Here is a 495,455-nt window from a genome sequence, read left to right as displayed (position 1 = left end):
GGACCTCTCCTGAGGCCAGGGCTCACTCAAAACAGATTCAGTGCCCAAGAATGGTTTAGCACTTTTATTAGGGAAGAGTGGTTGGAGGGCCCTCATGGAGGGCATCCTTCTGCCCACTTATGGGGGGTACCCTGCCCTAATCTTTGCACTAGAATCAAGGGATTTTAGGAAAAGGGAAGGAATGTGCCGTGGCTTGCCCTCGAGGCCATCCCTGACTCTCTGGGACATTCCAACCCTAAGCCTCTTAGGCCGTGGAGAAGTTCAAACTAGAAAACCCAGTTTTGGGAGTGCATCTGGGACCACCTACCTCTTTCTGTCTGCTCTACCTCCCCCCCCCCATAAAAGCTCTTGTTTCTTTGAATACAGGCAATTACAGGGCGAAGGGGGAAAGGGGTGCTTAGGTAGGGGCTGGGAAGCATCTCACTGGATTCTCTAGGCTTCCAAGGACCCCAGCGTGAGCTTTCCTGTTATCTGGGGTTCCCCAGCCTGTCCTGGTGCGGAGACCTGGGATGTACTCAGGCAGGATGGCTGAGTGGGGTGCCTATAGGAGCATAGAACTCGGAACTCTGGCAGCAGCTGGCAGGGCTGGCCTCATGGCTCACCCAAGTCCACTCACTGGTCATCCTCTGGTTCCTGAAAATGCTAAGCCGAGGGGCAGAGAAGGCTGGGCAAGTGGCAGGGGCTGGTCGCACAACTGGGGAGCAGAGGGTCAGCTTATGCCGTTACCACAGCCTCCTCTTCCCAGGAGCTGCTTTCCTGAGAGAAGGGCACTCTGAGCCTGCCTGGAAGAGGAACAAATGCTGCCTCTACACCCCAGCGTCCTGGCAGCCTGGTCGCATGCCCCCGTCCACCTCTTTTCCTTTTCCAAGCTGAGATGAAGAGTTCCAAGCAGTATGAGGAAAGGGGAGGGAGCCGGCGAGTCCCCCTCCCGTGCTGCCTCTGCTGCCCGTAGCTTTCGCCACTACCCTAGCCCTGTCTTTGGCCCAGTGGACAGCAACCTGGGATTGCCTTCCTCTGGCCCCAATGGCTGTCAGAGGCCGCTGGGATGCCAACAGAATACCCAAGCCTTAGTTTCTCAGAAAAGTGGGCTCAAATATTTTTAGATTCAGGGAATTCCTGAATCGGAAAACCTTGGAACCAGGATTCCAGCCTGGGGTTCCCATTTCTGCCATCCTGGCCTCGGGGCCCTCGCTTGACCACGGCGGAAAGGGCTCAGAGTTAGGAGGCTGGTCAATTTCAGAATTCCAAGACCCGGTTCTAGAGAAGCGGCTGTGTGCTCGGGAACCCTGAGTCAACAACCAAACCCCAAAGAAGCCTCGGGAATGTCTTCATTGGATTTTGCGAAGAGTATTTGGGGTTTCTGTCTGGGTAAGGAAAAGCTCGACCTTTGCGGGCGAGGGCAGGCCGCCGTGGGCTGGGGGCGCCTCCGAGCACGGCGGCGGGACGTCAGGGTCCTCGGCGAAGAGAGCCGGGGCTCCGGCTGATGTCTGTTGCTTTTCTGCGGCATAGCTGCCCAAAGGAGCCAACGAACCAACGAATGATGCGGTATCGTTTAGAAAAAATACCCTCTTGACGCGAAGCTGCGGCTGAAGTCCCCGGGCGTGCGGAGGGGCCAGCGCCTTCGCTCGTGTTGGGGCCCTCATTCCACGGCGCAGCGGGAAGCGGCCGGCGGCCTTCCTGCCTGCCCTTTCTCCTAGAGGTCCCCAAAGGCCTGCGCCTCCACGAGGGGCTGCGAAGGGCGTCCAGGGCTGTGCCTTTCTCAGGGCTGGGGCCCGCGTCCCCGGGACTGCTGCCCTCCTGGAGTGCCCGGAGCCGAAGCATGGGCTGGGACCACCGAGTAGGTGAGGCAGCACTCCGCGACGGCAGCTGGGACCGTGCGCTGGGCGCAGGAACGGTCCTCGCGCTGCCTCGATGGCGCCTGGCCTTCGGCGCGGTGCGCTCAGTCCCGCGCCACCGTCTGGACCCCACGAACGCCTGGAGCAAACAGTGCGGAATCCGCCACCACCTCCCTGCGCCCCAACACCGCGGCGACCCAGCTCCCCTAGCCCAACGACTCTTACCCCACGCGGGTTGCGCTGCGTGTGCGGCTCGTCGGCTCCGGGCTCGCTCGCCACGGACTGCGGCGGAGGTTTCGACTTCGGCTGGGGCCCCGGATCCAGCTACGTCTTCGGCTGTGCGCGCAGCTCCGGTCCCCGCTGGTTCGCTACATCGCACCGCGCGAGGTCCGGGCTGCCTCGGCTCGGCCCGCTCCTCCCGCCACCACCGCCGCCGCCGCCGCCCGTCGCCCGCGGGGAAGGCGGGGACACGGGCAGGGGAGGCGGGAAGGGGGGAGGGGAAGCGGAGGCGCTAGCCTGGACCAGCGGGGAGGGGCGGCGCGCAGTCTTGCCGGTTAGGGGTCCGGGCCTCCCTCGGGGCGCAGGCAGAGGTCGGTGCGGGTCGCCGCCGGGGTCCGAGGCCGGGGAACGCTCCCCGGGACTGCGCGGGCGGAAGGGGGGCCGGGCCGCATGCGGACGAAGCCGCCGCGGGTCCCCGCCTGGCCTCGGCGCGTTTTTTCTCACTGGGCTGTTTCCCACCTGGCACACGAGGGGCCCAGGCCGACCTCGGCCTGGACGGGGTCTGATCGGAGTTTCCCCCTGGTCCTGCCTGGCTCCGGTCAACCCGGGGTTTCGAGATTCGACCTTTCCCCCTTTCGGCTCAGCCTGCGGGAGGAAGCCGGTCTTGCATTTTGGCAGGGAGTGTCCGCAGCTCAGGGTTTGGCAGCCAAGGAAGTTTGAGGACCGACCCCAGAATTTCTCTGTGTGTTGGGGGGGGGTGTTACTGGGGAGGGGCAAACGCCCGATCCCTGCCCTGCTTGGAGGATAACCCCCCCGCCCCAATTCTCCTCCTCCCGGGCTGGGCTGATGAGCTGAGAGATCAATGCTATGGAGCATAGATGCTTCGGTAGCCACTTGCTCAGTCCCTCTCCTGCACACCCTCCAGCCCTAGTAGCCCTACTCGGCCCTCTCAAAAGGGAGGACTCTATCCATGTGGCCCCGTTGGCCTCTCCCTGGGAGGTGGGCAGGACTAAAGGGGCCTGGGTTCCACCCGATGATGCCCACGGCCCGATAACCCCTCATGAAGCCTTAGTGGCGGAAACCAGTTGGCCGACCCAGGCTCCTGCTTTCCCCAAGCCCCCAGTCTGAGCCTGCTGCTGGGGCCCTGCGATGGGACCGGGGTCGGGCGAGTCAGTACGGTCAGGGGACCACCCTGGGGGACAGGAGGGGCTGAGCTGCCCTCCGACGGCCAGGGGTCTCCGGGGCTGCCGCTTTGGCTCAAGGTGCCGGGAGATGGCAGTGCGGCGGCCAGGCATCAATGTTTCATGAGGTGCCGTCACCAGCGGCGCCTCCCTGCCTGGTTCTAGCCGACAGCTGCCACGGGAGAGGCCACGGCCCTGCGCCTGCTCTGACGCTCTGCTTGCCCGCGTCTCCAGGGCCACCTGGCCCGGGAGCGCAGAGACAGGAACCCCTTGCCAACTCGCAAAGCCTACCCGACCCAAGCTCACAGATTCCACACGTTCAGGACCCGAGAAGTGGCCCTGCCCCCTCTCTTGCTGTTTGGGGACTCCAAGCCTCCCCTCCACTGTCAACAGCAGGAATGCCTGTCTGGTGGGTGCCTGAGTCTCTGGTGCACACGGGATCCTAAGGGTTAAGAGCCAAGTCCCCTAGCCCGCAGGGTTTCCGACCTGGACCTGGAGGTGGCCTTGCAGCTATGCAGTCTTGCAGCTTGGACCCTGCCCTTCGGGAAGTCTAGCTTCTGCTCGCCCACTGCCATGATACTGGCTGTTTTATGTGTGAAACTGGTCTGCTGGCGGATCTGGCCCCGCGGGCTGCTAAACTAAGACACTTCCGACCTTGAGGCAGCCTTCCCGGAGACCCAAGGTGGCCCAGCGTCTTTGGGCATAAATGCAATTGCTGGGTCCTTACTCTGCATGGAGGGTGTGACATCCATCTAGCTGGAGTGGCTTTCATTTTAGCATCTGCTCTGGGAAATCAGACCTTCCTAGCCCTGCATACCACCAGCGTACCGGGTTTTGTTCCCAGCGACCACAGGGCATGTGTGTGTGTGATTGTCTGTGTGCCCTTGTTTACAGGGAGAGCCCGTGGGGTCAGAAAGCTGCCCCTGAGACCCGAGGGCCAGGGTAGGAATCTGGTCTGCGTCTTTTACTAGCCACGTGGACTTGGGCAAATCACATAACCTCTGGTAGCTTCAGTGTTGTTACCTGCGAAATGGGAATAAAAAGTTTTTGTTTCATTGAGAAATCTCTGAGATGATGGAGAGAGGTGTGGCCCTGTGGGGAAATGGGCAGCTGGGCCGCATGTGGATGGTGAAGCCTGCCAGGTTGCTTTGCTCTTTAAAATAGTTTGCTCTCACTTTTGTTTCCTTCTTTGTGCTCTTGTTGTTGGAGTCAGGCAGGAGCAGGTCCCTGCTCTGGTTTAATAGACCTGCCCCTCATGCCGTGCTCATCTTCTAGGAAGTTTCAGACCAGGGAAACTGGGCAGGTGGGTGGGTGTGGGATCAGGGCCCGAAGGCCTGGAAGTTCTTGGTCAACCAGGGTGGATCAAAACACATTTTTTAAATGATCTTATTTTCACTGCTTCCAAAAAGAAATTTTCCCAATTTCCCTTTAGGTTCTGGCATCTTGGGGCACATCTATTTCCTCTTGGAAGGCAGAGGGATCAGGCATCAGAGAGAGGAAGTTTGGCGCTGGATCGACCAGGGACAGAAGTAACACAGTCCTTGTGCCTGAGTATCACCTTTGCGGTGAGCTTCCAGGTACCTAATCAAAAAAGATCAGCAGAACTGGTGATGCGTTTGCTTTGTTTTTCCTTCCAGACCGACACATTTCCTCTAATCAGAAGTTTTCCTCCCTAGTACAAAACTCTGAGATGAACTTGTCACATGGGTTCATATTAAACATAAGGGACAAATGTCTTCTGCCACATTTATGCAGAAAGGCATATAAATCCTTCATGCAGTTTCTTATTTCCACATCCAGTAAAAGTAGGGGGAGTGTCCTTTTCTCTTCCTAGTGCCTAGTGCAGTCCTATGCCTATCAATATCCGTGTAATGATTGATTAAACCTGTTGCCCCTACTACTTGTAAGGTCCCTAAAAGCAGGGCTGAATCTCTCTTGTCAGCCACAGGTCCCTCCCTAGGGTGGGCAAAGGGATTTGTTGTGCTGATTGGCTGGGTGCAGCTCACGTGCCCAAAGCTGAACCAATCACTTTGTGAGGAAGAGTGGCTCAGGGTTGTGGTTGGCTAGGCTAGGGTCACAGGATCCACCCCAGAAGGGTGGGAGGGGGAGCCCCACCATCTCAAGGAATACTCACCACACTACCCCAAGAAGACTGGTTGCTGTCCTAGAACAAGTTCTCTGAGCTCCTTATGGCAGGGAATGGGTTGGTTTTCAAAGAAGTCCCTGCCCTGTGAAGGTTCTCAGAGGCTGCTGATGGTGTTGGTAGGGAGTCCACTGCAATGCGATGGGAAGGCGTTGGCTCTGTTGGGACAGTCTGAAGTCCATCAGGATTGTTCCTGCACTCAGCTGTAGAAAGAGTTGGAGGGCTACCAGAAAGTCTGAGGGGGTGAGGCTCGGTGCCTATTGACTCACATCTAGGGATGGATCTGCAAAGCGAGGGAGGGATCTCTTTGCACTCTTTTCCATCTGCGAGGAGGGAATTAGAGGCCCTAAAGGTAGAGAGGAACCCCTATGATCAGGGAAGATATTAATTTATTGAAGCATCATTATATTGCACTCTGAGCTTCCTGGACGCCAAAGCAAAAATAGGAACCATTTGGACATCTCAGGTATTTTCTTTCATGGCAAACCTATCAGCATCTGCATGGAGTAGTGGAAAGAGCCCTGATCTTGGGACCTTCCTGGACTGGCCTCTGTCAGGTCAATGAGTTGAGAGAGCCCATATCCTGTGCCTGTGATTGCAGAGATAGAAGGATGGGTGGTTCCTGATTATTTGGGTTGGAGGCAGACACACCAGCCCATAACCATATTTGGGGCACAGCGCTGGAGAGGAGATCTATAGCCTGCTGTTGAAGGACCTTGAGTGCCATACCTTGAGTTTGCCTGGAACAGTTACTTCACTCCCCATTCCTCACTGGGAACAGCACTGGGAGAAGTGGGAAGGCAGAGAATGGGGGAGGAGGAAGCTGGAAAATTAAGTAGGAACCAGATACCACAGAGCTTCATAATCCTTGTTAGGAGTGTGGGATGCTATCCTGAGGCAAAGAGGAGCAGAGAGGAGGTTTAAACAGCGGAACATCTGGTCACACTTCTCTTTTACAAAGATCACTGTGCCTGGAGAGTGGAGGATAGGTTTGAGATGGCATAAGAGCTGATTATTGTGACGTCATCACTCCGACTCTCTGTCCATCCTTTTATGTGTCCATCAGTCCGTCCATCCACCATGGGCACAGGAGGCCACAGTTTTGGCCCGAGAATTGTGAAGGTGAGAAGTTGTGACCCCTGCCTGCTGGGAGCTGTCCTTCTGCGGGCCTCGGCTGTTTGTCCCATCCTCCGGGGCTTTGTGGCCGGGGTCTCAGCAGCCCTCCAGACGGCAGCTTGCTGTGTGGGGAGACAGGGTGCCCAGGGCCTGAAGGGGCACAGCCACTGCTGCAGACAGACAACCTGGGGAGCCAGCTCAGAGAACAGGCCTGTCGGAAGCTTTTAAAATAATTACCCTTGCTTGCTTTTGCTGCCTGGCTGATGGCGGCCTATTAGCCCTGAGTTGGAAATTCTGAATTGTTTCATGACAATTGAAAATACGATTGGAGGCCAGGAGGGAGCTGCTCATGAAATATTGATGTTTCTCTGTGTTGCGGGGCTGCTCCCCCTTGGCCGGGGAGCCTTGGGTGCACAGGACTGGCTGCTGCCCCCACCCCCGCCTCCGCCCCGGGACTCCTCAGGCTGACTGCCCTGAGCTCCGGAGACGGGAGTGTGTTTTTGTGCCAAGTTGTGAGGGTGGCTTGGGGACCTGCACCTCTAATGCCTCACTCCAAGCTGTACCCCCCAGCACTCTAGTTTCACTATCAGGGCCAAGCAGGATAGAACTTGGGGACTTGAGGGGCGCCTGGGTGGCTCAGTTGTTAAGTGTCTGGCTTCGGCTCAGGGTGTGATCCCGGGGTCCTAGGATCGAGCCCCACATCAGGCTCCTCTGCTGGAAGCCTGCTTCTTCCTCTCCCACTCCCCCTGCCTGTGTTCCCTCTCTCGCTGGCTGTCTTTCTCTCTGTGTCAAATAAATAAATAAAATCTTATATATATATATATATATAAAAGAACTTGGGGACTTGAGATGTTCTGTGTGCTCATGTCTGGCCCAGATTCCTCCTTGGCACTCAAGGCTCATCTAGAGTCAGACTGGGTGGGAATCCCAGTTCTGTCCCTTAGCACTGTGCGTCTCACTTTCTCAGCCTTTCCATGGGGGATCCTCAGAGTTCCTGCCTTGCAGTGCTGTGAGGTATAGGGAGGCCCTGTGTGCGGGGCCTGGCCTCATCCCCAGGCTCCTGAGCTCATTGGGAGCAGCCCTCAGTACGTGCTGGGGTCAGGTCAGGGCTAGCTAGAGGAGTCCATACTGGATCCCCAGGCCTTTACAGCCCTTCTCCTCTGCACAGTGCTTTGAAGTACTTTGTGTTTTCCCTTCTCTGTAAGTTCTAAATAGATAGGGCTGGGAAGGTGTGTGCTGGCTTGGCAGGCACCCCTGCTGGACGAGGTGCCCTGAGATCTTGGTGAGGGACCCTACATGCCCAGCCCAGGCCTTTGCTCCTTGAGGTGAGGCTTTGTCGTGGCAGAGGAAGCTGGTGGGTAATGGCTGCCTGGCCGCCTGCCCTCAGAGCCTGCCTGGGACATCAGGAAAAGGGCCCCTGCCTTTTTGAGGGCAAGGTACATGGTTCACTTTTCTCATCCTGAGGGGTGGTGTTTGTCCATTTCATAGATGAGGACAATGGAGGCCATGGTTCTTTCCTTCCTTCTACAGTCAATACTTAAATACCTGTCTTATGTGCTGGCCCTGAGGGGCACAGGGGTAACGGACAGCCCCAGTGCAGCCTTCATGAGGGATGGGATCTAAGATGAATCTGTCTTTAGAAGTGGTGCCGGTTAGGAGTCTGGAAACGGGGGCAGCGAACTTAATGCAGGGGTCACAGAAGACTTCCTGGAGGAAGAGACCATCCCACTGAGCTGTGGGGGTAGCAGGAGTTTGCCCTGGGGCTAGGGTGAGGCAGGGTAATGACAAGCTAGTGAAGGACAGGCTCAGCCTGGATGTTCTTATCCATCTGAGGATGGGCAGAGCCCTCATATCCCAACTGTCCCTGCTGCCGCAGTGGTAGCCTGGAGAGGCACCGAGAAGGGCCCCGCAGCTCCAAGGTGCTCAGTTCCTTGCCTGTGGGCCTCTCTGGGCTTCATTTTCTGTCTTTCTTTCTTTTCTTCCTTCCTTCCTTCCTTCCTTCCTTCCTTCCTTCCTTCCTTCCTTCCTTCCTTCCTTCTGAGAGGGAGAGAGAGGTGGGGAGAGGGCAGAGGGAGAGGGAGAGAGAGACTCTGAAGCAGATTCCCTGCGCTAGCCCAACACTGGACTCGATCTCACAACCCTGAGATCATGACCTGAGCCAAAAATCAAGCATCAGATGCTTAACCGACTGAGCCACCCAGGTGCCCCTAGGACTTATTTTCTTTGAAAAATAGGAAGTTGGATTGGTTTTAGCAGCACAGCACATTTTCCAAATGCAGCTTCACCAGGACTCTTTGGTAGGTGAATATAGCTCTGGTTGATGTGGGTATACTTGTAGGCTCATGTGCCCTCCCCCCGTAGCCCCATCTGGCCCTGCTGGCACCCTGAGGAACCTCAGGGCTCCCTGGACCATAGTTTGCAAGCATCAGGGTAAGGAGCCTCCCCCTGGGCTGTCCAGTCCTCGTTTCCTGGACCCTGGGGGCAGCCAAGAAGGTCTCTCTTCAATCCTGGGGGCAGGAGCCCCATGGGCCTGCTGTTCCTTGCTCCTTTTTAGTTTCCTGATAGCCATTTGGGATTCAAGTCAGCAAGCATCTATTGAATACCTACTGGATGTGTGCACAGGGGCTAATGCTTCTGAGCACCAGCTGTATGCTAAATCCATACGGGGCTTTTCATATCGGGTCATTTTCTTATCACAGCCAGCTGTCAGCCTGGTTTCCAGCTCAGGGAGAGGAGAACTGGGAGAGGCTCAGTGACTTGCCCAAGATCACGAATCATAGTGCCATTAACACCAGCTCCCGGGGAGTAAGCCCCTGGTGCATGCCAGGCCTTTGCAGGTATGTTCCTGTGCGTTAGCAGCTTCATTCCTCAGAGCAAATCTGTAAAGCAGGTGCTGTTTCCGTCTGCAAGGATCAAACAAGTGCCAGCCCAGAGCGGGGCAGGAGATGGGCCTGCGCCTCTGGACCCCACCCCCCCAGCCTCTCACTCCCTCCTGCCCTGTGCTTCGGGATCGGAGGCAGTGTGCACACGTGCCTTCAGGTGGGTGAGCTCCCTCCCGTTTCCGCTGTGCATCTAGGGAAACTGAGGCTCAGAGACTCACTTCCCTCGGAACATCTCTGCCCTCGGGGGCCTCCATCTAGCACAGGCCTCCATGTGTCTGCTCCTTGGTAGGGACTATAAATTCCAAGTCTGGCTTCTCCGCAGAGTACCTGCCTTTCTGGGGGCTGTCTGCCCATCTGGCAGCATCGGGCAGGGCACACTGACCCTGCTTGGCTGGGCACCACCCTCCTGAGGAGTTCAGGACCCATAGAGGGAGAGCTGGGGGGTGAGCCAGTGGCGGCTGCTCTTGCCTCCCCATCCCTGTCGTTCTTTTGGGTTCTAGCTCACACTCAGCACCCCAACCACAGAGCTTGAGTTCCTGCAAGCTGCCCTTCCTCCCCTCTCCAGACACCTCAAACTCGCTGCCACTTAGAAGTGACTAGCCCATGGACGGGGCCTGCTTGTGATTTTTCGCCCTGGGGCAACTGCATGATACTGACGACTGGGTGGGATTCATGTAGGGGGGAGGGAGGCTGGACTTTTGGTGGATGGAGAGACACCCACCCTGCTGTACCTGCAGGTGGGGCCGCGGAGGATGGGGCTCCCTCTGAGCCTTAGGGGCAAAGCTTGTCTGTGCACAGAGCCCAGATCTCTGCCGAGTAGACAAACACACAGTGAGGGGACGAGTCTTAACAAATGTTTGCCAAGTCCCTGGCTGACTTGGGAGTCAGGAGTGAGCTTGTTTGGCAGAACAAAGGGGAGAGCAGCCTGCAGAGGGCCATAAATAGTGAGGAGGGAGGAGCAGCCGGGCCAGAAGGCTCGATGGGACCTTGTCCTAGGCTGGTGACTTCTCTTGAAGGATGTCTCCATCCTCTCCCAGAGCTCCGGACCGGCTGGCTGCGGCCCGGAACATGCCGATGGCAGCATTCCTGCCCCCTTGAGCTGCATCTCCCTGGGAACCCTTGGGAGCTGGGTCACCTGCTGGGAGGTCAGTGTGACCTGCACATCCCAAGGTCTCCTTCCTCTAGGAACCAGGAAGTTTGGCTATTGTCAGCAGTGCCAACACTTCCAAGGCAGGGCTGGTCTGGCACTAGCTTGTGACGCTTGGATGTACCCAGGCCGAAGGGGCCCAACGCCCTCACTATCCTGGAAGTGTACAAGGTGACCTTCCTCTCTCTGCCCACAGTCCAGACAGATATGGCCACCCATTTCTTCTAAGGAGCAGGGCAGAACAGAAGAGGTGAAGGGTGGAGGGCAAGATACCCTAGTTGGACGTCAGTATCCTCAGCTTGATATGAGATCCTTCTGCTTGGCTAGCCCCTAGTCCCTGGTTTACTGTGGGCATCAGGTGTGGGTCAGCAGGCCTGGGGATAGGAAGAGGCAAGATTTCCTCCGGAGCAGAGGGGGAGGCCGTGTAGGCGAGTGCACGGAATAGGTGAACACATGGAAAATGGGGAATGTGGGGAGTGTATGGGAGTCTGTGAGTTTGGTTTAGTTCAGTGTGACCAAGGGCAGAGGACGATGGGGGTGGGATGGGAGCTAGGCCAGGACAAAGGATTCCCTGCGGAAATGGGGAGCCACGGCAGGTAACTGAGCTGGGAAGTGGTCTGAGCAGGGCCTTGCTCTAGGATGGTGAGGAGAGGGTAAGAGACAGGTGAGGTGGGCCTGAATGAGAGGCCAGAGGTTGGCTGCGGAGGGCTCCTGCCTTTTCCCTCTGGGCTGGGGAAGGAAGTCCTGAAACAGGTGGAGGTGGATGGGGGGAAGCCCAGTCCCTGCCTTTGCTCCGATGATCTGGCCTATTTCACAGGGCCAGGCTCCTTTCTTTCTGAGTAGAGGTGGCCCAGAGCCCCAGGCCCTAGATCCCTGGGCCCCACACCAGGGAGCTGGTGGGAACTCGCAGTGCCTCACTCTCACTTCCGATGCTTGCCATTAATTCTGTTTCCCCTGTACCCAATATTCTCCAAGGTGCCTGCTCCAGGGGTCCCTAGGAAGGGGAGGGGTGGCCAGGAGGTCTGGGAGACAAAGTGTAGGTGCTGTCCCCTTCCGGGGCCCTGTCACATGTCCACCTGGAGCTCCTGTCCAAGCTTCCCTGGCCTGTGCACCTCAGTTTGGGGGTGAGGCTGGGGGCCTCAGGGCCTAAGAGGGGAAGGGACTCAGCCAAAGTCTCATTCCTTCATTCAGCACTTCGTGGGAACCCTACTTGGCTGGGGGTCCATCTGTGGCAATGGTGAGGTCATGGAGAAGCCCACTTCAGCCGTCAAGGAAGGGCAAGAAGGGACTTGGGCAGTAGCTGGTTTGCACCGTGTGGAGGAGTAAGGGGGCGTAGGCCACCTGGAAGGCTTGCGGCTCACCCTGTTGGGGGATAGAGAAATGCAGGGCTCTGGCTTTTGTGGGGCTGGGTCTTGGGTTCCGGCTGCCTGCTCACCCCTCTGTGGTGGGCCGGGGTGGGGCTGGGTGGTAAGGTGGGAAGAGGGAAGCAAGGTGCCCACCTCTTTGCTTAGGTGGGAACATTTGACCAGTGCTGGTAATGCTGAATTTCTTGAGTTCAGTCTCTAATCTTCATCCCGATTTGATTTTTGGGGGGTAGTTTCATTGCATGTACTTAAAAAAAAAGGCCATCCCAAAGATCAGATTGATGAATGGTTCAGTATCTTGATTTTGGCGGTGATCTCGTGAGTTTACACATGTGCTGAGATGACAGGATACTACACACCCTTGAGAGCAGTGTCGGCTTCCTGGGGCTGGCGTCATACTACAGGAATGGGAGAGGTAGCCACTGGGGGACTTGCGGGAAGGGTCCACAGGCCTGTTTGTACTATCTCGGCAACTTCCTGTGAATCTATATTATTTTAAAATCAAATGTTGAAAAGCCAATCTGGGGTTCTGCTTGTGGGGTCGAGGGCATGTCCCACAGAGCACAGGAGGAGCTGTTAGGGGACCCTTGGGAAGGAAGGAGGGGGAGGGCCAGGGAGACAGAAGGGGACATGGAGAGTCACTGGGGCAAGGAGCTAGGGGCATGGCCTCAATCGCGCTGAGCCCATCAAGGGCTGTGGCTGGGGGGACTCACAGAGCTCGAGGGGCCGTAAGCACCACCTGACAGGAAGCGTGGGGCTGAGCTGGGCTGAGCTGGGCTTGGGGAGGAGCTGGGGGAAGAAGGTGTGTAGTTGTACCTCCAAAGGTACCTCAGGAGCGGGGTGTCACCCAGCAGAGGAGAGGCACGCGGGGTGTCTGCCCCCTAGGTGTCCGGCTTGCCCCGCGGCAGGTGTCTGCATCCAGGCCCGAGGAGGCAGGTGTCGGAGCCCACTGTGGCCCCTGGAGCTGCCAGGCCCAGTTCCGGGTGCCTGGCTCTGGCCTCCTGGTTGCCCTCGAGAAGCAGGTCTGCTCGAGGAAGTGCGGGTAGTGGAGGCAATTATCTGGCCATGTGGGTTTACTGAAGGGCAGGCTCTCGGGTCTCCCACAGTTGACACTCCAGGCAGCTGGAAGGAGCCAGATTCCAGGCCATTCCCCGGCTGCAGCTGCTGCTTTGTCAGACCTCCCCGACCCTCCCCTACCTGTCGTCTTCCACTGTGATCCAAGGGAAGTTCCCAGAAGCACTCTAAACTGCTGTCGCCACCTTGCCCCCCACGCTTTACCTGTCCTGGACCCCATGTTCAGCATCAGACTGGGGCTGCCCAGCCTGCAAGAGAGGGTCTTGCTAACTGGATGCCGGGCCGCCATTTTCTCTCCGCCCCTGCGGCCTGAGTCCAGCTGTCTCTGCCTCCCCTCCATGGGGCTCAGCAGCTTCCCAGTGCCAGCCATTAACTGGCTGCAGCCCATGGCTTCCTTTTCCTCTTTCTTTTGGCAAACTCCTACTCACTCTTTCAGTCCCAGCGTGGAGACCCCTCTTTCGAGTCGCTTTTCTGACCCCCCCTCCCCTGGCCGTGCTTGTATCTACAATCCTGCTCCCTTTGCACAATCCCTGAGTTTTGCTCTTAGCATATCCTGTATTTGTAGGTTTATTTTTGGATTCAGACTCTGGGCTCCCTAGGGGTCAGGACTATGCTTTTCTCCATTTCTGAAACACTGTCCCTTACTCCCAAGCACAGTGGTCCATGTTAGGAGCTTCGTAAGGTACGCCACCCATGTGGGGTGGGGAACAGGGCCACCATCATTCAGGCGAGGCTGATATGCGGGTTTCAGACTTCCCGGGCATGGCCAGTCTGGGAAAATAAGCAGTGATTACTGGCATCTTGGCTACCTTTGCTTGTGGGAGATCTAGTCACCCAATATGTAGACTGCTCCAATCTGTTGAGCTCCTTCAGTGGGTCGTCCCCCCCCCCTCCCCCGTGCAAGGTTAGGAACTGCTTGCATGGGGCATTTTACAGAGGAGAAAATGAAGGCCCAGAGGGAGTTCCTGTCCCAGACAGAAAGGGGAGGAGCTGGGATTCAGACCCAGGTTGCTTGATGGGAGAGCTCCCCAAACCCCATTTTTTCATAATCCTGGCAAGTTCAGGAGGGTGAGGATGGCAGGGTCCCAGCCCGAGCCTTGGTGTGACCATTGGGAGGCTGTCACGCCCCAGGCCCAGCTGGAAGCACCAGGTGATGCCTGGGGAGAGGCCTGGAGACTCCCTGGCTTCGGCGGGTTTTGGGACAGGGATCTAGAGCACCCTCATGGGGGCTGCTTAATGGTCTCAGGAGAACCTCAGGTCCAGTCCCCCCCCAGCCCCACTTTCAAGTGCCTGCGGCCCAGTCTGGACTGCCAGGAGGGCCTGGCCCTGCAAATTTACTGCCGTGCTCAGGAATTCCTGTCCACCCCAGATCAGGGTGTCTGGGGCACAGCCGCCCGGGTTGCGAGGGAAGCAGGGGTTATCTTGATCTCCAGATGAGGTGGTGTCTGCCTGCGGAGTTGCTGGGGAAGGCTCTTTGCCCTGCATCTTGCTCACTCTCTCCTTCCGGCTCCTGATAAAGAGTCGCAAACACAGGGCTGTAAAGGTGGCCATAAAAACAAAGAAATGCTGGCGCATCTGGCTTATCAAAGCGCATCTCAGACACCAGCCAGCTCTCCTACTTCAAGTTTATTTCTCCTCCTCTGCTTTCTCTCAGAAGGTGTCTCGTAAACAGCTAAGAGGGTCATTTATAAATGTCTTCTGCCTTCTCCCCTCGGCACTGAGGCTGTGGCTTTGCTCTTTCTGTTCCTCCAGGTGCGGGGCTGGTGCAGGCACTCCCTTCTCCCAGGTGCCAGCAGAGATGAGAAGGGAAAGCCAGAGAGGTCCCGCCATCCCCAGACGAGGGTGAGGCTCCCAAAGGTGAGTGATGCTGACATCTTTGGCCCTGGCCCTGTCAACGTCCGCCCCCGACTGCCCTGATATTGATGAGGGGGGCAGGGAGCACCCTGCCCTGGGCTGGCCTTAGGGGTTGACCCATGTCACAGAGGGATTCCTGTGGCATCGGAACTGAAAAGACACTAGAGATGGCCTTGCACATGTCTCTCCTGATTCCATGGAGCCCAGGGATGGCAGGGGCCAAGGGAGAGGCAGAGCCAGGAACAGAATGTGGAGGAAACACAGCCTCAAGACCTGGACGGTGATGATCCCTCCTGCTTCCGGAGCGTGTCTCAAGATGAGAAGGGCTTTGATGTTCCCCATTTTGTGCCATCTTTGCAGTGACTTTTGGGGCAGGGAATATTATTCCCATTTTACAGATAGCAGAGAATGGCGCTCCTAGGAGCTAGGTGGCTGGCTTGGCTGGGGGCTCTCTTAACGATGGAATAACTATGTTCTCTCTTTACCGTTCTAGTCCCTCACAGAGCTTTACTTGTTGAATTTCTTCTCCACGAGAGAGGTTCATAGGAGGTCTCTAAACACAGCCCTCAATGCCACTGCAGCCCTGTGGTTCTAGCCTCCTGGCCTGCTAGGACCACAGGCGCAGAGCTGCCGGTGAGGCAGAGTGGGTAGTCTCCCGGGCCTTTCCTCCTTCTTCCCTGGGGGGGTTTGGGTTCCTGTCAGCCGGGAGGCTTGTGGATGTGGTTCGCCAGAGCCCCACAAATGGTGAGAGGCACTGAGCACTCTGGCTCATGGCTCAGAGGGTCCCAGATTTCAGAGGTGGGTGTGTGGAGGTAGTCCTGGCGGGTGTCGGAGGGGCCCCAGCCAAGGGAGCAGGAACCTTGTTGGAGTTCCTCTCTCCCTGGCGGCAGCCCGGGACTTGGCATACAGCAGGAAATGCTAATTGCACAAATTAGTCCCGCCTTGGCTGGCCAGAGTAATTGCACCTGCCTTGACCCCAGAGTGACTTCCTGTTCTATCCCTTTCTGTTAGAAGGTATGTGTGCATTATAGACTATTCTGTCTATATTCTATCTAGAACCCACCCACCGCAGTCAGGTGCGAGAGTGGCCACGTTGGTTGCTCCCCAGCCCAGCAGGACTCGGAGGGTCTTGCTGTCTGCTCGAGGGCAGCCAGCAGCAAGCGAGCCTTCTCCCCTTGCCGGGGCCAGGAGCTCACTCTGCATTTCTGCATTTCCTGGGTTATCACCTTGCCCAGCTGGTTCTTTCATGTGGCCTGACCTGATGTGTGAACGGTCCTCCAGAAACGGGTACTCCATGTTTCAGGAGAATGGGCATGGCCTTCCCTTGGAATGAAACAGAATCTTCCTGGAAGGGGGGCAGGGAGGTGACTTTGCTGGGGGCCACAGAGGGCTGGCAGCAGAGTCGGGGTCACAGTCCCGGCCTCAGTGTTGCTTCTTGCCCCTTGTTTCTTGTGCTTTCCTGGTAAAACTTGCTGAGTAGTTAGAGGAAGGTGCTGCCTGCAGGCTTGCGAGGCCAGGCGGGGGAGGCCCGGGAGCGTGGGGAGGAGGCCCTCGTGTCTGCCCGGTGTCTGTAATATATTTGAATTATCTCTGCAGATGAGCCCTGATTTAGCCGACAGTCTAGAGTAAACCTTAGCTTGAAGACAAATACAATTGACACTGGGCTTGAGTGGTTCAAAGGTTATTGGCACAAAACTGTCGGCTTTGTTTAGCCGAGGGGCTGTATTTATGACGGGTGGGGCGGCAGTGCCATCTATAACTTGTCGGCGGCCAGGCTGACGTCGGACCAGAGACAGCCTATTTACACTGAGCCTGGAGTGTAGTTTCTCTGCTGGGAAGTGAAACGGCACTTCTGTTCTTGGCCAAGTCGCCTGATGGGCTGCTGGCTTCATCAGGGTCCTCAGTAAAGCGTGTTGGGGATGGAGAGCACGGCAGGAGGGAATGGCTTCCTGGGTGTGTGCCGTGGGGGGAGCCGGGGCACGAGGCTCTTTGGAAGGACCTGGTCAGTGCGTTTCACTTTGACCCGTGAGTGAAGGGCCACATGCACAGGAGTAGGAACTCTGAGTCTCTGGGCCCCAGGGCCTTGATGTCTCCTGTGTGTCTCGGCTGCTGTGGTTAGTTTGGGAGAGAGGAATGGTGGGTAAGTGCGGCCCTGCAGAGAGGGCTTCGTCTGCAGTGCGAGGCAGCCATGTGTCACGGACAGAATTCCTCTGCTGAGAAAGTACCCCGCGGAACGAGCTGTGGCCAGAGCTGCCAGAGGTATGTGTGTGGTGACTTTCTGGAAAAGAGGATGCAGTCCGTGTCAAGGGCCTTGACGTGTGCTGCTCTCATGACCCGTTCATTCCCCTGCTGGGAATCTGGCCTGAGAAGATCATCATAGATGTGGACAAAGATTCATGTACCTAGATGTTCACTGCGGTGTTATTTATACTGGCACACGGAGGAAGCAACTGTACGTAGATTAAAATGGGTTCCAATGAAGCTTTTCTAATGATTTGTCAATATGATTCTAAGTAGAGGAGAGAATGCCTTACAGATTGTGAAGTGTGTTTACTGTTGTGTAAAATAAAGAAGGAGGGAAATACAACAGAATGTGAGTGGAAGTTAGCACAGAGGATGGCGATTGTGATTTTTTTTTTAAAAGATTTTATTTATTTATTTGACAGAGATAGAGACAGCCAGCGAGAGAGGGAACACAAGCAGGGGGAGTGGGAGAGGAAGAAGCAGGCTCATAGCAGAGGAGCCTGATGTAGGGCTCGATCCCATAACGCTGGGATCACGGCCTGAGCCGAAGGCAGACCCTTAACCGCTGTGCCACCCAGGCGCCCCAAGGGGATTGCGATTTTTAAATTCTCTTCTATCTTCATAGAATACATTTTAAATTTCTCCTAGGGGTGTGTATTACATTTTATTCTTAGGGACAATTACTCAGTGAAAAAACAAAAATTCAAGTTCCCACCCCTTTGGTGGTCTCTGCTGTTCTCTGGGCCTCAGTTTCCCTGGCATAAAATGGGACTCTGGGCCGCTCTTGTTCTGCCCTGGCTCAAGTCCTGAGCAGGGGCGGATGACCCTCTGGGCAGCTTTGGTCGCCTGCCCATGATCGCCGTGTCCTGGGGCTGGCGGGTCACCTAATTTTAGTGCCTGCTGGGGCAGCTGCGTAAGCGTGGCCCCAGCCGCCGGGCAGACGGTCAGGGTGGTGTCCACAGCGTTGCCAGCATCTCTGCCAGGCTGGTGAGGTCAGAGCACAGCTTGGGACCCAGGCTAGTTAGACGTCATAGAGCCTCAGGGAGATTCTCAAGTGTCCATGATATAGAACATCACAAACTGCCTTTGAGAAAAAATCCATTAGCCAGGGTCCAGGGATCCTGGACTCAGTGGAGGGGTAGAGGGCCCTTAGGAGGGGTGAAGAAGAAAGGGCTGCAGGCCCTAAGTACCCAAAAGTCAGTTCTCTGGAATTCCAGAAGCTAGTCTGCTGTTAGGGGTTTCCAATGTATGTCTAGAACTTGTTTCTTGGCTCAGCTCCGTCTGTCAGCTGGGGACTTGCATGGAGACATTAACTTTTCCCCGAAAGGTCTTGACTTCTGACAGCAGGCAGCTGTGAGCACCATGTCCTTGGGTAGAATAGCTGGGAATGTGGGGTCTTTAGGGGTGTGAACTTGAGAACATGTCCACGAGGAGTAAAGTTCAAGGGCAAATGGAGAGCTGGGCTCAGCTGGTGAGGGAAGACAAGCCGCCATGGTCTCCTCTTGGGTCTGCTGTCTTTAGTCCTATGTCGCCTGCTTTGCAAGTGGAGCCATCTTTCTGAACCCACCTCTTAATTGTCACTCCTCCTCTGACTTGGCCCTGCAGAGCCTGTGAATTAAGCCAGGAACGCTTAGAATGTTATTTAGACCTTTCCCCAACTTGGCCTCAACCCGTTAACTGTTTTTATGCCCACAAACTTGCTGCTCTAGCTAAGCTATGTTCTGTCCCTTCTCTGGCCTTGAACACACCAGAAGACCTCAGGTCCTTTGGCTGGAATGCCCTTCTTCTACTCTGCCTTGTTTAGTCACTACCTACTTATGGAACACCTGCTATGGGCTGTGTCAGAATCACCTGATAAACTCCTATTCAACCCGCAAAACCCAAAAGTCTTCTGGTCTGATATACATTCACCAGCATGACCTTCCAGGTCACTCGTTCTGTACTGTTGATGACGTCTTGTATCTCATGTTCTCAGAGTGTTGTGTCTTCTTTTCCCACTGCACCGTGGTAACTTTCCTCTGTGTTCCTGGCATGAGGCATCATTCTCTGTAAATAGCTGCTGGGTGTTGTCATACAGAGAAGAGCCATTAGTGAATGCCAACAAAGCAAGTGGAAGGATCTGTTCTCTGGAGTTGTAAGGGCATGGGGTAATGATAGCACACAGTATCAGCTTACACTTACCAAGCATGTACCGTGAGCCAGGCACTGTACTGAGTGCTTTCCATGTATTAGCTCATCGAATCCAACCACAACCCAAGAGATTGGTGTGGTTATCTTCTCGTTTTATCGATGAGGAAACCGAGACAGTTTCCTGCATAGGATTTGAACCTATACAGGTGGGCTCTTAAGCTCAAACACTATTGCTTCTTCCTTACCAGGTATCAAGGTGACAGTTGTCCCCTGGGAAGTGAAGGGCAGCCCCATCCTGGCTGGGTCCTAGCGCTGATGTCTGTTGGCAACTATGCGTGGATGCGTTGTTTGTGGGGGGCACCCTCGGAGGGTGGAGGACGTTCCTGAATCTGTCTTAGTGAGCTATCTGGACGTGTCTTGGTGTCTCTTTCCCCCATCCTCACTATCTGCAGTGCGGGGCGGGGGGGGGGGGGGGGGGGAGGGCAGCAGCACCTGTCCTTTGTCTCCCCTTCAGGAAATGCATTCATTTTATACGCATATGTGAAGCCTCTACTGCCTGTTAATCCCTTGTCAGGCCTTGGGGGTAGAGTTGTCCCTGTCCCAGTGCAGCATGATCAAGTCAACCCTCGTGGCTTTCAAGTGTGATCCAGTGTTGGCCGGGCACACATCCCAGGCGGTGCCCACCCCTGCCGGCATTTACCTTGAGCCCTGGGCTCGCCTGGGCGTTTCCGAGGAGTCCATGCCTTCCTCACCTTCCATCTGTTTAGGGCTCTATTTGCTTAGTGTCTGGACAGACGGAGCAGGAGACTGAACTTTTGGCTAGGTGACACACTCAACCTCAAATCTCTGGAGAACGGATTTTAATCCTATGGTGGAGGGCCTGGCTGGTGACGGCAATTCTCTAATGAGTTAACCTGTGTAGTTGGGAGCCCGTTGGTGAGCGGAGGGGCCTGTCTTATCTTGAGACCGATGGTGAGCTTCTCTGTGGTCAGTTCTCAGTACCTACTCCCCTGCTTGAGCCAGAGTGGAGGTACCTTAGACGAAGGACTTGGGGGTGGCCGTGGACTTGGTATTAGTGTCTTGAGGCCATCCTAAAAATGTAGTTCAGACAGAGTAGTTTAAAACAACAGAAATTCACTCTCACCTTTCAGGAGGCCAGAAGCCTGAAGTCACGGTCTCACCAGGAGTGGCTCATTTTCGAGGCTCTGAGGGAGAATCTTTCCCATGCCTTTCTCTTAGCTTCTGGCAGTCCTTGGCCTTCCTTGGCCTGTAGAGGCAGCGCGCCGTTCCGTGACACCACCTTCCCCTGGTGTTCTCCTTGTGCATCTGTATCTGAATATCTTTCTTCTAAGGCCACCAGTCCTGTTGGGTCAAGGACCCCCCCCCCCAACTCCAGTTTGACTTCCTCTTAACTAATTACGTCTACAGTGACCCTGATTTCCCAATGAGGTCATGTTCTGAGGTACTGGGGAGTTAGGGCTTCAGCATGTCTTTCTGGGGGACACAATTCAATTCACCCCAGAATCCCTGAGGGAAATACTTGGCCACTGCTTTGTAGAGCTGCTAGACTAGAAGCCCTGTTGCCCCTGTCTTCTCAGGGGCGCCCAGAAGAGCTGAGCTGCCCAAGAGGGCCGCTTGGGTCCTGAGGAGGCAGGTGTTGGTCAGGGGGAGCCCACCCGGGGTCTCAGCTGGAGGGGATTCCTGCAGGGCCTGGAAGGCCTTGGGAGAGGCAAGATGATCAAAGATGACAGAGGGGGTGGGGAGCCTTTCCTCTTAGAAATGCAAATGGCATCTGTGGAGGAAGGGGATGAAAGCAGTTTTTAAAAAGACATTAATCTCCTCACTCATTTCCTTCTGATGGCTGGAGTTGAGTGACAAAGCCTGGTAATTGAAGATGGTGGGGCTGATAATGCAGCGGTAGCCTGGGGAGGGATGTCTCAGGCGGTGAATCACTGTGCACTACACAGATCGGAGTGTCTCCCTGATGGTATCGCGGGCTCTCGGAGCCTCTTGCTGGCGCATGAAGGCACACGCGTGTGAAGGCTTGAGCTGAGCTGGCTCTCGGGCTGCCCCGATGCAGCTTCCTGGCCCAGGGAAGTTTTCTGGGGAGCAGCTGCTGCTGCAGGCGGGAGATGAGAGCCCACTCTGTGCAGGCACCCTGCAGGGCTGGGGAGACAGTGCCCGGTACACGTTGTCTGTTGATGGTGTCTGTGGATGGTAATGTGAAAGGCTCAGCCTAGGAGCCTCAGTGCTTAGATACAACCCCCGCGAGGCCCCCCAGGGCTTTCCTCAGCCCTCTCCCAGTGGTTTGGAAGGCACAGCCGACTCTGAGCCCATGGGGGCGCCTCTACGCAGGATGCTGTTGGGTCAGTGTGGGTCCTCAGGGGCGACTTGTAAATGCCCTCAGCCCTCTGCTTGTGCAAGTGGATCCCCTACCCTCGGCCAGACCCATGGGCTGCAAGAGGACACTTCAAGGACAGGGAGGCAGCAGCAGGCAGATAGGAAGCTGGGGGAGGCTTACAGGCAGGGGAGACCCCCACCCCTACACCCTTTCCTTGGCCTCTGATGGCCAACACCTGGTCCATATTGCTAGCACCTCGGACAGGTCCAACCCCCGAGCCCGGCCGGGTCTGAGCGGTGGCGATGAATGAGTGCCCTCTCACCCACCTCCTTCCCGGAACACTTCCAGTGTGGGCGCTGAGAGGCCCCCCGAAGGTGCAGCTCTTGGGCGTGTGCTATGGACAGCGTGCTGAGAGGCTGGGGAGGAGATTTGGGGCCACTGTGTGTGTGTGTAGGTAGGTAGGGAATATTCAGTAATGCATTCACTCATTCATCCAATTATTTGTAATTATTCATTCACAAGTGCCCATTCACTGTGATTCTGGGGGTCAAGGGTGGGAACAAAACTGACACGGTTTCCACTCACATGGAACTCACAGCCCGTAGAGGGGGACAGATGTGACTCCAGCAGTCACACCAGTAGACACAGATGTTCTGATGCCAGGTAGGAGGCGCTTTGGGGGGGATGGGAACTCTGCTGAGTTTCGTTGCTGATTTGTGACTTTTCACTTCATGCCGGAATATTCACACTTCTTATTTATCTGAAGGTCCCTTTGTGGAAGTGATTTCTGGCGTATCTGACAGCAGAGCCGCTGGGGACGTTCCGGATCTCTGTCCCCAGAGGCCTCAGCATCCCGGGGAACACTGCTCTGGGCGCTGGGGGGCTGGACAGTCTTGCAGCAGGGCAGTGAGATGTTGGAAGTGCTGTAGCAGGAAGATGCATGTGGCAGGGTGGTCTGAGCCCGACTGCGGCTGGGAGGATGGGCTGGGTCGTGCAAAGCCCTGCAGGTGTCCGAGCTGACTGATGAGAGAAGATTCTGCCAGAGAGTGCCGGCCTGCTAAGGGGCCCCTGGCTGCCCATGGGCTTGGACGGCTCTAAGCACAGACTCTGGCCCTTCCTCTTAGAGCAGGCTGCCTCAGGCACAGAGCTGAGCTCCTTAAGCAGCCCCCCAGGGGAGGCCCTTCTGTCTGGAGCAAGAGGAGGTGGAAGGCCAGGGCGGCTGATGGCTCTGGGGCGATATTAGTTTTCTCCTGCTGCTGTAAAAGATTACAACGGACTTAGGGGCTTAAAACGACACACATTTATCATTTTACAATTCTGTGGGTCAGAAGTTGATGGGGTCTCACTGGGTTAACATCAAGGTGTCGGCAGGGCGACGTGCCATCTGGAGGCTCGAGGGGAGAATCTGTTTTCCTGTCTTGTCCAGCTTCTAGGGGCCGCCTGCATTTCTTGGCTCGCAGCCCCTTCCTTGGTCTTCAGAGCCAGCAACATTGCATTTCTCTGGCTCTCCTTGCACTGATGCTTCTCTCTGACCGCAGCTGGGATATGATCCCTGCTTTTAAGGACTCACAGGATTGGATTGGGCCCACCCAGGCAATCCCGGATCATCTCCCCATTTCTGGACCCTTAAACAATCCTGTCCGCAGAAGCCCCCTTTTGTTATGTAAATCATGCAATGGCAGGTTCTGGGGATTAGGATGTGGGCATTTTGGAGGGGGCCTCAGATGCTTCCCTTCCCTTCACCTGCCACCCCCCCCCCGCCACTCCCCCGCCAGAGGCTCAGGTGTCTCCACAGCCGGAAACAAGGAAGCATGTGACTTGTCTTTGGCTTCTAGGATGGGATGTCCCCCTGCCCCCCGGACCAGACCCACAACCATGGAAACCCCCCAACCAGAAGTGGATGTGGAGGACCCCTCCTCAGATGGCTGCCTTACCATACCTCACCTGCCTCCTCTTCCATGCCTGCACCCCGTTACTTGGAGTTCCCCAAATGTGCCACGTTCTTTCTTGCTTCTGGTCTTTGCACATGTTTGCTCTGCCCAGAACCCCCTCGTCCTTCTACCTTACTCTCACCCCAAACTGGTGAAAACTGCTTGCCCCTGGCTAAACCCCCTGGAAGGCTGCCCTGCCTCCTTGCCTTCTTGCCTCTGCTGCTGGCTGGGTTGGGCAGCTCCCACGCCTCCTGCCTGAGTTGTCAAGGTCCACGCTTGTGTTCACGCCCTCCTGCAGGTTTCTGGAGGTGGAGCAGGACCCTTCCGTCTCTGAGGCTGGTCTGGGCCAGGCCCTGAGCCTGTGACCGACGGGCTTTGTGAAATAAATGAATAAAAGAATGAAACAGCTGAGGGAGTAGAGGGCCTGGAATGAGGCTGGGGTGTCAGGAATGATGATGGGGGTAGGTGGGTCCCCCCAGCTGTCCAGGATGGGGACCATGGCTGGTTCACGTGTGTGCATGTGTAGGTGGGGCTGCAGGAGAGATGGGGCTGGACGGTCTCTGGAGGGCCTGGGTCCCTGTGGCCTCGGTCACATGGTATGATGCTGAGGGGCCTTGGGCAACTTGGACATGGCCTCACCCTCAGGGGTCAGGCACAGACATCTTGACTGTGAGTACTGCCCGTCCTTGGCTTTTCTACACGCAAGGTGGGTTTTTCTTCGGGCTTTCCCTGCAGCATGTCTGAGCCTGGGCCTGGATGCATGGTGGGAAGGGAGCCGAAATGTTGCAGGCCCTTGAGCAGGAGGGAACAGTGGCTTCTGAGCTCCTGGGCTGGGAACCCATTTCTGCGACGGGGAAAAGGCACAGATGCTCCGTGTCCATCACAGGCTCCTGCTGACCTCTGGATACTTCCTTCTCCAGGAAGGCCCTTGGGGGCGGGCAGTGACCTTCTCTCTGTGTCCTCACACAGGGAGACCTTGCTGTGGGGTGATGGAGGCCCTTCAAATGCAGACGGTGGGCTGGGGGAGCACCCCTGTCTCAGGGCCTTCCTAGCAGCGCTGTGTGAGCCGTACCGGAGCCTGAGGCATCGGAAAAACCAGTAACACGGAGCCTGTCCTTACTTAAAATTTGGTATTTTACTCATCATGGACTTTTGCCTTCATTTTGATTTTAAAAGTACCACACAGAAATATTTCTAACCTTGACTACCAGGTTTTTGGTGCTTCCTTACGTTTGTGTCCCTTGTATTTTGTGCCTTGCTTGCCTCCCTCTGGTCCTGGCCCTGCTTCCAGGAGAGGGCCCTGGGATTCTTCCTACCCACAGGAACTCACTCTGGTGTCCGGTCCTCTCTCCTGAGGAAGGAGAAGGGCAGTGTTCATTGGGTGCCCAGGACAGGAGAGGCTGGTGACATGGCCACCTTGGTCTCTCTTAGGATCTTCCATGGCCCCCAGCAGGCGTGAGCGTGCGCTGAGCTGAGGAGGTCCCTGATGGCAGGGGTTACTCTTGGGTCAGCTGCAGCCCAGCACCGAACGAATCCTGCCATTCCTCCTGGGGTTGGAGGCCCAGCCCCTGGAACACCTGGCAGCCCAGACTGAAGACGTCTTCCTCCTGGGGCGTGCAGGAGGCCCCAGTCCCAGAGGCTGGGACCTGAGCAGCCAACCCCGGCAGCTGCGGGTGTATCTTGGTCGCTGGGGAGCCGTGTCGTGTTGGCTGTCTGACGACAAGCTGTGTTGGCAGGGCCTGGGCTCCCAGGCCTGATGCTCAGCACACTGTCAGCTCTCAGCAAATAATAAATAATAATAATATCTCCAGCATGTTAGGGGAGCCAGAGGAGGGAGAGAACTCAGAAAACATGTGTTCTGCCTCACGGCGGGGGCCAAGAAGCTGCAATCTGTTCAGTGCCTCTCTTTGGGCGGGGTCTGGGGGGAGCCATCCCCCTCCCCCATGGCTTGGCATGGGAGGAGGATGGGGCCCGCACTGGGAACTGGGGCTCAGGGAGAGTGGTCTGCGGGTTGCCCTGAACTATCATTTTTTTTTATTTTAAAAGCTCAAACTACCTTCCGATGTCTTCCGGCATTTGGGGATGATCAGACTTGGGTTTCCTTCCTGAATCTACGCCTTCAGACAAGCCACTTAGCCTCGGAGGCCTCCCCGGCTCTCTCACGGGTAAAATGGGCCACTTACAGTAACTGTGTGGCTGGGTTAAACAAGAGTGGCTGCAGAGCCCGGGCACAGGGGCAGGGAAATGCCAGGCCTGCTGGCGCTGGAGCTCCGTCGGCCAGGGCTCTGGTCCTCAGCGTGAGGCCTGAGTTTGGTCCTGTGTGGGGAAGCCGTGAGGCGCAGGACTGGCTGGGTGGCTGGCACCAGCCCTGGGTCTGGGGAGGGATTCTGCAGACCCCCCGTGAGTGGCAAGTTGCTCCCAGTGTGCTGGCACCCATTACTGTTTGTTGACTGACTCTGGGACCCGGGAGCTTTCAAAGGAGCAGAAGCAGGAGGTTGTGTACTTGGTGTGGAAGCCCACTGGGGACTTGGCGGCATGGGTGAAGCCCCCTTGGCAGCGCCTGCTTGTGGGGCTGATGCTGACATCTTGGGTTGCGGCTCTCTAGGAAGTGGGCGAGACAGCAGGGCCACCTGCCACCTGGCCACCGTCCCCCATGACCCCATCTCTCCCTGGCCCGCCTGCACATGAGTTGGGCCCAGGCTAGAGACTGCTGCAGGAGTGTGGGCAGGTGGCGTGCTGCTCTCTGTGTAGCGAGGCCCAGTCTCCCCACCGGCTCAGGCCTCTGGGGGAGGGCACCTCGCCACAGCCCTGAGTCTGCCCTTGTGGCTGCAGCTGGCCTCCTAGACTCCTTCTTTCCAGAGCCTTGGGGTTCCCCTTCTCCCACTCCTCCCTTCTCCCAGATAGGCCATTGTCCTACTTACTCTGAGCTTCCTGCCTTCTGCCCTGAGGAGAGGGCTCTCCCCGGGTGGGCCGCAGAGGCCTGTTTGCTGTCAGTCCCCTTGGCCTGGCTCAGCGTGGTGCCACAGGGGATGGGCCACTTGTCAAATGTTGTTGTTTAATTTTCCTCGCTCAGACGCTGCCTGTTCCAACACCCTGCAATGACACGGGTGTTAACCGAGCACCAGGGACTATAATTACCAGGGTTGAGAGACAAGAATCTCCTGGTGGCGTAGCAGCTGCGGGCAGGAGCCCCGCCTGATCTGTCCCCAGAGAAGAGCCGCTCCAGTCTGACTCGTGTCTGAAGAGCTGCAGCGTTCATGCCCCTCACCTTCACGTTTCTCTGACTGTGGCCCCACGGGGTTTCTCCCTGCGGAGGGGCCCGCATGCCTCTCTCAGTGCGTCCGATATGTGGCTGTCGCTCAGCTTGAGCATGGCTGGGCGTCGCTGTGGGGGTCTGGGCAGGACAGGCACCCTGTGTGGTCTTGCTGCCTGGACAGGGCGGCTGGGCGGGGAAGGGGCAGCTTGTGACCACACGAGTGCCAAGGAGGCCTGGGCGGGCCACAGCCAGGGCGTGGGGCTTTTCTCAGGACAAATGCAGTGTTCGTGAATCAGTTCCTGAATTCTGTCTGTGGACAGACAGACCGGACTCAGCAGCAGGGATTGTGGCGACAGAGTCGGAGTCAACTTGTCACACGCGATGACTGATAAACGGTCTATGAGGGCCACTTCCAAATGCACTGATAGACGTTTAGTGTCTTGGTTGGGTGAGGGGACAGCACATCTTCTTGGGGGTGGGTGCCTCAGAGGCGTGGGCAGCCTGGAACCTTGAGGATGCTTGGGGAGCTGGCCTGGGAAGGGATGCTTACCTTCGTGCAGGTGTGTGAAGGGCCTGTGTGAGAAGGAGGCAGCAGATGACAGGTTTTGTACGAATTTGTATGGGTTGTCGCAGCTGCTCATAATCAGACGACCCAGAATGGAGAGGTTTAGGTTGCCCGGGACTGAGTCCCCAGGGGTCAGGGCCCCCAGGGGGCAGAGGTGGGGTAGTTGCTGTTGACAGGTGGAGAGGATAATTCTCGCCTGGGGCGAAGGGCTTAGGCTAGGTCTGTGTGCTGGGCACGGGATCTCTAGCCCTGAGGTGAGTCTTGGCTCTGCCGCTAATTGGCACCCACCCTCTGGGTGGGTCTCTTCCCTTCTCTGTGCCTTTGGTCTTACTGCCTGGGACAGAGTGTGAGGCCTAGCTTCCTTCCGATTTTGTCCCGTGCGTGGTATAAAAGGGACATAGGGAGTGGGGTGCAGATAGGGGCTCTGGTAGCTGTCTGTGGGCACAGGGTGCCCTGGGGCCCATGGAGGTCAGTATTTGTGGATGGAACACTTTCTTATAGGACTTCAGGCTCCATAATGAGACTTTGGGACCGTCTGGCCTTGGGAATGTGATGTTCCAGTGTGAGTCTGTACCCCTGGGGCTGATGTTGGGATCTAGGACTGTGAAAGCACTCTGAGGCTGGGGGGCTGGGGGAGGGGCAGGCCCTCGTCAGGTCTTCTCCTGGCCTAGCGCCCATGAGCATTGGCATGGGCCATGCACACAGTAGGCTCTTTCTCGGTCGGCATATCCAGTGGGCTGAGCTAATGGCACAGCCCTGGCTGCTGATGGGTGAGCCTAATTTGTGGGAGTCAAAGAAGGGCTTCTCCAGGGTCCCTCTGGCCTTCTGGGCTTGCTCTGGGGCGAGGGGATAGGGTCTGGGGGGGTGGAGAAGAAACTGGAGCTCATAGGGAGCATCAAAGGGCTGGTGCGAGGTTTATTGGGGCCTTTACTGCCCTAGTTTTCATTATTTACACCCTGTTGATTCTAGGAGCTCCCGTTAAATGTGTAATAAATATAAAAATATTTTACAGGCCAGTGAAAATTCCACAGCAAAAATAACTCTATAAAGAGGGATTTCGCCCCGCTCTGCCCGCTGCCGAGTTCTGTGTGGCATTGCTCTGAACCTGTCGGCTGGCAGCAGGGCAATGAGGTAGCTGGGTTCCCGGGTCATGGGGGGCGTGGGCTGGGTGTTTAATTAGCCCCTTTACCAGCCTGTGAATGAAGTTGCTGCTCCCAGGCTAGGCCTGCCAGCTCTCGCAGGTGGTGGTGGGTGAGAGCCGCCCAAGTGTAGCCAGTAGAGGGCTGGGCTATGGAAGCAGGGGGACCCTGGGAGGGCGGGAAGGGAGGAAGAGAGCTGCCGAAAGCTGCCCTCCTGGCACTGACCTGCCCTCCCGGACAGCTTGAGCTGTGGCCCAGGGGGTGGGCAGAAAGGGGTGGGCACTGAGGAGACAGTGTAGAGCAGGGATTTGGAGCCTGGGCTCTGTGTCCCGCTGCCTGGTTCCAATCCCACCTCTACCACATAGTAGCTGTGTGACCTTGGACAGATGACCTCACCTCTCTGTGTCTTGGTTTCCTCCTTTGTAAAATCCTATCTCACATGATCGTCGTGAAGTGTGTGCCTGACCCATAGAAACGGCTCAGTAATTATTATCTTGTACTCTATAATTACAGTTATTTGTAATAAAAAGCAAGGCATTCACAGTTCCAGGCTTGTCAAACTAGGTGTACGGAGAAGGACTCCTGCCACTTCTGTGAGACCTGGACTTTCCAATTCAGGAGCCGCTGGCCACATAATGGCTGTTGAGCGCTGGAAATGTAGCTAGTCCAAACCGAGGTGTGCCGTGAGACATACCCGGGATTTCAAAAGCTTAGTATGAAAAAAGGGGCCCTAAAATATCTCGTTAGTAACTTTTTGATAGTGATTACATGTTGAAATGATAGTCTCTATTATTTAGGGTTAAATAAAATACACCGTTACATTTAATTTCATGTTTCTTTTTCCTTTTTTAACGTGGCTATTAGGAACTTTAAAGTTAAGTCCATGGCTTGCATTGATGTTATGGATCAGCTGGACAGTTCTGCCTCCTCTGGGAAGGACAGGCCGGAAGCCCTTGGACTGTCCTGTCCTGGGCCGTTACAGGAAGGGAGACCCAAGCACGAGAGGGCAGTGGCCTCCCTGAAATCTTTCAGTTGTTGGTGGTGAAGCCATCCCTCAGGGGCAGACCCTTGCGTCTTTGGGTCCCAGAGACATAGCGACAGTTGGCGTTCCTCCTTTCTCTTTTGATGGTAGGGAAGATCGGATCCAGGGAGTTAACGACACACGTGTGCTGGCAGGTGTGTTAAATGAAGTCCGTGGCATTTAGTGAACTTCATGATGAGTTAGGGACACGTAGCTTCCGGTGGGTACGGCAGGTGGCTCATCTGGCCCGATGGAGCAGACTGGTGCTGCCTCCAGGAGGTGCGGCGAGAAGGGACCCACGCCCCTCCGCGAGCCCTACTGCTGCTTGGGCACCAGGCTTGATGGTCGGAAAGAAGCTTCTCGAATGCTGGTACAGCCTTGCATTTACTGTGCGCTGACCAGTACCCGGTCCGCTAAGTGCTTTGGACTTCACGGCAGCCCCGCAAGAGCTTGGGACTAGAGCATCTGTGCTTCAGAGGTGAGGACGCGGAGCCTTTGGGTGGTTAGGAGGTGGCGGACCTGAGACTCGAACGCAGGTCTGCTTAGTTTCAAGGCCTGCGGTCGGAGTTCAGCTCATACTACACTGCCGCGTGCCTCGCACACTCATCTGCTGATGGCCTCTTGTCCTCCGTGGTCCTCGTGGCCACAGTCAGGCCAGCGCTGGATAGATGCTGTCCAGCTGTCTCCGTGCAGGCTCCCGACTCAGCGGGTTTACTGCTTCTTGCTGTGTGACTCGCAGTAAGTCACTTGACCTCTCTGAGCCTTGTTTTCCTTCCCTGTAAAACGAGGAAAATAATACTGCCTGCCTTCCAGGGCTAGGTAAATGCAATGCTGTGTTCCTGGCATGTGGTGGGCACTGAAAAAATAAATAATCACGGTGCAGTGATGACTGGCGAGGTGAGCGGTATGGTGAGGACCAACAGGCATGGACATACTCCACTTTTCAGAAGTAGTCTTCAGAATGAAGACAGATCAGAATTTTCCTTGAACTCATTTTGGAAGTGTGTCTCATGTTTGCTCTTTTTCCCCTGGGTGGAGGGCCCACATGGTCCAGAGTCATCCTCGGGTAGCCGGCCAGTGGGGCCCGAGGGTTGCTTCTGAGTATGGCTGCAGCCTAGCTATGCCTCCTGGTGCCTGCTGGGCGTTGGCTCTGAATACCTTGGGAGGTGCTCACTCTCCCCTCCTCTCCAGTTTCTCTGCTGGGGTCCCGTGCCCGTTACTGCTTGGAGAGGGAGGGTGGGCTTTGAAAATGCCCCTTGGGGCAGGACTGGGCAGTCCTCCCCGTCCCAGCACGGCTCAGGGGCCTGGCCTCCGTTGGCACCCAGGCCAACGATGGCTGCAGAGGAGCGGCCCTGAAGTCAGGGAGCTGGGTCGATGGGTCTCAAGCATTTGCCACTTGTTACCTCCTCTGGTGTGATGTAATGTCCTGGGGGAGGGGATCAAGAGGGTCTGAGTTGGGAAATTCTGGACCCTTCCTTTTAGGACAGCTGCTTCCTGGGGGGAGCAGAGTTGCAGGGACCTGCTTGGATGCTTCTCCAACTTGGGATGACCCCACCTTGGGACCCTGGACCCTCCTCCCCCAGGCCTTGGTCCATTCTCTTGGAGTCCTCCAGACCCCTGGACCTGCTCCCGTGTGCAGGGGGACAATTTTCAGACTCCCGCAGGGGATTGGGTTTCTTCCCTGCTTTCTTTGACTTCCTTGTCTCTGCCCATCCTAACTCTCAGAGGAGCCCTGAGTGGGGGCTGCTTAGCGCAGACTGGGAACGGGTGGCGAGGAGGAGAGGCAGCTTCTTCATCCACTCCTGACAGTGGGGCTAAACCCCCAGGTCCAGAGGAGCGGAGGAGACAGGAGAGCAGAATGCCAGCTTTCCTCTGGCCGCCGCCTGAGACCGGCCTCCTGGCACAGACCCTTCGGTGTTTGGTGGCAGAGATGACGGTGTTGGGGAGGACGTAAGCCGGGCTTGGTGCCGCCGGCTTTGCACACTATTTCTCTTTGTACATCTTCAATTCCAAGAGGCTATTGTGCTTCCTGTTGTAGAGATGGGAACACCGAGGCAGGGGCGTTTAGCAAGGAAGCAGCGGAGCTAGAGTTCGAAGCCCAGGCAGTGTGAGCCCAGACCAGGCTCCTCTGCCTGGGGCCACTCTGCGTGCTCCTGGGCACTGGGGGCTGCCTCGTGCCCAGCAGGGCAGCTTCAGGGCTGCCATCCCCGGTGCCCTGCCCTCCCCACGTGTGGCCAGGCCACCCACCGTCTCTACCCCCTCGATGCTCTGCCCTTTCCTTGCCTCCCAGGAAAACGAATTGGGAGGCCAGTGATGAAGGGGATGTTGCTGCAGGAACTTCCTTAAATCTGCTCCAAATCTAGAGAAATCGTTCCCAAATTTTGGTCCTTAATCTTAACCACAGACTGGAGACGCATATATGAGAATCAGAGCGCTACTAATGAAAAGGAGCCCCAGGGTGAGAGCCACGTGTGTGTTTGGGGCAGTGTGAGACACACTCCACTGTAGTGCCTCCTCCTTCCCCTTTGAAGTGGGGTTACAGCAGTGACCATTTCACAGATGGGGACCCTGAGGCCCCGAGGAGGTTACTTTACTGCTATTGTTACAGTGGATGGAATGAAACTCCACCATGCTCTCCAGCGAATGGAGCTAATTTGGTGGTTCTGGAGCTCTCTTAGCTCTCAGAGTGGCCTGGACCACAGACAAGGGGTCGCTAGCCCAGAGCTCCCCTCCCCGCTGTGTTGTCGGCCAGAAGGGCCAGCTCTGGGGACCTTGGTTTCTGGGGCAGTGAGAAGGGCTGGTTTCGTGGCCCTGGCAAGTCTCTGCCCTGGCCTGTACCCACCCCAGCCTGAGGGGGTCTGCCCGGGGGCGCCACCAGGCCCCAAGCACAGTGACAGACAGCACAGATGCAATGCTGGGACCTCGGCAGGGCGAGGAATGTGGAGAGCGTTTCGGGGCTGCTGAGCTGGCATGCACATCAAAGGCGGTGTGGACGAGGGCCTCAAGTAGGGCTTAGGGGCTAAGGGGTGCAGCCCCCTCAGCGTGGGGGTTCTCCCTGCTCCAGGGACCTTGCTGCTGGTCCAGGGGCCCCTTACTTAAATCTGTGCTTCAGACTCCGTTGCTGTCTATCCTTTAGGCTGGTGGGTGGCAGGCCTACCACATTTGTGGCTGAGGCGGGGCAGGGCATGTGTCTGACCCTGCATCTTCCTGTCCTCCTGGCCCCTGCTGCTTCATGGCGGGGCGGGGGCAAGGCCGGGAGACCCTTCCCTTCGGCAGACAGTTCCTTGACGGGTCTGGCCTGCTTTGCTTCCTCCCCTCTCCTTACACATATTGGAACCACCCATCTCGGTTTGAGAGATCGTACTTCTATTGCTGCTGTAAGTCTCAGCCATGAGTCCCTAACGCCTGAAGGGGGCCAGTCCTGGGCAGGCGGCATCCCTGTCTTTTCCTCTAGACACATGGGCTGGGATTGGGGGTCATTCTAGACCACTGGGGTGACATTGCTCTAACAGGATACTCTGTCCCCAGTAACGGAAGCCTTTGCTTTCTCCTCTACCCTGGGGCACACACCTCAGCGGGGGTGGGGGGGGCACAGGAGAGGAAGCACTTGTGCTGCCCTGGGTTTCCCTGAGGCTCACTGTCCACTGTCTTTAGGACTTGACCGTAGGGTTTTCCAGATGTAGTTTGGGAGGGCCAAACCCACCCAAGGCCTGGAGTTGGAGGGTGGGGTGATCAGCTCACAGAAGGAGCCACACCCATCAGGTTGTGTCCCCACAGAGGCCGAGGGAGCCCACTTAGGCTCTGCCTCCTCCATCACAGCTGGTGGCTTATTCTGCTCATGTGACTTGGCCTCGGCTGCAGAGAGGATAGCATTGTGATGTATATGGCCATCTTTTGGGGTCATGGCCGCCAAGCAAGAAGGCCCGAACTGGGGAAGAGGACTGTAAGTGCTGGGCCAGCCTGGTGTCTTCTGTGCTAGAAAGCCCTCATGGTCGTGAGGTATCGTGGAAGGAGACTTAGAATTTCACGCAGACCGTGGCTGTTGAATACCTGTCCATCTCCTCCTCCTCTTGGGGCCACACTCGTTGGCTCCGGCCTCTCTGCTTTTGGGATACAGACTTGGCCTCCGTGGCCTGGGGCAGGTAGTGTTTAATCTCTCCTTTGTGTCATCACAGGCTGGGGTGAGAGTTCATGGGAGAGTAGAGTACCCAGGCTATGTAATTAAGTCACACAGTTGGCACAGAAACCTGACTTTCGTGTATGTATCCCATTTGTTGGCTTTTCTAGAACATTGTCCCCAGCCTGGGCCGTGGACTCATTACAGGTGTGGGCTCTGGGGCGGTTCAGGGGCCTGGCTGGCTGTGCTGAGTTGTGCCTGCTCCTGGCCTCCGTGATGGCTCTGCTGTGACTGGGCACGCCAGAGGTCCAGGGACTGCCCTGTGAAGGGGCCCAGCAGCCCCGCGCCAGGGGCACCTTGCTGGAGGAGAGGTCTGACTTCTCCCATGTGCTCCCAGTTGGCCTGGCCTATGGGGTGGGCTGCAGCGGCTCATGCAGGAGAGGGGAAGACAGAACAGGGAGCGGAGTTCCTGCCAGGGCTCTCTGGGGGACATGAGGAAGTGCATTCTGGAGATGTGGGCTCTCTGGTGACCATGGTGTGGTTCCCAGAAGTGGCTGAGGAGCTCTTGGCATCTAATGCATCTGGCTGAACTTCTCCGTTTGGGGCTTTGTGTCCCAGTCGTTGAGCTGTGGAAGGGACTCCATTCCTCCCCAGAGGCAGATACTCATCAGCGTATCACAGAGGAGGAGCCCACCCAGTCCTTGTCACGGTGAATTACAGGAGTAGATGTGCCCCGCAGCTGTCCAGACGGACGTGGACGAACAGTCCACACTCGCATCCCCGGGCAGCCCGAGAACCAAGAGTGCACACGGTGCACCGAGAAGAGCTCCCCTCGCTCCCAGATTTGGTTTGGGATGATATGTTCATTGTGACTTGTATCACACTGTACATCCCCTACTGTTGGACCTGCCTTCAATTTTAGAATAGAATTGAGGAATGGCTTGCCTGGTGCTCGAGCCTGTGGAAAAAAAGTGCCCATAAAAATGTGAATGAATTTGTTTCCTCCTGGAGCTTCCTCTCCCTCCCCCCAGCCAGGGTGGTTTCAGTTAGCCCCCACACGCTCCTGGCATGGAGGATAGGAAATGCTACTTGGAGAGGCCAGTGACAGCTTCTCTGTTGGCATTGCTTCTCCAGGAAAGTACTGGAGTAATAATAGCTAACATTACTGAGAGCCAGACTGTGCTAGGATCTCCTGGACCCTCGAGGTTCATGATTTTACTCCTCAGACAATCTCTGGGGCTACAGGCTATTAGGAAACCTATTTATGGGTGAGGGGGCTGAGGCACAGAGAGGGTAAGTGACTCCATCAGATCACACAGTGAGGAGGTGATGGTTTGGGACTGGGCAGTGGGCTGTCAGCTGTCAGACACTCTCTGCGAGGAAGGGCTGACCGGCATCCTCCCCTGTCTTATCCTGGTTATCTGAGCTACACAAGGCGTGGCTTGGGGCCAGCCTCTGGCCATGTCTGCTCGGATGGCTTTGGTGGCCCCATTGCTGAAGGCCCAAGTGGACGCCTGCTTGGTCTCTGTCACCGACCCTGTGATCTGCCTGACGACCAGGTCCAGCTCTCCCTGTCTCCCTCTGGCTCCCTGTCTCCTGTAAAATCAGGCACAGTAGGACAGGTCACCTAGTCTGAGAAAGGCTTTACAGTAGAAACTAATGCTGTTTTAAAAATATGAACCCCAAATCCCAGTGGAACGAAGCGCAGCGGGCCCTGCACTGTGTGGCAGGTATGCCCGTGTAGGAGGCAGCAGGCCCCCCGGGCCAGGTGACATGTTAACAGTGTGCGTGTATGTCAGAGAGAAGCCATCACAGGCACGGGGCAGGACCCCCCAGGGAGCCCCGGCAGCTCTGGGCCCGCATCCATGAACGCCTCACTGGGACAGGCAGGCTCTGCCCGAGTTCTGTGGTCTGGGTTGGGACCCTGGGGTCCTGGAGCCCAGCCGAGGGTCTTATTCAGTCCATCTGCTCCACTGGACCCAGTCCAGAGCTGCCCTGGGCCTCCGTAAACACTTGTTTCTAGATGTTTATTTTGGGGTTTAGTGAAAAACAAACCAGATAGTTCCTGCACCTGTACAGTGTTCAAATTCTCAGTGCCCTGGGTGGGCAGGTCCCCTTAATCCTCACCGTGGTGCACTGAGAATATTCCCGCCCACGCCACTCCTCACTGGCCCGGACTGCTCCCCTGGTCGCTGAGTTGCCCATGCTGTTCCCTCTGCCTGGACTGCCCTCCCTTCCCCCTAGTGCTTGCGCCTGGCCTGGCTAACACCTGCTTGGTCTTCGGGGCTCACCTGAGATGTCTCTTCTTCTAGGGGCATTCTCTGATCCCCACCGCATTGGACAGGGGCCCTCCCCTGGGCTTCCCAGGAATCGAGGATCACTGTGCAAAGCAAGCAACGGGGCAGTTCCATCTCCCTTGGTGACAAGGGCTGTCTCTTCTTCCCTGCTGGATCCCCAGCATGTCAGAGGATCATACTAACGAGTGGCTGTGACAATAGTACTGATACCAAGCACTTAGGGAACGCAGTTCCGTGCCAGGCACTGTTGTCGGATTTGACAGGTGTTTACGGATCGACTTCTCACGTCAGCCCTGGGAGGAGGTCCTCTTCTCTCTACTCGGCGCATAAGCACAAGGGCACAGCTGTCTACGTGACCCACGGTGATAGAACCAGTGAGGACAGGAGCTGGGATCCCAACCCAGGCAGTCCGCTGTGGGGGCTACTCTTCTTCTTCTCTCTCTTTTTTTAAAAGATTTTATTTATTTATTTAAGAGAGAAAGAGAGAGAGAGAGAGAGAGAGATATCAGCAGGGGGGAGAGGAAGAAGCAGGCTCCCAACTGAGCAGGGAGCCCGATGTGGGGCTCGATCCCAGGACCCCGGGATTATGACCTGAGCCCCAGGGAGATGGTTAACCCACTGAGCCACCCCGGCGTCCCGTGTGGGGACTACTGTTAAGCACGCTACCGGGCTGCCTCCCGGGGGTAGCATCTGGACGTGTTCGATCCATATCTAGTCACTCCACAAAATCGTTTTGTCCTCGTCTCCAGATAAAGGCTGAGACTGCAGGGTGGCGGGGCATGGCTAAGGTTAGGTGCTGGCGGGGAGCAGCGGGGCGGCTCTAGTCCACACTACGCCACGAGTCCCTTGAGGGCAGGGACGTGGACCACTTTGTCCTTCGGTGTGTCACCAGCTTCCGGCTTGGAGCCTGGGGCTTAGAAGGTGTTCATCTCTGTCAGTGACATGCTGTGAGTCTTCTATCACCGATGAGTTACACCCCCAATCCCAGTCCTAGGATGTGGACCTCCCAAGCCAGAGCTGTGGCGAGTCAGTATTTGGGTTGATGGCTGTCAGTGGGTTGTGGCATGGCAGGCAGGGTGTGGGGGCAGCGGTGTGGGGGTACAAGGTCAAGGGAGGACCCATGCTCCTGCTTCTGGCCTTGTGGGGGGCTTTCCTTCTGCCCGGCCGAGTTCACTCTTGTCTGGGAGCAGTGCTCTCTGGGCGCGCCCACCCGCAGGAATCTGGGATGGAGACTCGCACAGAGTCCCCCCCGCGGGAAAGGAGGTGCCTGTCTCGGAAGGTGAGGTTTTGTTTCCCATGAGCTCCTCGTGGGCCTGGAGGCCCCTCCTGCCTTGGTGAGCAAACACGGGCACCGCAGGGAGAAGCAGTGGCGTTGCCTTTTGTTGGGCGCACCTGGCTCAAACATCTCCCGAGTTGGGAGTGACTCCGTCAGTCCCTCCTCCCTGCATAGCAGCACGGAGTCAGTTCAGACACTCTCACTGGGGCTCTGACAGCTGTGTCAGCTTCTGGCCTCACTCAGAGGCAAAAGGCACGTCGAAGATGAGGTTTAAACCTGTTGCCAGCCGCCTTCCTGCCTGTCCGAGTCTCGCTGCCCTGGTCCCAGCTCCAAGTCTGTTCTGCCTGCCTTAGCGCCAGGGTCCCAGGCCTAGTTCTCCAGATGTGTCTTGATAGCCCCTAGACACAGAATAACCTCCTGGGTCCTGCACCCTTTTCTCAGAGAAGTCCAGAGCCCTCTTTAAATAGGTGTGGAGAAATTAGTGTCACTGGATTAAGTTATGATACCAAATGCCCCGTGGGGGACACTGACCACAGCTAGCTTGCATTTCCTCATCGTTTGTGTTGAGGTCAGCAGCAAGCCAGAGAAAGGGCAGATCAAAGGTTGTTCTTGCCGGCCCTTGAGCCTAGAATTGAGAAATCCATAATTAGGCCGTTCAGTAAAATTATTTTCGATAATTCTCTTTTGTACTAATAAGTCACGTCACCTGAAAACTCAAGCTTTGCTCACCTTAGGCTGGTTACTACAATAATAATTAGAGGTATCTCGTCTTCTTTGTAAACTAGCAGCACAATGGCTGTTAAATAAAAAAGGGAGCTATAATTTATTTTAAGATTCAGGGATTTTGTATGTGCAAGTAGGCAGCAATTATGGAACAAATACTATAATTATAATCACTTTGGAGAAGCGCACGAGGTGGTAACTGGCTGAGATGTGTTTTCTGGTTAGAAAATACATTATCTCAGTTCTGAGCAAACGCTGCTAGCCCTCCTGTCCCTGGATTCTTGGGAGCTGAATCAGAGAATGAATAAAAGCTTGGAAAAGCCCCATCTCCACCTGATTTACCCCGGGAGAGAGGGGGCTGACCCTTTTGCAGATGAGCAGGGATGTTCCTTCACATGTCAGGCAGATGAGGGGCTCAGGCTGAAGGACATTCCTCCCGTGCCCCCCGGGAGAGGCGGGCCTGAAGCCTGTCCCTGTTCCCCGCTGAACTGGCTGAATTCTGTCCTTAGTGTCCAGAACCATCCTGAGTTGGAGCCCCCATTGGGATCTGCCTGATCAGATCTCCTGCTGGTGATACAGGCCCAGGAGAGCATGGCATTTCTTTCTTGTCTCCCCTTTTGGAACATACTCTGGAACCCACAATTAGATCCCACGAAATAACTTCTCTTTATCCGGTGATGTGTTTTTCTAAGAGACGGTTTTAACTCTTGGGTACAGCTTTCTTGAGGGCATCACTGAAACATCTCAGGACTTGCTAGGTGTTTTGAGACCTCTCTGGATTCTTGGTAGGTGGTCTGATGCTCAAAAGTTTCCCACAGCGGCATGGTAAGGAGTTAGAAATGTGGAACAGAGGCTGACATCTGACCTCTTTGGAGTAACTCAGAAACAGGAGATATGGACCCCATGCTGTAATTCATGGGTCTCTTTTCTCAGCCTAGAACCAACTTCAGGATCATGTGGCCCTTTTCATAGATACATTGATTGGAGACACAGTTTACCCATTTGAGAAAAATCAGACTTTTTTTTTAAAATGATTTTTTATCATATTATGTTAGTCACCATACAGTACACCCCCGGTTTCCGATGTAAAGTTCGATGATTCATTAGTTGCGTATAACACCCAGTGCACCATGCAATACGTGCCCTCCTTACCACCCATCACCGGTCTATCCCATTCCCCCTCCCCCCTCCCCTCTGAAGCCCTCAGTTTGTTTCTCAGAGTCCATAGTCTCTCATGTTTCATTCCCCCTTCTGATTACCCCCCCTTTCTTTATCCCTTTCTTCCCCTACCGATCATCCTAGTTCTCATGTTCCATAGATGAGAGAAATCATATGATAATTGTCTTTCTCTGCTTGACTTATTTCACTTAGCATTATCTCCTCCAGTGCCGTCCATGTTGCAGCAAATGCTGAGAACTCGTTCTTTCTGATAGCTGAGTAATATTCCATTGTATCTATGGACCACAACTTCTTAATCCAGTCATCTGTTGAAGGGCATCTCGGCTCCTTCCACGAAAAATCAGGCTCTTGACAAAAGGGTGAAGTTAAAAGGATTTTGCCACCTTGATGAGGAAACAGATCAGCAAAAGCCAAATCCCTTACTAAAAGACATCATTGGGGTGCCTGGGTGCCTCAGTCAGTGGAGTGTCTGACTCTTGGTTTCAGCTCAGGTCATGATCTCAGGTTGTGGGATAGGGCCTCGCCTTGGGCTCCAAGCTCAGTGAGAGTCTGCTTGAGACCCTCTGCTTCTGCCCCTCCCCCTGCTCACATGCATGCATGCTCTCTCTCTCTCTCAAATAAATGAATAAAATATAAAAAAAAAATGTGAGTTCCATCAGGTGAAGGATACGCCTGTTCTGTCTGCTTTGTTCCTTGCTGCTTCTCTAACCACTGATCAGTGTTTAGATCATATGGAAGCTTACTAAGAATGAATCTCTTCAAGAATAACTGGGCTTGCTTTAGTCTTTCCTGTCCAAAGGAGACATGCAACGTGGATGGACATTTGTGGTTGCGGTCCAAGGTCTCCTGAAAAATACTTCCTTTTTGGGGACAGAGAAAAGACCAATGGATCTGTGCTCCCAAGGAAAGCGACCCAGCCTTGTTGCTCAGGAACTCACGGAAGCAACAAATGTTGATTTTTAAGGGTGTTGATTTAGTGAGAACTGTGTTGCAAATTTTTGTTAACACTTTCCAGTCTGTTTGGGTAGCGTTACCATTAGCCAGATTTTGTACATTAGTCGTGTGTGCCTGAATATGTCTGTATTTATTTATGCACGTAAATAGCAAAGATCAATATACACTGAGAATTTAAGGCGTAAAGTTTGTAAGTATCCTGGCGGGATGTATTATACTGTTTGCTCATCTGAGCCAATGTCAAATATATAACTAAGTAAATGTACCTCATTTTCAGGGACACAGATGGGGCTTGCCTGGTGTTCATTGCTGTGTAAAATCAAGGCATTGAATCATCTTCCCGAAGCCAGGCTATGGTGGGTGTGTGCGGCAGAATCTGTCTTGTCCCCTGAGACTGGCGCTCAGAGACTGCAAATGGGTATGTGCGCATTTTGCTTTTTTAAGTGGACTTCTAGAAAAGAGTTCCTGTTTGAGGGTTAAGTAACTGGCTTGGAAGGCAGCTTGTAGCTAGTTGGTGGCTGCGGACCCTTGATAACTAGAGTCCCACTGTGTCTTGTGGGAACATGGGAACAGAGCAAAGGACCCCTTTGAGGTTTTGCTTTGGGCTGGCGGGGGCACAAGGGTGTCTCAAGCCCGTTGGCTCTCTTCTCTCCAGGTCAGAGTGCTGGCAGGGCAGTGGTTTCCAAAGCCCCAAGCTTTGGTTGGGCTAATCGGTCCAAATAAACGTATAACACATACTCTCAGGCCCCGGGGCCCCTCTCCTCTCCCTCTGAATGCTCCGGGTTGCATCATCATTAGTACGGCTATTGTGGGCCTGATACATGGGGAAGAGGTGGCCACAGGCCGGAAGGCCCTGTGGTGACAGACGCTGCCTGCAGCCGCCACAGCTCGGGTGCTGTATACACAGCATGGGTTCGGGCCCAGGTGAGTCATCGCCAGCCTGGGAAATGCACGGGCGATGATGGATGGCCATGGTGCTCGGATGCGCCCCTGACACTATTTGCACAAACAGGGAACTCAAAAGAATGGGGTTTTCATGAGCTTATATAAGTTAGTTGGCAGTGCACGGCACCCCAGCTGTGCGGCATGACGGGACAGAGCTTTGCGTTCCTGTTCAGAAACAGGTGACTTTAAGAACCAGTTTGCCTATGTCAGGACTTGAAATGGTTTACTCTGCCCTTCTGTTGTCGTTAACCCTCCCCCCCTTTTCTCTTTGCCTTTCTCTTTGTAAAAACTTTCTTTGCAAAGGGATTCTTACAACTGGGACAGTAGGGCTACTGTTGCTCCCAGCAGCCGCCCAAGGGGTTTGCTTTTCTTTGGGACTCTGACTTCCTTGAAAGATGCATCAGGGAGGGGACAGCAGGTGTGTGAGGCTGAGTGCTCTACGAGGTGGCGGGCAGGGGATGAGAGAAGGGGTGGGGTGGGGGTGGCCTGGAAACCCACCTCAGCCCATTCCTGGGGGCGTCTCCAGATTTTTGTCTTGGCTCTGTGAGAGTTAGGCATGGAGTCGATGAGGAATAACCTTACGCTCACACGTACTCCACCAGCGCCTGGCACACCGTAGGCCTCTCCTTTGCTCTTTCTGTCAGCTCTACTGCCAGGAGGACAGGAGTTACCGTCATCTGTAAAGATAATAGTGTCGGGGCACCTGGGTGGCCCAGCGGGTTGAGCCTCTGACTCTTGATTTTGGCTCAGGTCATGATCTCGGGGTCGTGAGATCCAGCCCTGAAGGGGGGAGTCTGCTTCTGTCCTTCTCCCTCTCCCTTTGCTCCTCCCCCCCACCTCCTGCTCACGTTGCTCTCTCTCTCAACCAAATAAATAAATCTTAAAAAAAAAAAAAAGATAGGGATGCCTGGGTGGCTCAGTCGGTTAAGCATCTGCCTTCAGTTCAGGTCATGATCCCAGAGTCCTGGGATCGAGCCCCGCATCGGGCTCCCTGCTCAGCGGGGAGTCTGCTTCTCCCTTCCCTCTCCCCCACCCCGTGCTCTCTCTCTCTCAAATAAAGAAATAAAATCTTAAAAAAAGAAGATAATAGCGTCAGAGAGGGGATGTGGCCTCTGCAAGATCCCTCCGCATGCCAGAACAGGGCTAGTCTGCAACCCTGATATGGCGCCATGCTCTGCTGCCATGTTCCCAGCCTGGGGTCAGCCCCCTGGCCTTCTGGCCTCCTGCAGTCTTGAGGGGGCAGGAGGATAGACTCTTGAGATTGGGAGTTTGCATTTTGAGACCACATCCAAATGTGGGCACCACCCATTGTCAAAACTGGGACACCATTCGTTCCCTCGGTGCTGGGGAACATGCTGATGATGTTAGGTCTCATTCATCCCATGATGGCGTCTTTCCATCACCACCAAGATTATGGACGCCATTAGCTTTATACAGAGGCAAGCGTCTCATGCAAGCCTTTGCTCTTGCTCGAGCATTTCTTTATGAAAGTTTTTTTCCTTATTAAAACGCAGTACATGATTATCATAGAAAGATAATACGAAGGAAAAGAGTTTAATAATATCACAGTCTTGATACAAAACCCAAAACAGGATCGTGCTGACCATACAACATTTTCATGACCGAGATTGTCCTCTTCCTGTATTGCGCATACGTGGGGTCTTGGCGGGCATTCCTGACCATCTTCCGGGGCTGCAGCTCCTGCTCGCATTGGGTGGAGCCGTGCTTTGTGGACAGATATATAGGCTGCTTCCCCCTTTCTCCTTCCTCCATGTGGGTGAACATCCTCATCCCTGGATCTCCGCTCACATTTATTATTCAACAAATAGTGGTGGAGAACAAGGCACATTTTTCTTGGGATAAATTCTTAGAAGTGGATCTTCTGGCTTGAATCATCTGGGTGCTTTTAAAGTTACCACATTCATGGTGAACGTTTTAAAGAGTGTGGGAGGGAATCTAGTAAAAACTTGAAGACCATCAACCTCTGCTCTTTAAAATAACCTCTGTTAATATTCTTAGGGATCCTTCCAGAAGTTATGTGTGCGTATGTGTGTGCAAGTCTTTAATTGATTTGTGACTTTCTTTTTTTAAGATTTTATTTATTTATTTGAGAGAGAGAGACACAGTGAGAGCGAGCATGCGTGGAGGAGAGGGACAGGGGGAGAGGGAGAAGCAGACTCCCCGCTGAGCAGAGAGCCCGATGCGGGGCTCTACCCCAGGACCCTGAGATCATGACCTGAGCTGAAGGCAGACGCTTAACCGACTGAGCCACCCAGGCCCCCCTGATTTGGAACTTTCGTAATAGCGTGAACAGTGATTATTCTATTAATACTGTATTCTATTGTAGTGGCAACTTCCCACGTTGGCACGACCACTTCGTGGGGGAGCTGTATCACGTCTTAAAAAATGGCAGAGCGCGCCACCGTGAACATCCTTATGTCTTGGTTTTGTTGTGCAGGTGTCGCTGTAGGAAATGCTGGGAGTGGAGTCACTGAATGGCAGAGTTCTGCCCATTGAAAGTGTTTCCAGCTATTGCTAAGTCAGTGTGGGTGTTTGGTCACACGTATTGCTGATTAGTTTACAGAAAGGCTCTGTTTACACTCTTAACAGCAGAGGTTGAGAATGTCTTCTTCCTGATCTCTTTTACTTGCTCTGTGGATTATCAATTTTAAAAATGTCTATTTATTTGGTAAAAAAAGAAGAGATTCAGTATTTGTCCATGAATTTGCATTCCCCTGTTATTAGCATGAGGTCCTCCCCCTAGCTGGGACAGTGCTTTGAAGCTCACAGCTACTGGTTTTTTGTTTTGTTTTGTTTTGTTTTGTTTTTAGAGGCTGAATTCATTTCCTAACCTGGGTAACCTTGGGCAAGTCAGATCGAACCCTAGTTTCCTTATCTGCAAAGTGAGGGTAATAATATCTATTTCTCAGGGTTGTGGAGCCTTTCTGACCAGCCTTGTCTCTCTTGGGGGATTGCCCTTCGCGCTTGAAGAAGAATTCCCACTTCCTCATGTGTGCCCGTGGAAGGCTGTTGCGGTAAGGGCCCTCTGCCTGTCTGGTCAGGGACCTTCTGGTGTTGTATTTTTACGCAACACTGCCATCCTTTCACGTTGTCACTTCCTCCACTCACTCCTCACCTCTCCTCTGCTCTGGTGCCTGAGGCCACAGGGTAGCTTCAGCTCTGGCTGGTTTTGAAGGAGGGTGGGCTTGTGAGCTGTCCTGCTAGAAGGCAAGTCTTAGGACCCCTCTCTGAACCCTGGATAGGGATGAGGGGAGCACCTCCCAGCAGCAGACACCGTGCTGGCTACTTCGCATGACGCATTCCAGTGAATTCGCCAGTGGGCATCATCATTCCGGCTTGCAGAGGTTTAGAGCGGTTGAGTGCCTTTCCCGAGTCAGGCAGTATCCACGGCAGAGCCCAGGGCTGGCTGACTCGCTCCCGGGCCTGTGCTCCTGTAGCTGTCGCCCTGTGCTGAAGACAGGCGGATCCCTCTCCCATACCTGTAAGGAATTTGGAACCGTACTACCGCAGAAGCTCTGTTAGTCAAGATTGGAAGGGTGCTTGGGGCTTCTTGACGCTGTGAGGGACAGCTTCCAGGCACCAGAGGACATCCACACTTCATGCAGCAGTGACTGGCACACTGGCCTCAATAGATTCGGGCCAGCTGGGTCCCTCTCCTGGTCCCAGCCAAGTGTCCCAAAGAGTCTCTAGTGTGTGGTCCCATGATGCCCAGGAGTTAGAGAGTCCTGCTCCCATGGGGCCGACTGCAGGGCTAGTGCTGTTCGTCGTTGAGTGTGGTGAAGGCTCCCAGCTCAGGAAGTGGGGGAAGGCTCCACCTGCAGGCTCCCAACTTTCTGGAGTAGTCCCTGTGTAGCCTGGGTTGATTGGCTCCCACATCCTTCTGTATCCTCTGGGTGACATTTTATTTCTAAAATGAAAACAAGTTTTAATCAACTATTTTGTATTTATTTTTTCTTAGTTCTTCCTTAAACCTTTTTGCCCAAAGATTTATTTTTATTTATTTTAGAGAGAGCCCCGAGGCGGGGTCAGTCTCGTGACTCTGAGATCATGACCCGAGCTGAAACCAAGAGTCAGACACTTAACCGACTGTGCCACCCAGGAGCCCCTTATTTTGTCTTATTTCTAACTCCTTGTTTATTTTCTGCTGATTCTTATGACAAAAAGTCCCAGTACTACAGTACATACCATATTTAGGTGCTCAATAAATATTTGAATAACGAATGGAATATAGAAAGTGTTAATTCCCTTGGTCTAGCTCCCAGAAATACCCATTGTTAATAGCTGGCTGAATAAAGCTTCACCGTTCTTTTCTATATATATATATATATACACACACACATGTGCACACACACAGACTTGCTACTTCCACAAATGGGCCCATATGATACATCTTGTACTGCGTTCATTTAATAACGTGTCTTGGGCATCTTTCCACATCATCAGGCACAAAGCTCTACCTCCTTTTAGACATCTGCTTTGTGTTCCATTGAATGGATAGTCTGCAATTTATTTAAGTCCTTTATTGATGAACATTTGGGATGTTTCCAGTTTTTCATTTTTTCAGATACTGTTTGCAAATAGTGTTATTTCGAAAGGCTTTTCTTCGAGATGAATAGAAAAATTCTGGAGCATGTAACTCTATACTGGAATTTATTGATCACCTGCTTTTCAGAAGCCTTTACCAACATAGCCACTCAGAATTCAGTCCTTTCCCCTGGGTCCCCCTGCTCATGACCTGCTTCTTCTTTTTTTTTTTAATTTTTATTTTTTAAGATTTTATTTATTTGACAGAGAGAGAGAGCACAAGTAGGGGGAGCAGCAGGCAGAGGCAGAGGGAAAAGCAGGCTCCCCACTGAGCAGGGAGCCCGATGTGGGACTCGATCCCAGGACCCTGAGGTCACGACCCAAGCTGAAGGCAGATGCCCAACTGACTGAGCCACCCAGGTGTCCCATAACTTGCTTCTTTGTCCTGCACTTGTTCCTCAGCCTGGCATGGATGGTTGTCTTGCCTGCTGGTTTTTGAGCTCTTGACAATGGCAAGCGCACTGCTTTCTCGGGCTTTTCTTTCCCCCTTTGGGGGAGGGGCAATTTTTCTTTTTAAATTTAGTTTCCACTTGTTACCAAAATTATACAGTAACACAAAGAATTAAATACCTACATAACACTTATTATGAAAAGGAAGCCCCCCTTCCGCCTCTATACTCATTTGTCCTCAGTTGCACATCCCAGAATCAGCCACTTTCAACCCTTTTAAGTGATCTTTTTCAGTATCTATTTCCATAATTCTACAAAATGTATTTGTATTGCTACTTTTTAATGTTTTCTCTCTAAGCACCACTATCTACTGACGTCTCACTGTGGAAAGTGAGCCTCCAGCTTCCTTTTGTACTTCTTGTCCACTGGTTACCCAGGCACACACACCCGTGCACACACTCTCATACCGCGGGCCCATGTGCCCTGGGGGGGGTTACTCCGCATGTTTGGGTAGATCAGTATTCAGTGTTTACATTATCTGATCTATGTCCTATGAAATTGTGAGTATTTTCCTTTGGCCACAGAACCTTATGTTTTCACCACAATTAGTCATTGTTGTTATTAATTTTCTGTGCATCTATCATGATTTTATCGTTTCCACATTATCCCCTGGTTGTGCATATCTCCTCTCAGTATGTTTGGTGTGTGCGTATTTTACCAGGTTTATCTTCCTGAGAAAGCCTCTCCTGCAACCTTCTGACTTGCCCTGGTCTGAACTGGTTGCCCTCTGTGCTGGGTGTGTATCTGTATTCTTGAGCTTTTCCTTCACCGTTATCCTGGGAATTGGCTTCCCTTCTCTTCTGAGTAGGATTTCCTCTTCCCCGTGTCCCACGCCTTTGTACTTCTTGGTTTAGCCCTCTTTTGCTCTCCTGTGCACGCTCTCCACAGCTTCCCGAGAAAGCGTGCCCTGGAGGTGAAGCTTTTAGACCTCGTAGGTGTTACAAACTCTTAATTTTCCTATCACACTTAACGCGATAGTTTGGCTGGGTATGGAATTCTAATTTGGAAGTATTTTCCTTAAGAGTTTTGAAGAGTTTGTCCATTGTCTTTTAGCTTTCAAAGTTGCCATTGAAAATTTGGATGCCATTTTGGTTCTCCAAGTTTTATATGAATCCTGTTGTTATTTTTTTCTCTAGAGGCTTCTAGGAATTTCTTTTTATTCCCAGTGATCTGAAATTGATATTCGGTGTGATTTTTGGTACGATTTTATTTCCTTTTGTTTGCTAAGCACTGGGTGGGCTATGAAGTCTAGAAAATCATGTCCTTTAGTTTTAGGAAGTATATTGAAGGAATTATTATTTTATGATATCTTCCTATCCTTTCTATTTTCTGTCTTTTAAAAAACCTCTTGGGGTGCCTGGGTGGCTCAGTCGGTTAAGCAGCAGCCCTCGGTTCAGGTCATGATCCCAGGGTCCTGGGATCAAGTCCCGCATTGGGCTCCTTGCTCAGCAGGGAACCTACTTCTCCTTCTCCCTCTGCCTACTGCTCCTCCTGCTTGTGCTCTCTCTCTCTGTCAAATAAATGAAATAAATAAAAAATCTGAAAAAACCCTCTTGCATGGTTGACTGCAAAAATAGCCTCTTCCTCATACCCAGATTCTTTGCCTTGTAACCCTGTGGTCCCTTCCTTCTCTGACTCTGGCCTGAGATATGCGGCTCACTCTGGGCCAATGGGATGTTGTCATCATGACACAGATAAAGGTGTGGAAGTCACTTATGTGATGGAGTTTGCTTGCTTTTGCTTGCTGTCAGCAGCTTGAGACGAACATGCCCAGGTTAGCCTACTGTTTCCAGGAGAAAGATGCGAGACACGTGAAGCAGAGCCAGCCCTCCCCAGCCCAGATCAGCAACCATCCCAGATGCATAAGCAGCACATGCTTATTGTTGTAGGCCACTGGGTTGTTGCGGTTGTTTATTATTTAGCATTGTGGTGCTAGTAACTGATATATTTGATTATTTAGATGTCGCACCTCATAGCATCGCTCTTTAGCTTTCTTTTTACTGTTCTTTCTGGGAGGTTCTCTCAACAATATGTTTCATCCCTTCTACTGAATTTTTCATTGCTACCGTCATATTTTTAATTTTCAAGAATGCTTAGATGCTTTGCATGTCGTTGCTCTGGAGCACCCAATTGGAGTTTCATGGAAGCATATTTTGACTATGTTAACTGTTATTCTTTAAAGTTTTACTCTCCTTGCTCTCTTTCCTTTCTTATTGTTTATTTTGGTCTCTATCTTTCTTATTAGGCAGTTTCTTCTAATATCTGATAATGCTTGCCTATTTATTCATATTCACCAAAAAGTGGGTTGGAAGCTGTGTGTGTGTGTGTGTGTGTGTGTGTGTGTGTGTGTGTGTGTGTTGTGCACTGAATAGCAGTCCTTTGGGGGAACTTCTGACTCTTTTCTCTAGGGCTGGCTAAGTGTCCCAGAGAAGTTTCTTCCATTCTGCAGCTTTGAGGACATTCATCGGGCTGCCAGCATTCTGAGAATCTGATGGGGGAAGCAAGCAAGGGGTTCTTAACGTTCAGAGTGTAAACTTCCACTTAATTCCCCTGTTTTCAGTATGGTATCCCTGCTCTCAACGGTGCTTGGTGTTCTCAAACCAGAGTCTTTCTGCTTAACCCTTCGGAGAAAATAATCCTCCAGTCTTCTGCCAGCAAGGTGAGGGGCAGCCACCTGGCTGCAGGGAGCTGGAGAGGGGTCTCTACACCTAAAAGCTGATCACAGCGGCTTTCAGCCGGCCCCCTGCTCCACACCCCACCTCTCCCAGGTCCCTGGTGCCTGTAATTCCTGAGGCTTTGTGTAATTCTTGGGTGAACATCAGGTGGCTTTTTGGCTTTCCTCTCTGCTGACTTAGGATTTAGTTTGCTTGGGTCTGTTAAGTCAGCTACTCTCATCTACCCGCTTCCTAGTCCCCCAATTTTGCTGCTTGTTTCCTCTCCTGTTCTGTTTTTTTTTTTTTTTAAGGTTTTGTTTTAATTTCAGTTAATCAACATACGGTGTTGTATTGGTTTCAGGTGTACAATATAATGATTCAACAATTCATACATCACCCAGTGCTCATCACAAGTGCCCTCCTTCATCCCCCTTCCCTATTTCCCCCATCCCCACACCCCCCTCTCCGTGGTAACCATCAGTTTGTTCTCTGTAGTTAAGAGTCTGTTTCTTGGTTTGCCTCCCTCTCTCTCTCTTTTTTTTCTTCCTTTGCTCATTTGTTTTGTTTCTTAAATTCCACATATGAGTGAAATCATATGGTATTTGTCTCTCCCCGACGGGCTTATTTTGCTTAGCGTTATACTCTCTAGCTCCATCCGTGTCATGGCAAATGGCAAGATTTCATTCTTTTTTTTATGGCTGGGTAATATCCCATTGTATATATATATCACAACTTCTTTATCCATTTATCAATCAGTGGACACTGGGGCTGCTTCCATATCTTGGCTATCGTGGATAATGTTGCTATAAACATTGGGGCGCGTGTATCCTTTTGAATTAGTGTTCTTGTATTCTTCGGGTAAATACCCAGTCATGAGATTGCTCTATCATAGGGTAGTTCTATTTTTAACTTTTTGAGGAACCTCCATACTGTTTTCCACAGTGGCTGCACCAGTTTGCATTCCCACCAACAGTGCATGAGGGTTCCTTTTTCTGCACATCCTCGCCAACACCTTTTGTTTCCTGTGTTGTTGATTTTAGCCACTCTGGTATGTGTGAAGCAATAGCTCGTTGTGGTTTTGATTTGCGTTTCCCTGATGGTAAGTGATGTGGAGCATCTTTTCATGTGCCTGTTGGCCATCTGGATGCCTTCTTTGGACAAACGTCTGCTCCTTTCCTGTTCTTCGTATCTGTGTGTATTTAGGCCTGTTTTTTCTTACCTAGTGCTTTATTTTAATGGGATATCTTTATTACTTCTTTGATAAAACATGATTCTCATAAAAAATTAGAACAGTCCAAGGTAACTGAACCTCCCTCAGAATCTACCTCTTCATCCAGAGCTGATCAACAATTTATCTTTCCAGATAGTTTTGCCTGTATGAATTGTAGGCCTCTGTAGGCGGAACTACTCATACTTGCAAACCCCAGCCCCTGCACTTTGTGACTATACAAGAGATCATACTATCCTAGTATATACTATGCCATACTATTCTCTAACCGGTCTGTTCCCTCAACCCTTGCACAAAGATCATGCACATCTTTTAATCATAAATTCGGAGTCACTGCTTTCTTTTTAACATGCCGCCCAGCGTTCTGTTATACTATCATTTATGCATCAAACATTTAGGATGCTTCCAATTTCTTGTTCCTATGGAGGGTGCTGCTCTGAATGTCAGTATACCCACATCTTTGCACTCCTGTCATTTTGTGTCCTCAGATGTTTCCTTGGAGTGGAATTGCCAGATGGGTGTGCACAGCTCCGACATTGGCAAATACTCCCGATGGCCCCCAGGCAGATGTCCAGTTTATACTCCGCTCCTTGGTTGGTGAGAGGGCTTTTTTGCTGGCCTCTCTGCTTACTCCTGTCTCATCATTCTTGGTAATCGTGGCTATAGGTTGGGTGGAAATGGCAGCCCATTGCTGCTTTAATTTGTGTGTCTTTGAGTAGTAAGGTGGAGCCCATCTGTGTGTCCTGGCCATTGTGTGAACTGCTTGCTCTCCGTATGGTTTTTCCTCTTCCGAAAAGAGTTCTCAGACCCCGGTTCGTCCTCAGCTTTGCTCCCTGGGTATTGTGGGCCCTGGGGTCCAGAGCGTGGCAGGCTGTGTGGATGGTAGGAAGAGGCATCGTGCTAGCGAGTGCCGTCTAGACAGCAGTGCGTGCTCTCTTGTTCCTCCCCTTTCCTCCCTTGAGGCTCTTAATTGGGGGTCGGCAGAACTTTCTCACCAGTAAGTATAGGCCTGGAGCTGACAGGCTCTGGGCACAGAGTGAGGCTTCTGGGGTGCTTGGCTCATGGGGCTGCTCTGTTGGTGGCTGAGTCCTGGGTGGTGACTCTGGCACTGGCCTGAGTTTTGGCATTCACCAGGGTTTACATTCCACAAAGACGGTTGCCTTTTTTTTTTTTAATCTTAAAAAAAACTGTGAAATACAGCACATACAGAAACGTTCAGTTTAACAAATTATTATAAAGCAAACACCCGTGTAACCTCCTCCCTGGGAGACAGTTGACTTAACAATACTGTGGCAACTGGGCCTGGCACCTTGCCTTGACTGTTGGGCTGTATCGTTCCCCGGCAGCCCACCCTAGGACTCTGGGCCAGGGAGGGGCGAGCCTTGGTCATGGGAGGACGACTTCAGGACGGGCAGCTGTGGGTTAGGGTGCCGTGGTCCGGTGTGGGGGCACAGGGGATTGAGTCTGTGACTTTTGCTTCGCCTCTCGGCCCCTTTCACCGACCTGTGTTCTGACAGACTCAGGGAACGTTCAGACCCCAGGAATTTGGGTGGAAACCCAGGGAGCAGGGCAAGTCCAGGAATCCAGAGTGTGAAGCGTTGGACAGGCCTGAAGGCCGGGTCTGACTGGCTTGGGGTTTGGGGATAGCCACAAACACTCACCCTCCATGGCAGAGCTTGGCCCTAGCCTGTCTGGGAGCGTGGCCATGTCACGTGGGTGCAGCCTCCCTCTCACCGAAGAGGGTTTGAGGAGGACCAGCCTTGGTGTGGGAGATTTTCCTCAGGGATTGGGCTGGGATGTGAGCAGCTGACAGAAGGTCAGGACTGTGGCTCGTCGCCCTGGGCTGGGACAGCTGAAGAACATTCCTCATCCTGGTGGCTCACTTCCTTTTGCTGCACCAGCCTTTGGTGCTTCTCCAGATGGGATGTCTTCCCCCAGTGACCAGCCCCCAAGTGGAATGCCCACACCCACTACAGTGCAGCCCTGACACACAGGAGATGGGCCTCAGCCCACTTGCCCGCCTCCACTTTCTTCCCTCTCAGCTGCCCCTTCCCTTGTTCAGCCCACATGGAGCTTGCCGGTGTCTGCCAGGCCCTGGGTGACAGTGAGGGACAGGCAGACTCAGTCCCTGCCCTCGTGGAACTTACGGTCTAGAGTGTCTGGTAGAATTTTCTGTGGTGATGGAATGTTCCACCTGGTACTGGACAAAGCAGGGAGGGACATGGATAGACAAGTAACTGGGAACTATCATGCTTGGCATGAAACAGTGGTGGCCAGGGAGGGTTTTTTGCATAAGCTCGTCCTGAAGGAGGGAGAGGGAGAGCCGGGCAGAGGGGCCTGGCAGAGGGGTGAAAGGGGGGGAGTGGCACATGTAAAGGCCTGCTGAGGGGAGGTGGGGGGAGGTGTGCACGTTCAGGAGGAAGGAAGGCAGCATGGCTGGGGATGAGAGGATAAGGGAGGGGTCTTGGGAACTGGGATGACAGGGGCCAGAATCATGGACCCTGGGAGCACATGTGGCTTTACCTGGAGGGTGTATTTGGGTCTGGGCCTGATGTGGACAGCTTTGCATTTTAAGACGTTCATCCTGGTGCTGTGTGAAAGGAGAAGGGTCTGGAAGGTGAGACAGCTGAAGCGGTGGCAGCAGGGGAATGGAGAGAGCTGGAGAGAGAATTGGAAGGATGGATGCTGAGGGAGGGAGAGCAGGGCTCACTAGGGACCTGGTGCTTCCTGCTTGGGAAGCGGAGTGGCGAGGTCGGGGCTGGGGACAGAGCTGTGGAAGTCCCCTGCGTGAGGTCCACCTGCGTGGGCCTGTTTATCGCTGGCTCTCCCACTGAGCTGTCACTCTTGAGTGGCGCAGGTCCAGCCGAGCCTGGGGAAAGGGTGTCCTGACTGGGCTGTGGCCAGGGCTCTGCCATTTCTACCTGTGGGGTGTGCACGTGCAGCCGTGTGCGGGCGTGTGTGTAGTGGCGCTTCTGCCTACCTCCAGCCTGCAGTTAGGATGAAGGGAGCTGGGGGTAGAGGAGGGAGGAGCAGGAAGGGGCAAAGTGGGACCTGTCCCAGAAAGACGAATTTCGCTGTGGGCTTAGGCTCCCCTCCTGAAGGCTAGCTGATGCTGGAGACTCCGGGCATTGGCTGGAGGGAGAAGAGCTATGCCAGGCGCTAAACTCTGCCTCCTGCCTGCGTATTGTGACAGACTCATTTCTCTTGAGATTTTGATCTGACCTCCAGCCGGTGGATTGCCTAATTATACCGGTGGCCCTTTGGGGGACTAGAACTTTGGAGTACAAGCCGAAATTCAGTACAGGCCAAATCGCGTTTGGGCTGTGTAAGTCTGGGTGGTGTTCTAGGGCTTCATGGGATGTGCGCCAGCTTCGCTGTCCCTGCTCTGCACCCCCACCAGCCCCCACTCCTTGCCAGTCTTTCACAGTCTGGACTTGGCTCCGGCATTTAGTAGGGAACACGTCCATTTGGCGGTCAGAAGTACAAACCTCACCATGCTAAGCCGCATGATGCCCGGATAGCAGGTTCTCTTGAGTCTCTTGGATGGGGCTCTGGGCTAAGATTTCAGGTTCACTTTGTCCTTACCTACTGCAGTGCTGGCTGGGAGAATCCACTATGCCAGGGAGGACCCAGCCAACCGGGGAGGATTGGAGAGGGATCAGTAATCTTGGTCTGTGGACTCCTCCAGGGCCACCAGTCGTGGCTCCTGACTTGGCCAAGTACGTAGTTGGGCCAGGTAGATGAGCGTGACTGGCTTCTTGGGAGGCCCAGCTCCGGAACCGGGTTTGCTAAGGATGCTTGTGGTTTCCTGTCTGTGCACCCATCAGCCAACTCTCGCACCCTGCCTTCGTACTCTCTCCTAAATGTGTCTACTTCTCTCCACCTGAGTCACTGCCCTGGCCCTAGGTTAAGCCTTCATCCTGTCACCTGTCTCTCACAAACCTTCCTGCCTCGCTGCTCCTTCTGCCCCTCCTGGGCAGTCAAACCTGATCCTGTGACTCTTGTCTTTGACCTCTTTGCAGATTCTGTTTCTTTTACCTAGAATTTTCCCATCCCGTTATACCCTCCTCCCCTCTGCATGACCAATTTCTAGGCATTCAGTATCCAGCATGTAGTAGGCATTGATGTATTTTTCAAATGAATATATGTAAATTGGTGTAGGATGAGTCTTTTTAATCTCAACCGATTGTTATTTCAACATTTTTAAAAAATATTTTATTTATTTGAGAGAGAGAGAGAGCATGAGGTGGGGGAGAAGCAGAGAGAGAGAGAGAGAGGGAGAGAAATAGACTCCCTGCCGAGCAGGAAGCCTGATGCGGGGCTCCATCCCAGGACCTTAGGGTTATGACCTGAGCTGAAGGCAGACGCTTCACAGACTGAGCCGCCAGGCGCCCCTGACTGTTACTTCATAGAGAAGTCATTCCTTGCTCCCCTTCTTTCTTTACGTTGCACCTACACTCTGTGCTAGAAAGTGTAAGCTTGTGTTCATCTGGCTCAGCAAATATTGTTGCATTGAATTGTGTAGCATTATCTTTCCATACTGAGAAGTCCCTGAAGCTCTATTCAAGCCTTTTTATCAGACACTTTTCCTGACACTCTGTGAGATTCATAGATGAGATCTTGTGTCTTGGTTTCCAGCCTCTGGCTTCATGGAGAAGGTAGCTTTTGTGTGAAACTTGGAGGATGGGAAGGCTTGGTCCTATGAAGACAAGGTAGAGAAGGTCTCTTCAGAAGGAGAAGGGCTCGAGCTGATGGGAGAAGGGTGAGATGTGTTTTTCTTCCACTCAACCCACAGGTCACCATCCCAGGAGCCAGATTAGTGGCTCTGCATTCTCAATAGTCTGACTACGAACTTCTTTCCTGGGGTAAGATCCCTCTGAATCTGACCTTCATTTTCCCCTTCTTCTCACATCTAAGACTTTGTTCAGGTTGTTGTCCTTGCCCAGGACACCATTTCTCAGAGGACGTGTCTCAGAAGCCCTTGCTTCTCTACCTTCCACCGCAACTGCGATTATTAGCACCTGCACATTTTGCATCTTTTTTAATGTTTCTCCTCAACTGCATGTAGTTTGCTGTTCAAGAGACTTCAAGTGTCATCTATCCATACAATGTCCTTTAGTCATTTCTTTGTGTGTCTACTGTGTGCTTGTCGCCGTCAGAGTCTATGGAGGAATCAGGCACATAAGATATGGCGTCTGCCCCGAGGAGGTTCCTGGTCTACTGAGGAGTGGAGACATGAGAGAAGTGGCTCCTCATGGTGTTATGATACAGGTCAGAAGAGGGAGCAATCAACTGTTGCTTCCAGCTCGGAGCATCAGGCAAGACATCATGGAAGAGGAAGGCTGTGGGTTGAGTCTTGGCATGCGAGGGAGGGATTTGATCCTGCAAAGTTGGGGCAGAGAAGACTTCCGGGTGGGAGAGTCTTGAGCAAATTTAAGAAGACAGGAGACTGGGGGCTTCTAAGGGGTTGGGGGATGTTCAGATGAGGCAGGGAGGTGAAACTGGAGATGGTATCTGGAAAAGTAGGGAGGGCCTGGGTCTTAGAGGGATGGAAGGACTGCCCTCTGGGGATGGAGAACTCTTGCCAGGATTGAGGAGTGACTTATGGCGACTTTTGATAAGGTAACATAAAAAAAAAAAAAAAAGAAAGAAATGTGGCCAGGTACCATGAGTAAGATATTTTGGGGTGGAGAGAGGTGGTTGTGAGGGGCCAGGCAGAGATTTCATGTTGAGGAGAGTGGGACTGAGGGCCAGCGAGCCCCTGGTGACCACTGTCTCAGTTTCAGTAATGGCAGGGGGAACGGAACTGTGCGAGTTGTACTCAGGGACTTCAGTGAGCCAGCACCGTGCTATGGTCTGTGGGGTCTCCTGAGGAGAAGGGACGATGCCACCCCTCTGCCCACGGTACCCACGTGGGGATTGGGCTTGCATGTTTTATACACTTCAGTTTTATTTGAAATTCTTACAAAAATACAGGTTGCTAATTAAAATGATAACTGTTTTGTTTTCATGCCAAACGAAAGAGAAGACAGGGTGTCTGAAGTAAGCTGGGTGCTGAAGGGCTCGGGGGACAGAGCTCCACTAAGGGGCTCTGAACCGTGGTGGGTCAGAGGCGTGCGGTTGCAGTGCGAGTGCTGGAGTCTTCAGAAACCCGTGGCACCTAATCAACACCTGGTTGGGAAGGGTAGGTCAGGTTATGATACAAGACAGACTGTCACCACGGATTAAAATCCTTCTGCCGTCCAAAGGTGCCAGTCATTTCTTGGAACATTTGCTAATCTGTTAAAATTTTAAGACAAATGCAAAACAAATCAACTGCTTGAGCCTGGCTTCTTAAGTGTTGGGTGTTCATTCATGTATTCAAGTGACTGATATTTAATTGGTTTGTTGAACTGATCCATTGATACTAACCTCATGGAACATGTACCAGAAGGCAAGGTGAAGAGGGTGGGCTCGCCAGAAGATGGGAGCGAGAACGCGTTCACTTTTAACCCCTGTGACCATTAAGAAGCTATAGTTCCTGGAAATAGGAAAGCAGACCCAAGTGCAGGTTTATTATACTGATTAGTGTCAGAGTAATGTGAAAAAATACAGCCTGGGAAGGAAAAGTCACAGGTTTGCAGCATTTTGTGGGCGTCCCACAGGCTGCATGTTTTGGGAGGGGGGATGGGAGGTGGAAACAAAGATAAGAAGTGGGAGGGTCAGGGGAGAAATGAGGCTTGTCCCAGGGCAGTGGGTCACACTGATGCCACTGTAGACTCCTGGGTGCGGGTAAGCATGCAGGTTTGAGGCCCACCTCCAGAGTTTCCTCTAGAAGTCTGGTCTGGAGCCCTGCAACCCAAAGGCTTAACCAGTTGCCCACCTTAGGTGGTTCTGAGGAATAGCAGTGACCTGGAGACATGAGCTCCAGTCTCGTATTTTCCAAAGATGATTACTGGGGGGCATCTGTTTCAAGGGCATATTGGATTTGTCCACTTGTTAGGATAGAACTTCCAGGCCCCACCATTCATTCATTCATTCATTCATTCATTCTTAAAGATTTAATTTATTTATTTGTCCGAGGGAGAGAGGGAGTGCACAAGCAGGGGGGCAGGAGAGGGAGAAGCAGGCTCCCGGCTGAGCAGGGAACCCGATGCGGGACTCCATCCCATGACCCTGGGATCATGACATGAGCGAAGGGCAGCTGCTTAACCGACTGAGCCACCCAGGTGCCCCCAGGCCCCACCATTTAATCTCATAGCTATCCCCTCTGCCCCTTGTGTCCTAGGTGTCAAATTCTAGAGGCCTGGGCGTCCAAGGTTGGCAGGCCGGTAGGGCTCAGACAGCAGGCTGTGGACATGGTGTGGGCTCTGCAAAGCAGAATGGCTCCTGGAGGAGGAGGTCTTAAAGGATTGGGAAAATCCTGGGAGCCCAGAGGCACTGAGCAGGGAGGAGGGAGACTGTTTTGAGTTTCTGACAGATGGCAGAGGCTCTGCTGCCCTGGCTGTGCTGGGGGACTCTGGACTCTGCTGGAGGTGGGGAGGTCTGTGTGTCCACACACCTGCCAGCCTTCATCCATGCCAGACCTCCACCAAGGGGCACATTGGAAGGTTCTGATACCTGTCAGAGAGCAAGTGCTGGCGCAAGTGTTGCTGGGGTTGAGAAATTGCTTTTCCAGCCATTTCACTTTGCAGGTGAGTAAACCAAGGCTCAGAGAGGAGAGATGACCCTTGAGGAAGATAGAAGAGGATGAACTGAGCAGTCAGACAGACATGGGCTCTTCTCTACCTCTGCCAGCCCAGCCAGAGGACCTTGAACAGATGATGTGGCCTCTCCGTGCCTCACTCTGCTCATCTGTGAAATGGGGTAATGATACCTACACTTAGGGTGGTTATGAGGCTCCACCAGGACTTTTTGCAGAGCCTGGCATCCAGGAGGCATCACCACTGTTGATGCCGAGGGTTGGGTCGGTGGTGGACCAGAGCCACCAGGCTGCCCCGGCTCCAGTCCAGCCTTCTGGTCCATGCCCTGCTGCCACCAGGACCCTCTGACGCTCTGCAGCCTGGCCAGGCCCTTGCTCCAGTAGGGACAGTTGGGATTGGGGTGTGGGACAGTGAGCGGGTTCTGTTTGCTAACTTTGTATATTGCTTAATAAGGAAAACACGGCTTGTCCTGGCACACAGTGGATCCGACCATATTTGGGGAAAAGGAGTAACTTGGATACAGTCAAGAACACAATTCTGAGCTCTTCTTATTTAAAACAAAATCAAAGACAATATGGAGTTGCCTCTTCCTTGTCCAGTTTGGTTATGGAGGAATTTCTGGTTATAAATAGGCAACATCTTGCAATGTGAGCTTTAGAAATAGCTGTGAACTGTTTGGGGAGCAAATCCTTTCTGCACTTGAAAGAACTTGGCATAGAGCTGGAGTCCCAGTGGATGGAGAGAGAAAGCAAATGTTTTGCAGCCATGCAAAGCAGATCGAGGCCTGCTGTGGCCCAGCCATTCCCAGATTGAGCACCACATCTGTGGGCTGGGAAGGGCCGGGTCATGTCCCAAATCTGGGGCCCTCCTGGCCTCTATGCAATGGGGCACCCCTGACCACACACACCCTCTTTCCTCCAGCTGTCTGCTTCATGGTGTCCACTCACCGTCCTTCCTTAGCCATCACTTACTCATTGATTCGTTGACTTAGCCATTTACTGAGCACCGTCCCAGCGAGGCAGTGATCCCGATGTTCTCCTGCTCCTCACGCCTCCTCACTGGTGGCCTCATCCCCTCTGGCTACTCTTTGCTCGTGACTAGTGCCCTGGGTTCTGTCCTCGGTCCTTTTCTTTTCTCTCTCTGCACATGATCCCATCCACTCTTGGCCTGATTTCCACAGTAGAGTGATTAAGTGGGGCTGCTCTGCCTGGGGCCAGTGCTGGTTCTACCACTTCCCAGCCGTGTGACCTTTGGCAAGTTTCTCCACCTTTCTGCAACATGGTTTCCTCACCTGTAAACTGGGGATGATGATACCTCTCAGGTGGTTATGCGGATGGACTGAGTTAATCTCTACAAAGCTCCGAGAGTGGGGGCAGCACTCAAACAGCAGGTCAGCACTCACAGAGCTTTGGCTGCTGCCCTTTTTAGCCCTTCTCTCACTAGTTGCTGTCTCTGCCCTGACCTCTAGGGAAGGACCTCCAGCTGCCCGCTGGGCATCCTCCGTTCAGTCAGTTCAGGGCAAGCTCCGTGCTGTGTCATCACATGCGTGGCGTTCAGTCAGGGGGTATGGTGTTGAGGAAGGTGCTGTCAGGGTTGTGAAGTGTGCCAGGTAGGTGACCAAGCACTGCGACGTGTGTCCTGCCAGTAGTGGGCGCTCCCCGGGCCACACTCAAGCTGGTGGTCTTTGTCTACACCCCCTTCCCACGTCTGCTGACTCTCCCATGGACAGCCGTCTCTTGGAGGCCAGTGAGGCCAAGGGCAGGAGAAAGTGGCAAGAAAGGTCCAGGTTTCCAGCCTGAGTGGCAGGCGGTGCCACCCAGTCTGGTGCTGAAGTGTTTCTTGATTCTTTGTCTCCTCTCCAGGGCCTTGGCCCCTGCCTGGGTCTGGCTCACCACCGCTCCTCCACCCAGACGGTCTTCCCGTAAAACCTCTTCCACTTCCTCTTCCTCATCCGCTGGCCTCACATGGCCAGAGTCAGGCCTGGCCCGTGTAGAGCTCCTCAGAGCCTTCCCATTACCTGCTGCTGGGTTTTCTGTGTGATGGGACCCTGCACCCCTGCAGCCTCGTCCTCCCCTGCTTGAGGCTGGCCCAGATGCTGCCCCCGTGAGTGTCGACTTCCTCTCCTGTTTGCTGAGTGCCCAGCCCTGTGGGGTCCTGAAATGCCTGGGTGCTGCCCACCTGGCCAAGGAAGTCTGGCGAGCGCACAGGCTGCCACAGGAGCATGGGGCCTGAGTGAGTCACTGTATTCCAGCCGGGGCTTTTTCCAGTCAAAGCAGAATCACTAAGCGATTAGCTCCTCAAGTCCTTGGCGGCTCCCTGGGTACCCCTGCTGCCTCTCACACACTCCCTCCCCTCACACCTGTTCTGACCACAGCAGACTCAGCCACCTCCTGGCAGGGACCTCTTCTTGGGCTTGTCCTGTGGGTGTTTCTTCTCTGGATTCTGAAGCTGACTTTGCCTCTTTCCCAGATGAGACCTTCAGATCTTCCCTGAACTGTCTGTGGTCCCTGCCCCAGGAACCACTCTGCCCTCCAGATGGCCAACATGGGCACTCACTCCTCTGACCTGCTTCTGTAGAATCCCTTTTCCCCACCTGACTGTGTGCTTCTGGAAAGCAGGACCCTGCCTCCTCCTCACCCTGTCTCACAGAGGAACAAGCACAGAGCTATCGCAGAGCAGGTCCTCAGCCCCCAAGCCTTCTTGCCCACATGACTGCCCCCTTGGGGTGGGCATGTGTGTTTTCTACCTGGGGTTCCATTTTAATCTTTGTTTGAGCTGAGGTTTCTGTGCTGAGACTTTCTTCATAGAAGGCCTGAGAAACCCTTGGGTAGTCAAGCTGATTTTCCAGACTCCCTTACTATATTCGTCTATGTCCTGTGTTCCTTTTGCCCCACCTTCTCCCTGCATCGTGGCCTCCGGTGTTGAGGCCTGGTGACCCAAGTCCACCTGCCCATCAGTGGTGGATCCTGAGCCCAAGCCTGCACCCAGGCGGCCTGTAGACCTCAAGCAAGGCTAATCTAGCAGGTGGATTGTGTGTGTGTCTGGGGCAGAGTATGGGTCGTGGCTTGAGGACAATGCCCAGGAGTCGGCCCAGCTCCTGAGTCACCGTATGTATGCCCAGTGCCCTCAGTGCCTGCCCATTAATCTGAGGTCTTCCTGCCTGAGATGTTGGAGCAAAGCCATAGGACAGCTACCCTCTGTCCTCCCCACCCTATGGAGGGCATGTGGCCAGGGTGTAATTCACAAACCTCCTGCCATCCATCACAGAGTGTGGAGGTTGTCCCCTGTGGATATGTGCGGCCTCTTCTCCAGATTGGCTTCCCAGGGCTCAGTGGATGCCTCCCCCTGTCACCCCATCCCTCACACAGTGGGCAAAGTTGAGCTGTTCCATTGTTTTCCAAGGGTCGTGCTCAAACATGCCCTCCCCTCCTAGATTGCATCGTGCTGCCACTCTTGTGACATTTACTGATGGAGCCTTGGGCTTCCCACCACTCTGGTTGGTTTAGGCAGTAACAGAGTGTTCTCTGAATGTCATAACTGACTTGGCAAGTCTTCCCTTCATGCATATTTAGGTTATTTCCAACTTTTCTTATAAACAAACTTCAGTGAACATCTTTGTAGAGAGATCTCTTTGTAGGGTCAAAATGTCTGCACATGTATCATTTCAATGCATAATGCCAAAGTGTCACCCTCCAAGGGCACTCGCATGGCATGAGGGTGCATTTCTCAACACCCCAGCCAACCTGGGTTTTGTTAATGTTTTATCCTTTGCCAGTGTGGTAGTGGAAAAATTACATATTGCGTCTGTTTGCAATGATTCGATTCTTAGGGGCCATTTTTTAATTTCTTTTTTTACCAATTACATGTTGATGTTCTTTGCTCATTTTTCTACTGGGGGCTCATTTTAAAGAACTGAATAGTGAGAGCTCTTTGAGTGTTAGGAATACAGCAACTGGTACTCACTCAGTAGGCCCTTCATAAATGTTTGTTGACAAGTAACTTTGTTTTATGTCTTGCGATGATTTTCATTTAACCATAAATTTATTTTAAATTAGAAGTTTTAGGTTTTTATGTTGTTAAATTTTCATTCTTTATGGCTTCTTTTTTTTTTTAAATGACATTGAAAAAGCATCCATTTCTCCTGCAAGATTTTAAAACTAGTCACCTGTGTTTTCCTCTAGAACTTTTAAGTGTTTATGGTTTACATTTGAATCTATGCTCCATCTAGAATTTCTTGTAGCTTAAGGACAAAGGTATAGGTCTAACTATTCCTTCTCCTGCCCTTGCCACCAACAAAAAGTAGCAATCAGTTGTCTTGACACCATTTACTAAAGAATCCATTTCAATGCCACTGACTAAAAATGCTACTTGTACCATATACTGAATTCCCATAGATATTTGCATCTGTTTGTTGATTTTTCCTCATTCATTGGTTTGCTTGTGTTCTGCTTATGAAAGTGCTTTGAATAATAATTACCGAACATCGAGTTCCTACTATGTTTTAGGTATTTTATATGGTTTGTCTTAAATGTTTCCCCATACCGTATAGGGTTGCACACAGTCACAATGTTCCCAGTGTCAACAAGGCTTGCAGGCTATGCGACCCAGACAAGTTCAGAAAGGTAGTGAGTGCAATCAGTCAGGAATCAAATCCAGGAACACATGGCTCTGAGTCTGGCCCTTCACACTGCTCCGACTGGCCCCGTGTGACCCCGCTCTGCACTCTCCACGGCATGTGGGCGATGGGGCTGAGAGAATGCCAGCTGGAAGGTAGGTAACTGGCCCTTATTTCCCATCATTGAAAACAGAGACAGTGAGAAGCAGAGGCTTGCCCCAAACCCGGTGTTGTTAGAGGACAGCCAGGTCTGGGACTGACTTTCAGCTCACTGACCTTGTATCCCCAAACCAGTGTCATAGGAGAGCTGGCCTGTTGGCATGGTGATGGGATTATCTGTGCCCTGTCTCAGAGCTGTTACACAAGATTCTGCTGCAGATGGGTCTGGCTGGCGGTCTCCCTCGGAGAAATAAGTGGGTCAGGCAGGTGCCCAGGTAAACTCTTGCCCCAATGCTGAGTGGATGGGAATTACAGGATTCCTTTAGGTCTTAGAGCTCTAGAATAGACAGATCTCTATTGGTTACAGAGTCTACTCCTGCCATGTTTAGATCAAGAAGCTGATGCCCAGAGAAAGGATGGAGCTTGCCCAAAGGCCCCCGTGCCGTGGTGATCTTGGGTACACTCTGAAATCCACACCCCATAAAGAGGCCTGTTGAGTAAGAACCACAGCTGTAACAGCCTTGGCTGCCAGCGACAGTGGTAGGAAGGTATTAGGTAAAACCCCAGCCTAATTTCCTGCAGCTCTGGGACAGCCCTGAGTGTAGGCCTTGCTAAACAGACGTAGGAAGTGTTGGGAGGACAGCGTGCCGAAGCTCCTTATCTAGGCCTTCCCTGTTTCAGTGGTCTTCATGGCTGACATCTTGGGAGCTTTATAAGAACATGATAAGCATCGCTGTTGAGATTGGCACCTCCTGGTAGCCCTTTCAAGTATTGCCCGCTGGCTGATTCTCACGGGAGAAAGTAGCCTGGCCTCAGATTTGAGTGATCACTGGCCAGTGATGCAGCGTGTGAGTCGTGTGCCCTCGTGCGTGCACACACATACACACATGCATGTGTGGAGCTGTTCGTCTTTGGGGCAGCCATGTCCTCACAGTGCATTCTGGGCCACATCACAGAGCCCCTTGGCCAAGGTCTGTGGGTGCAATTTTGCATCCTCGTCTCGGGAGTCCTGTTTCTCAGGCTTTTGCCTGGGCCCTTCTGCCCAGCTGTACTGACATCTTGAGACCCTTTCATCCGCATGTCACCATTCTGGCTCATCTCGAGGGCTCAGCTTGAATCTTCCTCTGGCTCTTCCGTAAAGTCTTTTCTCCCTGGCCCAATCCAAAGGTCTGCTGTTCTCCCTCTTTGGAATGTCAGTAGCTTCTTCTGTGTCAGTCATACGGTATTTCAGCACATACTCAAACTCTTCCTTATAGCTTGTACTGGCATAATTTTTCATGAGAAGAAATCTTGGTGATGGAATGAGGCAGTAATCCTGTATTTCACACCATTTTTTTAAAAAAAGAATTTATTTATGCACGTGAGAGAGAGAGTGAGAAAGAGCACGAGGGGGTGGGGAGAGGGAGAATCAGGCTCCCTGCACCGCGGGCTCTGCCCCAGGACCCTGGGATCACTACCTGAGCTAAAGGCAGATGGTTCACTGACTGAGCCACCCAGGCGCCCCGTGTTTCGCACCACTTTATATCCTCATCTGTGTGTGGTGCACAGTAGGCCCCCTGGAAATGTCGGTTGCCTGGTGGTTCAGGAGTTAGCCAGCATATAAACACCGACTGAACCACTCTCAGGCCTGGGAGGGCACTAGGTGCTGGTGGCCATTCCGAGGGGTAAGGTGGGCTCATTCGCCAGGCAGGGGGTTATGATCTGAGACAGCCATGGTGGGACGTGCCAGAGAGAAATACTGAGGATGTGGGACTGGCGAGCTCATAGGGCACTGGTGTTGCAAACCTGGCCACACTCTACGTGCTGTGCAGGTGGAGAGGACCGGTGGTTGGTGGTTGAGAGGAGGGGCTGCGTCAGAACTTAACTGCTCTCTCCACCTGGAAGGCTTCCTAGACAAGGAGGGGTGAGGGCTTTGGAATTAGGCAGCGGGATGTAGTTCCTTCGCGCTCTCTTTGGGCCCAGATCTTTGTCCTAGTCAGTCCTGGAGCTCTCAGAAAACTGTACTAGGAATGGGACATGTTTTCCCTTTAATTCTAAAGGGCTTCTAACTGCTAACTGGGGGCCATTTTTGAGGGAGAGGGGTGCATTGCGCTTGCCTCTTGTCTGTGTGCCTGCCTGGTCGTTCTGGACCCGGTGATGAGAGGCTGGCCTGCTCAGTGGTCTGTACTGGGCTCACCCGAGTGCAGCTGGGGACTGTCCCTGGCACAGGGGACGAGTTTCTGTTCTGCTCTCGGCCGTCGTGGATAACACGCAGGCTCCCAAGGCTGGCGGGCAGTGGCCTCCCTCCCCGGGCTCTGCAGGCCGCTCTGGCTCTGTGTTCTCTAGAACTTTCCCCCGCCTTACTGTACCTCTTCTTTTTCCCACATGCGCTGGCTGCCTCCTACCGCCAGGCTTTTGCTCATGCTGATCCCTCTGCTTGGACCATCCCGGCCTCCTCCACCATCACTATGACTGATTCCCAGGCATCCTGATTAGACTCCCTGGCAGAATCCTGTAGCAGAAAGAGCATGGGCTTTGAAGTCAGCTAGACGTGGGTTCAGATCCTGCCTTCACCATTTCACAGCTCCGTGTGTTACTTCTCTTGGTGTGTTTCAAACACACATCAGCGTTGACCTCACAGGGCTGATGGGGGGCTAAACTGGGGGAGGATGTGCCTGCCCTTTCTTCTTTCCCTGCATCGACTGCCATTCTTAGTGCGAGGCCTGTAGATGCCCATCCCCTGCTTGTCTCCGGGAAGCCCTTTCATTCAACAGGTGTTTACTGAACTCCTACTTTGTGCCAAGTGCTGGGCACTGGGGACGACTTTTGTTTGGATGTCTGGTACCAGGGGTTGTGAGAGTCCGTACTCAGTTCTGGGAGGGAATGACGCTCACGCTGAGCTCTGGTGGCTGAGTGGTGATGTGGAAAAGATAGGAAGGAAGAAAGTTTGAGGCAGAGGGAGGCAACAGGGCGAGTGGGACTCAATCAGGCATGAGCTGGGTTAACATAATCATCCTAAGAGTAGTAGGAAGGATTCTCTGTGGATGTGGGACACGGTCACATTTGCACCCCCAAAAGCAGACGATAAACTGAGAAGGACCAAGAGGGAGGTGGGAGACCAGTGAGGAGGGCAGGTGAGCAAGGGAGAGCTGTGGCTGCTTGGTGTGGGGGTTGCAGCCATGGAGACATTCTGGAGGTCAGGTGGGTCAGTACGCTGGTGGGTGAGACACGGGCAGTGAGAGAGAGGAGGAAGGAAAACAATGCCTCCTCCGGGTTTTTGGCTCTTGTGAGAAGATGATGTATGGATGCATGGAGATCGGGCTGGGGGCCAAGGGAAGACCATCCCTCAACTCATCTCCCCCTCAGGGGTGTAAGCTCCCTGACCTTAGACTCCAGAACTCCCCTATGGCCCCTTAGGGCCCAGGAGGATTCCAGAAGACTTGTTCCTGGTTGAAAAATTAGCCCCTAGTCGTTGGTCAGTTAGCAGACTCAACTCTGGACATGTCCCACTGGATTCCAAGGCTGTCTGTGCTGGCGAGGAGGCCCCGCTTCTCCTGAGAGCTCCATGCTAGGGCCGGTGCGCTCGGCCTCCTTGGTCTCAGGCAGAGCCAGCTAGGGTGGGGCTCCCACCGCCTCACTGAGGTAGGCCTGAGGTCCGCCTGTCTCCCGGCTGTGCTGTATCCAGAGGGAAACATTTAGAATATGTGAGTGTAAGTGGCTCCTGGAGACAAATCTACAATTTCTCTTAGTATTGGGAAAGGGCGAGGCTACCAGAGGCTACCAGATGTTCTGTGTCATATAATGTATGTTTTATGGCAAATGAAAATATATATAAAATCTGTACCCAGAGAGCTCCCTGCTCGCTTGAAGGAAGCTGGATCCTTCTTTTCACTCTTACCCTTTCATATTTTAGGCAAGAATTCCCTTCCGGGCAATGAACTTATCTGCCAAGTTGGGGCCCAGAGGGAACTCTTATGGGGGACTTGTAAACCCCGTCTTTTGAGGAAATCTCGGGGCTGAGGCCACATTCAGCCCCACATGTTTACACAATCGTCTCTCTCAGCTCTGAGGGGCCATTAGAGTTAATTGGGTGAATAATCTGTGTTTAAAAAGTCCCCAAATACGTATTTACATAATCCATGCTTTGCCCAAGCCTGTTCAAGCCTATTTGTGGGATCTGGAGTGGATCCGGGGCTTAGTGTCTTATTCCCATGCCTCCAGACCAGCTTCTCCTCTTGGTGACCGTCCTTCGGTGGGTACGGGGACAGGCAGGTTTGCCTTCCGCCTGGTGTCCTGGCAGGGCCTGGTAGCCATGTGATTGATCTTCCTGAGCCTTTGCCAAACACGTTTTATGGATTGCTGGTCGTGGCAGATACTATGTGGGAGAAAGCTTCCACCATCTAGAAAGTTTGGGAAGCCCTGCGTCTTCTCTTGGCTCGTGGAGATTCCTCAAGGACATGATTACATCAAGACTCCATAAAGTCATCCAGGAGGGAAACTGAGCCAGCTTTGTCTAGTGTCACTTTCCTCAGAGGCATCGGGGCCTCTCTCTCCCCCAGCCCTGATGAATATCCCATAGAAATAGCATTTTGTAGGAAACGACCTGGCAAACAGCAATCCCACTCCCATTTTTTGCAGGGGACCCCTTGGGTTTTGGCCATCCATCCCCAACACTGTGTTAGCGGACTTGGGCCAGTGTGTACAGTCATGTCAGCTATGAACACGTGACCCCCAAGAATGCTTGTCCCGTGAGCACACTGTTGCCTGGTTCTCGGAGTGGGGAGCAGTCTGAGTATTTGAACTCGGCACGCAGGGGTTGCTGGGAGGCACAGCGCTATGGGTCAGGGAGCTCTCACAGTCCTGTGCCCCACTGGTGGCTGGAACTTCTTCTACAGCTTGGTTTTTGTGAGTTACTCCAGCCCCAGGGATTTGCTCGAGCGTGGGGCACCAGGAAGGAGGCGTTCCAGTGTGTTCTGAGGCCACAGCCTGCTTGGGACACCAGCTGCCCGCTCACACTCTGGCTCTGCTGCTACTTCGAACTGGCCTCCTCGTCAGTTGTCCCATGGCTCTCCGTCTTGGGTGCACGTGAGACTCACCCGGAGAGATTCAAAACATAATCCTGACGCTCAGCCAGCCACCGGGATTTGTTAAATCAGAATCGAGGTGGATGAGAAGCCCGGCGCGGATGGGCCTTCCTGCCCCGCAGGTGACGCCGTGTGCGGCCACGGAGGGGGCGGGGAGCGGTCTCATGAGGAGAGGGGTGTCGTGGGGAGGAGGGGCAGGAGTTCACGGTTCTGCTCAGGGCAGCACCACCACTACATCAGTTTGCCCTTGAGAACCAAGGAAACCCACAGTGCTGCTCAGGCACCCTGGGCAATGCGGCAGGCTCCGTGACTGAGCAAGCGGAAGCAACTGCAGAGGGGACCTCACAGCTGCCTTTGTCAGGTGGCTGATGGGGAGGACGATCGTCCACGTTATCGAGCATTTACTGGGGGCCACGTCCTGTGCCACGCTTCGCCTCAGTGAACCCGCAGCTTCCCCGTGACCTAGGCTTGCCATTTTCAGGTGCAGAAGCCGAGGAGCCGCCTGGTTACGGAATGTTCCTAAGTCAGGTAGGTCTTCTCCAGTGATGTAGCTGTGATTTGAACTATCTGCGGGGAAGAGTTCTTGGTGTGGTACCCGTGCAAATGGGTCTTGTTCACTCGGGCAGATCCCTGTGTGCATGGGGACGGTGGCCGGGGTCGGGGGAAGAGGAAGGGAACGAGCAGGGTCCTGGAGCCAGCCCCCACACCGGCTGTGTGTACTCCTTCACAAGTGACTTCAGTGACACCCCCACTAGGGAGCTTGGAGTCAGCCCCAGTGTGAGTATTTACACCACAGAAATTGGCAAACACTACAAATCAGGTTTTTATTTATTTTCTCCGAGAGCTGGCTGTTAAATATTTTCCAGCACATCGCTGGACAGAACCCAACGTCCTAGGCCCAGCTCTTTTGGATGAAGGATGGAGGAGAAGCGAGCGCCTAAGGAGAGAGAATTCAATGGGAAGCAGTTTGTGCAGTGGAGTAAATAGTGGCATCAAGGGAAACAGAATGAGAGGGGTGGGCAATGAGCTTCTGTGACTTAGGTCAACACTTAGGGTGAGACATGGTTAATGCTGAGTAAATGTTTATTGCTCTTAAAACGGGGGTAGGTGGAAAAAAAAAAACGCAGTAGAGATCAGACTAGAGATGAGGGAAGGGCAGGGACCATTCTGCAAAGATCTGCGAACCCATACGGAAGTTGTGCCACACCACGGCAGGCAATGAGCTCACAGAATCAAGTTGCAGCCTGCACACGCTGGGCCAGAAAGCCGTTGGTGTGTCCGTGTCCTGAGTCTGTCTTTCGGAGGGGTGTAGACAGGGGCTCCAGGCACGAGATGGTTAAATCAGAATAACAAGGGGTGATTTAGCTCGCAGCCCTGACATTCCCTTGCTCACCGCTCTGGCTGGCCCTGCTAATGCTCCCGGGTTGCAAATCTACCTATTTGTCAAGCCTCTCTCCACCGCCTGGCTCTCTGTGGCTGCCTGCATGCTTTATTAAAGAGGCGTTTGCTACCTGTCATCTCAAACGGCCTCCTTTATCCAAAACAGAATAATAGAGATATCTCCCTCCAGGGACTCCGGATGCAAATGCCCGAGGACAGGTTGCCAATTTGCTGCGTGTATTAGGGGAAGGAAGCTGTCAAGGGAAACGGCCAGGATCCAGGCTCTTCTAACAAGCTCATTTCTGGGTTGAGAGGAGACCTGGGCCGCTCGAGTTTAGATTACGCGGGCACGAGCCTTCGCTTTCCTACGGACAGCTGTCAGCAGCAATCTCGTTTCTCCCTGGGAAACAAAATTGGCTTTTCTTCCTTCTTCCCCTCCCCCAGCCTGTCCTCGGGTAATAGAGGCCCTGCCAATAACTGTCAGGAAGCCCTTGCATGGAGCGGGGCTGTGGGCAGGGGGCTCTCTGCTGTGTGGCGGGTCGGGCCCTGGTTTGCAGCCCGAGGACATAGGTCCTGGCAGGTGCAGCCTTGTTTGCTGGGGGCTGAGGGGAGAGAGCACATGTCCTCCTCCCCCAAGGGAGTCTAACCAAAGCAAGAACACTGCCCTGGCGGCACCTGGGCACTGTTAGGCCACTGTTAGCCCACTGTTAGGGACCCCACATAAGGATCTTTGGTTTAACTTTTGCTCACCCTATAAAAGGGAACCGTCCAAGCTCTGGGACCATTCAGCAGGACACTCTGCAACCAGGGACTCTCTGTCCCCAGGAAAACTTTTGGCAGTGGAGGAACCCAAGTGCTGGAGAGGGATCCTGCTACACCCACCAGGGGAACCCTGTGCACACCTCCCCCCAATTCCACAGGTGAAGAAGCTATGGCTCAGGGCCTTACGGGTAGCTGGCAAGTGCCAGGCTTTGGATGTGAACCTGGGATAGGACTGTTCCATGTTCTGCGTGGTTCTGTTTAGGGTTACAGTGGCCATGCTTCACTGGGGGTTCACAGGGCAGGGAGAAGCTGGCGTCCACCTCCTCCGAGTTATTCCACAGTGTCACCTCTTTTCGGGCTCGAAGCTGCCCATCCACCCTGGGGGGCCTACAGTGACTCCTGACCGGGGAGTGGTAGTCTTGCTTGGTTGGGTGTGTGTGTGAGGCCTCCTGGGTCTCTAAGAGTTTTCTTAACCAACAGGATTCCTGCTTGCCCCTGTGTCCTCACCTCCACCACTCCCCCCACCCCGCCCCAGCCAATGCAGCCTCAGGACTGGGAGAGCCCAGGGCAGATCCTCGCATGCACAGAAGTGTTCTCTGAGTGTGGCAGGGGTTTGTGTTGGGGCTGGGCAGAGGGGACCCCGTATGTAGAGACATCTCCTGGGCCCATGCTATAGCCTGGAGGCACGAGCTGGCCAAGGAGGGCAGGGCCCTCCTTGACTGGAAGCCAGACTATACCATGCGGTCATGGAAATGAACCTCAGGGTAGAGTTCAAGGCCCTGCGGGGCAGGCTGGCCCTCTGTCTGGGGCAGGGAGGCCCCACGGAGCTGTAGGCACCACAGGGCGGGACGGTGCTCTGTGCACATTTGGTCGCGCCCCTGTCGTCTCACATGGTTTTGGTAGGTGCTCAATTAATGCTTGTCGCTACTCTGTCTCACACCCTTCTCTTCCTTGGTGGTGGCCTCAGCCCTTTGGGGCCTCTCTTTTAGCCCCCTGTCAGAGCCGATGGTGCACCACGCGTGTCCCCTGTGAGCCTCACGTACTTTGGCCCTATTTCCTTCACAAGGAAGCTGTCCTAGCTTTGCTGCACACCTGTTGCAGCCTGTCCTCTCCCAGCTTTTCTCCAAGGTGGGCTGCTTGGCTCACCCATCCCACTGCCCTGTTAGTATCCTCATTTTGTTTTTTTAAAGATTTATTTATTTAAGAGAGAGAGAATGTGAATGCAGGGTGGGGAGGGGCAGAAGGAGGGAGAGAGAATCTCAAGCACTCCCTGCAGAGCACAGAGCCCAACGTGGGGCTTGATCTCATGACCCTGAGATCATGACCTGAGCTGAAATCAAGAGTCGGCTGCTTAACCATCTGAGCCACCCAGGCTCCTGTCAGTGTCCCCACTTTATACACAAGGGAACAGAACTTCCGAGAGGTTAAGGTCAGAGCAGAATTTGTAGCCAGACTTCTGACCCCAAAGTTTGTGGTCCCCCTCCTGACTGGGATGCACGTTGCAGCTAGTGAGGACTGGGCTCAGGGGTCAGAACTCTGTACAATAGAACCCTCTCGAGAGGCTGTGTCACTCGATTGTTCTGGGCGCTGGCTCTTCTGTGCAGAGGGTCTAAAATGTGGCCCATCTGGCCCGCAGCTCCAGGCTGACTGGTAGAAGGAGGACGGACTGTGTGGGTAAGAGGAGCAGGAGAGTCTGCGGGGCAGGGGCACGAGGGCTCAGATCTTCTGGGGCTGGGCTTGCTGCTTGGTCCTCAGCCTGGAAGGATGCTGGGCTGGGGCTGAGTTTTCCTGCTGACCTGACCTCAAGCTAGGGCTTTGAGCCAGCCCACGAAGCCAGCAGCCCCTGGTCTAAGATGCCCTGTGGGGACTTGGCCAGTGTTGGCCAAATGGCCCCACAGCAGACCTGACACAGGTCCCTCTGCACTCCATGGCAGGATAGCCATCCCCACTGCAAGCCCAGTACGGCTGGTCATGGAGTCCCGCTGAGGCCAGAGAGCCCACAGGCATCAGTCTGGAGTTCCTTGTATGCAGTCCATGCTTCCTAGAATACAGTGTCAAAAAGGTAGCCTCTACAATGAAGGATGACAAATCCAGAAAGAAAAAAATGGAGTATTTGTGGGATTCGACCCACAAATGACAGTGGTAGGCTTAGAGGTGAAACTCCAACTCGAAGTGGGAACCTCAGGGTGCCTTACTCATTTTACCTGAGCCCCAGCTGTCTCATCCAGTGCCTGACACGTGGCGAGCAATCACATAGTCATTGAGGGAATCTGTCACACGGGAGTGATCCTAGTTCCTGTCTCAGAGGCTTGTGGGGGATGGAATGCGATGAAAGCACCTGGGAGGCAGTAGGCACTAAGTAAGAGCTCTTCTTTCTGGAGGTGGGGCAGGGGAGCTTGGAACATGGCGTTTCTGACTTGTTCTAGCTTCCTCTTCTCATCGGCTCTCCCTCTGCTCTGGGATTCTGAGGCCTCACGGCAGAACACAGATGCTGTAATTTCTCTAGGGGAGATTCCCCAGGAGCAAACATTATGGAACTCTTTGAGTAGATGTGTGAATGCCAGAGCTGGAAAGGCCCCCAGAGGCATCATGGAACAGCCTAGACGGACCTGCATCTCTTCCCAGCACTACCACCAACCCTCCAAGTGGCCTGGGGCCGTCCACCTCCTCTTTGTCCAAGGGACCTGGTCTGTCCGAGCCCGGGACTGTATGGAGGTACTCTCCTTCCAGACCCCCTAAAGGTAAATGTACCCCTGCCTCTCATCCTGCTGCCTTCCTCAGGGTCTGGAAAGCCCAGGCCGGCAGACATCCTCCGTCAGGGCCTGCGGAGCCAGGCTTGGCTTAGGGAGAAGGTGTTGTGGAAGTGTTTGTGCATTCGGGGAAAATCAGCCCCAAATAACTCCCAGATTCAGGTCCAAGCAGTGCAGGTGAAGGCAGGTAGGAAATTACAGCCACTTGAGGCTTTCTCTCCCAGGGACTTGATTAAAGCTGAGGAGTGTTGGAGCCAAAATTGGAGCTGGGAAAAGTGCCCTTTGATATGCTCATTTGGTTTTAATTTGGGGGGGCACAGGGCAGCCCCAGCTTGTTTTATTTCTGCTTCCTTTTAGCGGCTTTCCCTCGGCTCCTATCCCCCACTGCTACCCCTCCCCTGCTGGAGTTTGTGAATTTCAAGGTCAGCTGAAAGTCAAACTTTACCATGTTGGTGATGAAATGCAAGCAGATGTGGCTGGTTTGGCTGATGGCGGCCACACCCTGAGAGCCGTGCTCAGTCCTGTGGGTGATGCCTGGCAAAATTAACAAAGTCTGATCGCTTACAACCCTGGCTTTCCATCTCGGAGATTCAGATTTCAAAGTGAGTGCCAATCAAGCTTGTGTTTACCGAGGGGGGTAGAGAGAAGTGATGCCGCCCGGGGAAGGTGTGGCTGCCCCATCCCAGCGTGCTAGTGACTGAGAGTGGGCAGATGGGTGCCTGCGTTTGGGGTTCGCCTTTGTCACGTGGTGCGCGCTCTGCTGGGGGACATTGTGCCCTGAGCCTCCTTGCTGGCGGAGGGGATTGGTGGATCTTCCAGTGCTGGTGACATCACAGGCCCCTCCAGTTGCCCTCTCCCCCTTCGAAGTGGGTTAAGCCATTGGCAAATGCTTGCCACGTGACTAGCACTGGGTTGGCAGTGACCTCAGGGAGAAGGTCAATTTTCAGCTCGGCTTCCTGGCGTCACCCACACCCCTCTGTGACTCAGAAAGTGGCCCAGCCGGCTACCTCCTGCTCCAGCGCTCTGGCAGATACGGTCGAGTGGTGCAGAGAGGAGTGGCTTTCCGATGCCCCAGCTGCTTCTGGCACGACACTGCCCCTCGGGCTCCAGGAAAGGTCTCGTACTGCTCCCTAACTGGGGGTCTGTTAAGGGACTATGGCAGCTTTGTGCACGACACACCTGGGAATCCACCTCCCAGTCACATGCCGGGACCGGCTTAGCCAGCAAGCAGGGACACTCTGCACACTTGGGTTTCTTTCTCTGGGCTCACCAGTTCCGCCCAGCCCAGCCCATTTCCCTGCACCCACTGCTTCCCAGAGCCCCGCCACAGGGTGGAGCAGATGCCTGCACAGCCCGAAAGGCAGGTAGGGGGGCTGAGGCATGGGCGCGTAGGAGTCAGCACTGCGTTGGAAACCCAGCTCCATCAGTGGTCAGTGGTGGCACCTGGGCACCCTTCTCCGTTCCTTCAGGCCTCAGTTTCTTTGTTTGTAAGAGGGGGAATGGTGCCCTCCTCCGAGCTGCGGTGAGCACGAGATGAAATGGTGCGTGTAAAGTGCCTGGCCCAATGCCTGCTGCCTGGCGCTCAGTAATGCCCGCTATTAGAGCTATTGTCCAAATCCAGTGAGACCCATGGAGAAGGCAGCGTGGGGAGGGACCTGCCCGGGCTCCCCTGTGGCCTGCTGGGATTTCCTAGCTGTAGAGCCCAATTACGCAGCCTTTCCCTCCGTCCAGGAGTGCTGTCTCTTCCCCGGGGTCCTTGCCCCCAGCTCGGCGGCGAGTGGAGGCAGATGTAGTTGGGGAGGTGGCCCCCCATCTCCCTCTCCACCCTGCCTGAGTGGCAGCATCGTGCAGAGAAGTGACATATAGAAAGTGTCCTTCAAAGTGAGTTGTCCAAAATGGGCTGGCTTTCACAGCACATTTTTTTGGGTAAGAAATCCTGCAATAAGAAAATTCTGAATGCAGAACAAAGCAGAAGAGCCTGCCACAACAGCACATGTGAGTCAACCCGAGCGCCTCGCAAACAGCCTGCCTTGTTAAAATCAGTCCCTTGGTGCGGGGGGGAGGGGGGGGGATTAGCGCTCTGCAAACTTGCCATCCCAGGCCTGCCTGCATTTTTACTTTACCTCTTCTCCATCTCTTACTCCCCCTTCAGACCCAGGGGGATTCCCCCCCCCCCCCGCACAAAATGGGGGGCCACTCCCATTGCTAAAATGATGGAGAGCTTTTTCTTTGCTTTGGGCAGAAAAAGAGTCACTTGGTCTGGGGATACAGAGAGGCAGAGACATTGTTGGGAACAACCCCCCCAGCCCCCCACCCCTGCTTTGTCCCCTCCTCTGGTTGTTGTGGGAACCATCAGGGAGACCTGAGTGCAAGTGCCCCGACGGAGGGACCTCTCTAGGGAACCGTGCAGGACTTCTAAGGGTCCTTCCTTTCCTCCTCTTCCTCCAGGAAGTTTTGCCTGGATTATTTGCTCTTCGGAGTTGGGTTCACAGACACAGCTGTTCACACATGGCCCCCTCAGGGGTTGTGCTTGGGGCAGTATCCACAGAACCTGCTGACCGCTCCCTGTCCAGGTCACTACCTGCTAGTGTGGCTTGTGTGCTCTTAGAAGTACGTCCAAGATGGAGTAGCAGGCCACACCCAGGAGAAGGTTCCAGACCTCCCTGCCCCCACTGCTTCCCTGCCACTCTGGGCTGGCTGGAGCAAGACTGGCCGGCTAGCCTGGGTTCTGGAGCACCAGCCCTTTTCCTCGTCCTGTTTGCTGAGCCTCCCCAAGCTTGGGCAGCTCATTATTTCTCCACTGGCGGGTGAGTGGGAGAGGCTGCGCCAAAGGGAGGGCCAATTACCAGGGCCTACCGCCACGTACCGCCTTGGATGCGTTTTCTCAAATGGCGAAGCCCTCTTCGGGGAGAGGCAATTTGTGGGGAGCTCAGGGCAGCATAATTTATGGGCCCCTCTCTCCCAGTTAGGAATGAGGTGGCTGTGGCTTAATTTAATTAGCTGGGTTTAGCTGAGCACATGACCAGGATGGGCCCGGAATCCTGGTAAACGAGGCACATTTCTCTTCTGAGGAAAGCGCGGCTGAAGAAGAAAAGGTCTAAAGTTACTTGATTCATTTGGATCCTTTGGTTAGAGATGTCTTCCAGTTTGAAATATAAAGCCACTTATTTTTCCTAACAAGAATCCAGCCCACCAGCTACAGTGTTCTGCTCATGCATTTAATAGGAATAATTGCACGGAGCTCAAATTATCATAAGCTAACGCTGTTCACGCAGATCCAGCCTCATCACATTTTTCGCACAGGGAAGCGAGCGTGTTGTACAGGGCAGGGAGAAGCTGCCAGCCTCGTGTGCTGCCGCTCGTCGCCTGGCTCTGCTCTGCACTGACTTGGTGGAGTTTCTGGGGGTGCAGGTCACCGGGCTGGGGGCACTGAGGGGCTTCTAGAAGGGGTCAGGGTAGCAGGTGTTTCCTATAGGTGCTCCTTATAGCTCTCAGCTGGCCGTAACTAATTTCCAAGAACGGTCACGGTCAGAGAGAGAGCTAGGTTTGCAAGGGATCAGGAAGTACTAATATTTCTGGTGACAACAACGGTCATAATAATTAGGGCAATGCCCTTATTTAATAGTTGAGGGACCAGGGGTGCTGAGAGGCTTTCAGTGAGTTGCTCATGACAGACCCTGGACCCAGTTTTTTGAATTCCCAGAACACAGAGGGACTGGATGGAATTCATAGACACAGATCCCTGGAGCAGATATGACCCCCAGACTGGGAAGAGGGCCACGAGCTACTTGATCTCGGGTAAAGGTTCTCAGTCTCCGTTTCCATGTTTGTAAAATGGGGATCCCAACACCTGCCCCGAGTCGCTCACAGAATTTGGTTTAGGATGCCCATGAGAGAAAGAACCCAGGTGAGAGGGCTCAGCGAAGTGCTGCCGGGTTGCTCAAATCATCACCCCCAGAGTGCTGTCACCTGCACAGGGAGAAGCTTCCTGACTCAAGCCAGGCCTCACTTTGAGCTCAAAATGACCAGAAGGGTCAGAATTGCCAGAACCAGGGACGGGCTCCTGACTGTGGGTGGCCTGGATTTGAGCCCTGGGGCTTTCCCCAGATGTGGCCCTCGTGTGGATCTTGGGTGGCAAGCCAAGGGTGCTGTGCATTTGAGCTCAGTGGTTCTTGACCATGTCGGTCCACAGAGGTGGGCTCTCAGGTGAACCACCTGTGGGGGCCGCGGGGTCACGTAAACACAGGACGAGTGCTTTTCTAGCCAGCGTGGCTCACAGAGGAACTGAAGAGGAGCCATATGTAAGTCCTCCATGACCTACCTCCTTTTGTTTCTTTCTTTCTGGAGCCTCGGGTGAAGTCATCAGGCAACCGCGGCTGGGCTTGGCCACGGTGCTGGGGCTTCAGCCTTCCCTTGCGGGGGCCCGTGGTGGCAGGTGCCAGGCACACCACGAATGCTGCCGGTCCTCACAGGGCTAGGCTCAGGGACTGGGCATTTGCCCCGTGCCATCGGAGAAGCCGTGGCGGTCCTTTGTCAGCAGAGAAAGTGATCACCAAGGCCGTGCAAGTGTTGCAAGAGGCCCTTGTGATTGCTTCCCCCAAGAGCGTTGCTTGTTATCTTTGTTATTTCACACAGCAAATGGTGCCGTCGCCTTGCTCCCCAGACTGTGTTGTCCACTACTTCAAAAAAGCTGAGTGAATATTATTCCAATATTTATCTTAGTACAAAACTAACATTTCAGGGCCTGTGCCCATAACTCAAATGTTGATGGGGAACACATTGTGTGAATGTGGTGCAAATATATACAAGGGGGAAGTTGCTTATATTTAATAGGGAAACAAGAAGTAAACATTTTTGAATAAAAATGGCAAAGCCTTGGGTTCTACGAGTTGCAATTTCTCAGTTGAACATATTTAACTGGCACCTCTTAGGAGCGGTCGTGTGGTCTGAGACTCCAGCAGGGTTAAGGTCAAGTTCTTATTCCCAAGGGTGCCTCGCAGGACCTGGGCCCGCGATTTCATGTTCCGGGCACTGCTGGGCCCTCGCTGATCTAGACGCTGGCATGCGGCTCGGGGAGGTTCACAGCCGCTTCTCTGTGTCTGCACGTGTTTGCTTCACGCAGATGCTCACGAGTGGCCGGAACCCGCATAAAGGCACGTGGGAAGGGGAGAGCATCCCCCTGTTTAGGGCGGCTGCCTTCTGGCCGCTCCATAAAAGTGCCACTCACCCCAAAGCCTGAGCCTCGCGCTCTCATCCCCTGTGTGGAACAGAGAGGCGTGGGCCCCTGTGGTCTCGCTCTAGGAATTGGTGAGCAATGGAAACCGTGGCTGCCGCTGGCATCTTGTATCATGCAAAGAAGGGCTTGTGGGGTCTCATGCAGACACTCGGGTACCTGTCTGTACAAATGTGGGGCCTTGACACTGGCAGGCTCCGTTTCTGTGACTACCGCAGGGTGTGGGCATGTGCACACTTGCAGTTCCTTCTGGAAATCTCCAGCCTGTGTGTCGAGTTGGGAAAGCGCTTGTGGAAGTGGCACTTGCAGAGCCCCGGCCCCAGGCTCCTGTGATGATTTGGCAGGTGACAGGTCTCCGGAAGCGGGGGAGCTTTGTGTGGCCACACGCTGGTTTCTGGGGTATTCGTTTGAATTCTTACTGTGTTTTTCCTGCAAGGAGACAGCCACAGGACTTCTCCAAGTGAAGCAAGGACACTTCAGATTTGTCTCCATGGCTCTGTTCACGATCACTGCCTTCTTTCCCAAAGTTTCATTTCCTCCCTGGCTGTACTTTGTGTTTTTATGGGCTTCCGGAGATGGCAGAACCTTATAAACCCCGATGCCCTACTTTGCAAGGACACCCAGAAGTTCACGGGTGTGTGTGTGTCTGTGTGGTGGTGGTGGGGACCTGGAATCTCTCTGGGCCAGTTCTGCAAACACTGTCCAGCACAGCTGTGTGCTCAGGGCTGCGAGATGGGCTGGGAGGGGGCGGCTGGGCAGAGAGGCGCAGAAGGAAGTGCATTTAGGTCAGTTGAGGTTCCTAGGGTACCATGTGAGTAGGACAGGAGTTAGGATTTCACGTGGGAGATTCAGGGGCTCTGCTCTGGGCACTAGAAGTAATAATAAACTGAAAAGTAAAAAAATCATCAGGCTAACACAGTGTTTATGAATAGGCCAGAAACTGTTCTAGGTGACCTCATGGGAATTAATTCCTGTAAGCCTCACAAGTGTGAGGTCGAGGTTATCACCCACATTTTACAGATTGGGTAATAGCTGTTTGACTCCAACAAAATGCTCGCATGCTGGAGCTGCCTTCCGACCCTGGGCCGTCCCCTTGTGCCTCTAGCCACTACGATAGCTTCCCATCAGCACCTGCTTCTTGACACTGTTTCTGCTGCGGCCTTTTCCCCGGAGCGTTGGTGTTTTGCTGAAGACCCTGACCTGGACATTTTCCGTCTGCGCCCAGGGATGGACGGGATGGTGTCGGGTGCTGTGAGGAGAGGGCAGGTCAGGATGTGGCTGCTCACTGTCCAAACCCTGGGCTGAGCGCGCTTTTCTTTCTGGCGGGGGAAGGACTGAGAGCTGTGGTGTGGTGCGGGTCCAGCTTGCCGTCGGAGGAGCGCGTGGGGCCAGCTCTGCCCCGTCCAGGCTAAGAGCCTCATTCCAAGGTGGGAGGTAGAGCTGCAGTAAGAGTTACATGACTGAATTGAGGCCACACCGTACCTTTCCTCTGACGATTTCCAGGAAGTGCATACCATAGAATATTCTCCCCCAGCTTCCCGATGTCAAGGCTTTCACATGCGTCAGGCTGATTTCGCCCTCATCCTGTCCCCACCGTCATTATCTGTTCCTAGCTAAAAAAGCAGACAGCGGTATGGCTAGTTGCTGTCTGAGAAGACGCTGCCGGAGAGCCCTTTGGCCAGGTGGGGTGTACGTGTGGTGTGAGAGCCTGGTGAGGTGGAGGCAGAACGTATCTCCAGGCTCGGGCTGGGGCAGGGAGGACGGGAGCGGGCTGCAGAGGTGTGCCACAGGGAAGACGTGCTGGTGCTGTCGTGGGAACGAGATGCCAGTTGTGAGAGCAGTTTCTGACTTAAGGCACGGCCAAGGAAGTTTCTGGATCTTTAGGTGTGTGGTTTGGGGACACGTGGCCAAAACGGATGGATTCTTTCCCGAGGTGGGTTGTTGGGGAACATTCAGCTTGGGGTTGGGGGGCTGTGGGAATAGTTTTTTCTTGGGGGGGGGGGATCGAGTCCTTGTGAGGAGGGCTACGTGTAGAGCTCGGGCAACAGGATTTTGCCAAACATACTGAGAGAAAACAGGTGTTGAAGCTGAAGAATGAAACCATGCCCAGGACCGTGGGTGTGTCCACGGGGGGTGAAAACTGTAAAGCTTGATATGCTGGCCTCTGAAAGCCCCGTTTTCTTCCAGTGTAAGCATGTTCCTCCCTTTCGTGACAGGGTTAGGTGTTCTCCAGAGCCTAGCCATGTGCTCTGTGTCTGCTGCCCAAGGAATGACCTAAGGGGCCACCTAGGGCAGTTTCTGAGCCAGGAAACAGCGGAGGGGCAGACGAAGCGGGCGTGTTTGCCAGTGTCTAATTTCTTCTTTCCCTGAAGCGGACCCACGGATGTTGCCATGTGGGTGCTGGGGAAGGACGTAAGTGGTGCCTCTCGTGGTGTGAAGTAACATCCTATCTCAGCTGGGGGGCAGAGAGGTCTGCTTGGGGGATGTGACTGCTCTTCAAGCCTTGACAAATACCTGGATAGAGGACAGGCAGGGGTGTCTTATTTTAGGTGAGCTTTTAGAGAAAGAAAAACAGTTCTTTCTCTACCTAGAGGACCATCTCCTGTTGCCATGGCAATAGCTGGAGGGGAGGGGTGGTGGTGATGAGACTTGCTCTGGGGGAGGTGCTGGGACAGGAGCTGCATGATGGCCCCATAGCCTCTGTCGCTCTGTGCTCTTTCTGGACTCCACTAATCCCTGCAAGGCCCTCATGGGGCAGAACACACTGGGTATGGGGTTAAAGTGCCTTGAGGGTCTGCTCTCCATCTGAGCTGCTCGTCTTAGCCCCTGTTGCAGCCTCCTTCTTACTGCTTTCCATGGGTCCCCAGGCATCAGGCTGTTGTCCACCTAGGGCCAGAGCGATGGGGATCCCTTCATGGCTTGGGACCCTCTGGACCCTTCCTGTCCTACCCAGGCTTCTCTTGGAGTGTGGTCTCCGTATGAGCAATGGTACCTCCGGTGCCTCCAGAAGGCCCCTTGGGAAACTTGTGTTTGATGTTAATCAAGATGGGAGATTGCAGGTATTAGAACCAAGATGAGACCCTGAGTCCGGGGGTGGCAGCAGAGTATGGGGGTCAGAGCAGCCTGGGGACCGGACCGTCTGGTTCAAACTTGGCCTTGCCCCTGGCCAACGGGGACACCTCAGGCTTGTTGCTTACTCTTTTTGCCTAATCATGGGTTAGAAGAGATCTTCCCTCCAGGGTGTTTGTGAGAATTAAGCGAGACAACGCATGCGAAGCATTTAGGCAGTGCTCGGCTACACTATTTCTCTGTTGGGGCCAGTTACTCTTACCGTGGGTCACTGTTGAAGAGCAGCGTTGAGCAGATCACAGTGGAAGTGGTCTGTGAAGAGCCAGCCCCGAGCTCTTGTTCTTTGTGCAAAGACCATCCTGGATTCCTGCTTCAGCTCTGCCCTTGATCTCTCTGTGTCCCGGGGAGACAGCTTAGCTGCCAGCCTCCTCACCTGATGTATTTGTATCAGGGGGCGTCACGCTGATGGGGGAGCTTAAATGCACAAGACCCAGGTGGCGGCGTGACTGGCATGCGGGAGACGCTCCGTGGCGGCAGCTCTTACGTTCCCGGCATTGATGATGCTGCTACAACTTCCCCGTGAGCTCCTGAGGGAGGGGGCCGTATGGGGTCGTCGTGGGGCCTGGATATGCCCAGTGTGGAGAACGTGCTGGACAGACTCAACGGGGATGTGCCTGGGCTGAGGAACAGGTGGCTTCCAAGGAGGAGCCAGGCAGGCGGGGCTGCTCCCCGAGGAGCTCACCTTGCTGCAGGGGGACACCTGAGGAGGGGCTGAGGGAAGGGTAGTGGGATTTTAGGCTGCCTGGAGTCTGAAACCACCTGTTCTCGGGAAAATGTGAGAAGAAACAAGGCAAGGTGGGTGTTTGAGCCTGGGTCCCCTGCTCAGCCCTCGTGGGCCACGGAGGCTGTGACCTGCCCTCCCAGGGCCTGGCGACATGTGATCTGTGAATTGAAGTGGAAATCCACAGGGCTGCCCTCCCGTCGTGCTCTGGGCTCCACAGCTGAGCCCTCGTTCCCAGCGGGAACCCGGCTGACCTCTGCCTGCCTTCCTCTGGTCACTGGAGTCCCTCAGGTGGAGCCTTCAGGAGCCTGGCACCATGGCCAGCCAGGCCTGCTTTTGAGAAGGTTGGAAGGGGAGGTTTCTACAGGCCTTCTGTGGGAAAACCGAACAGGTGTCCTGATGCTTGGCCTGAGGGAATGTGGCTGTGGGGTTGGGAGCGCTGGCGGGCACAATTACAGTATGGTGTCCTAGGGCTGGCAGCCTGGAGACTCTAGTGACCTGGGTGTGTTGAGAGGCCCCTTATGAGTGGCTTGGAGCCCCTTTCCAGGGAGAGAAAATTAAGGTTCTGAGTTCTGGCCTTGACACTTCTGATGGGGGAGGTCTTCGTTTGGTTGTGTGGGAAAACACAGCAGGGGTTGAGCCGGCCAGCCGTGGGCTCTGGAGCTCTGCGGGGGCCATGGGCTGCTTTTGTGAGATTATCTTTTTTGCCGGCGTATTTTGCTTTGAGGGAAGGGTATTTTAGTCTATAGTTCTTTGTCCCTTGTTTTCCATGGAGGGGTCTCCAATTTTATTTTGTAGCTGTGTCTATCTTCAGGGGTCAGAGAGTGGCCATCTGTGTGTGGGAATAGTCATAATTACCAGATAGTATTACCATTTAGGTCACTCCTGCTGTTGAGTTGACATTTACTGTGCATCTCTCTGCTTTACAAGCTACCTACGAAGCCCCAGGACGTAGCTGTTAGCTCCATTTTATGGATAAGGAAACGGTGTTTTAGAGATCCTGACTATACCAGAAATAAAAAAAAACAAATTCTTACTGACTTTTGTTATTACTACTCATTAATATTGTTTAAAGGAACATAGATAATACACAGCTTAGTAAATGTACTCAAACTCCGGATTTTTTTTTTAGTTCAAGTGTAATTAGCATACAGCATTGTATTAGTTTCAGGTGTACAATATAGTGATCCAACAATTCTATGCATCACTCAGTGCTCATCATGATAAGTGCACTCTTAATCCCCTCCATCTATTTCCCCTACCCCCCCATGACCTCCCCGGCAACCACCAGTGCTCTGTGTTTAAGAGTCTGTTTTTGGGGTCTCTTTTTTCTTTGTTCATTTGTTTTTTCCTTAAATTCTACATATGAGTGGAATCATATGGCATTTGTCTTTTTTTTTAAGGTTTTATTTATTTATTTGACAGAGCTAGTGAGAGTGAGAGAGAGAGCACAAACAGGGGGAGCGAGAGCAGGAGAGGGAGAAGCGGGCTCCCTGCTGAGTAAGAAGCCCGATGCGGGACTCGATCCCAGGACTCTGGGATCATGACCTGAGCCAAAGGCAGAGGCTTAACCGACTAAGCCACCCAGGTGGCCCTATATGGTATTTGTCTTTGTGTCTGACTTATTTTACCCAGCATTATACTCTCTATATCCATCCATGTTGCTGCAAATGGCAAGATTTCATTCTTTTTTATGGCTGAGTAATATTCCACTGTGTATATACACAACATCTTTATCATCATCTATAACTCAGGACTTTTTGATTCTAAAGTTCATACTCAATCTCTTTTAATAGCTTTTATATGCTCTTGGTTTGGGTCAGATTGTGCTAAAACAAAGGCAAGGGAGGGTATAATTTCATCCTTATCCTGGACCTCATTGCTCTCAGAGCATGGATTGTGTGTTGGGATGATTGTGGAGCGTATTCCTTCCCCTCGGGTCAGTGGCCACAAACACTTTGCCATCCTCATGGACCATCAGCTGGCCTATCAGGGCTCCACTGAAGATTCTGTGTGAAGTACTCGTGACCCTAGAAAGCTTTCCCTCCACTGGAAGGACCCCAGTGATGATGAAGCCCTATGTGGAGCCTGGCGTGGGTCTGTGATACTTCCAGAAGGGCTGCTGTGGTGGCAGTGGGCACACAGGGCCCTCTTCTTGGCCAGGAGGTGCATGGCCTGCCTGTGACTCCTGTGGCACCTTCCTGAGGGACCCCACATATCCTCTGGGGACAGATGGCTGATCTTTGTCCCTCTGAGGCCAACTCTGAATCCTGTGCAGTCATCAAGTCAGAGAGGATGTGACGTAGATGATAAGTGGGATTTGTAAGACCTGGTTCTCCTCCCTCTTTAGCCCCAAACCTCCTGTGTGAGCCTGAATAGGCCATCATCCATCCCTTGGTCTCTGCCACTTCCTCTGTCAAGTGGGGATGGCCATCCCTGTCCAGCACTGGCACGGGGTTGTTTGAGGACTGCTGAGATGAGTTAGTGATGGGCTTGTCCATTCTAAACCTAAGTGGGTAAGTGGCTGCCTTTAGCCACCCTCTGGGAAGCCTGCCTTGATCTTCACTGGGTAAGGCTGTGTGTCCACAGCCCCCATATGTCCTCTGTTAGAGTTGGCATCACACTGTAGCAAAACTGCAAATAATAGGAGGTTGTGTCCCCACCCCATTCTGAGAGCTCTTGAAGGCAGGGGGAGGTCCTGCCACCACTGATGGCACAGTGTTGACACTCCGTGAATATTTGTTGAATCAATAGATGATTGAATGAATCCATTCCCAACCCTGGGAACTGGCTGGATGTGCTTGGGGGTGGGTCTCTTCGGATCTCTAAATCAGCAAAGGACTTTGTCAGAGAAAGGTTAGGAGTGTGAGGGTTCACACAGGATATTTCCTTAATATTCTGAGTAGTCTGTGGGTAGATCAGGTGTGGCTTGATCCAGGACCCAGACTGTCTCCAGGACAGGGTATATATCTCCCCATTCCTTGATCCTTTTAAGCAAAGTTCTATTCACAGGCCCACATGGCTTAAAGGATGTCTGCAGCAGCTGTCTCCCCACATCCTCTCTTATTTGGTCCCATGGGATGGATGGAGACTATTTTTCCCAGCATACCTAGTGGGGATCCTGGGCTTCACTCTGATTGGACAGCTTTGGTCATGTGCCCTCCTCTGAACCAGTTACTTGGCCAGGGGAAGGCCTGATGGGACTTGTGCTCCACCTCATGAGGAATGAGAGTATGGGAAGGATGGATCCTCTAAGACAATTAACTCCCTTGCTGGGAGAGGGGGAGATAAAGATATCAGGGAAATACAAGGCATTTTCATCATAGATGGCACTTTTTTTCCCCTAATCTGTGCATCAGTTCTGGGCCCCTTCAAGGTCAGAAGGTGTTTTCCTCTTCAGGTATCAGCACAAGGCCCTGCAGTCCTGTGTGTACACAGCCAGCCAGGGCCAAATTACGTGGCAGATGCTGGCCCCCTGGCTTAGCTGGGGACTGGCTGTGGGGACTGGGCTCTTCAGTGCTTTCTGGCTTAAACATCTCTCCATGTGCCCGTCTCCCTCAGGGGAAGTCAGCTGTGTGGAGCCCTGGTTGTCTTTTGTTCCCGATGCCCAGATAAGAGGAGCAAAGCACAGAGAGGCGAAGGCTTTTCCCTGATGGCACAGCTAGTCCATGTCAAAGCCAGGAGTGGAACCGGGCATCCCGACCCTGTCTGAGCTCTCTTCCTTAGACCCTGCTCTCACAATCCCCCCCCTACAGCTTCTACTTTGCAAAAAGGTTTTAGAGCTATGGACGTAGGCAGGAGAGACTCATTGCAGGAGGCTAGAGTGCTCCTTACCGGAGGTCAAGCACTGGAATGACGCCCCGTAGACTGGCCCAGGCTCCAGATGCAGCCCGGAGTCTCCCTGCCCTCGGGTGCCCAGCCCGGGTCTGCAGCATGCTTCCATCTCCAGAGACTGAGCAGTCAGGTGAGCCGGCCTTTGCACATCTCTGAGCTCAGTGATTAGGGTCTCTAAGAGTAACCATTATCTGTGTGTCTTGGGAATGCGTGTTTTTCACACATGCAGCCCTTCCAGAAAGATTTAGCCTGGGGATGAAGCAGACGGGCTCTACGTTGAGGGCAGATACCAATCATTTTTACAATTGTTTGCAACAGGAGAGGAAACATGAGCTTAACAGTTCTGTTGTGGATAGATTTGGGGGAGAAACAGGAATGAACTGTCAACAGGATGGCTTTCTGCTTTTATCCTGGGATCTGCTGCCGTTCCCTGCAATCTGGCTGCCCCGTGCAGAGCCCCGGGATTTACAGACATTCTTGCAGGTGCGGGCTTCATTGTGCAGCACTGTCCCAGGGGCTGGGCCGACATGTGCGGAAGAGAATCTGTCAGGTGTTTAGGGAAGGGAGCACACTCTGTAGAGGGGAATGTGGAGCAGCCCCCACACTTCTCTTACTTGTGGGGGAGGAACCCAAGCCAGGATCCCAGACCTGAGTGAGCACCCACTGGCCTCTTGAGTGAGACTAAGCCACTCTCAAGTTTTCACAAGCGCTAGACAGCAATAACCAAGAAGAATAGTCTTTTCAGCCTCTCACCAAGGCGGGGGTGGGGTGGGGGGAGCTCCCCCTCAGAAATCCATTTGCGGGGAGTTTGAAGTTTGAAGCCCTCCAGCTGCGGACTGGCGGCCTGGGTGGTCGAGTGGGTGGGACGGGTGTCCTCGAGTGGAAGGAGAGCGGAGCCCGGGGCAGCTGGGGAGCAAGGCCGGAGGGTAGCAGACATCTTTGACAGCAGCGGTGCGTTTGCCATCCCGCAGACCTGGGTTCAAGGGTTGCCTCTTGTTCTGAGCCAGCTGCAAGCTCTTGGGCAAGTTCCTTAGTGTCTCTCAGCCTCAGTTTACTTGCCTATAAAATGGGGATAATACCTAATTGGTTGTTAAGAGAATTAAATGAGATGATACATGCAAACCTTTCGGCACCGAGCTCAGTCCACTCAGTGGAGGTGGTGGTGGTTGCTACTAATAGCAGTGTTGGGGCCACGGGTTCTCCCCTCCCAGTCTCCATCAACACCTCCCAAGTACACTCAAACACATAAACCATGCAAAAGCAGCGTGGTTCTAGACAAGTTGCTAGCCTGCTTTCTAAGTAGGTGGCCAACTTTATGCCCCTGTTTTGTAAAAATTCTAGAACCATCACTGATAAATATTGATACAGGAAATATTTCAAAATGATATGCCACTTTCCAAATAATAGGCCCTTATGGGTGGGAAAGGACTCTGGATCCAACTGGCATGATTCTTGGTTCAGGGAAAATGCAGGCAGGAGCTGGTTACACACACATCTGGGCTGCTAAAATGTGGGACAGGTGGAAGGACCTGGAGAGAGAAGCAGAAATTGGGGCCTGGGGGTGGTTTTCTGCACTCCACCCTCATAATAATCCGAGAAGGAAGCCAGGGGAGAGGAATTCCTCACTGGTCAGCCTCAGGGGTCTGTGTGCCTGAATCCTGGCATATATCTCTTGGTGGCTTCTCACAGACAGTTGTACTCAGTCTTATAGAAAAGGGGTATAGTTTATCCTGGATCTCACAGCTAGGAAGGCGCAGAGCTGAGGCTCAAACCCGGGCCTGGACCTCACCCTCCCCAAATATGCTTTTCCAGAAACGTGGACTTTTCAGTTTCTAGGAGCGCAAGGTAAGACGTGGGGCACCACATCACGACGCTGAGGCATTGCGAGGCCCAGACACAGCTGGGGATGGTGGCTTGGTAGTCTCAGGGAGTCAGTGGGATAAGAAAAGTGCCTGGGGAGTTTGGGGTTCTAGATGCTCTGGGCATCAAAGGACCCCATGGGTCCTTCCATGCCCGTGGCCCTCCTGGAGCACAGCAGGGTCCTGGAGCATAGCTTCTGCAGAAAATCCTCTCCGCCAGCACCCCGGCCGGTGTGGCTGCTGCGTGCGGTGGAGGGCTGTGCTGGCGCCCGTGTTGGCCGAGCCCAGGGAGTATGGGGGTGGGAGAAGCCACCCTGGGTAGGCACAGTGGGAAGGTGGCAAGCTCCTCCTTGCACGGCATCTAGGTCCCTGGCTTCCCAGTTGGGGATACGCTCCACTCTCCTTTGTCTAGCCTTTGCGGGCATCTTCGTGGCCATTACCGTGTTTGCCATTTGGGGTTTAATGGTCTGATTACCTGGTGAACAGTATTCCTGGCATCAGAATGCAAGCGCCATCAGGCCAGGACCTGTGTGGACTTTGTTCAGTATCATTTCCCTCAAACCTAGCATCATATTGAGATTCAGTATTTCATTCATTCTTTTAATGACGATGTACATTTATTGAGCAACCTGGGTTCTTGTTGGATGCTAGGACTGGGGTGCAGCTGTGAACACTGTGGTCGAGTCCCCCCTCCTGGAGCTTCCAGTCTAGGGCTGTGTCCTGGGAGCTCCACACGCCGCGAAACAAGGGATTGAGTGAATGGTCGGGGAGCTGGTTCCCTGCCCTCTGAGCTCCTGCAGCCAGAGGGCGGCCGGCCTGCAGGTCTTCCCTCCTGAAAGTGGCCAAGACCAGAGTTCTGCTCTCCAGTGATGAAAGGCGCTGGCGGGAAGCCCAGGGCTCACCCACCCAACCTGTGAGGGTTTCAGATTTGTTCCATCTGAGCAGTCAATTAATTAGTAATTGGAGCGACCCATCATCCTGGGCGCTTGGGGGAGTTGCCAGGCGCCCCTCCTTCCTCCTTTCCATTCGCTCAAACTGAGCAGCCCAGTTCTGTGATATCATTTGAAACTGGGCCAAGAAGCAATTAATGTGCTGTTTGCTGACAAGGATTTGCTGCTGCTCCAGGAGCAGGGGCCAGGGCCGGGGCTGGGAAGGCCAGTGCAGGGGAGAGGAGATGCGAGGGCAAACAAAGGTGCAGAGAGGGGGCGCTGCTACCGGTCTGGCCGGGAGTGGCCTGCTCTCCTCGGACCTTCTCTCGCCCCTCCCTGCTCCGCCCCGTGTGCTGCAGGGAGCTGAATGGGATGGATTTCCTGGGAATTCTGATGGCAGCCGCCAGTTACTGAGCTCTCATCCATGCTGAGTGCCCCGGGTTTGAGTCCATTCACCCCTCATGGCAGTCCTGAGAGGAGCCCATCTGACAGGCGAGGAGACTGAGGCACCAGAAACAAAAGAGTAGGCCCCACATGACCCAGGCAGTAAGTGGTGGGGTAGCAACTGAGTGTCTGAAAGAGCTTGCCTGTTCAGGCGGGTGCCCAGCGGGAATAGGAAGGGTCAGCCCCGGGCCCATCGCCAGGTCACAGTGACTTGCTGGGGGACGCAGGGCTTGATAGATGATGGTGTTTCGTAATGCGCGTCCGCCTCTGGAGGTGGTTAGGTGGAGTCTGGTACAGTGGGCCGGCCCAGCCCATCCCAGGTGATGGAGCAGCGGCCCAAGACAGTGAAGGGCCAGTCTGGGGTGCTGCCGAGGAACTGGGCCCACGCCCCCATCCTCGGTACTGGTGCTTGTGCGGGGGCCTGCGGGATTGTCACTGCACGAGCCGCCACAGATGGGGTGGCCCGATGGGAGGCGGTCTCTCTCAGTGGCCGGGTCACCCTGTGCTCTGCCTTCCTACCCTTCTCAGCAGCTTCGGGGCCAGCCTCTGGGGAGTCCTGTCTGCCCTGCTGTTGACTCATCCTGGCTGGAATTCTGTACAGACTTAGTCAACAGAGGCCATTGCCAGGCCCACAGGCAGCTTTCTGCAGGCACCATGCCCACCCTGGTGGTCTTTCCGGGACACTGAGCGCTAGCCTTCCTGGGCTTGCTTCTGGGGGAGGGGCACTGCTCACTGCAGAACAGTACAGTTGGAGGCTGGTGGCCTTCCCCCAGAGACACTGGTGTGAGTGTGAGCCCTGGCCTCTGCCAGCTTGCTAGGGAAACCTGGAGACCCTGGACCTGGACGTGCTGGTGCCTTCCCGCCCAGCCACTTGCCAAGCACCCCAGGTGCCAGGCACAATGTTGGGTGCTGAGCACTCGGGCGAAATAGCACCCGTGTATGGTTGCCCGTGTGCTCCTGAGGTAGGGGCAGGATGAACCTCATGGATGGATGTGGGCATGGGAAGCGCTGTCCCGTGAGAGTGAGTGTTTTTTGTTGGTTTCCTTCAGGTATATGACTGCCACGTGGCGACATTCTGGTTGGGTAGATGCGACTCACGGTGACAGCTGCGTCCCTTTGCCTGCTTCTGGCCTCCAGGGGCAACCACCTTTTGCAGTGTCCCCTTTGTGCCTCCCGAAGATGTGCTCTGTCAAGCGGACAGTGGCCAGGGCTTGTCCATATATTTGCTACCTCCACCCTTTGCCTTTCACACGAAGAGCAGCATTCGCTACGTGCCCAGCTGCTCCATTGCCTTCTGCCTTTTGATGCTTGGCATATCTTAGCATCCATTCCCTATCAGCTCGTGCAGAGTTGCCTCCTCCTTTTTACTGGCTGCGTATTATTCCATTATGTAGCGGGGCTGCACGTTTTCTTGACTAGTGCCCCATCGATGGGCTTTGCCGTTGCTTTCTGTCCTGGCTGTCATGGGCCGTGCTGCTGCGAGTGTCCTAGTGAACACACACGCCTGTAGGAACAGTTCCTGTAGAGAGAAATGCTGATGGAAGCGCGTATCTGTTTTTAAGTTTTGTTGATTCCGCCATACTGCCCTGTGAAGAGGTGGGACCCATTTCCTCTCTGAGCAGCAGGGTGTGAGGGATGTACTTGGCCATAACTCCACCCATTCCGAGCATTATCAAACGTGCTGATCTTTGCCAGTCTGACTGGTGAGAAATGGTACCTTCCCAGATGGCTGTGTTTGGTGTTGACATGGTTGTGTGTGGTTGAGCTCTGGTCCATACGTTAAAAGCCAGGTGTGGCTCCCCGGGCAGGTTGAAGCAGAGTGCTCTGTGAGCGATGGCGTGGCCTTCCCTCCACAGGCAGGTGTGGTCTTTCTAGAAGCCTCTACCCAGTGCTCGTTCAGTTACAGACTCCAGTTGAGAAGGGGGCAAAGGAGAGCTAGGACGGGGTTGGTGGGGTACTCTACCAGGGGCTGCGTGAGGAGTGGGATGCCTGTCTGCTGGGCTGGGGAGGACCTGGCTGTGTCTCAGGGGAGAAAGGAAGCAGCCCTTTAGACCAGGGGAAGAATGGGGTTCAGCCTTCTCCCTGCCAGGCCTGGTGGGCAGTCCTACCTGGAGGCATGGAGATAGATGTCCTGTTGTCCATCAGAGTTTTTCACCGTTGGGACTTAGGGAGCTGGGTAGCCGCTGTGGGCACCCTGTTCCTCACTGCCAGGCTCCAAGCCAGCACAGCCTCACTGCCCAGAGCTTGCTCTGCTGCCCTGCCTCCGTGGTGGGGGAGCCCCACACAGTCCTTAGGATGCTCCCCAGCTCCCCTGCCCTTGAGAGCTGTCAGTTGTTAAGACCTGTTCACCATGCACCACCTTCTTCCCCTCCACTGCCCCGGCCCCAGTGCAAGGGCATCCTTCGGTCCGCCTCCGACTAACTTCCCTGACTCCAGTCTCTTCCCGCCTTCTTGACCACCATGGCTCCTTAGCTAAGTCCTTCACCTTATGCCAGTTCTGGGTGTGGCAACATATGCCTAGAAGCCTTGGGGACAGAGAGCGAAATCTACCTCTGCGATGGGCCCCTACCTCTTGCTCTTGACTCCAGACTCCGTCACTGTTCAAATCTGACAGCACTCTCTCCCCAGACTTACCCTGTGCCTTTTGGCCTCCATGTGAGCCACTCCGCTGGCCCGGCATCTTCCTCTTGCTTTGTTTCACACCTGTACCCCTTGAGACTGATGGCAAGGACACGGCCAAGGAGTTGTTCTCCGGCTGCACTGACCTCTCTTTTCCCAGGAGTCACTCTGGGGTTGGTTTCCAGGGACCAGTAGTGGTGGTGGTCATTGCAGAAATAATAGCCAACACGTGCAGTGAGGGGCAGATGTGAGTCTTGAGGTCCGACTGCACAGACAGTGTCCTTAGCTGCTGAACGTCTCACCTTACAACGGGGAGCAAGAATTGCTCACTGAACGAGGATGGAAGCCTCGGTGTCTTGACTCCAACACGTGGCAAGTGCTCACCGGCTGGTGAATGAATGGATGAGGGGAAGATGAGAACCACTGAAGGTTTTTTTAATTTTAATTTTTAATTTATTTTTTAAGTAATTCTTAAGATAGCGAGCACAAGCCTGGGGGTGGGAGGGGCTAAGGGGGAGAGAGTGAATCTGAAGCAGTTTCCATGCCCAGTGTGGAGCCTGAATGTGGAGCTCGATCTCAGGACCCTGAGATCATGGCCTGAGCCAATATCAAGAGTCAGCCCTTAACCAACTGAGCCACCCAGGCACCCTGAGAAGCACTGAAGGCTTTCGAGTGGGTGAGTGACACGATTGGAGAGAGTCACCTGGCCACATGTGTGTAGACAGGAAAAGAGGAGGCTATTCACAAGGCTGATAGAGCCTCCGAGGAGATGAGAGCCTGGGTCAGGGAGGACGGGGGTGGGGTAGGCAGGAGGGGCCACTGTGTCTGGTGCCTTCTGGGCCTCTCTCTCCAGGTGCCAGGCATGGACTTGCCCACCAGGCTGGGCGGGGCTGGGACGGCCGCTTCCCCTTCACCTGTCTCCTGCATGGCCTCTCGTATGGGGATGTCATACAGTAGGTGCTCAGTGGGGAGGTGCTGCCTGGGGTTGGACCTGGACCATGACTTTGGGTAAAATCTGGGTGGAAAGGCATTCCCAATGGGCTGTCACGCTTTGTTCTTTTCACGCAGAGATGAGAGCCAGACCGAGCGAGATGCAGACGGTGTGGTCTGGTTCTCCTGCTCCTCAGGTGCTGACCGGGGCAAGTCGTTGACCTGGTTAAGAGGGCTGATGAGAGTTAGCATGGCCATCCTATCAGGCACTGTCTATAGAGAGCCTAGCCTGGGGCCTGGGGCCCAGCAGGTGCTTTGCTGCTGGGACCCACTGTGCTGATGGTGAGAGAACCATGCAGAAGCCAGCTCGGGATCTGGAGCTCCACAGGGGTCAGGTCACAGTGAGGGTGACACTCCAGATTCGTTTCCAGAACACCCACTGCTCCCAGCAACTCCAGGGCCTGCTGTGTGGCCATGGTAGCAGAGGGCTGGCTGTGCTGCAGTGTGTGCGGCCCATCGTGGGATGGGGCTAGTGGGCCGTGGTCAGGATGACTGTGTTCGTGCCCTGCTGGCCTGTCTGACCAGATGGCCATGTCACCGGCTTACCTGCCCCCAAGACTGCCCTGATCCTTGGCTGCCCTTGCTGTTGGTAGACAGGTTGGCCTGAGGCTGGCTCGTGGTGGGGTGGGACGTCATTGACCATCTCAGGACCTGCACTCAGTCCCATGCCAGGCTGATGTCACCAGCCACAGGGGAGATGAGGAGGAAGGAATGCCTTGGGAGGCCAGGCAGCCACTGTTGGCTGGCTTACGTGGATTAGGCTTTTCGTGTGAAGGGAAGAAAGGAATCTAATTGTCGCAACTGGGGCATCAGGTTAGAAGCACAGTTGGTGTTTCTGGCAATCCTCGGCACTCTCCAGAGCTTATTTGTTGCTTTTCCGAGACACAGCCAGGTGCTCTCTGTTATGATAACAAGTGGTGACACAGGCTTAGCTCGAAACGGGATAAACAAACAGACTAAAAATAACTGGGTTTGGGGCGGCTTGGCACTGAACCTAGCGTGCAGGCTGTCCCCGCTCAGCCGAGGGGTGAGGGTGGGCACCATCAAAGGCATCTCTACCCCTGGAGCAGTGGAGGTGCTGGCGCTGGGTGTGGCCAAGTCCCGCTCCCCTGTTCCCGCTTCCACCACCATGTAACTGTGGGCTGCCCGAGGGTGGAGGTGCCAGATGGAGCCTGAGGTCCGGAGGAGGGGTGTGGTGGGCCCGGATGTGAGCGAGGCAGTTTATGTCTGTTTGGAGGAAGCCGGGCCAATGTTTGGACATCTTTATGGTTTTGGAAGTTTCTTGGCCTCACCCAGAGGAGCCATGGTTGCATCAGAAGTTGAGGTCGTCTCCTCGGTGGCCCATGGAGAGGGCGAGAAGAGCAACAGGAGCAAATCCGGAGTCTTTTGGGAAAAGTGGGAGAAACAAGACCCCTGTCTAACTCCAGGCTGCTCCTTCAACCCCCTGCTGCCCATGAAGGGATTTCCATGATGCATTTGGGGGCCAGTCTGGGCAAGGAGAGAGGCAGGAAGAACGGGTGTGATGGGTGCAGGGCCTCTTAGGTGGGGTACTCATGATTGGATCTATATCACAGTAGAAGACTTAGAGGAAAGGTTCACTGCAGTGCAGAAGGAGAAGAGATGCCTGGTTTTGGAACACTCACTTACTCTCCCATTGCCAAACTGAGTCTTTGCTTTCATCGGAGACATTGGCTGACATCTGTCATTCAGTAACATTGCTCCTGCTGGCCACAGGTCAGTTTCACCTCCGATCCCGGGACCCCATGCAGTAAACAAGCATTTGCCCTGGTAGTCGTAAGTCCTGCCTCCCAAATGTTTGGTTCTCCTCCCGGCCATGTCGTAGGACTGGACTTCCCTGTTCCCTTGATGTTGCATGTGGCCATATAAAAACCCACCATGCGATGAGTCTTACTTTCTCTTTCTCTCTGGCACAGAATCCCAGAGAGCGATTCATCTGTCTGCTTAGGCCCCAGAGTGAAGTCAAGGCCAGGTAGAGACGCCGGTTGGCCCGTGGTGGGTATGTAGTGTAAAGACGGAGGAGCCCTGTGTGGGTTCAAGCCATTGAGACTTTGGGGTTGTTTGTAACTGCAGCATAATCTAGTCCATCCCGATGGCACAAGGGGGGGGGGAAGAGGGGGACAAAACCCTGTGTCAAGCCTAGATTCAGAACCTAAGAGCTTATAAAAGCGGATGGCTTTTTTTTTTTTTTTTGCATTGCCTTCTTGCTCATTAAGCACCAACTACACTGGCTTTCTGTTATTTGGACAAGCCACTGTCTCTCCCACCTCAGGCCCTTTGCACTTCCTGTTTCATCTGCCTGAAGCATTATTGACTGATTTGCATGGAACACCTCCTTCTCATTCAGGTCTCAGCTTAAATGTTACCTCTCGGAGCACCTTTTCCCCGAGTTCCCCCACCCCCTCTATCACTTAATTGCCTTACCTTATTTATCTTTGTAGCACTTAACCTGTTTGTTTACTTACTTATTCTCTTTCTGCTCCCTCACAAGGTCAGCTTCATGAAGGCCAGGACCCTGACTGTCAGGTTCATATTTAGCCAGTGCGTTCAACAGTGCTGGCCCAATATGGGACACCCCTACCTATCGGATGAGCGCATAGACTGGATGGTGAAGGGCACAGGAGCCTTTTAAATATACTTGTTCAGTGCTGACAGTGGAGTGGGAGCTTAATAAGTATTTGTTGAGTGAGTGAGTTCCGGGAGGGAAGGGGCCGTGGTGGCACCATTGCAGAATCTGGGAGAAGACTGCAGTCTCCAAGGGTGGGAACCATGATGCCCCATCTCTCCGCCCCCAGCCCATACATGCAAGGAGCAGAGAAGGTGCCATGGCTTCTGCAGGGAGGGGGAAAGTTACTAGGGTGGTGACTTGGGCCACCCTTTGGCACACCATCTCAATTTACTTGGCTCCAGAGTGCAGCGAGCCAAGGGCAGAGGCATGGTTGGCTGGTGAAGCCTCCCAGACTGCAAGGTAGAGCCCTGTGACAGTTCTAGAAGATGAAAGAGAGAGAGAGGGAGTCTGTGTGTATGAGCAAGAAAATACTGAGTGAATGAATGGATGGGGGAATGCTGGGCACCCCCACCGGGCCAGCTTTGTAAGCTCTGTACCCCCAGAGGATCCCTTGCTGATCGGGAGACTGGGAGCAGCCAGGTGTCCTGGAGGCGGGGCGAGGACCTTGTACCAGGTGCCTTGGTGTGGGTGGGAATAGGGGAAGAGGCTCCCTGGCCTGTTTTGGTCTGGCCACGGTCTTTGTCCTTCTCAGAATCTACCAACCCTGGGCCTTCCTGGGTCCCTGGTCTTGTCTGGGCCTGAATGCTCTTCCCCAGGCACTGAGTGACTCCAGTGATTCCGGGTGCGTTCTGGGCATAGCCTCCTGTGGGGCACAGCCTCTGTGCGAAGCCTTCTCTGATGTCTTAGAGCTGGAGGCAGCCTCCTCTGTGCTCCCAGCATTCTCGACTCACCATCGAGGAGCTGACCTGAGTTACTTTCTGGCTTGCTCTCTCCCCCAGCAGATGGCCGGGCAGGGCTCTTCTCCCTGCCTCCTCACTTACTGCCCGGCACATGGCCTCTGCCCTGTCAGTGATTATTGAGATAAGGAATATGGCATCTTCAGGTGGCTGAAGGGCTGTCCACTAGGAGAGGAGGCCGTTTGATCGTGTGCCCTCAGGGGGCAGGAGCCAGGCTGTCCCATGGAAAATTGGGACAGACAGATGTCAGCTCACTATAAGGAGGAACTTTGTGTCTATCAGAGTGGCCTTTAGGGACCCAGCCACCTTGGGGCCACTTGGCATCTCTGGAGGTGTGTGAGCAGAGGTGGCATGGACCCCCACTCCTTACCGTTCCAGAAAGAGGTGGGAGTCTTAGGTTTTCCAGCTCCCCGTCAGAGATTTCCTGGGGGGACCCTTGCGGACTGGAGTCTGGAACAGATGTAACGTGAGGTAGCTGCCAAGGTGCTGAGTTGAACTGTTGGGGTCCCAAGCGATTCCCAGCTGGAATCCCAGTCTGGGGGTGCCAGCCGTCAGACGGGTGCCCATGCCTGACCTTCCTGAAAGGGGAGGCTGAGCTGCTTCGTCAAATGCCCTGAGCACTGGCGATGGGAGAGGAAGTGTACCTGACCCACGCTGGGTGGGCAAACTCTGGTTCCATGTGCTCTGTGACAAGCCAGCCCTGCCATGTGGTCCCCCCCCCATTTAGAGTCTCCACTTTCCTGTGTCCTGGTGGGCTTTTCTGAAGGAAGCAGCCACCCCATTGTCCTCAAAGGGCTCGGGGTCCCCCTGGCAGATGGATGACCTCCTGCAGTCATACAGCTGGCTCTGTGTTTCTGAGGGGCCCTAGGGCAGGAGGAGAAAGAGGCATCCTCCCATGGCAGGTTGTTGGTTTTACAAACATGGATGAAGGGCAGCCTGGCTGAAATGGAATCAGGAAGGCGGGCAGCGGGAACCCTCGCGCCCTGCCACTCGTTGTCAATGGCATGGATACTACCTTCTACCCCAGCAGGAGGAAGAAGGGCTTACCTCGGGGTGGGGGGGTCCCCAGGAATAGCCCAGCCAATGAGAGACAGTCACGGCTCAGCCAATGAGGAGCCACTATCCTTGCAGCTCCCAGGGTGCCCCAGTGGACTTGGTGTTCGTAACAGTGCTCCTGACGTCACCCTTTCCTCCTTAACGGAGCACACCTCTCCTCTGTCCTCCAGACTTGCCTACAGTTTAACCATACGTTCCTTGTCCTGGATTGCATTTCTTTCCTAGTTCCAAATAAACCCATTTTTGGGTGGTAACATACCTGGCCGTTTTATTTTTAAGGTTCACAGTATATAATGGGGAGCCTTACTGGGCCAGGGCTCCAGGATCTCCATCTCCTTCACCTTTCTCCTGGTGTACCCCCCCTGCCCCCGCAGCGTGGCCTCCCCTGTCCCTAACACCACCTGCTCTCCCACGTGCATAACTCTTGCTCTCTCACTGCCTGCTTGCAGTGAACCATTGCTGTGCACGACTTCTTGCAGATGGAGGACGTGTGCAGAAAGAAGGCATGGGTCGTCATCTGCCCTCTGATGGCAGGGCTGGCGCTGCTTTGTCCCCAGGGCCGGGCACACAGTAGAAGGCAGTCACACACCCTGGTCCAGGCAGACCCGTCTGGCCCTGCAGGAGGGGACATGTGGGTGGGTCAGGGCTGGCTTCTCCCTCAGCACAGGCCGCACACCAGTGGCCTCAGGGTGATCTCGCTCTACCACTGCTGCCTCAGCTGCCAAGATGGGGTTAGTGGCTCTGGCCCATCGCCCCCGTTGCTGAGGCGTGGTGGGCCGAAGGATGTGAAGCTGGTTCTTGAGGGTGACTGTCACAGTCCTGGCAGAGATGGAAATGGAGGGGCGCGGCCGGAGTCTCTTGTCTTAGTTGGGTGTCACTGTTCCTTCCCTGTGCCCCCACATGTGGGGTGGGCGTGTTTTGGGGGCTCAACAACGCTTGGAGCATCTCCTGAGTTCTGCTTAGCTCCTCAACCATTCAGAGCACCTGCTGCGTGCTGGTCACTGGGTAGGACAGACGAGGTCCTGGCCCTTCGTGGAGGGGTCATAGAGACTCACTCTGAGGAAGGGCGGGAGGACTTGGGAGGAGGGCTGTAATCTGTCTCTGGCCTGTGCCCTCAGAAATCATCCCTGGTAATGAAGTGGCAGCAGCAAAACCCCAGAGAGTCCAGCGGCTTCTGTGAGGCTGTCTGAGCTTTGGGTCTTGCTCACCATTCCTTGAGCCCAGCTGTGCTGTGATGTAGGATGATTCCCTATCATACACCACACCTAATAACAACAGATAATTCTTAAAATATTAATGTGTGATACTATAGTCGGTAGATTTTCTAGCTACATGGGGATCACATACATGAACTGGTCTGATTCTAATCCCCGGTCTGCATTAGCACCCCCACACTACCATGGCTCCCCGTCTCACTCTGCATTCATGGAAATGGAAGCTCATTCGTTGGTTCCTTGCCACTAGAATGGAAGCCATGAGGGCATACGGATTGTCATTCATGCGCCCAGAACAGGCCTGGTGTGGGGTAGGGCCTCGGTAGGTATTTGGTCAATGATTCAGTGAATGGATAAAACGCCAAGTGGGATTTTTACATCAGTCCGTCGGGTTAGGTGCTATTGCCATCCCATGCTCCAGAGGACTAGATAAGGCTCGGTGAGATGGAGTGATAGGCCTGTATTACTCAGCTGGTAGGTGCCGGGGGTGGGATTTGGACACTGATGCACGTGCAGGTCAGGTGGGTATGGGTACCACCTGGTTGCAGTGTGTGGGAGTAGACCCTGGCACGTGTAAAGGCCACTTTCAAGCAGCAGCCACTTTATTACACGTGGCATGTCTACATGGAAAGGCTTTGCAGGAATTTTGCTTTATAGGCACATAAAGGCCTTTATTACCCATAATGTGGATGTGGCTCCAAAGAAGGTTCTACTGTGCTTTCTACCAAGGGGTTTGTTGGAGGCCCCTGTGGAGGCCCGCGCTCCTGGCCCTGCTCTGACGCTGGACCCCAGGAAGGGGGAAATGCCGGCTGTTGGTGGGGCGTGGGACCCTGGGCAGCTTGGTATCCAGGTGCAGGATGGAGCAGCAGTGTCCCCGGAGTGAAATGCAGGTTTCAGCTGCCTCAGTGGGAAATGTGACATTATGTGGCTTGTTAAATCCTACAGGGGCATAGAAGAGAGCTGCTTCTAATTATCAGGATGGAAATTAATGGAATAAAACCTCTAGCCAAGCTGCCCAATGCTGGAGCAGGGAGAGGTTTGGGTTTGTGGTCGGGATTGGCCAGCAAGTGTTGGGGTGATCACAGGCAAGCCAAGGGAGGAGGCACAGACCGTCTGCAAATGATTGGACTGGGGGCAAGGGGCCCTTGCTTATCCTCACAGCTTTGTCCCCTTGGCCAAGACCAGGAAGGGAAGTGAGGCTGAGTAGGAAGCTGGGCAAGGCTTGGTTTGCAAGACTTGAGACAGGAGGAAGCCCCTTGGTGTCATGGCCAGGCTTCAGGGTTGAAGGAGACCTTGGATTTGGTCTCTTGAAGGGGTGGTGTGGAGCTGTGGGCTGCCAGTGAGCTTTAGACCTAGGGCAAAGCTGGGATGGACCTTGGGCTCCTTTTTGAGCATTTGTGTGAAGACCTTGTCCTCAGCTGACTTAGGGCAGCTCAGATGCCTTGAGTGTGAGGGGGCAGCCCCTGGTGAGCTTGAGTCCTCTCTTTACAATGAAGCGTGGGGTACCATGGTTGAGCGTGTCGGATCAGTCATCCTCTGCTAGCACTCTTGTTAAAGCGGGGTGGTGTTGGCTTGAGCTGGGAGCTGCAGGCTGAGTCCCGGCCCTTTGGTGGATCAGAGCCTGTTGCTTGTGTGTAGGAGAAGGTCTGGTTCATGTCTGCCATCCGCTCAGCCTCATGTTGGAATTCATTCTCGAAATGGTGCCGGAGTACCACCTGTCATCATCTAGCCAGCGTGCCCTCAAGGGAATGGATCATTCAGCCAGGTACACGGTTTACTCGGGTGATCTCACTTGGCTGTCCTTGGATTAGGACAGTAAATACTCAGTACATGTTAAGTATTAGTAACAACCTAGGAGACTGATGCCATATCCTCTCTATCTTACTGGTAAGACACTGGGGCTAAGTGAGGCGAGGTGACTTGCCCAAGGACACATAGCCAGGAGAGGGAGGACAGGAACTGGGCAGTGTGACTCACGTCAGAGCCAGTGCTCTGAGGCACAGCTTTCTGCTATCTTCTTGGATGGGAACAACAGATTTCCTCCTTTGACTCTCAAGCCTTCCTCTGTGGCATTTCTGGACTTCTCACCTCGTTCTTGGCAGGTGGGGAGGGTCAGGCATTGTCAGCCTCACTTTGCCTATGAAGAAACTGGAAGACTGAGCGTGCTTGCGTGACTCACACATGACCTAATTGACTCCTGTCTGTGGACCATGGTGCTGGGATGATGGCTATGTTTTGGTTGAAGGAGTTGAGGTCCTTGGATGGTTTATCATGGGGGCTCTTGCCTGGAGTTCTCTTGGTCTTGGGGAGCTGGCTGTCCTGTGTCCGGAACCCGAGGAGACGTTAGTGATCCCCTGGGCTCATGGCTCCCTTGGCGGGGAGCTTCTCTTTCCTGGGGACTGCTCAAGCTGGTGGACCGCCCAGGGTGTTGGCTAGTGGGGTCTCGGGGGTTAGTGCACACATCCCTGGACAGAGCAGGCGGTGGGATACTTGGGCTCATTCGGCTGAACTGGACTGTTTTCTTGGATTGTTGCGTTTTATTTATTCCCACTAATCTACTTCTCTTGCCTGTTTATGCATTGCAGAGATCTAATAAAATGTATTTGAGACCAGAGCAAATGAGGAACATTTTGGAAAGAAATATAAGAGAAACGCTGTCTTGAAGTACCTAGCTGATCGGAGCGGCTGTTGGCTCTGAGCTCCTGCCTGCAGAAGCACCATTTCCCCTCCCCTTGCCTGTGAAAGTGAGAGTGACACAGAGTGAGGGCCGCCTTCGGGTGGGGTTTGCACAGGGGCTGCTGGAGGGCAGGAAGCTCTTCCCAGTCAGGGAGCCTGGCATCGGGGCTCTTCCATCTAAGGATCCTTGAGGGAAAGTGGGCTGATTGCACCACTTACGTGCCAGGACCCCGGACGCCGAGGCAGGGGAATGCTGCAATCTAAACATTTACATTCTGAAAAATGGGAAAGCATCCGCTTCGATATAAATTAGCCAGGGCCTGACGGGTTTATTACACCCTGGAATGCTTTCATGAGGCTTTCAGAGGGGTCCGCGTTGCAGGCCCAGGTCTCCAGCTGGGCTGGTCTATGGCAGGCTCCTAGGGGGACCCTGCAAATACACAGGCTGGGGCTCCTTGTCCTTTGGTTCCCGCGGGGCCACCACCGATTCATTGGTGACACGGAACGTGCCTCGTCCTGACCTGAGAGGCAGCTTGAGCCATGAGCATCTTGAAGCTGACGGGTGCTTTCACACCAGTCTTGGACTGTAAGTCCCGCGGGTGGGCTGGGTGTGAACTCTGCGGGGACGGGGGCGAGCTTAGCCCCCGGCTCCCCTAGAGTGGGCTGAACAGCCCTGCGGGCAGATCCTCAAGGATGGGCTGATGTTGCAGGGAAAGTAACTGAGTCCCAGGCACAGGGAGTATAGAGGAGCTGAGGGAGTAGCTGGCAAAAACATACAAACATAGCTTGTTAAAATTACATGTGCGTACGCTCATGAGGTTGTTTGTATTTCCCCTTGAATATTGCACACTTGTGTATCTCTGGGTATATGTGGCTATACATCAAACAGGTACTGAATAAATGATTTTGGAGGATTTGATGTGATCCTAACGACGGTAATCTCTGACATCAACTTTTTTTTTTTTTTTTTTTTAATTCAGAGGAAGAAGCCTGCTTTGTACAGAGTTTGTGGGCGGGCAGTGGTTCTCAAACCATCTTGCTTCCGAATCATCTGCGGAGCTTGTCAACACCAATTTCCAGGTCCCACCCACCTTCAGAATTTCTGATGTATTAGGTCTGGGGTGGCTCCTGGAAATGCACATTTTAAACAAGATCCTGGGTGATGCCGCGGCTGTTGATTGGGGACCTCACTTGGGAAGTGACGGTCTAGAGAGCTAAGCATGCGGGCTCTGGTGAGGGATGGGGGATTCTTTATAGAACTCCCTTGGGTCTGAGAACGGACCATGGATACCTTTGACAGAGTGAGAGAAGACTCCCCGGGTGAGTCTGGGTGTCCATGGAACCATTTCCTTGTTTTTTTTTTTAAGATGCTAGAACCTCTTACAACGTGGGCGGAGCTTGCTTGCTGCCGCACAGGGCATTGTGGGTTTATATACTCATTCGGCAGGCATTGGCCAGGGTCCACTTTGTGCCCAGCCCTGTAGGTGACCTGTCTTCAGCATCGGGAAAGGCTCTCAGGGTGTCTCCAGTACAGTTGAAGCTAACAAATGTTGGCGGAACGCTTGGTTGTATCCAGCTGGGCTGCTCTGTGTGAGAGCTTGGAAGACAAACGAAACAGTACTTACCATGGAAATGCTGTCCCTACTCCCTGCCCTCCCCATGCCCCTGGCTCCATTTGGGTCCTCAGGAGCAGTTCTGGACCTCGCTGGGAAGCCAAGTATTTTCCTTAAAGCCTGTGGGTCACTTTGACCCCTAGGTGTGTCTTTGTCCTCTTGGGCTTCCCAGGAGCAGACTTCCCAAGCCTGAGTGTCTTGGCACCTGGACCTGAGCCGTGCCCCCCCCCACCCCTGCAGCCAAGCCCCACCGTGTGCTCTTGTTTGGAGCCAAGCACCATGCATTACGGTGTCTATTGGTGTCCGCTTGCCACTCTTGTCACTGAAGAGTGAGCTCAAAGCTGGACTTTGGAAACCCACGAATGGTCTTCATTCTTACAAATAGACCAACCCCAGAGCTTGAAGGAGGACAAGGAAGGGGCGTGCTTGGAGTAGAGCCAAAGGGATGCCCGAAGGTGAGTCAGGCCACTTGGGTGCCTGGGACTCGAGACAGTCCCCTTCTTCTCCCTGGTCTAAGCTTCCTCCTGTCCCAGGTGAGGTGTAATAATGCTTGTCCTGACTCCTTTCCGGCCCCAGTGCTGCTCCAGTGGCACATAGCTGCTTTCTCTCTTAAACATGTGAGTCATCGAGGGTGTCTGGGATGACGGGCAGACGTGTACAGGTTTCCTGAGGGGAGCAGGTGACCCTCTGAGGTTTGAGGGGTGAGGGTGTGGAAGCTGCAGGGAAAGGGGCTACAGCCAGCTTGGAAGAGCAGTCTCAGTTTGAGGGATGCCCTGAGCACCTGGATTGACATCCCCTCTCTGCAGCCGAGGAGCCCCGGGGAGCAGGCCCTGCATCCGCCTGTGTGAGCCTCAGCCTCATATGGAAAGAGGGGGGGAATGATGGTGCCTGGCTTCGTGGGTGATACAGTGCTCGTGAGGCACCTCCTGTGAGCCAGACCCTGTACTAGGACCCAGGGAATGGTGATGACAGTGGTGGGGCTCGTTGGGGTAGCTTCAGTATCCACCATAGGAGGGGCAGGTAACACATTTGGATAGAGGGACCCGAACTTCCCTGTCCCCCCCCAATGACGCCAGGCTGGCCACTCAAAACTGGCCCCATGGTTAAGGGGTAGAGGCAAGTAAAAATTCAAAGAATGTTTATTAGAGGCTGAGACTGTGAGGAGGGGAGTTTGGCTCTTCTGGTGCCTGGGTAGTTTTTAATTTAACTTTTATTTTTATCAAAGGGATGCATATTCATAGCCAAGCAGTAATAAGCTCGTAATGAAAAGCAGCAGCCCACTGCCCCTTGCCTCCCACCTGTGGTTTCCGCTTCCTAGGGGTAACTGGTTTTCATTCTTTGTTTTGGTATTTACCATATTTCTAGATGATGTGCTTACACTACCACTTTCTTGATTTTTCAGTTTTGGTTATTGTTTTTTGACTTTTAGTTACGAGAGATGGGGGATTCAGCTTTCCTAGATCACTTCTCTTGTAATTTATTTTATTTGATTTTTAAGATTTTATTTATCTATTTGAGAAAGAGAGAGAGCGAGGGGGCGAGAGAGAGCACAGCTGGGGGGCAGGGGCTGAGGGGGAAGCAGACTCCCTGCTGAGCAGAACTCAATCCCAGGACCCTAGGATCACGACCTGAGCTGAAGACAGACGCTTAACCGAGTGAGCCACCCAGATGCCCCATTTCTCTTGTAGCTTAAATAGATAAGAAGACACTTAGCTTCCCCAGCCTTTGCCAGCCTTACCAAAGCACAGCAGCACCCGGTTCTAACTATGTCAACACCCACAGTGATGTCAGTCCCCATCCATGTAGTGTCCTGTGATCACCTTTTTTCTAATAGACTTTTTGTTTTCCCTGGAATTAGGTACATAGCAACCAACTTGCTTTTCAGTTGGCTTGGTTTTCTATTACTATTTATCCTCCAGTTCTCTGACTAAACTGGAAATATTTCCTGAACATGTTCAAAGGCATCAGGTAATATTTGTTCTGTTTTTCACCCCCCTGCTCCCCTGTCCAGTCTGAATGCTTTGGTCCCCTGGCGCTGCTGCTACACTGAGTTCCCCTTCACCATTGTCCTGCTGGATCACCTCCCTCCTGAGCTCCATGCCTCGCTCTTTCTGTGTTTAGTCTCACCTTCAAGGAGCATGCCTTCCAGTACCTTCCTGAAAAGGGGTAGATGGGATGCAAAAACTTTGACATATTGCGTGAATGAAAATATCTTTGACTTTCATACTTCATACTTGGGTCGAATATCAAAGCCTAGGTTGGAAACTTGGAAAATCACTTTTCCCTTAGAAACTTGGAAAAATCACTTTTCCCTTAAAAATTTGTCCATTATCTGACAGGTTAGGTGCTATTTTTTGTCGCAGTCCTCAGAATGTGACTGTTTCCACACACTGCCCACTTCTCCCCCCATCCCCCCCACCCAGAAGCTTTGAGGATCGTCTTTTTATCACCAGGGTACTGAAATATCACATTTCCATTGCTTAATATGAATTTTAAAAAAATGCATTGTTTTGGTGGATACTTATATTCAACTCTACGGATTTGCCTTACAATGTGAATTTGATAAAAATTTCCACCCTCCATTCATTTTTATCCTTTCTGGAATTCCTTTTTTTTGGGGGGGGTGTTGACCTTGAGCTGATTCTCTAATTAACCTTTTCTCCAAATTTCCATCTTTTTTTGTTGCTCTTCTTTCTAGTACAGCGGTGCTTAAACCTTTTGGTGTCAGGTCCCTTTCTAGCCTCAGGATCTGTTCACACTCTTAAAAATCACTGAGAATCCCAAGGAGCCTTTGTGGATATAGATTATACCTGTTGTTATTCACCGTATTAGAAATTACAACAGAGATTTAGGGGCGCCTGGGTGGCACAGCGGTTAAGCGTCTGCCTTCAGCTCAGGGCGTGATCCTGGCGTTCTGAGATCGAGCCCCACATCAGGCTCCTCCGCTATGAGCCTGCTTCTTCCTCTCCCACTCCCCCTGCTTGTGTTCCCTCTCTCGCTGGCTGTCTCTCTCTGTCAAATAAATAAAATCTTTAAAAAAAAAAAATTACAACAGAGATTTAAAGAGTAAGTCATGAAAAATAATAAACCCACTCCATGTGAACATACAGAACATATTTTATGGAAATATACATATATTTTTTCAAAGCAAAAATTTAGTGAGAAATGTGACCGTGTTTTATATTTTTGCCACTCTGTGGGACGCGCGTCTCCGTAGGGATAGCTGTATTGCCTGTTTTTGCCCACGATCTGTCGTGATACGCTGTCTTGATTGAAGTCTACGAAGAATGTCAAGTTTGCTTCAGATGTGTAGTTGGAAAAAGGAAGAGTATTTTTACTGCCCTTTTATGCAGTCGTGGGTTCTCGGCTTTGATGTTATACCAGAACTCTACAATGGTAAATTCTTAATGATTAGTTTCAGTGTGGAATCTGAAACTCGATCAGTGAACTTTTTGTTCTCTGTTAGATTAAAAGCCATTGGTCTCTCTTGTGCTTTGAGTGGATTTTTACCTCTACCTGATTTTGTAACATCGTTGCTTGATCTGATGGCAAATATTGGTTCACGGAGTTACACAAATCTGTTCAATGTTGATACGTTTCTTTATATTATACCAAACAATTAGATAGGTAAATAGCACTACCGCTCTGAATAGAAAAGTATGTTCTCAGGCTTGGGACAGTAGATAAATGAGCTAAAATTCTAATTTTGCTTGAGAGCTCAAATTTTGTTAGTAACAAATGTGAACTGTTGTTTTCCTTGCACTGCAAGACCGACTTCATTTTCGGGAAAAGACTTCTCAACTTAATTTTTACGGTGGGTGCATCATGGTGAAGACGCTAGTGACTCCTCGTTCACTTGGCAGCCACGGCCTCGATTTTTGTTATGGCATCAGGGGTGGTGCCCACAGTTGCTCTCGCACCATCGGTATAAATGGCAATGCGTGGAAAAGGCAAATAATGGCTTAGTATTATTATAAAAACAATTCTGGTTTCATGGACCTTCTGAAAGGGGTTCAGGGGCCCTTAGGTGTCTGAGGACCACACTTCTGGAACTGCTATTCTGGACTGTGTTTGCAATTTTATCTTACAAACTTCTATTGGAGTGTTTACTCTCGGTTTCCAGTTTTTGATTTCTTAGAGCTCTTTGCTGTTCTTTGTTCTTTGCAGTTTTTAGTTCCTATTTTATATATTATGTCGCCTTATTTTTGCTGAAGGTATTAACTGTAATTTTGTCTTGATTTTTCCTTCTCTATAGTGTGTCTTTTCTCTGGATTACTTTTGTTTTCTCTTGGTTGTAGTCCTGTTTTGTGTGTGTGTTCGAGGCCCTTATCAATGTCTGGTGATTCTTGGTTTATACTTAAGGGAAGGCACCAATATGCCGGTTGAAGTCCTCTGGATATGGGTGGGACTTGTGGACAAACGGGCTTCTCTGTAGTGTGATTGGACAGGATCCCGCTGGGGACCCTCACAAAATGGTATCTTGGGGTGTACTTTCAGGGGCTGGTTAGTTTCAGGGAGAAATGTTCCAGCATGGCACATGTAACTCTGGGACCCAAAAGGGGAAAAGGGGACGGGGGATTTTACTGTTCAGTATATCAGTTTTCATAGAATGGCACCCTACCACTTCCAGGTTTTGCTTTGTTGTTCCTGAATCCAGAGGTAGACCTACTGTCTTCTGCAAGTTTGGGAGAGAAATGATAATGTGGATGACGAGGATTTGGGAAGACATCTAGGGGTGGAGGTCTCACCTGCTCCTTTCAAAGACTCTATTCAGCCTGTCTGTTTTCCACTCCAGCTGCACCCCTGCTTTCAGAGGCACCATTACCTTGAATTCAATTGAACCTCTGAGCTTCTGGAACACAGCAGCTTGCTTCTTGAAGGCTGGCCCAGTGCGGGCTTAGCAGACTGCAGAATGCTGGAGCCTAAGTCCGCATCTCGCATCCATTTACTTGCTGGCTTCCAGAACAGTGTTGACATCTCTTACCTACTATTGTTTTCTTTCTTTGCCTTTCTCTTGGTCATTTTGGACTTGTGCAATAAATCATTCTAATTTATGCAAATAAATTGTGTGAGGCATTGTGGGGGACACTATAAATTGACCCCCAGTTATCCTTTCTTCCTGGTACTCGTGCCCTTTTGTAAGTCCCTCCGTTCTTGAATGTGATCAGGACCTGTGACATCCGTCCAACTAATGGAAGGTGGCAGAGGTGATGGGATATTGCTTCCATGATGCTTTAAATGAGCTTGTGAATGCCAGCTCTGCTGGAAGTCTCTCTCCCTTGCTGGTTTTGATGAAGCTATGTGGGTGGCCCACATGGCAAGGACCTGAGGGCAGTCTCCAGCCAATGACCAGCTAGGAACCAAGAACGGCTTCTGGCTGAAAGCCAGCAAGAAGCCCTCATTGTTTGGGCTGCAAGTAACTGAATGATGCCAACCGTAGAAGGCGGGAAGAGCTCAGTCCTTCCCCGTTTGAGCCTTGGAACGAGATTGCAGTTCCAGAAGATACCTTTTTCACAGCTCTGTAATGTTATGTGCCAGTAGGTAGCTGATACAGGCAGCATTGGAGCTGCTCTGTTCACCTGGAAGTCTGGCTCTTGTGCTTTGGCCTCATGGGCTAATCGCCATGGATAGCTGGATGTGTGGCCCCTGGCGGCAGGAGTTCCAGGTCAGGAATCTGTTGCTTAAGGACTCCATTTACATTTGCTGCTGGTGGTTACAGAATTCAGAAGGCTGGACATGAGAGGCCTTCTGGGTTCTGCGAGGGGCTCCTCAGGAGGGGCCGTGCTTCTTGCGTTTTGGGTTGCTGAGGTCTGGACACCTTTGCACCCAGCCCATGGACTTGGCATCCCCAGTTCTCAGGCTTGGAAGGGGTCTGCAGCCCAGCTATCATCTGTCAGGTAGGTTGGGGGATGCTTTGCAAAATTTAGCTTGAAACACTGGAATTTAAACTTCAGATGTAGAGAATAATCACAGAAGGAAAGAAGGGTGTTCTTATTAATTGATGTGGTTGACTGGGACTGAAGGAAGCAACATGTACCCGTGGTGGGTACAATTACCCAGGAGCCTGGGATTGGCTGCCCATCTTTGCTTTGTCCTTACCAGCTGGGGCACCTTGAATAGGTGATTTAACCTTCCTGCTCTCCGTTTCTTTGCCGTTAATTCTTTCAATCATTTATCCAGTATTTAATGGATATATGTTATATGCCAGGCCCTGTGCTTGGTGCCAGGGCTACAGAGATGAACACGATGTGGTTTTTGCTCTCAGAGCTTGATTGGAGGTGGGCTGGAGGGGCACAGAAGCAGGCAAACCCAGGATGGCCGAGCTTGCAAATGGGATGTGTGTGTGCCCGCAGACGTGTTTGTTTGGTTCATCCCGTGTTTTCAAGTACTAGAATTCATTGCTGATATTTAAAAGTTGGGCTATTTTAACTAAAACTTTGAATTTCTGACTTGTATAAAGAAATAGGGAAATTTGGCAACAGTACCCAGGAACTCCCCTCTTTAAATGGGCAAGGACACATGTCTTTGTAAAAGAGAGAATAACAGATCGGCTGGAGTGGGGTGAGGGGGCTGTGTTTTTAGGAAAAGCAGAACAGCACAGGTAGGACCTGACTTTTGTTGAGGTGTACCTCGGGGGCTTCCCTTTTTTCCACCCTGCCCGTCAGAATGCATGTGCCAAGTGGGGTCGTGGGACCCAGAGGACAAAGGGCATGCTATCTGTCTAGGTCATAGGTGCCCCCTCCACTTCTTAGGGTTGTTGGAAAGAGCAGAAGGGCTGACCAACGTGAGTGGAAGCTTCTGCGTTCTTTGTCACAGATAGGCATTCGTTCACCAATTTTGAGGGCCAGAGATTTAACTGGTGAATCACTCCGCATCACTAGGTACGTCCTGTGTGCCGTTCCTTGTGTGCTAGAGTTCTGTGTGAGCATGACCAGAATGTGGTTATGGAAATGGATATTGGGTCCAGGTGGCCAACCGTTGGTTGGGTTTTCCTTGCTCAAACCGCCTGGCCAAACAGTAGTTCCCTCTAGGATCTGCAATCTTTCCCCTCCTCTTCTGCTGTCCCAGCTGCCACCATCTTGTAGCCCAGGGGACCCGGGGCCTCATCATCCTGTGGGGGCCGTGGGGATCTGGCTCTTTGTGGAGGGTCCTGTCAAAGGAACCTTTTAAGAATGGCATCCTGGTGGGCTTGAGCTGAGTGCCCCCACCCTAGACTTGCCTGCGGCCATTCTGGGGAGGGCTGGGGAGTCTGGCTACTTATCTCACACCATTAGGCTTAAGGCAGTGCTGCTAGCAGACAAAGGCTCGAAGGGGATTAGGGGTAATTACTGGGCCAGCTCTTTATTCCCAAGGTTTAATGGGCCCAGCCACTGTAATTGTACCTGCTAGTCTCAGGCTGTTCCCTCCCACCCAAAGGCCAGGCCCTGGACTGGGGTGTGGGTATCAGAAGGCAGGGGCTGTTGCTTGCCCACCTGCTCCCTTATTGCTGGGTGGGATCTGGAGTGTCTAGTGGCCTTAGATGAGTTCACAGTGGTATGGCAAACTGGCAAGGGTGGGTGGCTTAGTTCATCATGGAGAAAACGGGAGCCCACTGTGTGCTAAGGACCATATGGTGGGGGATACAAAGTCCTTCCTACCTTGTCAAGGCCTGAGCTGCTCTAGGAATCTCTGTCCTTATTGTGGAGATTATCTCTGTGGCTTCTGGGCCTGTGGGCATATCTATAGGGTAGTCGAGGATCCTTCTCAGCCTTGTCTTGGAGGGGTCCCTTGTGGGACCTGTCTTGGGGATGAAGGAGGGATGTGGCTTTGGCTCTGGATGGCTTGGCATGGATGGGGAACCCTGGCTTTTACACCGTGCATGCTCTGGGGGAACAGGGCGCTCAGGCAGCCCTGGTTGTGGCCATGGGCACAAGGCTGGAGGGCCTTGGGATTCTAGCTGATGGAAGTCACCAGAGCAGCAGAGGAGCTGCTATCTGGTTCAGGGAATCCCCACTTGGTCCCTCTCTGAGGAGCCTTAGCCTCGAAAAGACTCCAGAAGAGTTCAGCAGAGGGCATTTGAAAATTCAGACTATGCATCCTTTTAATCCTTTCGCAGAGCCTGTAAGGTGATATGTTGGCGATGTTTTTATTTCTTAGAATTATTTTTCCAGCTATTCACATGAACTCAGAGTGCCATATCGGTTTTCCACCTTAAGTAAGAGGATTAAAAACGTTGCATAATGTAGGACCCGAGTTAAGTGCTCCGGCCCCAGAGCCTTGTCACATCGTGTAATTGGGAGTAATTGCCAGTGTGGGGTTAGAGAAAGGTGCCCGTTTCAGGGGGGGTGTTGGCGGACCTTGTTTGAGCCCTTCTTATGGGGAGGCAGGTTAAGCGGGGAGAGCGGGCTCTTCATGCGGACGGACGGGGTGTGTCTTGAGCATCTTTACCTGGGCATCATTGGAGGGGGAGGGGAGTTTGCTTGGAGGGTACTGGAGGTGTGGGGGAGCATGGGGACGAGGCTCACCCCTGGGGGTAGCAAGGGCTGGTGTCACAGGCATCTTGGGCTCTCCTTACTCCCTGACCGCACCTCCTTCCCTCTGGAGATGGGGGCTGACCTGAGACCCTCGGTCCCTCTGAGCTGCCTCCTGTGCTAACTTTGGTCAGATGAGATAGAGGTGATCTCGGCGAGGGGGTTGGAGTAGCAGTTGGGGTGACAGGGCTCACCTTCTCTGGAGTGTGGGTCTTCCAGGGCAACGTTCCTCTATTTCAAACCAAACTGTGCTCCGGATCTTGTGGACCACAGCTGCCCTGCTGCGGGACCCGGATGCCCTTCAGGCCCGAATGTTGCTCCTCGGTGGGGGCCTAGGGTGGGAGACCCTCAGCCCTGCAGGAGGTGACTGAGTCACGTGGAAGTGAAAATGTTTTGGGATCAGTGTGTTGGGGCCATTGGACTGGCTGTGCCCCATCTTTGCCCCGCGCAGTCACCATCTAGACTTAGATGTTCCCTGCTCTCTCCAGGTTTTGATGCCTCCTACCTGGAGTGCGTGGTTTGAGGTGGGAAAGCAGGAGGGAACTTGGCTCTGGGTCAAGAGTTCCTGGCTGAGTGGTTTGTGGAGGCTCCAGGATGTGTGGGGGAAGCAGGAGAGGGAGGAGAGGTAAAACACAGAGGGGAGCAGGGATTTTATCTGTGCTGCTCCAGGATTCTCTGTGCTCCCAGCAGGGGGCTGGGAAGGGAGAAGGTGGTCTTGACCTGCTCTCCCTAGGCCTTTAGAAGTCCTGCCTTGTCTCCAGTGGTCACTGTTGTCTCCACGGGAGGGAGGAGAGACTGAGGCTCCGCCATAGCCATGACCCTCTGTCCACCCAGACTCGTTTACAGTCCACGGTCCTCTTGGGGGTGGAAGAACTTGCTGGTGAGGATGGATGGGAAGCAGAGGCTGCGGATGTCTCCCGTGTGTTGAACGTTGAGGCAGATCTCAAGTGCCCAGCCCAGGCCCACCTGGCGCCAGGCCCGGTGTGGCTCCTTCCCAGGGTCAGCTTGTGCAGGTGGCTGTCTTTTAGCCTAGCCACAAATACTTGCCCAGCTGTGCGTGAGGACTTGTGCTCCTCCTAAGGGACTCAGAGATGAGCAAGAACCCCTCCCTCCCCTTGCTCTTTAGGAGCTTGCTGCCACCAGAGGAGAAGACACGTCCTTGAGCTCGTTCCTAAGGCCGAGCGGGCTGGGGCCTGCACAATGTCCCCAGCCTCCGTAACACTTCCCTTACAGACAGTGCACCTGCAGCATGGGGCACTGGCCAACTGCCATGGGCCACACAGCCACTGAGACAGCGTCTAGACTTGATGCTGGGGTATACTCCCAGGGAGATGTCCCAGGATGCCCAATATGAGGGTGTGGCTGACCAGGGGCCAAAGACCACTCATGGATCATCCGATCTGGGTGCATTGCTGAGGACAAACTGAGAGAGAGAAAATGTGTGTGTGTTGATTTCCAAGCCATCTGCCCATGCCATTTACATTCTGGACCTGTGATCATGTGTTTTCCGGGCCCAAGAGGGTTAGAGAAGAAAGAAGGGACCCTCGATTTCCAAGGCCCCAAGTTAGATTCTGGTCTTCCAGCTTCTCCTTCCGATCCTTTGGACTCTTTGTAGTTGAGAGTTGGCCTTAAAAAAGCCGCTTTGGTTAAGATGGGGGAGGCAACCAGAGGCTTATATCCCTCTTTCTGCTTCCTTTGGTAGCTCCCCAGGTGCCACCGTACAAGTCTAGGGCTCTTTGGCAAGTGGTTTATAAACCACTTTCCTAGGCTGGGTCCCTTCTGTGTTAAGGTGTGGAGATGGAGATGAGGGGCTGTAAGATCAGGCTGCCTAGGTTCAGTTCCTGGATCTGCCCCTCGCCAGCTGTTGTGACCTTTGGGCATGTTTCTTAATCTAAGCCCGCTTTCCCCATTGGTAAAATGGCCATAAGAATACCTAAGTCATAGATTGTGGGGAGGATTAAATCAGTTAATCTGTGTTGAGCGTTTAAAACCATGACTGGCACATGTGCTAAAACTGTTGGGTATTAAAAGGGAACCCCTGAGCTTTCCAGCATCTGAAGAAATTCACTGTCGTAGTGAGAATTGAAGCCATGAGGAGTGTTGGGAAAGAGATTTTAGGGTGGAGAGGAGACCTTCCTTCTCTCTCAGGGTCACCCCCAGGTCACACCAGGCCTAGGCTCATGGGTAGTGACCTTGTTTGTAGGTGAGTCATGGTGGAGATCTGCCTCTTCCCGCCCCCCAGCTCTTCGCTTGCACTGAGGTCGAGCAGGATTAATTGGGGTGTTGAGGTGTCCTTCTCCTGCCTCCGCCTGGGGCAGGAGGGATGACTAGCTCACAGCTCTGGGGAGAGGAGGGGTGGGTCTACACCTTTAACCTAGCCTGGCCTGGAGACCTGTTTAGGGCAGCTGGGCGCTGGCAGGACATAAAGACAGATTTGAGACCCTTTCCTAGGGAGGGGACCCTGGCCCCTTGCTTCCCCGCCCTTCTTCTGCAGGAGGAACTGAACAGTTATGATCAAAGGCATCACCTTTGCTATTAGAGCAAAGAGCCCTCCTCTTGCTGGCTCTTGGAGATACTCCTTTTATCCCCATTCTACAGATGGGCTAGCTGCGGCCGCGTGAGCTGAAGCTGCGGGCATGGCTGGCTCAGCATCAGAGTCTGCGGTCTCCTGACCACGCCCAGAGGTCCCGGCAAGTCTTCGTCAGGTTGGCCTCAGAGGGAGTCATGGCTCTGATGGAGGGCAGGGCCAGAGCCCTGGTGGGTGGGCACAGCCTGAGAGACTTTCGAGAATGACGATGTCTGGACTTCCATTTGCTCTATTTCCAGTGGAGGGAGCATCTTCTGGTTCCATGCTTGCTGCTTAGTAGACGCTCGAGAAGCTGTGGAGCAAGGGAACATGGCTTGCGGGTGTTTCTGGAACATGACTGAGCCGCTCAGTGTACATGGAACTGGAATCATGACTTGTCTGTACAGCCATTAGACCTGCCTCAGTATAAAAATGGTCACATTTTCATCAGGTGGAAAATAGACAAGTAATGTCCATCTTATGGTGGGACCTGCCAGAGTTACATCCAGTCCTAAAGGATGTCACCCTTGTCCGTGATCATCTTTCATTTCTCTATCCCAGGAAAGAAATCCTGACTTGGAAAACAAGTCTTCCAGAGTGTTCTTCACTGCAGCTGCATAGCAGAACACAACTGCTTTTTTTTTTTCTCCTATGGGCACCATTGTTGGTGTCAGCCTGGTATTCAACGTTTGATGGGGCTGTGGGGAAGTGCCCTCTGAAGTACTTTCTAGGCCAGAGGGTCATTGGCCCCAGCTCTAGAGCTTTCCATTCAACTTTTTTTATGTTCTTCTGTGGTCTGCGCTGGGAGCTCTGAGGGCACCTGGCCCTTGCAGTACAAAAGAAAGCCACCCAAGCTTCACTGGACCCTGGGCCCTGGGCCCCTCGTCGACTTGTCTTCTGTGTGTAGATCCAGGTCATGGGCCAAAGCTGTGTGCTCTGTAGAGTTGACAGGTCTTCCCTAACAATGGTTTTATTCAACTGGTGGGGCTTAACAGAGAGAGGAAACCACGGGCTGACTTCATCTGATCGGTAAAGTGAGGTACTGGGCAGGTACTTGACTGACTTTGAGAATGACGATGTCAGGGCTTGCAGAGCAACACGTGCTCATCAGATACTGTGTGCCAGACACTGTGCTGGATGCTGGAAATCTGGGGCTCGCGCAGCCTTGTCCCTGACCCCATGGGTGCTGCCTCCTGCCAGCGGCATTTTCCCAGGGCAGAGCCCCACGGTGTGCCAGTTCCCATCCTGTGACAGGCCGCAGAGTAGGGCGCACAGAGCCAGCCCCCAAGGTCATGAGGACAGGGGAGACTGATTACCACACCGTAGGCCAGTGCTCAAGGTGTCAACTCATCCAAAGTACATGTGGGTTTTATCTTGAGGAAATTTCAAAATTGAACGAGATTTCAAAACAGTTATCTTATAGACGTTTCAAAATTCAAAGACCCAAAACCCTCTGCTGTCAACGTCTCCTGGCCTGGGCTAGGCAGGACACTGCTTTGGCTCTTCACCCTCTCCTCAACGTCTTGCTACAGCTCTGTGGGATTGGGCTCCAGGGATGAATTCTTGCCTGGTCTTGGGAAGGAATCACTGGCTCTGCAGAACAGCATGTCATGAGAAAGAGCCCAGGGCACATGGGTGTAGCATCCTTTGGTGGTGGCTGGGACACTGGTTTTAGAGCCGAGCCTTGGGTACCGGCCCCCACTCGGCTGCCTGTTCTTGGAGAAGTCTCTTTCCCTGCCTGTTCCTGGCTGCGGTATCCCTCTTAAACAACTGTGATGATGGTGGCTTATACTGGGAGGTTGTCACCAGTCCATGGTTCCAGGCTGTCCTCACACAACACTATGCTCATTCTCTATTTACACTTTATTAAGCCGTTGCTCTTTCTAGATTCCACCCAGCTAAGCTGGAGCAAATCCAGCTCCACCACGAAGCCTGCATGCCTTGTCCAGTCCAGGATACAGTACTTTTCCTTCCTTAGGATTCCCATTGACCCATTCACTGGGCATACACCCTACCTTGTACTACAATCTGTGTGTGTGTGTGTGTGTGTGTGTGTGTATTCTTTCCCCATCTAGACAGAGAGCTCACCAGGAATAGTTTCCAACTCGTCACTCCTTATATCTTTCCCATTTCCTTGGCCAGGGTCTGTGGACATTTTTGGAGACCACAAACGTGACAGTTTAGCAGAATCACTGTGGCCGATGGAGTGAAATATCCTGTGGATCCTATATTTTCCTTGAGTTCTAACAGGTTTCCTTGGGACCCAGCATTAAGTGAATGTCAGGAATCTTTATTGTATTCTGGCGATTGTACAGTCTTTTTCACCTGTGGGCTGTCCTGGCGTCCACTGTCCTCTATCCTGAGGTCTGCTGGAACTGGTGAAGGACCGGGATAAAGCTGGGGGCTATCAGGAACCCAATGCATAGATTCACATTGTACCTATTATCCCCAGCCTCTCCCGGAAACAAGATTGGGGTGGGTCCAGAGGGGATGGAGGCATTTCAGCCAATATGTTTTTAGCCTGCTGGTCGGGGCCATGTACGTGCAGATTGTGGAGAGGTGGCCCCTTTTTTCCATGCTGGAAATGAGCCCCAGGAAGCCACTGCCGGCCTCTTGTGTTGGGAGGGCAGGAGGAAGCATGCACCGTAGATACTGTGAAGTCTGCAGGTTTCACTCAGTTGGGATTTGTCATCTGGCAAACAGTCAAGTATCTGCCATACCTGTCCGTGTCAGCTACAGCCTCCATGGCCAATCCGCATGATGAAGTATCCAGTCAAGTTTTGGCAATTCCGAAGGTGTGGCAATCTTGGTTCTTATAAGGAGCCAGTGGGGAGCATTGCGACAGAGGCCCATGTGCCGGGCCTGCAGGATGTCCCAGGAGGGAGGTGGAGGGTGGAGGGCACCTTGACAATTGACATCTGTGTCAACAGCACCCAGTGACACACCGGGGGAGGACGAGCCTGCGCTTGGCAGGCCAACAATGGGCTGATTGATGAAACGAACTTTTCCCTCAAAGGCCCCACCATTGCCAGCGGTGTCTGGGCGGCCAGTGGTCTGCGCACTGTCCCCTGGGGACTCCCTTGGCATGCTCAGAGCGGGGAACAGGAGTGGGCTTTGGTCCCTGATGGGGTCATGACCTGCCCATGATCCTCTGGGAGCCTGCAGTGGGGTGAGGGGTGGGCTGGTGGCTCCATGGCATGCAAGAACAAAGGCCTGGCGGGGTGGTGGTGATGAATGCTGTATGGGTGGGAGTGGCTGGGCCCTGGGTGGGTGATGAATCCACAGCATCTCCCACCTGGCAGAGGAAGGAGGAGCTTCATGAGATGCTCCAGAGGTATGTCCTCCCACAAAATATAGCTTAGTTGGCGGGGGTTGCAAGTGTTCCCCTGAGACCTTAGTCACACTGCACTTGGGAGCTCAGTTCAACATTGAGGATGAAAATCTTGGCCCCTCTTCTTTTTTTTGCCCCACCCCTTCTCCTACACATACATACATGTGTATATACACACATACACATTGCCTTGCCTGCTGAGGATGCATGAATCAAGTCAGCTGGGAGGTCAGACTGCCGAGGCCATGGCGCTGGGAGTTTCTCTCCACAAATGTGGACAGTGAAGCCTGGCAGGCCTCAGGCGATGAGACCCTCTAGTTGCCTGTCAACAGGGACTGCCCCAACTACTTTTCTTCTGTGTTGTGTTCTCAGATGAAATGAGCCCCAAGAGACTTAAGTTACTCAACAGGTCCCTCAACATAGGCTACTGCCTCTCTCACATACTCAGCGAGGGCAGTACTCTTAGCTCAGTGCGGCTCTCAGGATTGGGGTATGAATTCCCAGAGGGTCAAGGGAGAAAGGGTCTGTCCTACAGAGCTGAGCCAGAGACTAAAACAATCCTCCAAAACCCAAGTTTATTCATTCCAACTTCTATTTAAAATCCTTCAATGGTAACTTTAAGTAGTTCCCAGGACAGAGACCAAAATGGTTATCAGAGTCTAGCCTCTACTCATCTTGGCTCTTTAACATTGTCCAATGCCTTGCCCCTTGTTTGCTGCCCTCCAGCCATACTGGCCTTTTACCACAACGTGTAACATGCAGTGGCCTTGTGGTGGGATAGAGTGTGGAGCCTCTTGGCTCTTCTGCTGGTAATGCCTTTCCTTTCACATCCATTTCTGTTGCCCTTTCTACCTGGTTAACTTCTGTCAATCCTTCAATTCTTTGAGCACTTATCCCTGTAGATCTTTTCCATCTTGTTTTTTACTTTTTAAAATACATGGTAAATGCATTGTTTTTATAGATTGTGAGAGGTTTCTGTTGTCTGTAAGGTTTGAAAGTTTGTTTCAGTTGTTCGTTTCATGGTGTCTTAGTTCCTTATGTGCCTGGTTATTTTTGACTTTGTGCTGGTCATTAAAATTGAAAATTTAGTTTAGGAACAATTCTTTCAGAAGACTTTTGTTTGCTTCTGCTGGGCTGTGGTGGTGCTACCAGTTATTCAAACCTGAGAGTCCCTGAGCTCTCAGGTGATTTGAATATATGAGCACAGGCCCACAAAAGGGTCTGTTTATTTATGGTTCATCCTCATTCTCAAAGTGAAGTCCTTTAGAGGCTCAGCTCACTGTATGTGGGGAGTTAAACTCCCCACCTTAGGTGGGACTTAGGTTTTGACTGTGGTGAATTTCATCCTAGGAGGTCACCACAGCTATAGTTCAACTTGGCGAACGTTTCTTCTGGACCAGAAAACGACCTCAGGGCAAAGTAGCTTTGAATGCTTGTCTTTCCGTGACCTTGCCTTTTCGTAGAATTTGGCCTCGTAATTCTTTACTATCTTAGGAGCTTTTTGATTCTTTTTAGAGGATTAAAAATAATTCATTAAAGGTTTTTAAGGTGTCCGCTGTGAGAGGTCAGTTCAAATTAACTCCTCTTAGGAGGGCAGAAGTCTTGTGGTATAATTGTAATTTTCCCAATGCAGCCTTCTCTGATTTTCAGTGTAGGTCTGAATTCCCCCTTAAACCCTCTACTGGTGCAATAAGCCTCTTCCCTTACCAGTTCTCACAGTGGCTGTACTTATGAGTTTATTTGACTAATACCCTCAGTACCTAGAGCAGTACCTGATAGGATTGTGATGACCTCTACTTGTTTCACTTGGTCCACCAGGTTTGTTTTTTGTGTAACTTTTGGACATTACTTTGAACATGCAAGTCAGTTATTCTTTACCTTGTATTTTGCATCCCTCGAGGACTAGTGTGACTCTAATATGCATGCAGTGATTGAGAACATGAACTTTATTTTTTATTTTATTTTATCCATTAGAGAGAGGAGAGAGAGGAGAGAGTGAGAGCATGAGCAGGATGGGCAGAGGGGGAGAGAGAGAGAGAGAGAGTGTGAGAGAGAGAGAGAGTCTTAAGCAGACTCCAGGCTGAGTGTGGAGCCTGACATAGGGCTCAATCCCACAACCCTGAGATCATAACCTGAGCTGAAAGCAAGAGTCAGACACTTAACCAACTGTACCACCCAGGAACCCCAAGAACATGAGCTTTAAATTCAGAGACTCTTGAATTTTATCTCTGTTCCTTCCTAACTGTATGGTCCTCTTAACTACTCTGAGCCTCAATTTTCTCTTCTCTAAATTGGGAATAATATTTGTGTCTCTTTTATTGGGCTGCCTTGAGGAGTAAATGAAATGCTACTTAGCATAATGGGTGACTGGTTGGTGAAGTGGATTGGCACGAGGTATCCCTTCCAACTTTCTTTTAGTGAACCTTGCTGTATACAGATGTTGATAAGGCAAAAACAATGTCTCATTTCCCTTATAGCTAAAGTCGAGTTGTAAGGAGATGCAAGTGGATCCTACCAGTCAGATGTGTCTGTGCAAGATTTAGAAGGCAGAAATGAGGGGAGACTCTCTTCTTGTTGGCTTGGCAACAATAGCAGTAAGCATGACCATGATGCTCTTGACTTTTCCATGTTGAGTTTTAGTGTCTGGTCACCAGTTTTGTGGGTGTTAAGAGCCAGTTGTGGCAGTGGCAGCACTTTTATATCTCTGGGCTACAGTTATGACAGTGTGGTTTTTTTTTTTTAATATAAGAAAGAATCACAGTGCATGGGGGCTGGGTAGGGACAGAGGAAGAGGGAGAGAGCCCGGTGTGGAGCCTGACACGGGGCTCAACCTCACTACTGAGATCATGCCCTGAGCCCAGATGAAGAGTTGGATGCTCAGTCGACTGAGCCATCCAGGCGCCCCTATGGCCGTGCATTCTGGAAGTCAGTTACAATGGCAGCTTCTTAATTCTCCTTCAATCAGCTGTGAGTGATGCTCTGGGTATAATCCATCCTGAAGCTCAATTCCATTTCACTTATGGCCCCGTGGAATTAAATAAACAAGTTTTCTGCTCTAAAAATACAATGGTGGCACAGGCATAGATAATAGTTCAGGAGATTTCTGTTCAAAAAGAGAGAAAATGTAAAGGAAAAAAGTTACTGGTCCCAAGCACTTTTGAAATCCAGCGGGGCAAACTCCATTTGGTTTTAAAGCCTCTTCTGTGATTCTTGGCTCTATCCTTCAGGTTCCGGGCTCCACCCTCTGAGTCATCCTTCCTTTTTCATTAAGGATAGCATGGTTTGCAGCTGAGGGGTTGCATCGACCTGCTTCTTGCCTGGAGAATTTTGAAGGTCATACAGCCTTCTTTCATTTTTGTCCCCTCTCTGCCCCTTTTGGTTCAAACTGGCAGCATTTCTACTGGTATAACTTCTCAAGATGAGAGATAATTTCATCTCTCTCTCGGCTTCTGCTGAGATGCTGAGGGTACCTATGAGTCACACACTTAATCTTTTCAAAGAGCCTTTTGTGTGAGTGAGTGCTCTGACCTTTTGATCTTTCTGAGGTACTAAAAAAAGATTGTCCAGCCATGTCTTCAGTTTTACCGTAAAACATGCTTTCCTGACAGTGAAGCTTTCGATTGTCATGCCCTTTGCAGTCTGGACAGGCTGAGAATTCCCCACATCATCAAATCCGAGTTCCTTCATGTTTACCAGTTCTTCCTTGAGTCTATCACTTTCCTTTTGCATTTTACTACAAGCGGCAAGAATAAACCTGGCCATACCATCAACCCTCCTTGGAACTCCGCACAGGTAAGTATCCAAGGTCATCACTTGCAAGTTCTGCTTTCCACATCGCTACGGGGCACAATTCCACTAAGTTTTCTGCTGCTCCGTAACAAGGATCCTCTTTCTTCCATTTTCCACTAACATTTCCTCATTTCCTCCTGAGCCTTCACTGGCAGGACCTTTAACATCCATATTTAAATGAACAGTCTGTTCACAACAATTTAAGGATTCTCTAAGGTGATTTAGGTTTTCCCTACCATGTTTCTCGCTCCTTCTGAGTCCTTACTAGTTGAGTTAACATCCATATTTCTACTAAGAGTCTGTTCAAGGCAACCTAGGCTTTTTCTAGCATGTTCCTCGGAATTCTCCCAGGCTCTGCCCCTGCGCAATTCCACAGTCCCTTCCACTCTTTAAGGTATTTGTTAGAGGGGACCCTCTCCCAACTTCTGGTACCAGAGTATTTTTAAATTTGTTACAGCAGCCATAGGAAACGATCACAATACAAATTTATTATCTTACAGTTCAATAGGTTAGAAATCTAGACTGGATCCCAGTGGCCTTAAGTCAAGGTGTCAGCAGGGTTTCGTTCCTTTCTAGAGGCTCTACGGGAAAATGCATTTTCTTGCCTTTTCCAGCTTGTGGAGGCTCACATCCCTTGGCTCATGGGCACTTCCCTCTTCAAAGCCAACAATAGCTGGTTGTGTCTTTCTCACATAGCATCATTTGGACATGGACTCTTCTTCCTCTATCTGCTACATTTAAGGGCCCTTAAGATTTCACTGGGCCCGTTGAGATAATCCGGGCTAATCTTGGTATGTATTTATTTATTTATTTTACTTTTGAAAGTTCTTTTCTTTCTTTATTTTTTTTTAATAATGATTTTTTATTATATTATGTTAGTCACCATACAGTACATCCCCGGTTTTCGATGTAAGGCTCGATGATTCATTAGTTGTGTATAACACCCAGTGCACCAATGCAATATGTGCCCTCCTTACTACCCATCACCAGTTAATCTTGGTATTTAAAAATCATCCGATTTGCAACTGTAAGTAGGTCTGCTACCCTAATTCCCCTCTGCCACAAAGTATCAAATGTTCCTTCACAGGATAAGACCTGGATATCCTTGGGAGGTCATTATTCTCCTGGCCACACCTGCCTTCAGATAGGAAGGTAGGCTCAGTGGGGTTCTGGAAGTCTTTCTGGAGGCCCCTCTGCATCTTCCTCCCTCCCCCCCCCGAATAATTTCGTAAGCAACCAATGCACTGACTCAGTACATTTCTTATCCTCTTAAGGTTTCCATTTCTCTTTCTGTAAAATGGGGGAAGTTAGCACCACAGTTTTGAACTGGCAGTGGAGAGCAAAGAGAATGTTGATCCATCTCCCAGCCCTGAGGGAGGCATGCTGTGTGGACTGAGCAGCTGCTACCCAAGAGGGCTTCAAGGAGGTGGCATGGGCAGTGACAGGTCGTAGGAGTGACTTGAAGTTATGGGTAGGGTGAAAGGTATCGAATACCTGCCATGTGCTAGGCATTGTGCTGGGCTCTTTCCCCCATATCAGTTGTATTAATTACCTTCATCTGTGGTGAAAGAAACGTCCTATTTTGTGCTGTCCAGTATGGTACCACTAGCTGCATGGTAAGAGAACATTTGAGGGGCGCCTGGGTGGTGCAGTCGTTAACCGTCTGCCTTTGGCTCAGGGCGTGATTCTGGCGTTCTGGGATCGAGCCCCACGTCAGGCTCCTCCGCTGTGAGCCTGCTTCTTCCTCTCCCACTCCCCCTGCTTGTGTTTCCTCTCTCGCTGACTGTCTCTATCTCTGTCTAATAAATAAATAAAATCTTAAAAAAAAAAAAAAAGAACATTTGAAATGTGGCTACTGTGGCCGAGGAGCTAAACGTTTGGCTGTATTTAATTTCAGTTAATGTTCACGTAGATGTAACCAGCTGTCTGTGGCCAGCAGCTCCTGGATCGGACGGCACAGCTCCGATAGGCTAAGTTGTCTGAGGTCTGGCCATGGCAGAACTAGTCCCTAGTCACTGGGGGAGGGGTCTGGAGTTGGGCCGTCCTGTTTCCTCAGTCTTTCTGTGACTTGCAGAGTTTGGTGGACGCTGCTCCTTGCCCCTGGCCCAGTTTTGAACATTTCTGCTCCCTCTGCTGTCTGGCCATTGGCTAACCCCACTCCTGTAAGCCTTCTGCGTAGCTCCTCCGTGGCCGCTCCCCCCGGAGTGGGGCTCTCGTCTATTCCCTGTTTGTCAGGGAGCCGGGGAGAGCCTTGGGTGTGTATGAGGTAGCAGGAGCCCAGGCTGGCTCCCCTTGGACACAGCCTCCAGATGCTGCCACCTGAGATGCCATTGTAGCACCTTGGCCCCACGTGGGTTTGGCACAGTCCCGGAACCTTCTGCCCCAGGTGTCGCCAAATATCACTTCAGAGCCAGTGGTGTTTGCCCTCTTGGGGTCTCCTTTTCTGTCGTGCCTGCATAATCACCTTTCTTGGCACAGGGAAGAGCAGATGTTGTTACAGGGGTGGAGGCTGGCAGGGCTGTGCAGTGGGGACTTGCGGCATTGGGGATGCCAGGCCCCCGAAGCAGGCTGCTCATCTCTGAGCCCCCACGGCGGCCCCATGGTGGCTTGGCAGAGCTGAGGAGCTCTGTGCGATGCGGAACACCTGTGGTCGGGAAGGGTAGGGATCCTGGTGGAGGCTGGCCAAACATTTGCCCAGGTAGAGGTTTCAAGCGTATGGTTTAGGGGATGTGCCTGAACTAATCCTGTTATTAGCTGGATTATCTGTTCAAATTGAGAACCAGCTTCTGTGGGTCCCCTGTGAAACGCTCAGTCAGGAGCCAGGGTGACGGGCCCCACCCGGGGTGTGTGCCTCGTGTCAGCGCGCCTGCGGCCTGCGTGGCAGCCCAGGCCGGCGCTGCTCCTGTTTCATGTGCTAGTTTATTCATTGGTTCATGCATCCGTCCGCTAGTCCCTGGCTGCCAGCTGCGCCGCAGGCCTGGAGCTGGGTGCTAGGGACCTGCAGGTGAACTGAACCAGGTAGGGTCTCTCATAGAGGCAGACGCAGGTGCATAATGGTAAACCGGAGCTGGGTACAGAGAAACTGGGACGTTCGGGAAGAAAGGTTGAGGTGGGGGTGGACAGGTGGGCGTGTGAAGGGCTTGGAGAGCCTGCCGAGGAGGTCAGCCTCCATCCAGAGGTGAGGTCGGCTCCTGTCCAGTGTTAGGAGAGGACTGGGGAGATCAGATCTGGCGCTGAGGAAGGACAGATAAGAGGATGCTGATGGGTATCACGGTGAGACCCCCGAGAAGGCTGTTGGTTCAGTCGTTCATTCCTCACCCCGCCAGTATTTCATTTCCTGCTACCTGCTGGGCCCTGTGCTAGAAGCTAGGGATGTGTGCTTGAACCAAAGAGACAAAAGTCTCTGTCCTCCTGGAGCCTGTGTTCCAAGAGAGAGCGATGGAGGAGGAGGGAGCAGGGAAGGGAGGATGAAGGAGGAGGGGAGGAGAAAGGAAAGAAGATGAGGGGATGAGGAGACGTAACTGTAATAAGTGAATGATGTATCATAGGAGGCAGGAGGTGCTGCTGAAAGAGAGAGACAGAGGGAAGGGAGGAAGGAGGGAGGGAAGGAAGGGAGGGAGGGAGGAGGGGAGGGAGGAAATGGAGCAGGACTAGAGGTGTGGGAAATGCTGGCGTGGCCAGGATACCTTCCCTGCGCAGGTAAGATGGGAGGAGAGACTTGAAGGAGGTGAAGACATTACCAGGCAGATAGGGGCTGACAGTACGAAGAACGGACGTGCCGTGGTGAGGAAAAGCAGGAGGCCCGTGTGCCTGCAGTGAAATGGTGATGCGAGAGGAGTGGGCAGGGCAGAGAGAAGGAGGGCTGCCCATCACGAAGAGCTGGGGTTTCATCCGACTGTCCTTGGACCCCCAAGGGTATCTCTGAGCCTGGGGAAAATTACCTCTGTGTTCTTATGAAACTTTAACGGAAATTCAGCGTACCTTTCAATTATGATTATAGGCAAAACCCCCATGGAAGTGAAGAGCCAGCGAGGACTTCATCAGCAGTGGAAATTACAGACATTTTTATTCCACGTTAAACCTGTATCAGATATCTTGAAATATTTCTTCTCATCACCAGTTTGAATAGACAGGAGCCACAAGATCGTAAGATTGAATGCACGTGTATCACTGTATCACACATTTTAAAACTTCTTTCGATAGAACTGGTTTCATTTGTAATAGTACAGAATTTTTATGCATGGAAAACATTTCTCTAAGAGTCCTTTGGCTTCCCCAGCCTGCTGGGTGAGAGGTCTCCATGGCACAAAAATGATGAAGAAGATCTGGTGTGGGTCTGAGAACCTGCCCTGAGAACTTTGACTCTGGAATGGGGAGCCATTGAAGGATGTGGAGCGCAGATGCCATATGTGATTTGCATTTGGAAAGGGCGATTCAGGCTCCTCTCTTTCCCCAGTAAGACCCACAGGGATCAGGGCGGAGGCAGTTACAGTGATCCAGGTGGGAGATGGTCAAGACTCAGACCAGTGCAGTGGCAGTGGAGGTTAGGAGAAGGGGGCAAATGTGGATGTATTTTGAAGGGAGGGCCAAGAGGAATTGCTGCGGGATGGATGCGGGATGCAAGAAGGAAGCCTCAAGGGTGGCTGGCTGCCATGGTCTCACTGCTGTGTGCGATGGGAAGGGTGGGTATGCTCAGGAAGGTTTCCCAGGGGAGGGGACACAGGAGCTGTTCTTAGAAGGTGATGGGTTGACCGTGTTGAAGCGCTGGCAGCTTGCCTCGGACCCACCATAAGTCCTCATGATAAATCACTGCAAAGATGGAAGGCAGGTGGGGGGTCCGTGGGGTTTGTCGGGATCGTGGCTCGGGTGCCAGGAGGGATGGCTTTGCCACAGCGGAGGTCCTGCAAGACGTTTGGTGGTGAATGAACTCCCAGGGTAGAAAGGCTTCAGCCTTTGCTGAGTGTGGGAAGGATGCTTGCTTTAGTCTTCAGCTCTCTGTGTAGCCTGGGGGTGGGGGGTAGGTGGGGGGGGGGACTGATTGATGGCCGCGGATTTAATAAGTCGGTAAACCAGGCCTACTCCATGCAGGATGAATTTGGTTGAGATGTAAATATTTTATATCAGGGTATTAACTGCTTATTAAAAGTGTATTGAGATTTATATGTTATGTGGATATAATTGTAGACATCACAGAGAGGTCATGGGCTTGCTGGAAACATCTCTAGCAGGACTGTTAATCCGGAAATGTGTGTCCCGCCGTCAGCTGGCCTTTAGGTAGAGTGTTTTCCGTGTCCTATGAAGCAGACATTAAACACAGGTATAAATGCTTCTGCATACACTGTTCCATTTTCTGGACCCGCCGCATGCAGATTATGTGGAATCGCCAAGCGCTGACTTGACTCCTCTAAGATGAAAGAGGGAGTTCTCTGACCAGAGGGTCTTCTACCTTGCAGTGACGGGGCACCCAGGGGGGAGTTGGGGCTGCTTCTGTCCTCCCCCTAAGTCCAGCATCTGCCTGCCCAGGTACTGGGGAGTCAGGGGCCTGCTGCTGACAGCCGTGGACCTTGTGTTCCCAGCCGGGGAGTGTTTGGTGTGTTGCCCCCTTCTTGTGGCTTGGAGAGAGAGGGAGGACACTGGGGACAGTTTGGAACCCGAGGTGGGTAAGTGATATTAATGTGTAGTTCTTTTTTTTTTGAGCTGAACGTCTAGAATGTTCTCTGTATAGAAAATGATCAGTGCAAAACTTGGGGTGACCCATGGGAAAACAGATATTTCTTGAGTGTTGAAAGGGTGTTGAATTTAGGGGCTGGAATAAATCAATCCATCCATCCATCCATTGATCCACCCATCCAGTGAGCTGAGTGCCAGGCACTGGGAATGCAATGGTTAGCAAGATAAACTCTTGCCTGCGTGGAGCTTATATTCCCCTGGGGAAGTCAGATACCAGACAAATACAGTGTATCCAGAGATTAGGCTGCAGGAGAGTAGTGTTACCAACCAAATTTCAATGATTGCTGTATCCTTTTATGTTGTTTGCTTTTATTTTTGTTGTTCGTCTTAAAACACATGTCCCCGGCAGTCCTAGCTTCGTTTTTTAGAGAATAGGCAGCTTCTGGCTGTCCAGATGGCTCATGGCTTCCTTTTACTGTTCTTCGTGGAAATCTTTCATGATGTTTTTCCGTGACTCAGAAGGCCAGAGTACATGAGATAAATTTGCACAGTAACTCAGGCCATTGCCATGCTGTTCTGGGCTGTGATTTGGGGTGTCTGCAGAGGGTGGGGCCTGCTGTTTGCCCCTGCACTAAATGGTCCCAGGGGCTCTCCTTTTTGAGTATTTTGGTCTGCTTTTTTATAGTCTCCTCTCCGTCCCCTGCTGGCAGGCTGACCCTCCTCGCTCATGCTGGGTCCTCCTCTCTTTCTCTCTCTGGAGAAAGATACTTCCAGCATGCACAGAGAAACCGTCAAATGTTGGCTCACGTCTCAAAGAAAAGAATGGTTAGCATATCGATAAACATCTTCATCATTTTTGCCTTGATGTTCCAAGAATTGTTTGTGAGCCAAGCCTTCGGCTCTGAAGAAAGGCACATCCACGTAGAGGGCGGAGGGACCTCTCTTGGCTGGGGTAGCTGTGAAACTGGCATGGTGGGTGGCTCAAGGGACGTTTTCTGGCCAGAGTTGGGGGAACAAGAGGCTCAGCAGTAGATGGTCTGCACCAAGCCCTCCGGGGCATCGCCTGTCTCGGGTGCCGTTACCATCCCAACCCTGCAGAAGTGTCCCATTTCTGCCATGATGGGGCCCCTGAGCAGATGGTCTTCTCAAGGTCTCATCTTCCTGGGGTCCCAAAACCTGAGCTGTCCAAGATGGTAGCCACTGGCTGTGTCAGGCTTTTGAGCGCTTAATATGTGACTAGGAGGTCTGAGGAGCGGAATTTTCAATACTTAGAAGTTTTAATTAATTTAAATTTAATAATAATAAAAAAAAGTCCAGCCCGCCAGCAGGGAGGAGAAAGAACACTATAAAAAGCAGACCCAAGGACTCAAGAAGATACTGGTAAATGTTGAGGTATGTTTGGAACAACTTGGGTGTGCGAATTTATTCATACCACTCTAAATTTTAGGAGACGTAAATACTGGTCAAGTATTTCTGAGGAAAATCTAGCATCTGAACTGACAGGTGCTGTAGGTATAAAATACATACTGGAGTTCAAAAACGTAGTGTTAAAAAATGTAAAATATCTCATTAATAATTTTTTATATCTGTTACATATTAAAGTGATAATATTTGGGGCATAGTGGGTTAAAGAAAATGTATTAAGGTTAATCTCACTTGTTGACTGTGTTTACTTTTTAATAAGTGGCTTCTCGAAAATTAAAAATACATGTGAGTCACGTTCTATTTCTATCAGACAGTGGCTGATCTAGACCCTTCCATGGCCCTTGCTCAGGTCTGAGGTGGTTACATAATTCGGTGGGGCTGTCACTTTTTGGACACTTATATGTGCCACTCTGGGCTACGATCTTTATGTGTTTCCTGTTCTCCCAAGGGTCCTGGGAGGTAGATACTATTATTTCATTTAAAATATGAGGAGATTGGATCTCCAAGTAGTGAAGTAAATTGTTCAAGGTCACACAGCTAAAATGGAACAGAACCGGGACCTTATAATTGGACAGGTTGGGTTAAAGCCCTCTTTCTGGCCACTATCCCACATTGTCCGACTCTAACCCCGAGTTCTGTACCCATCTTGGAGCTCAGTATCCCAGAGCCGGGTCAGCAAGCGAGCACAAGGACCATAAGAATCCATGGGGGATCATGTCCTTGGGGTCCTCCCTGGGACACTTTGGAGAGCATGTGAGCCCGGCGTGTACCTGGGGTGTACCACCACCCTGGTCTGAGGGCACAGCATCCAGTTCCAGCAGCATAACTGAAGCCTACATCCCAGCTGTAGCCTTGTCCCATTTGGCGGCGGTGTTTTCACTAACATCATGGGCTGGCAGCCCCAACAGGATCGTCCTCTGCGTTTCACCAATGAGCAAACCGAGCGTCACATGGGCAGAATGGCTTCCCTGAGATCACAGTGGAGGCTGGGACTAGAACCCAGGGTTGTGCTTGCAGATTCAGAGTTCTTTCCTCTAACTAAATCTGGCTCTACACAAAGATAAAGTAAAAGTTCTGATATAATTTGTGGTTTGGGGGAGAGTGCCAGAACGTCACCTTCATGGTGCTGAAGCCGTTGTCTGGTATGGTACTAGTAACACTCTCGTTAGGATGATTTCTCTTGGGTAAGTCAGCCTCCTGGTGAGTGGGTTCTAAGAAGGTCTCTTCCTGAAAGGGCAGCGGGCAGTGGTGTTGGGCAGGGTGGGGACTGGGGCAGGGTGGTGAGTGGGCAAGATTGGGCTGCTCAGGACTGGATAGGATGTGGGTGGCGTGGACCACCCTCAGACCCATGTTTGCCTTTCACAATATTGTCCCTGAGGTACGAGACCTCTTTCCTGGGTTTTCTCTGGACGCCTGAGGACAGACGGCACTAGGTAGGAGCTCCTAAGAGAAAGCGGGTCCTGGGCTTACCCGGATCTTGTCTTTTGGCTCATGTGGGACTTTGGGAGCCCTGGGCCGTATTCTCAGACTCCCATTTACTACCCGTGTGTTCTGGGGCACACGACCTCACCCCTCCAACTTCAGTTTTCTCATCTATAAAGTGGGGCTTTACCTGGCAGGGTGAGGGGATTAGCACAGAACAGATGAGACACCTGCATCTGTTGGGTCCCACTGGGGCTCACTTGGTCCTTGGGACTCTTCTTGTCTCTACGAGGCAAACTGGAGGACCAAGAAAAGAAACTGTACCCTGGGTCCCCAGCCTGAAGGGTAGGAAACAGGACTGTAGATTCTTTCTAGGTATGAATTTCATTCCCGGTCTGGGTGCTTGAGTTTTCTCAGCAGAAAATCGGGTAGCGCTGCCCGTGTGCTAGGAAGGGGTGGGCAAGGTTGCCAGAATCCCAAGTGTTCAGAGATTGCTCCTGCTGAATTGGGGAAGAGACCCCCATGGGAAAGCAGGGGCCAAAAGTTGTTGCTTTTTTTTCCCTCCCCTCAAAGTCCTTAAGGCAACCTAATGTCCTGGAATATATTGCAAATTCTGGATTATATAAACACTCTTTTCCCAGGAAGCATCTTTGGGAGATCTTATTCCAGCCACACTTCCTTCCAGGTAGAGAGCCTGGCCACCCTGCTGGACAAGGCCCCAGGGCCAGCCCCTGAAGTTCAGAATGGACTAAGCTTGCGTCCTCTGAACTCAAAGCCAGCCTTGCAGGGAAAGCCAGGGATGCTAATCATTGCCAGTGCCTGGCTGGTCCCAAACACTGCTTTGTAGACCCCTTGCTTTCCTCCTCCTCCCCGCCCCTCCCCACTTGCCCCTGGTCACTGGGTATCCAAAGTCCCTTCCTGGCAGAGACCAGGGGTCCACTTGGGCGGAAGGTCATATCAGAGCCAATGTGTGCCCTCTCCTCCTCCTCCCTGGGCTGCTGCTGCATTAAGTTAGGGCCCATCTTGGGAGTAAAGCTGTACCCAGCCTCCAAGCAGAAAGGCCCTTTCTCCTGTCCCAGGGCCCAGGTAAGGAGGAAGGTGGGCAGAATGAGAGCTATTTGTGCTGGGCTCTTGGCCCTTTAAGACACTGGCCTCCCTGACTGGTGTGGAGATGGTTAGCCCAGCCAGCTCCTTGACTCTGCTGATGGTCACCGGGTGATAAGCGGTAAAGCCTGGATCCTTCTCCCTTTGATCTGAGCGCTCCGTCTCTTTCCCGCCTGGGAGACGTTTTGAACTGTCAGTTCCTGGGGATTAGATGCATGTTTAGGCTGGATGAACTCATGAATGAAAATATTTTGCTTCGTGGTTTCGGCAACAGCGCCCTGCACAGTGGGCCCCCTTTGCTCTCCTCTCCCTCGCCTAGCACCACCCACCCAGGCCCACCCTAATAGCAGGGGCCCCGGCCCTGAGAGCAGCACCCAAGGTGCTCCACGATAGTATGGACAGGGCCACCATGCTGTGAGGAAACCAGGCGACTGGCAGCTTTTGGACCAGGTGAGTGCTTTCTTGAAATTTTGTTCGGATCTATGATGCTATCTTTAGCACAGGACAGCAGTGGGGTGGCCTCAGGCTCTTCTGTTTGTGAGCAAGGGCAGGGCCGGGAGAGAGGAATTGGCCCTGGGTTTGTGTACTTCAGTCAGCTTTGATTCCAGTGCCACGGGCTTCTGGAGCTCTGGTGGTGGAGGTCATGTGGTTGGGGATGGGGGCCTGTCATCTGGGAAGTGGTATCATGGAAGAGGCAGGAAGATCCAAGTTCAAATTTCAGCTCCGTCTGTTTGTTGTGTGATCTGGAGGAGGTCACGTAACTGCTTCCCATCCCCAGATTACAGGTCAGGGTGCTGGGGTTCTCATCTCTCCTTGCCCTGACGGTTGTTAGTGTGTGAGGTGCAGCCAGGGCGCCTGGCATGGAGTCACCATTGCATCACTGTCTGGTCCCTGCTTGTGGTTGGGCTTGGCTGCGCCAGGAGCTGAGGTCAGCACCCGCTCCGTGCCCCCCATGCCCCACATTGCAAGAATGAGGAAGACCCAAGGGAAGTGCTTACTGGGCCACTTGGTGATGGATGAAGTCATCAGCTCCAAAGTGAATTAAAAAAAATGCCACAATTCATTGATGGGTACTATGACTGCCTGGGTTACACCCATGGCTGGTTCCACCATAGCCTCTTCATTATCATGTGACTCTGGGGCTTCTTGGACACCTGAAGTCAGCAGCCACTGTCCAGAGGACAGCTGTCTGCTCACACCTCCTACAGGGGTTTGCGGGGGACCTCCTGTAAGGGGCATAGGTTGGTGGCTATTAGGAATCTGCTCTGGGTTGTTGGTTAGTGAACAGATACAGTTGAGGTTCAAAAGTGGTCTTGGGCTGGTGTCTGGTGTCTGGTCACCTAGCTTGGCTGGGTGGGGGAGGGTAAGTGCATAGGTTGTACTGGATGCCAACTTGTGTGTGGTGGGGGGGTGGGGATGGGGTGGGGCTGGGAATATTATTGGGCTTTTCCCATCTTGACTCCGGGTCAGTGGCTCTATCAGGAAACAGTTGATGTATGAGTAATATTCTATTAAGTACTATATGGGAGTATATACTAATCTTTTTGTTTTCTATGTATACATATTTCTTTTTCTTACAAAACTGTATGACTCATTTTTATAACTTGATCTCACTTAGCAACATATCGTGGTATCTATTGTTCTGTGTATCTCAGTATATCATGGTAACCTTTCACATTGTACTCTATCATTGGTGAGGGCTGCGTGGTGTTCCCTGGTATAAACGTACTCCAGTTCTCAAAACCTCGCTTACGTTCGGTTCTATTGGTCATTTGTGTGTGTCTGCCCTCAGCAACCACACCGTGGCAAGCATCTTTGTACAAGCATCACTTATGGGATTGTTTCCTTAAGAGAAGTGTTTAGAAGTTAAATTTGTGAAGAAGGTGTCTGTGTTTTTCAGGCTTCTGAGGCCTTTTGCTAAGTTGCCTTCCAGAAAGTTTGTCCTTATTGACATTCCCACCAGTAGTGTTTGACAGTATTTGCTTCCCTTTGCTCTCTCCAACGTTAGCTATCAAAGTTTAAAGTTTAAATCTCTCTTTTGTTTTACTAGAAAAAAAAGTGAATATCTTATTATTGTTTTAATTTGCATTTTTTATTACCTGAGAAGCTAAATATATTTTTTATAGTTCTTGACCACTTATATTTACTATTGTCTGAATTAGCGGTCCACATAATTTCCTTTCTCATTAAATGTTCTTCCTGTTAATGATTTATATGAGCGCTTTATATATTAAGGATCATAGATGTTTCATATATTTTATGAATATTTGAATGTTTAAGTATTTATCACACATTAGCTCCCTCATTCATTCATTTAGAATTTTTTTGTAAAAATTCCAGATTCTATTAGGGGTGCTTGTATACTGGAGAATTAGCTCCTGTATGTCCCCTACAGAGGAGCTTACAGCTTGTGGGATAATGAAGTATGACCGTAACCAGGTGGGCTAGGAAAGTTGTACTCAGTGCTGATTGGAAATGGGGAAGGAAAGGTTGGTATGGGCAGGTCAGAGCATAAGGGCATCCTGGAAGTGGCAGTGAAAATTGGATCTTAAAAGAGGTGTGGTCTACAGATATGGGATGGGGAGGGCGGAGGTGAAAGAGAGAGGTGGGGGGGGATAGAATGACTGAAGCATGAAGATGGGACTGAGAATAGCCTATAAACAGGCTGGGGTTGTAAATGACCAAACAGATTTATTTATTCAGGGCTAGCTGTAGGGAGGCATAGCACCCTGGTGAGGGGGTGTGGTGATGATGTGGGGAGGAGAGTCTCCCATTTTCCCTCTGGGTCCACGTAGGACTTTGTTTTCCAAGTAGAAGGAACACCGTCCTTTACTTCTTCTGCAAACATCCCCCAGGGCCTGGCGAGATGTTTCTAGAGGAACTATCCTACAGTGGTGGGGGGCCATGGTGAGGGATTGCTGTCCTGGGTCAAAAGCCCCTTCAGATTCCCACGAGGTCCGTGAGGGTGTTGAATCCTGTTGACAGAAATGAATCAGGGTCTAAGAAGGCAAAGGGACCACACATGTATCAGCCTGGGGGGGGGGTGGGCCTCAGAAGTGTGACCTAGGAGAGCCGAAGTCACCTCAGGGTGTGAGGGAGTCAGCTGCCTGCCTCTGCGGCTCTCCCCGTGACCTGGGAGACAGAAGAGAGGGCTCTGGGCTGTGACAACAGCCAGGTGACAGCTGCCCATGCCGCCAAGGGCTTCTCCTGCAAAGTCAGGGCAGGAGCAGCGCTGGACCTTCAGCCAGACCCTGCTTCTTCCTCAGGGCCAGACCCCTCCCTGGGAGTCGGGTCAGATGGAAGTGAGCAGGGACCGTCCGGGGTGGGGTGCATGCACAGTGTGGGGACTCAGAATCAGAGTCTTCAGGGAGTCTCCTGTCTGCGTGAAGCACTGTGGAGGCCCAGGCAGGCACTGGAGAGCCAGAGATGCTGGGCCTCATGCCTGGGGGCTAGTGGTCTAATTGGGAGATGGGATGGGGCCCTTTCAGTCCCAAGGTCAGGATGTGGGGGCTGTGGGATTGTTGCTTCAGCTGGTGTTTATCAAGCACAGACTACGGCCCAGGCAAGAGTTGGGGACGCAGCCTGGGTGAAGAGGCTAAACCAGCCTCTGCCCTTGGGGTCACAGTCTTGTGACATCGGCCAGCCAGAAGCAGAGAGTGGTGGACGGCTGCCCCTTGGGCCGCAGTGGCACGGAGAGCTGCGGGAGCGTGGGGGAGAGCACTCCGGAAGGAGGGCACATTGGGTTGAGGTCTGAAGAGGAAGTAGCAGTTAGGCAGGTGAGGGGAGGGAGAGCATATGTAAAGGCCTGCTGGGGTGTCCAAGGCAGACAGGACAGGGGTGGCCTCCTGTAGTCCTGCTGGGATTCCCTGGTAGGGCTCAGGCCTCTGGTGGATTCTCGAGGGGGGAGGGGCACCCCAGTTTGGAGCCTGGCCCAGGGAACCAGGCAAGGCAGCATTGAGGCAGGGGTGTCGCCCCACCTGTGGCACCGTTGGTGGTGGCACGGAGCGACCCTCCACAGGAAGGGGTGGCCGTGGGGGTGAGGACAACCTCATGCCCACTCTCTCCACTCTGAAATAGATCATCTCGATCCACTCAGAGAGGAGTCCCTCGGAAGGCTGGAAGGAACATTTCCTTCGATTCAGAAGGTCATGCTCTGCACCTCACCCTCGCAGGAGGACCTGAGGGCTCTAGGTGACACGGAGCCAGCCGCGCCCTTGCTGCCCAGGGAGGGAGACTTCAGCTTGGGGCGGAGGCAGGTTCCTGTCCAGCGCCTCTCTGCTCACTCCCAGGAGCCTGCTTTGAGAAGGCCAACCCCCCACCGCCTCTGGAAGGGCAGCCTGACTCCTCACAGGCCCTCTGAGTGTTCTCTTGCCAGCTGCGTGCTCCCTCCGCGCTGCTGTCTCACCTCCTCACAGTTGCCTATCTCGCTTCCTCTACCACATCCCCATCCTGTTTATCGAAGTCCTCCTCATCCTTCCAGGTGGGCAAAGTCACCCCCTCCCAGAAGCCTCCCTAGCTTTCCGAGCCCTCTTGGGCGGCGCACGGCCATCCTGGCTTAGGGTCCTGCTGGTTGTCGCTGCCCCGCTGTTGTCCTTGTGCCTGAACTGGTTCTGTCCGTGCAGAATTAGCAGGCAAGGGGTTCACCCGGCCAACCTGCCGCTCCTGCACGTGTCCGCACAGGGCCCGGCCTCCTTGCACTCTGGGGCTCAGGGGCCTGTTTGCTGAGGGAGGTGGGTTCGTGAGGTAGCATTTCCTGGAGAACTGGCAGGAGCTGCTCTGTAGGCACCTCCCTGCCCCCTGCTGTTCTGGGGGTGGGAAAGGCCTGGTTTCGCTCTCACTGGATGTGTGGCCTCAGGCAAACGATTTAACCTTTCTGAATCCGCATCTCCTCATCATTTTCACAGAGACAAAAATCTGCCTCAAGGCTTTGTGAGCCGCTGAAAAAGATACTGGGTGTGTAACCCTCGTTGCCCCAGGGCCCCGCACACGTTCCCCACACACTCCTGCAGCCAGAAGTCACAAGAGAGCTGTCCCTTGATTGTTCTTTGAAGGAAAGTGGAAGGTGGCGAGTCCCTGTCCTGGGCCCCTGGCAGCTCCCTCCCACATTTGGCTTTTCCTTTACTCTGTGCACGTCCACCCCAGCTCTTGATGATTCGAGGGCCCACCCTCCAACTCAGTGTCCGCAGTTTCGTCGCTCCTCTGTCCTGCCTCTCAGCTCCTGGGAGGAGCAGGCTGGTGGTCAGAGCACTCTGTTGGAGGGGGTTGGGGAGGGAGGGATGCGTCCATGTGGATGGCTGAGCCGTCGGAGATGTTCGAGGTCCTGGCCCATCCTTCCTGCTCAGTAGACGTTAGGCTCACAGTTCGGTCCGATACATGTTCACGGTCCACCTGTTCCACGCCCGGCGCCGTGTTCGAGTGCGATTGCTGAGGAACTCTGAGGAAGGTGGCAGGAGCCGTTTGTCAGCGGAGGGGCGTGAAGCTCAGAGCGCACACCCTGCCCCAGGTGGCAGAGCTCGTCACTCCCAGGGGTGGTGGTGAAGTGTCCGCGGGGTGCCAGGCCGGGTGGGGAGCCCCTCACACTCCCATCCTTGCTCCTGGGTCCGGCGGACCATTTGGGTGAGGAGAGAACAGGGTGCGGGCAGGTGATGGGCAGGTTCTAAATGCACAGGATTAAATATTTACATTAGGTAAAGATGAGGGTTAAGTGGCTCAGAGGCAGGCCGGGGAGAGGAGGGAATGGCTGCTGGGGCGGCTCCGGCTCCGGAGAGCTTCTAGAGCACGGCGGGACAGGGGACCCTCTTTGGGGGCTCAGTGGAAGCAGCGAAAGGCTGGGGCCGGAGCGCGAGTCCGGGGCTGCATCTCCTGGGAGCTGTGGGAGAATGTGTGGTGGCCCAGGAATGTGGGAGCCACATACCTTTGTGTAATTAGGTTGGCTCCTCTGCCACAGCTGCAATTAGCGCAGGCGGGTGACGGGACTTCCTGCAGCCAAGGTCACTGCTGCACCTGGGCCGGCTTACCTGGGCTCCTGCTGTCCGGGCCGGGGGGTGCAGTTTCCGGCAGGGGCAGCCACCAGGCAGGTGGGGCTGTTGGGACTTCGGGGTCATCGCAGTAGGAGGATATGATCATTCTGGCCCTCCTCCCACTGCTCAGCCCTCTGTTCCTCTTCTCCGAGGCCCAGCTGGACGGGGGTCTGTGGCTCCCTCCTGTCCCCTTCCAGGTGGCTGTTACTGAGCTTTCTCTCTGCCTGTGAGTAGCAATGTCAGCATCCTGGAGGTAATTGGCACCCGGGACGGGTCAATGAATGCCTTGTATGCCTCCTTCCATGGGGAGCTCAGTGGCAGGAATATTCTGAGAATTTGCATTTTTCTTTCAAGGAGTTCAACTTATGCTGCCTTAGTGGGAAAATGTAAAAAAAAAAAAAAAGATTAGTGCCATCACTTTGTTTCTCTTTAACTTTCAGGGAGTATTACTTTATTCATGAATTTCACCAGCGGCAATACGTAACAGTCACTGTCTTTGTTCTCTTTCCTGACCCTACTCGTGTGTCTCCTAAAACTGTGAGATTGTAAAGGGGAAGAATTGGAGACAGCAGAGTGATTATTCCCATTTTGCATTACAGATGGGAAAACCCAGAGGTTAGAGAAGTGAGATGTCTGCTCAGGGCCACATGGGGAAGCCAGTAGTGGTCCAGGGCCATCTGGGTACCAAGCGGCACCAGGCTCAGGTTCACATCTCAGCAGTCGTGGGGTGGAGGCTGTGATGTGGCATACAGGCTGGCGCCTGGGCTCTCCCGCCATGCCAGGCTGGGGGGCGGGCAGGCTACCTGGTGGCTTGCACACAGGGCAAGGGAAGGCAGCATAGTGCCTGCTGCAGAGGGGCCGTGCTGCCCTGCGGTGGGTCGGGGTTCGTCGGTGGTAGCTCTGGGGGTACAGTGGGGGGACAGGCTAGCTGCCCTCTCGGGCCACTGTCTCAAGGCTGGGCTGAGTCCCTGGTTCTTCAATCTTCTGCTCTGCACCCCAGAGTTGGAAAATGGTCTAAAAATCCTGGGAGCGATGGCCTTTCTCGGGCGTGGCCAGCCTTCTCCTTGAGGAACCCAGGGCAGCGAGGGCACACTGTGCTTTCTGCGAAGGCAAAGTTCCCTCAGGCATGAGGCCCATAACCGCCCAGGCTTCACAGGGCACAAGAAGATTGGATGAGGTGCCGTGTGATAAATGTGAAGTCACGAGCATATGCCTGGCCTCCAGCAAGCGTTCACTTGGTGTTAGTGGCCATTAGTACTATTTTAACACGACTGTTGGAAGAGACAGGGCTCTGGGGGGTGATGGGGAGCTGACCTGATCTGGGAAGACAGTCTGCAGGAAGAGCGGCTGACACCGGCTGTTGGCCCCGTACCTCCTTTCACCTTGCATTCCCTGATAGGCTGAAGCCACCTTCAGGAGGAGTAAAACCCCAGCTGATGCTCATTATTCATGGCGGTTATGTTCTAGAAAGTCACCAGGACCCTGAAATAACAAATGCTAGGCCGCTGCTCCTAGGGGAAATTCAGGGCTCTGTTCCTGTGAGCCTCTGGTCCCAACATACTCACCAAGCGATCAGTATATGACCTTGTTTGATGTGGTTTATTGTTTAAAGATGGCCTCTATAACAGGTGTGTGTGTAATATATGTGGTCGATTAACCTGTATTTGACTGATACATATATTTGATTAATTAACCTTAAACTCATGGTCAGGAGTGATGACTCATCCCTGATCAAAGCTCTAACACAGGTCTTGTCTGCAAAAGACACAGCCTTCCTACACTTAGGAAAACTAGACCGTGCTTGAGCACTGTACTTAGGGGCTGTTTGAAACAGCAAAATCACCAACAGGAAGCCCAAATATGTGGAAAACATGGCACTGTATAGACAGAAGGACGTTGGTTTCCTCTGTGAAAACTGCAACAAGAGGCAGAGGGGCGCCTTGTTCATCCTCGGCTGGGGCCGTGCCCGTCAGGTGACTCGCCATTTTTGCTGCTCTATGCCTGTCCCCGTATGATCATGAAGACGCTATAGGTATTGGTTCTTGGGGTAACACGTTTTCGCCAGCAGGCAATCGGCATAGGTGGAATCTGTGAATAATGAGGCTCAGCTGTGGGGGAGCCAACCCGAACTTCTGAGCCAGCCCAACATTGGGGTTTGCTCTGGGTTTGGGAGCTGGAGGCAGAGCCCTGAGCCACATGGAACGTGGAGAGGAGGGAGGTCCTCAAATGATAGCAGGGCTAGATGCTGGCCCAGCCGGGAGCAGAGGGGGACCCCGGGCTGAGCTGGGGGGCTTTGGGTAAGGCGTCCTGATGGGTTCTCCACGCATAGCACTTCAGCTGTTTACGGCAGTGGATGGGAGGGATATAGTTATTTTTCCTCTTTGAACATATTTGGAACATATAAACGAGAAGAAGCTTACCTTGGCAGGATTTTCGCCTTGCAGCCCCCCCTTCTGTATACCACACTCCCTGGTTTCTCTGAGCACTGGCAGAGCTGGAACTACCACTGGAGGTAGTTGTCTGTTCAGTTGGGAGCCCGAGCGTCTGTGCAGATAGAAGGGAGGAAGGCAGTGACTATGATGACTGTGGTAGACAATCCCCCCAAGCTCAGGGGAAAGGTGAGGGAGGGTTGGGCCGGAGCAGGGCAGGTCACCTCCTACCACTCCCCAGTCTCCTGGGCCTCCCAGCAAGCTTCCGTGCACTCCATTAATCTTCTAGAGGCTGAGTTTGAGGCCACGGAGGGTCCCTGGATTCCCATCACCTTTGGGTCTGGGTGGTAGTGAGGCCCAAAGGGGGAGGTGTGTCACTGATCACCACAGAGCAGAGGCGGGGCTAGAGCCCTGGCTTGTAGACTCTCAGACAAGTGCTCGCTCCACATCAGCGCAGTGCCCCTGCTGTGTCTTCTCACAGAGGCACTTTGCATATGGCGGATGGGTTTGTTTTGTGAAGGACTACCTGCAGTCCCGTGAAGAGGTTAGGAACTTGGGCTTTGGAGTCAGACTGCCAACCTTAGAATCTTGTCTTCATCACTCACTGTGTGACCTGGGGCAAGTAACTTAACCTCTCTGTGCCTCAGTTTGCTCATTTTCAATTGAGGATAGTCATACCGGTGACTCGAGGTTGCATTGGGGAATTAATCAGTTAATATTTCTAAAACATTTAGAACAGCCCCTGGCACAAAATTAGAGTTATGTGTTTGTGAAATAGACAAAAATTGTAAAAATGCTGTGATCTGGGGCCATGTACCCTTACTGAGCCTCAGTTTTATCATCTGAGAAATGGGGAGAGATAATCATACAGAGGGTTGTGGTCATGATCAGTGTGATGAAAGTGAATTTAGGGTGCTTCATATGGAGTAGGCTTTTACAAGCTCTCAGTGGTTGTTATCAGTGGTTTTCTTATCACGGGGTACCCTCGTTCCCACTCAAGTGGCTTTTGTCTGCTCTGCCAGCTGGTGAGGGGAAGGAAGAGCAAACACACAATGTGGGTCAGGAGGAAGGGAGGTGACAGGGGCTGCTGAGGTCTGCGTGCACATGAGGCCAGGGGTGGCTTTGGGCCTCCTATTGGCAAAGACCCTGCAACCAGCTGGGTGCGTGGAGCCCAGAAATGAGTGGGGAGATGTTCACTCTTCTCCAGGCCACACCCTGCAAGGGGCTGCCTTCCCTGCTCCTAGCTTCCAGGGTCTTGGGGAACCTGCCCCGGTCAGCCATGGTTCCCCCCCAGGAGCTCTTGCCCTGGCTTTTGTTTCTCGTGGGGCAGCCCCTCCACCTGCCCAGGCATCTGAGTGGTGAGAAGGCCGTTCGGAGGAAGCGGGTACGTGCAGGCAACTCCCCCCGGAGTTTTCTCTGGAAGGCTCAGGATACACTTCACAGGAAGCGTCAGCACAATTTTCTAATCAAGTTGAAGTCCGTGGCCCGTAGTTAGAAACAATAAATGAAATGCAATTTGAGCCGGCACTTTGCCTGAGTCCCCGTTTCTGGAAGTGGGTGTGGGTGAGAAGCTTGTCTTTCTGAGGGAAGAACTCGGCCCCCCCTCCCCGACCCTGACCATTTAGCCCCCAGCCCCACCATCGGCTGGCAGGGGTGGGACCCTAGGACTTTATTTTAGGTAATCATTCCAAATCCTGATTTTGATCTGTCAGGTCAAAGTCCACACTTCTCTGTAAATCAGTGCAACTCTTTAGCCGACTCTTTGTTTTTTCTCCTTCCAGCTCCTTCTACCTACCATGCTCAGAGTTTAGTCTCGGAGGTCATTGTTTAATCAATATTAAACCATTCACGTAGTTTAAGTGTTTACTTATGTGCTTTGAATCCGAGCTCGCAGTAAGAACGAGTGATGCCCGTAATCTGCCTTCACTGCGCTCCCCAATACCCTAATTATGTAATTTAGAAAAGAACATTTCCTGACAGCAGTTTCTCAGTGCGCAGCAACAAATGCCGACTGGGGACGGGACCAAACAACCTGGTAATAGCTAGCACATGGACAGCGCTCCCTCGGTCCAGGCGGCCCGGGGTTGGGGCGGCCGCCCGTCCATTTGGGTTAAGGCTTTCAAATGATGGCGTATTAGTGCCAGGAGAAGTAATTCCACATGAAAAGAGCTGTAGCTAATAGCCCATCTCCAGTCTCTCCTAGTTTGTGGAATAGGTCCTCACTGCAAATTGTTACTGACTCAGACAGTCGGGAACAAATAGCTGACCCAGCCTGAGGGACTGACGCGGCCAAAGACGTGTCCAAGAGGCCAAGGTTTAGACCAAGTTGTTCTTCGAGTCCTTGCCAACCCCCACATCTATGGTCCAGAGGCTGGGCCCGAGCATTCCTCATATTCCTTACTGCTTTTGCGGGGGGAGTCGAGGGACTGGCATGCCCACTCCCTCAGGCTGAGCGGGCATCTGAGGAGCTGTGGGGTCAGGTTGTGTGGTTGGCGGGACCCACGGTTTCAGGATACATCTGTACTTCAGTACCTTCTGGTCAGTGTGGCTGTTGGGGGCGAAGGGGCCCTGAGTGCCTTTCTCCTCCATTGGTCTGCTGGTGTCCACGACAGAGCATCTCAAGTCCACTGCCTCTTGTGAGCAGAGCCCAGGGTGGCCTCTGGCCATGTGAGCCTAAACGCTCACGGAACAACCCGTTTCCATAACAGGAATGGAAGACTATCCTTCTGCTTGTCCTCACCCTATGGACACCTCAGACCAACAAATATTCTGTGTCTCTAGAAACCCTGCAGATGCTTTTGGGGGGGCTCACCTGTCTCAGCATTTGGGGGCACTGGCGCATAGCCCATCCTCTGAGAAATCCAGCAGCTGTGGGCCCGCGTTGCTATGTAGTCATCCAGCTGCCCTGGACCTGAGCTCTGGAAGGTCCCAGAGGAGGGGTAGGGGACGAGTGAGGAGCAAACTGAGCTGCGGAAATGTTAATTTGGCTGTGAGTCCCAAACCGATGCATTAGCCTTTCTAGAAGCTCCGGTTGCTATAGCGATGGAAGCCGTGCCAATCGCAAGAGTTGTTTTTGTGGTTAGGGTGCCTGTCTTAGACAAAGAGAGGGAGGCCAAGCCGACAGCCTCAGTCCTTCCTGCCTTCCAAGGATTGGATAGTGTCAAAACCTGGCCTCAGGAGGAGGGGGGACAGCCACCCAGACTGGTCTTTTTGCCCTCGAATTCTGGGGAGGGTCCAGCGGCTTTGCCAGAAAGGAGTGACCACCTAGCATTCCAAGAGAGAACCCACAGGTGGGTTTACCAACAACGGAGAAAGGGCTATCTGGTTATGGCAGAAACTGGAGTTGAAAGAAATGTCTCTCTCGGGGCAAATTCACGGTGGAGTGTTTTTTTATGAAATCATCTGCCACTCAGAGCCTGGCCGTGGGCCCACAGGGGTCTGCTCCTTCAGGCCACATTTTGGTTTGGGCTTCAAACATTAGCTCCCCTGAAAATTTTCCTAAATGACAGAATGGAGGCCTTTTCCGTAGCTGGGGTGCCTGGGTAGCTCGTTAACTCTCAAAGTGTCTTACAAATATTTATCCACCTTAGGTCATTTGCAAACCTAACCCATGTCATCCCACCTCCAGGCTGTCCCTTCTCGCCAGGTTGCCCAACGTGAAGTCAGAAGCCTTGGACTGGGAATTCCACGTTGGCGGATTTTGAAAGGCTGGCCCCAAATGGTTCGTTTATTTCTCTAGTCTGCCCTTCTTAGAGTTCCAGAATGTGTCAGGACTCCCCAGTCCAGACATGCAAAGCCCTTTGCCCTCCCTGCCAGAGGTGAGAATATTTTATTTATGAATTCATCTTAAATCACTTTTAAAATCACATTTAATTAATACTCTTGCTCTGAGATTATGTCAAAGCATCAAAATAAAGAGGACATTAGGTAGGACTGAGGTATTTTAGGACAGGTAACCAACCAGGTCCCTTTGACTGGCTTTCGCAGCTGGCATGGACATGCGGAGAGAGCCTATTTCGTTTTGTTCTCTGAGATCCCCGAAGTGTATCTATTTCCTTGTAAAGAGGAAGGCCCCTGGGATTTGGAGGCCTGGGCCCTTCCCAGGGGCAAATGCATGCTGCATGTCAGTGATATTTCCCCCAGGACCCACCCAGATGATTCCTGGGCTCCTGCCCCTCCCTGTCTTCTCAGTAACCCTCTGCCCTTAGTTCCATCAGGGTTGCTGGGCTCAAAGTGGTCAAACCTGAATGTGCCTCTGCCCTGGGTCTCAGAGCTTCTGACTAATGAAGGCTGACCCCTGGTGCATTTTCAGAAGCCACGGCTCGCCTGCACCAAGCCAGCTCTGTTGATAAGATAGGCTTTTGTGTGTAGCAGGCAGGAGAGTAGCCGCTTCAATAAGGACCATATCAAGGTGTTACTAATCCTTCTGCTGGCTAATGTTTGCCAAATAAATAGCCTCATTAGGAAGGGCTATAAAAGTCTGATAAGATTCTTCTAATTATCCCCCAAAGCACAAATACTTGGGGTTTCAGTTTAGTATAACAGGAGACATCAAGAAAAGAGGGGAGAATGTGTGAGAGAGAATGTATTTTTAACAATGGCTTCCCCCCCCTGCCAACCTGAACACCGGCACATCTAGCATTTCATATTTTGCTTTTGCAAAAAAGCAACAAATTGCTGGAACAGGGGGGAAAAAAAAGACAATGACATATTTTAGGTTACTACTTCACCTTTGCAAATCAATATACAAGCCATTAAAACTACATTTTTCCATTAATGATAAGTGTAATTACCTTGCTCTTGCCATAAAAACTTGTCCTTATTAAATGTAAATATTTAAAAATGATTGAAATATATTTGAAGGGCACTTTATAGCTTGATTTTATATGCTGACATCTGGGTTGCCTTTCCTAAAACACTCTATTTCTTGGAGAGTTATTAAATTAGTATTTTGAAAGGACTAACACTAGACTTGTTCCTTGTTTCAATTTTAATTTCGTACATATTTAGATTTACCGAGAACTCAGAGAGGGTTTACATTTGGCTAATACGTCGTTACGTTTGCGGGACTTGTACACATAGAAGCTGTGATACGATTTGCAGAGGGGATCTTTAAACATTTGGAAACCCCCATCTCCCCGTTGATTTCGTATCCCTGTGAAGTGCGAGGAGGAGAACCGAGATTTCAAGATTCCTGGCGGTGAATGTTTAATTTTCCAGCTCGTCCTCTGAGCAGGGAGATTGTCTTAAATATCTACTTTAAATTGTGCGTCATTTCGGAGAGCGAATTAGCGATTTTTTTTTTTTTTTGAGCTCTGTCGGAGATTATTTAGTTTCACTCCAAGAAGGAGACAACAGCGTGATAATTTTTTTCAGCTTCACTCTTTGGAAGAGATTGCTTTTTCTTTAAAAGTTCTCATTGTTAGTCGTCTCGTTCCCCCTCTATTTTTGGAAAGGTGAGATTGTTCAGCTCTGTGCTGGAGAGAGTTTCAGAAAAAGATAGAAAATCTAATATTTGAAAATACAGGCTTCAGTAAAATACCTAATTCCAGATGGCAAAAAGACCTTGTCCAAAAATGTGAAAGAATTCAATATTTGGTGGCTCAAAGATTTTTTTCACGATAAACAAATATTTCTGGGATGGATGTGTTCCTGAGCTCTGCATAGGAAAGCAGCCATCCATGCAAGCTGCGCCGGGCTGCCCTTCAAACCCTCTTTGCTCTTTTCCTTTTCACTGTACTAAATCCTTGAGATGTGTAAAGATGTTATGATAGGCAGCGGGTCAAGTAATCTGCACATGTAGCTTTTTATAAATTTTTCTTTGCGAAGGAAAATTTTTCTTCAAATAAATCCCCCCAAATAAATGGTTTGTAAAAACAAAAGTCTATTTGTTTTGAAATAGCACACAAGAAACCATGTTATAACAATATCTCTCTTTATTTGAGTTCTGCCTGAGAAAAGCAATGTACCTCTCGTCAGCAATTTCCCTCATGATAAGCCTTTAAAAAATAAAGTTGTCTCTTGGGAGAAAATAAACATCAGGGAAGCATAGGTAGGGGTAACAAGGTGCCCTGGATTCACTTGTCCGCTGGAACTGTGTTCTACCTTTGTTTCCCGTCTCCTCCTCTCTGCGTCTCTCTTCCTTTCTCTGGAGTTCTGTTCGTGCAAATTTCGGAACCGTTAAGGATTTTAGAAATTTGTTACTTCTGATCATGTAGATACCTCTTGAGTTAGCCAGTTGTGTCCTTTTCTCCCCCTCTTGGAAGTGGAAATTTTAGATGAGTTTTGAAATCCATCTTTTGCCGAAACTCCTGGCAGAATGTCTGGGCTTTGGGGTTATTTTCACAGCGCGCCGAAGGTGAGCAGACGAAGGGGGGGGACACGCGGTGTGCACCCGTCAGTGACTTGGGAATTTTTCAGGAGGCATTATTTTCTTACATTAATGCCTTTGTAGATTCCACCGACGTTCAGACATCAAAGAGCGTGCAATTAATAATGGGCATCTGGAGGGCTGATCACATGCTTCCGATGTGAAAGTGGCGAAGGAACGGCAGGAAAATCAGCCATGCTCAGGTATTAGCTCTAATTGTAATCATTTCTAAACAGCAGCAATGAAGGCTTCTCTTTTGTGCCTTTGCTCGCAGAAATGCAGGGGGTTCACACGTAGAAAGTTCCCATAGACGCTTTCCCTCTGGTGGATGAAGGAATAATAAATGATTTGTAGACCTGCATTGTCAGTGTCAGATCACCTTAATTTCTTCAATAAATGCAAACCCAATTTTGTGTGAACTTTTCCCTTGAAGCCCTACGTGGACGGGGGGGGGGGCAACGGACAGCTGGTTGCATTATTTGAGTCTTTGGTTAATCCTTACAGGTTGGCCCCTTTATTTGTTTGCATTTTCCAAAATAAATGCGGAGTTTGTAGCACAAGGATCATAGTCACTTTCTGCGTGCTGTGACCGAAGGTCTCCGCTGGTTATTTATTTCTTCTCCTTTATGGTAGCCTGTTTATCTTTTCCGAAGCGATGTGTGTTACCCAACCCCGAGTAATATAAGATAGGCAGGTAAGACGGCATTTAAGCTCAACAAAAATGCTCCAGAGAAATAGGGCGCTTTGGGCTCTAAACACTCGAGCAGGTATAAAAACCTGCAACTATTTAACAATAATTCTCATTTGAGTAGGTCACAGATAATAAAGGAACGCTTGTTTCTGGGAAATTAAAAAAATGACATGGGGGGAAAATATTTATTTGCTGTCTACATTGGTCAAATGACTGGTGGATATTAAAACTTGTAAACAGACAGATGCAACCAATTCTCTTTCATTAACGAATTGCAATTTCACAATAAAGTAAACGCATTAAAAAAATGTCTGCACTTCTGAGAAGCTGAAACTGTCAGAGTTGGAGCCTGCTCTAAATGTTATTTAAACAGCTAATATTCTAATATCATATATTCTAATCAGCAGAGGGGAAAAAAAAAAGAGTTTACTTGTAAATCTTTAAAGAACCAACTTGAACGTTAACAAGGCTCCTTTGGTTGTTCAGGTAGCAAAAGGACCGAGAGATTTTGTGTACATTTCTGTATGTTTGCTCCTTGCCTAAATCTACCCAGTCGCCAGCTTTGTTTCCCTTCTAAGGACAAGCCGTATCAGCAGCTCGTTTTAAAATTAATTGGAAGCAGGGTCTCTATTGCCATCAGTAAATACGTTATAAGCTTATTATTTAATAGGGATTCCCAGGTGAGGCCATCATCTTCTTTCCAAACCGAAATATAAAAGCCGAAAGCGTATTTGTTAAATCTGTCATTTTGGATTTGTGGCCCAGATTGTTTTCCTGAGCGTGCGGGGCCGGAGGAGGCTCCAAGGAGCTCCCAGCTGCAGGCACCCTGGGCCCAGCGAAGCTGCTCGTGGCCCCGTGGCTGAGACGCTCCAGCCGCCCAAACCGCCTGCTTCCCCCAAACAGAGCTCCAGCCCAGCCCGCTCACGGCTTTTCCACATTGTAAAATCATTTGATTTATTTGTTTGGTTTGGTTTGGTTTTTTTAGAAGCCCTGCAGAAATTATTTCCTACTGGCAGAGAGGGTACTGGGTGTTACACTACATTAGTTTCACATCATTAGCTTGGGGTTCTCAAACTTAAAATTGTAAAGTATATGGGAGGCTTCGAGAGACCTCAGTTCTGACCAGAGCAGAACCAATTAAACCTGATGGATTCCTTTCACTGTCTGTAACGTGTGAGGCCGTACAGAACAGTCTGTGGCACTGCTGCGGGGGTTCCCTCTGTTAGCTTTGGAATTTGGTGGTAGGAAATGTTACAGTTATTTATAAAGAGGAAAAATTCCTCTCTTACCGTTTCAGTTCTCAAAAAATGTTATTTTATCATCACTGCTTGGAGCAAGAAATAAGAAGGGGTGCCGATGACAGCCACGACCCCCCTATCTCTGGGCTCTCTCTCTCACCTCCATCAGCTACTTCCCGCTCCGGATTCTTGATCTTTTCAAGGAATTCTAAACCTGTGTGTGGACAGGGGACGAGCCTGGCTCTGATCGGCCCTGGCCCACGGTCTGTCCGGAGGGCTGCCAGGGTGCAGTGGGTGCTGCAGGCGCTCCGGGGAACCTGCACCCTGAGGCGGGACCCTCTAGACCCAGGCTCCCACGGGGCGTCTGCACCCCCAGGCGAGAGTTGCAGGGCTCGAGTCCTAGAACGCCTTCTTTGCGGAGGGACCCACGGGACACACCTGGCTGCGTGGCTCCCGTGCACCCCATTCTCCTCCCTCTCTCTGGCTCTTCCTTCCCTCAGTCTTGGAGCTACCCCTCCGGCCTTTGCAGGCAGCGGCGCTGGGACCAGCCACAGCCCTCAGGTGAGCGCTTCCCAAAGCTCTCCTGCCACCTGTTGGCCGCCGGTGGTGGTGACGCTGGGAGAAGCCACTCTTGTGGGACCTGCCAGGCCTGGCTTCCACACTCTGCATAGAACTGGGAATCACTTCTCTGAGACAGCGCTCCCTGTTGTGGCCAAGGCCCACAGGCTGGCAGACTTGCAGCTGTCTCCTGAAGCTTCCTCAGGCTGGTCCCCTACGTTTCCTGGACCCCATCTGGCCAGGTCACCTGCCCAGGAGTGTGAGGTCCCAGGGTCCTACCAGGATGCCTCCTGTCCTGGCCTTGCCCTGCCTCTCAGGCAGCGATGGGGCCGATCAAGGCTTGAGGGTATTGCTGGGAAAAGAAGCCCACACGCCCAGAATCCTCACGTGGCAGTGGTGTCTGGGGAGGCAAGTGTGCTGTGTGAGAGGCAAGGTGGGAGACGCGGCCAGACGCCCCCGACATGGGGCCCTTGCTCCGCCGTGAGACAGTGGAGCAGAGAGACTCCAGGTCAGCCTGTCCAGCTTGAGCTTTCTTGCCCCTGGGCAGAGCGGTGTGCCCAGGCCTATCCCATTTCTTTTCTCCTAGGGGAGGTCCCGGGGAGTGGATGGACTGGCAGCATGGGGCACTTGAGCCAAAAGTCAGAAGCAAAGGTGAGGGAGCTTCAGAGTGCAGGAGAGGGCAGTGCCTTCTCGTTGGAAGTCCTGGCGTTATCAGCGCATGACACACTATCCCCCAATATTGTTGGTGAGCAGTTCTGTTCTGAGGAGGTGGCCTCCTAAACCCTTGTGTTGGGAACCCGTCACAAACAGGAGTGGGTTGCCCATTGCCGAGAGCTCTGTAAGACAGTCTTGAACAAAGTGGGGCTCTAGTGTGGTGGCTGTTTCGGGCATTTTGGGTACAAAGCCATGGAGCTCTTGTATTTCTGAGCCATCTGTGGCGAAAGTAAACCTCTTTCCAGGTCCCGAATGGACTGAGTCTTAGGAATGGATTTGGCCTGGCTCTGAAAATGTTACACGTGGTTCAGTAGCACCAAAGTCAGAGGCCGTGTGTGATGGGGCTGCTTTCAGTCCTGGCTTGGGGAGGGGACCTGGAGCCCTGGCTTTCCCCAAGGCCCTGCCAGAGGGGGCCGAGAGTCACAGCTGCTGTCAGCCTACAGACAGGCCCATGGCCCAGTTGGAGATGCGATGTTTTTTTCATTCCATGGTAGTTTTATACACAAAGCCTGCGTCACCCTCAACCCCACCCGCCTGCAGCCTGCACAAGCATTAAGCACAGTGTCTGAGGACCAGCGGGATGTCCGTGCTTGACGTTGCTCAGCGGCACGGCGGGACCGCTCTGGCCGCCTCGTCTTGCCAGCACAGGTCAGGGTGTTTCCATCTGGCCGACGTCTGTCCTACCCCCACACCCTTTCCCCGCTCTGTAGAGGGGCTTGGCCTTGAAAGCCTAGGGCGCCTGTGTCCAGGTGACTGTCTCCTGGCTCATCTAAGGCCAACTCGTTCTTACCTCCTGGTCTCTGAAATCATGGAGAAGGGACTCTGGTCTTTGGCCCAATGGCCGCTGAGAACCGAGTCCTGAAAAGTTATTTTCTTAGTCAAGGGGCTCATGCAAGCCTTGGACTAGGGGTGATTTAGTTGTGTTTTTTCAGCTCACCTCATAATTTAATGTAGAAGAAATTCTTTGGCATGTTTCCTCCTGGGTGCCGGCTGCCTCTGGAGCAGTTGTGTACAGAGCGATGCCCTATAGTCAGAAATCTTCTCGTTACGCCAGGTCTGGGCTTTCGGTAAGTGCTGGGTGGCTCACTGTAATCGCTCAGATTGGCCGGCTAAGGGGGAGGCAGAAATCCTCCTTCGCTGGCACTCACATTTTTATGGAGAAGAAGGAATGCCGGAGAAGTGCATAAACCTCGCTGCTCCTGGCCCTGTGAACATGAAGAAAAGAAGAAAAAACCCTAGCCAGCTGGTTATTTACCCCAAGCACAAAAGCAGCCTCCCTCCCATCCACCTCCCTTTTATTCCCAGCCACTCTGACAGAAACACACGACGGGCTGAGTACACCTTCCCACAATACTGTCCGTCACACAGGTACTGGGGGACCAAAGGTAAGACGAACTTTAAACACACCTGGCACCCCTGGCTCCTGTCTTTGTGCTTGGAATGGCCGCCAGCCAGCTGGCTGCCCTGTCCCCCATTCACAAGCTCTCCAGAGGAATTCTGACAGACGGACTTCTTTCTGCGGCCACATCGTGTTCTAAAATCAGGGCATGCAGCTGCTTTGGGAGAGTTGGGGCAACCTGTCTGGTAAGCAGCCTCCTCAGACCTTCAAAGCGTGAAGCTGCTCAGCCAAGAGGATTGTTTGGGGGCCGAGCGTGGAGGGGACTCTGGGATTCTCCACTCTCACCTTCAGCCCCAAACAGCAGTGGTTTTGCAAGGCCCCCAGGTGATTCCCACCTCCCCCCCAACAGTGGTTGCTAACCGTGGTGACGCCATTCCTCTAGCCTCCATGGGTGTCTCGCAAAGAGGGCAGGTGACCGAACTGTGGGCTCTTTCCCCAGTTTTATGCATCGGGAATTTCCAGCCTTTCTTCAGGGTTGTGGCAAACGGAGAAAGTAGTTTATCGGCGGGAGTTCTGTCCCGTCGCTGAAGTGGGACGGCGGCTGCTCTCCCTCGTCCCAGGCAGCTTTAAGGTGCAACCAGCTTTTGACCTTTCCTACAACGGGGTAGGAAATGACCCTGTCTGGAGCGAGGTAGAATAACTCCCAAGTCATTCTGTCTTCCTCCCAAGCTGCTGCAAGTTCATTTGTTTTAACTCTCACTCTCCTGAGATAACATGTTCCAGAGGCTGGTGAAAAAATGTGGTGTGTGGAAAAGTCTTTTAAGTGGGAACGTTCTTGGTTGGGAAATTGAGCTGTTCAGGAAGACATTCATGCTTCCCCGGTTCACAGAGGCGAGAGGTGATGAGGCTATTGTGGCGCTTTGGATTTGGGGCTGATAAGGCTGTTTTTTGGAGAACACCAGAATCTCTGTGATGATTGGTTGGAAAATGCATGATAGTGTCAATCTGGAAGGGAAGGAGAAGACAAAATGGGCTTTGAGACAGTCAGTTGGGTGGCTGGTCGTCAAGCAATCACTGAGTATTTGGTCTGGCTGTTGAGTGTCATTGCTATTAGCCACTTAATCCCCGGGAGAGGCTGTGCTTTGGGTCACCCCCATCTTAAAGATAACATTCAGCCTTCCTTTTCTACTCGGTGCGTTGTTGGCTCAGACAACTGAGCATTGCTTTGACTCTAGTGGGCAGACCTCTGCAGCCATAGTCCTTGTTACCTGCCTGGACCCACGTTGCATGTTGAGCTCACATGGGTTCAGGAGCACAGGAACAAATGCTTTTGGAAGATTGGAAGAACTCAAGGAGATGACAAAGCTATCATCATATTTCTCGGGCCCCTCTCCCTGAATGTCCATGCCCCCTTTTCTCCTTCTCTCCCTCACCCCTGCGTGCCCTGTTGGAATCCCTTGGTATTCACCTGGCTGTGGGAGAGAACGTTGTGAAATTCTGGAATTGCTACGGCAACTTGAAGACATGGAAAATGCACACTCCTTGCTTGGTCTGTCCTGTTTTCTGCCACTACAATCTGATGGAGCTGTGGGCGTGCTGATGCCAGATATAATCCAGCTAAATAAATCGCTAAGAACATAAAACAAAAGCACTCTCACATTTTTCTTTTGTTTTCTGCACAAAAGCCATTCTTGGTATATGACTGGTGTCAGATGCAGTAATCCAGAGTAAATCTCCAGGAAGAAAAATGCAACTCACTGCGAATGAGCACTCATTTCCCATTTCCCCTCTCTCCCTCCCGTATGTATATTGGATGAGTCACTGGGGTGGCTGCCTGTTGGCTGGTCAGGATTGGGGGAATGATCACAGGGACTTGCAGAGGCCAGAGCTACACAGGTCATCGAGCTCTAACTGCAGAGGGTTTGAGTTTTTGCCTTTTGGGCCATGTCCGAAGAAGAAGAGTATACCTTTGAGTCCAGGCTCCCACAGTGGCTTAGGCTTCTCCAGGGGGTTCTGTGAGCGTTCTTGCCAGGTGCCTCCCCTGTAGAATACTGGGCGCATTTAAGTCCTATGTACTCTCTGGGCAGATGAAAGTTGACGAGCCTGGGGCTGGCCTCTGCAGGCGCTGGATGGCTGCCTCCCTGGAACCCCTGCTTATTCATTAGTGAAGGTGACATGACATGACATGACAAGAACTGGTTGGGACATTTGCTACCTCAAGATTTCAGGAGTTCCCTTCAGAACTGGAAAACTCCTGCCATCGAGTGTTTAACCCTCCGTTGTTGAGCCTCCCGTACGGTGCCTATTCCAGATTCTTCCCTTTAGTGCAGGCCCCAGTCCACGATCACATCCTGCATTTAGCCGTCAAGTCTCTCTTCGGCGTTTGTCTTTCCTGACGCTGATGTGGTGGTGAAGAACAGATCGGAACGCAGGCTGTCCCTGAGATTGGCTTTGGCAGACGCTTTCCCACGACTAGATTCAGATCGGACATCCCTGGCCGGTCTGTTGCGTTCCTTTAGGACTCGGCGTCTGGAGGCACACGCGCGGGCTGCCTGTCAGTGGTGATGCTGTTCCCTTGGATTTCCTGGGCAGGGTGTCTGGGTGCTACACGGTGTAGCTAATCTTCCCTTTTGTAACTAGTAAGTGATCTATGGGGGCACTTTGAGGTGCAAATGTCTTCCTTCTCATCAAAATGCCCCCCCCCTCCCCCGTTCAGCACCCACTGATAATTCTTGCCCCAGCCAGTCTTCGTGTTGGTCAGACAGAGTTGATTTCCCAGTTCCACTACTTTGTCTACATTTACCGGATGGCATTCTCCTTTGTTGAGGAGCAAGCCTGCCCTCCCTCCCTCCTTCCTGCCTTTCCCTCCTCCTCCTCCTTGTCCTCCTCCTGCTCCTCCCCTTCTTCTCTGCTTCTCCTCTGCTGCTTCTCCTGTTGCTTCATCACTATGGTCTCAGACTCCTATTTTACTCAGCGGCTTATAATTTGTTCCTACCATTATTTATTTTGATGCTAAAATTGTCCCACATGTCGCCAGTGAGATCCCCTTCAAGCTTGGCTCCTGTGTCCTTCTGACATACCGCTATTGTGTCTTTGGCGTTTCCTTTTTGATACTAACCAGGCGTTCTGGGCTTACCTTGTGTACCTTTCCTGCCCTAGTCTTGCAATCAGGCATTTTGCTAAGGAACCCTGGTTCGTTTTACTGGGGAAATGGTATTTAAAACCCCAGATCTAGCCCTGGGTATGCCCATTGCTACCAGAATGGCATTGCTTCTAGACCTCTTCAAGTCTAGGATCCATGTATTATATGTACACACACACTCATCCATCCTAGGTTTGAAATATATAAGTAAACATATACATGCTTTTGAAATTATATAGACACTTGAAATTTTACATATACATACGTATATATATTTATATATGTGTGTGTGTGTATATATACACACACACATATAGCTTTCCTGATTTCATGCTATTACCCTCAGACCCATTCCATCCCCATATGTTCCTAATCGCCTCTCCTGATCCTGTACTTGAGTCACCCTTCTTCCACAGTGAGAACCCTGGCTCCCAGCAGTGGCCCCCCTCTACGCATATCCTCCAGGATATATGAAAGAGTTGCAAATTGCTACACTCATACCTCTACAGAAAACAAGGCTGATAAAGAGAGTTCATGATTAGTTTGCAGCTCTTTTCCCCTCTAGACTGAAGGTATGCAATCAAGGTACTGTGTTCAAAAATTATTTTGATTACTTATTTCTTTTCCTCTTCAGTCTGGTTCTCAGTTGGGATTTGTCAGGTGGTTTCTCATAATCAGATTTATTTGAAATACAGTTTGGTTCATTTGCTTCCACTGTTGTTTCTGTTCCCCTCATTCCTGATGGTTCTCGTTTGATTATGGAGAATGTGAAGATGCTTCCAAAAGTCAAAGCTGTAGAAAATTGTCCTCAGAGAAGTGTCATCCCTTCCTGTACCCCTTTTACTGTCTCCTGCCCCATCCCTTAGAGGGAACTAACTTATGTTTTTCTGGTTTTTTTTTTCTTCCTGTGTTTCTTCTTTGCAGAAATCAGTAAGCACGTGCGTATTGTCCTATTTTCCCTTCTTCCTTGCACAGAGGTAGCATACTATATATATTCTTTGACATCTTGCTTTTTCCACCTAACTTGTTCTAGAAATCACTCCATATCTGTTCTTAGAGATTTTTCCCATTCTTTTTTACAGTAGCATATCCCTCCATTGTATGTATGTAACAGTTTCTTCTCAGCCGGTATCCTCTGTTTGAGAATTTAGGTAGTTTCCGGTACTATGTGACAATGAATATGTTTTACGTGTGTATATTTTTATTGTTGGTGCTGTATATTTAGGATAATTTCTTGGAAGTAGGACTGCTTGAGTCAAGGTAAATAAATCTGCAGTTTTGTTAGTATTGCCAAATTCCTCATTAGAGGGGTCCTGTAATGTGCATTCCGACCAGCAGTGTGTGAGACTATTTGTTTCCTTACAGCTTTGCCAGCAGAGTGTATCGTCAACATTTTGAATTTTTGCCAATCTGATAAGTGAGAAACAGCGTGTCAGTGAAGTCTTAATTTGCATTTTTCTGATGATGTGTAAAGTGGAACATTTTTTTGTAGGTTTCAGAAGCATTTCAGTGTTTTTTTGGTGAATTGCCTGTTAATGTCTTTGCTCCCTTTTCTATAGGATTTTGGGGTCTTTTAAAGGTATATTAGCTCTTTATCTCTGATAGATGTAAGTATTTTCTCCCAGTTGGATGTTTGCCTTTTGGTTTTCCTTGTGGTGTTTGGTTGGTTGGTTGTATTTTCTTTTTTAAGATTTTGTTTATTTATTTGAGAGAGAGCGAGCGAGCATGAGTTGGGGGCGGAACAGAGGGAGAAGCAGGCTCCCATTGAACAGGGAGCCTGGCATGGGGGCTCCATCCCAGGACCACAGGATCATGACCTGAACTGAAGGCAGATGCTTAACTGACTGAGCCACCCAGGCGCCCCATGGTTGTTTTTTTTTTTTTCCTGTACAAATCTTAAAAAAATATTTTGCAGTCAAAATTAACAATTTTTATTTGATTTCATCAGAACTTTGACTCATAATTAGAAAGCTTGGCTACACCCAAGTTACACAACTCACTCATATTTTCTTTTCATACTAGTATAACTTAGTTTTTCAAACTTAGATCTCTGGTCCATTTGGAATTGACTTTTGTATGTGATGTAAGGAATGGATCTATTGTCCAAACATCTATCTAGTGTGTCAATACCCTTTATTATAACATCCATCTTTGAGTGATTCACGATGTCACCTTCATGATACACTAAATTTCCACATGTAGTTTGGCTTATTTCTGGACTTGGCAGTTTATTCCATTAGACTCTCTTTATGTGCCATTACCACACTGTTGCGATGATCGAGGCTTTGTAATATTCACAAATATATGACAGGGCTAGTTCTTGTCTCGCTGTTTGCCTACCTATTCATACACATTAGTTTTGCTATAGGAACCTTTGTGTCATCTAGTGTAGCTACAGGAGAATATCTGTTTAAATTTTTAACAGAAGGGGCGCCTGGGTGGCTCCGTTGGTTGAGCATCTGACTCTTGGTTTCCGCTCAGGTCATGATCTCAGGGTTGTGAGATCCAGCCTGGCATTGGGCTCCATGTTCAGTGAGGAGACTGCTTGAGATTCTCTCCCCCTTCCTCTGCTCCTCCCCCTGTTCACACTTAGCTCTCTTCCCCCTCTCTCTCAAATAAATAAATCTTCGAAAAGAATTTTATTAGGATTATATTAATTTTATAAATGAACTTAGGGAGAGCTGACCTGTTAATGATATTGAGACATCCCAACCATGAACAAGGGGTATCTTTTCCATTTGTTTTCTTCATATTGGTTTTCAACATTCCTTTTAGATTTATTTGTAAGTATTTTATCTTCTCCACTGCTCTTGTAAACAAGGCATTTCTCTTTTGTCATATCTTATACTTGATTATTATCTGTGCCTATGAAGGCTGTTGACTCTTGCTAGTAATTTTACATCCTGTGACTATACTGAGTTATTTTATTGTTGGAATTAGTTCATTGGCTTTCACTATGTGGTCTGAGTTCCTTTGGGGTGCCTGAGATCCATTTAGTGGATTCACAAGGTCAAAACAATTTTTGTAATAATACTAAGACATAATTTGCCCTTTTAACTTTCCTTCTCTCCTGAGTGTACAGTGGAGTTTTCCAGAGTTTACATAATGTGTGATATTGTAACAGATTGAATGCAGAAGCAGAATGAAAATCCAGCTGTTTTCTGTTAAGCTCAACAACAAAGAGATGGGCAAAAATGTCAAACAATGTCCTTCTTGTCACTGAAAGTTTTTGTTTATGCTTATTTTTCAGAAAATACAGTATTTGTTAACATGCTCATTATTGTTACTTATACATAAATTGATAAACATTTAAATTTTCCTCAGCTTTAATTTCTAAGCCAGTAAATATCAATAGATATAACCCACTTTATAACCCACAAGGTCCTTTGAGGTCCTTAATATAAGTTTTAAGAGTGTAGAGGGATTCTGGTTTATCAAAGATGTTGAGAAATTCTGAGTTGGTTTAATCATTTTGTCTCTGGTTCTCTAGGTTACTATCCTATCCTCTGCAGTAAAGTTGGCTTTACTTATTTTCCAGTTCTCGAGCCTCTTAGCTGTTGTTTTCCTGTCTAATTGCGTTAGCTAGTATTTGCAGCACAAGGTTAGTAGTGTAAAAATGGCATCTGGGTCTTGTTCCTTCCTGCAGGGGGAGTACCTGTGGTGTTTCCCTATTAAAGAACGTGCTAGATTCCTGAGGGCTGGCATAGAACTGTGTGTATTACGTTGATTGGGTCCTTTCCTTGAGTTTAATATATTTCTGTCATTGTCTAAAAATTCCTTTGGTATTTAGAAAAGTTTATATTTTTGATCTAGCATTTACCTTTGTATTTATACCTTTTATGCAGCCATTAGTCCCTCCTTTTCTTAAACTTGTACTATCTGTCCATTTTGAATGGTATTCTTTGACACCCACCAATAACCTAAACAACAGTCACTGGTCATAGTTTGCTTTCCCCTTTTTAGCATTTTTAAGGTTACATTCTTGACTGTTTGTCAGAACATGAAATGTTTACACACTTTTCTGTTACTTTGACCCCACACTTTTTTTTTTTTTTGGTTCTGTATTTAAAAATATTAGATGATCACCATCAGTCTTTTTGCTGAAGCTCCCCCAGTTATCTTTTGATAGGATACAGCTTGATCGAATGAAGGCTGGATAAATAATCCTTGGCTTGCACTCTCTTTCCATATATCTTGAAAATACTGCCCTGTTCCATATGTTGTTCTTAGGAAGTTTTATGCCAGCCTACATTTCTTACCTGAATAAGAATTTGATGATTTTGATGATTTTGCCTAGAGGTCCTGAGGATTTTGTTCTTTGTCAGTAGAGTCTAGTAGTTTTACTAAGTTTTACTAAGATACATGCAAGAACTGATCATTCCAGATCAGTTTTTCAAGGCATACAGTGGGCCTTTTCAATATGTTGATTTAAGATACTATTTCTGGAAAGCTTTTTTGGATTATATCTCTAAATATTATTTCTGTTCCACTGCTTTTCTGCTTCATGGACTCCAATTACACATATGTTGGACCTTCTTTGCCTGCCTTCTGTTTCATCTACGTTCTCTCTGATCCTTTTCCACTTTTTAAAACTCATTTTCATCTTTTTGTTTTATTATCTTTCCTCCATGTCTTTTATTAGATTTCCATTGGACCTACTCTCTCGGGCACCTTGTAATTTAGTCTTTATTCCCGAAAGAGTTTTGATTTTTTTCTTCAAAAAATTTTTTTTCCTGAGTTTGACAAACTTCATTGAATTTCTTCTTTATTTTCTAGGTCCTCTTCTGTTCTTAGATTTTATATGTGAATGTAGTTTTTTTTTTAAATCTTCAAATGCTTGTTTTATAATATTTAATTCAGTTTGAAACGTTACTTTATAGTTTTCTTCTGCCTCATTGATTTTGTTGGGGGTAGAATTTTCATTAGCTGAAATGTTTTGACATATTTTATCTTTTATTCGTATAGGAACTTAGTATGAAATTGGTCTGATTTTGTTCTCTTGCCCCACCTGTAGGCATTACTGTGGAGAGGGTTTCTGTTTCAAGGGTTCCCTCTCCTGTCAGTATAGTGAATTGCAGTTTTCCTGAAGGAGTAGTTCTGGGTGTGGGGAGAGGGAGAGCTTGGTATATTTTGTTCTTCTAATTTTTTTCCTGCAGGAATCTTGGTTTTCCCCTCTTCCCTCTTTTTCTTGACTTCCACATGTCTAAGGAGTAACACCTCTTGTTTGTTTATTTCCTTCTTGTCTGAGAATCCATACTTCTCTGACATTGCCACCTCTGATCCTACTCACTTTCAGGTACCTTCCCTGTAGCCACTGTTATGAACTATTAAGTTTCAGACCTAAGTTCATTATTTTGCATGTGGTGGCTTTCGTTTTTAGCTTTGTTGGGATATAATTGAGAACTGTTTTGTGTTTAGGTTGGACTTTTCCTTTCTGGGATGAATCTGTGTTTCATCTATGTTCTCTACTCCCCTCTTCTCTTTTTCACAAGACTCCCTTTTTCTGCTGTCTGTGTCCATAGACTTGCAGCAATGGTAGGTGCTCTGTTGCAACTTGGTGTTCATCTCTCTGCTTACATGTTATTTGAAGTTCATAGTATTATCCAACTAGTAATGCCGAAGGTGTGGATCACATCTAGATGTTTTGTGTGTCTGGCTTGTTCTTTTTCCCTTCTTGATGGTAGCTTTTTTTTCCCTTTTGATTTTTAGATATGAGGAGTTGTTTGAATTTAGGAGGTCACCATTACCTCACACTCTTATTGCTGACTAAACAGTGAAAATAGTGATTTTCAAAGGAACTTTTGTCATTTCAACAAATGCTTTTAAAATTACTTGGATTAACGTATCTGGTGGTAAGATCACAAAGTGCATTTGTCATGTTTATGTTTATTATTTTCAGTGGGAGAAAAGCCCCATGGTGGAAGTTTTTAGAGATCTTTTCATATAGGATAGGACGCAGACCTGTCCTGGGAGAGAGGAGGTCTCTATAGAAAGAGAATTGCTCTTCTTAAAAACACTTAACCCTGTTAACTAACTAGAATTTAAATAAAAATTTGAAAAGAAAAACAAAGCAAAAAAAAAAAAAAAACCAAAACAGAAAAACAAAAACACACACCTGTCCTGAAGCTATTTCAATTTTAGTGCTGTCCTTTCCCTATTATTCCTATGGTTCAAGACCCCCACTTTCATTTTTTTGGCTGGCCATTGGCCTACATAGTGTTAAGTTTTCAGTAATTTTTTTTTTAAAGCATACGAAAAAATACTCTGAACTCCTACATTTTTTTCTTGATGGGAATGAGTTCAGTCTGACCTTTCTCTCTCCACCTTTTCAGGTGGTTTCTTCCAAGTGGCTGCTAACAAGGGAATCACAAAAATCAGAAGGTTGTCTTTCTAATGAGGCAGCCACATATTGATTGCTTCTTGGAGCTGCTGATTTGGTGTTTCTGTTAGCAGTTTCCTAGGGTTTTTCTTACTCAATTTCCAGTGAGAGCAGTGTAGGCAAATAGTTTTTGAACAAGACACAAAACTGTTAACCGTACAAGAAAATAAGTTGATAAATGAGACTGTTTAAACTTAAAACTTCATCAGAAGACACCGTTAGGAAGGTGAGCAGGCCGTCTGCAGCATGAAAGAAGACATTTCACAACCTATGTCTGACAAATGACTTGTGTCCAGAATCTATAAATAATTTTTGCAAATTGAAATAAGACAACCCACTGGAAAAGCATACAAAAGACTTAAAACGATGTTTCATGAAAGAGGATACCCGATGGCCAAGAAACATAAGAAATAGTGTTCAGCTTCATTAATCAGCAGGGAAATGCAAATTAAAACCACGATGAGATAGACTGCATCTACCAGAATGACAAAAGTAGAGCAAAAAACCAAACCCAGAAGATAGCTAGATGTTGGCAACGATGTCGAATACCAGACATGACATATACTTTGGACAACTGTTGGTAGGTATGGAGGTTAAACGTATGCCTTCTTATGATCCAGCCTTTCGATCCTAGGTATATACCCAACAGAAATCCACGCATGTGAACATCACAAATGTGCTAGAATGCCCATAACAACATTTTTAGTAGCTCCAAACTGGAATGATCCAAATTTTCATCATCAAGAGTAGAATGGATAGATGAATTGCAGTACGTGTATGTATAATGTACGTGTGTGTCTGTCCATCCATCCATCCATCCATCCATCCATCCATCCATCCACACAGTGGAATACTATGCTGCAATGAAAATGAATAGTCTAAGCTCTGCGCAATAATATAGACTGAAACTCACAAACATAAGGTTGCACTTCAGTAAAAAGTTAAAACAGAAAAAATCCCCAGAAAGCTAGTCAGAGCAGGACCTTAAAGTTGACGCTCAGTGGGCGGTATTGCTGTACCTCACTGTAATCACGAGCTCCTCTACATGTAGGACAGGTCGACAGGGACATCCAGGGCTAGTTGAGCCCCCAGCCCACCGAAGGGGCCAGCACAGCCACCTGGCCAGCCTCTGAGCCATGCTACTAGGACAGCTGGTTGGGGGGGGGACAGCCTTGACCTGAGCCCAAACTAAAAACAAGACATTGTCTCCTCACCCTCAAAAGTTCTAGCTGTGAGAATTCCTTTGTTTTAAATTACTTTTTAAACACCCAGGCAGTACAGAAATCTAGTTTTTCTAAAACTTCACAGATGATAGGATGTCTTGTGTTTGCTTTAAAACTGTAAGGGGGTGTGGAGTGCCTGGGACCAGAGATGAAACCACCTTGGTCATGAACTGGCTGTCGAAGCTGGGTAATGGATACCTGGAACCTCGTTAGAGCATTTTTTTTCTATTTTTTATATGCTTGGAACTTTCTGAGATAAAAACTAAGCACGCAGTATGTAATTACTGAAAAGGTTAAAGTCCCGGTAGATCACTAAGCCTCAGATGCCGGGGTTCACCCCTCTTTCTCCCTACTCCCCCCAGTTGCCCGCTGTTACTAGTTTGGCTTTTATCTTAGGAGAAAACAGATGGCACATTCTAACTAGCGTAATTTGAGAAGGCTTTAATAGAGGGACGATATGTAGGTTATGGGGAGTCCACAAAGCATAGTGCAACACCCCAGGGCTTGCTCTAGCAGAAAGCGTTTCTCACCTTTAGGCCCCAGGAACCAATACCTGGGAGAAGAGGGTGGGGCACCTTGAGAGAAGCTTTGGCCTTTGGTTGAAGGATGTGGCCAGGTTTTGGAGACCTCCTAGACGGGAACTAGGGGAATGAATACTCCAATGTCCTTCTCTTCCATTCCTTGGGTCTCCTGCTGGTGCCTACCATTGGCTGGGAGGCACGGCAGGTCCCTGCTGCTGTCCACACAGGCCAGCCTCCTGGGGCACAGAGTAGGGTAGAGAGGGGATCTGCTCGGGCCGTGAGGAAGGTAACTGGTGGAGTGTGGGTCTTGCCAGATGTTTTCTGGTACATTTGCATATGTGTTCATGAATCCAGAGACAATATGTGGTTTTGTTTTCATTGCTTTTTTAGCATGTGTTGGATCATACGTCATGCCTCACTCAGCAGCTCGTGGTTTTCACTCATCAGCGTCCTGGGGTTCTGTCCATGCCAGTCCCTCAAGATCAGCCTCCTGCTTTTCTTGTGGCTGGTGGTATGCCACAGTGCGGACATATTGCAGTTTATCTTGCCCTTCTCTCCTGACAAAACCTTAAGTCACTTCTGCCTTAAGAATGTTGTCTTCATCCGGGGAACTCTCTTGCCATCTTGGCAACATCTGGGAAGTTGCCATATGCAATATATCGTTTGCTCCCATGGGGTCTCATGCTTGGTTGAAAGTTTTTCTGGGTTGCAGTATATACTTTAACTATCTGAATGTCCCGGTTTGCAGCACTTGTGGGGACTCAGGACAGCCATGAGGACAGGATCGGGTATTGGAAGATGGGTTTGAGTTCCAGGTTTGCCCCTGCCTTGCTGCGTAACTTTGGATAATCACTTAGCCTCTCTGATCCTCAATTTTTCCTTGACGAACTGCAGATGACACTGCTACCCTTTCCACCTGCTCCACAGGGTAGCTGTGAGATGTCCTGAGACGAACGGTGGGAAAGCGCTTGAGATGGAATCCAGAGACGGTCCCCTGTCAGAGTCCAAGACTTGTGCTCCTCTCCTCCAGGCACCCCCTGCAGTTAGGACCAGGGGATTACTGCCAGCAAGTGTGCTGTCTCCCTGCACCCCTCACACTCAGTTTCCCAGACCAAGGCTTGTCTGGCCCTGTGCTTTGGGTTGTCTTCTTGCTATGGGATTTTGGACTCCTTTATCCTGGAAGACTGAATGGCTCTTGGAAATGGAAATAGATTTTTCTGTCCATGGTTGGTTGACTGGTAGCTGGTCCTTTCCTCTTCCCTGACTCCAGGTCAGAGAGGAAGCATGTGCCAATGTCACCACCCCCCAAGGGCAGGGTGACAAGCTAGGGAACGGATGTGTGTCCCTCTCTTCTTCCAAGGCCTCAAAACTTGCCTTCTCCCTGAAGCTTCTCCCACAGTAAACTGCTGCTGGTAATTCTCAAGCACATACTCTCTGCCAGGCACCATGCTAAGTGCTTTCCACATACTACTTCATTGCATCCTCTCGAGAACACTATTGTTACTGTTCCTGGGTCCATTTTATAGATGGGGAAACAGAGGCCCAGAGGGTTCAAGCCTTTGACCCAGGTCACAGTTAAAAAGAGGCAGTTAGGATTCAAAGCCCAGTCTCTCTGACAGAAGGCCCATGTGCTTGGCCACCCTCCCGTGCCTGGTGGCCTTCTTGCTTTGGTTTGTTAGGGTTCTTTGTGCTTTGACCCACAGTAGTTCCTATCCACGTATGCCTTGTTTCCTTGAAACCTGTGAACATGTTTTCTTCTTTTTCCTCTCCCTAGAGTGACGAGGACAGAGTTGTGCATACAGTAGGAGCTCAGCAAGTCCAGTTTCTTGCAGAAAATCCCCCCGGGGCGCTGTTGGCAGGCCCAGCATACCAAAAAGGAGGGTTGGCCCTTTATGGAAGTTATCAGGAAGATGAATAAGGCTTGAAATGCGAGACCCTGGCGGGGCTGACTCAGACCTCACAGAATGGCTCAACCAGCCTTTGAAGAGCAGAGAGTTATTTACATCCTACTAATGGACGGTCAGAGCCGCTGTATAAATACCCTGGCTTCAGGCCCCAGAGGGAGAGAGGACAGGGAAAGAGCCTCTCCCCATCCTCATCCCCTCCTGTGTATGGCCTTCATGGGCGTGAGAAGCTCGGGAGGCGAGGGTTCTAGTCTGGTGGGAAGCCCCCCGCAGCTGGCCTGTGCGTGGTAGCAGAATGGTTTTTCGTTGGCGGTGTTGTGTGTGGAAGCCTCTGGCCGCATGCGGTTCTTTGCATAAATAACTGATGACCAGCTGTTAGTCTTCCTACGGGCATGGACATCCATCATGGCTTGTTTCAAATATAAGTCTGGGAAGGAGACGTTCAGACTCCCATGAAAGGCAAATGTTCCAATCATAGTCCAGCCCAGTCTGGCTCACATCTGCTTAGAGACACTCGCACACTGGAGGCACTGGCTGGGACCTCTCCTCAGGGGTGGGGTGGAGGGTCTCATGTTCTCTATAGGTGCCCCCTACCCCTAGGGCTCGACTCACCCAGGGAGCTGTGCTGTTCTCAGTAGGGAACGCAGGAGACCTGGCTCCTGGTAGGGGCCTGTTTGGTGGAGCCAGCATAGTGCCCAAGGCTCCTTCCCTCTTCTGGATGCCCTTCCCCGTCCCCTGCCATGGGCCTTCACCTACAGCTGACTTTGAGAAGGTACAGGTTGGCTGGGAAGGGGAAGGTCTCCTTCCTTAGGGCTTAGCGCCCAGGCTGCACACGATGGGCGTGGCCCACTGGCTGTTCGAGACGCCCCGATTCGGGAGTAGCAGAATGTCCCCGTCAGTCCGGCAGACCCTCCAGTGCCACTCTCTGCCTGCTGCAGGGGCAAAGCCTCCATGGCAGTCTTGTCAGCCCTCAGCCAGGCTCCTTGAGGGAGGCAGGGACCTTCCTGCCTGTGCTCCCCCTCCTACAACCATGGGACGCTGTCAGTCTCCTCAGTCATTTTGGATTATGATTACTACTGCTTTTCTGTCTTTTTCTCTGTGAACTCATACCCCACCCATTCTAAAAAGATTTAATTTGTATTTACGGTGTGACGGGTCCTGGGAATACAGGGGTAAGCAGGACAGACGTGGTCCTGATTCACTGGAATGGGCATTTCACGGAGGGTGGGGAGCACGTCAGACAAAACACAAGAGAGGGAGGGACTAGCATATGCAAAGGTGGGGTAGAGCTTGGTTTCTCTGTTGCCTGAAAATCATCCGTGTGGCTGGCAGCGTAGTGAGTGAAGGGAAGCTGAGAACACTCGTGCGGGGCGGCAGGCCCTGTGGCAGGCTGGCGGGGAGAGGAGCTTCACGGGTTCGGATGAGGCAGGGAGGTGGAATGGGAGTCGGGGGTGTGGTGTACCAAGAAAGTTGCTTTATGAACATCAGGTGCATTCCTTAGAAGCGCTCATCGGGAGCCTAGGCTTGCCAGATGTTGTGTTGGGTGCTGAGGCCGAGGGAGCTTAGTTAGGACCTATCTCCTGGAAGCCTTGGAGGAAGGCACAGGGCTCTTTGCTTTCGGGTAACATGGTGAGACCTGGAAGCAGAGCAGCCAGTAGTGGCCATGGCTTCCGTGGATTCTCTGTGGAATGCTTTCCCAGAGAGCAGCACTCCTTCCACCTGTCAGCCTGAGCCTTGGGCTCACGTGGGTTCCTGCTGCAGATGTGGCTGGTGTAGGTGCGTGGTACAGCCAGACCCCATGGAGCGGAAGCCATGGGGACCCTGTGCTCGGGAGGAGGGGGAGGTCTGCACGAAGGCACGGAAAGTACAGAAGCCTCAGCCCGGCCTGCAGAGGCGGGAGACAAAGCAGCACTACTACTACTACTACTACTACTACTACTACTGCTGCCGCCGCCGCCGCCGCCGCCGCCGCCGCCACCACCACCACCCCCACCACCTCCTCCCCCACCACCTCCTCCCCCTCCCCCTCCCCCTCCTCCTCCTCCTCAAATTTTTTGTTATGTTATGTTAGTCACCATATAGTACATTCTTAGTTTTTGATGTAGCGTTCCATGATTCATTGTTTGCATATAACACCCAGTGCTCCATGCAATACGTGCCTTCCTTGATACCCATCACCGGCCTATCCCAGTCCCCCACCCCCCTCCCCTCTGAAGCCCTCAGTTGGTTTCCCAGAGTCCATAGTAGAGCTGTAACGCACCGGGCACCTGTCCCTTAGCCTCCGTGTGGCTAGAGTAGTAGAGTCCTGGAGAGAACGTCACTGAGATTCTTGCCGAGCTGATAATGACATTTTCGATTTCCTGTTTGAAAAGTACTTAAAGAAATGGATGCCTTTGTGTGCACAGCTTGCATATCAACCTGTGGTCCTGTGAACGTGGCTGGCTGTTCCACGTGGCCCACAGCCGTGTCCCGGAGAGCCTTTGGTTTGTGTAACCCGTGTCCTTAATTCCTGGGGAACGGAGTCCTCTCTGGCCTGAGAGGCTCTGCATCCTCCTAGTTTTGGAGGGATCATTTCTTTCTTTAGTCTCTTTGCTTTCCTTCAAGTCCGTGGGAAGCGTTTACAGCTCTGAACATGCTAGCCTCTGGTTAGCCCCATGGAGAACACCATCGGTCTTCCCTTTGCCGCGGGGTGTGCGCTTTCCGTGGGAGACACTAGGGCGTCGTGGGAAGGCTGTGGCCTCCGGAGCCGTGGTGCCTGGCTTCTCACTGTTTGACTTTGGAGAAGTGGCTTCACTTCCCTGAACTTTGGGTCCATTAGGGGAGGAGGGAGAGAGCCGGACAGTCATTCCTGACTACTGTTTGCTCTCCAGGTGCTCGTTCTTAAACACCCTCCCTGTGTCGGTGGGTGATTCTCAACCTCGTGTGTGGATCGCAAGCCCTTGAGGGCGTGTGCAGACACAGATCTCTGAGCCCCACCTCCGGAGGAGCCCATTCAGTAGGTCTGGGATGGGGCCTGAGAATGTGCGTTTCTCACATGTTCCCAGGTGGTGCTTGAGGCTGCGGGTCCCAGGTCCGCACTTTGAGAATGACTGCATGGAGCTCATTTAACTCCGTCATCGCGACAACCCCCTAAACTTGGTATGATCATAATTGCCACTCTGCTGATAAGGATATTAAGGATGGGAGGGTGAAGTAACTTGCCCAGGGTCACACAACTCTGTGTGGTGCAGCTGGAATTCAGATCCAGATCCGTGCTTTGCAAAGCCATGTTCTTGGATTCTGGGTGAAGGTGTGTGCGTAGCCCCGACATGGTGCTTGTCCGGCAGGGGTGAGGGACTCATGCAAGGCTGCCTTGGGTCCCTGCACCTCTTTAGGACACAATCAGACCTTTATCCAAGATGACAGTTGACACCAAATGGTTTTCGTTACTGTTTTGTGATAAAGCAGAACCAAATACTACTCAGGAAACTCGGATGAGGAAATCCAGGCTCAAAAGCCTGGGGAGCTGGGCAGGTGCTGACCCATCAGCCCCTAGTTGCCCTGCAGGGCCCGGAGTGGCTGCAGACTCATTCACGTAGCCCCCGCCCCATGTCCTGCAGTGAGTACAGCAAGGGGGCTCCCAGCCCAGGCCAGATGGCTTCCAGGTCACAGGAGCTCACTCCCTCCTCTGACCTTGGCACAGTGGGACCTTTTTAAAGGTCCTTTTTAAAGATTTCCTTTTTAAAGATTTTAGTTATTTATTTGAGAGGGGGGTGGCATGCATGGGGAGGCAGAGGGAGAGGGAGAAGCAGACTCCCCGCTGAGCAGGGATCCAGCCATGGGGGGTTAGGGGGGTAGTGCTCCATCCCAGGACCCCAGGATCAGGACCTGAGCCAAAGGCAGACACTTGACGTTTGACAGACTGAGCCACCTAGGCGCCCCAAGGGCTTCCTTTTTAAAGTGGAGGTTGGGGGGTGCCTAGGTGGCTCAGTCGTTAAGCATCTGCCTTCAGCTCAGGGCGTGATCCCAGGGTCCTGGGATCGAGCCCCGCATCAGGCTCCCTGCTGTGCTGGGAGCCTGCTTCTTCCTCTCCCACTCCCCCTGCTTGTGTTCCCTCTCTTGCTGGCTGTCTCTCTCTCTGTCAAATAAACATAAAAAAATAAAATAAAATAAAATAAAATAAAAATAAAGTGGAAGTTGGTCTGATGGAGGCAGCCCAGGCTAGCAGAGAGAAGTCACAGCCTTCCAGTTTCTCTGCCTCTTCTGGTGCCCCTGAAGACAAATTGTGCTGTGAGCCCCACAAACCTGTACAGACAGCATGGGTGCTGTCACGGGGGACTGAGCTCTGGGGAAGCCGTGGGAACCTTAAAGCTGGGCCTCCCCAGGAGGGAGCTGGACAGTGGAGAGGAGGCAGGGGAGGCCTGGCAGGGAACTAGCAGGAGCAAAGGTTCAGGGCGTGGAAATGCAAACGGCATGCTTGAGGCAGAGTGTTAAGCTTCTTCCTACAATCCAGTCCTATCTTCCAAGTGATGTTTCCCCCGTGGAAACTTATCTTCTCCTCTGGCCAGATGGTAGGCAGCTTGAGTATGGAGCTGAGGCTTTAGGATTGTCTCCTGTTAGATAAGGGGCCAGGGCTGCAGTGTTCCAGGAGGAGCCAGTCCCTTCCCTAGTCTCAGCCCACGCTTGGGGCTTCTGTGGGGCCTGTTGGCTTTCTTTCTCAAGTCTTAACCCAAACATGTGTGCCAGCTTTCCATGTGAATTCTCGGGAAGGCAAGTTATCAGGGGACTTCAGCCAGGGAGTCCCTTCTTTGCCTGCCCTGCACCCCCCACCCCTTTATTTTCTTGCTGGCAAGAAGGGGTGAATTTTGGAGAACGCTTGTCTGCATTCCAGCTCCTGTAGCCCAGAGCAGGCCCCGCTTAAGCTGGTACCTTCATCTCTGGGAGCTCAACCCCAAACTCTCTGGGTCTTAGCTGGATTAAGGGCCTAGATTGTTGCTGAGGAGGAAGGTGGTACCTCTGTAATTGCTGCTTAAATCTACCTAACAGTAGCCGCACGGGGAGCCAGATTTGAGGGTTATTAAATACGAGCGCCCTTCTTCCCCCACACATGCCTTTGTTGGCGTAGCTGGGCAACTCGGGGAGGTGGGGAGGGGGAGCAAAAAGGCTGCAGAGTCCAACGGGGGCTTCAGAGGCCCTGTTTCAAGGAAGGAATGGATGCTTGGTTCACAGAGAAGCCGGAGTGACCCCTTTCCCAGGCCTGGCCTGGGCGAGCCTCTTTCTGGGGGCCCCAAACTCACAGCCCACAGACCTCTCTGACTGTCAGGTCTAAAGTCCCTCCACAGACAGCTGCTCCAGCAAAGCTGGTCCCGGCTGCTGACTGAGACGGTCCTGTCGCCTGTTACGGCAGCCACCTGCAGTCTCAGGGGTGATACAGAGGGGAGGACGGGGTGCAGTGCCAGGGTGCCCCTAAGCCGGACCCGCTGCCTCTATTTGTGGACATGGCCACATGCTTCTCAGTTTTTTTCTGGGTGCCCTTTTCCCACAGTGGAAGGTGAAGGGCACAAAAGTGCGTTTCAAAGCCATGCCATTGGCTCTGAGCTCTTGCAGGGAGTGCCAGTTCCGTTTCCCTGCCCCGCACTAGAGGGCCTGTGAGCAGACTTTGGGTGGCATGGGCTCGCTTTGGCTAGTTGCTTTTTTGGAGACTCAAGGTGGACGCCCTGTATGACAGGGAACTGGGTCAGGGAAAGGCCTAGAATAAGTGTGGAGCTCCCTCTTGAGGGAGCGTGATCCCTGGAAGGGTGCGGCTGGGTTCCTGTGTGGCTCCTTGTTTGGGTGCCGTGCTGCCCCTGAGGCTTGGGGCCTCCGGAAGCCAAAGTCCAGAGGCGCCAGCTGGCTCGAGGGCCCTGGACGCCGGGCAGCAGGTGTTGGCCAAGGCAGAGGCCACATGAACTCTGGCCCTCCGGGAGGGCTCACACTCACCAGCTACCACTCTGGGTGAGCCCCAGAGCCCAGGACCGAGCTGCTTCCCCTTGGAGGGTTCCCCTCCTGTCGCTCACCAGACAGGGTAACATTGTCAGCTGTGGAGAGCAGAAAGTAAAATCCTGCAGACACCTCTTCGATCCTTTGACTTTTGCTTTAAATTGTGGTTGTAAAGAACTCTGTAAACTAGGTTACTAATGCTGAATTTCTAGAAAGGAACCTAAAATATAAAGACAAACAGGGAGATTACATGTGTATCGTACGATAGACCAAGAACATATGTAAATTCTTACGAATTAGTATAAATTTCTCTTCTTATGAGGATGGGAGTACTAGCAACCCTCCCATAACGTTGGGGGCAAATGGCTACAGTGCTTTGACAAACATTAAAATTTGTACCCTTCGAAGTAGATACAATGCGTTACCTTTTGTCTGTTTCTACACGGCTCTGTTTCTTATGTTTTTCTCCCATTTTTTTTTTCCTTCTGGGAAAGAGCAGCAAATTTTCCTTCTGTGGGTACAGTTGTCTACTATATTCGCTACAACGTGTATATTTATACTATAATTGGTACTGAAATGCTGTTGCACATACTCTACCCTGCCTGGGGTCCATGTCAGTAACATTTCCAAGAACACTTTAATACCAGCTGTTCTCTGATAGAATTAAGGGCACCACAGAGGGGTGGAGGGTGGGGGCCAGTGGGCGAAATAGGTGAAGGCAACCAGGGGGTACAGACTTATAGTTATAAATAAATCATGGGGATGCAAAGTACAGCATAGGGAATATAGTCAGTAATATTGTATTAATTTTGTGTAGTGACGGATGATAACTGTACTTACGTGCTGAGCACTGAGTAATGTGTATAAATGTCAAATCGCTATGCTGTGATTCATCTGAAATGGATACAATATTGTATGTCAACTGTATTTCAAGAAAAAAAAAGAGAGCAGGGTTGGGGTGGAAGGTGAGGGAGAAGGAAGTGTGGGCTTTGGTGTTGGTCAGCGTTTCAAATCCCAGCAGAGTACCCCTCTCCCCGTGTGATTTCAGGCAGGTTACCTAACCTCTCTGAGCCTCTCTTTCACACGGAGCTACCACTCCCCGAGGGGCGTTGTTGTGAGAGTGAGATGAGGGGTGCTGGTGGAGCCCCTGAGCACTATGCTGGTTCAGGGGGAGTACTCGGTGAATGGAGCAATTGTTACCGGGTATGTAGGGTTCCTGTGACTGGGGCTTAGTCACCTGGGCCCAGGGAGCTTTAGCGGTTGATCAGGTCCAATCCTTGCTTCTTGGCAGGCCTGCCTTCCAGGCATCCCCACAAGACAGCAATCCACCCCAATCTCAGAGACCTCAGGGGAGGGAGAGCCCAGACTCCTGCTTACTAATGCATTCCAGCATCAAACCCTCAGAGCCAGGAAGTCCTCCTGTGCGTCTATACTTAATCCCCCTCACCAGATTCGAGGCTTATTTTCTCTTGCTGTTTCCTTAGGGGAAAAAGACTGAGATTTTGCTCATGCAAGATGTCTGACTTCCGTGGCAAGCGGCTCTATGTTGCAATCTCCCTGTGAAATCAGTGTATAAGGAGGAGGAAGTGAGAGGGGCTGAGGAGAGAACTGTAACATCCCGGGACTTGTCCTTTCCCAGCCCTTGGAAGGGGCCACGCTGCTGTTCGTGCTCACCTCTCTTGGGACCTGTGCACTCAGCTGCGTGCTCCAGTCTCCATGTGGCCATGTCATTGGGATCCAAGATGCCCTCTGACCCTGCTACCCCAGCACACCCACCTTGCACTTCCTCCAGGGCCCCCTGTCTCAGGGAGTATATCTCTGTCCATCCATTCACGCAGCCGGACATCTGGGAGGCGCCTCTGGTGCACACACTCTCTAGCCGCCTGGGGGGATCCAGCCCTGAGTCTCGCTGGTTTGAAGTCCTACAGCCCTTGACTGCATCCGCGCACTTCTGCCGTCTTCGCAGCTGCCAGCCAGCGTGCTTGCCTTTGTCCCTCACCTGCACAGGTGCAGCAGCATGCTGGCCGCCCGTCCCCTTGACTGTGCCCTCCCCGTCCGTTCTCTGTGCAGCACCTCAAGCCAGCTCTGTGAAACACGGACTGACCCTTGCACTCTCCTGAGGAAGCTTCCAGTGACATCCATTGTCCTTTGTATAAAGATCGACTCCTTTGTGTGACCTTTGAGCCCTTATCTCATGATTGTGCGGCCTCTAGCTCTCTGCTTCCCAGCCACTTCGGCTACCTTGTCCCCTTTCCTCAAAGCATACCCTGTTCTTTCCTCCCCCGAGGCCCTGACACATGGTCTCACCTCTTCCTGGGCTACTTTCTGCTCTACATGAGTCTGCCTGGTTAACTGTCACTCTGGATGTCAACTCAGTGGTTACTTCTGGCCAAGCCCTCCAAGACCCTCAGGCTAGCCCCCCGTGCCTTTATGAAAAGCTCTCCTAGACCAGAGTTGCTTTCCTTCTGAGTCCCTAGCTGAGTTTACAGTTAGGCATCCATGAGCGTGGCTATTTGATTGACAGCTGTCTTGATAATCCCCCTGCACTGTAAGCTCTAGGAGAGCAGGAATTCTTGTTGGCTCTGCTGCCTGTTTCGCACAGTGCCTAGCGTGACGTCTGGCATGCAGTAGGTACCCCATCCTTGCCTGTGGAATGAATGTTTATATCTGAGTTTCGACAAGGACCAGAGCTTTCCCCGTCTCCCCTTTGTGGATTGTCTTGGAGCCCATGCCTAATTTCCTTGGCATCCTTTCTGTGGTCATGGTCCCAGGTCGTCTTTGGGGTGGGTTTGGGGTTTTGACCAGACACGAGCCGTTCATCTGGTGCTTTATGCAGGGCAGGTGTCAAATCCTGACCTACAGTAACTTCGTGTTTCTGCGTGGCTGGTGTGCCAGCCACGGACAGTCTCTGGGAATGGGATTATACTCACATGCTGGTAGAAGGGCTCTTGTTTACAGGAACCCTGTGCTAGAGAAAAAACAGTCCTTTGGAAAAGCGAATAATTACCAGCTTATTTGTCCCTTCTGTGACTTCCGTTTATTGTACGTACGGGAAGAACTTTGTTGGCCATCTATTAGAGAAATGAGTGGCATCAGCTGGCCAGGCAGTCCTTGTAGGAGTAAGGTCAGGGCAGTGATGGTGTCTTCTCAGTCAGCGGGCTCTATCTCCACGTCTCAGAAGTGATGGAAAGGGCATTTGGTGTTTCCCACAAGCACATTGTCAGAGCTAACGCTCTGTGCACCTTCCGCCACCACCCCCAGGCCCCGTGTCAGAACTGTAATGCCCTCTGTAGCTCCGGGCTGTCCGTATGGATGGGTAAATGCCAGCTCGATGGGCAGGTGGGTTCATGGGAAGGTTGGCCTGGGTCTTCATTCTGGTTTTGTCACTGGCTCTCCGTGTAAGCTGGAGCGTGACTTCACCTTCTGAGCTCCATCCTCTCCTGCCCAGTACATCCCTTACAGGTATCTGGGGTTCTCTTGAGAGTGGTATTCACATCCAGGGAACCCTGAGGATTGAAATACACCAGTTAGCAAATTCTAATCTTCTGGTGTGATGATTTTTTCAGCGCTTGATCTTCTGTCCTAATGTGTAACCTCCTCGTGTAGGTTCACCTGCCTTCCCTGGGCCTCAGTTTCCATATCTGTGAAGCAAGATGGGTTGATTCTGGATTGGCACGTAGGAGAACTAAATGCTGTCTCTGTCTGTCCTCCCACAGCAAAGGCAGATGTCACTGATGGACTCCAAGAATGCAGTCCTCCTCAGCAGAGCCGTGGGATAGCCAGCCGGGACGGAGCTCTCCAGGTCCAGTACAGAGGTGAAGCTGTCGGTCCCTCATGGAGACTAAATCCTCACAAATCATCTGGGAGGTGTGGACAAGAGAAGCAAGGCCCAGGGAGGCTGACTCACCCGAGACTTGGGAGGTGAGTGCATCTGTGAACTGACAGCTGGCTGTAGAAAGGTTTGGGTGGATTTTCCTGTCAGGAATGCACTGAGCAGGTCCAACTCTGGGCCAGAATGGGCCACTCGTGTGTTCCAAAGGCATCAGCTTTCTTTCCTGTGCCCCTCCTAGGCGGTCCTTGACTTTGTCCTCGTGAGAGGTCACTGTGTTTGTATTCCTTTGCCTGTCTGCCTGCCTCCCCTCCGGGGGTGAACACAGCAGGCCCCAAAAAGAATCCCACCAGCCCCACGAAAGCAGGTCTGTGGCCATGACCACGTCCCTTCCTGGGCCTGGGGCTTGAGCACTCTCTCTGGAACAAGTATCTGGGGGCTCTGTGCTTTATGAGGGGTCATCCTTTAGAAGCAAGCTGGTCTCCTGTCTTTGGAGGAGCTTTTCCACGCAGAGGTGCTCCAGGCAGAGTAGTGGGGACGAAGAGTTATTTGGTGGGAAGGGAAATGGGAAGAGCCTGCTGCCTCCCTGTGCACGTCCAGGAGCTGAAGTGGCGCTGGGCTCTCCTTCCCTCCCTCCCTCCAGTGTTGGGTGGCTCGGGAAAGAAGGGCCTGCCACGGGGGGCCGAGCTGAGAGCAGGAGTGGGGAGCTAACTGCGTAGTGTGGCATTTGGTTTGGGCTCCCGAGGCAGCAGGCCCGGCTGAGACACCCAGCTCTGTAGGGCGGGGGGCTGGTCTCGGCAGAGGCCTGGTTGTGGGGGGCATCTGTCTCCCTATGCAGACCCCAGCGGTCGGACGTCCCGTGGGAGAGGCACAGGTCCTCTCTGGTGTCTGTACCTCTGATCCCCGTCTCTCTTCTATTCTTTCCAATTTGCTTAAGAAACTGATGTAAGGAAGACATTATGTGGCCAAGAGGGTCAGACCCCAACTGTGACCTCCACACCCCAGAGCCCGATTCCCCTCCCCCACTCCTCAGGCCTGTCCCAGGGGCCACGTGCCCCTGCTTGTGAATCTGGGCATCTCAAACAGGCACTTCGCTCTGACCTGGTTATTTAACAAATTCATTTGGGGGCGAGCTCAGAGATGAGGATCGGAGGAGAGAAAGAATTGTCTTTTCTTAACTGTCCCCAGGACGCCTCGAGCAGGCTTGGAGGATTCTCGCTAATCTAATCCCTGTCAGAAAAGAAACGATAAAACAATTCAGGCTTTAGAAGCCAAATCCCCTTCCTGCACTCACACTGTTTCTATATCTCTCCTTTCCCATCTCCCCCCGTTTGTGCTGAAGCCGAGGTGCCGTTTCTCGGTGAGGGCTTCAGTGGATAAAGGATTTCATACTTTGCTCTTCCATTTTTCATATTTAAATTTGCTTTACTCTCCGGTTTGACTTTCCACTGACCCTTGAAGAATTGCCGTATTTCAAGAAGGGGGGGGGGAAGAGATCTCATTATAGGATATGAGAAAAATGGAGCAGAGTTTTAAAACTTTTAATGACTAAAACACAGTGTTCCAAGTCAGTATTGCATTGGAGTTGAAGTCACTGTTTGGTTACAAGTGTTTTAGGCCTAAACGGGGTTGATGACATCTGTTTAATTTTAGATGTCTGGAATACATTCTGAAAATAATGAAATCCAAATGTATGACCAAATTAGAGAACAATTTTATCTGCGACAAAGAAGTTTTTAAAATAAGAGCAAACATTTCGACCAAACAAAGCTTTGAAAGACCCATCAAACCTTTGGTCATCGTGCCTTGACTTTTCCCAGTGGGTCTCCATGGTGAAGAGAACTCTCCTTTCCTTTGTGTGTGAATCAGACGTTATTATGTAACTTTATACCCATTTTTCTCTCCTTTCTCTGGGTGTGCGCACTGCTCTGCGCTGCCGGCCCTGGAGAGACCGTGTGTAGGGGAGTGAGGACCCTTCACAGGAAAGCCCCGTTGGTGAAGCAAAGGGCTTATATCACAGACACTCAAGGGCCACTTGTCCGCTGTTACATAACGGACTGAGCAGCTTGGGAGGGAACCTAGGGAGAACTAAGAAGTGCAAAGGCCTTGCTAATGGGGCAGGCTCCTATTCTGGCCATGTGCTGTGTGACCAGGGTAGGCCCCTGACCCTCTCTGGGCCTCACTTTTTCCATCCGTAGGAGCAGCTCCGGGATTCTGGGAGGCTTGTTGTGGTGGCTTCTCTGCTGGCAGATTCTTTTGTGGTGAGAAACCCGCTATTGGGAGGTGCACTGAATAGTTATTCTTGCACTTTCTAGAAGCCCAGCATCGAGGGTGATAGACTCTGCCCATGTGGTTCTTCTTCACTGTCCTCATCCCGGGAAATCCTTTGAGGGTGGTGTTGGCAGACAGACATCCCTGTGTCCACTCTGTGCCGCCAGAGTAGACCCAGTGTCCAGCCGTGCCTTCCAACCTTGGCTAGACTTTCACACATAGATGGGAAGTGAGTTATGGTCACATAATATGTACCTGATGTCTTAAAACACTTGGCTACTGGGCAAGGTAATTCTGCCCTTCCTGAGTGTTTGTACCTTCCAAACATCCGTGGACTCTTCCCTCCCTGCCTTGTCCCATTCCTCCAACGTCGGCTCAAGCCCTCCCCTGAGAACCAGCCCCTGGTTTGCTGAGTCCTCCCAGTGCCTGTGCCCAGTGCCGTTCGGCCCGGCTCAGCTGGCCCAGGGACAGCTTCCTGGACCATGGCCCTGTGGACCATTGCCTCCACATTGCACTCCTGGCTTGGGCCTCTGCGCTGGATCTCCCAGAGACAGGAGAGGGTTTCCTGAGTGCTTGCCCTTGACCAATGACCACAGACAAGCCTGGAAATGGGGGTTAGAAGCCTGTGGTGCTTGGGCTGAAATGCATGGGGTGAAGCTTGGGCTTGGTGAAGCCTCCAGGCCCGCTGGCCTCTGCAGAAATGAGCAGGTTGAGATGTTGGTTGCCGTGGACAGATGGCAGATGGAGAGAGAACGCTGAGGTGAGCCCAGGTCTGCCCAGAACTCTGGGCTGGGTCTGTACATGTTGTCTGTTAGCCCCTCGCTTGTGCTATCTGGCTCCTTCTCAGGACTTGGTGTGGTGGTCAGTGGTGCCCAGTGTCTCATCTGGGAGGCGTCATTGGCTCTGCTCTGGGCAGGGTTGGATGTGTTGATGGCCACACTGTTTGGCAGGTATTTTCAGGTACTTTTGTGGGAACTCCCAGAGGCCCCGTGGTCAAGTGGCATGGACTGTGTTACCTTAAGGACAGTGGGCTGAACTCAGCAAGGAGAAGGTCTGGAGGGGACAGAGTGGCCATGCCAACATCAGGTAAGGAAGGCAGGGTGGGAGTTTCATTTAGTTCTGGGGGCTGCTGGGTGGAGAACATGGAGCAGCCGGGCTGGGAGTCATGGCCCTTGTTCCACGTGACCTTGAATGAGCCAGGGACATTGCCGGGCCTCAGCTTAAAATCTGTAAAATGGGCAGGTCAATACCAACCTGATAGGCTTACCAGGAAGCCCAGATAATAAATTGGAATTGAAAATGATTGTAAAGACGGCACTTGGTGAAGGCCTAGGCAGGTGTGGGAAGTTTTCAGTTTTGTTGGTACTAATAGAGATTTATAAGGAATAGTAATGACAGTATGTTGTTGTTTAACCCACTCAGAAGAGTGGGGTTGAAAGAACATGGAATTAAGAGCCAGGCCTTTGGAGTTCTGGGTTTCTTGTACGTAACTCTCTATGTGGCCTTTGGTGAGTCCCGCCTGCCTTTGCGTCTTAGTGTCCCCGTCTGTGAAAAAAAAAAGACCCGCGGTCCCCACTCTGCATGCCTCACCAGGCTGCTCAGAAGCTGGTGGGGTGGTGTGAGCCAGAGTTTTTGCACACCGGAAGCACTGGGGATGGGTGGTGCTGGCGTTGACGGCACTGGTTGCTGGAAAGGACGTTCAGGCCAAGGCATCCTGATGCGACTCTGAGGGCCAGTGCCCTCCTGGGGGACCGTTCCAAGCTGGACTTTCTCCCGTGGCAGGTGCACCCTGTCAGGTCACCAGGCTGGAGGGCTCAGTCCGTAACGGTCTGTCTGGAGTGAGGGGCTGAGTGCACCAGTGGCTCGTCAGTGTGGCTGTAATTACAGCCCACGCTCTGCAGGTGTGAAGTGTCGCTTACTGTCCTGACGATGGCCCAGTGAGTTTACCGTTCAGGGCGGGGACTAGCCTGCTGGTAGACGGCAGGCATGAAGAGGCAGAGGCATGTTTTGCCAGACGTGTATCAGAAGGGAACCCTGGGGGCCAGGCTTGGTGCCGTTTGGTTATTCTGTTTTAATAGATTTTAGTTTTCTGAGCAGTTTTATTTAGTTATTTTTGAAGATTTTATTTATTTATTTATTTATTGGACATAGAGAAAGAGCGCACACACAAGCATGGGGGAGAGGCAGAGGGAGAGAGAGAAGCAGACTCCCCGCTGAGCGGGGAGCCCAAAGCAGGGCTCTGGAGCTTAGGACTCTGGGATCATGACCTGAGTTGAGGCAGACGCTTAACTGACTGAGCCGCCCAGGTGCCCCTTCTGAGCAGTTTAGATGTACGTCAAAATCGAGTGGAAGATACAGAGATTGCCCACGTCCCACCCTACCCACCCCCAGGCCTAATCTCCCCTATTATCAGCATCCCCAAGCAGAGTGGTTGTCACAATTGGTGAACCTGCACTGACATGTCATTATCACCCAAAGCCCACAGCTGACATCGGGGTTCGCTCTCGGTGTTGTACATCCTATGGGTTTGGACGAGTGTATGATGACATGTATCCCCCATTATCCTATCATATAGAGTACTTTCAGCACCCTAAAAAACCTCTGTGCTATTCATCCCAGCCTCCCCATCTGCCCCACTCAACTGATCTTTTTACTGTCTTCAGAAGCTATGTCTTCCGAGAGGTGAAGCCCCCTTGGCCATAACGTGTGAGCCCTGCCCGTGTGACGGCAGAGCTGGCACTCCTGAGCAAAAAGCTGCTGGCTCGGCAGGTGGTCCCCAGGCCTAGCACAGGCCTGGCCCTTGACAGCTTGGGTATTGGGGAGGTGGACTGGGGAGTCCGCCTAGGCTGTGCTCCCTACTCCCCTTCTCCACCAACCCTAAGCTCTGACATAATCAGGACATTGATCGCCACCATGTGGACATTGGGCCTCATGGGAAAGGCCAGGGTCTTGGAGGAGGTTGGGTAGGGTGGGAGGAGGGATGAGGAGATGGGAGGAAGCAGTCATCCACATCATGGTGACTGAGCATCACGTCTGTGCTGGAGATACAGCGGTAAGCGTGACAGATGAAGTCCCTGCCTCTTGGGTCTCATATTCTGGCAAGGGACACAGACAGTACACACATAGATAAATAAATCTGGAAGTTGTCAGCTGTGACAAGTACACTGTAGAACATTAAACTTGGGTGATGTGAAGGAGAACTCATTTAAACTGGGTGATCGGGGACAGTGTCCCCGAAGAGGTGACAGTTAGCTGAGATCTGCATGACAAGGACTCAGCTGTGAGAAAATCAGGGGAAAATCTTACAGGCAGATAAAACCATAGGTGCAAAGGCCCTGGGGTTGAACGATCCTGGTGTGCTGAAGATGCAGACTGGACAGCGCAGCTGGATTTAGGAATCAAGAAGAGAGTGGTAAAGGAGGATATGGGTGAGGTCGAGTGTAGACCACAGGGGGCTATACAGGTCGAGGTCTCAGAATTTGGATATAATTCCAAGTATAATGGGAAGCTGGGGTGGTGCTAGTGGTGACATGATTGGATTTGTGTTCCAAAAAGATCCCTTTGACCACAGAATGGACAGTGGACTGGAGGGGGCAAAGGTGAAGACAGAAGTTCAGCTAGGCTAGTAGAGGAGTGTAGGCGCAAGATGGGGGTAGTGTAGGCTTGCAGAGCACAGTGGGGACAGAGAAGTGGGTGGATCCTTGTGTGTTTTGGAGGTGGAGTCACTAGGATTTTCTGATGGGTTGGCACTCCGTCCACACAGTTGCCCAAGCTAAGAATTACTCCCAGCGTCCCTTCTTCCCTCAGCCCCACAGCCATTTCTGAGATGGGGAGAGGAGGAAGAGCAGGCCTGGGGGAGAGGCAATCAGGGGTGCAGCTTGGGACCTGTTGAGTTTGAGAGGCCTATCAGACATACAGGTGACGATGTCAAGGAGGCTATCATGAGTGTGGAGCTGTGAGGGGCGTAGGCTGGAGATAGACCCTTGGCGTCACTGGTGTGGTAGTGGAATTTACAGCCACAGAACGGAAGGAGATGGTGGGCAGAGGGGAGGAGAGAAGAGTTTGGAGAGTAAGTTCTTAGACTGTGAAGCCCATAGGTACAGAGGGAACCGGCCAGTGGGGCTGCCTGGGAAGGTATGGACAGGAGCATATGGCATCCTGGAAGGCAGGAGGAAGGAAGGGCTTTGGAGAATGGCCAATCTGGTGGGGAGGCGGTGATGAAGCCTGCCTGGGCAGGGCAGAGAGGACAGGGTGCCGTGGGCGAAGGTGGGCCACATTTGTCCACACAGAGCCCACATAACTCTCTAGGTGTTTCGCCAAACCAGGAAATAGAGAAATGGGGTGGCAGCTTGAGAAAAACGTAGGGGTCCAGGCAGGGTTTTCTGGACATGGGAGACATTACAGCAAATTTGTAGGCTGATGTGAGTGATGCAGATGGGAGAAGTTAATGGTCCCAGGTGGAGGGGCACCGACAGGAGCCATGTCTCTGCCGGAGTTCGGGAGGTGGGACGTGGTGTACAAGGCGGGAGTGGGCCTTGAATAAGAGTGAGGGTAATTTCTTTAGGCCTGGTCCTGACTGTAAGGAATGCAGAGACAGTGGACTTGGTGGAAGGATTCCTATGGTTCTCTGACCCCCAGAAGTCTATCCCCAGACCAGACCTCTTTCCCCATCCTTCTTGTCTCCCCCTCCTGGTGTCTCCTGCCATGTGCCTCTGAGCATACTTGTCCTTTCCTGCTTAAGCACCCCACTTTTCCCCCTTCTATGGACTTCCAATGTCTCAGCCCATTCTCCCCCAGCCTCTTAGTTCTTCCTCCAGGGAGTCTGCTGGGATTACCTCAGCCCACAGAGCTCCCTCCCCAGCTGGGCTGCTGGGGCCCTGAAGGTGCAGAACCCAGACAGACCCCTGGTCACTAGGCCTCCAGGGCCCGTGGGAAGGATGCTGCCTTGTCCTACCTTGTATGCCCTTGTTGTGGAGTCCTCTGCAGCTAGGGCGCAGGCCTGTAGTTCGTGGAGAGAGAAGAGACAGAGGGCTTGGGTTCTGGAGTCTCACTCGCCTGGGTTCAAGGTCCTCACTGGTTGTATGACCCTAGGCAGCTTTTAGAAATCTCTCTGATCTCTGATTCCTCATATTAAAGTCAGGTCATAGGCTTTACCTCAGCAGCGTTTGGTGCGGGTGAAATGAGCTAAAGCAAGTAAACTGTGCCTGGCATATTATTAGCACTCAATAAATACCATCATCATCGTCTTTATTAATATGATCTTCTTTTCTACCTAGCATTTCTTCGGTGGGACCTTGGGGAAGTCACTTGACCTTTCCATGCCCGTTTCCTCTTCTGGAAACTGGGGATAGTAACAGTGTCCTCCTTAGCGGACTGCTGACTTTAATGAGCCAAAATGTGCAAGGCGTTGAGCGCAACAGCTGGCGCATAGTAGGTGGTCAGGAAGAGGAGCTCGCTGCTGGCGACAGCGATGACGGCGGTGGCAAGGCCCGCTCTGCATTTCCGTTTCCCCTGCTGAGCACCGGGGCTGCGGAAGTGGTTGCCTGGGGGTCCTGCCGCGTCTGCCGTGCTCTGGCGAAGGTGCCCCCCATCCGCATGCCCTCTCCCCCCCCCCCCCCCAGGCTCAGCTCTTCATCCTTGGCTTCTCACCCTTCCCCGTGAGCCCATTCATCTCTGGCTGTAAGGTTACAAGGCTTTGAAAATTAATTTTAAAAATTATACTCTTCTGACCCTTTAAACTTCGTTTTAAGTCCTCTTAGTGCTCTAATGAAGCCCAGGCTGTTTGAGGCATTTTGGAGACGTGGGGCTGACAGTGCCTTTGTAATTTACATAGAAACCTTGGGACACACATGGACCCAAATATGTATCTGTATCATTAAGGATAAAAATCATAATCCCCTAAGCAAGCTGTGCTAGTGAGCATCAGGTTTAATGGGGATTACGAGGAGGAATTAAAGCTGCCCAAGGGGTACACCGAGAGACTTCAAACACCTCTCGGAAAACAAATTAACGTGGCTTTCAGAAATCAGTTTCTGTGCGGCCGAGGGTTTTCCTCAGGCTTCCCTGCTTTCTTTTGAGATGTATTTTTAACACTTGTGTAAACAGTTTGGGCCCTTGATATGGGCCTTCCTGTGCTCCTTTCATTAGCTGGTGTCTTGGCAAGAATTTGGCTCATTATCTGGGCATTTTGATTTCCCTGGCTGCTGCAGCTGCTGCTGGGCCCGGCCCGGGGCCATCCTGTTTTCTTTACCGTTGCCTAGCGGTGTGGAACCCGTTGGTGTGTGGCTCGGCCTGTTTTCATATCTTTCCACGCAAACCTGGCTTCTCAGAGGTGCTTTCAATTCCCTGGAGAATGGGACCTCTGAGGCAGGGGGCAGTGGCTGAGAGGTTGGAGGCTGGACCTGCGGCAGGATCATCTGAGAAGTTGGCAGAGCCGGCTCTCGTCACCCAGGCTCCACTGGCCCCTTTGTTTATTTTCCTTGCTCCTTCCTTCAGGTCCACCTGCAGGGGAATGTGTGGTCTCTGTAGGTAGTGAGTTCCCCATCACTGGAGGTATTCAAGCAGTGTCCTGGCCTGGGGTTTTGAGGGAATCTGTGCCCAGCTGTAGAGCGGACCTGGATGGTCATTAAAATCCCTTGTGAACCTCAGATTCTGCAATTTGCTTTACAAGTGGAGTCTGGGCACGGCCTTGCTGACCTTTACAGCTACAAAGATATGCCTGATGGAAGGCACAGCGCCGGGCTCTAAACACTCACCATTAGTGACCTCTGTTCTGCTGCCCTTGCTTGAGGCCCAGGAGATGGTGCTCTCTTCTCTTGTGGAAGTTTCAGGTTCAGGCTCAGTTATAGGATTTCCTTTAGAGATTTGATTCTGTTGGGGACTCAGCACAAAAATTCCAAATTATGTCCACCTAGATTCCCTTCGGAAGCTCACTTTCTTCCTTTGTAAAACAGGAGCCATAAATAATAATAGCACGTATTAAGCACTTACTGTGTGCCGGACACTGCCTGAAGCGCTTGTTTGCTTGTAACTACTTAGATAGAGCTCTGTTATTGCCTCCACTCTACAGAGGAGGAAACTGAGGCCCATGAAGGCTGAGTAACTTAGTTAAGGCCACAACTAGTAAGTGATGAATGATAGCGTCTAATAACCAGTTCCTGGGGATCTACTGAGCCCTTCACAGGAAAGGTGCCTTGACCTACCCTGGCACAGCAGAGCTCTGGGTCTTGTCCTCCTGAGAAGGCTCAGTGATATTAGTGCCTCTCCACTTGGTCAGCGCCCTGGCCAGGCCTGGCAGGGGACAAGTAGGGAGTGTGACATTGCCTTTGCCATAGAGGGCAGAGCTCCTATAAGCCAGCCAACTGGCAGCATCTAGACTGTGCTGATGGCCGTTTGTCTTCTAGAAGTTTCCTCACCTTTGCCAATGGGCCGGCAGTTGGTGGTTAGCTCCGTAAGGCTGATTCATCCTGAGTTCACATGAAGTCATGTGCCCAGAAGCTGCTTCTGCTTCCTGCTCTTGGTGGTCAGGGACCCTTGAGGCAGGATGGAGGGAGCTTCCTTATCTCGAGAAAGGGGCTCTTGGAAAGGGAGGGAGCATGTATTTCCCTGAGTTGGAGGTGAGGGCACGGAGAGGCCCTGGCTGGAGTGGCCATGAGATCCTATTTCCCGCTGGAACTGTGTGCAAATCATCCCTTCTCCCGCCTCCCCAGCTGCCAGCTGGGGTCTTATGTCAGAGAGCCGTGGTCACCGGAAACGGGCAGATGGAAGGGAACAGGCAAGCCCTACAGGGTTTGCAGGTCTGGCTTCACCGAGGGGGTGGGATTTAGGTTGAACTTTAAGGCACCGGTGAATTTCTGACAGCAGAGAAGGGGGCGATACTGTTTCTGAGCACATCCATGGAGCATGCCCTATGCTCTTATTTCATGCCCGTGATGGCCCAGTGCTACTTTCTGCCTTTTATAGACGATGGGACAGGGAGGGGAGAGGACTTGCCAAGGTCACACAGCTGGATCTGAATTCAGGACTGAAGCATGCCCCCGCTTGCTCCCCTAGCAGTGGGGGGAAGTGTGAGCAATGGCAGGGAGGCTTGGAAGGACCTGGTGGCTTTGGGGAACAGCTGGAGGGAAGGGGTGGGAGAGGGGAGGTGGCAGGGGATGAGGCTGCGATGCTGCTGCTGATGGCTTGGTGGGGTACTGGTAAGGGTTTAACAACCAGCTCTCCTAGGAAAAAAATGGTGAAAGGAAAGGAGAAAGAAAAAGACCCTGACGTGAGGGGTTTGCAGATGTCCGTGGTGTAAATGTTTCCGCCTCGGCCAGCTTCACGTTACCAGTGTGATGGCAACGAGCACTGAGTTCTCCTGAGCCATTAGGTGTGGCACTCCCGTGGCCTCGTCTCTCTGGCTCTGGTGTTTGGGGTTTATCCAGGAGACAGTAAGAGGGGAGATGACTCTGTCAGGGCTCTTCATCAGAATGCAACTCTTGGGGTTGTCTAGCAATGGGAAAAGAGGCTGAAGGAGGGGGCCAACTCAGAGGCCAGTGCTGAGCCCTGGAGCTGGAGGGGCCGGGGCCTGGAGCAGGCAGGGTGGGGTGGGGTCCGTAGAAGGGAAGGGCCAGATCCCAGGCCTTTGGTGCAGCAAATGTCTTTTCCTCTGTCAGAAACCTCATGGGTCTTTTGCTCTAAAAATGCACGTCTCCGTGGGAGGCTTCTGGAGGCAGTGAGACCTCCGCGCCCCATCTCCCTTTCCTCCTCCGAGGTCAGGCTGGGCCGCAAGCCGTTTCACACGGGAGGGGCAGTGCCGGGCCTTCTGCACAGTCTGGTCCAGCGATCTGACCGCAGTAGCAGCAACAACAACATACGTTCCCCCAAGAAATGACCTGGGAATTTTCATTTGGGAAAAAAGATTGGTCTTGGAACTAAACCCAGTTGGGGAATTCAGGGCAGAAGGGCACATCAGAGTTTGTGCTCAGCCGTGACAGAGGCCTGCTGAGCTGCCGGGACGTCCTTGGGACCGGGGAGAGTTCCGTGAGGGCCTCCTGCCCTGACCCCATGTGGGCCAGAGGACCGAGGCCGGGGGAGTGTGGCCAGACAGACAGAGCATGGCTGGCCCAGAACCCACAGTCAAGGCTTCCTGAGGGAGGGTTGTTTTAGCTAAACTTTGAAGTGTGGGCAGCATCTGGAAGCGAAGGGGTCCCTTGGCGGTGTCTGAGGGTTTGTATGTGGCTGGCAGGCATCTGCCTCTTAGTGTCAGATCCATTCCCCGCTTGGCTCTCCCCACAAACTACAATTCCCAGGCCTCCCAACCAGAGCAACGTGTTCTGGTTAGGTTTGGTCCATGGGAGGCAGTGGCAGGAAGTTGGAGTGCGGGAGGAGGGGAGAGGAAGGGGTACTTCTTCTCCAGTCTCTGGCTTGGGTCTCCAGCAGCAGTGTCTCCTCGGTGGCTCTGATGTCACTCATCAGCCTGTCTCCTCACGGTCTGGGCTCCCTCAGCCCGAGGAGGCCCTGATGTGATTTTAGCTCCTAGTGGATAGCTCTAATTTCTGGGCTCTGGAAGCATCTCCTCCTGCTTTTCCTCTAGCCCTAGGGTTGGTGTGGGCTTTCTCTTGCTAAGGCTGATCTTCCCATTACCTCACAGTCCCCTGCTTGTCTTCCAGCTCTGTGACTAGGTCACCATGATGGCTTACTGGGCCTCGGCTGTGGGCTTTGCTTTCTTGACTGGATCCTGACTGATCTGTGGGAAGGGATGAGGGGCAGGAGAAGTCTCCTGGTGGGCAGGGTGACCCCCCTCCATCTTGCTCTTGGACCAGATGGCTAGATCTGATGCCCAGCAACCTTCCAACTTAGCCTCCACCTGCCTGGGCCCTAGACCCCCGAGGTTTCAATAACTTCCACACCTGACTCCAAGGCCCCTATCTGCCACCCCACCAGAGCTATCTGCTGGAGGCCTGGTACCTGGCTGAAGGAGAGGCCTGTTACCATGTGGTTCCTTCATTCATGGGGTCAGAGCTGGCCCCTCCAGGCACCTACACACTGACTGGCTGGCTTTCATTGTTGCCTGGCCCCCCTTGCTCACCTTGCCCTGACCTGCTTAGGTTGGCGGGACCACGGATTTCTGGCCCAGATCTCCCATTCCGTATCTCCTTGGAAGCCCTTATCTCAGTGGGAAGAAAGGGTGAGGCTGGAATTCTGTCTTGTGAAGGGGAAGCTCGTGCTGGGGTTACGCACCAGGGACAGGAGGCTCAGTTGTGGTAGACTTCCAGGCCACAGCGCGGCCACAGGCCTTCTGGGAGCAAAGCTGGGCAATCCCAGTCTAGTCCCACGTTGCGTCTCATGTGAAGGCGCAGCGGCCTGAGAGGAGCAAGGACTTCCCCAGAGTCACCCTGAACCAGTGGCAGAGCAGCTGCTGAGGCTGTGATTCCCTCCCCAGCACGTGGTGGGCCTGCCTGTTCCTTGCTGGCTTCAGGAAGCACCGTGGGTGCGCTGGGGAAGGCGGCCCTGCTGGGAGGCTGGTCTGCTGCCTGAAGACGCCTCAGCCGGGCCTGGGTGATTGTTCCCCAGAATCCTTGGAGGTCAGCAGAGGCCCATCCAGAGCCCAGGGACGCCAGGCTGCCGTTCTGCCGAGTGCGGGATACGCATGTGTGGACGCCTGCCCTGGGCGCGGCCCCGGAGATAACCCTGAGTACACACCGGAAGGCAGTGACAAGTTGTGCAAGAGCTGTGTGGCAGCCGTGATACTTGTGAGGCTTTGTACGAGACCGAGAGGGCAGCGTGGTCCTGGGAGAGGGATGACTGAGCAGTGCCGGGCTCTTGGGGGACCTGCCAAGGGAGGCCAACATGGTGGGAACACCACGGAGGCAGCAGGCAGTCTACGAAGTCCTTTGGGGAGTGCCCTCTGCTCAGGTCGTTGACCTGCTATGCATATGCCCTGTCCCCTCCCAAACCACCCCCAGCTCTGAGGCTGCCCTATCCGGACACAGGCCTCTGCAGGCTGGTGAGCTCCCTGAGAGCTTTGGCACGCTCAGCTGCTCTGGGCAGCAGACCTGGTTTGCACACACTTGAACTTGTGGCCTGCCCCTAGAGACAGGCCAAGCAAGGAGTTCAGTGGCTGGTCCCATCTGAGTGGGAGATAGTGTATGTTTATGAGAGATGCCTGGGGAGGTTGCCTCCTCATCCCAGAAGGCCTTTAACGATTGGCCTGCCTGGGCTCTAGTCTGTGAGAATAGGGAGCCATGGAAGGTTTGGGAGCAGGTAGGTGATGATGCCAGACATGTGCTTCAGGAAGGTGGGGAGGGAGCGGAGGCAAAGTGTGCAGGAACCTCACCAGGGTGGGGCAGGCCAGGGTGAGGCCGCGCAGGGTCTAACACAGGCAAGGGAGAGGGCTGGTTCAGGGCGGTGGCCGCGGAGGGGGGCAGCCTCAGTGGGTCTCTCTTAGCTGGTCAAGGTCTGAGGAGGCGCCGCTTTCCCCGCTGTAGGAGGGCTGGACTCAGGATCACAGAGTGGCTTGAGAGCAGCCGGCCACGTGCTAACTGGCTCCTTGGGCAAGTGACTTAATAAGCTGTGACGTTATTAAATTATTAAGTAAACCGGGACCCAGCTCTGAGCCTCAGTTAGCTCATCTGCTAATGGGGAGTGATCCACCCTTCCTAGCCTTGTCGTGAGGACTGGATGACGCCTTTGCCTCTCACCGTGGCTCTGGCTTGGATGAGGCAGGAATCAGCCTGTCCTTTCTACCTGCTGAGGTCACCGGGGGGTCACAGCTGGAGACTCCCCACCCTCACCCATGCGGCTGGGCCCCAGGGCGGCTCCCCCTCGGCCTTCTGCCTGGGGAGCAGGCGGGGAAGATTTGCCGTCGAGTGGGTAGCTTGACCTGGCTGCTTACACTCGTCTCACCGAAATCCCCTTCCTTGTAATGGCTGTAACTGTTAAGCAGTTATCTCAGAGAAAGGCTTTTCAGTAACGAGATGGGGGGGAAAATGGAGCCAATTAACAGGACTATGTTTCAGGGAAGGCCGTGGGTTCTCCGCCATCAAGAACGGGGCTAGATTTGTAGGGGACAGGGACCAGCCCCTCTTCCTCCAGGGACTCCTGCCTCCTTTCTGGGGTCCTCGAGCTGAAAATCAGGGCCTGCTTGTGGGCATGCTGGGGGCCCTGGCAACATGGATGAGGACAGAAGCCTTCCCGAAGTCAGACGAGGTGGAACCAAGTCTTGGGGGCCCCTGGAAGGGGTGCCGCCTCCCTGGATGGGTGGGTGGTGCTGCCACTGGCTGATGAACAGTTCCCAGGCCTGTGCTTCCCCCCGACGCCACACGCTGGGCTGACCTGTGTGCTGCCGCCCGCTTTGTGGGGTTGCCCGGCCTTTGTCTCCATGGGGTCCTGGCTTCAGCCTCACCCCTGAGCAGTGAGCAGAGATGACGGACACAGAGCAATGCCCTCGGCAAACAGGGCACTCCCTCCTTCTCTTGGAGACCGTCTGGGCAGGAGGCTATCTTTCCCCGGGTGGAGGCCCTGCGTGTGCATGTGCGTGTACGCGTGTGCACGTGGGGAGTGTGAGAGGGTAAGGGGCTGGCCGTCGGGTCCCCCCGGACAGCAGTCCAAGCTGTGCTTGTCTTGATGGTGCCTCTGAGAGATTCTGTGAGAGCTGCTTCCTCTAGCATGCCGAAGGACAGGCTGAGGAGGGATACTCCTCCCCGGACAGTGTCTGCCCTGAAGAATGTCTTCAGCATCTGAAGAGACTGTGGGGTGATGCAAGGTCTGCATGAGAGAGAGGCTTGTTTTTATTTGAGGCTGAGGCCCCAGGGAAGCTCGGTCTTAGGAGGATCCTTCACGACCCGTGGCTGTGCTGGGGGCTTGTGTACAGGCAGAGTGGACCAGCTGACTCTGGTGTCTGACCTCAGGGGTGGCTGGTCTTGGCACCCGCCCCAGGGATGGGTGTCCATTCAGGAGGGGCATTTGGGCAGGGTGCCAGGGTCTGGTCCCATTGCAGAAAGCCTCCCCTTGCAGGCAGCCCCCCAGTGGTGCGGCCCAGGACCTTGAGATCCCCAGGAAAACAGAGTCCCGGTGTGCTTGTCCATATTGCCAGGGGAAACAAAACCCAAACTGGAGAGAGTGGACATAATGTTCTCAAGGGTAAGTTTTTCTCTCATAAATTTTTAATTAAACCTTTGGCACCCATGATGTCTTCATCCCTGAACAGCCCTTGCAGATGCCAAAATTATGGAACCATTTCGAAACGTGCAAACCCAGTGAGCTGATACGAAGTTCCACGGGGGCACTGCTGACATGGCAACCGTAGCAGTTCCCTGGTGACACCAGAGTTGCATTTTCAGCGGGGACGATCATGCCTGGTCCGTGGGCTGGAATTCAGCGTGTCCGTGCTCTGCCACACTCCCCAGGCAGGGGGTAGGTGGTTGGCGACATGTACCCAGGCCCTTGAATAGGCCAGGAGATCAGTGTCTTAATTCTCAAACATGTGCATTTCTATTTGGATGAAAGTTCTTTAGAACTCATATGAGCTTATCTATATCCTCTTGGTATCCACCTTGTAACCCAGTACTGCGGAATCATTTAAAAAATGCTTCGCATGTCTTTGTGATGGTGTTGGTGTATTCGATGGCTCCTGTTTGCTCCAAGGGAAGGCCAAATATGGCCACAGTCCACCTTACAGAAGAAGTTTAGTTTGGTTGCATCTGTTTCGATGGAAGGGAGGGCGGGACGAAGCATGCACCAGTGGGCCGTGCCAGAGTTCGTGGCCCCCGTGGGCCTCTGTCACAGTCACACGGCAAACGGATCCCAGCTTGACATGTGCCAACTTGCTGGGGATTGTTGACACTCACTGTACTGGGAAATAAATGAGGAAGAAATTTCTGGAATGAGGATGAGTGGTTAAGAGTTTATTTAGGGCAGATTTTAGTACCACCATAAGGCTAACGTGGCTTCAAGGGGACGGGACAGTGCCGCAAAGTGACCGCGCGGTCCCTCGTTAACATGGGCGCTGCAGGCTCGTGGGCAGCACCGTGGCTCGTGCGAAGCTGGTTAGCCTTGCGAACAAGGCCTTGAAGTCATCGACGCCACTTTGTTTGCACACAGCTGTTTGCAGACATTCGCTCTCTGCGTTCATATTAATGAAACCAAAAGACAGAAATAGAACTGGCCCAAGCTAGCATCTTTCTATCATTAAACCCACTCTTGGCAATTTGACTTCGGCAAATTGCACATCATCTGATTTCCTTGGTAGCTTTGTTTGTATTTGATTTCCAAATTTGCTTTGACTTTTTATGTATTCAGGAGTGATAAATAGGACATTCTGGTGCTGCCGGTGTCAGGCAGGGCCCCTTGCTGAATGTGGGGGTGTGTGTGACATACGTGGCCCGTGCCTCCGCGAGTCCACGCTGGCTGCTGTGGTCACCATGGTTGGGAGCCTCGTGGGTCCAGGCCTGCAGCTGAGATGGGTGAGGGGGGACACAGCCCTGGCCCAAGGCTCTGGGCAGTGGGCCCTCAGGAAGTAGGGGCTGACACTGAGACGCAGTCGCACTGTGGTCCCCACTTAGAGGCTCTCACTTCTGCCCTGTGGTTCCAGGATCCAGCAGCTCCTCTGCCCTCTTGTCCCCTCCCCACATACAGATGTGTGAGGACGCTCTGCATGTGGCTTGGCATCCCAGAAATGTGAGCTGGTGCTGTTGGAGATGGACCCCTGGCACCCGCCTTGGTTTTCCTGAGCGAGGCCTTCTGTTCTCACAGGTAGAGCACTGGCCGTGGGGTTCAGCGTCTGGGGAGAAGGGAGGCAGCCGGCCCTGCTTGGTGGCCTGGAAGCCTGGAGGGAGCTGATGGGAAACATCTGAGCCAGTGGCTCTGTGCACTCAGAAAATAAATCCTGGCTTCCGAAGAAGCTGCAGAAAATTGATTTTTCGCAGCTTCAGTGGTCATCCTGAAGGATTTGGTGGGCGGAAACTGGGTCCATTCCTCATCTCTGTGCTCTGTGCTTCCGGCTCAGGTGTGGGACGGGCTTCTCTCAGAGGCAGGGAGGCCTGGGTCAGCCCCCGTCCCCTCTTCCTGGATCTCTCACCATCCTGTGCAAATGGGAAGGGGTGGAGGGCCCATCTTCCTCAGCTTGCCCTCGGCGTCCAGCTGTTTCTCGCCTGTTGCTTGCCTTTTGGGCCTGCTGCCGTGGACGTGAAAGGTGTGTGTGTTCACGCAGCTGAGCGGGGATCAAGGCATTTGTACATGGGTGTAGCTGTGGGTCTTTGGTGTCTGGGGCAGTGTGGGACAGTGGCAGGTGGGTGTCTTGGGGAGCTCAGGCTCTCTGTGTCTGGTTAGTCCCTCAGGGCGTCCTGCTCTTGGCTTCTAGGGTCTGATCTGGCCATCCCCATGAGCACCAGGCCGGCCAGGGGCAGGCCTTATCTGGAGAGAAGGATCCTCTTTTGGTACCTTCCCCTGCGTGTGTGGAGCAAGCACTTCGCCCGGAGCCCGAGGGAGCCAAAGATTCCCACAGCCAGGGAGGGAGCTGCAGCTAGGGCCTCATGGTTCCCGGAGCTCCTGTTGGCTTTGGATGATCTTGTGGAAACCTTGGCTGGGGTGTTGGGAGGCACAGCCATGATCTCTTGGCCCAGCAGCCAGCACAAGGAGTGGCTTAGCCTTCTAGAGGCATGCCGTGTGGGCTACTACATCCGTCCCCTGGCCAAGAGTTCAGGGCGTGGAGGACGGGGCTCTGTCCCGGCTCCGCCCAGCAGTGAGCCACCCCGGCCACGTCTCTGCGTCTCTCTGGCCCCCGGCCTGCTCCTCGGCCAGCAGGAGGGACTAACCACTGCCTTGCTGGGCTGCTGGGAATATCCCCAGAGACCGCATGGGACCTAAAATGCCCACCCTTGGCCCAGGCGTGGAGGGGGACATCGGGTTCAGAGTCCGGCCCTCTGTTGAGGTCTCCACTTGCTGTCACTGAGGTTTGGGATCGGGGAACAGATCACCCTTCCTGGTGGTCTCTGCTGGGGTGGCGTAGCCATGCCTTCACCCCGGAGCAGCGATGGCTCGCATCCCTCGCATGTTTCCATCTTTCCGGACTTACTGGAAGGAACCCTAAGAGCACGCACTGCCAAAAATATCAAATTCGTCAGGGGGTGTTGATGCTAAAACCCCTGAAAAGTGGCAAGCATTTCTGCATTCCTTGATCCTTGTTTGTAGTGGCATGTGCGAGGTGCCCACGCCTGGCAGCCCTGGTGCTTGAGCTCGGGGTTGTGGTGGGGTCATGAGTTGGGAGGAGGAGGTGGGAAGATGAAGGGAGCACGGGGAGTTGATCAAGATAGAAAAGAAAGATACTTCCTTTAGGTAGAAAGTGAAATGGGAGGGGCGCCTGGGTGGCATAGTGGTTAAGCGTCTGCCTTCGGCTCAGGGCGTGATCCCGGCGTTATGGGATCGAGCCCCACATCAGGCTCCTCTGCTATGAGCCTGCTTCTTCCTCTCCCACTCCCCCTGCTTGTGTTCCCTCTCTCGCTGGCTGTCTCTATCTCTGTCGAATAAATAAATAAAATCTTTAAAAAAAAAAAGAAAGTGAAATGGGAGCCCAGCTGAAAATAATGATATGGCACGTGACGACGTAATGGAGATTATTATTTTCCCCCAACTTTGGCCTGGTCAGGGCTTCTCTGCACTGGCACTTCATGTATATTACCTGTTAATATCATCATGTTACCAATAATCATAATTCTTAGGAAGTGGCTAATTTTTACCAGCCCTTTATATACAGACACTGCAAAGTACTAAGCACTGTATCTATTATCGCATGTAATTATGTCAAGAACCCAATGGGTACTAATTATTTCCATGTCAAAGTGAGGGAAAAAGAAGCTCAGAGGTTGAATATCTTGTCCAAGATGCACCGAGGCAAAGCGGGGGAGCCAGCAGCTTGGGGCCAGAACGCAGGCAGACCTGGGTTTACCCCAGGGATACCACTCGCTGGGTGCTCGGTTGTGCTTGGATGTGGCGGAGAAGCAAGAGCGTGAACGCGTGCACTGGAAAGATGGCACAATGCGGGGGGGCGCGATGGTCTGGGTGGTGGGCAAGGCAAAGCTCTGGAGCTGGACTGCGTGAGTCTGAATGCCCATATTACTGTCTGCCAGCTGGAGTGGGAGGGAATCCCGTGCCTCAGTTTCCTAGCTGTGCCTGTCCCCAGGGTTGTTAGGAGTTTCAAACAGAGCCCTAGATGGGTGCTGTTAGTATGTGTGGATGGTTGCTCTGTCTCTGTGAGCCTGGCACATTCTCCCAGGTCCACCCCTGGGGCGTGTTCCATGGGTTAGAACAGTGAGACTGTCAGGGGATAGATGCCCGATAAATATTCTCTGCGTGAGGGACTGGAATTTACCAAGTGGCTTGGAGGTCTCCTGCGCTAATTAGTCTTCTCTTAAAAGGATCCTCCCCATAGTCTCCCCTTGCCTGAGACCAACCCCCAAGTGGGGCTGAACTTGTTTCTCATCCACATTGGCCAGAGCGAGTTCCCTTGGTTGGCTTGGTGGGGTGGTCATGGTCCTGGTGGACCCCAGGGCCCGCGGGAGGCATAGGCCTCTTAGAGAGGCGAGGGCAGACACCAGTTCTCTCACCGGCGGGGTTGGGGATCAGGGAGGCTGGCCGTTCTCTGAAGAGCAGGGGCTCCTCCGTGTGGGTATGTGAGCTCTGGAGCCCGAGGCCCCCCCGACCCCACCGGAGCCTCATGGGGCTGCTGGCAGAGAGCTGGGCTGTCCAGTGCAGCAGGCTGCCGAACCTGTCAAGGTTAACAGATAGGCCTTGGCCCTCCCCTAGGAAGCCATTCCACTTCTCCCCTGACTCAGGCCCCATTGTTTCAAAGCATGTGGTATAAACTACTAACCACTGGGGAATTGCTTGAATTAACAAACTCGTTTTTCCCGAGACCTGAGGTTGAACTTGAGTGAGGAGTTCCGGGCTTTTTCCAGAAATCCAATAGATCATGAGAACTCATGTTACACCATGTTTTCAACCTTGATCAAATGCACATTTGGCGCGGTGGGGCCTTCTCCACGCCTGCACGCTTCCAGCTGCACCCGATTGCTCAGAACCGTGGCAGAGCAGGGTAGTAGCTGGCACCGGACCGGGCTTCGGGGGAGCCGGCCTTCTGCCTGGGTTGGAAGGCGCTTCAGGACGGTTCCTCTCTTCTTTCTTCTTCCCGAAACTCATGCCTCTCCCACACCTACCCTTCGGAGTACCATTACTAAGAGGAGGTATAAAGGTTTCGCCAGAACTATGCTGGGCTCTGCACTGACTCATGGGCCCAAGCTTAGTTCTCTCGTGTGTCTTGTTGCTGCCTGTGAGGACGTGCTGGGCCTGCCTTCCTCCACCAGAATGCCTGGCCCAGGGGTCACCACAGATCCAAAAGGTCAAGAGGAGTTGAACTCTCTCCCCCTACGAGCCCCACCCACACAGCCACGTCTGGGCCTGAGCCTCCAGCAGGAGCTCAGTGGAGGTCCAGAGATGGCTCTGTGTCTTAGAGGGAGGGAGGCTGGGAGCTCCCCAGGGACAAGGGTTTCCTGTGTGGTGTAGGCTGAAAACCACACGGAACATTAGATGTCAGGGTGTGGGGAAGGTGAGGCTCAAGGAACAGTTCTACAAGAAGGATGGGCCTCCTGGAAGAGGTGGGGTTGCATCTGGAGGCCCGAGAAAGGAGAGCAGGTTTTACCAGACTGATATGGACCTTCCCCAAAAAATAGCATTTCTCCCCAAACCCTGTCCTCTGCCACCTGGATACCAGGATTCAGGTTTTCTTGAGACAAGGGGTATGTGACCCAAACCAGTGGTTCCTAACCTGGCCCAGCATCCTGACACCTGAGACCTTTGTAACACTGTAGCTGCCAGTCTCACCCCAGACCATCCCAGTCAGTAGCCTTGGGTGGGGTCTAGATGTCTGCATTTTTAAAGCACCCCAGGGGGTTACAGTGCTGGGCCCCATTCCGGAGACTTCTGCTACGCTCAGCCCACATCATTCCCTGCTGGTGGCTGTTTGGGGTTCAAGGCCATCAGTGGAGAGACCTTTGATGGAATCTCCATGAGTTTCAGTGTATCTGTGGCCCCAAAGCAAACCCCCAACTGAGCTTAGGCTGTAGGAAGCAGGCTCTGCATCACATGGATCAGGCTCTGGGCCCCAGGGGTGGGGGATGGTGGCTCAGCATCTCCCCCCCCCCCCCCGCCCGCTGCCGGCCTCTCTTGACATGACGGGGAAGGTCTCTCACCCTCTTCTCTGCCCTCCTGCCTTCTGTCTTCTCAGCCTGGGGAGAGCCACAGGCTTCCAGTTGGGGAAAATGTTAAGATTTTTCAGCTCTCTCTGCTGCTGCATGCTGTGGCTTTCCCAGGATTTCTTGCTCCTGAGTTCCAGGGCAGGGAATCAGATGGGCCTGGCTCCTAGGTCAGAGGTAGCCCTGTGGATTGTTGCCTCGGGAGCAGGTGGGAGGGCAGACAGTCCAAAATGTGGCTGTCGTGGGGCCACGGGTGGGGCAGGCAGGTCATGGCCTTGACCAGCACAGCGAGTCTCTGTGTGTTGAGGGCAAATCTTTCAGGAAACAGAAGTTTGGCAGAAGCATCTCTACCAGGGAGAGCTGGGTAGATAGTCCTGGTCTCCCCCATGCAGGCAGGACAACTGAAGGTTAGAAAGGGTACCCCACTTGGATACTGACAAGCTGGAGTTGTCTTCTTCATTTCCAGTGTCAAGGGGTTAGAGTCTCCAGAGGGACACAGAGAGGGTCCTGGGCCTTCTCATGGCCACAGGCATGGCTCTTTCCGTTGGAGTTGTAGCTGGCTGGGGGTCCCTTGGCTGCCTTGGTCATCTTCTTGTGTTGGGAAACTCATGACCTAATTTCTTTATCTGAGCTCCCCTGTGACATTGAATAAGAAGCGTTGTGTGAACTTCTCTGGGGAGAGGGTCCATACCTTTCCTAGATTCTCTCGGGGATCCCTGGACTCAGTCATGTGAAAAATCAGAGCTTCCTAGAACTTTTTATTAGTTAAGCTAGTTTCTTATGTCTTTTAGTGGGAGCTGTAAAGCAAATGACCTTGCTTTGTTCTTTTTTTTTTCTTTAGATTTTATTTATTTATTTGACAGAGAGAGAGAGACAGCCAGCGAGAGAGGGAACACAGGGGGAGTGGGAGAGGAAGAAGCAGGCTCCCAGCGGAGGAGCCTGACGTGGGGCTTGATCCCAGAACACCAGGATCACGCCCTGAGCAGAAGGCAGACGCTTAACGACTGAGCCACCCAGGCGCCCCGACCTTGCTTTGTTCCACCAGAGGAGCTCAGAGTTGCCCTCAGCGTCTTTGTCTTCCCTGGTTACTCTCCTGGAGGCTGCCATTACCACAGGCACGCTCTTGGAAGGTTGTCACCCAGGAGACGGTGTGCAGGCTGAGTGCATAGGGGCTGAGTTTATGTGTTGTGTGTGTGTTTCCTTCGGCTGGGTCGGTGCCTGGGTTGGAAGAGCACTTAGATTTGGGTCCAGGACCATTTTTTTTTTTAACCTTCTTCTGCCATTTTTCCAGAAGAGCTGCCCTGGGCCCAGGGGGCTGTGTGTGCTTTCTGGGGTGCATGCCCATAGCGATAAAGAAACTCCTTCAGTTCTGTGCTGCTTTGGGGGCCATCATGGCTCCAGGCAGCATAGGTCCATGACCAGAGTGTTCCCCTCTTGGCTTCCTGTCTAGTGCAGGGCCACATCTCCTGGCTGGAGGGGGTTTTCTTAGAAGATCGGAGCGAGCAGTGAATGCCGCTGCAGCCTCTCCCGAGCACGAGGGATGAGTCACGCATGTGCCAGGAAGGTTCTGACAGAGACAAGCCAATGCCCCTGCTGGGAAGGCCGGAGATCATTCATTGGGCGAGGGTGTGGGTGCTGTCACCTTCCTGAAGACTGTGCTTCACGTGGACGTGTGTGGACTGTTTATGAAGCTAATAAGGCGACGTTTACATTGCTATAAAAATTCCATTAGCTAAGTTTCTCTAGAGACTGTGGGATCTAATCGGCAGGTGTCGCGGAGGGAGCTGGAAATCCACAGGACCTTTGGAGACACGAGCCTCAGTGAATGAGAGGGTAGCTGAATGAATGCGTGAGGTGTGTGAGAGTGAGAGCATGCTGTCGTTGGGCCAAGCATTTGTCCTGTAAGGCTTGTGAACAACAGTTAGGCTATTTTTAGAGGAGTCTTCAGTAAACAGCCATTTATTTTGACTGCCAAGTGGCACAGTCAAAATTCTCTATGGTAACAAGACAGCTTTGTTATTTTTGAAGATCAAAGTGTTTTAAAATACCATTCCCTATTTTTAAATCAACTGTTCAGACAGCATTTTTGTTTTTGCTCTTTGGCTAAAGACTTCACCAGATTGAGAATCAGTAAGGAGTTGACCTTTTCCTGGTGCTACATTCTAAGCCTGAGCTTAGGATCGTCTCTGCAGCCAGTCTGGGCCCTTGGGCCCATCTGCAAATGGGCCAGCTCTACTGGGTCCCTCTCCTGCCATGCAAAGGTCAGCCAAGTCCCTGAGCCAGAGACAGGCACCAGGTTTGTTTGAAGCGGGGTCTCTGCTGCTCCTCCTCGATCACGGTGAAGTTTGGTGACTCAAAAACCTCCTGGTCCAAAAGCGTTCCCTGATGGCCTCACGCTCCCAGGCCCCCTGAAGATCATTTACCCTATGCTTGATGGGGCTAACCCCTGGGAATAATCAAATTGTGCGTTCCCAGGAGCCAGCCATGGACCTCTCTTTCTGGGGGCCTTTTTCCAACCCATTGCTGGACAGGTAGAAAATACTCACTGATTGAGTATCTGATCGCATTGTCCCAAACAGCCCACTGTGAGGTGGTGGGAAGCCATAAAAGGACACCTTCGATCCTGGGAGGCAGGTGCCGTCGGAAAAACAGAAACTTCAGAACTAGAAGATCCTGAATTTGAATCCTGGCTCTTCCACTCACTGACTGTACGAGCTTGGTTAAGGGACAGGACTCTTCTGAGCCCCAATTTGCTTACCTATGGAATGGGGATGATAATAGGCACATCTCATGGGTTGTTTTGAGGGCTTTATAAAAATAATGATCGTGAAGTTGTCCTGCTCAGCGTAGATATGTGAGCGCAAGCTTAGAACAGCTGGATTTGAATCCTGGCACTACCACTCCCTGCTACTCAGAGAGACCAAGTGACTTGCAGGTTTCCTCCATAAATGGTGTGCTGTCACCTCCCTCCTAGTGATGACCCAGGTCCCATGCCCGGGGCTGAGCCTGTCGGTGGTGGTGATCGTGTGATTGGTCCTCTCTGCCTGCCAGTTGGGCCAGCCAGCAGAGGGTAGATCGCCCCCCCACTCCACGGGCTGTGGGTGCTGCCTGGCTCCTGTCCATACGTCGGGGCTGCAGTGACTTCACAATCATCCTCCTAGTCCGGGTTTGGGGAATTGGGAGCAGCAAGGCTGGACCAAGTTCCCCCTTCCCCGGCAGGCCCAGGAGCCCACCCTGCCTCTTGATTGCTAGCAGGCCTCAGGACTGGCCAGGCTGTGGCGCCCCGCCCAGCCCTGACCTTGGCGGTGTTGGGGGGGGGCACCCGAGCCCCCGTCGTGCCCTGCTTGTCATCCACAGCCCCGTCAGGGCCGGCTCGTCGCGCCCAGGGGCTGCCCCAAGTTCCTCGGAGTCCCCAGCCGAGCACACTGAGTTATGTAATGCTGCTGAGCCAACATTTACGAGTCGCAGCCAATTTGCTGGCCTCGAGTTACACTGTGCAGATGCTCTGCGTTACGGTTGGCTTTTGTCTCGGAGGCCGTAAGCAGATAGCATAACTCCGCTTACCATTAGACGTTCCGCAAATCATCTGGGCTCGAGCGTGCCGCAGCCAGACAGTTCATTTATGCTGCGAATGGTATGATTTGTAAAGTAATAAATTTCCCGTCTCTCTGCCAGCAATAAAGTACAGCAAGCAGCGAAGCCAAAGCCCTCCAAAAATACACTGGCTCCCAGTGAGACCTGGAAGAGAGTTCTGTCAGATTCTGTCTCTCTCTGTTCCTGCCTTCATTGGATTCTGGGAAATCAGGTTTGGGCCATAAATCCCCTCTACCGTCTGGGTGACTCTGGGCCCCGGCACGGACTTGTTATTAGCCTGTGTAATTGGCCCCTACCATGACACATTTGTCACTTCCTGGGCCACTACAGGAGGCTGGAGTGCTGGAGAGCCCCTCCCTCTCGGTGCCCTCGGGGCAGGGACGAGGCTGCTGGGCCTGGACAGTTAGTGGCACACAGTCATGGCCGGGGGCGGGTGGGTGCTGGTGGGAGCTTCTTTCAGCCTCCCGGCAGAGTGTGTGAGGGCCTTGTGTCACCCACTGTGCAGGGGTCTCACTGTAAAGGTGGCTGCTCTGAGTAGAAGGTCAAGGACAGAGTTGGAATGAGTCTTAGGATCTCTGGATACCCCTTTCCTCCACAGCGACTGTCTCGCTGTGTTTCCTTTGGGCTGAGTTTCCATGCTGGCCTTGGTGGCCCCGGAAGGGACGGTCTCCTTCAGTCAGGGTAGCTCTTGCCGCCACCTGCAGACACCCTGGGCGTTCATGGAGTTCTTGGTCTTGTGTTGGGTGGGGGTGTATATGGCACCCCTCCTGGGGGTGCACAGGAAGGGTCTGAGTGAGGAGAGTTTGCTGTGGATAAAGTCGCTTCCCGAAGTCAGAGGCCAGTCTTGGAGGTGGGTAGTGGAAGTGTGGGAACGAGGCCCGGCTGAGCCTCAGGGATGCCACTACCCCAAGGTTAGCCACCAAAGCCTTTCTGGTTTTGTCATCTACACCACAGCCCTTCCACCAATGGGCCTATCCCTTTATCTCCTTCCCACCTGAGTCACGCCTCGTGGCACTCACACCCTGCATTGCATGTTGACCGTGTGGCCTTTGCCTCTCTGAGGCTGAGTTTATCCTGGGGGGGGGGTGTCATGAGGATTCAGGAGATGATTCTGTACACAGGTTTCAGCCAATGCTGACCACCAGTCAGATTCCACACCTGCATTGGGTTCCTCCATCCCACCTTCCCATGTGTGAAGCCCCCCTCCCCCGCCCCCCCCCCCCCCCCCCCGCCCTGAGCTGGGCAGTCAGGGCATGGCCTCTGCTCTGGAGGTGGCAGCTTGGAACGTGGTGTTTCCAGCCTGAGACTGAAGACGGCAGGTCTGAGAGAGAAGTCTGTTGGGAAGTAGGGGGGTCCAGCATGAGCATCAAGGGGAAGGCTCCTTGGACCTTGCTGTGGGGGAGAGTGGATAAGCATTGTTGTGAACAGTCATGCGGAGGAGGCTGCTGACCCCTTGGAGAGGGGTGAGGGCTGTAGGCAGAGAACGTGGTCAGGTCCTACAGGCCCGAAGACAGAGAAGAAAGGCTGCAGGGGAAGAAATGCTGCTACATTGGCTGGGAAGGAGGACCTGAAGCTGGTGCTGAGGCTCCAGGGGAGGCAGGAGGCCCAGGCGGGAGACCCAGGACAGGGCTGCTCTCCAGCCAGAGCTGCGGGGCTGCTGACACACTGCCCCAGGGACCAAGCCCGGTGCCGATTCCAGGTTGTCTGGACACAGCCAGAAGGGTCAATAGGGATTGGTGAAGGGCCAGTAGTGGTTTCAGTAGGATGTTCCAGATCACTCCTCTCCTTCCAGAGAAATGGCAGACCCTCGCTGAGCAGGTGTGATGTGCCAGGCACAGTGTGGGGGACTTGGTCTATTAGTGCATACACATGTTAGTATATGTATATATTCTGCAGTCCTTACAGCAGCTCTGTGAGTAGGCATTAGAATAGGGAAACTGAGGCTGCGCACATTTTCACAGGTAGGAGAGAAATAGGAACAGCGCCCTGGTCACTTCAGAAACTTGCACTAGACCGTGAGCTCTGTGAGGGCAGAGCCCTGGCCAGCCCTGCTCCCTGCGGGTGGCCCAGTGTACAGCCAGGTGCCTGGCACCCAGCAGGACTGCATGCGTGAGCCCGTGAGCACGCCCGTGGGCCAGGTCTGCGTAGTTCTGGGGCTGGGGTCTCTGGGGCTCCACCTGGAGGCTCTCTCTGCCCCGTGGCCGCCCTCGGGCCTTGCCCGTGGGAGGACCTCGGGTTGACAGCACTTTCGCCCCAACTCTTCAGACCCTTTAGGTCCTGAAGAAACTTTTGAGTCACGTGTTTTCCTTGGGTTTTGATGATTTGTGATTCATGTTTGTGAGGAAGGCAAAAGAGTGACTCATGCTGATTTAATAAGCCTACGAATATTTTCAAGAAGCGGCCGAGAAATCGCCGGCTGGCAGCCCACTCCCCCATGGCTGCCAGCACCAAGTGCTCAGAAATCAGCAAGTTAAACAAGTCTGCAGAAAATTCAATCTCCCCAGCATTATTTTCCTTATTTGAGCTAATAGCACGAGGCGCCTTTCTTTTGGCACCGTGAGGTGCACCAGGGGGCCTGTGGAGAAGGAAAGCACATGCTTGACGTTCAGCAAGTTCCTGAAAGTTCGATGGGTGATAAGAGGTCCTGGGACCTCCCAGAGTTTAGCTTGTGCCCTTGGAACCCGCCAGCTGAGCCTCCTGGGGAGGCAGGCCTGTGCCCCGGCACCGAAATGCTGCAGTAACACGAGTGAGGCCCGTTTTCCACAGAGTAATGAGAACAAGGCTGACGGCAGCCGCGCTGGCCTCTCCGGGCCGTGTCGGGACTAACACACCTCGGTCAGGCCCGCTGAGCTCAGGTTACTTGTGATAAACAAGTGACGGTGAAAGGTGGTGGCCCAGACGAGCAGGCCAAGGTGACACGGTGTGTGGCATATCATCCCTGACATCTAGAAGGTTTGGACGCGGAGGTTAATCCTGGCGCTTGTGCCTCTGCTGCAGAGCGTGGGCTGGGGAGAAGCTCTCGAGGTGCAGCCGGTCAGCATCTCTGCAAGGGTCTGGTTACCACTGGCGGCCTGTCCTTTGGGAGCTCTGAATCCTTTCTGAAGCTCCTGCAGCCCAACGGAGGATGTGGGGTGGATAGGCCTTGGGAATGGGGACCCCATTCAGATGGAAGAGACTTCCTAGATCTTGGCTGCTTTCCGTGAGTTCTTTAGTGTTCCCTCCCCATGTCACTGAGCCCCTCGTGGTTAGTTGAGCTCAGAGCGGAGTCTGGCCAGAGGAACAAGGGCTCTGCCTTCCCGAGTCTGTTACTTTGTTAGGGTGCAGCCTCTCCTCCCCTGCTGTCCTCCCTCCTTGCGTTGATCCATGCATCCGTCCATCCACAAAGTATCGATCGAATGTGATCGTGTATGTAAAGCGTTCAGCATCGCGTGTGGCTCAGTCACTGTGTTAGCTAGGCAGAGCGGGCGAGCGATGGTACTAACTGCTGGACGTACCCGGTGAGAGCTGGTATCATCAGGCAGTCTGGCCTTACCTCTCCCTGCAGACGGGCCTGCTGAGGCCCAGAGAGATACAGAGACAGACTAAGGGGGGGGGGGGGTGGCGGGTCTTACAGTGAGCATGTGCCTGAGCCAAACCTAGGACCCAGGGCTGCTTCCGCTGTGGCATGTGGCCGTCATGCTGAGATGGGTGGTCTGAGAACACTTCCTGGAATGGGTGGGTCTGAGATGAGCCCTGGAATGAGACCAGCAGCGGGAAGAGGGGTGAGCGCATGACGGTCCGGAAGGTGCTGCCAGCAGAGAAGGGCCTGGGAAGCGAGAGGGGGACCAACAGTCAACTCGGTAGCCTTGTTTGAGGTGTCCTGAGAAGGCTTCATTGTCTCCAGCTCATTCTCTCTGTCACCAGCAGCAGATGCTTCTTTCTAGCACATGCAAAGCAGACATGGATAGCGGCTCTGGCACTCAAAGCGTGGTCTGCTTGCCTGACTCTCCGAGCCTGCTGCACAGGGACCCGTGGGTCCAAGCTGGATGCCACAGGCCAGGAGTGGATGTCAACTGCATCTCCTTAGGGAGACGAACCCCCTTCAGTCATCGTTCACTATTAACCCCTTGCATTTGTTTCCTAGGGCTGCTGTAACAAGTAACCACAAACCTGGCAGCTTAGAACAACAGAAATGTATTCTTTCCCAGTCCTGGGGCCAGGAGTTCAAAATCCAGGTGTTGGCAGGGTGGGTTCCTGCCGGAGCCTCTGAGGGAGTATCTGTTCCACGCCTCCCTTGTACTTTCTGGTGGCTGCTGGCAGCCCTGGGCTGTCCTCGGCTCACAGCTCCTGTTCCTGCCTCCCCCTCCACGCCGCCTTCCCTTCCTCTGTCTGTATCTCCTCTTCTTATAAAGACACTTGTCATTGGATTTAGGGCCCACCAATTAATCCGGGATTGATTGATTTTATTTTCTTTCTTTCTTTCTTTCTTTCTTTCTTTCTTTCTTTCTTTCTTTCTTTCTTTCTTTCTTTCTTTCTTTCTTTCCTTCCTTCCTTCCTTCCTTCCTTCCTTCCTTCCTTCCTTCCTTCTTTTCTTTTCTTTTCTTTTCTTTCTTCTTTTTCTTTCTTTTCTTTCTCCTTCCTTCCTTCCTTCCTTTTTTAAAAGATTTTATTTATGTATTTGAGAGAGAAAGAGAGACAGCATAAGTGAGAAGGGCAGAGGGGGAGAGAGAGAGAGAGAATCTCAGTCAGACTGTGTGCTGAGCACGGAGCCCGACATGGGGGGCTTGATCTCACGACCCTGAGATCATGCCCTGAGCTGAAATCAAGTGTCAGATGCTTAACCCACTGAACGACCCAGGCGCCTCCAGGATTTTTTCTTAATTACATCTGCAAAGACCCTTTCTCCAAAGAAGTTCACAGTCACAGATTTCAGGTGGACATGTTGCGGAGGGCCACTGTTTCATCCAGTGTGCCTGTAGAGCGGTATGAGAGTGTGGCCTGAGAGAAGGTCCCAGAGTAACTTGTGATGGGCTAAGGAGATAAATCTGGTGGAGATACTGCGTTGGGGGCACTAGGAACATTCCCAGAAGTGTTTGGGGCTTGGGTATAGATTTTTTTTTCCCGAGACTGAAGACTCGGGGCCCAGCTTAGAAGTGATGATTGAGGGCGTATGAGCATTCACTGGGCCTGGAGACAGAGCCCACCATGTTGGAGGATGGACCACTGTGACCACAGGCTGCTCCTGGAATGGTCCAGACCAGTGCTGTCCAGTAGAACTTTCTGCGGTGATAGAAATGTTCTTTAGTATCTGAGCCGTCCGGCATGGTGCCTGTTTGTATCTGCTGAGATTTTGAAAAGAGCTAGTGCAACTGAACCCCTCAGTTTTTACTTCTATTTAATTCTATTTAATTTTAATTAATTTAAACTTAAGTAGGCCTCTGTGGCTGGTGGCTGCTGTGTTTGCCAGCACAGCTCCAAAGTGCCTCGATCTGACCCTTTCTCCCAGTCTGTTCTTCATTTCACTATCAAAAATAAATTTCATCATAAAGAGCTTAAATTGCTCTTTTGCTTTTTTATGTGTGTAATGCTTAAAGTTTTAACTCTTGGCTGGGAGACGGGGGCCAGATGGAGTTGACTTGTTTTAGACCTAATACAAGAAAGTGTGGCTTACTCTCTGAGTACAATGGAAAGGAGAAGCGTTTGACTGTGGACACTCCCGTGGGTGATAGTTGCCTGGTAGTTAAGCTGAAGGAGCAGCGAGAGAGGCCACAATAAAATCTGTCCTCCCTGGCAGTGAGGATGTTGTCTGGCAAGGTTTTTCAGAGCCAGAAGGAAGGGGTGAGAGCCCATGTTTGGGCGTCTGTGAGTTGGAGGCTCTTTGCTCTTTTCCATGGCTTCTGGAGAGCCATAGATAAAGTTTAGATCTCACAGAGCTCTTTCCCCCAAATCACTCCTTGTTTTCCTGCTTCCCCAGATGGATACTGTATACTGTCTTGCCTTAGAATAAGGATATTTATTTTTGCACACTGTTTAGACATGATCTTAAGCAACACTTTATTTACACGTTTGCATGTTTTTGACCCTTCTGGATGAAAAATCAAGTGTTTTCCTGCAAGCAGAAAATCTCAGAGGAGGAGGCTCGGGGCGATGGGGTCCACGTCAGCCAGACGTCCGCGGGCTCTCAGCTCATCTTTCCCCTTTCTCCTTGCTTCTTTGTGGCGTGTGCTGACCCGAGGCGGTGGCTCCGGGGCGGGGAGTCAGTCCGTTTGCCTGCCCCTGTGCCCTTGCTCCTCGGGAGCCTGCGAGTCGAGGCTGGAAGTCCCAGGCCAGCACAGCCGAAGGTTCAGGAAGGCAGGCACATGAGCCTGTTTTCGGTGGGGCGCTGTGGCAGGAGAGCGCTGAGGGTCATGCTCACAAGGCGCTGGGTGCACGTAAGACACAAATGCGGGATTTAGAGGCGAGGAGGCTGATGAGTGTTGCTAGGCAACCTTTCCTCTGGGTCTGCTGGTAACCTAATCTCTGGGAGCAGCCTGGTAGGAGGGCCTCCTCGGGACAGAGCTCAACTTCTGCTGCTGTGCCCGCCCGGCCTGCCTCTGGGAGGTTGGGGGAAAGGTCGGCAGAGCCCCGTCCATGTGGTAGCTGCCCGGATGAATGATGCATCCAAGGATTCTGTATTTGTTCTGTGCTCTTTGTCTTACATTTATGTCTACCTTGCCTTATACAAAAGAGGATCTGAGGTGCTTTCAGAAACACAGATATGGCAGCAGGATAAACGTGAAATTAGGGGGAGAAGCTGAGCGAAGGGAGAAGAAGGGTGAGGACAGGGGGGTGACTGGTCAGGCAGCAAGTACTTAGTGAGTATGGGCCACGCGTCTGGCTGTGTAGGTATAGCAGTAAGCACAACAGCCGTGGGGGCTCCTGCCCTCTTGGAGCTGACAGTGTTAGGGAGAGGTGTTTGTGTTTGGTTTTGTTTTTTAAAAAGCCACAGTTCCGGTGGCTCTTATGAGCTGTAGGCTACCAATTAGCCTCGGAGCCTCCTTACTGTGCCGAACAAGGGGGGACACGGTGATGAGGGGCTGGGGATATTCTCAGTGTGGCTTTGGTTACAGTGGAGCAATAGTAATGAACTTCATCCTCCTGTTCTGGACATGCACCCCATGGCACGGGCCCCTTCCAGCCCTGCGCAGAGATCCCCCCTGCCCCCCCGCCACGTCCCTACAGCCTCATTTCAGGTGCCAGCCTCCTGGCTGGGTTCACAGAGTCAGCCCAGATGTCCTGGACACCTGCCCATAGTGAAGGGCTTGAGCACCTGGGGCCCAGTGACTTCTAGAGCTCCCCATCCGTCCTCCCCTGCCATGTCTTAGGCTGTCCCCTCCCTGTAGAATGCCTTCATCTCTGTTATTGTGACTCACCTGTTTAGGGCTCTGCGTAGTTTTTACTGTCCCCCCTACTGGCAGCAGGTCATTTGGTGCTCGCAGCAACACCTGTGAGCCAGCCGTGGTTTTAGTCTGCTTAGGAGGAAAGGAAGCAGAAGCAGAGAGGGCTAGGCGGTTGAGGTCCCACAGCTTTGTGACTCTAAACCCTGTCTTGGGCTTTCGCCGACTTAGTATTCGTTCTCATGCTTTCTATAGCAAGAGCTGGCTTGCTGCTAGACCCTGCAGGAGCCTAATCCGTCAGCCCCTGGTATCTCTTTGGGAGGCACACAGCACTTCATCAACCCCTTGCATTAGGATGGGGTCTCCCTTCATTCCATGGAGAGGTGTGTTGGGCAGATATTGGCATCTGGGAATCCATCCTCCCAAGGCAGCCATTTTGTTTACCTTTTTGTTTGTTTTTTCATTCATTCATTCATTCATTCATTCATTCATTCATTCAGAAAATATTTCTTAAACATGCCAGGTACTTTTAACCACTCATCATCCTTGCCTACAAGAAGCCCAAAGTTCATCTGAGGGAGAAGCATCAATATATGTGAGGTTAGGGGCAGAATGAGAAAGGTAGGAAGGAGTATGACTTAGTATAAGTGCTAATCATTAGGCTAAATTTGTCCTGACTGTACAACCAGGTCATGTGTTCTGGTCCCAGAGTTCCCCTCATCCTCTGCACCTTCCATACGGCTCTTTCTATTTGGGCAAAGTTCACTGTAATGAGCAAGGGTTCAGAATGCAACACACTCTGCAGAAGTTAGCCATATAGAAACATAAAGGGCCTCACCTCCCTTGTTCTTGGATGCATACTTCTATTAATGCAATCTTTGCTCATAGCAACCTAGTGTTATAAGACAGAGCCTATGACAGGTAAGCTTGCAATACCAGCCTCTTGTACAAGCAGTACCTTCCCAAGTGCTTAGAGCTATGGGGCCCTCTTCTTCCTCAGGAATGCCAAGGCAATCTTTCTTACTGATGAGAGGGCAAGTTCCTTGTGTGTCCCCCATTAATCAGCGTGACTCACTCTCAGTGTACACAGCAGTGCTCTGGGGTGGATTTCAATGTTTTGATCTCTCTTTAAAGAAAGCAACCACAGCTATTCCACTTATGAATTCTGAAATACCCTTTTGTAGCCATCAGGGTGAGGGGTGATTGTTACTGTTCCATGTATCTTCTTGAGATAGAGACCTGCATAAGTAAAACCATACTTCTGTTTTCCAAGATCCAAGGTACCAATCCCGGGGACTGTCAGGCGGGATCAGGGGGCAGCACTTGGGTAACATTCTCAGACTTGGTAAGTGGCTGGCCTGCTGATAGAGGAGATTAAGGGGCTTTTGATCTCCTGGCCCCTAATGGCAATATCTCTAGTTTTTAAAGTGACTCAGGAAAGTCTTCCTTTGAACAGCCAAGAGATTGCTTCAGGAAGAGCAAGCCCTATTCTAAACATGTTGTCTGGGGAGTGAGGCTGCTGAATTGTAAATGTAGTTACATGAATTTTTCCTTCCATTTGCTTAAGATCGAGGGTTTGGCCCACAGATCCACTAGCTGATGACCCACTGCGTCCCGGGGTTCCTCACCCCCTCCCCAAGTAGACTGTATGTGGAGCCTCCCAGTACATGAGGGGCTGTCTCTGGACAGTCAGATCTTCTCTCTGCGTTTGTGCAAGGACCCATCCGCAGGCTGGTCTTGCTGGGGTCTCTGCTCTGATGCTACAGTCTGAAACTAGCCTTAGCCCTCAGCCAGTTATGTTGGGTGGGCGGATGTGGGGAAGGCACCCTTGAAGGTGGTAGGGTTATATGAGGGATCTTGATGAGATGAAGTGTGGGAGTTGCACTTCTTTGTGGATGTGTGTGTGTGTGTGCGTGTGCGCGCGCGTGCATGTGTGTTTCTCTGGCCCTGGGTGTATGGAGAGCTGTAAGAATTAGTCAGAACTCAGATGTCAGACCACCAGTGTAAGAAAGTTTAAGTTAACATTTAACCCCTCGCTCACTCCTTTATGAAATGGAGGTAACAAGTGTAGACTCCGGAATCTAGCATGCTTGGGTTCAAGTTCTGGTTCTCTAGTTATTAGCTCCGTGGCCTTGGCTGAGTCCTTATGTTTCTCTGAGCATGAGTTTCCTCAACTGCCAAACAGTATCTAGTTCATTGAGTCATGAGAAATGAATTAACGCATAAAAAAATACTGCCTGCTTTACCTGTTGTGCACCCAACACGGGTTGTTGTTGTGATTAATCTAATGTTATGCATTCTTTCGTTGATTGTGCACCAATTCCTTACCTCATTACCATTCATTAGCTGTATGTACAACGAGCTATGGGACTAAGGGAGAAAAGTCAGATTTCATTTTAATTGCATTACAAAAGAATTAAATGCGCAGAAAGTAAAATTGGGTCTAAAAGCATGTAAATACATATACCAAAAGAGAGAGTTTATTAGTTGTTAATACTTATATTTAATGAGAGCTCCCACCTAGGATGTGAATAGCTGCAAGATAAAATTGCTCCCGCCCTAACAGTAAGAACAAGCCAGACACTTTTTTTTTCCTTTTTTTTTTTTATTATAATGATTTTTTATTATATTATGTTAGTCACCATACAGTACATCCCCAGTTTTCGATGTAAGGCTCGATGATTCATTAGTTGTGTATAACACCCAGTGCACCATGCAATATGTGCCCTCCTTACTACCCATCACCGACCTATCCCATTCCCCCACCCCCTCCCCTCTGTAGCCCTCAGTTTGTTTCTCATAGTCCATAGTCTCTCATGTTTCATTCCCCCTTCTGATTACCCCCCCATTTCTTTATCCCTTTCTTCCCCTACTGATCATTCTAGTTCTCATGTTCCATAGATGAGAGAAATCATATGATAGTTGTCTTTCTCTGCTTGACTTATTTCACTTAGCATTATCTCCTCCAGTGCCGTCCATGTTGTAGCAAATGTTGAGAACTCGTTCTTTCTGATTGCTGAGTAATATTCCATTGTGTATATGGACCACAACTTCTTAATCCAGTCATCTGTTGAAGGGCATCTCGGCTCCTTCCACGATTTAGCTATTGTGGACATTGCTGCTATGAACATTGGTGTGCATATGGCCCTTCTCTTCACTACGTCTGTATCTTTGGGGTAAACACCCAGTAGTGCAATGGCTGGATCATAGGGTAGGTCAATTTTTAACTTTTTAAGGGACCTCCACACTGTTTTCCAGAGTGGCTGTACCAACTTGCATTCCCACCAACAATGTAGGAGGGATCCCCTTTCTCCACATCCTCTCCAACAATTGTTGTTTCTTGCCTTGTCTATTTTTGCCATTCTAACTGGCGTAAGGTGGTATCTCAGTGTAAGCCAGACACTTTATAAGATCATATATCATAAAGTCGGTCAGACAGCTGAGGACACAAGGTAACCTAATAAATAACAATCCAAAGGGTGACCGCCCCTCCAAGGAGATGGAACACATGGTTGTTCCCCTAGAGCAGAGCAGCTCAAGGAGAAGGTAGCCATCATAGAACGAGTAAGAAGGAAACAGCTGAGACGGTAATGAATTTTTCAGAGCCCAGTGTGGGCTAGTAGAACAGTTTAGAATTCTTGGAAGGCCCCAACCCAAGAGCTGTCTGCTGGCTCACTTTTATCCATGTGCCTCCACTGAGAGCTGACCAGGAAGATTGGGGGTGGGACAGAAGAATGGAGATAGAACTCTTTGTGGCACAGGTATGCAGGACCTGCCCGAGTTTTTTGTTAAAGCAAGAGGAACAATAAAAACCCTTCCACACTCCGCACCTTTCAAGGGTAAGAGGTGGAGGTTATCTGCTGAGGGAGGAAAGGAACGCTGACCCCTCCCCTCCCAGGGGCAGAGGTACACAAGGCCTGTCTAGCACTGAGGCTAGAGCTGGAGAACCAAGAGAAACCCTTTTGTGCTGAGAAACCCTCTCAGACCCCTGGGAAGGAGTCCGTGGCCGTGCTCTGCTGGGCAAGGGTCAGGAACCTACCTGCCTAAGCTCTGGATTCTGCACTGTATGAGATAGTGGTCATCTCAGTATGGGGCAAAGGCGGTGAGCCGAGAGTGATCCTCTCTGAGCACAGGTAGGCAGAGCTGCCCAAATAAGTCCTCCTGAATATTGGGCCATGCACCGAGCCCCAGGCAGCAGTGCACTACTGGGAGAGGAGCAGGACTGCTGAGAGGGACCTCTCTGTAGTGCAGAGCCTGCTGAGAGCATAGGTGCTGTAGGAGCATTTAGAAAAGCTCTGTTATCTTAGCTTCACCCTAAGTATGGGGTACCACTAACTATGGGCAGGCTCATTATGGGATGTGATAGGGCACTACTAAGAAAAGTTGAAGCCTGTGGTACACAAGATATTACTAAGATCATAACAATGTCCAAATCCAGCTCAGCTCTAGACTAGATTCTAACTCAGCTTCCCACATTAACAGCCTGATAGAAGAAGATAATTTTCCATTTGGGGGAATATTTACCTCAGTCTGTACTATATTTTGCACACAACGTGTGTTGTTCATTATAAAGTTGTGACACCCCCCCCCAAAACAATGATACAACTGCTCGTCAAGAGATAAAATAACCAATAGGACAAGGACAAGATTAGAGCTGGCTCAGATGTTGGAATTATCAGACAGGTATCATAAAATTGCTATGCTACATGTGCTAAAGGATCTACTGGACAAGGTGAGCAACATGTATGAACACATGCAGATTTTCAGCAGAGGTAAGGATGCTGTAAAGAAAAATCTTACTGGAAATGCTAGAAATGAAAAATAGGTTGTCAGACATACAAAAGTCTGTGGATGGAGATTGGACACAACAGAGGGAAGAATCAATGAACTCAAAGGCATGCCAACAGAAATGATCTACCCTGAACCAAGAGGAGAAATAAGAGTGAAAACATGCAACAGAGCACCTGAGGTCTACGGGGCTACGCTGAAAGGTCTAACGTGCATGGAATTGAAGGCCTAGAAGATGAGAGAGAAAGTGCAGAAAAAATATTTGAAGAGATAAGAATTGCTTTCCAAAAACAATGAAAAAAAAAAATATCACAGCCCAAGAAGCCTAGAGAACCCCAAACAGGATCATAGTCACATTTCTAAAAGCAAAGAACAAAGAAAAAAAAATCTTTAAAGCAGTCTGAGAGAAAAGAAAGATTCCACATTGAACAGCAATGTTAAGAATGACGGTTGACTTCTCGTCAGGTAGAAGAGAGGTCAGAAGACAACAATGCCGTCTCCGCAGTGCTGCAAGGGACGACAAACGGAAACTGCCAGCCAGAATTCTGTATGCAGTGAAAATAGACTTCACAAATGAAGATGAAATACAGGCATTTTCATGATTGAAAAAAATTGATCTCCAGGAGAGCAGAAAATGCTAAATGGGGTTCTCTGGGTTGAGAGAAAATGATTTCAGATGGGAAACTGGTCCTACAGGAAGAACTCGGTATGAATGAAGAATACCAGGACGAATCAGCAGCTCTGTAAATAAAAAGTATTTTAAAGACTAGAGATAATCCATCATTTAAAGTAAAAATAATAACAGAGGAACATGGGGGTTTATAGTCTTTTAGAACTAAAACCTTTGGCAGCAAGAACACAAACAGTGGGAGGGTTTGAGTAGAAATATATTGTCATTGAGTTCTTACATTGTTCATTAGGTAACATTTTTTGAAAGTTAACTGTGATGAATTAAAGATAAGCATGTAATCCCTGGAAAGCTCTTTGAAAATAAAATACAAGTAGGCTTGCCTAAAATGTTCATCGAGAGGAGATGAAATGCAATGCAAAAATGCTTATTTCATGCCCAAAATCCAGGATGGGAGTAACAGAAAAACAAAGGTCATAAAGGACAAATAACAATCAAAACCAAATTTGGCATATTCAAAATCAAAATATGTAAATAATAGAATTAAATGTAAATGGATTAACCTTCACAATTAAAAATCCTGGATAAAAGTGTAAGACTATATGTGGTTTATAGGAAGTACAACATAAGCATAAACTCACGAACAGGTTGAAAGTAACAGGTTGGGGGGATGGGGTAGCTGAGTGATGGGTATTAAGGAGGGCACATGTTGTGATAAGCACTTGGTGTTATAAGCAACTAATGAATTGTTGAATACTACATCAAAAATTATTTCCAAAAAAAAAAAAAGAAAGTAACAGGTTGGGAAAAGATACCATGACAACACTATGCATAGGAAAACAAGCGATACTATACTAATTTCAGAATAGACTTAAAGATGATAAAAAGGGCATTTTATAAGGCCATTAATTAATCAAAAGGACATAAAAATATGAACTATATTTGTACCTAATAACAAAACTCCAAAGTACGTGAAGCAAATTGACAGAATTAAAGCTGAATCCTAGCTGAAGAATTTAAGACCCTTCTCTCAGTAATCAATAGGTTGAAAGATTAATGAGTGTTTGGAAGATCTGAACAACGTTGCCGATGACCTAATGGAATCGACTTTTATAGACTACACCCAAAAGAAACCAAATGCACATACTTCTCAAGTGGACCTGGAGCATTCCCCAACAGAGATCACAAATTAGACCATAAAACAAATCTAAATAAATTTCTGAAGTTTTCTAAAGGTGAATTTCTAAGTATGTTCTCTGAACAAAATGGAATTAAAATAGAAGTCAGTGACAGCAAGTTATCTACAGAATTCCTCAAATATTCAGAAATTAACACACAATGAAATAACCCACAATTCAAAGAAGAAATCACGAGGGGAATCAGAAAATACTTTAAAGACAGTGAAAAGATGACATCAGAATTTTTGAGTACACTAAGTTTAAAGGGAAATGTAAAGCCTTATATGCTTATATTAGAAAATAAGGAAGGCACAAAACCAGTGATTTTTGTTTACACCTTAAAAAGCTAAAAGAGATGAACTAATTAAACTATAATAAGAGTGGAAATCAGTGAAATAGAAAACAATAAAGCAAATCATAGAGAGTTTTTGCTTTACAAGATAAGTTCTAGATACGGGCTACACGACGCGGTGAATATACTTACTAGTATTGAATCGAAGACTTAGAAATGGTTATGAAGATAAATTTTATGTATTTTCTAACCACAGTAAACAACTATAAAAAGGAAAAAGAAGACACAACTAAAATCAGAAATAAAAGAGAGAGGGGCGCCTGGGTAGCACAGTCATTAAGCGTCTGCCTTCGGCTCAGGGCGTGATCCCAGCGTTCCGGGATCGAACCCCACATCGGGCTCCTCGGCTGGGAGCCTGCTTCTTCCTCTCCCTCTCCCCTGCTGTGTTCCCTCTCTCGCTGGCTGTCTCTCTGTCACATAAATAAATAAAAATCTTTAAAAAAAAAAAAAAGAAAGAAAGAAAAGAGAGGACACCATGAAAGATACTTGAAGGGTAATGAAGTGATATTATGAACAACTTTAGGCCAGTAAATTCGGTGACTTGGATGAAAGGGACAAATGACTTGAAAAACATAAGTTAAAAAAAACCAAGAAGAAGAAATAGAAAAATTTAAACCTTACATTTATGGAGGAAATTGAGGTTTTTTTTTTTTTTAAAAAAAGATTTTATTTATTTGACGGGGGGGAGGAGAACACAAGCAGGGGGAGGGTCAGAGGGAGCAGGAGAACGAGACTCCCCACTGAGCAGGGAGCCTGATGCAGGGCTCAGTCCCAGGACCCTGAAGTCATGACCAAAGCCGAAGGCAGACACTTAATCAGCTGAGCCACCCAGGCGCTCAAGAAATTGAGTTTGATATTAAACAGCCTCCTACAAATGAAAGTCCAGGCCCAGAGAGCTTTTCTGGTGAATTCTTTCGTATGTTTAAGGAAAAACATAATACCAATTCTACACGTAGGTTTTCAGAAAAAAAGAGTATTAGGGAACACTTCCTCACTTTTTGTGAGTCCAGCATTAATTTGATACCAAAACCAGATGAGGATAGTATAAGAAAAGAAAATTACAGATCAAAATTCCTCATTAACATAGGTATAAAAATTCTTAAGACAATATTAGCAAATAAAATCAATAATATATAGGAGAGGGCAAAGTAGAGTTTATTCTAGGAATGAAAAGTTGATAAAATATTTAAAAACCAACCAATATACTTTGCCAATATATATTTATCAATGTAATTAAGGGAAAAATTAGATTTCTGTAGCTGAAGAAAAAGCAATGGATGCATTTCAACATTTATTCATGGTAAAAACTCAGCAAACTAGGAACAGAAGGGAGTTTTCTCAACCTCACAAATAGCATCTACAAAAATCTACAGCTAACATACTTATTGGTAATTGAATGCTTTCCGCCAGAGATTGAAGACAAAGTGAAGATGTTGCTCTCAAAACTTTCATTGAGCATTTTACTGGAAGTCTTAGATAAGAAAAAGAAATGAAGAACGTATAGATTGGAAAGGGGGAAGCAAAATTGTCTTTGCTGTGTGGCATGTCTTTGCACAAAAAAACCCTTAAGAAATATTTTTTAAAATGAGTAGAACTAATAATTTGTTGTTCAGTACTAGAGGATAAACCAAGTTATGATTCCATAGCCTAGCAATGAACAATTAATGAAGATTTAAAAATATTATAGCATAAAAGTCAAAGACTTAGGGATCCATTTAATGGAAGATGCTTAAGACTGAAACTATAAAATATTGGTGACAGAAATTTAAGAATGTCTAAATCATAAAGAGACATACCACGTTTATGGATTGGAAGACTCAATATTATTACAGTATTAATTTTCCCAAATTGATCGATCCCAATAGAAAGCTTAGCAAACTTTTTTCTTTAATAAAATGATTTTAAAATTTATATGGAAAGGCAAAGTGCCTAGAATAACCAAAACAATATTAAAAAATGGAACAGATTTGGAATACTTATTCTACCTTAGAAGACTGACTCCATAGCCGCAGTAATCAAGACAGTGTGGCATTGATGAAAAGGTGGATAAATGATGAATGGAGCAGAATAGAATCTATATATAGATCCATAGATATATGGTCCAGTGAATTTTGGTCCTAAAATGTCAAGGAAATTCAACTGGGAAAGAAACTCTCTTCAACAAATGGTATGGAAACAATTGGATATCCGTTAGAAAAGAAAAAGAATCTTGGCTTCTACTCTTTATATATAAAAATTGATTCAATATGGGTCATTGACCTAAGCGTAAAAGCTAAAGCAATAGAATTACTAGGAAAAACAGGAGAATATTTTTGCAACCTTGAGCTACATAGGGAAAGATTCCTTGGAGAGGTCACAGAAACCATGGGCCATAAAAACAAAACGTGATAAATTGGATTATATAAAAATTAAAAATCTGTGCTTATCAAAAGACACTGTTAAGAAAACGAATAGGTTAACACATAGGCTAACGTATTGCTAACCCATAAGTTTAACAGAAGTGTTAGATCCAGGGGCGCCTGGGTGGCACAGCGGTTAAGCGTCTGCCTTCGGCTCAGGGTGTGATCCCGGCGTTATGGGATCGAGCCTCACATCAGGCTCCTCCGCTATTAGCCTGCTTCTTGCTCTCCCACTCCCCCTGCTTGTGTTCCCTCTCTCGCTGGCTGTCTCTATCTCTGTCGAATAAATAAATAAAATCTTTAAAAAAAAAAAGTTTTGGATCCAGAATATATAAAACCTCCTACAGCTCAGTAATAAAAAACAATCCAATTAAAAATGGGCAAAATTATTTGAATGCAAATTTCCCTGAAGCAGATACACAAATGGCCAGTAACACATGAAAAAGTGTTCGACATCATTAGGCGTCAGGGAAATGCAAATTAAAATTATGGCGAGTTATTCACCAGAGTTAACCGACAGAAATTATCCACCAGAAGGGTTGAAGTGGAAAGGACTGACAAAGTGAATTGTGGGAGGCGATGTGGAGGAACTGGAACTCTCATGCATTGCTGGTGGGAGTGTGAAATGGCATAACCACTTCAGAAAATGGTACTTACTTAAAAAGCTAAAAGTACATTGACCCCGTGACCCCACAATACCACTCTCGGGTATTTTCCTTGAAGAAATGAAAAGGTATTTTTTCAAAAATTCTTGCATAAGGATGTTCATCGCAGCCTTATTCATAAAATTCTGAAACTGTAAAATAGCCCACCTGTCCGTCAGTGAAGAAGAAAGGGATAAACATGCAAATAGATCCCGAGCCACAGAAAGGAATGGACTACTAACATGCACAGTATCATGGATGAATGTCAAAAATGTGATGAGGGAATGAAGATACAAAAAATGTGCATACTATGTGGTCCATTTATGAGAAATTCTAGACTAGGAAAAGCTAACTTATGGTAATAGAAGTCAAATTAGTGGTTGATTCTGGGGGTGGAAAATGGAGAAGAGGTGTGGGGAACTTTTTGGGTGAGAGAAGTGTTCTGTCTTCATACATATTCATCAAAACTGATTGAACAGAACACTTAAGACCCAAGCATTTCACTTTATGTAAATTATACCCCAATTTTTAAAATGTGGGATAAAAAAGTCCTTTTCTTACACTGAAATTGCAGTGAACGGATTTGAAGGTGCTATCTTTAAAACAATCCATTGATATAACCTTTATATTATGATGGGAAAATGCTATGATTGAACTATTGACAACCTAGTTTAAAATAGCTAATGAGAGCTACATACGTTCACTCCCAAACCCAAATCTGCCCATTCAGCGTGAACTTCAGGGAAGGCAAGGAGGCAGGTAGCAGTCGGCTCCTGCCCGCCTCCTGGTGAATGTGCCGTGTCCACAGATAGGAGCTTCATCGGGATCCGTTAATTACCTGTTTCTGAATCGGGGGTTTAAGAAATGCTCTTCACCAGATTTCAAAAGCTGGACAGTCATCTTGGTTATCTCTTTGAGGAACCCTGTTTATCCGTCCTTCCCAGTCCATGACATCAAAGACTTGGTTTCATTGCAAAATTGTCTGGCACAATGGCGTCAGGCTGGCTCTCCTTGGGGAGAGTTTCGAAAACAGGGATGACTCAGAGCTCCTCTGAGGAGCCTCTCACCCACCTCGCTCCTCCACATGCCTCAGACCAGTGTGGCCAGGGAGACCTGGTTCCCATGGGAATGAGGACCAGCAGGCTTGCTGATATGGAAGTGAGGCTCTGCCAAGATCTGGGGCTAAGCCCTCCAGCTTGCCTGTGTGTGTTGGGTGGGGGGGGGAACAAAACCGCTCAACCTAGGCTGGGGAAGGGAGGGTTTATTTGCTTGCCTTTTTTTTTTTTTTTTCTTGGTTGTTGTTGCTGGTCACAGTTTTCATTGACCTGGGGAGTCTGAACTGACAGAGCATGACTGGTAAGGGTCAGCTTTGAGTCTGGTGTTTGCCTTTTTTCATCCTCTCACATGACTGACGTCCCTATCTGGTTCTTAGGGGAGAGGCTATTTCTGTTTGTCCTGCTTCCCTTGTTTTCCTGGCTAAAATCAATTTGGTTTTTGTAAAATAATATATTAATTTGTATACATGTTTTTAAGACGAAGGACATTCGTTGAATTTATTCGTGTTCACAGATGGAACGAAAGGTTGTTTCCCGACTGGTTTCTCTACTCCCTAACATTAATTGTTGCTTCCTGTGGTAACATTTCCCATCTCACTAAATCATGCCACAGATGCAATGTTTCAGTTTAATTTAGATTCTGGTATTATGCTTCCAGAGGTAAATGAAGACCCTGGCTTTGTAAATCTTTTTTGTTTTCCCACTTTTATTTTTAAATGTAGTTAGACCCAAAGTTTATGTCCGTTTAGCTGACCTTTTCAATAGTAAGAGCTGTTTTATAAGGCAGCAGAAGTGAAAGTTATCAGCAACGCTGGGTAATGTAAAGTATTTATGAATGAACGTGCAAAAATCAATCTGGGGGTGTAAAATGTGGGGCTGTAGTCAGGCAGAACTGCTTGTGACTTGAGCCTTCTTTGCAGTAAAGCATAATTCATGCTGCTGTTAGCCCTTAAAACAGGAAATAATATACCCATTTAACTTAATCACAATTTATATTACATGTGCATATTTCTAAACAAATGTTGTAGATGGAGAGTTTGGTAGCAATAATATTTATGAATTACACTTTTAGTTAGCAAAGGAAATGTGTGACCTCTTACATTTGGTTTGACATTTGAATTTGGTGTTCAGTATATTTGACAGGGGTGATGGATTCTCATTAGCTCAATGTATAAACAGGAAATGCTTCCTTGGTGAACAGTTATTAATGTGGGACATCCCTGAATTTGAATGTTTAGTTGCTTTTTCTGCTCCAGACTGTGAAACTTACTTAAGGTCTCTCTCTAAAAAAAAAAAAGAAAAAAGAAAAAAAGTAAAAAGCAAAGTTTTAATTTTGTCTTGCAAACCTGAACAGCCTACGAATGCCAAGCTCTGAGAAGCAAAAACTGTTGACAAACTAGTGGCTGGGAGGAGCCCTGGCGGCAGGCGCCCCCCTCGTGGATTTTGCTTGCCTTAATTTCTAAATACGATAACCTATAGGAATTAGAACACGACGTGGGGGCAGATTTGAGTAAGCTCATACTTAACCTTGACCCGTACCAGGATTACAGCAGTTCGTGCAACACGGGAATCAGAACCGATCTGCGAGGTGGCTTAAGGCAGCAATTTCAGGGTGAGTTTTTAGCAGTAGCTTGGTATTCTGCAGTGATACCACGAAATGCAAGCCGGAGGGAAGGGCGCGGGAAAGCAAGGAGAGACATCTGACTTCTGATGGGAATGAGCAGAAACCAGGCCTGTGGGCTGGGGGCCTGTGCCGAGGAGCCCCTTCTGAGGAATGCTTAGAATCTAATTAGAAGTCAGTGAGAAATCCGGAAAGTGAAGCTGGCAGGCCCTTAATCTGAATTTCAGGTCTTCAGAGGGAGAAAGTAGCGTTTTTATTGTTGGAGGTCAAAGTTTAAATTTAGTTTATATCAGATTACCAAAATATGCTTTCGGTAAGGTTAGATTCTCATGCTCGGAGAGTCGGACTGTAATGAAAGCAAACAGGGCCAGAGATAATCCCATTACAGATGAACTCTTCACTCGAAGCTCAGCCATTTGGGAACCGTAATAACACCATCTCAGCAAGAAGATAAAGGCCGAGCGGGCAGCGCTGAGAAGGAACCTCGCCGACCACCCTGTTTAACATAGCCCCTTCCCCTCCTGGCACGCCCTGCCCTCACTGTAGCTTACAGCACGTCCCTGAATGACTCCGTTTTTCTTTCGCCTCCCCTACTAAAATGTAAGCCCCCCAAGGGTAGAGATTTCTGTCTATTTTGTTCCCTGCTCTGTACCCACCATGTGGGTCACAGCCCGGCTCCGAAGAAGCACTCCCTACATACTCGTTGAATGAGTGTGAAGAAACCTCATTTCCTTCGAGCAGAAAGCAAAGATTTTTAAAGTCAAAGATTTGGAAACTAAGATAGGCGGCCAACCCCTTTGGATTTTAGGAGTAGCAGTGATTGCCCTGGAAGGAGGAAGGTGTCATCATTCCTGTGGGTTCTGGAAGGTAAGCTCCAAGTCCCAGCCTGGGAGGGCCACCAGCATTGTCCATGAGGGCAAGAACTGTATCTGTCCTGGTGCCCAAAGTCTTGGGTCTAGCTTTGGGTGCTCAGTAGCTAGGTATGAAGTTGGACAGAATTAATGAGGAGTTGTGTTGGAAGATCCCTCCCTGGTCTGTCTGGAAGGTACTGTCTATCCTTGGCCTACCCTCTCAGGACAATGAATCAGTATAGGCTGAGCCTGACCAAGTGAATACCTCCAGTGGCTGCCTGGAAATTGAGGGGGGGCATGGTTCTCCTGAGCAGTCACAGGAGATGCACCAAGTAGGTCCCTGTCCTCCTGGTTGGGGATGGACCATCTGAGGGCTGACAGAAGGGACTGGCAGGAAGGGACCTGTCTGTCCTCAAGAGCCAGCTTTGCTATTCCTGGGCAATTTAGACACAGAAGCCTCACCAAGACGTTCCTGGTTTTGAAAGAAGTAAAGCGTCACCCTTTCGGACTAAGGATGTGCGTGTGGGAAAACCACCCTCCTTCCTTCTTCCTCCTTTACAAATCATGGGAAATAGACTAACTGCTTATGCCTCTCATGAAAATAACTTGTAGACTCTCCTGTTTCCTCCTTCCCCCATAGAAAACAACCCACAAACTGTCCTCTTCTGTTCAAATACTTCCTTAAGAATATTGATATGGGTCACTATTTTCTTTTGGACTCTGAACGCTCACCTTGTGGATTGGTCTTCTAAGCCCCAGATCCCAACTCTGAGCTCCCACACCCTGGTGGTGGTATCGCTCTGCCAGACGCCAAGGCGGGAAGGCAGAGACTTCTGCAGCAAAGACCAGCTCCGTGAGCCAACCTTGATGGGTCATTCACTCACTGAGCAGCTCTCTGGCCGGGCACGGGACAGAGAAGAGTGATCCAGTCAGATCTGGTCGCCGCCCTCAGCTGCTTAGATCCCAGCTGGCAAGATGGCGGCTGTCTGGGTGCTTCTGCGTGGGGGTGGCTTGGCCTGAGGTGGGGGGTTGTGGGAGCGACCGGGGTGGGCCGGGCTGTGTGTGAACACAGCTCTGTGACCCCAGGGGTGAGCCTCACAGGCCTGCACTCCCTGGGACGGGGGCTCCCAGACTTTGGAGGGCCCGCCTTTGGCTCAGCACAGGGGACAGACAGTCTGGCTGTGACTCATTCCCCCAGAGAACCGGTGCCGCGAAGGGAAACCGAAACCGGTCCTTTGCAGAGGTGGTGTGCAGGCTCTGCTTTCCCAGTGCCACCTTCCGAGGCACGGGAGGTGTGGCCGGTGGGGCTCCAGAAGGTTCGCTGGGCCCCACAGTGTGCCAGGCCCTGTCCAGGCCCCGGCCTGTCATGACCAGGCGCGTTCACGGCCAGGGCCCTTTTGTTGAGGCGGCTGCTGTCTCGCATTCCCCTAATCGTCCGTTCCTCCAGGTCCTTCCGTTCTCAGTTATCAGGGCCGGGGGAGCCTCCCCCGTGAAGCCCCCGCCCAACACCCAGATCCTGCCTGCCTCTCAGTCCTTGGGGATTTTTAAATCATTTTCTTGGGGCTTTGTGTGTTTGGACCCCACCTTGTCTGTGAGCTCTCTGAGTGCGGGGCAGTGCCACGTTTCACCACACCGTAGTATTAATTAGTACACTCCGGAGAGTTTATTAAGCATGTGGAGGTTTGCCTACCACCTCCCCATGACCAGTGAATTTTGTGTTTTGGAATAATTAAAACTTTCCTTTTTAAAACTTTTCAAATTTTTATAAAACTAATATATCTGTGGGGCGCCTGGGTGGTTCAGTCAGTTAAGCGTTTGCCTTCAGCTCAGGTCATGATCCCGGGGACCTGGGATCGAGCCCTGCATGGGGCTCCCTGCTCAGCGGGGAGTCTGCTTCTCCCTCTGCCTCTGCCTGCCTCTCCCGCTGCTTGTGCTCTCTCTCTTTCTCTTTCTCAAATAAATAAAATCTTAACAAAAGCCTAATATATTTGTCCTAAAAAGCCAAACAATATAGAGGTATATAAAGAAAAAGTAGGTTGTGGGTCTTCCTTCCAGCCTCGTCCCCCCGAGGCTATCAGTGTTACAATACAGGGTAATTTCATGTCCATCTCTTTACATACACGGACAAACTTAAAATGTATATACATATATTGGGATTTTAGTTTTTCCTCCTTATTTGTTTATAAAACGACATGTGGCTCCTACCGGACACAGTATCCTACATCTTCCCAGTGCTTTTCAGTTAAGCACCACGTCACGGTATTGCATTAACTAGGACATTTGCTAAGGAAAAAAAATCCTCCCCTATCAGTAAGGGGCATAGGCACATTCAACCTTCTGATGTGCATGAATAGCTTTTAAAAAATGTTAAATAATAGAAAAGAAACATAAAAAGAGGTAGACTCATTAGCAAGCAGTGTTAAAGGGGAATGCATTATAATATGTGAGGAATTACAAGTAAAAAAAAAAAAATCCACCGTGGCTTTTTTTTTTCTACTGGTAAAGACACATTGTTATTTATCTTTTTTCTCTAATACCTGCATGATTTATACTTAGTGGCAAATGCATAAGATCAATTTGCTGAATATTTCAACGGACGGACATTTGTTTCGATTTTAATTTTTTGGCCCTAACAAACAGTGCTGCAGTAGACATTTTTGTAGGTATGGCCTGTAGGACATACTCCTAAAAATGCTTGGGGCATCATAAATGTTCAGAGATGCTGCTGGACAGCTTTGCTGAGGATGGGAGCCGTTCCTCGCACCCTGGCCGTGATGGAATATTCCTGCTTGTCCACACCCTCACCAGCACTGGCTGGTACAGTTGGCTTTTATTTTGTCAATCTGATGGGTTGCATTTGTTATTTTATTTGTGTTTTCCTAACTATCTTTTCATGGTTTGCTGGTAACTTCTTCACTTCTTCTTCTTTAAATGATGTTTTCATAAGCTTTGCCTCTTTCTCTGCCCTGTTTTCTTTTTCTTACTAATTTATCCGAGTTTTCTATTCAGACAGCATCTAAACCCTGTGCTGTATGGATCACATCTATTTTAATTCTGTCTGTGACAAAAGTGGCTACCTAAAATTCAAAACTTTGTATCACTGCATACCAAAACCTTCTCTTTCTAACGGCTTCTTTTTTTTCAAGATTTAATTATTTGAGAGAGAGAGAGAAAGAGAGAGAGTGCACAAGCAGGGGGAGCAGTGGGGCTCTATCCCAGCACCCAGGACATGACCTGAGCTGAAGGCAGACGCTTAACTGAGCCACACAGGAGCCCCTGTTTTGTTTTGTTTTGTTTTTAAGATTTTATTTAATTGAGAGAGAGATGGAGAGCACAAACAGAGGGGAAAGGCAGAGGGAGATGGAGACGGAGAAACAGGTTCTCCGCGCTGAGCAGGGAGCCCAATGCGCATCTCGATCCCAGGACCCTGGGATCATGACCTGAGCCAAAGGCAGATGCTCAACTGACTGAGCCACCCAGGCACCTCAAGGGCTTCTGGTTTTTAAAACGACGAGAACCTACCCACTCAAAATTTGCATATACCTTCTCTTAATTTTTCTTCTCATAGTTTTATAGTTTTTTAAAAAAATTTAGATCATGAGCCTGCCGGGAAGCCATCCATGTATATGACATGCAAATGCACCTCGCTTTATTTCCTGGTCGGTGTTGGACTCCCCACAAGGGGAGCAAGCCAAAACACAACATCCTTTCGCGACTGACTACACCTGTGTCATGCATGGAGTTATTCTACCCTTTGATAGAGTAGGTTCCCAGGCCTTATTTTTAAAACCTTACCTTTGGGCTGGGAGACAGCACCCACTTGTGCCCACACTGTGCAAGGAACCCACATGAGCCCTGGTGCCCCGCCCGGGGAAACCTCTCTCTGCTTGACACTGAGCTGTCAGCGGAGGAAAGGGAGGGTTTGGCTCACACACTCTCAAACTCAGGCCTATGCAAAGCTCTCAAAGCAGCAAATACCCCTGCTTTGGGCTTGGGGGGGGGGGGAAAACCCACCAAATTTTGAATTATGGCAACCCTGAGCAGTGCCCTAAATCACCAGGCTTCTTACGCGCTGGCGACAACAGAGCCCCCGGTGGAAGAAGTCCTGCTCAGAGGCACCCTTGTCCTCGGGAAGTTTGGGGGCGTGTCTGGCTGGCTTTCTTTTCAGTATCTACTCCCGGGCTGAGATTTTCTTTAGGCCAAGTTTCAGCCTGGAGCAAATTTTTTATGGCTGTGAGCTAATCCCCTAGCAAACCCTGGTTTATATAGAAATGCTGACACAGGGCTAGTTGTGGTGATTCAACTGGGGCGGCTGGGCTATTTATGGTCCCCTGATGCCAATCGGGGATGATTCCCATTTAATAGAATCAGTTTCTGTGGGGACAGAGATCCCACTTTTTCTCCCCAGTGGGGTGGTGGAACGTCTTGCCCCGAGACCTGAGCAAGCGGGCGGCTGCCTGTGGGGAGGCCTGCCTGGGAAGCAGCTCGAGCTGCAGTAAGTTACAACCGAGGTGGGCTTTTCATCCTGGGATTGGGAGAGCCTTAGAAACAAATAAATATTTTCATCTCCTATTTTGTCTCTGGGCAGTGGGCCTAGAAAGCGTCTGGATTCTTCTCACTGTAACTTGGGGGAGAAGCTGAGGATGACTTAATTCCCCTTTCCCTTGTGGCACTAGCTTGTTTTGAGGATTTGGAATAGGGGTCCTGAGCAGCCACTGTTTGCGGGCATGAGGCAGTGGAACTGGACTCCGGGGCCTTGGGGGGGTGGGGGGTGAGGGAGTGCGTATGGCAGACCCCTTCTGGATGCCCCCGGCCTGTGCCCAGTGTGGGCAGCCTCCAGATGGGGCCGATGGGGTCATGGGCTGGATTTGGCACTGGCCGGGGGCGGGGGCTTCTTGGGCTGGGCTTCCTTTCCACTATCAGTAGATAAGAATCTTAGGTTGTAAGTTTGAATCCTTGAAGAGCTAGAAAGGACTTTGTTTCCATTTCTCGACTGTCTCCTCTACCTGTGGGTAACTATTCATAACACAAAATTTAACCATTTGGAGACGTACAGTTCAGTGGCATTAAGTAAAGTGACGCTGTTGTATAACCATAACCACCGTCCGGCTCCAGAGCGCTGCTTCTGCCCCAGCTGACACTTGGTTCCCATTGAACAGTAACTCCCCACTGCCTCGGGGACAGGCTTTAGCCGCTGTAGGATGAGGGCATTTGGAGCCCTGAGCTCTGATGGGGCTGCGGTACGTAGAGGTGGCAACTGAGCCTGCACATGCCACGTGGCCTGGGTCCTTTCTGTGCCCCTTCTTTCCCACGCCACCTGCCAAATTCAGCTGTCACTGCTACCCAGGGCCCTGTTGGGGGATGGCTCTCAGGGGCCCCCAAAGCAGCCATCTCTATACAGAAGGGAGCTTGCTTTACCATGTCAAGCCTGTCCCAGGAATGCTTGTAGGACCAGACAGGCAGGCAAAGTTCATTATCCCCTTTTGTCAGAGGAGATGCTCAGAACAGCAAGGCAAGTAACCTGCCCAGTTAGCAAGCTGCCAAGCTGGGACTTGAACTGGGGACGCTTGCCGCCAGACCCTGTGCCCTTACCACTTCTGTGTATTTATGCACAGGGTCTGGGCTCTCGGAATGATCCCCAGACCAACAGGGTCATCCCAGGAGCATTGAGCTTTGTCCTTAACTCAGTAAGGCATCCAGAGTGGCCCCACCTAATTCTTAGCCTTTGAAGTCAGCCAAGTCAGAAGCGGGGCAGCCTTGCCTTTTACCAGCTTTTATGGGGCCTGTCAGGGGCATGGAAGTGCTTAGAGATGGCAGGCAGATAAAGGATGGGCCGGGCCTGCCTTGATAAGGTGGCCCAAAATTGGGGGGGGGGGAGCTGGACACTGAAGCCGCCAGGGCTGTGGTTCTGCATGGGAGTGTGATTTCTGCCAGAGCCGGAGAAGCTGTGAAGACAGGCTGGCGGCCACGGGATTTAGTGGTTTAGCTTTGTTGAAATCCTTGACTTCAAGGACTTCCCCCGTGACTGAGTTTTGTTAGGCTAATTAAGAGCAAGCCCTGTGCTGTGACTGGCCAGCTGAGGAGGAGGGAGAGAGAGGGTGGGTGAGGGATGCCCGGATGGCCGATGGCTGAGGAGGAAGGAGCTGGTGTCACTCCTGATGGGGGAGGACCCGTCCCCGACCAGCAAGACAGATGGCGAGGAAGATCCTGGGCCTGTTCCACCTTCGACAGCTCCTCTTCCAAGGACTCCCCTTCTCAAAGGCCCTGGCAGGCCAGAGAACCCACGTGTGGCTGGGAGCAGTGGGGGCCTCGAGCCTGGGTGTGCTTGGGTATCCTTGGAGTCAGGGTCATCATCTTGCCCCCACAGATAAGCTTAGCTGGCGATTAGAACTCAGGACAGGTCTCATGAGGGATCATGGGCTTGGCATGAGGGGAGGAGGCTGAGCACAGGTGGGGGTAGGCAGTGGGGGCACAGGGCCCTCCTGGAGGAAGGACTTCTCAGGGCTTTCCGGGCTCCATACCCATAATGTAGGTGTTAATAACAGTGTAGTCAGCACTGGTTCAGAAAATAGGAGGGGCCTTGTTAACTAGTTTCATCCTCCCCTAAACCCCTGTGATGTGAAATGGGTAGTATTATCATCCCTGTTTTACAACGGAGGAAACCTAACCTCAGAGAGTTTGAACAATTCGCCTAGTGTCACATAGAGTGCATTTGCACCCACGTCTGTCTCCTGAGCCTCTCACATGTCGGTTATAGAACTGGCGGAAGTGCCTGTCTTGGCCATTTGCCCTCAGACAGATGGGAATCAGGTCCAGCTCACCTGTGGCCTGACTTCACTTCCCTCAGCTTAAGAGGCTGTCTGGGTGCGAGCTGCGTCTGTCAGCCGGGCTTGTGACAGGCAAGGGTGGACTCAGATGCCCACTGGGCCCTCTGGGGGACAGTTCTCTCCTAGTCTGGGGGGCTTGAGGGCCCCATTGCCTGCTTCCCAGCGCTGGGAACAGAACGGAGGAAGCCTTGGAAGGCAGCACCATGGGGAATCCATGCTTGCACCCCAAGAAGCTGACTCGCGAGCCAGGCACGTCCTGCCGTGGCTAATGGAGCAGGAGCAAAGGCAGAGCCAGCTGAGGGACAAGAGGTAAGGGAGGAGAAGCTGGGAGCTGGGAGCCCTTGCCTGGGGTGGAAAGCAGGAAGCGGGGTCTGGGAGCATGAACAGGAGTTGGAGGGTGGCCCCAAGAAGGGGAGAGCGTTGCTGCTGGGCAGAAGGGCCCAGCGGTCTTTGGGAGTTAAAATCCTGGCTCTGCTCTTTGTGGCCTTCAGCACCTTAACCTCTTTGTGCCTTCGCTCATCTCTGGGGATAATGATAGTACATGTAGCATGTGGTTGTCTTGAAGACCAGATAAATTAATGCAGATAGAAAGCTAGGTCTGTCCTCACTAAGCTATGGGGTGACTGTTTGGGCTGCGGGCTGCTATTATCTCCCGGCTAAGAAACGCTAGTAGCCACAACGTTGGGCCGAGGGTGGAGGAAGGGATCCAGCTTCTCGGCCTGGGAGTGGGTAGGCCACCCTTGTCTTCCTGGCCTAGCTCCCTGGCCTTGTCCACTCTTGCATGCATCTTCCCACGTGACATGTCAAATGCTGTCAGAGAACGTTTCCTGGGATTGGTGGTGTTGCGCCGACCTGACTAGGAGTTGAAGCTTGTAGCGGGTACACCATCCTAAACAGTAGAGAGGCTTGCACGCATTTTTTGATTGGTCTTCAACTTCCCCATAAAAGGCACTGAGCCAGGGCCCTCCAGCCACGGTTTTTGCCCTCAAGGAGCCCATAGTCAAGTGAGAAGACATTCATTCATCAATGCATTCATTCAGCCGCCATTTCCTAAGCACCTACTCTGTGCCGGGGGCCTTTCTAGACACTGCGAGCCCAGGCACAGAAAGGACAGGACAGTCAGCTCCTGCCCACATGCTAGACTGGTGGTTTGCATTTCCACCGTAGCATCAAGATGCGTATGGTCTGGAGTGACCAGCCTGATCTCAGTCCCTACTCTGTGCCAGGCCCTGGGGATCAAATAGCAGATGGTGTGGCAGAGCACTTAGTACCCGGGTCTCTGGGGTCAGACAGCCGGGCTCTGCCATTTCCTGGCTCTGAGAGCCTAGGCAAGGGACTTGACCTCTCTGCACCTGTGCTTTGTCTGTCAAATGGGGAAACTAAGGAACCATCCTCGAAAGGTTATGGTAAAGACAAAATGAGATGGTGTATGAAGAGTGCCTAGCGTTTGGCACCCTGGCAGTACTCACAGAGTGCCCACCCATTAGGACCACTGTTCTTGTGCTCTCCCTGCCTGTGGGTGCTCACAGGACACCCTGGAAGGACTCGCCTCTCCTTCTAGTTGGTTACAGGATTTAACATCAGTGGTGCATAATTGTGGTTCAAAGTTAACTGATTTCCTTCCTTTATAAGTGACCTTGAGCAATCAGAAAAAAAGCAGATAACCCGATGGAAAGACAAAGACTCAAGCAATCAGTCCGCAGGAAAGGAGACGCATAAAGCAAATGGAAAGAAGGCCCATCTTACTTATATTTTTAAAAATGTCCATTAACAAAACAAGATACAATTTCCACCTCACAGGCTTATGAAGGTTTACACGTTTGCTGATGCCTTTTTCTGGACAGGGTGTGGGGAAGAGTCACAGTCCCCCATGGTGGGCGGAGAGTGGGAACTGGTGTAAGACCTGCGGATGAAAGTTTGGCAAATGTGTTAAAAAAAAAAAAAAAGTACCAGCCTTTTGCCTTAGCAATCCCACGTACAGGACTTCGGCTTACTGGTATGTGTATCAATGAATGCAGTGTTGTGCCTTTGAGGACATTTGTTACATCCCTATTTATTATAGAGAAAAAACAGCTATAAATATCCCCCGGTAGAGGTCTGGTTAAGGTACACCTGTGTAATGGAATCCCCTGCAGCTGTGAGAGCATGGCGGGTCTATACCGTATTTTGGAGAGCTTCGTATGCCACCCCAGACACGTTAAGTAAGTACAGAACAAGACAAGTGCCGAGAGTATGCACGAGAGCACGCTCATGTGGGTAAAATAAATACAAAGTGGATGCCAATATATGTGCTTCTGTGTATAGACGTATGCCCCAAGGAATTCATAAGAAACTTCTCACAGTGATTTGATTTTCTTTAGACAGAGGTCCTGGGGGCTAGAGAAGGGAGGGAGATTGACTGTTTATCCTACCTTTTTGTAATATCAGAATCCTTAAATTATTTGCATGAATACTTTTATAATTTTAAAGAAAAAAAAAGCAATTGAAGCTACCGATCTGTGTTTAAAATATTTGTAGTTAAAAGATTTCCAAGTTGTGTGTGTGTGTGTGTGTGTGTGTGTGTGTGTGTGGACTGTTAAAATATTTTTCCTCTGAAATCCCAGTAACTGTTTAAGAAGTGGCTTTCCAGCATGGTCACCCATGTGAATGGTTCAAGCCTAAACCAGGGTCCTGTTTTGCTTTGATTGGAGTAAAGCAGAATTTTGCTCAGGGGTGGGGTCAGAGTTAGCCAGTGGGCTGGGGAGCCCAGTCCTGCCCAAGTGCTTGAAAGAGTTGGTAGTCTGGTCTTGTGTTCTTGTCTCCCTTGTAGAAACAGAATACAAAAGCCCACAGGCCAAAGTCTGCGGTTCTCAGTGCGCCCTTAGAACCCACCTCACCCCTGTGCTGGTTAACGGGTGTTCTCCAGGGGAGAGAGCACCCAGGCAGGTGGTCCTGGATGAGTGCGACTCACAGGAGTCCTCCGGTGGGTTAGTAAATCTGTGTATTTCCTGTGAGGGCCATCAGGACAGCGTTTGTCTTTATGGAATTTGGGATGCAGTCTATGCTCTGTCTGTTCCTGGATCCCTGGTAGCTAGAAGGGGCTCCTGCCAGGAAGGAGTCAGAGAGGTGGGGGCCTTTGGAAGAAGCAGCAGGCACAGCTGACCTGTGGTCTCTGTAATGACCCCTCAGAAGTCAGAAGACCCTTATCTTTTTCTTCCTCTTTGTCTCTTACTCCTTCTTTCTCCTCCTCCCCTTTTATTTCCATTTAGAGCATTTTATTCATTTTTGTTTTAAATTTTATTTTAAAACAAAAGTTCAATTTGCCCATAGTTTAGGGTGTCAAACAGTTCTAGAAGGCTTGTTGCAAACACACACACACACACACACACACACACACACACACACACCCATCCATCCCTCCTGAACTTTTCCTTCTCCTGCATTTTCTACTTTCCAGAGGTGGTGGGTACTATTACTATTACTACTATTACTATTACTACCACTTTTAGTAATTTAGCTGATCCTTAAGATACTTACCTCTGTATCTGTAAATAATGTGCTTAGATTTACGTTACTTGATTTTTCATTTTTGGCATTGTCCTTTGGCTTCTTGCTGTGGAAGATGAGGACTCAACTCTTTTTCATCACTACCCACATGTCCCATCTCCCACCTTTCCAAAATAGAGCATAATTTTATTAGATCGGTATTCAGTGATTAAATTATTTTGACCCTGAAAATATAATTCCTGGCTGAGCTGTGATGATTTGTACTTTTCCTCTCTGATCAACATTTCCTCTCTGGAGTTAATTATCTTATATTTTTTCTCTGTCCACTGTTTTATTTTATGTCACTAATTCGACACCAAATTATCCTCCAGTTGAATAAAATTAGTCTCAAACTTGTTTTCACAATCACTATTCTATTCATTTCATCCTCTTGAGAACAACTCTCATGGAACCTTCTGAAGTGGGTGCTTTCTAGATCTCTGCAGCATTTGTTTGCGATTTCTTCACTCAGATCTTGGTGATCCCCTCGGTGTTCTTTTCTGCTGGATCTTCTATTTCCTGGATCCTGGGTCCTCCTCTTTCTTGGGTTACTTCCTCATTTTGGTGGAGCACATTTTTCCCCCATTAATTTACAAAGAAGTGAGCAGTTCTTTTTGTGTGACCTTACAAGCCTGGAAATGCCTTTATTCTATCCTCGTTTAGTTGATGGCTTGGCTAGGTATAGAAGTCTAGGTTGGAAAGAATTTTCTCTCAGAACTTTTATGGTCTTGTGCCACTGTCTGCAAGCTTCCCTTGTTGCTAAGACCACCATTATCTGGAATCAGTCGCCCCCTCTCTCTCTCCCTCCCTCCTTCCCTCACTACAAGCACTTTTCTTTGTTCCTGTTGTTTAGAAATTTCATGATGCATTCCTTGGTGTAGATATATTTGTTCTCATTATGTAGGTCACTGAGTGAATTTTCTCTATTTTGAAACTCCTATCCTTCAATTCTGGTGATTACTTGTGAAAGTTGTTTCCTTCCTTATTTCCTTTGTAGTTTTCCCCCCTTTTTATGTTCTCCCTTCCCACCCCCTCCTTAGAACTCCTGTTGTTTAGATATGGAACCGCCTGAATGTTTCCCCAGTATTCTTATTTTTCCTCCTTTTTTTCTATCTTTTCATCCTCTCTGTCATTTTTTTACATTTGTCTTTGAAGTTTTTATGCATGTTGTTTCTGCCATCATTTTTTAAAAATTTCCAAAGGCTCTTTTGTTGTTGTTGTTTTCTGAACATTCCATTTTCAGAAAGCATCTTATTCTTGCTTCACAGATGTAATGTCTTCTCTGAGAATATTATAATAACATGCAGGTTTTCTCCTTCTTCCCTTTGTGTTTTGGTCTCTATTTCATATTAGATAGTTTCTACACATTTCTGGTGGTTCTTGATTGTCTGCTTACATTTACGAATAGAGGTGACTGAAATGCTGATTTGAAAGCTCTAGATACTTAGGTTGGGCCGTTTAAACTATGAACTTCATGCTGCATAAATCTAGCCATGCTATTTTCATAGGGAAGGCTCAATGTTGGTATCTTTTGGACTTTTCTCCTGGACTAATCTGATTGCTTAGAGAAATTGTCTTCAGTCTCCTGCCTGGAGGATATATGTCTAGCTGCCAGCATTCTCGGATCTTGGGAGGGAAAGAAGGCTAGCCGTCTCTTCATCGAGTGTACGTATCACTAGTCTGCTCAGGCTGCCCTAGGGAAACACACAGACTGGGTGGTTTAAGCAGCAGAAATTAATTTGCTCACAGTTGTGGAAGCTGGAGGTCCAAGATCAAGGTACCAGCAGGGTTGGTTTATGGTTTCTGGCTTTCAGAAGACCACCTTCCTCCTATGTCCTCACATGGTCTTCCTTCCGTGTATATGGAGAAAGCAAATTCCCTGGTGTTTTCTCTTCCTCTCTTGTGGGTACTGCTCCTATTGGATTAGGGCTCCCACCTATGACCTCATTTAGTCTTTATTACCTCCTTAAAGGCCCTGCCTCCAAATACTGTCACATCAGGGGTTGGGGCTTCAACATGTGAATTTGAAGGGAATACAATTCACTTCACAACACTTTGTAGAATTTCATTTAATATTTCTGTTTTCATTTTGATATTGTCACCTGCAGCTATGCTTGGTGATCACCAAACTGTCTCATCCTTTCCTGAGGATTCTTTTCTTTTAAGTCTTCTGCCAGAGTGGTGATGAGGCTGTCCACCTGGCTACCTAGAATGAAGATGGACATCTGCAGGCTTGGACATTACATAAACAGATTATAAACCAATCCTCCTTTTAAAAAATGTACGCTCTCCCCTACTTCCAGAGGTAATGTTGCTGCCAATTCTTGAGTGCTTGACTTTCGGTTTTCATTACTGTTGACTTACAACTATGATTTCAGATCCACTAAATTGATTACCACTTATCTAGCTTCCAGAATGTTCTTTCCTGTTTTCTTTGTTCTGTTTTCTTTATTACACCATAAAAGTACCTTTTTGTTGTCAATTAGTGGCATTTCTGGAGAGAGTAGAGGTAAATATATGTTTGTTTAATTCTCCATCTTTACCTGGACGCCATATATCTCTTTCCCTTGAAAGCCGATGGAAGCCCATCTGATGAGTTAGCTTACATCCCCATTCCATCTCTCCCTCAAATCTAGTGTTTCCACAAAAGAGCACCATGGTATATCCAGATGTGTTCGATTTTGATGCATTGATTGATTTTTGAGGACTGATAGTCTGACATCACTTGAACAGACCTACGGAATGCCTTCTGGGCTCATCACAAATATACAAATCTTTTTCATAAACTCAGAAAACGATCTGTGCTTTGAGTTGAACAAAGCCTCCACATTTTCCTGAGCACGATTTCCTTACATTTTAAAACTTGATCTATTTTCAGGGGAATCTAATCCATATGTGGTTGGTTTTTTGGTTTTGTTTTGAGGTTTTGTTTTGTTTGCTTTTAATACATCGTAATGTTTCTTCATAAAGCACTAGTTAAGTCAACATTCGTTATTAACTTTTTTCTTAAGTGAGCCTTTTTCATTAGTTTTTATTTAGAACCATTTTTTCCCCAAAACTTCCCAGCCACAACTAAACTCCCAAAGATCTGAGTTTCATTTGCAATTTTGACTTTGTTGTGTTCTAATTAGGGAAAACCAATGTTTTCTACAATCTTGTGGGCTTTGTCTATGTGGCCCAGGTGAGCAAATCTGCACCCGGACCCCACTCTACAAAGCGTCTCATTCCCTGGTGCCTTGGGCCAGAATGGAAGCACATACCTGCAGCATGCCTCTTGTGTGGTCCTCTACTAAGCCTTTGCATAGACAAGAGTAGGAGATATGTTCCTGCCTTGGAGAGCTCATAGGAAAGAAGGAGAGGTTCTATCATTTCTTCACTACCTACTGCGTGCCAGGTAATGGCATGGGCACTTTGCCATTATTGTCCCATTTAACCCTAAGGCTAAACATGTATTTCATCTAAAGTTAATACCCGTAATAAGCCTTCCGGATAGATACAATCATTCCCCATTTACAGAATAAGGGTACTGAGACTCCAAAGGTTACTTAACTTGCCCAAGATTGCACAACTAGTACGTGAAAGAGAGGCTGGTTTCCAATACAGGCAGGATTCTAACCCGTGCAAAGCAGGGAAGTGATTAGGTATGTGGCATGGAGTGAGTATCCAGTAATGATGTGGAATTGACGTAACCGAGCCAGCAGTACATCGTGTAAGACTGAGAGGAGACAGATGAAGGCTGCCACCACGAGGGAGGCTGTGCTTGAGGTGACTGGTATGCCGTATCTGTCTCTGTCCCCGCTGCAGCCGTGTCCATCCACATCACTGACGTCTGTTCCCGGGATACCACTAGAGCCTGCCAGCTGCCCTCGCCGCTTTCCTTCCTGCTCTCGTCACTGTCCATTGGCCACACAGCAGCCAGAACGATCTTTTTTTTAAATTCAAGGTAGAATTTACCTACGGTGAAATGCACATAACTCAAGTGTGTAAACTGATGAAATTTTGACAAATGTATACTCTTGCATAACCAACACCGCAGTCAAAACATAGAATATTTTCATCACCCCAGAAAGTTCCCTTATATCCCCTTGGGGTCGTTCCTACCTCTGATAGGCAACTATTCTTATTACTACAACCACAGATTAGTGTTGCGTGTTCCTGAGTTTCATATAAATGAAATCACACAGTGTATACGCATTCGTGTCTGGGTTCTTTCACTCGGCATAATGTTTTACGATTTACCCGAGCCGCGGTGTGCGTTAGTAGGTTCACTTTTTAGACTGTTGAATAGCATTTCCATTGTATAAAAATGCCACAGCTTATTTATTAATTTTCTAGGTGAAGGAGCTGTGGGGTTGTTGAAGTTCGGGGCTGTCATAAATGAAGCTATTACAAACACTCTTGTACGAGAGATTTTGTGCATATACATTTTTATTCTTTTGGGTGAGGAGGAATAGAGCTACTGGTTATAAATAAATCTCTGTTTCACAGTTTAAGAAAAGGTCAAAAATCTTTCAGGGTGTTTGCCATCTAATACTGCCACCAGCAACCCATGCGGGGTCTGCTTGTTTCTCTCCCCACCAGACACTAGCAGAGGTAAAAATGGAAAAGACTGACAGCACCCCGTGTTGGAGAGGAAGAGAAGCTGGAATGATTAGATGTTGATAGGGGGAATGAAAAGCCTATTCTCTATTTCAGGTGAATATTTGGAAATATGGGATGCTGTAGGAGTCAAGGTTCATTTTCCCTCCTATCAATACCCAGTTGTTCTAGCACCATCATCATCATCATCTGGTACTGCTTTGAAAAAAGACTTTCCTTTCTCATTTAAACTGCCTTGGGTCACATATGTGAGAGCCTTTCCGGGTTATCCATTCTATTCCATTGATATATTTGATGATCTTTGTGATATTGCTATGCTGTCTTAATTAAAAAATTGTTTTTATTGAGGTCTAATTGCCATAACATTATATTAGTTTGAGGTATACAATCAAATGATCTGACATTTGTATATATTCCAAAATGAGCATAACAAATCCAGTTATGTTAATTTATCACCATACATAGTTACAGTTTTTTTTCTCATGACCGGAACTTTCAAGATCTGCTCTCCTAGCTCCTTTCAAATATGCAATACGGTATTCTGAACTATAGTTACCATGCTGTACATGACTTCCCTAGGACTTAATCATCTAACAACTGGAATTTGTACTTCTGGCTACCTTGACCCATTTCGCCCTCCCCACTCCCCAATCTCAGACAACCACCATTCTGTTCTCTAGATCCATGAGCTCAGGTTTTTCTTTGTTTTTTAGACTCTACATATAAGTGAGATCATAGGATATTTGTCTTTCTTTGTCTAACTTATTTTTTTATGTAAGCCTTCTTTAAGTTCTCTCCTATCTTATAGTCTTCAATGTAGAGGTCTTACATAGCTTTTTAAAAAATTTATTATTGGGGGGCGCCTGGGTGGCACAGCAGTTAAGCGTCTGCCTTCGGCTCAAGGCGTGATCCCGGCGTTATGGGATCGAGCCCCACATCAGGCTCTTCCGCTATGAGCCTGCTGCTTCTTCTCTCACTCCCCCTGCTTGTGTTCCCTCTCTTGCTGGCTGTCTGTCTCTGTCAAATAAATAAATAAAATCTTAAAAAAAAATTATTATTGGTCTTACATATTTTTTATTAAACTTACTCCTAAGTATTTTGTGTTGTATGATGCAACCGTAAATGATGTTGGGTTTTAAATACCATTTTTCGTTGTTTGGAACCAGTATATGGAATGCAATTAATTTCTGCATTTTATTTTATTTTATTTTATTTTTTTTTAAAGATTTTATTTATTTATTCGACAGAGAAAGACAGCCAGCGAGAGAGGGAACACAAGCAGGGGGAGTGGGAGAGGAAGAAGCAGGCTCATAGCGGAGGAGCCTGATGTGGGGCTCGATCCCATAACGCCGGGATCACGCCCTGAGCTGAAGGCAGACGATTAACCGCTGTGCCACCCAGGCGCCCCAATTTCTGCATTTTAACTTTTATTCTGTGACCTTGCAAAATTCCCCTATTAGTTCTAGTAGTGTGGTTTTGGTGGGTATATATTCCTTAAAATATAAACCACATAAACAATCATATCATTAGAAGAGAGATTGTTCTATTTCTTTCTGACTGATCTTCATGTCCTCTCTATTTGTTTAGTTATTTATTTAGTTTTCTGTACTAAAAAGATCTCTAGTACAGTGCCGAATGGAACTAGTGGTGGTATATATCCTCTCCTTGTTCTTTGTCTTAGGAAAGAAAGCTCTCAATATTTCACTATTAAATATGATATTAATGCTGTCAGCCGTCATTTTTTCTACAGGTACCTTTGTCTTAGGCAACCTCTATGACGGTCTCCAAAGATCCCTGTTTAAATTCACTTCCCTGTGCAATCTCCTTTCTTGAGTATGAGCTGGGCTTATTGACTTGCTTCTAATGAAGAGATCATGCAGAAGCGTTGAGATGTCCTTTTTTAAGTTTAGGTCATAAAAAGACTGGCTTTCATCTCTGGGTTTACTCTCGCTTGCTCGTTTGCCCTAGGGGAAGCCACATGCCATGCTGTGAGCTGCCTAGTCGAGAGGCCTATATGGGAAAGGACTGAGGGCGACTCCAGCCAACAGTTAGTCAAGAACTGAGGTCCTCTTTCCAACAGCCCATGAGGAACTGAATCCCGTCAACAGACACATGGGTGACCTTGAAAGTGTCTCAGAGCGACTGCAGCCCTAGCTGACAGTCTGAGAGAATTCTTAAGAGAGCTCCTGAGCCACAGGCACTCAGGAAAGCCACACCCAGATTCCTGAGCCCGGGAACTAGAAGATAATAAATGTTTGTTGTCCTCTCTCATTCTTGGTTTACTAAGAATTTGCATCATGAATTGGTACCGAACATTGTTAAATGTTTCTGGGCACCAGTTGAGATGATTAGGTGGTTTTTACCCTTTATTCTGTTAATACGGTGAATTACAGGGCTTTTCAATTAAGCCTCATATGGTCATAATATATTATCCTAATTATATATTGTTGGATTCAATTGACTAATATTTCCTTTAGGATTTTGCATCTATGTTTGTGGGAGATACTGGTCTGTGCTTTTCTTTCTAGTATTGAAATATAATTTACGTATCATAAAATTTACTATTTTAAAATTAATGTACAGGGGCGCCTGGGTGGCACAGTGGTTAAGCGTCTGCCTTCGGCTCAGGGCGTGATCCCGGCGTTATGGGATCGAGCCCCACATCAGGCTCCTCCGCTATGAGCCTGCTTCTTCCTCTCCCACTCCCCCTGCTTGTGTTCCCTTTCTCGCTGGCTGTCTCTATCTCTGTCAAATAAATAAATAAATCTTAAAAAAAAAATTTAAAAAAATAAAATTAATGTACAATTCAGTGAGTTTTAGTATATTCGCAAGGTGTGCAAACATCACTATGTGTAATTCCATAACATTTTTGTCACTCCAAAAAGAAATCTTGAACTCCTCGTTCAGCCCTTATCCAAGCCCCTAGCAACCAGTAATCAAGTTCTATCTCTCTGGATTTGCCTATTCTGGACATTTCATATAAATGAAATCATACAGTCTGTGGCCTTTTGTGTCTGGCTCTTTTATATAGCATGCCATTTTTAAGATTCATGCACTTTGCGCTACGTATCAGGGCTTCATTCCTTTCTATGGCTGACTAACTTTCCATGGTATGGCTCTCCCACATTTTGTTTATCCTTGGTCAGTTGTCGACATTAGGATTGTCGTCACTGTTTGGCTGTTAGGAATAATGCCGTGCATATGTGAACATTTCAATGTGGACAGATATTTTCAGTGCTCCTGGAGCTATACCAGAGTGAAATTTCTGGGGCACCTAGGTAGGTCTGTGGTCAAGTTTTTGAAGAACTGCTACCCAACACTTTCCCACAGTTTCCCACCATTTTGAATTCCCATCAGCAATGTATGAAGGTTCCAAGTTTTCCACATCCTCACCAACACTTGTTAGTACCATCTTGTTGACTATAGCCATCCTCGTGGGCATACAGTGTTGCCTTCTTGTGGCTTTTAAAAAATATTTATTTATTTATTTTAGAGAGAGAGAATGAGTGAGGGGGAGGGGCAGAGGGAAAGGAGAATCTGAAGCAGACTCCGCGCTGAGCACAGAGCCTGTTGTGGGACTCAGTCTCGTGACCCTGAGATTATAACCTGAGCCCAGACCTAGAGTCAGATGCTTAACTGACTGAGCCAGCCAGGCGCCTCCTCATTGAGGTTTCGATTTGCATTTCTCCAGTGGATAATAATGTCGAGCAGCTTTTCATGTACTTATTGTCATTTGAATATCTTCTTTGGTGAACTGTCTGTGCAGCTCCTTTGTCCATTTTTACAAAATTGGGTTATCTTTTCATCATTGTGGTGTAATAATTCTTTATAGATTCTAAATACAAGTCCCTTATCAGATATATTATTTGCAAAAATTTCCTCACATTCTGTGGGTTGTCTTCTCACTTTCTTCTTGATGTCCTTTGAAAAATAGCTGTTTTTAATTTTGGTGATATTGATTTTTAAAATTTTGTTTCTGTTCAGTCATAGCTAAGAAACCATGGCCTTATCCAAAGTTTTCTTCTAAGGACTTTACAGTTTTTGCTCTTACACTTAGGTCTTTGATCCATTTCAAGTTAATTTTTATATAGCGTGTAAGATAAAAATCCAGTCATTCTTGTGCCTGTAGATATCCTATTTTCCCAACATCATTTGTTGAAAAGACTACTCTTTCTTCCATTGACTTGTCGTGACACCTCTTGTCAAAAGTCAGTTGGCCGGGAGCCCCTGGGTGACTCAGTCGTTTGAGCAGCCGACTCTTGATTTCAGCTCAGGTCATGATCTCAGGGTTGTGAGATGGAGCCCTGCGCAGGGCTCTGTGCTCAGCGGGGAGTCTGCCTGAGGTTCTCTCTCTACCTTTCCCTCTTCCCCTCCCCCACCCTGCTCACACGCACTCTCTCTAAAATAAATTTTAAAAAATCAGCTGGCCATAGATGGATGGGTTTTGTTTTTATGGAATCCCAGTCCTACTGCATTTATGTGTGTGACTCTCCTCATGCCAGCACCACAGTTTCTTGATGACTTTAGCTTTGTAGTAAGTTTTAAAACCGGAAAGTGGGAGTCTTCCACCTTTGTTAATCTTGTTTTGGCTATTTTCGGTTTCTTCAATTTTTACATGAATTTTAAGATGAGCTTGTCAGTTTCTGCAAAAAGGCAGCTGGAATTTTTATAGGGTTGTGTTCAATCTGTGGATTAATTTAGGGAGTGTTTCCATTTTAACGATATTAAGTCTTCTGACTCATAAATGTTGGATGACTTTCAATTTATTTAGCTCTTCTTTAATTTCTTTCAACAGTGTTTCGTAGTTTGTGGTTTTCTTGTATTGACTTTGTTTTTTGTGTGAGGGCTAGGCTGGCTTCACAGTATGTGTTGGAAACTGTTACCTCTTTTTCTCATTTCTGAAAGACTAGTGTAGGGTTGGTATTCTTTTCCTTATGTGTTGGTTTTAACTCACCTTTAAAGCCATCCAGTCCTGAGATTTGGGGAATATTTTAAATTATGAATTCAGTATTTTTAAAGGATAAAAGGAACTGTGCACCATAATAGTCAGCTTTATAGTATTGTAAGTTAGAAAATAAAATAATACAGAGCTTTTTGATTTTTAAATTTCTTTTTGAGTCAGTTCTGGCAGTTAGCATCTTTCAAGAAACTCCATTTCTTTTTAATTGCCAAATTTATTGGCAGATAGTTATTTATAAAATTCTCTTATTATCATTTTAATGTCTCTAGGACCTGTAGTGATGTCCTTGATTTTATTCCAGGAATGCGTAATATGTGTCTTTTCTCCTGTTCTTTAAAAGTCTAACTAGATTAACTTCACTGTTTTTTAGATTATCCCTTTTTGGTTTCATTGATTTTCCTTTCTTTTTTTATTTTCTATTCCATTAATCTTTGCTCTTACATTTATTATCTTGTTCTCTTTAATTATTTTGGGTTCACTTTGCTCTTTTTTTTTTTTTTTTAGCTCCTAAAGGAAGAAGCCTCAGTCTTTATTTTACATGATTCTTCTTTTCTAATATAAGAATTTGAAGCTATGAATTATCCTTTAAAGCACGCAACATTACATGAATTTAGATATTATTTGTTTTGATTAAATTAAAAATATTTTCTAGTTTCATGTATTTTAATTTACGTTATTTGGTGCATCCATATTTAGGATTATGTCTTTCTATAAATTGACCCCTTGAGGGGCGCCTGGGTGGCGCAGTCGTTGAGCGTCTGCCTTCGGCTCAGGTCGTGATCCCGGCGTTCTGGGATCGAGTCCCACATCGGGCTCCTCCGCTATGAGCCTGCTTCTTCCTCTCCCACTCCCCTGCTGTGTTCCCTCTCTCGCTGGCTGTCTCTCTGTCACATAAATAAATAAAATCTTAAAAATAAATAAATAAATAAATAGACCCCTTGAGGGGCACCTGGGTGGCTCAGTCAGTTGAGTGTCTGACTCTTAGTTTTGGCTCAGGTTGTGATCTCAGGGTCATGGGATTGAGCCCCACAACAGGCTCCGTGCTCAGAGGGGAGTCTGCTTGTCCCTCTCCCTCTGCTCCTCCTCATACTTGTGCACTTTCTCTCTAATAAATAAATAAAATATTTAAAAAGTAATAAATTGACCCCTTTATCATTATAAAATATCTGTTTTTATGTGGCATTATTCCTCAACCTAGGGTTTACTTTGTTTCTTATTAATAAAGTCACTTAAGCTTTCTCATGATTAGAGTTTGTCTGATAGATCTATCTATGTATTTTACTTTGAATATATCCGTCTTATTTTAAAGTGGCTCAGAGAGAATATATAGTTGTGCTTTCTATGTTTATTCTATCTAGATTGAGACTCTCTGCCCTTTATTGTACTATTTAGAATTAGATTTTTATTTTGTAATTAAATGTAATCATAGGTGTGGTTGGATTGGGTTTAACTGTACCATCCTGCTATTTATTTTTCTGTTTGTTTCTGCAGTTTTTATACATTTTAAAAAGTATTTTCCTCTGCCTTTCTAGAGGAACTAGGTTTTTTTTTGTTTGTTTGGTTTTGGTTTTGGTTTTTTTTTTTTAATGATTCCATGTTAGCTCCACTCATGGCTTATTAGGTTCACCTTCATTTTACGATTTTTTTTAAAATTTTTATTTTTAGTGGTTGCTTTCAGTTTTAAAATGTGTGTCTTTAACTTGTCACAATGTATCTTTAAATAATTTTATGCCACTTCATTTACACCATGAGAACTTTACAATAGTACCGTTCTATTTACCCCTTCTCATCCCTTGTGCTATTTTAAAATTTAATTTTACTTCTACATAGGTCGTAACACCATATATTTATATGTATGTGTCTATTTTTGCATTAAACAGTCAAATATCTCTTAAAGGAAATTTTGAAAATTTCTGTTTTGTAATAACTTGAAACTTACAGAAAAGTTGTGAAATTCATAGAGTTCCTATATATCCTTTTCCTGGCTTCCCCTAATGTGAACTAGCTTCTTGCATAACCATAGTACAAATATTAAAAGTAAGAAACTAATATTGATACAAACTGTTAACTACACTTTATTCAGATTTCACCAGTATTTCTACAGATGGCATTTTTCTGTTCTAGGAGCCCATCCAAATTCCTTCACTCCAGTTAACCGTCACCCTCTCCTTAATGTCTAGCAATCTGTGACAGTTCCTCATCTTTATTTATCTTTGATATTCTTGATACTTTTGAAGTAATTTTATGGAATGTTTTCTCACGATTAGATTGAGGTGGTGCATTTTTGGCCAAGATTCCCCAGAAGCGGAGTGCCCTTCTCAGGGCTCTTATCAGGGGGCATATGATGGTACATCTTACTATTACTGGTGGGGTTACCATTGATCACCTAGTTCAGGCAGTGTCTGCCAGGACTCTCTACTAAAAGTTACAATGTTTTCTTAATAAATCTCTTAGAAGAAATACTTTGAGGTGTCCATTTGTCCTCAGACTTTCTCTCACTAATTTTAGCATTCATCAACGGAGCTTGTCTGCAACAAGTTCTAATGGTGATTTTCTATTGCCCTTATTCCTACTGCCTGTATTAACTGGAATTCTTCTGTAAGGAAGAGCTGTCCCTTCCCTCTCCTTCTCCCTCTCCCCACCCTCTTCCTTTCTTTCTCTCCATATTGACCCATGTGTATTTCACTTATGCTATAGGCTACTCTCTAATGCAACTTGTGCCTCACATTGCTCCAGCTTCGGTCATCGGGAACTCCCCGAGGTTGGTTCCGGAACTTTTCATATGTCCTCATCCTAGTTTGAGCACGTCTGTACTTTCTGGCACCCGTGGTGCTCCCGGGTCTTCTTGCATTTTGTCTGTCCCAGCTTTGGCTTTAACCAGCTTATCCAAGGAGCCCTGGTTGTGGTGACGGAGGGTTTTGTTTTGTTTTTGTTTTCTAATTGAGGAATGATATTTAGAAGCTAAGATCTGGGCAGTAAATATACTCATTGTTACTGGGATGTCATTGTTTCTAGGTTCTGCTGGTGCACGAACTGGAGATACAGATACAGATAGAGGTGTGTGTGTGTGTGTGTGTGTGTGCGCGCACGCGCGTGCACTAATCTATGCATACACTCGTTTATATTTACTTTTGTAACTGTCTCAATATATTTTAAAAACTATTAGTTCACATGGATACTTCCAGTATTGATACTGGTATCCAACCCAATAGCAGTGTTCATTCTGACCTCCCTCATTTGCTGACTTATAACTGCCTTTCTGGGTTGTTAGAAACCTAGTTTTTATTATTTGCAATATATGTATTTATTGGTTCAACTCTAGCATACACATAAAGCTGCTCCAAAATTCCTAACCCACATCTCTGTGAGAAACAAAGGTAGTAACTACACCATACTATTTGAGTGCAGTTCTCTTTCGCTTTGGCTTTACAGTATCTTCGCAGAATATGGTCTTTGAAAGTGACTTGGGTTAGTTCTTCTCTTCCCTATCCTCTCCAGTGCGCTTATCCTATTCATTTGTATTATTTTTAGGTTACAATTTGTGTTCCGTCTTGGGTTCTTACCACATCCTGGTTGATTTTATTTTATTTAAATTTACATGCAGTAAAATTTACTCTCGGTAGGGTATGGTTGTAAGAATTTTGACAAATGTATAGAGTCATGTCTGCATCAACAGAGTCATGATGTAAAATGGTTCTTTCATCCCCCGAATTCTCTTGTGCTGTCCCTTTTTTTTTAAAAAAAGATTTTATTTATTCATTTGAGAGAGAGAGAGCAAGAGAGCAGCGGAGGGAGGAGCAGACTCCCCACTGAGCTAGAAGCCCAATGAGGGACTCTATCCCCGGACCCTGGGATCATGACCCAAGCCAAAGGCAGATGCTTAACTGACTGAGCCACGCAGGCGCCCCTCTTCCACCCAAGTGCCCCTGTGCTGTCCCTTTTTATCAGCCACCCTCTGTCCCTGGCAATCACTGATTTCTTATTTGTTTGCCTTTTTCAAAATGTTATAAAAATGGAACCAGACCATGTGTAGCTTTTTAGGTCTGACTTCTTTCATTTAGTCAAATGCAGTTAAGATTCACCCGAGTTGTATGAATCACTAGCTCGTTCCTTTTTACTACTGAAGAGTGTTCCACTGTACCATTGTGCCACTGCAATGGTGCTGATCCGTTCACTGGTTGAAAAGCATTGGGGTTGTTTTCAGCTTTTGGTGATTAAGAGTAAAGATGTTACACAAATATACAGGTTTTTTGTGTGAACATAAATTTTTATTTCTCGTGGGTAAATACCTAGAACTGAGAGTTTTGGGGGCATATAGTAGTTCTGTGTTTAAATCTATAAAATCCTGATAAAGTGTTTTCAGCAGCAGTATATCACTTTCCATTTCCCCCAGCAAGGTATATGAGTCCCAGTTGTTTTCCACCCTAGTCAGCACTTGGAATGGTCATTTAAAAAAATTTATGTATTGTGATAAGTATGTAGGGATCTCACTGTGGTTTCATTTTGCATTTGTCTAATGACTAATAACATGGAGCATCTTTTCGTAGGCTTATTTGCCCTCTGTATATCTTTGATGAAGTTTTGTTTAGATTTTTTGCCCATTTTTAATTAGATTGCTTGTTTTCTTATTGTTGAGTCTTGAGGGTACTTTATATATTCTGAAAACAAGTCCCTTATTAGATACATAATTTGAATATTTTCTCCTATTCCATGACTCATCTCCTTATTCTCTTAATAGTATGTTTCATTTCATATTTTTACCTTTGATAAAATTGAATTCATCAGTTTTTCTTTTATGGATTATACTTTTGGTGTAGCTAGAACATTTCTGGAAGAATTAGCATTTGAATAATATTGAGTCTTCCAGTGCATGAACATGGTGCATTTCTCCATTTACTTGGCTTTGATTTCTTTCATCATGATTTACAGTTTTCATCTATCGATCCCGTACAGACTTCGTTAGATTTATACCTCATTATTTCAGTTTTTGGTGATATTTTAAATAGTGCTACTTTATTAATGTTGAATTCCAATTGTTCATTGCTAATACAGAGTGATACAATTGATTTTTGTATACTGGCCATGTATCTTATACTTCTTAAACTTATTTACTTGTAGGAGCCATTTTAAAGGTTTTTAAAAAAATTGTTTTCTGTGTAGACAACAATGCCATCTGCTCATAGAGACAGTTTCATTTTTTTCTTTCCAATCTGCATACCTGTTATCTCTTTTTCTTGACATATTGCACTGGCTAGGACTTCTAGTATGATACTGAATAGAAGTGGTAACAGACAACATCTTTGCCTTTTTCCTACTGTTAAAGAGAAAATTGCTCCATTTTTCAGTATTAAGTATTTTAACAGTGTTTTTTTAAAAGATTTTTTTATTGTGCTAAAAATACGCATTACATAGGATTTGCCATTTTTAAAAAATTTTTATTATTATATTATGTTAGTCATCATACAGTACATCCCTGGTTTCCGATGTAAAGTTCGATGATTCATTAGTTGTGTATAACACCCAGTGCACCATGCAATACGTGCCCTCCTTACTACCCATCACCGGTCTATCCCATTCCCCCACCCCCCTCCCCTCTGAAGCCCTCAGTTAGTTTCTCATAGTCCATAGTGTCTCATGCTTCATTCCCCCTTCTGATTACCCCCCCCTTTCTTTATCCTTTTCTTCCCCTACTGATCTTCCTAGTTGTTATGTTCCATAGATGAGAGAAACCATATGATAATTGTCTTTCTCTGGTTTTGCAGATGGCCTTTATTAGGTTAAAGAAATTTGGGGCCGTTACTGGTTAGGTGAGTTTTTATTATGAGTGGATTTTGCAGTTTGCCATGTCTTGCTTTTCCTTCTTTAGTTGGCTAACATGGTGCATCATGCTGGTTGACTTTCCGATGTTGATCTAGCCTCACATTCCAGGGATAACCCACGTCGTTGTGATGTGTTATTCTGTTTTTGTATTGCTGGGTTTGACTTGATCATATTTTGTTGAGTGTTTTTGCATTTGTAGTCATCGGGGATATTGTTCTGTGGTTTCTTTCCCTGTAATATATTTCTCTGGTGTGGTATTAGGGCTACGCTAACTTCATAAAATAAGTTGATAAATATTCAGTCCTTTTGTCTGTCAGAAAATAACTTGGTTTAATTACTGTAATTTTAGTTTAATTCCGTTTCAGTCAGAAAACAAATTTTGTTTGATTTCAATTTTTAAAAACATATTAAGGGGGTGCCTGGGTGGCACAGCGGTTAAGCGTCTGCCTTCGGCTCAGGGCGTGATCCCGACGTTGTGGGATCGAGCCCCACATCAGGCTCTTCCACTATGAGCCTGCTTCTTCCTCTCCCACTCCCCCTGCTTGTGTTCCCTCTCTCGCTGGCTGTCTCTATCTCTGTCGAATAAATAAATAAAATCTTAAAAAAGAAACAAACATATTAAGGCTTATTCTGTGGCCCATCATATGATCCATCTTGGTAAAATATCCATGTGTACTTGAAAATAATTTTTATTAGTTTTGAGTGATATGTTCTATAAATGCCAATCTGGAGTTCTGTTGTTAGTGATCCCAACTGTGTATGTACCTACGTTCTCCTGATGAATTGAGCCTTTTATCATTACGTTCTATCCCTCTTTATCCTTAGTAAGTGTCTTTGTTCTAGAGTCTACTTTGTCTGATATTAATATAGCCACTCTAGGTTGTTTTTTTTTTTTTTTGATTGGGGTCGATATAAGTCTTTTTTCATCCTTTAACTTTTAACCTATGCATGTTTTTACATTTGAAGCAGATTTCTTGAATACAGCATACATGGGAACAATTGTAAAAAATCCTGTGTCACAATCCCTTTTCAATCGATGTTTTCAGACCATTACATTCAATATAATTATCAATGTTTATATTCAGAGCAACCATTTTATTGTTTTTCTATTTATCTTCTCTCTTTCGGTTCCTCTATATCTTGTTTCATGCCTTTTTTTTTTATCAGCTGAATCTTTTTTATATCCCATTTTCATTTATCTGTTGGCCTTTGACTGCATCTTTGTAAATATGTTGTTTAGTGGTTGCTCTAGAGATTATACAACAAAATCCTGCCTTTTCAGTCTATTTAGAGCTCATGTTTTACTAGTGCAGGTAAATTGGAAAACGCTCACAACCGTAAAGATACCCTTAACCCCCCCTACAACTTTATGTTGAAGTTGTTATGGATATTATATAAACATTCATTAGGTCCCTCCTTCAGGGTTCTGCCAATTAACATTTTTTCTTTCAACAATCTTGTGTTTCTAAAAACTTAAAAGGAAAAAAAAAATAGTTTCTTGTATTTACCTTTCCTGCTTCTCTTCCTTCATTCCTGAAGATCCAGGTTTCCTTCTGGGGTCACTGTCCTTTAGCCTAGAAAACTTCCTTTAGTGTTTATTTTAGTGCCATTCTGCCAGTGACACATTCTCTCAGGTTCCTTCATTTGAGAATGTCGTTCTTCTGCTTTTGTTTCTGAAGGAGATTTTCACTAGATACAGAGTTCTAGATTTTTCTTTCAGCCCTTGAGTCATGTTGTTTCACTGTCTTCTGGAGCCCATGGTTCTGATATAATATCCCTGGTATTTCAAATAGTTGCTCCGCTCTATATAATGTGTTGTTTTCTCTAGCTGCTTTTAAGATTTTTGCTTTATCTTTGGTATTTTTGCAGTTTGCTTTTGATGTATCTGGGTGTGCTGTTCTTAGCTTTCACTATGGTTGGGCCTACAGGCATACCTTGTTTTATCGTGCTTCCCTGGGTTACATTTTGCAGACACTGGAAAGGTTTTACAGACTGGAGGCTTGTGGCAACCTTGCATTGAGCAAGTCTGTTGGTACCATTTTTGAGGCAGCATTCACTCACCTCGGGTCTCTGTGTTGCATTTTGGTAATTCTCACGGTGTTTCGAACTTTCTCATTATTTTATTTGCTATGGTGACCTGTGATCGTTGGTCTTTGATGTCACTCTTGTCATTGTGTGGGGGTGTCCCGAACGGAGACCCTATGAGACAGCGAGCTTAACTGATAAGTTGATGAATGTGTTCTGACTGCTCCAACGACTGGCCATGCCTCTCTCTGTCCTTGGGAGCATGGGCTGTGGATAGACATGCCCATCATACTAGCTGGGTAACACCCACGGAGTGTTAGGCTGGGCATTTTGACATCTTGATTCAGTGGTGTCATTCAGAAGCATGACACGCAGGGGCGCCTGGGTGGCGCAGTTGTTAAGCGTCTGCCTTCGGCTCAGGGCGTGATCCCAGCGTTCTGGGATCAAGCCCCACATCAGGCTCCTCCGCTAGGAGCCTGTTTCTTCCTCTCCCACTCCCCCTGCTTGTGTTCCCTCTCTGGCTGGCTGTCTCTCTCTGTTATATAAATAAAATCTTAAAAAAAAAAAAAAAAAGAATCATGACACGCTCACTTGGCTGTTTGGACGTGGAGACGCTTTGACATGGTCTAAAGAAAAACATTTTAAAATAAAATTAGAGCTTACAGGGTTGGTTTTATTCCCTAAAGAAGTAAACAATCGACATCCCTGACTTCAACCCCATCGCAGAATATGAGGGTCTGTAATGAAGGAGGCTCCGGGTTGAGGTAGGGGGTGAGAAAGGGGTGCATGAATCTTTTAAAACTTGTATTCCTTGGTGATAAGGCAGGCATTAAGACTTGGCCGATTTCGTTTGGCATGATGGGTGAAAATACCCACATCTTTATGAGAGGCCACTCTTCACTGGGCATCCGAAGGGCAGGCCTGGGGGTCCAGGCACGAGGGGAAACCCGGAGCAGGGTGGTCCCTGATCTACCAAAACAGAGGGCTCCAGACCCTCACAGCACTGGCCTTACCCCTCTTGCCCCAGTAGTTTTATTCCCACCCCCCTTGTGCCACAACCTCGGCTGTCTCTCCCCTTGTGGGCTTGCCCGGGAGAGCATTTGGGTGTGGTGTGTGGACACAGACATTGTGCTTTTTCTTCAAACTGCTTTTTTGGTGTCTCACGGTTTTGATGGCTCATTTTTGGCTTTCCTGGGGACATGTGCTGCATTGGCAAAAGCAGGAGCTCAAGTCGGAAGGCTGTCTCAAATCCCAGCTTTATTAGCGGGAGATGTTGTCTACAGAAAATGTGAGCTTTTGAGTCAGGCAGACGGGGGTTTAGAGCGGCTCCTACCACTTAACTGAGCCTGTGAACATCTCTGAATCTTGGTGCTATGGGCTGAATCGTGTTCCCAAGTTCATATGCTTCAAGCCCTAACCCCCAATGTAATTGTACTCAAAGGTGGGGCCTTAAAGAAGGAATTAGGTTAGATGAGAGCATGGGTGGCCGGCTCATGCTGAGATCAGGGCCCTTGTATGCAAAGAGCTTGATCATGTGCTCACCCAGCGCCTCCTGCCCTCCACCCTGCCGTGTGAGGACGCGGTGATAAGGCAGTTTGCAAGCCAGGGAGACAGCTCTCCCCAGGGCCTGACTGTGCCAGACTCTGATCTTGGACTTGCCATCCTCTAGACCTGGGAGCAATTAGACTGGTTGTCCCCAGCATTTTCCTACGGCAGCCTGAGCTGACCAAGATGCTTGCCTTCCTCTCCTGGAAGAACATAGGTTATGATACTTAGTTTATAGACTTCAAAGCGTTTGTACTAATTGTGTGTTAGTGACTCATAACCTTCATCTTACCAGGCGTTTCTTTCGTTAATATCATCACAATTACCATCATGATAATTATACATAACAATCATTTCATTTTAGGAAAGGAGATGTCCCACTGAAATGAATGATCAGGATTAGTACAACTTTACTTTCTTCGGCAACAATTCCTAAAACCAAATGTGTTTCTGACCCGAACCACGTGTATCACACGCTTTCCCGCCTTCTCGCAGTGTTGTAAGGCGAATACCTCACGGTGTGTGACGTTGGTAAGGGTGTGGTTTCATGAACCTGTTTCATGTATTCGTACTTGGGATGTTGAGCGTTTCTCACGTGCTTATTTGCCGTCTGTCTATCTTCTTGGGTGAGTCGTCCAGGTCTTTGACACATTTTTATAGGGTTGTTTTCTTACTGTTGAGTTGTAAGAGTTATCCCGTCTGCGGGCTTTCTTTTTATTCTCCTGCGTCTTTGGCAGAGCAGAATTGTCCTTTCACAGATGTGCTTTTGGTGTTGCATCCAAAGACTCATTGCCAAACCCGAGCAGCTCTACACCTGTAAAAGTAATCGAATTTGTTTTTAAAAACCTACAACACAAGGAGAACTCTGGGCCCCGGTGGTTCCACTGGTGAATTCTATCAAAGAGTTAAGGAATAAGTAATAGGAATTTTATACTAACTCCTTCAGAAAATACAGGAAGAAGGAATACTTGCCAATTTGTTTAGGAGGACAGCATGGCCCCGCTAACGAAACCTAACGAAGAAGTAAGTCAGCTCTCGATCGATACCTTTCTTGAACATGACAACACATGAGACACGTTACGGAGGCAAAAATCCTTCACGTAACTGCATCAGAACAAATCCAGCAATACGACAAAGGATAATACATCATGACCATGCAGTGTTTATTCTCGGAATGCAAAGTTGACTTACTATTTGAAAAATCAATCAGTGTAAGCCACATCATCTTAAAGACGTAGGAAAAGCATTTTGAGAAAATTCAACAGCCACCGTTATAATAAAAATGCAGCAAATTAGAAAGAGAAGGGAATTCTTCAACCCAATAAAAGACATTTACCAAAAACCTACAATTTATCTCAAGGCTAATGCTAAAACATGAAGCACTTTCTTCTTAAGATTAAAAATAAGATGGTACTGTCCACTCTGGTCACTTTGTTCAGCATTAGGGAAATCCTAGGCACTGCCGGAGTCAAGTAAAAACAATGAGACCTACATATAGGGATGGAAGAATTAAAATGGTTTTCATTTTGGGGTAATACAATCATGTATGTAGAAAAATCCTAAGGAACCTATGAAAAAACATCTAGAACTGAAACGTGGATTTAGCACGTCCAGAGGGTACAGTGTCATTTTTGTAAATGGGTTGTCCTCCGTTTTTTTCCATACACCAGGACCAGATGATTAGAAAATGAACTTCAAGAGAGAATTCCACTTGTATGAGTAATAAAAAACCCAGAAAATATGTAAGGGGAAATTTAATGGAATGTGTGTAAGACCTCTACGCTGAAAACCACAAAACATTACTGAGGATATTTAAAGAGACTTAAATAAATTGGGAGAGGTGCCATGTTCATGGATTGGAGCACTCAGTATGGTTGTCAGTCCTCCCCGATTAATGCAATTCAAGTCTGTCACGGTGAATTTTTTTTTTGGTAGATATTAACAACTCGATTCTAAAATTCCTATGGAAATGCAAAGGTCCTAGAGTATCCAAAGTAATCTTGAACAAGAAAAAACAAATTTGGAGAATTTAAAGTACCTGCTTTCAAAACTTAGTATAAAAGTATAGCAATTTCTGGTATGAAGGTTAAAAGACAGAAGTAGCAAATTCAATTATATCTATAAAAAATGAAGCAATACACAAAATTTTAAAAATGTGAAATATGATATTATATACCTAAAACATGGAGGGTGAAGTAAAAATGTAGTTCTTTTAGAATGTGTTTGAACTAAAACAAGCATTAACTTCATATAGACTGCTGTTTACATAGGATGTTATGTGTGAACCTCATGGTAACCACAAACCAAAACCTTAAAATAGGGGCGCCTGGGTGGCACAGCGGTTAAAGCGTCTGCCTTCGGCTCAGGGCGTGGTCCCGGCGTTCTGGGATCGAGCCCCACATCAGGCTCCTCCGCTATGAGCCTGCTTCTTCCTCTCCCACTCCCCCTGCTTGTGTTCCCTCTCTCGCTGGCTGTCTCTATCTCTGTCAAATAAATAAATAAAATCGTTAAAAAAAACAAAAACAAACAAAAAAACCAAAACCTTAAAATAGATACACACACACAAAAAAAAAAAAATTGAGAAAGGCACCCATGCATAACACTAAAGAAAGTCGTCAAATCACAATGGAAGAGCAAGAGAAGAGAAAAGGATCAGAGAAGAACTACAAAAACAACCAGAAAGCAAGGAACAAATGGCAATAAGCAATGTAAATGGACTAAATGTGCCAATCAGAAGAGAGGGTGACTGAACGAATGAAAAACAAAACAAAGCCTGTTTGTGCTGCCTACAAGGGACTCATTTCAGACCTAAGGACACATACAGACTGAGAATGAAGGGATGGAAAAAGATACTCCAGGCAAATGGAAGCAAAAAAAAAAAAAAAAAAAAAAATCTGGGATAGCAATACTTGTATTAGAAAAAATAGGATTTTTAAATTAAATTTTATTTTTTTAAAGTAGGCTCCCTGCCCAGTGCGGACCCCAGTGTGGGGCTTGAACTCACGACCCTGAGAGAACTGAGACACCCATACACCCCTAAAAAAAATAGACTTTAAAACAAGGACTGGATCAAGAGACAAGGAAGGACATTACGTAATGATAAAGGAGTCAATCCAACAGGAGGATATAATAATTGTAAATATCTGTATACCCAACATAAGTGTACCCATATACATAAAGCAGATATTAACAGACAAAAAGGGAGAAATGGACAGTAATACAATAATAGTAGGAGACGTTAACACCCCACTTACATCAACGGATAGATCACCAGGCAGAAAACCAAAAAGGAAACATTGTCTTTGAATGACACATTAGACCAGATGGGCTTAACATATACAGAACATTCCATCCAGATAGAGCAGAATACACATTCTTTCCAAGGACACATGCAACATCTCCAGGAAAGATCACATGACAGGGCACAAAACAAGTCTCAGTAAATTTAAGAAGATTGAAATCATTTCAAGCATCTTTTCCAACCACGACAGTATAAAACTGTAATTCGCTTACAAGGAAAAAATTGGAAAGAACACAGACACATGGAGGCTAAACAATGTGCCACTAAACAACCAATGGGTTATCAAGGAAGTCAAAAGAATACCTGGGGACAAATGAAAATGGAAACACAATGGTTCAAAATCTTTGGGACGCAGCAAGAGCAATTCTAAGAGGGAAGTTTGTAGCAATACACGCCTGTCTCAAGAAACTAGAAAAATCTCAGTCTAACCTGACACCCTTTAAATCTAGAAAAAGAAGAACAGAGTCCAGGGTTAGTAGAAGGCAAGAAATAAATTAGAGACTTAAAAAATAATAGAAAAGATCAGCGAAACTAAGAGCTGGTCCTATCCTTACCCTGGTGAGCACTGAGCAATGCATAGAATTGTTGAATCACTGTGTTGTACCCCTGAAACTAATAGAACATTGTATGTCAACTATACTTCAATTTAAAAAAGATGGTATAGTTTAAGAATTCCTGAAATAGTACTTTCTTATCCCTGAGGAATCCAGCGGCATGTTCCTGCATTCAAGCCAGTGTGCAATATCCATTAAGATTATCATAGATTTTGCAATCATTCACACCAAAATGTCCCAAGCATTGCATTAATCTGAGGAGACACGAGATGAACCATAAGTGATTGATCATAGAACAAAACAAAGAGCTGATTCTTTGCAAATAAAAACAACGTTGATAAACCTTTAGCCAGACTCATCAAGAAAAAGAGAGCGGACTCAAAATCAGAAATGATGGAGGATATGTTACCACCAACACTATATGAAATACAAAGGATTGTAAGTGACTGCTACAAAAAAGGGATATGCCAACAAATTGGACAACACAGAAGAAATGGATAAGTTCCTGGAACCATACAGTCTTCCAAGACTGAGTCAGAAATAAATAAAAGATCTCAACAGACCAATTACTAGTGATGAAATTGAATCACAGATCAAAAACCTCCCAGCAACTGAAAGTCCAAGACCGGATGGCTTCACAGGTGAATTCTACCAAACATTTAAAGAAAAGCTGATACCGATCTTTCTCAAACTATTGCAAATAAGAGACGAGGAAGGAGTACAGATCAGTGGTGGCTGAGTATTCACGTGCAGGGGAGGGGACCCAACTGTCCAGGGGCTCAGCGGGGGATAGAATTTTTGGTGACAGATATGTTCTGTAACTTGATTGTTGATTGTGGTTATATGACTATATGCAAACACCAAAGTTAATCAAACTGTACCCTTAACATAGATGAGTGTTATCGACTGTGATTTATACCTCAGTAAATCTGCAGAATAAGAAAATATTTCAAACACACAAAGCTGACCTTTCCAAGTGCTAGCGAGGATATGGATTAACTGTAATGCTCACATACTGTTGGGTGAACTGGAGAATTATACAGCCTCTCTGGGAAACGGATTGGCAGGTTGTTTTAAACTCACATTCCCACGTAACTGTCTTCCAACCCTAGGTATTTATTCAAGAGAAATGGAAACGTATGTCCACCACAAGCCTTTCATATGAATATTAAGAGCAGTTTCATTCATAAGAGCCCCAAACTAGAAGGAACCGAAACGCTTAACAGCCAGCGAACGGATAAACAAATTATGGTACGTTCAAACAGTGAGATACCGCTCCGCCGTAAGGAGCGTTGCTGACATACAGGCTATGGTCTGTACCGTTTGAGCATTCTCAGTGTGCTGAGCCGACAGAAAAGCACCTCTTCCGAGATTTCCTCTCCGTTAAGCTTTAAAAGAAGCAAAACTATGGAGACTGAAAGCCACATGCATCCCTGGCTGGAGGTGAGGGGGACTGAGTGCAGAAGAGTACAGGGGACTTTGGGGGGTGATTGAAATAGTTGAGATATTGACGGCTGTGCTGGTTACTTGTGTGTGTGTGTGTGTGTGTGTGTGTGTGTGTGTGTGTGTGTGTGTCAAAATTCAGCAAAGCATACAAAAGGGATACATTTACTTCGTGTAAATTGTGTTTCAACAAAGTTAGAAACAAAAGATGCCGACCAAGACCTGGAGCCCATGGGAAGTTTCACCAGGTTCCTCACGTCGTAGCCTGATTGGGATATTCTGATGAAGATCCCGCAGCCTGATCTGAGACATTCTTAGTTAAAAACAGAAGAAAAAAAATGTCAAATCTTCTTTTTTAGACAGGGGTAGTTGGCAGGTCGTCACACTCCTTAGGACTTTGCTTGCAACTATTTCACGCAAACTTTGTACCAATCTAGAGATTCTCTTTACCATTGGCTCCCTGCACACAGCAGTTCTTGTAGGACGGAGAATTGCATTTTTGGTTCCGAGGACTCATCATGCTTTCTGCAAAGGCGACGTTGTCCTTTCGATTTCTGGAAATATGACCAGGGGCTGGCTTTTCCAAGAGGGCCACTAAGTCCCTTGTTTATCTGTTCGTATCTATTGCACACATGAGAGACTTGAGGCTATTTAGATAATTTCCATGGGGGGAAAAGCCTTGTTATTTCAATTACCTAGTGACAGTCATTTAAAGTATTTATTTTATCTAGATAATTGATCCACCGCCCGCTTTGGGGGTGGCGTAGGTCTGCTGCACTTGGAAGTGGGCCCTGTTACTGAGGGCAGGGATGTGCCCGGCACAGGTCAGCGCTTCACGAGCGTCCTGTTCAAGTTCACGCTCACGACGGGTGCCTCGGGCAGCCGCCATCATGTCCTTCCACCCACTGGTGGCTCAGGTCACCGCAGGTGAGCGGTGTGGCTTGTAAACCGGGAAACGAGATTCGAGCTGGGAACCTGCAATACTTGCTGTGGAAAGTAAGTGGTGATCCAAAGATGGCCAGAGAAACAGTCCCATTTCTCTTGTACCCGAAACGCTCTCTTGCTTCATCTGCCCACCACGAATTGTTGGCCTGCCCCACGTGTCTGCGGCTGAGGACCACAGCAAGGGACAGGCCACATTGCCACCCTGGAGCAGCCGGCACGACCTGTCTCTGAAGTCCTCGAGAGTCTGGCCCAATCTGGCTCCCCCCCCTTATTTGCAGACTGTGCGCCTCCCAACCTCTTGGCCCACCTGGAAGATCCCTCAATTTTCTTGTGAAAAGACCAAAAGTTCTCAGGGTTTCGAGAGCTTGTGTTACCCTCTCCTCTACCAATGGATTGAATTTCTCCTCTTTATGCAGGAATTCGGCCCTGTGCACAAGAATACCACCAGGGCCATAAATATTAAGAACAAATTTTTCTTTCCTTTTTTCCCCTGCTGCCCCAGCCACGGTGCAGGCAGCAGAACAAGGCAGGTGTGTAATTCTGCATGGCTCGCGTGGGTTCGGTGGGCTTCCCGTGGGCAGGGGGTGCTGGACCGGGTGGCACTTGCGATTCCGAAGCAGGAGAAATGCTTTTGTGCATGTTCGGAGGCGGGGGGAAGGTTCACGGCCAGGTCACCGCGCCAGCATTCTTTCCTCGGCCGCAGCGGCCGCGATGGGCCCCAACGGGAGAAGCCCGGGCAGGGGGGGCACGGGTCTCGGGAAGCAGGGCTACAGCTGCTGTGTTTGGTTTCCCTTTGGTCCCAGGGATTTAGATAAAAGGGCTGCTTTTATTGATTGGGGAGCTTGGGGGAGGGAGGAGGCTCTAGGAGTCAGCCTTTGCCTTTTTGTTTTTCTAAGCAAACATTTATTGAGCATTTACTGTGTGCCAGGCATCATGTTAAATGCTTTTCATGCATTATCAGTTTGAATCCACAAGACCCGCCGCTGTTGTGGAGTCTCCTTTTGACGGAGGCGGAGAGTACAGCTCAGAAAGGTTAAGTAACCTGCCCAAGGTCACACAGCTTACTAATGGGAGACAGTGTGGGCCCTGGAGTGCTCCGTCACCTGGGCTATTACAGTGGTCCCCTCTCTGCTCTGCTCTCCGCCACCAGTTCACCTGCCGCTGTGACACCAGAGTGGTCTTTCTGGGTCTCAGCCCTGCTCTGCACTCATCAGTCGCTTCCCTTTTCCCATGGTACAGATTCACACTGTGATGTGAGCTCCACTTACCTTCTGCTAGGAGACCCACTGAGCTGGGCCCTTTCCACCCTGGGCTTCTGTCCCTCATGCCTAGCTGTCCCCAAGAATACCTGAGCCCAGGCCTCCTGCCTGGCTCTCAAAAGCCCCTCCTGTAAAGGCACTCCCTCCCTGCCAGTCACAGCTCCTCTGTGAGCCCCTTGGGGTCCCTGGCATGTGCGGCCTTGGTAAGATGGGGTTCTGGAGGGTAGGCCGAGTATGTTGTTTGTCTTTCCGCCCCACTCTCTGCACGGGGACCGGCCGATAGTGGGTGTTCCGCTAATGCTTCTTACACTAACTTGTGTGCGAAAACTTAATTTTTGCCTCTTCGTCCTTAGCACCCAAGGTGCTTCATGGACTCTGCACTCTTGCAGACCCCCTTCCCCAATTGGCATGGGCCCCATCCCTGCCTAGAAATAAATGTATAGGAAGAAACTGACCAGTGATGGGAGAGGAAGGTGCTGCCTCTCGGTGGACGGGTGGGCTGAGATGGGCAGAAAAAGAAGACCCCAGGGCCCACCATCCAGAAGGTAGAATGGGGCCCAGACCTGGGCTGAGGGTCTGGCTGGCTCCGGACAGACATAGAAAATGCTGGGGTAAGATACGGGGATGGCCAGGGATTGACATCAGCCCCACACAGGGACCAGTGAGAGGGCAGGTGAGGGGCTTCTGGAAGCACAGGTGTTATCTGGCTCACAGGAAACCAGAGGAGCAGGGATTATCCAATTTAAGATCGCAGAGACAGAACTGTGCACAGACAGAAGCCATTTGCTGAAATGAATTAGGACCCCAGCTGGGTATGTGAGTTGCAAAAAATACCCCTCAAAGTGGTATTACTAGGGGATCAGTGTTACCCACTCTAGTTAATGAGCCGATCACGCTTGCACGGGAACATTCTCACTGGGTCCTATGGGGAAGTCTCCTGGACCTCAGTTTCCTCTTCTGTGGCATGAGGCCCCAGGCACAGCAGCCCTCCGGCCATGCGGCTGGTGGTGTCCAGGAGAGAGAGACTCCCGGCCTGTGCCATGCACAGTGAAGAGGGGGCCGCCCCAGGATGCAGCATTCCCGAACCCCTGACATGCGCACTCACTCTGCAGGTTGGGATAGAACTTGGCCCTGCTGCTTCATTGCTTTCACATGGTAACAGCTTGTTACCCGTTACACCAATTCTGAGCAAGAGTTCCTGGGTTGGGGGGCAAGTCTCTTGGCATGCCTAACCCAACATGTAGGGGACTGATGGGTTCATTTTGCTCCCGACAGCCCTTAGAGCTGGGCAGGGATGGGGGGTTGAAATTGTCGCTTGTGAAATGGAGCTTCTGTGGCTCAGATGGGGCAGGTCACTGTCCTAAGGTCACATCGGTGACGGTGGGAGGGGGTAAGTCAGGTTTGGCTTGCTTTGAGCACTCTTTTCCGGGGCTACCCTGCCAGCCTTGATCGGACCAGCTCAGCCGTCCATCCTCCTTCCCTGGCTCTCCCAAAGCACGCCGATGACAAGATGTACCAACCAGGTATTTCTGCATCCAGCCCTCGGTGAGGACCGGTAGATTGTGGCTGGGCCGGCCCTTCTCTTCCTGAGCTGAGGCCCGCGTGTGACTGGCGGCCCTGCCCTGTTTGGCACCCTCACTCTGGAAGGCTCTTGGTGGAGGCAGCTTGGGGCAGCGTTGCTTTGTTTATAGCGAGTTTCCAAGCTTGAGGTTCAGAGAAAAACCGAAGGGAATGACCGTTTGGGTGACGACACCGGCTTGCAGGTGTCTGCTGCCGCTGACGGAGCACTTCCACACCCAGGGTGGGGTTAGTGGGGCCCACAGACTGGCTTCTCCACGGAAGGATGGCGGAAGGTCGTCTGAAACCATGACTAGGGCCTGTGGTTTGCAGGCCACTGTGGTGTGAGCACCAAGGGGCTGGACTGGCATGTGGATAAGTGTTCCTGCGTCCGTGTCCGCAGGCCCAAGTTGGCTCCTGATTCTGCTGCTCTCTGATGTGTGAGCCTGAGGCCCGACCTCCAAAACCGATGACCACGAAGACCAGCATGGTGACAAGGACAGGCACTCCCCGGGGGGGGGGGGGGGGGGGGCGTGAGCCCGAGCGGGGACCGTGGGTCATGGGAAGCAGCGCCTCCGTGCTACCAGTGGTTGTGGGTTGCTGGGACGGCCCTGGTGGAAGGGAGTCCTCCCAGCCCCCTCCTGCTGACCCCGCAGGACAGGTTCCTCTGCAAAGTGGGCCCTGTGCCTGCCCTGAGCCCCTTCTGCGCAGGAGACACATAGCGATCCTGTTAAGGCGCTGGCGTCCATTGTTCAATCAATCAGGCTAATCTGCCTGGCCCTCGATAAGGGCAGGGATCAGGTTTCAGGGAGATTTTCCCGGGATTACTTCTAGTAGCCGCTCAGTCTAGACGGGCCTCTCAGTTACAGGCGCACAGACAAAGGCGAGGACCGGGAGTGCCCGGCCACAAGGCTGCCCGGAGCCCTGCCATGGGCCGCTCCCTCCTTCCCTCCCAGCCCCTGCTATCTTCCTGGGGGGCCGCGGCAGGGGAGAAGCCAGCTCACCGACTGGGGACCCTGCTCGGTGCAAGTGAGGGTCCTGAGCCCCCGCAGTGCGCCCACCCAGCAGGGCCCCAAGGTGCCACAGTAACACGAGTGGCTGATGTCCGCGGTGTCCTCACTCTGTGCCAGGTTCTGTGAAGGGCACAGCTCCCCTTTATCTCCTTCAGTGATCTTATGATGGAGTCACTCGTGTGCCCATTTTAAAGATGAAGACAGTCAGGCAAGGACGGGGAAGCCCCAGCCAGACAGTGGTGGAGCTGGGATGTGAATGGAGGCCTGTAGTTGGGCTTTTTCTGGGAACTCTGGGCAGGGATTGGTTGGTGAAAGAAGGCTGCCCAGTGCTGAGGGCATGGGCAGTGAAGTCTATCCACCTGCCTTGCTTCTGGGTTCTTGACCTGGTTTTGCTATATGTTCTGGGACCTGGGCAAGTCACTTTTGGGTATCAGTTTGCTCACCTATAAAATGGGCGTGATATCGACTGTGCCAGACAGGGACAGTGTGAGTCAGCCAAGAGAGCGTGTGCGAAGTGGTTTTGGGAATGGGGAAGGGCTCTGCCACTGCCAGTCACTGGTTCCTAGCTTGCTGTCTGGCCAGGAGCGAATGCATGGACGAATCGGAATAGCCTTCCTTGTAAGGTAGAATCTGCGAATCTTGTTTGCTCCCCTTCTCTACCTCCCTAACTCCCACTGATCCTCGGAAATGTAGGGAGAAGCCAAGGCCACAAGGGACAGGGAGCTGGGGGTACAAGCCCTCTCTCCAGTTTTCCTGGGAGGCATGTTCCACCCTCACTGCCCTTTGGAGACACGCAGACGTGACCCCTCCCACTCAGATATTGCTGTGTCCGGATGGGGTGTGCATGCCCTTCGCAGGCTTTTGGAACAGAGCCTAGAGAGGGAACCTAAGGAAATGTCCTTTGGGGGCTGGAGGAGAAACTTTGGTCCTGTGTATGATCAAGGGAGAGGGAGACAGACCCATGGTAGGCATATGTGGCTCTTCATTTTCTGACTTACGTGCCTTGGGTTTGAAAGGCTCTTACTTTCTGGTTCTCTCCATCTTTCCCCCACGCCCTCCCACAAAGTTGAAGACCTGGCTCAAGAGAACAGAGCATCACTCATTTAATGGATTAGCTTTTCCCAGAGCAGCAAAACCAAAAATCAGTTTCTGGTAAAGAATAATAGCAAAATTTGTACGTTTGATGAGACCCTCAGGCATTACTCTTCTATACAAATGGCTTCTATCTCCAAGTGTTTTTTGTTTTAAAAGGCCTCAGATCAGAAATTGATTGACCTTGTATATGAACCTTGGAGGGCAGAGGTTGCACAGAGATAGCCTTGGGTAGACGGACATGCACACCCCCTCCTCCAGTACTGTACAGTTGTCCAACATGTACACTGCGTTCTTCAGATCAGACTGTACTACGGTCAAGGGAGCCTAGTGAGGTGGGAAGAGGAGGTCTGTGTGCAAGGGACATGGGGGAGAAGCCTGAGGAGCTCATGGAACTTTGAGTTTCAGGGACCTGAGTTTGAGGTCTGGATCCACCATTGTACAAGCTGTATGAGTTAGGCGGGTCATTTAGCCTCTCTGAGCCTCTGCTTTCTCATCTGTGAAATGAGGAGAATGATAGGACTTAGGTTGTCAGGCCGTTGCAAAGATCAGTCTGAGATGGACAGGCACAAAAGGGCTGTGTGAGGAGAACCGTCCTTCCGAACGCCCTGCCCTTGGGAGGGTGGGCATGAAGAGCCATTGGCAGAGCCGTGAATCCCGTGGCTGGGCCTTCGTTGTGGGCTCTGGGGGTGTTTAACTCACCCTGTGTAATCGGCCTTGGGTACCTCGACTCATTTCCATTTTCACAAATGCATCTAAAATGCTACTGGGCTCAGAACAAATGCCAATTTAACTCTGTAATGGAGCCTTAAGTTTCCACTGAGCCATGCATGGCTGCCCCCAGCGAGATGAGCAGAATTACAATGAAATCAGCATGCGTTCATGGACGTTGACTGTGTTATTAGCATCTCTGGAACTGACGAACTCTCATCTTTTCCACAGTCCATGAGCGAAGGAGGTCAGGGAAAGAGAGGTGGGAAAGGTGCCCCTGGGTGGAAACCAGAGACGTGCCCTGCAGAAAAGGGAAAATGGCGGCATTTCTGCCACCTTTTCTCTGTAGAGTCTCAGGTGAATCACTTGGCGGCTCTGGGCCTCAGTTTCCTTAATCGGTCAGATGTGATCGATCATTCCTGTGTCTGCCCACTGGGGTTTTTGGAAGACCACGTGAACATATGTACTGAAAAGACGTTTAAAAACCTAGAATCTTGTGGGGCACCTGGGTGGCACAGCGGTTAGGCGTCTGCCTTCGGCTCAGGGCGTGATCCCGGCGTTCCGGGATCGAGCCCCACGTCAGGCTCTTCCGCTATGAGCCTGCTTCTTCCTCTCCCACTCCCCCTGCTTGTGTTCCCTCTCTCGCTGGCTGTCTCTATCTCTGTCAAATAAATAAATAAAAAATCTTTAAAAAAAAAAAAAAAAAAACCTAGAATCTTGTCCAGCTGTATAGCGTTGGTATGGATGGAAGCACATGGAGAGTGGGGAACTGCTGGCAACACATGACTTGTCAGATTTTGTAGTTCCATTTTTGGTTTCTGAGGTCTATGAGTGACTTGGAAAATAGGCCAACCGGGCAAGTGTTTACATTTCTAGGAACCCACACTGTGGGTGTTTTTATGATTAACTGTACATTCGTCCATTTTCTCAAACAGAGCAGTGCAGACAAAATGCTAGCTCTTAGAGGCCGGGCACCGCATATGCGCCTATCCGTGTCACCTTATTGAGTCCTATCACAAACTTAGGATGCGTATCTTATTGTTTATTCTGTTTACAGTGAGGATGCTGAGGCCCAGGCAAGGGAGACAGTGTGCCCCAAATCATGCAGTTCATAAGAAGTGGGGTAGCATGTGAGCCCCTGAAATCTGTGGTCCTCCAGTATCGCCAGTAAGTCAATTACAAATAGTTGCTCTTTCCTCCCTCCCTTCTTCCTTCCCTCCTTTCTCCCTTCTTCAATAACTCAGTCAAAAACTCAGTGGGTATTGGCTGGCCTGGTGGAGTGAAAAGCTTGGCAAATCCTCTCCTACAAGAATAGTGATAAAACTGGACAAGAAGTGTCAAAAGCAACCATTTAAGAGTTCTGGAAACTCACCCAAATCATACTTTTCTGACAAGAACATAAAATGGTACAGCCAGCTTGAAAACCAACATAGATTTTGCAGTTATTTACCCTAAAATATCCCCCCAAAGTTAAACTTATTGTCCAATCTAATATCCCCTCTTAGTATCTGCCTGTATAGGTCTTCTTCAACTTACAGTGAGTTGGTTTCCCGATAATCTCCTGATAAGTTGTCAGTAACGTAAGGGGCAGGTGCATTTAATACACTGAACCTACCAGATTTCGTGGCTTAGCCGAGCAGCCCGTGAACGTGCTCAGAACACTGAGCTTAGCTTACAGTTGAGTGAAATCATGTAACATAAAGTGTCGAACATCTCCTGTCATGTTTGGATACTGTACTGAAAAACAGAAGGGTTCTGTGGGGACCAGATGGTTAAGTTACTGGTGGTTTATCCTCAAGGTGGCATGGCTGACCGGGAGCTGCGGCTGCCCCCCCCCCCCCCCGCCAGCACTGAGAGAGAGTATCTCACTGCATATCGCTTGCCCAGGAAAAGAGTAAAATACAGAATTCGAAGTGCAGTTTCCAGTTTCTGCATATTGCTTTTCCACCATCATAAAGTCCAAAAATCATAACGTGACCCATCTTAAGTCAGGGACCATCTGTATTGGTTTTTTATTATTGCTGTAACCAGTTACTACGAACTAAGTGGCTGAAAACAACACAAATGTATTATCTGACGGCTTTGGACGTTAGAGGTCCAACAGGAGTCTCAGTGGGCTAAAATCAGGGTGTCAGTGGGACTGCATTCCTTCCAGGAGCCTCTCAAGGAGAAACTTCCCAGCTTCTAGAGGCTGCCTACAGTCCCTTGATTCATGGCCTCCTTCCTGCGTCTTCAAAGCTAGGAACAGTGGGCTGCATCCTTCTTAGAGAGTATCGCTCTGATTTCTTCTGCCTCTTCTCGTTTGGAAGGACCCCTGTGAGTACACCGGGCCTACCCAGGGAATCCAGGTTTATCTTGCTTTCTTCACCCAGCTGGTTAGCAACCTTCATTCCATCCGCACCCTTCATTTTCCTTTATTGTGTAACCTAACGTATTCACAGGTTCTGGGGATTAGGATACGGACTTCATATAAATAATCCAGGACACTCTTGCTTTCTGAGATCGGCTGATTAGTAAATTGGTCATCTTTGGAAGCCATCATTCTGCCCTGCCACACTACCCACAGTAAAAGAAAATACGCGTCCACGCAAAGACTTGCATGTGAATATTCACAGCAACCTTATACATAATAGCCCCAAACTGGTAGCCGTCCAAATGTCCATCAGCTGGTTAACGGATAACAAAGTAGGACGTATCCAAAGTGTGGCAAATCCATGGAGACAGAAAACAGGTTGGGGGTTGCCTGGGGCCGGGGAATGGGGCCTGGCTGAAATAGACGCCCGGAAGTTCACCGGAATGATGGAAGTGTGCTAAAACCAAATTGCGGTAATGGTTACAGAGTTGTGTGAATTTACTAAAAAGTCACTGAGTTGTATTCTTTAAGATGGGTTGATTTTATGGTCATTTATAATTTACTAAGGCTCTTTGAAAACAGAACGCAGGCCCAACAGGGAATGTGACCTGGCAGAGGTAGAAGGCCACATGAGGAGGGTGGCTCAGTGTGGTGGTAGCCTCGTGGCTTCGAGAATCCGATTATACACACTGGGATTGAGCAGACACGTGAATAAAGGAGAGTAAAGGAGGCTGGTTTTCCCACTGTTAGAGGAGGGAGTCACAGATCAGGAAAGGGGAAAGTGAGAATGAACTTAGTTACGTTGGACTGTAATTGGAGGTATTTGTGTAAACTTGTGGTTTCTGCTATAGATAAATGTAGAGATGAGCATATATGTAAATATTACATATACATATGCATGTGTTATCTACATATACAAGTATCGATGGGCTCTTTCCACTAGGAGGGCCTAGCCAGCAGGACACACAGCACACCTGGTTGCTCGGGTAATGGTTTCTAATACCATTTTCCACTAACGGGGACTAGGAATCCTTGGAGAAGTGGCTGATTCCAGGGCCGGGGCAGGAAAAGTACATGACGTGCTAGAAATATTTTCTGCCAGAAGGTCAGGTCACGGTTAAAGAATGATGGGGGCGTGTTCCCGGAACCTGGAAGCCATTTTGAAGGGGCTCCCACTGGCGCAATCCGGGACATGGGAGCATCAAAATATATCATGATAGTAATGGTTTAAACCCCAAAAGACGGCCATCCATGAGTCCACACTGGTATAAACGATGGCGTGTAGAAGAAGAGAAGGCTCCACGTCATGGTAGAACGCCAACTGACCAATATAGAGGGAGTAACGGGGTTAGGAAAATCTCCATTCAGCAGTCATTGTAATAATAATAATAATAATAATAATAATTCAGGCAAAACTAATTAAATTGTCTCAAATTAAATATTTAAACAATACATCTGCATGTGATGGTGTGTGCGGCCTTGTTCTTTGCTATCATTCAGAACTGGCTCAGATGGGAGGCACTTTGTTTCTGCCCTGAACAGTCACAGGCTACTTTTTCCCGAATTTCTTTTCATCTGTGTGGTGCTGCATTCTTTGTGTCTTCGCTGTCGGTGGGCAGCTGTCCCCTTCCCGCTCTTGCCCATGTGTCACCTGCAGGTCACCTGCCTGGCATAGGGAGTCTGCGCTGGCTGGGATGCCCCAGGGACAAGCTCGCCAGGGCCATGTCCCCGGCTCTGCAGGACTTGCCGTGTGGGGACAGGGCCTGGGCTTTCGTGTGCAGAGGTTGTGACGTCCCTTTCGTCCGCTCAGATTCCTTGGGGCCTCTTCCCTGGCTCCAAAATATTCTGAAGAGGTGAGAGCCTGCGAGCCGGCTCTCAGTTGCCACCACCTTTGGTTTGGAGAGATACCTGGTCTCTTTGCTTCCAGCAGCATTCCTTGACAGGTCAACGTGAGAATGAGCTCGCTCTGGTCAACACTGCAGCCCAGAGGTTGCCAAATGTTAGCAGACTGGCCAACGCCACCTGCGGAGTGAAGTGTCCATTGACAGCCACTTGTGGGTGAAGGGTCACTTCAGGGGTGTCTTCTGGGTAACACAGCCAATGCTTCTTCGTTGTTACGAGCTGAGGAACAGGCCCAGACCACTTCGCCATTTCTTTGCTTGCCAATCCACACATTCCACCAGACTCTTCGTTTGCATGGTGGCTGGGCCCCTGTGAGCCCCAAAGCTGTGTCTCTCCTTCCTTCTTGGGGCCTGGGAGGGAGGGAGGTGGGAGAGCAAATCCCCAAGACAGCTGTCGTCTCTGGAGAGCACACTGCCAGAGGCACCTTTGGGCTTGGGGATTTGGGCAGGACAGATGGCCCTGGGCTCTGGGAAGCTGTCCCAGGAAGTTTGGTTTACCACACACAAATAGATGTTCATCATCCTGGAGCTGGAAATTCGGTTTCTGGACTCGTTTTTAAGTGCTGTTTATGTTGGCCACTGTCCTTGGAACAACCTTGGCCAGCTGAGGGTTGAGGGAAATCATGCCTTGTCCACTTGGAGAGGGTCATTCCAAAAGGGATGGGTTGGCTGGCCAGGGACTTTTCTGATAGGGTCTGGCATGCTCCTGCTTGGCAGGGCTTGGTTTTGATTTGGGCTGAGTGCTCTCTTGGGAATGGTAGCAGGGCTATTCCCTGCCGGGAGAGGCCCAGAAGCCTGCTTGCATCGTGCAGAAGGCACTTTCTTTTCCAAGGAATAGCCATCATGAGCCAAGGAGGGTCTGCCTATGTGGCCTATGCACCAGAGCCTTTGGGGGCTCTCCTTCTTCCAGGCCCAGGCACGTGGATTTGAGAAGCACCTGCTGAGTACACCAGGCACATTCAGCCCCGTGTGATCGAAAACACGGGCTCGGAGGTAGCGCTCTGGCCTCGTCTCACGTCTGCCAAGAGAATGAGACAGCGTATGCGGACATTTCCCCTTTCCCTGTTGGAGCCCAGTGTCCTTATCTGTCATCGAGGGGGCCAGGTCAGAGGCCCTCGAGGTTTCCTTCTAGATGACATAATCCCTGCACAGACACCTGCCTGACAATTCTCCTCGGTAAAGGGTTAAGTATTTGTGACCCTATGGAGACTCCTTGGCATGGAGCTCACACGGGGCAGGGGATAGATTGCCTCCTTGCTGGCAACGTATAAGATCTTTCCTCTGTTTTCGGGGTTGTGCAGTTTCCCTGCAATATGTCTACGTGTACATTTCTTTTTATCCTACTTGGGATGCTGTGGGCTGCCTGAAGCTGAGGCTTAACACCTTTTACCAATTCTGGAAAAGCGTCTGTCGTTATTTATTTCTTCTCTCCTATTCTATGGAGGAAATCTGAAGAGATCATCAAGAAAATTTCTCCTTTTTCCATTTAATTTTTCAGGGAAATACTTAAAGAGGAACATTTACACTTCGCTCGTACAGTTGTGTGTCGGCTCTGGGGGCTCCGGTCCATGCTAAGCGTCAGGTTCACATCTGGTCCATGTGGCACTCACCTCAGGACCCAAACAGAAGGGGCGGCGAGTCCCCTGGTGGGTTGTCGGGCACATGAGAGGCCAAGACAGACCCCAGCAGCGCATTTGACCTTGGCCTATGTCCTATCTCCGCAGATTCACTGGCCAAAGGGCATCCCCTTGGCTCAGCCCGCAAGATCGGGGCAAAGTCTACTTCACTCAGGGAGGGGGTTGAGAAGAGATGATTGTCACTGACCACTAATGCCCTCTACCACCGCTGTCCTCTCAGGCACAAACACTCGCTTGAAGACTCAAACAAAATGCACTTCCTCCTTCCCCGAGACAGTGCGGCGGTTTCGTCCAGGCATCACAACAGGCTCAGGGGCTTGTGACCGACATCATTGCTCTTGGTGCAGACGCCTGTGAACCGAAGGGACAAGTACTCGCACTCCCTACCGGTCGAAAAATCCCCTGCACAATATGGAACTGAAGAGCAGGGACAAAGTAACCACAATTCTCACCCATTATCCCTGAAGAGAGGAGGACTAGGAGGCACCGAGTCGTGCTCCAGGGCGGTCTTCCTCCCGGGAAAATGCCGTGGGATCCTCCCGTCGCGGGGTCGGGCAGTGTTCCTGGATTCGGTCCTGGTTCCGCGCTCTCGGTGCACCGCCCAGATCTGAAACACCTCCTGATAGCTCCAGCGGCTTACAACAAAAATATATTTTACTCGGGGGTCTACAGGTCTTCCGTTCGGCTCCAGGCTGTGGGTCGGGTTCAGGTGGTTGTCCTCGCGCGGCCCCAGGTTGAAGGGCAGCTGCTGTCTAGGGCACACTTCTCGCGCGGTGTGTCCCAGAGCGTGACACTTGGAATTCTTCAAGCATTTCTTTCATGTCTCTGCCCCCCTCTGTCCCATTCGATCTCTGGGCCACTTTGTGAGTTCTTTCTTTACATCTTTTTCCAGTTAATTAATTCTCGTGCCAGCTGTATTTATTTATTGGGTTTCTGATTTCATTTTTCATTTCTAGAAATTCTAGTTGATCGTTTTTCAAGTATGCCTGGTCAGTTTCAAAATTTTCTTTTTCCATTGGGTTTAGGCTTATATAAAGGCCTTATTTCATATTTTATATGTGTAATCTGGCCCTGGGGGATCAACTTTGCTGCCCTTCCTGCTGACTCTCACCGATACTGTCTTCTTCCCTTGGGTATTCGGTCATTTTTCATGCTGAGCTCATATGTAGCTGATTGTCTTTGGCAAGATTCCTGAGGGCCTGGGCTGAGCGTGCATGCTTCCCGAGAGAGTTTGCGAAGGCTTCTTCTTGGTGTCCAGTGATGCCACCTACGTGACATCACTTGAAATCTACTTGGGAGTTCCCCAGACCGAGAAGGTGTTGTGAGCTCACCCGAGTGAAGGCAGGCTTGGGTCATGTGCTCCCACGGGACACTTCCTGGGTATTTCTCCCTCCGAGCCAAGGCTGGACATGGCTGTGTTTCCTGCTGGTCTCCTCTTCCAATGAGTGGACTGGAGGAGGTATAACTTCCAAAGTTCTAGGTCCAGGCAGAAGTTCCAGTTGACACCTCCCCCGTTTTGTGGGCCAAAGGTTTTTTCTGCTTCTGGGATTGGCTGATGCCCCCAGGGCACCTGCGGTTTCCGTCCTCACATGGCTTGGGCATCTCCAGCTTGAGCTTTTAGTCCTGTATATTTCCCACCCCTGTTCCGTCCTCCCTCCTTCCCTTCCTTCCTACCTTCTTTCCACCTCTGATTAGTCTTTGCATTTAAATTTCTGTTTATTGTGTCTTACCCAGCATTTCTGGATGCTTATGGTGGGGGCGGGGGTGGCCTGGTGCATTGCCAGGAGCTGGAGGCCTCCCTCTAAAGTACATTTATCTCCGTCCCCCCTGGGCGCACAGCATGCCCTGTTTCTTCAGAGGCCTCGGAGGACTCAGCACCGGACTCAGCCCAGGGGCCATCGAGGGGAAGGAAAAGACCTGGTTTCTCTGTACGAGGTTCTTGTCAGAGAGAGGACAGGGCACACAGACACGAGGACGTAAAGAGGAAACAACCACCATTCATTTATTGAGCACCTACTGTGTGCCAGATCCTGTGTCTGTGCCATGCCTCTATACTCATAGCGTCTTATTTGATTGTCACATAGACATTTTGAAAGGCTCAGAAATGTCAGGCGAGATATCCAAGGTCTCACAGCAAGCTGGCAGACTGGGCTGAGAAGCCAGGTCCACCCCCTTCTCCCTGTCCTGTGCCCCTTCAGAAGACCAGGTACAGGTGGGTCCGACTGTCGGGGCAGGTGCGTGGGAAGCTGCGTGACCTTTCAGGACCCACTCTGCGTAGCTGTGTCTCTGAGCGTGTGTGTCAAGCCTGGTGGTGGGCACCAGTGAGTGGGGGCTTCAAGAGGATTTTTCCTTTCCTTTTCATGATGGTCGTGGAAATTCCAAAGGACTAGACAAGTAAACTTCTTAAATGGGGTGTGGGGATTATCTGCGAGGGCAGGGGGCTGAGGTGTGGTTGGGGCCCGAGGGGCTGTTAAGATGCCGTCTTCTTTGAAGCCCACATCTGGAGCCTCTGGTGACCCAAGCAAGGACCTGGGTTGAGAGACAGGTGTGTATGTGTGGATGGGAACTTGGCCCTGAGGCCATGCTCCAGACTCCACAGGTCTAGCTGCTGTGTTGCTGGGTCACACCCAAACACTCCCCCCCAGGGACTCGCTGGACCCAGGACCCCGGTTGGTTGTGTTTTTAATGAAGCGTCATTCCCAAGGATGGCAACGGCTTCAGCATACAAGCCCGACCTTACATCTTCTCTCCCAGCCCAGGGGTGTTTGCGTACACCTTTTCCATTGAGAAAGTCCCGTTTCGTGTCCTCTCCCTGGCACTGCCTCCAGCCTCTGTGCAGCCGCTGAGAGGTAGGCTGTAGCAGATGTTGGGGGCAGAGCAGGAAGAAGCTGCTCCTCGGGGTATGTGGGGGCCTGGCGCTACGTCCCCACCACTGTCCCCATCCGGCGGGGGAGTGGCTGGGACAGCTCAGCCGCCCCGCACAGAGCCTGGAGCTGCCGGTGAGTTCACAAAGGCTTCCTGGCCCAGCTGCCTGCAAGCTGGGACCTCTGGGCGGGGTTCTGGAATGGGAGGGGCTCCCCAGGGCAGGGTGGGGAGCAGAGCGATTAAGAAAGCGGACCCTGGAGTCAGACAGACCTGGATTCAGGTCCTGGCTCTTTCCCTTGCTTGTGACCTTGGGCAAGTGCCTTAATTTCTCAAAGCCCCAGTTTCCCCACCTGTGAGAGTGCGCGTGCGCGCCTCTGTGCTGCCGCTGAGGTTCCTTCCACACAGGGCCTGACCCATGATGAGCAATCAGGAAATGCTACCTGGGGTTGTGATTGCCATTCATGTCGAAGGGACCCCAGAGTCCCTGGCAGTGGCTGGTGTTGGCTCTGGTCTGAGTGACAGAGGAAAGCCTAGATGAAGAGCTCAGGCATTTAGAGTTTTGGCGTAGAAACGGAGTGGCCAGGGTTGGCGTGGTTGTGGCCCTCCAGCTCTGGGAGGAGGCCATCTGTAGGTCCAGGGGGGTGACCCGTCCCCCACAGCTCTCTCTGGAAACCTGGCAAGTGAAACCCGTGCTCCCCACTCAGATGGGCCGGTGTGCCCCGTCCTTCCCCGGGGGGCCTCCTGAGAGGCCGGGGAGGCTGCCGTCAGGCACCCACGCCTCAGCATGACTTGGCTTTGCAGCCCGCCGCTCTTCAGCAGTTTCTCCAGGGCCTTCCTGCCTGTCCCCTTGCTCCTGTCTGGCGCTCGAGGTGGTCGTCTCCACGAGCATGCATTTCCTTCGGGGTTGGGTCTAACAGCACGTAAGGAGCGACAAGAAGGGAGCATGATCATGACTGACGGGGAGGCTGCCCCTTCTTTCCTGCGGGGTCACAACTGTGAGCTTTGTGACAACACTTTCTCTCCCTTCGGTTGCTTTCTTCCATAACTTCTGGCTCCGTGTCTGTGCTCGGGAGGGCAGAAGCTCCCAGAAAGATGAGTGGCAACCAAGAGATGGGTGCCGCGTGCTGTCAGGGAACCTCCGGGAGAACTCACTCCACGTTCATGACTGTATAGAAAGCCAAACTGCCCATGGGATCTGTGAGCTTTTTTCAGAAATTCCCTTGGCTTTGGTGTCCTCAGGGAGCACGCGCGAAACCACCACCTTCTCCGCGGCTTGCGGAAGTGAGCCTGCGACTGGCAACGGGCTGTGTTGAGCGGAACGTAGGGATGCACCAGGGGGGTGAGGGTAGAAGTAGACAGCTTTGGGGTTTTGCTTTATTTAAGGCCTCAGGAATCTTCCACGCACAGGCCAGCCTTTGCCCATAGAGGGCCTCCTCCCAGGACCTGATGGATCTGCAGATCCCTGGGCCTTTAACAACCTAGGAAAGAAAAATCAGCTCTCTCTCCAAAGAGGAATTGAGCACAGACAATTACCACAGGATTGAGGCATTTCAAGGCTGTTATAAAGGAGACTGAGGCAAAGACAAGAAGGCAGATGGACCAAGACAATGCTGCTTAATTCTCAGCACCGACACGGGACTGGTCACTGGCTCTGGAGCAGACCCTTTGCATCCGGGTCTCAGTTTCTATATCTGCTATCGACCTTGCCCATGGGTCCATGCACTTTGGACTTGTAGCATTCGTTGATTCCAGGCTTGAACATTGCTCCAGGCCCATGCTTTGCATGACTTCCCACTGAGGAGTCCTCCGTCCATTCAGAAACAAAGAGAAACTATTTTGTGAATGATTGAAAAAAATTCTCTTAGAAAATAAGAATTCCACAAAGGTGGTTAGCAGACTGTCCTCAGAACTTGCAGAGAGATGCCAATCATCCAGATAATTGCAGACCAGGATGGGGCAGAGAGATGCCAGCTCTTTGAAGGGGATGCCAGGCAGCCTTGGCTCCTGACTGCAATCCCTCCCCACTGACCCACTGAGGGCACAGCCAGAGGGCCCCTGTCCGCCTGGCCTCCAGGGGCTGGGGTGCTGCAGGGACTGGCTTCTCAGGAGCCACCAGTAATGACTGTCCCTGCACTGAGGGTTTGATCTCCGGCAGCAGATGATACATTGGCTCCATGCCCTGAGCCAGTTCCCCGAAGCCCTGGAAACATTGCAGCCCACGCGCTCTCTGCCATCACTAACTCAAATGAAGAAACAGCACTCAACCGTGATGCTGAAATTAAAATAATTCCTTTGTAGATTTGCTGAGTACAAAATTCTAGGTAGGTTTCTTGACCCTAAGTTTTTCTCACTGATTTAGGGGCCTGCTGGCCTCCCGGGCCTGGGGTGGTTTGCATGCCAGCGATGATGGTTGTAGCCTGGGGTCTGAAAGAGCTGGGATTGAACCCAGTTCTGTCTCTGTCTCCCATGTGACCTTGGGTAAGTCATTGAACCTTCTCAGTTCCGTTGCTCTCAGAGAGGGGAGAACGGGATCTTCCTCATAGAGCTGTTAGGGCGCTAAGCTACCATTTATTGAGTACTTGCTGTATGCGGGGCACATGTACCTTGTCATTTAATATTTTCAGTAACCTCATGGTGGGGGTGTGTGGAAGGGTAGTATTGTTCCTATTTTATGGATAAGTTGTAGGCTCAGAGAAGCCAAGTGATACGCCCAAGACCACAGCATTGACTCAAATGTCCTCTTTCTTAAGCACTGAGCTTTCAAAGGGTTTGCACACCGTAGGTACTAAGTTGGTACAAATGAGTGAACAAGAGAAGAGAGCTGCATGTATTATCCGTAACCCTGACTCCAAGGAGCATGTCGGGTCTCAGGCATGAGCCCTGCATTCCCATGGCCTGGACGTGATGGCAGGCAGGCAGACTGGCCTCCCTAGGGATTGTTCCAGAGCGAGGCTGGGCAGGAGAAGGCCCTCGGGGTGCCCGCGCAGTCTCTTCCTCTTCCTCCTGGATGGGCAGGCCTCTCTGGAGGTTGAGCCCAGATCCTGGATCCTGGAGGCCGGCACAGGGTTGCTGAGATTTAAGGAGTAAGTTCAAAGCAGAAAGGAAGCTCTCTTAAAAATGAAGGGCAGCGTGAGTGTCGGGGCCAAAGGAGGATGGTTGAGAATTCCTAGTAAAACTTTACAGCTTCCGCGTCTCTGCTCCTCTAAATCTTCCCATGAAAACCGTGCGTCTGGGGGGCCGTCTCGGCTGAGTGAGGGCAGGAGCCACCCATTAGCCCGGCCAGGCAGGGCTTTCCGGCTTCATTAGTGCCCGTGCACGGCCCCAGTGGACGGCGGCCTGCTAATTGGGGGCCACACTGCAGGCCCACGGGGAGGAGACGTGGCCAGCAGCGCCCGCGGGAGCCGGGATGGCCCTGCCGCTGCCCGGCCGCCCTGCCGGCCTGCATCTGAGCCGAGGAAGCTCCGCTCTTGTCCCTTTTATGCGTATTGACTTAGTGAAGTGCAAACATGTTAAAAGTTCACTTTCTCCTTTATAGGAGTCTATAAAAAGGCTCTTAAACTGGAGTCCTAGGGCTTGAGCGAGACAAACATAGGATCGGGCCTTGGGGAGGGTGTAGTGCATCCCCCTGCCTCCAGCACAGAGGTGTGAGCCCATTTCGGATGTTGCTTCAGCTTGAAGTCTGGAAGGCCCGGCTTGGCTGGTCCGGCCGCAGCGGACTCGTGCCAGCGGGCACAGGGCTCCGGATGGGGGAGCTGCCCGTGCACTGTGTTCCTGCTGAGTCCCTGGGGAAGGCCTGGCCAGCCTGCGTGGTCCTCTGGGGTGTGAGAGCCGGAGAGGTGGCCTTGCCCAGAGCCTGTGGGGGTGCCTGCGATCCTGGGGTCTCTAAGCAAGCACAGGAGAGGAAATGCCCCAGGTCCCCAGTGCCTGGCTAAGGGAGCTTCGTGAGAGTCGTCCCTGGTGACTCGGACCCGGGGACGGCCTGCTGGGGGGAGGGGGAGGCTGGAGGCCCAGGATGCGGTTGTACCTCCAGTGTCCTTGTGTGGTCTTTGGAGCCACAGAGCCCACAGCACCCCCTGTCCACGTAAAATGCTCCCTTTAAAGAGTGACTTGGTAATCAGGTGATAAGCCCTGGGGTCAAGCCTGGCGAGGCGCTTTGCAGGCTTTGGGAAATGGCTTTTGCTCCTCAGCCCTTAGTTTCTCCATCTGTCAAGTTGGGGGCCTGTCCTTGCCCCGCCTGCCTGCCTCTCGGGGTTGTCGTGAGGCTGCAGCGGGATAGAAGTGTTTGGGAATGGCGGGAGAGGTGCTTTGTGGCCCACGGGGGCCTGATCTGTAGAAGGTGACCCTGGCTCGAGGTTTGGCCCCCGGCGCTCCTTTATTCAGCGAATGGCTAACGGACGGGTTCGTGAATGAACGGGCTGGTGCTCACCCCAGGGGCCTGGGCAGTCACCCTGTCCTGCTCCCTGTGTCTCAGTGTCTCCCATAGCTGCGGCCCTGGCAGGAACACATGAGCTGGTCCTGCTCACAGGCACACACCGTGGGTCATCCCCCTGACACCCTGCCGTCCCTGTAGGTCCTGCTGCCCTGACCCCTGCATTGGGCTGTGCTCTCTGAAGGGGTTTGGCAACACAGGTGGGGCCTCCATCCATTGTCTCCCCCATGGTGCCCGGGCCCAAGGAGCAGGTCCGTCCAGGCACAGGGGGCGGTGGGTGGAGTGAGGGCAGCCCCAGCGGCCAGCAGCAGCAGCCTTCACAGGCCCGTCCAGTGCAAGGAATTCCGCACAGCAGCCAAGGACAAGAGTGAGCCTCGGCCCAGGCTTGAACAGACCTGAGCTTTCCTGAGAGCAGCAGGTGTTTAAAGCTAAGGGAAAGGCAAAAGGGAGACAGATACCTTCTGGAAAGAACGGTCAACCCTCTGGGTGCAAATCTCTTCAAAGCCTGGAAGGTCACCAGCACCTGAGCGGCGGGCTGGCGTTGAAGGCCGAGCTGGTCTTGTCTCTCTACTTTGCTTCAATTCCTTAATCGCCCTGAGTCTATTTTGTCATGAGTAAGGTGGGGATATGTCACGAACTGTAGAGTATTTGGGGGGAGTTTCATGCAATGAACGTGAGGCACCCAGCACAGTGCCTAAAACACAGAACCACTCAATACATGGATATTATCGTTTCTACCACCATGAGCAATCACTGTCTTTATTACTTTTGGTAGCCTGGTGGACATGCCTGGGCCATAGTTTTTGCTCCATATACTAAATTCAATGGTAGGAAAAGCTTGGAGTGCCTTTCTGGAGATCTCCACATAAGGTTCAAGAGCCATGCCGCCCAATACAGTAGCCACCAGCCGCAAGTGCCTGCGGAGTGCTTACAATTCGACAAGTGAAAATGAGGCACTGAATTCTAAATTTGACTTCATTTTAATTTAAATAGCCGTATGTGGTTAATAGTTATCAAATTGGACAGCACAGTTCTAGAAGGTTCCCTGCGAACTGGACGTTGCCGAACTTTTCTCTGAGCTGTGTTAATAGCAGATGGAGAAGCGTTTGCCAATAATTCCAGCACCTTCAGCTACATACAGTAAAGGTTGGGTTAGAATTGTACCTGATATTGATAACCACCTGGCCAGGGTCCCTTGAGCTTGGCGCACATAGAGATGAGCTGGCTAACTCTGAAACACTGACCACAGCCGGAGTTTGGATGTCAGCCGTGGCAGACCCATGGCTTCTAACGTTTATGGGAATCAGAGCAATAGAAAAAAAATAGTTCGCCTTTCTTCAAGTATTTGCCCCTGACACTGTGCTGGCAACTCTGTTTTACAGCCCAGGAGACCACAGACCACACCGTCAGGAGGTGGGGTGACTTGCCTCGCCCCGCAGCCCTTCTGCGTTCCTCAGGCCACAGAAACCGGGGACCGGCCAGGTTTCATACTGATGGAATGCTGTAGTCTGGCTCAAGGTCACGGGCTGTGGAGCGGTGTTCTCCCAGCCGGAACGGGGAGTAGCTTCCCATTTTCTAGCTGTGGGGCCCGGGGACCTGCCCAGATCCCGCAGGGAGGTGGTCAGTCTGCCAGGGCCAGGACGGTGCTCAGGGGCTGCCGGTCCCTGAGCCTACTTGTCCCATCGCCCGAGTCCTCACCTCCGGCTCCGACTTCCTGCGGCTGCTGTCATAGTGGACGGGCCACACCGCAGGGCACGTCTGCACCCACTGGGGCTCGGGCCGGGCCCAGAGTGGGGTGGTCCTGCCTCAGCAGGGCGGGGTGTATCAGTGGGGGGGCTGACAGCTGACAGCCTTAATAGGCACATTGTCCCCTCGCTGCCGAGAGCGCCGCCCGGCCACTTCCTCACACGCGGCGTGCTGGATGAGCTCATGTCTGAGGCTGCGGGCGGCGCGGGGCGGCCGGGCTTGGCTGCAGGGAGGCCCAGGGCCGGCGAAGCCCGTGCGGGCTGGGGCCGGCGGAGCCGTGAAGCAGAACGTTGTAATGAGCGACGCCGGCTGGATTTATGGGGCTGCGCACGTGCGCCTGGCCTTCCTGCGAGGGCCTCCGCGCGGGAACAAAAACAAGTCCTGGCCCAAGCGCGGCGCGACTGGGTCTTAACAGGAGCCCACTAATTACTGGAAGGCCCCGGCCAGGTCCCCAGCCTGCGGAGGAGCAGAGCGTGGGGCTGGTGCCTGTGTCAGCCGAGGCTTTGCCTGAGCCCTCCGTCTCTACTCGGGAGGCCCAGCCGGAAGCCCCAGACCTGCCACTCACTGACGATGGCATTGCATAAGCTGCTGACCTCCTCCTCGCTTGTCCTCATCTGTGAAATGGGGCCGTGTCCCCTTGGAGGCCATTGGGAGACAGCGTGTGAGAACGAACAAGAGTTGGCTTCCCAGTTTCCCATTCCCAGTTCTGAATCCTGGTTCTGCCAGCTTCTGCTGTGTGGCCTGGCCAAGTCGCTTCACCTCTCTGAGCCTCACTGTGTTGCCTAGAAAGTGGGGATCAGAATGCTCATTTTGTGGGGTCGTGAGGAGGATTTGACCGGAGAGTGCACGTCGACCCCTTAGGGAACCAGGTGCTGCCCCCTCTTAATGCGCAGTCCCGTCTAGCCGTGTTGTGACTGCTGTTTTCCGGCCCGAGCGTGGAAGTGGCAGTAGGCTCTCTGTTCTCGAAGGCCCTGTGGCGTTGTGATCTGCACCTGCACTATGGTGTCCAGGCAGCAGAGGGTCAGACATCCTGTAGGGACCCTCGTGTCCGTGGTGCTATTTGTGCTGGTACAAGAGCCTGACCGTACTAGAATCCAGGCCTTGTGCCGAGCGGGCAGCAGGACTTGGCCCTCCTGTCCTGGGGCCGGGGATGTAAGAAGAAGATTCCTGACTCGGGTTTGTGTGCTGGGCCTTTAGGAAATGCTGCTAGGGGCCCACCGAGGCCACCTGCCCCGTGGCCAGTACCCTTGCCCGGGAAGTCTGTGCGTCCAGGCTCACTGGCACGCAGGCGAGGAGCTCTTGGCTACAGTAACTCACAGGTCTCTCCTGAAAGCGTGTTCTACCATTTTCCCTGTTTATTGATATCGTGGATTTAGCATCTAGCCAGAAAGTTCCCATGACTACTCCCTTTTCAAATCAAGAGCCAAAGAAAGCAGAAACACCAGATGCCATGAGATCCGGGCTGTGGTTAGCAGTGTGGCGAGAGTGTGCTGTGCTGGGGCCTGGTGCCAACATCAGACTCCACTCTGAAGCCACCATGTGCCCACATGAAGCGAGAGAGCCAGCGGGGCGGTACCCCTGGCTGACTCGGATACGGCTGGAGTGTCAGCAATGATCATATGCTCCCCGGTCTTCTCACTGCCTTCTCTGAGTCAGGCGCTCTGCCCAGTGACCAGCCTTTGCGGTCCTGGTGGACTCAGCTTGAGCAGTGATTCACGTCACCACTGAGAGTACACCCCTGCCTGCCCTAGGCCCTTGGGGTGAGGCGCTGACAGTGCCATACAGTGCAAAGGTCCTTGGCCCTGGCCTCACGGAGGCACTGCTGCGTGCCCAGAGCCTTGTACAGTGCTGGACCCAGAGGGCTCAGGGGATCTGTGCAAATGAGTGATACTCCCTGTGTGATGGGGAGACAGCCTGGTCAGCACACGACAGCTGTCCAGGAGGCACAGGGCTGTGGCTGGAGGGTGTGCAGAGTGCACCGAGAGAGGGCATGAAGCCCAGATAGCGACAGGATCAGGGAAGGCTCCCTGGAGGAGGTGGCAGGGAGGTCTAAGAGCAGAGACCTGAAGGGTTGAGCAGGATTACAGATAAAAGATGGCAGAGGCATGTTCCAGGCCGAGGAACTGGCATACACAGGGTCCTGAAAGCAAGATAAGAGTGGCCGGAAACAGAATCCATACTGGCACAAAGAGAGGCAGAGGTGGGAAGGTGAGGAGGGCGAGGCTGAGCAGCCTTCCTCGGACCTCTGTGGGTCCCTCTTGCCCCTTCTGCAGATGGAGACACTGCACCATCCCCCCAGGACGTGGTGGGGACCGAGGCAGCGCATGCATGGCCGGGTCTTGCAGGCTGTAAAGGGCTGCGTGGGTGATGGTTTTGGGTGCTGCCCTCTAAGGCGCTCTGGGGTGACTGGGGACACTCGAGGCCAAGGACGGTTCAGGCAAGGTCCCCCTGCCAAGCGACGTCCCTCGGGCGCCACGTCACCTCAAGGCAAGCTGTTTGGATTTGCCCGCGATCACATCCTGGACGGGCTGTCAGTGGCTGTGGACTCAGGGAAGGTCCCTCACCGTTGGCCTCCCCCTCGCCCACGGTGGCACTGACCCTACCCCGGGCGTGCCACAGGGCCAGGTGAGCTCTCCCCGGGGCTTTGGAGGCTGCCTCGAGGTGGACAGGACCTCCGTGGGACCTAAGGAGGAGCGGCCGGGGTTCAATTACGCGCCGGCCCGTGACTGACAGCTCATTACCCCGCTGCCATCTTGGGCGGTGGAATTTAATCTCCCAGATGGGAAGCAAATCAATTTGCCCATCCGCTGCAGCTGAGCCTGCTCGAAGTCTGCTCTAATTTACTCTCTGAAGCTTCAGAAGCCGCGCCGTGTCGGGGCACCGAAGGAGCGGCCTTCCGGGCCGGCCCGGGCGTGCGGCGCTCAGGCGGGCGTGCTGGACGGCGGAGCCGAGGCCCGAGCGGGCGGCCCTGGTGCTCAGCGGGGGCCGTGCCGTCAGCCGGGGTCCCGGCGCGGGGGGCTGGGCTCGTCACCGGGGATGGAAGTGGCCTGGACATCTGGGTCATCGAGACCAAAGTCGCCTGGTCCGGGGCTCAGGGCCAGAAGGGACTGCTGCCAGCAAGGCACATACGACGCGCTTTCGTGCGTGCTCGGGCTGGGTTACCCTACGCTGTGGTCGTGGGTCTGGTTCCAAGGCTTTGGACACAGGATTTGGAGGGTGTCATTCTGGGACTCTGAGCTTTCCGCCCTCGGTAAAGTGTGGCTGGAAGCCCGCAGCCGTGGCAGCGACCTTCACCTTGTGACGCTGGGACAGTTTTCAGGGCAGTCGGAGGCCTCTTCCCCTGTGATTACGTTACCTGTGGCACGTGCCCCAGGGCCCAGCAAGGCTCCCCCTCGACTTCGGGTGCAGGGCCCTGGCCGACCTTGGAGGGCAGTCTGGGTGCCCCCTGGAAGCATACTCAAGGGGCTGTTAGCAAAGGTCTGCATTTATGCAGCGAAACTGGCCTCTCTGAGGAGAAATTTCGGCAGCTTTGTGGGAGACAGAGTCCAGGATGCTCCTGTTCAAGATGGACGTTTCTCTGCCTGTCCTTCAGTTCTGCACTCTGCTGACACAGGGCTCTGGAATCTTCTCGGGGTGTGTGTGTGTGTGAGAGAGAGAGAGAGCCTGGGTGTCAGGGCGTGGGAGGGGTGAGCGTCCCTTTGGTGGGAGAAGGGTGTGAGGAGGATAGTGCCTTCCACGGTGAGAGCATTCGTGAAGCACTCTCTTTCTGCAGTTTGACAAAGCAGCCCGGCTGAGTTGATTTTTAGGGGTCAGGGAAAGGCCATTCTATTTACACACCTTTGCTAAGGAGCATGGCGGGGCAGTGATGGGGGCCGGGATTAATGAGCAGTTTTATTACCTCCCTGTCAGGAGGGTCATGGGATATTATTTTGATATCAGGGGGCCCCCAGAAGCAAACACAACAGGTTAGGTTCTAAATAGAAGAAATGCCAGAGAAAAGGGGGCCTCACCCCTGGCCATTGAGCATTTCCCTTTCTTCTCAGCCAGGGGTGGGCCCAGGACCCTCCTCCCAGCCCCTTGCTTTCAGGGGGATCCCTCCGGGGCCGCACCAAGGCCAGCTCCCAAGATAACGTTGGCCGGTGGCGCCGGGCCAGGAAAATCAAACATCGCGGTTGCTAGTGAGGGAAGCAGCCACGCCATCCCCCAGCCACCGCTGCCTCTGACGGAGGGAGACCGGCCTGCCCAGGGGCACTGATGACACAGCCTGAGGACGGCCTGATCCCGTCCCGACCGGCCCAGTCGGGTCTTCCACCCTCCGGCCTCGGGACCAGACGGGATTGGTGAGACTGGACGACAGACCGAAATGACTGCTCACCTCTTGTTTTCTGGTCTTCGCTTCCCGCCTGTTCCCTGTCAGGGCAGACTGTAGCTGAGACCGAACCTAGCCGCCTGACCCTGAACGGGAAGGAGGAATTCTGCCAGATAAACATAGGCACGGACAGACAGCGCCACATGCCAGGGACAGGGCCGGGGAGCAGAGGCCAGGGCTGACGTGGCTGGCCTGGCTGCGTGTGGGGTGCTGATGCGGGCTTCTCAGCCCCCAGCAGACCCCGTGGCTCCCCCGGCTGGGGCTGTGATGCCTGTGTGCCATCTGGCTACTTACCACCTATCCCCTTGTTCTCTCGGGCTAGGAGATTGCAGCCTGTCCTAGGAAGTCCTGGTCTAGGTCATCTGCCGCACGGAACCCTCCCTGCACACTGAGCCAGTGAGCACAGCTCCCCTCCTGAGTCCCTGCCCGTCTAGCAAGCGTGGCTCTGGGTCTCCCACTCTGCTGGACAGAGGCACTGTCTGATCTGCCTTTGCAAGAGGCCTCAGTTTGAGGGCTCGTTCATAGTAAATACCCAGCAAATCTCGCTGGCCCTAGACTGCTTTAAATACATATGTCTGTCCATCTGTCCTCGAGCACGTTCTGTTTATGCTGCCAGGGCTGGCCATGCAGGACCTGTCAGTGAATAGGCAAGAAGGCCTGCCTAACCGGAGCGAGACTTGGGGGTGCATACCAAAGGAGAGGCCACCTTTGAGGGTTCAGATAACATAGAGTGGGTTCAAATCACAGCTCCAGTGCTGAGAGCTGTGTGACTTTGGGGAATACGCCTCAGCTAGAGAGGTGTGTTGTACTTTTCTCATCTGTAAAATAGGGATAGTATTACCACCATCTCAGGGTTGCTGTGGGATGTAGCTGAAATGGAGGTAGAGGGCCCATGTGTGTTGGGTACACACACAGTAGTTATCTGTCACCTTGGCCCCAGTTGGAGCCATGAGACATCTCAGATGGAGGAGGCAGAGGGAATTGTCTAGACGATGCAGGGCGGAGCCTGGCTACGGAGGGCAAGGACTGCTCCTCAGAAACAAGTTGGGGGGTGTTGTCTGCCTGGTGCCACCACCAGATCGCACGGCTGCATGGCCCCCAGGTTGCAGAATACTTTCATTTTGGTAAATGTCACTGCCTGCTAACCAGTCTTGAATAGAGGCGCATGTACATTTCAAGTTTCCCCTCGCAGTTACACCAACTTTTCTTTAAAGTAATGGGCTGTTTTCTTTTTTCCCTGTAAACATGAGGCTGACATCAGAGAACAAGTTTTGATCCTGGCTTTAAAAGCTAACTGGGTGGTTTAAACATGATGGGAATCCCAGGCCGTCGGCTGGCTCTCTTTCCTCTGTTTCATTGGGAAGAATTTCTTCAATGAGCCCACATCTCAGGGGCGAGATGCACTTTGGATTAGTGAAAGTTTAGAAACATTTAGGTGATTATGGTAAATAATTCACACAAATCCTGACAAATGCAACTTACTCTTTTGTGCATGCTGAAGGAATCTTGCAAACAGGCCCCCCCCCCCGCCTCTATTTGCTTCCCAGTCCTTTTAGCGCCATCTAGTGGAGGAACCCCCGCTAAACACAGGATTTGCTTCTGTGGTCCCTTCTTCAAAGTTGAGGAAATGTGATTCACCCAGAAGCTTTTAAACCCTGGGTTCCTTCTGTGTTTCAGTCTCCAAGTTAGAAATACCACCACAGCGACCTGGATTCTCTTTAGTTGCTGATTAGACTGAGCCCTGGCTCGCAGTGGTCAGGATCTCTGCATTTGAATCCGGTTGTCCCTTACTAGCGCTGGGATCACTGGCAAGTTACTTAACTTCTCCTAGCCTCAGTGTTCTCAGCTGTAAAATGGCTCTGATAACAGGAACTGCCCACAGAACTATCCGTAGGGCAGAATGGAATGATGGCCACATGGGGCTCAAGACAGTGCCTGGCACCCAGTAAAGGATCACTCTTTCCAGCTCCCGTTAGCCCTGCTTTTTTCTCGTCCCCACCCCTTCCCCCACACTGCGGATTCTACCTGCAGAGACAATGCTCTTGGGTGAATGGCTGCATGGTACGGTTGGTCCGCGCAAGCAGTGAAGGTATTCCTTAGGAAGCGATGACATCTTCTTGAAAACACCATGATAAACTATATAAACTTATTGCCAAATTCTCATCAAGAAGTAGGAAATCTAGGGGCGCCTGGGTGGCACAGCAGTTAAGCGTCTGCCTTCGGCTCAGGGCGTGATCCCGGCGTTCTGGGATCGAGCCCTGCATCAGGCTCCTCTGCTGTGAGCCTGCTTCTTCCTCTCCCACTCCCCCTGCTTGTGTTCCCTCTCTCGCTGGCTGTCTCTATCTCTGTCAAGTAAATAAATAAATAAATCTTAAAAAAAAAGAAGTAGGAAATCTAGACTCGATAGAGATCTTGGGGAAGAAAGGTAAAGGTTTTAATAATTCCTTTCTACTTTCAGGAGAAACTTGGGTTTTGGTTAGAAGTAGTTGCCTTTTCATTGAAGAGCGTGGTTACGTGATGGCTCAGGACGTCTATTTTGATTTCATCAGGCACAGTTCGGAAAGGAAAAAGGATCCTTCACATCCATCCATGATACGCAGTGTGCTGCATATTTTCTCTTGGTTAAAGTCTGTTTTAGAAGCAGGCATGTCTTTTTAAAGAGAGAAAGTCTTCTGTGCGTTACAGGCAAATTCAGATAAAGGCAAAAGTACCTTTGGAAGCAAACAGCGTCTGTGTTTGGCGAACTGAATTTAAGTAACAAGTTTACCCACCCTGGTCCAGCTGGGATCTTTCTAACTACAGCTGACCCTGAACAAGATGGGTTTGAACTGTGCAGGTCCGTCCGCTTAGGCGAGGTGTTTTTTAATAAATAGAGTGTAGTGCTGTAAATTTCTCTTCCCTTTGCTTTTCTTACTAACATTTTTTTCCTCGCGCTTTATTGTAGCAATACAGTATATGCTACATGTAATACGCAGAATATGTTCATCGGCTAGGATATCAGCGAGGTTTCTAGTCAACAGTAGGCTAGTGGTAGCGAATTCGTAAGTACGTGGATTTTCAATTGTGCTGGGGTTGGTGGCCCTGACCCCCATGTTGCTCAAGGGTCAGCTGTCCTCTGCATCACTAAGCACCCATAGCCTCGAGAAGCATGTAAAAGCTGGCAGCACATCTTGGGGACCATGGTGGTGGTGCCTTGCCCTTGGAATGTTCTTGGCAGCAGGAACCCTGTCCTATAGGAACAGAAGGCCCAATACAGCCCCGGTAGAGTCTCAAGGCTTCAATTTGGCAAGTGGCCCAGGGACACTGGGCCCATCCATGACCTGGAGAGGCCACCCATTGCGGGGAGGAGGGGGGCAGATGGCAGGAGAGAGCTGGGCTCAGAGTCTAAAGACCTGGACTCGAATAACAGTCTGCCACTTGCCGCCTGCCCGCATGGCTTTCAGAATATCTGCTTCCTCGTCCATGAAATGGGGAGAACACCCTTGCCCAGGTGTCACAAGGATGGAAGGAAAGACTTCACAGGAGCTCCCTCTACCACCCCAGGGACTGAAGATGCCCCTGTGTCCAGGCAGCGGTGGCCCTGGGGGGGCTGGGGGGCTGCCCCACCCTAGTCCCCCAGCCCCCCCATCCTGTGATGAGAGGAGCCCACCTAGGGCTCAAGGGCACAGTAACTTGAAACACGCCAGTCACAACAGCAGTTTAACATTTTACTAAATCAATTCACACAAATTCCAAATTGCAAATATAATTAAGGACAACAGATTCTGTTCTGCCTTTTAAATCTTTCATTTTCAAATCCATTATTAAGACAAAAAGTAAACAAAAATTAAGTCTGCCGCAAATTCATGATTTTTCTTCTTGAGAAAAAAAAAAAAAGGAACATTATAGTAAAAAGAACGCCACTGGATGTACAATGAAGCACCACGACACACGGTCACAAAACAGCTTCCTGGACTCGGCCGCACGTAGAAGACACTGCTCTCCCCGCTGTTCTGCGCCAAGCAGGGTTTCATTAAAATAAAACTATAAAATCTCCTAGGTTACACTAAAGTCAGACACGGTCTGGAACACAGTGCTTAACAACAGTAATGCCAACTATCAGTGCTAACGTAAAAACATTTTAGAAGGTCAAAAACAAACTGGAAACCAAAACCTTATTTTCCCTAGATGAGCAAAATTGGAAATGAAAGGGTCCCGCCTCCCAACAGGAGTGAAGGGGGTTTTTCTTTCTTTCAAATCGGAGGCGGGGCACGGAGCAGGCCGTTCTGTAGCTCCTCGGCCTAGTTGGCGTCCAGCTTGGCCATTTCCTGTACGTAGATGCCTATACTCTCGCTGTCAAAAAGCACGAAATACACCGTTTTGATGGAAGAGGACATCGTTGACACGAAGTAACTGGAGATGGCCTTCAGAATCAGCTGCGCTGCCGTCTGCTTTGGAAAACCATTCCTGCGGGAGAGGAAAGAGCTCAGCACCCAGACAGGCCAGAGGCCACAGCCCTTCCCCCCACCTTCCTCCCCGAGGCCCCCAAGGCCGTGTGTGGTGCTTCGCCTCATGCCGCCTCAGTGCCCCGGGGCGGGGCGTGTGGGGTCCTGCGGACGCTCCTACAGACATGAGAAAGGCCGGCGCCTGCCCCACGGGTGGGCAGAGAACTATGACCTGCAGGAGAATGTTCTGTGTGCCCTCAGAGAAAGGGGACATGCCAGGTCTTCTGGGAGCAAGCGGTAGACAGGCAGGACCTGCGTTTTAAGCATTAAGTGTCCCACGGGTAGCTCAAGCTCCCGCGTTTCCCCTCCCAGCATCGCTGTGACTAGCACGGGACGTGACGCACACTGGCTGTGGCTCTCACTCCATGGGATAGCGGGAGGCTGGAGCTTCTCCAGGAGGGGACTTTCACACACACAGGTCAAAGGGACACACCCCTCACATGGGCCTGAGACTTCCTAGGTGCGGGGGTTGCCGGCCAGAACGCAGCCTGGGACACACCGGCTTGCACCACCCAAAGGCCAGGGCCCAGGGGAGCGGTGGGTACAGGGCACAGCTCCTGGCTGAGGTGGCCTCTGCACCTCGAGGGACAGCATCCGAATCTCCAGGCCAGATGGCCGTGAATTCACAGCTACTTCCACTTACAGTGAATGTCGGGTGGCAACTGCAGGGGTAGGTGCACAGAATTCTCAAGAGTCTCAAATGAGGTCTAGAAAGATGGACGCCCCTTGCTCCGAGTGTGTCTGAGGCTCTTCCTGGTCAACCCTGCAGGCGCAGGGCCCTGGTGACCCGGGACAGGGGCAGGAACAGAGCAGCCTGCCTCGTCTGGCAGAAATAGCGTGGGCCTCGGAGCCAGTGCCCTGGCTTGAGATCCTTAGCCCAGTGTACAGTCACGGATACTCAGGTGTGAATCTGGGGCCTGTTTTCATGGGGATTTCTCTTTTCATTGGCAGATCTACAGACCTCAAACTGCCCTGAGCCTGGGCACCGCAGGCGGCCCAAGTGCTGGGCCAACCTGCCAGTTCCGGCTGCACCTCTCCTTCCGATGGGGCACCTGCTGCTAGGTGAGAGCTTTTCACATGTGTAAAGTGTGGGATGTCTTTTCACCCCCGAGCCTTCCTCACTCAGTGCCTGGGACGCTTGGACAACCTTAGCTGGCTCCCCGGGCGAGCCACACTTGCTCCATTGCTGTCAGGACTCAGAGCAGCTCAGAGCCACAGGCGAAAACCACTCTGGTGACTCACTTTCCATCCAACAGGGCTTTGACCAGCTTTTGAAGATGGATCCCTAGTAACTTCTGGGTGCTTCACAAGTGAAGGTTCTTCTGAGCAGATGAGGGATGTCACCTAGGGCACGCTCCCAGACTGTGCAGAGTGGCCTGGGGGCCATGGTGGGCTGTGAAGGACCCTCCACAGAGGCGGCTCGTCCTCAGCCACGTGGCGCACCCACAGGGCAGCCAGCACATGCAGGCCTGGCCACGCCGAGCTGGACTGTGAGGCTGAAGGGAGAGCTGCAGGGGTGTGGCAGCTAGGACGGAGCTGTGAGGCCCAGGTTCCTCTGGAGCCCACCCCGCGTGCTTGGTCTACCACCCGAGGAGGAAGGGCGACCAGCAGGCAGGAGGAGAGGGAGGGTGGTTGAGACCATGCGGAATGAAGGGTTTTGCCATGAGTGGGGACAAGTGGGACCCACAAGGTGAGTCATTCCCCTCCCACCCATGCCCTGTGAGATCTGCAAGCTTATTTGGGGAAGCAGCTGTTCTCACCACACCTGACAGAGTGGCCCTGACAGTTTTCACAGGATAGGTTGTCTGGAACAAGGCCTGTGTTGGCAAGTGCTTGAGGATGTAAACTTGATCTTCCATGAGGGGCCGGGTGGGGGGGGGGGGTGGACATCTCCAGTGAGGACGTTCCCAGGGGCACGTGTAGACATGAGTGTTGTGGGGAGTCCAACTCACACCCCCTGTGGGTGCATGAGGGCATAGCAGCTGCCCTTCACCCAGTCCCACTCCTGACAGTGGGACCAGGGCCAGCTTTGGGGGAGGGTTGTGCCGATACAGGGTCATGGGGTCACTGGAATAAGGGCCCCTTTTGAGTGTCACAAAGAGCAAATATTTATTTTCCTGCTGTAAATTCAGCTGCTGCCCAAAGGGGTTGCCAGATTACAGCCCCTCATTTCATCCCTGGTGAGAAAAGCCTGAGGACGAGGCAGCCAGTGGCCCGACCTGCAGGAGCAGGGTGCTCGCGGAAGTCGCAGCAGGACAGGAAGTAGCTGGGGCTCCAGCCAAGGGAGTGCTGAGGGCTTCTGGGCCACGCAGAGCTTCGTGTGTGGACATGGCCTGGCTGGCGGGGGCTGAGTGGGGCTGTGAGGAGCGCGTCTCAGCCCTGGCAGCCCAGCTCCCCCCAGTGGGGGCGCCCTTCTGTCCGTCTGTGCGTCACACCCGCAGGCTGAGCTGGGCTCAGGGCAGGGCCTGTAGTCACGCTGCCGTCTGCTGAGCAGCCTGGCGTCGTGGCCCACCTCCTGCGCTTGTGCAGCCTGCCGGCCCTGGGGCATGGCTCTGTGGGCCGCCTCCCCGGCACTGTGGCTGCTGGGTGACAGGTGGGGCCGTGTAGACACTCTGGCCCCTCTGCCCTTGCTGACCAAAAGCAGGCCTGTCACTGCCAGATTCCAGCACTTTCTGACCCAGGCCTTCTCCTCTAGCTTTCCATCCCCCTCTGCTTTGGACTCTGGGAAAGGGGTGTGTGACGGTCAGTGAGGGAGTGTTCTTTCCCGTCCCTCTACATCAGCAGTTCTCAGTCTGTGCCTCTGTCAGGCTCGCAGGGGGCTGGGCTTCGATTCAGCAGGTGGAGGAAAGACCGTCTGAGAACCACTGCTCTGCACGCAGCCAGCACGCACTTTTAATCTGAGCTCACAGGGTGGGCCCCACAGTCAGGAAGCTCTAAGTGGGGGAGAGCTGGGATCCAAGGTGTCGGGCCTGCAGTATCCACACCGCGCAGGCCCTACGGCTAACGGAGCAAGGGCTGGCGTCCTCTTTGAAGCTCACTGCTGGGTACGAGTCAGTCGCCTTGGTTTTCAGGAACACCTCTTATTGACAAGCCCATTCCTCTGTCCTAGGTGACACAGGTTCTGGAAGAGCTCAGCCACGGGACCGGGGCTGCTCCGGACCGCACAGGGCGCCGGGAAGGACTGGGGAAGGTAAGAGCTTTCCTTACGTTGTCAGGGCTGCAGAGTGGATTTTTGGAGCTGCCGTTGGAAATGTTTGTAGCAAAACATAACAGTGAAGTAGCTGTTCTCATGGGACCGCTTTACACGCCAGGCCCTGTGCCCTCAAGTCAGGGGCAGCTGTGGCGCATGCAGTGGCCTGGGGAGCCGCCCCCCTAGCTCTTCTGGGCGGAGCAGCAGGGCCTTTCGGGTCTCAGGCCGTGCAGCCACACAGGGCGTGAGTCCAGGCCCTGCCTCTGTAAGCTGCTGCCCGTCTGGGGACGTGGGGTGGGGAGTCCATGCACCTACCGCCCCAGGAGGCCGTGAGTGGTGCGCCAGACGCAGCGCGGGCCGCCCTCCATCAGTCATGGGCTCTATGAAGCAGGCTGTCCTGCAGGCTCTTCGTCAAGGCTCACGTGGTGGCAAACTGCCGTCCTCCCAGGCCCCGTGGCAGCGCCGGCCTCTGCGCCTTCGCTGTGCTCACCATGCGGCCTCAGGGCCCTGGGAAGCTGCTGGCAGGTCCGCCGTGCCCAGCCGTTCTGCAGGGCTGTCAGCCACGCCTGCTGGCACGCACGGTGCGGCAGGGTGACGCAGGGGCCCAGCGCGGCACGGGCCAGCTTCCGGAGCACCGACGGCCCACGGGGTCTTGCTGCTCTCCTGGCTTCTCGGCTGCTGGGGTTCCCTGCTGGTGCTTCGCTGCAGCCGCCCCGCATGGGCATCCCTGCTTGGCCAAGTCTTTGGGCCTTCCTGCCCCAGCTCCGGCCTGTTGCCCTGTGACAGTCACTTTGCCCGTCTTCTGGAGAAGCCCTGAGGCCCCCCGCCGCCAAGACACAGCAGAGCAAAAGGGGGGTGGGGCTTCTGTTCTAGCGTCAGATTGGGGTTTGGATCACAGCCGCCCTGGGGCAGGCATGTTAACCTCTCTGAGCATTATGTACATGGGCGGTGATGCCAAGGACGCTGCTGCCCCCAAGAGCTGGGTGTAGCCTCCGATTCCCACTTGGGCCCCCAAGGGGCCTGTTAAGGGCTGAGTCCAGCATGCGCCGTAAGTTACTCTGCAGCCAGTGTTCTTGACTCGGAGCCGACTAAGGAGATGTCTGAGCTTCCCCTGAAGCCATTCCAGTTGTCTGGGACAGCCCTGCCCAAGTGTCTTCGGCCTCAGCTTCCCTAGACAGGTGCAAGGGGACCCCAGGGGCCTTCCTGATCTGGCGCCCTTGGGGTCATGTGGCCAGGGACGGCAGGGGCTGCAAATTGTCTTTCCATGCCACCTGGATGGCAGGGGTTCAGGGCTCACCAGGGCCACTTCTGAGAAGAGGGTGTAGTTCCTCCAGCGCCGTTGAACCCCCACCTTGGATGGGGCTGGCCCTGGCCGGCACACAGGAAGGACTGTAGGCCAGGAGCGGTGTTGAACAGGCTGATCAGGGACCCTGGAGAATCCTACGGGGAGAGGCTATGCCCTGGGAGATGGAAAAATCCAGGCAGACTTTCTGGAGGAGACAGTCTGGGAGCTCACTTGGAAGGCAGGGTAGGATTAAAGTGGATTCTAGACGGACTCTGCTTTCCGTGCTGGACCACCCCACCTGTCTGTCTCAGTGGTCTAGAAGAGGGTAGGGCTGGGTGGCACAGAAGGTTTGGGGACGCTGGGCAAGTGTCTCTGCCCTTGGGTTGTCACTTTGCTGCTAGGATTAGGTGTCCTCACACTGTGCTACTGGGCCTTCCCACTTTGCCATGTTCTGTGTGGCTTTGAGTATCTGCCTGTCAAGTTGCCCCACCTGAGGGTCACTCTCCAGAGGTCAAGAGTGGGCCATCAGTGGACAAGTGGTTCTGGATGCCAGGGGGACGGGCCAGGGAGCACAGCCAGCTGTGGCCGGTTACTTCTCTCACTCCAGGGTGTCCTTGTTTTAGGCTAATAATTCTCCCCATTTGATTTGGTCCCATCTTGTCTTAAGGCCTGTTCCCAGGATGGAGGGAGGCCGATGGCTAGGCCCAGGCAGGTCAGGGAATTCCAGGTGGGGTTTCCAGGGTCCCCTAAAATCCACTCCTGTAGAGTGCCCAGCAGTGGGACGGGCATCTACTGGAGGCAAAGGGGTCTGGTGACCAACTGGGACCGAAGGAAGGGGCTCTGTGTGCCTCCTTTCACCAGCACCGATGCCAAGCATGTCCCCTCTACCAGCCCGAGCTGTGGAGCCTCAGGCGAGCGAGCCAACCCCTCTCAGCTTGCATTTTTGTTGTTTGATGCCAGAGCTCGGCTGGTGGGGTTGCAGGGAGACAATGCAGATCGGGGCTTTAGCGCGTACCTGGGACTCAGGCAATACACACACGTGGGAGCTTGAGAAACACAAACTGGCGGTTCTTTTACGCTCATAAATCTAAGCAGAGTGTAATCAAGGCCCCAAATATACAACCCCTCCGGAGACCGGTCACCACCAACCAGAGCTGAGAGAGTGGGGGTATCATCAATACTGTGACCGCAGTGCCCACGGACAGGCTGTCCAGATGCCGGAGGTGGTCTCCCCGAGGCCAGCGTTGGCCTCCAGGGGGCTCCACGGATGGCCGCGGGGCCGGAGGGCTGGAGGGCGGGCGCCAAAGGCTGCAGTCAGCCACACCCCCCCCACGGGCTGGGCCGTGGCTGAGAAAGTGCTCCCACTGCTCTTTACCAACATGCTTGCGTTTACACGGTTTTAATTCCCACATGACTTTCGTGCCGGAGACACTGGATGCCACAAACAAGCGGTTTTCCTTCCCCTCCTAAAACCCACTGTGATTTACGGGCCGGCTCCGGTGTGATCCCAATCTCTGCTCATGAAAGGGCAGCGGTCTCCACGGCTCCGTGGGGCCAGGTCTGCCCGACAGATGTGGGGCTGGGGGCTGCACACACGTGCTTGCCTTTGGCATGCTGCCCTCTTAAAAGCTTTCAATTGATTGTTTTTAAAAACTTTACTCCGTGAAAAATGTGAAGAATTACTTTTATGCTTCAATTAAAAGTTTCCCAATAGCCATATGAAAGAATATGAAATTATGGCCTCCAGTAAAGGCTCCTCTTGCTGCTTTCTTCGGAAGCACCTTTCATCAGAGGAGATCAAAGTGCATCCGAAGCACTAATTGAGCCTCGGAGCCATCTGTGCGGCAGGGCCGTCCCCACAGCCTCGCTCCCTGAGACAGCAGGCCAGGGACAGAGAGGCTAACGCATTTAGCAAAGGTCACACAGCAGCGCCGTGCCGAAGAACAGACCTTCTGTGGGAGCTGGGAGAAGCAGGAAGCTGGCTACTTAGAGCCTGGTTCAAAAGCACCTTGTCAAAGGTAGTTTTGAATGGACTCTGGCACCTGTTACACGTCTCCCTGGTTCCGGGGAACGTTCGAGCTACAGAGTGACTCCTTAGGACAGTCGCTTCTGTCTTTGCCACAGGCTCTGCCCACCGAGGGGCTTGCAATGCTCCATCTCCACTAACTTTCAAGATTTGAGAGAGAGCACAAGCAGGGGGGAGAAGCAGGCTCCCCGCTGTGGGGCTCCATCCCAGGACCCTGAGATCATGACCTGAGCCGAAGGCAGATGCTTAGCCGACTGAGCCCCCCAGACACCCCTCTCCGTTAGCTTTTAAGAGGCATCTGAATAGTGTTTTACAGTTACGTTCGACATAGGCTTTTGGCAAAAGAACAGAATGAAAAACTGTGGTGATTACAAGTGTAGGCAGCACTCCAATGCGTGTGTCATCCCATACTCTGGACGTCCCTGACTTTGGCAAGAGTGTGGGCACGCGTGAGGGCGGGGTGCTGGCACCAGCTTTCACTTATCCCCGTGGGTTCCTCCCCCACACACACATACTGTGAGAACACAGCGGCTTGGGCGCTCTAGTTCCTTCTTGCTACGGAGCCCACTGCAATAGCACAGGACGGAGGGGCCCTCACTCCAGGTAGGACCTGGTACCAGGGGCCAGCGCTGCTCCCAACTACGGGACTAGGGAGGGGAGGCCGCCACAGCTTTCTCCCATATCCGTCCTCGGCTAAGTCCTGCCAGCCCTACACGATGGCGGTGGGCCCCAGCAGGCCCTGGGGCACAGGGGTGGCGCCTGTCTGCCTGGGGGCAAGGCCTTCTAGGTGCAGTGTCTGAGCTTTGCTGGAGCGGAAGTCCCAGGCTGAGAAGACAGGAAGCCTGCCCGGGCCTAGCTCTGTCACTGGAGGTGTGGGACCTCGGCGACCGGCAGCATTCAGGACAGCACAATTACAAAGCTTGCCCAAGATGGAAATAGTAAACCACTCACTACCTGTCCTCCTTGTGGGTTGGGAAGAGGAGTGCTTTGAAAAGAGCTTTCTAGAAAGGCGAGGAAGGGGTTTGAGGATCAATACTCAGGCTCGCCTGGCACAGCCTGTGGGGTCCAGGGAAGTCAGTGTGGTGTCATCACACAGCCCTGCAGGCTTCCTGGGGCACTGGGAGGGGCTGATGGCAGAGACCCAGGGAGGTGCACAGTCTGGATGGGATGCCCCAGGTGCAGCCACAGCCAAGACAGAGCTCGCGGTTGTGGCCTCTGCAGGCCCATTTCCCTTGGCTTCGGTGCCCAATCCAGACTGCAAGCCTTCCAGGACGACCCCGCGATGGGATGGGCCTTGGCCTTTTCATCATGCCATGGAGTTCCCAAAGCCCCCTCCCTTCTCAGAGCTCCTTTAATTGCTACGAGTGCACACCCAGAGTCTACCGGGCATAGTTCGGGGCTGGGAGGTAGGCTGGGCCCAGCTCCTTCACGGTTACTTAAGTGCCCACACAGGCCCTCTGCTCCTGAGCTCAACAGCAGGACAGGGAGACAGACGTAGAGCGCGCAGGCTTGGGGGAGGTGGAGGGCACTTGGGAAAACAAAGGTGAGACGCAGAGAACGGTGTGGTTGTGGGAAGGTGCTCTCGTCACAAGCATCCCGCATTCACACCTCCCCTGTGCTCCCCACTCACCCCACAGTTGGGTCTTAGTGTCCTGCAAGGTTCACGGTCTCAGCTGCCATCTCTCATGGTCCCACTATACCCGGACGTGGCTTCCTGTCTGTGTCTCTTGAATTGCTGTTCACCACTGTTTCATGTTTGTACTAATCCCTATCTCGTGTTTTGGGTCTTTTCGACACATCAGGCGGTCCGAGGACGGCCTCAGCGGACCTTGCACAAGCCAAACCTCCACGACGACGGGCCCATGCCGATGAGCACGTCCACTAATGACGTCACAAGCCGTGTGTCCTTACCTGCCACTGCCGATGGATGGGAACGCGATGGACTTGAGCTTCTTATCGTCTGCCAGAGCCAAGCAGTTCTTCACCGTCTTTTCCAGAAGCTCCTCACACTTGTCTGCACCCCAGACCGGACTGTTACAGTGGATCACAAACTTGGCGGGCAGGCCGTGGCCCGCGCTGACAGCCGCTGGAAGGGAAGAGACAGAAACAGTGAGTGCCGTCCCTCTGCAGGGCACACGGCACACGGCACCAGATGCCCGACGCAGACCCCTCCGGGGGGCTGCTCCCCAGCTAGTCGTCTTAGGGGAGACACTGGGCCGAGACCTGCCCTCAGAAAGTTGGCATGACGATGCATCACCACCAGGAATCTGAGCCAAGATGACAGCGAGCTCTCTCTGTACCCTCCCCGAGGCAGACCCTGACCACCTCAAATTTGCCTTTTGGGGTCTGCGAGCCCCATTCATCCGGTGGACTCCTGTACAGACCATGAGGACCTGTCTACAAATCCCTCGGCGCAGCTCAGGGTAAAGCTGTCAGGAAAGCCGCTCCTTTCACAAACGGCTGAGCAACAGGACGGGCGGCTCTGATGCCCCTGTGCCCTCGCTGCCCCCTCCCCCCAGTGCGGACGGAATTAGCCTGTTCCTTCACGGCGCTATCTTCTGGTCCTAGGAGAGCTGCTCTAGTCCACCTCGCCATGTCCACACCACAGCCGGCTCTGCCCCTCAGCAGATCGGAAGAGCCTGGCCTCCCGTGTGCTACCCCCAGCCAGGTGACACGTCCGCGCGGGGTCTCCCAGAGCACGTTCGGGGACGCCTGTCCCCCAAGACGCACTGCAGAGCGGGCGGTTCTGGGTCCCCGGGTGTGGTGAGGGCTGCCTGCCCTGTTTCTGCACCGGAGCCCAGGGAGGCCTCCCCCCACCGCTGTGGTTTGACTGTTTGCTGAGCCTGTCTGCTGAGGGACTGCCGTCCTCAGGGCTACGGTTGTCAAGGTGCGTTGTGACACGAGGAGATAGTGGGAGACAGTGACTGACTTGTGGGCAGTGTCTCACGGGGCAGCAGCAACAGCTCGGAGCCAAGTCACAGGCCTGTGTTGGAGTCTTGGCTCTGCTCACTGACTGACTGAAGAAGTGCTGACCTCTGGCAACAGGAGACTGGGGCGTTTATTACGCACCGCTCTGTCCGCCGGAGGAGTCACGGCTAAACGACGCCTGGGAAAAGACTGCAAAAAAACATCCTGACGGGGGTCATCTTCGGACGGTGGAGCACGGCTATGTTTTATACTACCTTTATGTCTCAAAATATTTTAAAACATCTTGTAAAGCAGATGTCTGCAGCCATGCTAAATGTAACGGGTTTGCCTCCCCTGGGGCTCAGGTGTCCCAGCTGAGTTGGGTGCAAGGGGAGCACCAGGGCTGCCTCGTCACCGCTCCATCAGAGGGTCACCCAGGGGAAGGACCTCCAGGCTGGCACAGAGAGGTGCCGGGAAGGGACTGAGGTGAGGCCAGGAGCCCCTGGCTGGGTAATCATGCAGGGACCTCCCTTGTTCCATACGGGACTGTGGTGGCAATACCTTGAAGGGCTTGGAAAGTCCTGTACCCCGATGCCATAGCCCTCTGTAGGCAAAACAGAAGGGGCAGGGCAGAGGTCGAAAGCACAAATCAGCAATGAGAATGCTACCCTGTTATCCCCTGGGCTCCGTGCCTAGCCCAGGAGGGTCACCACTGTACCCTCAGAGAGGGCTGGTGTCGCAGGCACATAGTAACTGTTGCCACCTGTATTTAATCTACATTTTTTAAAAGAGAAATAGGATTTACTAGACAGAATGGGCACTGGGGACCATCTCGTATGAAGAGACAGGGGAGCCCAGAAGCAAGGGAGGGAATGGCTTGTCCTTACACGGCTGGTGGAATGAGCCGGGCCTCACCCCCCACTGTTTGGACATCCAGGCCCGGAGGTGGCCCTCCGTCCTGCATGTCCTACTGACCACCTCACGTTTCAAATTCCAGGCCAGCAGAGGAATAAGGACCTGCCTCTAGCTCTTAGCAATCCTTCCTTCTCCCTACATCAGGTTCCAAGTCCTTTTCCTACCCCCTGGTATCAGGAAAGGTGTGACCGGCAAACGAAGAATGTCTATTTCTATTTTTCCCATTAAAAACACAGATGGCTGAATGAAAAGGATTCCTTTGCATTTCTCCCCAGCACTTCTGCAGATGGCTCAGTATCACTATCGACAATTCTCGACTCCTAGCTTTGCCAAACTCGGCTGCTATAATTCCTTAAAATGAGAGGTCTAGACATCAAACATACAAAAGCTATTTTGAGCAATAAAGAAAAAAAAGTGGAAGGGTAGTTTGCACCACCCTTAAGCTCCCCCTATTTGCACGTGGTCAGTCCCAGTTCTAAAGCCGGCGGGCATCCCTGTGGCTCCGGCTTGGAGACAGGTGCGATGGCCACGCACCTGTGTTCCAAGATGCCTCACGACCCGGTTCTCCTGACGCGGCATGAAGCACGCCCAGATAAGCAGGGCGCTTCCCCAACTCACCTCCAGCGACTTCCAAGGGCCCGTTCTTTTTTCGCAGTTCCAGAACAGCTTCCACAAACTCCTTGCCACCTTTCTTCTCCAGCGTGTTTCCTAGACAAGGACAGGGGGAGGTCAGACGGCCATTCTTGCGTCTTGGGGCACAGACAGACACTTAGCATGTCAGGTGATTACAGACTTCCAATGATCTGACCAGCTAAATTTCCACACAGCTGCAAAACACGAACTAAGCCTTGGTGAAGTCATTAAAGTGACGTTTAGAAAGGATCCACCGCTGGCCAATGACCACTGAGCGGTCTTCACTGTCCCACATTTGGGGGTGACTCGGAGTAATCCGAGAAAGGCCGGAGATGGGAGGGCCACGGGATATGCCTGTTTCTTGCAGGCGCACCTCCCTGCATGCTTTTCAGTCCTGTGAGAAGCCAGACGGTGTTGGCTTCGGAGGCTCATGCCTCCCCTGGACTTTCTTCTGTGTCTCTGGGGAGAACCCCCGAATAAGGAGGCTGTGGGGAAGCATACCATGTTCCCGGGAGGGAGCCAGGTCTGCCCTTGGCCACTGGCCCAGAAGCGAGCACTCAAGTCTGGCCGCCTCTGGACCAGCATCGGTACCAGGCTTCATTCCTATTTTGCAGCTCTGGCATCATATGTGGAAAAAAAAAAAAAAAAGGCCTCAGACAGTATTTCCTTCATCACACTAATGACTCAGAATCACTTTAGGTAAAGGAAGGCAACATCAGAAGCAGAGCTTAAAGGCGAGCTTGTACCACATGAAAGGGCCAGATTTTCAAGATTAACCCAGCTGGCAGCCCCGTTCCTTGAAGGCCGGGGCTTGCTGAGCGTTCTGCTCGTGCCGTGAACGCGGAGTGCCCACCCGAGACGACCAGCCTCCGTGCGGCCTGCTGCTTCACGGCCCCGCGGGCACAGCAGACAGCGTTCGAACCCAACGACGTCACCCTTTCAGGTTTGGCCAGAATGGGGTCTCAGTCTTCCTTAAGCTCTGATTCATCAGTTTTGCACATTTTAAAGTACTTTTCCTCACAAGAGGATAAAATACTCCCCTTAAGATTCACCATTTATCTTGGAAAATTCTAAGTTGCACTTGGCACATTGTGGCATGTGTCAGTCAGGGCACATGGGAGTGCACCAGCCCAAATTCTCTTGGGATCACCCTTTCATGACTAGGTCTGTTTATCTTTGGCAGAACGGTTCTGGAGAAGTGAACTAACCCCGGGAAGTATCGGGGAGGAAGGGCACGCTGACCGGCAGCAAGTCTGGGGTGCGAGAATGAACGTGACCAGCAGGCCATCACCCGTGGGGAGTCTCAGATGTCTAAGAGAAGGCCCGGCTTTCGGAGGGATTAGCCTGGGATGCCTGGGGAGGGAGCCAGCATCCCTCATTAGCCGGGACTAGACCCTCACGCCTTCGCCTGTCTTGGACAGCAGTCACAGACGCTTTCAATGGCAGAGGAATCAGGAGGGAAAATACATCCACTCCAGAGACTTCTAACGGCTGCGGCACTGCTGCACATTTCTGACAGAAACCAGCATCACAGCAGGTGGATGAATGGGCCTGAGGGCGCAGGGTCGGGCCTCGTGGCCACCTCCACCCTGCAGGAAGTGCGGACTTTAGGGATCCGACCCAGGGGAGTGAGGCCCAATTATGGGTTCACTCAAAGGATCGTGCAACTGAGAAAAAGGAATCTTTAAGTCGGAATTTGCCAGGTCCCAAACACTGCTGCCCAGCACCCCTGGTCTGGCCTTCCCTCCTGACCCGTTCTCAAGCTGGAGGAGGGGAAACCGATCTGCTCCAGGCAGAGCTCCGTTAGGTCTGCGTTCTCTATCGTACATACTCGGGGGGGGGGGGGGACGGAGAAATTTGGAGGGTAAAATAAAATCAGTACTATATTCATACTACCAACTCCTTTCTAAAGCAGACAGTATGAAGAAAATGGGCTGATGTATCATTAAAGGTGTTTTATCTTAGGAAGAGTGTTTACTTTAAAATTTTTACTTATAATTAAATCTTGCTTTAATTAGAAGTGAAACTTGCAAGTTAAAATACACTCAATGCATTTCCCAAACTTAAAAAAATTGAACCCCGGGTGGCAGGCAATCACCGCGGTTCAGGACTGGACCCTACACACACACATGTATGCACATGTTCATGTAGACACACGTGTACTTTGTAACAAGAAACAGGCCCGTTGCAACTGTATTGTCAACACTCATCATGGAAGACTCTTGCTTTTCAGGCTCCACTTCAGGGTTAATCGTAAAGCAATTGGCTTCTTTGCCCCCAAGCATAAACATGTGTTACTCCCATGAGAACAAGAACATTATTTCATGCTTAGAAAGCAGGCATAAGTATCAGTGTTCAAAACAGCCTAAGCGAAAATTTAGGCTTGGACAAATGTCAGGCTAAGCCTGTGGTCTATTTCACTGTTAGAAAGAACTGTGATGGGTAAGAGTTAATCACGGGGCTAAGCATTCCTGCACTGGCATTCCTTCTTCCAGCAGTCTCGGGTCTCAGGAATTCACACCCATTGGGAGAAATGGAGCGACCGTGTCCTAGCTTCCTCTTTTCCCCTCTCGCACATCGAAATGGGAGCTGGCACCAATTGAGACCACGGATGAATCTGGTTTGTTATTGTTTTGGAAATGTAAAAGATAGGTGGGCTCAGTACTAGTCTGGACTGGTTCACCGAGAAAAAGCACTGAGGCGAGCTTTGGAAGACCTGGGTTCCGGCACAGTCATCTGCGGTCCTCCTCGACCAGTAAAGCTGTCTGGACTTGCTGAGGTTCTTTTCCAGCTGGGACGGCGTCCGCCAGTGATGTGCCAGGTGACCTTGCACAAGCTCTGGGAGCTGGGCGACCGACAGGTCACCGAGGCTAATCGTGCCTCCCCTGCATGTGTCAGTGGGGTGAGGGCCAGCACATCACAGGGGAAAGTATTAGTACTGTCACGATTCCTAGCAGACCAGTTCTGGTCATGGTTCTGGAAGGACTAGGTTCTCTATTACCCCAAAACTGGCTCCTGCCCCCGCCTCAAAGCCTCCAGCTCTACCTCTGGGCATCGCTAATGCTGGGGAACACCCTCCTTCCACAGCAGAGAAAGTCGGCTTTCTCTTCTCCGTGAGCCTGGGGCGGGGGGGGGGGGGGGGGAGATACTTTTGCACTGGGAGCTTTCTCAGTTCTATCTCACCCCAATTCCTGGACGGCAGGGTGAACCCAAGCCTTAGTCACTCCAGGCAGAAAGATAAGCCCCTTGCCTGCTGTTTATTCTCCTCCAAAGAATACTTCCCTCCCATCAAGTTTTCATTTGGTTAAGAAAGGGAGTATCTTTCTCTTAAGCTGACTGACTTAGGAGCTCTTAAACTCCTCCAAGATCTCGTGAAAGTGGAGTTTATTTTAATTGTTGACAGCCTGATTTCATTTTGGCCTGGACGCCTTAGCGAATCCCGGCCCATTCGTCTTTTCCATCCACGTCCGAGATCCAAAATGCTCAGGAGAGCAATCAGCCGGGTCACAGTGGCTATGCAGGCTGTGGACGGCAGGCGTTGCCAGCAACGCTGAACAGAGCTGGACAGCCTCAGACTGCTACAGCGTTCATGCTTCCCGTGTCGGGGACACTCAGGCAAGTCCTGGGGGCCTCGGCCTCCAGGATGACTTCACTCTTGCCCTTTATTACAAAGGGCACTGCTTTAGGAAGCCGTGCTCAAATGTACAGGCACCGTGCTGCTCTCGGGACAGGCACACTTACTGGCAAAATCCTAGATGCCCCTGAGGGTGAGAGACAGGAAGCACCCATCATGGGGCAGGCACAAAACAAGGTGCTTTGCTTATATGAACGTCCATCCATTCTCATGATCACTCTTTTATCCACAGGGAAACTGAGGCGCTGAGAAGTTACTAGCCCAGCGCTCATCACCAGGCAATGGCAAGGCTATGATTTAAGCCCCTTGCACCTAGCTCTCACCCTGTGCCTTTTTGCCAAAACATCCGGATGCCCCCTGGTTGAAGCAAGCCCGCAGCGCACCTTCCAAGCGGGGCAGTCCCTGCCATTCAAGCAGCAAGTCTGCGGCCGTGGTGCTCGGCACCCAGCCTGGGCCTCTCTCCCCCTCACCCCACCTTCCGCTGGTGAGCGCCACAAGCCAAGAGACGACGCGGGCAGCTGCCAGGGGACAGGAAGGGGCTTTCTGGGTCTAGGAGAGTGTTTCTCGAGTGGTCTAGGGACCGCACATCAGAATGAGGTGCCTTTCGTGCAGTTAAGGTCTGAGAACCCCAGTGTGTTCTCTAAGTGCCCCTGAGGCTTCAAGGCCATGGTCAGGGAAGGGTGCTTCTGACACTGAAGTGGGGGTGGGGGCTGGGGGGGGGGCAGGGACCCGTGCACAGACATCCTGCGTGTCCGGCCTACGGACGGCACGGAAGTGGTCTGAGAAGCCACTCGGCCCACCTGGCTGCACCCTCCTTGCCGCTAACTCAAGGGAGAACCCAGTCTCCCACAAAGCTGTGCCTCGTGCAGCGAGCGCTGAAATGACGTTGCCGAACCAGTCTCCAAACCAGAAGTGGGCCCATCTGGGAGCCGTGTGGCGCGCCCGGGCCGACAGCGAGCTGTCGTTTCTCGGGTCCACAGCCCAGGGACGGGCGGCCTGGGGGAGGTCAGGACGGCTGGAAGTGTGAAATGAATGCAGCCCTGCATAGCTGTCCAAGGGTCAAGCTGTCTGCGGCGGCCGACCGACCATGCACACACACACTCGGCAGCACCCGGCTAGGCATTACCTACTTCACCACCGGTGTAGAAGTCAGTGTTTGTCGGGTGAACGACAGCCTCACTGTCGATCGAGGCAATGTCAGCCTGTACAACTTGCAACTATAACAGGTAAACAAATGTATATCAACTGTGTTGGACCGAGACCCACGCACAGGCACATTTACTACTGCCCAATGGCAGGGCTGGCCTACCTGGTCGATTCCAACATATGAGCCCAAGGGGCAATCAGTCCACGAAGTGTGCGCACACGTGGATGGGGGTGAGGAGGAGGAATAGCAAATGTGACATGTTTAAATTAAACATTTGAATGACATGTCCAAAAAAAGAGAAACACACACATGAGATCATTTCCAAAGAGTAAAAGAAATAACAAAACAACGAATGCCCCATCTCACTTCGCAAAAGCCTAGAAGACTGGCACCCCACTGAGAAGACTACTAAAAACATGGCATCTGTTTTAAAAAAAATGTGGACTACCAGGCCGACCACAACAACAAGTTTCTCCATTTTGTTGGCAGCCACTTTCAGAGCTGGAGTTTTATTCCTAACGACACGCAGCGTCTTGTCTGCCTTCGAGGGACAGCTCTTGCAAACCAAGAAAACAGTATGTGTGCATAGAGACTTGCCTTGTCTTCCCCCTCAATGTGTAAAAATGTTTCTCCAGGTCTGCCATTTATTCTAGTCTATCTTATTTTCATGTATTTTACATATAAAATGGACTGTGGATACGATCCCTGCTTTTTCTAGCTTGTGGCCTTTTTTTTTTTTTTTTTTAAGAAAATATCTGTATAAAGAAAGTATATGGGTGGAAAATGAGTTCGGGAAGGGCATTCTTGAGTCCCCGCTCCCATGTTTCCAGCCCACAATCATACCTAGTTTGGGAGGATCGGGCCCAGGCTCGAGAATGAGCATCTCTCCCAGTAAGAGAGGCGGCCGCCGCACGAAGGCAGCCAAAGGTGGGAACGAAAGGCTGTGGAAACATACCTAAGTCAGCATCAGGCAGGAGGCTGCCTCAGTGGGCATGTGCCCGCCTGCTGCCCCTGGCGAGGCTCACAGCTAAGAGGACAGCAGCCTTCACTGAGCCCGCAGAGCTCCTCTCTGCGACCGTCAAGCCCCGGAATCGGACACCTGAGCGGCACCTCTTGGCTTGCCCGGAGCTCGGGAGACGCCACGGCTCTGGGGCAGAGTTAGGAACTCACTCAGAAAGAGGTGCTGCCCTTCTGTTTAGTATCACCCTCCAATCAAATAATTCATCAAATTGGCATGCAGTCATATACTGTTTTCGGTCGTAGGAAAAACGGAGTAGGAGGTAAATTTGGGGGAAACCAATTTGCTGGTGGATTCAAGACAACTTCACAATATGCTGATGGCAGTTTAATTGTCTCTTCCTTTTCAAGTGCATTCAAGCTTTGCCATTTCTAATTAAGGCTTAAATGGAGAAACTATCATTTTGTAGCAACCTGAGATTTTTCAGTTCTAAAAAAAAACAAACACATTTTTAAAAAATCCCTCCCAAGTAACCAGCAGTCAGTATGATCATTATGGAAGAGAATTTAGATAGCAATATATTGACAATCAAGGGGGAGAGTAGCCAATTGCACTTAATGCAACGTCATCAGATCATTTCCATTTGAAATGGCTTGGAGTAAGCATTCAGATGTGAGCATTACCCTCAAATGTCCGTCTTGGATTTGGGAATTTGGCTTGCCCACCGGAAGTTTGAGAAGATGAAGAGCCTAAATTCTGGGTTCCATAACTTTTCATCTGACAGCTGGCGGTGCCAAACCCCATCCCCAATTACCTAGGTCATCTTTAAGGTCAATGTCAGCATTGGTAGGATTGATTATGGCCTCCACCTCAAAGCCGGCTAAATTACTGATTTCACTGTGAATAAGGTTCAGCTGAAAAGAAAAGCATGAGGTGGGAAATAACAGGACAGCCGGGAAGTCACAGAGAAGTGAGCCTTGGGATACAGATGAAGGGCAGTGGGCACTCCGGGTGCGCTGGGCGCACAGGGGATGGGGAGTCGCTGGCTAACGAATCCGTTTCAAACAAGACTCGAGTGCTGCTCAGGGTGCTGGAAGGAAGCAAGCTGGGCTGAGGGGCCAGGACCTGCTGGGCGAGCTTGGGGCAAGAGGGAGGCCTAAGCCACGTGGACTGCGGGATCCACCGCCCTTTGAAGAAACAAAGGAGTGCAGCTATCAGGACCCAGAAGGAGAGTGCTTACGGCCGGGGTGGGTATACGTGACCTCCTCTCTGAGCTCCGGGATGCTACGCAAGTCCTAGCTGGTCTGGGAAAGCCCTAGCAGCCCTGCCATTCTCCTCCAAGTGGCCATGGGTTTTTAAGGCCGTCCCCCTGACCCTGCCTCCTGGCCAGCTGGCTCCCCTGCCCTGCTCAGAGGGGGCCAAGAGCGAGATGGTCTGCTGCTTAGTGACATCTAAATTTCCGTGCCTAGGAGTCAGGTAATGTCGCAGTTCTGGTGACAGGCAGGAGGAGAAAGAGCGGCTCTCTAGCCAGGCGGTATCTCTTCAAGTGTTGCACTCTGTTGGGCCCCACTGGCTTGAGGATTTCCCCCAGTTTCAGGAGCAAGAAACCAACTGGCCTTTTTTGGAAGTGCCACTGAATGTCCTCCCTCCTCACAGTTATCCCGTTGCTATAGCAACCCGCTGGCTGACAGGAGCCCTGAATTCTAGATTCAGCTGTCAAGAGGGGCAAGAGGAATTAGCCGGCCCAGAACTACGGTCCCAGGTCCTGGGTCCTACCCTTTCCCTTCCTGTTCTTAGGTACGAGTGCCTGCAGCTAAGTGCTCTCGCGCGTGCTAAGATGCTTATCCTCCAGTGACACGAATTCCTAACAGCTGCAGCAAAGAGCAATGTCGAAGCAGCCCCCAGAGGAGTCGGTGCCTGGGACCAACTGGGATCCAGGCTGGAAGAGCTGCCTGCGGCCGCAGCGGCCAACAGGACAGCCACCCCTGTCCAGGCGCGCTCGGACGAGAGGGCCGTGTGCAGACACTTGGCAGGGAGGCTCTTGGCAGCCTGGGTCCAAGGCACTGCATTTCTGGGGCCAAATGTTTTGTTGAAAACAAAACCAAACAGAAAACCTGACACTCTATAAGCACCAGAAATATAAACTCACATTTCTCATTCCCAGAAGCACTCTGTAGATTCTCAAAAAAATGGACCCACTTAAACCAAAACTCATAAAATAAATCTGGTCATACGCTGGGCTGGGGAAAGACTTAGCCAGGCCCTGCCACAGGGCAGTGGGCTCCATTTCTACTTAGGGCTGGAAGGTGGAAGGGGAAGAAGTTTTCTCCACGGGGACTTCCTGGGGTGTGGTTCCCAGCACTGCAGGGTGGTTTAGGGACCACCAATATCCCCAAAGCTGGAGGAAGCCCACTGGGGGGACCTCACACAGCAGAGCTGTCCGCACTGCAGGCTCTGGCGCTGGGACAGAGGCAGAGAAGAGACCAGCATCGGGGCCAGGGTGCTGAGTGAGTGCTGCGTTCAGGGACAAGGGGTGTGGGCGGGCACAGACTGAAGGGGGAGGGGCGCCCCAGGAAGGCAGGTGAACGGTCAGGGTTCAGGACAAGGTAAAGGGTTTGGTTATGATACCAGGTAAGTATTGCATCTTTGCATCTGACTTTAAGCAAATGCTGTTTATAAAAACTCAAATTAAGCTAAAACGCCCTGCCTCCCCCGCTCTAAATAAAACCCCACCCTAAAACCCTACACTACGAAGTAGCAAGAGTTTATTGAGGGAGGAAGGGAAAGGAGAAAAAAGGGAAAGCAACACTTGACTTGCGGTGGCATGGATGAGTACTTTGAAGGGATCTATGAGTTGTCTTTCTTGTTTGTTAAAAATATACATGTTCAAATCCCTAAAATTCACGCTATTTTTTCCCCAACAGTATAGATGCTTCTGAAGCTATACTTGCAAGTGCCTCATTGGGAAACCAGCTATTTCCATGGGCTTGGATTCAGCTAGCAGAGAAGACCCCCGAAGACTGTCTCTGCGCCTGGGGAATGCGATCTCTGGAGAAACTGGGGGCGGGGGAGCTTTAGGGCTTTGCTGGAGCAAGGGAGTGGTTGCAAACAGAACAAACTCCTTGGAGAATTCCCGGTTCCCTCTGGACTCCTCACCTTCCTGACAAGAGGTGCCCCACTCTTGGAAGCCCAGAATGCTGCAGCACAGGGAGCCACTACCACCAGCCAGGAGAACTCCCGGCTAACCGAGTCCTGTCTCACTCTCCCCGGCATCGGACTCTGGCTTTTCCGACTATGTTCCGCCGTGCGCCAGGCTCAGCACAAGTCCTCAGGCTGAGGGCCTGAGCCGCAGAACAGTTTGCTGCGGTTAAACACATACAAGTATTTTTTGAAAACCACCTCTGGACTATGAAGCATGTGTTTGGGGCGGAGGGACTCTGTGTGTCTGGGAGAGGCACGGGTGGGAGGGGAGAGGACAAACTGCCACAGGCACTTTGAGAGACACAGGGGTAACCAGCTCGGCTTGGGCAGGCAGGCCAGGGGACAGAAGCCAACAGTGAAATGGTCAAGAACAAAGGCCACAGCTCCCCTGGACAGGAGAAGAAACCCCGTGAGCATGACATACAAATAGGCCATGTGTGCAGAGGTCTGACAAGGATCCTGCAGTCCTGTGGCTGCACACAAATCAGCCTGGTAGGACCAGGAAAGACAGGCAGTCCTAGGAAGTCCCAGCCCCTGCTCCCCCAGGGACCGTGCAGCTGTCTGCAGCACAGGGCAGGGGCAGAGGGGGGCAGGAAGCAAGATTTCCAGGCACCTGTGCATATTCTCATATTTAGTCTGATTCTCTGGGAGGCAGGAGGGTCACTGATGATTTCAGAATTTGCATAAGGTCACTGCTCCTTTGTCTTATCACTGGAAATGGTGGAAAAATCAGTTTTAACCCAAAGCATGAGGAACTTAAAATATCTGAAGATTGTTGGCCACAGAGTGACCAAAGGATACTGCCAGGTACAGAGCAGAAGGGGGTCCTACATGGCTGTGGAACTGGAAGAAGGGGACTTAGCCAAGTGTCCTGCAAGACCCTTCCACTTCTGGGCCCTGATTAATCTCAGCTACAGCCAGTGTCTCTGTCTTTTATGCCCCCATCTTCCCTCTAGTGGTTATATCCATGTCAGTCCTTGTTCTCTAATCATGAGTGAACTCATCTCTAGAGGCTCCTAGAAGGTGGAGCGTGGCCTGTCTCTTAGCCCTGAGTGCCACACGATGCCTGAGATGGTGCTCAGACAGAGCTGGACTTGAATGTCCAACACCCCAACAACTCTGAGGTGAAATGAACATCTCCCTTCTCTTAAAGTAGGGCTAACGGAAATGCCAGAGCTCAGGAACCGGGCCCTTGGCCTGGCTTGGACCTGAGGTGGCTCAGGGCCAACCTGGCCTCCTGGAAGGAAGGCTGGGCCCCTACCACTCACAGCAGGTCAGGAGGCAGCCTGTCAGTGACAGGGAAGGAGCCATGGCTTGGAACTACTAGACAGACATGTGGGCTGTGCCTTGACATGACCTATTTTTTTTAACGTATTGTTTAAAAACTCAGTTTTAGGAAATGAGAGTAATTGATAAACAGTATCTGACTGACATGTTGGATCTGGCCGTCATTGTCCAATTCTGGTGTGTCTCCTGGCCTCATGATGGACAAGGAAGGGAGAACACTGACCAGCCATATTTCCTTGTGCTAGCCCTGTAAAATGTAACTCTTCCTGTCCCCAGAGTCCACTTCGACCAAGGCAGGGGGAAAGGGTGAGGTGCTCCATAAAACTGTTTGTAGCCCCTGATGGAGGGCCACGTCTTCTCCGTGGCCCACGCCTGCCCAGCCTCTGGGCTAAAGGGACTCCTTTAACTGTGCTCTGCGTCCCACCCTGCACACGTCCCCAGCTTCAGTTCTCCCAAAGGCCTCAGGTCTGGTGGTGACATCTGGTGGGTCTCAGGCTAGAACCCATCACTCAAAGACAAGGACACAGGTGGCCACGGCTAGAGGCCCAGGCGCAGAGCCAGCCCTGTTGCTACGTCTCAGACACCAATCATCAGCCATGGTGCAGAATGAGGGCATCGACCCTTCCCTCCTCACTGCTGCTTTAATGCTCCCTCTCTCCTTACAGTGTTCCAGCCCCGGGAGTCGGCCGTGTGTATCTGTGAGGCACACAACCCACGGTACCCCCGCAGCCGACGGGGCTGTGGCTCCAACCCTGACAGTCTGGGGGGGTGTGGAGACCCACTCATAGCCTCCTCACGCTGCCTTCCCTGCTCCCTCAAATAATGCTGACCCTACCAAGAAAGCCTTAAATCATTTGCTGCCACGGGCCCAGATTTATACAAGTACACACTGGAAGAATTTTCTTTGGCAATAAAACCACCAGGTTTTCAAATCCCCAAAAGGAAGCTGCGAATCTCTGTGGAAGCACAAAGCAAAAACATTCAGTGGATTCAGATTCACAGCACTGTCTTCTTTTCGAAAGAAGTGAACACTGGGCAGAAGCAGAGTCGTGAGGACGCTTCCTCCCGAGACCTGATCAACAATAACGAGATCCCGGACTCCTGAGCCCCGGGCGGGCTTCCCCTGCGAGCAGCTTAGCAACCAGGCCTGGCAAGGCCGTGCGGGCTGCGGGATCACCTTTCCCTACCGTCGCGTGCTTGCAAGAGTCAAGCATCGGCTTCACTGTCACAGGTGGCAAGGCACGATTCAGAGAATCCCGGGTACTATCCCGTCTTCCTTCTCAGGCACCCTTTCTAGGACATTTCCAAAAATCTAAGTCAACACTATCATCTGGAAGAATGACATTTTAAAATGTGCTTTGCGAGAAAAGTCACGTCAGTTTTAGGGCTCTTGCCACTTTTGCTTTACATGCCGTGACTTTCACCCCATGGTAACAGCCAACCAAGGGCCGGAAAGTACTGCTTGCAAGTAATGCTCCCGGGGATCAGCACCTGCTGCGCGTCACCCCCCAGGGGCCCAGGGCTCCAGGAGGGGCTGCTGGCACCCTGCTTCCTGACTCGGGGCCCAGGCTGACCTGAAGGGCCGCCTTACTCCACAATGCCACTTTTGGTCCTGGATTTGGGGCTACCTCGTCCTGGCTATATGACTCTCGGGTCATTAATCTGGAAGCACTCTTAACGCGGAGCACGGCCTCTTGGTGGCTTGGTGCCTGTTCTCCCCTGCTGACATCTAAGCGCGTGACGTGGGGAAGCAGGTGGGTGGTCCGCCTGGGTCTGCACTCAGCTCCCTCTCTGACAGCGGGCCACTTTACACTGGGTCCAGCTCAACCCGTCCTTTCAGACTCTCCCTTCCAAAGCCAGCACATCAGTACCGGGCACATGAGTGTCTGTCAAGTCACTGTCTTCCATTTTTCTGTTTCTTAAAGAACACTAAATGACGCCCCTGTAGGTTATTCTAGAGTATCGCTACTTCTCTAGAGCTTTCTGGTCTCCCCACCCCTGCATGGAGTACCGTCAGTACTCGCTGGTTTGTACTTTGTGGGACCATTACGCCTGGGGCTGCTGGTGCTGAGACCAGGCAGACCCCAGATGGCGGGGAAGAGGGCGCTGCTCGGTGCAGGGGAACTAGCCAGGTGTGTGCAGCCTGTGCCGCCTCCCTTCCAGGGCTCACGTGCAGCAGAGCTCGGACAGGACCCCAATCTCAGGATCAAGAAGGACATCCATCTGTACGTGGACCTTGGTGTGGCTGAGCGCGGCTACTCTCCAGGGAAGGGCGTGTGAGGAGTTCTGAGAGGAGGCTGGCTTTGGGGGGGGCCGGCAGGAGGTAGCAAGAACCACACAGGGAAGGGAGAAGCCAGGGTCAGGGCACCCAAAGGTGGGGTGGAGGAAAGAGCGAGGGGCGGTGGGGACAGCAGGAGGGCCGGAGCTGCTCTACCTGCCCGGCAGGTTGCAAGCCCGGCGGACGGTCCGCACCGGGGATCGGAAGCACACCGGAGCTGCTCCCGAGCACAGGGGCGCTCACACTTGAAATCAAACCACAGCAACTGGGACGACGCTTCCCATGAACACCCAGTATATGACCCAAAGGACATGTTAAAGGGTGTGAAAGTAGACCCAGGTGGTTGCCTTCACTGCTGAGTTGAAATTTTTAAAATAAATAAAAAATATCTTCAATGAAAACTTTCAAAACCCCCGACCTTAAGATGACAAGCGCTGCTGACTTTTTTTTTTTGTCCTTTGAAAAATGCATACAAAGTACAGATAATGGTTATAAAATGTTAGCTGCGATGGTTACTTGCTGGAACACAGGGTCCGGCACAGGAATGGCATCATGAGAGCCTGAGTGCAGTCAGGACGGGGAGGAGGGGGAGGGGAGAAGGAGCACTTGCAAGGCAGGAGCAGGAGGGCTGTGTCACTTGAGATGCGAAAGAAAATTGACAGTGAGGTTGTAAAAATGATGCAGCTTCAGAACCAAGTTGTTAGCCACAAAGCAATTTACACAGAAGGTCAAATTCACGCCTTTCATTTTCTTTCCTGTAGGATTACAAAATTAAGAGAAATGGAATTCCCTCTTTCTCCACCCCCCCTTTTTTGGTGTTAATAGAGAAATATTAATTAACTCTCACTCTCAGGTCTTAAAAGCCTTTGCATCATTTTTATTTTCAACAAAAGTGAATCATCTTTTACGAAACCATGGCGTCCTGGCAAAGCGGCGTCACTGGGATGGCTGAAAATACAGTGCCCGCGGTTACAACAAACAAAAGATTGGCTTGAGGAGTCGAGAGGTGGCTCAGTGTACCCGTTACCTAAGGATGTTTAGACATGATCCCGCCCCCCAATCAGAGGCTCTGCCTGCAGGGCCCCCCGGAGCGAGCGGGCTGCCTGCTAGACCTTTCCTTTTCCAAGACCCAGCTTTGACTTTGGGCTGTTTTTCTGGCCGAGGCTACATGATGACCCGATTAATCCCACATTAGCAGCTCCTTCTGCAGACTAACCCCAGGCTGTCCCAAACCACCCCCCCCCCAACACAGCAGGAGTGGCCTCCCCTCCTTTCAGCGCTATCTCCTCTTCCCACCCACCGAGACAGTCCCCCCTCCCCTGCACTCCTGCCTCGGCCCTCCCTGAGGCCACCCCAAAAGCCCCGGCCGCCCACTCCTCCACCCACTGCCCCCAGCCCAGGAGCGGCCTCCAGGAGCCCCCAGGCCTTCCTGCAGCAGAGGTGGCCTCCACCCATCCGTCCCAGGGCGCGAGCCGACCGAGGCCACGTGTCTGCCTACCTTCTGGCCGAGGAAGAGGCTCTTGGTGGAGAGGACCGTGAAGCCGTCCGCTGGCGTTCCCTCGGTGGTGCTGTCGGCACTGGCGGCCTTGCTGACTTCCCCCTGCTTCTTCTTGCACAAATACAAGAGTCACTGTGAGGCCCACACAGGCAGAGCACCAAGGAATCGGGGCTTTCTCCCAGGGAGGTGGCTCCAGGGCCCCACCCGTCACCCTGGAGAAATGGGCAACTACCCACCCCCACTTTCCGGTGTTTCTCAACGTGGGAGCCGCAGGCTCTTTGAGGTCCGGGAGTCCCACCAAGAGTGTTAGCTGTAGTCTCATCACTTTGTAATCTCGAAATAGAGCTACTTAAAGGCAAAACTTTACTGTGGAGTGATAAACTCTAACAACTTTTCATAAAGTTAGACCAATTAAATGTCTCTTAATTAAGGGTCTTTGCTTTCTAGATGTCTGCACACTATTCAAGTGTGAGGGGAAAAAGCAAACTGTTCCCGATCATGAATTCTCAAAGAGCCAAATATCAGACCAAGGACCATAACCCTCCAACCTTCTCTAGCCGAGGACGTAAGACTCCCCGACTGTCCTTCGAGAAAACCAGCCCTGGAGAAGGATCCCTATGGTGGCTGCTGGTGAGCCCCGCTGCCTCTGGGGACTCCCCGTCCTCCTGGTGGGCAGGGCTATCAGCGTGCTCCTGGGCTTCTTCCCCGTCCCAACCAGACTCAAGTATGTATACCCTGGGGTTCCCAAGAGCCCTGCAACATATGTTGTCCAGGGAGGTTTCATTAATTTCCAGAGCCTCCACTTTCGAATGGACTTTTCCTGCAACTGATCTGCCCTGAGTGATGTGCACCTGGGACAGAGGTCTCACGCCCCACCTCCTTGCACCACCAGCCTTGTCCCGCTTCCCCTGACTGGCATGGCACCCCCCACCCACCCCGGGAGTCGGGATACGGGGCTTTACCAGTCTTTCATGCATTTCTGTTAAGTAGGAGGGCCGTATGAGAAGCGGGTAACTTGGCTCATCTGGGGATGTCTACACTCAGATACGTCACAGACTGAGGGGAGTGGGAGCAACGGTAGTTTGGGTTTCGACACTCCACCTCCTCCCTTGCCCTGAGTTATTATCAAAAAGTACATCACTCTTGAGGGGATTCTCCAGTGTGAGCAAACCAAGCAAGCAGGGGGGTGAGAGGTATTCCAGATGGCCACGCCTTCCTAGAGGAAGGCTCTGGATCGCAACCTCAGGGCGAGGTTTGTGCCCGTACAGATGCCTGTTTAGGGACTCAGATTCAGTCACATGTTAACATGTTTGCTTACATTGGAAAATTATTCTAGTTTTATGGTCTGCTTTAACAAGAAGTGTTGCTTTAACATTTAAGTTCTATGGCCAACCTGGAACATTTTCTGTAAGTTAAATGAGCTAAATCTGAAGCTAGAAGGTTTGGATATTAATGCTAATACAAAAAGCATTTTATCAAGAAACAGGGCATTAGCAAAGATATGTTAAAATGATCACTATTATGGTTTTCCTAATTCTTTCAGTATACCAGATTTGACAAGTGAAAGAGAACCCAACAGTGAAAGGTATAACGTACAGTTACGTGCTAAGTCTTACTAAGCCTTTTTTGATATACTTTCCAGAAAACAAGAAAGGGAAAGACTGGGTGACAAATCCTTTCACTACTCAGATGTTTCTAATTCTGTGCTTTCAACAAAATGGGAGAAATACCCAATTGACTTAACAGATGAGAGGTCATTAAAGGACAGCTTGACGGACTTCATAGTAACGTACCAACGCCAGTTTCTTAGTTGTGACCAATGTACCGGGGTGATGGAAGACATTACAATGGGGAAACTGGTGAGGGGTACTGAGGAACTCTGTACGTTCTCTGTAACTTTTCTGTCAATCGAAAACAATTGTAAAATAAAACATATTAAAACGAATTGATGACAGATTACTAGGTGACTGTTGGCACTTAACTCGAGTTCAGAGGACTGAGTGATGTCGCTTTAACAAAATCCTTTCCATTCCCACTTTTGTGTGTGTGTGTGTGTGTGTGTGTGTGTGTGTGTGTGCGTGAGAACAAGACATTCCTGGTACTTACACCTGTAAATATACAGATACAGGATGCTGAACCTGTTTTTAGCAATAAGTCTCTATCTTAAGAACTTGAGTTAATTGTAAAAACTATATCTCCATCTATCCCATACAGTTCCAAGAATACTTTTTCCTTAATAGTTAATAAATTTGTAAAATATTTATTGGTTTGATCAACTGCATGTTAATAAGTGTGATAACTATCCAATCCTGTAGAATCCGCATTTAGTGCCTTTATGATCACAAGAAATTTTTTCAAGAAAACTTAAAATTATATACATTATTTTTGTTGTGAAGATCAACACAATACTACCACCAGCATTAAATGTGTGGCATTAGGATAAAATTCTGTGGGACAAGTGAAAGGGACATACGGGCTCAAGGAGAAAAGTAATGTAAATTTTCCACCTATTAAAAAAGAGCTTGTCTACATACTTTTAAAATGATGGTGGTATTCCAAATCAGCACAGTATTTTGATTTCTTTGGATACATTTAAATGAGTGATAAAACAGTTTTTATATATCAAAAAATACATCCTACACAGATTTTTATTTATTATCAGAAGTTTAGCTGTCAAATTTTAAATGTGTGAGATGCAAAGATTTTCAAATTGTTGTTCTGCAAGCAGAAAAAGTTTGAGAATCACTGCTCCACCCCAGTGAACACCATGCATACAGGAGGTGTTCAGTAAATGCTTGGGAATAGGATGCAGTTGATAAGTAAATAAGGATTTAGTGCTTATGCCCAAAAATACTTGGGTTTTTGTGTTTTTGTTTGTTTGGTGGTGGTTGTTTTTTGTTGTTGTTGTTTGGTTGGTTGGTTTTTTTTTTAGAGGTAAAAAGGCCTTAACTGACAGATTTCAAGCATTCAAGAAACGGAGCTAGCTCTATTGGGAGGAGGGGACCGTGACAGCTTCCCTGTGTCCCTGGTATGAGTCAGGAGCTGCCTATGAAGCCAAGTTTTAAGGCTGAGCCTGTAATGATTAATACTGGTGATGCCAGCAGTGATTCGTTTGCTCATGGCCTCCTCCATTAAAGCCGTTGCCCATATTGTACACTGGTACGACCACTATGAAAAACAGTATGAAGTTCCTCAAACATTTAAAAGTAGAATCCATATGATCCAGCAGTTTCATTTCTGGGAATATAACCAAAGGAAATAAAAACACTATGTCCAAGAGGTCACAGCCAACACAAAGAAACAACCTAAGTGTCCACAGCCAGATGAATGGATAAAGAACTGTGGAAACATTCAGCCATAAAAAATAAGGAAATCCTGACAGGAAACCCAGAGAGTTCCAAAAAAGATGAACCCAAAGAGACCTACAGGCAAGACACATTATAATTAAAATGTCAAAAGTTAAAGACAAGGAGAGAATCTTAAAAGTGGCAAGAGAAAAACAACTTGTTACGTACAAGGGAACCCCCATTAGACTATCAGCAGATTTTTCAGCAGAAATTTGCAGGCCACAAGAGAGTGGCACAATATATTCAAAGTACCGAAAGTAAAAAACTTCCAACCAGGAATACTCTACCTGGCCAAAGTGTCCTTTGAAATTGAGAGATAAGTAATTTTCCAGAGATGCAAAAAGCCAAAAGAGTTCACCACCACTAAACTGGCCATACTAGAAATGTGAAGGGGACTTAAGCCAAAAAGAAAGGGTGCTATTTAGTAATAGGAAAACATATGAAAGTGTAACTCTCACTAGCAAAGGTAAGTATATACTAAAAGTAGGGACTTAATCCCTTATAAGGCTAATACGAAGTTTAAAAGACAATGTTGGAATAACAATTAGTACAATAATTAGTTAAGGGTCACGTAAGATTAAAAGACATCATGTGTGACACCAATAACATGAAGTGTAGGGAGGATAAAAATGCAGAGTTTTAGAATGTGTTCAAACTTACATTATCAACTTGAAACAGATTGTGAATAGTTGTTATTTATCAGCCTCATGGTAAACACAAAGCAAAAGCCTACAGTAGATACTACACAAAAGATAAAGACACCATTAAAGACAACCACCAAATCACAAAGGCAGAGAGCAAGAGAAGAAAGGAACAGAAGAATTACAGAACAGCCAGAAAACAATTCACAAAATGACAGGTACATACCTGTCAATAATTACTTTAAATGTGAATAGGCTAAATTCTCCAATCAAAAGACATACAACGACTGAATGGATAAAAACACAAGACTCATTGATAGGATGCCTACAAGAGACACAGTTCACAAGTAAGGACAAGACACAAAATGAAGTGGTAGAAAAAGATTTTTCATGCAAAAGGAAACCAAGAGAAAGCAGGGGTAGCTATAGTTATATCAGACAAAATATTCTTTAAAATAAAGACTACAATAACAGATACTAAAGGGTATTACATAATGATAAATGTGTCAAACCCACAAGAGAATATCTATATATACTCTATAAATATTGTAAACACTATGCACCCCATCTAGGATCACATAAATATATAAAGCAAACACGAAAAGACCTAGAGGGAGAAACGGACAGCAATACATTAATAATAGGGGACATTATACCCCCACCTTCATCAATAGATAGATCAAGCAGACAGAAAATCAATGAAGACTGGCCTTAAATGACATATGAGACCAAGTGGATTTCACAGATATATTCAGAACATTTCACCCAAAAGTAACACAGTACACATTTCTTTCATACCCACATGGAACATTCTGTAGGACAGGTCATATTTTAGGCCACAAAACAGGTATTAATAAATTTAAGAAAACTGAAATCATATCAATCATCTTTTTTGATCATAGTGCCAGGAAACTAGAAAACAATTGTGAGGGGAAAAAACTGGAAAATTCAAATATGTGGAGATTAAACTACACACTATTCAACAACCAATGGGTCTAAAGAAGAAATCAAAAGAGAAATCAAGAAATACCCTGAGACATTTATGGAACATAAGAAGTAGGAAGATCGGTAGGAGATGAAAGGGAAGAAGAAAGGGGGGGTAAACAGAAGGGGGAAAGAACCATGAGAGACTATGGACTATGGGAAACAAACTGAGGGCTTTGGGAGGGAGGGGTGGGATAGGCTGGTGATGGGTATTAAGGAGGGCACGTACTGCATGGTGTACTGGGTGTTAAACGCAACTAATGAATCATCGAACTTTACATCAAAAACTGGGGATGTACTGTATGGTGACTAACATAATAGAATAAAAAATATTATTAAAAAATAAATAAATCTTAAAAAAGAAAGAAAGAAAGAAACACCCTGAGACAAATGGAAATACAACATACCAACACTTATGAGATGCAGCAAAAGCAGTTCTAAGAGGAATGTTTACAGCAATACGGGCCTACTTCAAAAAAAACAGGAGAAATCTCAAACGCCTAACATCAAAAGAAACCAGGAAAAAAAAAAAAAGGAACAAATGAAGCCCTAAGTTAGTAGTAAGAACGAAATAATACAGATCAGAGTGGAAACAAACTAAAAACAGAAAAGATCAATAAATCTAAGAGCTAGCCCTTTGAAAAGATAAACCTCTAGCTAGACTCACCAAGAAAAAAACCCCCAGAGGATTCAAATAAATAAAATCAGAAATGAAAAAGATGTTACAACTGACAGCACAGAAATACAAAGAACTGTAAGAGACTACTATGAAAAATTATATGCCCCCAAAAAATGGACAACCTAGAAGAAAGGGACAAAATCCTAGCAACACACAACCTACCGAGACTGAATCCTGAAGAAAAATAAAAATCTCAACAGATGGATTACTAGTAAAGGGACAGAATCAGTAATCAAAACCTCACAACAAACAAAAGTCCAGGACCAGAAGGTTTCACTGATTAGTTCTACCAAACATTTAAAGAAGAATTAATACCAATCCTTCTTAAATTATTCCAAAATATAAAAGAGGAGGACACTTCCAAACTCAATTTACAGGCCAGCATTATCCTGATACCAAAACTAGACAAGGATGCCATAAGAAAAGTAAATTACACACCAATTTCCCTTGTTAACACAGATGCAAGACCCTCAACAAAATACTAACAAACTGAATTCAACAGTACATTAAAAGAATCATATACCATGATCAAGTGGGCTTTATTCTGGGGATGTAAGCGTGGTTTAACATCCATCAGAGTGATACACCATAGTAACAAATGACGGATAAAAAGCATATGATCACCTCAACAAATGCAGAAAAAGCATCTGACAAAATTCAACATCCATTTATGATAAAAAGCTGTCAAAAACTGGGTACAGAAGGAACATACCTATCTATACATAATAAAGTCCATAAGTACCAAGCCAAAAGCTAACATCATATTCATTAGTGAAAAGCTCAAAGCGTTTCCTCTAAGATCAGGAACAAGACAGCAATGCCCATTCTTGCCACTTTTATTCAATATACTATTATATAAGTCCTAGCCAGAGCAATTAGGCAAGAAAAATAAATACAAGGCATCAAAATCAGAAGGGAAGTAAAGCGGTCACTATTTGCAAATAGCATGATATTATATATATAAAACCCTAAAGACTCCACCAAAAACCTGTTAGAATAAATGGATTCAATAAAGTTGCAGGATACCAGATTAATATACAGGATTCTGTTGCATTTGTATATGCTAATAACAAATTATCAGAAAGAGAAATTAAGAAAACAATCCCATTGACAATGGCATCAAAGAAATAAAATACTTAGGAATTTAACCAAAAAGGCAAAAAACTATATGCTGAAAACTCTGTATTGTACACTGAAAACTATAATATAGTAATGAAAGAAATTGAAGAAGACACAAATGGAGAGAGATTCTGTGCTTACGGATTGGAAGGATTAAAATTGTTAAAATGTCTGTACCAACCAAAGCAATCTACAGATTTAATACAACCTCTATCAAAATTCCAATGGCATTTCTCAGGGAAACAGAACAATCCTAAGATTTATATAAAATCACAAGACTCTGAAAGCCAAAGCAATCTTTGCAAAAAAACAAAAGAGAAGGCATCATGCTCCCTGATTTCAAATTATATTACAAAGATCAGTAATCAAAACAGTATGGTATCAACATGAAAACAGACATAGACCAATGGGACAGAACAGAGAGCCCAGAAAAAACCCGCATATATATTACTAGTTCATGTCAAAAGAGTTAAGAATATACAAAAGGGGAAAGATCAGTCTCTTCCATTAAACTGTGTTGGGAAAATGGGACAGCCGTATGCAAAAGAATGAAGCTGTACCAACATTATACATCTTACACAAAAATTAACTCAAAATGGAGAAAACATGTGAATATAAGTCCTGAATCAAGAAACTCCTAGGAAACAGAGGGCAAGCTCCTTGTTATTGGTCTTGGTGATGATTTTTTTGGATATGGGATCACAGGCAAAGGCAACCAAAGCAAGATCAACAGTGGGACTACACCAAATGGAAAAGATTGTGCAGAGCAAAGGAACCATCAACAAAACGAAAAGTCAACCTTTAGAGAAATTTGCAAATCATCTACAGTCCCTGACGTCCAATGGTTTGACTTTGAATTTTTCAGCTTTACAATGGTACAAAAGCAATACACTTTCAGTAGAAACCATACCTCGAATTTAAATTTTGATTTTTTTCCTAGGATAGCGACGTGCTATACTCTCCAGGGGTGCTAGGCAACAAGAGCTAGCCGCAGCGCCCCGTCAGCCACACAGTCATAAGGGTACATGACGAATACACTTACAAAACCATCCTGTACCTATGGAACCATCCTGTTTTTCACTTTCAGTACAGTATTCAATAAATAACTTGAAATATTCCACACTTTCTTATAAAATAGGCTTTTGTGTGAGAAGGATTTTGTCCAACTGTAAGCAAATTAGTGTTCTGAGCACATGTGCAGTAGGCTAGGCTAAGCTATGATGTTTGGTAGGTTAGGTGTGTCAGACGCATTTTGAACTTTTAACGGGTTTTACCAGGATGCAACCCCGTCAAAAGTCAAAGAAGATCTGTATCTGATAAGGGGTTAATATCCAAACTATATAAAGAACTCATACAACTCAATAGCAAAAGGAAAAAAAAATTTTGATTAAAAAGTGGCCAGAGACCTAAATGTAAGGCCTGAAACCATAAAAATTGTAGAAGAGAACACAGGCAGTAACTTCTTTGACATCAGCCATAGCAACTTCTTCCTAGATATGTCTCCTGAGGCAAGGGAGACAAAAGCAAAAATAGATTGGGACTACACCAAAATAAAAAGCTTCTGCAGAGGGAAGGAAATAATTCACAAAACTAAAACTAACCTATGGAATGGGAGAAGATATTTGCAAATGACACATCTGATAAAGGGTTAGCTTCCAAAATATATAAAGAACTTAATAAACTCAACACCCAAAAAACAAATAATTAAAAATGGGCAGAAGACGTGAACAGACATTTTTCTATAAAAGACATACAGATCCCCAACAGACACATGAAAAGATGCTCATCACCACTGATCGGCAGGGAAATGCAAATCAAAACCACAACGAATTATCACCTCACACCTGTCAGAATGGCAAAAATCAACAACACAAGGAACAAAAGGTGTTGGTGAGGAAGGGGGGAAGGGGGAGCCCTCTTACACTGTTGGTGGGAATGCAAACTGGTGCAGCCACTGTGGAAAACAGTATGGGGTTCCTCAGAAAGTTAAAAATGGAACTACTCTGTGATGCAGCAGTCACACTGCTAGGTATTTACCCAAAGGATAGAAAATACTAATTAAAAGGGATACATGTACCATGACGTTTAAAGCGGCATTATCTACAATAGCCCAATTACGGAAACAGCCCAAGTGTCCGCTGAATGATGAACTGATAAAGAAGACGTAGTGCATATACACAATGGATTAATACTCAACCATAAAAAAGAACCAAGTTTTGCCGTTGGCAACAACTTGGATAGAGCTAGGAATATTATGCTTAGCGAGACAGGTCAGTCAGAGAAAGAAAAATACCATATGATTTCACGCATATGTGAAATGCACGAAACAAAAGAGCAAACGGGAAAAAAGAGAGGGAGGCAAACCAAGAACCAGTGTCTCAGCTCTGCAGAACAAGTGGATGGTTACCAGAGGGAAGATGGGTGAGGGAATGGGTCAAACAGGTGATGGGGATTGTACGGAAGTGCTGAATCACTACAGCGGACACGGGAAACTAACATTATGCTGTACGTTAAGTAACTGGAATTTAAATAAAAACTTAAAAAAGTGGTCAGATTCTGAGTAGACATTTTTCCAAAGAGGACATACCGATGGCAAACAAATATATGGAAAGGTGCCTCACGTCACCAACCATCAGCTAAATGCGATTCCAGAGCATCATGAGACATCACCTCACAGCTGTTAGGTTATTATCGAAAAGACAGGAAATAAGAGGTGTTGGTGAGGGGCGCCTGGGTGGCACAGCGGTTAAGCGTCTGCCTTCGGCTCAGGGAATGATCCCGGCGTTGTGGGATCGAGCCCCACATCAGGCTCCTCCGCTATGAGCCTGCTTCTTCCTCTCCCACTCCCCCTGCTTGTGTTCCCTCTCTTGCTGGCTGTCTCTCTCTCTATCGAATAAATAAATAACATCTTTAAAAAAAAAAAAAAAGAGGTGTTGGTGAGGACATGGAGAAAGGGAGACTCCCTGTGTACCGTTGGTGGGAATGTAAATTGGTGCGGCCACCATGGGATACAGTGTGGAGGTTCCTCAGAAAATTAAAAACAGAACTACCATATGACCCACCAATTTTTACTTCTGAAGAACACAAAAACACTAACTCAAAAAGATAGATGTACCCCCATGTTTACTAGAGCATTATCTGTAATAGCCACGTCATGGAAAGAACCTAAGTACCCATCAATGGAAACATAAAGAAAATGTGCTAATTTAATGAAGAGATTTATATATTACATATATGAACATGTTTTATATTCTAATATATATGTCCTTACATATATAATATGTCCTATTATATGTCTTATTATACATATCTCCTAAATCATTTTATGTATACATATACACATACATTTATATAAAACACAATGTTACTAAACCATAAAAAAGAAGGATGTGACCTTAAGGTATTATACTAAGTGAAATACATCACAGAGAAAGACAAATAACTGTATGTTCTCACTTATAGGTAGAATCATAAAAAAGAAAGAAAAAAAGCCCAGTTGCTAGATACAGAGAACAGACTGACAGTTGACAGAGGCAGGGGCTGAGGGTGGGAGGCAGGTGAGATGGGTGAAGGAGGTCAAAAGCTACAAACTTTCAGTTATAAAAGAAAGAAGTCCCGAGGGGGTAATATGAAGCCTGGTGACTAGAGTCAGTAATATTGTATTGCCTATTTGAAAGTAGCTAACAAAGTCGACCTTACAAGTTCTCATCCTAAGAAAAGTAACTCGGTAATTACGTACAGTGATAGAGGTTAACTGGACATACTGTGGCCATCATTCACAATATATATACAAATATCAAATCGTCACGTGGTACACCTGAAAGGACTGTAATGTTAAATGCCAATTCTCTCTCAGTAAAAAAGGAATTCAAATCCATAATATAAAAAGAAGTACTGTACGTCATTTAAAATAGATAGCTAATCCTAATTTTTAAAACTGCACAAGCACTAGCACAAAAGGAATTATGCAAAGGGCCAAAATTGGTTTGAGCACACGCTAAAGCTAACTGGTCATCGAGACGATGCACAGCCAGCAGAATGGTTAAAATTCAATTCTCAGATTAGCCTGCCTCGGCAAGAATGTAGAACTGGAATTCCCATTTGCTGCATTGGGACTACATACTTTTACCCCCACTCGGGAAAACTATTTGGCACTCTCTACTAAAGCTGAACATATAAATACCCTGTGATACCACGATTCCACTTAAAGGTATTCTCCCAAGACAATACAACATGTGCGCACCAAAAGGCATGTACTTTTGGAGCAGGAATCTTGGTGGGAGCCTCAAATTGGAAACAAATATCTCCAGAGCAGAATGGATAACCACGTGGTGGTAAATTCCGACCATGAGATGCACAGACTCGGTGCTGTCTGCTACATACAATAACCTAAATGAATCAAACACAATGTTAAGACAAAAATAAAAATATATGCACCCCAATGAAGTTAAGTGTACTATGAAGACAAAAAAAGGTCCCTTAACTTGCTCGAATTCCATCTAAAGCCCTATACCTCATTTTTTATTTATAGTTGTGTATTTGTGGGAGACTTGGATGTCAGCGGTCAGAAAGTACTAACTTCACCTAGAGTTCCAGTCCGAGGTAGTGATGTGGGAAGACCCTGAACTCACCTCCACCACAGACACCCCACATCTGCCCCTATTGATACAGCAATTCCTTCTGAAGAACTGAGGGCTGACTGAACAGCTTCTACACAACAAAAGATAAAGAGACCACATAGAGAATAATAGCAGAAGAGACGGAGACATGATCATGAAGGGAACCCCCACCCTTGCTGCTGCATACTGCAGGAGGGAGGAACAGTAGTGCGGCACTGGGAGCAGATTTCTCTGCCCTGGGGCACAGGGAAAAAAATAGCCTTGGTTTAAAAGAGCAGCTAGAATATAAAAGATCCAGCCCTAGAACTCCACTAAATGGCAGGGTTGCTGCTGAAATTCTCTCCAGGTCAGAGGAACTGGTTAGTGCCATGGTTTCCATTTCCCCTACACCTTGGTAGCATGGGTGGATGGGAGAGAGCAGGGTCCCAGTGCCCTACATCCAATATCCTTGATGAACAAAGATTAAAAAAAAATCCTCAACAGGGGCGCCTGGGTGGCACAGTGGTTGAGCGTCTGCCTCCGGCTCAGGGCGTGATCCTGGCGTTACGGGATCGAGCCCCACGTCAGGCTCCTCCGCTATGAGCCTGCTTCTTCCTCTCCCACTCCCCCTGCTTGTGTTCCCTCTCTCGCTGGCTGTCTCTATGTCTGTTGAATAAATAAATAAAATCTTTAAAAAAAAAAAAAAATCCTCAACAGAATATTACCAAACTGCATTCAAGAATACATGAGAAAGATCATTCACTGGGTGCCTGGGTAGCTCAGTCGTTAAGCGTCTGCCTTCGGCTCGGGTCATGATCCCAGCAGTCCGTCTCTCCCTCTACCCCTCACCCCTGCTCCTGCTCGCTCTCTCTCATGCTGTCTCTCAAATAAAATCTTAAAAAAAAAAAAAAAAAAATCACTCACCATGACCGAATGGGATTTATTCTGGGGATGCAAGGATGGTTCAATCTTTGCAAATCAAGCAACATGATACACCACATCAACACAATGAAGGATAAATATACTATGACCAAGAGGATCAAAAGATTAAAAAAAAAAATGTGACAAAATTCAACATCTATTCATGATAAAAACTCTCAATAAAGAGGGTTTCATGAATAGACATTTTTCCAAGGATGACATACAGTTGCTCAACATCACTCATCATCAGGGAAATGCAAATCAAAACCACAGTGACTTATCACCTCACACCTACCAAAACGGCTGAAATCAAAAGAATAAGAAATAACAAGTGTTGGGGAGGAGGTGGAGAAAAAAGAACCCTTGTGCACTGCTGGTGGGAATGTAAACTGGTGCGGCCACTATGCAAAACAATATGCGTGTTCCTCAAAATTTAAAAATACAGTTACCATATGGTCCAGTAATCCACTTGTTATATCTCCAAAGAAACAGAACACGCTAATTGGGAAAGATATATGCACTCCTATGTTTATTGCAGTATTATGTATAGTACCCAAGACAGAGAAGCAACCCAAGTGTCCATCCACAGATGAATGCATAAAGAAGTGGCATATGCATATATTATTCACATGCACACACAAAGGAATATTGCTCAGTGATATAAAAGGATGAGATCTTGCCGTATGCAACAACGAGGATAGACCCAGAGCATATTATGCTAAGTGAAATAAGTCAGAGAAGATAAATACCGTATGGTATCACTTACACGTGCCATCTAAAAATCAAAAGAGATGAATGAAACAAAAAGTAGAAACAGAATCATAAATACAGAGCACATGAGGCTGCCAGAGGAGAGGTGGGTGGCATGGTGGGCAAAATGGGTGAAGAGGCGTGGGAGGTACAGGCTTCTAGTTACAGAATAAGTCACAAGGATAAAACGTACAGCACAGGGAATAAAATCAATGGCGTTATAATATGGTTGCGCGGTGACAGACGGTAAAGACAGTGGGGGGTGAGCACAGTGAAACATACAAAGACAAACAGCTACATTGTACGCCCTGAAACTAACATTGTAGGTCATTTACACTTTTTAAAAAAAATACTACAAAAAAAGATACAAACTTCCAGTTATGAGATAAAGAAGTACAGGGGCTGTAACGCACAGCACGCCAACTAGAGTTAACAGTGCTGCACGGTATAGCTGAAAGTTATTAAGAGAGTAAGTCCTAAGAGTTCTCATCACAAAGACAAACGAACGCTTTTTTTGTATCTACATGAGACAATATCGCCTGAACTCACTGTGGTAACCATTCCACAGCTGATGTAAGTCAAGTCCTCATGCTGCATACCTTAAATGTAGGTAGTGCTGTATGTCAGGCATATCTCGATAAAACTGGAAAACAGCGCTAGAGGGGATAAGAGGTGGAAACTTTGAGCAGAATAGGTACCATGAATGCACAAATACAGTGAGAGTCCAGGATGTGATATTAAGAAAAAAAATGTTTTTAAGCTGTTGCTCCACTTGGCCTACAACAGATGGCTGTCAGCCCTGCACCTACCGAGGGGCTTCTGCCAAGGCGAGTAAGTGGTCTGTGGTCACAGGACACACAAGGGACATGATGTGCGGGCTCTGAAATTCTGCATACGATTTCTGGTTCTACTAGTGCTGAAATCTAGAGCACACTGCTTAACTTCTCTCTGCCTTTGATTCCTTGTGGGAAAAATGAGTCTAAGGTGGGAGATCTGATAAAACACTGGCCTTGAGAGAAAGCTGCCAAGCCCTGTCTGTGTAGGACAAGCCATTCCTTCCCAGTTCTCTCCAGTCCGGCTATTTGGCAAACACCCCGAGTCTCTTCCGTGCGAGGTTCCCGGCCCACGACAGGGTAGTTGAGGTGCCCTGTGAGAGGTCCCTACGTTCAGATCACAGTAACCGTTCCGTAAGTTTTACATCAAGCCTGTAGTCAGGGATCACTTCCCTTCCCAGCCTTTTGGATTCAAATGCCACTTTCTTTTATGAAATGGTGAGAGTAGGCGGTAGATTTTTTTCAGAACCTGGCAGGAGGGGAAAAAGCTAGCAAGCAATAGTCTTTGTCAGTTTCCAAAATGACTGACTTTGGGGAATTTAATAATGTTCTACAAATCCTAAAGCCCCCATGTATTGTACCTGCACCCAGCTTCTATTCGGTCAGAGTCAGGGGGGAGACCTATTTAAGAACATGTGCGGGCTGAGTGTCCAAAAAGCCTTACGTGAAATCATCAACCCACGATGACCTATTCCCTGTCTCCTTCACCCTGATATCGGACCTGCTGGGAAGCTTAAAAGGCCAGCAAAATTTTGCAAGGATGGCAGCTTCTCACAAGAACCAATGTCTTTCTTTGGCACCCTTGACTCCAACATTCACCACTCAATTTCCAGTTTAAATATTTCTCAAAAAAGAAACAGGTGCTCTACCAAATTCATCGTGGGCTTTCCGACAGGCAGTGAGCAAGTGTATCGTCATGATTCAGGGGGTGATTTCCACACGGGGGTGGAGTTCAGTGGGGGTGGCAGTGTGGGTTTATGTTTGCGGAGTCCTAGGTGAGACTGCATCACTGTATTGTACACCTGAGACTAACAGAACTCTGTATGTTAACTAACTTGAACTAAAATAAAAACTTAAAAAAAAAAAAAGGAAACAAATCAGAAAAATCCTAATTGAGAGTATTTTTTAATCCAGACTTTTGGCAAAAACGGTCTTGGAGATGCCTTAAAGGTTGCCCTATGGCTCTCAGTAAACATTCCGACAAGGGGTCTTAACCTGGAGGACTTAAGCATAAATGGCTTCCTTTGAATCTTCAGTATTTTATGCGGGTGAAAACCTTCTGTAATGGCCCTGCTCCCCCTCAGTAGATCAAAGCTCAGCGAGCGCCCACGGAGCGCAAGGGCCTGCGCTCACCGCTGCGCCCTCACAGCAAGAGTAACGGGGAGCACGTGCAGGCTCGGTGAGTACCGATCAAACTGAAGGCATCTTCTTTCAACAACTTTGGTGTTAACCGCTAAAAGCAGGCAGAGTTGGACACTTCTGGCTGGGAGAAGATGCTCTGCAGGCGAACAACAGCCATGAGAACTCGGTCTGCCCCAGCAAGTTCCTGCTGGGGACTCGGTCCTACAGACCCACGAGCACAGACACCCACGTACACTCAGGGTCCCTGTGGCACTTGGTGGCTGGAATGCTCAGAACTGCCAGTTCATTCGCAGAGCACTGGTGAGAATGGCTTTGCACACTACCCAGGGCACCAGAACCACCCGGGGGAATACGCAAGAACAGCTCTGTGTTCAGAGCCGCCCAAGAACAAGGGAGTGAGAGCAAGAGCCAAGGTGTGTGCCAGGCACTGTTGTGAGGACCTGACAGCACGCTCTCCTAAGCCACCCGCGCACCCTGTGTTCGAGCTCACTTCACAGACGAGGAAACGGAGACGCCAGGGAAATTAAGTCACTTCCTAAGGTCACACGACCAGGACGTGGCAGAATTTGAACACAAAGCCAAGTGCACTGGCACCCTTCACTGCTGCGGCACCCTGGCCAAACGGCGGTAACGTCGTTTATACGTTCTTATATTTAAAGGCAGGGACAATGAGGAGGGCTTTACGGATTGCTATGCTTTCACGCATAGACTTTCTGAAAGGTACATTCACACTCATTACAGGGACTGCTCTGGGAGGCAGGGGGGCCGCGCTGAGAACCCTTACAGCACCCTCCTTTGTGCCATACCCCCACCCTGACACATACTACCTGGTCAGAAACACGGTGCACGTGTTCGGGCGCTGAAATGTGAGGCTGGAAGGGACGCCATCATTTTAGGGGAGGGGGTAAACTGAGGCACAGACTCGCCTGAGGCCACCCACCAAGTAGGGCCCTGGACTCCCAGCCCCAGTGGGTTCTGGTTCCATGAGAGCTGACTCAGCTGTCACAACTGGAGACTTTCAAAACCTCCCAATTACATCGAATTGGGGGGAAAATTATGATTTGGAATTCAAGTGTTGACACTTGAAAAATACCAACTCCCTTTTACTCCAAGTGCTTTAGCATGTTACTAAGGCTTTTTCCGCATGTCTCTGGAAAGGTTATTTTCAGAACATTCCACTTAAACCTGGAGATGCAGGTTCTCTGCTGTTTCTGGGAGCTGACACCACAATTTACATTAAACAAATGTTTTGAAAATTAGCTGTTCACGGTTCCAATTTCAGCTTCCCCCAGAGTTTAATGTTAGCCAAATACTGGTACAGTAAGCAGACAATGTGTTTTATTGTGTGGAAGAAAAACAGACCACCATAACAGACTTCCTGCTTTTGTAATCAAGGGGAAAGCTGAGTGTTTGAGTGATTATTGGCATATGGTTATTAGAAACAGTGAGTTCCAAATATAGCTACTAGAACTAAAGACACACACACACACACACACACACACACACACACACATACACACACCCTTCATTTCCAGTCCAAAAAGAAACAGCATTCCTAGTGCTTGGTAAAGTGGGAGGGCCAGAAAGCTGTCAGGCAATAACTACTAGGGGCAGTTCAGGGGTGACGGGAGCAGGGTTCAGCCCAGGGTTGCTGAGGCACACAGTTAGAGGGGCTGCTCTGACGTCAACGAGCAGAAGGTCTGTGTGAACAAGGGCCACGCTTGGGCCACAGCTGGACAAACGCTACGCCAAGCATCAAGGGCCCTGCTCTGTGGGCAGCCAGCTCCCCAGGGCCGTGATCCAGAGACGATGGACTTGGCATCTTCAGCCTCTAGCATTCAGAAAGGCTTGCACACTTTCCCCGGCCTTCCCTCTCGTCCTGCTCCTCCCCACGAATGTCCATGTTGAAAGGGGGGAGAGAAACCGTTCAATCTGCTAATTTTGTACTTGGCAGGAAGGAGTACGGGAGCATTCTGCAACATCCCCGCCTGGCTGCATGCCTCCCCTAGGACTCATGAGCGAGGTGGCGTGTAAGTGTCTGGAAAGAACTTCCAGGACGCCCTTCAGTAATGGGTTTCTGTCTCAGAGAGCTGGGAGTGATTCTCAGCTAGGTGGGGAGGGGCGGGGCGGGGCGGTGGCCTGTGCACAAGATGGATTCAGAGTTGCTGTTCTCAGGGAAACATTTGCTCACACCCAGAAGTGTGTACAAAAAGTAAGGCTGCTTCCGCCTCACTACCAAAGGCCGGCCAACGGTGTGGATAGGAAGCTGGGGGCAGGGGCCTGCTCTGTGGACCGGCTCGGGGTAGGGGACATGCTGGGAGGGTGGACAGGGGTAGGGCGCAGCCTGGCCCAGCAAGGTGTCCTCACCATATCGCCTGGTCGAAGGCTCTGGGTTCTGGGGAAGAACGCGCTGACGCTGCATCTGACCCACAAGGCGTCTCCAGGGAGCTACTCGTGAGGGTCTCAAAGTAGGCAGGCCACCCTCTGCCAGAGGCAATTCCCTCCTAGTCTGGCTGGAGACTGAAGGATCACACCTGAGGGGGTGCCCCAGGGCGGGTGGAGCAGGGCAGTTTAAGCTTCCATTTTGTTCCCGAGGAGCTTTCACTACCCGGTCCCTAGTTGGCTGGGCCTGGAGGCTGTGACAAGAGCTCAGAGGCCGGGTCCACTGAGGAAGGAACACACAACATGTGTTCCAGGAGTTTTGGAGCCTCAGGCCAATGCTCAGAGAAGGGAGTGCCACCCCCCACAGGCCCAGACCTCCGGAGGGTGGGCTGCCGCCGCTCCACTGTGAGGATTGGGGCTGGGGATCAGCTGGCCTGCCGCACCCACGAAGACAGAAGGTCACGCTACTGAGAGCGCTTCACTTGCCACAAAAAGATAGCACCTAGGACCTCATCCCAGTCCATGCTGGGTCCGGCAGGAGCGTCTGGATAATGCACCTGTTTTCTTCCTTAACACGGCAACCATTCTAAAGAGCAAACAGCCTGAACCATCCTTCCTTGAGGAGCAGACGTGGAGGCATGGCAACCTAGTGTTCATTCTGAGAGCGTCGGGGGCGAGGAGGCAGGCGGTGCCTCTAGGTAGGACTCGACGGCGGCCACCCAGCACAGGAAAGCTCCTGCACACCCAGGTCCCTTCCCAGAGGTTTGAGCCTCTCCCTGGCAGGCCAGGAATGGGGTCTTTGCAGCCTGGGGCTATCTGTCCCAGCTTCCTCCCCACGTTCCCCTTGCCTGCAGGAATCAAGTTTTCCACTCAGATTCTGGCCAACGGAGCTGGACTAGCTTCTCTACCAGCAGCTCCGACTCGTTCTTTCTTAGTCCTTGGATAAGCCCCCAGCAGGAAGGAGCCACTCATGACCTCCCCCACCTGCACCTGCCCTACCCCAACCCACATACCCCTGCCCAATCACATACCTTGGATTTCCGGGCCCCTTTCTTGCCTCCTGCTTTCTTAGACACGGGCTTCTTCTGGGATGGAGACTTGGCCTTTTTGGCTGGGGGTGGCGTGATGATGGCTTCCAACTTCCCTTTGGATCCTCGTTTCTTTGCTAGCAACTCCGGGTGGATGTTTGGTAACACTCCCCCGCTGGCTATGGTGACTCCTTTTAGCAGCTTGCAGGAAAATCAAAGGAGCAGATGGTTAGCCTGGGCACCCTGTCTCTGACCTTTAAGAAGTCTGCCCTGCCCGTTCACATTCTTGCTTTGCTCGGTAGCGTGCCTTCCTCCACAGCACCTCCAAGGATGCTGACGGGACCCAGGCTCAGTACACAGAGAGCAAGTCCTCAGAGTCGCTCACTCTAGCGGAACTTCACTATCTTTCCTCTGGGGAGGGCCAAATACCTTGTTTCATTCCCTCCCATCCCCAAATGAGGCCTCGAGGAAACACTGGCACAGGGTCAGAGAAGCTGCTAAGAGTCCAAAACGCAGTGCACACCTCTGACGGCCAGGCAAGCGCCAACCTCCCTGTGTCTCTCAAGCAGCAGACCGCCCACCGAAGCGTCTGGCAAGGGAGGGAGAAGAGCGCCCCATACCTGATTCAGCTCCTCGTCGTTGGCCACAGCCAGCAGGATGTGCCGGGGCGTGACCCGTCCCTTCTTGTTGTCTCTTGCTGCATTGCCTGCCAGTTCCAGAATCTCAGCTGCGGGGAGCAGAGGGGGAGAGCATCCGGGCACGTTAGAGCGTCAGAGGATCTCGGGCATGCTCCCGTGTCCCGCTACCCCCAGGCATGACGCTGCAGGTGCCCTGCGCCACCCCACTACGAGCTGAGTCACAGAGGTGCTGGGTGCGCCCAGGAGGCCCCTCCGCTCCAATCCATTTGTTTTGGAGATGAACACGGAGGCTCAGAAAGAAGGCACCAGCTGAAGGTCCCCCAGTGAGAAGTGGTGGAGAGGACACGTGATCCTGATTTCCACAACGGGCTGCCTGCGGTCAGCCCTCCACATGCCGCCAAGACCAAGCCTGCGGAGGCAGTAGTGCGGCCCCGAGAGTGAGCTGTGCATCCCGAGCAGCGGGGCGGGCCTGGGTTTCTGGGACGGCAGGGGCTTGGCCAACCTCTGTTGACAAAAGCAACATCGAACACCCACACCTTCAGGCTCAAAAGTAAAAGCATATGACGGGACTCCACCAAGTCAACAACCTAAAAACATAAACCAAAAGAGGTAGGATGCAACAGAGCAGGCCGAAGACGCACAACGAAATGCGACATATCACACCAACAAAGCTCGACTGGGTACTGATGATCAAAAAAAGCTATGAAAGTCATTCTGGACAAAACTGAGATCTGAACATAGACTGGATATTAGATGCTAAAGGATTATTAATTTTCTTGGGTGTGACTGTAATGTCACCACCCTGTAGAGAGCCGTGTTCACAGGAGATACATGCCTAAGTACTTGGGGGTCAAGGATCCTGACTTCTGCAATTTACTCTCAAATAATTCCGTCAAACTCCACGGAGTAAAGCCAATGTGGGGATAGGCTAAGTGCTATTAAATCTAGGTGTGCGATGTAAGTGCCCCTCTTTCACCATTCTGTATGCTTGACACTGTAGAATTTTTTTTAAGATTTAGTTGAGAGAGAGAGCACGAGTGGGGAGGAGGGGCAGAGGGAGAGGGAGAAGCAGACTCCCCGCTGAGCAGAGAGCCCAACTTGGGGCTTGATCCCAGGACCCCGGAACTATGACCTGAGCCGAAAGAAGACACTTAACCAACTGAGCCACGCAGGCGCCCCAGCGCTGTAAAGCATTTTAAAAACTAGACAGCGAGGAGCCTGGCCCCTAGCTGGTGCTCGGGTTCATTTATCCGTCCTTCAGGGCAGGCCCTCACCGGACAGGACAATGGCTCTTCCACATCACCAAAAATGGGCCGAAACAGCAAGGGCCCTTTGGCAGGAGAGTTTTTTCTCCTCTGCAGCAAAGTTCTCTTGGGAAATGTCAACATCATTGTTTCCTCATTTTCTTAACTTAGATTGTCCTAGAACATATCTTACACTCCCCTCCCCACGTCTGCAATTCTACCCGTGCCACGGGCCTGCCTATGACCACTACCCTGTGGGCCCAGCTCAAGCCGGACCTCCTCCTGGTACTAAAAAATTCTAGTATTCCGGTTTATGTTGTCAATACTAGAGATCGCCAGCAAAGTCCAAACTCAGAATCATCATAAGCAGGGAATAGATCCTGTATTTACACTTGACAATATTACATGGTACACATGAAGGAGTGCTAGCTGCTGGTCCAATGCAGTAATTATGGTGCAGATTGCTGAGAAAGCACTTGGCTACTCATGCAAACCCTCCTGTCGGCAGCAGTGGAAAACCTGTCACACCCGGAACAGGTTTCCACCGGGAACCCCAGGCAGGAATTCAGTGACTCAGTAATCACGTCCCTGATGAGACACTACCCCCGGAGGCATCACGAGGCCCATGCCACCTTGACGCTTCCAGGCCAGAGTCCCTCACCTCGAACTTCCCATTTGACAATCACTAGAGTGAGGCCCCGCAAGGACGGGATGATAGCCAGCCCATTTCCCACCCTTAACCATTAATCTCCACAGGACAGTTCCCCCTGCAGCCTGAACGCAGATAGAGGGGGAGAGAGCCCACCTGCTGGTCTCACTGAAGCCTCCCTATAAGTGACGGTGGCAGTGTGCTCCAACGCCCAGCAGACACGGACCTATGTTGGCCAAGCAGGATTGGGTGCCTGGGATACCCAAGTGGCCCTAGGCCCCAGGTGCCAAGATGCAGAAATGGGCCTAGCTTGGGCTTCTTCCTCCTTCACTCACGGAGGAGGCATCACACCTGCTACACTGTTGTCCTGCCCGTGGCTGCTGAGGAAGCTATAGTAGGAGCCTCACCTGGTGTGAGCACCGACTCCAGGAGTAGAGGCAGAGAGGAGAGCTAGCCACAGCTGTTTCGGGGGGAGCCCAAGTAGAGAGAAGGCCAGAGAGGAGCAGCTGGTACCACAGAGGGGTAGCCTATCTGGCATTCCTCCTGGCCTCCACTATCCCCTCACCTCCTCACCATGCCCTGCTTTCTGGGGCCACCAGGAAACATGGGGCAAACAGTATCCGCAGAGCCAGAATGTACAGAAGGAGTCTGATGGTTACGGCCTTTTCCCCATAACATGCTAAGAATACTTTACCGGGCCTGCTTTAGGCAGAGACCTGTGACGCTGCCCTAAGCCCACCCCTCTGGCAAGATGTGAAATTATGGCTTCGCAGGCAAGTGGCCATGGCTTGTTTCCTCTTCCTGCCCGGAGTGGTATGAAAGGCTCTCCCCAAGAGAAGGTACTGTGGCCACTGTGGGGAGAGGCTGTGGTCTTATTTTAGGCACTGCTCCTTTAACTTGCTCTGTGTGCAGGAGAAGAAGGTGCTGACCGACGCAAAGACCTGGGGGGTGGGGAGGGGTCACCATGACTCTGAGGGGCCTTGGACTGCTCATTTGGGTGGGACACAGGGAGCATGTGACACAAGGATATAAAACACAGAGTGACCTGTGAGTAGCACCCATGGCTCAGAAATCTGGAGATCAGTTCTCCAGGAATTCCCCCTCACTTTCCAGAGCCCTTCTTCCCCCACTACTCGCCCAGCCCCTAGGCTCTTACTCTGTGGCTGAACCCTCAACGGCCAGAGTTTCTCCACTTGGGAAATCTCACGGGGTGGGCTCACCTACTGCGAATTTGGCCTGGTTCCACCTGGGAGTGACACTGAGGGGTAGGTGTGTCAGGTGGGATGAGGAGCACTGCAGCCCCTCAGAAAGAGCGGGGCGGGGGGCCTCATTCCTCTGCCTTCTTCACCAAGGAGCAGGAAAATCCCCAGCTCCCTTCTTGCTGCAAACCCCAGCTCACCTTCCATCTGCGCAGGCCCAGATGACTGGCCCTCCCGCCCAAGGGTGGGCCCTCAGCTCCGCCTGTGTGGAGGGCGGGGCGGGGGTCAGGTGGAGCTAATAAAGAGGGGCGCAGATTCACATGTGGCTAGTTGAGCAAGAGCTTCATCTTCTGTTTACTCCTGCATGTTTTCCAGAGGGCAGTTACCATAGCAACTCCTTTGTCAAGGGACACACATGAGACAGAGCACCTCAGAGACACACCTTTTATGAGAAGCACGTTCCACGCCCGTCCGGCCAGTACCCTGCGGCTGGCAGAGAGCTGGGCCAGTTCAAGCAGCCAAGAAAGATGGGGGCTGCATCTGACAGCTAACAAAGGCAGGAGCTCAGAAGGCGAACTCAGCCCTTGCCAGGTCTTCATTAATGCCCACCCTCTCGTCCTCAGGCCCGCTTCGGCATCAGCCATTACAAGGGCCTTCCTGGCCAGGAGAGGGCTGCCTGCTGCAGGGGGAGAGGGGAGGTGGGTAGGCCAGCTGCTCGTAGGGATGGAAGAGTTCCCCTCCACTCTGCAGGGGGAGAGGGTGCTGGCTGTGAGGGATGGGGGCAGGGCACAGGCCACCCAAGGAATTTCCTCATGCACTTTCCTTCCTAGTAATTGATCCTCACCTTTGCAAACAACAGCAATGGTGGGGTTAGGGAAGCCCCAGGCTCAGGGGCTGTACACGGTTCCTTCCACCGCCCCGCCCCACATACCCAGTGGGAAGGGCCGTCCCCGCCACAAACAAGGGGGCAGCCTCCTGGGGGAGCCAGAGCCAGCTTCAGCCCTGCCTCAACTTGCACGGAACCCATGCCTTCCTGCAAGGGAGGGTTTCTTGCACCTGATTCATCTTGTATTTCAGAAGGTTTTGCCTGCCTGGATTAAGGGAAAAGGATTCTGGGAAAGAGAATCAGGAAAGCACCAGATCTACGGACCGAAGCCCTTTTCACGGTTTCCAGAGCTCAATGCGTGGATCCTCCTCGGAGGGATTTTTCAGGAGCCACAGCCCAGGGGGGCTATAACCAAAACAAATGGAATCTGCAAGAAACCACAGAAGGCAACTGGGCAAGAGCAGCTAGAAAGAGAAGAAAAAGACCCCTTGCCACGTTCTCCACCAGCTCAAGCCGGGTCTTCCCGGCCAGCGACAGAACAGTTTTGTTACCAGTGACCAACAGTGGACAGGTTTGGGGCCCAAAGCGCTTGGACAGCTCTAGAGGGGACCGTAATGTGGTCAGGTTCCTAGGGATACATGCTGCACGGGGACAAGTTGAATGACGAGCAAGACTGCCCAGCTTAGGAGCGATTTCTTTTGTTTTAAAATATTTTTAAGATCTAACTTGCAAACCACCAGACTATCTCTGGTTCCCACTCCTGGCCAGGGCCGCTCAGGCAAGTAGGGAGCCACTGGATCCATCATCTGCATTGGCGCAGACCAGCACGGTGACCCTATTCTCTCCTCCGACCAGCAAGCGCTGCAGAGACACCCCTGGGCCCACCGTTCCCCAGCCCCACTGAGCAGGACTGCTTTAAGGCCGCCTGACAAAACCCCCACAGCCATGAAGAATGGCATGATTTGACAGCCCTTTCAGCTACAGACCAGCTGTCCGAACGTGAATACCTTTGACAGGTCTCCTTTCCAAGTTCACCGAGAGACCAAAGGCCTAGAGTCTTCCCCTCCCCCCCCCCAACATCTTGAACTGAACTATGTCTGTTGTATGGAAGCATTCCGTCTATCTTCCTTGAGGGAGATGAAGTCATGGCTTTACAGAATTAGACTCCTAACAACTAACAGGTGACGTGCGGAGCCGGCGCCAAGCTCTCGACACAAACGTTGCAAACTCGAGAGTCGGGGGGCTTCTCCGGAGCTGTTTGAAGCATCTCCGCTAACAAAGGAAAGATTGAGAATAACAACCAGAAATCAAAGGAAAGCAAATGTTCACGTAATCCCAAGGAGAAAACAGGTATTTGCTACAAAGCCAACAACATGACGAGCAATCTGTTTATTGTATTTCTCTCAATTCATCGGGCTTCCGTCAGCAGTTCACGGAGTTCAGAACTGTTTTACACCGTTCTGGAAAGCCTTAACCCAATCAACCCAAATCGGAGAGTGATTGCTCAGAGTTTCCTGCATCCTGACTGCACCGCACTTTCCTCCAATTCCCCCGGGGGCCCCCCAAATCCACCGGCCCACATCTCGCCTTTCAGGAGATGAGCGGCAGAGTCTGAAACCCACAGAGCTGTCACCCCGAGGCTCCGGGGCCTCACTCATGGGCCCCAGCAAAGCCCTCCAGCCTGCCTGTCCTGGGCCTCAAAGGAACCAGGGATTCCAAAGAGAGACTAAAACAGCAGTAACAGAAGGTAGCATTTTGTGTGTGTGCAGGATACAAGGTATTTTGTAACAATAAGCCATTCTGTTGCTTTTCTGCAGATGTTCCGAGTCTGCGACACACTTGTCCCTTGCTGTTAAGCCCACGTTACAGACCCCTCCTAAGAACCCATGAGCATCTGGTCCAGTCTCCCACCTTCCCCACGTCTCGCAGGAAGAGAGAAACGCAGCTTAATTTGGGAGTTTCTAAAGCAGGCTGTTTTTTGTATTTCGAAGTAAAAAGTAATTCTGCATTATACACACGAACAAAAGAAAAGAGAGAGGGTTCTTGACAAACACTACCTTCCCCTTCCCCACCAACCCAGCCCAGTGCGCGAGTCCCTTCCCTTTCTGGAAAGCCTGCCTGGGCCTTCCCCTGAGTCCCAGCCCTCCTGCATGAGCTCACCTCCTCGGTCTGTCGTCGGCAGGGAGCAGCAGCCGTGAGGACGCCAGGGCAGAGCCGGGGTCTGCCGTCAGACAGCCTGGGTGCGAATCCCAGCTCCTGCACCTCGCTGTCCACGTGCCCATACACACCTGAGGCTCGCTTTCCCTTTCTATGGAAGGGGGAGGATCACGAGGTCACCCTCGGGCAGGTGAGGACTCACAACTTAGTAAGTTACGTGCTTCCCACAGTTGGCAGGTGTCAGCTACTGTTTCAGAGGCTACAACCACACACTTCATCTTTTACAAAATACAGCAGGCTTGATTTCTAAGGGAAGAAAACTATACTTTCTTTTCCTCGGATTCCTCTATCAAAATAATGGGCTGGCTAAGTGGATAGATGCTCTCACATGTGCGAGAGCTGGGAAGAGGAGAAAAGCGATACAGAAAACCTGGTGTTTCCTCACCGACAATTTACTCTTTGCTGTTACACTTAACAGTTTACATATGTTTGAAAAATGCACTTGAACCCGATTAACCTCAGGGCTGCCAGACTTACCTTGATAGAATGCAGCACCAGGGGCGGCCCCACAGGCTGTCTCTGGCTCGAGATGGGGTCTGGGGCTTTTGTCTGACCCCCACAGGGCATGTACCAGGGCAGGGGCAGAGCTGAAGCCAGCTGCTGAGACACCACGAGTCAAGGCCCAGGAAGGAAGGCACAAGGACGCCGTGCCTGGGGCAGGCCCAGAGAAAGCTGCTCTCACCCAGGGCCTGGCTGACAGCTGGCCAGGGCCCTCTGCCCTGCCACTCACTCCCTTTCAAGGACTCTGAGTTAATTTAGAAGGAAATGGTTAATATGTATGTTTGGATATGAAAAATCACAGTCATTTGCTCTTAATTCATCTGGGGAAGGGATGAACATTCAGAGAGGTGTGCTGAAATGAAATGATTTCAAGAGTGTAATGTAAAGAGGAAACTCATTTCAAGAGCCATGACACGGTGTCATTTCCCAGATGGACTTTCAAAGAGGAAAACAAGGAGAAAGGCGGTATGGGGTATGGCGGGCAGTCCTGGTTTGGGGGGAGGAGAGGTGACGCCTGTCTTCTGCACTCACATGCGCGTTTGCCAAGACATGGAGCCCTGGTGCCTCTGAGTGGAATCGGGACTCCATCAGAGGGAGACACTTCGCCCTCTTTTGTGCGGTTTACCTTGGGCACAATTACCTTTTCAAAATGTAAGAAATGAAACCGCAGTGTAAATGAGAAGAGGCAACTATGGTATATGCCCCTCCCCCACCCACCATCTTTGAGACCACGTGTCACCCTCCTACCCTGACATCTGTCCCTGCCTGCTTAATTCTGCTTCTCACAAGAGTTCTGAGCATTTGGACTTTTTAGGTTCTTCCCCTGCCTGTTTTTAGAGCTGTATGAGCGTGTCATAGAAGAGGAGGCTCTGGCCCTGTGTGCTCTAATGAATCCCGATGCTGAGGGCCACTGGTCCGATGAAAGCTGTGTCACTCAGGATTCTACCCCCTCTTCCCTAAGGGGAAGATGAAGGGACATCAGGCAAAAAGTTCCTGGCCCTCCAGTCCACCCCCCAGGGCCGCGGAGCCACACAATCTCCTCATGGAGGACAGGGCGCTGCCCTCCCCTCACCGAGGACTCTCCGGCTTCTCTTTCCCCCAGAGCCTCACTTGTCCTGCTGCTGATACAGCCAGCACCCCCGACACTGACCAGACTGCCCTTCTCTATAGCCCAGCACATGTCACGCCAACGGCCACCAGCCCTCTTGTGCTCAAACCCATCTCCTCCCTGTCAGTGAGTCCTTGTCCCTCCAGGCCCATCCCTGCAGGACCCCCGTCCCCTCTGCCCAGGCCAGACCCCAAGACTGTCTCCAGCTCTTACACATCACCTGCAACTGCTCAGGGCCTGCCCCGCTCAGGAGGCTGTGGTTCCCCTGAGGACCCAAGCCAGCCTTCCAGGACCAGGCACATACCATTCTCCTGCCACAAGACACATGAGATACCAAGTGGACCCAGGGACCCTGAACCACACCCACCCCCCAGCTCTTCTGGTAACTGCTAAGGTCCGCACTCCTGAGGACAGCCTGCAGGAGGTGCTCTTCTCGAGATGGGCGACTATGCAGGGTGGCCTCGCAGAGGTTACTTGGACTCTGAGCCCCGGTTTCCTTCTAGGCAAAATAGGCAGTTTGAGGATTCCGGGAGCTACCAAATGCAAAGCACTGAGCCAGTGCCTGGCTCACAGGAAGTGCTCACTCTAAGGCAGATGTTTCATTACTTACGTGGCTCTGCCTCTGCCTAGTACTCAGAGCACTGGCCCCCATGCCCCCAAAACTAACACAACCACAAGCCACGATCTCCATCTGGAATAGGGACCACCAGGGCCTGGGGTGGACGTGGGAGGGCGAGGAAACCGATGCTGCTCAAGGTAAGTGTCCTCGTTTTCTGACGCTGACTTTCAGCAGTCAGTCCCCAGATTTACAGAAGCAACACGTTACTGTTTACCAAAGACCACCTCAGTTGCCAGTTACCACAAGGAGCCTCCAGCAGGATAGCCACGGCCAGGGAAGCCCACGGTTAGCCTTCTCCAGAGGCCCTGGATTCCCACACGGTTCCCACCGTCCTACAGACAAGAAATGTGAGCTCTGGCAGAACAAGAGCCTCCTTCCCATGTAGACGACATTTCTAAATGTCTTCCGTAAAGGCCACTCTACACGCGTGTCCCTGTGTACATGGGGATGACAGCACACGCTTCCTGGCCACCAGATGGAAGGCACTTGCCTAAAAAAGAAGGTGGGATGTGAAATGAAGGAGGAAAGACATCAGGGAAGGGGAGGTGGGAGCCAGGGTCAGAGCTGCAGGCGGGCTGCGCAGCCTGGCAAATCCAAGGCGAGTCTGAGTCCGTGTTGTCTTCTTGGCAACCAGCACGGGAAGGGGCGGTGGGGACAGACAGGGAGCTGGGGGGAGGCTGACTGTGGCTAATACCTTTGTGTCTGTCTTCTTGCTACGATGTATTTATAGCTCTAAGGAGTGGCTTTTTGCTTTCACCATGTTTTATTCTGGGTTGACTGGAGGTAGAAGCCTTCAGGCAGGCTAGGAAAGCAAGAGGACTATAAGTATATTTTATTAGTTGATATCTTTCTGTTAAAATATCAGCAAGAGAGAGGATATTTGTAGAATTCTTATCACTTCCTTCTCCTCCCAGTAAGTAGTTCTTTAAAGGCATTCTTGCTGGTCATCCACAGAGAGACCCTGGGGTAGAGCTAGCACCCCTCCTGGGATGCTATTTAAACCAAGTGGCAGCTCCTGGCTTCCTCTGCTTTATAAAGTATAGCTGAGACATCCTCAGTGGCTTTTGTGTTGGAGGTGAGAGATCAGCCCCCAATAAGGTTCCCACGCCTTCCCCTTTGCCGCCCTTTGCCTCTCCCCGGGCGGGCTGGCCCCCCATCGCCTCCCCCCCCAGTGTTATTAGCATAACCCGAATTCTGCTTCATTGAAAACTCCGGGGGTCTAGTTCAGCTCCCATCTCATCAGTGTCCTGGCAGCATCTGACGTTACCAACATTCCCTCCTCCTGAAATTCATCGTCCTCTAACTGGTCTTCTGATCCTTCCGTGAAAAACTATTTACAAAGCAGCTGCAGAACGCGAGTCCTCGTGCTGGTAGCTGAGCTCACGGTGATGAGGGAGAGCTGGGAGAGGCGCGCTCCCAGCCCTGGGGTCATGAATATGGCCTCGGATAGGTCTGACCCATCACAGACACTCACTACAAATCTGTTGAAATGAACACTGATTCTTTCGACCCTCAGCACCCCAAGTGGCACCCTGCACCTGGTCAGAGCCTGGTAAGTCCTTCACAAATAGGTCATTACGGATGGATCGCTAAACGAGTAAACCAAGCCCTGCAGCGTTCAGACCGTGATTCAGGATGTAAGTGCGGGGACGTTCTCCAAGGCACTGGCCTGGTTTCATGTATTAGAGCCAACACTCAGGCTCCGTGGCAGGCAGTGTGAACTATAAAGCAGTCATCCCAGGGGAAGGCAGCCCCATGAGGGCCCAGGGTCCAGGCAGGCCTCCCCTCACAGTCTCAAGTCCGGTCTCGGGGTTGGCAGAGGGCCCTGGGGTGCTGGGGAGAGGTTTGGGGTAGATCAGCAACCCTCAGATTCCCCCAACCAAGATTTGGGCTCAAATATAAATGTCAGTCTCTGCATATCACACGTACCCATTATCCTGATTCATTATTTCTTGGCATTTCATTTTTAAGATTTATTTTGAAATGAAAGGGGAGAAGAAAAATATCTTTAGAAATGTACAGAACATACATAATCTGTCTCCTGGGAGGAGAACTGGGTAGGAAAAAGGGCAGGAAAGGAAATGCAGGTCTCACTGTATGTTCTGTGGGGACATGTGAGTTTTACCTTTGGTATACACCACTTACTAAAGAAACATGAAGTATGTAACCAGACAGACAGACCAATGAAATAGAAAATAAAGTCCAGAAATAGCCCTAAATATATCTAGAAATTTCATGTATGGTAAAGGTAGCATCTCAGATCACCAGGGAAAAGATGGGATATTCGATGGATTGTGTTGAGATAACTGGGGAACCATCTGGAACAAAATTAAGTCAATCCCTATCTCACACTATATATCAGGATAAATTTCAAATGGATCGAAGTAAAAATGTAAAAAATTAAACCATAAAAACACTAAGCAAAAGCACAAGGGACTTCCTCTGTAACCTTGGAGAGAAGTAGACTTTCTGAATGGTGACTCAAAATCTGGCAGAAATAGATGTATAAAAGTCTTTCGTTATTAGGATTATTCAGATAAACTTGGTAATGATTCCACAATGCATATGGATATCAAATCATCAGGATGTATACCTTAAATATATACAATTATATGTGTCATTTATTCCTTATTGAAACTGAAAAAAATTATTCAAATAAATATGTTATTATGTATAACATGACTAAAGAAAATTTTGAAAATGAGAAAATAAGAAATTATAAAGAACAACCAAGAAGATTAAAAAAAAAAAAAACCAACGGACTTCTAGAAATAAAAGTTTCAAAGCTGAAATAAAAAATTCATTGGCTGGGGGCACCTGGGTGGCTCAGTCGGTTAACGTCCGACTCTTGATTTTGGCTCAGGTCATGATCTCAGGGTCGGGAGATGGAGCCCGGAGTTGGGCTCCGCATTGGGCGTGGAGCCTGCTTAAGAGTTTCTCTCCCTCTCCCTCCGCCCCTCCCTCAGGTGCATGGGCAGCATTCTCTCTCAAAAATAAAATAGTTAGCAACTGAATTAAATAGCATGTAAGATATAGCTGAAGAGAGAATAGCAAACGGAGAGATAGTTCGAGAAGGCAGAGCAGAGTTACCCACAAATAAACTCTGCGAGACAGAAAACTATAAATGAGATGAACAGATGTGGACAAAAGAACGAGACACTAACACATGTTTGATTTGTGTTTTATAAGGAGAAAGAGCCTAGAATAGAGACACTGAAGAAATAACAGCTAAAAACTTTATAGATATGATAGAAGCATGTTCAGGGGCACCTGGGTGGCTCAGTCAGTTGAGCATCTGCCTTTGGCTCAGGTCATGATCTCGGGGTCCTGGGTTCGAGCCCCGCATTGGGCTCCCTGCTCAGTAGGGAGCCTGCTTCTTCCTCCCCTTCTGCCTCCCCCGTGTTTGTGCTCTCTCTCTCTCTCAAATAAATAAAAATATTTAAAAAAAAATTTAAAAAGCATGTTCAAAACCACAGCCTGAGAAAAGTTATCACCAAAAGACCTCACGAGATGAAATTCTAAACGATGTGCATCAGCCACGAGTAAAGTGACCCCAGATGGAAGGCCTGCGGTGAAAGAGGCACATTCAGTTGGGGCCCACCTCTGTCCTTGCCTGAATCCAGAAACAGGTGTGGTCTTGCTGCGGGCTTTTCCACTGGCCCCAGCGAAAACAGAACCCTTGCTAGGGCACTTGTCTCTGCATCTGTAGACCCCAGTGGCAGAAAGTGACACGTGACCCTTCCCAGGGAAATCGTGAAGCACCAGTGAGCCTCCCTGGCCACTGGGCATTCCCAGGCAATGCAGCACATCTTCAGGGAAACAGAGAGGTCAGAACAATGGACATCCACATGCAAAGAATTGAATCTAGACACAGACCTCACATCCTTTGCAAAAATTAACTCAAAATGGATCACAGACCTAAATGTAAAACACCGAACTATAAAACTCCTAGAAGACAACGTAAGAGAAAATCTGCATGGCCTTGGGTTTGGTGATGACGTTTTAGATACAACACCAAAGGAGCAAAAAATGAAAAAAGAAATGATCCGCTAGACTTCACTACAATTACAAACTTCAGCTCCGTGAAAGACACTGTTAAGAGAATAAGAAGACCGGTCACAGACTGGGAGAAAATGATTGCAAAAGCAAGCAATGAGGCCTTTCCCTTCTCCAAGCCCAGCGACACAGTCCACGCCCCAGCCCCGAGAAAGCAGGAGAAGCGGGGCCACTGGTCACGCTGAAACTGTCGTGGACCCCCTCAGGGACTCTCTGGAAGGACTGGGTGGTGGACAGATAAGAACTCAGTGTTTGCGCCCACGGCAGGTTCACGTGCTTCTGGGAGAAGCGTGCTGTCCCGCTGTGCTGTCGCCTCCAGTCTTGGGTGGGGGTAGCGAAGCTCTGGGAATGCCACCCCCTCGGCAGTTTCCAGGCCCTCTCCTCCAGCCTTGAGGCCTGCCCCACCTGGGGTGCTACCTGGCTGGCCCCCCGGCATTGAGTTTGATAAACCACTTCTTCCAGCACTCCCCCAACGTCTCCTGGCCACGGAATCATCTATTCCCCCGGGGTGCAGACAGAGGACTGCCCATGAAGCATGGGGGGAGCCCCTCCCGAACTACCTCGAGATTTGCTTTGAAGATGATGCATAGTGATGATTTTCTGTGACGGGCTGTGAAGACCATCGATGGCCCATATTAATAAAAACAAATAATTGGGCAAAAATCTAACTCCCTTTCATGCACGTACACACAAAAAGCATCCAGGGCCAGCAGCTACCTCTGGGCAGTGGGATTATGAATGAGTTTTAGCTTCTAACATTTGTAAACACAAATTGCTCATATAACCTGAAACAGAAAAACGCACTTAAATACTGTCTGCGCGTACTGGGTGTCCAGCACGCTAGTTTCAACTTCAGCGTTCCCAACTTTTTTCTGACTCATTAAAATCCCGAGCCCTCCCTTTCATGTGTGTGTGTGTGGGGGGGCTTGTTTAGGACTATGAAGCTGGTAAAGGGCTTTGCAGAACAGTGAGCACTGTGGGGTGCTGAGAGCCCCAGAGCAGCATGAGTGCCCAAGAAGGTGCTCATAAGAGTTAGCTGGGTCCTGGCCTGAAGTGTTAGTCTCAGGTAGGGGTGGTCAGGCAGACAAGCAAGAGACTCAGGAGGAACTCAGGGGGCCTTGGAGCATGAAGGAGTCAGCCTGACTGTCCTCCTCTTCCTGCCCTATTTTTAGCTGCATGAGTACAGGACACACTCGGGTGTCCTGGATAGGAAAGTGGTAAAGAGGCCAGGTAAGTGACGAGCCAAGTGCAGGTTCTGCCTACCTCAATCTGCCAAGCTCTTCAGATCCTTTCTTTCCCAGGCCAGAAACACCGCATGTGATGGGTGTTTGCTGAAATGAGTATGTGTGTGACAGCGTGTGCTGCGGACCGGGAGGGCTCCCCCTCCTGCACTTAGAGAAGGGGCAGGGCCGGAGTACAGCCCAACCCCTAACAGCAAAGGGATATGCAACATCTGACCCAGTTATGGATCAGAAATCAAGCAAGCTGAAACTCGGGGAGACGATGATCATTTCACCAGCCAAACAGACAGCAAGGTATATCCTTAAGGGTCATCCTTTTCCTTGGGCTTTTATTGTAGGATGCAGTCAGGCACCAGGGCCGGGCCCCCTTTAGTCTGCAGAGTGGCCATAAGGTCACCTACGGGACCCTGCTTATTCCCCAGGTCAGGAGCCAGCCCCGTGAACTTCACCACAACAGCCTCCCATGACAGCATCCGGTGGGAGAAGGTGCCAAGGGCCGATTGAAAGAGGGGGAGGCTCTGGTCCCTGACAAGAGACAGGACAGGGATGACCAGGTCTGAAACATGGGCGCTGGGAGGGGCAGGGCTTGGGAAAATGGAAGGAGTGGGGAATTAAGAAAACAAAAATCTGGGGCGCCTGGGTGGCTCACTCACTTAAATGACTGACTCTTGGTTTCAGATCTCAGGGTCATGAGATCGAGCCCCGCATCAGGCTCTGTGCTTAGTGTGAAGTCCGCTTGGGACTCTCTCTCCCTCTCTCTCTGCTCCCCCCCAACCCGCACTCTCTCTCCTTTAAAATAAATAGGTCTTTAAAAAAGAAAAGAATACAAAAATCTAGAGGTCTTCATCATTTTGTAGATTAGATCCAAAGAAGATAAGAAAAAGAAAAATCTAGCCACAGCCTTATCTTGTGAGAGGTGGAAATGCAATCCTACAACACTGGGATTTCACATGGATCCCAGCTTAGTGACCCAAATCAGTGGCAACCTTGGGAGGGTCCATACTTATCACAAGGTACCAGCATTGAGTCTTGAGAGCTTTCCATCCTCCTTGATGTCGAGAAACCCTCTGAGAGTGAACTGGATTTTTTTCAAACAAGTGAAACTACTAGGAGGGAAGTTGGTAGAGTAAGGTTTGTGATCACGCTACGGCATAGGGCTTCTGCACCAAAAAAAAGAAAAGAAAAAGATGTCACTGCACATCTCTTTTGGATTTGATGAACAGGAGCCAGGACTGTTCTCTCAGGGGTTAGGTCAAATGGCTCCAAAGGTGCTTCCCTTCCAGGGAGTAAGTTCCTTGGCCGGGACCTTTGTCGGGCACGTCAGCGACTGGCACAGGGCCTGGGGTCTAGTAGGCCGTCCCCGCGTTAACGCCTGAGCAACTCAGCTCAGTAAAGTACGTGCCAGGGTCTTCCCGAGACGCCACCTCCCCTGGCAGATGTTGAGGCACCTTCTAGGCATCGGGCCCCTCTGAGCCAAGCTCTGGGCCTCAATGGCACAAAACCAAAGCCTGCTTTTGGCAGGAGCTTTCCATTTTGTTTCTTCACGTGGCCCGGCTCGCAGTGCTGTTTGTCATGGGTGTAAGCCGTACCAGGGTCCCCGACACTGCACTGTGCAGGGTGCTTTAAGGTGTTCCCTGAGAGACTTCTGTGATAAAAGTTTGGGAACCACTACCGATCACAGTTCCTTCCTGTGGGGATTCCCAATGACACCAACACGTTAAAGGCTCTGAAGAGTCCTGCAGTGAACAGGGCTACTTCTTGGTGGGTCCCAAACTCAAACAAATTTCTTCACGGAGAAACTCATCGGAGGTTCTTCATATATCCACCTCAAAAGAGGGGATATGAATCTAGCCGTCTTCCTATCTCAGCCATGGAACCGTGTTTTTTGGTGGAATACCTCTTCAGTTTCATCACTTAGGTTCTGCTAAACACAGAGCAATGCTGACCCACAGTGCCTTGACCCATGACTTAAGACCAACAAATCGGGAATGCCTGGGTGGCTCAGTTGGTTAAGCATTTGACTCTTGATTTTGGCTCAGGTCATGATCTCGGCTCGGGTCATGATCTCAGGGTCCTGAGATCGAGCCCCGTGTCAGGCTCCATGCTCAGTGTGGAGTCTACTTGCAATTTTTTTCTCCCTCCCTCTTCCTCCATTTCTGCTCCTCACCGCGCCCCCCCCCCCCGCCGTGCTCCCTCTCTTTCTCAAATAAATGAAAGCTTAAAAAAAAAAAAGACCAACAAATCACAAGGGCGCTTGCTCTCTGCTCTTCCACACACTTTTCAGTTACACCCCGCCCCCAACTGTAGGACTCAAGCACCTGTAACTTCTCCCTTCATCTGCCCTATTCCTTTATTGGTCTCTGGGCTGTGTGTCCCCAACATCAGTGGACATCTCAGTGGGGCAAAAGCCATGCCCCGTGTTGCTCATTTCACGTCTCACCTCTCCCATACCTTCCAGCAGTGCTGTGCTGGGCACGGGGGGAGATTCCAACTTGACGCCCTTAAATGTTATCATTTAGATGTCACGGAAGGGGCAAGTACCACAGTACCATGGGGGCAAAGACGATGGCTGGGAGGGGGCTGCCCTGACTGCCTCAGTTTCCATGCGGTAACGCTTCCACCTACCATGTGTCGCGGGGTTAGTTTGAATGCTGGCTAAACGCTTTAGATGCAGTGTCAATCCTCACAGCAGCCCCAAGAGCTGGGGCTGGAGAATGGAGCAAGGCCCAGATCGTCCTGGCCACTGAGAGGACGAGCGGACGGCGTCCCGTTCCTTGGGAAGAGCTCCGGAGAGAGGCCAGCCGGGAAGCAGAGCCAGGCGCACACAGATCTGGGGAAGGAACTGTCTGGTGGCCAGGCCCAAGCTTGTTCCAGATGTTGCCTTTTCCTTTTAAGTACGACAGATGATTGGGCTCTGGACCCAAGAGGAGAAACGGAGGCCAGCTTCACGTTGTAGAGCAAGATGCAAGGCTACCAGCTCCTCCTGACATCTACCCCGGCCTGGAGCCGGCCATAAGGAGGAGGACCCTTGTGGTCCCTCACCCCTGAAAACATGCTCTACACGGCAGAGTGGGGGCGGGGGAGTCACTGGGCTCTGACGGCCCCTGGCTCAGACACTCTTAATGCTGGTGCGGCCTCAGCTCTCGCATGCTCGGCTCCTGGCTAACTGAAAAAATCCTTCGGGAAGATGTCCACGCGTGTGCCAGGTGCTCAGGATAGAAGGGGCCGCCGGCGTCAGACGCAGGAGTGTGGTAACGGGGTGTCCTGGTGCGGAGGCTAGCGCAGGTTAGGAGGAGGAGGAGGAAAGTGCCGCTTGAAACAAACCGGAGAGCAGGCGCTGAAGCCACCAAGGCATTCTGCAGGGGTGTGGGGAGGTTCGCTGGGTTCTGAGCAGCTGAAGGATGACACGCGGTGGGGGGGCAGTGACAGCCCCTGTCACCACCCCTAAGGAAAGTAACCTCAGCCGTCAGAGCAGGGGCACTAGGGACTTCCTCCTCTCTCTGCCTTAACCCCCTGCTAAGGGTCAGATTTGGGCACTTATACTGCGTGCACGTGGGATAAGCCCTTCCCCTGCGTCCCCTCACTGCAGTCTCTACAACCCTGCGGGACCGTCGCTGCTAGCCCCCTTGTACAGATCATCAAACCGCAGCCCAGAAATGTGAGCGACCAGCCTGAGGCCACAATTATGAAACTGTGGACACCTAGGTCCACATCTTAACTGTCCAGCTCTGCTGCCTGTACCTGACGTCCGCCGGACATTGTGGCATCCCATCTGGTCCCCAGCGCTGGCCACCAGGAGACATCAGCTCCCTGGTCCACGGCCACCTAGTCCCAGCAGGACCCTGGTAGCTCAGCCTGCCTATTAGCAACCACATCCAGACCCCTCGTCTCTCCGCTGGGCTGCTGAAGGCAGGAGGCCTGGCCCCGCCATGTCGAAGGGCATCACCAGCACACCTCCATCACCAGGCCTGCAACTCTGTGCACCGCCTGGGAGAGTCTGAACACATCCCTCGACAGGGCCCTTCAGGTGACAGCTAGACACACCGGCGAGCTTTGGTTAAAAAGCCCCCTCTGCCTAACACAGACCTACGGCACCGCCTTCTCCTTGCCTCTACCTGTCTCTGGACAGAAAGCTCTCTGGGGGGAGGAAAGGTGTTGCTCTGGCTTCTGTCCCAGATACATGTTCAGTGAGGACCTGCTGAATGGCTTACTTCCCTCACATGCCTCGCGCCAGAGCACCATGTCTGGGCCACATCGCTGTCGAGGCCCTGAGCTGCTCGAGGGCTGGCACTCGGGCTGCGTCCTCGTTCCCTATCTTCCCCGAGCTCTGGGAAGAGGCTGGAACCCAGCAGGCACCTGGAGCACAGGGGTGGGGGTGACACAGCCCCACTGCCAGCTCTCACAGGGCTGACTAGCCCCACCTCCTTCTTCAGGTCGCAGCTGAGAGCACCTCCCCACAGAAGCTTCTCCAGGCGCTCAGGCGCCCGGGCCACTGCTTCGGCTGGTTCATGCTCTCCATGGTGTCTCTCACAGTCAGTAACCATCGGGGTTGGTTGGTTCTTTCTCCCAGACTGGACCATGAGCAGCACAGAACAGAGACCACTTCTGTCGCAATCATTACTGTGTTCTCATACAGAGCCTAGCACGGTGCCTGGTACACAGCAGGTGCTCAATAGTTTGTGGAATGAATGAAAAAGTGTCTTCGGGGAAGCGAAATCAAAGAGCAGAGCAGAAAGAGGGCCTGTCCACCTTCCCTTCTCACTCATGGAGCAAAACCAAAGTTCTGAGTGGGCAAACACTCAGAACTTCCAAATAGTCACATGTTGCCACATCTCAGCCCAAGGTGGTTAGGGCTGGTCAGTCACTGTGGGCACGCAGGGCTGTTCTGAGGGGTGGAACGGAGCAGGGCCTTCACCGGATATGGCTCCAGAGCTCAGCTACTACCCCATCTGGCAACAGGGCACAAGTGACCACAACATGACTGAGCACAGCACTAATGTCTCAGGATGTCTCCTGACGTGTCCATCATGTGGGCTGGGCTCCATGGTGGGGACAGGCATAGGGCAATGGTCAACCCAATGACATAGCACTGCATGCGGACAGAAAAAATGGCTCAGATTTGGCTAACTATAGCTCCACTGGAAGGACCTGGTAAAACTTCAAAATATACATTATTCTTAATACACAGGAGTTAACACGGCTGACACCTGAGTAAAACTTTGCCTTGAGCTACTAGTCCAGCACTAGTGATGGGCTGCCCTGACCATTCCCACAATCCTCCGTGACCACGACCACACACCCATGAGAGCTGGGGAGAGGCACAAGGGGTGTGGGCGCAAAGAGAATCAAAGTCCATGAGAATGGGCCCGCTGACCCCAAACTCATGAGCACCGTGCTCAGTTCCAGAGCCAGCCAGGCACAGACAAGGAAAACGTCCAGATTTTCTGTGCAGCACACATAGCAACTGCCTCAGATATGTTGGAGCAATGGTATCCCCTCACCCCTGCCCCACACCCTGCAAACTGAGAAACAGAAGCTTGATGGAAGAAATGAAACCGATTTTGTACTTGACCTAATGATAGTGTCTGCGGACATCCCAGTGAGAGGGACATCACGGCATTCGGGAACCGGGAATCACGGCCTGACTGGGTATGCCCAGCACATCAGCTTCCCCATCACGCTCAAACAAAACCCTCTGGCTATCACAGCAGCCTGAAGTTGGAGCACGGGCTGTTGTCAACATTTGAGTTGTAAGGAAATTGGGGTCCAGAGAGGTTAAGTGAATCACTCAAAGTCACACAGCATGTAAACTGCCAAGCCAGAACGAAACAATGTCCTCTGCTTCGTGTCTAGTAACTCCTCCCCTGACTGCCAATGTTCTACCTGGCTTTCCTGGGTATGTCACAAGCTCTGGGCCTCATCCACAGAATGAGAAGAATCATGCCTAGCTCATGCTACCAGGTATGCCACCTCCAAGAGTCTCTGAGAAGCAGAGGGTTAAATGTCCCACAAGTGTGAATGCCTCCCAACTATAACCCATCAATGACTTTTCGGGCCTAGGTGCTTTCAAAAGAACACAACAACTTTATATCCCTCATGACCGTGTTCTTTATGGAACCCTTGGTCTTGCCTCACTGAGAGACTTGGGAGAGCAAGAAGTGATCCAGCTCTCCTGCTGCCTATTATTACTTTGGAAGAGGCAGCTTGTCTTGCTGAGTCTCCCTGTCTGGCTGTAGGAGAGGTGGCTGCAAGAATCGAGGGTGCCCTTCCTGCCGCAGACCCTGATGGTTCACGGAGCAGTAAGAGGTAAAAGCATTACAATAGGCCAACAGGATCTGGGTCCCTTCTCAACTCCTTACTGGCCATATGTGGCCCCAGGCAAGGTCTCTTACACTTTGAGGCTCGTTTTCGCATCACTACAAATGGGGGTGATATCCCTGCCCAGCTGGCTTCCCACAGTGGTCATGGAGCCACCAGAGAGACCAGTAAGATTATTTCCAGGAAAAGGACCAACCCCCCCCTCTCCCCCAGAGAGATAGCTGGTTTTGAGACTGGGGCTGGGGAAATTCAGGGTGAGACCAGGACATCTTGTTGTGGGGGAAAGCAAGATAATGTGTAAGAATGGAAGAGGCCATCACAAAGGACATCAGAACCAGCTTGAATGTCAAGTGTGAGACAATCTGAGCACCATACTGAGTAATGATGTGACAGCGTATAACCCATTAAATTAAAGAAGTCCGTGAAGCAACATTGTGAGTACAAAAAACAGGAAGAGGGGAAGGGCAGAAGCAAAGTAGTTCTTTACAGAAGAGTGCCAACTAATACATGCAGAAGAAATGACAGAAACAGAAAAATCACTCTTTTATAACCACTACCGTAGTAACAGATTCAGGTAAGATCACATAGGAATGCCAAAGCCACGGGGGAAGACTGTGCTTCAGGCTGTGCAGAAGTCCAGCAGACACCTCCTGAACCGTATGACCCCAGTGAATCACCAGTGGCAGCACAAACCCACGTCAGGCGCCTCCTAGCATGATCCTCGACGAGGACGCAACGGCACTTGTGCAATCCCCCTGCCAAAACATTTAACCCGAACCCAAGCAGGAGACCAGCCCAGACTGAAGGGCATTCCGCAACACAACTGGCTGCCCTCTCCAAAAACGTCCATGTCGTGGAAGACTTTTAAAAAATTAAAAAACAGGGGCGCCTGGGTGGCACAGCGGTTAAGCGTCTGCCTTCGGCTCAGGGCGTGATCCCGGCATTACGGGATCGAGCCCCACGTCAGGCTCCTCCACTATGAGCCTGCTTCTTCCTCTCCCACTCCCCCTGCTTGTGTTCCCTCTCTCACTGGCTGTCTCTATCTCTGTCAAATAAATAAATAACTTCTTTAAAAAAAAATAAAAAATAAAATAAAAAATAAAAAAAAATTAAAAAACAAAAAACCAACCTGAGGAATTGTTTCAAGACTAAAGAAACCTGACAACTAAAGGAAACGCAGGATCCTGAAACAGAACCTGGATCAGGAAAGAATACCAAAAAAAACTGTAATTGTCCCCCATTATTGGGACAATTAAAGCAATCTCCACGTGGACTGAACAGCCCAAAACAAATGTATAAATGTGCACACCTATGCACACGCACATACACAGCCAAGGTGGGGGGAGAAAAAGGCAGCGGGGCAGAAAGTTAACAACCGGGGCACCCGGTTGGTTTTCTGGACTGACCCAGAAAATGTTCATCGTACGACTGGTGTAACTTCTGGGCGGGTTTGAAAAGTTTCCAAAGAAAAGCAAGCGCACGGGTCGGGTCAGTCCCCGGAAGGTGTCCGCTCCGCCACGACGTGAGCACGGCGGTGTCCCCGGGGGCTCGGGCGTACTCACCCGTCAGGTACTCCAGGACGGCGGCCATGTACACGGGCGCCCCCACTCCAATCCTGTACTTGGGGTGGCCCTTCTTGATGTAGCGCAGCATCCGCCCCACGGGGAAGATGACTCCCGCCTTGGCGGACCGGGAGGTTTTGGTGGACTTCTTCTTCCCGCCCCGGCTCGACATGGCGGCGGCCTGGAGGTGAACCAGCAAGCACACTGTGGAGGCGAGAGGCACAGGGTCAGGGTCACCGGGACGGCGCCTCCCCCGCCCCCCCCCCCCAGCCCCTAGAAGGAAGGCCACCGCCTGCCGCCACTGAGCCCTCCGAGCCCGGCTGATGCCCTCGGCTGGAGCACTTCGGCCCCTGAAGAGAGAACGGCGATGCTTTTCACACTTTATACCGTAACACCAGTTTCGGCGGCCACTTCCACTTGGACGTACTCTGACAATGAGTGCTCTTGAGTGCCTTGCCTTTATGCCACAGGATGTAAAAGAAAACGGGATTTCTTGGCTACGTCCTATACACTTGTTTAATAATTGCACTTTCACACCCTTGAGACCGGGGCGGATGAATGTGCTGAAGGCTTCACGAAAGAAAACTATGTCACCTGGCCCTGGAATGATGTAAGGCCTGATACCTAGGCCCTCTGCTGAAAGCAGCGTCTCTACCTCAGGGTCGTTTCTGGGGGGGGGGGGGGGGGGGGGGCAAGAACAGCTCACAGGAGTTCCGCAGACAGCCGGGCTGCAATCACAGGCCCTCAGAACATTTCCAGTCTGCGAGCTGGGCCTGTCCTTAGAGGAGACGCAGAAGTGCTTGTCTTTCCCTGCTCTTCCTCCCCAACCCCATCCAAAATGCCACTCAAGTCCAGAGGAGGCTCCACCTCCAACAGCTCTTGGAAGGCCTCTCCTGTCCACCCCGACCGTGACTGAATCCAGGTCATCACCAACCAACCGATCACAAACACCTCCTGAAGAGATCTCCCCACCGCCGGCCCTACTCTCCAATCCACCTGCCCTCCGAGGGCAGTACATACAAGTCTGAATACTCAACAGCCCTGGTCGTAAAGCTCTCTGTGGCTGCCACAGTTCCTGAGGAAAAATCGAGATGTTTGGCCTGTCATGGGATGTCCGAGAAAAATAGGCCTGGCACATCCAGCCAGCTTCACCCCATACCTCCGGTGGTCCAAACTCAGACACAGGGGGAGTCACACGCGGTTCCCCGCAAATGCCCTCCTCTGCAGGGGCTGTGGCCTTTGCCCAGGACCACCACTACCCCTCACACTTGTGTTCTGCCCTCTGCCAACCCTTCTCTGAGTCCTCAGATACAGCACCTCCATCCTCTGGGCTCCCTCGCACTTATGCCATGATGACGTTCATATGCCCCTGTCTCTCCCATCAGAACGCAGGCTCTCAGAGAGCCGCCCCTGTCTGTACTTCGAGCAGGGCACCCCGAAAGTCTACATGTTTGCTAAGAGCATTCAAGTCATTCATGCATTCACTTCAGGAACTGTGCTGGGGAACGGAGACAGCAGGGCACAAGGCAGATGGGATCTCTGTTCTCCCAGAGCTGGTGAGGAAGAGAGAGAAGAAATACCCTACCGTCATTTAAATGATCATCACGAAAGGCAGTGGGGGTGCTGGAGAGGGGCTGTGAAGAGGCCTCAGCCTATCCTTGAGCACCAGGCAAGCATTTCCTGGAGAACATCTATGTTCAACCACTGAACCAAATGGGCAGGTCTCCCATTTACTGGTAAACTGAGGTCGGGCTGTGTGGTGTGAGGCTACTCCAGCTCCAACAAGCCATGCCTCTATGCCAGCGGAGGCCACAGAGTTAGGAGTCCTTGTTACAGTGACGCCCAACCCTATATCTGGAACACACCGTGGTCCATTCCTAACATCGGCGCGACCCCTAAGATCATCTCAAATTGTCTGCCTGACACAGATGGCCGAAACAGCAGAGAGCAGAATTCTTGGGCACTCTAACAGAATTAAGGTGGCTCTGGATGGATGTTGGGGGGTGGGGGTAGGGTGGCTACTGACAACCATGATAAGAATCTTAACATTTCTCATCAAGAGGCATCAAGCCTTAATTGATCACTGTGTGCTAAAGAGAGTCCCAGAAGGGCGTGAGTTTCTCTGAAACAATTAAATGGCTCCATTTCTTTCTGTGATGAGCTCCATTCTGAAAGATTCTCTGCAAACAGGTGCCCACGCTGACTCTGAGCAGGAAATGGTATACGTACATATGTGTGCATGAGCATGAATGCAGGGAAAGCTGTCACTGGGCTTCCCAGCGGTCTTTTGCTTTACTACATACGTGTTTCACAGACCAACGCAATGCCTCTGGACTAGGAGTTTTCAGATCTGAACATTTCCCCTCCTTCAGCAGGAGAGGCCCACGGTCAGTGATGATGAATGCAGCTCAGCCCCGTTTCTCACTGGAGCCCAGGCGTCAACTCCCATCTCCAGGCAGAGCCGTCTGGGTATGTTTGGCGCTGCCTCTGTGGGAATTGGGCGATGTCCTGCCCCAGAGAGGAGCCATTCACATTCAGGGACCTGACAGGCCCTAGAGATGCTCGTTCCCTCAAGGTGATGCTCCTGGTGCGTCCCTTCCACTCCAGCCTTTATGTGGACACGCCGGGGACTCCCAGGTGCACACCTGGCATGGAGGCCCAGAGCTCTGTTCTGCCTGCCTGTGTAAGGACCCACTTGCAAGTCCCATGGACACCTGGAGCTCCCTCCTCTGGGTTGCTCAGCCACAGCAGTGACGACCTCACGCACCAAGCCACCAAGCAGCTGTGAACCTGGGCCCTACTTCTCTGCCTACCTTCACAGTGCCCAGCCATTAGCCAAGCTCTGTTGAACCCACCTCGTAACTTCTCAAGCCTCTTCCCTTCTCTTTGTCCTCCCTGCCTTGGTTCAGCTCTCTCTCCTTCTCACCTGCCGTCCTCAGTTCCGGTCTCTCTCCATGGATGCCAGAGGATGTGTGCTCCCTGGATGGTTCCTCATCACCCCCAGCCAGCCACAAACAGCATCCTTCACCTACTTCCACAGCATGGCCTCCTGCCGCCCCTGACTTCCTGCCCTGCAATGCCCAGTCCAGAATGTCTCTCCTGCCTCAGACACCCTTTGTCCTCTTGCCAGCCTGCAGAACTGGGTCTCATGAGATCCCTGTCCTCGGACCCGACCACGGACTGGCGTCACCCACTGCTCCATGTTCCCAAAGCACGCATTCTGGCACAGATCTGTGCGCCTGCCTCCCTGGCCTGACTGCACGGCAAGCTACTTGATGCCAGGCTGTGGTGGGCTCATCCCCGAGGTCCTGCGTCCCAGGCAGGACCGTCGTCAAGGATCCTCGGGTGCCATATCATGCCGAGAGGAGAACATCTTCACACCTGATCTTCAGTCAGGCCCCACATCTTCATCCCCTGCCCTGGGGCTGGTCCTCACCCCTCCCCGTGTTCTTCCCGCACTTCTAACCATAGGTCCCCAAGCTACAGCCACAGCTTGGAAAGACTTCTGACAAAGCCATGCAGCCTCATGACATCCAGTGATGTGTGCTGACTTTAAAAATATCTTCCGGAAAGTCACCTTGTAGTGGGGCAGTCTCCAGATAAACCCAGGTCCATCGGATGTGCCAGGTCCATCCCACTCCTCAGGGGTCTACGGAAACATGGGTGGCCACGGCCAGGCACACACATCGGGGGAGAGCAGCCAGGATGGACGTGGCTGTTGAGCACTGCGGTTAATGACTTAAATTCCAAAGTCAGACTGGCCTCATTCAGGCTGTGGCTCGGCCGCTTATGGCCTATGTGTCATTGGGCGTGTGATATAAAGTTACCCTCGGAGATTTTATCGGCTGTCAAGCGGGGATGAAGACAGAATGGACCCCGAACCACTGGTGGGAGAACTGAACGGAAACATGCATATGCAGGGCCTGACAAGCACTCACTGAGCGAGTGCTCGGGAAAGTCAATAGAAGTAACAGCAACGTGTCTAATCTGAAAAGAGGCCCCCTCCTTGGACACTGATGTTGGTTATGTGTACTGGCAAGGACAGCACTCGCTGCACTAACAAACGAGTCCCTGCAGCGTATTTCTCCCTCGCGAAAGTCCAGAGTGGGTTTCCATGATTGGCTGGTGCTGCTCCACACGACTCATGAATCCAGACCCCTCCCATCCTTCAATGCACGACTCCCAGTGAGTGTTACCACAGAAGGGAAAAGGCCATGGAGGATAACACATGGACGCCTTCAAGGGCCAGGCCTAGAGGGCGGCACACCACTACTGACCATGATTCATGGACTAGAACTTGGTCATATGGCCACACCTAATTGCAAGAGAGGTTGAGAAATGTCCTTTAGCTATTTGGTCAGAGGAGAAAACAGCCAGTCTCTGTCACATAACAAACCAAGTTGAAAGCGGACCATGAAGCCAGGGTGTGAGCAGCCAACCAAAGGCTGTTGGGCCCTGTTTGACCCATGTCCTGCATCCAGCCTCTTCTGAGAGATGGACGGTCCTCCATCACAGAAAAAGTGGCTTCTAACACACTCGGCTTCTCTTCAAGGCACCGACGTTGCTCAGAAGAGAAAGAGCTGTACTATCTTGTAAACTGACAAAACCGTGTCCTTCCTTCCTGGATGATACTCCATTCAAGAAACCAGAAGTCCTCACCCCTAGACGGGGCCCCACGTGCTCTGAAGATAGGGGGGCTTCAGGCAACCTCGGCATCCACTCATCCCGGCACATTAGCTTGGCTGTTCTTTTTTACTGTTACCAGGCCAGGAAATGAAGATTCTGTGGTTGATCCTGAAGGGACCTCTGTGGTCTTTACCCCTGCAACTCCTCTGACTATGCATCAATCACAATAGACATGAACCTTGCTTGCAGAAACCCAAAGCTTACCCAGAGTCACACACCATCGGAGAGGGGCTGTATGGAGAAGTGAGCCAGGCTTGAGTGAGAGGCCAGCCTCTGACCACAGGCCTCCCAACAACCGAGATGGGACCAGGGCACGTGATCTGTGCTCATGGCACAGGACTAGGGAGAAGGCTGGCTGTGAGGATCCTGTGAATGAGATGGGACTTGAGAATGACAAGCCCTCTACTATAGAGGTAAGAGGGGCAAAAGGCTGTCCTACCTACCACCCCACCATTCCACTCCTCCCCAGCAGGGCACCCTAACGAGCTCCTCGCTGCATTACACACCACCTTCACCCCTACCTTCACTCTTCGGCACATGCCGCGATCTCAGTCTATAACACCCCCTCCAGCCCTGCCTGAGGTGATCCTACCTACTGGTCTGGTGATGCAGACCTACCACGTGGCCCCCTCCTCTGTGCTCCTGCTGCGGCTGCACCTTGTGCCCCCCAGCCACAGTCTAGTTTGGGACAGCCCTATGCCCGGACTCCAGCCTTGCACACAAGGCCCCACGGAACTCCAGCCCATCTCTCCCTATTTCCAGCAACAACGGCTCCACCAGGCCAAACTGCTCCTGTTTCCTCAGTGGACATTCCTGCTGTGGCCCCGGAGCTCAGCTACGAATCCCCTACAATGTTCCTGAGCCTGCCACCATTCTTTAATACACCCAATCACTTTTCTCAATCTTATAAAAAATGCTCTGCAAGGGCACCCGGGTGGCTCAGTTGGTCAAGCATCTGCCTTTGGCTCAGGTCATCATCTCAGGATCCTGGGATCGAGCCCCGCATTGGGCTCCCTGCTCATCAGACAGCCTGCTTCTCCTTCTCTATCTCTTGCTGCCTCTCTACCCTGCTTGTGCTCACTCTGTCTCTGTCTCTCTCTCTCTCAAATAAATAAATAAATACATAAAATCTTCATAAATAAGTAAAGTGCTCTGCAAATGCAGTTTCCAGCCCTTTCTTCTAACCTGATTGTTATTCTAGATCCAATTTATGTAAATATTCTGAAGCCGACCTCCTCACCCTTAGCGGTTGCCACACTCTATCATCACTGCCAGTTTCCTTGTCTGTCCTGATGGGATGCACCGGCCGGCTCTGCTCACCAGTGTGCCCCCACGCCCCCCCCCCACTCTGCCCGTTACCTGGTAGGCTCTCAAATGCTGGCTGGCTGGTGAGCGATTAGTTGGCATTTACAGTGGATGGGGTGCTCTTGATAAAGATGAGGGCAGCATTTCCAAAGCCCACAGGCCACAGGGCTCAGAGATGTGGCAAGTGGGACACCCGCCAGGGACCTTCAGTGAGACCATTCGTGGACACCTACCTGGCCAATCCCTGTGGAAGCTCAGACCCTCGAAATTCAGGGAGCTTGTGGAGCCAGCCACCTTAGGGATTCCCAGGAAGGGAATACCACAACTGCCCCGACAGCTACGGTGGGAGCCACGAAGAGGCCTTCCCACTCCCTGATAATTCTATGGCTCCGGCCGCCTCTCTTTTGCCACAAGACTAGCTCTCAGTAAAAGATGAACGCGACCAGAGAGAAATACTTACCTTTCTCACATCTGTAAGTGACTGACCTCCGCTAAGGCTATAGCATAGAAAACTCTTAATCAGGGCACTTACAAAACCACTGGAACCGGCGACTGTGAAGTCTTTTATTATCTAAGCAATGAATTCATGCCTATCGATCCCGAATGAAATATTGACCAGAACTGCTGGGGAGCTGCTAGTCAGCCGGCCCTCTCTCCAGCACCCGAGCATGGGGGACCGGAGCCATCAGTGGTTTAAGTCACTGTGGCCAAGAGAGGACCGCACCATCCACTCCCTGCAGCTGGATAAATGCCCACATGTCCACATGCATTTGTCACCTTCCCATCAACTCCAATCATGACAGCAAACCTGAGACACTTAATTCTGAAGCGTAGGACACTAATCCTGTTTCCAGCATTTTCTTCCATTTACTCCTATCATACCAGATGATTAACGGTGTCACTGCTGCCATGTCCCCAGAGGCATTCATCTACTACACAACTATCACTCACAGAGCTGGGGTGCAGAAACAGCACTCTGATTGGCTGAGAAGACAGACTGGTTCTGGTACTCTAGCCAATCAGGAAAAACATCTCTCTCCATTCATAAAACACTACATCATCAAGGGAGCCGGATGATTAGAGAACTTACAGTCCACCCTCAGTGAACCAAGCCATTACAAACAAGGAGAGAAGGACAAATTGAGATAATAAATAAATCCTAAACTGCAAATTTTGTTCCAGCACACGTATCTTCCTCGTGTGTGAGGTTTTCAGTGGTGGGGAGAAAACAGAAGCCAAATACAAGTGTTATTCAGGAAAGAGTTTACAGGAGGCTAGTCTGGGATTACAATTTCACCTCTGTAACCCCCCCTCCCCCCGCCAAGCTCGTGAGCCGCACTAAATGAATCGGCACTACGTTTCAGTAGCGAGGCACGGCCTTCCTGCTTTAAGAGGAAACTTTCCTTCACACCTCCTCTCTCTTTTAAAGGTTGTGCCAAACTCTAAGATAGCCATTTCAATGGAAGGCTATCAAAGGAAAAGTTTAAATGTGAGCTTCAGTAGAGGAGGACCCTGGTTGGTTGGGCTTGGCATCTAGAAGCCATACGGTATTTGTTGAATAGGTGTATTCCCGGTAAGAATAAAGAACATCTGGCCATGTCTCTCTTCTGCTCAGAGCCTTCAATGGCTTCTTCTAGCTTCACCTGACTCCCTCCAGGATTCAGCCATTCTGAGCCTCTGGTGGTTCCCCCATATGACCTCTATTCTCACTGTTCTAAGACTCAACACATGGGGTTCCCCAGGCCTTAAACACTTGTCTGCATCTGCCCTCCTCTGCCCAGCCAACTCTTACCTGGCCTTTCTGTACCCAGGAAGGGCTTGCTCCTGCTTATGTCACTGTTCTGGGGGCTACCATGGGAGCTACTGTGGCCTTCTGCACCAACCTTGCAACAGCCACTTGCCTGTCTTCTCCTTACATCACTTTCCCAAGGATGAGGACGGGGCATTTCTTGATCATGCTCCTGTCCCCACTGCCTGACTCAGAGTCGATTCTCAGGAATTATTTATGGAAAGACTGTAAGACACCAATCTGGCAGGCTTGATCCAAGCAAACGAGCTATACAACTCTTTGGAACCCACCTGGGCTCACTCATAAGAGCTGGGGTGGCCCCCAATGTACTTCTAAAACTGTAGAACATGGGGACGACCCATAGGACAGGTGTAGGGCCCCCCTCGCCCCTGCTCCTTCCCAGCATATGTGCCAAGAACGGAGCTCTGAAAAACCTAACACAAATCCAAAGTCACAACCCAACAAAAAGTAGAAGCCGCTGTAATTCTGGTCAATAGCACATATAAGTTCTTACTGTGTTTAGTCAGCTTGGGGTTTGCACTTTGGTTGATTTCAATAAATTGCCTTTAAATGGCTGGGGGCAGCATTAGCTCTGAAGGTATCAGAGGCAGGTCCCAGAATACATGTACTCCAAGCCTCTCTATGGGAAAGGGATAAGGGGTCTCAGAGTTCTGCTGTCACCAGAACTGGAAGAAATGGCAGACGGAGATGTACCACTCCCTGCGCCTGGCCCCTTTGGTATAGACCACGCCAGTGACTTAGGGCTGTGTGTCACAGTGTCACAAGGGATGTTCCAGACCACTCCTCATTCTAAAGGCCCTATCTCAAATAATTTTTCACTTAAACTCTTCCCTCCTTCTTAATGCCTTCATCTAGCAATCAGCATTAACAATGGTGACAGGCTAAAACAAAATAACAGAATGAAGAGATTTCCTGCTCTCCTCCTAAAATTAGAGGGGTAAGAATTTAAAGACTCAAGGGTTTTTGGGTTTTTTTTTTTAAGGAAAAAAATAAGGTTTTCAAGCATATTTATCCCCATCCTGGAGAAGCTCTTGTACAAGACGGGGATGATGATGCCCAGCTTTAGTCAGTTGTGTACAAGGGGTATAAATTCCAGTTGCAGGCATAAGGTGGCCATTTCAGGGCCCGCAACTCCTCTGAAGGCAGAGTGGTACACTAAAGGTGGCCTGCAGTAGGTGGATCCCACCGAACTTACAAGTAGAGTCTCCTACTCAAACCCAAAGCTGTTTGAAATTCCCCTAGTCTGCTAAGCAGGAAGCCTGGGACAAAGTACTTTGCCCCCTCTTTAACGGTAAAACCTCAAACCACAAAGGTGGAAGAAAAAGAGAAGCTAGCAGGAATGCCCCTCTAATTGTCTATTTTTATACGCTGTTTATTGGATCATTAAAATCTTACAAGGATTTCATGGTAATTGTAATTGCTGAATTCAAAGTTTGTCTTAGCTGCTTGTACAGACGTTTTTCAATTTCAAACTCAGCAATATTTCCCCCAACATCTTGTCTAAAAGCACCTTCCAATCTACTGACCAGATCCCTAGGTGATTCGTGGTCCCCGCAGGAGTGGAGGCGGGGCGCGCCACCCTGCACACCTGTTGTCAGGTGACACCGCCAGCAGCATCCAGCGCACTCACCTCCCCACTCCACCCCACCCCCAGCGAGTCCCTTCCCTCCCGGCCTTCTCCACCCTGGAAGCCTACAGCCTTCCGGAGTTACCTTTTAAAAAAACTCCCAGCCACAAAGCAAACAAAAGGCCCGTCTGAAGATGAACGAGGGCAACGGGGGGGGGGGGGTTCCCGGGGTTCCCGCGTCCCCTCGCCAGCCAGTCCCTGGACAACCCCCTCCCCGGCCCTGCCTGGCTCCGATCCCACGAGTATCCCCCAGCCGCCAACCCTCCCCTCTCCGCAGAAGCCGAGCCAGACGCCTACACCACCGCCACCTGGCTCTCGGGCCCGACTTATTGTGCGGGGGCCGGCAACTCGCGGGCCGGCGGGGGCCTCACCAAGTACAACTCCGCGCACCGCAGCTCCCGGTCGCCCAGGCCCAGGCTGCCCGGCCAGCGCTGCGGGGCCTCCCCGGGCCTCCGGCTCAGCCCGCCCGCCCGCCCCGGGAAGGGTCGCCGGGGGAGGGGCCCGCACTGTCGCCTTCCCACAAAAGCGCCCAGGCTCGAGCAGGAGGACGAGGTTTGGAGAGAAGTTGGCTTCCGGGTTTGCTGTTTGAACAAAACCAAAGAGAATCCCGCGCGGCCGGGCAGGGCCTGGGAGGGCGCCGTGCGCGAGCGAGGCCCCGCGTGGGCCACGCCGAGCGCGGCGACTGGAGCCCGGCCGAGCGCCGCCCGTGCGCGCCAGGCCGGGCCGCTCCCCGGGTCCCCGCGGCCGGAAGAGCCGGCGACCGGACCGGGCGGCGGGAGACCGGGCGCGCGGCGAGGGGGCCCGCGCGGCACTTACGGGGCGGCTCGGCGGCGGCGGTGGCGGCGGCGGCGGCAGCAGCTAGGTGTCCGGCCCGTGCCCTCTCGGCCGCTCGCGCCTTTTCTCTCCGCGCTCGTCGCTGGCCCGCCCGCCCGCCTCCTCGCTTCCCGCCCGCGCGCCGCGCGCTCGCCCCCTCCGCCCGGCTCCGCTGCCGAGTGAACTGGAACCAGTCGCCGCGGCCCCGGGATTCCCACAATGCACAGCGCGCCGCTCGTCACATCCCATGCCGTCCCCGCGCGTCCGGCCACCCCTCCCGCGCCACCCGGGCGCCCCGGCCTTGACCCCAGCCCCGCGGCTGCGCGCGCCACGGCCTCCGCGCTCCGCCGCCGGGACGTCGGTCTGTCTGTCTGCCGGCCGCCCCGAGGCCCTGCCCGCGGACACCCCGCCTCGAGGCTGGACGCCGAACGCAGGGTCGGGCCGAGCCCGGGCGCGCCCTGAGCCCAGTGCTCCCAAGGGGTCTGGCCCCCAGGCAGAGGTGCTTCTCCGGCGCGCGTCTCAGTCCGTCTCTCTCCAGCGACACTTATTGAGCACCTACTGTGTGCCTGAGCACGGCATTGTAGCTGACTCAACCCTAGAAGCCTTCCCGTTAATCCGGGGCGGGGGAGGCATCATTGCTGTTACCAGCAAGCAGTGCAAACCTCCCGCGCACCTCAGAACTTGCCGCTGTGTTTCGGTGCAAGCCCCGTCAAACCCTTTTCTGCTGCATGACTGACTACTGCACACCATGGGCTCCCCTGGGCTTCTTTATAGTGACTGGACCTGCTCTGTCCATGGAAGTGGTTCACTATCGGGCCCAAACTGGGATTTACGGACATCAAAAGTTATTATCACACATTTTTTTTAACCGCAGACAAGCAGAAAGAGAAGGAACCACTACAAAGCCCATCTATATATTGCTAAGTAGCTTTCTTGCCGGAAGGCGTTAGTGCCTCATCCAGGGTACCTAAATAGGGGCCTTCTCTCTACTTCGTTCCCTTTCTTGGCCAAATTGGATGGGCGAAGCCACCTCAGCACCCAGCTGTGGACCAAATTTAAATAATAATACACGCCCGGAAGAATTGCGAAGTTCAGTGTACCTTGCTCGAGGTGATGGGAAGAGATTAGGGAATTTATCCAAAACCACGCCGGCTCTCAGGCTGTCTCTATGGCGGCTGTGGTAACCTCCTCCGCTCGCCATGCTGCTTTCACACTTTAAAAATTTGCAGAGCAGGGGCGCCTGGGCAGCTCAGTGGGTTAAGCCTCCAACTCTTGATTTGGGGTCAGTTCATGATCTTGGAATGGTGAGATGGAGCCCTGCCTTGTGGGCTCTGCGCTGGATGTGGAGCCTGCTTAAGAGTCTTTACCTTTACCTCTGCCCCCCACCCCTGTGCTCTCTCTCTCTTGAAAAAAAAGTAAAAATTGAGATATAAACTGATATATAACAATATGTAAACTTAAGGAATGGGTTGCTAGATACATTTATATGTTGCAATATGATTACCTCTTCTATTACACCACATAATTATTTCTTTTTGTAGTAAGAACATACTCTCTAGTCCTTGACCACCTCAGAGACACTTCTGCCTCAGGGCCTTTGCACTTGTTATTCCTCATCTTGGAACACTCCCTGCCCCATCCTCATGGCTTGATCCTTCAGTTCCTTCAGGACTTTGCTCAAATGTCACCTTCTGGGGAATGAACCACGAGAGACTATGGACTCTGGGAAACAAATTGAGGGCTTCAGAGGGGAGGGGGGTGGGGGATTGGGATAGGCCGGTGATGGGTGTTAAGGAGGGCACGTATTGCATGGTGCACTGGGTGTTATACACAACTAATGAATCATCGAGCCTTACATCGGAAACCGGGATGTACTGTATGGTGACTAACATAACATAATAAAAAATTATTATAAAAAATAATAAATGTCACCTTCTCAGGGAAACCGTCTCTAAAATGTGAACCCCTCCCCCATCTTACACTCTCCCCTTCCCTGCCTTATTTTTCTCCACAGCATTTACACTATCTGACATGTCAACTCTTTAGTCTCTTGTCTTTGTTTCCCTCCTGCACTTCAAACTCCTAGAGGGCAGGGATTTTTTCCTGCTTTGTTCACTGTTTAATCTGCGTCACCCACATTGCTGTATGACACAAAGTATGACCTCAGTACTTAGTTGGATTAATGAATACATGAATGGCCTGTATTGGACAGTGCTTTGCAAACTTTTTGTTTCATTTTTTATTTTTCAACCCTGAGATCATGACCTGAGCTGAAATTAAGAGTCAGACACTTAATCGACTGAGCCACCAAGGTGCCCCGTATCTCAGTTTTTTAAAAAAGGAATAGCGAGTGTGAAGTTGGAGTGAAATGAGTGAGGGGGAGAGTATTAGGAGATGAAACTGGGGAAATGATGATTCTTTGGGTCTCTGATGAAAGCATTAAGGATGTGTGAGACTCCCTTAGGGAAGCTACAGAGGGGTGTCAGGGAAGGTGCGGAGACCACCTGCCATGTTGCTTTGTCCTTTCCTGGGTCCTTGGGCAGGCCCCTTAGTTTTGCAGGGGTCAGCCACCAGAAGGATGCCAGACTTTATGTACTCAATCAACAAACACTTGCTGAGCACCTGCTTTGTGCCAGGCCCATGCAAGACTCCTTCCCAGAGAAGGAAACCTAGGTATGTTGCCACACTATCCAGACCCTGGTCCAAAATGTAGGAGGTACTCCTAGAAACCTTAACAAGAGTCAACATTGGGGCTGAAGAGAAGGCCAGGCCTGTGTGGAGAGGGGAAGTCTTCTACAGCCTGCTTGTGTCCTGGCGGCAGACAGACCTGAGGCTTCTTCTTGCCCAGGTCCTCAGTGATGGCTAAGGCCAGATGCAGAGGATGACTGTCCAACAGATCCCAGGCTGCAACCCTAGGAGGCCAAGAAGTAACTCATTCACGTCCACCCCAGCATCGGTTCTGTCTCAGTGAAGAGCGTGTATGTCCCATAATTTATGATAATCCCATCACCCTCACCGCTGGCAGGCCGTGTCTCATACGTTTCTATTCCCATTTTACAGATAAGGACACTATAGATTCCAGAAGCCAAGAAATCTGCCTGTGACCACAGAGAGGGCAGGTACTGGGGTTCAAACCCGGGTTCACCCAGGACCTAAGTTTTTGTGACTCAGGCCTGAAGGACCCCTTCTGGGGGGTTTGGTTTCCTCTCTGTGCCTGACCAGGCTTCCACGTCCCTCAATGCAGAGTGGGTCTTTTTGTCCCCACTCAGTCCCACACCACCATCCACGGGTTAGAGTCTATACCACCCCCCAAGAGGTGATCTCAGTGCCATGCTACCCCCAAAGCCGCTCTACAGTGCGTTGTTCTCATAGAACTCACTAGCAATATTGTCCCCCACAGCTGTTCAGGCATAGGCCCTCTCCTCCTCTGTCCAGAAAGCTCCACCTTTTCTCTCTTTCTTCTCTCCTTATTTTGTATGCCCTGTTCTTTCACCTCCTCGGTGACCTGTTCCCCCCACCTAATCTGGCTCAAGGGGGTTCACCAGCTCTTTTCCCTCCAATTGCAAAATAAGTGCATGTTTACCATGTGGAACTTTGAAAATAAAAATGCACAAAATATAAAAATCACCCTTGGTACACCAGTAGGAGAGAACCACCACTCCTTTTCCAACTCCTGTATCCATATCTACTTAATGTTAAACATATTTGGGTTTCTATTGCATTTATCGTTTGTCACCTGCTTTTCAAGCTTAATGGTCTTTTATGAACATTTTACCAGGTAGTTATTCTACAGCAGCAGTTCTCAAACTATTCAGATTCAAAACCCTTTTGTCCTCTTAAAAATTAATGAGGTCTCTGAAGAGCTTTAGTTTATGTAGGCTGTATCTATCAAAATTTGCTTTATTATAAATTAAAACAGGAAAAATTTAAATATGTATTAATTTATTCATTTTTAAATATATTAAAATATATAAATAATTTAAGTGTATGAAAAATGATCATATTCTCTAAACAAAAAAAAAGGAATAAGAGTAGCATTGTTTTGCAATGTTGCACATTTCTTTAATGTCTTGTTTAATAGAGGATAGCTAGATTCTGACAGCCCTTGTGTTCAATCAGCTGCTACATGTCTTGAAGTATACAAAAAAAAAAAAAAAATCCAGCCATACACAGATATGTATTTTGGGGAAAAATAGAGGATTTTAATAGATTCCTCAGATTCTTTTGCATGTTCTTCTTTGATATTACGCCAAAATTCAAGAAGTAGTAGTTTCTTAAAGGTTAATCTCAATGCAAAATCTGAAACTGATCAATAAACTTGGTAACATAAAAGTCCATTAATCTGTCTTTTATCTTGAATGATGTTTTAGCCATGCATGATTCGGTAAAATCACACACTGGTGATTTGGAAAAATAGTTGTTTCGACGGAGTTATATAGCTCTTCCAGTCTTCCAAATGGGAGCACCTTTCATTGTACAATATCAGAAAATCACATTCCTGGGGCGCCTGGGTGGCACAGCGGTTAAGCGTCTGCCTTTGGCTCAGGGTGTGATCCGGCGTTCTGGGATCGAGCCCCACATCAGGCTCCTCCACTATGAGCCTGCTTCTTCCTCTCCCACTCCCCCTGCTTGTGTTCCCTCTCTCACTGGCTGTCTCTATCTCTGTCGAATAAATAAATAAATAAATAAAAATCTTTAATAAAACAAAACAAAAGCAAAACAAACAAACAAAAAACCTGCATTGACATAAAGACAAATATGTTAACATTAGATATCAAGATTGTGCCTTATGGAGAATTCGGCCCTGCGCAAAACCAGGTGTGAATATCCATAGTTTGTCCGTCAGTCAGGCCCAACTTCTCCATCAGGAATATTGCTGAGGCTCAAAAGATTTCATGGGTCCACGGAAACATTTTCTTTTAAAATCAGAGAAAGAAAGTGCAAGTTAATTCTTTAAGATAGAAGAACATATTTTAATATATAATATTAATATATCTATCCTTATACCCATGTGGTCATAAAATATAATTTTTATATCTTTTTAAGGAGAAGGGTTCACAAAGGTAAAATTGCTGCAGACCTATGAAAGGGTAAATGAAGCCCTGAGGTCAGTCATTGTTTCAAATACAAATGGTGTTTGGTGTAAAAAACAGCTAGGTTAGCTCACAACTCAATCCCACAAAGGCTCTTCCTCAAGGCAACCGGCTTAGTTTGTAATACGGTAGAAGGGCTTTATCCATGCTTCTCATTTGGTCACCTAGAAAGGGTAGAAATGTGTCCTAAAGGATCAAGATTCAATTAATACTTTTTATTGCTTCATCAAGGACATTCTTAAGTGAAACCTTTTTTTTTTCCTGCAAGTGCTTGGCAGTGAAGAACAGAATGATTATGGGTGCAATTCGGCGCCCTTGCTGAACTCTACTAAGTCGCTAACAGTTCCACCCACTACTGTGTTTGCGTCACTGGCACAAAGATCAAGACAGTGAAATGTCTAAATAATGTCTTAGTACTTTGACTTTGCGGACCCCCTCGAAAGGGTGTCAGTGACCTTCGGGGCCCTGTAGACCCCATTTTCTGAACCGCTGTTCATAACATCTTGAGGCTGTCCCACTCTTGGTTTAACCATTTCCTTACTGGTCCTTCCCCCCCACCCCCCCACCCCGCCAGGCTGTTTGCAACTCTATTATAAAGACACAATGAATCGCCTTAGAGATACATCGTTGAGCACATCTGAGCGCTGAGGGTAAATTCTCACAAGAGCAACTGCTGGGTGCAGGAGCCACAGCCCAAAGTTTGAACAGCCTCCTGGGAAGGCAGGACAGGGTGTCCCAGCGGGCAGGCCTGAACATTCCTGCATTCCCCAGCACCTCTTTGCCCCACCCTGAGTGTTCTCCAAGACCTGCGATGATCTGAGAGTCAAACCGTGGGGGTCAATCTTCCCCTTGGCTTACCTTGATGTTGTTTGTGGAAGGGCAGAGAGCGAGTCTCCTCCAGTTAATTCCTAAGCTTTTGATCAACACATATCACAGGAAGAGGAGTGTGTGTGCACTCGAGGGAGTTGGTGGGGGGGGGGGTGGATTCCAGGAAAGAAAACCTCTGCTAAACCTCTCCCCCACCGTCGTCTGCCCCCACAAACGGACAGATGGGCTCTTTTCCATCGAACAGGTGTATTCGTCCTCTCTGCTGGCTGGAGCCTTTCTTCCTTGCTTGATTACTTCAGAGATAAGTTCTCTCTTTGATCTGCCATTGGCGGCAACATCTGACACTTTCCCTTGTTTTCAACAGCCTACACTCCATCTCCTCTTTGTTAAGCATTTAATGCCTTCTCCAAGGGGAGGACAGGCAAATATTTACCCTCAGTGAGGTATCAGAAAGGGGCTGAGGAAAACTGTCCTAGGGTGTATGTCAGAAGGAAGAGGGGCTGTATTCCCTCTTTCTGGACATCTCTAGATTTAATATCCTTTCCCTGAACTTAGTGCTGAATTGAAAATGCAGTGTGAAGAATTTAGACAACCTGTAGAGAGGTGATCTCCAAAGTGTGGTCCATGGACCACTGAGGGGTACCTGAGGCACTTTAACAGCGTCTGCGCATCAAAAGTACTTTCATAATAACGCTAAGGCCTTGGGGCGCCTGGGTGGCTCAGTCAGTTACCTGCCTTCCGCTCAGGTCATGATCCTAGGGTCCTGGGATCGAGCCCCACGTCGGTCTCCCTGCTCAGAGGGAGCCTGCTTCTCCCTCTCCCTCTGCTGCCTCTGCCCCTCTCCCCTGTTCATGTTCTCTCTCTCTCACTCTCAAATAAATAAATACAATCTTAAAAAAAATTAATGCTAAGGCCATACTTGCCTTTGCCACCATGTTGACCTTTGCACTGATGATACAAAAGCACTGGTGGGGAAACTGTTGGTGCCTCAGGAGGCATCAAGGTGGGGCCCCAAGCTGCTAGTAGTCATGGGATTCTTCAACACACACACACACACACACACACACACACACACGCACACAGAGCGACTAGTTTCACTTGATTAAAATTGTCCTGAATGAAGCAGATTGTAACATTTTTGTATCTGCCACCATGATTTGACAGCTTCCCAATACTTAAAAACTTTCTGATGAGATTGGTGATGGTATTAACAACACAATTTTTGTTGTGTTGTTATATCATAACAATTATATCATAAAATCTGCCAACATTTGGAAAGGTTTTCTATATGTTAGTGATATATGGTAGTACAACTTAGTGAACTCGTATTTTCCAAATGAGTAATGTATGACGCTCCAGCATCATGAGTAGGTTAAAAAGAAAATCCACTCCAAGCGCAAGAGAAACCAACGGCTTTAATGTCACAGAGATGAAAAGTTCACAGTTATGTTTTAATATGTTTTAATAATCTACGCAACTTTAAGAAACTTATCAAGTTTCGGTATAGAATCAGAGAACAATATCCGCAATTAGTTGAAAAGGTTATTGTAATATTCCTCCCTTGACTACACAAAAAATAAAATAAAACTTCCACATGGAAAAAAATCCCACACAAAGAAAGTCAAGAGACAAATGACGTGCTGGAAGAAAATATTGGAAAAATTTGACACGGATAAAAAGCATTGTTCCTGACTTAATCTGCTCGGCTGCCATAAGAAAATACCGTAGACAGGGTGGCTTAAAAAATAGAATTTCCTCCGAGCTCTAGAGGCTGTCAAATCCAAAATCAACGTTCTGGTTCAGTTCAGTTTCTCTCCCAAAGCAAAGCCACTTGCCCTCACCTGACCTTTCCTCTGTGCACCTGTCTATGGGGCCGGGGGTGCGGGTGGGGGTGGGGGGTACTCTCTGGTGTCTCCTATTGGATTAGGGCCCCATCCTTCCAATCTCATTTAATCTCCATTACCTCTTGAAGGCCCTATCCCCAAATACAGTCACATCAAGAGTTAGGGCTTCGATATGAACTATGAGTGGACATAATTCAACCCACAGCAGTCATATTTACCATTTATCTATATCTTTATCTATCTATATAGATATAGATACAGATCTATATGTATATGTGAAAATTGGGGGGGACATTAAAACTATTGAAAAAGTGCTCAAAAGATGTGAACAATTAACAAAAAGATAAAAAAAAATAGTGCTTACATTGGGGCGCCTGGGTGGCACAGCGGTTAAGCGTCTGCCTTCGGCTCAGGGCGTGATCCTGGCGTTATGGGATCGAGCCCCACATCGGGCTCCTGCACTATGAGCCTGCTTCTTCCTCTCCCACTCCCCCTGCTTGTGTTCCCTCTCTCGCTGGCTGTCTCTATCTCTGTCAAATAAATAAATAAAATCTTAAAAAAAAAAAAATAGTGCTTACAATATGAAAAGATGTTCAGCTTCACTCACAAGGAAAGTGCTAATAAAACTATACCTAGATATCCTATCTCCTTACGAGACGGGCCAAAGTTCAAAGGCCGGAGGCCGCACTCTGTGAGCCGAGCTCTAGGAGACAGGCTCTCATCCATTACTGGTAGGAGCACAAAGTGCCGCAGCTCTCCGGAGGGAACTTTTCACAGTATTTGATAAAGCTACCTCTGCATTTACCCCGAACCAAGCAAGTCTGCTTGTAGCTTTTACCCTGAAAATGCACCCCAGTGATAGGAAAATACAAACCCACGAGACTATTCATTGCTTCCTTGTTTGTAATTGCAAAATATTGTAAACACTCAAATATCCAAGCGTAGGGGATTGGCTGAATGCACTAAGATACGTACACACAGTAAGCACCACACACTGCAAGAGCGAGTGATGAAGATCTCCACGAGCTGATTACGGAGTGATTTCCGAGAGACATCGGGAAGTGAAAAACGCAGAGGGCGAGCGTGTATGGGGTGCTCTGTGCTGTCTAAGAACGTAGGGAAAATAAGAACACATACATACTCTCTCTACAGAGGGCAACACAGCGGGGGGATAAACCAGAAAACGCTGAAGACAGTTACCTATAAAGGGTGAGGGATAGCGAAAGAAAGGGACACAGAGATAGTTCTGTGAGTATTTTGTTTTGCACACTTCCGGTTTTTGGAAGCGGGTTAGTGCTCTACACGTTGAAAAACTAGCCTTGCAGCTGTAATAATGGACAGGGAGAAAATTTCTAAAACTGAAATCAAACCAAAGCCAATGAACCCAAGCATACCTCGAATGCATGTCATAATCCTCCCGGAGGCGAGGAGAAAGAAGCAATCCACTTTCTTTATGAACACAGTATTGGATACTTTCAGTCAGCGGTGAGAAAGGGCATTGGGAAGAATTACGGACAAATCCTGAACTTCGGTCACTGACTGTTTTTTGTAGTGGCGCGGGAAAATCAATGCTAAGACAACTTTGGATCTCTTACGGGTTTTAGCCAATGAGTAAATGCGTTGTTATTGGGAGTCAGGGTTCTCAGTGGGAAAGGAGGGACATATAAATATGGAATGGAGGAGGGACGCCTGTACCTTGAACCTCAGACTCTTGTTTTCGGCTCGGATAGTGGTCTTGGGGTTGTGGGATGGAACTCCGTGGTGGGCTCCATGCTCAGCCGGGAGTCCGCTTGGGATTCTCTCCCTCTGCCTCTGTCTCCCTCTCTCTCTCTCTCTCTCTCTCTCTAAAATAAAGAACTGAATCTTTAAAGAAATACGGAATGGAGGAAGGCAAGAAGGAGCGCTGTGAAGATGAACTGGGATTGGAGGTATTGGTATAAACTCGCTTCTAGAATATACATAAATATGGGGCACCTGGGTGGCTTAGTCCATTAAGCATCTGACTCTTGGTTTTGGCTCAGGTCATGAACTCAGGGTCCTGAGATCGAGCCTTGTCTCAGGCTTCTCGCTCAATGCAGAGTCTCCTCGTCTCTCTCCCTCTGCTCCTCCCCCTACTCTCTCTCTCTGGAATAAATAAATAAAACCTTTAAAAAAATTAAAAAATAAAAATTTGTGCGTATATGTGTATATACATACATATGTTTCCTAGCTCTGTCTGCTGAAAAGGCCACGAAGCAAAGACCTCCCTTTTAGCAATAAGCACAGCATTTCCCAACCAGGATAATAAAGACTGGTTTTGGCAAACATCATCAGTGGATACTATATTAGTTTCTGATTACTGTTGCAACAAATTGCCACACGTATTACAAGATGTGTCCTTGACATTTTACCAAGAAATTGTTTTTTCTATCTTCCCAAAGATAACACGACCCTAGAATACTTCCACCTAGAATATTTTAACTCTCTCCACTTTTCATTATTCTCATGAATCTCCTACACATATTTGAAACTCCACTACATTTCTAGGATTATTAGGAATGTATTATTCTAGCACAATTCTACTCATTGACATTTACCCACATATTTACCCTTCCTGGTGCTCTTCATTCTCCCCTGCATATCTATGTCGCCACGTGGATCCTTTTTATTTTTCCGGAAAAGACTACCATCAGTGCTGGTAACGACTTCTCTGCTTTTTCTACTTTAAAGAAGTTTCAAAACTTCTTTATTGCACCTTCATTAACAAGAAATTCCATCATGGGCAGATTCAGACATTTGCAAAGTAAAGAGGAGAGTGTAACAAATTCCCACGGACGGTTATCAGATTTGGCCGTTCCCGCATCTCCCCCAACCGCACCTCAACTTGACGGTCATGATGATGATGATGATGATTTTTTTTTAATGAGGAATTTTGCACAATGGTCTTTAATGTTTTTTCTTTAAAAAACGAGAAAAGAGGGGTCCCTGGGTGACACTGTCGGTTAAGCGTCTGACTCTTGATTTCAGCTCAGGTCATGATCTCAGGGTCGTGAAATTGAGCCTGTATGGGGCTCTGCACTCAGCACAGCGTCTGCTTGTCCCTGTCCCCCTGCCCCTCCCCCACCAAATATACACATATGTATAAAATCTTGAAAAAAAAGTTGAGAAAAGAGCAGGAAATGCAAGGCGGTTCAGTGTATTGACTACATTATAAAGTCTGTTTTTTATATATAAACCAAAAGATAAAAGAAAGAAAAGATTGTGTGGCTATAGAGAGAACAGTATTAAAGGAAATGTAAAGGAAGGAAAACTTTCATAAATCATGGAAAACACTAGCCTCACAGCTTGACTTGTCAGTGTTCCTCAGAAGACGGACCGTAAACCAGAATGACGGCTTAGATTGGTCGGAAAAGTAGGTGAAGGCAATCTGACACCCCGAATCTATCGTACAAAGTCAAACACGGAAGAATCCAAACCTCTGAAAGTCAGTACCTGGGTATGTAGAAAGGCAAGTGTTTTGACAGGTAAAACGGGTTTTTTGTGGGTGAAATGAGCTGTTTTTTTCTAAGCTGCTTCTTTCTGGTGTAGACTAATCCAATTGTTTTCTGAAGAAGGAAGTTAGGAGGTATAATTTCAACAGTTGTGAAAAGTACTCTGCTGTGCTCTGACATAATCTGGTAACTCATGGCTTTTGTATTGAAGGTTGGTGGTCAGTTTAGATGCCCAGTTTAAACGGATTTTTAAAAGATGGGCAGTGGGGTGCGGCCTGACCAATAAAAATGGTGATGATAATTATTTTTAATCGTTCCTTTATTTTAAGGTAGGTAAAACGTACCTACGTGGAGGTACGCACATTTTAGCTGTGTCATTGTGACAAATGGCTACCCCACTTGATTGTCGCCTTTATCACAATCACAACATTTTTGTCACCTTAGAAAGTTCCCTGGAGTCCCTTCCCAGTGGATCTCTTCCCCCAGAGGCAACTAACGTTTTGATGTTTTTGACGTCAGATTGGTGTTGCCCGTTATAGAACTTCATAAAAATGGAATTATGCGGTATCTCTCTTTCAGGCTCCATTGCTTTTGTTCTGTGAATCAGTACATTTTGCTGTGTGGGCTAATAGTTCATGCATTTTTATTGTTGAATAGCATCCCATTGTATAAATACATCATGATCTGTTGATTCATTCTCCTACAGGTGGATATTTGGTTTGGGGGGGGGGTTGTGAGTAAAGGTGTCATGAGCATTCTTTAACAAGTTGGTTCACAAACACATGTTTTTATATCTCCTGCATAAACACCTCGGATTGGAATTGTTGGGTCCAAGTGTAAGTGTACATTTAACTTGAGGAGAAATTGGTGGAGTTTTTCTAAAATAGTTGTACCCTTTTATGTTCCTACCAGCAACAGAGGAATGTTGATTGTTCTATATCCTTGCTCCTTTCCATTCAAATATTTTCCTTTGTGAAATGTCTGTCAAGTCTTTTGCTTATTTTTATGGGATTGTTTGTTCTTTTAACTGTGAAGTTGTAAGTGTTTTTATATATTCTGGACACTAACTATTTCTTACATGTCTTGCAAATATTTTCTTCCAGTCTGTGGCTTGCCCGTTTATTTTCTTTACAGTCTTTTGATGAACAGATGTTTTTACTTTCAATAAATCCCATTTTATCAATGATTTCTTTTATAGTTACGTCTTTCCAGTTTTAACTTTTCTTTTTTTTTTTTTTAATGATTTTTTATTATATTATGTTAGTCACCATACGTACATCCCCGGTTTCCGATGTAAGGCTCGATGATTCATTAGTTGCGTATAACACCCAGTGCACCATGCAATACGTGCCCTCCTTACCACCCATCACCGGTCTATCCTATTCCCCCACCCCCCTCCCCTCTGAAGTCCTCAGTTTGTTTCTCATAGTCCATAGTCTCTCATGTTTCATTCCCCCTTCTGATTACCCCCCCCCTTTCTTTATCCCTTTCTTCCCCTACCGATCATCCTAGTTCTTATGTTCCATAGATGAGAGAAATCATATGATAGTTGTCTTTCTCTGCTTGACTTATTTCACTTAGCATTATCTCCTCCAGTGCCGTCCATGTTGTAGCAAATGTTGAGAACTCGTTCTTTCTGATAGCTGAGTAATATTCCATTGTATCTATGGACCACAACTTCTTAATCCAATCATCTGTTGAAGGGCATCTCGGCTCCTTCCACAATTTAGCTATTGTGGACAATGCTGCTATGAACATTGGGGTGCATATGGCCCTTCTCTTCACTACGTCTGTATCTTTGGGGCAAATACCCAGTACGTCTTTCCAGTTTTATCTAAGAAATCTTTGGCCCCAGAGCATGGGGATATTTTCCTTAATATCTTTATAGTTTTAGCTTTTATATTTAGGGCTATGATCCATGGCAGATTAAATCTTGTGTATAGTGTGAGGCGGGGAAAGTCAAGCTTTGTTTTCCCTCATTTGGACCTTCAGTTGTTTCAGCATCCATTGATGAAGAAATTTCTTTTGGGTTGTTTTGGCAACTGTATTGAAAATGAATTGACCATATACGCCTCTTTCGAAAGGAACGTATGTCCTGCAGTCGCTTGGGGAAAGGTCTCTCCTCAACAAAATCTTACTTCCTGTAATTGCCTCCGTAGTTCTCTGATGCTTTTGAGTATATGATTTTTATAAGTTGTCTGATGTTTCTAGGTTTTCTCAGTGGGGGCATTGCCTTGCCACAGACGACGACATCTACCTGGAGGAGGGACTCTTTGAGTTGAATTTGCTGTCGTTATTCTAACTTTCTGGAGATAGATGCTCTTTCCTTTCATCTCTTACGTGAGTTCCAGGGTGTAGATTTCCCTCTAAGTCCATGCCGACCATACCCCACAGTGTCTCAGCCAGCTCGGGCAGCTTTAAGAAAATTCCATAGACGTGGGTGGCCTAAACAATAAACATTTACTTTTCATAGTTCTAGAAGCTGGGAATTCCAAGATTAAGGTGCTAGGTGAGGACTCTTTTTCTGGTCTGCACATAGCCACCTTCTTGCTGTATCTTCCCATGGTGGAGAGAGAGGGAGGGAGGAGTCTTGTCCCTTCCTCTTCTCGGAAGGGCACTATTCTCATCATGCGAGTCCCAACAGTGTCACCTCAACTAAACCTAATGACCTCCAAAAGGTCCTCCTCCCAATGCCACCACATTGGAGATTAGTGTTTCAACATAGGAATTTGGGGGAGGTGCAAGCCCTCTGTTCCACAGCACACAAGTTTTAGTGTGCTGTGTCTTCATTGCCATTCGGTAGGTTTCTCCTCTATTGAGATTTCTTCTTTGATCCATAACTTATTTAGAAGTACATCACTTAATCTCCGAACATTCAAGTATTTTTCTAGTAATTTTACTGTTACTGATTTCTAGCTTAATTCCACTTTGATTAGAGAATATCTTCTGCATAGTTTCAGTTCTTTGAAATTTGTTGAAATTTGCCTTATGGTTCCACATGTGTCCAATTTGGGCCAAAGGCCATATGCACTTGAAAAGAATGTATATTCATTTTCTCACTGTTGGGAGGTAGTAGTCTATGTATGTTAGTTAGGTCAACATTTTTTATTGTATAGTTTAATTCTTTTCAATCCTTACTGATTTTTTTCTGCTTGTTCTGTTACCTAGGAAAGTGTATTAGTGCCTCCCTCTATAGTTGCACATTTGTCTCTTTCCTTTTTGGTTCTTTCAAGTTTTGCTTTTTATATTTTGAGCCTCTGTTATGAAGTGCTTACAAATTTGGAATTGTTACATATTTCCAGTAGATTGACCCTTTTAATATACATTATTCCTCTTTATCTCTAGTGGTGCTTTGTTTTAAAGTCCATTGAGCTATACTAGCTTCCTTTGGATTACTGTTTGAATTGAATGTCTCTTCCATCCCATTTCTTTCTTTTCAGATTTTTATTTTATTTTATTTTTTGAAAATTTTTAGTAGACTCCACACCCAACATGGGGCTTGAATTCATGACCCTAAGACCAAGAGTCAGACACTCTACCAACTGAGGTAGCCAGGGCCCCCCCATCTCATTGATTTTTAATAATTCTGTATTCTTATAGTTAAAGTGTGTATTCAGAGTAGCATTTGGTTAATGTTGTTTCTAAGTATACTCTTAGACTTTCAATTGGAACATTTTCATCATTTATATTAATGTGATAGCTGATATTTGGGACTAAGCATTGCAACGTACTATTTATTTTCTATTTGTCCCACTTCGTATATGTTCCATTTCCTTTCTTACTCTTTCATATTATGTACTTTCATTATTCTATTTTTTCTGTTAGTTGTGAGATACATATTTAGAAACTATTCTATTAGTGATGAACATAGAGATCATGATGTGCATTTTTGATCTATTAAAATCTAATATAAATGAATATTTTTACAATTTCCTGGACAATACAAGGATTTTACAACTTCTTAACTTCATGTATCTCCCTCCTCCTGCCTTGTCTGCTATTGCTGTATGTTTTAATTATGTACATAATAGAATATAATTATGTGTCTTTATGTTTATTCATATTTAATATGTGTATGATTTAATTACAAGTAATGTTAAGTACATATTTACAATCCCACAGGACATTATTATGGAAACTACTTGTTTAAAAAAAAAGAAAAAAATTAAAAAAATAAACTACTGTTTACTCTTTTTTTTAAATAAAATCTTGTGTTAGTTTTAGGTTTACACAAAAGTTGCAAAGATAGCGAAGAAAGTGCCACCGACCTTGCACCCACGTTCCCCTGTTACTAATGGTTTATACTGACGTGGTGCGTTTCCAACTAAAGAGCCCACACTGGTACGTGACTATTCCCTAAACTCCATACTTTATTTGGATCTCATTAGTTGTTCCCTCACGTACGTTTTCTGTTCCAGGCTACCAGTTCGTATTTGTTCGGCACATCTCCTCCGGCTCTGGTCTGTTCGGGGATCCGATTTTCCCTGACTGATGGGAGCGCTGAGGAGCACCGGTATTCTGTGGAGCTCGGAGTGCCCTCCTCTGCTCAAGTGTTTCCTTCTGTTTCTCCTCCCTTCCCTTTCTCCCTCCCTCCCTCCGGCCTCCCTGCAAGTGCATTTCTTAGGAAAGTGTCCGCATGCAAGATTTTGCCTCTGACTCTCTCTTCTAGGAAATCCGTGGTAAGGCTCTCTTATTCTAGGTTATCACCAGTCCTGGGTACCCCACCTGAAAACCTGAGTGGCTCATCACACCCTCTCCTGATTGGCAGGTCTCCAATTCTAGCTCTTGCTCTAGCCAACTGATGAGAGGCTATTGAAAGTTCTACTCAGCTTCTCAGCTGCCACTTTCTGATGGCTTTTCAACCCGAAAGTCTGAGTTGGCTAATATCTCAGGAGGAAAAACAACACCATATATCAGGCTCAGATTCCTAAGCTCCCTTCTCTCTCAGATCTTGCTTCTAGAAATCCTGTGTTGCTCTTTCCTGCCATCAGACCGTTTAAAAGATATATAGTTTTGTCTTTTTTTCTAGTTATTTTCAGCTAGAAGCTTGGTCTGGACAAAAGCTAGTTCTCCATTCCAAGAAGCAGAACTCAACCCTCGGTTTTCATAGGAAACCACAGGCTACTGCTAGAGAAACTGCTGTTTCCTTAGAGTCTGGCGGGCCCCAGGCCCAGCGGAGACCAGAGCCGGCTCTGCCCCTCACATGCCTCGTTTTATTTCTATTTTTATTCAGTGTCTTTATTTTCTAACTGCTTTCCACATTTGAGTGTGCTGGTGGAAGGTAGCTTTTGTACAATTTTCCTTGCCTCATGCAGCTGGATCTTTCAGCTGGAGAATTTTTTTTTTTTTTGCTAATTTATATTTTCCTAGAAAATTGTCAAGGTTTTGAAAACTTTTGATGGAGGATCATATGTAATATTTACTTATAATTCTATTTTTTTATTGTTTTTCATTTTAATTCCAGTATAATTAACATACAGTGTTGTATTAGTTTCAGATGTACAATCTACTGATTCGACACTTCCATCCATCACCCGGTGCTCTTTACAAGTGCCCTCCTTAACCCCATCACCCGTGTCACCCATCCCCCCATCCCCTTTCCTCTGGTAAACATCTGTTCTCCATAGTTAAGAGTCTGTTTCTTGTATTGTCTCTCTCTCTCTTTTTTTTTTCTTTGCTTGTTCTTTTGTTTCTTAAATTCCATATATGAATGAAATTGTTTGGTAGTCTGGAAAACTTTAATACCTGTGGGAAAACTATAGAGAGCTAGTCCTTGGAACAATTGCAAGGGAGATAGAAGTTGGGGGTGTGCATCTCAAAGATGCCTTCCTAACACTGTCCACCATTCCATCACCCGGGGACCTTTCCACAATCCTGGTGTCTGACTCCTGCCCCTTTCCATAGATGTCGACTTAAAAAAAAAAAATGCTAAGGGGCATCTGGGTGGCTCAGTGACTAGGTGGTTGACTCTTGATTTTTGGCTCAGGTCATGATCTCGGGGTCCTGGGATGGAGCCCCATGACGGGCCCCAGGCTCAGTGGGGAGTCTGTTTCCTGATTCTCTCTCCTTCTCCCTCTGCCCCTTCCCCTCTCCCCGCTCACACAAAGTCTCTCTCTCTGTCTCTCTCTCTCTCTCTGTCTCTCTCTATTAAATAAATAAATAAATCTTAAAAAGAAAAATTGACTCTGGTTCTCCCTTTCACACTGATTCAGTTATCATCGTGTGTACCGGCTATTATATAGCATTGCCCTCTGGTGGTATGGAGCTGTTAGCCCCTGCATAGAATGGGTCTAGAACGCTGCCATTTTGAGCACTATCAGCAAAGGAGGAGACAGAACAATTAGAAGAAAAACAGGACTGCCAACTCTCACATCTTGTTACAATGAGTCTTTCTCTTTGGTCTCTTTCCCTGACTTACCCAGGACTGGTGAATTGTATCTGTAACAACTGTTTCTGAATTAAGAATCCATAAGTAACAGGCAAGACTCCACTTTGGCCTCTCAGATTTTAAAAAGCACTCTGGGGCTGGCTCAAGGTTGAGAAAGTAGGGGTGATTTGGAGAATAGGATTTGCTGAATTTCAAAATGACCCTTGTGTTTTTCAGGGTAGGCTAACTGCTGAAACAAGCTGCACATTTCACTGTGCAGGAAAGTTTATTTCTTGCTGGTGCAGTGTCCCATCAGGAGGTTTTCCTCGTTAGGTGACTCTCCTACATGGCTTTCCTCCACCTGATGTCACAGGAACTCAGGTTCCTTTAGTCTTATGACTCCACATTCTTCTAGGGCCTCAGAGAACTCTCTAATTAGCCAGTAGCTAGGAAAAGGTAGTCAGCGGTTGCACATGGGAAAGTTTATGGGCCAGACTTGGAATTTGTATCTATCACTTATACCTACGTTGGGCATTTCATTGGCCAACATCCGGTCAAATGGCTGCACCTACCTGCAAAGGAGGCTGGGAAGGGTAGCCTAGTGGTTGCCCAGGAGGAACAGGTAAAATGGTTGTAAACAGCTATCAAATCTCTGCTCCAGGTCTCATTTGTGTGTGTGTGTGTGTGTGTGTTTCTGCTTTCCAAAGGAAAAGTAAAAAGAATGTCTCCGTTTTTGCAAAGAGCCCCTAAACCTCCTTGGATCATTCAACCTCTCAGTTTATTCAAATCCTGAGTTGACAGCAATGCTACATATGATATTTTTCAGCCTCTTAAGACTAGAAGGAAGTTGCTTTTCAGTTAAAACATGGAATACTTTCTTGGGGCTGGGGGAGATCTAATCGGCTAATATTATTTTTAAGTAAACTTTTTGCTGAAGCTTGACATAATATAGAAAAGGGGAAAAAACAGTAAATAAACCACTCAGTGAATTTTCACCAGGTCAGTAGAGTCATGTGACTATCACCCACGTCAAGAAATAAAACATTACCACTACCTTAGAAATCAACGAATAAGGGAGGGCGGGGGGTTCTTGGTGATGAGAGAGGATATTCTAGGAGTAGTGAGTTGCTAGTACGTCGTGTGGGTTCTCCTTTAAGTGTCAGCTCCAGAGCTGAGGAGCCGTTAAAGCAGCTGGGATTTGCCCTCCCCTTGATTGCAGCATCTGACTTACCTTTGGTAAGTTACTTCCTCTTTTAGAATCTCTGATTTTCCGTGTACACAATGGGAGGTTTGGATCAGCAAGCCGCTAAGGTTTCTGAACTTGGAACAACTTTGGTTTTAGGACTTGCCCCAAATCCTACAGGATGGGGTGGGGTGGGGAGAATACATAATAGGCCTGGAAAGAATCCCCCATGTAGAGAGATGCCTTAGCCCCAGCTTGTGCCCAGGCCCAGGTCCGTCTGCACGGAGTTCTCCAGATTGGGGTGCCGGGTGTCATTCTCCAGTACTGTGCCGCAAGTAGTGTTCACCTGACTGGTGTTTGGCTGTTTTGGCTTCATCCAGCTCTGTGTGTGCTGTGAGGGGCTGCCAGAGCTTGTAGAGTCAATGCACAGCCCAGGGGCTAAGGACAGAGCATCTGGACTTGGACAGACTTGAGTGTCAATTCTGACTTAATCACAGGCTGGCTGTGTGACCTTGGGTGAGTCATTTAACCTCTCTGAGACTCAGCCTCTGTATCTATGAAATTCAAATGAGACAGTCACCTACCTTACAAGTTGTCGTGCAGATGCAGTGAGCTAATCCTTGGTGCCCGGAATCTAAGTGTCAGTAAGCAGCTGTGAGTATTGCCTTTCCAAGCTAATCTTTCAACAACAGTGCCGCAAAGCTCTTCCAGGCTGCCGGTGGCAGGGGACCAAGGACCTGTAGTGTGGAATGGGGATCTAGGGGGGAAACAGGGTTGCCCTGCAGCTAAGTCCAGACTAGTCCCATTTTTTTTTCTCCCACACATGCCTTCTTTATCCCCTCTCCCCGACACTGAAACAACTCATTTCTCACAATTGCCAGTGTCATTATCTTTGTACAATTCAGAGTAATCTCCTGGCAATTTAATCTGAGATCTAATATTAGCCCCTAGTGTAATTATAATTAATAGAAATGCTTAGAATATGTAGAGTGCTTTGTCTCCTAATTGCTCAGAAATCTGTGGGTAAGAACAGACCTCACCGTCCGGCAAACTGGAGCTCGAGTCATGGCTCCACTACCCACGAGCTGCGTGACCCCGTACAAGTGATTAAACCTGCCGGGATGAGACTGAATGATGGGGGTGTGAGGCGCTTTCATTCTCCATTCCACCCTCCTCCTTCAGGGAGCCCGGAAAACTCCCCGGACTCACTTGCGGCTGGACTTCCGGACGGCAAGTAAGTTCGACTGGTTGTTGGTGCTCATGGGAGGTCTGGAAGGTGGAGCTGAGGAAGGCCTTCCCCCTCCTGCTGAGGTTGCTGGCAAGCTCGGCCATGGTGTATTGAGGAGCGGACAAGGATGAAGGTCAGGAGCCTCAGGCTGGGAGAGGTACTTGTGACGGTAGCTACGGTAGCAGCTGTAAGAGCTTCCTGAAGTCTCTGCTAGGTGATGGGTCCTTCTAACGGACAGCTGGCTGTCACCCCCTTGTATATGCTCCTCCCGCCCTTACCAGAGTATTGGAAGCATTTGATTCCTGATACAAAAACCCCTTTTTGCTGGAAACATCTAGAACGACTTCTGTTCCTTACACTGAACCAAACAGACAGAAGATGACGGGTCCTGCTAATTGTTTAGAATCACGGGATTAGGCAAGCTATTAAATAGAAAATGCCTGTCACGGAAGAAGCCCTCAGCCCATGGTAGTTGCTAATGATTGGAAGAAGACTAACTATTTAGCTGTTGGAAACTCGGGAAAACCAGTCCTGTAAATTGCATCTTGCCGCCCACCGGTGCTAGCAGGATTTTTTTTCCCACTTTGGTTTTTCCAAGCAGTCAGCAGGCATCTATAACAAGAGGAAAATGATCCTTGGCTAATGTTGCTTTACCCTTATGTTCTCGCCAACAATTCATGTTGCCTTAAGAGATTAGGCCTTTTTATTGCTTGCCTCATTGCCCTGCTGTCTGCACCGAAGTTATGTCTTGGCTGGCTGGGCGTGTCCTTCTGATGGAGTCCAGGCCTGTTGCACGGAGAGCAAGGGGGTTATTTGATCTCTTGACTGTGGCTCTTACAAGTCCCATTGAGAGCGTGCTTACCCACAGAGCTCTGCTATGCTAATTGGCCCGGGGTTGCCGAAGAAGCAAAATTCTACCCAAAGCGGTGAGTGTTCCTTCTGGCAGGATTTGACATTTGGGAGAAGGCAGCCTCTGCAGGGGCTCAGGGGTCAGCCCTGGGTCCCACCCCACCCTTCCCAGACACTCGGCTAATGGGCAGCCGTTTCGTGATCAGGGTGACGGAGGGTCATAAGGGGCACCCCCTGCCTCCGGAGAGATTTTCACTCAGCCTGGACTTAAATCCTGGAATGCAAGAAAACCCCTCTGATTGTTTGACCCAAAGCCTGGTGTCTTGCCCACCAAGTGCTATTCCACAGACACTGCTGGGGAGAAGGTGGAGAAGTTTGTCTCCCCACCCCAGACTCACGTGGCTTTTTATTAAAAGCTGCATGGCGCTTTTCCCGCTGTGCCTTCTCATGGCAAGCTCTTCCTACAAGGCAGAGTGATCCTACAGAGCCAACAAAATCATTAGACCCTGGGGAGAGGTTCGGACTCAATCCCTTCCCCTGGCAGAGGCTTAATGAGAGTGGATCCCCAGCGGTAAGCTTCCACAGCTCCATGGTCACCAACACCGTGGCTCTGTCCCCAGCTCAGCCACACTCACGTGCCCGGGCTTCCCGGGATTACCCCCACCCTCACGACCCCCAAACGCTTCAAATTCTCTTCAGGACTATGAGGTGCTCTTGATGGGCCACTGAACTGAACTCAGCCCCCTAGGGAACAGTGTTTGTTTACAAAGGAAGAAGAAGACGAAAACTCACTCTTTGACCCAGATCCCCTTCTCTTTGTTGTGAGTACCTGTCTCTCTCTATTGAATGTTCAGCAGAATTACCTGAAGGGAAACCACAGCGAGATTCCGTGTCACACCTACGAGGACGGTTATAATAAAAAATGCGGAAAATAACAAGCATGAGTGGGGCGCCTGGGTGGCTCAGAGGTTTGAGCATCTGACTCTTGATTTCAGCTCAGGTCATGGTTTCAGGGTCCTGGGATGGAGCCCTGCGTCAGGCTCCGCACTCAGCAGGGAGTTTGCTTAAGGATTTCTCTCCCTCTCCATCTGCCCCTCCTCCTGCTCGTGCATGCTCTCTCTTTCTCTAAAATAAATAAATAAATCCTTTAAAAAAAGAGAAAAATAACAAGCATTAGCGAGGATGGGCATGGAATCTTCATGCACGCTTGTTGGTGAGATATAAAATGGTGCAGCTTCTGGGGAAAATAGTTTGGCATCCCTCGAAAAGTTAGACATAGAATTATCACATGACCCAGCATTTCCACTCCAAAGTACACTCACCAAAAAAAAAAAAAAAAAAAAAGGAAAGCAGGGGCTTGAGCTGATAGCAGTACACCAACGTTCACAGCAGCTTCTTCACAATAACCAAAAGGTGGAAGAGTCTCAAGTGTCTAGCAACAAAAGAATGGGGACACAAAATGTGGTACATCCATACAATAGATGGTTTTCAGCCGAAGAGGGAATGGATTCTGATACACGCTACAACATGGATGAACCTTGACAATATTTGCGCCAAGTGAAATAAGTCAGACACAAAAGCATGATCCCACTTACACATACTCTCTAGAATAGGCAAATTCATAGCGTCAGAAAGCGGATTAGGGGTTACCAGAGGCTTGGGGGAGTTCCTGTTTAATGGGCACAGAGCTGCTGTTTGGGGAGATGGGAAAGTCTGGGAAACAGTGGAGAGGATTATACAAGAGTGTCGAGGTGATTAACGCCTGCCACTGAATTGAACACTGAAAAATGGTTAAAGTGACATATCTTCTGTTGTATATATTTTACCACAATCAAAAAAAAAAAATTACCAGAAGGGCTTGCTGCAATGTGGGCTCCAAAGACCCGCTCCCCAACTTGTTGAATCGGTAAGACCAGGGTGGGGCTCCATGATGTGCCTTTCTACAGGCTTGCCAAGGGTCTCCGATGTGGGTAATCCAGGGGCCTCCTTTAGCATGCAGAGCTGTGGTTGGTCATGCCACCTGCCCTTCTTGGGAAACACAAGGAAACAGAAGAGGAGGGCCTGCTGCACTTTCCTGAGGCAGGATTCTCACACTTCAAACATTGGGACGAGGGAAGGTAGGCCACTCCATGTACTTGGTCTCCCCAGGCTGCACCTGAAAGTGGCAGTCTTGGGAGCAGAGGACTGACAGGGACCCGCAACCAAGCCTCGTGGCTCTGAGATGCAGGGCCTTGCGGTGGGATCTGCCCACCTCCATGCCAGCCCTCGGAGCCCTGTCCTGCATCCATCGCCAGCCTGCCCCTTCCCAGCCAAGCTTGTCTGTGGGGTCCAGCAAAGGCCAGAGGCAGGAGGTGACTTGGGGTTCTGGCCCCTTCTGGAGTTGGTCATGCTGTCTTCTTTCTCCCTAATTCTCCCAGGACCAGGGTCAGGATTGCTCTTTTTTCATCAGGGGTACATGATCTCAGTTCTGGCATTCTCCTCCCAGTGACCAGTGCGGTTTACTCTATTTATTGACTCTGCCTTTCCATGCATGTAAGTAATCAGATTACTAGTAAAGAGAACGACCCTGAGCAATTACAAAACATCTCTGGGCTGGTATTTGAGAGTTTGTGCTTGTGTCCTTCTGTTGCCTGGCAACTCAAGTATTCCTTGAGATTGGCTTACACTTCTACTCTGAGTTCCTGAAACTCATTTTCAGAAACGATTCTAATCATGTCCCATCCAGAGCAAAGCAGAGAAAAAACCCAGCCTAGAAAACTCAAATGTAACTATTGTTCATCTCCAGGAGGGAAAGAGGAAGAAGGAAAGAGACTCACTCCTTCCCTCCCCTGACTTCTATCGAATCCTGATCAAGTTCTGGGAATGCACCAGTCTTGAGAAGGGGGAGTGAGCAAGACATAGCTCTCCCCCACAGGGAGCTCAGTCCCGGGCGGGGTGAGGGTGGTATGGGGAACATAGGACAACCGGCCACCATAAGATAGTTGATCAGGACAGGGCAGGGGTATAGAGGGCAGGCTAGAGGCTTGGCCTGAAGAGTCAGAGACTGGAAAACTCAGGGAAGATCAGAAATGAGGGGACACTTTGAAGAGACTCTTGGAAAATGAGTACGGTTTTGCAGGCAGAGAGGACGGGGTTAGTCCCCGTGGTCTCCACACAGTGAAGAGGGTCATCTGTCGATGTGGGGACAGATGATGGCACAGGAGGCTGGAGAATGGAGAGCAGCCTGAACCCTCGGGCTGGTATGACACATTTACAAGTCCAGAATGGATCCTCTAGGCAGCAGACAATACCAGAATATTCTGAGCAGGAGAGCGCTGTGGTCAGGTTTGTGGGGTTTTTTGAGTGTATGACAAATTCCATACAAAGTAGAGAGAAGTATATAGTGAACCTCCATGAGCCCGTACTTAAACTGAACAATTATTAATGTTTTTCCAAATTTTTTAAAAGTATTTCTTCTTTGCTTAAATATTTTAAGGCAAATCAAGTCACCCTCTTTAGAAACTTGATGAATTAGGATTTTTTTTTTTTTTACACAGCTATGCTACCATTGTTACCGCCCCTCATGTAATTGACAGGAATTTCTTAACTTCTAATACCAGGTTCATAACCAGATTTCCCACATTGTCCCCAAAATGCATTTGTGTCAGGGTTGATTTGTAGGAATCAGGATTCAAAGCCAGTCTACACACCGCAGTTATGATTTCTGTTTCAGAAGCTCGTGCAGGGAAGGTGAAATACGGCAGGTTCAAGTCTTCTAGCTCCAGAAAGAGGCCAAGTTACATTGTTTCCATTGGGTCTGGAGTTGGGGAGAGCAGCCTGGGCCGGAACGACCTCTGCCCCTGGGTGAGAAAGGGCGGCATCCGAGCCCCGGGGTGGGGTGGGCCCTGAGGGGCGGCGGGCTTGGGAATCTCTGGCAATCTTCTCAGAGAGATGGGAGGTGGGGAGCTTGCTGGGAGCAGATGTGGCTGAGCATTGAAAATCCACCTTGACGTTTGGTTCAAGGGGCGCCTGTAGTACTCTGACGACAGTCTCAGGGGAGTGGGGAGGGTCGGAGGCTTCTGTGATGCCTGAGGGCTGGACAGGGACATGGGTGAGGGGAGAGGGGTGTGGATTTCTTTTAGGAAGCTTTAAGAGAAAGAGGATGGGCTGGAGTGAGAGAGGGCAGCCAGGCAAAAGAGGGCCATCTTTAGGTACGGGAGGTCTGTGAGCTTCTGAAAGGTTGACGTCTCTAGTGTGTCACCAGCAACATGGAGGAAGGGTCAGGTGGTGAGCGTAAACTGAGGCCACTTTCGGGCAGGTGGGCCAGAAAGTACGTATCGGGCTCTTTCCAGTGGCCATATCATTGAGCTTGCCCATAGAAACTGAGGTGCGTTGTGGCTTTACTCGTGACGGGAAAAGCTGAAAGGAGCCTGTAGGTATGACAATAAGGATATGGTCATGCAGGGATTCTCAGCCTCCGCTGTTGACATTTGACGTCAGATAATTCTTTGCTGTGGGAGCTGTCCTGGGCATTGCAGGATGTTTTAGCGGCATGACGAATAGTGTCTAGATTACCAGATGCCAGGAGCCACCACCCCACCGCCAGGTTGTGACAACCAAAAACGTCTCCAGACTTTGCAAAATGCCCCCTGAGGGAGTGGCGAGTTTGGCTGCGTTTGGGAACCACTGGGTTAACGCATGATGTGGCCAACCAGTGACGTGTTACAGGGTCCTAGAGATCGCTTTCAGGAGTGATTGAGAATGCATGCAAGAATCCTTACGATATAATATTAAGAAAAAAGGTGTACATATAATTTTCCATACAAGAATAATACTCAATGTATAAATAAGCACGCCTCACACCTGGGAAGAGGTGGGAAGGAAAAAAATGCTAAAATACTAAAGGAATTAACTCCGGATGGTAAGATAGGTGACCTGTTTCCAAGTTTTCCCTTTTCAGGAAAAAAAAAACCAACCACATTTTCTACACTGATCATGAGTGTTTTATGTCTATTTATTTGTACACATAGTGTTGCCACAGACCCACTATTTTATTTTCAGGAGATTTATTATTGATATAACATGCTTGCAGTAAAGTTTATAGGCATATATAGCTCAGTGGAGTTTCACTAAGTGAATATACTTACATAACCAGCACTCAGATTAAGAAACAGAACATCAGCAGACCTCTTAGAAGTCCCCCTGTGGGGGCGCCTGGGTGGCGCAGCGGTTAAGCGTCTGCCTTCGGCTCAGGACGTGATCCCAGCGTTATGGGATCGAGTCCCACATCAGGCTCCTCTGCTATGAGCCTGCTTCTTCCTCTCCCACTCCCCCTGCTTGTGTTCCCTCTCTCACTGACTGTCTCTATCCTGTCGAATAAATAAATAAAATCTTAAAAAAAAAAAAAAAAAGAAGTCCCCCTGTGTCCCCTTCCAGTCACTCCCACAGCCGGGATGACCCATTTCCTGATTTAAACACCACAGATTCCATGTGCCTGTTATAAAAGTTGGAATCATGCATGCAGTGTGAACTCCTCTGTATCTGGCTTCTTTGGCTCAACATTGTTGGTGAGATTCATTTATGTTATGGTGTGTAGTTGTAGTATATTATAATGAGCCTATATTATTTTTAAAATCATAAGGCTATTTTAAAAAGATGGCAGATGGTGGCTATTAAAAAGCTGGGATGCTTTCCACTTCCCAGGGAATGTTCTGCAGTTCTCTGCCAGGGAGCCAGTCGTGGCCTCCAGCCCCTGGCCGCTTGCCCTGGAGCTTGTTTCTCCAGGTCTAGGAAGGATTTGCGCTGATCTCACCATCCCCCCGGCCCTCACCAGTGATGCATCTTCGTGTTTGACCCCCTCGATGAGGAGACCAATGAGACAAGATGGGGAGAGGGCCCTGTGCGTCTTGCACGTGGGGCTGAACAGCAAGTGGGGCCTGGGGTGTCCAGAATGGGGCCAGGTGCTCCTGAAGGTCTTCACCTCTGTTCCACTGGTGACTGTCGCTGACATGCCGATGGCAGAGAATCAGACAAAGTTTGCCTTATCTGGCCCCCTGGCTTGTCACATTCCTCACGTAAAGCCCCTCCTGGATACTTCTTCAGTGCTCGCAATCTTACGGAGGAGGGGCTGTCGTGATTTCCCAGTCGAGGCACCAATGGCCTGATGCTGGGAGAAGGAACTTGTTAAGGGCACACGCTGGGCTGTGAGACCAGGTTCGTGTGACCTCGGTGTTGCCTCTCAGGACCACGGTCCTGCCCCTCCGATCGCTGGCTAAGATGGGGGGAAGAGAGTCAGGGCTCCATCTGAGAGACAGTCTCAGTCTGCTGACCTGTTCACAGCCAACCATGAGGTCAGGGAAGTAAGTCACGATCTCAGACACCACTTCAGTTGGTTTGACCATAAAATGGGCAGCTCAATACCACCCTTCTTCTTGCACCAAGCCCCCCTCCTCTCACCAACAGGAATCGCTGGAAAAATGTTCTGGAAAAACAGGCATTTTTATGACTCTCTCCTCACCTAAACCTGCTGGGCCAGGACAGAGCGCAGACCCTCGGGCTCTGACCGTTATCCTACACTTTGGACCCAGGCGCCTCCGGCTTTGATGTTGTCTTGGTAAATGTCCCCGAGTCACCGGTGGGCTCTGATCTCCCCAGCACCTAATAATTCAAACAGCCTGGGGCAGTGAGCCACTAATCAGCTGGGCAGCCTTTGCAGCTGCACAATGAGGTTGAGGGAAAAGGGGGTCCCTTTCATTCTTAGGGTCTCATTCCACAATCTGAGGGCCAAGGCAGACGCCACCCACCGTCCCCTGGCCCAGGGCGGGGGTGAATTCCTGCGAGGACCCGAGCGGGCATCTGCCGGGCCAAGGCGGCCAGTTGCACGGTTTGAATCATGGCTGTCCCAGCCAGGCCATCGGGTGGGAATTAAAATTTAATTTAGAAAGTCCTGTCTCTGCGGCCCTGGTGGCCGTCGTCTGGGTGATTGACTGGCTGGTTTCTTTCACCTTTGCACGCCTTGGGTTTTTACTGGCGGAGGAAATGAAGGCTGAACTGGGGCAGGAAATTCCATGTACACAGGTGTTTCTGGTTAGCCCCGTGCACCTCACCCAGGGGCACAATTGGGGGCCAGGGATGCCGGTGAGCCCGGGGCTTCTGTGGCCCAGCAGCTGTGCGGCTGTGCCTGCAGGGAAGGCTGGACAGGGCAGTCGGGCCACTGCAGGGCAGACAGGGGTCCCAGCGAACGGTTCGGCAGCTGGCCCTGGGAGCCCCATAACTGCCCAGCTCTGCCACGGGATCACACGGGTGACTTGGTGGGAGGCACCCCAGCCTGTGTGCCTGCAGTGGGCGCCTGGCGGCACCAGCGCCTGACCCAAAAGATTAGCAGCGCCCCGAGGTGGTGTTTACACATTGTAGCCGGCACTTCATGTGGCTGACCTGCCCCCATTTGCACATCTTCTGAAGGGCTTAAGGATCCACAAAGCACGCCCTCCCTTGCTTAAAGGGTCTCTGGAGGGGCTGGGGAGGCGGCCTTGGGCTTGATCTAAGATAGCCATCTGCAGCGTTTGTTCCAGAGGCTAAAGAAACAGCTTTGCTCCTTCCAAAATATCTTCATGCCGCCGTCGGTCCCTCACTGCCCGGGTAAAGGCACTTGCGGCTCCCGCTGCACCCAGATGTGCCTGGAGGGAGGGCCATTCTGAGCGATGGCACAGGAAGAGACACTGGGTGGCTCTGGGCAGATGCTCACCCCCACCCCAGCCACCTCCATTGTCTAATGGGCATTGCAGGCACAAACTCTGCGGTGTTGGCACACAGATTAACAAGATACCCACGGCCTGGGATGAGCGCACGGAGAATCTTCACGCGGCTCTCAACTGAGTATCCAGCTCCTGGGAACAACCCCAGGGGAGTCACTCAAAAGGAAAATTATTTTTTGGACCGTGTAAAGTATTACTTTAGACGTGATCCAAAAAAATGTAACCCATGAAAATGCCCATCAATTGGTTGTAGACTGAGGTGTGTCGCTGATGTAATAAGGAACAGCCAATAAGATCATGATGACAAGCATGGAGCCGTGTAAAAGGCCCAGGAAACGACTGAAGAAAACAAATCTATGTGCCCTAATTACAACGGTCAGAAGATGTGTACCTTGGGGAAGATCGGAGGGAGATGCAAGTAATTGTTTATGTACATATATTTAAGTCACTCAATATTTAAATGCATAATTTAAAATGAAAATGAAAGAAGCACAGGGAGAGATATGAATGTGTGTCAATTATCAAGTGGCTACTAGGACGAGACCTCCTGTCATCAGTCCAGGACAAGACGTACGCGATCTCAAAGGCCGGAGAAAAGCCTGTGGCTGGGGCTCGGCCCCTGCAGGGGACAAAGATGCGGGGTCATCAGAGTGAGTGCGGCCACCCGTGTGAGCTTCTGGCGTGGGGCAGGGCGTCCTGGGCAACCTGGGGGAGATGGGGCTAAGTCTCTGTCAGGACAGCACGTACTGCCTGGGCCCCTGAGGAGGGTGGGGAGGGTCCTCAGGGTGTCCTCAGGGCTCTGATTGGCACACGGCTGTCCTTGGCTGTAGGGTGACAGCCGTGTGCTTCATGGCCGTGAGGAGCTCTACGGCTGGGCACCTGAGCAGCACCGTAGACGGGACCTCCTCTTGTTCATGAAGCACAAATGAAGGGCTGCCACTAGTGGCCGTGTAGGTTGAGGGCTAGAGGGGACCTAAACTGAGACCCCTGACAGCCAGCCGCCTTGTCCTGGGACCGCTGCCTGGTGCGCTGCAAGGCACAGAGGGTGGCCATCTCTCTTGCTCAGCATACTTCCCGTCATTCAAGGCGTAGCTCCATCCTCCTCCTCCTCCTGGGAACCTCTTCTGACCAGCTCAGCCCTTGCCAGTCTGCTCTCAGAGCATTTCTGAAGTCTGTCTGCAGCCCTGAGTGCCTGGAGGGCAGGAGCCAGACCTCACCCTTTCCCAGCCGCACCTCCCTCTCCCCGGGGGCTCTCAGAATGGCTCTCCATCTTATTGAGTTGCCCCAGATGCAAAATAACAGTTGGAATAGCAGCAATGACCTGTGAATTTCGATTCCTCTTTTAAAACCACTTGCAGATATTTCTGCCGCTTTCCTCCACTCCCCCATCCTACTTCTTCCTCCCCCCCAGACTGGAGATATGAAACAGTAACTCACACCCCCTCCCTTTGCATCTCCGGCTCCTCCTGTGGTTATCACTATGGCTACTTTAGGGATAAGGCTGATTCTGACCCACCTCCCAGCACCCTAGGCCCTCACAAGAACCATCACACAGCAGGCTGGTCATCTTGGAGGGAACAGCAAAGGAAGATAACTTCCAAACCCTGCGCACTCACTGTTTAAGTCAAACGCTGATCTCAGCACCCTTCACGTAACATCCGGTTTCACTCTCCCAAACACCCCACGAGACAGGCAGTATTCCTGCTTACAGATGGGAGACACTGAGGCTGGGAGAGGTTGGTCTCTTGCCCAAGGTCATGGAGCTAGTAAGGAGTAGAGCCAGGATCCAGACTTTGGCTGTTTGATTCCAAAGTCTAGGCTTTTCTTTGCTCTAAATCCCTCCACTCGACCTTCTCTTTTGTCTGCGGAATTCTAGGAAGTGTTGGTTCTGTTTCTCATCAGCAGGGCCTCGTGCTCCCCGTGGAGCAAGGTCTCTGGGCATTTGCACATCATCCCTACAGGCAAATGTTGGGTGTGCAGAGCCTCATCTCCCAGGGCCAGGATGTCCAGAACCAGCCGGAATCAGAGGCATTCTGGCCCTTTGCCCCACCACATGGAAATGTCATTTGCAATCAGCCGGCTGTAGTTGGAGAGCTGCCTTTTAGGTACAGTGAGTAAAAGGACCACATGGAAACACTCAGGGCCTGAGCCAGCACCAGAGAAGCCCTGGCTCATAGCCATGAATGGCGGCAGGTCCAATAATGTTGAGCTCCAGGCAAGCACGTTGCCAAGAAGCCAGAGGGGTTTTGGAGACTGACCAGCTTCTCCAGCACGCGAAAAGGCTGTGCATGGTGCCGGGCATATAGGTGCTTGAGAATGTAGGTCCCTGTTCTGTGACAGAGGGGCCATGGTCCTGTGGGCTGAGTGTCTTGGTGATAAAATGTTCCTTGCCATGGTTATCTTGAGGGTAGGGGGAGGTCTAAATCAGGGGACCATGGGCTTCTGAGGTTGTATGCAAGTTCATGCATACATGTGTCCAACAAGTAGCCATAGCTTTCTCTGCATTTTCAGGTGTCCACAACCCACAAAAGGCCAAAGACCCTACTACCCAAGAGACTGCAGTGCGGGCCAAGGGATTAAGCCATTCAGCATGTTCAACTATACCATGAACCCTGGGACTACTGCCAGGGGGAGATGTGCCAGACAGGCACAAGTATGTGAGGATGGGGAATGGGTACCCAGGTCAGGCTGACTCTCCTTCTGACTCCCTTCCCACTCTGACCACACAGGCTGCGGAGAGCAGAGTCCCCCCACCCCCTGGACCTTCAGGGAAGATGGCTTCCCCCACCATCATCTGTGAACCTCATCTCTAAGTTTAGAGCTTCCTCCCCAGGTGGGGTTGCCCCTCTCTGAGCTCCAATTTCCCCATCGGCCTGTGGCCGTATATCTTCTCCTCTTTTCTCCTGGCTGCTTTATAGCTTGCTGGAAACACCTTCCCTTAGCACTTCGAAATGTATCACTTGAAAGCATCTTAACATTAACCAGTGTGATTCTTTTTTAATTTGAAGGGGCTTATTTCTCTGAACGGCTTTCCTGATCATATAGGAGGGCATGCTCCCTAATATTAAACTTTTTCTTTAAAAAGAGCAAAAAATGACTCACATCTGTTTGATATTTAATTCAAATTGAATGGCAGGACAGAAACAGAATTACGCTGCGAATGGCCATAAAGCGCCAAGCATACCAAACCTACATGCCAGAAAATTTGAAATGACAAAGGATTGAAGGGATGTGGCCTGGACAATGGGGCATTTCCTACCCAGAAGCCAGAGCTGCAGTAGCCAAGCGGGGAGAAGGTGGGAGGTGGGCGAGGGGTTCACTTTGCACTGGAGGATTTTGTAATGACTGGTTTCCAGCCACATGTGAGTTTGGGTCTGGGATCCAAGCCTCAAACAAGGGTCCTGATCTTATCAGGAATCCAATGCCAGTTGCTCTGGGTTGTCAGGGGGGGCGGGGGGGGCCTGTCTGTGCCCCCCAAAGGGATGCTGGGTAATGCTTGCACACAGCCTGGGTGGCCGACCAGATACTGCCTTGCTCTTGGGGTCCTGGAGGCCCTGGGGTTTGGCTACAGCTCAGAGATTGAGCTGGAAGTCTCCCTACTCCCAGCTGGTCAGTTTGCCAGAGTCTCCAACATCCAGTGTCTAAGAGTGCAGGGAGATGAGGTGGGGCCCAGAGAGATGTTTTTCCTTCCTTCTGAGAAAGAAGGTTACCTCAAAATGCCAGGCAACCTGTCCTGCCCTGAGCTCTGAGAGAGAGATCCCAGGAAAGAATTGAGCATGGCCTCTTAACTAATACCTGCTGGCATGTTTAGAAGCCAGGGGACTGATTACAGGGTTCCAGCACAGCACTGCCATTGTGAACTGTGTCTGGTGACAGCTGCTAGGTGGGCACTGAGAGTGGGGTTCAGCTTGAGCTTGTGGGCTACCCCTCACCATGTGTGCATGGATGGAGGGGGTGAGGAGAAGAGCAAGAATCCCCCACCTCCCAGCTCAGTGGATTTGGGCACCCTTCCCCTCTGTGAATCTTAGCTTCCTCATCTGTAGCGTGGGAAGCTTTAAGATCCTCTTAAGATTATTTTAAATATCTAATGTTGTAAATATAAACACATTCACTTCTCAATGGCAAAACACGGTACTGTTTTCTTAGAAGGCTCACCCTGACCTTTCCAGCCCTGCTGTGTAGGCTCCATAATCATTTCAAGGCATTTTCACATTGGTTTTTTGTTCCTCTGGCCCCTGTTCTCAGGGGCTGCAACTTTCTCCATTTGGCTGTGCTGGAGCTGTCTCAAACTGTCTTGTGAGAGCGAATGATTAAAGAGCCCCTCTGGAAAACAGTACGGAGTTTCCTCAAAAAGTTAAAAACAGAACTACCCTATGACCCAGCAACTGCACTAGTAGGTATTTACCCCAAGGATACAAACGTGGTGATTGGAAGGGGAACCTGCACCCCAGTGTTTAGAGCAGCAATGTCCACAGTAGCCAAACTATGGAAAGAGCCCAGATGTGCATCGATGGATGAATGGATAAAGAAGATATGGTGTATACACACACACACACACACACACACACACACACACACACACACACACACACAATGGAAAACTACTCAGTCATGAAAAATGAAATCTTTTCATTTGCAATGACATGGATGGAACTAGAAGGTATTATGGTAAGCGAAATAAGTCAGCCAGAGAAAGACAGAAACCACATGACTTGACTCATATGTGGAATTTAAGAAACAAAACAGAGGAACATAGGGGAAGGGAAAGAAAAATAAAACAAGAAATCAGAGAGGGAGACAAACCATAAGAGACTCCTAACCACAGGAAACAAACGGAGGGTTGCTGGAGGGGAGATGGGTAGGAGGTTGGGGTAACGGGATGATGGGCATTGAGGAGGGCACGTGATGTAATGAGCACTGGGTGTTATATGCAACTGATGAATCACTGAACTCTACCTTTGAAACTAATAATACACTATGTGTTAATTCACTAAAGTTAAATTTTAAAAAACAGTCATTATTAAAAATTAAATTGCATGAACTTACAGCTAAATAAATTATATTAAAAACATTTAATAAATAATAAAAACTCAGTCTCCTAAACATTTTACTGCATCTTGCTGAATCTGTGCTCTGGAGGAACTGACAGCTATTGTGTCTGTGCGGGGAAGTGCTACGAGCTGGTGCTCTCACCGTGCAACTCTTCCCAGCTCCAGGTTCAGTGATGTCATCCTGATACTTTGAAACCAACCATGGTGCGAGAATTTCCATCATGGAAATCAGAAATTGTCAAGCACGACAATCTGAGCTTCCCCACCCCTAGAGAGCTGGGGCTTAGCCATGCCCAGCACATGCCTGACTTCAGAGATTGGCAAAGTGAGGGCTGCAGAGCTTTTGGTGACTTTCTCCGAGCCTTTCGGCCATGCCCAATGGAAGTTCTCACACCCCTGCTTCCTCCACCAGACTTAGCTGTTTCAGCATCCCAGGACCCTGGGTCCAGGGTGTATGGCATTTCTTCATTCAAAACACTCTGGCCTCCTCCAAATGCCCCCTACCATTCTTATAATGGGGTCTCTCCTCAGCTTCTGTGTTTCGCCTGATCTGAGCCAGAACATTCACCCCAGTTTTGTAAAGCCTGCTGAGAATATCAAGCGGAGGTATTTTCTCTTTCTTTAACTGAGGAGCCAAACTCTAACCAACACTTTCCCTGGGGTGCTTGACAGAGACCAGAGGCAGGCATATGCGTGAATCTCTGTGTATCAGGGGACGGGGGTGGAATGGGGAAGGAGAAGTCAAACCACAGGAGGCTTTCCTGACGGTTCAACTTGAAATCTGCACGGCAACCGCAGGCCCAGGGGAAGAGGAACGTAAAAGTGAAAGATGGAGGCCCCTGATTTTTTGCTTCCCTTACTGGCCTCCAATGAGTGTCCACAGGGGACCATGTGTTCCTCGGTAATGAGGCCCAGGGCTGATTCTGGAAACCTCTGACATCAAGCATCCAGCCTGCTTGTTCCCAGTGGTCGCCGGGGCAGAGGTCCAAATCTGGGAGCTCCACACCTCACGTGTGTGTTTCTGGATGGTGGTGGGCTGGGCACCTGTGTTGAGCCATGGAGATAGGACTCATCTGGAAACAGGAAAACCTATTGGCAGAGAGCAGAAGAATCCAGGGTGGGCATCTGCATGGCCTTGCAGGCATTTGTCCTCACTTCCTGGGCTCAGGGTCCTGTAGATACAGAGTCCATTCACTGAGCAGACCACTCCCTCGGGCCTCTTCCCCCTCCTAAGTAATTAGTTGTTTAAAGTGCATTTTACCTGTTCAACCAGCAGGTTTGCTATGATTTGAGGTTCTTCTCAAAGCCTCATTCCTTAAAGGTCTGCTTTCACCCCACCCAAATTCCTTCTCCCAGCTCACTTTCTTGTCATTCAGACAGTAGCCCCTTACTGAGGACATACTGTGTGCCAGGGGCTGCTCCAACCACAGGCGTTTCCGAGCCGCTTGTGCCCTGCTTGGGGCTGTGTTGGGGGGAGGCTCTAGCTTGGTGCAGGGTGCACAGCCAGGACGCGTGTTCCCAGCTGAGGAAATACCTCTTGTGCTTGAAACCATGGATCACTGCCCAAAACCCCTCTGAGTGTCCCCCAACAGGCTCGGAGCTAGGAGGGAGGTGATTCCTTTGTGGAAAGAGGCAGGAGAGCTTTCTGGAGGCAGAAACACGTGGGGGCAGGGGGCAGTCAACACTAACGGCTGGCATTCATTGAGAATCTCCGAGGTGTGCATGCTAAGTTCCATTAGCCACGCATGTGTGTTTCAGCCCCCACAGAGGGGAGGGGAGGTGTGGATAGCGTTCCCATTTCATACACGAGGATCAGCGGCTTGGAGATGACGAAAGTTTTAGAGTCTGTACGTGGAGGGCAGTGGGGATTTGGACCCTGCTCTCCTGCCCTGCGTCTGAGGTGAGAAGAGAGGGGGTTTCGCAGCAGGCATCCCGGGCGGTTTGCATGGGCTAGGCCAGGATGGCCGCACCTAGCTCTTCTCTGGACCTCATTGTATGGTTCCTGTCCTCTTGTGCCCTCCTCCTTCCTTTCTTACAGATGCCAAAGGTTATGTGGTTGGGGCGACCTATGGGAGGGGGATCTGTGTTTGCCTCGTGCCTCCAGGAGGCCCCCAGGCAGTGGAGCCCTCCATGCCTGTCCCCCTTTCCTCTCCCTTTCTGGTGGCCCAGGGCCCTAGGTGGGGGTGAAGCACAGTGCAGTGGGCATAGGCCCTGTGCTGGCCTTGACTGTCGGCCCTCAGACCCATCCCTCTCCCTTTTCTCCTCTGCTTTCCCCAGGCTTGCTTGTCAGCTGCCTTCTGGCTGCCTTCAGCCCACGCGGGGTGGGCAAGGGAGAAGCCAGGATATTTCACCGTCTCCCTTAGCACCTCGCCTGGGGGCAGTGGGGCGGTCTCTAGCAGCAGGTGCCTCTCCTCTTCGGCTCTGGCTCCCTGCAGATGGCCTCTGCCTCTGAGGGCCAGCTTCTGCAGAGAAAATCCACAGCGGTTCTAGCTCTGTGCCCCGCTCTGGCTCCGGCAGTACCACCTCCTGGTCGCCTCTGTGGCCCCGGGAGTGGGAGCGAGCCGTGGCAGCAACTCCTGCTTCGGCTGATTCCTGACATACATCGCCTGTGCACCCCATTCCCTGAAGTACATTTTTAAAATACTTAGAGTGGCTTTTGTTTTCTTGACTGGATCCTGATACGCACCCTCTTCCACCCCCACCCTCCCTTCCCCAAGCAAGGTGACCTAATAGGATCCATCTTCTCAGCCCGTGTGCAGTGAGCTGCAGATGAATGGAAGAATGATATCATGGCGTCCCGATCCCTCAGAGAAGCAATTATGGAAACCCCATGGCTGGCTGCCTGACTGAGCTCTCCCTTGGAAGGCCCCTGTCTCTGCTTTATTGTGAGGATTCCCCACCCCCTACCCCCTGCCTCTGCATCTTTCAAGGCAAGCGAGGCAGATGTCTCAGCTGGGGCTCCTTCCAGCAGTTAGAATGCTTGGCTCAGAGCCTGGGCGTCATGATGGTTTTGTTCGGTACCTGCTCTGTGTAATTTCTGTGTTCGGTAACACAGAGGGTCAGAGAAATAACAGAGGAGGAAAGAAAGCCCCCTTCAGAACTCCAGACCCCACGGGTCTTTTCCTCCTTCCAGGACTGTGATTTGATCTTTATTCAAACCTGCCCTTTCTCAGACTCCTTCCTGGTTCCCAAAGGTCTGGCACTGGGCACGGTGGCAAGATGGAGGCGACGTGCCCCTGGAAAGAAGAGGCAGAGGATAGCAGGAGCCCGGGGAAAGCTAGCATCATCGGACGAGTGCACATTTTTGCGGAGCAAAGCCCATGGCAAACGGCACTTAAAAGCCTTTTCGGCTCACGTGCTTAAAGAAGAAAATAATTAAACTCTTCTGCCGGGGATCACCTGGCTTCCCACATCCCTTCACTTAGGATGTTTTGTTCCCACTGGAGCGTGTGATTGGGAAACAAAGGTAAATGAGAGCAATTTATTCCCGGATCATTTTTTCCCCCAGCAGGATTAAAGCTGCTTCAGCCATAAAGAGTTTACAAACTCTAAAGAAAAATAATAACTTCCCTTCTCGCGGCCCGGTCATGGGGAGGTAATGCATGTTTCCAATCAGCTGAGAATGTAACTCAAATGGTAGGTTTTAGTTCACTTTAATCCGCCTCTGAGTTCATGTTCAAGGTAAAAGGGATCACAGCCCTGCAATGTGAATAGAGTTCATTAACTTGGCATCTCCTCTTAGACGCAGAGGAGCTGGGTCTGTTTGCAGCTCTGCCGAAGCCTCGCACGGGCCCGGGCCTCGCGTGCTGGCCAGCGACCGAAGCGCGGCATGTGGGCAGGGCTGGCACAGCGACAGAAAGCTGGAGGGTCCAGCTTGGGGACCAGCCGACCCGACGGCAACATCAGCACCACGAGCTGTCAGGGGCTGGAGGTTGGGGGGAAGAACCGAGCTCAACAGTAGACACAGTGGGAGGAAGGTCTCCCCTGCACAGCCCAGCGTGGGGGTGGGGGGAGGTCCCGGAGGTGGCGACGAACGGCCACACTGCGTGGGGCTTACTTGCTTCTGCCCATGTCTTTGCTGACAGCAGCCTGGCCGCTCAGTGGGCTGTTAGGGAGAGAATCCGTTCTTCACTGTACAATCCTGTCTCAGCTCTAGTCACAGGCGGACCTTGAACCAGCCCCTTGACTACGTCTTGGTTTATACTTTGATGAAGTGACTGTCCATTTGAGGGGAAAGGTTAGTGTTTCCTTTATTGGCCTCCTGTGAAACCTTTAATGCCACTCTTTCTACAACGAAACCCACTCCTTCCGAGTAGATATCACCCTCTCCAGTCCTTTCTTTGAAAATGCAGATGCTTCTGGCAGGGTGACATCTTAGCTCCCTGTACCAGAGGGGCTCTCTTTATGGGACAGCTCTGGTCTGCACAGGTGGGGCATTGGTTTAGGGAGGCAGTGTGTTCCTAGCGTGTGTTTGGGGGAGGAGGATCTATGGAGGGTGGCGTGGCGAGCCTTGAGGGCCCCGACTCAATCCTGCCAGCCCAGCTCGTGACTGCTAGGGCTTGGAGCCCCTCCCAGGGTCTCCTGGGGGGCGTCTCTGTACCTCTGCTTAGGGCAGGAAGTGCTGCCTGAGAGCTATCCTCAGCGACTTGGGGACCTGTCAGACAGGTCAACCATCCATAGCAGTTGTTGCACAGAATTCCAAAAACCCAGATTTCTGGTTGGTTTGCGCTGCAGAGGCCCAAGCACCAGGGAGAAGCACGAGCCACGTCTGCCCCAGCTAGAGGATGTGGGCTCTCCCACCGGGGCCTAGAGCAGGCAGAGACTGCCTTGCTGCCCCAGCCGGCCAGCCTGTCTCTTATCCCATCACTACAAGCCTCGGCCATGCCCTTGCCTGCCTGGCTCATGCCTTCGCACAGCCACAGTGACTGCTTCCTTGCCCATCTGTCTGTCCATCCGTTCTCTGTCCAGATCCCTGATGGCCACCAGGAACACAACAGCAGACAACCCGTGGTCCTTAGCTCTGTGGATCCTGAAGTGTCATAGGGTGACAGGAATGGTGGCTACAGCATTCTGATGTCCCACATGGGACTGCGGGTGCCCAGCTGCAGCCTTCCTTGCTCTAGGCCACAGCCAGGACAGTGCTGTCTGATGTGTCTGCCGTCACATCCTCACAGTGCTTGCTTGTGCCTCAGGGCCCTGCGTATTTACGGTGCCTTTTCGGCTCTCCCTCGAAATGGGGCTCAAGGGGACGCAGTGTCTCACAGACAGGTTGGGAAGACTGCCATGTTCGGAAAAGCAGAGGACCGGGAGGGTTAAAATGCCTTAAAGGGCACTGGGGATGATTTCTAGACTTCCAGACGTGGTCTCAGAGAATTGTAGTGCTCTAGGGGATGCCGGAGTGTAAGTGATGTGGCTCTTTGTAGCGGACGCGCGTGTGTGTGTGTGTAAGCTGAGACTGTGCGTCTGCCTGCGTTCAATTCACCCCTTGAACTGCACGACGAAAGCTAACTGCATTGAGTGCCTACTACGTGCCACGCGCTGCCCTAGGTGTTTCATCCACGGTGCTTCCTTTTACCACCACGGCCAGCCGTGACCTTTCCCGGTTTCCAGAAGAAACCAAGGAAGAGGGAAATTCAGTCACTCGTCCAAGATCACAGAACTAGGACACGACAGAGCAGGAATTCCAATCCAGGCAGCGCGCTGCTTGCAGAGCCCTGGCCGGGGACCACCCCAGCGGGCACGGATGGCTCGTGTCGGTGCCGGCGTGCGCACGCACCCCCTCACCCGCATGCCCTGCCCTGCATGTGGGAGCGAGAGGATGCTGAGGGTGCTGTTGGTAGGTCTCTCCGACCCGCTCAAGCGGTCTCTGCAGGCCAAGGAAAGGGGTATCAGGTGTGAAAATAGGAGTGGGTGCAGGGACCTGGTGATTTAAGTGGTTCTCTACTCAAGAAAAATGGAATCTAGCCTGGAGCAGAGCTTTGCTGCTGGCGCAAGGCAAGCAGGGAGTTTTGCAAGGGGAGTTTGTGAATCAACAGAGTCTGAACCAAGCTGGACGTGCGTTGGCTCCCTCCCGTCCTGTCTCTGGCGCGTGTCCTTCCGCCTGCCCTGTGCTTCATCCTGTGCTCCCAGAGGGGCTCCCTGACACTGGACTCTGAATCTTTGACTCCTCATCGGGAGGCAGCTTGTTTCCTCTCAGAGACCCCCAGCTGGGAGGGTTGGCTGCTTCCTGGAGGGGAGAGGACCCCTCTCGGTGGCTGAGGTTCCCTGATGGAGCAGGGGAGCTTCCCCTGGGACTCTGGGCTGCATGGCCCCAACCAGCGTCCTCTTTTTTGCCTCAGGTGCAGTGTCCAGGCTGTGGGCTCCCAGTTCTGTAGGTGCACTGCTGCTCCCTAGCATAAGCTTGGGGAACATTTTGGTCTCCGGAGAGATCATCGCTGCATTTAGAATCTGTGTGTAAAATATAAAGGCGATTCCAAAACACTGGGCTTCTGCTTGCCAGCACTCACAGGGTGTCTCCCATCCTACAAACTCTGAATACTGTGCCTTCTGGCGCAAGCAACAGGTTAAGGCCCCCTCCTGACTGTCCACCGGGTCTCTGGCAAAGACCAAAACCTTTGTCAGGTGATCACAGGGTGCAGAGGAGCTCTTGGGCTCTTCAGCCCGTCTGCCAGGCTTCCAAGCTTCGCTAGCTCCATGTATGCATCCCAGGTGAGCCCTTGGGTATGGGCCTATTGTGTTCCTTCTCTCAGGTCTCACCATAGTAGGTGCCTACTGTGTGACAAATGCTTCCCTACGAGCTTTACACATGCCCGCTGCTAAGACCATCATAACATCACTGGTGGATGGGTACTATTATCTTACCCACTTTCCAGAGGGAGAAGTGGAGACAAGAGAAGGCTAAGTCACTTGCCCAAGATCACACAGCTAGCGAGTGGCATGATGTTGGGCAAGAAACCCTTTCTAAGTCTCGATTTCCTCATCGATACGATATGTTAATACCATGATCTGTCCGGGTGTTTGGGGTTCAGTTGAGCAAGGCACATGGCACCTGGCAGAGCACTGAGCACATGGTAAAGCACTCATCAGACACGGCCCCTTAATGGTACAGTGAATGCGAACCCCAGCTTGACGGCCCCTTAATGGTACAGCGAATGCGAACCCCAGCTTGACGACAGAGACAGCACAACTTCCCAGTAACAGTGGCAAATAATGAAGGGATTAGCTCCTCCGCAGGTGTCTTTCGTGAGGGCACATAAGCTCTCTGAGAGCAGGAGCTTTGCCTGCCTGCTTCACTTTGGATTACTGGGGGCTTTGCAGAGCATCTGCTGAAAGTTTGTTGAATGACTGAGTGAAGGACTGCTGGGGGGCCCCAAGGGGCCATTCACGGTATTGGACAGCCTCCTCTCCTTGCAGCCCTTGCTCTCCTGTGTCTTGTGACTATAATCTCGGTGTCCTTGCCTTATTCCCTATTAGAAGGGAAGCTTCCCCGGCCAGGACAGGCCTGGGTCCTGCCCACTCCTGTCTGCCCCAGGGAAACGATGTTCAGGGAGGAACTGGCAGTGCAGCTGAATCTCCTTGTAGCCTGCCTTGGGTACAAAAGGGTTTTTCTTCTCAGGTGGGAAGCAGACAGTGCTTAAAGCTTTGTTGGAGGTGGTTAGAGGCCTGAGCATGCGAGCCAGCCGGCAGGCAGCACCATGGCCTCAGAGTCTCAGATATCCTAGAGCAGGGTCTAGGATGATGATGACCCCCTGAGCTTGCAGGTCCTTCCCTTCTTTACCCAGGTGAATGCTGTTTCTGAATGACACTTCCAACCCACCACTGCCACTAGGATGACATGGAGCGTGGGTGCTGTGCTCACCTCCCCTGTTCACTGGGAAAGTTGTCCCACCCTTGGCCCACCTGGCTCACTACTTGTCCCTTGTTTTTGAAAGGCTACCCCACCTCCATTGGTATACAACCCACTTTGAGTAAAATAACGGCTGAGCTGAATTCTACCACAACCTCCCCCCTACCCTCTCACAGAATTCGTCCTGAAAGAGCCCATTGCTCTGGGAATCTACCTTTCCCGGAAGACCTTGCCCCTCTGATCAGCCGAGGCCTTGATCCAGAAATGACAGCGTGAGGGAGCATGAGGATGACCAGGACAACAGATTTCCAGGCAGGCCCAGTCCCCATCTCCCCACCCCCAGGAAACCCTGAGCTCTGCCCGCATCCTTTCCAGAAATGTGAGCCCCCACCTTTCCAATTTCCTCTTACACCTCTTCTCTGTTTCCCGCCCCCGCCTCTGCGTGACAACGTGGCGTGCATGCAGCCCATCTGGGGGTCGGGGAATCCTACTGGGTATGCCAGCTTAATGAAATACTTGCAGTTTATTAAACACAGGCTTCCCTAAGCCCTGAGTGCCTGTGGGTATTTGAAAGCCCAAGGTAACCCGGAGCTACCACAAACGTAATTGTTACATGTGTCCCTGCATTCCTGATGCAACCTCAAACTCTGGCTCTTAAGAGCTATGTGAAATTAACAACATAAAGTAACTCCTAGGCAGACGAGAGGAGGGAAACGTGGGGAAAGGCTTGAGAGAGGCTCTCAGAACCCCTCAGGGCCTCTAAAAGTATATGAAGTTCCCATTACCTTGCATAGCTGTAACAGTGGAGGGCGCTCCCCCACCTCAGGCTGTTCGTGTTTGCAGAATCCGTGCATTATTACCAGGCAGCTCTTGCTTGTCAACCTCGCGTGGTGTCGCTCCAAGAGTTCAAGTCCTATTACGGCCAAGGTTTGCTCTGGGCAGCCAGTGGGGCTAGCACGGCACAGTGTCTGAGGGTTCCTTCTAGAACTGTGGTTCTCCTCCTCCTCCAGGGCTTGGCAGGGAAGGGCCATGGAGAAGGCCTCGGGGACCCGGAGCCCACTGCCCTGAACTTGGGGGAGGCTGCCCGTGGGAGGTGCTTTCCCATTCATCAGTCTCCTCAGCCTGGGGCCTGTGAATCAGGGGCGAGGGGCTGAGATGGAAGCAGCAGACAAAGGCCTCCAGGGAGGTGCCTCCCTCTATGCGGACCACCATCTGGATGCCGGAGAAGGCGACCCTGTTGACCATGCTCAGGGGAACCTGCTCCAGGAACCTCAGAGTCAGCCCGTTGACCCACACACAGCCCTTGCGGCTCAGGGCCTTCAGGCAGAAGGTCAGCAGAGTGCTGCCCTTCTCCCGGTACGGCTCCAGAGACAGGTGTCGGCGGGAGAGGCGGGGGAGCTGCAGCTGGAGGTGGGCCTCCGGGCCCCGGCCCACCAGCAGCGGGCTGGTGTCGTGCTGCAGCTGTGGTGGGACGTTGGCAAAGGTGTCCAGGTTCTGGGCGGGGTGATGTAGGCTCACATGCAGGACCGTGAGGGCCCTCTCCATGGACGGGAGCCTGGGAGGGATGGAACACAGACAAAACAATGTGATTGGAGCCAGACACCCCTATGACTCCCTGAGCCTAGACATGAATGCCCAGCTCAGGGACCCTGAACCACTTCCAGCCAGACAGAGCAAAGCACCGAGTGTGGATATGGTCATTCTGTCCAAGCCAGGATGGTGCCAAGGCTGGAGTTGGTGTAGAAGGTCAACCTTGCTGGGTCTAGCCTCAGCTGCAGCTCTAGCACGCTCTGTGAGTAGGACTTAACCACTTAACCACTCTGAGCTTTAGCTTTCTTTTCTGTAATATAAGTATGCCCATCTTTGTCTTTGCAAAGTATAAGGCATATCAGCTTGCATGGTGTGGTTTGGGTGGTCTACTGTCATTTGGAGACAATCTGGCCCTGTTTCATGGGAAGGGAAGGACAGGCAGACAGGATACACCTTCCTTGTATCCAACAGTCACACAAAAAAACCCTTGCTGAGCTCTTTCCTGAGCCAGGCACTGACCAGCTGCTGGGAATGAGCACAAGCAACAGGAGAAGAAGCCCTTGATTTCCAGAACACCCAGCTGGTGGAGGAGACAGAGCTTCTAGCAGCAGGAATCGTGGACAGACACAGAATTGGGAAGCCCAGCTGGCTCCTGGGGGACCAGAAAGGCTGCCTGGAGACCCAGAGAAAGCATAAAAACAGCTAGCATGTTCCAAATGCTTCTATGGGCCTGGCACTGTGCCAAGTGCGTTTTAGGCATAAATGTCTCACTATATGGGCAGAAGGCAGATCTTGAGGAAGAACGTGGACAGCGCTGAGAGATCTCACTCAAGAACCTACAGGGGCTCTGCAGAGGCTAAGTAACAAGACTGTCACGGTGAGAAATGCACACATCCTCTGTCCCAGCATTGCCACCTCTGATAATTTGTCCTTTAGAATCTCACTGGCACATGCAGTAAGGCTACTTACAACGGTTGGCTTTGCTCCCGCATTGATTTGAGGAATATAAACTCTCTGGCATATCCACCAACCCCATATGGTGCTGAACCTGTCGCCGCCTTCGGTGGGAACCAACAGATGAGTGGGTTTGAGTGACTAATCGTACACTTTCCCAGCACCAGGCTTTGGCCCACAGTGTTTTCTCTGTTAAAAAGGCATCTTCCATCCCAAACTCTGCCCAAATACCACTTGTCTCTAGAGACCCATTTCAAATGTGGCCTCCTCTATGAAGCTCTCTTCCTTTCTCTGTCCTCCGACCCCCTCTGGATACCCCCATTCAGCCCATCTTCTCATTACACTCCAGAGCCATGTGGGTCCTTGTCCTGTCTTCCCTGAGCTCTGCTTCTTCCGCTGTCCCTGAGGTCCCCCAGGGGCAGGTGGGGGTCTGAGCTGCCTGCTGCCCTGTGTCCCATTGCCCTGTGCTCACTGGGCCTGGCCACAAGGTCTGTCTGGGGGCACATTTGCCAAGTGGCTAAATGAAGAGGTGCTTACACACACACAAGGAAATCCTGTGAAATCGGGCTTGGGTATACTGCAAATGAGAGCCTGGTCCTCAATGGCTGTGGGACTGGAAGCCTGTCACAGGTAGTCTGAGTCCTGGACCCTCAGCCCCTTCTACCTTCTGGGTGAAGTAAGCAAATGGTGAGGACCTTCCCCTCTTTCCTAAAGCACAGACATACACATGTCTCCATCTACATCCAGGCCCCAGTCTGCAGGAAACCTCTTTCTCAGGTACAAAAGGTAAGCTGGGCCCAGGACAGCCCAGCTGGGTACCCAAGTCCTCAGGCCTGGCCAGAAATTCAGAGTTCACTTCTGGAAGCCGATCCCACGGTGCAAGGGTCCTGAGAGAATCCCCCAGAAATTAGGGTTTGCCACAGGGCGTGAGATGTTACTCTCTGCTCCACTGAGCACTCCAGAGCTGACAGAAATCTCCCACCAGAGAGTCTCCAGGGCCCCCCAATTTTTCTGGGGAAGCAGAGAGCAGCCCTACCGATGCTGCCTCTGGGATAAGACAGTAGGAAGACACTCAGGTGCCTGGCAAGGAGCCCGCAGGGGCCCTGCTCCTGGCCCCACCAGGCCCTCTCCCCTGGCTGTGGCTCCAGTCCCCCTGCCCTCCACCTACCTTACTGCCAGGGGCCCGTCTGCACCTGACATCGCAGCTGTGGGCTCTCAGGAGCACGTGGGTGTGCGACGGGGTGAGTCTGGGGTTGGCAGTTAAGGCTGTGGAGCAGGGATGTGATGCATCATGTCATTCATCCGTGTCGCTGCTTTCTTCCTTTTTCCTTTCAGGAAAGAAAATAGAAGTGTAATTTCCCATTGCGGAAGTGCAACCCCAGTGCTGAGAGGTTGAAAAACCCCAGCCTGGGATCCTTGCTGGTAGAGGCCCCTGGGAGGTGGGGTTCCCCGCTGGGTCTCAGCACTGCCTAGGTCTGTGGCCTGTCCCCAGGGACCTGGAGAGCTGTAGGTGGTAGAGTTCCTCTTCTCCACAGCCAGTCGGGTGGGGGTGAAGGCATCCCAGGCCTCTTAGAGAAGAGAGGCATTTTGAATAGAGGGTCAAAGAGGGGAACCCCCATATGTGGGTAACTGTGAGGAGAGCATATGGCTAGACTGGGAGGGACCAAGGGTGCTGTGGGCCGCAGAGTCATCCATGGAGTATCTCAGGAAGGGCAGGGCCCCAGGGGAAGGGGTAATGGGCTGCTTATGGTGGGCAGCCTCTCTTGCAGGACAGCAGAAAGGCCATCTTTTATGCCCACCCCTCCTGGGCTCTGCTGGTCTTCTGGGGCAGCCTGGAAGAGTCCAAGATGGATGCTGGGCCAGCACTGTGGGCCCTGGCCATCCTGGAAGTGACCCAGTGTCACCATGGTGCTAAACCTTCATGCAGCCCAAGTCTTCACAGTCCACCAGCGTATTCATACTGCCTTCACTGTACCCACCAAGCTGGCAAGAGACATGTGTCCATCTTATACAGGGAACATTTGAGGTCCTAAGAGGGGCAGTGCCTGGCCCAAGGCCCTGGAACAAATCAACTTATAATCCTTTCTCTTCTTCCCATCAAACCCAGGCTATCCTGGGGACTCTTGGAGGGCATGCAGGTGGGTGGTGCCCCCGATTTGCCTCACTGTCACCATACCTACTCTTTACCCACTCCTCATGGGTGACCCTTATAGCCCCAGAGATCTCAGCAGGCCACACCCTGAGGGCTAAGCTCCTCTGGGAACTATTCAGGGCCTAGCCTCTTTCTCTCTTCTGAGCATTTAGACTCTGGTTGGTTGCTTAGTAACTAAGAAGGACAATAAGAAGATCTGGAAACAGTCATCCACCCCTGTGTGTCCCAGCCAGTGTGAGACCACCCCTGGGGCTCCCCCAGGAAACCAGCTCCCCAGAGCTGGGAAGTGTACCTGCCCTCAGAGGGAACCAAGCATCAACTCCAGGCTGCCTCCCCATAGTCTGTCTTCTCCAGCAGGCACAGAGCTGGGCCAGGTGTGTGGGGGAGACCTGTCCCCACCAGGATCCACTCAGTATGTCAGCCTTCCCCCAGGGAACCCAGGGCAGGGGGCAATAGGTAGGAGCTGGGCCGGAGCTTTGCTACCCCTTGGTGTGTGACCTTGGATGAGTCCTATCCCCTCTCTGGACCTTCGTTTTCCTCCTGTAGGGATGGGACACTGCGTCCCTACTATGCTCTGCAACCATGGTTCAGTGAGAGGAAGGCTAGGTCCACGCTCCCAGCCCTGGCACTGGAGAGTACGTGTGAAGAAGAGATGTGTTCATGACCCCTGTGCCCTCAGTAAATTGGTTCAGAGCAGTTCCTAGGAAGAGAGAACTGAAACAGCCAGGGAATTCATCTGGTAAGAGGAAGTCCCGCCCGGGCTGCATCTTCTGAAGGCGAGCCGAAAGTCCTGCCCAAGTCCTGCTGGTCACTGGCTGGTGGTCCCCTGAGGGGAGAGGGAGAGCAGGGGGAGTGGAGGTGCTGGTTTAACCTTCTTGGCCCCCTGCACCAGGACACCCTTCTTTAGTTGGTGTTGGCACCCTGAGGAGTGTACATCGTGAGCAAATGCCCCTGTCGTGTGCTGCTTGGGAAACTCAGGGATAGAACTACAGCTTCCAGAGCTTTCTATAATGGTGGGCAGGCGAGGATGCTGCTGTAGGACAGACTCTGGTGTGAGGCTTGGTTCCTTCTTCTAGCAGGTGTGTGACCTCAAACAAGTTACTCGGCTTCTCTGAACCTGATCTCTACTCCGCGAAATCAGGATAATTTGTTGTTGCATGCTGGCTAAATTAGATACATGCCAAGTGCTAAGAACGGGGTTAAGAAGCTGGTGCATGAGAGCTGCTCGTGGTAGAACCCTTAACAGCAGGAGAGCTAAAGACACATCTGGCAGAGAGGGGCTGGTGGAGCAGCCGGACAGCTTGCACAAACCCCAGATTCCCAGAACGCCCCAGGTTTTGCTTAAACTGAACATCATTTGAAGTTGAATACCTCATTTGCATGAATTAGCATAAATTTCATTTTAAATGATAATGAAGTTAAAGGGGTGCTCTGGGAAGAATCTCCAGGTTATGGGTGGGGCATGTGACCCCAACACAGGGGGACGATGTTACCTATTTGGCAGTTGAAGAAGCTGAGGCTCACAGGGCTCAGTCGACTAGCCCAAGGTCTCACGTCTGAGAAGCGGCAGAACTAGGACTCGGACCCATTTTGCAGCGCTCTTGGGCCTACTCATGAAGCTGCCGTGCCTTCTAGGTGGCATTCTCTGGAGTCCAGCTGTCCTGCCTCCTGCAAATGTGCTCCAGCCTGCCGGCAGGCAGCACACTCCATACAGACAGAGAGGGGCTCCCTTGCCGTCCGCCAAGCCTGTGGCCGCCACCCCGCTCTGTCCTGATGGCCTGTGACCACCAGGTGGCAGCACCCCTAAACCTAGTGGCCTGCGCTTGGAAGGGAAGGGGAGGGTGGTGAAAGGATGGAGGCGTCCTTCACGGAGAGCTGGGCAGGAGAGCATGAGGGAGACCCGTGCTTGGGGTGGCAAGCGGAGAGAGTCCTTGCTTCTCTGACTCAAAATGCCCTGAAATGGCCCCAGGAGAATCCACAGCAAGCATCAGCAAAGACACCTACCCGTGGAGCGGGAGACACAGCAGGAAGCCGGCGCAGGAGGCCTCCAAGCCCAGGGCCCGGGACAGACGGGCTCCGGAGGGGTGAGTGGCCTGCCCGGGGACACAGACTGAGCGCACAGCACCGCAAGGTTGAGAAGCCAGGCTTCCTTGCCGGTAAAGCGGAGTAACACTGGTGCCCTTCGACGAGGGCGCCTCCACACAGGAAATGCGTGCGAAGCACACCGCCGAGGCCAGGGGCGCATGCGTGGTAAGAGGAGCACGGAGAGCGTTACTGTGTGTGTTGTGATTGTTACTCTGGACATACGATATACATAGTATGCCTGTTACTTCATTTTTTAAAGATTTTTATTTATTTATTTGACAGAGAGAGAGAGAGCACAAGGAGGGGGAGCGGCCAGCAGAGGGAGAAGCAGGCTCCCAAATGAGCAGGGCACCTTTTCAGGACCCTGGGATCCTGGCCTGAGCCGAAGGCAGCCGCCTAAAAGACTGAGCCACCCAGGCGCCCCCATTGTTACTTTGATTGTGACTGATGGCTCGCCATCCTCATTGAGCTCTCAGGTAAGAAAAAGAGCGCTGGAACTCATAGACATAGATGCTGAGGGGTGGGGAGGGGGTGCACAGAACCATGAACTCCAAGAGGGGAATCTAACCTGTCGGGGGTGGGGGACACCACGGAAGGCCTCCTGGAGGAGGGGACGTTTGGGCTGACCCTGCAGGGTGGGATGTGGGACAATGCCTGGTGGAGGAAGGTGGGAGTCAGTACCCAGTTTCTGGAAATGACTCTGCCTCACCCAGCCCCTTGCTCTTGGCTAATAAGAATGATAACTGCAAGGTAACGGTCAGTCCGAAAAGTTACCATTTACTGAGCCCTCTCAGGGTGATCTCAGTGTTTGACCTGCTCGTCTCTTGGCCTTAGCTCCGGTGGGAAGCAAATGGCTATCAGGGGGCCCTGATTGCTTGCTCCCTCTGTGTTCCCTCCAGAGTGCTGGCTGGGCCTCCATGTGGAGGCTGGGCTGGCCAGCATGACTCTGGCGGCCTCCACCTGCAGAGGAGCCAGAAACGGCGGGAAGGCGGCGTTCAGGAACTGCTGCTGTTCTGTCCCACCCTCCCCTATTCTGGGGTCGCGGGGAAGCCTAATTCATGATTGTGCTCAATGCTTAATGTACGTGTTTTACTTATTGCTAAATCCGATAATAAGGATTTACTTAAGGGCTAAGTCCTGGAGCCCTGAGCAATGCCTGAGGCAGGTCTGGGGATGGGTGCCTGGAATTCTGAGGCCTTCTTGGCTCTTACCGTCTGGTGGGGTGGTCAGGCCACACGGACACGGTGCCAGTAAGCCCAGAAGTTACTTTATGCTTCTGACCTCCTTTTTTCCCCTTTGAGCTGAAGGGCCATCCCTTAGGTTGCCTGGGGAGCAGGAGCTTGGGGAAGGAGGAGGCGGCCTGGTCTGGGCCAGCGGGCACTGCCTCCTCCTTCACCCACAGCATCCAGAACAGCAGAGGGCCACAGGGCAGGGAGGGAGCCCTCGCCCGGAGCCAGCCTTGCCCTTGCTGTGGACGTACTTTGGGGCAAGTCACTTTTCCTTTCCTTCCTGGCCTCAGTGTCCTCAGCTGGAGAGCAGGAATTATCAGGTGTGCCCTATAGCCATCATCTTCATTTAACCTTTTACGAGGGGGCAGCTTTCGCCTGGTGGGAAGGATTTGCCTGGGGGCTGCTTTCTGTTGCAGTCAAGAACCAGTATGGAAGAAACACAGCTTGCTCCCATCTAGAGGGTGCATCTGGCTAGGAAAGATGGCCTCAAACCCAGCGTAACACACATCAAACATGGCCTTTTTGTTTTTAATTAAGTGAGGTAAAAGCCTAGCATAAATACTTTTAACTAAAGTTTAGGAATAAAGTGTATTTTGAAATTAGCGTGTCTTCAAAGGCAGACTTTTAACATACCATGAAAAAAACCCTCTGTGCGGGAATTTAGGTAGTTCCTGGTGCCTAGAAACACTCGGTGCAGATCTGATAGCAACAGGAGGGAGGGAAACCAGCTCTCCCTCTGCAAATAGTTATCTGTCTTTCAACTGTGGTAAAACGTACACTACATAAAATTTACCGTTTTCGCTGTTGTAAATGTACAGTTCATCGTGTTCAGTGTATTCACAGTGTCATGCAACTCATCTCAGAGCCTTTTCATTGCGGAACTGAAATTCTAAACCAATTAGAAAACTCCCCATCTCCCCCTCTTTCCAGGCCCTGGCAACCATCATTCTCCTTGTTTCTATGACGACTCTAGATACTTCATAAGTGGAATCAGGCAGTATTTGTCCTTTGGTCACTGGTTTATTTCCCTTAACACCATCTCCTTAAGGTTCAACCATGTTATCATATGTGTCAGAATTTCATTCCTTTTTAAGGCTGAACAATCCCCCATTGTATTACTGTGTTGTATGCACCATGTTTTGTCTATCCATTCAACAGTCAATGGACACTTGAGTTTCTTCCTTCCCCCTTTTGGCTACTGTGAATGATGCTACCGTGAATATGCTGTAGAAATATCTGTTTGATTCCTCGCTTTCAACTCCTTTGCCTATATACTCAGAAGTGGAATTGCTGGGTCACGTGGTAATTTTATGGTTAATATTTTGAGCAACTCCATGGTGGCCATAGTGGCTGCACCATTTTACATTCTACCCCTCCCCCGCCAACAACATACAAGTTTCCAACTTCTCCATACCGTTGCCAACATTTATTATTTTCTGGATTTTCTTTTAAACAGTAGCCTAATGAATGTGAGGTGAGATCTCATTGTGGTTTTGATTTGCATTTCCCTGATGATGAGTGATATTGAGTATCTCTTCATGTGCTGTTGACCATTTGTATATCTTCTGGAAAGAAATGTCCACTTAAGTCTTTTGCCCACGTTTAAATTGAGTTGTTTTCCTGTTATTAAGTCGTAGACATTCTTTATATATTCTGAATATTAACCCCTTATCAGATATAGGATTTACCAATACTCTCTCCGATTCCATGGATTGCTGTTTCTCTCTGTTAATTGATCCTTTGATGCAGTGTTAAATTTTGATGTCATCCAATGTACCTATTTTTACTCTTTGCCTGTGTTTTTAGTGTCATATCAAAGTCATCATTGCAAAATCCAGTATCAGAATACTTTTCCTCTAAGAGTTGTGGAGTTTCAGGTCTTACGTTGAGGTCTGTAATCCATTTTGAGAGCATTTTTGTATACCATCTAAGGTCAGGGTCCAAATTCACGTGGATATGCAGTTTTCCTACAAAGAATTATTTAAAGATAAGATTTATGATTAGTGGTGGCAATGTACCATATTTGACCATATCAGGTTGAATAAAATATTTTATATACCTTGATAACAATACAAAACAAAACACTCAAATTCATCTTGTAGTTTTTGTTAATTCTGTGTTTCCATCTTTATATTGTTGCATAGAAATACTCCTCATTTAAAATAACACAGCACACTGGCAGCAGTACGGGTTTGTTTCTAACCATATGAATCTCATGGAGGTGTTAGTGGGAAGATCGATGACTCATCCCGGCTGTGAGTTGCCAGGCACCCGAGTCCATCATTTCCTGCCCATAAACTGGCTCCTATGCCCTGGCTCTCGGTTCTTTCCTGATGTTTCTGGCATCACAGGTTTTAAGGGCAAGTGTTAGTACTCTGTTTTTGTCACCATGGGCTTCTAAACAAAGCTGAAGCCAGACAGCCTCCACTGTGTACCTGTTTTCATGGGTTTGGGCCCTAGAATCAGAGCCCATGAGCCAAATCCTGAGCCCTCAGTAAATAGACAGAGAAACCCAGAGGTTCAAAGCATTGCAAAAGTTTTGCATTTGGCCATAATAAAACTCTTCCTAGAAGGTTGATTCTTTAAACTGTTGGTTCATACCCACAAGGAAAATGGGTCCCCACGGGAAGTGGGAATCCAAAGGGCCAGAGCTGCCCACACTGGGTGTCCACTCGCTCCTAGTACCCCTACTGTCTCAAGTCATCTCCTGCGTTTGGAATGGTCATTGTGATCTGTAGGAGGACCCACATTTCCTGGGAAGGATGCTACCTCACGGAGACTTCTGGTGCCAAGAAAAAATTGCCCAGCTCAGCTCTGAGGCTGTGAGCCTTGGATGCTGCCTCCGGAAGCTACCATCACCATGGCTAGTGCAATCTGGCTGGATTTTGCCAAAACAAAGGAAAGGCCCTCCAGCAATTTCTGTGGATTTGTTTTGTGAAATTAAATTGTCTGCTTTTAATTCTCCTTTACCAGTTTAATACCGATTGGAATTTCAAAACCAGTGACATTCAGAAAACCCACTCTGGAGTAGGTGACAGATCCCACCTGACCTGCGTTTCAATCTGGGACCAAAAAAATGAGACCGTGGAAACTTCCAGGGAGTGGGGGCCTTGGCAGTAGGATCCCTAGGCTTTGGAGCTCACCCCCCACCATGTGCACATGTGCTCTGAATCCGTAGGTACTAAGAGCTGTCTCCGCACACAGAACAGAACAGAAGCTTAGCAGACCTGCCCTCTTCAGGACCCAACCCCAGCATGGCTCCGGAGCCAAGTTCCAGCTTGTTTGTGTCTCCAAGTGGGACCCCTGGATGTCTTCCAAAGGAAGAGGCTGAACCAGTGGGAACTGGCTCCTCTGCGCCCAGCCCTGGGTGGGCTCTGCACTAGCCAAACACAGGAGACAACCCCCCACCCTCATGGAGATCCAGGCTAGCGCAGGAGACAGGCTCTCAAACGAGTACCAGCCAGATGGACCCAGAAGCATGAGACCAAGGGTGTTCCAACAAGGTCCAAGAACCAGCCTTGGGGTCTAAGGAGGGCTTCCTCAAGCAGATGATGCCAAGGGTGCATCTTGAAGAAACAGCAGGCGTTGGCTAATTTAAGAAGGAGGAGCAGGTGTCCCAAGAGGGGGCCCTGCACAAACAAAGGCTCACTCAGAAGTTTCAGAGCCGATGTCAGGAGAACCACAGGAGAAGGAGCAGGCTGCATAAGCTCCCGGGGTTCTGCTCTCATCATTGCTCACAGCTCCTCCTGGCTCTTCCCCTCCAATCTCTCCCTTGACCCTGTCAAAGCCCCAGAGGCTGGTTGATGCAGCATGTCAGCCTTCATCACTCAGCTTGTTTTCCTGTCTCTGCTGCCCTGTGCAATGTCCTATTTATTAGGGTACAACCACAGCCCCTCATAAAGCACGTGTAGTCACTGCCCCCGGGGACCATCAGAGAAAGGGGCTGCAGCAACCAGCTGTAAAGTCTGGATGGTTCCAAACCCAGAGGACTTGCTCGGGGTTCACGGCTAGACGGAGGAAGTTGAGTTTCGGAGATATTTTTCCCGACAAACTATGCAATATTTCTCTGAAAGTTCTAGTTCAGTTCTGAGATGCCGGCTCACGGAGTGAATGGCTTCTTGTTTGGCTTGTTTTTATGTAACATTTTGAAAAAGTAATGGATTCACATAGTTTACAGTTTCCGAAAAGATAAAAAGAAGCAGAGTTGCAAAATATCTCTTTCCCCTCCCATCAGGTAACCGCTACAACGAGGGTCCTGTGCGTCCTTCCAGATATTCTTTCTGCAAGCACAAGCAAACATGAATATACAGCCTCGCTCTGCCCTCCTTGTTCGCAAACACCGTCTGGTACCTTGCTTTGTGAAGGTGTCTTTAAGACCAGCAGCTCGCATTCTCCCCAGGGGTTTTTCACTCTTAAAATTGTTCTCCCTGTCCTATGATATTTCACAAAACTAGCCCCAGCCACGACAACAAATATTTCATACCCTTCATGCATGACATTTTTCACATATGCTTTACAAATGTGCGTCTTCATTCTGAACCGAATGTCGTGGGAAATATGTCTTTTCCACATGGCCACTCATATAATATAAAAAGCATTTTCCCTTTCCCTTGGCCCCAGGGGGGCACTCTATCATGAAAATGGAAAAGTGATGAGAAAATGAGAAATCCTGCCAACAGAGCTCTCTCTCCAAGCGGTTTTCCAGAGGCTCCCTGGGACCGTGTCACCTCATGAAGCGTAAATCACCAACGGGGCCTGGCAAAGTTGTGACCCAGTGGCCTAGTGCGTGGCTATTCCCGTCTGGTGGCCATTGACTCAGAGTGTCCATGCTGCTACATAAACATTGTCCTCTGCCTGTCCGCTTCTCTGCCTGCTGCCAACAGACCTGTCACTGGGATGGACACCTCCTCCCCTCCGGGCCCATCTGCACAAAGACCGAGGTTTCCACTTGAGGCCCAGGACCACTGTGGTCCTCACAACTCCTCCTGGCTCTTCCCCTCCAGTCTTGAGACACCCACTCCTCCTTATTAACTCAGCCAACTCCTGCTGTTTCTTCAAGACCCACCCTTGGCATCATCTGCTCGAGGAAGCCCTCCTTATACCCTCAGGCTGGTCTTGGACCTAGTTGGACCCCCCTTGGTCATGCGGAGGTAAACCCCACTGCAGACAGGCTTGCCGCAGACCATGGGATGCCTCCAACACTGTAAACAAAGCCCAGGGGCTGCCCCTTCCAACTTGGCCCGGGCTTTGTGAGCGTTTAGTACAAGCCAGGTTCTGGCCTGCCCAGAAACCTGGGAACCTGGCTACCACCCCAGGGCCAGGGCTTGGCAAATGCCAGCCTCAACTTACCTTTCCTTCCCTCCCTTAGCTGTCCCTCTAACCCTTATATGCACAAGTACGGATAAGCGTGGTTCACAGAAGCAAAACCTTTCCCAGTCCTTTGCTCTCTGATCCTTAATCTCCAAGCACTACTCTAAGCAAGTTTATAGTTCGCGGGTGCTAGGGGGCACTGTTGGGCAACTTTTGTGCGCTGTAAAGGTCTTGCCTGTATGTATGTTTTTAATAAACTTAAATTTTTAGAACGCTTTTAGGTTCACAGCAAAATTAAGCAGAAAATACAGCAAGTTCCCACACACCCCCTGCCCTGCCCCGGAACACAGCCTCCTTCCCATCAACACCCTACACCAGAGTGGTACATGAATTACCATCTAGGAACGTGCACGGACCCGTCAGCATCACTCAAAGCCGGTAGGTTAACTAGGGCTCACGCTTGGTGCTGTATACGCTCTGGGTTTGGACAAACGTAAAGTGGCAGGTATCACCGTTGTTGTATCATGCAGTATAGTTTCACTGCCCTAAAAATTCTGTGCTCTGCCAATTTACACCTCTCTTGCCTATAAACCCTGGCGACCACAGATCTTTTTACTGTCTCTGCAGTTTTGCCTTTTCCAGAACATCATATAGTTGGAATCACACAGTACATGGCTTTTCCGATCGGCTTCTTTCACTTAGTAATATACGTTTAAGGCTCCTCTACGTTTCTTTGCGGCTTGATGGCGCAGTTCCTGTCAGTGCTGAATACCATCCCATTGTGTGAACGCACCACAGCTTTCTTACTCATTCGCCCGCTCAAGAGCGTCTTGGTTGCTTCCAATTTTTGGCCATTATGAGTACAGCTGCTAGGGATCTCCACGAGCAGGTTTTTGTGTGGACCTAAGTTTTCAACTCATGTAAGTAAATATCAAGAAGCACGATTGCTGGATTCCTGCCTGTACATTTGGAGGACAGGTTGCTGAGTGGGGCAGGCTGTCCCATACTCAGTGAGCTCCCTGGGACCCTAGCAGAGTCCCTCCTGTGTTGGGGCCAGAACTCCCCCTGCCTCACTTCCTCTCCCTCTCAGCGGCGTTAACCCCGTCTGTCTTCATGCAGCTGGAGAGGTGCCTGGAGATGTGAGGGAGCAGAACTGCATCTTGCCCACCCCCCACCCCCTTTCATTCTGTACTCCACAAGTTCAAGGGCCTGTAGGATGTTTTGGTATGAACTGAATGTTTCTCCCCCAACAAGAGCATTTTAAAAAATCAAGAACACAATGTTTCATTCATTTTCAGTGTTTTCTGTTGTCAGTGGCATGACTGTCAGGACTCTTATTTAAGTATTGCAAACACACAGCTGCATCAGCATTCAAACTGGTTATGATGATTTACCTGGGGGGTGGGGAGGATCGAGTCCCCCACGGAGCCCCAAGGGAGGCTGTCCTAACTCTCAGGCACCTGTGATACTGTGTGGCAGAACTGCTGGGAGTACTTTACACATATCAATTAATTTGATTTCTTCAATAGGCCTATAAAGCAGGGGCCATTATTACCCTCATTTTACCAATGGGGAAAACTCGGGAACAGAGGAGTTAAGTCACTCATCCAAAGTCACACCGATGATTCGTATAATGTCTTTAAAGTCTGTGACCTCAACTACCCCATAACCTGCCTCCAGATAAAGATGCTCTGTGGGCTAGGAGGGACCCCTCAGGAAAGCCGGACCTGGACCTTGGGAGCGGAAGGGAGCAATACAGTGTCTCCCCAAGAGTCCAGGCAGGAAATGGGGAGATGCTCATCAGAACTCAGATCAGGTGTCTCTCAGGGAAAATACTGGAGGGAAACTGGCTGGTGGCTGGAGGAAGACCTTCAGAGCAGGCAAACCCACCTTTCCCCCTGCTTATGTAATTCATCCCGGTCTCAAAAGCTAGGAAGGGCTGCCACTTACTGAGTGCTTACTACATTCATTATCTCATTTAACCCTCTTGATGACTATATTATGTCCCTCTGTGACGCCCATCTTATGGCGGAGGAAACAGGTTTGGAGAGGTTCCCTCACTTGCCTAAAGTCACAGAGCTCGTCAGCGATAGAGCGGGCTATGAACACGGTCATGAACTGAGATGCTCAGACCCCCACCACTTCTCTCTCCAAAGCTTGCCCCTTGCCTCTTGCATTTTGTTACCCCTCCTTTGTTCTGATTTCTGGCCCAGCTTCATCCCCAGGTCCCAAGTGGCCCTGCAGCCTCTCCTCTCCTCTCTGAACCTTGGCCTGACTTCAGCCTTTCCTCTCCATTCATTCATTTATAAGACCCAGCTTCTAATTGTGATATTCAAATCTACCACCTTATTCATTTGCCATTTGACCCATCCATGTTTGAGAAGAACAATACAATCTCCTACTATGATTGTTCTCAGCTCCTTTCCCTTTCGATCCTTTTAATTCAGTCGCATCTTGCTGTATCTATTTCGAGATCATGCTATTGGGTGCCTACACAATCCCCAGTCGTGCTCCTTTGCCTTACTAACTGCTCTGCTCATAATATAGTTGTACCGTATTTCTTTCAGTTAATGTTTGCCTGCTTCATTTTTTTTTTCCATCCCATTAATTTTTCTGATAGTTTGGTTTAGGTGTAGTTTCTTTCATTCAGTAATTTAGCACATACTTATCGAAGATCTGCTGTGTGTCGGGCGCTGGCTTTGGCCCTGAGGGTTCAGTCGTGAACTGGTGGGTTGGGATAGTCACTTCTCAGAGCTGTTGCAACAAACTATCATAGACTCTATGTCCATGCTGTTCTGGAAGCCAGAAGTCCGAAATCAGTGTTACTGGGCTGAAAGGTATCCACAGAGCCATATTCCCTCCTTTTCCTCCACTACAAAATAGAGACAAAATGGTGATTGCCTTTCAGCATGCTTGTGAAGACTTAAAGAGCTAAAACAGTCAAAGGGCTTACAGCAGGGTCTCAGACTAGAAACACACAGAAAAATGTTAACGGTTGTTAGTTGATTTTCAGTTTCTTTGGGAGACAACTTTGAGAGCCAGCTATTGTTTTGTTTTCTGAAAAGGGGAAAGAAGTAATAAACAGGACATTTGATTTCATATAGAAAAAACCAAGATGCTGTTTTGGGATGGAGAGCTTCCAGGCAACAAAATAAAAATACTTGAGAGCGTTGTTTTGTATAATCACGTGAAAGGTGGTCTCCGTTCGGGGTAGAACCGTGTCTCTGGCTGGTTTGCTTGCAGAGATATAAAGGAAACAATGTTCCTCTCAGGGACTCAGAGAGCTAGATGTTTCTGGAACTAGGGGAGCGCAACATGACCAGGCTGTCCCTTGTGGAGGAGGTGCTGGCCAGGGGCCCCAGAGAGAGTGGGTCAAGAGGAACCTGGGGCCAGTCTGGCTTTAGGACTTAGAGCCTGGTCACTCCTAGGAGCTAGTCCAGGCTTTTCCAGCAGGCTCTGTCGTGCCCGTTGTTCTCTCAGGCAAGCCTGGTCCTGTTGGGTTTTGGGGTGTTGGGGGAGCATCTCTGGCCACGTTTGGGGTGAGGAGGTCTGGAGATCAGCAGGACCTGGGAAAGTTTGTTCTGAGGTGGCAAGAGGTCACCAGAGGAAAGGAGGGGGGGTGCGAGTCAGTCAAGGAGCAGCGGCAGCTAGGATTTGAGGGAAGGGCAAATTCAACCTGCAGACTCCCAGAAACGCTGGGGGGGAGGGGGAGGGCACCTGCTAAAAGCTGGCCATACTACCACCAAGTAGGGCGAAGCCTGAGTCTCTTGTGTTATTTGGGCACGAAAGATAAGCCTGACCCTTGGGAACAGTGGGTGTCTGGGCATCTGGGTTACAGTTGTGATTTTCATCTTCACCGTAACCCCATGATCCTGGAGCTTGTTTTTCAGGGGGGACACAGAAGCCCTGAGAAAGTAAGTCCCATGCCCTTAATCCCACAGCTAGGAAGTAGCAGAGCTGGGTCTGTTGACCCCAAAGCCTGCTAGTCTTCTAGGCCGCAGACCCTTACCTCAGCTCTGCAGTAACTGCAGTCAGCCTTCCCCGGAGGAGAGTTTCTTGGTAACTCCTGCCCAGGAGAAGCTGGTGGAAGAGAAGCCCTTCCCGGATATTCTCAAAGCAACCCAAGACTTCCTCCTCACTCCCGGAACTTACTTTGCTTTTCTCAACGAGGAGACCGCATTTGCTGGTGATTGTGAGGCAGCGTGCAGAGTGTTGGGAGCGTGGGCTCCGGAGAAGCGTCACAAATCGAGGTTGGGGCGGTAGGGGCGGGCCTGCAGGTGCCCGGGGTCCTCCCGGCTCGGTCAGCTCTTCCCTGACAGTCTGGGAAGCTGCCTGTAGATGGCGCTCGGACCCTGCTCCCTGCTCCAGGCTCGCGATCCCCAGGTCCGCCTACTAGTGGTCCCAGAGTCATCCGGAGTCGCAAGCCTTCAGGGGACCAGCCACCTCCTCACTGTTCTTTTAACAGACACTAATGTGACAGCGGTGGAGTATCAGGGCCTGTGCTGTGTGCTCAGTGTTCAGTGTCCATGGTCCAATGAGGAGGACAGATAAGGCCACTGCAACTCAGTGTGACCACCAGCAGGACAGTAGGGGCCTTGGCAGGAACTTGGGAGTTAGGGGAACACTGAACTCCTGGGCTAGTGGCTTTGCACCGCCTGGGGAGAGGGCTGGAGTTAGTGTTCTCATAGGCTGTGCCTGAGGGAATATTTGGGGCCAGGCACCACCAGGCACACAGTCGGTGCCCAAGAAATGAGGGAGCTCAGATGAGGGCATTCTGGAGGCTATGTGGCATGGCAGCAGCCCCAGCAGTGCCAATAGCAGCAGTGCGATCATCTCCTGGGGACTTTTTGGCTCCTTTGTGGCACTCCTGGCACCTTCTCTGAAGCTGCTGTCGCCTTAGGGCTCAGAGCTGCACCTGGCCTTGAGGAGAGGTTGAGCTGCAGGGCAGCTGGGATGGTAGCCTGCAGAGGAAAACAGGGCGTAAGGGACTGAGTGGAGGGGATCGGGCTGGCAGAAAGAGGAAATAGTAGCCTACATTCACCTCGTCTCCTGCGGCCGGCACTGTACTAGGCCCTGTATCCTATCTTCACCACAAGCCTTTTTGAAGACATTGTCTTTTCTGTTAGGCAGATAGGAACCTGGAAGTTCAGGGAAGGAGAGTCTGAGGTCTAAGTGTACTCCGGGTGGGTGGCAGAGGAGAAGCTGTGTGGCTGTGACGGGGAGTGGGGTACTTGGGGGCCACTGGGCCGGTGATGGAGAGGGGGCTTGTGAGTGACCACATCCGTGCCGCGCTCTTCCTGAGTCAGGCCAGCTCCGGACCACATGCCCCAGGCCAGCTCTGTCTATCCCCTGGGTGCCTGACCCCAGCGGCACACTGCTTCTGGGGGCCACCGGGTACAGAGTACAGAGGGTAGGCGGGGGGACGTGTCCTCTCAGGACCTGCAGCTCCTTCTTTCCTCATACAGGACCTGGGTCACCTGGCCCACCTTGAGGCGCTCCCAGGCTTGCGCTTGCCTGGCTCTGTCTCCTGGTCACAGTTCTGTTTACAGCCCTGCCTCTGTGCCCGAGTCAACCAGTAATGACCACAACCCACACCGTCTGTAACCCCCACTCCAGAGTGACTCTCAAAACCGGCCCCTTGAATACTCTCCCAGCTGTGCTTGATCCCCAGTCTCTCGCTTTTTTTTTTTTTTTCTCTCCCTTCAAATAGTTCATTATTTTGCATGGAGATTTTGCTTTTCTTTGACTTTTTTTTCTTCATATATAACCCGATAAAAGAGCTCCCGTTATTTCAGAATATATTCTGGGACCTATTTTGTGCTCAATTACACACCATCTATAGTTGATTTTCATGAAATTTAAATAACAAAGAGGGATGCTTATGTCATTTCTTCCTTATAAAAATACACCCTTGAAATCCTCTCTTGTTGGAAAGCTGCAGCGTGTCCGCGGTCTAACAGCTTGCGTGTGCACGTGCGTGTATGTGCTGCCTCGTTAGACGTGCACACAGAGCGAGGTGTGTCTGGTAACAAGAGCTAAACTTGCCCTCACTGTCCTCAAGTGGAAACAGACTGCCCGGAACGCTGGGACTCGGCAGCATCCGCCACTCGCGGCCACAGTGTCAGGCCGCCGTGATCTGACAGCGAGGTCAGCGATTCCATTCCGTGGGCTAGGGATCCAAGGAGAGCGTGTGTTGGCAGGGACTGGGGGAGCAGCAAGTTGACAGAGCAGAATCTCTCGGTGACAAGGCATTCAACACCCAAACTGGACTTACCAAACCTCACGAGCCCCAGGTGGCAGCTGGCAGCTTGGGCCTCTGCATGCCTCATAGCCCAGGCAAAGGAAGGGTTTGAAGCCTTGAAACCTTGACCAAATCCTGGAGCTGAATGTGGCGGCTAAGAAACAACAAAGAAACAAGAGGGCTTTAGAGGCCCCTGGTGATGGGGCTATTCTGTTGAGCCATGAGATAATAATATTTGACATCCAATTTTAAGTTTCCCTACTCTGGATTGAATTCTGCCTGTAGGGTCCAGCGGAGAGAAGCAAGGGGAGTGATGGCGGTGGGGTGGCGGGGGGGGGGGGTGTCCTGACAAGGGCTGGTGACAGCAGAAGTATCTAGCCTTATAGGACAGGGGGTTCTGCTTCAGATCTAAGCCCTCATTCCTCACGTCCAAAGCCCACTGCTTGTGCCCCTCTTGGAGGGACTCCTCACAGAGAAACCAAGGTGCTTTGCTCTAGGTCATGATCCCAGGGCTCTTCCAGGGTCCTGCTCCCCCCCAGGGCTCCACTGAGTAGGAAGACTTGGTTCAGCGTACGCTAAAACTCACTCCAGGTCTCCCCTCAGAGAAGCTGAGGCAGGAGCAGAAGGGCATTCGCTACAACAGGAGGCATTCTGGGTGACACTTGGCAATCAGAAGATGACCCCCTGGGGCCCAGCATGCCATCCTGATAGCTTGGAGGAGTGGGCCTTCACTGGGCCTTCCATGGCCTGATGCCCGAGAGAGCAGATAGGGGATGTCTGCATACAGGTACGGCGTCACAAAGACCAGGAGCAGGACCAGTTTGGAAGGGGGGAAGAGCATTTGTAGCTGCTAAGTGTATAAAAGACTGCTGGGCAGTGTCCCAGAAATGTAAATCAGGATGAAAATATGTATTATCATGGGATTAGGAAAAACCCAGAAACTGTGAGTTCAAAAGCACAGCACTATGTCCAAAAGCCCCACGCTACCCGGGCCCACACCCGAATAAGAGTTGTAACCATAGTTAGTAGTCAAGGGTCCAGGCTCCATGAAATCAGCAATGATGGAGCAAATCCTAAAAGTAGACCCAAATGAACCTAATCTGTATTTCCGATGAATAACGTGACCATACTGAAGGAAGAAAAAGAAAACGAACCCACATAACTTTTGAACATGGTCCTTTAACTATATACTCTCAGTTTAAGGCAAAAAGGAAGTGCAAACATTAAACTATTTAGAATGTGTTTTTCATGGTTGTATGAGTATAGCAATTTCTCTGTGTTGTGGGAATAAGCAAATGAATAAATACATAGATAATGTTGAGAGATTCTCACTGTAGGAGAAGGGAGTAAAAAATACGGAATAGAGGAAGGCTCACAAGAATTCTGTGAGTTGGATTAGAACCGTACCATTGGAGGTATCGGTACGTACAATGTATGTAATATATACATATATGAACAAATATACATATGTACACACATACAGGCATATCCTAGCTTTGTTCAGTGATAACATCTAGAAGCAGAAGCTGAACCAGAATTACAGTAATCACACTAAATATCTAGATCTTGGTTGCTAAATACCATTCTTCACTAAAAAAGAACCAGGGCTCATTGGATGGCTAGAGCAGGAAAAGTACCAGATGAGCATGAGACATCTGTTTACGCCAGAAAGAACAACAGAGACAAATCGAAATGTCTAGAAGCCAGTTGGAAGAGGCTCCCCCAAGTCCTACCTGGAACAATTTGAACATCAAAACAAATAATGATAGTAAAAGATTATACCCATTGAATTAAATAGGAATCCATGAGTCCAATATGGTAAAAATGAATGCATGAATGAATGAATCAAAAGGTGAATGAATAAATGGGGGGAAAGAGAAACGTTTCCTTACACTATAGTGCCAACTAATGAATGGGGAAGAAATGGTGGAGTTAGCAAACAGTAAGTAGGGGCACCTGGGTGGCTCAGTTAAGTGTCTGCCTTCGGCTCAGGTCAAGATCTCCAGTCCTGGGATCAAACCCCACGTTGGGATCCCTGCTCCACAGGGATTCTGCTTCTCCCCTCCCCTCACCATTCCCCTGCCTGTGCTCTCTCTCTTTAATAAATAAATAAAATCTTAAAAAATAAAAGAAAACATTAAGTAAAATTCGATACAGGCAAAAATCAACGATGGATACTAAAACTGTTGGCGCAAGTTTGATGCAAATCAGAATATTTAGGGTCTCAAGGAATCTTCCCACAAATTACTTGCTAATTATAAAAATGGTAACTATGCAGTGGAGAGTCCTGGAAGACATCACCTTAACCAAGCACTTAAAGTTAACATCACCAGCGTTGGGACAATTCGATACCAAGTGCCTCTTCATCTGATGTATTGAGAAGAATCACCTTTCACTTCTCACACGTCACTTCTGTGGTTTTCCTGTCAGAAAGTAAGACCTGAATCTGGTAATGAGGAAACATCAAAAGAGTCTATATTGAGGGACATGATACAAAATACTTGACCTATACTCTCCCCAGATGTCAAGGTCATCAAAAATAAAGGCTGAAAAACCCCTCCTAGATTTAAAAGAAATTAAGGAGACCTGACAACCAAAAGCAATGTGTGATTCTAGGTTGGATCCTGGCCTGCGGGGAAAATAATAGAACATTATTGGGACAACTTGGGGAATCTGAATACAAATCGGACATTCGATATTAGCGTACATCAATATTAAGTTTCCTGATTTTGAAAATTATCCTGAGATTTTGTTTTTAAGTGTTCTTTTCTTAGGAAACGCACACTGAAGTAGTTAGGGTAAAGGCACCTCTAGCCCAGTGGTTCTCAAAGTATATTCAAAGAACCCTGAGGGGAAGGGGGCCGAGACCCTCACATGGAGTCTGCAAAGGTCTTTGTTTTCAAGCTACATATTCACATGAGATTGCATTTGCATATAGTTCAAAATCGTATCAGACCAACTTGAATGCAGAAGCAGATATGTGAATCTAGTTGGCTTCTCTTAAGCCGGATAGTAAAGATTTGCCACCTCGTAAAGCAGTGTCACCCTTCTCACTGATTATTGTTTCAGAAAACAAAGCTCTTTTTCATTGAAAATGTTATACGTTAACATGAAATGAGATTGTGATTTCATTCACATATTTAATTTCAGCTTTATTGAGGTATAATTGACAATGGGATTTCATTGTAACCTATTTAGAGTGTATACCAAGTGATGATTAGAGACACATTGTGGAAGACTTCCCACCACCGAGTTTATCAACACATCCGTCACTTCGCATATTTACTTTTTATTCCTTTTGTATTCTTTTTGGTAAGAACAATGAAGTTCTACTCTCTTGGTAAATTTCAATTACATAATATGGGTTTATCAACTCTAATGTATAATTTTATATCTTAGATTCCTAGACATTATTCACCTTACAACTGAAAACTTGTATACTTTTTTTTTTATTGTAAAGATTTTTTTAAAATTTATTTATTCGACAGAGATAGAGACAGCCAGCGAGAGAGGGAACACAAGCAGGGGGAGTGGGAGAGGAAGAAGCAGGCTCCCAGCGGAGGAGCCTGACATGGGGCTCGATCCCACAATGCCGGGATCACGCCCTGAGCCGAAGGCAGACGCTTAACCGCTGTGTCACCCAGGCGCCCCGAAAACTTGTACACTTTTAACAGCCTCTTTAATTTCTCCCACCGCTTAGGCCCTGACAAGCACCATTCTACTATTCTACTCTGTTTCTACGAGTTCAACTTTCTTTCTTCTTTTCCTTTTTAGATTTCAAAGGTAGGTGATACTATGCAGTATTTGTCCTTCTCAGTCTGGCTTATTTCACTTAGCATAATGCCGTCTGGGTTCATCCATGTTATCGTAAATGGCAAGATTTTTTGAGGCTGAATAATATTCCTCTGTGTGTGTGTGTGTGTGTGTGTGTGTGTGTGTGTGTGTGTGTGTATCACATTTTCTTTCTTCATTCATTTGTTGAAGGACACTTAGGTTGCTTTCTTACCTTGGCTATTGTGAATAATGTTGCAGTGAACTCAGGGGTATAGATATCTCTTCGAGATAGTGATTTATTCTCCTTTGCATATAGACGCCGAAGTGGGATTGCTGGATCATAGGGTAGTTCTATTTTTAATTTCTTCAGGAACCTTCACACTGTTTTTAGTGTGGCTGCACCAACGGACATTGCTATCAACAGTGCACAAGGGTTCCTTCTTCTCCACATTCTTTTTTTTTTTTTTTAAAGATTTTATTTATTTATTTGACAGAGATAGAGACAGCCAGCGAGAGAGGGAACACAAGCAGGGGGAGTGGGAGAGGAAGAAGCAGGCTCCTAGCAGAAGAGCCTGATGTGGGGCTCGATCCCATAACGCCGGGATCACGCCCTGAGCCGAAGGCAGACGCTTAACCGCTGTGCCACCCAGGCGCCCCATCTTCTCCACATTCTTGCCAGCATTGTTATCTCTTGTCTTTTTTTTTTTTTTTAAGATTTTATTTATTTATTCGACAGAGATAGAGACAGCCAGCGAGAGAGGGAACACAAGCAGGGGGAGTGGGAGAGGAAGAAGCAGGCTCTCAGAGGAGCCTGATGTGGGGCTCGATCCCAGAATGCCGGGATCACGCCCTGAGCCGAAGGCAGACGCTTAACCGCTGTGCCACCCAGGCGCCCCCTCTTGTCTTTTTTTTTAAATAAAGATTTTATTTATTTATTTGATGGAGAGAGAGACAGCCAGCGAGAGAGGGAACACAAGCAGGGGGAGTGGGAGAGGAAGAAGCAGGCTCCCAGTGGAGGAGCCTGATGCGGGGCTCGATCCCAGGACTCCGGGATCACGCCCTAAGCCGAAGGCAGATGCCTAATGACTGAGCCACCTAGGCACCCCTCTCTTGTCTTTTTGATAATATACATCCTAACAGATAGGAAGTGACATCTCATTGTGGTTTTGATTTGCGTTTCCCTGATTAATGACATTGACAATCTTTTCATGGACCTGTTGGCCATGTGTATGTCTTCTTTGGAAAAATATCTGTTTGGGTCCTTTGCCCGTTTTTAAGTTGGGTTATTTGGCTTTTTGCTATTGTGTCGTAAGAGTACCTTGTATGTTTTGGAGATTAACCCTTTATCAATATGTGCTTTGCAAATATTTTCTCTCATTCCATAGGTTGTCTTTTCATTTGCTGATGATTCCCTTTGCTGTGCAGAAGCTTTTCAGTTTGATGTAGTCCCACTTGTTTTATTTTTGCTTTTGTTGTCTTTGCTCTTGGTGTCAAATCCAAATGTTTAATCCATTTTAAGGTTTTGTGTATGGTGTAAGATAGTGGTCCAAGTTTCATTCTTTTGTACGTGGCTGTCCGGTTTTCCCAAGGTTAGAGACTAACCTTTCTCCATTGTATATTCTTCATTTCTTTGTTGAAAATTAATTGACCACATATACATGGGTTGATTTCTGGGCTTTATTTTTGGTTCTATTGATCTATGTGTTTGTTTTTATGCCAATACCACTACTATAGATTTGTAATGTAGTTTGACATCAGGACATGGATGCCTCCAGCTTTGTTCTTCTTTTTCAAGGTTGCTTTCGCTGTATGGGGTCTTTGTGATTGTGCAAGCAGCCTACTTTGTTCTCGGTGGATCCCAGTAGTGGAGGGTCTGCCAAGACCAGTCAGTGTCCCAAAGGGGAGAATCACAGTCAGCCCATGGGTGCAGGCTGGTTCGATGGTGGACCCTCAGACAGGGGCTTGTAAATATGTAGTCAGACCTCTGTTAGGAAGAGATGCACAGATGGGTGATTTTGCCCATTTCCAGGACAGAAGAGAGAGTCTGGATGATGAAACACTGGGATTTCTGGACTATGCAAAAGGTTCAAAGAAATGACATATGGAATACTGTACTTGAACTCAGGGTCATCCTAGAAAGTCAGGAGTGAGTGGCCACTAACTTTTTCAAACTATTCCTATTTCCACTATGGGGATTTGGGAAAAGGGAAGACATATATGACCCCGGGAGAAATATTGGGAGTTCTCAGGAAGACAGTCACGTAAGCACAGATAACGCATTTCAGTTCCGGCTTCCTCGATTAACCAGATAGCATCAGGTGACGGCTACCTAGGAAATCCCTGAATCTTAGAGCACTTGGTTACTGAGGCTTATAAAAATTAAGTCCCAGCATCCACTACTTTGTCTGAACACACATGAGAATAGTTACAAGAACAGCAAAAACCTCCCAACCGCCAGATCACTATCACACCTTCAGCCTGACCTGGCAAGAGAGAGGGGGAGGAGGCTTTGATGGGGGATCTGGGAGAGCAGGCCTGATAGAGACCTGAGCCAAACGTAACTGGAGCCCCAGACCAGCTCCAAGAGCCAGGTCACCCCAGGGCTTGTATCGCACACAGTTCTAACTCAGAACAAACGAAACCACCTGCAGCCCGAATTCAGCATGAATCCAAGCATCAGTTGCCTAAAGCTGTTAGAAGTCATCATCAATATGGTCTTTATTTTATTTTTTTAAAGATTTTATTTATTTATTTGACACAGAGAGAGAGAGTGAGAGAGGGAACACAAGCTGGGGGAGTGGGAGCAGGAGAAGCAGGCTTCCTGCTGAGGAGGGAGCCTGATGTGGGGCTCAATCCCAGGACCCTGGGATCATGACCTGAGCCGAAGGCAGATGCTTAACGACTGAGCCACCCAGGCGTCCCTCAATTTGGTCTTTAAACTGCATCTTCCTGGGAACGGAAGCTTCCAGACTTGGAGTAAATAGGAAAAACAAGCAAAATTAAACACAGAATTACCATTGACCCAGTATTTCCATGTCCCAAAGAATTGAAAGCAGGGACTCAAGCAGATATTTCTACCCCCGTGCATAGCAGCATTATTCATGGCAGCCCACAGTGGAAGCAATCTAAGTGTCCATTGACGGATGAATGGATCAACAAAATGTGGTTTAAACAGACGATGGAATATTACCCAGCCTTGACAAAGGAAGGGAGTTCTGACACATGCTACAGCAGGGCCGAATCTTAAAGACATTATGTTAAATGAAATAAGCCAATCGAAGAGGACATACATTTTAGGATTTCATCTGAGGTATGCAGAAAAGGCAAATTCATAGAGACAGAAAGTAGAATGGTGGTTGCCAGGGGCTGGGGGCAGGAGCCATGGGGAGTTATTGTTTAGTACGTACAGACCTTCATTTGGAGATGATGACAAAGTTCTGGAGATGGATGGTGGTGACAGTGGCACAACAATGTGAATGTACTTAACGCCACTGTACACTTAACAATGGTAAATTGTATGTTATATGTATTTTACCGCAAGAAAGTGAACAGCAGGAGCGTGTCCCCTCGGCTCTCAGCCTGTATAGGTCCTTGGTAAATGTGGGGCTGAGCTTCTGAGTGCACGTCCTAGAGGCATCCCTATGACCCAGGCTCAGAAAATTGCTGGGCTGTTCGATGGCTCTGATCAGACACAGGCAGCAGAAACCCAAGAGCAGTTTTCTCCAGAACGTGGGCTTGCTTTCACGTCCTTGGGCAGAGCCGCCCCCTCCCAGATCAGACAGCAAAGAGCCAAGGAGAACAAAAGCCAGGAGAGTAACATAAAAGTACTCTGACCCCCTTCCACCCTCGCAGGGGCAGCGTGCCCTGTTGTACTGGACTCTCCCCCCTTTTCTGCCAGGTACCACTGATCATAAATATGCATGGATAAAGGAGGCTGTAGTCCCATCCCAGGTCTGCAGCTGGGCTCCCCAGGCGTGGGCAAGAGGCTGGTCCTCGGAGGAGTCAAGCAGAACGCACGTTTCCAGCTGCGCAAGATAACTCCCTGAACCTCACCGCAGCCATTATAATTACCACGTGCAGAAGGGGGCTTATCACAGAACAACTTTCTCACCCCTCGGGGGGCAGGAGGTGGGGCCCGCTTGCAACCACAGGGACTGTGTCTCCCTTCATTATTTTTGGAACAAGTCAGGAGAAAATTGAGGTTTGCAGTTTAGCAATCACTCAAGATATGGGTCCACGTAGCCTCACCAAACCTAAACTAAGATGCTCCCCTCACCCCTTCTCTTTAAGAGGAATCTTCTAGCCTTCCGTAAAGACAGAAGAAAAAAAGGGAGAAGCAGAGACGTAAGTAACCTTTCCTGCATACCAGCTCTCCTTGCAGCCCCACCGCGCAGCAACTCCTGGATTAATCTTTCTTTCTTTCTTTCTTTTCTTTTTTCCTTTTTCTGCTCAATGGATTGTGGTCAAGGCCATTGTAACGTGAGCAGTGCCTCGGAGGGGATTGGCCGAGGGGGCTGCGAGGGGCCCCTTTCACAGAGGGCTAATTGCGTTTCAGACCACCAGTATTCGGGAGCTACAGATGTCTTCCTCCATTTGCCTAGGCTGCACAATTGGACCCATCTGTTGCATTTATTCGCCGGCTCCCCTGCCCGCCCCAGCCCGCCCCCACTCCCTCACCCCCATCCCCTCCCTTCTCTTGTCTGCTGGGCCTAAATTGAAAACTCATCAAAATGTAATCCAAGAGCAGTTTGGCTGCCGAGCTGCTGAGAAGGGGCTCGCTGGGAATAAAGGCCCCCCGCCACTTTACACACGGGCCAGAGCCTGGGGAGCCGGGTCACAGGCAGCCTTAGGGGGGAAAGTGAGAAGTTAGCCGGCAGATGGGCTGCTCCACGCGGCCCTATAACCTGATGCCTCGGAAGAGGGGCCCTAGCAACGGGTTGGCCCAGGCGGGAGGATGCTGCGGCCCTGGGGGTGGCGACCCCACCTCACAGGCCTCGCCCCTGGCCCAGGATGCTTCGATTTCAAACGGGACTGGGGCCAGGGCTCATCACTCTCTGACCCCCATCTGCCCTCTTGAGCTCAAAGGGATTTCCAAGGCAGAGAGGGCAGGGCCGGCGTGGCCTTGTAAGGGCTGGGGAATGTGGCACTCGGGGAGGCAGCCTGCCCCCCAGCCCCACCCTCCTGCACAGCCCAGCTCCCCTTCTTCCACTTCTCCCTCTGCTCTGCCTCCTGGGGGTGGACTCGGGCTCTTTCCTGCCCCTTCTTCTCCATCCCCCAAGCGGGCAGTGAGCTCTGAAAGGTGTGGGTGGGACTGCTAATGCTAACCCCTTCACACTGCCAGAGGCTTTGAGGCTGGCTGGGAGGCTGGCCTGGGGACTCAAGTCTGGATGACAGTAAAAGCCCTAGCTCTGGTCTCTTTGGGGGCCCCCTTTCTAATACCTGCTTATCCTGGGCCAGAAATGGGGCCATTACGCTGAGGAGCAGCTGGCCGCCGCACCCTCCCACCGGTCTGCGGACCGCTTCTGGGCGAAGGCAGGCTGCCAGTGGGCCTGATGTTTTGGGATCGGTAGACCTGAAGCAGCAGCTACGGTAGGGTTTTCACGGCTGGGCCCATCTGTGAACTGTGTGCCTCGAGCTTTGGAGAGGGCGCGCACATCTCTTTGTTGCTGAACAGTGGCTGTGTGCTTTCCAGACTTTTTTTTTTTTTTTTTTACTGAAACCCATATATAAAATACATACATACATATATATGGCATATATATATATATGTACTTTTTCATAACAATCCAATGTACACCCAGATATGTAACTAAAGCAAAAGTTTCACAAAATCGTACTTCCGCCAAGTCTATATGATGCCGTCTGATATTCCCTATTCTAATACTCCGTTCCATGGTTTAAAATGCCCATCGTTCTCAGGGGCGCCTGGGTGGCGCAGTCGTTAAGCGTCTGCCTTCGGCTCAGGGCGTGATCTTGGTGTTCTGGGATCGAGCCCCACGTCAGGCTTCTCTGCTAGGAGCCTGCTTCTTCCTCTCCCACTCCCCCTGCTTGTGTTCCCTCTCTCGCTGGCTGTCTCTATCAAATTAATAAAATCTTAAAAAAAATTAAAAAAAAATGCCCATCGTTCTGATCCACCGCGGTGCTTTTACCACCTACCAGAGTGGGAGTTCTCCAACACTCACAGGCATTAGAACCCCGCCCCCTGCCCGGCAGCCCTTCAGCTGTATAAAAATACAGGCCCCTGGCCCCATGTCTGAGCCATGGTTCACTGGGGTGCGGCCCGTGAACAGATACTTTTGACAAGGCTCCTTCCCCGTGAAAGGGAATTCTGTTGACAAACTCTGCCCCTTCCAATGTGCTCTGTGTTCTCGGTGCCATGGTCTGAGCTGGGAACAATAGGTTGCCAGGATGGGCAGCTCCAGGTGAGGCCTTCCGAGGTCACCACCTCCCCACCATGTCTTAATTAAATCCTCACCCAGTGAGAGTGTGGATGTCAGGTCTGGCTTGGCTGGCTTTTAATTGAAGTGTTAATTTGTAGCTGCAGAGTGAGGGCCCTGCCGTTCTGGAGCCTTCATTTGCAGCCATCCTAAGCTGATTAGCTGTGATAGGGGGAGAGAGGGGCACAAGCCATCAGCGGGGGAGCTCGCTGGGCCAGAATCAGGCCTTGGAGCTGCCTTTGCGGGGAGGGGGGCAGGCCAGGGCCAAAGCCTTCTGCACCTGCCTCATCCTGCCCACCAGCCGCCAGGCAAACACCTGCCCCAATGGGCCTCCAAGGCACTGACCTAGTTTCTGCCCCCCCCACTCCCCAAGTCCATCTCAATGATAAAGAGGCACCTTTATCCTGTGAGTCACACACCATTGTCTCCTGGATAAACAATCAGCTCTTTAGCCTGATGCTCTAGGCCTCCCAGAAACTGGCCTCAAGAGCATCTCCCAGTGTCCCCCTCACCCTTCATCCTCGCTGAGCCAGTCTGTCCTCAATCCCCACTCAGACTGTGGACTTCCATTCCAGGCTCTAGCCCTTTGATCTGAGGTGCCTCCACCTGGAATGCCCTTGCTGAGTCTTGCTCACCCCTCAAAGCTCAGCATCACCGATGCCTCCTCCAGGAAGCCTTCTGTTCTGTCAAGTTGTCAGGAGCAGGACTTCCTGCAGAATCGAAAGAGCTGGGGAGGGAAGGATTTGAAGGGATACACTTTGCCCGGACGTACAAGGATGCTAGATAATCAAGCCTTGGGAAGGATAGGACGGGCAACTCTGGGGTGGGCGTGGTCCTTCTGTCCCTTACTCCTTTCCCTCTTGACCTCTCTGCCCATCCCTGGCTATCTGCCTCTTGTTGCTGGTGTGAATCTGGCTCAGTGGTTGTTGGCTGTGGAAGTAAGTAGTCTGGGCTCAAAGCCTGCCCTGGCTACTCACCAACTAAGTGACTCCAAGTAAGTGACTTCACCTTCCTGGCCTGTTTCCTCGTTTGCAAAACAGCAACAGCCCAGCCCTTGCTGCCCCTGAATGGAGCCTTGCGGGAGCTGCATCCTACATAGGAGGCCCTAGCCACCCTCTGCCCTCCCAGACTCTCCTGCCTTCCCCTCCTTCCTGACCCTCCTGTAGCTGCAAGCTCTGGCCCAGGCCCTCATCTCTTGGACTCGTTTTTTTGGTGAATGCCTCCAGATCCTTCCCTGGAGAAGCCACTGCAGCAACATTTGCCCTCTGGGGAGCATTTTGGCCCATTCAATACAACGAGGAGTCAGAGACCCGGTGAATAAGCCCCATTTCTCAGCCTTGCCACTGCCCACCCCAACACCCAAGGACAGCCTCAGTCCCCAGGGAAAGCAGCTTTCATGGATTGGACTGTTATCGTGAGCCCTGCACTGTGCTAAGCGCTTCGCACAGCTCATGGCCAGGAATAGCACCATTACTATGTAACAGAGCAGATACCCGCGGTTCAGGGTGTGTGACTTGGTCAGGCTGCACACCTGCCTACTTTGTCTGAAGCCAGATGGTCTTTTAAAAACACAAACTGATCTTGGTAGCCCCGTCTCACCTTCCCTCCCTCAGTGGCTCTCCATGGCTCTGGTCCCTGCTGACCTCTCCAGCCTCACCTCTCACCCCATGCTCCCTCATATTTTCTGCACTAAGGACACATTGCCCTTCTTTTTAGTCCCTAGTATGTAGCACTCTCCCCGTAACCACAGGGTCTTTGCACATGCCATTCCTGCTGAGTGAACATCTTTTGGCCTTTCTTCCAAAATGAGCTCCCTCACATCCTTCCTCCAAGTAGCCCATCCCCTTGACCAGGTCAGAGTTCCCTCACCCACAGCAGCCTCAGCCCTTGTGCCTTTCCTCTGTGGCCCTTGTACTAGTAAGACATTTATCAAAAAAAAAAAAAAAAATCTGCATGAATAGGTTGTTAAAGAGCTCTCTTGTGGCCACACTCTAAGCTCCATGAGGGCAGGGCCTGTATTGTTTTTCTCACTGCTTTATCTTTGGGTCTTAGCATAGTGCCCAACACAGAGTAAGTACCCAATTACTGCTTAATGCATGCATGCAGAATGATGGACCTAAGATTTGAACCTAAACCCGGGCTCTCAACCTGGTCATACTGGGCTTCCTAGGAAGGCATGATATGGGATCAGCAGCTTGGGGCTTCCAGGCATTTAGGTGTCATCCTCAAGTTGGGGCTGCAGGTGGCCTGGGGGTGGGGGCAGTAGACATCGCCACCGAGGGAGTGGGATGAAAGGAGCTGGGGGTGGGAAAGGGCCACCTCAGGCTGATCCTGCCCTGAAAGGGTTAATGGAAGTCTGTGGAGGACTTCCCACCAGCCCCTGACCACTGCCATGCCCTCACAGGGCTAACGGCCCACTTGGCACACAGGGGGCTCTGGGCTCAGAGCTAATCCCAAGACCAGCCTGGCTCACAATGTCCAGCAGGCAGCCTGGGGTCCAAATGCAGCGTGAGGGGAGCGAGCCCCTCCCTGCAAGGCCAGGTCTTCCTCCTTGAGCAGTGAGGTCACGGCCACAATGTAGGGGTCCCCGGGGAGCCTCTCATTCCCCAACAAAGGGCATAGCCCTGGGGTTAAGGCCTAGGGGTTATGCCCCTGTTGGGGAGGCCCAGTGCGGTGGACACACTACTAGACATCTGAGGCCGAGTCACTCATAGGAGGGGTGATGCTTCTTACTCCCAGCTGGACTGACCCTGCTCTGGGGGCTTCAGATGCCCTCTGGCTCCTGGGACCTGGAGACTGCAGGCTTGTCTCTTGGAGGCTGGGTGATGGTCAGCAGGCTCCAAACGCTTGGACAAGGGGGAGAGGGGGAAGCTCATCAGCTCAGGCCCAGCATAGACAGATTCAAGGTTCAGGGAGACTCGGGGCCCCTCGTGCCACGCTCAGGTTCCCGTCTGAGCCACAGGGCTATTCCTTCAGCCAAGCCAGCTGGTTCTAGCGGCTCGGGCTGGTGTACCACATGGAGGGACTGCCCAAAGCCTCTCCAACTTCTTCTTCTGCTACTTTGCCCTGCACGGGTGTGACTTGTAGGACTAAACAAGCAGTATGGAAGGGACAAGTATAAACAGGTGAGGGACCCCTCCTGACCTGTATGCCCACTGCCTGTAGGTAAACAGCACCCCGAGCCAGTTAAGGGCCTCTTACTATCTCTATAACTTTGTCTATACTGAAAGCTCTGTGTGCCTCAGTTTCCTCAGCTATAAAATGGGACTAGTAACAGTACCAATTCCACTGGAATGTTGTGAGAATAAAATGAGATGAAACATGGGGAGCTCTCAGAATAGCGCATTTATTGAGCACACTCCAAATGCACATACATAAAATCTATGTTTAGAAACAAACTCTTGTGCGTGTGACTTCCAGAAAATTTCATGTAAATCCAAGCCAATGTACGTGTCAATGTGTGTGTCCATCCCTTAAAATTCATGCACTTATTGGGAAATATCACATACAATATTCTACACCTCACCTTCCTCACGTAATAATATAACATGGGTATCTTTCCATGTGGGCAAAGACAAGGTCCTTTGTGATGGCTGCGTAGTTCCATTACATACAAATACTTCTATTTATATAAGGAGGTGCTGCCATGGGTATTTAGATAGTGCCATGTTTTTGCTATTAAAACAACACTACCATAAACCTCCTTGTTTACCATAGTGATGAGTGTGTTTTCATTTGCAAATGATAGAAATCTAATGCAAACTGGCTTCATTGAAAAGGAGAATTTATTGGTTCATGTGGCATGAGTCTGGCTTCAACTACAAGGTCAGCATAATCCTGGTGCTCCTACGATGGCTTCAGCTAGCGCTCTTGCTCTCTCTCTCCCCCCCTTTCCGTCTCTCTGTCTCTGTCTCTCTCCCACTCTGTCTCCCTCATTTCTTGGCTTTGCACCTCTCTGTCTGGCTTTGTTCTCAGACAGGCTTTCCCCGTGGAAGGCAAGATCTATTCTAGGCTCACATCCTACGAGCTAAACCTATGAGCTAAGCCAAAAGGAGGATGTTAATTTCTTGTTAATACCAGCAAAAGTCCTGGAATGGAGTCTAACTGGTCTAGCTTGAGTCACTTATACCTTCAACTTTGTACACATGTGATGGTAGACCTGGAACATATTTTTATCAGAAGTGCAATGATGGGCCAAAGGGAAGGCTCTCTTGCAACATATTGAATCTTTTCTGCCAATACCTGGGCACCACAGAAGCCCTTGAATTCACGGCAGGCAAGGAGGTAAGGGAAACTTCCCGCTGGCTTGTGGCAGGGACAACACAGGCAATAATCCAGTGATGGCTCTCACAGTCCTCATGGTGCCCAAGTGGCTGCAAGAAGGAGCAGACTCCTGTCCTGGCCATCAGTCATTCCTGGGTGCCTCACCCAGCACCAGCTGACTTTACCAGCCTCAAATCATGTCACTCCCTTGCTTTCCAACCATACGAGATCCCTCACTGTCCCCTGAACTTGATACCCATGGGCCCTCTTAAAAAATAGAGCACAAAACTCAAGTGCTGACATTTGATTAGGAATTCAATCCCAGGAGAGCAGGAGTAAGGGTAAAGGGAGTGAGAGAAGCAAGGAGGGAAACAAATATAAGGGAGGGCATTGTGAGTTGCCTGCTGCTGTCTTGGGAGACATCTTCAGAGAGCTTATGAGGCCACTGGCCTCCAAGCAGTCCCGAGGAGGCAGGGAGAAGAATTTGTCTTCTGGCTTCTAGCTCTAATTGGTCAACGTTCACCCCCGCAGAGTGCCAATTCTCCTTTCCTTCTAGACTGTGCTACCTGGCCCTCTAGAAAGGAAGACACCAAGTCCCGAGACAGCAGTGTGGTCATCTGCGTATGTCCCCACATGCCCACCCACCCACCTGTATCACCTTCCACTTCACAGGCCTGGAGGGATGAGCTGGTTGGTGTGCCTGCATGGGAAATCCCTTGGCAGATGATAAGATCTGGTCATGCCCTAAGTGACAGGAGGGACCAGAAACAGCCATTGCAACAATGCAGGCTAGAAAGCAAGGCCAGTGTGCAGATCTGAGCAAGCATAATGTTTTTCTGGGCTATTATACTTAACACTTATCTTCCCCATTTAAGTCTTGCATTCTAAATCTTCCTGTCTACTCATCAAGCAACCATGTGTTCCCGGCTGGAGGGTTCCCGGCTGGAGGGTTACAGTGTTGAGTTAGATACACCCCTGGCCTCAGTCTAGGGGCAGACCCATGAAACGTGACTGTATCGCATTATGATATCCTCAATACACTTGCAGTTTAAAGAGGGCACAGTGGAAAGACGTTATTTGTAGCGACACAAAAGCCAAAGCAAGTGTTGCCTAAACAAGTTTCTGTCCATGGCTCACATGACAGTTCTGCTCCATGAAAGCCTCAAGAATCGGGTTCCTTCCATTCCTGGCCTGTGGCCTTTATCTCCTCATCCAAGATGGTGGCACTCACGGTTCTGGGTGGCAAGATGGAGGAAGAGATGAAGAAGAGACAAAGGGCACACTTCACCTCTCTCAGCAAATGTCCCTGAAGGCTGCCACATGCCACTTTTGCTTACATTCCATTGGCCAGAACCTGGATACACGACCCCATTGAGCTGCAATGGAAGCTGGGAAATGTAGGTTTCCTCTTGACCATTTACCCAGCGAAAAAAATCTATTACCATGGGAGAAGAGAAGACTATCAGCCATCTCTGTGTCGCAGAAATAGAGCACAAGGGCGTGGCAGCGAAAGCAGGAATGAGGGGAGGCTTCCTGGAGGAGGTGGCACCTAAGGTGTCTTAAAAGATGAACTGGGGTGGGCCATTCACAGGGGAAGGACGATCCAGACAGCAGGGACCACGTGAGCAGAGCACAGAGTTGGAATACGGCAGATCCTGAGTGTATGCACAGGCATGTGAGTGTGTATGCATACAGACATGCACTCGTGTTGGTAGGTGGCCGTGTCAAGAGCAGATGCTGGAAAGACGGGCAAGCCTCAAGTCGTGTGCCCCGTGCACCTGACAAAGGAATTTGGCTTTCTCTCCAAGTGTAGTGTATTCTAAACGGCACTGAAATGTTCTTCAGTTTCTAAACGGAAATACTCAGGAAGTCAAATCTGCGAGAGATGAAGCAGGCAGAGGAAGTGTGGGGAATGGGGAGGGCCTCCTCGGTCCTTGAGCCTGGTAGATGGAGGAAGACCAGGCTGCACTGGGAGGGGGAAGAGGGGTTCCCTTTCTGGAGTTTGGGGAAGTTGGCTAGGGGTGAGGAGAGCACTTGGGGTGGAGGAGTGTTCAAGGTACAGAGGGTCTAAGAGCTGGACAGAGAGAAGGCTGGAGACTGAGTTCAGCGGGGGGGAGGGAGTTGTAGTGGTGCGAGTGTGTGTGTGTGTGTGTGTGTGTGTGTGTGAGTGAATGTATACGTGAGGTTTCAGAGGTGGAGGGAGTAGTGGTGAATGATGACCACATCTAGAGTGGGGTTATGAGAAGAACAGCTCAAGTGGCGAGAGGTGAGGGTCACTGGTCGAGTAGCCCTTTGGGGTAAGGGCTGGTTGTCCCATTAGGTGTCGAGATCTTCAGAGGTAAGGCTCAGTGGAGAAGAGGATGCAGCCCGGAGCAAAACATTACTCAAGAACTAGTCTCTCTCTAAATGTGACTGTTACCATCATTGATGTCCTTGTTGGACGGCGGGGGTGAGGAATGTGTGTGTGGTATCTGGGGGTGTGGAGAGTATTGCCTCGTGTGTTTGCTTCTGGATGTGGAAACACATTCCCGGGCAAACCAAGGAGAGGAACCCGGCCCTGGTCAGGCCACAGTCAAGAACTGTGGGTCAAGGTGCCAGCGCCTGCAGTCCGGTGGGGTTTGGGTCGCTAGGAAACCAGGCAGGCCTCTGCCTGGCGGAAAGCTCCCCATGTGGAGGGCCCGGCACTGGGGCCTGTCCTCCCAGTGCCCCAGGGATAATAAGGACTTCAGAAAGGACAGCCCTGAGTCAGGACTGAAAGAGGCTTTAGTTCCTTGTTTGGCGGCTTAAAAAAGGCAAACAGAAGCTTTTCTCCTTTGGGGATCAATGTGAATCCCAGAAAATCCCATTATTTCCCTTTGAGATCAGTGGCCTGCTCTTGAGGGCTTTCTCTTCCCCAAGGCAACAGCCCTCTCCTCACTCTGTGTGATCATCCTGCCCCTGAGTGGCCCCCGAATGGGCTGAAGTAAGGGGTTGGGGTGGGAGGGGGGACAGGGCACAGGTGAGCCCCCCATTACAGCTGTTTCCTCCTGCTGACTATTTATCCCTTATTACGATCTGATCCTTCCCTGCCCCTAAGAGCAAGGGAGGGGGGTGGGCCAACTAAGCCACTAGGAAAATGTTTTTCAATGTTCTCTTCCAGGAAGCCATTTTTGAGTCCAGAAGATGCCTGAGATGTCTTGCTTATCTAGAGGACTTGCTGCAGCTTTGGGGTCTGTATCCGGGGACATCACCTCCTATCAGCATTATAGCAGGTGAGATGCCTATTACCATGGAAGGATGATTGTGATGCTGATAGATGACACTTATGGAGCCTTTCCTAGGATGCCTGGTGCTGGGCTGAGCTCCCTTAATGGGTCTAACGACTCCATTGTTACCCCCATTTTACAGATAAGGAGACTAAGGCATGGAGAGGCCAAATATATTCGTCAACTCAGGCTGCCATCACAAAATACCGTAGACTGGAGAGCTTAAACAACAGAAGCGAATGTTCTCACAGTTCTGGAGGCTGGAGGCCCCAGATCAGGACGCTGCCTTGGCGGGGTTCTGGTGAGAGCTCTTTCTTTCTGGCTGGCCAATGGCTGCCTTCCCGCAGAGAGGGAGAGAGAGGTCCCTCTCTGCTCTTTTTTTTATAAGGCCACAAATCCTGCTGGATTAGCATCCCACCCTTATGACCTCATTTAACTTTAATTACCTCCGAAAAGCCCTATCTCCAAATCCAGTCGCCTTGGAGGTGAGAGTTGTAATATATGAAGGGGAGGGTCATTCAGTCCATAGCACCAAGTAGTGGAGTGCTGGAGGCCTGGCTGGTTCAGAGGGAAGTGAGGAATCTATCCTGCACCCTCACATTTTCTGGGAAGCTGCCTTATGGAGCCTTCTCTTCGGATGAAAAAATCCTAGTGTAGCTTTTCTGAAAAGGAAACCTATGGATCATGCCTGAACTCTTATCCAAATTGGTCACCACATGCCAGCCACATGTCCAGGACACACCCAGGGCCCTCCTCCCCAAAGCCTTCATCCAAACCTGCCCATGCTGGGTTCTTCCTCAGTGCTGAGCGAGGAGCCAGGGCCCAGAGCAAGACTGACCACAGTGGAAACTCCTCCTTGATGGATGGCTTGCTTGCTGTGTGCAGGCCCCGTGCCACATGCTTTCCAAAGCATCTGGCCTCAAGGAGAATCCTCACCGTTCAACAAACACTCTCAGTCTCAGACTACAGTTAGGTATCTTGCGTTGGAGTGCAGAGCCAAGACAGGAATCAGGGGCTGACACTGGGACCCACCGAGGTCCCGGGCATAACTAAGTGACATCCCCGATGCAGCTTGGACAGTTTTTGCCCTGGCTGGCTGCCCAATGTTCAGTGGTCTCTGGGAAGGAGCAGGTTTCTTGGGAGTGATTTCTAAATTAGGTGAGATGTTGGCGGCATGTCCTTTCCCGTCTCTTCACACGCTGGCAGGGTGTACAGGGAAGCCCCAGCCCTTTTCTGGAGCTCGTGTTTGACTCCTAGACACTCACACACAAAGGCACACAGACACACAGTGGCTACAAGGAGGTCTTTTGGAGATGCACTCTAATTAGCAGAGAAGAAGGATCCTTCATTAGCATAACAAGAGTTTGCCATGAAATAGGTACTCCAGAGACCACTTGAAAGCTGTTTGTTCTTTCAAGCAGGCTCAAGTCCCCTTCAGCCTTCAGCTCTCCTGCAGGACTGTGCTCTAGATAGGGCTGTGGGCTTTTCAACCCCAGTTGCTTTCTCCCCAGTCCTGGGAGCGTTTGTGCATCCCGGGCATGGGCTTTGGTCCAGGGAATGTGGACAGAGGGGCCCTGGTAGGAGCCAGGACCTCAGCCTACCCCAGCTCTTCCCTCCTGTTGCAATTTCCTGCCAGGCAGCAACCTCCCTCCCTTTCGGGGGTCCCTTCTGTGCACCAGGCTGATCGGCTTAAAGGGGCTCTGTCCTTGCCAGGCCTTTTGGCCTCTCTGTCCCCCCAGGTGGCCTCTGCACAGGCTGATGCTGGATTTGCACTCACTTAGCCTGGGAGATGGAGTTGGGGGCAAGAGGGGACTGATGGCCAGAGATCAAAGGTTAAGAGGGGTTAAGCTTTCACCCCAGAAGGTCACCCATCAGCCTTGAGACAAGTACCCCACAGGTATTTTCCTAAACCTTAGAGCAGAGGTAAGCTTGCAGGGAATGCCCATTCATTCACTAAGGAAACACCATCTTCCTGGCTTGGACACTTCTTCACCTCAGTTGCTTGTTACTAAACAGTCTGGCTCTGACTTGGGGCAAGTCACTGCCTCTCTGGGTCTCTGTCTCCCCACCTTTCCAGTAAGGAGCTTGGACTTGATTGATTAACCGGCAATGGCAGATGGCTCATTGTCTGGGTCCATGTGAGCCCTTAAACATATTTCTGCTCTTGGGCAGTGAGAGGAAGTTAGGCCGGACAAGGTAGTTAACACGGAAGATGGTTGGCAGGCATCCCTGCAGGGGCTGCAAGGTGTTTTTCCTGCGAATGTTGAGGGGATCAGGGCAGACTCTGCCAGTCTGTGATGGAGCAGCGAGTGGGGATGAGTCCCAAGCTGTGCGTCAGCCCCTCCCACCTGTCCAGCTGGCGGGCTCTCATTCAGAGCGGCTGGAGTCCAGCAGGTCCCACCAGTGGGGCGAGATCAAACCCAACACACAGCGGGCTCCCTCCGGTAAGGGCCAGTGGGATATTCTTCCATCTGCTTGCCTCTGACCAGCCAGGTACCGTGCCAAGGCATAACTATGAGGCTGGGGGCATCCCTGCCAGCTGTGCAGCCCAGGCGCTCAGCTCTCCCGTGGGAGGGGCGCACTGAGTGTTGTGGGCGGCTGTGGGAAGCACCTGGGAGGCTGCCCCTTGGATGAGCATCCTAGAAGCAAGACGAGACAAAGAAACAAAGGGAGGGAAGACAAAGTGCTCAGCTTGTCCTTCCCCCACCATGCCCCTGCCCCCATCCAGGGGGCTTTCTGTTCTCCTGCAGGGGAGTGCTGGAACCTCCTCTGCTGGGAGCTTGGGTCAAGGCCACAGTCTTCTCCAGGACTGCCCGAGTTTCCCATCTTGATGGGTAAGAGGGAGGCAGCAGGTCTGAGGAAAGGGCACCAGATGTGGCCCCAGGACCTCCCAGGGGCTGACGGGGGCTTCAGAGTGTAGCTCTGGAACCAGGAGATATGAGGAGCAATCCTGGCTCCATTACTGGCTGTGAAATTTGGGCAGGCCATCAACCTTTCTGTGCTTTCTGGATGGGCTCTCCACCTGTAAACCGGGGTAGTTACGCACTGTCAACGAGGTAAGCATGTGAAAGCACCGAGACAGCGTTTGTGCCATGATGAGTGCTCAGTAAATGACAAGCGCAGTAAAAATAACAAGAAGAAAGGATGGGATATGGTGCTTGATGTTCCAAGTTCTTGGGGGAAGTCCCTTTCCAGCCCAGGGTGGAGAGAGGAAGTCTCTTTCCTGCTGGTGGATAATAATCATTGCTGACGTCTGTGGAGTGGTTCCTCCGGTGCAGGGACCAACTGTTTCCACTTTTCATGACATTTATTCCTATCAACAGCCGTGGAGGAGTGCTGGTCCCCATTTTACAAACGAGCCCAATAACACTCCAAGGTGGGCTGGGTTTAAGCCAGATCTTGGATTCAGAGCCTGAGTTTTTAAACAAAAGCTCGCGTGACTGTGAGCTGGGCCCCCTATAATCTCAAGCTATTTCAGAAAGTGATTTTGGGTTGGGCCGAGCAATGGGAAACAGAAGTCCCAGCATCACCCTGGTCCTGTGCGGGAGAGTACACAGAGGGGAGCCCGCTCTGTCTTCCCCCAGGGAAGGCGCACTGAGGCTTCTCCAATCCTGGGCCTGGGGCAGGAGCCTGGAAGGGGCTTTGCTTGCCCTGGCCTCAGCCCTGGGCACAATGTTCCACAAGAATCGGAAGGCTGTGGCCTCACCTCCTGATTTTGTTCTTCTGTGAAGGAGGGTAGGAGCGGGGCAGGAAGGCCTGTATCCTCAGGATAGAAAATAGGAGATGTGAAAATAGAAGATTTTTAAACTATTTAATTAATTAATTTATTTAAGAGAGAGAGAGGGTGCAAGCAGGGGGAGGGGAGAGGGACAAGTAGACTCCACGCAGAGCCCCATGGGGGGCTCCGTGCCAGACTTGATCCCAAGACCCTGAGTCAGGACCTATGAGTTCAAAGCTCAACAGACGGAGCCACCCCGTGAAAACAGATTTTCAAGTCAGAGGAGACGTTGCTCTGATGGCCTGGTTTCTGGTTGCATTCGGCCAGGACACGGAGAGGGTCCCTAAGACTCAGCAACTCCACAAGGCCCAGGCACAGACCGGAGAAATTGGATCTAATGGCTGGATTGAGCAGCTTCCCTGATGGGGTTTTGAGAGCAAGTGGGTGGGGGCAGGCCCCACAGTGTTCCCTCTCCCAGTGGGGCTCATCAGCCTACTCCCCAGGAGTGATGGATATGGCAGTGACGAACAGATGGCCGTCCCCGGAGAGGCACATGGAGAAGAGAGAAACCTCTCCTTCGTGGAAGGAGGAGTCTTAGGCTGCGAGCAGAGCTCACCCACAGACAGTTCCCTCGCTGGCATTTCTAGCATTGGGGACCTTGCCCCAGAAATCCCCTAGAACAGCCCGGGGGGCCCCAGAACGTGGCTCTGCCAGGACAGACGGGGAAAAATGGTGTGCAGAGCTGCCTCACCCTGGCTAACCTCAGGCAAGCCCTCTGTCCATGTCTCTAAGATGAGCTAAATGAGCTAAGGCCACTGCCAGGCATCCTCAGGCCCAGGGACGTCCAAAGGACCTCACTCAGACCAGGGCTGGGCCTTTCTTGTCCACTTCTCCGCCCATTCACTGCCCACAGAGCTCTTCAGAAATCTCTTACTATTACCAGGGGGATGCTGAGACCCAGAAAAGGGAAGGAATTCTCTCTCTTCTTTCTTTCTTTCTTTCTTTCTTTCTTTCTTTCTTTCTTTCTTTTTTTTCTGAAGAGATTTTTCTTAGTGTTATTCTTGACCATGGAAATATCTAAGGGCTGTAGACCCTAAATCAGGAACTTTAAGGAAGTGAATCAGGATGGGTGGGGTGTGTGTGTTAGGGGCTGGGTGGGAGGTGCTCTTTTTCCCTTGGAGGATTTGATACTGGGGAGGAGACTGGATGACACTTGGCTTGGTTGAGGCTGGGTCCTGGGGTAGTCCTAGACCTACAGCAGAAAAAAAAAAGATCTCCCACTGGCTCTAGCGAGTTACTGAAAGCTGTCCCTCCTCGTGGTAGCGCTCCAAGGCAGGCACCAGTCTCTCCCACCCCTCCAGGAGCCCAGTGGTCTACTCTCCATACTTCAGAGACAGTCTCTGGGAAGACCACCTCTTCCTAGAGCCCTGGATCTTGGTACCCTCGCAAACTAGCCTCTCTGTGCCCCTCTCCCTCATACTGGCCAACCTCTCAGGGGTAGGAAACTCAGAACTAGGAAAGACAGACAGACTACCAGACAGAAACCACAGGCCCATCACTGCCTGGTCTTTGACAGGCTGAGTGACCAGGAAATCCTTGCTTTGCTTCCCATCTCAGGGTCTCCAGCTCACTAAAGGCGGCCCTGTCAGTTTGCCTGAGAGAGCGGGGGTAGGGCTGAGGTGGGTGCAAGGCAGGGCTAGGGACCCCAATGAACCAGTCACAGAATAACTAAGGACCTACCTGCCAACTTCGGATTCCATGTCCTTGGCTCCCGGTTGAAGTTTATGAGGGAAATTTTAAGCCTTTAAAAACTTCCTGAGCCCCACCCCATATCATATCAAGATACAAAAATGCCTCCAGATCCCATATTTAATTTAATTTTTCCTACATAAGTTGAGTTGACTGACACTTGACTAATTAAGGATCCTATATTACAGATATTTAATTTCAATTTTGCTGGAGTTTTGTTGGTTTTTTTTTTGAGAGCTAGTAATTTTTTTCAAGTTTCAAACACTAGGGCCTTAGGGCCCGTGATAAAGCCCGAGGCTTTGTGCTTCTGTTTTGTGGGGTTGTGGCTGCAGGGCGATGGAAGGGGGGGAGACGGCCTGTCCCACTCCGCCAGCCTCCGCAGGCCCTTTGGGAGGCGCCAGATTGTGTGGGCGGCGTCGCCTGGGGATGGTGGGATGTGGCTCCCACCCGGCTGAGGGCAGGAGAGTCTTACTGGCTCGCCGGGAAGCTCGGCCGGAGTAGCCCCCTCCCCTCCCCCAGGCCGGGGAGGAGGACTCCGAGAGCTCTCCAATTGGAGAGCCTTTCATCTCTTTGTTTTTACAGTGATTAACCCGTCGGAGCGCGCTCCAAGCGTGGCTGCTGGCCGCGCAGGGGGAGGGGAGCGGAGGGCAGGGCCAGGAAAGGAGGGAGGGGCTCTGGGCTTTGTCGCTTTCAGGGTACTCTGCTGCCATAGCAATGGGGCTTTCTAAGGCCTGACTTTCATTCGATTCCATTAAAAAGCCTGTCTGTTCAGTCTCGCGAGTGGAGAGGGCGTTCCGGCTTCCCCAGTCTTGCGCTGAGCCCCTCGCCCTTGGGGCGGGGAGGATGCAGACGGGGCTGGATCGCTGGACCTGAGGGGGTGGGGTGGGGGGAGCCGAGGACTTGATTTTGGGCACACAGCACCCTTCCCACCCTTCCCCACCAAAGGTGGAAGCTAGCCTAGCCCGCCTGCGCCCCCCGGGAGCCCCTTCCTCTCCAGGGGCACTGGGGCTGGAGAGAGACAAGCAGTCCAGCCCTTGTCTGGCCAGAGGGAGGCCAGGGCACCTGCCGGTCGCTCCACCTCTGCATGCATTTCACACTTTCTATCCTGTTAGGGCGTCCGCACCCCTATGCCTATGCGGACTTTTTCCCCTCTGGTTTTTATGTCATGTGGATTTAATCTAGTTAGACGATTTTCTGCTTAAAATCGCATTGTTAACAGCAATTGTTTAAAAGTGGACCGAGAGCCTGGGCGCCCAATCTTTGAACCTGAAGGGTTTTTGCATGCCTCTGCTCGGAGCACGAATCGGCCAACAAGGATCCCAGCCGGGAGGGGGAGGGCGACGAGAACAATCCTCAGGCTTTCTTGCTACGGAGCATTCAGGGCCTTTTCCCCAAGTGCAAACAGATGCAAATGTCTCTGCAAACATTGCACAAAGCTATAAAGAGAGAGGCGGCCGCTCCAGGCCTCAATAGCCCTTTAAACCCAGTCCAATTGCCCCTAAGTAGAGGTAAAGGGTCCGCACGCATTTTTCACTTTGGCTGGAAGGGGGGCATGAGAAGCGAGGGCCTGCGGGAGCGGGGGCTAAGGGCTCCCCCGGTGCAATGGTTTGTGCCATCTACCCCAGCTGCCGCGCACAGAAGACGGGCTGAAGGGTGCAGTGGCTCCGGGGACGCAGCGCCTCGGGCCGGACGGGGACGGCGATGCCAGCGAAGCTGGTGCCGCGGGAATGCGCGCCCGGAGAGGCCGCGAGTCCTTTCAGGCCCACAAAGGCCGCGCTAAATCGCGGCGCGTACAATAGCATGAAAGGGCGCGCTCAGGCCGTTCAGGAACAAAGTGGGATCACACTGCTCCGAGGGGACTAATAAGCTTTTAACTAGTAGGCACGACGGCGTCGCTGCACCCTTTGTGCGGGCCGCACCGCGGCGAGACCGGGTGTGTGCCCTCCGGGCCCCTGGGGGTACAGAGACTCTGTCCTCCCGCATCCCTCAGAGATCCAGGGCCAGGCTGTGCGCGTAGGACCAGGCATTTGCTTCTCATTTCTCGAGCAGAGGCTCCGGGGGCCTGCGGGTGCAGTTCTTAGCTCACCCCAACCTCTTGCGTAACTGCGCGCGCACGTGGGCCTCGCGACCCTAGAGGCTTGGGCACTTCTGCCCCCCTTGGAAGACCCCGTGGAGACTGCCCTCGCGACCCTAGAGGCTTGGGCACTTCTGCACCCCTTGGAAGATGCCGTGGAGACTGCGATCCTAGACCAGAGGAGGAAGGACCTCCAGCAAGAGACGCCAGCGTGGGTGTGGACTCAGCTGCTGGTCCCCAGTATGTGGCCAAACCTCCAGTCCTTAGAAAGCCTTCCCTCTCGTACACCGCTGGCAAAATGTGCCCTGGGTGCGCTGGCGGCTGAGCCCCAGCGGGCACACGCCAGGAATGTCCCCCGTCTCTTCAACCCTCTCCCTCCGCTGTGTGACCTAATAGCCCATCCATATTTGATGAAGCCAAGGGGTGGGGGTGGGTTTGGGGGATTTGCGGTCTTACCCTCACCGAACTTCCGGCCTGGTGGTCTCAGGGGCAAAAATCAAATTATACATTAGGTGTAGCTCCAGAGAGCCATCAACCCTTCACACTCAAGGGGAGTAGGTTTAATCCAATTGCTGTGGGTAGGAAGAAGTGATCGCCCATGGAAGGAAAGGAAACTTTGGTCTTCAAGAGGTGAGCCCAGAGGTGTCTAAGTCTGCAGTTGTCTCTGACCCCTCTCAGTCCTTAACTTTTACCTCGAGGGCAAGGATGTGGACCTTGAAGATGTTCGTCCGGTGTTTGTGGAACAAATGAATGACTTGCGTGGAGGTGTTCTGGACAGGGAAGTTTCCCATTCCCCCAGAGATGAGAGACTTCGGAGCCTTGAGTGCCAGGGAAGGAGAAGCCTTCCCTTGATGCCCGCCCCCCACCCAAACCCTCTCACGCACTAGCCTTCTCTGCTCCCAGGCCCCTCCCCCCCCACCATGGTGTCACTTTCACTTGTTATGTCACTGCCTGCCTGTCATTTTCTGGAAGTAGTAGATCCTAGCTCCAGACATGATCCAATCACTCCTCTCTTAAAGCTGGCGTTTTGTGTGTGGCCAACAGCACTCTCCTCCACCTCAAATGCCTTGGACAGCCTTTAATGCCCCAAAAGGCGTGGTGGCAGCGTCTGCTTACCTAGATCATAGGCTGACTAACGTTGGCCATCATTATTTACTGAAGCTTTCTTTGTGCAAATGTCAACAGTGCTAACCCACTGAGATGGTGCCGGTGTTTCTCCCCACGGTGCAGAGGCGAACATCCAGGCTGAGTTGCTGTCCCTTGTCAAACAGTGGCAGAGTCAGGATCTGAACCTTGGCAGTTGGTTCCAAAGCCCAGGTTCTGTTCTGAGTTGGTTACAAACCGAGCGTCTTTCTTCTCGAACTCCACCCCCGCCCGCGGTACTAGAGACCATTTCTCCAGGCTGGGGGGACGCAGCCTGCCTCCCAAGAGGCGCATCCAGGTCGCCCTGGGCAGGTGCAGGGCCAAGGCGGGCGCGTAGGGCGGGGCGGGGGCGTTATCTCCTGACCGATGGAGGCCTGCACATCTGTTTATCTCTGAAGCTGCGCTGGATTGGATTTCTCGATGTTTATCTCCCTCAGAGGAGCAGTGCGCTGGGGCCACGGAGCGCGCAGCTGCGAACCCCGCCGTGATTGACAGGTCGGAGCCAGGCCTCCCGCCCCTGCCGGGTGAGGGTGCGGGTGCGGGCCGCTCCGCTGCCCACAGCTCACCCTGATCCGCGAAAGCGCTGCAGGTGAGCGTGCCAGTGGCCAGGTGCCTCCGGGTTCCCTGGTCTGTGAGTGCGCCCGCTAGGCCTCTCCCTCGTTAAGGACCAGTTGGCTGAGCTCGAGACACAATGTTGATTTAGCGATACGGATGGGGACCCTGGATGGGGTTGAGGGGGTGGTGGGCAGTGAATAGATGCATGAAATCCTAATGAGTCCATTCCCTAACTTGTCAGGTAGGCAGTGTCAGGGAACTGAGGGAAGGCCCTTGGAAGTGCCCTCTGCTCCCAAGATTGCCCGGGGTGAAGAGGGGGGCCCCCTTTGGAGAGAGGGGACTGTGAGGCCACAAGTATTTCCAAGTGGGGTCACTTCAGAAGGCTGCAAAGGTCAGGGAAACTAAGATTTGACCGTTTACCTACCTTTCGTGGCCATACTCCCACCCATTCAGGTGTGGTGACCATTGAGGTCACCTCCCCTGGTCTTTTGTCATTGCAGTTTATACTTATATATGTACTCATGCTGTGGCTATGTGACTGGTGAGGGCAGGACGTGGGTCAGTGCGGAGGCACCCTGGCTCATTACTTGAGTGTCAGCATATATTGGTGGCTTAAATTCCCCTGTCCCAGTGGCTGCCAAATAGATGTGATTGGTCTTTCATTCTAGTTCCCTCACTTCACCCACCACTGAGCTCCCCATTTTCACTTTCCAGCCCCCTTTAGAGAGGGATTACTGGGTACCCTCTGTGCTCCCGATGTTAGGGACAGATTGACACTTCTGTCACAGCCCATGCCCATCCTTTACAGCTGCCATCTGGGGTCTTGAGCTACAGGAGATAGGACACTCGTGCTTATCGAGGCCACTTGCCAAGGACTCAAAGTGTACAGAGAGAGCCTTACTTGGTCTTACGAGCTTTGTGGGTGGCCCTGTGTCTTCGGCGATGACATTCAGGCGCCTGGATTTATCATTTTACCCAGACTACATTGAGCTGGCTAGTGGCAATGACTCCAAAATAAATTGAAGTGTTGTTGTGATGGGCAGACGGATACTGGGTGGCTCCGCACGGGACAAATGTCCACCTCCCCTGGCAGGACGGGCACTGACTCTCTGGGCTGGAGGGCCAGAAGATGGTTCTAGAGTGCCCGGAAATTGAGATATGACTGTTGTTAGCAACCTCAGTTGCCCTTCCGGCCCTGCGCTGGAATGGCTGTCTAATGGCATGCGGGGTGGGATGTCATGTTGGTTTCCTTGCTCTTTGTGTTGATCCTGTGGAAGCCGATCATGGCTCTTCTGAACATTTACTGAATCAGAAACCACAACTTCCATGCAGGGCCTCCAGGACAGAAAACCAGGGCTCATGCGCTGAGGGATGAGATGGCCCGAGACTGCGAGTTTGTTTCTACTGAGGGTTTTGCCTCTCAGGTTGACCTGAGACTCACACCTGGTTCCCCTTAGCCAGGAGCTCTGCTGGGAGATCTGAGGATCGGGAGAGCCTCGCCTGCACTCTCTTTCTTGTTACTGAGTCAAGTTTAGGCTATCATAAAACAAAGCCTGTTTTGAGACATGGCTAGTTGTGGCTGATTCAGGCTTCCAGATGGGGATTCTGTTTTCCTTTTGTGAGTTGGAGTGGCCCCTGTGAACAGTCGCCATTAAAAGTTGGCATCCACCATGACAGAGGCCAAGACAGGCAAAGGGAGGGCCTTGTCCTCCCAATTACTTGGGACAGGTGGAACTTAATCCATTCTTTCTGAAACAAATCGTTATGTCCCTGAAGAGACCCTAATGGCCTCTTTCCATGAGGAGGCTTAAAAGGTTTTCCCTCTAAGGCCAGGTCACGAACATCTTGAGGTGAAGAGTCAGGAATGGGAGGAATTTAACCATCCTGAGTTGCTGGCCAGCTGCCAGGGGAGGGGCCCGGAGCCTTGTTTGGAAAACAGACTCCAGGGTGGCTTAGCTGAAGAGAGGAGAGCGGCTGAGGGGCTTGAAAGAGGGGATTGGGGAAGGACTGAGGAGTGGGTGCAGAGCCTTCTGCCCTCTGGAGCCTTGAGAATATTCGCTTTTAGAGAAAGATTCATGGAAATTGTCCTGGGCACCACACCTAGACCTACGGAGAGCTGAAGGCAGGACTTAAGGTGCCAGGTGCAGAGGCTCCTTGCAGGTGTCGTGGGGAGTATGGGCAGAGGTTCCCTCATTCTGGTTGCTGGTTCAGCTCTCCCCACACCTCTGAGTCATCTCCATCGTTTAGGCCACAGCATTGGTCTGGCTGGTGCTGCTTCCTGTGCTCCCCCCACTTTGTCCCCATTGCAACAGACCAAGTCCTTCCAGTTGGAACAAAGAGACAAGAGTCTTCTCTTCCCCAACTATGAATCATTCAGATTGCTTTGGTGTGGGGCTGCACAAGCACAAGCCCCTCCCCCCATCCTACCGTGCTTGACATGGCCAGTGCTTCAGGCCTCCCTGCCTCACCATTCCAGGACACAGGGCTGGACTAGCGCCTCTCTCCCACACAGAGACCCTGCAGGCCTGCCTCAGACCTGGGGCTGGAGGCCTGGGGAAGCAGCAGGCCATTTTCGTTGGTTGACCTGAGATAGTGGGGAGGTCTCTCTGCAGAGGGCCTGGGCAGGCTGGTGGCTGGGAGAGCTTGGGAGGTGTCCCCAACAGTGAAGCCTTTATTTATTTATTTATTTATTTATTTATTTATTTATTTATTATTTTTTAATGTGGTCAAGGGGTCATTGAAGATGGAGGTGAAAGTTCTCTAAGCATCTTAGAGTACATGATATGTGCTGGGCCTGGCTTTTCTTTCAGAGTCCTCAGAACTTAGGCTAAGCCTGACACACAGCAGGTGCTGAGAAATAACGAGCAGAATCAGGGAGCAGCTGTAGGAGTGAGGAATCAGAGAAGAGAGAGACCCCTTCACAGAGTTTTATTACCTGGGGCTCTGCCATCGTGTCCTGGGTAGGTCGTAGCTTTTTGTGTCTGTAGAAGACATTTTCCTGGAAAACTGTGTCCAAATCAGATTGTTGTAAATTGGAGCCTTGGAGTTATCCTAGGTTCCTAGAAACTGGGTGAGGGGTGTGAGTGTCCTTATCTGAGTGGCCTCTGGGAGGTAATTAGGCCATAAGGGTGGAGCCCTCATGAATGGGATTAGTGCCCTTCTAAAAGAGACCTCAGAGAGCTCCCTTAATCCCTCTGCCATGTGAGGACACAGTGAGAAGTAGCAACTCAGGACGAGGGCCCTCACCAGAGCCAGACTGTGCTGGCCCCCGAATCTCAGACTTCCAGCCTCCGGAGCTGTGAGGAAGAAATATCTCTTGCTTAAAAGCCACCCAGGCAATGGTTGTTGGAAGAGGTCATCAGGGGGATGTAACCACCAGCTGACCCTTGAGCTGGACCCAGGCAATCAGAGGCTCCTTATCTCCTACCTTGTCCTTGGAATGTACATTCCATCTACCCACCGTTCCTGTACTAGGAGGCACTTCAAGGATACAGGCTTGAGAGAGTAATGTAATATCCAGACCGGCTTGGACTGGACAGCATTAAGGCCTATATATAAACGCTTAAGATTCTGGCAGGAGGGTCCTGAGACTTCCTGTTCTTGCAGCCACCCAAGACACGTCTCCCATGTACATCCCCTTGCTTATTAAAATCACCATCTGCCAATCTCGAGCCGCCTGCCTCTTTCTTCGGGCTCTCCTTGCTCTCCATACAGGGGCCAGTTACAAACTTCACCCCAGGGAAGTCTGGAGGTTTCCAACCAGTAGCAGAATTTTGTTATAGCAGCCGCGCTGACTATGACAAAGATGCAGGCCGGATGTCATTTGAAGGGATGACTGGAGTTGGAAGCTGTGCTTTCAAGATGGTCACTCATGAGGTTGGCACGTCAATACAGGCTGTTGGCAAGGGCCTCAGTTCCTCTCTGTGTGGACGTCTTCATTGGGCCGCTTGGGTGTCTTCAAGACACAGCAGTTGGCTTCCCCCAAAGCAAGTGTTTCAAGAGAGAGACCAAGGAAAAGCTGCAGTGTCTTTTCCGCCCTTGCCTCAGAAGTCATACACCACCATTTCCACAACATGGCGGGGGGACTACAGAGGGCATGAGTGACAGGAAGTAAGGGTAAGTGGAGGTCCTCTTGGAGGCTGGCTCTCATACCTTCTTCTTCTTCTTTTATTTTTTTTAAGATTTTATTTATTTATTTGACACAGAGAGAGAGAGAGAGAGAGAGAGAGAAAGCACAAGCTGGGGAGCAGAGGCAGAGGGAGAGGGAGAAGCAGTCTCCCCCATGAGCCTGGAGCCCAATGTGGGGCTTGATCCCAGGACCCCAGATCCCAGGACTGTGTTCTTGCACTCCACAGGAAATGAAAGGAACATGACTCTGTTCTTGCACTCCAGAATGAAAGGAAGCTTCTTAAACACCCCATGCTATAGTTTTTCCTCATCTGAAAAATGGAGTATTGCTGGGTATTTTTAAGGATTAAATGAGACAGTGAATGTAAAGCACCTCTTAAGCAGTAACCTCTCAAAATACAAGTTACTATCATTTGCACTTAGGAGGTGGTTGAATCCTAAGACGGTGCACGAGACAGGTGGAGAAATCCCTTCTGGTACTTTAGGGCCTCCTGGGTAATGCTTCAGGTGCGTGTCCTTCCAAGAAGTATCTTGGACATCCCTGCTGAGGCTCCTGCCTGTGAGCAGCCCAGACACCACCCAGGAATGTTCCTGGATATGGTGAGGGAGTAGTGGGGTCCATTTGCTAACTCAAGAGCACCTTCAGTCGATGGTACTAGGTGCTGGCCCTGGGCTTACAGAGATCGATGGTACAGTCAGTCCTTGGCCTCAGGGGACTCTCAGTTGGGGGGGGGCAGGTAGGTGGGCTAATAATCCTGGTACAGTGTGGTCAGTGCGGTATCGAGACAAGTCCTAATTGTTGGGGGACAACGGGGCTCAGAGACAGCCTTATAGAGGAGGGGATAGACCCAGAGCTTTGGGGGCTGAGTGGGACTTGGGAGGTGTGAAGGACATGAGGTGGGGGAAGAGAATGTCCCAGCAGAGGAAATGGACAAAAGCCTGAAGTCACAGAAAGCATGATATGGGGTGGGGGGAGGGTGCGTGGAGGCATAAAGAGAGATGAAGCTGGAGAGGCAGAAGAGGTGAACAGTCTGGAATTTTATCCTATAGGATTTTTATTTTGTGGCCGTAGAAGGACTTAAAGAATGAGGTTGTCAGACCTGTGGGGGTTTTTTTTCTCTTAAGATTCATTTATTTATTTTGAGAGTGTGGGGAGGGGCAGAGGGAGAGGGAGAGAGGGTCTTAAGTAGACTCCATGCTCAGTGTAGAGCCTGACGTGGGGCTTGATCTCACCACCCTGAGATCAAGACCTGAGCCGAAATCAAGAGGTGGAAGCTTAGCCGACTGTACCACCTAGGCGTCCCTCAGACCTGTATTTTAAAACCCATGGGTAGTCTTCTGGAGGAGAGAATGCGTGAGACCTGAGGCAGGGAGATGGGAGAGGGCACTGTGGTCCCTGAAGCCAAAGGTAGGAATCACAGCCTGCAGGACTCCACAGTGATGGCCCAGAGACCTCCTGTCTGATCTGGAAGGAGACCCTGGGGTCTCTTCCCTGGGGTCTGCCCAGTTCCTGCTCAGTACCTAGAAGGCTTTGGGGAACCACACCACTACGTGATAGCAGGGAACAAGGGGCTCGGCTGCCCTTTTTACTGTGTACCTGCTTTCTTCTACTGGAAGAGAGAGGACTTGTTTTGCAAGAGCTCCGCCACCTCTCTTTCCCCTTTCCTCCCAAGGGAAATGAAACGAAAGCCTTTCAGTGACCCTCTGTGCTGTCCCAGGACTTCCGCTGTGCCTGGCTCATTGTACACTGGGGATAAAGACAGTGTCGCGTGGTTTTGTTTCCTCTGAGACTGCCCACCATCTTTGCTTCCTCAACAACTTGCAATGCAGGGTCTAGCCTGTTAGTGGCGGCCCAGACAGGAGCTGATGCAAGCATTGTCTTGCAGCCCTTTCTGTAAACGGAGCAAAGCCCGTTTTTCTGCACGCACGCACACACGCGTACTCACATGTGCATGCCCCCACCTCACGGAGCCATCTTCCAGAATGGGATTTATCAGACCCGTCTCCACCCCATTCCCTCCCCACCCCAGGTTCACAGGGAGGGACGCGAAAGATGAGCCGTGTGCTTTTTCTTTTGAGCCAAATGACTGGGATCTCAATTAAAGGGAGCCACATCTGTCATGCCGAGCCCAGGGACTTTGAGGCAGGCCTCTGGGGGCAGCCTGCAAGTGTCTGGAACCAGCTCTCTCCAACGGAGGGTGGCAGGGAACCCTCCGACCGACCGACCAACCGTGGAGGGTCCTTGTGGTCTCCGGCCCTTCTTCCCTTCACCCTTGACCCTCACGTGGCCCTGTGCGTGGCACTGGGCTCTCACCTTCGGGATCCTTACTTCTCACCCTAGCGTGTGAGGCAGCGGGGGGAGGAGCGTCAGGTGTTTGTGGCGGAGAAAATCTGGCAGCCCTGAATTTGTTCCTGAATCAACCATCTGCCGAGTGTGTTTTCCAGGATTATGATACATTTTTTTGAGGGGGCAGGGGAGGGGGTTGGAAATGGTGATTCGTTCTTGACTTCTCCCCTGCTGTTCACAGAGCCCTGGGAGGCTTGGCTTCAGATCCAGCATCAGGTCTGGCTCTGCTCCTTGCTTGACCCTTGCCCTTTAGTCTGTTTCCATCTGCAAAATGGAGACAAATAGATGCATGCTGCTGTTTACCTGAGGACGCAATGAACCACTGTATGCGGAAAGTTCTATAACTGTATGCGGAAAGTTCTATAACTCTATGCGAAAAGTTCTATAAACTGTAAAGTGAAGTGATCCTACCATTTTTCCATGCTAACGAAGGAAGGACCTGAAGAGCAGGCTTTAGATGAGGTTGGGGCGCTCTGCAGCTTGGGGACTTTGGTCCAAGGTGTCATGGCAGTTTTTCCTGTCTAGCCTTCACGGCAGGGGAACTGGGATGCCGCATGGGTTTTATTAGTTAATTAAAACCCACTGACTGCTCAAGGAGGTGGGGAAGGGAAGGAATGAAGGCAGCACCTGCTGCAGTGGAGTGAGCGTGCCCGCCTTCCTCCCCCACCCAACACACAGCTCTAGCATCCTGGCTTGGCCTCAGGCTCTGGAAAATGCCTTTCCTCCTAGGAAGAAGTAGGGAGGGGGCATGGCTGGAAGCTGGGCCCCAGAAGGAAGTGCATGGTTGAATCAGATGACCCAGGCTTCTCTTTCCTGCCCCTTTGCAAACACTTCAGATCCCAGAAGAAAGGATTTCCCCCGCAGGAAGGGTGATCAGCTGTCCTGGTGTGTCCCAGACTGAGGAGCTTCCCAGGCTGTGGGACTTTAAGGGCTCATACAGGGACAGTTCCAGGCAAACCAGGGTAAGTGTCTCCTGAGAGTTTACTCCTCTTGAATCCATCCCCCATGACTACAGGAGGGGCAACAACACCCCCATCTCGCCCCCAGGCGGAGGAGAGGGAGGACACCTGATTTTATCTTGGGCTTCTGCATTGCCAGCACTGGGGTTGCTGTAAACTGGTTGAGGAGTGGGTCACTCTCCGATTAATTTAAGGTTATGCACACAGGTCGTGGTGAAAGAGTCGGAAGATAACATGAAATGCATAATTCATGTGAAGATGGTGAGACCAAACAACGTTCATCCAGCTTCGTCTGAAGAGAAATCTAGAATAGGAGATAAAGCAGGTATATGTTTACCTTTTTCATCTAGAGCTATAAGTAGTAACATCAAGTATTTAGGAGTTAACAAGCTTGAGGTAAGCGGAGGTGAGCTGAGGTGTTAGGGTGGGAAAGGCAGAGACTTTGCAAATTGACCCTCACCTGGGTCCTTGCTCTGCTGCTTTTTTGCTGTGTTACCTCAGGGAAGCATTTGACTGCTCCCAGCCTCGGTGGTTTATTTTATTTTATTTTATTTTATTTTATTTTATTTTATTTTATTTTATTTTATTTTATATTTTATTTTATTTTATTTGAGAGAGAGAGAAAGAGCCCTCAAGCACAAGTGAGGGGAGGGACAGAAGGACAAGCAGATTCCCTGCTGAGCAGGGAGCCTGTCTTGGGGCTTGATCCCAATCCCAGGACCCTGAGATCATGACTTGAGCTGAAGTCAGATGCTTAACTGACTGAGCCACCCAGGCGCCCCCCTCTTCCCAGCCTGTTTCCATCCACAGAATGAGTAACTTACTTATCATAGGGTTGCTTTGAGGGTCATACGTCACATTGTCTATTAAGTGCTTAGCATGGTCCCTGGCACATAGTAGGTATTCAATACGTGTGAAATTCTTCAAATCTCTCAGGGACCTTAAATAGGTTTGGGGAATGTTTGCTTTGCTTTTATATACTTTTTTAAGGTTTTTTTTTTTTTTTCTGACCATGTTTTGTTATGTTTGCTTCATGCAATAGAACGCATGTAAGGTACATATAAGTTATGGCACAAAATTTAAAAATAGTTCCCAGAAACTCATCACTCAACTTAAGGTCTAGAGCATCTCTGTATTAGTTTCCTAGGCCTGCTGCAACAAATTAGCACTAGCTAGGTAGCTTAAAACAGCAGAATTTTATTCTCACGTAGTTCTGGAGGCTAGAAGTTCAAATGCAAGGCGTGAGCAGGGCCACACCCCTTCTGAAGGCTGGGGGGGGCGGTGGTCTCAGTCCTTGCCTCTTCCAGCTTCTGGTGGCTCCTGGTGTTTCTTGACTTCTGCCAGCATAACTCCAGTCTCTCCCTCCGCTTTCCCACGGCCGAATCAGGCCGCGTCTGTGCCTCAAATCTGCCTCTCGTTTCTCTAAGAAACACACAAGGCCTCGGATTTAAGGCCCAACCTAAGCTTGGAGTGATCTCAGCCCCAAATCCTTAACTTAGTTACATCTGCAAAGACCCTATTTCCAAATAGGGTCATATTCACCAGGACTAGGGATTAGGACTTGGAGGGGGATATTTTTTGGGGGGGTGGGGACACTGTTCAACATACGGCTATCACCATTATCAGCACATCTACCCGTGTGCCCCTTCGTGTCTTATCCCTCTGCCCTGCCCTTGACCACCATCCTGAAGTTAGTATTTTCTTTTGCTTTATAAAAAGGGTATTGCATGGTTTATATTGTCTTTGTGACCTTGCTTTTTTCATTCGATATTCTCTTTCTAAAACCCACTCATGTTGGTGTATGTAGTTGTAATTCATTTATGCTTAATACTCTATTGTGTGCTGGTATCATAGGATATTGATCTATTCTCCTGAAAAATGGATATTCAAGTCATTGTTTCCACTTTGGGGCAATTAAACAATGCTTCTTTTACCCATCCCCTGGTTCTCAAGTGCAAAAGTTTCCCTAGAATATGGGACTAGGAGTTGGATTGCTGGGCTCCAGTGGACGGGTGGATAGCATTTTACAAAATAATGTCAATCGTTTTCCAAAGTGAATGTGCCAATTTGTATTCTCAGAAGCCAAGTGCACGATGTTCTCTATTCTCAAAGTGATTTTTTCGTGTAGGAAATGTAAACATCTCAGGATTTCTCTGCTCTGTGGTGATAAAATTAGATGATAAAATCCCATCTTCCCCCATGATTTTCTTCCACAAAAGGTGGTTTCTGGTGGGTCTCTGCCCTCAGAGAGAAAGCGCCAGACCCTGCCGTCTCACCTGCCGCTGTCTGCAGAGTCTGCCCACTCTACAAATCCACCTTAATGGGTCATTAGAGGTGCCTGGAGACTGTAATTATGGTATAGCGTTTCACGGGTTTGCAATTGCCGGCTGTGTTTTCTAGACGCCCGAATCAAGTCTACTGTGGAATGATGCCTCTCAGAAAGTTTGCATACGATATTCTGGATAATGAATAAAAGGACATGTTCACCTTTGGCTCAAGGCCCCACTTACTCCAAGGTGAGTAAACTAGGATGCCTAGTTTAATATATATTAATTTAATTAGTATTTCATTTAGTAATTTAGTATAGTTTAATTTCATTAATATATAGTTTAGCTAGTATACAGCTAGTTTAGTATATATTAAAACTGGCAGAGGGGAAGGCATGCTGCTGACCCATGGTATATTCTGGGGATCCTTTTCTGCAGAGGAAGGGGGACAAAGCATCGTTTGTTCCAGTTAGATCACAGAGTCCTCACTAGAGGTGACAGAATATGAGTAGAGCAAAGGATCCTAGTCAATCCCCTGACTTGGGGGACCGATGTCCAGGGAAAAGAGATGACCAGCTCCCGCTTTTAATGTAGGCCTTGGGGGTAGCTGCAGCTTGTCCTGAAAGCCTAGTTAATTGCACTAGGTTGCCTTCCCTGAAAGCGGAGTCCAAACAGGAATTCTCAAACAAGTGATTTATCAAATGAGTGTTCCCAGTGTGCAGACGGAAATGGGACAGGCCAGGGGAGGAATTTAGGCCAAGGTGTGGGTTCATTGCCAACAGGAGTAAAAAATGATACGACGACTTTGGAACATGGTTTGTCACTTTCTTATAAAGTTAAATATACCCTTATTATATGGCTCAGCTACTCCACTTTTAGGAGTTTCCCAAGAGAAATGAAAATATATGTCCCCTCAAAGACTTGTGCATGAATGTTTGTAGCAGCCATTTTTGCCATAGGTCAAACCCAGAAACAACCCGAATGTCCATCACCAGGTAAATATATAAACACTCCTGCAATGGATTATCACTCAGCAAATAGAATAGTTTGAATCACCGATAGACATAATGATATGACTAAATCTCAAAAACATAAAACAGTTCATATTATATGATTCCATTTATATGGAATTCTAGAACTGGCGAAACTTACCTGAAGTGTCAGAAGGCAAATCTCTGATTGTCTGGGGTCAGAGAAGGAAGACAATTGAATGGAAGGGGACATGAGGGAATTTTGTGGGATGATAACAATGTTCTGTATCTTAACTGAGATGGTGGTTAAACAGGTGTATTCATGTGTCAATACACAGCACACTGAACTCCTGATTGCATTGCCTGGATATTATACCTCCAAATTATTTTGACGAGAAGAGAGATGTGGTTATTTTGGGGGTGTTGAAACTAAAGGTGTTTTTTACTTTATTCATAACATTTTTCTGTGTTTCTAAATTTTTTATAGTAATAATCTCATCACTTTCCTTTTCAAAAATACACTGTCACTGTGAAAACATGCTCTCCATCTTTGAAGCTTCCGCTCAGATCCTCTCCCCTTTGGGAGCCTTACCCAATGCGTCTGTCAGAATTGTTTGTCCCCTCTTCTCAAGCCCCGTTGACCTTGTGGGTGCCAAGGCCAAGCCATTTGCATTCTGTCCTGGGCTAGTGTTCCTGCGTGTGTACTCGCTTCCTTGCCCTGTCGATGCCCAGTGGTAGGAGGGTTGTGCTAGCCCGGACCCCATACGTGGTTGGCCAGATTAAACTGGGATTTGTGAGACTCCGGAGAAGTTTCTGGGGCAAGTTCAGAGTATGCACTCACTGTGAAGGGGAGGAAACTGAAGCAGAACACGAGCCGCTGAGAACTTGACGTCAAGCCTAGCCAGTTGCCGGCTGGGTAACCTCCTTTGGCAAAGCCCTTGAACCTCAGTGTCCCTTCTGCAAAGTGGGGGCAATGACGTCTCCCTGTTTGTTGTGAGGCCTAAGTAGCACAATGCTTGGCCCACAGTAAATGCTCAGTTGGCACTGGCTGCTATTGGAATTATTGTCATTATAACAAATGAAAATAAGATAAAGAGCACCGCCCAGATGGGGAGGTATGAAGAAATACGCAGACAGATGAAGCAAGGGTTTTTCTTCCTGGTCAAAGACTTCTGCTTCGATTAGTGGTATATTGCATCCATTTTTAAAAGCCAATCAAATATTAGTTGTCTTCCACATTAATGGTTTTTTGAGAAAATCAAAACCATTTCCCGCAGAAGCAGACGTCCCGAAAGGAGTTTGGATTTTGCTGGCTCTGCTCTTCATTCAGGTATCAGGTGGCAACCAAGGCCCAGCCTGGAGGAGGCTGGCTTTCTCTGGAGTGTTTGCTGGAGCCAGGCTGACACAGATCTGATAGAGGTTGTCAGATCTCCGAAGAACAATCGAATTTCTAAGCAGAGCCCCTTCTCCGAGCTGCGCGGTGCCGCGTTACATTGGTGAATGCCAGCGCGCTGCTGAGCACGTCCTGGTGAATAGAAGTGTTTTGATGTTTTGTTTTTGGTCGGAGATTGAAGTCCAGTGTCTTGGGACCCAGTGACTTCGGCTGACCTTCCTGCTACATGGACAGGGCTAAATTTCAACCCCTGGAGGCTTCTGCACACAAAACCTCGTGCCTCGCAAGGGCAGGTGCAAGGAGACCCAGCGGAAATCTGAAATCTTCGCTGCTTCAGAGCCCCGAGCTCGCTTCTGTCAGAGGAATTAGGTTTCACAAGCCCTTTTTTATGTAGAAAGCATATCATTAGGGGAATCTGGACAGGGTGACTTATTAAAACTGCTGCCTGTAGTTGAGAGAAAGCCGTGAATGCCTAAGGACATTTAAAAGCTTATGGTGTGCATTTTTATTACTATTAAATCTTGTACTATCTCTGCAAGTGAATCACTTGGCCAAAGTAACGGGCTTCTAGAAGTTATTTTAGGTCTTGGTAGTTCTGGAAAACCTGTTTTCCTCAAAACTCGTGTTGCAGTTTGGAAATCAGTTTTCATTTATAATTTTTAATTGAGTAAGCAACCTTATAAAATATGTAACTTTACCTTCTCACCGTTTTTGAGCTTCTATTGACAGATCTAACTCCTCCGGTCTTGATTTTTTACCCACGGCTAGGTTTTGCACCATTTAGTTCAATGTGGATGTGAAGTTTGTAATCTATTTCCCCTGAACATCTTATTTAAGCTTAATGTGCCTACACTGTCTTCACAGCCATTCCTAGCAAATAATACTTTTTCCATGACATGATCCTGTTCTGTTTACTGAGTTGTTGCCCTGAGTTTGAGTATTTAGAAGTCTGTTATGGTGGTTCTTGCTGTCAATGGATTATTTGCACCTTTGGCCATTTAGTGTTTCCTTTTAAAAATTTTTTTCTTTAACTGCATTAGAAAAGGTGGCCCTGGGAGGTGCTTGGATGTTTGCAAGGGTCCCCAGGCTTCTCCCCCCTCCTTACCCTTCCTTTAAAAACTCCAGGTTCCACATGCACTTGCAAGGTCTTCCTCCGCCCCTCTTCTGATGTCTGGCAGCGCCCCCCATATGTTGATGGCCTTGTGTAACCCGTAATCAGGGGGAGACTCCTGTTCTTCAGGCAATCTCCAGGAAGGGGTTTCTGTATGAACCCAGGTCGACCGAGCTCAGCTGGTGTCACAGAAGCTCTACTCTTGGGGAAAAAAAAAATCCCATGGGATGCTTGCTTTGTTAAATACCCATTCTCTGGAGATTTGTGCTGCCTAAGTTATTTGGTTTTTTTTGTTTTGTTTTTTGTTTTTTTGTTTTTTTCCCCAGCAAGGGGTCACCTTATAGATGACAGAGTTGCTGAGGCTAAAGTACTTCATGATGCAGGATCGAGCACCTTCTTCAATGTGGCAATCCTTGCGATTGTGGCTGATGGGTTCTGATCGACAGCGCTCAGTTGTGCCCACTGGCATTTTGACAGGAAACATCCTTGGAGCTTTATAAGGACCCACAGGACCTGGTGTCTCTTTCTGTTGTAGCCTCTGCCCCCTCCCTGCTTGGTGGAGCTCCATCAATATTGGTCCCATCGCTGTCCTTTGAGCACACCCATCTTATTGGCCCTGCTTGGAGTTCTCATCCCCCTGATCTGAGCAGGGCTGATTCTCATCACTCAGCTGTCAGCTGAGAGGTTCCGTCTTCCAGGCAGTTTCCCCAGACCACCACTGCTGAAGTGGTTTCCATTCACTCGTTAGCACATTTTCCCCTTTAAATTTTTGCAGAGCTTTTTTTTTTAAATCACTATCTGCTGCTTTGTGCATTGACTGTCTCTCCCACCAGTCGGCAAACGCCACGAGAGCAGGAATCCTGTCTGTCTCATTTTCCCAAATCCTAGAACAAAGCCAGGCACACAGTAGGTCTTTTTAAAAAGATTTTATTTATTTATTTGACAGAGAGAGAGACAGCCAGCGAGAGAGGGAACACAAGCAGGGGGAGTGGGAGAGGAAGAAGCAGGCTCCCAGCGGAGGAGCCTGATGTGGGACTCGATCCCAGGACCCCGGGATCACGCCCTGGGCCGAAGGCAGATGCTTAACTGCTGTGCCACCCAGGCGCCCCCACAGTAGGTCTTAATAAGTATTTATTGAATAGCTGAGTGGAACCTTTGCTCCTCAAGCACTTACAAAGAGTTTCTAGGGAGATACTCTGGCCTTTAGGAAATTGGAGCCAGGTGCACAGTTGGTTCTTAGTGAACGCTCGTGTTGATGGGGCTGGTTTGCAGACCAGTGGTCAGGCCCAGGAGAAGAGACCCACACTCCTGGCTATTTTCTTGCAGCATTCTCTCTGGCAGTAGCATCTAGCCATGGTTCCCAACAAATGTTATTAGAATATCTAAGACACAGTGACCTGTCCGCAAGGAGGGCTCGTTGCATGCATTCATTCATTCGTTAGCACTTAGGCAGTACTGTCAAGAACTCTGAGTTTGATTGCATCCTGTCCCAGCTAACAAGTTAGCCTGCCCCAGTTTCATGCTGGTAGAAGATATGAGGCTCTTGCGTCGGAGGCAAAGGATAGTTTCTTACTCACAGCAATAGCAATAACCAGAGTATTAGCATCTTTGTGATGGTTTTTCCAAGCCCTGATTTCCAAAGGGTGACCCAAAAAGAGGGCCAGCTGACACCTGCACACACGATGAATTGCAGGAGAGGAAGCCTGAGCTTTGGGAGCCTGATTCTCTTATCCTGGACAGTCTGTCTGCCTTTTGTCCCAGAGGGAGACACTAACTCTATCTTCCAAGGCTGTTCGATATACAAATATCTTTGAAAAGATAATCCGGAAACAAGAGTAGCCAGTGCCTTTGTTCACAAGATGTATTGAAATGCTTGAGACTCATGGAAAATTATGTCACAACAAAGTAGGTCCTCAAGTTTACTGAATGAATGAATAGCAAGTGTTGCATGCAGCACATGGTCAAAGAAGACGTGGTTTCTGTCGATAGTGGCTTGTGTCTTCTTGCTGGGGAAAGAAGTGATAGGGTCTTACAGTGGTTAAGTGCTTGTGCCATGGGCTCAGATGCCTGGCTTTAAATCCTGCTCCCATCACTCATTAGTTTTGCAGCCCTGGTCTCAGATTCCTCATCTCTAAAACGGAGGTCATAGAGCTTTTGTGATTAGAAAAGCCTCACTGCAATTGTAAAGTGCTTGGCTTAGTGCCTAACCTGTGGTGAGTATCCAAGGAAGTGTTAGTTACTAGGTTGAACCATACGAGATTGCCATGTCTGTAGTTCAGATATCAGCAATTTTATGTAGGTCAACCTAATCATATCACCATTATTATTCATCTTTGGCTTGGTTATGAATCATGGTGTAGAAATGACAGTGCGGTGGAGGTGTGCCCGGGGTCAGGTGAAGCAAGCCTGGAGAGGCAAGAAAGTATCTGGGAGAAAGAAATGGGCCTAGAACCAGATGCGGCTCTGAGCCCCACCTTCTCCTCTCATTAACCCTGTGACCTTGGGTGAACCACTTAACCTCCGAGCCCCTTGTCTCATCTGTGCAATAGATACAATAATCCCTTCTACCTCGCTGGACATCGTGAGGCTAATATCAGATGATGGATGTGAAATTGCTTTGTAAACTAGAAGGCACTGTACGCATGTACTCGTGCTCCATAGGAAGAGGTCTTAAAGGCTGTGAGATTTGCGTCTGGCTTCCACCAGACCATCACTAGGCATAATTTAATATCCTTCTCAGTACTCTAATCACAGTTTTACATTTGAAGTACAGCATTGGCCCCTAAACTCAAATTGCTGCATTAGAATCAAGTTACACTAGTCAGGTTTGTATCCGAGGCCTACAGCCTTCAAGCACCGCAGGGACCATCTGGTGAACCAAAGAAAGAGATCATCTCATTACAAAGGGTAATTGGCTTGCCGCGAAATCAGTGAATAGCTAACATTTATCAAGCTCTTTTAATGAGCCAGGCACAGTTTTAGCTCTTTATGTGAATGACTTCTCATTGAAACCTTGAAAAATTCTACAATGGAGATAGGTAATAATGTCCTTATGCCCCATTTTACAGATGAGAAGACTGAGGCAAAAAGCGGGGAACAATTAGGAATCGGCAGTGCTGGACTGCTGAGTTACATTGCCCGAGCACCCTTGGTAATAGTCAGAAGCACCCGTGCCCAGTACGTTGGCCCCCTAAGGGGGAGGCCCGAGGGCCATCCCTCTGGGGCAGCTGTAGTTGTCTTCAGCTGTTCCTGCTGTCCTGGGAGCCCTGCCCTTCCCACCACCAGCCTGGAAAAACCAGGTCTTGCTGGGCACTTGCAGAGAGAATGGTTCCACATTCCACCTTTGCCGCCAGCCCGCCTGTACCCTGCCAAAGATGTGAGGACTTCAGCCCCTTGCTTTTGCGGGGACTCTCTGTGGTGGGGAAACTAAGGCTCACCGTGTTTGCTTTCGCATCTACTTTGAGCCTGTGCTCTCCCTGGAGAGAGCTTGTTTCTAGCGCCTTGTGGGACTAAGGTATTAGCTCAGAGTCAGCAGGTAGCATGCCCTTGTGGTGATCCCGGACAGCCAGGGTGAGGTTCGGCTTCTGCAGCAGAGACACACAATGGTATGGTGGCATAAAGAACAAAGTTTCTTTCTCATTCACCAAGAGGAGCATTCTAGGTGGCAGGTGGTCCTGCTTCATGCGGTCATTCAGGGATGCAGGGTCCTCCAAGTTGCTTCACTGCTCCTAGGGAAGGGCTTCTCAAACTGTAAGTGGTGAAGGCCTCATTTTCTCTTCCGTCTTTCTTTTTCTTCCTTTCTTTCTTTCTTTCTTTCTTTCTTTCTTTCTTTCTTTCTTTCTTTCTTTCTTTCACCATTTCAATCCATTTCAGATCAGAATTTTTATAAAAAAAATTAAAAGGAATTACTGGGGGGGGGGGCGCCTGGGTGGCACAGCGGTTAAGCGTCTGCCTTCGGCTCAGGGCGTGATCACCGCGTTGTGGGATCAAGCCCCACATCAGGCTCCTCCGCTATGAGCCTGCTTCTTCCTCTCCCACTCCCCAGCTTGTGTTCCCTCTCTCGCTGGCTGTCTCTATCTCTGTCGAATAAATGAATAAAATCTTTAAAAATAAATAAATAAATAAATAAATAAATAAATAAATAAATAAATAAATAAATAAAAGGAATTACTGGGACAACGAAGGGGGTAAACTTCCCAAAGACATGCAAAATAGAAGCCTAAAGTATTTTAGTATTAGATATAACAGACTTAAATTGATATAAATGTTGCTAAGTGTACCCTTTTCCATTTCTGTACATATCTCATCAGGGACTGGTGCTGGAAAGCCCTTTAAGGGGCGCAGGCCTGGGTATTGTCATCGTCCTCGTAGCTGAAACTGAGTTGTATCATGTCCAGGTGACAGTCGTGGGAAGGAGCTCCATCTCACACCATGATCATTTTTTTTGAGATTTAATTTACATAAAATAAAATTTCCCCATTGAAGACGTACAGTTGTATGAGTATTGACAAATTGTGCAACTGTCATCAGAATCATGATACAGAATAGTTCCATCCCCCTCAAAAGATCTCTCTTGCTCTAATTCCAATTAATCTTCTCCCCCGCTTGCCCCTGGAAATCCTAATCTAATTGCTACTCCTACCGTTTTTGCTTTTTCCAAATGCATATAAATGGAATCATACAATATGTAGCCTTTATTTTTTAAAAAAGATGTATTTATTTGAGAGAGTGAGAAGGCAAGGGGAGGGGCAGAGGGAGAGGGAGAGAGAGAATTGCAAGCAGCCTCCCCGCTGAGCATGGAGCCGGACCTGGAGCTTGATCTTACAACCCCGAGATCATGACCTGAGCAGAAACCAAGAGTCGGATGCTCGAGTGACTGAGCTATCCAGGTGTCCCAATATTAGCCTTCAAGGCTGGCTTTTTTTTCCCCCACCTAGCATTTCGGTATTGAGATTGATTTATGTTCTTGCATGTACCAATTAATTACTCTCAGTAATTAATTAACAATTTCTTTATCCATTTTCCCGTTGATGGTCACCTGGGCTCTTTTTAGTTTTTGGAGAATATCAATAAAGTTAATATAAACACTTGCATAAAGGTGTTTGTGTAAACATATGGTTTCATTTCTCTTAGGTCAATACCTAGGTATGGGATTGCAGAGTCATACAGTAAATGTACATTTAACTTCATTATTTTTTATTTTTTTATTTTTAAAAGAGTTCATTTTTTATTTTTATTTTATTTTTTTTTTAAAGATTTTATTTATTTATTTGACAGAGATAGAGACAGCCAGCAAGAGAGGGAACACCAGCAGGGGGAGTGGGAGAGGAAGAAGCAGGCTCATAGCGGAGGAGCCTGATGTGGGGCTCGATCCCAGAACGCCGGGATCACGCCCTGAGCCGAAGGCAGACGCTTAACCGCTGTGCCACCCAGGCGCCCCTAAAAGACTTCATTTTTTAAAGTAATCTCCACCAAACGTGGGGCTCGAACTTGCAACCCCAAGATCAAGAATCGCATGCTCTACTGACTGAGCGAGGCAGGTAGCCCTCCCTGTATATTTAACTTTATAAGGAACAGCCAAACTCTTCCAAAGTAATTTTGCCCACATTTAGCTTTTAGATTTTATTAAAATTTTAGCCAATATCTTCTTACCTGTTTGTAGGGAAGCCACTTCTCTCCCCCAGGCTTTGCCCAAGGGGAAACAGTTTACATCTGCTGTCTGTCCTTGGATGGACTTTCTTCTCTGGTAATTCACTTTATTTAAGTGGCTGGTAATCTTTGATTAGTGGGAGAAAAATCATGACTGTGTAGGTTATATGGCTTTTTCTCATTTTTAGACTGGGAGTGATGTTCTTTGCAGCTTTCTAAGTTTTATACAAAAGCACAAAATTCCACCATCATAAAAGTGTAGTCCTAGAAGTGGCTTGCAACATTTCCGCTCATGGTCCAGTCCAAAGACCCAGTCACATGCTCAGGCTTAACTGCAAAGAATTCTTGGAAATGTAGTATAGTCATGGGCCCAGGAAGAAGAGGAGAATGGACTTTGGTGAATAACCAGCAGTTTCTGAAGCCAGGCTCCAAACAAGCAACATCTAAAATAATTCTGGACTTGTGCTTGGTGCACAGTAGGTGTCCAGGTTGTGTTGGGGGTGAGTTTATCCTTTTTTTTTTAAGATTTATGTATTCACTGGGGCGCCTGGGTGGCACAGTCAGTTAAGCATCTGACTCTTGGTTTGGCTCAGGTTGTGATCTCAGGGTCATGAGATAGAGCCCCGTGTTGGGCTCTGTGTTGAGAGTGTGAAGTCTGCTTGGGTTTCTCTCTTCCTTTCCTTCTGCCCTTCCCCCCCCCACACCTCTCTCTCTCTCTCTCTCTCAAATGAATAAGTCACTTATGTATTCATTTGAGAGAGGAGAGACAGAGAGAGCATGCACAAAGGTGGGGGGAAGGACACAGGAGAGGGAGAGAGACAGTCTTCAAGCAGACTCCCCACTGAGCATGGAGCCCCATGCAGGACTCGACCCCAGGACCCTGAGATCATGACCTGAGCCAAAATCAACAGTTGGCCCTTAACTGACTGAGCCACCAGGCACCCAGTGAGTTTATTCTAATAGAACCAAACAGAGTATTATCAGGGGCTAAGTGGAGTTCTTTAGGTAGTGCAAAGGTCAAAGCTGAGGTGACAAAGACGTGGTGTCCTCTTGCTTGTATCTCAGTGACTTGAGACCATCTTGGTATAAGCCGGGTGCACATTGTCCTTTACTCTCAAGGCTGGAGAACGACGTGTCGGTCAGGGACAGTGGGCTTCACCTGCCATGGGGATGACCTCAGCAGGCAGCAGGACTGGCGTCTTAACTGCTACCGGAAAGGAAGGCACAAGCTCAGCCTTGTGAAACCCCAACATCCAATTTCTGCATCCTGCAAACATCCTCAGCGCTGGAGCTAGGTGTTTGTTGGGAGCTGTCCCCAGGAAGTGATGGCTCCTAAAGTTACATGTACCTTGGGCTTTGGCTTATGGTTATACAGGCGATTGGTGCAAGTTGTCAGGCGCACCTTCCAGACTCTAGTCTTCACCGTTGGGCTCTCTGGCGTAGAGCTTTGGAGCCTTGATTCCCTATTTGGCCCAGGTTGGAGCAATCCCAGAAATGTGTTCTAAAGGAAGTCTAGGCCTTGGTAAGATGTGTGGGGACTTTCTAGCCAGATTGTAATGGTGAAGAAACTGAGTTTGCACAGGAGGACGTCACCAGGTTCGGGGCTCTGCTGGTTTTGCAAACTGAAGCAGTGACAACCCAAGTCTGTGCCAGAAAACTCACCCACACACTCTGCAGGCTGTCTCTACTTCAGTGGGGACAAGGTGCATTCAGGTGACCACCCTTGGCTCTAGGCAGGGCTACTAGATATGCTCTTAGATAAGGATTGTGCCCTGTGCACAATGCTCCCCCACAGGAGGGGCACGGGAAACTCGGTACCCCGCTGTGCACCCTGGCAGGGGTGCCAGGAACAGGGCTTTTCCTCATTCAGCCAAAGGCCCTGTATGGCAGCTGTGGCCCCATCTGTAGTTTTGTTAAGCTTGCCCCTGGATCATTCTGGGCCTCAGAAACCTAAGCCTGTGGCCCACGATGCTTTTATTTGCATCCCTTCAGAGACAATCTAACAGGCGGTGGGCTTGCTGGAGCCCGATTACTCAGGTTCAAACCCCGGCTTCATGACTTACTAGCTGTGTGGCCTCAGGAAAATTATTTGACTTCTCTGTGCCTCGAGTTCCCTCATCTGTAAAATGGAGATCGTGGTATTATTGACCTCAGGAGCTGTGAGAATTGAATGGATGAGTATGTGTGGGTTTAGCAGGTGCCTAGAATGCTGAATAAGTACTGTGTAAGTGTTAGCTGGGATGACAACGTCCGCAGTGATGATGATATTGGTGAGGATGCTGTCCATGACATCAGGAACCCCTCTCCCTTACCCCCTTGTGACTTTTCTCTGAGGCATTATTTTTAGGCCCTGAGCCCAGAAGAAGTTATGGTTTTTTTAAAAGATTTTATTTATTTATTTGACAGAGATAGAGATAGCGAGAGAGGGAACACAAGCAGGGAGAGGGTACAGGGAGAAGCGGGCTTCCCATCGAGCAGGGAGCCCGATGTGGGGCTCGATCCCAGGACCTTGGGATCACGACCTGAGCCGAAGGCGGATGCTTAATGATGAGCCACCCAGGCGCCCCCAAATTATGGTTCTTTTGAGCAGCAATCTGTCTTTAATCTTATGGACACTGCAACTCCTGTTTCCATCTTGGCTTGGGGTGCTAAATGAGCAGTTTCAGCAAAATTAACCACTTATAAAGGGCTTTTAGGGATGGGTTCTGTGTGTTCATTGCTCCTGACCCAAGTCCTTGAAGGCAATCCTTGATTTCTCTCTCTCTTCATAACCTAAAACAAATCCTTTTGTTGGCTTCTGCAGAAGTGGTCCTGGTTCTGACCACTCTTCACCCCTTCTACCACTGTCAGCCTTTTCTCAGGATGAATGTAAGAGGCTTAGTTGGGTCCCTGCTTCTGTGCTGGTCCCTGAAACCTGCTATCCCTGTAACAACCAGTGTGGCTTTAAAAAATATAAGTCAATGCACATCGTTCATCTGCTCTCAACCTTTCAATTACCTTGAGGAAAAGAATCATGATTTGCACTGCCCCCCATCTGTCTCCATCCTTGCTCTCCTCCTCCCACCCCCACCATGCGCTCTGTGCCTGTCCCATCAGCCTCCTCGTCCCTCTCTGCACTGTGCATGGCCAGCGTTTTCTCCTTGTGGTGTCTTCTCCTTGGGATGCTTCCCAATGCCATGGCTTGCTCCTTTCCTCTCATCTGAGCAGAGGCTCAGGTGTCATCTCATTAAAAGCCCTTCTCTGACCAGCTTTTCTTTTTTCTTTTTAAAATTTTTTTAATTTTAATTTTTAAGTAGGCTCCACATGGAGCTTGAACTCATGACCCTGAGATCGAGGCCCGAGCCGAGATCAAGAGTTGGACCCTTGGGGCGCCTGGGTGACACAGCGGTTAAGCATCTGCCTTCGGCTCAGGGCATGATCCTGGCGTTGTGGGATCGAGCCCCACATCAGGCTTCTCTGCTATGAGCCTGCTTCTTCCTCTCCCACTCCCCCTGCTTGTGTTCCCTCTCTCGCTGGCTGTCTCTGTCAAATAAATAAATAAAATCTTAAAAAAAACAAAAAGAGTTGGACCCTTAACCGACTGAGACACCCAGGCGCCCTCCCGACCATCTTTTCTACAAGAGCAAACTCCTTTAAACCCTGGCATTCCCATTCCCCCTAAATTTCTTGATTTTATGTTCTGTTCGTCAGCATTTACCACAGTCTCTCAGGAATTTATTTTGTCTCTCCCTGTGAGACTCTGAGCTCCTTTCCACAAGCTCCTTTTGGGGTGTCTTGCTCCCCACAGTGCCTAGAATGGTGCTCAGCACACAGCAGGGGCTTGACAAAGAGTGATGAGAGATCAGAGGGAAACCCTGCATTTCCTGTGCATCCCTGTCTTTCTTGGCCTGGTTTCTCGGAGGCTTGGAAGCAGTGTGTACAAATACACATCACACCAGGACAGAAACAAATAGAGAGATCAAGATGGAGAATAAGTAAGGCTTTCTAGGCGCCTGCTGATTCCTCGGTGGACGATTCTGTTGAAGAAGTGAATCATGGCTATCAGCAGGAAGTTCTATGCTCTATAATTGATTAGAATATTTTAGTAACTCCCAGCCTGTCTTCACAGATGCCGGTGGTTGAACGAGAGTTTGCTGCAGGAAGAAAGAGGCCCCTGAGGTAGGGATAAGCATTTTAAATCACCTTCCTTTTCTCCTACTTGAGAGCTCCAAGGGCTGTACATATATGCTTTCTTCTTTGGAAGAACCGTATTAATTGGCAGGGGTGGAGTTGATGTTGCGAAAGATCTTTCTTTGGATGGAAGGTGCTCTGGGCCCTGCACCTTAAGTTATGAGCCTATTTTGGCAACAAAGTTGGGAATATGGTTCACCCTTCTCCAGTCTGAGGGTAGTGATGTTTCTGGTTTTCGGTGTAGGAGACAAAGGTCCTATTGCAGCTGTGAACTCCAAGATGCCTGGGGGATTTCGGGGTGTTTGTTTGCTGCTGGTTTTCCCAAGGATTTTGGACAATGATAAACATAATTAGCTGTTCTCTTCCTCTGGCCCAGATATGTGTACGTACCCCCTGGCTGAGCAGAGTCTCCATAGGGGACCTGCCCTTCTTGCTGTCCAGGGCTGAAAGGAGTCACTTCCAAATGTCCTATGCACAGGAAAGCAGAAAATCTGATGCAGACCATTTGTGTCTTTTGCTATAGGAAAATGCAAAGCTAGTAGAGTGAATTAATTCTGAGACAGACAATGGAGTGGGGCCCCAGGCAGGGTCATTCAAGAGACACAACTTCTTCCTTAGAGCCTTTAGCAGAAACAACTCCATTCTGAGCCCTCACAACTTCTGGTGCTTTTCTTGGAGGGTTCTTTGTCTGCTCTGAGGGCAGTTAGAGAAGGCAACCAACTTTCCAGAACGTTCTGTAAAGGAGCCTTTTTATCTGAAGCAGGGCTCCTTGCTGGTGGCTGGGCTTAGTGATGCCTGCTGGAGACCCAGAATATGACTCTGTGGATCCAGCTGTCAAGACATCCGTGAGGAGGGGAAACGCTTGCACAAGGGGAAATGCTATTCATGGCTTTACTTTTGACCCTCTGTTTCTGTGCACCTCCTAAAGATATATGATTTCTTTAACATGAGAGCATACTATTTTCCTCAACCCCGGCTTCTAAATAATTATATTCATGGAAAGAGGCAGCCCAGTGCGGGGGTGGGGGGGGTTGCTCTTCACGTGTGGTAAGTTGTGAATGGTGGCATTTTAGGAAGTATCTCTTGTAATCATCCACATTCTGAAATTTAAAACAAAAGCTGCTAGTGGCCAATGCTGTGAGCTACTTGTCCGACAACAAACACTGCAGTCAGAAAAATCCCCACTGAGTTTGGGCAGCTGATTTCTCTGGCAGCCAATGAAAGCTTTGGCTGTTGCCCTTGAAGACTGGCTGAGCAAGCCAGGACGGAGCCCACCGAATGTCTCCCTATTCACCAGCCCCCCTCACTGGTGGGCACAGCATGTGGGGGGGGGTAGATGTGGGAGTGTGTGTGTGTGTGTGTGTGTGTGCAGGCACCCTCACAATTTTAGGCAGGTGCACGTCCTGTCCAGGGATACCACACCAGCATCATTCATCCGACACCTCACAGCCAGGGAGATCCTAGCCTCAATGAACAACAATTTGGAGGCATTATTTACAAATCAATTTCTCCCTCTAAATAGGCTGTTATAAGAGTGGACCCTTCTGCTTGCCCAGCCTGGGCCCACCTGTCACTGGGACTTCCTAGCCAGTGGTCACACTGTATTGATCTTTTTAATCCCCTCTCTTTGAAACACAGAGCCAGCTGATGTGGAGTTCCTCAAAAGAAAGAGTCTCCCACCGCCCCTACCTCTACAGGTAGCTAAAAAGTCTTAATTGGCTTATGGGGAGCCTGAAAGATCTCCCTTGTGTTTATAAGGTGAAAGGAAATGATGGATCCCAAATGCCCTGGTCTGTCTTTATCCGTTTCTTGGTGGAAATCAGGTGCATTTTATTTTTTTAAATTGTTTTTGAAAAAGCACTGGAAGGTTTGGAGGTGGGTAAGGATAGTGTTTCACTTTAGTGGTTGAGCTGCCAGGGGAAGGGAAGAAAGCCTCAGAGAGACACCAACATTAGGCGAGAAACTTGGCGACTTTTTTTTTTTACTTGGTTTTTATTTACACAAAACATCTGCAGTACAAAAATGTAAACTTTGATAGCTCATAATAGAATAAACTCTTTATGTACAAAAATACATTTTCATATGAAAGAAGCATCTTGAATAAATTAAAGTACTTTCCAGCCCGGTGCCTGAATAGCTACGCAAGTCTCGGGTTCTTCCTAGAGCAAGCCTGCAGTGGTGGGGGTCGGGATCCATAATGCATGAAGCCCACTCCTTGTCTCTCCTTTTTAAGCCTTTTCATTGTATTGTCAGCCGGCTCAAACCGAATTTTCATGCTCGTTTTTCTTCATTAGAGTTCTACAAATTGTAAAATTGACTTTTCACCTCGTCTTCAGGGGCTGATCTGTCCCTTTTCTAAATCACACTGAAGTGGTGGCTGGGGTCAGCTCTGAGCCAGCCACAAAGGAGGTTTTGTGGAGTTCAGAAAGTGCAAAAGGAAAGGCCGTCTAAGGGCGGGCAGGAGGGGCCGGGGGCTGAGGGCTGGAGAAACAGACCAAGGGGCAGCCACGGCGAGGGTGTAGCGACCTAACAAGCGGCTCAGGTATCTCCCACCCCTTTAAAGCTCCTGCTTCCTCCCTCCGCCCGGACTGGGGGGTCCTGAGACTGCAGCTGGGGCTCCATCTACTGCCTGTTGCCTGAGGGAGGGGGGAGGTAATGGTGTCCCTGAAGGGCCTAGTGGTAAGGGATGAAACAGGGCGTCGTGTGGAGCAAGTCTTTGGGCAGGCCGGGGAAGGAGAAAAGGGGGTCGCCGGGGCCGTAGGCGAAGTCTTCTGAGGCGGCGGGGCTACTGGGGTCAGACAGCGGCGAGGCGGCGGCGGCGCAGGGGGAGGCGGCGGCCCCGGAGCCCCAGGACTCGGCGTCGCTGGAGGGGCTCGGGGGCCCGGGCAGGCAGGGGGCGCACTGCGGCGGCAGGAGGCGCTCCCGGGCACCGCCCCCGGGCAGTCCCTGGTCGGCTAGGCGCAGAGTCTCCGCCAGAGCCCAGATGTAGTTATACGCGAAGCGCAGCGTCTCGATCTTGGTGAGCTTCGTGTCGTCGGGGAAGGACGGCAGCACGCTGCGCAGCGCATCCAGCGCCGCGTTCAAGTTGTGCATGCGGTTGCGCTCGCGGTCATTGGCCTTGACACGCCGGCTCCTGCGCAGCGAATGCAGCAGCGCCTCGGAGCGCACACGCGCTCGGCCCCTGCGCCGTCGCCGCTCCTGCTCGTCATCCTGCGCCCGGGGAGTATCGGAGGCTGCAGGAACCCCGGGAGCGCCTCTGCGCACTGGCACGGGAGTCCCCGAGGCAGAAGCTGGTGGTTGGAGCCTGGAACAGTCCTCCTCGTCGGTGAGGAAGCCGGATAGGTCGCTGCTGCTGCTGCTGAGGCTGCCGCTGCCGCTGCTGGTGGTGCAGTCGAGGTCCGAGAGGCAGGTCTCCAGAGGGGCTGGCATCGTTGCGTGGAGCAGGACCGACGGGCAGGTAAGAGGGCTTTTGGAGGACGGGAGCCCGGGCTGAGGGCAGGGTCGCCGGGGCGCACTTACGTTCCAAATGGCCCGGGCCCACCCTGTGGCCGCTGCGGGCGCTAAGGCCTGGAAAGGCGCGGACCGCACCTGGAGCTTGGCTTCACCGCCTCGCCTCGCCTCGCCTCGCCTCGCCTCGCCTCGCCTCGTCTGGTCTGCAGGGGCCACGCTCCCGGCCGGTCTCCCGAGTGATCTCGCCGGCTAGCAGATCAGCTCGTGTGAGTACCGAGTGTGGCACACGACCGGCCTCAGGACCCCTTAAGTACCCTCCCCAACAATGGGCGCCCCCCTCCCTTGCCACCTCCGCCCCCGCGGCAGCCCCCGTGAACGGAGCGAGGCGGCAGGTCAGCCCCGTGCGGCGCCCGGGTATTTGCATAATTTATGCTCGCGGGGGGCCGCCCCGGCCCCTCCCCCCTCCCGGAGCGTGCCCGTAATTACCGCGGGCCAATCGGCGGCGTCGCGCGGCCCCGGGAGCCGTCTCCGGGCTAAGCCGGCGGGGGCGTCTCCCGGCTCTGAAGCGGAGGCGGGGGCGCCCGGCGATTAGCGGCCGAGGCACGCTCCTCCGGGGGCGGGCCCGGCGCCCCTCGCTGGGGTGGGATGGGGAGGCGGGGCGCCGGCAGGCAAGCGTGAGCTGCGCAGCAAGTTGCGGAAACCTGCAGCGGGCTGGAAGCCTGGGTTCGCTTCCTCTCTCCTGAGGCTGACTGCCCGCGTGGCTTTGGCCAAGTGATTTGACTTCACTTTTCCCATCTGTAAAATGGGGCAGAAGTCTCTCCTGTTGAGGATGATATGAAGTGACGTTCGAGGGACACTGGGAACGGCGCTTTTGTAACGCAGCGCCGGATGAATGGTTGGCAGAGGCAGCGCCCTCTGAACCCAGGGAAAACCCTATCCAAAGACAGAGAGTGGCGCGGTGAAGTTCGTAGAGCAAGGGCAGAGACAAGTGCTCCTGCTCCGTTCAGGTTGGTGAAGAAAGAGGGTAATATCTCTGCTGACCCTCACCTAGGGGCCGGGGTGAGAGAGGGTGGAAGAGCAGTTTGGAAAGTAAAGGAATGGGTGGTTTTTCAAGTTGAGAGCAATTTTGGCCAAACACCCCTAACACCACTCTAGTCCCCCAGCCTTCCGACCCAACAGTTTCCAATGACTTTTAAAGTAAGGCAAGCCTGCGAATCCCCTCCTCTCAGAGAGCCCCCCCCCCGCCCCCTTTTTACTCTGTCTCTCTTGAAGGTGCCTGGAGTGTGAGCCCCCGCTGGGACCTGGCTTTCCTGGCCCAGGAGAGAGGGTAGCAAGCACTCAGCGGAGCCACTGCCCCTCCGCCCCACCATTCCTTTCTCTCCCTTAGTGACATAAACACACCTGTTACAGTAGAAGGTTTTCACTCTGCCTGTCACTTTTCTCTGGTCACCAGTGCTCACTTTGGAACAATAGAACCCAGACACCCCCAACTTTGTACCTAGGGAGAAATAGTCACTAAGGAACAGCGCCAGATTATGGGGGGAGGGAGGTTAAAAACAAAAGGAACACCTTTTAGCGAAGTTTCAGTCTTCTCCCCACGATATCTGGTTGATGGCCTCAGGTCTGGTCCCTGCTGTTCTCAGAGCCGTCTCTGCCTGGGACAACTGCCCCCTTTCTACAGGGCTGTTGTCTGGAGGCAGAGCCTGCCTTGGCTGGCTGTCCAGTGCTGGTTTTCTGGCTTAATGGACCCTACCCAGCCCTGCCTTCCCCTCTGTGGTGCCTTACATGTACTCCCAACCTGGAGCTTTAGGGTTGTTACAAGTCACCAGAAGTGGATTTAATCTGGTTAAGCAGAAAAGGGAATTTGTGGGGGTGATACTAGGCATTTGTGTGAGCCTGCTGGAGCTGAGGCATCCTCGCTCTGCTTCTCTGAGGCTCCAGTGCACTCCCACCAGCCTTGATCTGACATTGCTGGGCCACTGTATTATATTCCTGAGACTCTGGTACTAAATCACCATGAACTAGGGCCTTCAAACAGCAGACACTCGTTCTTCAGGAGGCTGGAAGTCTGGCATCAGGGCATCAGCAGCGGTGGCTGTGTTTGGAGGCTGTGAGGGAGAGTGTGTTCTGTGCTTCTCCTAGCTTCTGGTGGTTCCTGGGAATCCTTGGCCTTCCTTGACTTGTAGGTGCACCACTTCCGTCTCTGCCACCTCCTTCTCTGTGTTTCTGTGTCTTCTTTTCTGTTGCTTATAAGGACCCTCATCACTGGATTTAGCGCCCACCCCAGTCTGGGCTGATTTTGTCTTGAAATCCTTACATTAATTCCAGCTGCAGAGAACCTTATTCCAAATAAGTTCACATTCTGAGTTTCTGGGTGGACATACCTTTTGGGGCCACTATTCAACTTACTGCAGCAACTTTTCTAAATTCTTGGAAGAAAGAATCTGTCTGTTCAGGGGAACAGGGTCACTGGAGTGGCCCTTTGTCATTTCTTGGCTGCCTTGCCCCTAAAGAGCCTTCCTGTGGAGGAATTTCAATGCATGAGCACCTCCCTCTCCATTCCTGGCAATTGGGGTATGACCATGTGACTTAAATGGGGTCAATGGCATGCCCCACTTGGAACTTCGGCTCTGAGCTGGTGACGGTTCGGAGTATACATGTGTTGTGGCAACAACCTGGATGCGCCAGTGGCCAGTGGTGGAAGGTTTGGCTAGGAGCCGGTGGGTATCCTGCCCTAGCTCTTTCGTGGGCCTGCCTTCAGCTGTGGTCCTGCTACCCGTCCCCCAACCCCCCCTATATTCCAAGCCTGGTTCTTTAGTCTTCTTATTGACTGCACAAGAAACCCCATAGGACTTTTCTTAGTAGGACTCTTTTGCTTGAGTTGGCTAGGCTTGATGTCTGAGGTTTGCTAAATAAAACACCAAGTTAAATGCTCCATTGCCAAAGCACGGAGATTGAGACAACCCATATACCGTATTGCTTGCCTATTATGGGCCAAGCACTGTGCTAGACACTGGGTTAACAGGGATGAAAACCTGGCTATTGGGGGTCATGGGCTCTGAGCCTCATAAGCCTGGGGTTCACTGCTGGCAGAACCCTTGGAGATTACTCACTGGTGCACTGCACCTCATACCTAGGAAACTGAGGTGGGAGATGGAGGGGTCTTTTCTCTAGGTTACCCCAGGGATCGCTGGTGATCAAACTAGGCCCATACTCAGGAGTCCTTTCAGGCCCATTCCAGGTTTTTCCATCACTGTTAATACGTACACAGTGAGCACTTCTTGCATGCGGCCCTGTGCCAGATGCTGTGTGTAGAGTCAGGCAGGCCTGTAGTCATGGAGCAGGGAAGATGTGGCCAGGGGAGATGTGGCCACAGAAGGACGACCTGCCACTGGCTGTGAGAGGTACTGAAGGCCCACTAAGGGAACAGACCTGAAGAGCATTATGCACATCTCAAAGGGAAGGGGCATCCTCAGGGAAGGCTTCCTGGCAGAGGGGGACTTGAGAAGGCCTTGAACGATGACTGGGATATGCACAGACAAATTAGATAGAAGACAGGTATGAGAATGACTGTGGCAGCACCTTGGGGGCCAGTCTGGATGGCGCTTCTATGGGCTTCCAGTGGGAAGAGGGTAGGGGACAGTCGTGGTGGGCCTTGAATGGCCACGGCAGTCTTTCTTCTTCCTCTTTGTCTCCTTCTCCTGTTGCTTTCTCTGAGTAGGGCTATCACAGTAGTTGCAGCGGTTCACTGCACAAGAGCATCCAGTGCAAGTGGGGGGCTAAAATCTAACCTCTCTACCATGTGCCGAGCCATGCACCGTGATTTGGGATGGCATCTTCCCAGAGAGGTGTGCTTTGCAAATGTGCCCAAAGGCACCTTATGAGCTAGCAGTGGCTCCGTGCTCTCTCCCGCGTGTGTCCCACTCCTCTGCCCAAGCCTTAGTGACCTGACTGGGCAGGCATCTGAGCCTTGCCCTGCCTGCCCCTGGCTCTTGGCCATTGCATGGAGCAGCTCCTTGCCGGACATTAGTGCCTGCCCACTTTGCTTTTCATAAGTGTATCTGAGGCTTGGGTGGGGGCTTTCCTGCAGGTGACCCGCTGCGGATGGAGCTGAGCCCTGGGAGAATGAGAACAAGATGTTAACTTAGGCTCCCATGTGTTCCCTTTGAGGCTCAGAGCACTCTCTTCCAAAGAAATAGTCAGAAGTTTCTGTTGCCCCCCCCCCCAACCAGATCCCTTGGAGGCGAGTACAGAGCACATCTGTGGAAGCCCTCCTTCCCAGAGCACACTAGGATGCAGACCACGAGGTGGCGAGGGCCGCACCAGGTACCGTGGCTGCCTAATGTGTGAGCCATCCAATGGCCAATGGGGACAGAGCTAGGTGGGTGAGGCAGATGTTCCAAGGGACTGGATGAAGCAGGAGTTTCTCACGCCGTGGTCACCTGAGGTGGTAGGGATGGTGGGGGACCCCAGCTCCGATGCCCTCCCTCATCAGACTCGGAAGTGGTGATTGATACTTAGAGCGTCTGTTTGCCCTCATACGGGAATAAATGCCTTGCTTTAGCATCTGCCCTCCTCTCCTGTGCTTACCTGAGCCCGTGAGGCACGTCAGACATGCTTCTGTGACAGCTCAGAGGTGCCCCAGGTCATACCAAGACTGGGGCTTCTGTGGTTTTGCTTGCCTGTGTGACAGCTGGGGGTGTGAGGGGAGGGGAGGATCCCCGGAAGGGGTGCAGGGGCTGGAAAGGTCGTGCCTCTTCCAGGCAGCTCTGGAGGTCTGACTCAAGACCACTGCAGAAGCAGCAGGGAGGTGATTTGAGCCCCTAACTGAGAGGACCTTTCTGATGTCAACACCCGCTGAAGGAACCAGCATTTTGGAGAGATGGGAGGAGAGGTTCTCAGGGTTGAGCAAGGCATTTGATGTTTCCAGGCTCTTTTGAGTTTCTTGGTTTCTTTCTTTCTTTCTTTTTTTTTTTTTAAGGAAGAAAGGCCAAAATAGGAGAAAAGAGTGGCAAATTATGAATGTTTACCTGCAGTAAATGAATGTGGTCAGCATATACAAATACAAAGCTGTCTGTGCTGCCCATAAGACAATTTTAGAATTTTTAAAATATTTTTAATTTATCTTTGAAGAAATCTCTACACGCAACATGGGGCTGGAACTCACAACCCTGAGATCGAGAGTTCCGTGCTCCAGTGACCGAGCCAGCCAGGCGCTCCAGAGGTTTTCAGCATTTCTAAAAGAGCACCAAATCCTCATATGTGTCTGCATGGAAGCAGATTTAAATTTGCGGGTGCATATCTTCTTCCTCTGGCCTTGTCAGTGACTCAGGGACCACGCGTGTGACTTCATTTCGCGTTAGTACCCACAGCCTTTGAGCCCTTTTGTGGACATGAAGCTGAGCCAGATGGCTTCCTCGCCATCCTCCCTTTCAGTGATCAGAAACATGTAAGCCTGAGATTGAACAAACTGCCTTTCAGAGATGCTGCTGTGGGATGAGGCTGAGGGGGGTCCGTGTCCTGCAATTCCACGTGCTGACATGCTAATCTGGATGTGTTGGGTGGGGTGGAGGGAAGGACATCATCGCATTTCATACTTTCTCCCAAACTGTTTTAGCTGAGATTTAGCATTCCGCATCCACACCAGTTGTTACATGGAATATTAATTTCAAGAGTGCTGTGGTATCTACGTGTAGATCTGGATTTTGTTACAGGCAATGTTCTTCTGTTTTTACAGTATACACGAACTCTCCGATGCCACTGAGGATAAGAGAGGTGAAGGGTGTCGGTGCCTTACCCAGCCACTCATCCGCCCGGGTGTGGGGCACAGGGCAGTGCAGTGTACAGAGTTTATAAGGCAGATTTTTTGCACAAAGCAAAGCCGTGCGAGGGCCACCCTTTCCACACTGTTCCAACTATCACCGTGGAGGTCTTGCTGGAGCTACCTGTGGGGAGGGATGGCATTGGTTTGGTGGGTGGCATTTTAGAAAGAGAAAACATTGTAATCTTTTTTATTAGAAAAAAGGAAGAAAAAGGTGCAGTTACTCCAGAGGAAGGGATGAAGGAGGACGTCGGACCGAGAGGCACACAGTATTCCTTTCAGTCTGTGAAATACACCCGTAGATATGCGTTTCCATCTAAGAGAAGCGGGGTAGGGTTGGGGAGTGGAAAGGAGAAACAATTCCCTGTTTTCTTTACTGATGACCCATGACAGTTGTGGAAGGGGGGGTAAAAGGGAGGGGGAAACGAGGCAGGAGGGGGGAAACAGAGGGGTCTTTCAGTGACAGAGCAAGGAAAATGGCAAATTATCCATGGTTTCCAGAAATCCGTGGAGGCCCCCTCGGCCCCTGCCCTGCTAAATACAGTGCCGGCTGTATGCATTTCCCACCTCAGAGATGTCTGCTTGAATATTCTGTGGCATTGTATACTGATGTGTTTGGTTGTGTACAATCTGCCTACTTGTGGGATGAATGTTGGCCTCCAGGGGAAGTCCTGGTGCAAATCAACTTTATTCTAGTGCTGTGTAAGAAATGCCTTCCAAAAACATATTGGTCAGTTCTGCAGCCAAATAAATTCTTTCCACAAGAAAATTTCAAATTTGATTGGAGTTCTGAAGCCTAGTGGCAGGGACAATATGTGCTTGGGCTCATCCAAGGTTTGAAGTGTGTTTGTGGTTTGGGTCAGTCTTGGGTAAAACAATGTCCTTTTTGTGCCCAAAGTACAGTGGGGGGGGGTGCGAAGGGGGTGTGCAGGCTTGTGCAGGGAGGGCCCACGGGGTGCAGGCCCTGAAATGAAGAGGGAGCAGGCAGAAGGTGCTCACCCCCCAACCCCTCAGCAGTGAGGCCTGGAATCATATTCACATCAGCTGCTTGAGGCTAGAATCAGTCCAGAACCTCCTTCAAAGCCTCTGAGTTTTGCCTTCATAGATTTCTTGAACTCTTCTGGGCTCAGATTTAGCAACAAAACAAAACAGAGGCCCTGCTGTTGCTGTCCCTAGATTCAGCTCCCCAAATCCAGGCCGCACCTGCCACGGGATATTCCTAAAGCCAGAGTTCATTTTTGTCTGTTTCGTGTTTTGAACCCTTAAGAACATCTTCAGTGAAGATTAAAAACACCCCCCTCCCTCCAAGATGCTTGTGGGTCAAGTGTGGGAAAACTGTGCCAGGGTGTTTTCTCCTGTGTGTACAAAAGAAGTCGCAGTGAAATTTATCCTAATGGAATTTGACTATCGTTTAATGGAGAGAATTCTGAAATAAACAGAACAGAGAAATAGCTGAAGTGTTTTCCTTTTGCTTTTCTCTTCCTTAATGCTGCAGCTACATAAATTCATGTTGGGTTGGAACACAAACGCATTTTGTTTGTAGTAATTAAAATGTTTTAATGAGACAACCATAAAATCCACCATTAATTATTTTATTTCAAACACTTCTGCCTTCTTTTGAACCAGGTCTATTTAGAAATAGTTTAGAGAGTAGCCTGCAGTTTTATTCTTTCCTCTGCATTATACACAGGAGTGGAGAAGTCATTTATAAATAATTACACAATGTTTTGGGTCTTTGGGCTTGTATAATATATCAAAGCGATTAGTACACTTATTGTTCCATTGTAAATGCTTTTTTTCTCCTTTCAGTTTCACTTGCCTTGTCTTCTAGCTAAACCTTTTTCTGGAAATCTTTTGTCTTCTTCATTCTTTTTGCTTGTTACAGTCCGGGAGCATTCTTCTTATTCAAACACTCGCAGCAGGGGCAAAGAAAGCGACTTCGGCCGCATCTTAAGTTTTACCGTAACTTTCTGGCATTTTCTTTTCTTCCCGTTTTCCCAGACTACCTAGGGGCAATGAAGAATTATAACTTACATGAATTATTGGTACTCCCCTTGAGTTAAAGGGGGAGGAAAGTGCCTCATTTTCTATGCCCCCCTCCCTCCCCGGGGACCGAGCGAGCGGGCGGCCCGAAACAATGTATTTATCACTTTGCACGTCTTTGGGCCGCCGGCCGCGCCCGCACGCCCCCTCCCTCGCCGCCGCCGCCGCCGCCGCTCCTTTCACCGGGCCACCAATCCAGGATCCCGGGCCGGGGAAGGGGGTCCCGGAGCCGTGAGGCCGAGGAGAGCGAGAGGGCCAGGGCGCGGCGGGGCGGGCCGCGTGCGGGGATTAGGGCCGCACGAGAGGAGACTACGCCGCGGCCTCCAGCCACGTGAGGAGGGACGGGGCTTCAGAGGTGCCCCTCAGCTAATCCTTGTTATCCGGCGGGCCCGCCGCGCAGGAGCCCGGGCCTGCTGCTCGGGGCTGGCTCCCCCGCCCGCCCCCCGGAGCCCGCCGGCCGCTGAGGCAGCCCGGGGCCCGCCTGCGGGACGGCGGGGCCGGGACCCCGGAGTCCCGCAGGTCAGGGTGCCGTCGGGGCAGCTCGGGCACGGGGTGGCCGCGCGCGTGGGGGCGCTTCCCCGAGAAGAAGTTCGGGGGCGGAACACCCACGGGAGCGGAACACCCACGCGAGCGGGCGCGCTGCCTACCCCCGCTCCGGGGTGGGGGGGGCGTTCCCGAGGCCGGCGCGCGCTCGGCCCCGCGGCCCCCGCCCCCACCGCCCGGGCGAGCGCGCGGCGCAATCTGTCAGGCCCTCGGCCCGTTTCCATATGAAGGGCGCGCCGGGCGCCTTGGGAGCGCTGAATGGCCGCTCGCGGTCGGGCGGGCGCGCACGCCCCGCGGCCCGGGCTGGATTTGGCCGCATTTGCATAGCAGGTGCTGATGCTTGTCCATTCTTACTTAAAGAAGTTTTAATATGGGATAAATTACCAGGAATTAGGAGCAGGCGTGGGCGGGAATAAAGGAACCGTGTCGCCCGTCTTCTTACGGCCGCCTGGCGCGGGGAAGGAGAAAAATATTAAGTGAGATTCGACTTTAGAAGTCGTCTCCTTAACAAGCTACAACCTACCCCCCCCCGGCCCCTCCCTGCCAAAGAGCCAAGAGAAAACAGGAGGCAACTTTAAGCAATTTGATTTTAGAATCTCTTCTGCAGCCAGTAAAGCAATAATCCCAGGGATAGTAATACGATTAGCGATCCGAGATCTTTGAGTCAGAAAGTCGGCTTGAGTTTAAAATGTTAATCCTGACCCTAATCCGCCCTGTTGGCCCAGCGGAGTGCTGTGCCACGGAGTTTATGTTTTCTTTCTCTACTCTTAAAGGACCATCAGGTGAGGCCCATGTTGGCCCATTTCTTGAAGACAGGGAGAGTACACCGATTTGCCCAAGGTGACAGCCCCCGCCTTCTCTGGGCAGGGGTGCTGGGCTTCCCCTTCTCCCTGGGAACAAGGCCCATGTGGCTGTGCTGGCTTCCAGGGTTCATTCCATCTGTTTGGAATCTTGCAAAGGCTTGGACCAAAGAGGATTTTCAAAAAGATGGGATTTTGAAGGACTAGGGTTGGGACAGCTCATCCACCCAGCCCTGTCTCCCAGCCTTCTTTAAGCCAGACCCCAGGGTGTCCTCTTCAAATGGATGGCTGGTTTTCAGGTTTTTAGATTCTTGGGGACTGGAGAAGGGGAGTGGCTGCCTCACACTGTAGCCTGCCAGACTGGGAGTCTGCTTGTCATATTTGTGGGAGAAATGCCTGGCATCTGGGACCCTTACAGGGTCTCCCATACCTGGCGGACTGAGTAGGGGCCGTGGTGAAGAAAGGGTAGACCCAGCATGAGCTCTGCTTCCCCAGTGCTCTCCACACCAAGGTTCTGTCAGACATGCTGTCATAGGTCTGGGACAGCAGGCTGCCTTCTATGTGAGGGACAAACGTCAAGTGGTTCTTCTCTCCTTTGCCTTCTTGCTAAGGTGCTTTTCTCCTTCCCTCTCAGGCCCACACACTGCTTTTCAGAGTTCAGCCCCCTCTGATCTCTAGCAGTTTGTCTCTCCGGGCACGGACTGATCTCACTTTGGGGCAGGATCGCACCTGCGATCTTGCGGGCAGGCCTCTGGCTTGCTCCGAGCGCCTCCCAACATGCCTGCTTTTCCTGGAAGCCAGTGTGAGATGCCCAAACGGACCATATGGTTTGGAGTGAGAGCCTTGGAGCCCACAGACAATGGGGGAAGTGAGAGGCCCAGGTCAGTGGCAGAGCTTGCGCGGCTGCAAACCTCTCTTTCAGCCTAATGAAGCTGTTGTCTGGGGGTAATGATGCAAATGCCCCGGCCCTTTCTCGCCACGATAGTCTAGAACGTGATTTGTCATACAATCTGAATCTTTGGGAGGACTTTAGACGGAACCTCCCCCAAAGATGGAGATGAGCCATATGTGCACTTTGCATCTGAAGTAGGGGTGGGGGCGGCGGAGGGGGGTAGGACAGGGCCCACTCCGACTTCTCTGATGGACTGCCTTCTGACAGCCAGGAGGACTCCGTCCCCAAGAGCCCAGTGCCACCTGACCCCAGGGGGCTTATGAGTGGGTGCAGTGCCCTCGTGTCTAATGACAGATCAGCCATGTGTGTTGGAAAAAGATGCAGAGGATCTGGATATTCTAAGTAGGGTGATCACTGTGTCCCTCATTCCTTTTTTCTAAGCTGTGTGATGAGGACAGGGAAGGGGCCATTCTGGATGAAGTGCTCACGTAACTGTGCCTAGATTTTGCTGTGCTGAGCACCCCAGCTGACGTTAATTGCAGCCAGGGTGGACACTTGAGTATTTCTGAAGCAGAAATAGTAAAAGAGAAGCAGGCACTAGGTGATAGGCATGGTGAGCCTGGGGCAGGTGGGGAAGACACAAACCAGAGTGAGAAGGATAAGCAGGAAAAGTGTGAAAATCAGCTCCCACTGTGTGTGTATGCTGAAGGAGAAGGTAGTGATTGCTCTTCGCAGGAAGGGAGCCAGCTTCACTTGCACGTGCAGCTGTGAGTGCCCGCAAAGTCTGGGCACAGAAATACATTACTCATGATCAATCTGAGTAAAGCAGACTGCCGTGGAACGCATTGATCTAATGGCCCTTGTTTACTGGACGCAGTAGAGAAGCACCAGAGGCCCACTATGACCCTAGTAATAGCAATAACAATGTGGGATGGGGAGAGAGAAGGGTCTGTGGGATGGAGTCTGCCCTAGAAAGGGAACAGGAGAAGCAGAGGTGACACAGTCACATCTGCCATAGGTGAGGCCTTTCTTTTCTGCCACACCCTCTCTGTGCCCTCAGGCAAAGTGCCTGGCCTCCCATAGCTGGTGCTCAAAGGGTGTGTGTGGAGAGAAGGGTTTTGTGTGTGGGCACTGGGTGTTCATGTATGTGTGTCTGCCTGTGTGTGGTGGACATGCATGTACACATGTGTGCACATACCCAGCCCTTCCTCACCTTCAGAGCAGGGAACTGCAGCTCTCCTCTGGGATCGCCCCACCTCTGTAACCTGAGAGTTGGCCCACAAGTTGGCACCGCAGCCCCAGGCTTTGGTGGCAGAGGGCTTGCTGGGTGGGTATCTGTTCAGTCATTCTGTGGTGGTGTAACTTTAGGAGTTAGAATGGGATGGGGTGGGAAATGGAGGACCATAATCTGAGGAGAGGTCCCTAATTACCCCTGCTGGCTGTGGGGGTCAGGCAAGGGCAAATTGAAACCCTCGTCACGCCTTTACTGCCAATCACACGCATGGCCACAGGTAAGTCGTAGCCAAGCTCTGCCAAAGCCCAGGCCACATGATACTCTTTCTGCTCCCTCAGATGCCCCCAGCCTCCTCTCTGGACACTGAAGGAGAGGGAGAGGGGAGCTACTGCGGTGACAACACCAACTCTCAAAGCCCTAACCACAAGCTGCTCACCACAGCACCTGGACACCTGTTACCACCGAGGGCTTTATCCCGGAGTGGGGGCTGGGTGGTGGCTCTCCGGGAGTCTGGGGTGGGGTGGGGGTGGGGTGCTGGGAAGCCAGCCGGACTAGACTTTCTGCTCAATCTCGAGCTCTGCAGAAATCTTTCTAAAGCATCCCTGTCTTTTTTCCTGCTTTAACAAATATGTTCCAGATACCCCGGTTAGCGTGAGCCCTGGGAACGCCCGGGTCAAGATGCTCAGTGCAAGTCCTCTTTACTGCTCGACTCCGCCGTCATCATCAACATTCACATTGATATAAATACTGTTTCTGAACAATTTTTTTCAGAGGGACGTTGAGCTTCACCCTCAATATGCATAATTTTATTAAACTTGCAAGCCTGTGCTTTTTAACCTGCCTTTCAAATATGAGGACACTGAGGCCCAAGGGGGTTAAGATACATGACCAGAGTCATGAGGCTGGTAGGCGCTAGAGCCAAAGTCGGAGACCAGGGCTATCTGGCTTCAGTGCCCATGACATTGACCACTCATCATCTCCCTTTCCCACTTTATATGAACACCCACTCCGGGGCCAGCTCCACTCAGGGGCTGGGGACATGGGATGGAAACCACAGCCCTACTTTGTGGGGGAGGGCAGCTGTCACAGGTGTGGGAGAGGGAGGTCTGTTCTTGTCTGTTGGTTGGTTGCTGTTGTGGGGAAGGGCTGTGACCATGGCATACAGGAGATGTTGTTGGCTTTGAAGTCAGCTTCTGTCCTTGTTTTCTTGGTGGCAGTTAAGAGGTCTTGCTTCTCTCTGCTACCTTGAGAAAATCCTTCTTCTCTCACTCTCTGAATCTCAAAAACAATGGCAGGGTAGGAGACAGAGGGGTGTTAGGTGTCCCCAGGGCTTGCAGTCCAGGGGGAGACCTCCAGGATCCAGTGCTGCCCTCATCTGAGGTCTTGGGGAGTCACCTGGCTGTGTGACATTGAATGTTTCCCTCTCCTCTCTGGTCTCCCTGTCTGGTTGGTGAGCTGAGCTTTGGAGGGGCCAGAGAGCGGAACCGTGCTGAAGAGCTGAAGCCAGCAGCCTCTCTGAGTGACGAAGGGGATACTCTCTGTGCTCTTTTTGGTGTGGAGTTCATGGTTCTAGAGTTTGTGGGCTGTTCTGGGCTTCTTGTTCTCATGGATCTTAGCACCAGGAGACTCTGAGTTACTCATGTGCATTGGTTCTGTAGTTGTTCATTTAATTCATTTGTTCACTCATTCCTTCATTGCCAGGATGTTAAATCAACTTCTCCTGAGTAGAGAAGATCATTTAACTTCCCTGCCTAAAACCCTTCAGAGGTTTCCCGTGGCCCTCGGTATAGAATAACTCCGTCTTTTATCTCTAGTTAACAAGGCTCGATGCTCTGTGCCCCCTGCCAACTTGGGGGTGTCTTGTGGGGTATCTCAACCTCATGGAGAGGGCCAGTTCCTCTGCCCTCTGGGTTCCAGCAACACTGGTCTCCATTTAGTGCCTTTCAATGCTCTTAGGGCTTTGAGCTTATTGCCCTGGGGTGCTCTCCCCGCGCTGGCTCCTTCTCAGAGGAGGACCTCATGATGATCCTGGCCAAAGCCACCCTCCATGACCCCGGCCGGTCACTCTGCATCACAGCACTGACTCCACCAGCCCGTCAATGTGTGGGCAGCCTGCATACTTATTTGCTTGCTGTGCCTTGTCTGTGTCTCTGACTTATCTGAGGGTTCCACGTGGGGCAGTAACCGCTGTCTCCCCACGACCAGAACTGTGTTTGCTGCATAAGAGATGCCCAGTATGTTTTATGGTTGAATGTGGACCTGGATTTGGATATATTTTAAATGGTGAAGTGTGTGTGCCTTGCTATCATTTGTGTCTCCACCTCCCCAGCTCCAGGAAAATCTGGGCAGAAGAGAGTGTGTCACGTGTGTGATTTAGCTTTTATGGAGTGTGCAGCTGGGTGCTTCTGAGGGCGTTGTGTCCACGATGGGTGTCTCTCTAGGCATGGGGACATTTTCTGACGTGGCTGGATGTAGCACATTTCTTACTTGGGCTTGACTCCTCTAGGATGATTTTGTGTCTTGCTTGAATCCATGGGACTCCCTGAGTCACCCTGTTTGTGCCCAGAGGAGACGGCCATACCTGCTGGAGTAGATGTCTCTTTGCTTTATGAGAGAGCTGTGCAGGCATGCCTCTCTAAGCAGTGTGGGAATGGATGGGAACCCGGAGAACAGACATCCCTGGAAAGCTTATGAGTTCCAGGGAAGAGGAGGGGCCCCTCAGTACAGGGTAGGGGCTGAGCGGTTGCTGGGGGCAAGCGATACCTGGGTGGTGGCCATCAGCAGGAAGACAGCTGGGACTGGCTCTAAGGAAAGCCACTTGGAGTGGCAGGGGCCGGGGTGCCTCTCGGTTGCTTCCAGGAATCCACGTGTGATGGTATGTTTAGGGTGGGAATGTCAGGGGCCCTTCCCGCCAACAAGCTCTCATCCCTCCTCTCAGTTGCTCCCCTCCTTCCCCCAAGTCCTGGCTTTGCCCACTGAGCTGTGGCAGGGGGTCCAGCCCAGGGCTGCATGTGGGAGAAGACGCCATTCCTGCCCTCAAAGAGCTGGTTGTCTGCCTACAAATCAGAACACGGGTGGGCAAAGCAGCCAGTGGACAGAGTTCAAACACAACACTGCCTGAGTGTTCTCATGCACTCAGCCAGTCATCCACCAGTCATTTATGGGATACCTCCCGGGTGCAGGGATCACTGTGTGCAGTTCTGGGAAACCCGAGGAAAATGAAGCTGCTCTCCTGGAATGTACATTCTAACGGGAAAAGAGAGCACAGTCACAAAAATGAGTACACACGTAAGGTAGCAGGTGGTAACAAGTGCTAAATAAACAGGGTGCCACGGGGGACAAAACAGGAGAGCCCTACTCTAGCTGAGGTGACAAGCACAATCGCTGAGAAGATGACTCGGAAGCCGAGACTTAAAGGATGAGAGAGAGCCAGCCATGGGGGGCTGAAGGGGGAGAGCATTGCAGGCAGAGGCCCTAGCAAGTGCGGACTTCGGGGCAGGAATGAGCTCGTAGTGTGTGATGAACTGATGGAAGACCGGTGTATTTTGAGAAAGCCTTTCCAAGCGAGGTGCAAAATTTGGGCAGGCAGTGCAGGTCGATGTAACACTTGCCATGTGCCTAGCACACTCTGGTGTTACACCTGATTTAATCCTCCCACCATCTCAGTGAGGTGTGTACTGCTGTCTTCCTGTCCTGGAAAGGTGGTGGTGGAAGCTCAGAACAGGTGAAGCCAATTGCCAGAGGCCAGGCAGCAAGGCACGTGGTGGAATTGGATTTTGAACTGATTCAAGAGCCCAAGTTCATAACTGCTGGGTGATTCTGTCTCCCAGTGTCCAGGGAAACGAAGCAAACTGCCCGTACCTGCAACGTGGAAAGGGATACAGAAGGGAGAAACTAGAGAAGATTGTAGTCATGGCCTTAGGCTGTTGGGAGATCATGTAGAGAGGTGTGTGCGTAATCATACGACTGAAAAGTCATCATTTATTCCCGGAGTAAAGAGTTTATTACTTTTACAGGAGTCGTGCTTCCAATGAAGCCACTTACCCATCTAAAGGCAGAACGCAGCGCCACCTGTCGGTGAAAGAGGGTGACGGATGTCTAACTCAAGAGGACCCGTGGATCCATCATCACCCATGAAGTGTCAGTCATCTCCTGGGTGCAGGCCTGCCTTGGACGGGGTGGGGTGGGTAAGGGTGTGCAGGAGAACCCGGAGGCCCAGCTCTGCTTCCGGCTCGGAGAAGGCCGAGTTGGGAGGTTGAGCTGCCTACTTTGGTCCCTCGTCCTGGGCACCAGTGGCTCTCAGAAAATAAACGGAAGTGGGACATGTCAGAAGTGAAGGATCTGGGTTGGCTTGAGGAACATGGAGAGTCTCCGGCAAAGCAGCATACCTGAGCAAACACATATTTTTACAGAAGCTACTCACTGCAGTATTGTTTGAAATACAAAAGGTGAAAACGACCCCTGCAAGAGGAGCGGTAAATAAAGTATGTTGCCTCCATATAGAAGAACACTGTGTAGCTGTAAGAAAATAATAAAAACCCTTTTTAGGTACCCATGTAGAAAAGTATCCAAGGTACATTAAGAGAGAAAAACAAAACAAGAGCCGAGACTAACAGGGTGTATAATAGGCCATGTGCATATGTATATACATATATATATATGTATTTATATATATGTCTATATAAAGAGGGAATATAAAATAAATATTCATTTTGCTTGGCTAAGCCTAAGAAAACTCTGAAGCATGCATGGAAAACTGTTAACACAGTGGTTGCCTGAGTGAATGTGTGGAGACAGGAATGGCTGGGAGACCATCTATCTTATAATGTATCTTTGGATTATTTTTTAATTTTCAAATTAAGTGTATTATTCCATATTCAAGTTAGTGGCTTTAAAAAACTTTTGAAAAACTCATAAATAAGCAAAAAGTAAAATGGAATTCTGATCCCACTGCAGCTCAGCCCTGCTTCTCCTCCCCTGGGCCTTTGCTGCCTTGAGTCTAGAGCTGATAAACCTTAGTGGGTCATGCGTGGTCCAGAGTTCTAGAATCTGAGAACTTTCATGGATTACGCACTGAATTGGAAACACTGTAAACCTTGTATGTGTAAGATAAGTTGTTTCTCAAAGGGTTCTTGTTAGGCTTTGTTCCACTGTATTTTCTCATTCCTTGATATCAAGATTCACCAAATTGCATCACAAGCTTTCTGTACTTTATTGCAGTTGGGGTTGAGTGTAGGTGGCTATTCATTTAGTTGGTGTCAGATGTTTACTAAGCACCTATTAGGTTTGGATACTGCTCTTATTCCCGGGAGTGTCACAGAGAAGCCTTGGCCTCGGGTTCCACCCTTGAGGGGGCTCACCATCTAGGAGGAGAACAGGGAGCTGTTGGTGACTCCCGTTAAGGGATCACTCAAGCCTGCCTGACAAAACTAGGAAGGCTTCAGGGGCGCCTGGGTGGCACAGCGGTTAAAGCGTCTGCCTTCGGCTCAGGGTGTGATCCCGGCGTTATGGGATCGAGCCCCGCATGGGGCTCCTCTGCTGGGAGCCTGCTTCTTCCTCTCCCACTCCCCCTGCTTGTGTTCCCTCTCTCGCTGGCTGTCTCTGTCTCTGTTGAATAAATAAATAAAATCTTAAAAAAAAAACAAAACAAAACTAGGAAGGCTTCAGGGAGGAGGGAGTGCTTACATGGAGACTCAGGGCATGCGTGGTAAGCAGATGTTCCTCCAGCATAGAAACACATGCCTTCTGTTTCTTTTTCTTAGTTTCCATTAAAATGATTGTAAGAACAACTTTCTCTATACCGTGGTCACAAAGAGGTGGTTGTTGCTTCCTGTTTATAGCTCATAGCGCAGCTGGCAAAGCCTCTGATCTTCCTGCCCTGCCCTGCGGCCCCTGCCTGCATCCTGGGCCTGGCTCTGTCCACCACAGCAGCTGAGGCACACGGCCCTGTGGCTGGTGCCAGGGCCTTGCTCACTGGGACTCAGCCTCCTATTGTGCTCTGTGCGGTGGGGGAGCCTCCTAGGGTAGGTTATTCCCTGCCAAGGCCTCATAACTAGGCTGTGTTCCCTTTGTGACCTCAGTTTACCTGTTTGTGAAATATGAGGGTTGGACAAGGGGACCTGCTGAGGCCTTCTAGAACTCAGCCCCTCGCACCATGATGCTAAACACATGGGGAAGCTCACAACATTTCCCAGGGAATGGAGCCCAGTGTATTCAGGTGGGCACGGCCTCCCTCCACTTTTCTGTCACAGTAAAGATGATCTTTCTCTGAGACTCAATCAGGGACAGTGTGGCTCCTTGAAAGAACATTTGAGAGGAAGTTCGGGACAGATCTGGGTCTAGGTTGAGGCCTTTCCCCTTTCAGGCCTCAGTCCCTCATCCTGGGTCACCAAGAGGGCAATGGATGAGGCCCTTTTCTGCTCCAACTTTACCAGAAGCATCCCTGGTCCCTCAGTGGCAGGTGTGGAGACCGGGTCGTTTAGGCCAGCCCTCTCCTTAGCTTCCTGGATGTGCTTTTTGGACATCTCCTGGGAATGAATGGGAGCTCTGTATGTGTGCAAGCTCTTACTTAGCAAGTGCTCCCTAAAGGGGAGCTAGGGGGTACCTGTAGGGGCAAGGGGCTGAGGAGGAGGGGGTAGGAGAGTATTTTGGCCCTTCCTCCCACACAGGGAGGGGCTACCATCTAACTTTGAACATTATTATCTCCAGTGAATTTGTAACTAAAAATTACAGGCTGGAGAGAAAGTAGGTATCCTACAACTTTGAATTTGTCTCTGTTTCCAGATCATACCATATTATACTATGAATTCATAGCTCTTTTTTTTTCAAAGGATTTTATTTATATATTAGAGAGAGGGAGAGAGAGTATGAGTGGGGTGGGGGGTGTACAGGGAGAGGGAGAAGCAGGCTCCCAGCTGAGCAGGGATGGTGCTCAATCCCAGGACCCTGGGATCATGACCTGAGCTGAACGCAGACACTTAAGTGACTGAGCCACCCAGGTGCCCCCAAATTCATAGTCTTAAAAGTCTGACAAAATCTTAGGGGTCCTGTGACTAAATTTCATGTCGCGTTTAGCAGAGGTTCAAAGTATTCACTTATTAAATGTGGAACAGAGACGCCATAGCATTCTGTTTTGGTACTTTGTCCTGTTGAAGGCCTCCCTGGAGCAGTGTGGGAAGGTACTTGGAGGGGCTTTCAGGAGCTGACACACAGCCATGGTCCTGGGTGGGACCTGGGCTAGCTTCCACACGGGCGACTTTTCCTCCGAAGGCACAGTTTGGAAGGGGGAGAGGGAGGAGGAGGCAAAGGTGTCCGTGAACTTGTGGGTGAAGTCTTTATTTGGAGCGTTTCCCAGCCCTCCTGCTCCCTCTGGGGCTGCTGGGCCACCTCCAGGGAGCTGCGTGAGCGGCCACAAGGTGGAGCTCGGCTCCCGCCTCCCAGAGGCCTCTGCTCGCCTGGGGAGCCCTCTTCCAGACTCCAAACCTGGGAGGTGGGTGCAAAGGACTTGGACAGAAAAGTGTTCAGAAGCACCCCCCCACCCCCACCCCAGTCCCTTGACGGGGATCATAAAATCTCTGCCTTGAAGGAAATCCCCTCTCCTTGGCACCCACACCAGCCCCTCCTGCCCCGCCACCTTAGGGGCCGTCTCCTTCACCACAGGCCAGGGAACAGAAGCTCGGAGGGGTTGCCCAGTCCCCAGAGCCGTTCTGGGGCAGAGTCCAGCTCCCAAGTGCACATTTTCCCCGGCGCGGATCCTACCTTGTATCACGGGCCGTCCGTCCTTTCCCGTCCTTTCCCGTAGGTCGCTGCTTTGCCTTATTCCAGGAGGTGTCCGTCTCTCCTCAGCAAGTGGCGCTCCCTGAGATCGTGCCCTGGGCGGCCGGTTACTGCCCCACCACATGAGCTCTGCGCTTGCGAGGCACCCTACATGTGTAAAGAGAGAAAGAAAACATTGCTGTTAAAAAAAAAACAAAAACTCGCTTCTTTTTTGAAAAGGTAGTGTATGCACAGAAATAAAAGGCCAACAGTATGGAGGAGAGTCTGATGAAAGGAAAGTGCCCCTCTGCTGACCTGGTTGCCAGCATCTTTCCCCGGAGGTAACCCTTGTTACCGGTTACTTGGGGGCTCTTCCGAAATACATATATGTCCTTGTGCAGAGAGCGAGAGAGAGAAAGAATGTGTGTATGTGTGATACCAATTGGTGGCATCTTATTCTGGATACAGGGTGCTCTAGATCCATGTTCTACCTTTCATTCCTCTGGATTGTGCTCTGGAAGTTGATCTTTCTGGGCTTCATGGGGGAGGGGGAGGCTCCCACACGCTCTTCTTTCAGGTGAACTCCATCAACGGCAGGCAGCAGCCAGAGGTGGTTGGCGGGAAGGGGGTGAGATTGGTATATATATATATAAAATTTTTTTCCCCTATCTCCTGCCTTACTGGATTGCCTCTCTCAAAGGTTCCATCCCCTTGCCGTCCCCTTCAGCTACAGTCTGGGTTTGGTACCATTCCTTGCCCCTTTGGGGCTTGGCTGCTCACAGCTCCCCCACAGTTGCTAACCTCTGAGGACTGTATTATCCTACTTGAGTTCCCTTAACTTTGCCTGTGTTTTTACAAAATCTTCCAGGGGTGTGCTGGTAAATGTTTAATGACTCTCTTGCTTGGAAAAACCAAACCAAACCAAGCCCTGATTTGTAACATTTCCTGGTTTCTGTAGTGTGAACTCTCCAGCCATGGCTGGTTCCAGGCTTACCAACAATGTAGGAACTGGCTCATAAACATTGTGAAAATGTCGCCATTGACTCTTATGTGCTGGCCCCAGCACATCACTGACTTACCTTTCTTAAATCATCTTGAATTGCTCCGTTTGAGTGCGCCGTCCATTTAAGGAGTACTGGTCAGATATTTTGTAGGGTGCCAGGAATGGACATTTCTGATAATAATATTTTGTCAAACTACTCTCCAGAATGGTTGAATCATTGTCACCTTTCGATCCCAGGATCCTTGAGCAGGGTTTTTGCGTACAGTTGGTTGGCCGACTGGAGTCAGAAAGAAGAGAGTCTGGAGTGCTGCTTTGTCTGGGGAGAGAGGTCAGAGAGCATTTGTATGGGAACAGCCTGTGTGGGTGTGTCAACAGGAAGCCTCAGAGAGAAGGAGGAAAGTCTCCCAGCTCGGCATCACTGGCTAAGCTACAGGTCTGTTGATCTTCTCATCAGCGGGGTACCGGGTTTGGAGAGGGGCAGGGGTGTGGGAGGTTGAGGCAGGAAGAACTTGGCCTGGAGTCCAACAGCTTTGGCTTTATTCCGGCTTTGCCACTTGCTGGCTGTGTCGTTCTTCAGAATCCCTGAGTTTTGGGTTCCATGTCTGCCGAATAGGGGTAAGCATTCCTCTTCTCCAGAAAGTTTGAGGATTTGATAAAGTCTGTCACCTGTCTCAGGGAGGGCCCCGCACGTTTTAGCTGCTCTTCAAGTGATAGTTTTGGTGGTGATGATGATGATGATGATGATAATTGGCCCATAGAGGAGTTTGGGGCCCAGAGAAGGCAAGAGGTATTTGCCTTTAGAAGCTGTTTATTCCTCACGAAGCTGGAAACAGACCCTCTCCTACCTGCGAGGGTATGTTTGCAGAATCCAGGTACCTAAACCTGCCTTTGGCCTGTTTTTTAAGGGTATGTATGCTTTCTTAGGACAAGCACATTCAGCCAACTTCCACTGCCTGGCACCTTATTTTGAAGGAATGCAGTTGAGGCTTGTTTGTGAAACTACAATGCATATATTTCTTTGTATTTAGAAACTTGAGTTAAAAAAATATATATCCATATATATGTTTCTGAATGTATTGATGTTTTTCAAAAATGAAGGCTTCAAGGTTCTGAAAACCAAACTGGTTCTATCAGAATGGGGTAGAAAGTGGGGACTGCCCAACTCCTGAAAATCTTCCACTGACAGTTTGTGAACTTGCAAGGACGATGTTGGGATGTGGAGGAGAAAAGGGATCCAATATTTCTTCCGGGGATTAAAAGTGAGTCCAAAATTGCAAGGACTTGGGAGAAAAAGGCTCTTGTTGAGTTCCCCTTTGAATAACCGAGCCCCTTTCTCTCTGCGCACTAAGTGTTGAGATGCAGCGTCCTTACTGCCTAGAAACCCAACAAAGACTGGCTTGGTGGCTGCTTTGAGGTTTCTGTTCTATGTAGAATTTTAACCATGAAAAGACACAAAGATTGGTTTCTTCTGAGTCCTTAACTGAACACCACAAAGAGGGACAATTAGTGGGGAGCTGGGCTGCTGTCTCCCACCAGCTATGCTGCTGCCGTTCAGAACCCCTCCAGGAGCCATGTGAGGTACGCCACCCAGCCCCTCTCCATTTCTAGTGTTTGGAAATGTGCCACAGACTCAACTGTCCAGGTGCGGAGATTACCGAGCTCCAGAAAGGCCATGTGCTGTGGTGTCGAGAGAATGGGTCTTTATCTGTAGCCTGGTGGTACCACTTCCTGCAAGTCCTAATCTGTAAAATGGAATAATGCCTGGATTGAAAGCCTGATTTTAGGATGAGGTGAGAAATCATGGATAGTGT

General features: G+C 50.6%; 3 protein-coding genes and 2 long non-coding RNA genes across 8 annotated transcripts; 1 reads left to right on the top strand and 4 right to left on the bottom strand.

Annotated features, from left to right (window-relative positions):
* The first annotated feature begins 40,278 nt into the window (after window positions 1-40,278).
* Window positions 40,279-291,569, top strand: LOC148110122 (uncharacterized). Its single transcript, XR_015724564.1, has 5 exons — window positions 40,279-40,406; window positions 172,101-172,305; window positions 284,087-284,197; window positions 286,245-286,325; window positions 291,439-291,569. It is a non-coding gene; the product is annotated as an uncharacterized LOC148110122 (long non-coding RNA).
* On the bottom strand, window positions 282,514-359,367 carry MACROH2A1 (macroH2A.1 histone). Of its 4 annotated transcripts, none has more exons than XM_045794652.2 (9): window positions 359,161-359,367; window positions 348,917-349,120; window positions 327,359-327,465; window positions 326,742-326,939; window positions 308,095-308,205; window positions 300,645-300,744; window positions 294,077-294,166; window positions 291,548-291,722; window positions 282,514-283,097 (listed from the first exon to the last, which is right to left on the bottom strand). In XM_045794652.2, exons 2-9 carry the CDS (start codon window positions 349,086-349,088, stop codon window positions 282,932-282,934), a joined length of 1,119 nt encoding a protein of 372 aa, XP_045650608.1. In that variant the 5' UTR covers window positions 349,089-349,120; window positions 359,161-359,367; the 3' UTR covers window positions 282,514-282,931. The 4 variants fall into 4 exon arrangements, with proteins under 4 accessions (XP_045650608.1, XP_087718380.1, XP_045650609.1 ...); XM_087862254.1 differs by lacking the exon at window positions 300,645-300,744 and adding an exon at window positions 298,852-298,942 and having other exon boundaries at window positions 359,161-359,366; XM_045794653.2 differs by having other exon boundaries at window positions 308,095-308,202; window positions 359,161-359,366.
* Window positions 313,588-326,724, bottom strand: LOC148110121 (uncharacterized). The gene is made up of 2 exons (XR_015724565.1): window positions 325,696-326,724; window positions 313,588-325,207 (listed from the first exon to the last, which is right to left on the bottom strand). It is a non-coding gene; the product is annotated as an uncharacterized LOC148110121 (long non-coding RNA).
* A 42,233-nt stretch (window positions 359,368-401,600) lies between the features above and the next one.
* TIFAB (TIFA inhibitor) lies at window positions 401,601-402,204 on the bottom strand. The gene is given in 1 exon segment (XM_045795029.2): window positions 401,601-402,204. A coding segment is annotated over 1 exon segment (594 nt). The 5' UTR covers window positions 402,195-402,204.
* A 70,572-nt stretch (window positions 402,205-472,776) lies between these two features.
* Window positions 472,777-473,532, bottom strand: NEUROG1 (neurogenin 1). The gene has a single exon (XM_045795079.1). The coding sequence runs from the start codon at window positions 473,530-473,532 to the stop codon at window positions 472,777-472,779; it is 756 nt and encodes a 251-aa protein (XP_045651035.1).
* Window positions 473,533-495,455: the final 21,923 nt, after the last annotated feature.

This window comes from Ursus americanus, chromosome 5 (assembly GCF_024610735.1).
Source record: "Ursus americanus isolate L20-20 chromosome 5, mUrsAme1.1.p, whole genome shotgun sequence".
In the NCBI taxonomy this organism is placed as follows: domain Eukaryota; kingdom Metazoa; phylum Chordata; class Mammalia; order Carnivora; family Ursidae; genus Ursus; species Ursus americanus.
Note: the sequence above shows the minus strand (reverse complement) of the source record. Positions and strands in the feature narration are given on the sequence as shown.

Coding starts and splice junctions, on each gene's coding strand:
- MACROH2A1 (XM_045794652.2), bottom strand. CDS start 349,088: ATGTCGAGCCGGGGCGGGAAGAAGAAGTCCACCAAAACCTCCCGGTCC. Junction 308,206..326,741: donor AAGGGGCCCGGAAATCCAAG/GTATGTGATTGG, acceptor TATTTGTGCAAG/AAGAAGCAGGGGGAAGTCAG. Junction 291,723..294,076: donor GCCCTTGGAAGTCGCTGGAG/GTGAGTTGGGGA, acceptor CTTCCCTTCCAG/CGGCTGTCAGCGCGGGCCAC.
- NEUROG1 (XM_045795079.1), bottom strand. CDS start 473,532: ATGCCAGCCCCTCTGGAGACCTGCCTCTCGGACCTCGACTGCACCACC.